The 576,716-nt window shown below is 41.4% G+C and overlaps 1 protein-coding gene across 1 annotated transcript; it reads left to right on the forward strand.

Annotated features, from left to right (window-relative positions):
- Window positions 1–10,624: 10,624 nt before the first annotated feature.
- SHISA9 (shisa family member 9) lies at window positions 10,625–258,368 on the forward strand. Its single transcript, XM_084641662.1, is given in 6 exon segments — window positions 10,625–13,260; window positions 13,262–14,295; window positions 21,012–21,139; window positions 229,268–229,423; window positions 238,960–239,004; window positions 255,763–258,368. Coding segments are annotated over 6 exon segments (1,803 nt in total). The 5' UTR covers window positions 10,625–13,191; the 3' UTR covers window positions 256,134–258,368.
- Window positions 258,369–576,716: the final 318,348 nt, after the last annotated feature.

Below are 576,716 nucleotides of genomic sequence, written 5' to 3' on the forward strand. Positions count from 1 at the left end.
AATAAAATGATTAGTTCTGTAGAGGTCCATTTCCTATAAATCTTTTTTTGTATTCACCTCATGGCATTTACAGTTAAAGTGTATTTTTTCAGATAGCCGATGCCTCAAGTTCAGCTACTGATACTGCATTGCTACACTTAGACCCTAAAAATGTTGAGTTTTTAGGTCTTGACTAAGAACCATCTCCCTCTTTTTCCTCATTATTTCACCCTGGGCTGAGACGATCACAGTGTTTCCATTGAATGCAGCTGTCTTGTGAGTTGCAGTTGATGGGGGAGTTAGATTTGTAACCCACTGAATGCCTTAAAGGGAAAGACCTTCTTGAATATGACCTGGTACTGAGTGGAGAGCTGGGGTGCACAGAAAACTGGTATGATGCATGTCAGTTTCAAGGCAACTACACCTGTATTCCCTTATCAGAGTCCAGCAAGGGCACCCACTTCAGATTTCTGGCTCCTAGCAGTCACCTCTCTTAGGCAGAGACCCACATCTCATTTCCTCCTAACAGGAAATTTTAAGGCTGCACCACTCCCTGCCTTCTCTGTGATATCCCCAGCAAGCCAGACTGCTTAGAAAGGCCAGCACCTGTGCTTTGCTTTCTCTCTGAGGCCTACAGTTATAAGTTACTGCATAGCTCCTTTTAAGCAAGCACATTTATTCTTAAGGTAAAAGTATTCCAGAGAAAACATTAGAACAATAAAAGAACCTACATGCATGCTAAAAAGTTTACTAGATGTAACCCCCAACTCCAACCTAGGGGGTCTTGTAATTTTTAGTCCTTCCAACCCACAACTGAGTTTTCCCTGTGATTACAAGTTCATCCATCTTAGATCCTGAACCAAACTGAATCAGGGCTTTCAGGCTAAGATCAGCCTATTTATCCAAAAGTCCTTTCTTTATTATCGATCTCTGGAGAATCCAGTGTCAACCAGAATATGTGAGCCTTCCCAAGAAGTGGTACCTCTCTGGAGAGGTTATGACCTTAATCATTCCCTATTGTTTTTACTTCCTGTAGGTGATATTGGTCAACATGTAAAATAGTTATTTTCTCTGGGATAAATGTGATGCAATAAGTAGAGATTTTGCTATACTACTTGTAGAATTGGATTTAACAGTTAATGTTTCTCTTTCAGTAAGAATCAGGATATATCAAATTTACTATGCAGTTTTTTTATTTCAATGTGTAACATATGCACATATCAGTAATGTGTATAATGTATTCCTTTCTGAATTTCAAACTGCACAGCACCTTGTTGTCTTCACCAGTACTCAAGCACTTTTAAACCTAATCTAACATGACACTATAGTGCTCGATTTCCAGTAAAAATGTCAAGGAATTCTCATTTGAATCCATTCTTTAGAATACCTCTGCTGAGCCACTAGCAATATAGCATTAGGGTGACCAGAAGTCCCAATTTTATAGCAACAGTCTCACTATTTGGGACTTTGTCTTATATAGGTGCCAACTCCTGTTCCAAGTTTTCACACTTGCTATCTAGTCACCCTATGTAGCATGCATAATTATAGCTAGATGATGTCCAAGATGGGCATCATCATATTTTCTGCTGGAACATAATGATGGGGAAGCTGGTATTGTGTTAGTTCCCCCCAGAAAACTGAAGCTAATTTGCTAAAGAAATGGTCAAATTAAATTGGAAGTCAGATTCATTTAGAAATCTTTTTTCAGATAAGCTAGAGTCAAACAGTTTAAATATTAGTACAGTACACAGGTGGTAAATAATGTAGTATAAATTGAATAATCATATAAACTGGATGTTTATATAGCTCAGATAATCTTTAGTGGGCATGGACAATCTTGTCTGTCCCACATGTAATTGTGTTCATCACATTCATGTGTTCAACTACAGTGTTTGCTGAATCATATGTCAACAGCAACATGAGACTACATCACTTTGACGGTTTTATGGGCCTTAAATAGTGCATAGGTATAGTGCTGCCTCTCTACACAGGGGTGAAATCCAATCCTATAGCAGGGCTTTGCAAGCTGCTTTTGCTGGACATGTACTGAGAGGGCCCTTCTACTTTAAGGCATTAACCACTGAATCCTATACAGCAGGCTAACAGAGTGGCACTCAGCTCTCATGAGCACCCCTTCTGGTCAGGTGTGTCTGCAGTCCCTGCCCTGGTATCAGGCCATATCCCCAGGGCTTCCTCCCTGCAGGTAATGGTTTTCCCCTCTTGGTCTGTTCTGGCCTCAGCTCTCCAGCTGTGCCACTACAGATCCCCTTCTGGGTATTTATCACTGTCTGACTGTAGGCCACTTCACCCAAAAGTCTGTGGTGGTGGGGGGGTGAAGGGAAGAGACCCAGACCCACCCACTATTCAAAGGCCCCACCCAGGGACCCTAAAAATAGCAAACACATGCCACTGTATCCCTTTAGCATAACTGCTTTCAGCTCCCTGGGCTACTTCCCCACAGCCACAGCTTTCACTGATGCTGCACCCTTACCATAGGGCTCTCCTTCATTCAGGCCCAGCAGCCAGCAAGGAGCTCATCCTTCCTTCCCTAATCCCTGCCAGCATTGAACTGTCCATGGTGCAGCCATTCCCTTCCAGGAGCACCATTTGTACTCCTCTGGCTCCAACAAGGAACTGATTGCATTTGGTTCTGCAATTCCTTTTTATACGGCTCTCCTGGGCCCTGATTGGCTGCTCCCTGTAGCCTCTCTGATTGGCTAGCCCTTTGCAGCCTCTCTAGACCACTTGGAGGACATAGCACCATTGCTCCTTTCCAGGGATGCGTGTGGCAGGACCCAGAGGTCTCCAGCACGGGGCCCCTGGGCCTAGCCCATGACAAGCAGGCTTGATATGTGATATGATATTTGAAATCCACATAAAATTGTAAATAAAGACAAGACACTTGTGTTGTAAAAGGTTGGAATGCCTTGACCTAGAGAAGCATCTGTTTCTTAGCTGTTGGCTAAAATAATGATATAATAAACAAACTGGTGGCAGAACTTCCAGTATGTGCTTCAAAGGCAAAAATAAGTCTGTGTGGGGAAACTGAGCTGTTTTCTCCTTTACCATTCCTCATTAGGGAAATAAGCACCACCTGATTTAATACAAAGCAAGAAACTGATAATTTTTTAATGCCAAGAGAGAGGTGGGAGATAGAGATTACTCTTCTGACTTCTATTAGGTCTTGGTCATTGGATTCTGGTTTAAAAAAAAAGTTATGCTACCAGTACCAAAGCTTTGATTTCCATATTTTAATACTAACTTAACTCAGGATAAAAACCAGTTAATCAGAATTTTGCAATTCTTGCAGTTACAGGACCAAATTCACTCCTGGTGAAAGGGTGTGCTAATCCCATTTAATCAATTAAAATTGCACCCATTTTTATTTGCCCCACTGTTTGCCTTTTTCTTATTTTATGAATATAATTGTTTTGGAATCATCCAGCAATTTGCCCAATACAGTGCCTTAGTAACTAATTATACCATTTGAAAAGTGGTTCTTTAGAAAACAAATATGTTAATATTAGTTATAGCGGTTGGATAATTGTACAGGAGAGTTGTAAGCCTATGGACCTAAGAAGTCTTTCTGAAGCAACGGTGCAAGTTGCTTCCACATTGCCCCATTAAAGTGCCCTCAATCAGACCTGGGAATAACTACTTTTAGAGATGAAGTTTAGCTGCTTTTCTTTAGCTCTTGAGTCTTTGTCCTCTGCTGCACTACCAACAAGGATACTGATAACTGCTAGTTGTGGTAGTAGTTTTGTTTGGGGAATCGTTTTTTTTTTTAAGTTGTGAAAGTTTGAATTATGCAAAAATAGTAAAGTGCTTAATATTCAAAACTAGGAAAAGTCTGACAGGCAAAGTAAATACTTTCCGACCTTGAAATAGTTTGTGAAATTATAGAAGTTTCCATTACTTTTCAGAATCTGGGTTTCCTCAAGAGATTTGTGTTATCTCTAGGATACTTCTGATACAACCTGTGATGCAAAGACTGATATAGTAAGTATTTATCTTCGAGATAAGAAAAACTGGTATCTGTCTACAAATCCTATGTAAATAGCAAAAGTGCAAGTTAGGACTCAACTTGGATGAGTCTTTCTAAACCTTTGAATAATAAACATTATCTGGACAAGCAGGGTCATATAATTTTTTATATATCCTCTTTAAAATGACACAGACAGATAGATGTATGAAGGGCTTTTTTATTGGAAGAACACTATGTTTATTTATATATTCATTTTTATATTTGCTGCTAATCAAGTGTGTAAAATACTGTTTGTTTGCTACGGGTGTCATTTCTGCAAAATATGTGCCCATATACTTAATAAAAAAGGTGAACTGATATACTTGCTTTGGTGAGCACCATGGTGTGTGTAGGAGGAGCTGAGAGGTGCCAGCTGGATCCATCCATCTAGCTAGGCATTTATACCATGCTCATCACCATGGTATCAGAGCACCTTACAAATTCTCAGAGTAAATACAATAAGGGATCTCTAGCTTTCTGTCCAACTCCCAGGGAAGATGGCTTCATTATTTTTGTTAGTATTATTATTGAAGTACAGATTAGAGTAATGGGTTTTACATTTCAGTCCCAAGGGGGATTTATGATTTTTCTAATATCTTAAGGGAGTGAATTACCTAGCCATGGGCCAGTTACTGAGAATACTCTCCCTGTCATTGAAATGTAGGTGACTGTCCCATTGTTCCAGTGTAATGTAACTGTAGTGGTAGGTCCTGATCTTGGAGAGTGAAACAGTCTCTCTGCTCTCAGAACCATCTAGTCAGGGTGCAGAAAAATGGCTCAGGATGGCTGAAAGGTTGCAGGGGTGCTAGCAAGTGTGGTGGAACACACTACTGATTTTTTATATTGGTTTCACTGCTAGTACATGATGCACTCCTGAGCATATGAACTAGTGAGCTGTGTGTGAGGTCAAATCACCAGGCTGTAAGACCATGCCTCCTTGGGTATGCTGATGGACATGGTATCCTGGCTTCTCTGTTAATACTCTGTTGAGCACTAGCTATCTTGCATTGGAATGTAAGGTGTCTGGGTAATAAAAGCTCCTTCCACCACCTCCTGCCCCAAAGGCATCCATCCAGCACAGGTCAGAAAGTGGCCCTTAGTTTTAACTTCAACCAGATTTTGTTTTTGACCTTTTATTTAATCTCATCTGTCTCTAGCCTCTATCCTTTTGTGTTTATAGGCAGGGAGCCATCTTTAGCACCATTTTGCTCACAATGAATAGCACCTTCCTTCTAAAGTAGTCCCATTGAAATTAATGAAACTCCATGTGGAGTAAAGCACTATTCAGTGTGAGAATGGGTATTACACTGTGACCCCAAAGGTGAAATCTTGGCCCTATTGAAGTCAATGGCAAAACTCCCATTGATTTTTAAACCTGGGAAATCATATTCAAAGGCTGTACAGGTGTACATAAATTACAAAATTGTCTCTTTAGTAGCCAGCTTTTTGTCAAGCGTGTGGGAGTGAATGACAGACTAACTCCCACATTCACCCAACAAGATTGGGAGTTGCCCTTTAAAAAAAATTAAATTACAGCTGCCCCTATAGACATATGATTTCCATGTAAGATGGTACCATTATTTTGAGACTATTCAGATGCTCATATAAAATATTCTAAAAATTGTAGATCTTAATTGCCAGCATGTTGTATTAAGTCTAATACCTTAGTGTAGTCTGCAGGAATGTCCTATATATGTGCTAGCTGCCACTACCCTAATGTGTTATTAAATTTAGATGATATTTAGCAGGTTAGAGATAATATGCTGATTTAAGAAAATGTGGCAACACAAGACATCTCAGGATCTGCTTTCAGCACCTTTTTGCATTACTTCTCCCAACTCTCTGATGTGCATTTTACATTACTGTTAAAACCTTTTTATCTCTCCTATTATTTATCAGCTGCGGGAATCACTGCCCTTTCAAAATAAAAATACCTCAAGCAAACCTATTTTGCAAAACCACAAGAAAAAAAGACTACAATGTATTAATAACAAACATGCTTTTCCACAGAGCACTTTATTTACTTAAGACATTTATTCTTCAATGTACTACTATCATGATGCAAAGAGGAGAGAGATTGGAAGGATTTCTTTTTGTTCAAACTACAAAGGATTGTACTGTGTTGAAAACTACCAAATGATAAATCATATTAAACATATCACAATGCCTTTTTAGAAAGAAAATATAAGAAGCTGCATTTGCGTCTTGATCTCTTCATACTTTTTTGGCCAAGCTATTAGTATGCCTGGATCATAGATTTTGCCTCACCTGTTATTTTTATCTGGGAGGCAGAAAAGAAAGTCCCCGTGGGGTCAATTCCAATACTACTCTATGGATTGACTGTTGAATAAAGTTAAGAAGAGGCTGTTTTTACAGTCTGCCTGGAAAGCTAGTAATATACATGCATGTGCATTCTTGCACACACTCCTCTCATTTTCAAATTTGGGTGTCTTAATTTAGGTCTCTAAATCCATTATTAGGCTTTTAGGTTACATGACTTTCAGAAGCATGGAGCGCTCAGAATTTCTATTAACTTCAGTGTTTGTGAGTCTCAGCTCTCTGCATGAGAGAGGTCCAAACCAACTCCCATTTAAACCAATTCCCATTTAAGTCAATGGAAAGACAATTGTTGACTTCAGGGGACATTGAATCAGACCCTGAGTGTGTAAATTTTGGCAAGCAAATTTGAAATTGTTGGCCACATATTTGCAGCTGATTTCCATGTGAAAAATTGCAGCCTACTTGCTGTATGCCTACTATTCCATCTCTCCTGTGACTTAATTTACTATTCTAAACCCCTGAGTAACTTCAGACTGCTGACATGTTTAAAAATATCAATGTGCCAGCAAAATGTTGCCTTTTCTTTTTTCAGATGTGAAATCCCCCCCCCCCAAAAATAACCCATGACCAAGATGGGCAAGTGGCAACTTTTCTATATATGAAAATATCATGGATTTAAAGTTCATTATCTTGTGGGCATGCACCACTAAAAATGGTGGTCTAATTTTTCAAAACAGTGACTCATGATTTTGGTTGCCTGACTTGAGACAGCATTTCAGAAGTGCTGAGCACCTTCTCTCTGAAAATTAGGCTCCTGAAATGTGTCCAAAATTGGTACACCCAATATCATTGAGCACTTTTGAAAATGTAGACCAGCAGCTTTATAACACTGGAAAGAAAAGATACCCAACTTTCCCCAAGACGCACCACTCACTTCTAGCTCTAGAAAAATCACTGACACAAAGCTGGCAGAGGTGAGATAGCTGCATTCTGCACCAGCTGCCCCCTCCTCTGGCATATGGAGAGAGAAGTAATGTGTCCAGGGTATTCTAAGGGTGAAGAAAAGGCACACTAGAGTAAAGCTTGGCTACATGTGATCCTCCACTAGCACAAGGTCACTTATAGACTTTAAGCAGTATTGTGGGTCAGCTACTTTAACATGTCAAGGCCAGGCAGCACAGGATTATGGATTTCTCCATGCAGTGCTACCTTCCACTGTGCCTGAGCTGAGCTCACACATGGTACAGAATTTATCCCATTGCCTTTAAATGTGTGACATATTAATGCTATTTTAGTCAATTTAAAAAGGGTTTTATGGCTCCCTCTGAGCATTGCACAGTTGAACTCATGACAATGAAGGCATCTGGCTTTGCAGGTAGAGGGATACAAAATCCAGTCCTAATTTCTTATTGAAGAGTTTCTAAAACATGCCTAATTTTTTTGCTCAGTAACAAGTGGCATGTCCAGAATACATGATGGTGTGGTGTGCTATAAAGGTTCTATTGTCATGAGTTTGGAATGATCTGCAGTGGTCACTCTGTTAACTGCAGTAGTCCACAAACCCCAGGGCAAGTTACCCATAGTTCTGAATTGTGCAGACAGCCCTGATTTTTAATGAGCAGAAACATAAGTTATTTTCATGTACTTGCAAATACTATTATAATTCACGAGCCGTATCAATGCTTCAGAAGTTAGAAATTAACTGACAATTTGCTGTGTTCCAGAGGCAAAGCAATAGCCATGCAATAGACAAACTAGGGCACACCTAGTTTATCACCTATTCTGCTTAAAGCATTTTTGGACTTTTTGGCATGTTTCCTTTTTCTGTATATACAGATAACCTGTGCATTGTAAATGGATCCCCTCATATATTTACAAGTACTCAGATTACATTTTAAATTAAACTGAACTTGTAGAATTGAATAATCTAACCTCAAACAACTAGAACTGTCAAGGGTTCTTTATCTCCATTCAAAGAGAGAAAATACCCAAACGTAAGCAACTACTAAACTTACAGTTTTACATTAGGATTGAAAAGGACAATATCAGGTGTTAAAAGTAGTTTTAATATTGTAGAACTGCAGTGAACTGTTTTCCCCGGGGTGAGTCAGGAAAACATGCCTTGCATGCTAATTAGCTTTAGCTCATGAAGTGCTTGCCATTGGCCTGGCAATATTATTGGTGAGCCCACTGTTACATGCTTGTCATATGAAGCTAATTTAAATAAAATATTAAAAATTGCACTTCTACAGCAGCATGATGCGTAATATTTTCTCAGACCTAGCACATTCTGTTACAATCTCATTATGTGTGTGCGAACGTTTTTTAATGGAAAGGTCCAAAGGAGTTCAAGAGTGGACTGAGACACATGCCCAAGAAAAAATGAAAAAGGAAAATCAGATTTAGTATCAAATCACAATAGCCAGATTTTCAGACCTTGATGCACTGGTATGATGGTAATCGGGCCATTGCATTTGTTCATCCTTCTCTTAATGGAGAGAACTGGACCTCAGGCAGGGCTCGGGGTGGCATGATGCATCACCATGCAAGGAGAACACTTAGGTATTCCAAAGAAACAAACCAGGTTCAAAAAAATAAAGTAAATCAAGGGACCCACCTTGAGAATTTGTAAACCACAGATCTCCTGCAGTCTCCATGCTCAACACATTTAGTTCTTGAAGCCTTTCTCTCCTACCCTCTGTATGCTCCCTAACACTTAAATGTCCTCTTTAAAGATCAGTGACCAAAACTGTACTCAGTACTCCAAAAGCAGCATGGCAAAGGACTTGTATAGAGGAATCATCTCCTTTGTTTTCCAAATGTATTAAATCTCTTATCTATACATCCAAGCACCCTGTGATATTATGAGTTATTACTGTCAAGAAGATGGACATTGACGGCTTCATTGCAGTTGCCACATGACACTTCTTCTCACAGAATGCCCCTCACAAAGTGCTGTCTGGCTACTGTTGTAGTAATTTTCATGGCTCTGAAATGTCTGTTTAATAATAATTAAGGTGCAGGGCATTAATGACTGGTTAGAAGGAATTGATGGCTTATGGCCTCTACTGAGCCTTTCACCCTACTCAGTCATTAATCCCAGGGAAATGCCCTGAAGTCAATATTGTTATTATAAATGAAAAATATGAAATATGGATTTTTAAACATGGCAATTGCAATTGGTATGTACACAGCATCGCTAGAGTAGTTGCCTATCAAATTGCTCTCAACATTCAGTTTAATTCGTAATTATTATTTTTTGCTTGATTTTCAACCTTGCTTTAAAGGTTGTTAACCTTACTTCCCCATTGTCTATAAAGGGAGGCTGTAGTGATTAGCTCTAATACCTTAGATAGCTAAATACAACATATTATACACATAGTGTTACGAACTAAATTATTTTACATGTTTTGTGGGTGGTGCTCACCTGGTGCACCTAAAGACCAAATTCTGTTTAGCCATAAAACAAGCACAGCATGGGCAGTGGTATGGCAAACTTCCTCAATGCCTCACCAGCGTGGCTCAAACTTGATGCAGACAGGCCATGTTTAATGGTGAGAAAGTCATCCTGTTTCCATGCCCATGTAATCCTTAGTTTGACTGCTGGGACGGATAAGGATGTCTGCCAGGAAAAATTATAGTATTATTTTTATTAGATAAATACATGGAGTGTCCATCACTATGGAGTGTCTGGTGGTAACTTGGTGGAAACCATGTGTTGCTGATATAAAGAACATGACTCTACTAACAAACTATAAGCATAACATTTTTGGTGGAGAATACGACCAGGGGTTCTCAAACTGGGGGTCGGGACCCCTCAGGGGGTCACAAGGTTCTTACATGGGGCGGGGAGGGGAGTTGCGAGCTGTCGCCCTACAGCCCAAACCCCACTTTCCCTCCAGTATTTATAATGGTGTTAAATATATAAAAAGTGTTTTTAATTTATAAGGAGGGGGTCGCACTCAGAGGCTTTCTATGTGAAAAGGGTCACCAGTACAAAAGTTTGAGAACCACTGTGATAGACTATAGCTTAAAACTGTAAAAGTCTAACAATCTGATCCAAAGTCCATGGAAGTAAATGTAAATCTATTTCCTGACTTTGGTGGGTTTTGGATTAAGCCCTAATGTTGAACAATACTTCCTTTGTCACATAATGGCCCATATTCTACCCCATCATTGTGCAAACTCCCATTGCTTTCAATGAGATATCTGTGTCTGAAATAAGGGTAAACTACAGCAATTTTTTGTTTCTTTTGTACTATTTATTATACTTAATGATTTCACATTTTGATGATTTACTAGTCTTTTTAGCAACTATATTTTGTAATTGAAGTCATTTAAAAATACATTGTAGAGGGCCCAGTACCATAGCGTCCTGGTCCATGATTAGGGCTCCTAAGTGCTATGGCAATACAAAAATAAAATAAGGTAAAATAAAATAAGGCAGAGCGTGTAAGTGGAGTAAAAACTTCAAATTAATGAGTTATAGGCCTGGTCCAAACCCCCGCTTAAGTCAGTGGGAATGTTTCTGTTGGTTTCAGTCGGCTTTGAATTATGCCTTGTGTTTCCCAGTTCTACTCCCCGGGGCAAATCACTTAGAAGCTGATTCTGATCTCATTTCAGTGAAGCAAGTGGAGTTCCTGGTGTAACTGAGATTAGAATCTGGCCTTAATCCTTCAGGTTTTGCCTTTATTAGAATTTAAGAAATCTTTCCATTGTTATCTCTGGTTCAACTAAATTAGTGTTAACAGCCCAGGTTTGGGTTTAACTTATAATTTTATTATATCTACATATTTATGGCCCCAATCCTGCAGAGCATGTTAGCACCTGCCTAACAAGTGAAATCAATGGGACCACTGAGGTTTGCAAAGTGACACACCTTCTCAAGAGCTTGGCAGGCCTGGGACCTCTATCTCTGTATGTGATTATAAAATATGGTACAGCTTCATTTTGTGCAACATCCTCAGTACAAACTCTACCACAAAGTGCTTTATAGAGATAAATAATAGGAGAGAGAAATATATAGGCAAGGCAGGAGAGAGATGATTGCTGATGAGATTTGAAAAGAGATGAAGATGAAGATGGAGGTTTTAGGAATTAAATATTAACACCAAAGAAAGCTGGATTTGAATGGAACTGATTGTTTTTCTCTGCTGTGGAATTTCACGGCTTTATTTCCTACCCACTGGCCAGGGATGCCAGGCTTCCTGTCAAAACGCTCAGTAAATTCACTGTACTTAGAGTCTATTTTTAAGAGATGGCAAAGGATCGCAATTAGCTAACTACAGCCCTCTCCGATTCCAAACGTCTGCTTTGTCCTCTGATTCACCTTTCTGCTTATTTACTGACTCTTAACAATTCCCATAGGAAGCTGACTGAAGCAATGGAAAATGCATCGGCAATCCAGCCCTCTCCCAAAAATGGGAAAGAACTACCACTGAATTGTGACCTGCCACCCTGCACACGCGGCTTCAGAGCCCCTTCAACAAGCCGCTCTTCCTTAGAGATAACAGCAGAGAGGCCCTGGTGATGCAATTTGAGATACAGGAAGAGGAGGTGGGAAGCTGCTTTAAAACAGCCCACAGTCTGCTAAGCCACACTTTAGTGGACTTCTCCTAGCATTTGGCTGGCAGCACAGTATTCAGGAAAATGTTCTCAATATTTCTGCAGGTGATTTCCAACCAAGTGGTGGAGATGAGAAAGTAGAGTAACTAGGATGGAGTGAATCATTGAGAAGTCTTTCCTAGGATCAAAGGCGTGTTGGGAGGGAAGTTATTTTAATTGTGCACCTGATAGCCTGCAGTGTAAGGATGTCCTCAGGAGCCAGCCTTACTGGCTGATAAAGTACTTTCTTCAATAAATGATACAAGGGAGTTCCAGTATGAAAGACAAGAAGGTAGGATCATTCCACAGCATAGGCTAGAACTAGTACACCATGGTTACACTTCCTGCCATGTAATAGCCATAGTCTCATACACGTTTAGATTTTTTTCTGGTCTATATTGCATTCGTTATATAGGTAAGTGAATCTTAAGAGACTGATAAGAGGATTAGGGTGTAAGAAGGGCTTTACATAGTAAACTGTTCTCTTCAAGTATCAGGAAAGTGGCAGCTGCTCTCCCCGCCCTCCAAGTACCATATAATTCCCGCATGTGTTCAAATCCGGGAGGTTCTGACGTGAGGTCGGAATCCAAAGGTGCGGAGTAAAAGCAAAGTCAATGCAAACTGGTGCAAAGGTCGTTGTTCGTCTCCCACGTGACTCTCTGGGCTCTCCTGAAGAAATGCATCGGGGGTATCACCTCAGCGAGGCTTCTAGCCTCTTCCCAGACACCTGCCTCTAGCATTTCTCAGTCCCCCTCATCTTTTATTTCCAGAAGGGCTGAGCCATGTGTCGGATTGTCCCTTTCATCCGCACTGGAACGCTCTCTCCCCAGGTGGCGGGCAGCTCCTCACTCACAAGGGGCCCGTTGCTGCAGCTGGGGGTGGGGATGGGCTGGGGAGAAGGAGGCCGCAATGTACAGGTCAGGGCTTCGGAAGGGAAGGGGAGGAGCAGCTATTGCACCTTGGCTCGTGTGGGAAACACCCTCCTCGCGAAGGACCGTGTTATATAACCGAAGGACAGGGAGCAGTGGCCAGCTACAGCTGCAGTGGGGTGCTCCGGCTGTGCTTGTTGGTACTGTCAGCCTCGGAGGCATCGCTGGGGCTCATGTAGGCGCCTCGCTAGAGGGATTTTGCTTTCCAAATCCGCATCTCCTTCGCTCATACCCACACTGCCCACCAAATCGGATTTTCCCCTTGGTGACAGCGGCTGCCCGTCAGCTGGATGCTGCAGGGAGCCCGTGCGCCCCGCCGCGCTCTCTCGCGGGCGCTGTCAGGATGCACCGGCCCCTCGTCTCAGGTGGGGCTCCATGGGCTCCTCTTCTGAGGGAGAGAGTTTTCTCGTAGGACGGGCCGGGCTTTCTCACAGGGCGCGGGAAGGGGGGTCTCCCTGGCGCCTGCAGATTTCACAAGGCTGCGCGAGGAGCTTCTCCCGGCGCCCGCTTCTCCCCTGCTCTGCAGAGCCCGCACCTCACCCCTCCCGCTCGCCCCAGCCCCACCGCTCCTTCCCCCCCAGCCCTCCTCTCATCTCTGCCCCCTCACTCCCCCTGCCCCCTCCACCCCGCTCCACTCCTCCCCCTCCTCCCCCTCCTCGCTCCTCTTCTCCCGCACGCTCCCCTCTCGATTCCACAAGTGCCGCTCACTTCGCTCGGCTCGCTGGGAGCTGCCGGGGCCGGGGAGCCCGCCAGGCAGGGGGCGGCTCGGCGCCCCGCTCCTGCCCCTGCTGCCCGCGCGGACCAGGCTGCTGCAGGCGCGAGCGGGCTGAGCGAGCGCGTGGCCCCCCGCCCGAGCCCCTGTATGTTCGGCCCCTGGCGCAGCGCAGCAGCCAGCAGCTCGGGCGGCGGCGGCGGCGGCGGCGGCGGCATCGCAGCGGCCGGGCTGGGAGGCAGGATGCAGGGCTTCCTCCGGCTGGCCCTCGGCTGCTTGGTGGCGGACCTGCTCACGCTGGTGTGCCGGGCGCAGGAGAAAGCCGGGCAGCACCTGGGCAGCATCGTGGTGCTCTCCGGGGGGAACCACTCCAGCTTTGGCGAGCACGGAGACGCCTCGGAGCCGCCCCCGACCCCGGACTTCTGCCGGGGCTACTTCGACGTGATGGGCCAGTGGGACCCGCCGTTCAACTGCAGCTCGGGGGAGTTCGTCTTCTGCTGCGGCACTTGTGGCTTCAGGTTCTGCTGCAAGTTCAAGAAGACCCGGCTGGATCAAAACACCTGCACGAACTACGAGACGCCGGTGTGGATGAACACGGGGAAGCCCCCTGCCCGCATCGACGACCCCCTGCACGACCCCACCAGGGATAAAACCAACCTCATCGTCTACATCATCTGCGGGGTGGTGGCGGTCATGGTGCTGGTGGGGATCTTCACCAAGCTGGGGCTGGAGAAGGCGCACAGACCGCAGCGGGAGCACATGTCCAGGTAAGGCTCGGCGCCAGGGGCCCTCCCTCCCTCCCCCCACCCGGAGACCATACCGGCGCCCATGTGTTCCTGCTACGCGAACGACTCCCGCCAGCCAGGCTTTGCGGCAGGGCCAGGCTAGACAGACCAACTTTGGAGGGCAGGGCTGCGCCCCAGACCCGGCTTCTGACTCACACGGCCAGGAGCACCAGGCAGCACTGCTGAGGCTGCCCAGCCACTACCCCGCTTTTAAGCTGCAGTGCTCGCCTCCCTCCCCTCCAAGAGCCAACAACTGTTCTTGGAAATATTGTCTCAGAACAAAAAAGCCCAAGTCCAGGCACAAATGCGGGGTCTGAATCAGCCTCAAGGGGGGCTGCTGGGTCTCCCCATCAAGCCCCTGACAAGGTTTTTACTTCTCAACAGAAGGATGTAAACAAATCCCATCCCTCTCTCCCTCTCTCTCCCACTGCAAAATGGTGTTGACAGGACTTTCCCACCCCAGCTCTTTGTCCTGAAAATGAGGTTGGGGGGTAGAGAGGGAGAGACCAAAAGGGACCTATTGTGGAAGGGTTCTAACGTTTAATATAACCCAGCTGCCTGCATATCAAGCCTTTCCCCCGCAGTTGCTAGAGAGGCAAACTGTAACCAAATATGGAATGTAAAAGTCTTTGTCCTGTGTGTGTTACACTCGGTGTGTCCACCATGCAATGGCTGGATTACATCAAAGAGAACCTCCCCTACCTAGAGTGAGGCATCCTGTGTACTTGCCTGCTCCAGGGACTGGCTGCCTGCTGGTGGGCAGCTCAGGACACAGCCCAATTGCTCTAACATCATACTCCAGCACCCAGATTGTCACAGCACTTCAGAATCAAGGGATAACATATTTGTCCAGTTTTCAGTCTGTCTGATTCATTATGCTAATACCAGACACAGGAAAGCAAAACAAATGGGGAAAGACAGTTTCAGATTTTTAAAAAAAAGCAAATAGCTCCATTAAAGAGTCTAAATTGATTCCAGCATCTTGGTCAACTTTGGAAATGAAATACAGTTGCGAGGACAGGTTCTACTAGCCATGCAGCATGGCAGAAGGTTTTCTATCTCCCTGACTGGTGGTTGATAGAAATGGAGTAATTCACAGTCAGAGCTTTAAAGCTTGGCTCAGGAGTCACCCTTGGAAAGATAGTTCATGAGATCGACAACACCTGGAGCCTTATTACTTGTCCAAGTTTCTGTATTGCTTTGTGATTAACTGCCTCCCCTGAAATGAACAGGGAAGCCACCAAAAATAGTGCTGCAAATGCATCACCAGTTCACTAGCAATTATTTGCTATTTATATCCTGGCTGATAGGGATTCATTTTACTACTGAGGAACAAAGCAGACCATAGAATTTTTAGTCAACTCAACACTGTGTGTCTGTGGTAATTTTGGAGAGACTGTCTTTTTGTTAAGCAGGGTATAAATAGTAAGACATTTTGCGAATCCTGACCCTCGAAATTGATAAAAAGAATACATGAATCCTGAAAAAAAATTATAAACCCTACTCTGGATCTGTTAGCCAAAGCTTTGGTAAAATAGCTTTATTCCCATCTGCCTCAATCCATTTATGTAGTGTTTACATGCAGGTAAAACAGCAGGTGAGTTTAGACACTTCATTTGCAAAAAAACCAAACAACCAAACACATGACAGAGAGACGGTGAAAACAGTGCATCCATCTCTGTTCGGCTCTGGTTAGATCAGTCAGTCACATTTCCAGTAGTAGAAATATTTGGTTTAAAAAATCTCTAAAAGGATTTATCTATTTTCTCTCTATCAGATACAGGTATGAAGGGTTCTGAAATGATATTTCTATCCCTAAGACTATGGATACAGAATTATAGGGGATGGAATATCATTCTAAGCCCCTTCAGACCTGTATCTATATAGATTAGATTGCTGAAGCGGGTCTCAGAAAGGATAGTTTTTGCCCGGATTAGTTAATATTGTTCAAACTCATGTACTTTTTCATTCATCGATCTCTTAAGGTAGGATTATTTCAGAGGTTGTAGGAACCTACAAGAGTCAGGATGATAATGGAAAAACAGACGCCCACTCAGTACACACAATGGATATTCCACAGCTGTTAGGAAATCACTACAACTTTTTCAAAAGTTCTCATCACAAACATACAGGGTGGGATTTTTGAAACCATCTAGGGAATTTGGATGCTTAATTTAATTTTTCACACAGTAGCTGAGATTTTCAGAGACTGCCTAAGGGATGAATGGCAATCTCCTTGTCCTCAACCTATTTTACCAAAGCACCATATCCTGGCTTGTTTCAGGGTTCTGGGGAAGAAAAAAGGTGGGGCAGAGCTCTGCACAAAGTTTTACAATGTAAACATAAGTACTTGCTAAAAAACATTTCATAGTACCAGTAAGTAAGACACTATATATCCTATCTAGATATCTGCCTTCTTATATGGCACCAATTCCCATGAGGTCTATAAGAAATGAACATGGCTTCCTATGCTCTGCCTACAATCAATGTCATTTTTGAAAACATAAATTATAAAGCCCTGGTCATGAGTGAGTTAGTTAGGCCACGTTGAAATGATGGACTTGATGTTAGAAATCCTGGTTAAAGATTTTACCCCACTATTTTTCATTAAAGTAGTTTGCTTGGTTTCCACTGCTTGCTGTGTTAATCCATTTTGGCTGGTAGTGAGAAGCACACAGAAGCTGATTTGCTTTTTTATTCCCTCATTTGACAGTGTTTCATCTTCTAGGCCAGGCTGAGAGTATAGCTAACAAGGAGGGACACTATTGCTTTAGCTTCCTTAACTAGCTAATGGATACCTGAAACACTTTAATCCTTTTAACTTTATAAACAAAGTCACTTAAAGAAAGAGTGGCATTACTTATCAGAAATACAATACACAATATACTGGTGTGCCTATTTTATTACTAATGACCAAAACATGCAAAGCTTTATTTTTAATCACATTACATTGCTGAAAGCTGCTTTTAATCTGAAATTTTGTATATGCATGTAGGGAATAAGAATGTTGTCTAATTTAGGGCTAGACTGTGTCATTCTTACTCATCTTGAGGAGTACTTTTTTATGCAGACAGTTCATAGATCTGCTAGCAAAGTAAGGTACTTATGTGAACAAGGGTGTCACAATCTAGCCATTAGAATTATCAGGTATGGTTTCTTTTACCATACACTGCACTCTGCTTGCTATAATATGAAGACATTGTTTTGACATTAAATGGCCATTTTGAAGTTTTATAGATCTTTTGTCAGTTAAAATGCAGAAAAAACATTGACAAGATAAGCAGACTTATTCAGTGAAAACCATCAAACTAATTCATACCTTTTTAGGGATGTTTTGTAGTTCCTGTAGTTTAGACAAACAAGGCAAAGTGTGATCCTTGTTATATTTTAATATAGTACTCTCTTTAGATTGTGGTGTTGGGTGAAGGTGGAAGAAGATAAGGGGAGGGGGAGAAGGATGGCTCTTACATGGTATGCTTCCCATAGGATTCTAAAGTATTGTGCATTCCTAATTCCTAATGCTACCTCTTGGTCTTCTTTAGGTAAATTTGTTCAAAGTTAAGAGAATTAAAGTGTTTCCTTTATCCATAGGCAAAGAAAGAGAACTAGTTTCCTTTATCCATTCCATCCAAGAAAGGAATATAGTGTCCAAGAGAGCATTAATTCTCCCTCTCAATCTTCTATCTCCTATGAGAGGAAGTAAGGTGGAGGTAGATGTGGTGGTGGTGGTGGTGGGAAGACTTATGGTAGGGTATCCCCCCTTCTGAAGGAGCTACGTTGCCAGGTGAGATGGGGAATCTGGGTAGCAGTGGAGAGAGGTCTGTCTCCCCAAGTTGTTGCCCTAAGATGCAGTTGGATTTTTCTGTAAATAAAAACACAGTATCATATACTGCCCCCCCTTCACATGGGAGATGTGCACATAAATCAAGAGCAGTAAAGGGCCTAAAGGCCAAAGTCTGCAATCAGATCTGCACTGTATAGCTCCTGTTTTTGTTATAACTTATCTGTTTATGATAGTTTGAAAGCAGCCTCCTGAATATCTTATGAACTCACCTGAATTTTCCCACCCTCCAGAATGCGCTGATTTTCCAAAAGGAGTGTGGAACAAAATAGTCTGGATTGCCAAAATACTGAAATCCTTTGTGTGAAATTATTTCCCAGATTGGTTTTGACCCACTTTTGGAAGCAAAACAACAACAACTAACATTTCATGAAGTCACATCTGTATGAGCCTCTTCAAGCTTGTAGCCATAAGGGAGTTGCCTGACTAGATATGCTTTATAACTTCTTAAAACAGCATTACAGATCCAGAGAGCAAAATCTTACAATAAGAGATATCCTGAAGATTTGTGACACTCTTAAATAGCTTTGGGCTGATCTGATAGGTGGAAGACATTGCTCCATATATGTGTGATTTCTATCATTATCAGTGTAGGGAACAGACAAACGTCTCTGATTTGAAGATTATCATCTCATCCTGTAGAATGCATTTTCTTAAATTCATTAAATGTGAGGCATATGTATAGTGCGAATATAACTCTCTTATTTATTTCATTTCCCAGTGAGACCTTTAATGACACCTTCTTCAGATATTTATAAGATAGTACCATTCTACCATTCTTTATTGTACTTGATGGAGATACAATACAGAAGCAAAGTCAGCAAGTGAAAAACTATATATGGGTAAAGAGTAAAGACATGGTCGTATTTACTCAGGTTAGCCAAATGCGTGGAGGGAGAAGCCCTATGAAGCAGCCTGTTGTGTCGACATAGAGTTTCAGAAAAACAAGCATCCTAAACCAAGTACTTTATGTGGTCATTGTGATACATAAACATCCACTACCATTTAAAATTACATGAGCAAATCCTCAAAAGGGTAGAATGTGACTCTTAATCTGTAATATTCATTAAGACAATAATATGTCATCTATGTTTGATCTCCTATATATGTATCTTTTTTCTTGGGTTCTATGAGGTGCTGAGCATTCTTAATTTTCACTGATGTAAATGACAGATAAGAGTGTGCAGCATCTTGCATGAGATGTTCAGCTCCTTGAAAGATCAGGCCCTTTACTTGAATATTACAATATAAATTGAGGTAACGTTTTGTTAAAAAACAAAACAAAACAAAAGACATCCTGCAGATAAAGAGGTTTCTTTCTTTTGTCCTGGCCTTTGGCATTCTTAATGCCTGGTTGATTATTCCGTAATTAGCAAACAGGCACATATTTTTGAATTAGTATTAGACAATCTAAATGTGCCCAGATTTTCTAAGGTTTGGATTTTAAAAGCAGTTTAAAATAATAGGAGTGGGATACCTTACTCCCTGAACCCCCTTTGAAATGCTGAAGACTTCATTGGTATTTTCAAACACAGGGAACAGTTAATCTGGTAGCGTGTGGGATGTTATTTAGAGTATATAATGAATAATATTTACAGTAACATTAAAGGCAACAAAAAGGCCATCTCTGAAAGCTTGGTCTCCTAGACTGGGGAAATACTAATCCATGCATTATGAGATTACACCATTTTAACTCCCAGAATGAAGGTGAGACCTGTCATTTGCATTTCTTCCTTTTCCAAAAATGTGTCCAGCTGCCTCTTGAATTAAATCTATAATGCCGACAAACAATTTGTTTTGTATAAACAAATTCTGCATACATTAATTAGATACGAGTGGTCTCCCAGCTTCAGTCCATAACTTGTTTTCAAACTGAGGTTTGTAATAAAATCCTTTCCTTTCAGGATCATATTGTACATACACCTATGAGATCTCTGCTAGTGGCCTTTTTCTCAGCTACGTAATACAGCTCTGCTACTCTTGCTGTATAAGTATTGCTTCATATTGAAGTGTTGCTTCAGTACCTTAAATAATTTTGGTTACCTTCTTCTAACTTTTTACAGTATCATCAGGTTGTAACACAATCAGAATTGTACCTCACATTCTAATAGCATAAAAATGTCCACAAACACGAGGGAACATCTTATTGTGTATCTTATGTGCACCAAAGAGCAAAATCCAGCTCAAGATTTCTCTGTCTATCTGTAACCCACACATTTATATGGAGCTACTGTTCGATATTTCAATATAGCACATAGCAACTAGGAAAATAACTCCTGTCACACTGGTTCAGTGGAAGAACTGTACTGCATTTGCCTCGACTTTCATTAGTGAATGTATTTATTAATTTATAAACCAGATGCAGTATCTAGGATACTGTATGTAACTTTACACAAAAACAAACTAAACTGGGCATAGTGCCTAGTAAAAATATCCATTCTCTTTAAAAATGGATTAAAACGGTCCAGATCTGGTGACAAAGGAGGCAAACAATGGTCAGTGAGGTACAGAACTGAAAACACTTGCACTGAACCCTGAAGACATTAATAACACATGCCATATCATTCCTTTGCCTAAGGCCAGGGCTTTTGCAGGGGGACCAATTATTTTCTATGGCACAGTAATGGATCAGCTACTTATATGGCATACATCTAGTGCCAATTCTGCTCCTACTGAAGTCAGTGACAAAACTCTCTTTGACATCAATGGGAGCTGGATTGGGCCCCTATTAAACTGTGACTCTACAGTATATACGTTGTAATGTACAATATCAAGAACTAAAAGGACCAGAGTACATTGTAACTGCATTATAGATTTTGCAGATTTATTCTAATTGAGTTTAATTTTTATTCTTCAGGGCTCTTGCTGATGTTATGCGACCTCAGGGTCCTTGCACAACAGATCACATGGAAAGAGACCTAAACATTGTAGTTCATGTGCAACATTATGAAAACATGGAGACAAGGCCACCTGCAAATAATTTGCGTAAGTTGCATTATATTAAATCACTGTTTTGCCAGGCGAGTGAGTGATTATGATCAAAGGAGCTAGGACATGGGTTCTTGTAAATCAGAAAATATTCCTTATAAGTCCTTATTATTGAATTAGATTACATCAAGGACTTTACTCTGTCAAAATGGCATTTTCAACTGAACTAAAGTTAAATTATTGCATTTATTTGGGATTAGTTTTGGTGGCTGGCTGCCATTTATTTCATATCTCTGTCTATTTAAAAAGGCATTTTCATTCAGTTCTCAGATTATGACCTATTCACTGTTTCAGTATACTTGACAGAGAATACAAAAGTAGCCAAGTTTATAGTAAGACTTATAGGATGTTTAATAAGACTGTGAAGTCCAAAAAGAAAATGTTCTATGTAGGTATTTATACCAATTGTACAACCATAATGTCTGAACATCTTCCAGAAATGTAGTAAAGAGTAAGTAACTGGCATTTGTCACACGTGTCTCATTCCCTCCCTTCCTCTCTTTTTCTCTCTCCAAAGAGATAATTAGGGGAGGATTGTTTTATTCTTTTATTTTATTTTTAATACATATTATGTATTTTATTTTATAGTAGCTGTGCTATGTGCATGTATTATTGATAGCAATGTCAAAAAAGTGCACTTCACACTTGGTATGGAATGTGGCAAGGCTTCAGGCGGCTTTTAGATCCTGTGCAAGCTTGTTCCACAGTCTTGGACGACCCCCTAAGAAAGCTCTTTCTCCTGCTCAGATTAAGTTTCCCTTTTTGCTGGGCAGGTTTCTCTCTCTCTCTCTCTCTCTCTCTCTGTTCAAATTCAAGGTGTTTGTGAAAGAAAATAGCATAATTCAGAACAGCAGGCTACAGTGGACAATTTCTTTCTGTGTTGTCTATCTACAATGTGCTTTCTACTGCAAAAGTATTATGGATTTACTTCTTGATGTGTTTTAAGTATATTTAAATCACCAGCTAATTTGTCTTTCATATGTCTTTCTACAACTATATAGAGCTGACAGTTTGATCATCTTTGACCAAGAAAATAGGTTTTGCTTGGATCATATTGTACAATTGTTTTGAAGCCATATCATACCATCTGTTGGTAAAATGCGTGGGGGGTGGAGGGTCAGAGAACCCAGATAAATAATGGCATTTTTCATAAATACCACTCTTTGGGGTAGTGGCAGAGGCTAGGTGTGATTTCCCCCTTTTGTGAATACCAGGTATCAAGAGAGAGGAAAAGCTCCAATTTATGGTGAAGCTACTATGTACGGTGAAGCCTGGCCTCCTATTATAATCTGGATGCATAGCTTCCTAAGGAACCACTTGCCCTGCACCATTGAGAGGGGAAAGTACAGAGCTTTACAGAAGCACCTAATTCCCCCCTCCCCCCATCGACATCCACTCAAAAATACACCAGCTCCCAAAGGGAATTTAACTGCATGGAGCACATGTGAGCTTTCAAAGGTTTGATGGAAAGCTGGGAGTGCATGGTGTAGCCACTGCATCTATCCCTGCACTCCATATACCAATTCTATGCTAACTCCTGGGGGAATTCTGTTCCAAAAAATTAAAAATTCTGCACACAAGATTTTAAAATTCTGCAAATCTTATTTGTCAAAATAACACTATATAATCACACCAGTTTCAATTATTTTGGTAATTCCTTTCAAAATACCTGTCAGCAAGTCACACAATTTCCTCAGGAGTAGAGAGTTAAAGAAACCCCTGTAACAACCCAGTTCCTATTTCTCTTCCCCCTCCGCACCCTGAGCCCTGCTGGGGGGCCAGACACTCACACCCCGTCTGCCCCCAGAGCCCAACCAGACAGCCAGACACTCATACCCCATACCCCCCAGAGCCCAGCCAGGGGGCCAGAGTGCCAGACACTCACACCCCTTTCCCCCCAGAACCCAGCCATGCCCCTGCCAGCCCAAACACTCACACCTACAACCCCCTAGAGCCCAGCCACGGCCCCCCTCAGCCCGGACACTCACAGGCCCTACTCCCCAGAGGCCAGGGATCCAGAGGGATGCTGGGTCCCAGGCTTGCATAGAGTTTCCTGCATGCCACTGCCTCCTTCCTTCAGGGCAAGCTGGGAACTGCAGCTGCTGGTAACCCTCCAGTTTCCTCCCCCCAGCCTCGTCTTCTATTTGCGAGCTGGGCTCTGCTGGGTCCAGTGGCCCCTAGTGGCAACCAACATCTCTAAAGTCCATTTCTGTGAGGGGAAAAAGGAAATTCTGCATGCACAACATTAATTTGTGCAAAATTCTGCATTGCACAGTGGTGCAGAATTCCCCCAGGAGTATATACTGTTTGGTCTTCGCTGAATAAAAGGAGAGGCACCTCCTTCCTATGATCAGGTTTTCAAGCAGGGAAGGTGCATAGTGGTAAAGCAATTAGGTGCAATCCCATTCACCCCCATATGTTAAAATAAGGTCAAGAATCTAGGTTACAGACAAAAGCCAAGAAATGCACAACTTCTTATTTCATTGCTCATTTCTGGGTATTTCAGAAATCTTCACACTGGGCATTTAACAGACACTACCTTATATACTATGCTATATTAGCACAACACAGCAGATCTTTATTACCCTCATTGTATTTCTTAGATTTATCAATTTTAGGTACCATGTTTAACTCAATGATAGTACATGTTTGCAGAACCAGGATCTGAGTTCGTTTTTTAAAGGTGCCTTAGACGTTTTGGTGCCAATCCTCAACTGATGCAAGATACCATAGGCCCATCTGACAATTTACACAAGCTGAGGATCTGCCCCTTTGTATTTCATTTTCTTTGCTTTTCATGTTACATAAAGAAATGGAAATGAAATCTGGAATGTGTGCAGACATTAGCATGATATTCCTGTCAGGTTTATCATAGTTACATAAACAATTTTAAATATGTTTATTATATAACTGATAAATCATCATTACTTTTGTGCCATTATAATCAGTCATGAAAATACATACTTAGACAAAATGGGATTAAGCCACTCAACAGAATTAACTGGTGCTTTAGAAGCTATTACATTCTGTCAAGTGAATATGTAGGGTACAGAGTGAAATCCTTTATGAAAAAATATTTATTGAAATGGGCAGAAGTCAGTTTTCTACGTCAAATATTTTAGCAGTCTGAAATGTTTATGGTGGAGTTATGAAAAACTAGAAAATTTGGCAGCACCATCACCAACCTGTAACAGTACAGCATTACCCAGTGCTAATGTTAAAGAAATGAGCAACCTTTTAAAATATGTTTTTGCAAGCAAATAAATCTGAAACTTGAGTATGGTTCATAGGTCTAATCACAAGTTACTACATATGTAGAGCAGATGAAGTGGTACAAAATTACTGCATCTGCTGATGGCTACTATAGTAGTAGTAGTACTTTTAAGTTACAACCTTCAGGAACACCTCAAACTGAGACTGAAAGTTGCCGTCACAACTATTCCCTGCCTTCTTGCATCATGGAACAATACAAGTCATCCTTCTTGTATTGTTCCATGATGCAAGAAGGCAGGGAATAGTTTCATAGCCACTATGTACTCTTCATAGAATTTTTTTTTCAAATGTATTAAAGATTAATTTTCAAAAGCAAAGTATTATTCAAGAGTGGTTTAATTTGAGCGATTATTCATTTGCTCTTTTTGATCTCTTGAAATGCCACTTTGCTGATGCTGCCAAACCATACTGAAGCTGTTTCGGAAAGAAGAACTCTATCAAAATGAAATACCTTGCATGAACTCTGACATTGAAAAAGAGTGTGCTTAAGTCTTTAGATGACTTTTTACTAAAGAAAAAGGATTTTCTAAGCAGCCTGCAGTTAGCTCTGCTACTTGCCAAGATTAGGAATCCAACAAAAAGCTAAAATCCTTCAGAATAAGTGCAAAATGTTTCCATGTCTCTGCAGCCCAATGGATTGTAACTTACTTGGTTTGCCATTCTTCCTTTTCTGAGTATCCATCTTGGTGGATCTGGAGAAGGACAGATTTTGTCCTGTGCATATCTGAATCCAGACATGCTAAATGCTCACTGCTTAAGTTTTCTTTGACCTTTAATGGTTGTTACTGTCCATATTTCTCTTCTAGTAATGTGCCTTATTTTGGATTAAAGCCAAAACAGCTTCCCACATTTTCCTTCATCAGCTTGCATTACCACCAAATAGTGCATTGACAGTGAACAGCAAGTATTCACCAAATAACATAGCATTCAAGGGGTTTAACAGGAAATATTAAAGAAAATTAATTAGTGGATAATTCTAACTATTTAAAATATGTAGACATTTGGAATTCAGGAAAATATTAAACCTTGTTGCAAAATCTTGTGTTATATGTTTTTGTTAATTTCTTTTACACTTTCATAATTCTTAAGAGAGCAGCATAGTGGATCAATCTTCTTTTGCCATATTTTTCCCATTGATTACTACGTTAGGAGTTGGTAATTTATTTAACTTCTCAAGATCATAATGTAGATGCAGTGTGAGTCAAGAGTCTTTGAAGCTATGCTCCTCATCTCTGGAATACATTTCCCACTATTATTCCTAAATCTCAGTCTGACAGCATAGTGAAACAAATGGTTATGTTAGTGTTACCCACTGTCCTACAGATCGGCAAAATCTCAGTTCCTGCATCCATAGTAATAACTCACCCAGAAGTAGTCAACCGCCTTCCTAGTGCATTGATGGGAACCTGCAGATTCCCCCAGCTGTAGGTGGCTAAAAAGGGAAGCCACCTCTACATTATGGATTTTTTTCTAAGGTGAGAATTGTTTGTATACATTGTCTACATTTTAATTGAGTTGGGAGAGTTATGGGCTATTTTCCAATTTTAATTTTTTTATTGTAATTTTTTATTATAAAACTACAGGAATGTGTAAGTGCAAATGAATTGGCAGTGCTTATGTGAAGGAGATATTTAGTTATACTGTAGTAAGTGGCCAGTGTTATAAAGGCCAAAGTTTTGGACTCCATATAATGGTGATTATAAAGGAGTTTCAATGTATTGAAAAGAATTATGTGTTTAGCCGCTGTTTCCATTTGGGACACTGGATATTTAGAAAGAGGATGATTCTTTTGAAGTGATTGTGTGTTAAAATAACATGTTCCATACTGTTGTCTATGGTTAGTTTGTCAAAACAGTAGGCTTAGAATGCAAACCTGTGTACTGTATTTTATCTGCGTTTGTTCTGCTTTATGCTACTCATGGGGGAGGGGGAGCACCACAAGAAGGCAGAAGAAATGTCCCCTAAAGATCACCTGACACACTTCCTTGATCCAGAAGCTAGCCGGAGAGAAGCTGGGAAGTAGAGGCAAATGTTTGACAAACCTCAGTCCTGTTGCTGTTATGTGCAAGAGTGGAATATTGTGGAGCCGTCGGGGTGGAGGGAGCCAGCATACACATCTCATTGATTTGGAGCCGAACACAGCTACCCATATTTTTAGTGGCCGCTTTAGCCACACATTAACATCTAATTTATATGTGTTGGCTCATATAGCTCCGTCAAAACTTTGACGAGATGCCATTACCCTTAAAATTGCAGGGAGGGCTATGATGGATGAAAGCAACCTGCTGCACACCAGGCTGACAATGATTCCAACAGATGTAAATAAACAATGCACACTTCCTACAAGAAAATCTGCCCCGAAGAAGACATCCACACCTGCAGTTCCTGCTGACTTGCTATGATTGACTTTGCAACATCCTTTCATGGCAGCCATTCATGCCAGTCTAGTATCAATCTAGGATGAACAATGGCATATCAGGGTCATGGGCTAGGACCTTGCAGAGTGGCAGCAACTCTGGCATAGAGAGACAGGCATGCAGATGAATTTCAGAAGCCCTAACTTACATCCACCTGTTACAGCCTGTTAAGCATAGTCCAGGATCTGCATCCCATGTTGCAGACAGGAACAGCTAGAGTGACTGCCCAGTGCAGAAATTTGGCTCAGCACTCTTCAGTGGGACTGTGAGGCAGCAAGCAGATGATCAAACATGTGGTGGAGGAGTGCACAATCACAAGATTGGAGGGTGGACTGCAATACCTTGCTAGCCTCGATGATGCAGCAGTTAGATGGCTGAAAAATGTACATATTGACTTGGGATATATACAAAAGAAGAAGTCAAACAGTAATCAAAGGATGCTGACATTCTGGATAATCATTGTGTTAAGCCCTCCTAATATAGTGCTGGACAAAAATTCTCTTTCAAAAACTGATTTTTTGGATGAAAATTGGTTTTTCAACTAATGAAAATTTTTCTGGAAAACCTTTTTCTGTAGAACAATTTGATTTTTCTTAAAAAACCCCAAGAACATGAAAACTGATAACTTTTTTTTTTTTTCAATGAAAAATATTTTTTTTCTGAAGATAGAAACCCCCAGCTCTAGTAGTAAACTAGCAGAATATAACAAAGTTGGCAATAACTTTCAGGACCTCTTTTCAAACAAGCAAAATCTGAGGTCCTGTGAAAAACTGTGTGACTCATGCAGAATTCAGAGTAGCAGCTGCGTTAGTCTGTATCTGCAAAAAGAAAAGGAGTACTTGTGGCATTTTGAAGACTAACAAATTTATTTGAGCATAAGCTGTAGCTCACGAAAGCTTATGCTCAAATAAATTTGTTAGTCTCTAAGGTGCCACAAGTACTCCTTTTCTTCATGCAGAACTGCAATTACTATGACTGCATGCACAAAGCAGATATTTGTGCACACAAATGACAAGTTACTAGGCAACTGTCCATCCTGAGATTTTGCCATTTTCAGTGTCATCACATGACAAAATCCCATCTACAAATATAAAATACTGACAGATTGACATTTTAAAAAACCACCAAGTAGCTTCAAATGTAACTTGCTTTTGAACAAGTAAAAAGTGTATCAGAAAGTGACAGTGGAGAAGAAACATGGCCTAGTAGTTAAAGAGCATTGTACTGTGTCAGGAGATTTGGGGTCTATCTCCAATTCTGCCACAGATGGTACTATAATATTATTGTTTCATTTAATGTGAAAATATTTTCAATGGACTGGTCTGCCAGGTGATGGCATATGTTTTTTCTTTAACATTTTTGATGCAAACAAACAAAAAATGAAGAAACACTGTTTTGTTTTAAGGCTAGTAGTTAAAGTTAAGTATCTACTTTGTGTTATACTGAATTGGGTCTGATAAGAAGAAGTAGGAAGTTGACTGCAAAATATGTTTATGCAATATCCAGGCATATAAATAGAGTGAAATATATTATATACAAATTTATTCTAGAGTATACTGAAGCAACATTTATAATGACCCTGATCTTGCTCCCAGAGAAAATATTACTGTGGCCACCAGTGACAGCAGGATCAGCACTTATATCAATTGCTTGATACTGGCAGAAAGAAAGTTAGGATTTGCAAGAATTTTCAGCAGTTGCCTATATTTATTTAGAATGCCTAAGCAATAAATAAAACACTCCTGTGGCAAATGAGTTATTTTTATGTTTAAAAAAAATACATTTGCAACAAAAATGTTTACCTCAGATGATTCATTAAATCCTGACATGTTTCTAGGATATTTTTGCTTATGCATAAATCTTATTGTTGCTAATAGGAATTAAGTGTGGAGGCATCATGAAGAGACTACATTTTAGAGCAGAGCTAAAGGTTGCTACTCCTGTAAATGGAAGGTCCTTGGAGCCCCAGTACTATGTAGTAAGTTTACTGACATGATATTTGTTGACCACGTAATTGCACAGTTAGTTAACTTGCCATTATTGAGAATTTGCAAAGTTATTATTCTGGGTACAATATTGTCCTTGATCTGGGCCTTAAACTTCCACGGTCATCAATATGCAGATATATGGAAATATACAAAGGACTTAGTACATGATTATTTGCATCCTCTACTCAACATTCAGGCTACATAGTTACAGTAAAATGCTATTCTGGACCTGGTTCTGTATGGGCTGTTGCCCAGAGGAATTGGACTGTATTCTCCATATGTTCTTCTTTGGTTGCTCAACTTTTTATAGACAGAAGGTGCAAGTGGAGTCCAAGAACCCAGCCTTTACTGGAAAGAGGCCACTCACATCTGCTGAGCAAGGATAACAGGAGGTGTTGAGCCACCAAAGGGGTACCTGAGGTTAGCCAGCTGATGGGCGTTCCAGTGAAAGTGCACTGGAACTGTTGATGAGGGGGCCAGAGTTAGGTAAGAATGAGGGCGAGTGAAACTGCTAGCACAAATTCAAGACTCAGGGCTGGCATGCTTGTGAGAAGCAAGAGTGCTGTGGATGGGAGAGGGGACTGTGTAGTCAGTATGGGGGAATAGGTTGTGGACTGCTGACTTGGAAGAGATTCTGCAACATAGTTGGGAGTGGGGAAGTGATGATTTAGGAAAGAACAAGAACAGGGCAGACACTGCTGTTGTAGTGGATGGGACAGACATGGAGCTGGGGCTGTATTAGTTTTTTTATTTTCCTATTTTGCTCATATATCACCACAAATTAAAAGTTTTCACTAACTGCTGATAAAGAGTAAAACCAAATAAATCTTCAGATAATCCAAATGTATGAACTAAAAGGGAAGACAAGTGAGTTTAAAGAAAGGACACACCTATCTATCCTTTTAAATAATCAAGTAAATGAAAATTGATCAGAGAAAGAATGAAATACTCTACCAAGGAGATTTTATGCTGCATTGCTGTATATAGCTGATAATCTGCTGATTTGGAGCTAAATACAGATGGAGGGTTTCATAGGCCCACAAAGGTCTCCACAGATTTCTCATTTGTCATCATTCTTCTAATCCATTTTTTATAATCTGTTCTCTTTTTCTACTTTAGCATGCAATAAAGCCATTGATAGTACCAGCTGTTTCTGACACTCACCTGTAAGACCCTACTGTTGTAAAACTTAAGTCCAGACAAAAAAGCAGGTAATTTTAAACAAAGAAAAACCCCAAATGCTTCAGCTAAGAGGAACAATGAACTGGAAGGGAAAATGTTGTTCCAGGGCCTCCCATGCTGCAACCACTTATGCCTGTGCTTAACTCTTAATCATGTGAGTAGTCTCTTTGACTTCAATGGGACTGCTCATGTGCTTAAAGTTAAGCATGTGAATGTGTGTGCAATACTGGGACTCAATTTAGAAATTTAAATTTAGGCCTTAGTCATTAGTGTCATTATGTAAGAAATTGTTTTACTAGGGCTTATACAACCTAGCTGGAAAGCAGTTTAAAACTATTTCTAAAGATCAGATACTTCAAATAATCTAGACTAATTGATGCATCAAGACTCCTATGCAAAAAAACTTCTATGGTTAAGGCGGCCCTGGTATATGGGACACAGCTATTTTGCCTGTTATCTACAATGAGTGGATAAACACTCGTTTTATATCATTCACTCAGTAAAACAAATTCATCTTCTTCCAAGAGAAATCTACAACTACCACCACCACCAAAAGGGCACAACGTATTTTTATGTCTTGTAATTTCTGATTGAGGTTAAAACCACAGTCTGCACTACCTAGAGACAACTTTTTAAACTACTGTAAATTCATTTCCAGTTCCTGACTTTAGTTTAAATTATGCACATACTGTGGGATTTATAGCATTTGCAGGTTGCTGAGGGGATTTTTGTTAATATAATTATGGTTACAGAGATGAATCTGAGAACTCCAAGCCTCCCATGTTGGAAGCACAAGCTTCCAATCTAAAATTACAGTAAGTGAATGTGCACTTCATTGATCTCCTACATGGATTCAATCAGTCATTATAACTCACTGTTTAATTAGTTCTGAATTTGTGTTAACCACTTTCTGTTAATCATTAATATAAAATGTAACTAGTTTACATTTCATATTTTAATACAGATATATTATACTGATTTATAATAAGATGTTATGAACCTTCCTGAAAAAAAAACAGTAAATATTTTCAAGGAAATTAATTATTGTCACAGTTCAGGGCAACTGCACTTGTATTCCCCCTCTGTGATGCAGCAAGGGCACCAGGCTTCCAGCACCCTAGCTGTCACCTCTCTTGGTCAGAGACCTCTCCCTGCTTACCAGGGTTTTTCCAAGGTGTACAGTACCCTGCCTACTTTATTCTTCCCCAGCAAGGCAGACGGCATAAAACAGGACTGCATCTGTGCTTTGCTTATTCTTCAAAGGGTATCCACAGTGTAATTACCCACAGTTAAGTTACCACATACCTATTTCTAAGCAACCACACTGATTCTTAAGGTAAAAGTATTACAGAGAAAACATTAAAAACAATAAAAGAACATACACACATGCTATTAAGCTTACCAGAGATCCCCCACAACTCCAGTATGAGCTCTGGCACATGCCAATCCTTCCTACTCTTCCCTAAGGATAAATGCCCTTTCCTTGGATGGAAGGTCTTCCCTGTTTGCTGGATCAGAATGAAGGGCCTGAGTCAGTTTTAACTCAGGCTATTTATCAAAAAATCTTTAGTTTTTCCTTGGAAAATTGAGTTCTGAAGGGCAGCCCTGGAGGCTCCATGGGTGCTGGGGGGGTGGTGTTTGGTGGGACTGGGGCAGACTCCCTACCTGGCTCCTGGGAACCAGCAACCCCAGCTCCTAGCTCCATGTGCTGCCTCCATGGGTGGGAACCGTGGCCAATGGGAGCTGTAGGGGCGGTGCCTGCAGGTGGAGTCAGCATGTGGAGCTGAGGGAGGGGAGTTGCCGCCATGCTGGAGAGCCCACCTCAGTAAGCACCACTCCGCTCTCCAACCCCTAGCCCTGAGCCCCCCCCCCCCCCCAAAAAAACAAAACAAAACAAAAAACTCCTGCTGCTGGGGTATGGGGGAGGGTCCAAGACTGCCCAAGCAGCAGCCGGTGTGCCTGGCCCAGGGGCTGCCTGCTCAGGTGGCCCCTGGGCCAGGCACACAGGCCAATGCAGAAGTCACGGAAAGTCACAGAATCCGTGATCTCTGTGACAAAAATGGAGCCTTAAGCATTATCAGTCCTGACGCTCCTCCAGGCACAGCCTGTCACAGGCTTATTTGGTCCTTTTTACCCAGTCGGGCTTAGTGTGATAGAGACCACATCACAATGCCTGTATGTGATCACTACCATTAAAAACTTCAGAATGTGCAAGAAAGGTCCTTTTTTTTGGCTATTGCCTTCTTTATTGTGCAGTATGAACATATTTTTCTCTGTTTGACATATAATCATTTGTCTTTAGCATGCTTTTAATTTTCAGGTAAATTTAGTATATTTTAGTAACATATTTAACAATGTAAAAAGGTATTTGAGAGAAATACAACCATAGTTAATTATCACAGATTTATTTAATTTTGTGGTAATTAAAATTATGGTATTAAAAATTCTGTTCTTAAAAATCTATTTAGCATAAATTTTACAGTTTATAACACAGTTTAATTAAATGAATGTATCATTAATAAAACAAAAATTGTTTTCACAATTGAAGAGAAGAGTGCAATAATATTGTATTATATGGGCAGTTTCAGTCCGTACAACAACAACAAAATTGGAAAGTAGATAGTAAAAACAAGACTCATCTTGCTGTTGTTCATGGCACTTCTGATATATTGTCATATTATACATGGGAAGTATTTACACACTAGCAGATGAGGTCTAATATTAAAGTATGATTTGACTCTTAGAAGAACTTCTCCGCTACCTGGGTGATTCAATTTCTTCTTTGTATCATCAAGAGAATTGTTTACTAAGGGTCCATTCCTGCAGACACTTGCTACTAAATGTTAATGCTTACTGCTGTCCACTGTTCTTCTGAGAACAAAAGGAGCGCTCACAATAGTAAGCAGTTGGGACTAGCTTGGCACTTTACAAGCTATATTTTTATCTGTTACATCTTCTTAATGTGGCAAGTTCTCACAATTTACCCTTTTCATGATCTTAAAATCATGTAAAACTCTTTGACAGATAAAGTCATTATAAGTTTGCTTGGGGTTGATCAACATTTAGTAAAACAACCTTCTATTAATAATAATTGTCAGCAGCATCAGGCATCACTGTTTCATTGATATTAAAATCTGTAACATCTTGATTCTTGATGGAAAAATCTGAGTCCACCCATGTTGTAACTCTGCTTGGAAAAAAGTTTGGACTCTTTTGTTTTCTTAAAATGGAAGGTACAGCTTTATGAAGCCCAAGGTATTGTGACATGAGTCACCTGGTTAAAAGGCAGGCAAAAGGTACCTTTTGTTTCTAATGTTGGTTTGCCAACAATGTCATATGTAGAAATTGCATTTGTGTGCCAAAATATAATTCTTAATTGCTAGTTTAAAGCTAAATCATCTTTCTAAGTCTGTTCCCACCCCCACCCCCATGTTAGTTGTCTCAAAAAAAAATCACAGCAATGTTAAAGAACATGGATACATTCATATGCTGATTTCAGCTACGGATACAAGGTCAGATATAAACTGTTGCAAGCTGCAGGTGCACCTATATCTTTCCCATTCTGGCTGAGTGAAACTTGGATGCTAAATTTATGGTTTAAAATATTGTCACATCCTGTAAGATCACCTGTCTTTTATTACTTCATCTTTTAATCCATACATACTAACTTTACCAGCCTGCATCAGGAATCAGTGTATACAAGATAAAAGTGGTGAGCTTGGCTGCATACATTAAAAAGCTTATGAATACACTTTGCAGCATTACTAGGCAATTATGAAATGCTATTCAGTGTAAGGTAATATTTTCAAAAAATGCAATCCACCAAATTCAATCACAAATGGTTTTTCAGTAGCTTTGTTCCATTTAATTTGGTTGCTGCTTTATATCATAACTTCCTTTGAAATGTACATGTCACTGCCGACTCCAGTTTCATTATTATAAAATAAAGCCAAGAAGGGAATTGAGTATGTTTAATATTTATGAAATGGCTATATTGTTGATATGGATAATATAAAATATATGAGAGCAAATCTCCACAGCTGATGAAAAGCTACATTAATAATCATTCACAGATAATTACAATATTGATTCTAATGTATTGTTAAGTATCATTAAACCTTAAAACTTTAAATTTTATTTAAAACAGTATTCTTAAAACCGTGTAAAAAGGGGACAATTATTCATACTTCACATATAGTTCATAACTGAGCAAGCATCCAACTCTAAGAAATGTACTTGCCTTGCACTTTTATTATTGGCAACAAGAAGGAAAAACTGACGGCCATATATATGCTTCTGACATTGTCTTTACAATTTCTAAAATATGTTCCAAGATAACATCATTTTGTTTCAGGATCAAATCCTTGACACTTGAAAAAGAGTGCACAGAAGACAAATATAGTGGATTAGAAATTTGGGTGTATTATTGTTATTAGTAATTATATTCTGTTTAGTTTAGGATAGTGCCCAAGATCTGCCAAGTGGTTACCAAACACAGAAGAAGACATGGTCCTTGCTCTGAAGAGTTTATCCTGACTGCATTAGTTCATATTTTGGTTTCTAAAACTGTAGCTATGGGAGGGCTTTTTCCTTACATGCAGTTGCTCTTCTGGACCTAATCTGATCAGTGATTTTTGTTCCTCAGTTGTTTTCTCAATGTGTTTTCCATGCATAATAAACCTTGTGTTTCCCATTATTTGTTAACCCAGAAATGCTGTCTTTTCTGCTGCCTGTAACAACCTTGTCCCTTTCAGTGATTAGAAACAGTATTTGCTGAAACGCAGTTGTGTCTTTTTCTATAAAGTTCCGGATCTCAAAAGATAATCTGAAATATTCTATGATGGTCCATCCTGGACAGCATGCAAGGCAATATATCAGAAAGCTCCTTTGCTGGCTCCAGCATCATGTCATGTTACTGATGTCAGGGCACTCAGAATTAATTTCCTGATCCCCACCTTCCTCCCTAAATGCTTAAATTACAGAGAGCTGATAACAGGTACAGTAGAAGAATAACCACAGAGGGGGTAGCTATGTTGTTTGACGTTCGCTACAATTGAAGAGTTTTGCCAATGACTTCAATAGTAGCTAGGTTAAGCTAACAGGGTAAAATTCTGGCCTTGTTGAAGTTAATTGCAAAACTCTCATTGATTTTGATGGGGAAAGGATTTCACCCATAAAGTCTAATGACTTATAAAGGAATGCATTAAAATACAACTCATATAGGCCTGATCCACCTCTCATAGAAGCCACTGGGTGTTTTGTCATTGCCTTCGATAGGACAAAGATAAGGAGCTATGCAAAACACTCACTCCCCTGCCCCCGCCCTTCTTAAGAAGAGCCTTATGTTATGTTCATGGCACATACAGAGAGAGTTGGAAAAAAAACTTAGAGTACCCTTGTTGGAAGGTGGCACAATAACACTGCTTTATGTCTTATAATCCAGAACCCTAATGCAACATCCAAAGACAGAGAGAGAGAGAGAGAGAGAGAAAGCAGGTTGCTTCCTAAGGCAGAGAGGCACAATTCGACCCACCTTGCTTTAGGTTGGCTCTTTGCAAACTGCCTGCACAAGATCCAGATCACATGCTTCCGTAGAGAGCCTCCTAGCCTACAAGTGATAGCTTGTAATTTAGTTTTAATTCACCACACATAAGAATGGCCATACTAGGTCAGACCAATGATCCAGTTAGCCCAGTATCCTGTCTTCTGGCCAATGTCAGATGCTTCAGAGGGAATCAAAAGAACAGGACAATTTCGAGTTATCCATCACAGTTTATGTGAGGAATTCAAAGTAGGGATGTAAATAATGTTTAAAAAAAGTAAACGTTTAAACTATTAATGCTTTACCAGTTAAACGTTTAAACGTTGGCTCCACTGCCTCCCCATGAGCCCGGGATCCTGGTTGCCGCCCCGTGCCTAGGATCCTGGCTGCCAGCCCCACACCTGGAGACTCCACTCACTGCTGGCCTGTGCCACGGATCCCAGTTGCCGTCCTGCATGCCTGGGGCTCTGCTGCTGCCCCGTGCCATGGAGTCCTGGGTGCAGGGTCAGCAGCCGGGACCCTAGGATGGGGACACCTGTGGTGCGAGGATGGGCCATGGCAGCAGAGCCCTGGGCACGCAGGGCGGCAGCTGGGATGGGGGCGGGGGGCAGCCAGGATCGTGGGGGCGGGGTGGCAGCGGAATCCTGCAGCTGGAGTTTAAATGTTAACTGGAATACCTTACTGATAAGACTGATGCTTATTGGTTAACAATTTACATCCCTAATTCAAAGCAGAAAAGGAACAAAGAATGTTTATTCCAAAGAATAATATAAAATTGTTAGTGAAAGTAGAGTGCAAATCACCAAATAAAGGGCAAATTATACCTTTCTGAGAAGGATATTATAAAAGCCAGGAAACTCCATTAAGTTCAGAGTTTTCTTCCAATTGTCCAATGAGTGGTGATAGACTTGGAAATCGACAAAGGAGGCAAAGGGTGCAACTTCCAGATTTTTGCCACCCGTGGGAAAAGGAAACCCAGTCCTGTATGGGTTGGCGCCTCCATGCTACTACTCTAGGCTCCTCCTCTTTGGCAGCATGGCCACTGTAGGATCAGTGGTTCCATTAGTCAGATAACGTGCAAAATGTCCCCCTCTGAGAGGGTTGCAGGCAGCAGGCTTGATTCTTTACTACTTCCAAGCTCTCAGGGAAGCTATCACAAGCTGGTTATAGTTCCACAGTTCTCAGCCACCCATCTCTGGCACAAGTTAAAGCTTCAGCCCAAAGCTTTAACTTATGCCATTGGCATAAAGTCTCTTTGGGACCTTATACTAGTGGAGAAGTGGATATACTGGAATTTGCTCAGCCATGCCCCTCTCTCATGTCCCTTCTCTCCTCTTACCACCAGGGGTGGAGGGTTCCAGTGCAAGAGGTTTTAGAGCTAGTAGGAGAGCTGGCAGAGAAGCTGGCTTCCACCAGCTTTAGGCCATAAATGGCATAAACTTGGTGTACTAGGGAATCTGGCCAATGGAGTATAAGGTAATGCAAGTAGCATTAATGAAGGCACTGACATCTAAGTGGATATGTTTCTTCTTGGATGAATGCAGAAAAAGCAGCTCTTCCTCCTGACCCCACCCCCCAGTTCCATGGAGCACACATGTAAGGATATTTACAAGGGAAGGAGGAGGAAGGGAGGATGCTACAAGGCAGCAATCCCCTTTTAACCTATTCTGACATATCACAAGGTTTGAGTTCACTGCTTTAATTGCTCACAATGACTGCAATGGGACTATTTGTGTAAGGCCAGCAGGATTTGACCCATGTAAAAATGCTTCTAGATAAATTTCAAGATAAATATTGAGTTGTGCTCTACTGTAAGAATGATTTTTTTTAAATCAGCCCTTGTGACTACAACTTCGTAAAGCATTTCTAAATATTATGGGCCATATTCTCAGCTTCACTCCAATCCCTTAGTGCTACTAGGTAGTGTCAAGGGAGATGTGGCCACTGGTAATTTTCTTTTTTGGGAGCTATCCTCTCTGTTGTCCTTGGTGCAGAGGGTGTTTAGAAGGGGATGGCATGTTGGGGACAAGTGAGCAGGAAGTTTGGCCAGTATGCAAAGTGCTCTGGCAATTCCCAGCTGCTGTATGCTGGTGTTCCCTAGACTGGGGCTGGGCAGAGAATCAGGGAACTGTAAATCTCTTCCTAACAGCCCCCGTCTGCTGAACCTCAGCAAATGATTAATTTCTAAGGATAATTTCTGCATTTATATAATGAATTGAAATGTTCTTCCAAGCTGCAATGACAGAAAACTTAAGTTTCTGCAGGAATAATCCAGTTTCCTTTTAAAGTTTCAAATTAATTTCTAAATAGCAAGTGGGACTATGAGAAAATATTCATTATCTATTGTCAATAACAAGACTTGACCACCATTTCAACTGGAAGGCTTTTAAGATTCCAACCATCACACCCTAACTAAATTAACATTAAAAGCTTTGCTTAATTAAATAAGCTCTAAGAAAGATTTTTTTTTAGCAAAATCATTTAAGTATACAACATATTATTTCTTCTTTGGTGTCATTTTAACAGTTTATTTTTCAAGTTTCTTGTTTTCTTTCTTGCTGTTCCAAAGCAGTCTACAAAAGATCTCTGCAAAAAGGAACAGATTTTCTTGGAACTGAATCAATTGGCCCCAAGCAAAGGGTTTCTAGTGACCTCAGAAAAGCTGGAATATCAGAACACATTTAATGGAGTAAGAGATTCTCAGGAGGTTTTCTGCAGAAATGTAACTTAGAACAATGGTCTCTTTAAGCAACAGATATAACTATCAAAGTTAATTTAAAATGAACATTTTCTTAATTTGCAGTGAGTGTCTGTCATGTACCCTGTGTCTACAGAGTCTTGTATCAAAGCCAACAAACTCCTGGCTAAAGATGTCCCCTTGGAGCCCAGCATGCTACTCCTTAATTATCCAGAGGTGTCATTATGAGTGACAGAGTTCTTCAGGGACTAAGCATGGGTAAAAATGTTTATAACAAAACCAGTGGCAATTACCAGCAACTTCTGACCTTTGAGGACATTTCTGATAAAAATTCTTTAACATTTCTTTGAAAACATGGTCACAATCCATTTTAGGAAATCTGTTTCCCTGAATTGTTAACATTATTAAGAATTTCATGCATGCATTCAGGGATCGATAAAAGGTCACAGTAGATCGGATCCTTCTCTGGCTTGTACCTTGTGTAGTCATTGACACCTGTGTAACCTGAGTATGAAAAAGGGGTTCAGCATTACCATTCTGATCCAATATTGTTTTATACCTGCTGTGAACAGGTATAAAATATCTTGTTAGATACAAGGCAGGGAAGAATTAGATCCAGGCTTTTTTTCTTGGCAGATTTACTGAACAATGCAAATTAAAATAAAATAGGAAAACAATACTCACTCTGAGAGCCTCACTTTTAAATATGGTGGTATTGTTTTGTCATTGGCAGGTTAGTACAGTTGGTATTCACTCCTGCAGAACTCAGTTGAAATAAAAATTCTTTTGGCAATTTCATCCTAATTCCTAGGGCATTCATCCACAACATGCTGAATTGTGCCAGTTTTTGGACTGGCAAGCTCTACTCAGGCAAAGCCTTGGACTGGAATCAAAGGGGTGTATTTCTAGAGTTGTGTTGGGAAGGTTGCTTATCACCTGCATGCTCTGTGCTTCAATACAGCCAGACCTATTAGTGACTCACTCCAGTAGGCATTAAAATCACATTTTTAGAATGAAAGATAAAACAGCCCAAGCTTTGTTTTGAAACTGTTAAAAACTGTAACCCCCCAAAATCTGACCATTTTGTGGACACTACACCTCTAGGGAGAGATTCTGCAGAAACTTCTCCATGCAACACCACTGAGTGCAGTAAAATAGTACAGGGTACAGTTAACACAGAATTTGGCTCAGCACATAAAATGGGTATTGATATGCCGCACTCAGAGGACCTAACCATCTACAATAGACATCTAGTCATCACAGGGGTAGGAATGCCAGGAAAGCGGGATGTGTGTGTGGGGTGGCTTTCCGGCATGCTCCCCATCCAGTGCTTGACTTGTAGTCTGCAGGTTGCATGTGTGTGTGGTGATGGTGGGGAATGGTCTGTCGGGGAGCAACAACTCTGTACAACATGCTTCCCTCAAACACTGGCAGATCTGTTATTAATTGTTAATTGTTATTATTTCTGGTGTGCATAATGGCAACATCATTCTGGGTGCTTTCCCAGTGGAAATCTGCACAGTATTTAAAGGCTGTTCAAAAGCAGCATTATTCCTCCTCCATGGCTTCTAGCCCTTCTGGAAAAGTAGGTATTGTACAGCTGCAGAACAGAAAGCCAATAGCAACTGCCAGTGGGAGGCTGAACAGCAGCATGGAGGGGAAAAACTTTAGTGAATATTCCCAGATTCTAAGCCTCTGCATTTAGAGTTGAAATTTACTTTCCCCATAGATCCTTAGGCTCCAAGGTTAGAAGTCTGTACACCCTGCATCTTCAATGAGGAAAGTGAACATGCAGTAAGCACTTTGTGATGTTCTCAATGTTGCTGAGCTTTCTTTTCTGCTTGGATGGGATACAATCTGGGAGGGAATGATTTGATCCTAAATATTATCTGAACAAGATAAAATGAGAACCTGCCAATGCAGCATTCCAAAAACAAGCAGATTTCTGATAGGAGGACATCGGGCCAGATTCTGCCAAATGTACCTCGTTCCCTGAATAGTCCCCCGAAAGTAAATGACATAGTAAGAAACTACGCAATATAGTAAGGGTGGCAGAATCTAGCCCACAAATGGGGATCAGTCAAAATACTGTTTGTATTTAAAGAAACTCTAGGTAGAAAAGGAATTTAGGCAAAGGTTTTTCTTAGTATGGTGAACTCACAGAACAAGAGAAGTTGTTCAAGGAATATATAGGCATAATTTAAGAAATAAAATAATAATCAACACTTGGACACTTCACAGGCAAGAAAGTATAAGTAAGCACATGGGGAGCTGGGATGGATGTAATTTCAAAGGGCTCCAAGGATTCTTTTTCAGCTATAGGATCAAATTTTCAAAAGTGGATACAGTATGGGAATCCCAAAGATCCATGCAGATGTCTTTTTTCCTGCAAAACTGCCATAATACTCGGGCATGCAATTACCAGAACTGACCATTTGGCAAGCATGTTTCTGCAAATTGAATCACATGAATCAATATCTGACCCATAATATTCGTATTCCACCTTCCATTTTTTACTTTTTGGCCACTTGTAGCCAAACATCAATAATCAATAATATAATATCAAAAAGAAGATAGGCAAAAATTGGCATGTGAAGTCAGAGCCAAGTTGCAGCAATGGTTAAAGATCATACTGTACCAGTGACTCAATGTGAGTGACTCAAAATTGCACAAGCAAGGTCATCTCTTCCCATCATGAGGAGCCTTGACCAGATGAACATGATCATTTGTCTCTCTCCCTCAAAACCTTTCATTTCCTTTATATTTGTGAATCTGGTATTATTGTGTGTGACAGTTTTAATGAAGATATGCCATAGACAGTGACAAGAACAAGAATTCCAGGAAAACTGTGCCAAAAGAGATGAAGTGAAACTTGCCCTGACATTAATTTCTGAAAGTGATCACTGAAATGTAAATTTCTCTAAGGCTCTGTGGCATAGAGCAGAAGTCAAATTTTCTTAAACATCCCAATGCCTCAGTAGTTTTTAAAAAATGATTTGAGTGAAAACACAGAAATGCATGTAGAGACATGGAAAACATAACCGTCTGCTAAAGAGACACTTGATCGTAATGGGCTATAAAGGTAACACAAGAAATGGTAATATGTTTTTTTCCTGTTTCTTCACCAGCTGGAGCGGAAGAAGAAATCGTACTCATGACTTATCATTGTCAATGCTATGTATTACGGCTTTCTAACGGCTTGATGTTGACACTACATGGCTAAGAGTAACAGATATAGTTTTTGTAGTAAACATTTTTTTAACCTTCTTTAGCTTCCTCACCACCCCAAGGTCTCATATCTCAGTCCCTTCTAGGACTGGATATAATGTTCTCTTGATCCCTTCAGCAATGATTCTGGATCAGAGAGGTGACTATAGAGCAACTTACGTCATTTTACCTTGGGAGGCTGTGTACACTGCCGCTACAGCTCTCCTAGCCTTCAGGGAGCAAGAAACTGTTAATTAATGAATTTGCTTGGATTAATATGGCAACAAACATGCCATCTTAGAAGAACATTTTCAAAATATTATGCATGATTGTAGTCACATGATTCACTGGGAGTCATACAGAAAACTCATTACACCATGCTTTGGAAATTTAGCCTTTAGATAGAGAACTAACTGACGTGTTCTACCAGAAGAGTGACTTTTCTGCTCATTATTTAAAATCTTTTTCAGTTGCAATAGCTGTTGAACTGTACTGGGCACAACCCTGCCATTTAGAATTAATAAACAGTTCATGCCTAAATCAGTGGAATTAGTAGAATCACAAGCAAAATATTGCTCTGGAAAAAAATCACACCATCCACAGTGTAAAACAATCAAAAGGAAATATTTATTCACACAACAAAGTCAACCTATGGAACTCTTTGCCAGAGGATGTTGTGAAGGCCAAGACTAGAACAGGGTTCAAAAAAGAACTAGATAAATTCATGGAGGATAGGTCCCTCAATGGCTGTAAGCCAGGATGGGCAGGGATGGTGTCTCTAACCTATGTTTGCCAGAAGCTGGGAATGGGTGACAGGGGATGGATCACTTGATAATTCCCTGTTCCGTTCATTCCCTGTTGGGCACCGGGCACTGGCCACTGTCGGAAGACAGGATACTGGGTTAGATGGACCTTTGGCAGTTCTTATGTTCACCATATTGGGCCTGATCCAAAGCATATAAGTTAAATGATAGCCTTCCATGGATTTCAGTAGGCTTTCGATCAAGCCCATTATATATTAAATAAAGATGCTTGAGATGCCACAGAATAATATCACATTATGCATAATATTATCAATGATATCATTGTTTTACAGATGAGTAACACTTCCATTTTCATAAGCCAAAGATGGTTCTAAAACTCTACTATATTACTTATGTAAACATTATTACAAACCTCAGGTACTTTTTTCAGAGTAACAGCCGTGTTAGTCTGTATTTGCAAAAAGAAAAGGAGTACTTGTGGGACCTTAGAGACTAACCAATTTATTTGAGCATAAGCTTTCGTGAGCTACAGCTCACTTCATCGGATGCATACTGTGGAAAGTATGAAAGTATGTGGAAAGAGAAAGATCTTCTACACTTTCCACAGTATGCATCCGATGAAGTGAGCTGTAGTTCACAAAAGCTTATGCTCAAATAAATTGGTTAGTCTCTAAGGTGCCACAAGTACTCCTTTTCTCAGGTACTTTGACATCTAAGTAACGTGATTTTTAAGAACAAAAAACATGGGAATATAAAATACTGGAGACTGGGAAATGTGGAGCAAAACCTCAGAGATTTCTAGAGGTCTTAAAAATAGTGGCAGCCTGCCTGGAATCTAGATGCCGGATGGAGGGTAGTTTCCAATTTCCATGTAGTTCAAGGTAACATAGTTATTAAAATAAACACTTAAAAATGTTAAGAAATTGGTACTAATTAGACATTCATTTCTGGGAGAGAGGGAGACAAGTAAGTTGGGAATTTCTAATGGCAAAAATGATTTGAACAAGAGTAATAAAATATTAAAGTGCATAAAATGAGCATCCAGGCTAATTAATTCAATTTTATGCTGTTCACTAAAGAAAATAGCTTAGGTTAGCAATGACATTTTGTAAACTCAGCATGCACACAACATAGGAGGATAAGAATTAAAAAAAAACTTTTATTGACATAGAATCATAGAATATCAGGGTTGGAAGGGACCCCTGAAGGTCATCTAGTCCAACCCCCTGCTCGAAGCAGGACCAATTCCCAGTTAAATCATCCCAGCCAGGGCTTTGTCAAGCCTGACCTTAAAAACCTCTAAGGAAGGAGATTCTACCACCTCCCTAAGTAACGCATTCCAGTGTTTCACCACCCTCTTAGTGAAAAAGTTTTTCCTAATATCCAATCTAAACCTCCCCCACTGCAACTTGAGACCATTACTCCTCGTTCTGTCATCTGCTACCATTGAGAACAGTCTAGAGCCATCCTCTTTGGAACCCCCTTTCAGGTAGTTGAAAGCAGCTATCAAATCCCCCCTCATTCTTCTCTTCTGCAGGCTAAACAATCCCAGCTCCCTCAGCCTCTCCTCATAACTCATGTGTTCCAGACCCCTAATCATTTTTGTTGCCCTTCTCTGGACTCTCTCCAATTTATCCACATCCTTCTTGAAGTGTGGGGCCCAAAACTGGACACAGTACTCCAGATGAGGCCTCACCAATGTCGAATAGAGGGGAACGATCACGTCCCTCGATCTGCTCGCTATGCCCCTACTTATACATCCCAAAATGCCATTGGCCTTCTTGGCAACAAGGGCACACTGCTGACTCATATCCAGCTTCTCGTCCACTGTCACCCCAGGTCCTTTTCCGCAGAACTGCTGCCTAGCCATTCGGTCCCTAGTCTGTAGCTGTGCATTGGGTTCTTCCGTCCTAAGTGCAGGACCCTGCACTTATCCTTATTGAATCTCATCAGATTTCTTTTGGCCCAATCCTCCAATTTGTCTAGGTCCTTCTGTATCCTATCCCTCCCCTCCAGCGTATCTACCACTCCTCCCAGTTTAGTATCATCCGCAAATTTGCTGAGAGTGCAATCCACACCATCCTCCAGATCATTTATGAAGATATTGAACAAAACCGGCCCCAGGACCGACCCTTGGGGCACTCCACTTGATACCGGCTGCCAACTAGACATGGAGCCATTGATCACTACCCGTTGAGCCCGACAATCTAGCCAGCTTTCTACCCACCTTGTAGTGCATTCATCCAGCCCATACTTCCTTAACTTGCTGACAAGAATACTGTGGGAGACCGTGTCAAAAGCTTTGCTAAAGTCAAGAAACAATACATCCACTGCTTTCCCTTCATCCACAGAACCAGTAATCTCATCATAAAAGGCAATTAGATTAGTCAGATTAGACATGGACAAAGGAAAGTGAAACAAATTATAATTCCTTAAGAAAAGAAGTCCTGAGGGACTGGATAGCTCAGGAGATTGGTAATGGAATACAGAACTTTTAACATCTAGGGCACTGATTTAAATCTAGCCATTGTTTGTAGTGATTACCAGTTAGTAACCTGTGTTAACATGTCTGTTACCAGCTGTCAATTCTTTGGTTAAAGTATTAAATAATCCAGAGAGAAGCTGGCCATCTCAGGGTTTTAATGATATCAGGGATATCTGTACATATAGATTATGCGAGCCCTACTGTTTTAACTAGATAGATTTGCTAAAACAAAAATGGGGAGTGTTTATCAGCAGATCTGGAGTCGCATATTAACTTCTGAGGAGCCTCATGTGGCTCCGGAGCCACAGTTGGGCACCCCTGTTCTAAGGCATGAAAATAAGTGTGTTGCTAACTTGCAGCATTATCATGAAAGGAATATTCTGGGGCATATTAGCTTTGAGAAGATTCTGTTTGCTGACTGGATGAATTTTAGCTGACATCGTTTAATTGACCAGATGATTATCAGGAACCGAATCCTGTGATAGGCTGAAAGTGTGAGTACCTCAGCTGCATAGTGAGGTGGTCTGCAGGGAAGAAATCCTCTGCCATTACCACTACTGGAAGCTCAGGACGGACACAGCAATAGCTTATGGCATATGTCCATGCTCTCACTGTGGGGTGTAAAACAATGAGTGTAGTGGTGTTGATCTGAATTTTATGGGTTAGTTGTTATGGCTCACCACTGATCGCATCCGACCAGAAGATTTATAGGTTCTTGTCCAATTCAGACTATAGCATCCGAGAACTCAGAGAGTTCTTCTATATCAGGAGAGGACTCTCGGGGTGCTTGGCAAAAACACACTGAGGACAATACCAAATTGATAGAAGCTTTATTGAGATTAACAAAGAATAATAAAGCTATGAAACGTATGACTACAAAACAGTAAAAGAATTCCAAAACTCCAAGTGGTAAAATTCCTATTATAAGTACCTTAACCTAACATACTCACATCCTTCCTTGAGGACCCGGTAATAGGAGGTGAAGGACCAGCCTTACTCCTGGCATGCCCAATAACATGATGGTTCTGGCTTCCCCAATAGTTAGGAATGTTGAGTAGTTATACTGTGCTACACAATCTGAGCTGATAGCATGATAGAAGATAGAATGATAGGTAGATAAAAAGATAGTCTATAGAATATAGGAGAACAAAGAAAAGAAAAATGTCCCTAAGATAGCCTTACCGGTATTTTATAGGATCCTGACACTATGTAATTCAGGCCCAACCTACTATACCCAAATCTTAATTCCATACCCGAAGAAAATTATGGGTACCCTTATTCTATAAGTTAGTGAATTATGACACTTACTCTCCACATATTAATAAGGATTGCCTCACTCCAAAAAACTGCCAACCTAGGCTCTCTTGGCGACTTCCAGGTTTGTGGTGTACCCTGCGGTTACCAACTGGTTGCAGACGCCAGATAAACCTGTTCAGTGTTGTGTGTGGTTCCTCCCTTCAGTTCCCCAAAGTTGAGGGAGCATTTTTATCTCTGCCAAAGGTTGCCAGCCTTTATGCTAACTTACTCTTAACTGATCATACTTTTAGCTATTTAGCTGATCTTACCGGATACAGGCTGGTAGGCTTCTTGCATTTCAGCAACATTTATTCTATGTATAATTATTAGGAAATATATATCATATGCCTCAACACATTTTAATTTCATAGGAATTAATACTGATAAAATATAAGAATCATATATGAAATGGATTAATTCAGAAAGAGAAACATATTATTTGATACGGCTGGCTGCATTAGTAGGATATAATAGTTAGCGAAGTAATCCTATGGGCTACAGTGGTTGTGGATTCACAAGCAATGTACGCACGTTGGTCGGCTGCCATCCCTCCCATACCCCTGAGCTCTGCAGAGGAGCACAGACACTGTGTTTAGATTTCAGAGAGGCCAAAAAGGGGCTACCGTGATTATCTAGTATGACCTCCTGAACAGCACAGGCCACATAATTTCATCCAGTAGTTCCTGCATTCAGCTCATGAATTGAGAAGTCAAACAGTTCATCTTCTACTGCAGCCCGGGTTGTGTTTAAGGCACAAATTATGGAATATTAATGATAATCTATAATTGTTATTTTATCTTGAATTTGTTTTGGTACCATGTCTTAATGTAATCCAGCAGTGTAAATGTGCTTATGTGTTCTGTTATGTGGGTGTTCTGTTAACCCCTAATTGATATCAAGCAAAAAAAGAAAAGGAATAGTACTAGAGATGATTTATTTTAAGATATTGTTTTCATATTAATTAGAATTTTCTCCTTAAACTAGTAGGAAAAGCAACTATGTGAGAGGAACAAACAGACTCTGCACGTGTGCAGGAGAGAGAGATAGTAGCATTTGCTTGGTGTTCAATGGCCTAAGCGTAATAAGTTGGTAGAATCCATCCAGTTCCTACTGGACAAATGTCTACATCACTAATTCTTCTCTCTCCTCCTCCATCCCCGCCCAGATGCTCATTTGGAATTTTCAGTAGGCAGGCCAAGGACTTAATTAGAAGAGATAGGACTACTACCCCTTCAACTGTTTTTTTTTTTTAAAATATGTAAACATATACAGATATCACATATATGAGAGTGATATCCATGTGGCAAATTCATTTAATGAATACATTTATGCACCACTGCCTTTTGCTCACTAATCCATTTCCCTGGGACTTATTCCAACATTCCAAATCCTAGAGCTGCTTCAGGCATCATTTACTTTTAGCCCAACAGGCCCAGAAGGTATCACACTTTAAATTTGGGATTTTTATGTGTAGAAGACTATTTCAACAGTTTCCAGAGTAACAGCCGTGTTAGTCTGTATTCGCAAAAAGAAAAGGAGTACTTGTGGCACCTTAGAGACTAAACAACTTATTTGAGCATAGCTTTTGTGAGCTACAGCTCCTCTGATCACCATATATTTAGACTTATGGTAATTAAACACCTGGTTTTACAAGTTGGCAGATACAAATTATATTTCTAATAAAATTGTTAAAACTCTTAAAAAACATTCCTAAAATAGTTTTTCTGCAGCAAATACAGAACACATGATAATGGTACAAAGTTATATTGACATTCATTTGGGTGTCTGGTACAACAATTTTGGCTTTAATATTCATGAATAATTCACCCATCCCAAAAATTCTCTCTCTCTCACACACACTCACCATCCTCCTTACTTCAGACCACAATATTTTGATTTTGTCTTAACTATGATACTTACCACCAGTTTTTTACAACACTCCACATACAAACTTTGGGGCAGATTCTCAGAGCTGTTTCAGTCCTATTGCACCATTCTGGTGGTGAAAAGAGGCCAGAAAGCTGGTGTTACTGGCCAGCTAGGGATTCACCTGGCATAAAGAAATCACTTGGTATCATACGGCCAACATGGACGGCCCCTGCTCTTAAGGGCCTGGTGAGTGCATGGGCATGGCTGGAGCACCACTGCACTCCAGCAATCCCCAGCTAAGGTATTTGTTCCTTGGGGCCATAGTTACCTGGCATAGCTTATGCAGTCCGGAGGCTGCTGTAAAGTAAATCAGGGCTGAGGATGGTGTAGAACTAGCCTCATGATCATGGAGTCACAAATGGCTCCTTTTTCAGTTCAGTTCTGTGCTTATTCAGTGCAGCTGAGGATTGAGCCATATTATATAGTATTATAGATTTATCAGGCTAAAACAACATACTATAGCTTGTAATTTGTGTCCCATGAAGCTTTATCAGTAGAGTAGTTTCAATTAAACTATATCACTTTGGGTCATGACACTTTCCCCAAAATATCTTTCCTATCAACATTTCCAGGTGCTGTAATGTAATTCTCCTGAGTGTTCCTAAATGTATATGTCTCAGGTATAGCATCTTGTTCCTTGCACCAATATTAATGAGTTTAGAAACCGCTGAGTCTTGTAAGTCTGAATCTTTCACTACTGATTGTATACAGTGTCAGCACTATGAATATTTCTAATTTATATTTGTTCTCTAGTGTACATTTGTTGATCTAAAAATCACTGGAGACAAGGGAAAGGTTCCTACTGACTTCAGTGGCTTTTGGATCAAGCACAAGATAGTCAAGCATTACAAATAATTTCCTGCATACATATTGTACATGCAATTTGCAGATTCTTGCACCAGTAAGAGATGCTGTGCCCTGGGCATCATCACTTCTGATGGAGGCCATGCTGCATTTCCACCATTTTATTCCCTTGGGGCTTGATATGGGGAAGAACTGCTGTGTGTGTCAACTGGGTGGAGCCCTGATGGACAAGGCTGCAACGTAAATGACATGAAATAGATAATTTCCCACTTTCCTAAGCTACAAGTACCAATAAAATCTATGTACCACCCCCACCCCTGCCAGCACAATTCATTTGGGACTGTGCTGGATGTGCGCAGGGTTTCCAGAGGTAAGGGGGGGCCAGGATGCAGGTAGTGGGGGCTTCTGCAGATATAACCCTTGGAGGGAATCTACCCAATTTTAAACCCTTTGTGGTTTCTGCAGTAGTCTCCCTGTTACGCAAAAGGCCATGCAGTTCCACATAATTTATTGGTCATGATTTATTTTACAAGGTAAACACTGCGATTCTTAAAAGTTCCTTCTTCTGCACAAGGTTGGATGTGTAGTCTGTGAGCCAAGGAGGGAGCTGCTGTGCGTGCTGTACCACATCTCATTATGAATAGACCACGCTCTCTGGGTATCAGTCTGGCACCTTTTCTGAGCACTATAATCCACTTGAATTTATATTTAAAATAAATGCTTTATTGAGAAAGTCTTGACATTTCAAAGGTGTACAGTCCTTGTTATAATGAACGATTGCATTACTACACAGTTTTTTCCCCCACTGTTAGTAACCAGTTCTTTTCATTTGTCAAGGAGAAAAACTAAAATCTAGCAGTTGTTTTGTTGACAAATCTTATACAGTTAACTGGAAGATACTGAAAGACACTGAAGATAAAGACTGTGTGCAGGGTTTCTTCAAATAGGAAGAGCACCAAGGAATATAGACTGATATTGAAAATACCTTGTAATGCATGATCTATACTTCTCATAGAAAATTTAGTTTTAAAGGGTCAGTGTCTTTAGAATACTCATTATATGATCAATTTAAATCTCATCAATCATGTAAAGGAGATAGCAGAATAATTTAGTGTTTATGATATTGGTATAAAAGTATGCAATAGACTTGGTTCCATTGAGAAGTAGAGTCAGATAATTTAATTATTTTCAGAGATTCGAGTCTATGTGGTCATTCTTAGTACAGGAAATAGCTAACTATATAGTGTACAACATTTCAAAATAGCTGACAACCACCACATTAGCATTTGTGTCAAGATAAATGAAGATTAATGGAAGCAGAGTAATATGGTCATTTACAAAAGGACAAGCTGTCGAGTCAGATGCATAGGCATACTTCTGTTTCTTTGTGAATGGCATTAGATGAAGTTTACTTTTATACTGTTGAGAAACAGTAACTATACACAAGTATACCAGAAACAGTCACCAAGTTGTGACCTCTTTCTCCTAGTTTTTTGGTACCACAAATTGTCTTTGTTAATAAATCAAATATTCATAAGGAACATTGCACCATGCACTTGAATTTTAACAAATGAAAAGTACAAATCAGTTAGTGTTACTGAAGTCCAGATCAAGATATTTCACACTGCGATACATCAAATCTTGTGCAAAAATCATAAACTTCACTACACATTACCACTGTGATGCTTTTCATTGCTTACCTTCGCCACATGGTGGGATTCTTCTGAAATATATTCCATACAATTTGGAAATGGAAATTGTTATTTTGAAATGGAAGTTTTTGATACACTGAAGACTATGGCTATATAATGGCCTTCTTATGAGTCTTCTAAACATAAGAAAAAGGAACAGGGAGAAGATTCTTCTTCACTGCAACTGCACAGGGCTTGCTAGTGCTCACTGGCAGCATGAGGAGTACTCTGTGTGCAAATACAATACAGCAGGGACTCCTGCAAAGACAGTGTCAATTCTTCCCTCTTTGAAGCTACTACAGCCCTAACAGAACCCTAAAAATATAAACACTACACTCAGCACTAAGTACAATATAAAAATGTTTCCTGTCCTCAGACTCCTATATTTTGCTTTATTCAAAAACATCAGCTGTAGTCGGTGTAATGTACCATGTTAAAAATACAGTTAATAGAACAAAAATATTTTCCTAAATAACTTGTTAAATGGGTTTGACTGTCCAGTTGGTATTCAGAGAGAGAAGCTTGCACTGAATTCAGAGACAAAAAGTGAGGGTAGAATTCTTGAAATGACTGATAGCTGGAATTTTTTTATTTCCAGTTTTTCTGTTTCTCCCAGCTTGTTTCCTCTCCCGCTGTCTGACTTCAATATCAAACAATTTTGCAAGCCTGTGGTGCTGCTACAAGTATTTTTTAAATGCACTTCTGCCAGTGCCTGTGCTAGGCAATAATCCAGAAAGATGAACCACCTAAAAGATGTAAAGTAACTTTCATTATCTTTTATCATTGAGCTGCTGTTTGGTGGGTGTGTGCACGCACGAGCCCCCCCCGAGGAATGTTGACGTTCTCCAAATTGTTCTCATCTAGAAAATGTGCTAATTGCTTCAAAACATGAATAGTGTTTAATCCTCTGCCTGTTAAATGCTTTGGCAATAATCCCATTGTACATCATGCTTTTTATTGTTTGATAATGTAGAGTGCAAGTGTGGTTTAAGATTACATATAGTGCCTGATATTTATAGCTTTCAATTTCACTGGTGAATTTCGGGAAGTGTGTATGTACTATTTTCCACCTGCAAGAGCCAAGTAAACATTTGCCTACATTGCAGAAGGGCTTTATAAATCTAAATGTACAATGGATTTTTATTCAAACTGTTGATCCAGTATTAAATTTCTCTCTCAAATTCTAATCTAGTTTTGCATAGATACTAAATCTTATTGCTAGAAAGCCAACATCTTTACACAGACTCATAGTGATCTGCAAGTAAACAGCTATTCCAATGATATAAGTTAGGACTATTATATATTTATTTATATCTATATTCCTAATCTCAAATTTCTACTGTTTCTATTATCACAACCCTGAAGTAGTTACAGTAAACCCATATCAACATCACAACCCCAAAATTGTCTGTAATCCCAAAATATACCCAGGATATTTCCTCATAAAATAGTTTTGATTTAGACTAGTTGAACAATTGCATTTCATGAGTGCTAAGAATATCCTGAAATATTTCTAATGCAGTAATTTTGGTATGGGCAATTCCACTGAATATCAAGATGTATTCAGAAATATTAATTAAACAGTTCCAAGAGCATGTGCCATACATTTTAAAACAAAATATTTATGGCTCTAGTTTATTCTGAGACTATATTAATATCACTATCAATCTAGTGTTTCCAACTGCAGCAGGGTCATGGCAGTGTTTCAACATGAAAATATTGGTAGAATTACAAGAGTAAAGGGTGAAAAGTCACAATTAGACTGAGTAAGAATGGGAGGATTTTTCACACACAAACTAGGTATGGGTAAATCACAGTTCATTACAGAGAATCAATCTGTAAGAAACCATGGCACCTTACTTACAAAGACACCGGTCAGCTGAATTGCACACATGCAGAATTAGAATTTGTTGTCCTCTATTTCAAAACCACAGTCCTTCTCCACCTGAGCTAAAGAAAAAGCTCCATTGACTATCAGTAGCATTTGGGTGTATACGCTTTTTGTAAACTAGCAATTAGAGGGCAAGACAAGTGGAGATACTTGTGAATGTCTGATTCTGTACTATATCAGGCTATTGTAAACATATGCATATGCCAATATATTACTACAGGCCTCTTAATGATCTTAAAGGAACAGCTACACAAGCTTAGTCAACAGAGGGAAACGATATATGTGAATGAGCAGATCTGACATCCCATCCAATAGAGGGCAGTAAGGCACATAAAACCAGTTCAGTACAAAATGATTCAAACTAAAAGCAGTACTGCTATGATGGGAATAGAGACCAGAAACTTTGAGATTAAACTCTATTAAGTTGGCAAATGCTATGCTGTCTATATGGTGAAACTTACTGAAGCCTCTACTCCAGCTCCTCTTGTAAATCTATAAAGATCTTCGCTCTTTGTATAGATTTCATGGAAGAACATAGAATATCAGGGTTGGAAGGGACCTCAGGAGGTCATCTAGTCCAACCCCCTGCTCAAAGCAGGACCAATCCCCAATTTTTGCCCCAGATCCCAAATGGCTCCCTCAAGGATTGAACTCACAACCCTGCGTTTAGCAGGCCAATGCTCAAACCACATGAAGAGGTACAGTAGGTTCCATTTATAGTATCACCACCAATATTTTTGTTTGTACTTTTATTAAAGTGATAAATAGAAGCCACACCAGTGCAAATTATTTTCTTACATAAGAAGATGGTATCATGTGACAGTTCAGAGGAGAGCTGCAGCTGTGATCTCTCCCACAGTCTTTGTGCGCAGCTTTAAAGTGACAGGCTTCACTACCTGCACTTCTCCCAAAGTGGAGCACTCTGGTTCATCAGGGTACAACACATCTTTTTATCACCCTCCTGTCATGGTTACAGGGTGAGTGGTGCCTTAGACTTCTCTGCAGTCCCTCATGAGTACACCCCTCAGGGGACAAGTGCCACTACCATCACCTCTCTCTGGGTGGAATCCCATAGTTCTGCCACTCATACTGGACCCCAGGATAGCAGATTCTTTCCCCTATTCCAAGCCACGATAATATGATAGGCCCAGCTGTATTTAGCAGCTGCAAGACACTCCCTCTGGGAGCTTATGACCAGTGGCTGATTAAAGTGACCCAAAACAGCTCCTTCCAAACAAACATTATTGTCTATTCACCCAAAGGTAAACAGCAAGCACAGAAAAGAGTTAAAACCACAAGAGGTCTGCATGCCTGGGACTTACCTAAAGCTTACCATTTCTCTCAAAGCCTAGGCAAGCCTTGCTGCCCTAGACACGTCCCACAGAGCCTATGCCTCAGATCGACTGCCCTCCTGCGTTCTCTGCTTCTCTCAGCATCTACCTTTCAGCAGCTGCTGGCAACTCACCTCACACCATCCTTCCTCTCTAGGCAGGAGTTTTTAACAGTTTAGCATCCTCTTGATCTTAGATCCCATTCTGGAAAAATAAACTGGTTAATCTGGCTGGATCCAGGCAGGTAGTCACCTCCCAATTAATAGCTAACCCACTGGTCTCTTAAGGACCCTTGAAGCATTCCCCGCCCCGCCCCCTGATATCTTAGTTATTGTATCATTTCCTGCTCGTTTCCCCACAGCCCACTATTAAACTTAGTCAATCAATTCTCACGTTCCAAAGAGGCTACGCAGGTACTATCTCAGTAGCTACGTCACATATTCATAACATTATTACAGCTTAATCCTGTGCTTTCCACCCCTGTATACAAGAGAATACAGGTGTATTGAGATATAGATTACAGTATATACACACACCCATAGTGTTATTATAAGAGCTATATCACAGGTTTGGTTTTAATCAGTTCATCCCACTTGCTCTAGTCTTTCCTTGAATATTGTTTGTTATCTAACCTAATATAGACATACATCTTTCTATTTCTCTTAATTTTTATTCATGCAAATCACATTTCTGTAGTGTGTATTTGGTTGTTGGCATAATAGTAATGAAATACATGTTTTTGCTGCCATCACTAGCATTCCAAATAGGCAGTTGTCTGTATTTTGTTTCTTTAAATCAGAGCATCTCTCCAACCTGACAGTAAAAAAAAAAAAGATGATTTGGGTCATGTATCACTCCTGCATCAATTTACTGACATCAAATCAGAAGTCGTTCAACATAAAATATTCCCAATAGACATGCAGATGGTTTATTATTCCACGGTATTTCCTTGAGAATTTCTTGTGAAATTTTTTGTCTTTTGTTTTGTAAGGCTGCAGTATGAAAGGCAACAACAAACACAGCTAAAATGACCCTGGTTTGTTTAACTGAAAACAGTTTCAAATGATCAAAACATTGGTCAATAAAATCAGACTTCAGTGCGAAAAGATGTTGAAGAGTGAATGCGAAGCAAACTCATTTCTCTTTTATAGCCAACTGAGACATAGTGCAGGTGACAGCAAGGCAGTAATTGAAGAGTTATAAATAATTGCCAGGAATTTATTCTCCAGTGCAACTACCCTTTTCCTTTCAGTAGCTTTCACAACACATGTTGCAAATAGGAAAAGTCCACTCACTGTGAAGCCCATGAACAAAAGACCTGTCTGCCTGACTTCCTTTAATTTTTTCAGAGGCAAATTTAGTACTTTAGATTATTGCATTCACAAAGTGCAGCAAATGAGACAGACTTCAAATGAACTCAATGAAATGGTCTTCAATGACCATTGTGGGATAACCAGATGTTTAGCTTTTCTATAATACTGTTTTCCAAATAAAATTAGGTATGTTTTCATTTTTTTTGCAGCCAAACAACTCTAAATCTTTCGAATTTGTTACCCCACATTTCCAAAAGCATTCAATGCATTCCCATTACCACTGTGCAAACTACTGGTGACAGAAGATCTTGTTTGCAGTAGGTTTTCCTAACAAATGTAATGTGTTATCAATTTAAAAAGCTCTGGGGCAGATTTTTGTATGGAATATGAACATTATTTTCTCTACAACTCCTTGATAAACATGTTTATACAGATTTCAGATGAAATTAGCTAGACTTTCCTGAAGATACCTGTCCTATGTTAAACGAAGTGATTTTTCAGGCCAATTTTTCAAGCCGTAGAGTGGAGTAAGTGGAGGGCACAGCACCCAGAGAAATTAAAATCAAATATTTTCTAAAATGTGATACTTCTTTATGTTCACTTCTAACCATCTCTCCTCATTATTCTCTAATGTCACTATCTAAAACAGTCTCCCTGACTTTTCAAATTCACTCTGAAAACCAGTCTTTTTGCACTGACCTACATGAGATTCTCAACTCTGCTTCGGCCAAGGGGACAGACTGACAGCCCTACTTTGCACCAACAGTCCCATATTAAAAGCAATGTTCCTTATCTAAACAAAAAATTGCCTGTCCTGTACTAAGTTAGTATGGGATGCCTTTTATCCTGTATCTCAAACCAACACTTCACATTGCAACGTGCTGCTATTTTGCAACTTGACTTGGCACACCACTCAAATTTGGCCCAGCTGCCCCTTCCATCTGGCATAACAGAGAAACAGCCAGGCAAAATTTGCAGCCTGGTGCATGGAGTTGCAACGCCACTCAAATTTGGCCTTGCTGACCCTCTGCGCCTGGTCCCTCACTGAAAGTTGCCTCTTCCAAATGGCACCCCTCCTGGTTGCAGCAAAACCTCTTTCACACTTTTCAGCCAAGACTGCTGGCAGCACACAACACTGCAGCAGGCATTGATCAGCAACTCTGACTCGGATCTGAGCACACACATAGAACCTGAACAGGAGCTGCAACAGCTCCCCAGCCCTGTGCCTGAGGCTTTGGGGTCTTCATGGCACCCAGAGCTGGAGAGAGCCTAGGAAGGATGGGGGAGGAAAAGGCACTTGCCCATCAGAGGCTCAAGTCAAGACTGGGGATATCTGAGGTCTGTTTCATATTTTTGAAATACAGTGTTGTCAATCCTAGTGCAAAGGGGCTCTTAAACTCCAGATCCAGTGGGGAAGAATTGCACCAACACAGGAATCGGGGAAGATAGTCACAAACCATAGTTTATGGGGCATATGAGGGCAGGGTTGGAGCAGGAAGGGGAAGTGCCACAGAATATGGTGCTAGCGAGATACTGGGCAGTACTGCTGCCCATAGGAAGACCAAAATTTATGCTGGGGATCACTCCAGCCCAGAATCCGGAGGGTTCAAAGCCTTCCCCGCTCCCCCACCCCTGAAACACACCTCTTTAGAGATGCAGCACAGAATCTTATCCCATTCCTAAGCCTCTCTAATAAAAACAATCAAATCCATTTTTCTTGAGCTCAATAATTCTGCCAAAATAATCTTTTCACTTTTCTGCATCCTTGTCCTACTTTATGGAGAAAATCTACATTACCTGTATATTACACTGTTTTGTAATCTAGTTGCATTAGCCAGATTTACATACACAGCTTGTGATTATTGTTCTTTGACAAATTTGCACAGAAGATGCTACAAAAACACTGTTACAGAAGGTAAAAGAAGTTAGATGGTTTTGCTTTCATACCTAAAGTTTTAATAAATAACTGTTTCAAGCCATCTTTGGTCTTTAATACCATTAGGCAGCTTCCTTCTTCATGGTCCACTAATTTGATATCGAAGTTATCTTTATTATTTTTTTCTGGAACATGCATATTATATGGGCCCAATTCTCAGGGGCTCTCGAAGTGCTTTATTCTGCTATAGCAAAGCAAAGAAGCCAGAAAGCCAGTTTAACTGACTGAGGATTTCCCTATGATGTAAAGGCTCTACTATATCACCTCTCCTCCCCACATTGTCAGTGCAGGGAGTGGCATTCCAGGGAAAACAAGTATGCAGCCAGGGCATCCCTATATCTCAGCAATCCCTGGCTGTGGGCAGTCAGGTATTACTTAGTGCAGCCATAAGGTTGCTTTAAATTATGATGGGACCAGACTGCCCTGAGGATCACCCCCTCCATAATATTGATAAGCTATCCATATGTATGTAGCTGTAATACCAACAACAGCACTGATTCCATTACGCTGTGGAATTATCTCAGGTACAGGTGATGCTACCAAGATGGTAGGTTTCTGATAAATTATTAAAACACTTCTGTCACACCAGTTATTTAAAATAAAGACCATCTTCTGGAAGTGGGAAAGAAACAAACCATCAATGTTTATGTATCCTAAGAAGAAAAAAAAATACATGTTGGTATGTTAGCTTTTTTTTTTTTATCAGCATGAATTTAGGACGGCCGAATTATTCATGAGTGGTAAAGCCAGTCATGAGTTTTAACAGAGATTACAACTGATTGCCAATAAAACCTTTAAGCCAGAGCAACATATATTCTGCATATGGCATATTTAGGACAATTATTTCAGAAATACATGAGTTATTTCATTAATTTTTTTTAAATTGGAATTGTATTTTGTACCTCTCCACTTGCACAGCCAAGCTCCCTTAGTATTATGAGCCCAACTTTACAGATCTCTGAGAGAGAGAATAAAATATAACTCTCTCTGCATTGAGTAGCTCTGCCACTAACTAGCAAAGATCTGTGTAAATCAGGTTTCTTTTTTTGTTCTTCTGATGCAAAGTGGTCTTTTCTGTAGGTAGGAGGGTTCTGCTATGCACCAGAGGGCTGGGGGATATTTTAGCTACAATGAGCCCTCAATACTGTACTTAATGGAACAGAGCCCTTCCTTGAACTGTACATATATGATGACATCCTAAAATTACAAACCTAAAAGATATGCCAGTGGATTAACCAAGATGGTAGGTTTCTGATAAGTTATTAAAACACTTCTGTCACACCAGTTATTTAAAATAAGGACCATCTTCTGGAAGTGGGAAAGAAACAAACCATCAATGTTTTAACAAGAGATTAGAGAAGTTGTAACGTGTGTTTGTTGGTAGCCTGGAGTAGAAAGCAATAAAACATTCCTTCCTTTTTTATTTCATACTTCAGACTTCACAAAAACTAAGCCATTTACAATAAAATCCTATTGTGGTAGCCATTAAAACTCTTCTAGATCTGTGCATAACAAATTAGCTAAATTAATACCACTCCTAACATGTGGTGCTTTTCAAAGTGGCCGTGCATGCAAATTAATAAGAACTATATAATCATGTATTTTCATTAGAATAAATTACACTGCTGAAGCTCTGCTTGCATTCATTGGAAAAGTATCACACAAAGCAAATGATAATATAAACAGTTCATAAGTTCCATACTACAGGCCAGTGGCTTTGAATGTGAGGGAAAATATTGAACTATGTAGCAAGAGACATCTTGATGAAGAGGAAGAGAAAAACATGCACCAGATATATGGGATAATAATTTTGTTAAATTTACAAACTACATTAATAGAGGGATTTGCTACTACTCCACAAAACATTGAGATAATTTATTAAAAGGGAGATCAGTAGTATCCAGTTACTTCCCCTGAGGATGTGTGAATAAGGAACTCAGACATGCAAATACTCAGTTTAAGCAACCATTTGTCTTAGGGCCTCATCCTGTAAGGTGCTCAGCAAAGTCATTAATTGTCTTATGGAGTGAAATTCTAATTGGAGTAATTGAACTTTGATAACTTTTATGTCATTAATTATAAATTGGGTTCAAACTAAATTGTATTTGCATTATATTATGCTTGCTATTAATGAGTCTATTACTCTTAATACTTTGCAAACTCCATTTGAAGTAAAATGTTACAATCTATAGATTCTAATTAGAAGTGAACTCTTTCCATAAACAAAAACATGGCAAGGCAACACTGGCAAAGCATTTACTAAAGAATATGGTCCAGATTCTTTCCTGTGGCCAAAGAACGCATAATACAATTTGTAGAGGAGGTAAATCTGGCTTTAAGACACCTTCCATTCTGCACTGGTTGTGTACTATGTTGGTTTCCCAAATGGAAGTTAGAGCAGTCTCTGGGTTGCTGCCAACACCCACAATGGGCGATACCCTACTTGCCCCAGCTATACCTCTTATGGCCACAGCACAGGGAATAATCTGACCTAGGAAGCTCTATCATGCAGGAAATAATTTTCTAGAAGGTGGAAGGCATTCTTGGGCCATTTTCCGTCAGAAAGCATTGAAAAAAATCCAAAAAAAACCCAACAGGAACCAGAGTAACCTGGAAGTAATAGGTGTGATTGTCTTTCAGAGAAGGAACTCACTTTTCAGTTTTATAAAACCAATCAAATCATAGATGTAGAAGAGGTGGGTGGCACCAAATAAATCACGAGTGGGTTGTTATCTAATGGGTTTCTCTTGTGTGAGCAAAGAGGCATAATGAATATGAGTCTAACTCTAACATAGATCTCTCCTATTGAATAACTCAGGAAATTTCCACCCCCGAAGCAGTTTCAATCCATCTCAAGTCCCATTACCAAACATTGGTCAGAGAACCTTGTTGTGTTTTAGGTGGTGCTAAAAAACTAATTAATATTTTGGGCTGGGAGTTGAACATTAGCATTAAGGCCTCTGTTTATTCAATGGAATTCACCTCATTCTGTTTCTGAATGATTTGAGGACAGATTTTTTTAAACAATTAAATCAATTTAAACAAAATTATGAATAATTCTTGGTCGGTGCTCATTTGTGAACAATTTACTATTCACATTTGATATCTGAAGTTTGATTTTGATGGGACATCATGAATGCTTGCATATACAAATTCAGAATTAATCTTTATAGTTGCTATTCTTTAATATTCTCTTAAAATTCACTTTTTCCATGAACATTCTGACTAATCTTGTTCACTAGGATGTTTGCAGAAAGCAAACACAATAGGACATGAACATGGATGATGCAATTTTTTAAAATATTGAAGTGAATATTCATGGTAACTATTTTGAAATATTCACCCAGCTATAGTTACATCAAGAAAAAAGGACAAGAGTAGTAAATGATGGGGACTGTTGAGAAGCACATGGAAAGAGAAACTTTTGTGCAAATCTGTTTGATAACTGGGAATATGCTGCTTTGCTATTAAAAGTCCATTTTGCTCAAAGCCTATTTCAGGAATTTTCATTTGCAATTTAAAGCAGACTAAGATAATTTGATTAATCATGTGTCTGCTGTCCACTAATTTTATTTAGTAAAATTCATCACCCACTTCTCAGATTGAAATGTGCTAATTGCTTAGTGCCATGAAAGTAATTCTTGAGTGGAGGGCAAGCAAATGGATGATCTATGCCCACCACCTTTCTAAAAATAATCTCCTGAGTGTGGAGGCTGGAACTTCACCTTGAAAACCAGTCTATTGTGGATGTGAGCTAATTTGTCTGTCAAATTTAGATAGCAAGATACTTGGGGCAGAGATTTCTCCCTCTGCATTGTGCTGAGCTAACCACTGGTGCTCAGTAATGAATAAAATATTTCTGTCAGCCACTCCAGACAAGTATCAATATTTGGATATCCAGTAATTCAGCATCAGAATTGCCTTTGTGTTTCAGTATATTACAAATGACTTTGAATGTGAAGAAAGTTTCACCTTAAGCCCATCCAGAAATTAATTGTCAGTAGAAATGAGTCTAACCTCTAAGGCTTGGATCAATTTTGCATTTGAATTTCCCCGGAAGTCGGGAGTGTTCATAGGGGGATTTTGGTTTAGCCTCATTTGGAATTCTCAGCCTACCAATGTGTAATGATGATGGTCATTACCATCACAAATAATAAAGCCCAAGGCAAGAAGTCTCTTGTCAAGGCAGTCCCTTAAATTCTGATTTTTTTTTAAATAGAGAAAACAATTAGTGTCTTCTCCTTGCTTGTTATGCAGGTTTCACTAACAGACTCTGATGCCTCCTGTCAATACTCATAAAAAGGGGTGGTAGCTTGCACTGTGTTTCCAATAATGTGAATGGAACAGCATGGTAGATCTGCAGCCATGCTATATTGCAAAAACTGTGACTCACTGACTTTTGGCTGGCAGTCCAGTTTTAGATGGTAAAAGGTCTTACAGAGAAGACCGAATGCGTCTACCAACTTGTGGGAGCCAAAGCCTAATTTGGTGCATAATTCAGGAGTAACATACTTCTGCGCTGATCAGAGTTTGTTATTTCATGAAATCATATTATATAGATATAGATCTCAAAGTGATGTAACTGTCAGAATCTTTACACACACAGAGAGTAAGTACATTTAGTTTCAGATGCATCTGGTGTTACAGATTTATCATTTTTGCCTTGTAGCACTTCAGAGGGTCTTCATAATTAGGTTTCTTTCCCCAGAATTGTCCTGTGTATTCTATTAGAAAACTGCATGACATTGACTTTTTTTGCATACACTATCTGCATGGTTAGGCAACATAATCAAATCTAATACTCTGGTTTAGATACATAGCTTTATTTTTCTCTTTCCCTGTCAATATTGGATACATTTTTCTGAAATATTCTGGGTCTAAACATTTAAAAACAACAACAACATCCTTTCAACTAAAGATCTGTATGTTGGTGTCAGGATGTACAAAAAACCTGCAGTGGTGAGTACTATTCAGTATAGTACATATTTCTATTTAAATACACTTAAATAGAAGTCTGCAGATTGAATTGTCCTCTTTCTTACAAGTATAGTCATGCAGAGTGAATCAGGATGAAAACTATGGTCTAATGGCAGACTAATTAAAGGCATCAGTGCTGTCTCCCCACTGTGCTACTCCAGTTTTACTCTATTGATTTAAATGGAGCATCATTGGCGTAAAACTAGAATAGTGCAATGATGAATCTAGCCCACATTGTGTATGTGGGAACTGCTATCTCTTTAGCAAGAAAATAGGGAAAACATAACATTCACTTACCAGCTGGAAGATAGAAACATGTAGCTAGAAGTTGTCATTTGTAAAACAGCCACTTTAGGTCATGAGCTCTTTCACTCCACCAAATTGAAAAGGACTTGCCCAGAAAGGCATGCTGGGGGAAGTTCCTGTAAGAGGAACTCTGCAGTAGAGAGATTTAGTAGTGACCAGGAAGTCAGTAGGGAAAGGACTGCTTTGGTGTTGTGTCTGCCACCACTATTTCACAGCATATGAAAACAGAGAAATTCTTTTTCTTGGTTGGTCTTGGATGTCTGTTAGAAGCAGAAACTTACTGATTTGAATGGAAGTTTTAACAACAAAACTGGAAATGTAAATGCATATATCTGATATACTTTAAAATTCTCAAGTATTGAATCATTCCATTGATAAAATACATTCAGTGATTTCTAGTGAGTTCTCTGCAGTTTTTACTCAAAGTCCCATCTGATTAGAACATTCTGAGGTAAATATTTTAAAAAATTCACAACGTACTTTAGCCAGTGAAGTCAATGGGAATCATATAGCTAAAGTAAGTCTTAGAATATTTATTCTGTAGGGCCTTGTTTCTTCTTTTGTAGTTACAGCTGCATAACTTTTGTCCTGCAGCTTGTTTGCATGGAAGGATGGGAATATTGATTACAAGATACTCAGCTCTTATATAACAGTGAATATGTGACAGTGATCAGCATAGTCATAATATGGTTTAGCCAACTACAGATTTTAGTGTGGGTTTCACAGTCCCTTGGTGCCATCCATAGTAGGGGACAGTGGTAATTATACTTACTGGTATTCAATTCAAACAAACAAAATAACCCATTCCAAATCCAGTGCAAAATGTGCAATACCATCTAGAGCTGGAGAACTGTTGCTACAGTGTATTCTTATTAGCATATACCTGATGCTAGATCTACAATCCATTTCCTAAACCGAGAATGAGTATGGCATTATGTGTTATCACACACTTTTGGGTGATGAGATAAGTGACAAACTGAAGCTTTTCAAAGCCAAGATAAAGATAATCTATATTTGTATTTACACATGGAGCTACTAGTAAAAGGCCAAATTGTAGTTAACCCTTGTGCAGATTTAAACATTGGATTTACAGTGTGCAAATGTCTGGGAGGAAAAACAAACAAACCATGTAATTGATCACAATTAAAGAAACTAGAGCACTTACAGACTTTCTGTTCTTTTATTCTATCAGTCCTCACAGGATGTGTTTCAGATTCAGATCCATTACTATTTCATAAGTTTAGATGAATTTGTTGCAATTAATGAAAATAACTGTATGGCGAAAGAAAAAGTAAACAGAAACCATTCTTGATTATAAGAGACTTTAGGCAGTTATTTGAAGCATACAGAACATAACAGTGTATATAGACTATAAATAATGTGAAATATTAAGACAATTTTGTTGCTTTGAGATCCCCAAAAAATACAAATATGCAAGTTTTTCTTTTCCATAAAGTCAGTGCCATAAATTTAAAACTTTTAGGATAGTCTGTGTGTATAAGACAATTACATTAAAATGTAAAAAAGCCTCAAGGGTTAAGGACTTGCATGCTTTTGTGTCAAAGGTGGTTAAACTTTTTTTTTTAAGCTTGTTCCTTGCAACAGTAAATAAGCGATTGTCAATAATATAATTAAATGAAGGGATACCCAGTTTGTGGCAGGATTTTGTACAAGTCTGTTATAAAAGGAAACAATTAATTTGAGGAAATGAGAGACATTCCAAACCGTTTTATCCATTTACTAAAGGCTACTCTTTTTTATAAGTAACCATAGTAATAACTACTCCAGAAGTATTTGCTCTCTTTTGAGTGTATTGAAATGTTTGATTCCAGTACTACGTGGGGACTGTCATTGTTAATATTTACAATTGTCTCTTTAAAGGCCCAGTTCCCACCCTTTCACCATAGGGAGCTACAAAAAGGACTCTGATTCTGGGATTCAAAATTTCTTCTGGACCTTCTCATGCCCAAGGGGTTTGTACTCATGCTGTACCTCTCCAGGACCTGCATCTTTCCTGCCCCCTTGTTCTTCCAGGGGTTGCACAGAAGCTGCAATCCCTACATTCCAGGATTGCAGTTGTACCCTGCATCAGGGTTCCTTCCCCACTCTGAACTCTAGGGTACAGATGTGGGGACCCGCATGAAAAACCCCCTAAGGTTATTTCTACCAGCTTAGGTTAAAACTTCCCCAAGGCACAAAGTCTTTGCCCTTGGATTAGGTAAATGCTGCCACCACCAAGTGATTTAAACAAACAATCAATCAGGGAAAGGACCACCTGGAGTTCCTATTTCCCCAAAATATCCCCCCCCAAGCCCTTACACCCCCTTTCCTGGGGAGGCTTGAGAATAAACAAGATAAGCACAGACCAGCCTTGGATTTTTAAGACCCAAAAAACCCAATCAGATTCTTAAAAAACAGAACTTTATTAGAAGAACAAAAAAATATAAGAGAACAATTCTGTAAGATCAGAATGGAAGATAATCTTACAGGCAGTCAGATTCAAAACATAGAGAATCCCTCTAGGCAAAACCTTAAGTTACAAAAAGACAGAAAAACAGGAATACACATTTCCTCCAGCACAGCGACTTTCACAAGCCAAAACAAAGAAAACCTAACGCATTTTCTACCTAGATTACTTACTAACTTTACAGGAGTTGGAGGGCTTACATCCTTGATCTGTTCCCGGCAAAGATATCACACAGACAGACAAAAGCCTTCCCCTCCCGCCCCCTTCCAGATTTGAAAGTATCTTGTCCTCTCATTGGTCATTTTGGGTCAGGTGCCAGCTAGGTTACCCGAGCTTCTTAACCCTTTATAGGTAAAAGGACTTTGCCTCTGGCCAGGAGGGATTTTATAGCACTATGGACAGAAAGGTGGTTACCCTTCCCTTTATATTTATGACACCCTGTAAGAGGGGTAGTGTTTCTTGTACCTTCCCATGTCTGCACACCTATGGAGCAGCAGGGCCTCATCTGACCCATGGCATTAGGTGAACAATCTCAGCATAGTACATAATTTCTAAACAGTTATGTCCAAAAACATTTAAACTCAAGTTTCTAAAAATATTGGGAGAAATGATCATTCAAAACAAAGACTCTATCGTGATACACACTAATGCAATAGATAAATTGTCATGGTTTAAAATGAGATGGGTTACAGTAGGGCAGCTGCCAATGACGACAGCCAGGTTTAGGAGTGAATATGCCTCCCTTAGGGCCTAGTCTTGTTGTTGGTCAGCATGTAGAACTCCTGCCAATGGAGTCAATGATGTCAATGGATGTTTGAGTGCATATCTATCATGGTTAGAGAGCAAACTGAAAGTTTAAGACCCCTTTGCAGTTATGCTTGAGTGAACCCCTCAGGTGACAGACTTGGCTTCTTTCATCTCTTTCTAGGTGAGGGCCCCACAATTCAACCAGACTTTGACAGTCTTTGGGCTGCAGCCCCCATTTTCCAATAGTGGCTCCTAGCAGGTCCAATTGGGCTTGGTCACGACAGGAACTTCCTTTCAAGAGATGTGCCCAGCAGTTATTAAAGTAACTGAAAACAGCTTTTTCAAAATCAATGTATTGTTTATTTTCTCAAAGCAAAGAGTTAAAACAACAAAAGTCCTACATGCATAGGTCTTACCTAAACTATACCCTTTCCTTGCAATCTTTGGTAAGTTCCACTTAGCCCAGATACACCCGATTCTGAGCTGGGAGGGGCAGACTGCCCTGTTTAAGCTTCTCCTTTAGAGTTTCCCCCCAAAATAGCTGCCGCTCACTCACCTCCTCCCCTTTCTCTGTAAACAGGGATTTTAAACAGCTTAGTGTCCTTTTGATTTTAGGCTCCAGCGCTGGAAAAAAATAATCCTGTTAACTGGCTGGAGTTAGGCAGGTAGGCACTTCCCTATTAATAACCTTTTGTTCTCTTAAGGACTTTGGAAGTATTTTCCTCCAGAAATACCTTACCTCTAGTCATTGTTTCATTTCCTGCTTGTTTTCCAACAGTTCACTGTTAACTGAACTAGTTCATTTACACATTCAAATGAACCAATAATGCTATGCATTTAGTATCTTAATAGGGAGGTCACATTCATAAATTTGTGATATATTAACCTTCTGTTCTCCACAATTCCAATTTGCAAGGGTACTGCCACAGTAAATTGAAAATTAGAAATCTACATTTAATCTTCCTCATTTAGAGACCAGTTCTGTACACCAGCTTTGTGGCTTTCTGGGATGGAAAAGCCTCACGCCATGTAAACTTGTTGGGCCAAATTCATCCATATGCGAGTTCTAGGGACAGAGCAGGGAAAGCAAGGAGGCTTCTTACACTTCCCTTATTTTTCTGCTGATGTTGGGGGCCAAGGCAGAGGCTAGAGTAGCTCAATTTGTGCCTTTCAGTACCATATTCATATGGAGGTTGTGACAATGGGGAATCACGGGGGTGCAAGTACAGCCCTGATGATACCTCCTACCATCTGCTGCAACCCCCTCCCTCTTGTGGCTGACTCCCAGCACTCTGGCTGCTGCAGTGGTGGGCCATAGTGGCTTCACAGCTGTCACCAGAATTTCGCATTTTGACATACATTTTTCAACGGACGTATTGCCTTGAAAATAAAATATCACCAGTCTCAGTTGCATTTAGCATTCTGTGGAATATTTATTCAGGTAACTCATGGGGCAAAATTTTCAGAAGTGCCTAAGTAATGTAGGCTCCTAAGTTTAATTGACTCTGTGAACCTAAGTGCTTTTGAAAACTTTACCCATGGTCTTACTTTCTGTATACTGCTCTCTGAAATTTGTAAGAACTCTGTCCACAGAGGCAGCAGCCATTTTGTTGTCAGAGTTCCTGTAGCTTGTTACAGAGCAGATACATATACTGTGCTTCCTCTCACAGATTTTAATTTTGGTCTCTCATGTTATTTCCCCTAATTTAAAATAAACTGAAAGTATGCTTTTGCCCTTTGGATATGGACACACATTGATCCAAAGACAGCAGGAACTATTTCTATTCAAAATAGCACATTACAAAAAAACAAATAAATTTCCCCCCTAATCTTGTCTTTTTTATCCTGGGGATAAACAAACAGGGTGGGGTTTATAGTTCAGTTATTTAAACAATTTTATCAGAACTGCCCTTGTCACTAGAGGGACATAGTATTCTTTCCGTCCAGCAAAAAGATGATTGCTGTGATTAGAGGAGCAGAAAACAAAAACAATATTCAAATAATGTGTTTGATTTGCAAGGAGTTCAAGGTCTTATCAGAATTAAAAATCTGCTTGGCTAAGAGAAGCAGAGGATTTTCAAAGAAATACATAGAACATCATGATCATCATAACAGTTGAGGCAGGAGAAGTACCTGAAATCAGACAGCAATAACCTTGACTCAGTAATTACCAAAAAGTCCTTGTCTTTCTTAAAAAGTTAATTGCCTCTACATTCCCCAAGAAGTAGAACTTTGATACTCATTTATCCACATTACTTGGAAACATCAAGTACTACTGTAGTATTTCCAAATTCTGGCTCCAATCTTTGCTAAAAGAAAGGGTGCCAATAAATTTCCTGCTTATGAGATTTGGGCCAAGATAGGTCTTAGTGTAATGGCACAAAAAAAGTATAGTTGCTATTGCCAACCAGCAGCCACATGCAACAGAGGCAATTTTACAAATTTTGTTTTTAAGATGAAGTAGTTCAGTGAAGAGATAAATGTTCCAGAGAGTGGTAGCTGTGTTGGTCTGTATCAGCAAAAACAATGAGGAGTCCTTGTACTCCTCGTTGTTTCTGAAGAGAGAAAGAATCTCAGAGTCAGGCCTGGTCTTCACTGCTGCTTAAGTAGCTTACATCAGCCTAACGCGGGGTCTACACCATGTCAGCAGGAGATGCTCACTGGCCGACTTACCTTCCGCCTTGTCTGCTCTCAGGGAGGCGGAGTACCAAAGTCAACAGGAGAGCGCTTTGCCATTGACATAGCGCGTCTTCACCAGACCCACTAAATCGATGCCTCTGCATCGATTGCAGTGCTGCCAATTTAGCGTGCCAGTGTAGACAAGCAGTGTTCAAAGGAGGGAGAAATTGCTTAAGGGAAGACATGGGGCCTGAGATAAGCTGAGCATCCTTTACTCCCATTGGTTTCAATGCCTAGTGCACAAGGGCAGGGCAGGGCCAAATTCATCATTGGAATCACACCATTTAAATTAATGTAGTGACTTGACCTCATGCCTGTAATACTTTCATGCAGGTCCGAAGAGGCTGGCAGGGCATATTGTAATGTAGCAATGAGTAGTGCTCAAGAGGCCAAATCACATCCTCATATTAAACTCTTCTTCGCCATCTTTGCAGTATTTTTTTCCTAGTTCAGGAAGGTACACATGCCTAATGTGAAGCATAGATGTAGTCTCATTGACTTCAACAGCACAACGAAGCACTGAATGTTAGGTATGTGTTTAAGTATTATGCTGGTTTTAGGCCTCAAGTACAACTGTTTGGTTAAGAACCTTGCCTTTATTAAATCAAAAGCCTGGAGCTTTACAGTCTCAAACTATAGGAAAGTTTGAAACTGACCTTTGCAGCTCAGGGCAATCACTAATGCTAATCCTGTATTTAATACTAGTAAATATTAAAGGGAAATTATGATGAGGATATCAAGAAGTTCAGTCTTTAGATCTCCTTAGCTATGAAGAACAACAGAAAACTGGACATTTAATCATTCCCAATCTTGTCTGGAGAGGAATTTCATTTCTACCAGTGATACTGTAATTAAAAAGAGACTAGAGCACCAGACATTTTCTCCCTTTGTTCAGTTGCTATAAAACAAAAGGTTTGAAGGTTTTGTGCCAGAATCAAAAAGAAAACACAGCTGTTTTCTACATAGAATCATAGACTTTAAGGTCAGAAGGGACCATTATGATTGTCTAGCCTGACCTCCTGCACAATGCCGGCCACAGAATCGCACCCACCCACTCCCGTAACAAACCTCTAACCTATGTCTGAGCTACTGAAGTCCTCAAATCATGGTTTAAAGACTTCGAGGTGCAGAAAATCCTCCAGCAAGTTTGCTGTGCCCCACGCTGCAGAGGAAGGTGAAAACCCCCCAGGGCCTCTTCCAATCTGTCCTGGAGGAAAATTCCTTGCCGTCCCCAAATATAGCGATCAGGTAAACGCTGAGCATGTGGGCAAGACTCGCCAGCCAAACACCCAGGAAAGAATTCTCTGTAGTAACTGAGATCCCACCCCATCTAACATCCCATCACAGGCCATTGGCCATATCTACCGCTAATAGTTGAAGATCAGTTAATTGCCAAAATTAGGCTATCCCATCATATCATCCCTTCCATAAACTTATCAAGCTTAGTCTTGAAGCCAGATATGTCTTTTGCCCCCACTGCTTCCCTTGGAAGGCTGTTCCAGAACTTCATTCCTCTGATGGTTAGAAACCTTAGTCTAATTTCAAGTATAAACTGGCCATCAGGAAGTTTAGATCTATTTGTTCTTGTGTCCCCATTGGTACTGAGCTTAAATAATTCTTCTCCGTCCGTGATATTTATCCCTCTGATATATTTATAGAGGCATAGGTACCAATTGTCAGATTTTTATCCCAGCCATCTTTTTTCTGAGAGATGGAAACTTCCTGGTTCTACTTGTATAGAGATTGGTGTCAGAGGAGACTTGAAAACAAGGATGAGATGTAATGAATCTTATGCTTGATATATACCTGGGGAATTCACAGGGAAGTTAGTGTGAAATGGATAGAGTGTGAATTTAAAGGACAATAGTTATTCTGTATTAGCTTCCGGTGTGGATGTTATTCTACACTAAGAATGCCTTTGTGCTCTTTAGTCTAATCCATTTTAGTCTAATTGTGACACACTGAGATGTAGGTGTGACACTTAGTAGTTGGAGCAGAATCAGAGGGCAGAACTGGAGGCATAGTCAGGAGGCAAGCCAATGTTCAGAGTTAGGAGCCAGGACAGAACTGAAAGGCAGAGCTGGAGTCATTGTGTGACAAGCTAGTGGTCAGAGCCAGGAATCAGGAGTTCAGAGGTAGGTAGGGATTAGGGCTGGAGTGGAGCAGCAAGGGTTGGAGCAGGGGGCAGACTGGAAGCAGGTCTGGTGCAGCAGTGTGTGTAGAATGCATTGAACATCCACTGTGCTGTTATTGCTACAAGGTCTAAACGGTGATCTGGGAGCACAGTCACTTAGTGAGGTTTTATCTGGCCCCGTCAACCTCATCGGGTTGCTAGGTGACTGACCCTGGAGGCAGCTGAGTTCCTGACACTAATCTGCCCAAAAGCACTCAGTGAAGAATAAGAGCATCCACACAGTGAGCTTCTGCAAATTAGCTGTTCAGTAGCAGCTATTCTGAACTAATGATTCCAGGCTTTTCCTACCACGTAGACAAGTCCTTATTCCTTCTAAGGTCAAGTTCAATGGTCAGTAGGAAACTTCAATTTCCTTCTCTCCTCTATCAAGCTTTTCAGAGAACAACAAATCTCATGGTACCAAAAATGAGGTTAGGGATTGAGGGCCTGGCTCTGCAAAGAAATATTGATGTGAGTACATTTACTCATGTCAGTATTCTCATGTAACTCAATGGTATTACTTTTATGCATAAAGGTAGTGATGTGCATACATATTTTTAATACTTGAGAATTATAGTGAAAAACACCGCCTTTTTATAAAGCCAGTGCCATATTTCCAATATTGAGCAAATAATCCATAAAACGAGGATTTCTCTGTCTTTGCAATCTTTCCCCCTGCCACCCTCAGAAGGCGGTGTATGATGGAAAAAAATCTTAACTCTCTGCGACTCTGATACAAAGCCCACTGAAGTCAGTGGGAATGTTTTCATTTACTTCAGTGGACATTGGATCAGACCCAGTTATTGCAGTTTGAATAATAATGATCACAACATCTGCAAAGGTACCGATTCTTACTGAAGAGCTCATTATGGTGCCTTATTGTAAACAACTACAATTTTAAGAGAAAAGAATTATGATTATCAGAATTTCAGTGTCTTATAAGCATCTGCTTTTAGATAGGGATTGGAAGTTCATCACAGTTCTTCTAGTCCTGGACAACAGTTCCAAAACACAAGCTAAGAAACCTATGCTTCCCTTAATGTGCATATATAATTTGTATTAGCACTAATGGGATTTATACTGAGAGGTGTATGCCATTTATTTTGTCTTGGAAGTTTGAAATATGTGCTCATTACTGTTATAGAACAAGTCAGTTTTCCAAGTTCTGACTGAAATGGTTTTCTAGGACAAGCAGGTTTTAATCATAACATTTTAAAAAATATTAACTAGACCGTTAGTATTAAATTCTAAACTGCTTACATCTTTGTTTGTTTTTAATACAAATAAATATATTCCCATGTGGCCATAAGGGTTCTCTCAGTGTTTCCAAGCCCACCCAGTGGTTTTTACTCAGATGCTCTTCTATAAGATCAAAGATTAACTAACAGCTGATTAGCAGCACCTTTTAAGTCTGGCATTGCTTCAAATTAGAATTCTCTGAAAGAAAAGAGAAGTGTCTTAGCTTTACAATTTTTGATGTTTTCTGCATTTCTTTTGAATTTTGCTATATGCAATCATTGTCTAATTTTCAGTTAAAAGGTCACGTCCAGTCAGATAAGTAAGATCCTTTCTATTATTTTGAACTGAACCAAAGATTTCCTGCCAATGACCTATTTTAAGAAATTGAAAGAGTGCAAAATATTTAACCTAATTACAGAGAAATACAGAAATCATATCTTTGGCTTCCTGACATAATTCACTGTAACTTCAATCAAATCATGGTTCTTCCTCAACTGTCCTTCCCCTTCACATATATAAAATAATGATCATGCTTTTAGTAGCATTAAAACTCTGGTTACACAAAAGTTAAATACCAATTAAGATTAGCCACACTGTATTTTGACATATTTGCTGATACGCTGTATCAGTCTCTCATCAGTATTTCTAGAGCACCCATCCCTGTTGTATGTAGTTGCCATTGCATGTTTATGAAAGATCAGATTCCCCCCCTCCCCCGAATCTGCTAAGGAAGTAAGTTTCCAAGTGATTTCTTAAAATTTGTACACCAAAGAACTTATGGAAGGATCTCTTTGGGTAAAATTTCAGAGGTAATGTGAAAAATTTAAGACTCTTGATTCCCATGGATTCTAGCTCATGGAACACAACATAGGAATTGCTATACCAGGTCAAAGCAGTGCTCCATATAGTCCATTATCCTGTATGTGACAGTGATTAGTATTAGATACTTAAGGTGGTGCAATAGTCTTTACAATGTCTGCAGGAGATTAGCTCCCATGCTGAATATTTTAGGAGGAGCATAGTAGTAGAACTTTTCTTGTTTACATCTCCGGAAGTCCACAGGAGAGCAGCTCTCCTCCTGTAGACCTTCCAAGGTCTAAGAGGTCCAGAGGACAATCTCTGGGGCAGGTCCTTGCTTATAGAACTCAGGTAGTGAAATGCTGAATTAGATAACTGATTGGGGTAGAAGGCACTGGCAGTCCTTTTGATGCCTAATGCTTTCATTGTTAGTTTCCCTACATACTGGGAATTCATACTCCCATTGACAACAGAAGCATTTGAAGGAAGCACATGAAATTTTCCCCTAGCTGTTAATAAAGGGACCTTTTCTGTAAGCATCAGATTACCCCTCCTCAACTCTGTTGGGCCAGGTACTTGAGTCAGTTGCAGTCACTGGCCATGGTCATCTAGCCTTGACTTTGTTATCTAGGAGGGTCAAATTTATCTTTGGTTTATTTTGCCTTGGATCTGGACTTTTAGACATGCTATCTATTTTGAATTGAACTGGTTCCAAAAGTGGATTCACTAGACCGCAAACTGCAAAGTGAAACCAATTATTTCAAAACAAGACACTTGTGTAAACACCCACCCAGGTTTTCTTAAAGGGAAAAAGATTGATAGGACTTGCTGAATGTGTCAGTATTTTGGTAGTCCCTGCAACAACCAGATGGTCATGGTATTTCAGCGCAGGCCCATCTGTAATTGTGTATGTATATATCAAACACACACACACTTACTTGCAAGTAACTTGTTCTGGCTACAGTGTAGTAACAGCTGTGGAACTGAATAACACTTTGTAAACTACCTTCTGTTTAACAGGCAAGTTATAAATAATTATGTGGTAAAGATGTCAGAAGAGAGATTTGGTGATTCATAGATAACAGAGCAAAGTAACGTAATCAATATGTATAGATGGGTCAGGGAAAACCATTCTTTTAAATAGGACTGTTAGGGAGCTTATTCCTTCACCCACTTACTTCCCTGGTCCTTCTCGCATGAACAGAGAGCAACAATACCCGAAGTTCAAAAGGTGCAAACAATTCAATGTTTATTGGGGTGAACTTCCAGCAAGCATGATTCCAGTTTCCTTCCTTAGTATCCCCCTTCCCAGCTCTGACACCACAGAGCCTTACCTGTGTCCCTGTTCCCATTCCCCCCCTTAGCAAAACATGATTCCAATTTCCCCACCCCTATTCCCTGTTCCCAATTTCCCCCCACCCACACACTTCCTGATTGACTGCAGACTCTATAGTAAAACTTGAGTTCTGCTTAGCTATACCTTAACCAATCATTTTCCCGAAATTTAACTAACCAATCCTAACATATTGTAACATGATTATGTAACCAATTATTACTTAACATGGTTATTTAACCAATTATATCCCACCACCTTAGTTAGTTACACCCAGCAAAAATTAATTATACAGTAGACAGGAACAATCACAGAACCAGATAGAGATTATGCAGACAAACAATAGGGAAATGGGGACTACAGTGATAGAACAAACACAGAAATGGTGATTTCACATCCCAGCTATTGATAGGTGAGTTCTTACCAGACAGGATGCTATCAAACTAAGTTTCCTTTTACATCTTCTAGGCACTTCCCTTTCTCTGGAGGCAATAGGCATTATGAGGACAGGATTGTATTCCTAACAGCCCAATAGCACCTTATTTCAGTGTGACTAGTTTGGAATGTGAGGTTGTGACCATTTGCTTCCCAGCTTATGGCTGCCTCTGCTGCTTAGCCAAAGGCCTTACACAGTAAGAGAAGGACCTTACACTGGCAGACAGTGATTTTGATTCTCTCTTTTAGAGCTCTATAACTAGCTAAGTGATAAGAATACACCTAAATTCTTAGAGTATAGGCCTTTACAGACAGGTCTGAATATCTATATCCTAACAAGGACCTCATGCAAGGGATCTTCCTTCTATTCCTTAGTGTAGCCATCACTCACAAGATGTCCCATTGGGTTAGACACTTAGTCATGTTGATGAAATCCTGGCTCAGTTGAAGTCAATGGGAATTCTGTCACTGATGTCAATGGAACCAGGATTTCACCTCTGGAGTTTCAGAGTAACAGCCGTGTTAGTCTGTATTCGCAAAAAGAAAAGGAGGACTTGTGGCACCTTAGAGACTAACCAATTTATTAGAGCATAAGCTTTCGTGAGCTACAGCTCACTTCCTCAGATGTTGTGACTAATGGTACTGAATCTGCATGTAAGGGTTTAGAGAAAATTCTGGTTATAGCAAGGTTCCTACAAACACAAAGCCGGCAGAAGGCCCATTTATCTGTTTCACATGAATTATCAGCAGAACGTGTGACCTATATTGTATACATTATTTAATTAACTGATATAATGTGCTATTTTGTTATGTGTGTTGTAGAAGACAGAAGAAGCTGGTTCAAGGGCTCCAACAGCCTGAGGAAAACTGGAGGCTCAAACCTGTTTCTGAAATTTGCCTAAAGCTATGCAAAGCTTGCATATTTCTAACTTGACAACAGTGGTAACTTTAATATCAGTGTTTTTACGAAGTTAGCAAAAAAGTTTGAGGGAAAAAAAATCATCAAAATCTGTCAGAATATCCCTGAAAGTGAAACAATGTGTTATTTAAAGCATCAAAGCCCAGTTATCAGACAGAGCTGATTAGAATTCTTTGATCTGTTAAAGTATCCACTTAAAATGGCCTTGATATTGCTATGTAAAATCCTCAACTGGAAATTATTATTAAAAATTTGCAAGTTAATTTGGAATAAATTCTAGCACGTTCACAAACTTTCAAGTCTTCATTTAACAGGCTCAGGCTGGGTATTGCTGATGCCTATTGATTTTTTCCAAATCATTTTTTACTTCCGTGCCCAAGTAAGGCCTTTTGCCACTGTTACCTTGTTTGAGGAACTTACATATTTTCCTGGCGATATGTGCTTTGTCACCTCTGGTTGTGGCAATCACAAGGCGTTGGTGAAAGAAGTAATTTCAGCTACAATGAGTTGATCACTAGAGACTCAAGTCCTGAGGAATAAACCCCTGTAGCCTCAAGTGAGAAATAAAAAAAATACGCTTTCCTCTGTGTTAGCATTCAGTTTCTCACTGTTTCTTTGTGCTGAGGTTATCTGATTGCCTCAGCCAGGTGTAACTGAGTCTGTTGGTCTGGTTTTGCACTAAAACAGTAAGTTTGGGATAAGAACTGGGAGAAGCTGAATTTGTCCAGGAGATTATTAGTGTTTTTGAAAGATGATGGATTAGACAGATCTGTGGATCAAAGTCCTCTATTTAGCCACAGAGCAGGCAGCAATACAGCAATGTTCCCCACAGTGAAATGCCCAAATTCCTCCACTTGGGGCTACAGGCACCAGCTCTCATTGATTGGGCAATCCAATATTTATGCCCCTTTAGGGCTTGTCTTCACTACCAGGGAGATCCACACTGCTGCAATCAATGCAGCGGATGTTGATTTAGCAGGTCAAGTGAAGACCTGCTAAATCGATGGCAGAGCGCTCTCCGATCAACTCCAGATCCCCGAGAAGAGTAAGCTAAGTTGACTGGAGAGCGTCTCCTGTCGACGCAGCACAGTGAAGACACTGGGGTAAATCAGCCTAAGCTATGTCAACTCCAACTACGTTGTTCATGTAGCTTGAGTAGTGTAACTTAGGTTGACTGACCCTGGAAGTGAAGACAAGCCCTTAGTCTGTAAATCTCTGCTGAGACTTCCAAAAAGGGTGACATTCAATACCCCCATGTGGGGGTGTTTTTCTTCTTTCAATGTCAAAGTTTGCCAAACAAGAACTGATCTGAGACTGCCTATTCAAGTCACATACACCAGTGAATAACTATCATATGGGAATGACTTTTGCTCACTGTCTGCCTAGGTCAGCTTCATACCACTGACCACGAAATGAAAAGATTCATAGCTCATTACCAGTCATCCAGTTGCCTATGACTAAAATGATTCTGTGAGCTAATGTAGGTCTGAACAGGGGGATAAAGGTGGTGGGAGATTATGTGTATCACATTTTTCTGTTAATTGGGGCTACAAAAGGAATTGCATCCAGTTGTTTCTAATTAATAATGTTAGGATTTGGCACTTAAAATCAGTAGGGGCACAACACTTCTGTAGCTCAAGAAAGTTAGAAACAATTGCTGGAATTACTTCCTACTCATTTCAGAGTAACAGCCGTGTTGGTCTGTATTCGCAAAAAGAAAAGGAGTACTTGTGGCACCTTAGAGACTAACCAATTTATTTGAGCATAAGCTTTCGTGAGCTACAGCTCGCTTCTGAATTTATGTCTCTCTGGCTGGCAGTGTAGTTTTGCCTATAATTAATGGGAATTACATTGTAGATGATTTCAAAGACAGATATTGTAGCTAAAATACATGCAGGAACCACAAAGTAAAGCCTGAAATAGTCTCAGGCTTATGTTTTCTTATTTGCCATTAAGAGTTCCCTTCTAATTTAACACAACTGACAAGAACTATAACTTCCTTCAAGAATCTAAAGATTTTCTTACTTCATTTCAGTTGAGTGCTTTTTAAAAATCTGATAGTTGCTTTTGGGGGTTTCTTTTAGTCTCTTATGACCACCTTCAAGGGCATCATTACAGGAAACATGCCTTTAACACTATCTATAAAGCATCTTACAGTAGTCATGCTTATTTCTTGTGTCATCTGGCAATCAATACAAATGTGATCACCTGAACCGGCATAAGTTTTTATTACTTGTTGAAATAATGTAGTTGCAGTGGGTTAATATGACCTGAATCCAAAAGCTGCAAGCCAGTCCACTAGTATGAAATTAAAATCAGATTTAAAAATGGAAGAAATAGGTAATTAGACCCTGATAAAATAGACAGTCTGTGTTATGTTTATTTAAATTCTTAACACTCTTGCTTTGAAATAGGAGAGACATCCAAATATCCTTCACAGTCCATTAATTGTAGCTGAATGCAATGGCATATTAAATAAAAGCTAGTGAAAGAAATATTGTCCACAGCTGACTGCAGTACACAAAAGATAACTCATTCCCTTTCTTTGGGAAAGTGTGCTTTTCTAAGAGACCATACAGTCATTAGAGGTTTGGATTCCAAATTGAAGCAGTTAGCAAGAACTTAACTCAATGAATATGGGACTAACTTGTTTCTGTTGAAAAATCCTTAAAACCCCTTGGTTTTATCTACTGGAGCCTCTTTGCTATGAAAGCAAATGTTTGGAAAATTCTTTTTATTTGCAGCATTTCTATTTCCTTTGAGACCCAATGTATAACCTAAGGTAGATATGGGAATTGGATGAGCTGTATCAATCTGCCAGTTAGAGACCTTGCAACAGGGAAGTGGGGGAAGGGGAGGAGTTGGGCTCCCCTGAGTCCCCACCAGACCCCAATTCCAGTTGTTTATAATCTCCTTCCCCTGTTTGTAGCAAACAAGGGGTTCTCAAAACAAAACCAAAAGAAGATACTTTTCTCTTTCCTTTGCAGGGAATCTGGGTAAAAGGAGTGAAAGACAAAGACTCTTAAACAGTCTTCTGGGGTCACCCCTTTGGGGCTTGGCTTATCAGTTGGTATATTGTCTTTAATTAGGATCTACCTCCAGCCCCTCTTCTTGGGGCACCCTGTCTTATAGCTGGTCCATGCAGTTTCAGGGGCAGCAAGGCGTACAACTTTCTCCCTCTTGGCTGACTGGGTCTACAGTCAGTATGCACTGAGCTACAACAGTCTTCTTCCTATTCAGCAACCCCTCCTGTGGCCGTTTTTCCATTTTTAAGCTCCCAACCTTGAGGCAGAGCAGGCCTTACAGGTGTGCCTTGTTAGCACTGACCAAACCCAGAAGTGCTCAATACTCTCCTCTCTACTAGAGTGAGGGTGTGTCCCTTCCCATGATTTGGGGGGGGGGGGGGGGCAGAGAAAAAAAAAAAAAAAAAAAGCAAGCACCAGAAAATAAAGCTATTTGTTCAGATTGACATTTGCAATTCATGCTAGTAATTGACATTTGGATAGTGTGCACTGCATATTAGAAGTGACATGGAAGCTACCCCAGGGTTAGCCAAGTTAGAACAACAGCTGCATCTAGGCTTGATAAGTGTAAGGATAACAGGGTCTTTCACCATTAGGCTTTAAGCATGTTTATTGATGGCCAGAAATCAATAACAGGACTGCAACAGACACTAATTCCATTGCCCCTTCATTTATTAGTTTTTTTGACTTCTGGAATTAAACTTTCAGAGCTGCGTTTCAGTCATTTCATAACTGTTTTGTTCTTTAGGTTTGGTTAACCATGGAAAATTTCCTTTGAGGTTTGAATTCTTTTAAATGAAGTTCTAATTTGTAATAGTTCGTGCATTTCATTCATATGAACAATACTTTCCTGCTGCTACAATTTCAGACAAACTGTCTATTCAGCAAATTGTTTCCATGAAGCTTCGAGCAATACACAAGGCTTTGAAATGCTCATTTAGAGCAAATACTTGAATAACTGATTGTTAACAGAGACTATTTTGGGACTATATCGTAAAGTCAAAGTTTTAATTTTTGCAATATTGTATTCCAGACTGTCTAATTCACAGTATTTACTTGGTTTAAACCTTCTCTTTTTGTGTCATTTTAACTTGGAACATATGTTCAATTGATGTTAAATTATGTCCCCTTTCTAGTAGATTTAACTGAATACCCGCAGAAAGTTCTGGGCATTAAGCTTTCCACTGCATACCTTTGAAGAAGAGATTTTCTGTATGCTTCTGACACATTTTCAATAGCTAAAAAAATTAACCCGTTATTTCCTGGACTATTGTCAGAATATTCAAGTGTCTGAGTTAGTAAAATGTAGTGGCAAAAGGAAGGAAGTGGGTAATGGCAAATTGTTTTTACCTGGACAGCAGGGGAAGATGGGACAAAGCAGCAGAGGGAGCCAGAATAAAGGATGTTAGGTCCAGGCTGGCTCGAAATAGTGTTCGGAGCTGGAACTGCAGAGAGGAGCTGCAGTTCCTAACGGCAGAGTGGAGGAGATGCATGCTGGATGGTGGGAATAGTGAAAAGGCAGGCCGATAGAAATAGAAGCTGCATTGCTGACTGAGGTTTTGTCTGACAAAAGGATTGTGGCTTGGTGCTGCAATCCTCTGATCTAACAAGAGTTCTGGGGTCAAAGTATAAATACAAGACTATGACTAAAACATGGAGATCAATGTCTGATTCCTGCTTCCCAGAGGTCTCACTCCGGAAGCTGCCTGTGAAGTACTTACATTCTTCAGTTGTGACCCTTCAGATACATAGGAAGTAGCAATGATCTTCAGCGAGTCCCATCCAGTCTCCTTTGAGTCAGAAGATAATGAGGGCCTCAATGCAGTCTGTGAGAGTTAATTACATCAGAACATTAGGATCACTAACATTCAGAAAGATGTGTGGAACCTGGTAGTGAATGGGAGTCTGAGGAAGGGAAGGAGCACAAGGAGGAAGAATTCTTTCCAAAATTACAAAATATAGATGGTTCCTATGGGTTGGAGGAGGCAGATCAATGAGATAGAGGCAGTGCAACCTCCAGGCACTTGTACTGTTGTAGGAGGCCTTTGAAAGTGCTGGGATGTTTTTCAAGAAGCATTCCTTCATTAATCCAGACTTCGCATCCCCACAATAGGTGGTTGGGAATATTTGGAAAAGTCCACTTTAAAAGAGCTTGGGCTCAACAATAAAATAATTGTTACACTAATAAAAATGATACCAACAGGATCTTGTAAGAGGGACAAGGCAAATTGTCACGTTTATTGTAAATACAACAAAATATTCCTATATGCAATTTCTATATAGATCCATTCACACACACAGACATTTACACACAGGTTCTACATAAAGGTTACTATAGTTACTGGCTTAGATGTTGCTCGTGCCAAGTCACTGGCCAGGTGGCCTGGACACGAGAGTGGAGCCGAGTCGTTGTCAGATGCACATCCGATGCTCCTGGAGGGTGGTCGTAGAACCAGACTCAAAGAACACAGTCCCTGGACCCAATTTTTATAGGTCTCTGATTCAATAGAAGTCTATGGAAGTTGCTTCATCATACTGAATTTACAACTGGGATGATCATCAATCAGCAGGTGGTACATTCATGACGGCTCCATGATGGCTAGGTGTTATCTTCCTGTTCTTCCTTGATGCATTTTGGGTGGATTTCTGGTCACCCTCCGGGAATCATCCAGTTATCTCCACTTTGCATATTCTTCGGCCCATCGATATCAAGGTTGAAATTCTTAGGATTAGGCTGGCACCATTTACTAACCAATTTCCCTGCTTCAGGCTCTCAATTCCATGCACTCCTCATTCATTCTTTTACTTAACACAATCTATGACTCTTGATTCATTTAAGAAGTTTTATCCCACTATCTATTTTTCCCTCTTTGGATACCAAGATATACATAGGCATGACAAGGGGCCCCTGCGGGGAAAGAGCATCAGGGTGTTGTTTTAAAGAACAGCATTGTTTCCTCAAAGTTCTTGTCACATTCCAGCACAGACTCTTTTTCCTGTACGGGCCTGAAATAATTAGCACTTTGGCCTTGCATTTGTTACTGAGTGAAATTCAACAGCATGGAACGTATGTTCATACCTTTTTACAATACCTATATACTGTTTTGTCTATCTTTATTTCTAGTATTACCTAATTATAATTCTATCATACTTATATAACTTTGAGGGTGACCCAACATAATCTAGTTGTAGATTTTGAACTACAGAAATTTATCCACACTTTTCTGGAATCTACAGTTTGCTGTCTGGAGGATCCTGTCATATTTAAATGCTTTACATCTGTTTTTTGTATAACAAGCATAGTGAGGAAATAGGTTTACTGTTGGAGTAAAGTTACAATGGGTGCTATGAGACTTACTGCCTAGTGAGGGGTGTTGGATAACAGGAATAATTAATTAGATGCTTTTCCATGTTAATCTAACTGAAATAAAAACCCTGTCTGACAGCAGTTGTTTCTTGCACTGTATCTTAAATCCACTCTGTCACAAAAGGAGAATTAGTCGACCAGCAGACTTAGAAGCTATCTGTTCTAAAAGGTGGCGAAGATGTTGCACTACATTAGACGCTTGTTTTCAGAGTGATAGTATTGACAGCAAATAACAGCAGCAAATAACCTCTTCACTTTTTTAGCATATAAAACTATTATTAAAGCTTCTGGTTTAAGGCTGGTTTCAAGGAAGATACAATAACTGTAACACAATCAATGAGGGCAAGAAATATGCAAAATGCAACAAATTTAACAGTCATATGAATTATAACCAAGAACCTTGGTTTCTTATTATTGCATTGCTAATTTATGGTTTGGGAGCAAGAATGTGCTTGTTGCCTGAATGGGTGCATAAAAACGGGAGGGCACAAGATATAGCTCCTTACCTGCCTTGGTTCACTGAGCAAGAGCAAGGCACACTTGCAATTTTTGTGTCTCTCTGCTGTGCACCTTCTTTTCCCTCTGACTTGCAAAATTACTCTCCCCATCACTACCACCTGTGCAAAGAGGATATTGGAAGGGAGAACTTGGGGATATGCATGCCATTTGGACACAGAAGTACATATTGCACGCCTGTAAAAGTGAGTTCAGTCTCCAGGAGCTTCACAACACTGTGTGCCTGATTGACATAGTGTCTCCTGAACTCCTGTTGGAGCGATGTGCTTCTGCACCCCCTCTTCCACAGGAGGACTGTGCACTTGAAGCCTGGTCCAAAGTCCATTAAAGTCAATATGAGTCTTTCCTTTGCAGTGGGCATTGAATCCAGCCCTTGAATCTAATTCAACCTCTACTCTTTAACATAATGAAAGCTTGAAAGCAGAACAATTGCCTTGAAATAATTCTTGGTGAAACTCACCAGACACTCTAGTTATTAAAACTGTGTGTGAGAGAAAAAGAGTGAGAATACATTTCCAAACTGATGAGTAATTGCTCCAGTGACTAATATGTTAGCTTAATCAACTGCTGGGAAATAATCAGTTCAGCCCTCAATCAATAAAAGATACCACCGAATAGCAAATATTATGTAAAACTCACATTAAGGATAAGCAAGTTGAATCAAGAAATCCATATGTTTCTGCATTGCCTTAGGAGTCTTCTTTTATTAGATTAAGTTAAATTTCTTTATCCATATGTTGGGCCTTTCAAGTGACAACAAGTGCTTAAAATGTAAAAGAAAACAGATTTTAACCGCCCATTGCATATAAATTCACATAATATAAAAAAAGCCCTAAGCATCCATAAGGCTAGTAGGTACTGAATTCTCTCATATTACATATATACCCACCCATCCAGCAACTCCTGCGCTGCAGCTCCCCCCACCCCCCATCAGCTCTGCAATATCATGTGTATGTTTGCAGTTACCATTTGTGTTGACCAGAAATTGACCCTAGATTTGTGATACCATCTGAAGGCTCAATTCAAAAAGAGAATGTCCCGATTTCTTTTTTCATGGATATAGAAGTCAAATTTTGGGCTTCTGGGGTCTTATCTATTTAGAGTGAAAGAAAATCTAAAATATTTTCACTTAATTGGTCCTTTAATAGAAACCAATATTTAGAAGGGGGAAAAAGCTTATGTTGAGGTCTTATTTCTTGTTAAACTACATTTGTTTTAAAGTTAAATGATTGAGGAAGTCTCCGTGACATAGAAATCCTGATCTTTGATGTGAGTTTTTCTTCCTAGATCCAAGAAAATAGCTATATTGATTTTTTTAAGTTAAGTTATTCCCTCGTTGAGACCTTTCTTGCAAGGATCAGGCCAGAGAAAATATAGCCTGCATAAAAACCCACAGAAATTCTGAAGCAAACTTCACTTGACAAGTGCAGCTATAATGAATGTGGTATACAAATAATCAGAATCGGGAAGCCAGGAGCAATTCGTGAGAGGTAAATAGACAAATAGGGGCCTGAATCTCATTTACACTAAGCCCCTGTAGCAAAGCGATGACTCACCGGTGCGGCACCTCCTGCTGGTCATCAACTTTCCAGCTCTGGAGCACCCTCTGCTGGCCGATGTCCCGCTTGCCTCAGGCCCCCATGTCCCTCCCAGACCCTGGTGCCCCTTACCTCAGGGTTCTGCCCTCTGCAGCACCCCCACAGTCTCTGGGTCTCCCCTCTCTGGGGAACCCCCAACCCTCTATCCCCACCTTGCCTCTGGCTACTGCCAGTCATCGTCTAGATCTACATCATATGTAATCCACTTATCACTGGCAAGGGGGGTTTGGACCTGCTGCCTTTCCCTGCAGCCCAGTACCAGCTTTGGCCTTTCTATCAGGCCGCAGCCTGGGAGATCGCCAGGCCTGAGCTCCCCAGCTCAGACTACCCCTTCCCCAGCACTGCCCCATTCCCTGAGCTCCTAGGTAGCCAGGTCCATCTCCCTCTAAGGCTCACAGCCCTTGTATAGGGCCAGCTGTGGCCTGATTGGGGCATGGCCCCAGCTGTAGCTGCTTCCCCAGTCAGCCTAGCCTTTCACAGGAGCAGGGTAACTGCCCCACTACAGCCCCCTTTACACCAGTATTGCACCACCGAGCGGCCTTAAAATGAGTGTAAATTACATTAGCAGCTACTTTGAGGCCCCTTTTAAGGCCTCTTTATAGTGCTAGTGTGGAATATAGGGACCTTAATGTAAATGAGAATCAGGCCTAAATGTATTACGTTACTTCTGGCAAATCATTCTTAGTTTCTTGATCCTCCATACACCCACCAAATGAGATTTTTTTTATGTCCTTACTAGTATTGTTTTGGCATTTTTTCCATTGATACAAGTAAGTAAGAAATTTGATAAGTGTTCACTGAGAAAGATACTGGGACTCTAAAGTGATTCCCCCCCCATCCATAAGCAACCAATAAGGTCCATTCCTAATACTACCTTTAACATCAGGTAGTTGCTTCTGGTTTATCTGATGATTATTTCAATAAATGTCTAACAAGGGCCAAGTAGTGGAAACAAAAAAGTCAGTCAGCATCTGAGATTCTCTACAAAATAAGATAAAAAGTTTCAGGTCTTCAGTGTCAAAGTCTCAGTATTTAAAGAAAGGTAGTGGAATTGAAAAATTCAGCTCTTGGTCAACATATAATTCTCTTGGGCTTGCTTCTTTAAGAGATATAAAGGTCAGAGTTAAACTGGATATTACTGAAAATAAAATGAGAATGAAAAATACGCAATTAGTAAATACGCTCTTGATTGTTTGCAAAACTCATTCAGAATGTTTTTCATTGATGATTGTTATTCAGTTTAGTAGGGGACTACACCCTTCCTGCTTCAGTAGCTTCAGAAAATGCTCTCTATGACAAGGAAGAAGAGAGTTAGTGATTCTATAAAAAGGGTTATCTAGTACAATTTCTGTATCCCACAATGTAATTTAACAAGTAGACAAAACACTACTGTGGGATATTCACAATTGTTTTCAAATGCAGTAAAGTATTTTTGAGCTTTCAGAAAACCTTAAAGACTTGTACTGTGGCTACAGATTAATTGTTTATCAAGAGCCTGATCCAGACTCCGTTGGAATAAGTGGAAAGAAATCCACTGACTTCAGTGCATTTTGGATCAGGCCCCAACTGATGAGGCCAGCACATTTTTGGATGGTAGATGGTGGAAATGGTAATGGACTTTAAAGATTTGCTGTGAGAGTTCTTAGAGACTGTGAGCCACATGGTAAATTGTCATAGTAAAATCCTAGGGTTCATCTGGGAGAATTTCCATCAAAAACACTCCTCAGAAGGAGGGGTTTATGGACATGGAGGGGGGACAGGAAAGCCCAGGCTCATGGTGAAAGAAAGTTCCATCCTTTCAATCCTGGGTCTTCTGTAGAGAAGGCCTGTCTCTTCACACTGCTCACTATATTTCACCTCAGCTAAACCTACATCATGTACCTGAAGGGTATAGACAGCGTGGAGTGGAAGTAGAAGCATTACTTCTGATGTTTTCCTAGCAATTTCACTGAGTTCAGAAGGGAGAATAGTGAATAAAGTAGCTACTCCTATTACCCACCCACTTGGCTTGACTCATATATTCCCTGAACTGTAGAGCCTAGACCAGGAGTGGGTAAACTACGGCCCATGGGCTGGATCTGGCCCACCAGCCATTTTGAGCCAGCCATCGAGCTTTTGCTGGGGAGAAGGGTCAGTTGCTGTGAAGACACTCCCTCATTCTCCCAGAAGGAGCGAGGTGCATGCTGGAGACATACCACGTCACACTTTTGTACCTTTCTTTTTTGCTCCCCTCTATGCCTATGGCTCCTAGTGATCAGTAGCAAACCCTGGTTGATGGTCCCTTCAACAGGAGTTTGATATGTCTGTGCAAAAGCAAACTGCCTCTAAGCAAAGACAATATAAATCTAGTATGATATATTTGCTAAAAATGCGTTTCTCCCCTCTTTGAAGCTGCCTGTAATTGCACATTTGGGGAATAGTCTGATGTTCGCATTTTGCACTATACAGCTATTTGTACTTAGCAGAATATTTTTGATGTCTTCCTTTCTTGTTCCACTTTACTGAGTAATAGGTTATATTATATCCTAATATAAATAAAGTAAGGGCTATATAAACTGATACATAACTGATTTATATATACACACACACTGCAAATAACGTCAGCCATGGATTAAGAAGCTAGCCCGGGGCAAGAAATCTCTCTCTAGTTATATATATATATATAGAGAGAGAGGAGCTATTGAATCTCCTGAAAGAGAAGCCAGCTGGCTCTCCTAACACTTCCCACTAGGGAAAGGGAATGGCTACCTCTTATGACTTCTGATGGCCAAAGGGAGCTTGCTGACTAACCTGGAATCACCTCTTGGAGCGAAAGGCTGGCCAGCTGCCCTGACTTCTCCTCCCTATAGGCAGATCAAATGTCTCTTACTCAGTGAAGCTGGCTTCATGTATTCAAATCCTTGGGACAATTTCTGCTCTCAGTCACACCAGCATAAATCTGGAATGATGCCAATGATTTCAAAGGAGTTACTCAACATTTTCATCTGTTTTACAGGGAACAGAATCTAAACATATAAGAACTTAAGTGCATAAAACGAAGTCCAAATACTCATAATACAAATAGTAATGGGCTATAGAGGCAAAAGTGTTAAAAGAAAAATTGTTTCAAATGGGCACAGTGCTCTCAGCCTTTAGCTTCGAGCAATATCCTACAATCTTATTTTGATGCTTTTGCAGCAGTTATTATTTATATATTTTATTTACACACACAAAAGCTGAGCAAGTAGTTTATATAATGGCATTATTATCCTTTTCTCTTTACAAAATGATCAGAGTTTATGATTTTCTTGAATTTATTTGCAATTTGAAATTCAGTGAATAACTTCTGTAAATAATTCTTGGTCTGCAGATTGCTCATGATCAGTACATTGCAGGGGTGGGTTATTCAAAATGTGGAATTTGAGCTGAGTTGGTTAGTTTTGACTGGTGAGATAGATCACATGATATTATTTCTGTTTCCTGATTGGAGGAACATAACTCTTAAAATGAGGTCTCTGATGTAAACAGTCTAAAATTTACTTTTAAATTGCTATATCCATGAATATTTCTGCTAGATTTCAATGGGGCAACCTGTATGAGTATATACTATTCAAAAAGGGTTCAATCCTGCAAGCTCTTATGCTTGTATCTTTATTGACTTCAGTAGAGACTACTAACTAAGTGCTTGCAGGAACAAACTCCATTGTAAAGATTTCCAGGATCCATCCCCAAGGATCCATGAAGCAAATTTAGCTATCAGCTCACTAAGGGTATGTCTACACTACGGAATAAGGTCAAATTTATAGAAGTCGTTTTTTTAGAAATCGGTTTTATATATTCGAGTGTGTGTGTCCCCACAGAAAATGCTCTAAGTGCATTAAGTGCATTAACTCGGCGGAGTGCTTCCACAGTACCGAGGCTAGAGTCGACTTCCGGAGTATTGCACTGTGGATAGCTATCCCACAGTTCCCGCAGTCTCCGCTGCCCATTGGAATTCTGGGTTGAGATCCCAGTGCCTGATGGGGCTAAAACATTGTCGCGGGTGGTTCTGGGTACATATCGTCAGGCCCCCGTTCCCTCCCTCCCTCCGTGAAAGCAAGGGCAGACAATTGTTTCGCGCCTTTTTTCCTGAGTTACCTGTGCAGATGCCATACCACGGCAAGCATGGAGCCCGCTCAGGTAACCGTCACCCTATCCTGGGTGCTGGCAGACACGGTACGGCATTGCTACACAGTAGCAGCAACCCCTTGCCTTGTGGCAGCAGACGGTACAATACGACTGGTAGCCATCATCGTCATGTCCGAGGTGCTCCTGGCCACGTCGGCTGGGAGCGCCTAGACAGACATGGGCGCAGGGACTAAATTTGGAGTGACTTGACCAGGTCATTCTCTTTAGTCCTGCAGTCAGTCCTATTGAACCGTCTTATGGTGAGCAGGCAGGCGATACTGATTGCTAGCAGTCGTACTGTATCATCTTCTGCCGGGCAGGCAAGAGATGAGGATGGCTAGCAGTCGTACTGTACCATCTTCTGCCGAGCAGCCATGAGATGTGGATGGCATGCAGTCCTTCTGCACCGTCTGCTGCCAGCCAAAGATGTAAAAGATAGATGGAGTGGATCAAAACAAGAAATAGACCAGCTTTGTTTTGTATTCATTTGCTTCCCCCCCTCTCCCATCTAGGGGACTCATTCCTCTAGGTCACACTGCAGTCACTCACAGAGAAGGTGCAGCGAGGTAAATCTAGCCATGTATCAATCAGAGGCCAGGCTAACCTCCTTGTTCCAATAAGAACAATAACTTAGGTGCACCATTTCTTATTGGAACCCTCCGTGAAGTCCTGCCTGAAATACTCCTTGATGTAAAGACACCCCCTTTGTTGATTTTAGCTCCCTGAAGCCAACTCTGTAAGCTGTGTCGTCAGTTGCCCCTCCCTCCGTCAGAGCAACGGCAGACAATCATTCTGTGCGTTTTTTCTGTGCGGACGCCATACCAAGGCAAGCATGGAGGCCGCTCAGCTCACTTTGGCAATTAGGAGCACATTAAACACCACACGCATTATCCAGCAGTATATGCAGCACCAGAACCTGGCAAAGCGATACCGGGCGAGGAGGCGACATCAGCACGGTCACGTGAGTGATCAGGACATGGACACAGATTTCTCTGAAAGCATGGGCCCTGCCAATGCATGCATCATGGTGCTAATGGGGCAGGTTCATGCTGTGGAACGCCGATTCTGGGCTCGGAAAACAAGCACAGACTGGTGGGACCGCATAGTGTTGCAGGTCTGGGACGATTCCCAGTGGCTGTGAAACTTTCGCATGCGTAAGGGCACTTTCATGGAACTTTGTGACTTGCTTTCCCCTGCCCTGAGGCGCATGAATACCAAGATGAGAGCAGCCCTCACAGTTGAGAAGCGAGTGGCGATAGCCCTGTGGAAGCTTGCAACGCCAGACAGCTACCGGTCAGTCAGGAATCAATTTGGAGTGGGCAAATCTATTGTTGGGGCTGCTGTGATGCAAGTAGCCCATGCAATCAAAGATCTGCTGATATCAAGGGTAGTGACCCTGGGAAATGTGCAGGTCATAGTGGATGGCTTTGCTGCAATGGGATTCCCTAACAGTGGTGGGGCCATAGACGGAACCCATATCCCTATCTTGGCACCGGAGCACCAAGCCGCCGAGTACATAAACCGCAAGGGGTACTTTTCAATAGTGCTGCAAGCTCTGGTGGATCACAAGGGACATTTCACCAACATCAACGTGGGATGGCCGGGAAAGGTACATGACGCTCGCATCTTCAGGAACTCTGGTCTGTTTCAAAAGCTGCAGGAAGGGACTTTATTCCCAGACCAGAAAATAACTGTTGGGGATGTTGAAATGCCTATATGTATCCTTGGGGACCCAGCCTACCCCTTAATGCCATGGCTCATGAAGCCGTACACAGGCAGCCTGGACAGTAGTCAGGAGCTGTTCAACTACAGGCTGAGCAAGTGCAGAATGGTGGTAGAATGTGCATTTGGACATTTAAAGGCGCGCTGGCGCAGTTTACTGACTCGCTTAGACCTCAGCGAAACCAATATTCCCACTGTTATTACTGCTTGCTGTGTGCTCCACAATATCTGTAAGAGTAAGGGGGAGATGTTTATGGCGGGGTGGGAGGTTGAGGCAAATCGCCTGGCTGCTGGTTACACGCAGCCAGACACCAGGGCGGTTAGAAGAGCACAGGAGGGCGCGGTACGCATCAGAGAAGCTTTGAAAACCAGTTTCATGACTGGCCAGGCTACGGTGTGAAAGTTCTGTTTGTTTCTCCTTGATGAAACCCCCCGCCCCTTGGTTCACTCTACTTCCCTGTAAGCTAACCACCCTCCCCTCCTCCCTTCAATCACTGCTTGCAGAAGCAATAAAGTCATTGTTGCTTCACATTCATGCATTCTTTATTCATTCATCACACAAACAGGGGGATGACTACCAAGGTAGCCCAGGAGGTGTGGTGGAGGAGGGAAGGAAAATGCCACATAGCACTTTAAAAGTTTACAAGTTTAAAATTTATTGAATGACAGCCTTCTTTTTTTTGGGCAATCCTCTGTGGTGGAGTGGCTGTTTGGCTGGAGGCCCCCCACCGCGTTCTTGGGCGTCTGGGTGTGGAGGCTATGGAACTTGGGGAGGAGGGCAGTTGGTTACACAGGGGCTATAGTGGCAGTCTGTGCTCCAGCTGCCTTTGCTGCAGCTCAACCATACACTGGAGCATACTGGTTTGGTCCTCCAGCAGCCTCAGCATTGAATCCTGCCTCCTCTCACCACGCTACCACCACATTTGAGCTTCAGCCCTGTCTTCAGCCCGCCACTTACTCTCTTCAGCCCGCCACCTCTCCTCCCGGTCATTTTGTGCTCTCCTGCACTCTGACATTATTTGCCTCCATGCATTCATCTGTGCTCTGTCAGTGTGGGAGGACAGCATGAGCTCAGAGAACATTTCGTCGCGAGTATGTTTTTTTTTCTTTCTAAGCTTCACTAGCCTCTGGGAAGGAGAAGATCCTGTGATCATTGAAACACATGTAGCTGGTGGAGAGAAAAAAAAGGGACAGCGGTATTTAAAAAGACACATTTTATAAAACAGTGGCTACACTCTTTCAGGGTAAACTTTGCTGTTAACATTACATACATAGCACATGTGCTTTCGTTACAAGTGTTTTCAAAACATGTGTTTTCGTTTCGCATTTTGCCTCCCCCCACCGCGTGGCTACCCTCTCAACCTTCCCCCCTCCCTGTGGCTAACAGCGGGGAACATTTCTGTTTAGCCACAGGCAAACAGCCCAGCAGGAATGGGCTCCTCTGAGTATCCCCTGAAGAAAAGCACTCTATTTCAACCAGGTGATCATGAATCCTGACTCTCCTGAGGATAACACAGAGAGATAAAGAACGGATGTTGTTTGAACGCCAGCAAACATACACTGCAATGCTTTGTTGTACAATGATTCCCGAGTATGTGTTACTGGTCTGGAGTGGTAAAGTGTCCTACCATGAAGGACGCAATAAGGCTGCCCTCCCCAGAAACCTTTTGCAAAGGCTTTGGGAGTACATCCAGGAGAACCGCGAATGCCAGGGCAAAGTAATCCTTTCACATGCTTGCTTTTAAACCATGTATAGTATTTTAAAAGGTACACTCACCGGAGGTCCCTTCTCCGCCTGCTGGGTCCAGGAGGTAGCCTTGGGTGGGTTTGGGGGGTACTGCCTCCAGATCCAGGGTGAGAAACAGTTCCTGGCTGTCGGGAAAACCGGTTTCTCCGCTTGCTTGCTGTGAGCTATCTACTACCTCCTCCTCCTCCTCATCATCTTCTTCGTCCCCAAAACCTGCTTCCGTATTGCCTCCATCTCCATTGAAGGAGTCAAACAACACGGCTGGGGTAGCCAGACAAGGTGGTCTGGACCGAGCAGTGCCAGGAGGCTTTCCGGGCGCTGAAGGAGGCTCTGGTCAGTGGCCCAGTTCTGGCAAACCCAGACTTTGACAAGCCCTTTGTGGTGTTCACCGACGCCTCCGACACGGGACTGGGGGCAGTGTTAATGCAGGAGGATGAAAAGGGGGAGAAACACCCCATTGTGTACCTGAGCAAGAAGTTGCTACCCCGGGAGCAACACTACGCGGCCATCGAGAAGGAGTGCCTGGCCATGGTGTGGGCCCTCAAGAAACTAGAGCCCTATCTCTTTGGGCGACACTTCACCGTCTACACCGACCACTCTCCCCTGACCTGGCTGCACCAGATGAAAGGAGCCAACGCCAAGCTCCTGAGATGGAGCCTGCTCCTGCAGGATTACGACATGGACGTGGTCCACGTGAAGGGAAGTGCCAACCTGATAGCGGATGCGCTGTCCCGGAGAGGGGGCCCCGAACTTCCCCAGGTCACTGGTCTCAGTGACCCCGCTCAGTTCAGTCTCGAAGGGGGGAGAGATGTGACGATGTGACTCAGCAGGGAGGGGGGAGTGTTGACCTGGGAATGTGCCCTGGGGATGGGAGACCTGAGAGCCTGTCACCTGAGCCAGGAAGGGGAGGGGGAGGTAACACCTCTGCTCAGGAATGTGGACGGAGACTGCAGCAGGGAACCTGCTGGGTGGGTTTAGTTTCAGTTTGGGGCTAGGTGGAGGAACACAGGGAACCCCAGGGCTGGGGTCTAAGCTCCCTGCTCCCCCAGAAGGACGTGATTGAGGGGTCCTGGTTGTACCCACAAGCTCTGTTGGGGGCTGTGTTCCTGTTGTCCAATAAACCTTCTGTTTTACTGGCTGGCTGAGAGTCTCAGTGGATCCCAGGAAGAGGGGTGCAGGGCCTCACGGAGTGTGGGGGAGACCAGTGACCTGGGGAAGTTCGGGCCAGGCACTCCTTCTCGATGGCCGTGTAGTGTTGCTCCCGGGGTAGCAACTTCTTGCTCAGGTACACGATGGGGTGTTTCTCCCCCTTTTCATCCTCCTGCATTAACACTGCCCCCAGTCCCGTGTCGGAGCGTAATCCAGTTGTCAGGGGTGGAGTAAGAAAATCGATTTTAAGAGCCCTTTAAGTCGAAATAAAGGGCTTCATCGTGTGGACAGGTGCAGGTTTACATCGATTTAATGCTGCTAAATTCAACCTAAAGTCCTAGTGTAGACCAGGGCTAATGCAACTTAACTGACATCAGTGGGAGTTGTGTGCTTTTCTGCAGGTGGTACATCACACTATATTATTAATATTTGGATATTATTTACTCATATGCTTTGGTCTTCAGTATTTTGAAGGTTAATGATGTGTGTGTGAGTTTAAGTCTTGGAATACTTGCATGTTTACTTCTATCAGGCATTGGTTATGGGTTGGTTATTTCATATAACTCTTATGTTATTACTGTTATCTGTGGGTGCTCCCACATATGCTACCATTTCAGGGAGTATTTGGGATTCTTGATAACTTCCTCCTCTCTCCTACACCAAGTTTTATAGGTTGGGCTGGTAATACTGCCTTGTAAAGTTGGTCTACACTTCCAGTTATAAGACTCTGTTTTCAGCTGTTTATAACTTTATGAAACTAACCATTTGGACGGAATTTTTCATGCTCAGTAATTGCCTCAGGCTGAATGTTTTTGGAAAATTTCATCCAAAACAATTTAGCATTTGCAAGAAAAAGGCTAGGTAAAAAATTTGTTGTTTTGCCCATATTAAAAAATTCTCGAGACCTCTTCTTTGAAGTACTACAGTACCCCTACACTTTGGAGCAGGGGCTTGAAATTTGGTAGGAGATTGGCCTATGTATCGGTGATGTGCCTTTTCTTGTTCCAAATTTGGTCAAGTTATAAGTCTTAAAAAAAAATCACAGTTTGCACATGGTCAGCAGAGGTTTCTTCTATTTTAGCAGTTCAAATTCCTGAAGATTCTATCTCATTGGCTGGGCAAGGAGACAGGAAGCTGGGGGAAGGCAGGCGGGGACTGAGTGGGCAAGGGGCCTGAGCCTGGGACACTGGGAGCCAGTTGGTTGGGGAGGTACACTGAGGTCAGATGATGACCTGAGGGGCGGAGGGAGACTGGTGGGACAAGGAGATGGGGACTAAGAACCAGTGAGGAGGGAATGGGGGGCAGGAGACACAGATCTGGCAAGGAACGAGGGTGAATGGGGGAAGAACTGGGACTAGCTAAGAAGAGAGACTTGGAACAAAAAGCAAGGGAGACATGAAGGGACAGTAGAATTGGATAGGGAGACTGGGACTGGAAGCAAGTGGGTAGAGACAGATCAGACAAGGAGCAGGGGTGTGAGGGCTGATACTGGCTGGGTGTGGGGAAGGGTCAGACTAGGAGCTGGGGACGGGGAACTGGGACATGAACAGTGAGCTAAGAGTAGGATGTGAGGACTGTCTGGGCAAGGAAACTGGGACTGGGTAGACAAGGAAACAGACTGAAAAAAGAAGCTAGTTATGGAGAAGAGACATGACTGGGACAGGGACAGGTTGGAGGGTATGAAGCAGAAGGGATCAAACTTGGGGGAACAGGAAGAAGAGTCTGTTTATACTAGAACATACCCCCATCCAGACCTGATGCCACGTGATGGCATTTCTTTTGTTTTCAGTTTGCTTTTTTTAAAAACCTAGGAAATTACCCACAAAAAAGAATTCTAGCTTTTCAAACTTGAGAGTGTTCTTTAAATGTTTATTTTTGTGTGGAATGATGATAGTATGTTTAATTCATACTCACATTTACACAGCCCAATATAGTCAGCAGCACCATTCCTTGTCATGGTATTTCAGTGTTTTGTTTGATTATTGCTTGGCTATTGTGCTATGATTGATATTTGTATTACGGCTTGAAAATATTCAAACTGAAAGAAGTTTTAGAAACTAATGAAACTGCCAGTGCTGCTGCTTGTGCTTGCATAAGCATTAGTCTCATTAGTAACATTACATTAATCTCAGATACAATATTGCATTCAGCATATATTTAATGGTCTATCTAAGTTTTTTTCTCCACATAAGTATATAATCAAATTAGTCCCTAATTTTGCACTTCACATTGAGTTTACTGCACTTTGAGCCCTACTGTGTATTTACTGAGATAAATGCATAGAAAAAATATATTCTGTATTACCAGGGAAATATACATTAATCTCTCTTATATTACAGTGACACCATTTCCACTGCAATACTTCAAGTTTTGTCAGAGTTTTTATCATGAACTCTTATTTTTAGAGGTTTATAAATCAGCTATTTCTGTGGGAACTTGAAACTTGGCATAATGAACACCATAGCCGGGGTGAAAGTAATATTAAACTCTTACCGGTAATGGGGCCCGGCTCTGGGCCCCCGGAAAGGGCGGGGCCTTGGGCAGAAGGAGTGGGGCTTTTTACTGGTATGCCGTACTGGCCCGTACCAGCCTACTTTCACCCCTGACTATACCCTCCCCCATATCCCTCCAAAACTAGTTCTTTACTGTTGTATTTTTGTGTGTAGGTCCTCTGTCTGCAATATAGATCAGTGGTTCTCAGCCTCGGGTACATGTACCCTTGGGGGTACGCAGAGGTCTTCCGGGGGTACATCAACTCATCTAGATATTTGTCTAGTTTTACAACAGGCTACATAAAAAGGATGAGTGAAGTCAGTACAAACTAAAATTTCATACAATGACTTGTATATACTGCTCTATATACTATACACTGAAATGTAAGTACAATATTTATATTCCAATTGATTTATTTTATAATTATATAGTAAAAATGAGAACATAAGCAATTTTTAAGTAATAGTGTGCTGTGACACTTTTGTATGTTTATATCTGATTTGTAAGCAAGTAGTTTTTAAGTGACGTGAAACTTGGGGGTACGCAAGAGAAATCAGTCTCCTACAAGGGGTACAGTAGCCTCGAAAGGTTCAGAAGCACCGATGTACATTATGCACTGTTGATATTTAGATTACTTACATTGTAAACTCCTTGGGGCAGGGACCACCTTTTTTGCTTTAGTTTTGTACAGCATCTGGCACAATGGGGTCCTGGTCCGTAACAGTGGCTCCTATGTGCTACTGTAACATAAATAATAATCAAAAGAACATTCAGATTTGAAAACCTATTTGTAATCATTTAATTGTGTGCATTTACAGCATGCATTTATGCTTATTAATAAAATAAAATAATAATAATACAGTATGTGGAGCAGATTCTGATCTCAGGTACACCAGTTTAAATCCAGAGTCCATATTTTGACAGTAATTCCACTGGAGTCATATTCATATTTTGACAGTTTCTATATTGTAAAACTAAATGATACAATTCATTACTAGTCATCTATTCCTAGTAGTATATTATTATTTTATAAATTTCATGCACAGTTGCATTAATGTAGGAGTATTTCTCACAACCTGAGAATCTACAGACTGTTGTGTGTTGCAGGTTAGCCAAAAGGGAGAAAACTTATGACGTTGAGTAGCCTTTCAGTAGACAGCTTTCCAGGATATGTTAAGTAAATTTAAATATAATGATTTGAATTCCTGAATTCCCAGCTCTACCCAATAAGTGATGGAAACAGTTAAGGTGGCAGGCTGTAAAGGCACAATTTGTCCCTGACTCTGAGGAAAATCCTATGCTGTTTCTTCAATCATAATAGCCCCCAAGATGCTTTTAATGCTGGCAAGATCACTGGATGCCCTTTTACTAATGACATACCCTATAAATTGGAGGTGGAGGTAGATAGACATTGCTGTAGAGCTAGTAATGTCAGCCAAAGATTCTCTTGTGCACGAGAAATCTTCAGATACCCACTAAAAGCAGCTTCCTGGTCCCTTTGCACCACTGGTCCTGTATTTCTTACACACCATTACTTATTAACTATTAAAAACTAGGGTATGTATTTTAAAAACTATTTAAGCATAACTATGCTTAAGCATAATTATGCAGGATTTGCTTACAGACACATATCAGGAGGCATTTACAATAGACATTTGCTAATGTCTATCTAGGCTAAAGAAATTCTGTGAAGAAAGAAGGGTGGCATTTCAGAAAACAGGACAGATGAAATAGCTGTTGATTCAACAGCTGGAGATATATGTAGAATATGAAACAGGAATAGAAACTAATAACCCTGGTGCTAAAGGATCCGGGAGCACTACAACAGTCCCCTCTTGCTTGTAACTTGTACTTTTGAATATTGGGCCAGCTCCTCAGCTGGTAGAAATTAGTCTAGCTTTATTGACATCACTTGAAAAGCTCTGATTGAAAAGCTGTGTTTTGATCAGCTCCTACCCTCATTGATGTCCACAGCAAAACTCTCTGATTTCAGTGGCAGCAGGATCGGGTTAATTAGAAAAAAATACAAATCACGTGGACACACGTGAAGCACCTGCATTTTTTGCCCTCTGGTCATGAGAGCTATATCTGTTTTGCTTTTTCCAATAACAGACGCAAATGACCACAACACTAATATTTACTTTAATTTCTATGTTTCTTAATAGCTGTATAGAATATTTATTGTAGTTTGCGCTAACTAGCAAAATACACAGTTATCTCTTCACCCTAGAGTTACAGGGAGATGGTGGCTGCATTTGGTTTTTGGGTCAGACTTACATACATTCCCTTTAAAGACTCTACCACCCTTCCACATGCAACTTTCCAAAGGGATAGTTTTGATGGGTACACTGGATGCATGACCTGCTGGTATCAGATGGGAAGTGGAATTTTCTTTCCTTATGCAGGTACACAGATTTCTGCAGAATTGATGTTTGAAACTCACTAATTTTAATTCACTGGGGAGTGTGAATCTTTTCTCCTTTTTTGATTCACACTGATTCAGATTATGTGAAACTCACCCAACGGCCCTGGTTGAAACCCATGTGAATCAGAGTGTTCCACTTGGTTTCAACACAGAACATTAAACTGGGCCAGGATCACACAGCAAAACTTTCATGGACCATGACCAAAGATCCCTGCTTGTAATATAATTCAGAATCAGCGGTCTATTAGGAAAATTTCACACAGACTTTGACTCTATATTTTCAAATCCAATGCAACCCATTCCTTTAGCAAAATAGATAAGAAAATAGCAGACACAGATAAAGCCTATTAGAATTATTTAGTAATTGTTTACATGATTCCTAAAATTTAGCTTTATGACATCATAGTCAAATAGGAGCCAAGAAGTAGAAATGGGGTCAGGAGAAAATATGAATACATTTACTCTTCCCAAACAGAGGTGGGGGAGAAGGAACAGTGAGGAAGGAAGAGTCAAGCATCCCCTGCTGCTGTTTCATTACAGTGTAGCAAGATGCTTAAAACATTCATCAGGCAGCTCAGCAGTAGTCTAGCCCCCCTGCTAAAACTATGACCAGGACAAAATTACCACCTGTCCTTCTGACAGTAATCCTGGGTAGATGCTTTTGTGAAGTAGCTGTCCTGTATTTGAGAGGTCGCATGCATAACTGCATCCTTTCACCCTGATCCTGAACTCATCATCATATCGGATTTACATTGTTACTCATTCACAGTATGTATACTGCACTCTCTATTTTAATGGATTGGGTCATATCTTCCTTATAAAAAGAAAAGGAGTACTTGTGGCACCTTAGAGACTAACAAATTTATTTGAGCATAAGCTTTCGTGAGCTACAGCTCACTTCATCTGATGAAGTGAAACATTGAAAGCAGAATTCTGCAACCTACAGATATCATAATAAAAACAGGATGATGTTAGGTAAGGAGATATTGTTATGCCTACATCACTGTTAGAATTACACAATAACTTGTTTGAATTAAGAAAACTAAAGTGTGTGTATGGGGGAGGGAGGAAAGGCAAAGGAGCTGCAAAATATCCTCAGAACTTTTCTATTTTTTGATTGCACCCAAATGTTGAGAACATAAGAACAGCCATACCAGATGAGACTAATGGGCCATCTAGCCCATTAGCGTGTCTGACAGTGGCCAGTGCCAGATGCTTCTGGCAGTTGAAGATTTAGGGTCACCCGGATCATGGGGTGTCCCTGACCCTCTTGGCTAATAGCCATTTATGAACATATCCTCCTTGAAGAATTGAATGCTTAGTCTGTATAAATATGATTTCTACTAATTAGTTGATCTGACTGAATCCTTAGAAGTATGGGTGCTTATTTGAAGCCCTCCAGGTTGCCTTACTACAGCTGTGCAAAATTGTTTTCATTTTGCAAGTAGTCACTTAACAAAAACCTTTGAGTTTTTACCAAAAAAAAAAAAAAAAAAAGATATTTACCGTTCTTGCTAACTCTGTTAACAAATACACCTTTCAGAACAATAATGAAAAATTCTAGCCTTAGAACAAAATTGTAAATTTTAATATATTTGTTCCAAGCAGAAAACACTTTTGCAATAAAATTTTGCCATAGCAAAAGACAACAAGAGGGTGATTTTCTTTTGTTGTCTGAAAGAATACATTTTTACGTCTTTCACTCAGTTCAGAAAGATCCTTATAATTTTTCTTCACCCTCAAATCACTCCTTCTTTCCCACCAACAAGCTCCCTAACCTTTTAACTTCTCCTCCAATCATGTGCCTGGATTAGGAGTGTCCCAGAATGCATTGCCCCCTTGCTTCTTTCTACCCACCATATTAGCCTAGGGAAGCACCTGTCTAAACCTTTTTTCACACCTCAAGGTAGGTTTGGGATTGGTTCTTGTTACAATAGTTCTGATATTTTCAGAGCTGGTACTTCTACCCTCTAATATTGAGTAAAGAACTATTTGCTATAAAACTTCTAGATACCTTTATAATTTATATCCAGGGAATAGTTGTTTTACATGGATAATATCGGGGATAGTACTGGCCAAAATTTTCAAGATACCTAGTGATTTGGGGTGCACCAATTTTTGGATTCTCAGTTTGAAACACTTATTTGCAGAGGGTCATCACTCAGCATTTGCTGGTACATCAAGTTGGACACCCAAAAATTGAGGTATCCAAAATCACTGGGCACCTTCAAAAATCTTGATCATGATTTAGATTTTAAAAACAAACAGTAAAATATCAGACATATTCAGTGAGTTCTTGCAAGGATATGGTTCCAAAGCAGAGAGTAGCACACTGTTTAAATAATTGGTCAATTAATATTACTGTTGATGCTAGGTTAGATTCATTCCCAGGTGTATGCCAACCTCCACCTGCATCATCCCAAATGCAGCATCCCAGCAGAGGAGAGTCTACCTGCAGGGGAGAGAGGTGTAGCACAAAGTGCCTGTGACTTCCAGTTTATATCTGTGGGACTACTTGAATGATTAAGCTGAGCAGGATTCTACCTAAGTGACTGTAACATTTCAAATAAAATAATCAGAGGGTGCTTGTAGTGCATTTCACCCTGTTATAGATGGTACAGTGATGAGGCTTATAACTTCCTGTTTTCAGCGTTTCCACCTAAAACCTTGACCAAACCTTGAATGATGAATGATTTACAAATCACGATAATTTATTGTAGATTTTTTAATGTAAGTCAAACTTTGAAATTAGAATTTTAAATCAATTTTAGTTTGTTGGAATAGGGCTGTTGTAGAGTCTCATTTTTTATAAGCAGTTTCTATTAGCCTAGCATAGTTATTTATATATTTGTGTTGTCCTCCTGGTCTTGTTTTGTTTTCCTTAATGAGCAATTTATGGTCTCCTTGTGGGTGCAATTTTTAATATAATAATTTTTAGAACTGCACTTAAAAAAAATCCCAACTCACAGACACTCTCTGTTTTCTTTCCCAAGTTCCTTTCTAGGACTTCCAGTACTATAAACTTTTCGTAGGTTTACAATCCCTTATTACTGTTCATTATCTATATTGTGTCAGAGAGTGCACACAAAGGCAGAAAAGAACAAGATAAATTGTATCTTCTTATCTTTGGATTCTATTACTGGCCAATCTCTCCACTTTTGACAGGCTGCAGAGACTCTGGCCAGAATCCTTGCCTCAAGTTTCCAGTGCCATGGTCCATGGCTGCACAGGAAAGGACTGGTGTAATGAGGTAGATGAGCAAAATGGGCTCTATAATATAAATAGAGTAGTCAGTCACCTAAGGTTTCAAAATTTTACAGGCAGCAAAATGTTCAGTAACTTGTTCATGCGATGACTGTGGGGTGGTAGGGAAAGACATTTGTCAGTTTATATAGGGCAATTGCTATTCCTGATTGAGGTGAATCAAGGGTTATATCGGAGAGCCCTATAATAAATGCTTGTTGGTAGGCAGAAAAACTGATGTTAGCAATGAACAGGCTAATCTAGGGGCTTTGGAGGAGGCGGAATGCCACATCAGGTATAAGGGATTGAGGGTTTTTAAATAGCCAAACCTGAGCTTTAGTTTTCTGTTTGTGAAAAACTCCCCTGTGGAGTTTTTGTTTGGGTTGTTAAAATCAGTTTAACTCAAACGCCTGACAATAAGCACTTGGGAGCAAAGCTGTCTCTTTGAAAGTCTTTTGTTGTGTGACTGAATTGGCCAACTCTGTCAGTTTAGAAGGTTGCTTAAACAAACAATTAAGGTTTGCTATTGATGTTGCAGACTGAGTGCAAAACATGAAAACTTTCTCTTTCCTCAAGAATATATTAAGAGCAAAACAAACAAAACATTTCCATTCCCCTTTCCCTATATCATTGACTTAGGCAACTTGATCATTATATATCTGCTCCTTCCACTTACACCTTCCAGTTTCTTATTCAAGTTAAGTCAGTAGCTAGCTGGGACCCCATTTCCTGGGGCCAGATTCATTATTGTCCTGCACTTTGTGTAGTCATTTACATCAGTGTAAAGTAAGCGTAAAACACTATGAAACCAGAATGAGGGCATTTTACATCCAAAACTCTTTGGGATAGAGGCCATCTTTTTGTTATGTGTGTACAGCGCTTAACACAGGGGGGTCCCAATTCCTGACTGGGCCCTTTAGGTGTCACCAACATGCAAAATAATAAATAAGAACTCTGCACTCAGTGTAAATAACTACACAAGACATATGGCAATCATGAATTAGAGCCATGCTTTCTATTACTGTTATTTATTATTTGTACAGAGGTAGCACCTTGGAGCCCCAGTCATGGACCAGGACCCCATTGTGCTAGGTGCTGTACAAACAGAGAACAAAAAGACAATCTCTGGAAAGATTAGTGTGCTGTCAATTTGAAGTTCATCAATCTTAGAAGAAAGTTATCCTGAAAGGATTTTTCAGTTGGAAGCTAGTGAGGTCCTTTAACTTCTGTAAAACCAAGATTGTTAACAAATATTATTTATTAAAGCTGACCAAAATTTTTCACATGAAATGATTTTTACACAGGAAAACAGTCTTTAAAGAAAAACTTCTGTGTGGAAAATTATTATCAAAACATTTTGGTTTTGTGTGTAAAATTTTCCACAATATTTATTATTAAAATTTTAATCAAAATAATTTTCAAATTTTCCATTTATTGAAAAATGCATTTTCTTATTAAGAAAGGTTTTCAGTAAATTAAACATTCTGAAAATGATTTCAATAAAAATCTTTGTTAAAGATATTGTGAAAATTTTGCAAGAAATTGAAAATGGATCCATTTTAGAATCACAGAATCATAGAAATATAGGACTAGAATGGACCTTGCAAAGTCATAAAGTCCAGCCTCCTGCACTGAGGTAGGACCAAGTAAACCTAGACCATCCCTGACAGGTGTTTGTCTAATTTGTTCTTAAAAACCTCCAATGATGGGGATTCCAGAACCTCTCTTGGAAACCTACTGCAGAACTTAATCACTCTTACAGTTAAAAAGTGTTTCCTAATATCTAAGCTCAACCTCCCTTACTGCATATTAAGCCCATTACTTCTTGTCCTACCTTAAGTGGACATGAAGAAAATTTCTCACAATCTTCTTTATAACAGCCCTTAACATATCTGACCACTGTTATCAGGTTCCCCCTCAGTCTTCTTTTCTCAAGACCAAACATGCCTAGGTTTTTTTGGCCTTTCCTCATAGATAGGTTTTCTAAATCTTTTATCATTTTGGTTGCTCTCCTCTGGAGACTCTCCAACTTGTCCACCTGTTTTCTAAAGTATGATGCCCAGAATTGGACACAGAACTCTAGATGAGGCCATACCAGTGCTGAGTACTGTGAGACAATTACTCCTATGTCTTATATACGAGACTCCTGTTAATAGATCCCTGAATGATCTTAGCCTTTTTCGCAACTGTATGACATTGTTGACTCATATTCAGTTTGTGACCCCCTATAATCCCAAGATCCTTTTCAGCAGTACTACCACCTAGCCAGCTATTTCCCATTCTGTAGTTGTGTATTTGATTTTTCCTTTCTAAGTGAAGTACTTTTTGCACTTCTCTTTATTGAGTTTCATTTTGTTGAATTTGTCTCCAATTTGTCAAGGTTGTTTAGCATTCTAATCCTGTCCTCCAAAATGCTTGTAACTCCCCCCTTCCCCTCAGCTTGGTGTCATATGCAGATTTTATAAGTGTATTCTCTACTCCATTATACAAGTTGTTAATGAAAATATTGAGTAGTGCTAGACCCATGACAGACCCTCCAGGACCTAAATAGATATGCCCTCTGAGTTTGAGTTTGACAGTGAACCACTGATAACTACTCTCTGAGTACAGTCTTTTAACCAGTTGTGCAACCACCTTACAGTAATATCATCTAGACCACATTTCCCTAGTTTGCTTATGAGAATGTCATGTGTTACTGTGTCAAAAGCCTTACTAAACTCAATATATATCACTTCTACTGCTTCCCCCAATCCACTAGGCCAGTCACTCTGTCAAAGAAAAGTTAGGTTGGGTTGACATGATTTGCTCTTGACAAATCCATTCTGGCTATTCCTTAAAACCCTATTCTCCTCTAGGATACAAACTGAGTGTTTAATAATTTGTCCCAAAATCTTTTGAGATATCTATCCTGGTCTATAATTCCCTGGGTTCTCTTTGTTCCCCTTTGTAAAGATTGGTACTATGTTTGCCCTTCTGCAGTCCTCTGGGACCTCACTTGTCCTCCATGAGTTCTTGAAGATAATGGCAACAATTCCAAGATTGTTTCAGTCCCTTAAGTACCCTGAATTTCATCAGGTCCTGCTAACTTGAATAGATCTAATTTATCTAAATAATCTTTAACTTGTTCTTTCCCTATTTTGGCTTGCATTCCTTTCCCTTTGTAGTTAATAATAATTGTGTTGAGTATCTGGTCATCATTAACCTTTTTTAGTTAATATTGAAGTAAAATGAGCATTGAACACCTCAGTCATCTTGATGTCAACAGTTATTAGCTCACTTTCCCCAGTAAGCAGAGGACCCACACTATCCAGTGTCTTTCTCTTGCTCCTAGTGTATTTATAGAATCTCTAGCTCTCTGCTAAAGTCACCTTTTTTATGCTTATCTGTGGGTGTTTGTCACTGGGCCCCTTTGAATCTAGTTTTGAACCCATTTTGGCTCAAAGATTGGTTCAATCTCTGCTTTCCCTTGTTCCAGGGAAGAAAGTAATATGCGCCAGCCCTTTGCTTGGTACAACTTATTTCTCCTTCTGTGCCAGCTCAGCTGTGCTGTCTCATGTTTCATGTACCGCGTGCTGGGCAATAACAGGAGAAGAATCCATGTTTTGAAAACTAAACAGGCTCTTCATTAAAAGAACTTTCTTACAGAAATGCATTCCAACCATATGCACATACACTGACCACTGACTTCCTGGTGCCTCCTGCAAATTCTACCTTCCTGAAATCTGTGCTCCACCCTCCAAGTACCATGCAGGTTCCTACAGCTGGGACATGGAGGGGGAAGAGTGGAGACAAGGCTCCCCCTACTCTTTGCCCTCCCATGGCAGGAGAGTTGGGACCCACTAGTAGTTGCTCTATCCTTTGCAATATAGGTAACAAGCGCAGGGAGTAAGGGGATCCTTACACTCCTTTACTCCCCTGATCAAGTAGAGTTGCCTACTTTCTGAACAGAAAACTGAACACCTCTGCCCCACTGCTACCCTGCCCCTTCCCGAGGCCCCGCTCCTGCCCCACCGCTTCTCCGAGGCCCCGCCCCTGCTCACTCCATCCCCCTCCCTCCATCACTCACTCTCCCCCACTCCCACTCATTTTCACCAGCTGAGCAGGGGGTTGGGATGCGGGAGGAGGTGAGGGCTTCGGGGTGGAGCCAGAAATGAGTGGTTCGGAGTGTGGGAAGGGGCTTCAGGCTGGGTCACAGGTATAGGGTGTGTGAGGAGGTATGGGCTCTGGGCTGGGGGTGTGGGCTCTGGGATAGGGCCAGAAATGAGGGGTTTGGGATGCAGGTGGGGCCTTCGGACTGGGGTGGGGGGGTGAGGGATCCTGCTGGGGGTGCGGGCTCTGGTGTGGGGCTGGGGTTGAGGGGTTCCGAGTACAGGAGGTGGTGCGGACTCTGGGAGGGAGTTTGGGTGTGGGAAGGGGCTCAGGGCTAGGGCAGGGGGTTAGGGATGAAGAGTGCAGGCTCTGGGAGGGAGTTAGGGTGTGGGAGGGGGTTCCAACCTGGAGCAGAAGATTGGGGAGCACAAGGGGGTTCAGCGTGCCGTCTCCGGGCAGCGCTTACCTTAGGCAGCTCCCGGAAGTGGCCAGCATGTCCATCTCCTAGACAAAGGTGCGGCCAAGCGGCTCTGTGTGCTGCCCGTACCTCTGTGGTTCCCGGCCAGTGGGAGCTGCGGAGCTGGCACTTGGGGTGGGAGCAGCATGCAGAGCCCCCATGACCATGCCTCTGCCTAGGGGACAGAGGGAAATGCCAGCTGCTTCTGGGAATTTTTCAGAGCCAGGGCAAGCAAGGAGCCTGCTTATTCCCACTGCACTGATCAGACTTTTAACAGCTCGGTCAGCAGTGCTGACCAGAGCCGCCAGGAACCCTTTTCGACCGGGCATTCCGGTCAAAAAACTTGTACATAGGACGCCTGGCCATCCCATGTACAAGTGAGCAGAAAGGGCCATGCTCTGACTAAGAAAGTTTTCCATATCCTGAACATTCTCTGCCTTCCCTTATATGCATATTACAGATTTGTTTGCACAGCTAACAGCACTTACTCTCCTGACATTTAAAGATCTTACTCCTATTGCAAAAGACATTGGGGTGGGAAGTCACGATGCCTGTAGCTTTAAAAAAATATTTTTTGCTTAAATACAATTATTTTTGTGCTGTTTTTACCTACCAAGCCTGGAAGCATTTATTTTATTTATTTATTTATTTATTTGATAGAACATTTGGAGAAGGCAGGAGGTGTTTTGTGGGAAGTAGTAATGAAAGATTCATGAAGGATTAAAAATAGTTGGGGGGGTTTGGGTTTAATTCAGAATCTCTTCATATTTCCCCTTCACTTCCTTCCCTATTTACACTGAATATAAACATAGGGCTTCTTCTTCTAAAAAAAAAAAGTTGAATGAATGAAGAGTGTGTGGGAGTGAAACAAGCAATAAGACCAATGTTTTCCAAAGTGGGTGTCTAAAATCAGACACCTGCATCCATAGTCAGGCACCTAAATGAGTGACCTGACTTTTTCAGAGGTGATGAGCACCTACAACTCCATTCAAAGTCACCAGGAATTGTGGCTGCTCAGTGATGTGAAAACCAAGCTACCTCTTTAGCCTAATTTCAGCCACCTAGGTTTGAACATTTTGGCCAAAGACATTAAAGTTACCTTAAGATTTGCACTTTAGTCAGGACTGAAATCTTTTTCTTTAACATGTTAATGACTGATCATAGTATACAAACAGAGCAAGTGAAGGTTAGAGTCAGCAGTGGAGGGGAACTACAACTGTCCCATGGGCCTGGGATGGGGCTTGTCCTGAAGCAATGTTACTTGAAGGGCTCCTCCAGCACTGCTGTTTTGGTTCCCTAGCACACTAGGCAACAACACAGAGGGAAACCCTACATATGTCATATATATATATATATATATATGTCATATAATATCAGGGTTGGAAGGGACCTCAGGAGGTCATCTAGTCCAACCCCCTGCTCAAAGCAGGACCAATCCCCATTTTTTGCCCCAGATCCCTAAATGGCCCCCTCAAGGATTGAACTCACAACCCTGGGTTTAGCAAGCCAAAGCTCAAACCACTGAGCTATCCCTCCCCCCAATCATAGAATATCAGGGTTGGAAAGGACCTCAGGAGGTCATCTAGTCCAACCCCCTGCTCAAAGCAGGACCAATCCCCAATTTTTGCCCCAGATCCCTAAATGGCCCCCTCAAGGATTGAACTCACAACCCTGGGTTTAGCAAGCCAAAGCTCAAACCACTGAGCTATCCCTTCCCTCCAAAACAGGAGTCACAGGCCAATAAGCTATGTACTCTATGATCTCTTAATTAATCCATAACAACCAGCAATGACCTCCATGAACTTTAATTGCTCAACGTCATTGCCTCAGTGCTGAGCACGCACCCCCCAACCTTATTTCACAGCGCCATCCCTTCCATTTCAGCATCCCAGCAAACATCACTACTGACCCCCATACAACCACAACATTTCTAGATGGATGGCTACCACATCCTGTTCTCTCCCCCTCTTGCCCCATGATAGAGACCCTTGGGGAGGTTCATTAGAGGGAAGGTGCATTCTGATGAAACACAGATGGCTCAGCAGAGCAGAGCTCCTCTCTGCTCTGCTTGCCCCCTCCCAGAACCTTGGAACTCAAGCCCTGTTTCTCCCCATCAGCCCAAAGCCATATTCATTCTTTGTGTACTAGATAACAGACAACCAGCATAGCTCCCCCATACCCAAGCTCCTCCATGTCTCCCCGCCCGTCCTGTTACCCTCTGATCCAACACACCCCCATTCTTCACAAGGCCCTCCCTAACACATCCCTGCTCCACAGCACTGATTTGTATATACCCAAATCAAACAGAGACATGGTAATGGATTCAAAACATAGGGCCATATCCTCCTCCCAACCCTTTGGAGGAGGCATGTCAGGCCATTGTTGGAGTGGTTACACTCTGACAATCCCCAAATGGCATAACAGTCCCTAAGGGAGCCTTACCAGTCAGCATAAATTAGTTAGTTATCCTGAAGCTTCTCTTATTTATGCCAGGGGATGGACAGGCACTAGGAAGTCTCAGGGAAGTGCAAAATTGGAATTATCCCAGGCCCCACCCACCTCGCACTACACACACACACTTGGGTCCTGTGCCAAACTCCAAGATCAGGTATAATAGCAAACTATAGTGTATGCTTCTAGCATTACCTATTACAATCAAGTTATATTTGGCCAGAGCTACCCAAGCAAAAGCCATGTTACCAGGTAAATTCACTTGTATTTAGTATTTTCATGTAAAGATGAAAAAATGAGAATTAAAAGCAGAAAAGTATTGTTTCTTCTTTAAATTATTATTTATTGTTTATATGGTGCCAAATGTGTGAAAAGTACTTTACAGACAGTTATGAAGATAAGAACCTTGACCTAGGTTAGCCCTTCACCTCTACTTTTCAGGGTTCTGGTGATTTGTTTTTGTTTTCTTTCTTTTACTATAAATAAGATCAGCACAAAGATGTTGCCATGGTAAGATATTATAATGTACTTAAAGTCACTTGTTACAGTGATGTACCACCGTACCATCTCCATTTATGTGAGTTCTAAGGATGTAGAAAAAATAGCACAGCCAAAAAGTAGATAATTTATTAATTTCATTACAAAGGTTTAGAGTATTTATTTGGTGCACAGTATACATCAGCCAAACATCCTAGCTGCTGACTTCATTTCCTCTGAACTTAATACATTTAATAGCTGAATGGGGCCAAATTTGTTTGCCAAAATCAATGTACTTCTAACCTGAGGCTCAGGTATATTTGCTTACTTGCTGTTTCTTGGCCATCTTTGGCTGGCATTTTTATCTGAGATCCTGCTTTGCAGAAAAGATAAATCAGATAGAACCAAGAAAAACATTCGTCACTGAAATCCAATGATTTATCCACAGCTAAGCTTAATGTTTGGAGGTTCCTTGGCTGAAGAACTATGTGAAATTCCGTGGTTTTACTTTTCTCTCTCTTCTCTCCTACCCCATGCAAAATTAGAGGTTTTCACAAACATTTGCAGATCTGGCTTACGGAGTCAGATGGTAATTATGTGCAGGCACCCATAGTTTCAGTCTCAAAGAGAGTAAAATAAATAAGATTAATCTGGAGGCCAGCATGGCACCTTGATTCTCCCTGCTACTTTTAGAGCCCTGACTCTCTGGGAGACTTGTGAAGTGTGCAGCAGCATTCTCCTAGCTGCCAGAGTGCATAGGATGGAGCTGAACTACAGCCACTAGTGCTGCTGTTAGTTTTAATTAACTTACAGATGTTTAAAGAGAACATTTAGTGAGGCTGTCAGCAGCCCCAGTGGCTGCTGGAAGTGGGAGATATAATTCATATCCACCCTGAACTGATCACCACCAAGAAGAAAACTTCAGACCAACCTGCTAAGTCCACTGGGGAGCTGGGCACTAAGAATCAAAGTAGGATACTACCAGAAGATTATCACTAAATTGTGAGCCCCGTTACTCCCTTGCACGGGCTGCCTGCATCATGGGTAATAACGAATGTGTATACAGGCATGGAGCAGCCTCTAGAGAGCTGCTACAGCCCCTCCTTTGCTTGACTCAACCTTGACTTGACCTCCTCACAGTATGCCAGCCAGCACTGCTGATTCAAAGTACCATGGAAAGTAATCTGTACTAGGTATGGGGACTCTATAGCCAGCTACAGGGACTCCATTGGCTACAATGGAGCTATGATAATTTACACTATCTGAGGATCTGGCCCACTATATGTAAGTAAAATGATATAAAATAAATGTCACCAGGGTCAGAGGAGCCTAAGAGAAAATGCCACTCCATGAGCAAAGCTCACTGGCAGGGGGGATGGTCCAAGCAAGCACCTGGAATTTTGGTGTGAAGTGGTCGGCTAGTTAGAAATGGAATGACAATTTGGTTTGGTTGAGGGTGAGATTGAAAGAATAGTTGTAGCTTAGTAAGGGAAGCTGAGGGTCTAGAGTTGCAACAGAGTGATTAAAGTCTGAATTGGAAGGAAAATGATAGAAAGGTAAAGCACAGATGCAGAGAAGAGCTACTAGGATGAAATGGAGAATATAAAGCCTATCTTACCAGAGATGACTAAACAAGCTTGGCTTGTATAGTTTAGCAGAACAAAGGTTGAAAAGCCATATGATTGCTCTTTATAAATGCATTGAGGGGGTAAACATGGGGAGGGAGAAGATCTACTTAAGCTAAAGGACAATATTGGCACAAAGAAAAGGAGGACTTGTGGCACCTTAGAGACTAACCAATTTATTAGAGCATAAGCTTTCGTGAGCTACAGCTCACTTCCTCAGATGCATATCGTGGAAACTGCAGCAGGCTTTATATATACACAGAGAATATGAAACAATACCTATTCCCACCCCACTGTCCTGCTGGTAATAGCTTATCTAAAGTGATTTCCAGCACAAATCCAGGTTTTCTCACCCTCCACCCCCCCACACAAATTCACTGAGAGTGAATTTGTGTGGGGGGGTGGAGGGTGAGAAAACCTGGATTTGTGCTGGAAATCACTTTAGATAAGCTATTACCAGCAGGACAGTGGGGTGGGAATAGGTATTGTTTCATATTCTCTGTGTATATATAAAGCCTGCTGCAGTTTCCACGATATGCATCTGAGGAAGTGAGCTGTAGCTCACGAAAGCTTATGCTCTAATAAATTGGTTAGTCTCTAAGGTGCCACAAGTCCTCCTTTTCTTTTTGCGAATACAGACTAACACGGCTGTTACTCTGAAACCTGTCAATATTGGCACAGGAACAAATGGGTATCAAGTTGCCATGAATAAATTTAATTTGGAAATCAGAGAGTTTTTAGCCATCAGAGAAGTGAGGCTCTGGGACAGCCTTCCAATACAAGTAGTGTGGACAAGTGGCCTACCTAGTTTTAAAGGGTGTTTGCTAACTTTACAAATGGGATTATCTTGATTGGGTTGCCGGCAATGGCAGGGGACTGGACTTGATGAGGTTCTATCCAGTCCTATATCTCTAGACAGAGCTAGTATACCATAACAGTTAACTGAAAACTGAGGTTAGGGGCCAGATCTTACTCCTATGAAATCAATGGGAGTCTTTCAATTGACTTCAGTGGGAGGTGGATCAACCCCTAGATCTCAGAAATAGTTAAGAGAAAACTAAAATACATTGGGGAAAGCAATTATATATGCAAACACTATGTTAATACTATTGATGATATTTATTTTAGCAATAGTAAGTTAAGGTAGAGAGTACAGCCAGTATGTTGGGACTGGACAGCAGCTCCTCGGATAGCATATGTTCTACTAGATGGCAAAATTCTTAGTTGGCAAGGGACACATTTTTAAATGATTTTTGCTCTGGGAATGGTAGGATTTTGCCCTGCTTTCTTTAAAATTATGATACTATCAATTGAGACAGTACCTGCATAAAGGCTAAGATCTGTTTTGAGTACATACCTGGACAAAGGGCCAGGTTTTCAGAGTTAGGTATATTCAATTTATGTCTGCAAAGCCATGCGGAATGTGTGCTTTCACATGGCCAATTAGATACTGTCACAGGGTGGCACTGCCCTTAAAGAGGGAAGAGGCCAGAGCACCTGTGACTGGATAAAAGAAAAGGAGTACTTGTGGCACCTTAGAGACTAGCCAATTTATTTGAGCATAAGCTTTCGTGAGCTACAGCTCGCTCTAGCTCACGAAAGCTTATGCTCAAATAAATTGGTTAGTCTCTAAGGTGCCACAAGTACTCCTTTTCTTTTTGCGAATACAGACTAACACGGCTGTTACTCTGAAACCTGTGACTGGATAGCTGACCCCCGGTCAGACTATAAGAGAAGGCACTTGGGCCCCAGAAAGGGAGGAAACTGGGTGAGTAAGACCTGAAACTCATTCAAGAAAGGGGAAGAGAGCAGACATGGGAAAATAGGACATGATCTCTGGGGAAAAAGGAGACAGGCCAGAAGCCAGGAGGCCTGGATAGCAGGACTTCCCTGAGAGAGGCTGCCAGAGCGCTCTGGGAGGGGAGACTATGGGAACACACCAGGAGGAAAACAGTCTCCAAGGAAAGAATCCTGGGAGGCAGTGCTCAATTAACAGAGCATGGAAGAATCCTTTATTAGGCCCTGAAGCAGGGAGAACTGAAAGAGGCAAAGAGAAAGGGCTACATGTGAAAAAGCCCAGGGAATCGTGGTAGTGGTACATGGCTGCTGTTTAGAGTCCCTGTGTTGGGACCCAGAGGAGTGGGCAGGCCCATGTTCCCTCATCAGCGTAGTGACGTAAGCCCTGATGAGGGGAAAACGCTTTGTTGGGAAGCCCAAGTGAAAAGCAGCATTTAAAGGGGCCCAGAGATGGGGCTGCAGACCCTAGTGAGGGCAGACAATGTGTTGAATGCTTTGCTACCCTGGAAGGGGTTTATGTATTTCACTGTGTGACTTGACTGGGAGGCTGAACCACTGAAGACCTACCAAGCAAGGTGGACAATCTACAGGGGGTGCCAAGAAAAGCAAAGATTACAGTTCCAAACCCAGCTACTAGGAGGCGCTTAAGAAGTGAGTGTCATCCATCACACTTACATTTCCAAAAACCAAAACATCATTCTGCCTCTTTAAATTGGTAGAAGAGAAGATAACCAGACTCCCATTATCTAGCAACGTGCCACTAACATTCTTTGGAGAGTACTTGCCCTTTGGTTAGATTTCTGGGTGTGCTGATGTAGTTGCCTATTTAATGTAAAATATTGCTAATTTGTTTATAAATTATTTGTCTAGTCACTAGACCCTGGTGTGTGAGAGTTTTAAAATGTCTCCGAATTAAAAGGCGGAGAAACTCTAATCAGTAACTACAAACTTTTTCAATGCTTATCAATTTTTCAGTGCAATTTAGAGTGACTGTATGGGACATACCTAGTTTTGGTGTGAAAAGAATAAACACTATCATTTTATAAAGCAAAATGTATTTCAAAATCTTACAAATACTGACAAGATAACAAACTAGTAAATATATTCTTTAATTGTTATGGCCAGATCATTCAAATGTGGTTCTAGTCTGGAATGGTGGTATTGTACATTTATTTTCTCTCAGATACTCAGATCAAATTTGCTCAGTTTTTAAGAAAAAGGGGTGTGTGTGTGTTTTTCTTTCCTAACTGTCAAACCTATTATGCGACCTGGAAACTGAAAGCCATGCCAGGCCACTAACAAATATTCTGCATTCAAAAATTAATTAATAATCCTGTTGATCAAGCATGAGCAAGAACAGAATCCAACTAACTCTTCCATAGCTGTATTGGTTCTGCTGAGATTTGTAAAAAGTAATAAAAATGTATTAAAATAAATAGAGAATACAAATAGGGAAGATCTGAGTGAAATAAAGCTATTTTAGATAGCTGCTTTTCAGAACAGAACTGCCTTTTAAAAAGATGAGTACTTCAGGGCTTCAGCTTTTTGCATAGTTGCAAAACACCAATTATTTGTTTGTTGCTTTTATCTCAGGTACATGAACTCTAGTTGATGCTAACTATCCTATGCATAATTACAGGCTTCAGAGTAGCAGCTGTGTTAGTCTGTATTCGCAAAAAGAAAAGGAGTACTTGTGGCACCTTAAAGACTAACAAATTTATTTGAGCATAAGCTTTCATGAGCTAAGGTGCCACAAGTACTCCTTTTCTTTTAACTATCCTATGTAACGTAGCTTATGGCTATTTGAAAGAACACTTCTCTAACTATTCACTATGGGTCTGATCTGCTCCCTGGAGTCAATGACTAACTCCATTTACTTTAATGGCTCAGGATCAAGCTCTATGAAATCAATCCAACTCCTAATAAAGTCAGTGGAAAGTCTCCCATTGGTATTTGTAGAAGTGGATTGGGTCCTATAGTAAGTGAGGCAATTGTGCTGTTAGACCCTAGATTTGAATTCTATAGAACTACTAGTATTTAGGAGACCCTTGAATTTGGATCTTGCCACACTTGGTGGTTTGCTGAAGTATTTTGCAAAGCCATGGTGTCACTCTGTCATTTACATGAGGGCATGTTGCCTTAGGAAGGCAGTTTTGGCTCAAGAAACAGGATGGCCTCAAAGTTACCGCACATGATGGGAAACCAGAAAATCTGAGTGTTATTTGCAGACTTTCTGGGTAAAACATAACCTCATTTCCCCCCATCTTTTAAAATGGGGAAGTTAATACTTACCTATCTCAGAAGCATTGTGAGTCTCATGTGGAAAGTGGTATTATACTGACTCTAAAGATGAGTTAGGAATGGTATTTTCAGTCCAGATCTTTGGAACTTGGGACTGTCAACATTGGTATTTATAAAGAAAGTGACAACAATGTAAACAAATAAGCATCAGTGTTAAACATAGTGCTAGGTACTTGCAAACAGTGGTGCAAATATCCAGTTATTAATCTTTAACTACTGAATGTGGGATATTCAAAGTAACCTAAATCAATCAGGCACCCAAATCCCATTGGTTTTCAATGAGATAGGGGTACCTAACTCCCTCAAACTTCTTTGAAATCCACTGCCTGTAGTCATTCTTAAACTGCCCCACGTACATTTTGAAATTTGGTCAGAACATACAAGTTTGGAGACACAGCTTCTACTTTTTTGTAGACTGATTTAAACTGGCTGGTGAAAATGAAACAGGGTTCATTTTCATCATTGTATTGGAAAGTAAACACATATCACCAATTATTTAACACTTCTGCACATGCTTCCTAGATAGTCTGTGAATGTTCAATGTGCAAACTTACCAGTTGGAACTTCCCTGGGAGCCAAAGAAGGATGTCGAAGAATGAGAACACTAATAATCTAACATACAGAGGAAAATGAACATGCAAAGATAAAATTTTAACTGTGGATTTAACAAAACACATTTATATATTTTTAGCAAATTCCCCAGGGCTTTTCTGATATTTTTCTACGCTCTATTATGGTTAATTGCCTGTTAGATTTTCATTCATAAAAGGTCCAGTTTTATACCACCAGCAATTGAAGTCATCAGTTTATTTTAATGCTTTTTATTGGACCCGTGGCTGGGGCATCTGGCATTACATATATATAAGCAAGCAGCATATAAGCAGGCAACATATCTAACTAAACTCGTCACAAAGACAGCACAAATAGCTCTCCCACCTTTGGTGCAACAGAAAAATCTTCCTTGCTTCAATCCACAGACAAATTCTTGGCAAAAAGGAGGTGCCTCACAGCATCAGTTATCTCAGGCTGTAGCAGATTGAGAAAGAACATGAAAAAATCCAGCACCTGATGTTCCATTGCCCTTTACCTTGTTTAGTCATTAGCACCAGTACAAAGTGGGTGTAAAATGCCACCAAATCAGAAAGGTAGTGACACAACCAGCCTCTTGGCTAACATACCAGAGATTTAACTGGCTGACCTCCAGAGCTAAAAACATGAGCTGCTACATCTTGAGTTAAACAGCCAAGGCTGTGTAGCTGGGGTTGTCAACTCCTATCCTTTACTGATTGGCACAGTGGGAGCCCAGTAGCACACACAGCAGTGGGTTACACTTGCACCCACTTGGCACTGATGTAAATGACTACAGAAGGTGCACAGCAATGGATAATCAGGCCCCCTACCTCCACTCCCAAGCATGCACTTCTAGAGAAGTTCTGCCAAAATGTGCATCACACATAGGCAGTGACATGGAAGCCTCCCACTCTGTCTATTCAAAATCTTTCAGCCTTGCTTTCGAGGGATCATTACAAAGAAGGTCAGTTTCAGACCCATTCAGTTGTTGGCCTCTGCTGAGACTGCCAGCAATGGTTTCAACTGATGCCATATTTGGCAGTCATTTGGGGAATATGGCCCCCTAATATTCCAGGACTGAACCCACCAGCTAATTTCATGTAAGTCATTGAAAAGTTGTCAGATAATTCATTTTTATTTTTTAAGTTTGATATACTGTTAGAGTTACAATGTAATGAACTGCTGCATGTGTGTCAGGTTGTAATGTTAAGGAAGGTTAATAGGGCAGAAGAAGTGTCTTGTTCAGTTCTCACCATGACCTCTTTAGATGTATGTAAACTTGCTGAGTAACAAGAAATTATTCTGCCAGATTTCCAGGTCCAAACACCCTCCCCCAGTGAATATGAATTCATCCAGAATCTTGTTGAGTGTCTGCAGTATGACTATTTGGTGTGACAATAATAGTAAACAATCTAGTTGTAGTTATAAAGTGTAGCTGCCAACGCATGCAAGACACTATTACATGTTTTGATTACAACAGAAAAATAGTTTGAAAAATCCTGTCAACATTCAAATACAAATCAAGAGATGAAAAAAGGGAGATGGATAGGAGAAAAAGGGAAACAGCAGTACGTATGTGGATCAGAACAGAAACTATGCTCAGCAGAGAAGAAGAACTTTGAAGTTTGTTTCCTAATGAAATATTTTCAATCAAGGCAAAGTGATTACAGCTCATTCCCAGCTATCTGTCTGTCAGTTTTGAAGTTTTAAAACAAAGACACTTTGGATTTATCAGAGCCTCAAAAAGTTGAAACAGTTTTAAATGGGAATCAAAAAAGTGGCTACATGGTCTTTCTTCAAACTTTAAAAATAAATCACCTTTGAACAGACACAGCACAAAAGAGTGCAGTCCAACAATTTTGGTGAATGGGTTAACACGGGAGTTCAGAATGGAATGGCTATCTCTCCCTGAGTGTCAATAGGATATAGGGTTGCCAGGCATCCGGTTTTGACTGGAACGCCTGGTCAAAAATGAACCCTGGCAGCTCTAGTGACCCTGGCACAGCTGACCAGGATGCTAAAAGTCTGGTTGGCCATAGTGGCTGGCTCCGTGTGGCTCCCGGAAGCGACTGGCATGTCCCTCCAGCTCCTAGGTGCAGGGGCAGCCAGGGGAGCTCCATGCGCCCCCCCCACCCTGAGCAGTGGCTCCGCAGCTCCCATTGGCCAGCAGTGCCTGTGGATGGGGGCAGCGCGCAGAGCTCCCTGCCTGCCCCTGCACCTAGGAGTCGGAGGGATATGTCACAGTTTCCCGGGAACTGACCGAGCTAAGCACCACCAGGAGCCTGCACCTCTCACCTCCTCCCACACCTCAACCCGCTGCCCCAGCCCTGAGCCCCCTCCCGCACTCTGAACCCTTCGGCCCCAGCTGGAGCCCCCTCCTCCACCCCAAACCGCTCATCTCCAGCCCCACCCCGGATCCCACACCCCTAGGTGGAGCCCTCACCCCCTCCTGCACCCCAACCCTCTGCATCAGCCTGGTGAAAATGAGTGAGGGAGTGAGGGTGGGGGAGAGTGAGCGGGGGGGAGGGGAATGGAGTGAGCGGGGGCAGGGCCTCTGAGAAGGGAGAGCAAAGGGCGGGGCAAGGGTGTTCTGTTTTCTGCAATCAGAAAGTTGGCAACCCTAGTAGGCTAGATTATTCCATTTAAGTAGTGCTTTGAGCAGGGAGCATTGCAGAGACACAGCAGCCCCATCTGTTCTAACTATCAGGGGCCTCAGCAATCAGCATGCAGATTTACAGTCTGTCTTAATAGAAAACAGCCTCTCACCTTCAAATTAGGTTAGTAGTCCTGAGTGTTGGGAACTGAAATAACTACAATGTAACGAGACTAAATTATTGGGAAAGATTTTTAAAAAGTCATTTTCATTCATTCCAAATTCATAAATACTCCCTCTGACACATACTTGTGCACTCCCTGGACATATTTACTGTTACTCTGGCTCAAAGTGTACACAGTACTTTACATTGGTATACAATAGACAATAGGTGAAAGGGGCTGTTCTGTCTTGTTATAATTGGTGTGCACTATTTGTCTTTGGTGCCCTCTTTTCAAGGTACTATTTATAACACTCAGGATTCTTTATAAGGTGCTGCATATGAAATTCCTTCCTGTTACTGTGTATGGCATGATCTTTAATGTTTTTTCTTCCTTTTGTCTCACATTCTCTGTTCCACAAGAGTAGCACTTACAAAGCGATTTAAAGAAATTTACAGTTATAAAATAAAATATATATCTTTGCATTGCAAAATGAAAATCAGATTTTTCCTACTTTGTATACTCTAATAATCTGACTATATATAATATATAACCACAGAAGGTAGTTTTAAATGCTTGTGTGTGTGTGTGTGTGCATGCACACACATACACAGAGTAATCTATTTTGTACATTGTTTGAACACAATATTGTTGTGTTTTTCAATACTGCTCTCTTTCCCCCTCTATAGTAAACAATTTTCAAATACTTTTTTTTTAAAGTGGGAAAAAAACTGCAGGATTTTTCTTCATGTTTCATCTGGTGTGTTGCAGTTAGTTTCCATAGATACAGTATGTGTTGGTTTCCTAGGAAGCAGCTGTAGGATGGAATTTGATTGGCTGTGTTGTCAGATTGATTGTCAGAATTGTGGGCAGAGTTTTGAGTGGTAGATGTGTGCAGGTGATGCACACAATAACCTAATGCCTGATCATCTAAGTGTTTTACAGTATTTCTAATATACAAAAGCTTCATTGAAAATTAGGTGGGTTCTTCTTTTGAAATGAGTTATATCCCAGTGGGTTAATTTACTCTGAGTGACAAAGAGTGCTGATTGCTGTGAGGAGGTATGAAGAGGTGAGTTGAATGGAAGTGCTGTGATGATTTTATTTTGTACCAAAGTTGGGTTTTTGTACTAAAATCATTTCCCATTTCTATAGTATTAACTGAAGATGAGGGCTATAGTGCAATACTCCTGCCCTATGGCGATAAGGCAGAATTGTGGCAATCAGGAAAGAGCTTATTGAAAGACATCAGAACTTCAGAACACATTAGAGTCTGGTTTGCATCAGAGCACATGGCACTTTTTCTTTTAACATAGACTGAACTGGCAGGGAGGATTCTGGGGTATGCTTCTCTTCCTTATTCATGGAACACCATCTTTGAATTAATCTGTAAGGCTGTTACTCTCTCCTCCTTGGTGCCTACAATAAATATGCCACCCAGTGATGATTGGCAGGGACAGCTGATTTTATCTATTTATTAAACATTTAGTACCTTCAAGTTATGCAATAGCTACCTATGCATGTTTTCTTTTTCTATTCCATTCATGTTCCCTCTCCCTATCTCTCCTTTTGTTTATCACTGCCACATGTTGCATCTTTTCTCAGAGTAGATTGTAAATTTTTTGGGAAGGAACTGTCTCTTACTATGTGTTTTACAGAACCTAGTATAATTGGGCTCTATTATTGACTGTGACCCCTGGATGCTACCACAGTACGTCTATTACTAATATTAACAACAAAGAACAACAGAATGCTCAAAGCTCTGGTTTCCTGAGCTCAGAAGAAACTGGAGAATCCACTGCAAAAGAAAAGGTGGGTTCTAAAATGTTTTGACCAGTGGGCATGTTTCTCAATTGTTAATTTTGATAAGACAATAGTGGTTTAGGGAAGGATATATTTCAACTTCCTGCACCAACTAAGCCCATTGCACGTGCGGGAGAATCCACACTGGTGGAAAACAAGCAGTGTTACCACCATCACCCTACTTAAAAGCTCATGCTGGGTTGAAATGGGGAGGAAAATTTAACTCTTGCCAGGAGCTACAAAGAAACTTGGTTCCCCCAGCCACCATGATATAGCTGCTCCCCAGGAAACACCACTCAACTTACTGTGCTCCTTTGGTTCACCTGTACTCTGCATGACACACATTATGGCCACTTTCTACCACTGCAGCATCCTCCCTTGGTCTAATTACTTCTGGGATCTTCTGCGACATCCAATAATTATTAATTATTATTATTATTATAATTGTTAGTATAAACTAAGTGCTAGATCAGGGGTTCTCAAACTTCATTGCATTGCACTGCAACTGCAATTTTCTAACAACAAAAATTACTACATGACCCCAGGAGAGGGGACTGAAGCCTGAGCCTGCCCGAGCCCCACCACCCCGGATGGGGTGGGGAGGGAAGCCTGAACTTGAGCCCCGCTGCCCAGGGCTGAAGCTGTTGGGCTTCGGCTCTGGTTCCGGGCCCCAGCAAATCTAAGCCATTGTAATGAGGTCCTGACCCAAAGTTTGAGAACTGCTGTGCTAGAGGCTTTCTGAACACCTAAAAAGCAGGGTCTCTGCTCCAAGTACCTCTTAATCTAAGGACAGATGAAGGTTAGGGAGAGGGGAACCAACAATAGGCAATTTATATACAATTTTAGATTAATCAAAATCAGTATCTAATTATGTTAAAAATTAATTTCACATCATTAGAGCTTTCAGCACTACTATTTGATTTGTGTTCCTCATGTCAGTGCTTTGTCTCACATTTGGGCTTTGGCAGGAGAGGTATAGTTAATAGGGCAATATTGTAGAACTATTTTAGGTGGTATGACCCTGTCTCAATCTCTTGCATTGCTTTTGGCAATCAACAGTGGAATAAATATATATATCTGACTCAGTGTTGTAACTGTGAGCAAGTATGCTAGCCTCACTCACCGTCTGTCTATCGTAGTTATTTCTAGGGCACCACAGCATATGAGTGCCAAAAACTGTCCCTGACAGTCTCTGCAGGAACATTCTAACTCCTGGCACCAGAGTAATAGTTCTGAGTAGGAAAGGGTGGATTTCTTTGGATAAAGTAACTGACCTGCACCTTCAGCCCACACTCAAACTGACCTTGAACCAAAACTTCCTTGGTGTTTGAAAAAATCCTTGACTATTTTTAATTTTTCAGTTCCCTCCCATATACTTCTTTAGTTTTAAGGTGCTGAAATACTTATTCCTGCCACCAGGGCCGTCCCTAGGGGTGTGCGGATTCCCGGGGCGGAAGTGACGTGACTTCCGGTACCGACCGTGCCGGAGGCAGGTAGGGAAGGCTGTGGGAGGTGGTGTCTCCCCCAACAGCCAGGTCTGGCTCCACCCACACTCTACCCCCCCAGGGCTCGGCTTCGGTGGTGCTGCTGGGCTCCAAGGGGCTGGGGCAGGGGTGGGCAAACTTTTTGGCCCAAGGGTCACATCTGGGTATAGAAATTGTATGGTGGGCCGTGAATGCTCACAAAATTGGGGGTTGGGGTGTGGGAGGGGGTGAGGGCTCTGGAGTGGGGACAGTAATGAGGAGTTCAGGGTGTAGGAGTGGGCTCCGGACTGGGCCAGAGTGTTGGGGGGCAGGGAGGGTAAGGGCTCCAGCTGGGGGTGTGGGCTCTGGGGTGGGGGCTGGGGATAAGGGGTTAGTGGTGAAGGACGGTGCTCTGGGCTGGGACCGAGGGGCTCAGAGGGCAGGAGGGGGATCAGGGCCAGGACAGGGAGTTGGGGCGCAGGAGAGGTTCAGGGGTGCAGGCTCTGGGCTGTGCTTACCTCAAGCAGCTCCCGGAAGCAGCAGCATATCCCCCCACCCAGCTCCTATGTGGAAGCATGGCCAGGCGGCTCTGAGCGCTGCCCTGTTCACAGGCGCCGCCCCTGCAGCTCCCATTGGCTATAGTTCCTGGCCAATGGGAGCTGTGGGGGCGGCACTTGGGGCAGGGGCAGTGTGTGGCGGGGGACATGCCGCTGCTTCTGGGAGCTGCGTGGAGCAGGGCAAGCCCTGGATCCTGCTCCCCAGCGGGATTCAAACGTCTGAAGGGACGGACATGGACCCCGGATATGGCCATGCCACCCACCTTCCTGGGGCTGGGGAGGATGAGGCGGCACCATGCACTCTTCCTCCTCGTGCTCCGGGACTGGGGATGCTGCAGTGCCACTGCTGCATGCTCTCCCTCCTAGTGCCCCGGGGCGTGCGCTCTCCCTTGGGTGGACGGGGTGGGGTTGGGGGTAGCCTCCCCAGCCAGCATTTCACATTTCACACATGTGGCGTTGGTCAGTCGCCCGGCCTGTGGGGCTCCCCAAAGCGCAGGGCCTGGAGTGGTTGCCCCGATTTGCTGTCTACTAGGGATGGCTCTGCCTGCCACAACCAGATGGAACAAGTACTGGAAATCAATTGGGCAATACAATTTTGCACACCCAAAAGGTTTAGATAACGATTCACTTATTTGGATGCTTATCCAAACCTAATCTCAAGAGATTCTCCAGTTCTAATAACATGGTCAGTATAAAGAGATTCTAATTTATGCTGTCCTCAGAACTTTAAACTATGTTCTTAACCTTCAAGTATATCAAACACAGGAATCATGTTTCAAATTAAATTTTTATATGAAATATCCCTCCAACCTCCAATGTGCTCATTTTGCATAAAAGTAGTACATAAATAGAAAAAATGGACAAAAGTTTCCTACATGCTTTTTATAATTCTAGCTTGTTTTCAGAACACTTATGTATATCTTGCGTGCTTGATAGCAGGAGCACTCAGCTTAGAGGCTATGTCTTCACTGCAAAAAAGGTGAGGTCTTTTTTACTGTAAGATAATGCACAATAGTTATCTTGCTATAAAATCCTAGTGGAGACAAGGCCCTGTAGTTCTCGCCACAAGGTAGCAAAGCGAGGTCAGCACTGTACCCGCAGCCTATGTTTGATCTTCTCAGTTTACCTTGTGGTAAGACTGTAGTTCATGTCTACCCTAGGATTTTACAGTGGGATAGCTAACATGCTTTAGTTATTCTGTGTAAAAACACACTCTTTTTAGCAGTGAAAACAAAGCCAGTGGTAGGTCATCCACCAAAAAAAAAAAAAAAAGAAGTCTGTATTGTCCTCATTTGTACACTCAAATCACTAAAGTTGGTATTTGGGCACACAACTAGCAAGCTGTGTGTCTAACGTGACCTTTGAATATGCAGTCATAACTAGATATATAGTGAACATTTTGAAAATGAAGATGTATTTTCAAAGTCAATCTCTAAGAAGAGTTAGTGGGTTTATTGTTCGTTTTATTTCCGGTGGTGTTTTGCTTTATTTTCACCTTATGAAGTTCAGATTACATTGCTATAACTATATGGCAGTGACACATAGATCTCTTAGTCCCTCATAATTGCTTCATAGATACAGTGCTGTGAAATATGACCTTTTTCTTGGTTAGTGAGTCTCAGGATTTTTGTACTAAAAATATATGCATATAAGTATCTTTGTGTAACCTAAATAAAATTTTCAAGGTTGGCATTATTGCAAAGATATATACAGAAACAAGAAGAAAATCCAGTTTTTCTCAGAGTATCAAAATATATTTCCTGCTAATAGTCCCTGTTTCAGCACTGGTTGGTTTTACCCAAAATGGGTAAACATGAATGCTGTATTAGTATAATAACTATGAATTATCGTATCACTTATGATCTGCACGAGATAAGGTGCACAGACTACTTCTGACATATCTACTGAAATACATGGGAACAAGGCTTTCCTCCCTAAGTAGCTCCTGAAATGGCCTGTTCCCAAGTTTGGGGTCTGGTCCAAAACTCATTGAAGTCAGTGGGATTTATTCCATTGACTTAAGTAGACTTTGTATTAGCCTCTTGAAGAGAAACCAGAAATAGGGCAGAAAAATTCCAACCTTTCTCTCTTTGGGCTACTGCTTTCAGGTGTTTGCAGGAATTAGCCCTAAAACCCCATATAATTTTTAAGTGGTAAAATAATTTTCAGAACATCTCTTTTGAAATAAAAATGAGCAACTCAAACCAGAAAAGTTGTCAGGCAGGAAGTATAACCAAGGCAGAAAATGTCTAGCATGATTCTCTGTCATGACTTGCCCTTGAAAGAATATTCCATAGAATGTGCCAGCTGATAACACTCGACTTTGATAGATGAGGAAAGGAAATTCAAAAGGTATAATGCACAACTTTAAAAGCCCTAATTTTAAATGTCACCCACACTGACATTTATGATACTCAAATATACTGAAATTACTTATTTTTGTAAAGGTTTCAGCACTTAATATGTTCTTATCAAGGAAATAATATAAACATATTTCACCATTATTCCAAATAATATGCAAAGCAAATGCAAACACAGTGATATTGCTAAATAAATGTTTGAGCCATTTCAATTAATCCTCACACTTTAAAAAAATTGTTTTAATCAAATGTTCGCTTATTTTTCCTTTTACCTGGGTTGGTGGTAAAAAAAATCTAAGGATGGGAGGAAAAATCTTAAACTTCTGCCACACATGTCAGAGTGAACTCCATCCAGGTCTCTAGAATGTGAACAGCTGAGCTACATTACACTAGACTGTCCAACCCACATCGGCAAGGCAAAGCCACTGTTCAGATAGAAATGTTCATGAAAATATTCCATTTCCCAATAGCCTGCTTGGCCAGCACAATGAAAATCAATATGAAAGAACTATACTCTTTAAAAATATACATTATTTACCACTTCTGATCTTTTAGTCTTTGTTGAAATACTACCTAATAAAGTGAACCAACACTTTCTTCAGCAGGGCACTGATTGCCCCATTTTGTTCTCAACAATAATATCTATAAGCACCTTCAAATTCTATATTCTGAAACCTTAAAGTGTAGGGCACTTCATTAAAAATTGTGCCAATTGCTAAAGTCTTCTGTAATGGACACCGTATGAGAATATCATATGTGATGGGTACTTGTTGGTGGATTTAACCCATGTGTACATTGAGCTATCATTTCATAAATTCAAACTTGTCAGCCCATTAAAGTAAAATAAAGCAGAAAATCGTTGGGTTTTCTTTCTCTTTTTAAATTTTGTTTTTCACTTCATTTAAGCTCAGTAGAAACACTGCAGACTTCGTAAGTACTGAGGAGCTTGGATTTGTTACAGTAAGAGACTGGAAGTCCAGGAGAGTCAAATAGAATAGCAAAGTGGTCAAAGTATGGAGGAAAGGAAGGTAACGTTATTCATCTAAACCTTTTAAAGAAAAAACTAAAAAGCCTCAAGGTAAATGATTTATAGGGTACAATTAATAGCACTCAACTTAATTCATTACAAAAATAACTTTAGAGAAACAATGCTTTTATGTCAATCATATCACACTATAAACAATACAGTTCTTGCACAAGACCCACTGTCTCCTATCAACGTTTATTCTAGATGAGAATTAGGTTGTTTTGCTTAAGATGAATGAGGCCATAGGTCAACATCAGAAATTTTTTAATTACTTAGGGCCAAATCCAAATTCTGCAAGCAAAGCCCATAGAAAATATCCTTGACTCTGTCCTCTCCCGACTTTGTAACACACAATTAGGGCATGGAACGCCTGTATAAATAAATGGTAACTATTGGAAGGTCTGGTGTGGAGTAGTGGACCCGGGTCACAACTCTAATGTATTTCTGGGCTGTGCATAAATGCACAGGCTAAGTTACTACTGTATCCCCGACATTCCCACTTCCCATTTTCTGTAATCCTATGCAGACTACTACTGAGAAGCTCTGCTGCTAGGTACAAAGGGCAGTGTATTTACATATGAACAGAATATTATGTACATTGAGGATGAGATCCTCACCTCCACTACAGCATCTTATGCCTGATAAGAGGGGTGGGGTGGCATAAAGGAGCTCTAAAAGCCCCAGTTCTGGCTGGGGCAGGATTCCTCTTGGGCAGGTCGTGTTGGAGATGGCCATAAGACTGCCTTTAAAGGATCCCCTTGTAAACATGTCAAGGGTGGAGCTGTGGAATGCTGTTGAGATTCTGGGCAGTGTTGTGGCCCATAGTGCAGCTCTGGGAGGCTGCCACAACTTAGACAAGAAAACATGAGTGGTAATTTTCAGCATGCACATATAACCCTCAGTTGTCCCCAGCACAGGCAGAGGCCAGTTTGTAATAGTAGCACCTTGTATTTTCATCTTATTCAACAGTGTGCTGGATTAAAAGTGCTGATGACTCTGCTCTGTGGCTCCCCTCCTGATCTATCACAGTGGGTCTCTACCTCCAGAGAATTCTAAACCATGAGCTGTGCAACTGATACGTCTGCTAAGTGACACCTATAGGAAAATCTGGATTGTACAAATGGAGTGAATGTGCCCTTCTCATGAAACTGAGAGGATTTTTCTGGTTCACAAGGAGGTCTTCAAATGTTTGGGCTTTGTAGCAGTTGGAAGTGATGAGAGTGTTTGGATACCATGGCATATTCCACCCAACAGCTCAACTACCTTTAAATGCCATAGAACCTTTGGACCCAAACATTCCATCTCACCACTCCCTAAAAATCCTAAATTCCACAGAACTGCCAGCCCCAACATTTCATGTGACACTTTCCCAAAAAATTCCCAACTGCCACAGGACCATTAGTAGGCAATCTTCCATCCTACAGCTCCTCAAACACTATTTGTCCCTTTAGAGCCCCGCAGAGGTGCTGTTATCCTCTTTGTCATTCTTCCTCTTTCGGGGCTGGAGAAAGAACTTGACTGGCTCCACTAGATAGTTCTTCAACTCTGGACAGCTGAACATGTAGCCATGTTCCTATGATTGAATCTACATGCATATTTTAGATATTCTGAACTTATCTTGACATAACAACTAGAATAAGGTGATGGGGAAATGTAATTAGTTCCAGTTCCTTCAGCAGCCAGTATATACAACTCCCTACAACTTTTCTAGCTCATGCTGCAGCTGCAGTACAGGAGATGGAGAAGAGGAGTAACTAAGAAACACAATTAAACTCAATTCTCCTTCAAAAAACAAAAACAAACAAAAAAACCTGTTTGTTGACAAAGGAAAGCCAAAGATAAATGGATGTCTCTCAAGACCAGGGAAAGGAAGATAAGAAACAGCTGAAACACATTTCAAGAGGAAAAACTATTGCCTCTATCTGAAAGAATCAGCAGTGTCTTCTTAGAATTAGCTAGCAAGAGTATAATATTCAGGTACCAAGGTGATGGGAGCATTAGTATCTAGACAGATAATTCAGAATAGATGGGAAATTGACAGACACAGAGAGGCTGCCTGGACTTCACCTTTGTTGAAATGCATCCACATCATACTGCTGATGTATCACCATTTAAAACCAGAGCAGATACGAAAGGCAAGCCAGCTCTCACAGATCCTAGGAGGATCGATAGGACAGCAGCCAACAATCAGGCTAGTCAAAAGCTGGCAAAGCAGCAGTTGCTTATCCTTGGATATCTATTCTGACCACTCTTTGAGCATGTGGTAAGCTCCATGGGGAACAGCCAAGTGATGGAATGGATTTGAAGACTAAAGGCTAAGCCTTTAGGACAATTAACATAAATGTAATTTGGTTAGTGAGAAAGGAAGCTTTTTTGCAGCAGGGAAAAACAGTGAGAAGGAAGTTAAATTAAATATCACAATGGATAAAAAGAGTGAAATTTTGCAGTGTTTACTTAATCTTAACTCAGCTAAAGCTCCATTGAAACCAATGGAGGTTTTGCCTGAGGAAAGACTAAGGCCCCAGTTCTTCAGTGAGCTCTATGTGGATGGGCTCGGGTGTGCTCGCATGTACCTTATTGACTTTATTTATAATTTTTCTCTCAGTAGTATGGGGTTTTCTTTGTGTGTATTTTACAAAAGTCAGCATCAACCCTATGATCAAAAAGAGATTAGCATTTAATTCTCCAAGAAATAATGGTGTCCACGACACTTGTATAGCTTAGAGGCAAATGGATGCTAAATATACTCATCCTTACAACAGTTCCTATTTTTCAGTTAAACACTGTACAAATTACAAAATCTGCATTTAATTATTTTAATAGATCTTGTTTACAGATGACTAGGCAAAAATCAGTGAAAATTAATTCATTTTGACTACTCCGTCCGCAGCACAGACAAAAATAGAATTAGTATATTCTTACTATTGTCTGGAAGGTAAGGGGAAAAAACTTAATTTTTCCTTTATTACAATATGATGTTTTTAAGTTTGGAGAAAGGAATTCCTTGTACTGGAAAGATCTGTTGTTCTCGTTATTGTGGAAAACAATAGTATAATATCTTTGGCATATTTTAATTTTGCTTAGAAGATTTGTGTTTTAAACACCCTTATCATTCCTATGACGTTGGTATCCAGGACAGATAGCATGCAAGTTCATCTGTTATAATCATTCACTAATGGCTAGTAATCAAAATACTGAAATATTACAATATACACTTTGACTCAATGCATCTGCAAACATCGGTAGCCTTCTGGACCCCACAAACCCACAGTAGACTACAGTCTTGTGGTTCCAATTCATCAGAAAGGCAAAAAATGCCATTGTAACCTAGAACAAACAAAATACATGGCCACAAGTTGTAGAGATACTTAGGAGGCAGAGAATTTCAAGTGTCCCATTCTTTGCAACCCCATTCTACTTCCACCCATAATCGTGCTACAAGAGGAAAGCTACAAAATTCCACATGTTTTGGTGGCATAGGTAATCCACCTTTCCCTGAGAGGCAGTAACTAGGTCAATGGAAGAATTCTTCTGTTGACCCAGTGCTGTCTACAGCAGGAGTTCGGTTGGTATAGCTATGTCTCTCAGGGTTGTGGATTTCTTGCACATCTGAAAGACACAGTTATACCAGTGAAAATTCCTAGTGTAGACCAGGCCAAAGTCTCTGACCTTCAGAGTGTCACAAGTCCTTTCTGTGTCGACTTGGCCAGGTCAGAGCTCCTGTAGTTCTCCTTCGCAAAAGCTCAGAGTATACATCAGTTTACCTCTACTGTCTGCCCACCATTGGCTACTCTGCACCCCCCCTCTTCTGAAGCTCTTCCTCCAGCCTGTTCAGGCTTTGAAGGTGTGGTCTCGTGGGGCAGGGCCAGCTAGCCCCAAAGCAACTATTTAATCCTTCCTTTTCAGTGTGGGGTTTGTACATCCCATGACAAAGGCAATAAAGCATTAGTTTATATTCTCATTATAAACTACAAAGACTATCTTATTTTCAACTTGAACTTTATAATATTTAATCCTTGGAACACAATGTAGTTACATAATGTTGTACATGACACAAGTATATGAATTAATATACAAACAAGAAAAAAGTGTTTCAGGCTCAAATCAACAGTTATCCAGACCTTCTAATGAGTATATTCATAACATGTGAAGAACAAAGCAAGAAAAAACAAATTCCTTTGGGGTTCTATTCATCACAGCTTCCTTCTTGATGTACAAATTGATAACCTACCAAAGAACCCTAGAGAGTATAGATGTCCAAAAAACTGGGAGCAGTCATCTGGAAAATAGGCATGTCCTGCTCAAATGAACAAACTCTACCTATCCATTAAAAATCAGTGTAACATAAGCCTCTAATATCAATTAGATCTGTCCAAGAACAGGAAGCTTACTTATCTATTTACTCCAATAGTCATTAAAGGAATACCTTCCAACTCAATCTGTCTCTTTTCTGGCACTAACACTTTATGCTTGCTCACTTCATTCAGGAAGGAAGACCTCAAGAGTAATAGTCTTAGTCATTTCAGAGTCACATATACACTCTTACAGATCACAGTGCATACATTCAAAAGATAGAATCTTTCAATTACTGTCTCTTGATTTCTGATTTGCTTACTGTCCTAGCTCTACCTGATGTGAACCCTACTGCCATAGGTTGTGATATGTCACAACCACCACTGTTCAATAAAAACAGTAATGAATGCAATTTGTTTCCTTCAGATTTTTCTGAGATTATTTCAAAGTGCAATATGATAGGTTTTCTTATGAAATGGAAGCAGCGTCAATTAAGGTGTGTGTGTGTGCTGTGCTTTAAAACGTACAATAAATTTGTTTCCTTAATTACTACATATTATAATTAGTGCTACATTGTATAAGCAGTAATTTAAATCCAAAAGGATCCAAAGCTTTCTAATTTTCTTAAGGATTGGCACAGTTCTTCCTTTGACTCCTGAAGTCTGAACTGTGTTCTGTAGAACAGAAGGTTGTGGACCTTTTCATTGTTCACCAGTGAGAGACTGGATTTGCATTCAAATAAAGTGGAGAGAGAAAGAAGAAATGACATGTAGTTAAAATAATGTATGCATGGAATTACTGAGAATAAATGCTGATAAATTTTTGAAAAATATCCAGCTATAGAGAGAGAATTTAAAGCATGTTGGCAGCAATCCAGCTTGATCAAATGCCTAACTTTAAGCACGTGAATCATCCTATTGGGACTACTAATCCTAACCCTAATTGGGATGACTCACATGTTAAAAATTAAGCATGTGATCATAAGCTTGGCTGGATCAGAACTATTATTTCCTGCATTCAAAGAGCCCAGTTCAATGCCTGGTGAAGTCACTGGGAGTCTTTCTACCGACTTCCAGGGTCTTGGATTGGGGCTAGGATGCCTGGCTATAACTCCTCCCAAGATGGGGGTCTGGTTGTGGAGGGGAGCAGGAACCATGAAATGGAAGCTACTGCTTAAGCTACAGTTTAAGCCTTTTTAAAAAAGTTTCTTTCACAGGACAGGAGAGAGCACCATCAAAATCTTCAAGAAACATTGAGTCTGAAGGAGATACCATGCGTGTTAGTAAAAGTGAACATCAGGACTTTTGAAAACCCAGGACCCTTTCAAACACCATGTAGTAGTCATCAGCTGCACCCACTGAAACTCTGCTTATTTTCTATCCAAGGAACACTGCAGTGGATTAACTCTAAACAAGATCTCTGTGCTGCTCTCTCCCTTGTGGAAAATAAAAGTTGCAGAAATTGCTGTTTAATTTACTAACGGAAGCAAGGATGGGAAATAATGACAAAAAAGTGCAAGCTTTGGCTGAAAACCCCACATCTCAATAACAGCAGGAGCAAATTACAAAGCTTATCATGGGCAGTATGACTAGAGAACATTGACTGGAATAATAGAAAATAAAATACTATGAAATACTACAGAAATTAGAGGCTGTTCTACACTTGGACATTTCAGATCCATAGTTCCTAACCACAGCAGCCTCCCCCTCCCATGCCCTGCAACCTCCCCAGTAGTAGTGTAAACAAGCCTCAGAGCTGGATAGGTGGCATGATAGTCAAATCACCTGAGCTGGTCTGATCCTTGTCTATACTACAGTTTCCACTGGTGCTATTACTGTCTTAAATGGGAACTAAAGGTCTAAGAAATCCTAGCGTTCACAAGACCTAAAAGTGGTAGATATCCCCCCGGGGAAGGATAATTCAGAGCTGCTTTCTTGTATGGAAAATCTTCTGCCAAAAGTTTTGAATCTTGATGTAAAAGAAGATCTTATCTACTTGGAAAAAACTAACTGCCCCTCTAAGAAGAAAGCCCACAAAAACTCCCAAGGGGAAAGCACTCTTATCACATCTCTATCTGATCAGAGAGGGACAGAGAATGCTGCTTAAAGAAATTGGAATTTAAAGGGGCAAAATTTCTCAGTTCCCCAGCTCTGTATGCAGCCATACAAGCTAAGGAGAAGAGAGTGTGCTATTTTGAAAAACAAAAAATGGACAGAGGAACTGAGGCTCTATTTTCTATCTGGCAAAAAATGGAATCGCCATTGATGAGACATCAGCAACCAGATTACCTGACACTATCAAAGACAGCTGCTTGAAACAAAAACTGTGATACAGCAGAAACTAATGAGGATTCCAAGCAGGAATCACAATGTATGATATTTAACCTCTCCCCTCTCTTCCTTCCCTAGCATGACAATGTATCAGCCATGTATTTGGCAAGTCCATGGCATCCTTGGTAGCAGTGCTTTCTATTGTGTCAGGTAGAAGCTAGTAAGTTATCGCAGTAGGAAACTAGAACACTATTTTTTGCAGGAGCATCTGTTTATTCATTGCTCAGGTATTTTCCCCTCTCCCTGCCTTCACCAAAAAGCAAGGGATCCTGACACATAATAATTGGTTTCTTGCATGATGGTTCTCATTAACTAAAAAGTCCTGATTAATTTTAATGATAGGCTATAAACCTTTACAATAATATATTTTTCTTCTCTTCTTGGATTATACTGGCTTTGTTTGACTTTTTCTTATCAAAAGAGATTGTTAAAAAGCTTTGGACATTACTAATAACCATGATCTCTAATTTTAGTGTGTGCAGTCTACATAATGCTGACTGTATTTCTGGATGCCTGCTCAAATCTGTACAGATGGCTTTTTCAAGATTTATTTATCCAATAAAAATAATTTTCGAAGGATAAAATCCTTCTGTTCTGAAGGAATCATAGAATATCAGGGTAACGGACCTCAGGAGGTCATCCAGCCCAAGCCCCTGCTCAAAGATCTGGCCCAGATCCCTAAATGGCCTTCTCAAGGATTGAACTCACAAACCTGGGTTTAGCAGGCCAATGCTCAAACCACTGAGCTATCCCTGCCCCCCCAGGAGATTGCTGCATTGCAGGTTGAATTTGATGGAATAGTTCTTGGTTCCTGTAAGTATCTGCAGGAACTCAGTAAGAGCTGAATGGCGTTTGCCTAAGCTTAGGAAGGGAAGTGTATGTATTGAAGTGATGATTTGTAGGGCAGTAAGATACAGCTAGGTACCACTGTAGCCACACAAGGGTTGGAGGATGTATGGCACAGATAGGGAGGGAACTGGGCTGCAAGCCCATATAGAAATGTAGGGCTGGAAGGGATTTCAAGTGGTCATCTAGTCCATCTCCTGCACTGAGACAGGATTAAGTATATTTAGACCTACATATAGTAGCCCTGCCTCTGTCTCTCTTGCTCTGACACAGGAAAACTGGAAAGAAAAATGCATATATAGTTAGAAAAAAAGCTAATTCTGTCAAGAAGAGAAGATTTCAACAGAGGCTTGTTAAAATGGATATTTAGGACTACCTCATTTAATGTTTCAACACTGATGGAAGCTCATTTTGAAGAATAACCTATTTGTGTGTTAGAACACTGCTTGTGTTTTAGTGAGATCAAATTATTTTATTTCCATCTGATAACTTAAAAAACCCAAACCGCACATGCAGCCTCTCCCTTTTCATTTCTAAAAATACTGTGAATACTAGTAATACACAATATATGCATCACGAGGGACACTGAGAATTACCGAACTTCCATTATAAACATTCTGAAGACATAGCCTAAATTCTTGTCATTCAGCATGTGACAGTGCAGATTCTAAACTGGCACAATCAGACCAAGATGACCTAACACATGAACAAAAACATTCTGAAGTACAAGACCCTGAAGATGTTCCACAGAAATTTTTGTAATTTCTGTTAAATATAGGTTCTTATTTTCTCTCCTTCTAGACATTTGTGAAAGGAAGCATCTTCCACATCTCTTGTGGAAATCAAAGAATCTCTTTTTTCCCTTCACATGGAAGCACCATTTTACTCTGAAAATAACAATACTGAATTCCATATGGATTGTTTCTCTAATATTTCTCTACCAAATCTGGTCAGGTTACAAATTATTTCTAACTGTCTGTGCTGCAAACTCAATCTGGGATCTGGCAGTTCAAGTGTGAACCAGAAAAAACAGAAATTAACAGCAATGAAATGTCTGCAAATGTAACTTAGTTAAGAATTCTAGACATGATTTGAAGCATGAGCCAGAATAAAATCCAGCTCATTCTCTTATAACTTTTCCTGCATATGTTCACAGGAGTAAAATACAGGAACAGATCTCTGAAATTTAAAGGTCTCATTTTTACATGGTTACTTTGTTATCCTTAACTGCACTTTAAACTTTCATGTAATTATTTCATATACAGACTTATCTACAATACTCATCTTCATAGTGTTTGAACATCATAAATACATTAATGAAATAATCCTTTTAACACTTGAGAGAGGAAGGGAAATATTATTCTCAATTTACAGATGAGAAACTTTGGCAAAGGACAGTTAAGTGACTTGCACTAGGTCATACATGAAGTCTGTGGCAGAGAGGGAAACAAGACTCAGATCTCTGAGACCTGGCCTGATGCATTAACCAGAGACTTTCTTTCCTCATGGCTGATAAAATAGTAGCCTTCTAGCTGAGGAGGACAGTTTGGCATTCCATTTAGAGTCAATGAGTGATTAATCTTAGCAGGACAGAGGTGTCACCGTTAAGGAACATGAGACACTTCTTCCTCATGGGATTTGCTCACAGAAGAGACAATCCCCTCATATGGCAGCACAGAACATTGCTACTGGGACAACTCAGTGATCTTTCTTTAGGCTCTTTTCACAGTATCACAGTCTAAAATTTGAAGTACTAATGCAACATTTAGACATTTCAATCTTGCTCAGATGAAAAGAAACTCATTCCTCATCTGTATATTTTAAGAAAGAGGTGTTCTTTTCAACCTTATCATCTATAATTGAAATAAAAAGTTACAAGATTCCAGTGCACAAGGATCTAAAATATTAATTTGCAAGATAAGGTGTTTTTGACCTGATTTAAATGAGTTTGTTATGACACTGTTGGCCTTCTAGAACCTCGGAGCATCTTTTATTCCTTAGAGAAGACTGTTAGATTTTCCCAGTAGAAAGTCCTTAGCCAGCAATGGACAAGCAGGAAACAACTTGCTCCCAAAAGGATTATATTCTAGATGCATAGTTCAAGACCTTAAAACTGTAATGAGACCAGACCCAGAGCCCATTAATCATAATTGAGGCACAGGTTTTCATTAAATCCTATAATCCAGAGTGGCCTCAGATGTTTCGTGCCTCATTCTAGCTAGGTCTGGGAGCATCAGAGAAGTGATGCAGTCACAGCCACTATATAAGTCAGAGATGGTGGCTGAGTGCCCACTAGCACTATTACCCTTTCCACTCTCTAGTAGCTGGGGTCATGAACTGGCATTTTATTTATAGAAGGTAATTCCTTCCCTCCCAGCAGCAGAGCGAATGCAGCATTTGTCATGCAGATGGCTGGTTGTATGTGTTAGGCTATGTCTGCACTTGGAGCTGGGGTGGGATTCCCAGCTCACGCAGCCAAACTCACACTGACTGTCATTGAGCTAGCACGCTTAAAATAGTAGTGTAGCCGGGGTGGCATGGGCAGTGGCAGCATGTGCTAGCTGTGCCAAGTACAAACCACCTGAGCCCCATGGGTATACGCAGCACAAGTAGCCCCGTGTTGCCATTCACCACTGCCCCTGTATCCCAACTACAATGCTGTTTTTAGCATGCTAGCTCAATGAGAGCCAGCATGAGTATGTCTATGTGAGCTGGGAATCACATCTCTTGTACGTAGGGAGAATATAGGGTGCTACCTCAGATGCACTTTTACCCTGAGTTGAAGGCAGAGCAGGGTAGGGAAGAGCTGATACATAGGGGCCTGGATCTTTTCTAAACCACAAAGACTTTTCTTCATCTTATGCTGTACTTTTGGTAAAGCAAAGTTTTGTTAGAAAAATAATTGGATAACAAAAGCACTTCTCAAAACTGATGCAAAAACTTGCCAGGTCTATCTGGGTCAGCTTTATTACCATATGCTGGTGACAACAGCATGGATGGGCATTCTTCCAGCACTCTAGAGAAGATCTTGCATTAAGTGTCATAGCATATATTAGAAATGTAAGTAGTTCAGATTCATGTATACAATCACGGGGGTGGGGGGAATGTCTCTTGTTTAAAGGCTGTGTCACTTTTATGAGCACACCTTGGACAAATACAAGGTTATTGCACTCCAAACTTAAACCTGAATTACTATGGCTTCTTGTCAGGACAAATTAAGTAAATGCAAAGACCTACTAGGTTTTGCACCAGTTTGTGTACCTTTGTGTAACAGTTTGCACCAGTTTGTGTACCTTTGTCATTGCTGTTATACTTAATAAAAGCTGAAATAGTACAATATTAAAGGGACACTGTCAGGTAGTTTATGCCCAAAATTTAAATCAACCTTGAAGTTTGTACAAAATGTCCTCCAGATTTGAAATGCATATGTTTTTTAAAGTCATTGCATTCTTGCTCAGGTTGAAAAACAAATGCCAGTGGTCACAGTCCATTTACTCTGCTGCTGCAGAGGCAGTAGAGGGAGCCCAGCTTAACTAAGAAAACTTTCCTGACATCATCATCACAAACAGGAAAGTAAAGATACATTACAGCTGGGACATTGCTCCTTGTAGATTTAGCATCCACACAGGTAGGAAGTAGTGTGTCTGGGTAAGCTATGGTTAGGACCAGTGAGCCACATCATTCCTCTTTTAGAACTGTAGAGATATTTCAGGAAAGGTAATACCATTGTACTACCTTTTCCACACCTCCTCTATGTGGAGTAAATCTCTTTAATGGGGTTCCCCCGGGCAGCTATGGCCAGGGAAGGCCCTCATAGCATAGTTCCAGCGAAGCTGTACCACCAGGAAGTAGAGGAAAAGTCCTGGGGTCCCTTTGACTTCTGTTTATAATGGCTCTCATCATTTTCATATCTGTGCATATCCCAAGGCTTTAGAGAGAGCAGCACTAGTCTCTCCCTCTTCCTTCTAAGCCTGTAAGAGAAAGTGTGTGTGTGTGTGTGTGTGAGAGAGAGAGAGAGAGGGCCGTGTGTGTGTGTGTGTGAGAGGGCCATTTGTCTGTGTGTGTGAGACAGAGAGACAGAGAGAGCTCTGTGTGTGTGTGTGTGTGTGTGTGTGTGTGAGAGAGAGAGAGAGGGCCGTGTGTGTGTGAGAGAGGGCCATTTGTGTGTGTGTGAGAGAGAGAGAGAGACAGAGAGAGCTGTGTGTGTGTGTGTGTGTGTGAGTGAGCCATGTGTGAGTGAGCCGTGTGTGTGTGAGAGATACGTGTGTGTGTGTGTGTGTGAGCCATGTGTGTGTGAGAGAGAGCGCCGTGTGTATCTGAGAGAGAGAGCGAGCTGTGTGTGTGTGTGTGAGAGAGAAAGATCACCAAATCAAAGGGGTGAGTTTTACATCTAGTTACTAACAGAGAGGGCTGTGTGGTCCCTTAGAATTCCTGGTGTGGAAACATGGCCTATCCCACAGGATCCCTCCTCCCAATGGAATGGTGCAAAAATAACTCTGAGGGGATCTTTTCGGAGTCTTGTGCTGGATTTCTGCAGCAGGGTGAACTTGGCCTGTTAGTGGGTTGAACATATACTATATAAACTATTGTTTCATATTGCACTTATGAAACTTCTCTTGGCTTTAATTATATTACCTTGTTGGGTATCCTTTCTTTTGTATTTGTGCTTCCATTTCTATTTTTTGGGGGAGGGAGTGTTGTCTAGTGGGGAACTATGAACCAGAAAAAAGTGTGTTCCAATCCCTGCTTTACCATGGGCTCCGTATTTGACATAACCTCTATAGACCTGTGTCAAGGTTCCTTCCCCACTCTGAACGCTAGGGTATAGATGTGGGGACCTGCACGAAAAACCTCCTAAGCTTATCTTTACCAGCTTAGGTCAAAACTTCCCCAAGGTACAAAATATTCCACCCTTTGTCCTTGGATTGGCCGCTACCACCACCAAACAAATACTGTTTACTGGGGAAGAGCTGTTTGGAAACGTCTTTCCCCCCAAAATACTTCCCAAAACCTTGCACCCCACTTCCTGGACAAGGTTTGGTAAAAAGCCTCACCAATTTGCCTAGGTGACTACAGACCCAGACCCTTGGATCTTAAGAACAATGAACAATCCTCCCAACATTTGCACCCCCCCTTTCCTGGGAAATGTTGGATAAAAAGCCTCACCAATTTGCATAGGTGACCACAGACCCAAACCCTTGGATCTGAGAACAATGAAAAAACATTCAGTTTTCTTACAAGAAGACTTTTAATAGAAATAGAAGTAAATAGAAGTAAAGGAATCACCTCTGTAAAATCAGGATGGTAGATACCTTACAGGGTAATTAGATTCAAAACATAGAGAACCCCTCTAGGCAAAACCTTAAGTTACAAAAAAGATACACAGACAGAAATAGTTATTCTATTCAGCACAATTCTTTTCTCAGCCATTTAAAGAAATCATAATCTAACAAGTACCTAGCTAGATTACTTACTAAAAGTTCTAAGACTCCATTCCTGGTCTATCCCCGGCAAAGACAGCATATAGACAGACACACAGACCCTTTGTTTCTCTCCCTCCTCCCAGCTTTTGAAAGTATCTTGTCTCCTCATTGGTCATTTTGGTCAGGGGCCAGCGAGGTAACCTTTAGCTTCTTAACCCTTTACAGGTGAGAGGAGCTTTCCCCTGGCTAGGAGGGATTTCAAAGGGGTTTTTTTCTTCCCTTTATATTTATGACAACCTGATTCTCATTCACACCAAAACCACTGTTCTGGCTGTGTGAAGGAACCTCAATATGAACATATATATAATTTACACCCACTTTAAGTGTAAATGAGAATCAGGTCCTGTGGCTCAAACTCCTTTTCAGCTTATCCATCTTTATAATAATAAATACTTAATTATCTCCTGGGTTGCTGTGGGGCCTAATTAATAATGTGTAAAAAATGCTCTGAGATCCCATGTATGAAAGACATCACAGAAGTACAAAGTACTTAAAGTATTTTATAAACCCAAATAAGGCAAAGAACAAGCATAGTATATTGATAGGCATTTCTCACTCACTAAGTCCATTTTCTCCCTTCTCCTGCTCCCCTGCATACTCTCCAGTTGCTTAGCTATACTGCAGCAGTCAGATGGTTGCTTCTGTGATGATAGGACTCCACAGTCTTAAAGCAGAATAAAAACTACTGAATACTGGGAATATTGCATATAGAAATTAGTCTCTCTAGACACTGGGACACCTACCTATGGAATGGGAGGGCATTTGCTTTTGTGCTCTGCTTATCATTACAAGACTAAAAATACCAGTTCAAATGTTTGATACTTGAATTGAGCTGAAAGGAGGAGAGATTTCCAGTCTCTTAAATGGAATTTTGGTTGAGAGAAAGTGCAATGCACTTGAACAACAATGAAAGCAACTTTTGTTCTCAGGGTAGTGTTTTATCTTGTTCCCTTGGTGCTGCTAGAGTTGTTTTTGTAACCTTGATAGATGTCTATTTGTATGACCTTTCTCTCTCATATGTGGCATCCTTACAATGTGTTTAGCACATTCTTAAATGCTAAAGGTGACTGAAGAAATCAAGAAACAAACATAAAAAAACAGAAATATATAAATGTAGACATAAAAATACAGTTCAATAAAAGTCAGGGTAAGAAAATATTTTGTTTTGTGATTTTTAATAAATAGAATAATAGAAATGTAGGGATGGTAAGGACCTCAAGAGGACAGCTAGTCCATCCTCCTGCATTGATGCAGGACCAAGTATACCTAGACCATCCCCGACAGGTGTCTGTCTAACCTATTCCTACAAATGTACCCATCATGCTGTTGACCTGAGACCTGATCTATCCCCCTGCCCCATATTAAGCCAGTCTTGAGTGAAACGGGGTGCCCTAAATATAGGCGGGTAACAATGCCGTCTTTGGACCCAGACACAGAAAAAAACGTGCTATCAGCTAGTATTACAAAGAAACATCACTGAGATTCTGCTAAGAAGAAACAAACACTCTGCCAGGCAAAAGTCTAAGTAAACAGAAATGCTTCACACCATGCTTTGAAAATCAACATTCCTGGGCTTTCTTGTACCAACAGTTAAGGCATGTCTTCATGGTGACACTCAGGAAAGTTAAGCCTAAGTAACTGAATGAATTTCTAGCATGTTAGTTAAAGTGCATTAAACGCCTGTGAGAAATGTCTGTCAGTTTAGTATCCTTGTTCTTTGCCTTATTTTGGTTTATAAAATGTATAAAAATCAAACCCACAAAGTTCAATAGTCATTGAACATGACTGTCTTTGTCTCTCTTTCTGTTTCCTCTTAGGTATGTCTACAGTACAGAGACTGCTGGCACAACTAAGTCAGTTTAGCTACTCCAGCAAAACCCCATAACATAGATGCAGCCTACATTGACAGAAGGGTTTTTCTATCAATATGGGAACACCACGTCCTGAATGTCATTAGCTATGGCAATGGAAGACCTTTTCTATTGGTATAGCTGTGTCAACACTGGAGGTTATGCCGGAATAACTATGTCCATCAGGGGTGTGATTTTTTTTTCATGTCCCTGGCTGACATAGCTATACTAATATAACTTTCAAAATGCAGACCAAGCCTTAGTATAGGCTCTAACATGTAGGAATACCAACCAGCCAGTTGAAGAAGATCTGTAATTCCAGGCTGTTACAGAAGTGTGGATGGTCTCATTCTGAAATAAAGTGGCCTCAGCTTACTTTAGCTTAATTCACTTCACTCTGACAAACTAAAGCCACATTACTTCTGAATGATTAACAAGAAGGGAATTTAGCAGATAAAAGCTCTGCTATATTTGATCCTCTGCTGGTGTACAAAAGTTAATGTCTGCAGTGCTAGCAGGATAAGTTAGAGAAGGACCTCTTCTTCTTTAACTTGTGTCAGGACCACATGGCTCCAAATTAGGGAGCTGCAATTGGCTCCTTGCAGCCACCCCTTTCCACAGTGTCCAAATGCAGATCAGTCATAGTTGAAAATCAGGGCCCTAATTTCTAATCTCAGCTTTACCACTAGATCAGTGATTCTCAACCTGTGGCCCAGTCATCAAAGAGCTGCAGCACATGTGACATCCTCAGGGCCATACAGGTAGGATTGGATGCAGCCTACATAACACATTGTGGGCCAGTTATGCAGCCCACAATGGTAAATAGTTTGAGAACCACTGCACTAGATCATTATGTGCCCTCGGGCTAGTAATTCTCTGCATTTCATTTTTCCATTCTCTAAAATGAGCAGAATGCTATGTACTTACCTATCTCACAGGAGTCTTGAGAGAGCTAGTTAATGCTGTACAGTAGTTTGAAAAAGCAAGTACACTTCCAGCTGCTTTTAATGTACTCTAACACAGTGGTTTTCAACCTGTGGATCCACAGACTATGTCTAAGATTTCGAAAGGGGTCTGCATCTCCATTCAACATTTTTTAGGAGCCCACAAATGAAAAAAGGTTGAAAACCACTGCTCTAACGTGTCAAACAATTTAAAAAAACCATGAGTAAAAATCTAGTAGGAGGCAGAAAAGTTTGTAAGAGCCTCCCACAAACCTGTGCCTCTGAGAATCAGAATGGAAAACAAAGAAAGGGATTATCTCTGATGTACCTCTGTGCAATTTGGATGGTGCAGAGAATACTTCCTGTAGTTATGTAACAGCATAGCTTTTACAAAAATGTATTTCACAATTTAGAAAATTTACAAGAGGCTTTATAAAGAACTGAGTTTTACTCACCACAAGTAAAAGTAAAACTCCCTAGGAGGTACCTGTATGGACTGAGACCCTTGCAAAAGATTAGGAAAACATCTCTCACTTTTCACTTCTTTCTCTAGGGGCCTGATCTAATGTATAGTGAAGTTAATGGAAAGATTCCCAGTCACTTCTGTGGGCATTGTATTGGGCCCTTTAACCAAAAATCCATTAAAATGAATAGAATCTTTCCTTCCTCATGAAATGTTCCAAATAAATGAAAACGCTGGGGCTGGTTCTGCTCTCATTTATACTGGGTTAAATCAGGAGCAACTGCAATGAATGCAGTGGCGTTGCATTAATGTAAAAAATGGTGAGAACTGAGAATCAATTGCCCTCTTTTTTCTTTTACTTTTAAACTTCTTATGCAATATGCTGGCCAGATGCTCCACAAAAAAGCAGGGGGAGCAGGAAAAAGAGGGTGATCTCTTGGGGAAGCTGAGATCATTATTTAGGGATCAGTGCCCATTTGGACCACTCACAAATACTTAAATACTCATATGTAATTCATTTGAGTGGATCAAAAGACACTAAAATCAATACATGAACATTTTGTTAAGTGCTTAAATGGATGTCAGGAGTGTGCATGCTGTGCTGGAGAATTTAAGGTGGTAAATGGACACAAGTTTGCTTCACTAATATCACCAGGCGGTAGTGGACATTATTTATATGTAGGTTTCTTTTAATTATTCACTGAAAATGATTAAACCTGTAAAAGCTTTTTTTGGGGGGGGGGCAGGGAGGGCACAAATCTCTATCAGCTGCCACCATGGATTCTTAAATTATTGAATGATGAAGTCTTGACGTGCTATTGAATTGAACTGCCAGGGAGCCATGCTGCTTTCACTTTGTGAAAAGACAGAGGAAATATTGTTCTATGTATTTATTTATCTTTATGCCATTTCTGTCACTTAGCACAATTGTAGCACTATGAATTTTGTTTTTCATCAGAAAAAGAAAGAGAAGACTTGCAACATAGTGATTTCTGGCAAGCTTAACAAAGTACAAGAAAAGCTTTTCTTGTCACTTTCCAGGTCTTTTCATAATGTTATCTGTATAGTGGATGATAACAGCATGTGCCATATACAGCTGCATCATACAAATAAAAATACATGTAAGTAGCAATTGTATGCTGTGCGTTTTCAGTAGAAAGTTTTCCCTATCCAGTTAGGCTGTGACAAAGGCGGCCTTTCCACTTTCAACTTCATAGAGGTACAGCCGCAATATCTACAGACGCCTAGAATTTAATTCACAGCGTGGATCACTATTTGTAATGTACCAGTTAGGTACCATTTAGTCTTGTTCTAGCAAGCCCCTCAGCTCTTTATTATGTTCTAAATGAGAGAAAGAGAGAAAAGAGTGAAATAACCTATCCCCCAGATTATTTTCTCTGTTTTATGACTAGAATAAAGAATACATATACCACCCTCTGCATCACAAATTTATATGGCCTGATTCTACTTCTGTTACACTGGTGTTAATCTGGAAAAAATGCCATTGAATTAGGTGGATTTTTCTTCTAGGTTTACACCAATGAAACAAACACAGGTCAGCATCGGGTACTCCTTATACTGTGGTTAAACTGCAAAAAGAAAATATAGAAACCAATTGGAAATAATACCCAATTGATAAGATACTGTTAGAAATCGTGTGTGTATAAACATAAATGTATTTTTAATTTATGTGGTCAGTTAAATATCAATTGATCTAACAGATTAAATATATTTTATAGACAGTACAGTGAAACTCTGTTTTAAGAAATCATCCAACAAACCAGCACAAACTAGGGCCACAGTTCTAATCACGAGTATATATATGCACATGAATAATTTCACTAAGTTCAGTGTTAGAATTTTGAGATCAGTAGGATTACTCATGTGCATAAAATTACTCATGTGCAAGCTTTAGCAGAGTTGAGGGCTTACTCATCTAAAGGTGGGTCTTAACTCAAGGTCAAACCAACTTGCACGTGAAAACTTGTGGTTACATTAAAGCAGTCACTTGTGACAGGATACTATTTCCTGAAGGTATCCTGATTGCAGGTTTCACTGTATATTATATACACTGTTTGTAGGGCTGCAAATACTTGCGTGTGCATTTTTGGTCCAAAATTCAAATACAAATGTGAAAAAATGTCACTTTGACCAAGGACAGTCTTTCTTTATCATATCTAGAAGGGCCATACAGATTCACTTAATTTCCATGGGAACATTGTTGCTTCACAGAAATACATCTGCAAACACATTTTTGGTCTACTAAAAATATACCTTAAATACAGAAAAGTTAAATACAGGAAATTTTATTGTAAATACACTTCCAAATACTATAAATTCAGTAGTTACTACCTGTCACTCTATTATATGTGAAGTGTCAAAGCTATGGACTGTAGTAAGGATCAAGTGTATCCCAATGCCAGGACTTTCTGGCCTGTGGCATTTAAAATCTGCTTTTATACCACACTATTTTCTTTTAATCTATGAAAGCTTTATTTAAACAAATTATGAAAGATCATAGCGTGAGACCCATTTATTATTCAAATGAAAGGTTTATTTTTTTAAAATTAACAAGATTTTTTGTACAATGAATTTTTTATGTTTCGTAGGCCAAACTTCTGCTGAAACAAGTTATACTAAACAAGTTAATCTTCCAAAGAAAGGAAAAAACATAATGCCCTCAGCACCTAAAACAAAAACAAAACATCTCTCTGTGGTATTCATCACTTTCTTCTTAGAAGAATCAACTGATCCCACTCTGAATAAGAAAGTTGACAAAAAGTCACAATATCTTCACATGAAAAGGAAATTAAGATGGCCTAATCCTAAATTCATGTCTACAGTAGGCTCCTGATTCTACTGAGAAAGTTGCATGAGTGTTAACTGCTGAACTAATACAACAAATTCATTGCTTCACTCATACAGGATTCTCAAGGGCATAGCATGGCTTGTCAGGAGTGGCGTATAGATCATGAGCACATTCACTGAAGCTTTATCATATTCCTTATTCTTTAGCGAGACCATTGTTGATGTTCCCTGGGGGTGTTAAGTACAACTCCACTCCACAATTAGCAAATAATATACATGAAAGTTAATTTTCCTAAAGAATTAGTGCTCAAATGCCTAAAAAGAAAATATGCATTGCTGTAGTTCAAATTTCCTACACATGTAGACAGTTTTTTTGTCCATAATTAAGGCCGGCAGTCCTAATTATTTATCGTTACTAAATGCATTCATCTTTATTTTTAAGGAAGGGTGGACAAAATTTAATAATGGTAGTGGTGCATGGTGTGAGCTGAGAGATTTATTTTCCTTTGTTATGAATGATTTATGAGACTCTTCTTAAGTGAACAGAAAATGACTGCAACTGAGACTGAGGATGAATTATAGCACAGTTTGACCACATAATATCTTAAGTATCTGTAAAAATATAAATGACAGGTTTAAGGTTCTGATGTAAAGATAGTCAGGGAAAAATAATCCACACAGAGATAGGCAGATCAACTGGAAATAAACAAACACTAACCTAAATCTCAGCCTAGATCTCAAACCAAAGCCAAACTTTTTCACAGCTTCAAATGAGTTGAAATAAGAATACTCCCTCTTTTCTCCTGCAGCTGTCCTCTGTTATGCCATAGGAAACCATGCCCCCCCCCTCCAGATTCGTGACCAGGATTTTGGAATAATCACCCCAAAAGAATCCTAGATTTTACCAAGGAGTCTGATCATACTGCTGGGACAGGATTTTGGCGACGGGAGAATGTTGGTCTGTAAAGTTTGCTCCTGGGCCCACATACTATGCACCCACATAAGTAAATGGTGGGGAGAGAAGCACAAAAATGTATAAAGGTTAAACCACAGACAGCTGTGCTACAGCATACCCTAAAGGAAGCCACTGAGAAGGAAACTCATATGGTGCAGTGGTGTGGTCATGTAGCACAATGTAAAGGGTGATACACAATAAGCATTAAGAAGAAGCAGCAAAAGTAAGAGAAACATTCAAGGGATCTAACTCTAAGTTAACAGAGAATAAAGGACATTATTATCAGGGAGCCAAACTGACAGAGAACTTTCAAAACAGCCAGAGCCAAATCACAGCAAGATGACCCTGACCTAGTATTCAGCAGGAAAGGAGTAAGACTGTGTAAGGCAGACATTACCAGACCAAGGGATAAGTCCAGTGAGTTAAGCAGTAAGGGTTATTATCTCTATTTTCTAGCATCTACTGATAGAACCTTGTGTTGCTTGCTGACAGATTGGAACAGAAGTAACTTGTGATTCTCTTATCATTAGTATTTCCAGGCTTTTGTGTGGGAGAGCATATAGCATAAATGCCTGCTGTTTTTACCCTTCCCACCTTCAATCTACAACAACAGAGCACATTTTTCTAACCAGTGCATGACGGTCACAGATGATGTGCACTTTTGGATGTCTAATGGAGGGCACAAGTACCCAGGGGATGACTCCATATAGGTTTTACCTCCTTGAGTGGGGTTTTTATATCCTTGTTTTGTTGTAATTTTGTACCCTAACTATATACTATCTAAAGGAGGGCAAAGCATATGGATCTTTGCCTCTGGTGTTTCCTTGAAGAGGGATTTTTAATTGCTAAACAATTCAAAGAAGCCAGGTAGATGAGGGGAGCTCATGTTAATGCCATTATAGTTCAATGATTTGGAAAGGACAGCAGAGGGAGTTTGATCATCCTTAAAATGTATTCATCCTGTCTCTATTCTTCTCCCTGATGTGTTCTTTAGATTAGCTAGCTCTATGGGGAAGGAAGAGGTTTTAGAAAAGAATAAAAGTTATGACAAGTATGTGCTACAATAAATGGCATTGAAGAAAAAAAAGTAAAACAATACACAAAAGAGCTTCTGAAATGTATGCGAAGCCTGCAAATCAAGCGCACAGATTGTGTTTTGAATAATGCATTTTGTATAGAAAGGTCTTTGAATAACTCAGTAGAAAGAAATAGTGTGTGTATGACAATTAAAAGGAATTTTGTGAATTAAGTATGATCTATTACAAAATGACATGTATTATTTACTGCTGAGATTCAATATTATTAATATTAATGGAACCATACATTTGAACAGAGAGGGAAGGTCATTATTTTATTGGTGAAGATTAAATTAAATTTCCTTTAGGTACAGAAATTGATCAGCCCCAGGAATCAAACTTCTGAGAAAAAATAAAATTGTAATCAATTGGGAGAAATTTAGATCAACATTTTCAAACCTAGGGGACTAAAGTTAGGCGCCTAAATCCATATTTAAGTACCTGAGTATAACAGGCTAATTTTCAGAAGTGTTGAGCACCCACAAATCCCACTGAAGTTAAATGGGAGCTGCATCTTTGAAAATTGGACAAATTGTATTTAGGAGACGTGTTGAAAACTGGAAAGTAGACTTCAATAGTTGGATTTTGAGTACGCTTCAATAGTTCAATCAGATGCCAGCTGACCTTTGGTACTAGTTTGGAAAGATACACTTTCCTTCTTCACTACAATATAAAACTCTTTTGTGGCATGGAGGTTAAAGATGTTTCAGGAAAACCACTTTTAGGGCTAATTTTCTTTCAAGCACATAAACAGATGAGGTTTCAGATGGATTTATAAAGTTAAATGAAAACCAAAATGCACATCTTCCAGTTTTTTTCCAACAGACTAGCTGAAATACAAGTGGGAACAAAGCAAGATAAACACACTTAATATTGAAAAAGAGAGCAGCTAGTGGATGGCCAGAGGCAATGCATAAAGGCTTTAAGGAGGGTGGGCAATACTGGTCCTTCTGAAAGAAGCTCAGCAGAGCAAATTGGTCTATTTTGCGAGATGAATGAATAGTGATTCCACAGATGTTAGAGGGAAATGTTATCAAGAATACACAAGGGACATCTGAGGGTCTCCGTAATATGAAGTCAAGGACAGAGAGGTGTTTGTTTGGATGAGCATGATGAGCCAGAGTGATAACAAATATACATCTGCACAAGTTAAGGTGACCACTTATTTTTACAAGATACCAGGCAGTGGCAGTGTGTTTCACTAGGGCAATTTCTACAGGAAGCAAAAGAGAACCTGTTAGTGGGAAACAATCTTAAAGTCCTCTGAAGTGGCTGCTGTAGAATTATTCTTGAACCACTGTTATAATTCATCTGAGTTTAACTAACTGGAAAATACAGACCCAGATCCGATCATCTCTATAGAAGGGGGACACTGTAGCGATGTAATGCTGGTATAGTAATTTTTACACTATCCTCCTCTTCCTGTGGTTGGCATAGGAGCATAGCTGGCAGAAAGTGAACAGGGCCAAAGCATCACTGTGCCCCAGTGAACCTTGGCTACTGTATGTGGCTGTGGGCAGCTGATCCAAATTAGAGCAACCATCAGGTTGGAAAACTTAACTGGACTTTAATGGGTCCAGGATTAAATCCACTAGGTCTATTTGTACTATTAACAAGCCCTCCACTGGAATGGAGAAAATCATCAGCTCAGTGACAGAATGGGAAAAGGTTTCTTTTCCTTTTTCTTTCCAGATTATTTTTTAACAGTAGAAACTTACCTGATACAATTCTTCCTCCTAAAATTTGATATGAAAATCTTCAGTATGAATTGTATAATTGTTTGTATGGGTTTATCCATATGAAATTTGCTGTCATGTCACTTTATGAAGGTGCTTCAGGTTTTCAAAACTGGAAGACTCCTGGTTCGGTGGGATTCATTAAAATACTAAGAACTTATTCCATTGGAAGTATTTACCGAAACACTCTTGAAGACAAGGTGTAAATCCCTTTAGCTGGCTCACACCTTTGGAGACTTCAAAAGGTATCCTTTGAAGTTTAGGAAAGACCTATGAAGTGCCTGAATATGCAAAAAGGAAATTAGAGTGTGTAGCACAAGATACCGACCTTCATGAAGTGTTTTTGTAAACTGGAAAATACTATGGCAACATGTTAATTAGGACTTTGTACATCTCGACACTGAGCCTCAGAAGTAGTATGAATAAGGGCTACACAAGACTGACTGACTGACCCATTAGAAAGACAAGGTGGGGAAGGTAGTATCTTTTACTGGACCAACTTCTTGTTGGTACATGCTTTTGAGCTTACACAAAACTATTCTTTAGATCTGGGAAAACTTACCAGAACATTTCCCTACATACAGTTCATAGCCAAAGTGTGTGTGTCCAGATGCTTTTCAGAGGAGATCCAGCCTTCTATCTCCTAACAATGGGTCAGTCAGACCTGAAGAAGAGCTCTGTGTGTCTCAAAAGCTTGTCTCTCTCATCTGTGATCCAAGCAATGAAGTTACATGTTTGTGCCATTTTGATCTGCTGTCAAGCAAGGATTGTGATATCACAGCTTCAACATTCCAACTTCACTATCATATAAAGTTGAAAAGGGTTAGTAAGGACTACAACCCTTTTAAAACAAAACTACTTTTGATGGTGATCAAAAGTGGTGCAGATGTATATGAGAATTTATTATTATTATATATTTCCACTGTGGTACCGTATAGATTATCATGGACCAGGACCTAATTATGTTAGATGTTGTATAGACATACTGTAACAAAAAGAAAGTTACTACCCAGAAGAGTTTACAACTTAAGTACAAGACAAGAAACACAAGCAAAGAGCAAAGAGCTCTCCTGCTGGCAAACTAAAACCACTCCCTATGAGGGGTGGTAGGTTTGTTGGCAGGAGAGCGTCTCCCACCAACAAAATGCTGTCCAGTGGGGTGTTTTTTCACACCTCTGACTGACAAAAGTTTTAATGACAAAAGTGCAGTGTAGACATAGCCTTATTTAATACTTTACATTTCACCTGTTTTTCCTTCTTTTCTGTATCTTTAATAAAAGATTAAAAGGATTTTTAATGGTGTGTTTGGCATGATGCAAAGCAAGCTGTGGTCTCAGTTTTCCAAGCTCCAGACCTTGTTTAACACTGTTTAATGTTGGATAGTGACTGGATTATGTTAGCCCATGTATTTAATCTAAATTAATACAACAGAGGGCAATAATGACCCACAGTTGATGCTCTAGCACAAAAATGGGAGCAGTGACTCAATTAAAGTAAGAACTGATTTGAACCTTTGGCCAAAATACAAACCAAACCTTTCTGAAGTTCGAAAATACACATTCAACTTTTTTTTCTACGCAGTGCTTTCACATATTTTGATCATGGCTGGGATTGGGACTGGAAGTGCTGAAACAGAACAAAAACCCCTATTCTTATGGCATTTGTAGCCGAGATAAAAGCCAGAAGCACTTGAAAGCTCACACAAAAACCACAACACCAAGATGTTTCCAAAATAATTTTGCTGATACAAATTTACTGATAGTTCAAATAAGTATATATTGAGTGTGTATTTGAACCAAAGCTTTCAAGATTCAGCAGTCAGTATTCAGAAGCCAAACAAAGATAAAGGTTATTTGTTATAAATGGTCATAAAATAAGATACTAGAGACCCTTGTCAAAGAGAAATCGTCATCCAAAAGCAGAACTCGGTCCGTACTTGTTAAAAAGGAAAAAAAAGAAACAAAGCATTAATCCATTACATTATAGAACTACACATGCTTCGTAGACCAATTATCTATCACTAAGATCTTTATCATGATCCATACACAGTAACTTAGCCTAATAAAGATTAGAAGTTAATTAAAGAAGATAATAGAAGGAAGCAAGTCATATGCACTATCCTAGACAGCTTATCATGTTTCCGGTTTGCATTGAATAATACATATTTAATTTTGGATAACATATTGGTATGAACACTTCTTACAGAAAGTGCTCTGATAGCCAAGCAAAGAATCAGGGGTTTTGAATATAAATTCAGTTAGGCATGATGTTTAAATTAAGAGTTACAAGGCTAGATCCTCAAGGATGTTTATATTTCTCTTTTTGTCAAATCCCCTTTAATAAGGTTATACCTTGTTATTTTATGACTCTTAAGAAGTCCGCTGTGCCCTGGAGCATCCACTTTCCAAATCTGACTGAAACTCCTGTAGCTGAAATTTGAAAATAGTTTGACAGGATCTGATATGGAGAAGGTGAAAACGACTCATGTTGTGACAGGTAGTAGGCTGGCTGCCTAAAAAGTAGCCATTTTCTGCTAGCATGTACTCCACAAAATGGGAATTTTTGTGGCAAGATGAGAGGCTTTTTGTTTATCCCCATTTTGCTGTTATTATTGCAAATTTTCATTTTCTCTCACTGATATGTTGACCGGATTCTGAATAATTCTAGTATCTCTGTTTCTATTGCTTGGTTTGTACAAAACATTACAAGTAAGGTCCTATCCTATTTCTATTGAAGACAACATGAGAGTTTTGACTTTGACTTCAATAAATACAGTATTAGTGTAATATTTCTGGCCAACCCATGCGTACCTTTTGTATACATAGATACAATCCCTAATAGTTTGAAACATATTGCATTACCCTGCACAGAACCAAGTTAAACATCACTGAGATCTCTCTTTTTTAAAACTTTCCAACTGCACAGATGTACTTTTTGACTTTCCAGGTTTGCTGAATCATTGGAATGTATGAGTCATGCTTAGTATTATTGTATTATATTGTATCAGATATGAGAAAAGAAAAATAACACCATTTATCATAAACAAAAGTTTAGAAGTTTATCATATACAAACAATGATTATTTGTTCTCAGTAATTCTGCTATATAGCAAAAAATTTCATAAAATGCTTTTACTGATTTAAAAAAAAATGTTTACATTCAAACTCTGGTGGAAGAGTTGACTTGCCATTCATCTTTCCAGTGTGCAAAACTTGAAATCCCCTCTATTCTACATTAAGATCCCATGGCATTTTGTGTGAAAGTAAGCTTTTGACCTGTCCTTAGCCAAAACTCTTCCCCATGGACTACCAACATATTTTTCCCCTCCAAGCAACTGCGCATGGCTGTATGGTAAACAGGGGCTGAGCAGCACTCTTCCTGCAATTGTTCCTCCTAGCTACTGGGGTGGCAGGGGGTGCTGTGGTGCCAGGCACAGAACTGAGAGCAGGAATTCCGTCTCTGTTGAAGATTCCCACTGCTCGTACCCAGTCAGCATGGAGAAGGAGGAAGCAGTCTGACTTGCTTGAATGTAGAGGTGTGAAAAGAGAGGAGGAGGACAAAACATGCTGGGATGGACAGAGGCAGGCTGGAGTCGGGGCAGGAGTGGTGGAATTCAAGCAGAACTGGAAGGACAGGGACGGAAGGGAGCAGGCTGCAGGAGAAATGGTAGATTGATCTGTAACAAGTAGAGCAGACTTCACTCCAGAACCCGGAACAGAACTCAGGGATCTTGAGTTCCAAAATTCCTCTGCTGTCAGCCAATAGATCTGGAACTCATTGGCAAAATGAATGCAGAGTCCTTGTGGCACCTTAGAGACTAACAAATTTATTTGGGCATAAGTTTTCATGGGCTAAAACCCACTTCATCAGATGTATGGAGTGGAAATACAGTAGAGAGGTATAAATTTAGAGCATATGAAAAGATGGACATTGCTTTGTATTTATACCTCTCTATATTTTCCACTCCATGCATCTGATGAAGTGGGTTTTAGCCCATGAAAGCTTATGCCCAAATAAATTCGTTAGTCTCTAAGGTGCCACAAGGACTCCTCGTTGTTTTTGCTGATACAGACTAACACGGCTGCCACTCTGAAACCTATTGGCAAAATGTGTGTTTCATTCCACTGCATAAGATAAACTACCACTGCTACCAGTTCCCCTGTTAATTTAAGTGGTACATGTCTGTGCTGTAGATCTAAAAGTTCCAACTCTGCTGATGATCCATGTAAGATAAGCATGATTCACATGATGGAATTTATGTTTTTTCAGTTTGCTTTTTTAAACATGTAAGAGATTATAGTGTAAAAAACCCCCTCATTAAAAGAACATTAAGGTTGAAAAGCCAAGCACTCAAAAGTTAGGCATGCCAGAATCAAGGCTTCCTGTGTAACTTAATTTGCCCCTGTTGTGTCTGCGCATGATTACATTACATGGTCACTTTTTTTTTTCCCCAAAAGACCCCTGGCTTTATTCAGTGCACAGGCTGGGCAGTGGTCAGGGTATGTATTAGGTATGTCAGACAGGAGGCTGCTGTCTGTAGGACCCTGTCTCATTTTATGCAGAAGCTGAAAGGTGTGTAGTGAATGAGACGGGATTGTAGGAGGAGAAAGGATGGTCTCGTGGTTATTTCACCCTGGAGAACTGAATTCTTTCATTGCTTCTGCCCTCGAGTTCATATGTGATACAGAATTTGTATGTGGCGACTTACAGCAAATTTTTCACAGGTGGGCACTGTGTGTTCTGTCATTTTCTAGGTGCCCATCTTGAGATACCTGAGGCCTGATTTGTAAACATGCGGAGTGCTCACAACTGTAGCTGAATTCAGTGGGATCTGTGCTTAAAGATATATAGTGCTATAGAAAAACAAAGTACTCAGAAAAATCAAGCTTTAGGTACCTCAAGTTGAAATTAGATTCTCAAGTTGGACACCCTTGAAAATTCTGGCCTTAGTCTGTCAAGGGAATAATAATACTATTTTACTTCACAAAGGTGTTGTAGAGATAAATACATTAATATTTGTGAACCAGTCAGATACTTTGGTGATGAGCTTCATAGAAAAGCCTATGAGGAAATTAATAATACTGTATTCAGTGCAGAGTTCAAGTCATGTGCAGTAAATAAGATGTGGGGTTGCACACTGAATAATTAAGATAAAAATAAATATTTAATAGCTACCTATTTGGTAAGCACGATTCTTCCTGCGCACTAAATAAGGCAGTGGTCTTGTGAAAAATCAAAAACTGCATCATAATGCATATGCACAAGAGGACAGAATTAATGTTGCCTGTTGCAAAGGCAACCTTAATTCCAGCCTTTCCTAACTTTCAAATGCTTGGTTTTGCAAACTTAACATTCTTTTACTATCAGTTTGTTTGTTTTGTATGTAATCATTATCTAAAGCAAAACTGTAAAGTTTTAAGGGTAACAAGTAATGATATTATTATAAACATATTTATAATATAAAACTAACATATACTGTATTTGTAGATCATAGTTAACAGATCTTTATTGTAGGACTGCATAGGAGAGTACTAACAAGTTTGATATTTATTGTATATTTATCTTATTCTTTCCTTTTCACAAGCAGACTTATAAGGCTGTTTCTGAGAAGGAAAAAAGTGGTAAGCCTTGCACAGCTAAAAAGCATTTCCAAGAAAGGCATTTAGTCATACCAGTGTGTTGCGACCCAAAGTAACAGCTGTGACAGAAATACTAGCATGAGCAAGCTTCTCTGACTTTGACTAATGGTGGCACTGCTGACTGCTCAGTTTGTGTAGCTGAGAGAGAGAGAGAGATACACACATACAAGGGATTCTGTATATATTTGAAACTGAGCAAGAAGGTTTAGTAAAAGATACACTCAGAAATAGTTAAAAGTAAATGAGAGTACACTCTGGCCTCACATTTAGCAAGCTTGCAAAAGTGAACATCCATTTTGCATGTGGAAACAGGTATTTGTGCCCAGCAGCCTGCTTTGCATGTGTGATTTGCATTTAGGGGTGCAACCGCAAGGAAAAGGTGGGCATGTAAAAGTGAAGGCTGGCTTGAGGTCAACAGAAGAATTGGCCTTTTATATACAGTATTACATACAAGTAAAACAAAGTCTGTACATTCTGTATATATGACTAATGTAATTTAAATGGTTTTTTGAGGGGGGGTGTATGTGTATAAGTACACAATGTGTTTATATAACACATACACCACAAAAACATTCATAAGTATATATTTTATAAAATTTAATTATTGGGGACAAAAATGTCAATAAGCAGGAATGCCCTTTCAAATCATAGTGATGTATTGCTCTACATGAAAAGTATAAGGACATATTTTACATATAGAATAATATGTAAATCAATCTTAACAAAAGAGGTTAATAACCATGCACATGAAACATAACAGAACAGCTGAACTTTATACAAAAATCTATTCATGAGAAAAATGATGAAAGGGTTAATTCATGAAAAAGTGATAATGGAGAATAAGAGACAGGATAAAAACAAAAACAAATGCATCTGGAATTTAGACCTGGAAATGGGGAATTTTGAGATAAGCAGAAAGTAGAGTACCTGAACAGTTATAAATAAGGTTAAAGACTGTTCAAAATGTAAAGGCTGCAAACCAAATCTTACCAGATTTCTCAATGCTGAGCAGAAAAAAAGGCATGGACATTGGCAAGGCTCTAGCAGACATTTTCACAAGTTTTTCTCTGCAGTTTAGGAGAGCTCTGATTTGTGAGTGGTTATTAAGTTATGATTTAATACAGGCATGTCAGCTGTTGTGTGGTATGTTTTACAAAGTAACCCATCAAAGGTAATCAAATGGTGGAGTATGTGACCAGAATCAGCACAAACTGGATAAGAATAATTGTCTTGGACATATGAAAGACAATTATTGGACAAACTTTCATTCTAAAAGTTGCTTCACTTTTTGAAGATAGAATTATAACTAAAGGAGGATGAAGAGACTGTCCGAGACAGTTTTTTTCATAAACCATTTGAGGTACCAACACACTGCATTGCCGATTAGGTGAACACTTTCAGTGCAGTGTGTAAAGGTAAGTTTTGCTACTTCTGTTGGATAGAAATTTTACACTTAATTCTTCTCATGCCACACAAGAAATTTATCTAAATATCTATTTGGGTTTGGAGGATAGAAGGAAGGCAGACAGTTTTCTCACAGCTTAAAGGTTGGCTCCATGTGTTGAACAGTCCTTACATGAAATAATGAATAATCACGGATGCTTTTCAAACAAAAGGGAACCTTAATAATACTAATATTGCTACAAGGAATCTGTTTTCTGTCATTAGATATAGACCGTAACTCTGGTAGCTCAAGTACAGCTTTTCATGATTTATCTTTATGGGACCTATATATTGTAGGTTTCGGCCTGCAGTGCTTCAGTTTGATTGGAGCAGCTTCGTTGAGCTGGAGAGAGGCATGCTAGAGCCAGTAGTTTTCATGGGTTGCACTGCCAACACAGAGATAAAGGTGACTGCAGTCAACTTTGTTTTATTTTATCTAAATTAGATTGGGCCCTCAGACTCCATATGCCTCTGTGGTCATCATGGAGTAAATAATAGGTTTGGATGACAGATTTACCAGAGTTGGAGGAATATGGGAGAAAGAATTACTTAAGGAACAAACTCACGTTCCCTGCTTGATAGTCACAAATCTAAAGAATGTACAGCAAGCTCAATTAGTACTATAGGACACAAATCAATTAAGCATTTAAAAATGCTATTCTATTACTGGGCTCAAAAAAACCAGAAAAGATCAAAATATGACAGTGTTATTTATTTGAGACATGAACATTCATTCCTCAAGCCACGTCCCTGGCTTTACCCCTCTCTCTTCCTTTCTCAGCCTTTCAGGCATTTTATGAAAAAGACAAAGCAATTAAATGAATGAATAAATTTAGGCCCAAATTCAAAGAAGGTTTCAAACATCAGAGGAATGAGGCTCTGGAACAGCCTCCCAGTAGGAGCAGTGGAGGCAAACAACATAACTAATTTTAAGATGCAGCTTTATAAGTTTATGAATGGGATTGTCCGATAGGGTTGCCTGTGATAGCAGGGTAATAGGCAAGATCCAAGAAGTCTCAACTAGTCATATAAAGCCTATGTTCCTATGAAAACGTATACTTGCTGTTTTGGGTCTGAAAACGCCTCTCACTCATTGCCCCCAGAATATATTTCTTTTCAATAAGTCAAATTAAAATTGCTATTTTAATGTTTCAGATATCCCCTCTGCTTGGTCCTATTTTGTTCTTTTCTCTACTATATTTTGAAAATAACAAATGCAATAAAGGGAAATTTAGATGCTCTCTACAATATGTGCCTCTGATACAGTCATGAACCTGCAAAGTTCATGTTACTACACAGTAGAAAAATATATTTTGCTGCTATATAAGCACATTTTATCAAAGGCTCTTAAAGTGCTTTACAAACATTAATTAAACTTTTGTAACACTTGTATCTTTTACAGAATGATAAATTGTGCCAGAGTGAGGTTAAGTGTGGAGCTGAAGGGAATTTTCCAACACAACATTTTCCATCAGAAAATGTCAATTTCTCAAAACTCAAAACTGTTTGCAGGAAAGGGTTATTTAGATTCATCTCCCCATTTGGTTTAGAATTGTCAAAACAAAGTAGTTTTCCAGTTACACACTATTGTTTTTGTTTTCAAATTTTCATTAATTTACCATAAAATAAAGTTAAAACAATTTTAAAAGGCCAACATTCAAATGAAATATTTTGAAGTTATTGAAACAAAATATTTTGAGTGACCAAATCCAATTTTTTTTTATTATCATTTTATGAAATGTTTCAAGATTTTTCAGTTTTGTCCCAATTTGTCCAGGAAAAGATTTGAAATCTTGAAAATTCTCACAGGAAGTGGAAACAGTTTCCTGTTCAATGGTAGTTAAGTGGCTTATGTTCAGAATGCAATCTTTACACATTGAGCTTGTTTTCAATATGACATTGTGGTGTTTAGATGTTGCTTGTAATTATTAGAAGTGGGAGCACTGGCTGTTGGGAGTCTGAAAGGACAGGAAACAGGAAGGAGGAGGGAGGAGTTGAGAGGCTGGGAGAGAGCTACAGAGGGTGCAGCAGCAGCTTGGTAAAGAGGTTTCCACTTTGAAAATAAATTCCTGCTGAAGCTTGTTAGTACCCTGCCTGGTTGATACAACATTTTGGTGACGAGGATGGATCTTCTGCCTCTGAAGCCACCTGCACCCTTTCTGCAAAACCCAGGTGAGCCTCCAATTGCTTTTACTACCTGGATACATATGTTTGAGACTTATCTGCTTGCAATCAGTGCTACAGAGATTTCTGAAATAAGAAAGCGTGCTCTGCTAATCCACTGCCTTGGAGCAGAAGGGCAGTGTATATTTTACACTTTTCCCCTTGCAGATGGTAAATATGAGACTGCACTCACTGCATTAAAGAATTTTTTTGTGCCAAAAGTGAATGTAGTAGCTAATTGCTACAGATTTCACCAGCGTGAGCAGAAACTCGGGGAAACTATAATGCAGTCCCTGAGGAGTCTGATTGTAATTTGTGACTTTGGGACTATGGCAGATGAGATGATTAGAGACCAGCTCATTGAGAAAACAACCATGCTTCATGTAAGAGAACGTTTACTTCTAGAACCACAACTTACACGAGAAAAAGCAATAAGCATTGCTGTTCAGATTGAGTCAGCTACAGCTGAAGCCAAAATAATTAGCATGGATACAGGAGGCACAGTCCAGGATGTGACTCCTTTGCAGAAAAGTTCACTACCACTGCAGACACACAATTGCAAGAGGAAAACTAATGAAAAACCACTGAATCAGCAAATTCAAAATACAATAAAAACATGCTTTCGCTGTGGATCCTCATAACACCTTCCAAGCTACACAGGATGTCCGGCAAAAGTAGCTCAGTGCAATCATTGCAAAAAGATTGGGACATTTTGCTAAAGTATGTCACAGTAGCCAGTTCAATCAACAGGTGCATTCAGTTACAACACCAGATGTTACTGTGCTGAGCGTGGACAAAATCACTACTGCACATATTCCAGAACAGATAAAATGCACTGTAAACATTTCTGCCATACCCTCAGGCAAAACACACTCTATTCAGCTAATGTTGGACACTGGCTCAGCAGTATCTATACTACCTGATTCCATCTATCTGCATTACTTTAAAGATGTGCATCTTACTGAACCCAAACTTCACTTGGTATGCTATTTGAACAACCATATTCCAGTACATGGCTGCCTGCCAGTAATAGTTACTTTTGGTGATTGCTGTGTAACTGCAGAGTTCTAAATTGTCCACAAAGGCTCTCCTATCCTTGGCAGAGATTTACTGGCTGCTTTAAATCTCAGGGTAGTTAATGGACAAATTGATCTTCCTCAGCAAAGCACTCTTGCAGTACACACACCAGTTTCAGCTGGGACCCAACACCAGGTTGAGGAGAAACTCAGCTGTGCTTATGGGTTTCTGAATAAAGTTAAAATGCGGAATAATGTGATGCCTGTAAGACAGAAGTTACGGCACTTACCATTTTCAGTCAGGGAAGCTGTTTCAGAGGAACTTAGAAATCTTGTTCAAGAGGACATTATTGAAGAGATTGACTCCTTGGAATGGGTTTCACCTATAGCAGTGACGCAGAAGAAGGGTGGAGGCATTCGCCTTTGTGTGGACTTAAGGGAGCCAAATAAAGCTATTGTGATTAACAGCCATCCTCTTCCTCACATAGTAGAAGTATTTGCAGAACTCCGTGGAGCAAAGATGCTTTCTACTCTTGATTTGCAGAGTGCATACCACCAGGTTATGTTGCATGAAGATAGAGACCTCACAGCATTTATTACACAAGGGACTATTTCGTTTTAAACGTGTTCTATATGGCCTCGCCTCTGCCCCAAGTGCCTTTCAAAAAAGGATGTAATTGATTCTGAAGAATCAACATGGAGTTCAGTGCTATCTGGATGATATTATCATGTTTGGAAATACTTCTGGAGGAGCATGACAATAACCTGCAGTCTGTACTAAACTGCATCAGCACAGCAGGCCTCCAGCTCAATAGATCCAAATGCAAATTTAGACAAACTGAATTCTCCTTTCTGGGGCATACAATTTCACAGGCTAGACTAAAGCCTGATCCAGATCATATCCTGGCAAATTCAAATGCTCCTCCTCCAACAGATTTGCAAACCTCACATTCCTTCTTGGGTCTTACCTCCTGGTATGCAAAATTCATTCCCAGTTATGCTTCTGCCATTGAACCATTACGGGAATTACTATGGAGAAGTTCAACCTTAGTGCGGACAATGGATGCACAAGCTAGTTTCGAAATGGTGAAAGACTTGACTGTACATAGTCCAGTATTTGCACTATTCAGTCATGCATTGCCCACAGTTGTAACTACTGATGCTTCTGATTATGGACCTGGGGCTGTTCTCACACAACTGCATGAGGACAACACAGAGCGGACTGTTGCAGTTGCTTCAAGGACACTAAGTAATGCTGAGAGAAAATATTCTACAGTCGAAAAAGAAGCACTTGCTTGTGTCTGGGCTACTGAAAAATGGAGAACTTATCTTTGGGGCCGCACGTTCAAGTTGTGCACAGACCACAGCCCTTTGACGACATTGCTCACCATGAAAGGACTGGGAAGAGCAGGATACCATATTGCTCGATGGTCTGCAAGACTACTCTCTTTCAATTATGAACTGGAATATAAGCCTGGAAACCAAAATGAGGTCGCCGATTGCCTTTCTCACCTGCCTTTGCCTTCACCAGATGGTCCACTGGAGGATGAGGATGTAGTCATTGCGCTTATTACAAGCACTCTCATTGCAATTACAAGAACAATTTCAAGCTGCTTGTTCAGCATGTCCAATTCAACAAAAACTACGGGAATTTCTGACAAAGAGATGGCCCAGTCACCCTAAAAATCTTGACCCAGTTTTGCTGCCTTATTTTAGAGTTCAGGATGAACTTTCTTGTTTGAAGGCTGTGTGCTAGGAGGTACACACCGGCTCCTTGTGCCAGAAGAATTGTAGTCAAAACTCATACACCTGGCACACGATATTCATCGAGGAATTGTCTGAACCAAACAACAACTACGGGATCTGTACTGGTGGCCAGGGATGGACTCTCAAACTGAAGCACTCATAAAATCCTGTGTCACTTGCCAAATGCATGATAAGACAGCATGTACCCCTCCATTACAGCCTGTTCCTCTTCCTGAATCTCCATGGGAAAAAGTAGCGATTGACATTGTAGGACCCTTTGATACTGCTCCAATTGACTGACATTATGCCATCACTTTAATAGACTATTTCAGTAAATGGCCTGAGGTAGCGTTTACATTGCAAATCTCTTCTGCTACAGTAATTAAGTTCCTCTCTTCAGTTTTTAGCAGGGAAGGTAACCCCAAAGAACTGGTTTCACATAATGGTAGTCAACTTCCCTGGAGTTTGAAACTTTTCTAGCACAGAGGAACATTTTACACAGAAGGTCATCCCTCTATTACCCTCGAGCCAATGGGGAAATCGAATGGTTTAACAGAAGTTTGAAAGAGAGTTTGCAAACGGCTAAACTGGAAGGGCGATTGTGGATACCCTTCACTACTGATTTCTTGCAAGCATACCGGGCTACACGACATGCCACAACGCAAAGATCACCCGCAGAGTTACTGCATGGAAAACAGATGAATACTAAACTGAACATTGCTGGATTGTTAAAGGCACGACCTGATGCTCCAAACGAGGATGATGTGAGAAAAACAGTTGAACAGAACCAAGCAAAGTCTAAAGCTTTCACAGACAAGTGGCGGGGTGCTAAGGAACCAAAGTTTGAGTGTGGTTCCTTTGTTAGAATACGAAAACCTGGAATTTTACACAAAGGGGACCATAAATTCACAGCTTCTCTTAAAATCACAGAGAAGAAGGGACCTTACACCTATCGACTTTCTGATGGGAAGGTATGGAATGCTTCTTATCTTGCACCTGCCTGTGCACCAAGAGGAGATTATGCCAACACCCAGTCTGCAAGGGATGATTTCACCGTAGTATCAACACAACAAGACATTGCACTGGAACTGGGGCTTGAGAGACGGCCTGTCAGACCCAGACGACCACCTGTTTGGACTAGAGACTATGTTATGTAGTATCTATAGTGTTTTCAGTGTAATATTTCTGCCAACAGTATAGTGTCTTGTTTCATATTTGTTCCTGTGGTTAGAACAATAATGTTTATTTTAATTGGGAGAGTTTCTTAAGAGAGGAGGGAATGTGGTGTTTAGATGTTGCTTGCAATTATTAGAAGTGGGAGCACTGGCTGTTGGGAGTCTGAAAGGACAGGAAACAGGAAGGAGGGGGGAGGAGTTGAGAGGCTGGAGAGAGCTACAGAGGGTGCAGCAGCAGCTTGGTAAGAGGTTTCCACTTTTAAAATAAAGTCCTGTTGAAGCTTGTTAGTACCGTGCCTGGTTGATACAACAGGCATCTTGCTAAAGGTCTAGCAATTGAAAAATTCTGATTTCTTTGATGGAATGGGGAATGTAACACAAACTAGCAGGTCTTCCTGTTTTCTACATGTCCACACCAGCCGTACACCAACTTTTGGGGAGGAGTCTTGCAGTCCATTTACTTTGCTTGTCTGCTCAGATTTCTTCTGTTCTGTTTCCACTTTACTGAATGTCAGATCTCAGTTTCCTTCCCTTATGAGCATCTGAGAATATTCATCATCTTCAAACAAATATTTTCTGCTACTGACTCTAGTTATCCTGAATAAAGCTAAGTAGATTTGGCATGGGATTGAAAATGAAGAGAATAATCACAGATAATAAAGTAAAGTGGAGTATAATAATAAGTAGGCTAAAACCACTGTGATGAGTATTAAAGCTGATCAAAAATTTTCAACAATTTTGTATTGAAAAATGCAGTTTCATTAAAAGATTTCAATTGTTTTGATTTTTTGAATGAAGAATTTTGTAAAAATGAACATTGTTTAATTGTGAAACAAAACTTCAATTCAAAATTAAAACAAATATTTTGTATTCAAATTGACATTTTTATTTCATTTGGGTTTTTGAGCACTTGAATGAAGCAAAAAGTCACTTCAATATGAAACACACATTTTTATTTTGTTTTGATCACCAGTACAAGTAATGGGTTCACAATCTGATTCATAACTAGCAGCTCTTTGTGTAACTGAAGATCTTCTGTTTATACATCTCTGATGGCTTTATCAGACTAGGACTTAAAAGTCTTCATTAACATGTTATTTATTGAGGATCACCTCATCTGACAGTTCAAACAGACAACATTTTTCAATTATATTTAATCAAATACATTAACCCTTTTCAATTTCCTCCTAATTTGCAAAGATGCATTTCAAATAGTGTTCTACTATTTCAAACAACCTCTTTAAATTTATGTAAGGAGGTTATCCTTTTAAAGTGAATACATGTATCAGGTGCATATAAACCAATTAACACCACCATACCTTTCAAAAGGAATCTGCTTCCTTTGTGGCAGAAAGCAGGGTCTTTGAAGGCCTCGTCTACACTGGAGATTTTGACACCTTCATAGCTACACTGATGTAGCTATACCCCTGCAAACCCATAATGAAAGACTCTGCACTGAAGTAAAAAATGCCTTGGATCAGGGTTTGACACCAAGATAAACTGCGCTCATGGAAGTCACTTTTTATATGGATGCAGCACATCTTCACTAGAGGTTTGCACTGTTTTAGTTAAATCACCATATTTATTCCAGTGCAAAAAACTCCAGTGTAAGGTCTTAGATTTTTCATCACATGGAGTGTATTTGCAGCAGAAAGAGAGCCTTCTAGTTCTTGTCTGACAGAATTCACAATCAAGGTGAGAAGTTCACTATGGCTGTAGTTAAAGGACAAATATCTTGCCATCAGGGTGTCCAATCCACTTCACTTTCCAACAGATAATAACTTAAACGAGGAGAATGATTGAATATTCAGACAATGGCTGCTGAAGATTCAATTATTAACAAGATTGATCTGTGACCTGCACCACTCTCACACATTACTTTATCCACATCAAATCCCCCAAATTCGCTTAAAGCAAGAATAGTACCTCAGATACATTTTCTATTTTATCTCTTCTTTCTGATTATGTGTCATCCTTGTGATGTCGGTGATTCCCACGTCTAGACTGTAAAGCCTCTACCCTCTCTTATTTTCAATCCTTCTTCAAGATTTTATTCTGTAATCTCCACGAAATTAGCCGAATAATGACAGGTAGGCTGAAGTGCAGCTTCTGATAGCTGATATTTATTTGTATTGAACAACACACACAAACTTGTAAGTGATTTGGAACCAATCACCTCTGTGCATAGTTATTCATTAAATTTTATTTAGATTTAAAATAACTAAAAAGGTGCCTATGTAGCTGTGACAGAATGCCAAGAGAAGAGAGGTGATCCTCCACGGAGGCGGGTCTCAGGCCCTTTAGCTGCTCATAGGTCATAACCAACACCTTACACTCCAGCTGGAAAACAATGGTCAGCCAGTGCAGATCCCAGAGCACGGTTATCATGTGCTTCCCAAGAAATACCTCTCTCAGAGTGAGCTGCTGCATTCTGCACCTGAATGGTTTTAAGGTGTAGCCCCATGCAGAACACATTACAATAGCCTAGTTTTGAGGTAACAAATGCCATAAGTGGCAAAGTTTACATCCAAAAGAAAAGATTGCAGCTTACTAGTCATATTCAAATGGTAAAAAAATGGACTAGGTTACTGTTGCAGTGTGATTGTCAAACTGCAGCTGGATGTCTAAAATTACTGTTAAGTTGCAAACCCTAGTAATTAATGGCAGACACAGCATTCAATCAGTGGGCCAATATAATCTCCTCCAGCTGCTTCCTCCAACCTGCCATTGTGACCTCAGTCTTGTTTGGGTTGCGTTTTAGCCAGCTTATTCTCATGAATGCCCCAGTCTTAACTAGACACTGATTGAGGCACAGAATAGCATAATGAGCATTGGACAAAACAGAGACATACAGCTGGGTATCAACTGCATATGGAAAACAACCTCCCTCCCAGCCTCCTTGCTAACCCTCTTCATAGCCTTATGAACATAATTAGGCTACGTAACTGCATGAATTTATTACTGTTACCTTCTCCTCCCTCCCCTTCTTTCCTATTGTTTATCATACTCATGTTTTTTATATTTGGTCTTAAATTAGACTGTACTGTAAGTTCTTCAGGGCAGGGACTGCATCTTCCAAGCTGGTTGTCCAATACCTAACACCCTGATCCTGGTTGGGGCATTTTGGCACTTCCTCAATACAAATAATATATACTAACTGTGCTCCTGATCCTGGGTGAGTCTGAGCAGCTCAGGAAAGATTGGGGGTGAGGCAAAGGCGGCTTTACGGTAGATTTACAGATACGCATGCATGCATGCATACGCTCTGGTCTGGAGCCAGCCAAGGACTGGGCTGATCATGAGAATAAGACAGTCTGAGAACTGCTCTAATTTATGCCCATCTGGTTATGGCACCAAGGAGTCAGCAATTCCAAGGCAGAGACAGAGCCTAGCTACTCTCTGTTTCTCCCAAATAAACCTGTATATTTATGTTTCTAAGTGGTAGAATGATGCTAAATTAAGATGCCTCGCATATAGTGAACAATGCAACAAAATTCAGAAGAATTTAGGACTCACACAAAGATATTCAGTTTGTTCATATGGAATGAATCTTGGAGCAAAGAACTAAAAGAGGGGAGCTGATGTTGACTATTTAGAATATATGTGAGAAAATTTTCAGAAAATCCCTAAAGCTTTAGGTAAAATGTTCAGGTGCAGATGCAGTAAAAAGGACAAATAGTGTGGTGAGTTGAACAGAAAAAAGTTTATAGTATAAAGCAATGGATATTGCATTACCATGATTATTAGAGTTAGAGTCTGCAGAAAAATAACGTGTCTAGTGAGTTCCTTCTAAACACCAGCTTTACCCACTCAGGTCCATTTGGAACTTGGAAGAAGTGCATGGTTTGACATCAGATGCAGATATGCCACTCACAGGGTGATATTGTCTTGGAACAACATCACTACATCAGCTAATCAAGATTGGTTGGTACTTTCATAACATTCTCTGTTCAACTATTTTGAGGAGGTATGGATTTTCAGAATAATGAAAAACAAAGCAGTATGTTTCAAATTCATAGACAGCCCAGGTTCCAGACAAAAACCATTTCTAGGTAAGAAGGATGAGCTAGTGGATATGAGGCTGACTTGAGACTCTAGAGATCTATATTTGATCCCCATGTTTATGTGCACACACATAAAACACAGCAATTTATTTGACATGCTTAGTATAGTTGAGCTATAGTATAGTTAAGAAAGAAAGAAAATTAAACTTCTTTCTGTTATGATAGGGCTTCATAGCTCACTAAGCAATAATTTATTAGAGAAAGCTTAAAAAAATCAATATTGATCTCAAGGAACAACTTCATACTTCTAAAAATCTTCAGATTAAAAACAAAGTGACCACAGAAGCAAGGATTGATACATTACAACATGGATTAAAAATGAAGACCTTTAGGTAAACTGAGTGTGTTATGCAATTAAGAAAAGGGAACAATGCATTAACTTATGTTTGAGAGAGAGGGCAGATGCTTTAATGAGGGACTGGATAAAGTGATACTGTTCCTGCAGAGGGATGGAAGTGAGGGGAATGAAGAAACAGTATTGATGGACCTGGTGACCTTTGATGTTCCAATGATTACAGTTATTATGTTCTTAAATTATGCAATTTTCTCATGCTTATGGCTTGTAATTCTGTGAATAAGTCCCTTAATGTTATTCTAAAGTAAATCAGGCCTGTGCTATTTTGAGTTCTATACTATTAAAACAATTAAACAAACAGACCAAAAAACCCCCCAAACTACCAACAGCCCATTTTCCTTATGTTCAAATGACAGAATGAAACGTAAAAAGCCAAACACAATGACATTCAGAGTTAAAGCTGCTATTTTGCCCCAAACTTGCCCAGTGTGACTGTGCATTTCAGCACCAGCAGCATATACTTTTTAGTCCATGCACTGATCTTGGATGATGTCCTATACCAAAACCAAGTGCTCAAAAATCATGAGTCATATGTGGCTTGCAAAATCATGAGGTTTTTTAAATGAAATTTAGGGTTCTTTTTTATTTGCCTTCTGAGCCTTTAGGACAGCACTTGGATCACATTTTCAAACTTTTCTTCAAAACCATGAGGACTGGAAATGTTCTGATTGTTTTGAAATGAAAGCTGAGAATCTCATGTAATCACATGAAATCAGGAGCTGTAACTTTAAGAAAACAACCAAATAGTGTGAGACTTGTGTTAAGACCACAGGAGTTGGCAATGCTGCATATGCAAGAGGTAATATGTAGTATTTGACCTGCAAAAACAGGAGACGATACAAATGGTTATATTTAAGAGTTAAGGAAAGAATGTCAGTTATTACTTTTTCTAAGATAGATCCTACTGTTTTAAATGCAGTCTCCTTTTTGTATTTGTGCCTGATCTGTAATGGTATTTAGGAACTTAAAGATGCAGATGGGCACACAGTGAGTTTTCAAAAGTGCCTAAGGGAGTTATGCAGATAGGAAGGTGCCTATTTAGGTGCCTAAACAACTTTAAAAATTTGTCCCATGAAATGTCACTGTTATCACATAACAGGTGATTTAACTAGGGAAGGGCAGATCAGGTCACGTAAAATAAGTATTGACATGAAAATATGAACAGAACCTGAACTAACTTTTGGTTAATTTAATGGAAAGGCCAAAATACCAAGAGTAAAGCTGTTTTCATATTATTTCTGGCTCAGCCAGAAACAGGAAGGAAGCTCAGGAGAAAGGCTGCTGTCAAGAGATCATCAGCCTAGATTTCTAGATTCAAAGGTTTCTATATTTTGGAAAGGGATTGCTTTTGGAGAGCAGAGTACTCTCCACTGGTCTGCTGTGGGAAAAGGCCAGACCACCAGATAAGGGAGGTCAGGCGGGCTGGAGGAGTGGGGGAAAAGAGAAATAATCTCCTTATCTCAACAAAGGGATGGGAGGGAAGGAAACAGAGGATAGAGGCAAAATGGGGAGATTTTGTAGTAAGAAGAGACAACGAGGGTGGGTGTCCTCTGCCCAGCAATAACCTTGCTGCTTCCCTGTCCCAAGAATAATTATGGGATGGAAAGAATGGTGGTGTTTTAAATTTGAGTGAACCATTTCAATTTAGTATGTTTTTAATTGGTTAATGTGTTTGAGCTAGGACTCCAGAAATTATTTTAAATTATGTAATATTACGTTAATTTAAACACTGATTAAAATTAATTACTTATTTCAAATTAATTGTTAAAGGGCTCCTTTCACCACAGAAGAGTTGCAGTTTCTGTTCAATACCAACCATTGAAAGGAAGTAAACATTCCCAACCCCAAATGTATAGCAAGCTGCCTTACTAAAGACCTGACTTTAATGGGAGCAGGAGCAATCCCCAAATGAGCTGTTGTCTGAACCAGTTATGAAATCTGGGCTCTGCCAAGTCATGTGTAACACACAAACAACTCTCTTTTTCTTTAGTAGACAGTGTCTTTGTAATATTATTGCATATTCTTCTTGGTACATAAAATGTCATTGAAATCAATGGTGCAGTACTCTATTCATTTCAATGGAACTGAGTAAAACAACATGTAGAGAGACACCTACCCAAACTGCTCAAAGAAGATGATCCCATAAGATGCACCAGCAACTCAATTATTCTTGTAGTCCAGTGTCCTTTTATGCAGTTTTTTGTTATAACTGTATAGTATTCTCTCTAGGTGAATTCCTAGAATGGCAAAATCACAGGTTTTTAAATTTATATTTGCACATAAAGCTTGAGATTTTTACCAAAATTCACAAATTTGATCCCTTACAAAATATCTTTCTCCATTCCCATCAGCAAATGCAACATAAATACAGAAGACAGTTTGTCTGTGCAAACCAGACTGGACAAGAGGATATACAGTCCTAGGACTATTCCATATTGTCTGCCCCATTCAATTTCATGAAGCTCTGCATGGGCACAAAGGGTCTGTCCACATAAAGATTTGGGGCTGCATGTGCAGGTGTGAGTCAGGAGATGGCAATAGGATGGAAGGGACAGATAAGTTGTTCACAGTTATCTCAGTCTAGAATTGTTATTATTTCCAGGTCCTTTACTAAGTACTCCTACAATGGATGCTTTTTTCTGTAGCAGCATGACTAGCATGCTAGCACTGTATTATGTACTGTTATACAAAGTTCCATTGAAATCAAACATTCCAGTGACTTCAATAAAACATTACTACTTATTACCGACCATTGTGAAAGTAAATATGCCAAGGTTTGTTACACAGAAAGCACAGTCTTACATAGTCATACAGGGCTGGTAATTACATAATAAGGTTACGGGTAAGGCCAGTTTCATCAAATAAACAAACAGATCATGGATGATAGCAGCATCAAGATGTTCCATGATGCAGTCTGAAATATCCAGGATATGCTACCATGAAAAACAAGGAGTAAGTACTGCACCTATCAAGGTTCACAATGCATTTACAAGGTTTCTGCTGAGAGTGTTTTCAAATCTGAATGTCTGGATGATTTCCAAACACCAAATCTATGACTACATTTCATTTTCCAGCTGACTGCAGTGTGTCATCTGACATATTGTAACTGTTGTTAATCTAGAAGGCAGGAAAGCACCTGCAACTCTGAGAATTTTATATTTTAAAATCAAGCACTAGATCAAAAGTGGTTGGACTTTATTTTGTAAACAATAAATATAAACTCCATCTCTGCTGACGATCTGTGTAGCAATTTCAATGCAATATGATTCAAAACAGCTTGGATATTAATATCCTTCTAATGCTACAGGAAAAGACTGATAATGGAACAGAGTGCTGACAGTCCCTTAAGTAGAGTAGCTCTAGTGCTTGACTTTCGAACAGAAAGGGCTTGTAAACTTTACACCATGGCATTTTCAAACTGACAGCAGTGATGATTTAAAAATTGTTACACGTCTTGCAGCTGGCTGCAGCAATTTCATGCACTGAAGTATTAACTTCAAGAGCTCATTTACCTGAATAAGACTCAACTTTAACATTCTATTTTGGCTAAAAAAAAATTCTTGCGATTATCTCTGCTAAGTAAAGATCCAGATATTCCAAACAGCTCAGCTCCCATTTAAGCACTTAAATAAAGTGGCCAGATTTTCAGCTCTCATTGAGGACAATGGAAGCTGTAGGGGGCTTAACGCTTCTGAAAATCTCACCATCTTATTTAGGTGTCTAAATGGGGAGTATTGGCAGTTGAGCTCTTTGGAAAATCTGGACATAACTGTTAGGGGACACACTGGATGTGTCCGTGGTTATTATGCAAGCATAGCTTTGTAACTTTTTCTGGTTTTACTGCAATATTCATGTATGTTTATATAGTAGCATATCTCTGTGTGATGCTTTAACAGAGATAAAAAATAAAAAGGCATGGTCCCTTCCATGCAAAGTCTTCATCAGACAAAGACAGAATAGAAGGCTAGGAGTACAGCTGGTTGGGAATTTTTTGATGAAAAGCTTTTCATGGAAACATATCAGATTCAACAAAATTTTCATCAAGGTGGTTTCTCAAGTCCAGGATGGCATTTCAGGTGGTTCTGGTAGTGGTAGTAAAGTTAAAATTGTTTAAAAAAAATTGAGAGAGAGAGAAGTCAGAGCTTCTTAAATATTTATTGGACCAGAACAGGGACATGTAGGGCCTCCACGTCCCAGGTGAGTGTCCCATCTATTGGCTATTCTGGTGGGATGGGGCTCTCTCTCTCATATTTTGTTGTTGGTGGGTTTTTTTTTTTGTGAAGAATGTGAAAAGTCTTAAGTTTTGTTCCAGTGTGGAACAAAAGCAATTTCTGAACTCTCAAATTTTTTTTGCAAACAAGAATTCTTGGTTTTCCAGCCAGCCTTAGCCTAAGAGACAACAAAAGGGGGTCAGGCAAGGAGGAACAAACCTTAAAACAGAGATAATAATCCTGCTGCTCCTCTAAGTGGGAAAAATAAGCACTCATCCTCATGGGAAAACTCGGGGAGTTTCCAGTTTGTACTCATGAATTTGCAAATAATTCTTCCACTAGGTGCAAAGTTTCCCTCCCTCCACACTATGTGCTACCAACAGGATGTGCCCCACTTCTAAACCTACAGATTGCAGGAATCTGCAAGACCCCTTGACTCTGCATTGCTACTTGCTCTTCTCTACCAGCCACTTGCTTTCCTTGGACAGGGATATGGTACCAGGGATTCATCTGACCTATATTTGCCCATGGTATTCTGACATGAGTAGATTCCATGGCAAAGAGAAGGAAAGCAGGATAAATTATGTTACTGTTCTGTAGGGGTTGATGGATGAGTTGAGGAGAATCAGGGGGAGACCTGAAAGGATTTCTCTGCTCTTGTGGTTTGTCAAAAAGCCTTAATAAAGTTATTTCCTAAAATGCACCCCCAGCAGCAATCCATTATTCTCTGTATGTCAGAGATGTTACAAGGTACAACCAGAGAGTTGAGAATACAGATGTATTGTGGACTCGGTAGAAGAAGCTAGCAGCACATATTGTTCACATGGTATAGTGCGCCTCGATATTTTCAAGCAACTAACAAATCACCAGAATGTATAAGCTTTTTGTCCTGTCGCTTAGTTTGATGAACTAGTGGTCAGAACTGTGTGCTTCATAGTTGCCTGCCTCCCATTCAATTAAGCAGGCTCTTAGCCATAAAGGAAGTTGGGGAGCTGCTAATCCTAAAATTGCCAGCTTGCATGAGACTGAGGTTTGGATCAGCCAAAACTCCACTCTAGTGAGCGTGCACACACATGAATGGGAGAAAGGGAGCAGGCTGCCCATTCATAACTAATGTAGAGACCAGGGCTACAGTGGGAATGGCCATTAAGGCATTAGTGGTAAATGCAAGACCAATCTATGATATAATGGATTGATCGTTACTAGCTGCTCGCCATAACTACAGTGTACATTTATCACTACCATGTTCAATCCACAGGATTTATATGGATTTTAATATTTCATCATTTATAAATAAGCCTGCTGCCAACACTAGCTTTATTTTAAAATACTGCTCTGCATTTTGTGAATGTTAATAACGGCCAACTGCTTGCAACTTATATAGTTTATTGCAACTTATCTATACTATTGAATTCACCGAAGAACCACAGGTGAAAACAGTAACTGGTCGCGGTTATACACTGATACAGTACACCTAGAGTTTGGCAGAAACAGTCTGGGTAGATTCTGGGTACTTCTTAATGCAGCTGGCCAACTGACAAGTCATGTATATCTATGGAACTTCCAAACTAGTGCTTGCAGCCATCTTGAATGATAGGTCCTACCCAAAAGGAAAGCGTTTTCTGGAAGGAGATAGGAATGTTGTCATACAGTGATGAAGAGCTGAACTGATGGCTTTTTTCCCCAGGAAGTGGAATTCTAATATTTGTCCAACCCAAGGCAAATGAGTTATTGGCAAAATATCTCTGAAGAACCCTAGCTGATCAGAAAACTCAATCCTGGCTGTTCCTAGTAAGTGAATGCATTTTAAAATAAGAAGCCAAATCAGATGATGTCTCAAATCTGTATTTATCAAAATATGAATGAATGAATGACAGCACTTAAATACTTAAAGATGTGGAGGCAATAAAGTTAATGAAGGACGCAGAAGAATTTGCTGGTTCTTAGCTACTTACAGCCCTTTTCTCTGGAAGAAGAAAAAAAAGTATTGCTGGTAACAGTAGACTCAAATAATAATTGAAAATCTATGAAAAAAATATAAAGCCTCTTCTGTATTTTTCAAAATAAGATTTTTTTAAATCCTCATTTATAGAAAAAGATTTTTATGTTCAGATTCCCTGGATGATACATTGAATCAGGCACACAGGAAGTCACATTATGGAACATTATCCGATACAATACAACATGATATGACTAATGTGGCCAACGCATCCAATGCATTGCAATATTGTGACTAATACTGTCAGAATTGTTTTCTAGGCTAAAATATAACAAAATAGTTTTTAGGAGGCAGGGGTAGTGGGAGTCTGTTGGTTGTCTGTAAAAGCAAAAACTAGTAAAAAGTACAACCAAAACGTTTCCGATCAAATGTTAACTTTACAATGAGTGTTACATTAAAAAAAAAAGAGAGAGAAAAAGAAAATAAAATTAATAGTAATACTTTGTAAAACAATTTCAGACCTTCACATGCAAAGACATGCATTATCATCCTAATTTTACAAATGAGGACATAGAAATACAAGCTCCAGTTCAGGAAAGAATGTAATCAGGTGCTTAAACACATGCTAAACTTTGAAATCAATGGGACTTACGTGGTGTCCTGAATAGAGATCAGTTGGGGTTGGGATACTATGGCCAATGTCACACAAGGAGCCAATGACTGCATTCTGGTAGAGAAATCCAGAATGACACCAGAATGCATCCCTATATTATGTTAATAAGAATTCCAGGTTTCAGGTTCAATTAACATTACCAATAAAAGTAGTGATAAACTTTTTGTTTAAATTGTCCTTTTGTTGCTCTTAAAAATGTGGATATTAAGTTCAAGCTACTTCTGGTTTCCAGACCACCTGCCAACTTCACACCATTCTTCATCAATGGTTCCTAGGATGGAAGCGGGGAGCAGCATTGTGCACACAGGCCCCAATTCTGCAAACACTTAAGCATGTGCTTAAGTCCCACTGAAGTCAAAAGGACTTAGGCATCTGCCTAAAGTTAAGCATGCGTTTAAGTGCTTTGCAGAATAGGGACAGACTGCTGAAGTGGGATCACAGGTCGGGGGCAGTGGTATGAGGTGACAAGAAGAAAATTTTCCTTTATGGCATCCAGTAAACAAACTGAAAACTAATTACCAGTTCATGAAACAATTATTAGAGTCTATCCTACAGTATTATACTAGGAAGAGGCATGGAGAGTATAATGAGGGTTCCATTAAATCATGGACAGTTCACCAATTACAAAATATTTGTACTAGTTCTTTAGGATTTGTTTGTATTAAAAAAGACGTTATTTTGTTGAGTTGCATCACAAAATAGAGTAGCATTGCCCTTGAAACAAAAACGCTCATTACAACTTCATAAAGACATTGCAAAGAGATATGGAGATGTTGTAATAGTCACAGTAAAACTGAAGTCCACCAAATGCAAAATCCTGAATATTTCTTTACTGATTCACACAGAAAACTGTGTCTAAGGAGTACATACTTCACATTCCTACTTGCTAATGACCCTCAGAGCGTCTCTCACACCATTACACCCAGGTTACCGTACCAGCACACACGTGTCACAATTACACTTACTTAATTTCCAGAGTGGGTTTTAGCAAAACATTCTTATTGACAATTTTGTGTTATTAAAAGCTTAGTGCTCCTGCAGCTCTCTGGCTAGCTAATATAGGAAACTAAGAGGAGGCAGGTTGGAATATATGGTCAAAGGAATATTACAAACATTATCTTGCTTTGATAGAGTATTCATTGCTGTTCAAATGAAATTATATTATGCCTCGCATTGGGCCCAGATTCAGCAAAGAATTTAGGCCTGGTCTACACCTAAAAATTAGATCAAGCTAGATACAGAGCTCAGGGCTGTGAACAGTTTTACACCCTGTGCAATAGAGTTAGGTCGACCTAATCCACACTGGAGATTCAGTTAGTTCAGTGGAAGAATTCTTCCGTCATGTTAGCTGCTACCTTTCGAAGAGGTGCATTAACTACATCAAGGGAAGAACCCCTTCCACTGATGCAGGAAGCATCTATACCACGGCGCTACAGCTGCAACTTTGTAGTTGTGCCGCTGTAGCTGCTTGTAGTGCAGACATAGCCTACATTGTCTGCTTGTGCCATCCACATTCAGGACAGCATTTAAGCTATGTATGTAAGCCCAGTTGAACCCAATGTGACTAAAGCATGTGCTTAAATATGCTGTCCTAAACAGGGATACTTTCTTGAAGCAGAGCCTTGCTGTATGACAGGCCAAGTTGGTTAAACTGAGGGCACACTGCAAGGCCCATCTTTTCTCTGTGGCTTGCAAGGAGTAAGGGACAAATTTCAAATAAATAAATTAGTCTAGCCATTTACAGTGCTTATGAGCAGAGAAAATCCTAACAGTTTTCCACTTCATCTTTTTGGCTGTCTGCCAGTTCAGAGCTTTCTTAGTTAATACCCTTACCCAAGCCTCCCTTCTTTACTTTTTGCAATACAGTTTTATAAAGTTGCAGTCTTTTCTTTTTATTTTTTTGCTTCACATACAAACAGTTCAGATTTGAGCAAGTGCAGGTGTCTTGACTCAGCCTCATGTCTAATAGCAAAGATCCTATTTTCAAATGGTTTGCTCCCTGGAGCTTCAAAAGAAACTCAGACAGCATGACCCTCTCTATGTAATTTACACAAAAGCAAATCTCATACAATGCATTACTGGCACAGACAAAGGTACTCTAGCAGTGTTTACACACCAGTACATGTGTGCGTGTGCATGTGTGTGTTGGATGCAGGACAACTTTAAATGGGCACAGAAGGGAAATAAAGGAATATCAAAGACCGAAGAAAAACAAAACAAAAACACCAAATCCCACGTGCAATAGCTGCACCACTTCAGTCACACTGGGGAAAAGTCATAGTCAACATTTACGTGTGCATCAGATAATCCATTCAAACACTGACCTTTCTAGAATTATGAGGGTTATCTTTAGGTAAGGATCAACTGTTCTTGAAAAAATTTCACAGAGGCTTCCCACACATATTATATTGTTTCATTTTTTCTTTTTAATCACTGTCAGTCCAAGACAAAAAGTTCTATTATCCTAAATGTTAAATGGAAATTCCAGTGACTTTTCTTATTCAATACACCTGAATTTTGTTAGAAAACTGCTAGTTTCATTCTGCTCTCTTGCATCCATTAAATGCCATTTCGATTAACGTGGTGATGAAATAATATGTAATCTGAAATTATTTTCCAGTGTCTACAAAAATACACCTGACACTTTGTGGTTGTAATTGACAGTAGTATTATCATAGGGAGGTAGTCAGTTTCAAAGAGTGACAGAATATGTTGGAAGAGAAAGGACAATGAGCCAGTTCCTCTGTGTGAAGGATTTGATGAATATTATATGCCCATCTGTTTGTTAATTGTTGGTCTTTTTGTTATATGATTATTAGGGGTTAATTCAGGCATGAGATGGTTTACACATAGACAGGAAAGCGGGCATACATTCTGATAGTCCTCCATTAGTAGTTAGGGACAATGCAGGTGTTAATTCCTTTGAAGTTTTACCTCCACCAAACCAAGGTCAGCTATCTGGCTGGTGACCCCAGGAGGAAGGGGTATCAGGTGGGAAACTGAAACAAATAAATTTGGAGTTAATAAAAGCCGGTGCCCATGAAGTAAATGCAAGACAGAGGGAGAGAGCGGGAGGGGGCATCTTGGGGTGGGGAAGGAGCAGATTGAACCCAAATTCCCAGAGGTTCCTAAACTTTGGGTAAAACAGTTATGTGTGTAAATAGTTTATGTTAAAACTGCTGTTTAGATTAAACAATACTTGTTTTGAAAAGGCTGCGTTGAGTTTCTGTATTCACACTGCTCACAGCTCGTGAAGGGAAGACTTGCAAGCAGCTCATCCAGTCAGGACTACTGGGCAATCACAGTTGGTACACAGGATGCTGTAGCCTGGGAACATGGGCGGTGGGTGAAGCCACCCTCTGGGGAGGCAAGCCCCCACCCCCATCCCTTCTGCTCAAGGCCCTGCCCCTACCCCGCCCCTTCCACTCCCCCCACGACCAGAGGAGCACCAGCCAAACTGCCCCAACCCCTGGTCTGGGCCAGCCCAACCCGACCCCTGGGTCAGGTGCTACCCTGAGCCATGAGCCGGCCCAAGCCCTGAGCTCCAGGCCACTGGCTAGAGCTGAGCCCCCACCAGCTTCTGAGGAGGAATGTGGCAGGTGGGGGAGGAGGGGAGAAGTTTCTGGCATGGGACCGGGGGCGGAAGGTGAGACTCGGGGAGCGGCGGGTGGCAGACAAGAGAAGGGACACAGCAGGTGGTGGGACCTCTGGAGGGGGGAGCTGGAGTGGAGGAGAGGTGGGACTCACCAGGCAGTGGCGAGGGTCTTGGGGAAGGGGCAGAGCAGGGACTGGAAGAGGCAGAGGACAGGCGGGGCCAACACAGCCTAGGCGTCCTGCGGCAGGGCGGTGGTGGCTGCGCCAGGGGAAGCTTAGCCTCCTTTGGCCTATTATACCTGCCGCCCATGCCTGGGAACCCAGTCTACAAGTGGAAGAACTGTGAGATTCCACCCCAAGGAAGTAAAGGCTTATGGCCTAAAACCTGGGTGAGGTGCACCCAGGGAGAGCCCACTGAAGGGGTCAGATGTGCAACTAGCCTTGAACTGTGACACTCAGCTTTTGTGAATTAGCATAGTAACAGAGTTATGCAGATTCATGCCGGTTGAAGATCTGGCCTGATATGTACTGTATACAACAACTGGAGCAGTTGTTCTAGGAGGATGTTTGATTTCTGCATATTCACACTACATTAATTTGATGTTGCATGTGGACATGTTAAGTTAATTCAAAGTGAAGACATGTGAAGCAAGTTGTCAGCTGTCTGAATATCATGAGAAACAAAACCTCCCAACTTCTTGACTACAATAAATATTATAATTAATCATTTCCACTTCTTAGAAGAGACAGGAAAGGGGGAAACCTTCTCAGCCCCATTCCAGTCCTGGGCTTCTTTCATGTTATGCTTAAATGATTAGCATTTTATTGAAAATTGCAGGCCGGATCTTTGCATGGCACAAATAGTGTAGCTCCATTGATTTCACTACACTAATTCACACAATCTGAGAACCTGGTCCATTGTCTTTGGCATAAATACAAGTACAAGTCACTTCATTTGAAGTGAGCTGTAGCTCACGAAAGCTTATGCTCTAATAAATTGGTTAGTCACTAAGGTGCCACAAGTACTCCTTTTCTTTCATTGCTCCAGAAATACATCACAAAAATGCTGGCCCCAAATATCTTTTCACTTACATTGGTTTCACACGAGTGTAACTCCATCTACTTCAGTGGTGCTGCTCCTGATTTACACTGGTGTAAATTAGGGGAATATCATAAAGTGGGCCCAAGAAAGTGTTTATTAAAAAAGTTAGTGCAGCAAAAACCAAATGGTTGGCACCGCCTTAATAAAGCAAGTAATAATTGAGTTTGTGTTACAATGTATACATTCTTAGGAAAGCTAAATCTAGCCTACACTGTTACCAATTCTTTCTTTTTCCCTTTACAAACAATGAATTGTTGGTATCACAAGCAGATCCAAATAATTATTTGTGTGCCAGGTCACTTTTTACAGCAGTGAAGGAGCACAGGATTATATTCTATGTCTTTTTTTGTATCACTTCCCTGAAAGGCTTCGCAGTAGCTTAGCTCAGTACAGGTGAGACAATTTCTGATCAGTAGTTTGAATTTTCAGACCCTTAGATCTGTTACATATGAAGTCCTATAGTTTTACCTTTTCCCTTCATCTATTACTCTATTATCTATTACTCTTCATCTATTACTCTATTATTACAATGGAAAACATCTAATATGCATCTTCAAAGCACTGTACAAATATTAACATATTAATCATCCCAACACACCTGTGAAACAGGTACCAATTTTACAGGTTAGTATATTGAGGCACAGAGATTTGGGGTGACATCATGGCAAAATTCCCATTGACTTCAATTGAGTCAGGATTCCACCCTAAATGATTTACCCAAGTGAGTATCAGAGCTAGGACAAGAACTCAGGAGTCCAACTCCCATTCCTCCATTCTAACTACTAGATATCAGACCTTCCCATACTTCAGATGTTCTTCTTATAAAGAATAGCAGACACCCAAGAATGAAACTTTCTGGATTACTTTGGATCAGGACCTGTACATGTCACTACAAATAGCAACTTGACAATTTACTTTCATGGTATGGGATACAGAAGCAGGAATGTGATTTTCCTCCTTTTTGCCCAAGAACATACAAATGATTCATTGGCAGAAGGAATGTCAATAGTTTTATTCACTCAGCGCAATTTACTGTCAAGGTAATTATTATTTATGCTATGCTCAATTTTATAGCCATCTCTGTAAGTTATTAAAATACTGGTATCTCTCTGACATTATTATGCTTCTAGGCTTCACAGTCCTGAATAAAAGCCCAAACCTTAGAAACCCCTGCAAACAGTGAATAAGCTTTCCTGAACAATGCATTCTCCACAACAAAAGATTTGTGTTAAAAAAAAAAAGCCAAATTGAAACAGGGAGGTAGTTAATTACCCGAGAATAAAACAATAGGTATAGAACTAGTACAGAAAATGAAACTGAGAAAATTGGCCTTTTAGTATAGATGAGTGAAAATCACATTAAGTGCATTTTCAGTATTATGTGCATAAAATTTTCATGAACAAATCCAAAGCAAGACACTTATATTTTGTTTTAGGTCTTTTCAGTCTCTTTTGTTTAATTCTTAAACTGAAGTTCAGTTTTACATGCAAAATAAGTGATCACTCTGAATTTCATTTTCAATTAGCTTGAAAAAAGATTTTAGCTCAAGACAAGACATTTGCTGAATGTAGTTTTAGAGAAGTTAAAAACTACTAGAACCTCTGACTAGAAGACCGAGGTTGGATCACTCGATAAATTTCCCTATTCTGTTCATTCCCTCTGAAGCATCGGGCGTTGGCTCCTGTCAGAAGGTCTGACCAGTATGGCCATTCTTAAGTTCTTATTATGTTAGACGCAGCACATTGCAAAAGAGGACAATAAACGTATACTTCTAAACCACAACTTTCTACTGTTAGCAACACAGATTTACAGACAGCCCCACAACTGGAAGCAAATACTCACCAGCAACTACACACCATACAACAAAAACACTAACCCAGGAACCAATCCCTGCAACAAACCCTGTTGCCAACTCTGTAAACATATCTATTCAACGGACACCATCATAGGTCCTAACCACATCAGCCACACCATCAAGGGCTTGTTCACCTGCACATCTACCAATGTGATATATGCCATCATGTGCCAGCAATGCCCCTCTGCCATGTACATTGGCCAAACCGAACAATCTCTATGCAAAAGAATAAATGGTCACAAATCAGACATCAAGAATTGTAACATTCAAAAACCAGTAGGAGAGCACTTCAGTTTCTCTGGACACTCAATAACAGACTTAAAAGTGGCAATTCTTCAACAAAAAAACCTTCAAAAACAGACTTCAACGAGAAACTGCAGAACTGGAATTAATTTGCAATCCGGACACCATCAAATTAGGCCTGAATAAAGACTGGGAGTGGCTGGATCACTACAAAAAGTAATTTTCCCTCTGTTGATACTGTTCCCTCTGTTGATACTCACACCTTCTTGTCGACTGTTGGGAATAGGTCCACCTTGATTGAATTGGCCTCATTAGCACTACAAAAAGTAATTTTCCCTCTAGAATCAATCATAGAATAGAATATCAGGGTTGGAAGGGACCTCAGGAGGTCATCTAGTCCAACCCCCTGCTCAAAGCAGGACCAATCCCCAATTTTTGCCCCAGATCCCTAAATGGCCCCCTCAAGGATTGAACTCACAACCCTGGGTTTAGCAGGCCAATGCTCAAACCACTGAGCTATCCCTCCCCCTCTGTTGATATTCACCCCTTTTTGTCAACTGTTGTGAAAAGATCACTTCCACCTTGATTGAATTGGCCTCATTAGCACTGACCAACCACTTGGTAAGGCAACTCCCATCTTTTCATGTGCTATAATATATATACGGCTTACTGTATTTTTCACTCCATGCAACTGATGAAGTGGGTTTTAGCCCACGAAAGCTTATGCCCAAATAAATTTATTCGTCTCTCAGGTACCACAAGGACTCCTCGTTGTTAATGCAACTACTGTACATCATCATCCCTGGAAAGAGATCCATGCTGAATTTTAAAGGTGTTTAAAACTGGAAGGTAATAAATTAATTATAGAAGTGTGGTAGATTTTTGTTCTTATTTCACAGGGCTGCAGGAATTCCCACAGCAGCTGCCTATTACAAGTTGATGTCTCCATCAGGAATGGATTATTTAATAAAGTGTAATTTCAGAGTAAGGTTAAACACTTTCGAAATGCAAGTGGCTGTTCATTTCAACACATTTCTATGCTTCACTTTCCTTGTCAGTTGCACATCCAGACTCAGCATATTTTTAAAAATATCCTTAGATACTGTTGGAACAAAAACGTTAATTGGGAGTAAGGACACTCATGAGGGGCCCGCACTTTACTTGCAAAGTTAATGGCTTTATTAAAAACTCTTCCATGTGAGGAGTCATCTCTCTGAGGTTTCCAAGTACTAAACTCCATTATATTAGAGATTACAAACTGCTTAGGAAGAGGTTTAAAATCTTCATTATTCTCTTGGTCCCAATCTTGCCATTGTTCGGAAGTGTTAAGGGGCTGGCAGTCCCTTAAGTGAATAGTTGAGAGCTCCTGAACTGTGGTAGGTCAGGGGGGTAAGGTACTTTTCACTCCTGCTGTTTTCCATATTTTGTAACATGGTGGAATGGAAATAAAAAAGCAAGCAGTTTGGTGTGTTGTATTTAATTTTAAACTTTAAGTTCATCACAATAAGTGGATGATGCTGTTAGCTGGCAGCCATGAAAACAGAAAGGAGAGAAAACTGAGTCCATAGGGCCAGACCCTTAGCTATCACCAAGCTCAAGGGGATTCACTTGGCTATGCTGCCTCTCTGGCCAGCACCACCTGCTTTTCTGTAGCAGACACAATGCTTGCAGGAGCTCTGGGCAGTGCTGGTGGAATACAGTCACCGAAGAGAGCAGAATGGGCAAAGCAATAGCACCAAGCTCTCCCTGCCCTCAATGGAGCGGCTAGAACCAGCATTAAATTAAATTAACCCTTACATATTGTGCTTCCCCCTTGCATTGGTGTATAATTGTGTGTGTGGGGAAGGGAGTTGTTTCTTTACTCTGTCCTCTGTGCCCTCCTTACCTCAGTTCAGGGCCAGCTACAATATGGTCCTAGTGTTCCCCTGAATGCAAGGGTTAAATATGGTTAGCCTTAGCGCTAGACTCTCCAGAGTATGTGGGGAAGGGGGGCCAGGCAATCAAAATCTTTCTAATCAACTTTACAAATCCATATTACATAGTAAACCAACAGCAGAGTTAGTAATAGGACACAGAATTTCAGACTCACAGTCCTGTGCCTTATTCCAAAAGCCAACCCTCTTGTCTCCTTCTTCCACATAACACAGAGGGCCAAATCCCAAGTGTAACTAACTCCATCAACAATAAGTGAGTTACATCAGGGGATAAATTTGGACCATACAGTATAATCAGAAGCAGCTCTCTTACAGACTCACTATCCCCTTGGTAGAAGAATGGTTTTCTCTGGACCAGCATTTAATATGTTTCTTGTGCTTGTGGGCACAATAAAGCTACAATTTGCCTCGTGGAGGTTTGCCAGTAACTACAGCAGAATGTCAAGCTGTATCACTGTGTTCAGGGAGCTCGAGCCCATCTTCCCCTTGCTTTGTTACAGCAGCTATGAATCTTGCTGTGTGTAGTCTGAAGAAAATACATTTGATGGGACTTGAATGGTAGGAAGCTAGTCAAACATGTAATGCTGCCCAGAGTATGTGGTCACTGTCACAGCAGTTGTGCTACAGGAAATACAAGGCTATTGGAGCCAGGGGAAGTGAAACAAATAAGTAGCTTGAAACATTGCATAAAAAAACAAAATATTAGAAATGTGGCTGGCAGTAAGGCAGCTTCACTGCATCTATATGGAGGATAATTTATGCACTAAATCATGACTATAGGGTATGAGAATGTGTAGACCCTGTTGGTTAGAATTAGCCCCTTTTTAGCCATTCATGAAATCTTTGGTTTAATCTTCTTAATAAATACAGAGTCCTCTTTAGTCTCCCAGCCCCATCATTACCTTTCCTCCCCTCCCCACCCACTTTTGTAACCTCGCCAATATTCAGTCACCAACTGGTGGTCAATACCCTTTTGGACCTCTACCCCTCTCCATTATTCCTCTAGCTGGTCCTCCCTAATGGCTCTCTCCATTGCTCCTTTTGGCAGTAGCTGACCTGCTCTGAAGCTGCCCCCCCATGCCCTTTCTGATGTCATCTTGTTCTTCATGAGCATCTCCAGTGCTCCTGCACACATTCTTGTCAATATGAAATTTTCCTGTAGCACTTAACAATAAACCCCTGACCTTTGTGATCCTTCTTCATTGACTATCCAGTTTTCTGGGACCTTCTCTGATGCTTCACTGAGCCTATGCAGCCTTTTCTAACACCACAGAGAAGATCAGTATAGAGAAGGACATTACAACACCCAGGCATCCATTGGGTCTGGTATTTTGCTAATTATATCTTTGTATTTTACTATTTTCTACAGAACCCATCACTGTAGTGTTTCAGCATTGCACAGTTAAATTATATCTACATAGTGACCTTGGCTTCCTGGAGTCTTTTGTTCTTCTATCCATCTGTCTCAGAGTTTTGTACTGGCACCCAGCACCACAGTAACTGAGACTTGTCTCCTCTCCCTAGTTATAGTGAACTTTGCTTGGGATATTCTATATAATTCCCATTATGTTGAGAAAGCTTTATCAATGAGAAAGGTCTTACTGTGTGCTTTAAAGGTGGTCAGACTCTGGAAGCTTATTCTGTAGCTAAACCCCATCTCTGGATCTCATGCATTTCAATTTGCATTTTGTCAACTAAATTGCCTCACAGGAGCACTGCCCTGGATTTGTGCTGGAAATGGCCCACCTTGATTATCATACACATTGTAAGGAGAGTGGTCACTTTAGATAAGCTATTACCAGCAGGAGAGTGGGTTTGTGTGTGTGTGGGGGGGTGGTGAGAAAACCTGGATTTGTGCTGGAAATGGCCCACCTTGATTATCATACACATCGTAAGGAGAGTGATCACTTTAGATAAGCTATTACCAGCAGGAGAGTGGGGTGGGGGGAGTTATTTTTTCATGCTTTTTGTGTATAAAAAGGTCTTCTACACTTTCCACAGTATGCATCCGATGAAGTGAGCTGTAGCTCACAAAAGCTTATGCTCAAATAAATTGGTTAGTCTCTAAGGTGCCACAAGTACTCCTTTTCTTTTTGCGAATACAGACTAACACGGCTGTTACTCTGAAACCTGTCTTGGAAAGGTCATGCAAGGAGATGTAGTTGCTGATTTAGCCAGATCCTGACCTGCTGATGGCTTTGAAGATCTTTGAAGGACCCGGGGATTACAGTGGATGAGAAGCTGGATATGAGTCAGCAGCGTGCCCTTGTTGTCAAGAAGGCTAACGGCATATTGGGCTGCATTAGAAGGAGCATTGCCAGCAGATCTAGGGAAGTGATTATTCCCCTCTATTGGGCACTGATGAGACCACATCTGGAGTACTGTGTCCAGTCTTGGGCCCCCCACTACAGAAAGGATGTGGACAAATTGGAAAGAGTCCAGCGGAGGGCAACAAAAATGATTAGTGGGCTGGGGCACATGACTTATGAGGAGAGGCTGAGGGAACTGGGATTGTTTAGTCTGCAGAAGAGAAGAATGAGGGGGGGGGATTTGATAGCTGCTTTCAACTACCTGAAAGGGGGTTCCAAGAGGATGGATCTAGACTGTTCTCAGTGGTAGCAGATGACAGAACGAGGAGTGATGGTCTCAAGTTGCAGAGGGAGAGGTTTAGGTTGGATATTAGAAAAAACTTTCTTACTAGGAGGGTGGTGAAGCACTTGAATGGGTTATCTAGGGAGGTGGTGGAATCTCCATCCCTCGAAGTTTTTAAGGCCCAGCTTGACAAAGCCCTGGCTGGGATAATTTAGTTGGTGTTGGTCCTGCTTTGAGCAGGGGATTGGACTAAATGACCTCCTGATGTCTCTTCCAACCCTAATCTTCTATGATAATCTGGAGAGTATTAATAAAACCATTTGAGGTGGCTTTAAAAATGCCCATAAAATTAATGGCATTGATATACACAAGGCAGGCATATTTTTGAATCTTTGGAGGTAAAATGTCAGAGTTGAGAAGTACTTTGTGGTGTTCATCCTGTATAGAGTGTATTACTTATTAAAAAATAACAAAGGTTGTGATAGAAGAGCATAACTAAAGAAAACCAATAAATTAATGGAGGAGGTATACCTGAGTCTGCTCTGTACCCAGGCACAAAGGGATGCATTAAGGCAGAGTGTATGTGCTCCAATTTTTCTAATTGGTGATTCTGTGTGGTGCATTTCAACCTTACCCGGAAATTTTCTGCCTCTCAGTAACAACTTAAAGTGCTTGAACGTAGTTTTCTCGTGTGACTTCCATTGAGGTTATTTTTGTAGGACGGAGTGAGGCAGAGATTGTCATAATAATTTTGTAGAATCAAAGGAGATTTTAAAAATGGATTGTTTCCCATTCACATAAAAGTCACATTTCAGAACAAGTGGCACCCATACAGTTACCCATACAAGATTTAAAGGCCCCAGCACTCTGGCTGCGGCTGGGAGCCCTAAGGCCTTTAAATCACCCCCAGAGCTACCAGCTGCAGAGGCAGCTGGGAGCCCCGGGCTCTGGCCGCTGTTACAGCAGCGGCGCTCCTGGCCCTTTAAATCACCACGGGAGCCCTGCCACCGCTACCCCGGGGCTCCGGCAGTGGGGCTCGTGGGGGCGCTTTAAGGGGCCAGGGGTTCTCTGCAGCAGCTGGAGCCCAGGGCCCTTTAAAGTGTGGCTGGAGCCCTGCCACCACTACCCCGGGGCTCCAGCAGCGGGGCTCGGGGGGTGCTTTAAAGGGCCCAGGGGCTCTAGCCACTGCAGGGAGCCCTAGGGGTGCTTTAAAGGGCCTAGGGCTCCCCACAGTGGTCGGAGCTCTGGCCGCTGTGTGGATAACGATAACATGATGGAATAACAAGCTCTAGGTGCTACCAGATCAGAATGGCAACATTTTACACCCACTTTGCAGTAGTTGACCAAGTTGGTAAAGGCCTTACACTCAACATAATGGGATTTTTTTGGTCTGTCTGATTGCATTACATACAGATACTTTAAACACTGCATCCAATCAATTCCAAAATGTCAGGGACTGTTCTAAGAATCAATGGCCAGAATCCCATTGATTTTGGGGAACATCAGAAAACCAGAAAGGAAGGGGGATGGGGGAAAATCGTGGAACTCCTACCATCTGCTTAGCATAGGGTTGCCAACTTTCTAATTGCAGAAAACCAAACATCCCTGTCCCGCCCCTTCCCTGACGCCCTGCCCCTTCTCCAAAGCCCCACTCACTCCATCCCCCCTTCCTCTGTTGCTTGCTCTCCCCCATCCTCACTCACTCATTTTCACTGGACTGGGGCAGGGGGTTGGGATGTGGGAGGGCGTGAGAGCTCTGGCTGGGAGTGGGGTGGGGCCAGAAATGAGGGGTTCAGGGTGTGGGAGGGGGCTCTGGGGTGGGGCAGGGGCTTGGGGTACAGAAGGCGGCTCCAGGATGGGGGGGTGGGGTTCAGAGTGTGGGAGGGGGCTCTGGGCTGAGGCGGGGGTGCAGACTCTGGGCTGGGGGTGCAGGCTCCAGGGTGGGACTCGAAATGAGGGGTTCAGGGTATGAGAGGGGGCTCCAGATGGAGCAGGGGTTGGGGTGCAGGGGAAGGCTCTAGGCTGGGGGTGTGATGGAGCCAAGAGATTCAGAGCATGGGAGGAGACTCCGGGCTGGGGCTGGGGATTGGAGTGCGGGGTGGGGGCTTCAGCTGGGGGTTGGGGTGTAAACTCTGTGAGGGAGTTTATGTGCAGGAACGGGCTCAACGCTAGGGCAAGGGGTTGGGGTGTGGGAGGCGGTGGCTCCTGGCAAGCGGCCAGCATGTCCCTTTGGCTCCTAGGCGTAAGGGGAGCCATGGGGGTTCTGTGCTCTACTCTGCCCACAGGCGCCGCCCCCGCAGCTCCACTGGCCAGGGTTCCCGGCCAATGGGAGCTGCGGAGCCGGCACTCGGGGCAGGGATAGCATGCAGAACCCCCATGGCTGACTCTATGCCTCGGAGCCAGGGGGACATGCTGGTTGCTTCCCAGGAGCCACACGGAACCAGGTAGGGAGCCTAACAGCCCCGCGCCAACAGGATTTTAATGACCACAGAGCCACCAGGTCCCTTTTGACTGGGTATTCTGGTTGAAAACCAGATGCCTGACAACCCTAGCTCAGCACAACCACAGCTTCAAGCACCTCTGCAATTGTCTATAGATCAAACAACTGATTGGTAGCACCTACTAGCTCCTTCCAGCACAACAATACCCCATCTCATCTCTGCTCAGCCTCTCAATAGAGAGTTTAACATGATTTATCTCCCAGACAAATAATAATGGTGTGGGGGAGGGCCAATGGCAGGGAGAATAGGGGAATGAGGGCATACACATAGCCCCAGCCTGGGAGGGGAACGGAGGACCTTGGTATGGAGAACGGGAAGAAAGTTGGAGGATTTTGATATAGGGGGAGGGAGCACACAGCCCTTTGGGGAAGAATGTGAGGCAGACAGAGCCCTAGGCAAGGAGGAGTGGGGGGAAGGGTTGCCAGGTAGTCCCCTGGCAAGGAGGGGAAAGACTGGGGGACCCTGTTATAGAGGGAGGAAACAATGGAGAACACACAGAACCCCTGATGTTGAGGGAAGATTGGGGGAAGATGGCACACACAGAGACCCTGCCACTAGGGAGAGATTTGGGGACCCTGCTATAGGGGGGACACAGAGTCCCTACCATGGAGCAGAAGTGGGGAATGGAAAGCATAGGGACAGAAGAGGGAATGAGAGCTGCTGCCATAGGAAGAGACAGGGGGGAGTAACAGGGAGTTCCTGAAATAGGGGCATGAGAGGGAGCTCCAGGGATGGAACAGAGGAATGCAAGGAGGCCTGGTGTGTACAATAAGTTAAGGCTACAGAAGATAAGAAGTCACCTTTCCAACTGCAACTCATTTGTAGAACATTTTCAAACTCTCTACTCATCTGGCAGTGAACTTAGAACAACAGGTACGCTATCCAGCGAGACGAGAAAGAAGGATTATTGCCCTAGACACAGGGACTTATAACGGATATTTCAGTTAGTGCCATAGCTAAATAATTTTTTTAAGTTTTCCAAAAGCTATACACATAATTACTGCTCAGTTTTAATGCTATTTTCTTGTGTGTGTGTTTAAATCTTAGTTTTATATATAAAGTAAACCATACCATCAACACCATCATCTCTACCGGGGAAATCCTTCTCTCTCCTCTGTGGACACAAAGGGCCCTCTTGCAGTGGAATCAGTGTACAATGGGCATGAGACAGGATCTGAGAGGCTGTGTACCAACTTGAAGCAGGGAATATAGCTCTGCAGAAGGTCCCTGAGCATTGTTACACATAGATGATTTAGAGGCAGGAAAAGGGACTTGCTTGGAGAGTGTCAAGGCTAAAGAAGGCTAGAGAATCTGTTCTACAGTTCCTGAATTCCTTCATCTCCAATAGGCTGAGTGGAAGCCAAGAGCAGCTCCACTTCTGCTGTATTCCTCCCTTCATTTTGCCCATATAGTTCCACAGCACTCAGCCAAGTTACTGGGGTTAGTTTGTCCTGAATTAATTTGTTTTCAACGAGGCTGATAACTTTCCAATAGTGAAATGAAGATGCTCACTCATTTTGCAAATTACGCACAACAGAGGAGACTACAGCCCAAGGCAAAGTTGCACCGTCCAAAACAAAAACAAAACAACTAGAGTCAGTTTATCGCTCTAAAGAGAAAAAAAGGCATTGGCACAGATGGAAGCATCTTTCTCATTTAGTGTCATGATTTCAATGCACTTATTGACCGTCCAACTTAGACATCCTCTTCATTACTGCCAGAATGCCATTTTACCGACACCCATTGTTCACCTTCACACGATGTAGCCTAGCTGCGTGAAAGACAGGGAAATATCCGTTCTGTGCAGTTTAACAGCCTCCTCATTTGCCTGCCTAATGGGATGGGTTGATTCTTCCTTCTTGCTGATGAAGAGCAAGAGCAGTAAATCACTCTGGATTGTTCAGCAGCAGTAAATCTGGCACTTTATATTGGAACCAGCGAGGTAATGGGGGGTATTAACGAGTCCCTGTGAGCTTAGAAAAATATTTTGCAGCAGAGCTCCTTGAATTACAATCTTCTCACTCATCCAGACAATTTCCAGTTTATCATAGCCATTGGGGCACTTACTGAATTTAGTGCAGGCCCACAAACACCTGGGAAAGCATTCTGTTCCTTGAGAGTACCAATGTAACTTTCTCTGAAAAATGTGATTCAGCAAGCAAAGGAAAAAATAATAGCTCAACTAATTAGCCTCTTATAGTTTGTATGGAAACTTCCAACTTCTCTGTATGTGTATATACGTGTATATCTTCTTACTATCTGTTCCATTCTATGCATCCGATGAAGTGGGCTGTAGCCCACAAAAGCTTACGCTCTAATAAATTTGTTAGTCTCTAAGGTGCCTCAAGTACTCCTGTTCTTTTGACAAAATTATAATCACTCAGGCCAATTTCAGTGTTTGTTGAACTATGCAAATAAAATAACCAGTCTGTTAGCTTCCAAGCCCTCTAGAAACAATCAAAACTCATGGACTGGTGAATCAAGGCATAACAGGATTTAGAGAGAGATCTGTGAACCAAGGAGGTTAAGTGAAATTAGATATTGCTCACCGTCACACAAGGATAAATAGGGTTCACTGGGCTTAGACTTTGTTTTCCTGTTATCTTTTTCATCATACCATGATTTCCATTGTGAGAGAAACAGCAGTTGGATCCTTTTGAAAGGAAAAAATATTAAATCCGGAAAGGGAATGAAAATGTTATTTCTGGGCAAAAATAGAAAAAAGAATAGCAAATTAACACAGCAAAATAAAAATGTGACTGCATAATAGGTCCAATACCGCAGGCTCTTTGCATACACAGACCTGCCATTGATTTCAATGCACAGCACATATGCAGAATCAAGCCCAATATCTGCATGTGCTGGAAAATGCTAAGGTAAGTGACAAGATGACAGAAGCAAAAGGCAGAAGGCAAGACTGGAGTTGATTATTCTGTCCTTGTGGACTTTCTCTGACTGAAGGAATACCATGTTCTGTTTTCCCAACTATTAAGGAAGACCCCACTGTCAGCATGTCATCTGTAATCGTATTTTTCCTGTATCTATTGTTCACAGTGGTGTGTCACTCCAGTGAGGGTTGAGATTCAGTTTCTACTCTGAGCTCAATTTCTCCTGGGATTATTACAACATAACCATTGTTCACGCCAGGCTAAAAAAAATCAAGTGGTGTCTAGGAGCGGTGTTTTGGATACTTTGGAAAACAAAATCATGTTCCAATATGTATTTAATCAACTGTGTTGCAGCTAGACATAGACTGTTAAACTTTTAAAAAACTCACCAATACACATATGTGTCCTGCAAACCAGAGTATCTCTATTAGGTGGAGATATATTTACCTTGCTCTGCTCACCCTAAACTTGGTGTTTATGGTCCGGATTTGCTTTAATCTGGCCCTGCAGTGTAATTAAGTACCCCATCCAACACATGCTGGAGTGGAAAGAAAGTAAAGAAGTCCATCGTGCATTTAAACTCTGAATACTTAGGCTATGAACGTGCATCTAAGTTTCAGGTAATTCTGCTGGAAACATTAAAAAGATAATGTCTCTTTAGCTTCAATATGACATACAAATATTTGAGTCCAGCATGACAGTTGTATTGTATTGTACTAAATTCTACAGTTTTGTATGAACTAAAAACATGATAGTGGGCAAAATTTTGCCCACTGATACTCTCATGCAAATCTCACAGATGGCAATGGGAGTTGCAAGAACATATTTATAAATGTATTGTTATGCTTTGAGGGCAGAATTTTGCCCTACATATTTTACTAAAGTAACATATAATAAAGATGGGGAGATAAAGAGGTATGAACCTGCAGCCATGCACCAAGCCAGTGGCAGATTAGCCACAGGGCCAATGGGGCCTGCGCCCAGGGGCCCTGGCCAATTGGTGCCCCGACCTGCTCAGCGCTTCTGCTGGGGAGCAGGGTTGGGGCACCAGGGCTTGCCCCATGCCACCCGCCTGGCGCTCCTGCTGGGGAGCGGGGGAGCGGGGGAAGCCCCCGCACCCCGACCCTGCTTCCCAGCAGGAGTGCCTGACGAGGGGGCGGGAGGGGACTGCAGGTGGAAGCGGTGGGGAGGGGTGCCCACTTGCTCTGGCCCAGGGCCCCACAAAATCATAATCTGCCTCTGACCAACCAAAATATCTTAGAAAACAACTAGAGAAAAACCAGTAATCTGCAGTAGCTGCTGCAATGCTGTTAATCTTATCACACAACTTTTGCTATTTGGGATAAATAAACAGGAGGAACTAGTGCTAAGATGTGCAAATAGATCAAGAAATGCATAACATTCCTTTTATATCAGTTAATCCAATTGTGCTATTTATCCATTTAGAACACCTTTATTTCCCTCCAAAACAAAACACATTCAATACCAAACTTATCCCCATTAGAACAGGTATAATTTGGTACAAGAAGAAGAGACTTGTTTTTCTGCAGCTAATGTGCAGCTGAATTATTTTGTATCAAAGATTCTGTGCAGGTAAGATGAACAAACTTTTCTGAATAAGGCTGAAGACTAACAAAGTTGTCACATGCTTTGTAGCTTCTGGGTTGTAAAGCAGCATTGGCCACTTTGATGGGATGAATAGATTACATAATGTAACTCTGATAATCGTTTAAAGTAAAACTATAGTCATAGGGAAATTGGTAGAGCCTCTCCTTTCAGCACAGGACTGGATTCCAGATTTAACTGGATGCAGTCTACCAGAAAACTTAATTTTCAATTGGGAATCAAGACTAAATTCTAAAATATTTGCCAATCTTTTCTGGCTTATGCAATTAGATATGGGACTTGATATTTCATCTTGATGACATAGCTGTTGCCACGGTTTATGATAACTAGGCAATGTTTGGGAATGAATAATCTTTGGTTAGCAGTCTATGCACATTCTGTATCTATGTTATGACATCTGTAAGCCAGATGGATTCTGATACTGTAGCTTTAACCCCCCTGCAGCTCTTATTGGACAAATATCCTCAATCACATAAACACCCTTGTTGGCAGCCTCAGAGAAATGAAAGATAGCTTGGAGCTCTGTAGACTGAACCTCCTTCTCACCCCACCCCCCCGGCTAGGGTAGCCAAGAGCCTGATTTTTGACCGGAAGTTGATGGGGCGGATCCTCGGAGGCAGAGGTGGGCAGGGGTGGGGTCTCGGGGGGGAAGAGGTTGGGCAGGGGAGGCTCCAGCACTCCTGCTGGAGTGTCCTGTTTTTAAATATTACCAGGTTGGCAACCCTAACCCACACAATGGTATCATCTCCCAGATATAGCTGAGGCACATGGGTAGAGAGACTGTAGAGATTGCGTAGTCACTGCTCATGCTGTAGTTTTTCTACGGATAGAGACTGTTGGTTTCTCAGTCTGTCTGTCGGGCAACTTTTAAATAATAAAGCCACTAAAACATACCCAAAGTAGGCCAGATCCACAGCTGATGGAAATCAGGGTCGCTTCACTGAAGTCAAAAAGAAAAGGAGTACTAGTGGCACCTTAGAGACTAACCAATTTATGCTCAAATAAATTGATTAGTCTCTAAGGTGCCACTAGTACTCCTTTTCTTTCTGCGAATACAGACTAACACGGCTGCTACTCTGAAACCTTTCACTGAAGTCAGTCAATAGCTCTAGCCAGTTTACATCAGCAGAGGACAAGGCCTGTTGAACAAGTGCATGTCCATTTTAAATGTCACAAATGTATGGCTCAAATTGTTAATTTGCTCAGTTCCAGAAAGTGGTGCTTATGCTCCTCTGCTTGACTTTTCTCCTATAATTAACTAACTAAATATAGAGAATAATTGATTATACAGATTTCTGGAGTGCTTGTGCGCTACTAGACACCAGGCTAGTGAGTGCAATTTATGCCCTAGAATTAATGCAATATGATATGTCTGTTGATGCAACCTCAGAATTGACCTTGGGGTTCTTTTCTGGCAACCAGCAATCTGTCAAGAAATGAAGAGCCAAGAACAGTGCCTAACTACCACAGCCTCTGTCACCAGGGAGATTGTTATTCTATTAAGTGAAATTTTCCTAATCTAATTGTGGTAACTAAATTTCTAATTGTATAATTAGCCACTGAAGTTGTGCCAGAGAAGTTACGTTAAAAAATGTTGGTTATTATTTCTCAATAGAGTAACTATAGGTTGACTTTGTTAACTATTTTTTCCTCCCCTTAAGAACTGGGTGTTCCTAGGAAAACCCATCATATGAGCAAACTGACTTTAAAATACCACCATTCTGATGCCTTGCAAGCCTTAGCTGAGGCTAATTAAAGTTAGTGGAGACAAATGATTAAGGCAGCAGGGAGATGTGTTCACTCCAGCACAGCCCGCTCTGCCAGACACTAAAGAAACCAACTGGCAGGTGGAGAGCTCTGCAGATGGTCATGGTAGGCATATCTCCAGTGGTGCATAAATTGGCACATACCATCAGCATTTGACTCTGCCATGCTGCCTAGCAAGATTTATGGTTGATTACCCACAATTATAGCAGGAAATGAGAAAACATCTCAGCAGCACTAACCATCTCCTTCCAAAAGCAATACTTGGATCAAGCCTGAGCTGCTACTCTCCTCCCTAAACATTGTCTTGCTTTTGGGTTTTTACTTACTTTTTTCTCCCAGTTGCTGACGACTCTGGACCAAATTAACCCACGGTTTTTGCTGGCTTCTGGCACAGGGTTCCTGATATCCAAGAGTCTGCCCATGCAGCAGGGGGACTGTGGTGATGCAAGGCGGCCACAACCTCCTTTCTTTTTGAGGGAGTCAGCAACCATGGCTGCATCCACAGAAATGGATAGTCCTCCTCATGGAGGATGGCTGGGGGAATCAGTGACTCTCTCGGCAGGCTTCATTAATGCAGCTGCTATAGAGCCAGCGGTGGAGATTGCAGCTGCCTTTCTCTAGAGAAAACCCAAAGACAGAGAGGACAGGCAGCAGTGCCATAAACTGGTTAGCCTTTGGTGAATCCTCTCTGGTGTGTAGCAGGGTAGGCTGGTGCAGGGAGGTACCATTTGCTCTCCCCTGCCCCAGGGGACTGAATTTGGCCCTTTGACTTGGTTGAACTGAAACTGCAGAGGCACATGCAGTGGAAATACTCTGATGGACAAAAGTTTGCAGGATTAGACACTTGCTCTTTTTGGTGGAGAAGGAGGCAGTGGACCAGCTGATTCAATGCCAGGTTTTTCAGCCTAGCATCTACATCTATCAAACCTTTTCACTACAGCCTGTTTAATGTCCACAGGCCCCACACAGCCTATGAACCACTCTGCTCTCATGTGACTGAGCATAAGAGGAGAATTACCCTCAGAAATGTATCTTCTTTTTAAAAAAGAAAAATTATGTTTGATTTTTGAGACACTGAGATTTGTCCCAGTTTTGCTACTTCAGCACGTGTCCCTCTTCCCCTAGCAAGTCTCAGGCATCACAAAACAAAATACAACTCTGAGAAAAAAGATTTATTGAAGTTTTTTGCTCTTCCTGACTGGTGATATCAAACCAAACTAAACCTTCAAAGTAAAAACCAGTAGTTCAGTGTCTTTAAAATGCACTTTACAGCTTTCTTGTGGAATCTTTCTGTTTTTCTTTCAGCTTCTTCTCTGTGTTTTGAAAGAAATCCATAAATGTCAGAGAGGCTGTTTTGACTCTTGATTAAAGACTGGTCATGCAAATGCTTACACATGTGAGGAATCCTACTCACAGGGGGAGTCTTGTTGACTACCCCTTGGGACAACAACATAACTAAAGAGGTGACTGATATGTGCAAGTGCTCCCAGGATCAAGAATTTGGGTTATGGAGAAAGAGACAAAAAGTTGGGGGGAGCAAGGGAAGACATTTCCACCATAGTTATACGAGTGTTTAGAAAGAGGCTTCATAGCTAGTTTCTGGATTTGCCTAGGAGCAGAACACTGAAGTGCCAATAGAGGCCTTTCCTATGTGTGTGTGTGTATAATCTGATTATCTGGGATACAACAGTGATGGGCAGCCTATAAATATCATAGACAGACAGTGTGAGACTGCTACCTATCCTCTGTACAGCAGGAGGGTACTGCATGTCATTGGGCACAAGGATCCCCCCTACCCACTGTAGATTGTACTGCACTGAACATTTAAGACGGTCTTCAGTCCCACGTCTGGTTCTGATTTGTGATGAATCTTTGATGGAAGTGGTTCCAAAAGAAAAGTTTTCAAAGTATTTTTCATTTTGAAAATGTACTGTACCTTTCATGTAATTGCATATTATCCAATTGTCTCACTGCAATTACATTATACACCTACTCTGAAGAAAAATCTGCTAGTTGCCCCACTACTGATCAACAGCTGATGTGGTCATTTGATCTGAGATGAGCCTTGGACTCTAGTCATTTAGCAATTTTGGTTTTAGCAGAGATGACAGGATAGTGACAGCAGAACAGGCTGCTAAGAAAAATCTTTTAAATAATAGGTGTAATATTCTGCTGTCCCCCTCTTCCTCAACCAACACAACGAGAGGTGATCTTACAAATTACAACCAGTATTTCCAACATGTGACTATAATGGACATTCAGCAAAAACAACCAACCACCAATAACCCTCAGTTTAACATACCATGGCTTGCCATGCCTTTTCTCCATTAGCTCAGTAAAGAAAGGAAGAAACTATTTTATAACTGGAAATGTGTTACTGTAGCTTAGACACTTTTAAGTCAGGTGTTCTTTCTTCAGAAACGTCATGCCACATAATGGTGTTTGTAAAATTAGTCACATTCCGTAAGACAACCTGATCTAACTCAAGGCAATTCAAGAAGCAAAGTATGCTAGAAGTGAAAAGAAATACCAATTCAGTAACCAATTTAAACAACACACGCCGCAAATTGTATAAAACATGAACATTTTATTCCAAAGAGCATACAAAGGAGGTATTCCCAGGACAGGCCTCGGAGCCCCTGGAAAGAAGCCTCTGTATGTGGGGATGAGATAGAAGGGGGACTTGTATGTGCAAATGTGCTTTGGGCAAACCTTTCTACCCCAAAACTCACTATTTATTTCCATCTCTTTAAATATGGATCAGTTTCTGCCTACTTACACTGCCCAGATGCCTACATTTTTCACAACCCTGTGCCTCTGAGGGTTTTCTTTTTTTTAATGTTCATCGTTGTGATGTTCATAAAATTTCTTACTACCTATAAGACAATGGCAGCTTTTTTTTTTTTTTTTTTTGAAGAAAAGTGAAATCCTGTAAACCTCATTGCTAGCCCTCCTCCTGCTGCTTGAGGGATTTAATATCCTCCAAGGACAGCACAAGGTACTCTGTTACCTATGCACATCTATTCATTAAGTAGCATATGTCCCAGTAATGCACCCCCAACTCCATCACAGTTTCTCTTCTTCTTACCTGTACTACCACAGCCAGTTCCTATGGTGGCAAAGTAGGTGTGGAGTAGCTTGTAGTTCCATTAATAGTGAGCCAGGACCTGGTCAAGTACTCCTTTATTCAGCTGTTATACATTGATTAGCAGAGGTTTAAAAATTGGAATAGTTTCACTGTTTTAGATAAACCAGACATCTGGACCCTATAGTGACTCTATGAGCAACAGATATGGTGGGGGATCACACCTCCAGAGGAGGCTCTTGCTCTGCTACCGTAATGATCCCTGAGCAAGTGCAGGGTTTTGCCTGCATGGAGCTCACTACAAGGTCAGGCCCATTCTGTATGTGGAACAAACACACAGACTTATGGGGTGTGCTTATTCCTTCTTTTTGGAGGTGCAGCATACCCTCACCATTGGCTCCAGTCTGCCAGGTGGGAACTTTCAGTGTTTAAACAGTAACAATAAGATATATATTTTTACATTTATAGTACCCTCCATCCAAGGTTCACGAAGCACTTGACAAATGTAACTGAATTTACTCTTACAGCATCTGCGTACATAACTAGTATCTTCCCTATTTCATAGATAAGGAAATGTATGTGCTGAGAGGTGAAGACAGTTTCCCAGGGTCACAGAGAGTCTGTGGCAGAACCATGAAGAGATTTCAAATCACCTGACTCCCAGTTTTGTGCTTTCGCCACAAAACTATCCATCCTGTTCCTTCTCAGGTCTGCACAAAGGATAAAGACGATGTGGATAGGTTTGTTAATGATTAGATATGCTTACTTACTCCATTTGTCTGCCTCTACTAAGATATTCAGTGGTGGAGGTTCTAAGGAATCTTAAGACCTACCTCACTTTGCTGAATAACATCAAACATTGCCTTAGATGAGCAGTTATAGGGCAAAGTATCAATGTTTTTTAAAATGTATCATTCCCTACAATATCATCTTTTGTCTATATCTGTACTCTGAGATAGCAGTCCTAGCTATTTCGATACATGCCAGCTTCCATGGAATGCATCTCTGCACTGTGTCAATTTATATGCTGATGTGAAGTCAATTGTAGTTCAGCATTTCCCTTCACAGGAGGAAAAACTTCATTTTTATCATACTTTTCGCAGCATGCAGTACCATCCAACTCTATATATGATGTTGCAGCTTCCAGAGTGGGGTTTTTTGTGTGTACTCGGGGAAAGATGTAATACAATATGGTACATTTCTAGTCAAATACAGCACTGGATTATGCTAAAAGAATTTCTCTCCCCCCACTATGGAATATGGATTAACCATTTAAAATTTATATCTAAATATAAAATGCTTTCTTCATTTTGTTAGGAGCAGTATCAGCTAAGAAGCTCTAGGCAACAGGAGAAAATTAAGGTATTTTCCTAACAAGAAATGTGATCTGCAACAGGATGGCAGGATCTGTGACTTGCACAGGGATGCTGGGCTCTTCTGTTGAGCTGTCATGTGAGGATGATTTACAGCCCTGCATAAAGCTGCTGAGTTAGTTCTGCCCACTGTTTATTACCGACACAAGAATACAAGAGGTGGATGTGACCCTGTGATCAGAGAGAACTAGGGATGCAGACAGGGAGATCCTGAAGACGACCCTATGGACAGCCATGGTTAGGGAGAAAATTTAGGCTGAGGCTTATGTTCTGTTGTTATTACATCAGTTACCCTTCTCTGAGATTTGACTTTATTAGTAAGTATGACCTTACACAGTCTGTACAGGTTTCAGAGTAGCAGCCGTGTTAGTCTGTATCCGCAAAAAGAAAAGGAGTACTTGTGGCACCTTAGAGACAAATTTATTTGAGCATAAGCTTTCGTGAGCTACAGCTCACTTCATCGGTATAGACTTTTTGGGAGCAGGGTGGGAGTGCCACCTGGTCACACACTCCTACACTGGGATTCACACCATGACAATCTCTGATCTTAGTGTGAGTAATGTTAGAAATATACAACAGTTTAGCTGCAAATAAATGAGATGTATAAACAAAATTAGTGGCTCAGCTAGTGGCATTATATAAGCATGGGAGCCTTCCCAATACAAAGAATTATTGGACTCTTTCTTCGTACGCTCATCTGGCCAAAAAGACGTCCCTGTTTGGTGTGTCTTTCTGGCCACTTTGCACTTGATCTCTAGCATCAATTACAGATGCTTCCCCTCTTCCCCAGTTCAGGAAGGCATCCCTGTTCATGAAACACTCTAAGCACATGCTCAAGTGCTTTCCTGAATCGGAGCCACAATAAATATGGGGTTTACAAGGAACATATGCAAGCTGTTATGTGGGAGTGGGTATTGAGTTATATGTAGAGGAGAGCAACATGGTTCAGAGTGAAGGTGTGAGTGTAAGCACAAAGTTATCTTCCCATATGCCTCCCAAAATGTGTTAGGCCATTGCCTATCAGCATTTACCCTAGACAGACAGGGAGTCTGTGTATCAATGCTCAAGGTTCTCAAACCGAACATGTAAACACAAAAGAATCTGATTATTTTTAAACTATATTTTGCCAAGTTTTGCTCTCTCACCCTGATGTAAATTTGGAGTAACTCTGTAGAAGTCAATGGAGTTACAAGTGGATTGGTGCAGGTTTAACTAAGAAAGGAATTTGGTTGATTAAGTTTATAATCAATAGCCATATTGGCAGATGCTCAGTCATCTACCTCATCATAGATTCATAGATTCATAGATATTTAGGTCAGAAGGGACCATTATGATCATCTAGTCTGACCTCCTGCACAATGCAGGCCACAGAATTTCACCCACTGACCTGGGCAAGGGAAAATGAAGAGAAGGGGAATTGATTTCTGAAGAAAATGACAACAGTACAGTCCACAGATGGGGATGAATCAGTCCTCTCAGGGCCCTTCATACTATCTCAGAATGTTTCTTTCCCTCCATCACCTCTCAGCCATGTTCACTGGATTTACTCAGTTGCAGGCAAAGAAAACCTACTAGCTTCTTTTTATAAGGTTTCAGCAAGAGGAACAAGATGGCAAAAGATATACAGGTGGAAAGAATCCCTCCCACTCTGCTTCCAGCTGCAAATGAAATTATATGAGGAAAACAAAGTTATACTTTTTTTCCCTGAAGACAGGAGTCTTGCTGTACATTGAAGAGAATAGTGCCATCTGCAGAGCCAATCTCTTGAAGCTACTACAAGTTATAAGGGAATCAAATATTATTTATCCAGGATTAAAGTCAGTTCAGAATTTTCTATTCCATGGGCCTACTTTCATTTAAAAACCAAGACGGACTCTAACAAGGTTTAGCTGAGTTCCCCTTTTAACTTTTGCAAATTAGATGTTCCAAGGGGGTACATTTTCAAACTGGCATCAGAAAGTTGTATTCACAAATCCCAATTATTTGCTAATCAGAGATGCATCATTCCTGAGCACCACTTTGAAAATGTGCAACACAATATCTGAAATGTGTCATCCTGTTCTCTATGATGAGATAATCTCCCTGAATCTTGAAACGGGTTGCTGGAAAGAATCAGTGTTTTTGTGTATCCTTAAAGAAAGTCTAAGTCACATGGAATTATAATTATGTTATAACAAAGTATGTTATGGTATAACAAAGTAGCAGCTGATCTGGGCATGAAATTATTATACTGGTGTGAGCTGAAAACGTTTTAGACTCGTATGTGTCACAAGAAAAAAACAATATGGGGCTGAGAGGTGGCAAAAGCAGACGTACGGTCACTTTTTTTTTTTTTAATAGCATTGGCAATTCAGCAGTTGAATCAGTTCAGCAATCAGAAATACAATAAGGAAGACAACAAAAGAAACAGAGAAATGAGATGTGAAAAGTTTAGTGACAGAATTCACTGACTCAAGAAAAGTAAAATCATTGCACTGAAATGCACACTAACCATATAGGGGTTTGAGTCCGGGAAACAGCTAAATGGGATCTCAAAAGATAACAAAAGAGAACCAGAAAGAGAATCAAACAAAAATAAAATCACATTATTAAGCAATCTGACAGTAATGATTACTTTGCTTATTGGTTAAATAGACTTGCATAGTAAATATAGTTTTATAAATACAATAAATTGAAACACTTTGGCTTGATAGTATCATTAGATGAATATAATAACATCTGAATGCTGAATTTGGCTGCTGTGCATTTCAGCTGAAACTGCTGCCTCTCTTGATGTGCGATTGTCTTTAAAAGAATTTGCCCATAAAAAGGTAGTTACCGAAGGCAAAGCGATAGTTGCAATAGTTAATATCAGTGATGTAATTATATTATGAGTTGTGCTGATATCAGTAAGCACTAAATGTAACTAAGAGCAAAGGTTTGGCAGTGGACTGTCTTTGCCACAAATTGATTCAATAATAAGCTTAAATAATACCGAGTGCTTTGTCATTAGGAACAGCATATTATTGGGTTATTATATCATATATGGCTACAACAACTGTGTGTTCTTTATTCAGCATTATCCAAAATGACTGCAATGTTTTTGAACATCCATCCTGCAGTCCTTAGATTAAGGTCCCCTTGAGGCCAGAGCGAGGATAGTCTGAATAAGGTCTGCAGGATCATTCATTGATTTTTTTCAGAGGCGGACATTTTGAGGAGATGAGGAAATTTTCTCTCTCTTAACCATCTGCTCTCTGGCGCTAATATTCCCAGCCTGGGAACCACCTTTTGAGACCACATAGGTTCAAATGCCAGGAGCACGCAAATCAGATTCAGTTCTATGCTTCTTTTACATCACAAGCAAACAGCACCATCTCTGAGGTGTCTCAGTGCCTGGACAATGCTAAACATAGGCAAGATTAAAGGTGGTACTGGTGGGGAAAGGGGAAATGCTATTACAGTAGGTGTTGCCCTCCATTGAGGGCATCTACTGTTGGGTCATCGCTATAGCTCTAATTCTATGCGTTTCTTTGCACTCCATATTACTACAATATCTGTAAAAAGAAAAGGAGTACTTGTGGCACCTTAGAGACTAACCAATTTATTTGAGCATAAGCTTTTGTGAGCTACAGCTCACTTCATTAAATTAGTTAGTCTCTAAGGTGCCACAAGTCCTCCTTTTCTTTTTGCGGATGCAGACTAACCCGGCTGCTACTCTGAAACCTACAATATCTGTGAAAAAACACACTCTTCCACATCTGCTGATTACGAGATTGCATTCAGTCCTATTGGACTCAGACTTGGCACAGTTATCCATATATTTGTGATCTTCAGCTTCACTTATTGCAATGCACAACATGTAGGAAGCAAACCTCTGACTTTAAAAACGCTTAAAATGGTTCAGATTTGGTCATTTACTCTGTAACACAGGCTGCCAAGAACACATCACCCAGTGCTTCACTACCTGCAATATCTCCCCATTGAATAGAGAGCCAAATTTAAGGTTTTGGATTTTAAACTTTAAAGCTCTCGCTGGGATTAGCCCAAGCCACCTGAAGGACTGCCTTAGAGTCCAAGATCATAGCTTTCACTGGAACATTAGTACACTGATGTCTGAAGAAGACAGAGCTTCCTAGACAACTGTCCCATGATAGTGGAACTCACTCCCAGAAGATATAAGAACCACCAAAAATCTCATTGCCTTTGGAATGTATTTCTTTGACCTAGTCTTTCCACACAACAAACCAAAATAATTTTTTAAAATGCGCCAATAGGAAAAAGATCTTTTGTTATGTTTAAGTGATGAGTGCAGTATACATGCCTTTATTAGATTAAAAAAAGTATTTGTTCTCCATTCTTTCAATAGTGAATGATTAATGTAAACTAACTATAATGCAACATGCAATTTACCTCAGTTAGCATCTTTCAAAGACATCAAGTGGTTTTATTTCCTCCTCCCCGCCTCGACATTGGGCTATTTAAGAGTTAAACTTCTTGTTGGAATTATCTGAGAAATTGTAGCTATTGTATGAGGTATTAAATGTCAATTTCTGGGGTAAGCTGCTTCCTATTGCATATTTATTTAGATTAATTTACAAGGTGTATCAAAGGAGCTATTGAACATTTTTAAAATGTTAATGGAAACATTTACAAATAAATCATTCTGACAAAAAAATCCTCATGTGCTTTCATAAGATCATTCTGAAGCTCATTAAAATGAAGCTATGAATGTTCTGTTAGGCACACTATTCACGTTTTTAAGCTATTACACTAATATGAAATGCCCTCAGCCAGTCTGAGCACAGTGATGCTGTGCAGTGCCACTGTGGTAGTTCCCAGTATCCATAACATACCACACTCCCTCCATCCTGACTGGCTATCATCAGTTCCCTACCCTCTGACTTCCTGTTGACTTCAGAACTCATCATTTACATCCCTGTAACAAGTTGGGGACAGCCACCAAGGGCTGGCAGCATGCTGGTGACCTCTGAAAGTGAGTTGGCAGAACTGACATGTAAATGTGCCACTCCAAGTCAGTTTGTAGCACCAAGCTAAGATAGCACTAGATATGACTCAAAACACAGTCAACTAAAACTTCCCTGCCTGTCCTGCTGCTTCCCTCAACTTCTGGTTTCCTCCAGCTGCCAAATTCTGCTGTTCCAGACTTTCATCTTCTCTTTCAAAGTTTAAAAATACCACACCATTAACCCAAGTATTTCTCAAAAGTATTTAGACATTTCAGCATAATAGAACACAGTAAATAATAACCACTACATCCACCTTTGGCCTGGGAGTTTAGTTAGTCTGCAATATAGTAATCACCATTAAACCAGAAAGCAGATTCTCTGATTTTATTCACACTGTAAACGATATCAAGTCTTGACACTGAGGGATCAAACCCGCCTCCTTTTCATTGTTATGCAGACAACTTCCCGCTTCCATTCACAGTTGAATACCACCACCTGATGTCTACAACAATTGCTTATCTAGGGAAGGGATATAAAAACAAAAACAAGGTATTTTCAGTTGTTTCATCCTAAAATTTTTCAAGTATTTTGCCCTTTAAAAAAAAATGAATCACACTGACTCTAGTGTTGTTCTTTGTTCCTCCCCATACCTGCTCTGTTCCTCTCTTCTTCCCACTCCTCTGCAAATACTTATCAGTTGCTTCATCCTCATCGACCTTTCCAAGTTGTTCCTTATTGCCTAGGTCCCCTTTCCTCCAGGAAACATTTCCCTAACACTTGGTTCCCTACTGCTCTGGCCCCCTAGAAATGCTGGCCGCTTAGCTAGTCACCTGCTCATCTTGTCCCCCTAATCCCTTGGGCATACTACTTGGCTGCCTATTCTCTTCTGCCCTGGAGATTCTTGCATTGCTGGTGTCTGGCAACTCTTGTTCCCATCTCTTATGTAGTTTTGATTCCTTCTCCTTGTTTCCAGCTGCTTTCACAGGCTTTCAGACTCTTTGTTCCAAACAAGGAGGAATTAGCACCATGTGAACACTCAAATCTCTGCAAATCACTAATGGTCCCCGGACAGCAGCTTGGCAACCCCTGATATAGTTTATTAGATAGCCTATTCCTCCATTCTTTGGGTACAGACCTCACACTGAAACAACCAGCGGCCCGATGCATAAGGAATGCAGGACTGTGCTTATTGTGTAACTTCTAAATCGTTCATGCTCTTTTCTTTTTATGGCAAACTGACTATACCTTTTTTCCAATCTCAGAAAACCTATTGTATTTTAAAGGGACTGTCAAAGATAGTTGAGGGAATTGGATGCATATACACCACAAAACATTGATGCACTACCAATATTTTAACAAGGGACTAACACAAAATTCCCATGTTTAAAGTGTGATAAACTTAATGTAGCAGGTACATGCACCATGGCAGAGTAGAGAGTGAGAGGGACTAGGCAGTTGATGCATTTGTTTTCTTATGTAATCTGAAACACCATCTCATGATCATTACCAAGGAAGGAGGTGGCACCATTCTGTTCACAAATTCACATATTTAGCTGCCCTTTGATGGAAATATTTATAGCTGGTTCTCAAGTTTTTTTCCTGAGTATAGCACCCAGTTCTGCTTGGATTACGGAAGTTGTAAGTGCATCCTTCCCAATGAACTGTTTTGAAAATACCTATCATTTAGTGCTATCTGGCCCACCCTAAAAGTGAAAAAAATTGTGTTTCACAAACATTTTCATGAGCTTTGGTGATTAAGTCCTCTCAGGTAGAGATGACTTATCAGGTACCCAGAAAAGTTGGGCAAGGAAATCATCCCAATCTTCTGTTCATTTGGATGGCAGAATTTTAACTAGGGCTTTTTGGGAATCAAATCCAGCTCCTTGCTGTCCAAAATCTCTTTTTAAAATAATTTACATGACAATTCACATGGTTTAAGACACAAATACTCCAAGACACAAATGCTCTAATATCAACAGCAGCCAGAGTGATTTCAAAATTTTGGAACAGCTTGTTTTTATTACTATTAAGCTTTTTGGCCCAAGCAATTAGCCAATATTTAGGGCCTTAGGAGGAGAAATGAATGATAGAGTCAAGTATTTCTTTGTGCAATCTGGTTAAACAGTAAGTCCCGTTTTCCTGAACGCAGTAGGAACAAATAACAGAAGGTCATTTCCTTGCTCACAATTTCCAAGCCTTTTTCCAGTTAGCTCTTTCTCTTGCCTTCCTTCTAGGACCACCCTCAAAGTGGTTCGTTGTCTGTCTCCTGGGCTTTCTGTTGCTTTCTTCCTGCTCTTCAGGGTTTCTGACACACAGACACACACAGCTGCAATCAAATCAATCCCCAGCCCCAGCATCTGCATTCAAGCAGGTCTTTGGGTAGTGACTTCCATTGTTTCCGCTATCACTATACAAAGGGGCATTTAATTGCTCCCATATTTAACCTGAATGGAAGATGGTTAGCATGTCCATCAATTTCAGTGAGGTTTGCGATGGACCATAGATCAAAGATAGACTTACCTTTCTTCCAACATAACATTACCTACATTTATAATCATTTGAAAGCTAGGGGAGTTGTGGATTTGAAGGTGGATCCATGAGATAAAAGGCCAATGATGATAAACTAGTGCAGGATTAATACACTTTAAATGTAGATGCAATTAGTGAATAAGCAGATGATCAGCACATTATGTAAATACAGAAACCACCACCAACCAAGGTGGCATGAATACGGTAGGTAACAGATTACTTTTACGTTCTTTTCATCAGTCAAGTCAGAGTAGCAAGGAAGTTAACATATTTTACCATAATATTAAGACACTTTAGCATTAAAAAACCATTAAATAAAGAAATATTTCTCAGGGGCATTAATTAGGGAAACTTTGGTTTATGCTCATAAACCCTTTGCCTTCTGCTGCATAAGGAGGTCATTTTAATAAGTAATTCTAAGTGTTTGCAATTCTCACTGTGAGGAACTGCGGCTAAAGAATTTACTGAGAACGACAACAGAATAAAACAATATTTAGGGCCAGATCCTGCTTAGTCCTTATGCAAGTGCACAGTGTGTGTGGAGAAACAGAATCTTTTCACTTCTCCCTGCCCTCTCCTGAACAGCCTTGTGAGGGTAGTAAATATATTCAGGGAAGCATGGGAGATGCTCCCTAACTACTCCAAACTGGTTGGAGTAGTGATCCCCAAATTTTAGGGCACACCCCACTAGGGGGGTGCAGAGGAACATTTGTGGGGGGGGCGTGGCGGGCCCAGGCCTGCCCCCACATGGGGCGGGGAGGGAGCACCACCTAGACCCAGCTCTGCTCTGCTCCCAGCCCAGCTTTGGCCCCAGCCACAGCTCCACTCTGCCCCCTGCTCCGCCCCCAGCCACAGCTCTGCCCTCATTCTCTCTCCACCCCCAGACCAGCTGCGCAGCTCTAGTGTCCTTAGGACAGGGATGGAGATCATGTCCAACATCAAGCCCTTACACTAGCTCTCCAATTGGAGGGGCCCCTGGCTGGCACAGTGGCATAATGGGCCTTAGTGTAACTGAAATTTGGGCCAGTAGTCTTGTGAGGTAAAAATTACCAGTGTTCAGAGGGTCAATAAAGGCCTATGTACCATTTATAACCTACCGAAGCCTTCAGAATAAGGCTTAAATAGGCTTTAACTGCCATTCAGGCCTTGTGCTCCTTCTTTCACAAGAGTGACTCTTGCCCATGGTGCATAATCTTTGGTCACACTATTATACCAAGTAACTGAAGGAGAAGGGAGAGAGAGAGAGACTGACCTTTCAATGAATTAGATATGAAGTAGAAATATCCTGAACTGCTCAGTAATGCTTTTTCTTTGTCATATAATTATCTCCAGCTTAATAACACATTTCATAATAACTTACTGCATGATCCGTTAGTCTAACGGTAAACATCCTCTGTGCCCATTACTGTGTGTTCACAAATAAAGCGTGCTGCATTAGCCTCTACAGAAGTAATGAAGTTTAAAGATGCAAAAATGCCTTTATCATCTTAATGAGACATAAAATGGTTTTCACATTGCATGGACAATACATTTTCTTCCCTCTGTTATCACTGTTTGAAAGGGAACTGAAGTCAAAATAGAAAAATAGATTAAAACAATGGCAGTTTCCAGTATTGTCTGTTTTTATTTGTTGATTATGTTCATTTGTTTTTCTAGTGGGGGCCTGAAATACCGTTGGTGCCCCAGAGCTACTGTGCAGTAGGGGTTTATTTGTGCCATTTTCCTTCTTTCCTACCATTCTCTTATTTTTATTCTTAGATTGGTAGAGGTCATGCTCAGTAGAAGTTTCATAATAGGGAGTCTGGCATTTGCTATCTTTCATTCCCTCTCTCTTCTTTCTCTCTCACTATTATTTAAACTGGTCTGTTTTTCTGTCTGACTATGCATCAAGAGCTGAGTTTGGCTGTATAAGAACTTGAGTAGAGAACAGTCCATATACTGCAAAAATAACTCCCATAGATGGGGCTGTGCTAGTTACACTGCAGAGCTCGGCTCTATAGCTATCTAGGAATCTTCCTTTAGAAAGAACCCTAGTCCTTATGGCAGGAAGCCTGGGTTAGCTTCAATGAAAAAGGAGCTGGAGAGCTCTTGATTCCTATAGGCATACAGGTCAAAGCTATTGTTCTCACTGAATATACATATGTGGGTGTGAATAAACAGAATTGAAGGAATTTACTTTGATTTAACAAAGTTGATCTGGGCATGTAATGGTGTTCTGCTGTAGGGAAAGGGCTTATATGCCCTCTTCTTAGGTGTATGGGAACTAATAGACTTCTGAGCCCCTCCGGCCAACCTATCAGCTTGGCCAATGCTGCCCCCCCTCCCCCCGCAAGCCTGTGACAGAGATAAAGGGGCCCCAGCCTTTTTCTCCCTAGTGATCCATCCAAAAACTCCCCATCTTTGAGGCTGCAGTCATGCATTTGAAAACTGCATGGTGAACACATGCTACAGAGAATGTCCTAGATGCACTGATCAAGTGTGCACAATTACTTGGATGCACTTAAAAAAACAAAACAACCTCACTATCTTTAAGGAAACCTCATGATTTTTGAATGCTGACAATACTGGGATGCTAAACACAGCGAAATCATCTCACACAGGTTGAGAGGGAATACAGGAGGATTTTGACAATTGTGTGTGCTCTGGAGAACTGCTGTGCAGAAACAGGAAAGTAGAGGAAGGTTAGACTGAGGCAGGACGAAGTAGAGAGGATGTGACCAATGGGTCCACAGCCATGCAGATCCATGGCCAAAGCCCCAGCTAATGGAGAAAAATACCGGGCATGGCTGAAGTAACAGCAGTGAAGGATACATTAATAGCAGAGAGATGGCGGGAAGTTGTAATGGGGAGCTTAGAGTGTTTTGTCCTTTATGACTGTTGCAGAGAAGCCCCATTCAAAGTCTGGTCACTTGGCTTTGGACAGGTTGAGAAATTGGCCTGAAATATGGTATTCATCCTGTACCCATCAAAGCCAATAGCAACACTCCCACTGACTTCTATGGGTGTAGGATCAAACCCTGTGTTTGTTAAAACACACACACACACAAATAATCCTCCCCCACAACCTGAACCTCAAAACAGAACAGCACAGAGATTTGAGGTCTGCTTGTGATTAATAAATTAGAGACATTTTTTCCCCTGAGAACTTTTCATTCTTACATAAAGGCTAAACTTGTAGAGGTCAGTGGGATGTTTAATTATTTACCATTTAAGCTCTGGTTGCCCAAGAAATCTTCACCAGTGCAGCTAACTTTTGCAAAAGGCTTTGAAATTCTGCTTATATGAATTTGTGCAGCTTGCTCATTTGTCAGGAAATTTCCCTTTTTTTCCCTCACTCCTGGGTATTTTTGGGAGGCAGAAACACTTGCACAACCTGGCTACGTATCTCTGTGCAAGGTGACTGCATGCTGCACTACACTTTTTTTTTTTTTTAAAAGCAATTATGCCAGGGAGTTTTAGCCTAAGGTTAGAGCTGTGCAGAGAAAGGCAATTCCATTTCACAGAAGATTTTTGATATTTTGAAATTTGATTTTATTCTGATTTTAAAATTCTGCATGAAAGGGAAAGCACAAGAGTCCATGACTTCGAGGCAGTCTACCTAGTGGGTTGCCTCAAAGCTGCAGACCCATGAAGCCCTTGCAGCCTGGACTCCCAAGGAGCCATAAGCTTGGAAGCTAGTACTCCCAGGCTCTCCATCAGATTACCAGGTGGGCCTCAAAGTTGCTGGGAGCATGGAAGCTCTGGGAGCCCCACTCCATGACAGCCTACTGGGCAATCTGTGGAGGAGCCCAGGAGCCTGGGAAATTAGGAGCTGGGGCTCCCAGAGCTTCCAAAGCTCCCAAATGGGCTGTCCTGGACCTGGGTGGGTGAGCTGATGAGAAAAACAAACAGAAACCTGCCCTCTTTTCGGAAGACCTGTACTGAAATCAGTCTCCACAGAATATTTCAAATTTGATTTAGCATCTCCCACTCAGAAGTGTTCTGTCAGAGAATTTCCGACCCCCCTTAAATTAAGTGCCCAAATCCTATAGAAATTCAATGAGAGGTGGACACCTACTCTTAGACTGCTTTGAAAATCCAAGCCTTAAATGAGAACATCCTTGGAGCCCAATCTGCTGCCATTGACTTCAAGGTAGTTTTAATATTTAGAAGAGCCAAATGAAAAACAAATGTAACCTCTGTGATTCGTATCAAATATTCTATTTCCAAAGACACAGGACAAAAAGTGAGACTATATTTATTTTTCATTTGGTCCTTTTCAGAGACTGAAAAGAAAAAAAGCCCTAATGGATTATGGTGTTTAAGATATAAACAACCCCATGAATAGTAGGCAGCCTAGAACATGTCACTAGTGCCAGCAGCAAGGAAGGGAATTGTGCATAGAATTTTCCCCCCAAAGACTTTATTATTGTAATAATGGAAATGTGAATTAGGCTGAAGCTGAAATAAACTTGAAAATGGGATGAAATTTAGACTCAATATTTTTAAAAATACAGGAATGTGAGATTCAAGATAGTCAATAGGATATTTTAATTATACTTTGTTTTGTGATCAAGAGATTTCCCTTGAAATCAAAGCCAGCCCTGTGATTAATATTTTCTCCACCAGGTATAGCATGTTTCAGAGTAACAGCCGTGTTAGTCTGTATTCGCAAAAAGAAAAGGAGTACTTGTGGCACCTTAGAGACTAACCAATTTATTTTAGCATGAGCTTTCGTGAGCTACAGCTCACTTCCATGGAGTTGTTCTGAAGGACAAAAATATGTTCGGAATTTAGCTAGTCTTGAAATGTATTCCTCCATTATCTCTCTTTATTATGGTATATTAGATATTAGCAGCTTTGATTGCCCTCTCTCTCATTCATCTTAGCTTTTGGGGCATTTGTCAATGAGGTTTATTCAAAATCAGTCATTCAAAACATGATTCAGTTGGACTGGTCTTGGCAGGGTGCTTAGCCTTCCAAGCAATTCTTAGTCAGGCAGTGAATCTTTCCAGGTTATAGTTCTACAGTAATATCCCTATATCTCCTTGCTAGAGTAGTTATGCCAACAAGAAAATTATATGGTAGTTGTAGTCCATTCAACCAAAATGAGACTCTTAAGGATGTTCCCATACCTGATTGTAACACGGTAACATTGTGGGATATTACATAAGCTACTAGGTCCAGCCAGCTTTGGTTATACTCGCTTTACAGCTTACTATGAGTCAAAGCCTGCTTTTCTTACTCAGACATGTCTCCCAAGGACTTTTCCTTAGTTATTAAGGCAGGTTTTGGTCCTGAAATAACAGTCCATAGTCCATCCATTGCTCACAAAGCACTTTAGAAAGTATCATTCTCCCCATTTTACAATTGAGGACAACACCCCAGAGAGGAAATACATGTTCAGGGTAACAAAAAAAAAAAAAAAAAAAGCCCTGCAGCAGCAAGTATTAGAACTCGGGTCTACATATTTGGGCTCACGGCGCTTGCACTACACTAAAAATAGCAGTGTAGACATTCCCGCTTGGGCTCTGAAACCTGAGGAAGGGCTGGGTCTCGGAGCCTGAACAGAAACATCTACACTGCTATTTTTAGTGTGTAGCATGAGCATGAGTCTGTAGACCTGGGCTCCGAGACTCGCGGTCATGGTTTTATATTTTTGCGGGTTTTTTTGCCATGTGGACCTATCCACTGTGACTCTGTGGCAGAATCAGGAAACAAACTCAGGCCCCCGGCCCTATCCTCTATTAAAATAATTTTAGAGTCCTAATATAAAAATATATTATATTCAAAATATAGATTTTATGAGCCAAAACAACAAGAACATACACAGTTACTAGTGCCACATTTCAAAACTTTTTAAACAAAATATAATTGTGGGTTTACTTTTATATTACACAGCTACAAGTGAGTCGTTGTATGGTTCACATCTAACTGCTGCTAATGTACCATAACTGGATAAACTTTAGAAGTTTATCACATCTCTTTTTATGCTGTTTGGGAAAACAACAACAGAGCATGATAATTACTGGAGGTTAATAACATGTACTGCTAATTGTGGCTTTGCACTGGCATATCACTAATCAGGTGTTGTTGTATTGGCTCAAGTATTGCCTTAATTGAATTTTTCCTAGACTGGGTAGAACTCTGTCTAAAAGTTGAATAGATGCGAGTATAGTATAATAATTGGTGTAGTGTGAACGTTTTTGAAAGGCTCACACAAAGCTTGGGTATTTCACTGCATATTTCAGCACATGTGGTTGAAGTATAAAGAAGCCAATCTTAAAAATGCTTACACTTGTTGATAGCACTGCTGGAACTATGAACCAACTTTGATTGCAGATAACAAAAAGCCGCCACTGACCTCAGTAGGCTTTGGATAAGGCTCCTGTGGTCCCTATCCAGCAAAGAACTTAAACACCTGAGTAGTCCCATTGAGTCTAATGATGCTTAATGTTAAATAAATTTGTTCTTAAGTGCTTTGTTGGATTAGGGCCTACATGGAGAAGAACTAAGGGTATGTCTACACTGCAATTAAACACCTGTGACTGGCCCACGTCAGCTGACTTGGGCTCGTGGGGCTATCAAACTGCAGTGTAGATGTCTGGGCTTGGACTGGAGCCCAGGCTGTGAGGTTCTCCCAACTTGTGGGTTCCAAGAGATTGGACTCCAGCCCAAGCCTGGACATAAATACAGTTTCATAGCCCCCACTGCCCAAGCCCCACAGGGCCAAGTTAGTTGACACAGGCCAGCCACAGGTGTTTAATTGCAGAATAGACATACTTCAAGAGAGAAATCCTGGCCCCATTGACTTCAGTGGCAAAAACACCAATCGACTTCATTAGGGCCAGGATTTCAGACTAAGTGTAAGTGGAAGGGCTTGTAGGATTCGGCCCAAAATGTAGAAATGCTGATTTGCTAAAAATGCTATTTATCTTCTCCAATGTGTGGTGTTCTTTGGATAGCAACAAGTATGACAGCTCCAGACATCCATTAGCAGTATAAGAATGATTAAAGGATTAGAAAACATGCCTTACAGAGGTTAGACTCAAAGAGCCAATCGTCCCTTCTGGCCTAGGAATCTATGAAAAGAGTTGGAGACCTTGCTCCCAGCAGTATAGCTCATTTGCACTGAACAGCTCCTGCACCACAGCATCATCATTTTCTCCTCTGACCTCATTTCAAATTCAGCTGATAATATTTGAGGTATTTAAGGGATTTATGAAGCTTAGTATTGTGAATTTACTTCCAAAAAGTTCAGGAAACAGTTATGTATTTGAGTCTCCCTTGCTGAGTTCTACTGTTTCAGGGGGAAATCCTGCTATCCTTACTGTGGTGAAAACTCATGATCATGTGTGTTGGATGCCCAGTTGAGGTTCATGGCAGCTTTGTCTCAATAAGGAATGCAGATCAGGCCCTTTTACTATAATAATGCGAGTGAGTACTACTTCCTGAGGAATCCTAGCCTAGAAGAGTGGCCATGTTTAACATTTCAAATAGATATGTGTTTAAGATTCCAAGCCAATCTGGCTTAAATAAATAAATGTACATCTCGTGTTTTCCTTTTATCATAATAAAAGTTCAAATTCTTGCACCAATCACTAATCAAGTGGCCACATGCATGTGTAATAATTACAAAACTGCACTCTGTTTTGCTGTGAACAGAAATGGCTAAGTAAAGGGCATTCATCCAACCATGAGAAGAACAAATAATGCAAAACATATGCAGAAAAATCTTTAGTTCCCTCTAGTTGAATCAGCAAGATATGGAAAAATCCTGTGATCACTGAGTACTGCCATGGCCGGATTGTTCTCTAATTGGCAATTAGACCAAGAAGGCAGATAAATCTGAACCTTTCTCCCATTTGAAAAATGAAAGATATTGCCATTTATTCTGATAAATGCAATAACTCTGTTGGAGGTATGCAGGGAATAGGATACATTCTGACTGTATTTATGCATAAACTATGGAAGTTTTCTGTATGATAATCTGAAACTAGGCAAGATTCACCTGATTTTGCTACTATCCAGACATTAAACTAGCATTTGTGAAACTTTGAAAGAACCTGAATTGAGTTAGGAGACAACCTTGGCTGTCATTTCCAGTGGACAAAATCTAGCATTTTTGAAAGAGTTTCATTATGAGTTTTAATTACAATGCAAAAGTCACAAGGGAGTGAATCCACCTGAATTAAAACTGGAAAAGAGGTTCCCACAAACCCATGAGAATGGAAACTATCACATTTCCATGGTTGTAGTTATAGGAACTCACATGATGCCCATTCACACCAACTTTGTCCAGTCCTACAAATAGGTCATACATATATTTCTTACTATTTTCTGCAAGATTTAGCATTAAAATTGGTAGCCCTATCATAAACCATACCACTCCTCAGGAGAAATGCTGTTTTGATTCTACCCTTGCTTCTGTGTATACACTTTTCTTTACCTTTTACATGCAGTGACTCACTCAAAACAACAAGAGCAGCTTATATTTAAAAAAAGGCAAACTCCATTCATAAGTGCAAACCGTGTTTCTTCTGGCATGCAGTGACCTATGTACTAGAGAACAGAAATAATTAGAGGCTCTCTGTAGATACAAGTGACTCTGCCATAGTAAATTTAATCTAAAAAAAGTCATGCTGCTGCTACAAAATGAGGGGTTCTTTTACTGATTTCCCCCCCCCACACACACACACACACTAAGTGGCCATACTCCGATATAGGCATCTGACTTGCTGGCTATAAAGCAGTATTCAGCATGGACTGTACAGTATGTAATATGAATAAATACTGCATATATTGAACTGACAAAAGAAATAGTGGCTGGTAGACATTACCACTGCATTCCTCTCTTTTACAGTTTTGTTTAATTTGGTTTTCCTCTTCATTTGACAAAATAACAGCATATGTTTATATAGTACATTTAATTCTAATGGAACCAAAAGCATTCTCAGTATTATCTTGTAACACAGTAGCATCAGAGGCCCCAACTGGTATTGGGGCCCTATTGTGCCATGCACTTTACAAACACACATTAAAGGACAGTCTCTTCCCTAAAGAAGATACAGTTTAAATCATATAAGACAGACAAAAAGGCAGTATTATTATATTGACTTGCAAATAGGGAACTAATGAGGAGAGAGATTAAAGGTGCAATTTTCAAAAGCATCTAAAGAATTTAGAAGCAGAGTTCCCATTAAAAACATCCTCTGAAGTGTCTTGTCAACAAGACAAGGTTGTTCTATGGCACAGCCAGGAACTGAATCCAAATCTCTCAAGTCATAGTTTCATGCCTTTACCACAAATCCATTCTCGCTCTCTCTCTCTTTTTGTAGGAGGAGGAAGAAAAAAAGCAGCAGCTACTTACAAATTAAAATTGAACAAAGGGCTCACTTCACTCATCATGAAAAAAAAATCAGCCTATTCTAGGCTGAAACGTGGAAGCGGTTTAATAGCTCACAGAAATAGTTCACAAAGGCTTAGGGCAGGATTTGAAGAAACCAGAGAGGGAATTAACACGTAGAAGGATTAATATAATCGCCAAAAATGTAATGTCAGATCCTACCCAATTAAACTATTGCACCTTTACTCAAACTATTGCAACTGTATCCTGTTGAACTATTGCAATCTTTAATAATACTGAAAAGGGACTGTTAGCTGTAGTATTTGTAGCTGTAAATATATAAGATGAGGTCATATTTTTTAAACATCCCATTAAAGTTGGAAGTAAAATATATTAAAGAGAGACATTTACTGAGTATGGAGTTTCTGTGGGAAGTTACAGTAGAGTCTCTAATATTATACAGAGATTATATAGAGTAACAAGATGTGAGAAACAACAGAGTTTTGACAGAATTAATTCAAGGGCATGGCCTTTGGTTACAAAGCTAGTTTATATGCATCCAACTAGCAAAGCTTCTAATACATTCTCCTTGGGGCAGGGACTGTGCCTTTTTCTGTGTTTGGAAAACACTACACTGTGGATGCTACCAGCAATAAAATAAATAATCAAAGTTGGAAGTTAAGTTTTTCATAACTGAGTCTATGTGTCACTAAGAGAGTCCATTGTCTCAGTCAGCTGTGCAGGGAGTTCTATTTTCAAGATCAACACACTCCAGGCAGCTAACAGCCACTGAAGTCCTCAAGTGAAATCATGTCTCCACTGAAATCACTGACTAAAGTTTCATTGATTTCAGTGAGCCCAGGGCATTTAAGTTCTCATAAATAGAAGTTAATGGGAGCTAAGGACAGTCAGCATGTTGTAGGATTAGACATTAAGGCACAATGGAATTTTTCCATTGACTTCAGTGCATTTGCGGCAAGAGTATAATGGAAGGAAATATAGGAGAGCTGTTGCCAAAATCCTTTCCTTATCAGGAAGGAGAAAAGAACATCATGCAAATCATATGGGTGCGTGTGTCTGTTAAGGCTCCAAAAAAGCAGTGTTCTCTGAAGGAATTCAGAGAAAGTCCAAAATACTCTGCATTTCATTAAAAATGCTGTATGCAAAGTGATGATGTAATATGTGATAACCAGAAACAATTGATAAATGAAGTGCCAATACTGATATTTTGCTTTCCCATGCTGGCAATGGATGCTGAACAATTTTATACAATTGTTCAAATGCATAAAGAACATGAACTTATAGTGCTAAAACTGCATCTAGGGAGAAAGTCACCCCAGCACAGAGCTTATTCATCTATTCATCACTTATGCCATATTCCTCATGGTATATGTGACTTAAATGGTGCATAGGCCTTGTATTGACCCTCTACAAAGGGGTGGAGTTCACCCTAAATGAGCAACCAGGAAAGGAGTAGTAGCCACCTGGGAAGGGGGAACAGCAATAACTAGGGAGAGTAAATGAAGTCTGATATCTGCTGGGAGAGCAATACAGCGGTGCACAAACAATCCAGGAAGTTTTTGGAAAGGGTAGGGGACAATTTCCTGGTGCAAGTGCTGGAGGAACCAACTAGCGGCAGAGCTCTTCTTGACCTGCTGCTCACAAGCCGGGAAGAATTAGTAGGGGAAGCAAAAAGTGGATGGGAACCTGGGAGGCAGTGACCATGAGATGGTCGAGTTCAAGATCCTGACACAGGGAAGAAAGGAAAGGAGAGCAGCAGAATACAGACCCTGGACTTCAGAAAAGCAGCCTTTGACTCCCTCAGGGAACTGATGGGCAGGATCCCCTGGGAGAACAACATGCGGGGGAAAGGAGTCCAGGAGAGCTGGCTGTATTTTAAAGAATCCTTATTGAGGTTACAGGGACAAATCATCCCGATGTGTAGAAAGAATAGTAAATATGGCAGGCGACCAGCTTGGCTTAACAGTGAAATCCTTGCTGATCTTAAACACAAAAGAGAAGCTTACAAGAAGTGGAAGATTGGACAAATGACCAAGGAAGAGTATATAAATATTCCTCGGGCATGCAGGAGTGAAATCAGGAAGGCCAAATCACACCTGGAGTTGCAGCTAGCAAGAGATGTTAAGAGTAACAAGAAGGGTTTCTTCAGGTATGTTAGCAACAAGAAGAAAGTCAAGGAAAGTGTGAGCCCCTTACTGAATGAGGGAGGCAACCTAGTGACAGAGGATGTGGAAAAAGCTAATGTACTCAGTGCTTTTTTTGCCTCTGTCTTCACGAACAAGGTCAGCTCCCAGACTGCTGCACTGGGCAGCACAGCATGGGGAGGAGGTGACCAGCCCTCTATGAAGGAAGAAGTGGTTCGGGACTATTTAGAAAAGCTGGACATACACAAGTCCATGGGGCCAGATGCGCTGCATCTGAGAGTGCTAAAGGAGTTGGTGGATGTGATTGCAGAGCCATTGGCCATTATCTTTGAAAACTCATGGTGATTGGTTGAGGTCCCGGATGACTGGAAAAAGGCTAATGTAGTGCCCATCTTTAAAAAAGGGAAGGAGGAGGATCCTGGGAACTACAGGCCAGTCAGCCTCACCACAGTCCCTGGAAAAATCATGGAGCAAGTCCTCAAGGAATCAATTCTGAAGCACTTAAAGGAAAGTGATCAGGAACAGTCAGCATGGATTCACCAAGGGGAAGTCATGTCTGACTAATCTAATTGCCTTCTTTGATGAGATAACTGGCTTTGTGGATGACAGCAAAGCAGTGGACGTGTTGTTCCTTGACTTTAGCAAAGCTTTTGACACTGTCTCCCACAGTATTCTTGCCAGCAAGTTAAAAGTATTATGGGCTGGATGAATGGACTATAAAGGTGGATAGAAAGCTGGCTAGATTGTCAGGCTCAACGGGTAGTGATCAATGGCTCCATGTCTAGTTGGCAGCCGGTATCAAGTGGAGTGCCCCAAGGGTCGGTCCTGGGGCCGGTTTTGTTCAATATCTTCATAAATGATCTGGAGGATGGTGTGGATTGCACTCTCAGCAAGTTTGCAGAGGACACTAAACTGGGAGGAGAGGTAGATATGCTGGAGGGTAGGGATAGGATACAGAGGGACCTAGACAAATTAGAGGATTGGGCCAAAAGAAATCTGATGAGGTTCAACAAGGACAAGTGCAGAGTCCTGCACTTAGGATGGAAGAATCGCATGCACCACTACAGACTAGGGACCGAATGGCTAGGCAGCAGTTCTGCAGAAAAGGACCTAGGGGTGACAGTGGACGAGAAGCTGGATATGAGTCAACAGTGTGCCCTTTTTGCCAAGAAGGCCAATGGCATTTTGGGATGTATAAGTAGGGGCATTGCCAGAAGATCGAGGGACATGATCGTTCCCCTCTATTCCACACTGGTGAGGCCTCATCTGGAGTACTGTGTCCAGTTTTGGGCCCCACACTACAAGAAGGATGTGGAAAAATTGGAAAATGTCCAGCAGAGGACAACAAAAATGATTAGGGGACTGGAACACATGACTTATGAGGAGAGGCTGAGGGAACTGGGATTGTTTAGTCTGCAGAAGAGAAGAATGAGGGGGGGATTTGATAGCTGCTTTCAACTACCTGAAAGGGGGTTCCAAGAGGATGGATCTAGACTGTTCTCAGTGGTAGCAGATGACAGAATGAGGAGTAATGGTCTCAAGTTGCAGTGGGGGAGGTTTAGGTTGGATATTAGGAAAAACTTTTTCACTAGGAGGGTGGTGAAACACTGGAATGCGTTACCTAGGGAGGTGGTAGAATCTCCTTCCTTAGAGGTTTTTAAGGTCAGGCTTGACAAAGCCCTGGCTGGGATGCTTTAGTTGGGGATTGGTCCTGCTTTGAGCAGGGGATTGGACTAGATGACCTCCTGAGGTCACTTCCAACTCTGATATTCTATGATTAAGTCTGGGGCATGAATGGAATTTTATCAATTCTCCAAAAAACTGGGCTGGAGGAAGGGGGTGATGTAGGATTGGCTCCCAAATTTTGTTGTGGGCCCTAAGAGAACTGACTATCATCCTATGGAGATGTAAGCAGAAAGTGGAAGCTTGCAGATCAGTACTCTGCAGTGCAACATCATTGTTAATCAGTATCAAGTACTAAGTAGAGTGTGGTAGCTCTCCATTCATCATTTTGTACCAGGTCTGTGTGGCCTCAAAATAATGAGCATTTGATCTAGTTAAAATGTTACAAAATGCTGAAACTGAAGTATTTCCATGGAGCATCCATTTAGCAAGAGGGCAAAGGTCCAATTTTGAAAGCTTTAGATATAGTGAACTAGCTGATTTTATCCTGCAGACTAGCAAAGAACTGAGAGATGGGGATCTCTTATTTGGACTGTAATTTGCTAAAGGAATTAAGGCATCTAGGTCACAGATATCAGCCAATAGTACACTTCCCAATTTAGAAAAGATAATATTACAGCCTGGTAAAGATTCAGGACAACCATGCATGCATTATAGGAATCTGGGAGAGATGGACAGTGCTGTATACTGGATATGAAGAATGGTGTTGTGACTTAATGAAAGGAGGAACTGGAGCTCCGGAGACCGGCAGTGGGATAAAGAGGCCTTTGACTTCCGTGACACCAGTTCAAACACAGCTCGCATTTGGCAGTGATTGAAAGTTATTAGCAGCTAATGACTATTTGGTGGCCTTTGTGAAAGGAGCTGGTGATCTCAACCACTTTTCAGTGACCATATTATAAAAAACACCTTCTAAAGAGAAACACAAATTAGCACCCTGCTCTCTGCAGAAAGGCCAAAATGAATGGATGGCCAGTGACTGAACTATTTTTCACTCTTCGATGTGGTCCTTCCAGCTACATACATTGAAAGGTATTTTTGCCTAAATGTAATTGGGCTAAATGACTTGCTTACAATCATCTTATTATCCAATCCAATATGCTTTACTCTCATATGAATAAAGTCTTTGGTTTTACTCTGGATACGCGGTGTCCTTTAATTAACCTACTGTAGTTATTTTGTCAGCTTTAGTCACTCTATGTAAAACCTATCCTTAGTGAATTTTCTCTTTTTTGGTAAGGAGCTTGTAAGAAAATATATAATCTCAATCTCCATTCAAGTGACTGAAGACATTTAAAAAAAAAAAAAACATTGAAACTTGAATCTCTAAAGCAGTACTTTTTCCCCCTCTCTCTCATTTATTGAAACATATGTTCATGGTTGTCCTTTTACCAGCTAAACTGTCCCTCCAAGAAAGGCCTTTGCAGCATTCTAAAATAGAACTGGGTCATCTCTATGCTAGACATCAATGTATGTGCCTGGACCTTATTGATCACAGAAAAATTCCACAAAAAGAGGGTCTTAAAATAACATGGGGGTTGAGACACCAACTACCAGCATTGCCTTTTAAACCTGAAAGCTGAAAAAAAATGGGGACGTGATTGAAATGGTAAAATTCCTGACACATGCTAGCAGAGGTTTAGCAAAAAGGAAAAACAACATTCTAGTGGATACGAAGCAATTAAGAGCAGGCCATTGTCCCCATCCTCACTACCTATATTTTGTACCTTCCTACTTACAGAGTTTTATATGCATGATTAGAAGAGAGGGTCAAATAATGTTTGACTTGAGAATCATCCTAAAACACTAATGTAAAATAGCACCTGTCAATAAGACTTTTTATTTTTAAAGTGGTGAAAACTGATGAAATTTATGTGAAATTTTGTCCTTTTTCACCCAACTACAGAATTGGTTAATTTTGTCCCACTTTTAAAAATTGAAAGAAATTCAATTTTTTTCTAAAAGGGAAATATTTTACAAAAAAGAAAGCAAATCTCCTCCCCCCCACACTTTTTTTTTTTTTTTTTTTTTTTTTTTTTTAATTTCCAGCTCTTGTACTTAGTGGCCACACAAAAGGCAAATAAGGTGTTTTACCTGTGACTGAAAATGTAATCAACGGATATTCTAAGAACTGTTGGTGCATAAGCATACCTTATGAAAGAAATGTAACTAATCTTCAGCTACTGGCCATGTATACAGCTAGTGAAACAAACTCAGACTCTGAAACAAATTAATAGCAATGCAGCAACTGAAAGGATGAAGGAATCTTAGGAAGTTCACGATATGTGCCTCTTTTCAAACAATGGTTTCAAGTATGTTTTCTTTCACTCCCAGGCAGCTTTTCTACCATCTGATAGGAACTGCAAATATTATGAATAAAAATATCAGACTGTCTGTGAGGTACCATAATAACTTATTTCCTAGGCAGTATGTTTATAAATGGCTCTCTGGGGAAAAAAAATTAATTTGGCCACATACCTGTGTTGTATTTACCTTTATCCTGTATATCTGCTTTGCCTGCCTCATGCTACCTCAACTGTTGCTTCAGAGGCCTAAAGCAAATAAAGAGAGACCAAAAATAGGAGGAAAGTAAAATGTTCTTCCATTGGCAATTTTTATTTTAAAATGCACCTATCTTCCCCCATAGTTCTGACTGTTTCCTGCAATTTCCATGCATACACTCAAATAAAACAACATTAGCTAGAAAGGAAACAGGTTGAAAAAGCAACTCTTCAAATTGGTGATTCAAATCATAACTAACTAGTTAAATGCTCAGCAATTGCTTTAAGTAAAAGGGCTACATTAAGCTGTTATGGTTCACAAAGAAGAAAAATAAATATTTATGTTAAGTTTGGGGTTGATCATAGAAAAGGAGAGGAAGCAAAAGATTCTGACATAATTCAGTTTTAAAGGTTTTCTTAAAAAATAGTTTGCTTAGCTGAAGAGTGAAAAAGTCAGGATGGCCCTTTAAAAAAGGCATAGAAAAAGATGAATCCAAATAGTAAGATGTATCACCCAAGTGTCAGGAACCTGTATCTAAAAGGTGTTTTAAGAGTGTTCTCCGAGTTTTTGTATGTATGTGGAACAGGAGAGAATATGTCCATATTTGAACATTAAAACAATCACATTAGAATGCAAGCACAATTTTCACTGACATGAATTGAGTTACACCAGGGAGGTATAGGAGTTCAGTCAGCTCCATTACCAATGCCCAAAGGTAACTGAAGACAGAATATGTCCCTTACAGTATATTCCACGTATGTAGGATGTGCTTAAATTTGGGTAAATGTTTTAATAAGGCACCTCTCAATTAGCCAGTTTAGCCTGATAATAGTGAATGATAATGACTACTGCTTAATCAGGGTAGTAATTGGCATTCATTCTGCTTAATGGGGATGCATTTGGCCCATGTTAAGTAGTTAAGTGATGCTGAATTGAATGAGAAATGTTAAACTCTGGTGTAAGATGAAGTGAGAATCATTTTTATTCTTGTAATTTTTATTCCATATAGCATGTTATTTCATTTAAAAGTCTCTCAAAGGGTCTCAAATTAATCAGGCCAGCTGCCCAATTCAGATGACAGGCTGCCCGCTAAGGTGTCCCAAGTAAAATATTTTAATGTATTCAAACTGTTAAAAAATCTCCTCTGTATCAGTTGGTGGCCCATAACCACTATTGAAAAATGAAAAAGTAAAACCACCCTCTCCATACACACTTTCCAAATTCAAAGTCAAATGCAAATAAGGCAAACACAGAAAAATGCCAGAGATTATAATGAGACCACCACAATGCCATTCTAAAGCAGAAGTTATAGTATTACTGACAGGAAAACTTTTGCAATAAGAGACAAAATGCAGTAGGGTAATGGAGCACAGAACTAGGTGGCACATTTCAACCATGCTGCTAGTATTTCTAGGAATGGACAAAATTGTTTGATTTAAAGAACAGCTGGACACCTCATGGGAAAAGTGTGTAGAACATTCTGCTTAGCAACAATTCAGCTATATAAGTCAAATTTGCTGAATTTGTCCTTCCTCAATTTGGATAGCTAGGGATGTTCATTGCTTAAAGGGTATGTAGCTGCTGCAGGAAAAGGAAGATGACAGACAAAAATGTGGGTAGTGTAAGAGCATAGCATCATTTCTTGCCCCCTACAACCATTCCCATCCCAATTCAAACACTGGAGATTGGTATGAAAGCAGAGACTTTGTATCTGAAGACTTCATCTGCTTAGTGCCCTCTTAAAAAGTTATAATCCTCTGTTTGTGAAGTCACAATGGGGTGCTCGGGAGAAGATTACAATGTCACAAATCTGATCAGAGAATTACAGCTACTTCAGGTGAGGAGTAAACAAGAGGAGGCAGCAAAATCTTCAGTGACAAAAAGATCCTGTTTTCATACAGATAAATGTCCTTCAGAAAAGGGAACACGGTGTCACATGACAAGAAGTCCATATGAAAAGTTATCTGGAAAATCAAGTCCAAAATAAAGTATATTTACATACAACAGAGCACAGAAAATAAAAGGCAAGTCCAATGATATAATACAGTATACAGGGAGTATGAAATAATCAACTATGCAGAAGACATAGGCTCTTAGCCAATTTAGTTACAAGACCAATGCTGTCCCACACCCACACCTCCCTGGATGGCAGCAAAACAACTAACTGATATCACAGAACTCAATTAGACTCCTACACATTTGGAGCCTAACCAGATACTAAGAGCCCATCATAAAAACCACGGAGGGTCCCCAATTTCTAAGTCAATGAGCGCTGAAGGCATTCAGCACCTAACAGGATCAGTCAGTCCCTAGTTCATTGGAAAGGAAAGGGGAGCTGTATTCGCCAGTACTCTAGCTTAATCAACATACACAGATCCAATTTTATAGATAGGTAGATGATAGATTTGGTCTTTTATCCCACTGGCACCCTGTCACACAGTTTAGGTCTCACATGCAATAGAATTATATATACACACTTTAAAAAAAATCCTTTCCCATGGATTTAAATAGGCAGCCTTAACTGCATGCTTACTGAGAAAACTGTACACCATTACAGAAACATTCTCTTCTCACCCCCTATTGAGCTCAGGTGGAGATGGAGGCCCATACTTCTCTTGAGTGGCAAAAGCATTGTGAACAAATGGTCTGTTCCAGCATGTTGAATCCTATGTTTCCATTCAGGCAGGTGGGAGCCATTAGAGAGTAGACTGCAATTTGCCCCTTCTGCCAGTGGAATTCTATTTCTTCCTATCTGAGAAAATGTGCTTGGTGACAGGACCATGCACCCTAGTCTGGCATGTCAGTCAAATGGGAGCCCTCTCCTGCCAGGGAAAGTGGCACCATAATTCATCTGTGAGCCTGTGTCATTCCGTTAGTGTGGACATGACTAAACAGTGAGTGCTTTTGCATTAACTGTGTTTGTGACAGGACACAGCATCAGAAATGGGAAACCGGCCTGTAGTGAGCTGCCCCCCCACAGCTATCCCATTTTGGGAAGAAAGACAGCTTCTGCTCAGTGTGAAGTTCTGGTTTTAAAAAAAGGAGCATAGAAGACATTATACTGCATAAGGAATTGGATGGCAAATTATATGACATTATAACATCGTCAAATGGTGCAGCCTCGTCTGGAGCAGTGTATGCAGCTCTGGTCACACCACCGCAAGAAAGGATGCTACAGATTTAGAGGGGGTACAGAAAAAGGTGACCAAAATTATCAGGAGCATGGAAAACCTTTCATATGAAGAGATATGGAAAAGACTGAGATTGTTTACTTTAGAACAGAGACAAATAAGAGAGGAAATAAAAAAAGTATATAAAATAATGGGTGGTATACAGAAGGCAGATAGGAAGAGCAGAAGCTCCCAGTCTCATAACACAAGAGCAATAAAATAGAAAGGCAGACAATTCAAAACTGATAAAAATAAATACTTTTTCATTAAACAGTTACACTGTGGAACACTGCTATAGGATCTTGAGGCCAAGAACTTGGTAAGATTCAAAGTCATATTGAAGGATTATATGGATTACAAGAACTTTCAGAGTTGCAAACAAAGAAAGTTTTTTAAAGGATTAAAAACTTCACACACTTCAGGTCTTAAACTAATCTCCAACTATTAGGGGTTAGTAGGAGGCCATCACATGGGTCAGATTATCCCAGATCTGCGTACTGTGGGATTTTTGCAACTTCCTCTGATGTAATTGGTACTGGTCAGTGCCAGAAACAAAATACTGGACTAAACAGACTATGTGTTTGACCCAGTATGGCAAATTCCTATATTAAGCAACTAGATAACCAAAGACTCCTGCTTTTGTGGCCTCTCCTGTCACAGTCACACAGACATGCTCTTGATAGAGGATACTGTACCTCTAGAGTGAAACACAAGGAATCTGAGAATCCACATCTGAACTGGAATATCCTTTACAAATAGGCCAGCCAGTGTACAGGTGGTAGAGAATGGAAGATGGCACCTAAGTAAAAACAACTAACAATGCAATAGCATACCTGCAAGAAGAGAGAGGAAAAGCAAAGAAGATCTAGCCATGGGAGAGGATGCACAAATGGGGGGAACCAAACAGGGTCAGTTCAGCTAAAATTGAGGCCACCTGAAAAGGCATAAGATTTGGTACTGAGGCTACAAGGCTTGTGATTCAGCAGGTGGCATGTGCCCCCACCACAAACCACTTTGCAATGCCAGCTTGGGCACAGAGGGTTTAGTCTCGCAGATGAGTTGAGGGCAACAGATAATGAGTGTGTGTGTGTGTGTAAAATTAGTATGCAGAATGTTCCTTGCAGAATATCCTAAGCTGCACTGCAGGAAGAGAATGAGTTTACAGGGGGCTTATGGTGTTATAACCAGGGAGCTCACAGTCAGCCTCGAAGCAGTTCAATACTGCATTTATTATCACACTAGCAGTTCAATCCACCTCTGGTGGGGTGGAGTCTCATGACCCCATGGCTTGCAGGTTTGGCAGCCCCAGCTGAACTGGCCCTGCAAATAAGGCAGAGGAAAATGTACAGTACAGAAAAGGACAAAGCTGGAAAAGGAGACAAATGGCATGTGTGTGAGAGTGAGCGAGTGTGGGTGTGTGGGGGGGAGTATCTACAAACATTCTTTAATCACTCAGCCTTGTTCTGCTTTTATAGCTGTTATTTTCCATTGTAGCTGCTTTGGGGCTTATCTTTCTCTGCGGAGTATCTGAAAATGCCCAACTAATCTTAGATTTTGCTCTGAATTTGCTCTTGTTGGTCTCTTTTTTCACCTGACTTCCTGGTCTCCTTTTGTTGGTCCTGTCCTTGTTTCCTTTTTGTATGTGCCTGCAGGTAGTTTTCATAGCAAAATCTTGCTCTGCTTTTCTGCCCTCTTCCCCCCTTTTTGTTTTATCATACTGCCTGTCTCATTTGCTCTTTTTCTGATGTCTGCAACTACTCATTTACTAATAAATTCTATTTTATTTCTTCTCCCCCCTCCCCCAATTTTCCTGGTCTCCAAGCACAGAGTAACTGACTTTTCTGCTACAGAAGGAAGTGAATCCTCAGGCCATGCTATAGAATAGCTTTCATTCTCAGAGGGTTGAAGAGAAGGAAGATTTTAATAATGATCTATTCCTGAGCTTCAGGAAGCTTCAAGGCAGACCACATGCTGAACAAACTTATTATTGCTATCAGGGTGCTGGCATATCTCTGCCTCTCCCTAACCCTAAAGTCAGGCAGCCTAACACCAATAAATAAAGCAGGGTGAGCTGCACAATGCATTTCACAAATAGGTGTGATGTGGGGGAATTTATCAGTCCCTGACATATTGGGTATCTATTTTGTGTTTAACGATTGCTTGATATGCCCATCACTGTGACATCTCAGCAAAAGGCATAAATTAAACATGACACTACCATGACTGAATGGAATGCAGCTTCTATTGTAATAAACTGTAGCCATGTAGGTATTGTCACTGTTTTCTGTCTGCCATGTGAAAATTCCCAGCAAGCGCAGGGATTAGAAAACAGATGCATCAGCTCCAAAAGCACTTCCACTTTCAAAATCTCCATTAGCTGTATAGGGTCTGTGAGACACAGCAGAGTAGTCTAATATTATCCAATAGAAAGTTGGGGTGCACAATCACTGTACTCAGCTTATTAAACCACAAAAAAAACCTTCTTCACCTGTTGAGATTGTGATGAGATGCTGGCACCTTAGCTTTTAGGGTTCTTTGCTCTCTCCCTTCCATTGCTGAGAGTCAGAATTTAGTTGTACCTCTCCTCTCTTCAAACTATCAGAGGGCTCAGGTGCTTCTCCCCTCCTGTTCAGCTCTTATCTGGATCTCTTCCAGAGACAGGCTGCCTAGAGCACTGCTCTCCCTCCTGCTGGCTACTCCCATGTCTAGTGCTTTTAAGGAAGGAAAGCAGCAGGCACAGCAGGCTTCTGCATCTGAAGAACCTTTTGTCAGCTGCTTCTTGTCTGCCACATTTGCTGACCCAGCAGGTGTCTAGCTTCTGTGTTGATGAACTGCAGCACACTCCTCTCCTATTCTTCCTTCTTGTATTGGCAGTAGGGAGACAGAGGTCTAGCCAAACACACTATATTCTCACATGCCCTTGTAGACCTGACAGTCCAGGGATTGCAGAGTTAACTCAGGTCAGCTGGCAGCATATCATCAACTTTATTGTAGCTCCAGCAGCCAATGAGACCCATGGCTAAGTTATTACAACATCACCAGTTACCACTGTATAGGCTAAGTCTTACTATGCTTGCTGGAGGTTTTGGTCATGGCGCAAATACTTTGACTCTATAGTGCTCTTGTTTTTGGCTTTTTAAAATTAAAATTAATTAATTAAATACTAGCAGCTGCACAGTGCCAACCAGTTACATGGAGTATCATGCTGGGCAACATAGCAGTGTTGGAATGCCAGATATAACGTATCAACCCAGTCAGAGCCTTGAGCTTGAAATTATCCCTGTTTGGTAAGCCAGCTATTTCCAAATATCAATCAGAAAATACATGGCTGATGGATATCAGGATTCAACATGCCATTAGAGGTCATGGGTAGAGCTAGTTGGGAATTTTTCAGCAAACATCCTGCTTTGACATTTTTTAAATGAAAAGTTTTAGTATTTAATCCTAAATGACATTTTAGTTGCCCCAGTGAGAAAATTATTATGGATTATCAATTCACATCTTTTTGGAGGGGATTTTGACTTGTCATCCCATTTCAAGATGGGATATTTTTTTTTTAAATAAAATCTCAAAGTCTCACAGGACACAAAAATTGCTTCCTGCCCAATTCCAATCAGAGGATTAGTTAGATTTCTATGTCTCCTGGGAGTATCCCTGCCACTGAAACCTCATCTAGACTTGGAAAATAGGTTGCATTTTTAAAACATGTAGCTAACACGTTTTACCTAACAAAATTTTAAACAGGACTTTGCACCTAGTGTAGGCAGGGCAAGTCATGCTGAAGAACATTACCTGGTTGTGTTAAGCCTAGGCTACTCCTAGTGGCTAGATTTAGACAATCAAATCACCGGCATGATAGTTCGCATTATATCCTTCTTAATTCCATAGTAAGATTTTTCTGAATATCATTCAAATATTGGGGTATTAATCCATCTCTGTTAAATTACCTGTGTTTGGTGGGGAAAAGATAAATTGGCTCCACAGTGGCATTTGGTTATCATATTCACTCAAAGAAAACATAAGAAAGATTGCATCTGAATTAGAATTCAAACAGCTGAGAGACTCAAAATCTTGAAAATGCAACTGGCATACTTACCACTGATGTTAATTTTGAGACTTACAAATTGTAGGATGCAAAAGAGAGTGTGTGATTGTAGACAGCTCAGATTTCCCTTTAAGTCTTGGAAATCCAGTCTAATGTAGATGCTTTTATAAGCATGCATCTTTTCCTCGCTTATGCAATGTACTGTGTCTCAGTTTGGCCTTTTGCTTAATTAGCCTTTGTGTTAATGGCCAGTTGATTGTGAAACTTGAATAATGTTTTCCATCCAATGATCTAGCCTTGCATCAGTACTTCAGTGTGAATGAAGAAGGCTACTGTAGCAGACAGTGAGCAGCAATGAAAGAGGTTTTGTCATTAATCAACTTGAAAGTCACCATTTAGAATACTTCATGGCCTCAAACAAAAGCTGGCAAAGTAGAAATCAGATTCCACAGACATACAAAAAATAGCTAATATATTTAATTATTAAATCTTCATAAATTGTTGAAGAGCTGAAAAGCAGCAACATTAACTCTGATAATAGCCTGGTATTAAAGTGGGACTTCAACACTTGGGTGCACTTGGAAGAACGAACATTTTTATACTTAAATCCATTTTCTTTGTCAGTATTTTTTCATATTTCCCTTGTTGCTATTAAAGATGTGTCTGAATAAGCATGAGAGGCTTGACAGAGAGGTGGAAGCTAGACAAAGAACTGTGGCCACCTACACTTTACCTATACTAGACAAGATTTCCACCATTGCAGGTCCACCAGCGGTAGCAACAATGAAATTGCTAGTGTAGACATGCCACCAGTATTTTTACCACTGTATTATCTACACCCTATTCTGAACAAGACTAAAGGACATGTTGGTAAAAATGTTGATGCCCTATTAACACCAATGCTCCCACCAGTGGAGCTGCAGTGTTGTTAGTGCAATGGCATGAGACTTTCCAAAAAAGTCTAGTGAAGACTCAACTGTAAAGGTACAAGCCAAATACATGGGTGATACAGCTGGTTTGCAAAGAGTGCCCAGCTACTTTCAAAGCCATTTGGTACAAGCCATCAGAATAAAAGGCTTTCCTCAGCTGGGCTCTAGACTCAGTAGAAAGGGAATGGATTTTCTTTAGCTCTAGCTCCTCGTGTGATAGTAGTCATTCAGTCGATAGGGGTCATTATTACGGTTGGTGGGGAATTTTCCAATCAAACTTTTTTTGGGGGGGAGGTTGGAAAATGCTGATCTGTCAAAACCAAAAATGTTTGCAGGAAAGGGTCAGTCTCGATGAAGTTATAATTTAGAAAATGTTTGGAAAAACAACATTTAAAAAGTTGTCAGGATGCCCCATTTCAACACTTTCAAAATGAAAATGTTCCATTTTTCAGTTTCAAACTACTTTTCATTTTGAAATGTAAGTTAATTTACAGTAAAGATGTAAAAAAGATTGATATGGAAACAAAATGTTTTGAAATTATTGGAATTAAACATTTGAACTGACTGAATCAAAAAAATTTTCTCTTCAGATTTTTGATTCAGTTTTTTTTTTTGAGATGTTAACTTTTTGTCCCAATTTGGAACAGAAAAAAAATGTTTAAAAATCCTCACAGAATGGGAAAACCGTTTCTCAACCACCTCTAGTCAGTATCCACTAATTACACTCCTGCTATTGCCCCTTATTATATTCAGTGATAGCAAGGAGGAACATTCAGTTATTAGATCCTAGATTTGTGCCACCCCTATCCTTCATTCATTGGGGTGTCCTCTCTCAACTGGTTTATACAAATGCTAGGAGGAGGGACTTGATTGCATTTCTCCCTGGAGCTCAGCTTCGTTAGAGAACTGTAGGCAGCCAGGTGGCTCCATTCCCTTGCAAACCTGGCAGCTTTTGCAGTGGAATCTGGCTTCTGCCAGATCCTATGGGGGAGGGTCCTTTCACTCCATCATAATAAGCTTTTTCTCCCTTGCAACCCAGCTTTTCCTTCTACTTTGTCATAATCCTATGTCTGATGCTATGAGGGTTACTGTATTGTCACCAATTCAGCATTATGGTTTCACTGCGGGAGTAGGTAACAAAAATGGGCTGTTCTGTGAATGTTAGGAGTTCAGAAACTCTATATACTTGACAACAGCATTGTTATTTGACTGGCACACAGTTCAAAATACTGTAAAGCACACAGTTTGGTAACAGACTCACCAAAAGGGTATGCTGACCATGTAGAAATCTAGCTTATTGGGAGCAGCATACAAGTCTGATTCACCTAGTTAGACAGAAGCTAAAAGTATGGTGGAAAAGCTCATTGTTCAAGCATGTACATTTTAGGGGGAGGGGGAGTAGTCATGCTGTATTCACTTGTCTAAAGGGACAAACCAGACTGAGAACAGATATAAAATTTGTACTGATACGACAGTCCAGAAGCACTCACCAGCTTCTGTTTCTAGACTTGAGGCAGCTGCTACAGTAAATGTTATCTTGTTCTGCAGCTATGACACCTATTATCATGGGTGGTGGAGAGGAAGGGGAGGAAGAAAAAAACAAATGGCCTCTGGCCTTTAGAGATATATCTACTTTTAGAATGACCTCATTATTGGTCATCATCATCAAATGTTAATGATGGACCTGAACCAAAACCGCAGATTCAAATACGTTCAGGTTGGAATATGGAACTAAATGCAAGTTTTGGCCCATATATTGTGTTTGTGTTCTCTCATATATAACTGCAAAACCATGCAGTTAGTGCTGCAATGAACTCAGCTGTAACATATTAATCAATACTTTAAAATAATATTTATTAATCCAAGTCTTTGTTCTGTTCATATATGCTCCTTTAACCATACCACAGCCTGTGAATATATTTACTGGGGCAATTTAGATAGGCTGTATTCTAACACTAATTTGTTTTCTGGTAACACCATGATATATTCAGTCTGTCTAGTTTGTAATGCATAATGACGATCAAACCTAAAGATTTATTTTAAATGAGACACTCTTTTTTATATATATTTTTTTAATACAGATGGTTCACAGATGAATAATGTGGTACCAACTTCTCCTCTCCTCCCTCAGATGGCACATCCACATTCATACCCCAGCATCGGACAGATCACAAATCCTTATGAACAACAGCCCCCAGGCAAGGAGCTTAACAAGTATGCCTCCCTAAAGGCAGTCGGTAAGCAAGAAAAATAATGCATGGCTCCTCATTTAATTAAATATGCTGCATATTCTGGTATTAGCTAACAATCAGCCTCTAAGTTAAAAAGAAATCCTTACTGTTCTGACCACTTAATTGTAGATTTTGAGCCATTCTAATACTATTTCAGTTAGAAAGTACTCCATAAATTAATACCAAGGTTACTTTACAATTAGGCATAAGAAAATTACAACTAAGGATTTTGTACATAGACACTATTTTCAGTTTATAGCACCTTTGCTGTGTTCACAAATACTGCATTTCCACATACAAATCAATTAATTGTGTACTGAACAGATTCTTAAGTAAGTAGTTACCCCGTCTGTGCACTCAGATAAGGGATAAGCAAGAATAGATGAATGTGCAAATTTAGAGAATACAATTTAGGCACCATACAGAAAGCACAACTATGTACCTTCAGTCAGAATGGCCTTTATTTGTAGCAGTTAGCAGACTATTGGGTATAATCTAAGTGTTTTGTGAGGCCTCATGCCTTTAACCACCTATACATACACACTTGTGGCTTATTGCTGTCGGAGTATGGCTCATTAATTAAATATATATGTATAGTTTTTAAAGCTCTTGAAAAAGCAATTTGTATGGGTGGGGACAGCAGTGGACAGATGGGGGATGCAATGTACCCTTCCTTTATGGAAGTTATTTTTCTAATACATTTTGATAGGTGTATCATCCCCTAGCACAACACTTAGGGATATGAAATGTTTGTTACCTTATTACTTCTGTCCCCTTCTAGTCAATAAGAAAGCAAAAATTAGGGATTCTGTCCATTCTTAGCTTCCCACCAACCTTTTCCCAGTTCGTATATATGGAAGTTAACACCATTTCCTCCTAATTTAGAACAGTATCATACCTTCTGTTTTCAGAGGTGGCTATTTGGATCAGACAAATAGTTGGACAGCTGAGAAAACTCAGATATTCAAAGGAAGTCATCACACCAGAACAATTATTCATTGCAAGTTGAAATCTGAGCTTGGTGGCAAATGATTTTTCCACGAACACTCACAAGATCCACTAGTCTAAGACCATATTAATCAAGTTTTACATTCAGGTGGCTTTTTACTAGAGTGATACAAAACCTGCCAGTTTCAGTTGTTACCCAAAGTCGTCTCTTGAGCAGAGATGCCACTGGCAAACAACAAAGACTTTGATGCTGTTCTACATTTACACCAATTTTGCCCTTTCATCTGGCTGTATACACCCACACTTAAATCAAAGTTCACTCAGATTCTAATCACTTTAGTTCCATCACTTTAGTTTTTCCTTTGCATTTGATGACAAGTGATTTAAGCATTGATCCAATTGCCTACAGCAGAAATGTAATAATGAGTGTAGTTTTCATCTCTCTGTGGTATATGGAAACAAACCATAGCCATTTAAGTGCAGCTCACGCTACATGATCTTTATGTTAGGAATCAGTTGACTATGCTTAATTCCCTTTTCTTGCAGAGAAACATCACTGTCAACTATTAGCAACCGGTATTACAGTATGTAAATATCACCAATCATAACGTGGTCTTAAAGTCCAATTGATAAGACGTTTAGGCAATTGAAAACGTGATGCATTACCAGATACAGACAACTACTCAGTCAGCAGAGAACTTTATGTAAGATACTGTAAGAGCTCTATTCTTAAAAACCTAGTGGCCCATAGTAATTCAGGAGACACAGTGCTGCACCTGCATAAAGTTTAGCACTTCAGACAAACTCAGGATTCCCGAGCACAAGAACTGCTAAACGAGAACAGTGCCATCGTTATTAATTAAAACCAGCTGATTCAGCACAAAGAGGGGGAGGGAACAGAGTTGAAATGGCCATCATTTACATTATATATTTTATTTAAATTGGAAAGGATTTTACATGAGGAAATTCAAACAGCAGATTCAAACGTCTCTCTCCTATCTAAGGTGACCATACATCCCGTTTTGGCCAGGACAGTCCCTTTTTAGGCCCTGTCCCGGCCATCCCAACTTTTTTGGCAAAACTGAGCTTTCATCCAGTTTGCTCTTGCTAACTGATCATCAGCAGTTGGCAAGAGAAAACTGGACAAATGCACAATTTTGTCAAAAATGTGCAGTGGGACCCCTAGCGGGGTGCGGCAGAACGTGTGCGTAGGGGGAGTGAGTGGCAACACCAGCACCACGCTGGAGGGATGGCTGGAGAGCAGCTTGGGCCGACTGGCCCCACATGCAGGGAGGGCTTGGACTGGCCTTGCGCTCAGGGGGAAGTGGGTTGCAGGGGGGCTCGGTCCAACACTACTTGTCAAGGGAAGGGGGACCTAGGGCCAGCCCCACGTGGACAGGAGGCAGGGAGGGCTCGGCCAACCCTGTGTATGGGGAGGGGGGGGCCACAGGTGGCAGGGGGCTCAGGTGGCAGGGGGCTCAGGCCGGCCCCAGGTGGGAGGAAAACCTTGGGCTGGTCCCAGACGGGCGGGCAGGAGGCAGGGAGGGTTCGGCCAGCCCTGCATGAGGGAGGGAGAAGGGGGCCTTGGGCTGGCTCATGGGATGTCTCGTTTTCCATTTGGGAAAAGATGGTCACCCTACTCCTGTCTAAATTCCTCCTACAAGTTCCATGGAAGAGGGGATTTTTTCTTCATTTTCTGCTGTTAGCTGTTTTGTGGGGTAGCTTTTTGATGCAGCCTGCAGTGCAGGGATTCCTACTGAGTGTAGGCCAGGAACTGAGGTTGCCAACCAACTTGTATATTTATTTATGTCTGTGTAAATCAGTACTATTCTGATGTGATAACCTTTTACACCCACTTTGCATTTATGTAAAGGACTACTAAAGGTGCAGGATAATGGCAAATTGAGCTGAATAGCTGTTTTCCCCTTCCCCAAGCAGAATTTTATTCTCTCTCTCCCCACTTCCCAAGAAACAACACCCGCTTTCCCCACTGGAATCTTATTGGGCCTTTCTGGAACCAAAGACTACAATTTGCACTTCCCAGCAATAGTGGGAGCGGATCCAAGTTCATGAATCACTAATAAACTCGTGTTTATTGCCATCTGCTAACCCCTTTCCATGCTCCATCTCTATCCAGCCAGAATTTTTTCCCCCCACCCCAACAGCACTAGATGCCTGCCACCGCCCATGATGGATATCAGGGATGACATCTGATGATATACGTTCCCCTGTTGCCTGCTCCCATGGATTTGAGAGCAATAGTTCTCACCCGAGTCCATGTCATTTGACTTGTTTTTAACTAGTTAGAATTTTAGAATCATTCCCAAAGATTAAACACACACAATTATTTGTATTACATGAGAGTCTAGGAGCCCTAGTTGTGGACCAGGACCTCATTATGCTAGGTAATGTACAAATACAATATACTAAATGTTCTACAAGCTTTTCCGCAAAGCCACCTTCTTCAAAAAATTGCATTGAATGCTGGGTGGTATAGAGCACTCAACGTTCAGCCATCTTAACTTTCTGATCACCTGCAATGGCAAGATCCTGGTTTCCTTTGGTACTTTTACAACATTTCATTATTTATGTGGAAAAGTGCAGAAAGTGGTTTTCTACACAAATTATTCTTATTTCCAATTCATCAACCTTGTTTGTACTCCATGCTTAAATGGTTGTGATGGGTCAGATCACAGAAACCCCCTGGGAGCTGCCACCTGATGTGCCAAGACTACTTCTGTTCCTGCTTTCCTGCCCAACTCCCAATGGGTCCAAACCCCAAATAAATCTATTTTACCCTGTATAAAGCTTATACAGGGTAAACTCATAAATTGTTTGCCCTCTATAACGCTGATAGAGAGACATGCACAGCTGTTTGCCTGCTGCCCCAACCCCCCAGGTATTAATATATACTCTGGGTTAATTAATAAGTAAAAAGTGATTTTATTAAATACAGAAGGTAGGATTTAAGTGGTTCCAAGTAGTAACAGACAGAACAAAGTGAATTACCAAGCAAAATAAAAAAAACACGCCAATCTAAGTCTAGTAATAAAAACTGAATACAGATAAAATCTCACCCTCAGAGATGTTTCAATAAATTTCTTTCACAGACTGGAGCTGGACACCTTCCTAGTCTGGGCACAATACTTTCCCCTGGTACAGCCCTTGTTCCAGCTCAGGTGGTAGCTAGGGGATTCCTCATGATGGCTGCCTCTTTTGTTCTGTTCCACCTCTTTATATGGCTTTGGCACAAGGTGGGAATCCTTTGTCTCTCTAGGTCCCCCCCCAAAATGGAAAAGCACCAGGCTTAAGATGGATTCCAGTACCAGGTGACATGTTCACATTTCCTGTAAGACTCCAAGCTTTCAATCCTCCCAGCCTGACTCACAGGAAGGCTTGCCTGCAAACAGAGCCATCCACAGTCAATTGTCCTGGCTGATGGGAGCCATCAAGATTCCCAACCACCATTAGTGGCCCACACTTTGCATAATTACAAGATGGGGGTAGTGTACCTGAACATGTTCATTCAGTCTGAGAGCTAGGATTTACGAAACGCAGAGTCACTTCCTCATAAGACTTTAGAATCCCTTTTTGAGCCTTTGGACATTCAGAAGGTATGATTAGTCCAACCTGAACTCCTCCTCCTGAGCTATAAGAGTTGAATGCCATACTGTAGCTGAAAGCTAACTTTCCCTCAGTCAGAGATTCATACAAGGTATTAGTTATCTTCATGCATTAATATATAGGCAAACAGTTAGCATTTTTAAGGCCCAATTCTGCACTCCTGATTTACACAAGCAGTTCATTTCTTTCCACGATCTTCAAGGAGTGGCAAGTGGCCAAAGCACCTATCCTCAGTGGAACTACTTGCATAAACAAACAAGACTATCTGCATGCAGCAGAATGACCAAGTTTGCAGATGACATTAAACTGGGAGGAGTGGTAGATACGTTGGAGGGTAGGGATAGGATACAGAGGGCCCTAGACAAATTAGAGGGTTGGGCCAAAAGAAATCTGATGAGGTTCAACAAGGACAAGTGCAGAGTCCTGCACTTAGGACGGAAGAATCCCATGCACCATTACAGGCTAGGGACTGAGTGGCTAGGCAACAGTTCTGCAGAAAAGGACCTAGGGGTTAGAGTGGGTAAGAAGCTGGATATGCGTCAACAGTGTGCCCTTGTTGTCAAGAAAGCTAATGGCATTTTGGGCTGTATAAGTAGGAGCACTGCCAGCAGATTGAGGGACATGATCATTCCCCTCTATTCGGTATTGGTGAGGCCTCATCTGGAGTACCGTATCCAGTTTTGGGCCCCACACTACAAGAAGGATGTGGAAAAATTGGAAGGAGTCCAGTGGAGGGCAACAAAAATGATAAGGGGGCTGGAGCACATGATTTATGAGGAGAGGCTAAGGGAACTGGGATTATTAGTCTGCAGAAGAGAAGAATGAGGGGGGGATTTGATAGCTGCTTTCAACTACCTGAAAGGAGGTTCCAAAGAGGATGGATCTAGACTGTTCTCATTGGTAGCAGATGACAGAACGGGGAGTAATGGTCTCAAGTTGCAGAGGGGGAGGTTTGGGTTGGATATTAGGAAAAACTTTTTCACTAGGAGGGTGGTGAAATACTGGAATGGGCTACCTAGGGAGGTGGTAGAATCTCCTTCCTTTGAGGTTTTTAAGGTCAGGCTTGACAAAGCCCTGGCTGGGACATTTTAGTTGGGGGTTGGTCCTGCTTTGAGCAGGGAGTTGGACTAGATGACCTCCTGAGGACACTTCCAACCCTATATTCTATGATTCTATACCCTCTAGTGAGAAGGATTTGGTAGGGTGGAGCCACGCCCCCTCCTAACTCTGCAGATCCTGGGGATTTGCAAAGAAGGGATTCCCACTCTGTGCGGAGACAGGGGCTATCTTGCAGGAATGATTGTTGCTCCACTGATTCATCTTCTCCAAGCAGCACAGCCTTTGAAGAAGCTACCACTCTTAGCTGGGACCCCTGCAGATGCTCAGTGAAGCCACACACGAGACCTAAAGGAAAGTACTGTAATATGATCCTGAATTATATTACCTCCCACGCAGACTGTTTTAGAGGGCAAGGATTTCTGCATGGCTGACAGTGGCAACTCTACTATGATACCCACTAGATTCCATGGAGCTCCAGTTAAGGGGCATCTACACAAAGCAAGGGGTGAGTTGGGGAGAAATAGGTAGAAAAACAATACTATTGAAGCACTATCCCATCCTTGAACACAACACAGAAGATGTGTTTATGGCTTCATGGGGGATGATCCTTTAGAAAAGTCAGAATTAAAATTATTAGGCATAATGCAATTATACTATGCTATCAACTGCTGCCTACCACACTGTTAGACTGATAAGTAAATGTTTTTTTGCAAAGGCTCAAAGAGGGATTGCAAAATAAATACCACACTGGTATTTTTTCATTTCCAACAGCAAAGAAATATCAGCAACCATTTCCGTAAATGGTGGCACAAAATGGATTAAAAGAATCTTAGACACAGGAATAGCTCACTGGGTTTAATGCCTAGGAAACAGACGTGAAAGTACAGATTAAGGCATCAATTGTCATATCCAGAGGGTGATTCAGTTAATAATTTCATATATTTAGAGGTATGTTCAGTGTCATCTATAATGCTAGGCAAAGACGAGGCAATTTGCCTGATTCAACATTGGGGCCATGGATCTATCAGAACCAAGTGTGACATAAAAGTCTGATTTTTTTAATATATATAAAATCGACCGTGGCTGGAGCTTTGGGGTGTTCATTTACTAAGGGAGTATTATGTTAGATAATCCCTGCTTTTCCCCCAAGATACAGGAGATGTAGTTCTAAGCATCTTGGCATTAGTGGGCTAAGCATGAAATCAGAAATACCTTGGGACCACAGTTTTGAAGCTCAGTGCTGTCCAAGGAGCCCTTCTCTCTTCTCATATAGACAAATTGTGTCATATCTGACTACTCTGTGTGTGGGTGTTTCTGCTGAGAACTTGAAAATTGCTGTCCATTTTGTGCAGACTTTCGGGGCCCATTCCTGCTCCCAGTGAAATCACACAGACTTTCTATTGACTTCAGTGGCAGCCTGATTGGTTCCTGTATATCCCTTTGCTGTTGTCAGAGGGAAAAAACCCCTATCCTGATGTCCTTAATCACAATTTCCCCCTTTCCTATCATGCAATGCACTAATTGTCACTTTCCACCTCAGAGATGGGTGTAATTTAGCTGGGAGCACTCTGGTTGTGAAATGCCTTGGTATCCCAGATACCATACAATATCAGTAGTTTGGCTGGTGTCTTACTGCAGCCTTTAAGAAATTACATTTTACTGTCGGCTCTTTTGCTACCTGGTGATTTTCTCTTTCTGGGCCTGGGGAATACAGGGATTAGTAATCAATCATCACAAAAGGCAATGTTCATGTTACAGACGCATCCTTCCCTCAGCAACTGAATAGAGCTGTGAAAAGGTAGCTCTTTAGGGATAAGACTGGTCTCAGTAGAAGTGACACCTAGACTGTGGAGAGAGGGGAGGAGAGACTGCGAACAGCGCTAGGTCTAGTAGAGGCAGCTTTAACACTGAAGTAGGAGACACACAGACACTTTCATTTGTGTCATCTCACCTTTACTTGTCAAGTAGTGTATCCAGCTTTAAAGAATTTTGCAGGCGGTAAGGATGACTATCATTTTTAAATAGTCACTAAAGTATAGAAAAGATTTAGAAACTATTATTCAGATTTCACCTTGAGAGAGAGAATACCTGGACTATTGGATGTCTAGTTATTTTTGATAAATAGATTTAAGATTTACTAAGCCAAACACTGCATGTTTTTTGTCTTCAGGAATGAATTTGAGCCAGTGTTTACTTTCATTGGTGAGGGTGAACCTGATGAAGTTTAGAGATTCTGTCAAATTCTCAACCTATTTTTCAGTCTTACATGACTAGTTTAAAATTTGCGAATCTCTTTAATTCCACTGATTCAAATCTATGTCCCTCCTGCCCAAAAAGGATTTCAGTTTTAATCAATTAACATTTTTCTAGCAAAAGGAAAGCTTGCACTATGTTTTATGTTAAAGACATCGAAAAGCTAGGCTGGTTCTTGGAAAACTAGTTGAATTTTCAAACCCATGTAAATTGAGTGTTCAGAATAAGACAAAACTAATTTCCCACATACCTGTCTTCCATAGTGTACAATGTGTAGACCTGTAAGAGCATCAGCATTGATCCAATTGGCCTAATGAAACACATTACCTGATTAGAAGGGGTTTTCCCCTCTATTGCTCGTGGTTGCATGATTTGGTGGCAACAGGCTAACAATCAAAACAGGTTTATTTCTATCCATTTAGCAGATCAGTGATGGCTAAGAAGCCAGTAAATCTAAATCCAGGGTACCTCTAGAAAAGCCTATTTTAATGAAATCTTTATGAATTACACACAGGACTTTACGGTAAGTGATGTAACAGGAAATGTGTGGGATGATGTCTAGGCCTGGTCTATGCTACAGAACAAAAGTGGTTACAGCTGAACAGAATTCAGTGCCTTTTGTATATGCCCCATTTACAAATAAAATCATGGCTTCCCCCCTCCCACTCCAATTGCCAGCCCTGCAGGATTTCACAGTGTCCGGTCAAGTGATTTACACCAACATTTCAAAAAGAATCCACTCATTTTGGGTTCCCCCATGACACATCTAGGAATTGATTTTCACAGCTGCTGAGCAACCACAACTCCCACTGACTTCAGGGACCCATTGTGAGTGCGCAGCACCTCTGAAAATTGGGCCACAGGTAGGTAGGGTCTCAAATTATGGAGACTTTTGAAAATCTCAGTCTCTCAGTCCATCCATTTTGAAATGGGTGGAAAACTGACCTCACAAGGCTTTCATGAGGTTTGTCAGAGTCTGTTTATAAAGTGTTTTGAGATCTTAAGATGAAAACTGCTACATAAGTGCTGAAGTATTTTGAAATAGTCGACTTTGGATGAATGGGGAAAGATACAGAAGAGAACTTTGCCCAATAGACGAATAGTTTCTCATGAGTAGGGGCTCTCAGTACACTGTTTTTATATGCTTTATTTCATTTTGACACTCTGTGTAAAAGTCATGATAACCGTATGATATTTTGTGCCAAACTTCGATCTAAAGTTATGCTTTCTTTTTAAGTCCTCAAAAGTGAAAATTAAAACAACCTTTTAAAGAAGGGCACTAATTTAAATCTTGTACAGTGCTGGAGTTAAGACAGAGAAGGACAATGAAAGTGTATGAGAGGGATTCTAATATCTCATTAGCATTTAAAATCAGGTGTGTACTGTGAAGTGAAATGGAAAGTTCTGGCTTAGGGAGGCAAACTCATTAAGGGACAGATTCCAATTCTCATACTCACCTTACTTGTCAAGGTAGCTCCATTGAGTTCAAAGGGGCTATTTGTGCATACTATTGAATATGAGCAGGCGTATGAGAATCAGGTCCTAAGCAGAGTATAATAGTGTCTATCTTTAAACTATTTGGATTCAGTGTACTGTGCTTATGATGTTTGTGATATGAAATAGAACAAACATACTAGCATGTCTTGATTATTTTTTAGGAGGGTATGATGGTGATTTTCCTGTGATGACACTTAAGTCAAAAGGTACTGTAGGATCTTTTGCTCTTTTGTTCTAACCGAAATCAAAACCCAAATGCAGATAAACATTAGCAGTCTTCACCTTTGTACAATTATGCACATTGACATCAGCTGTGTGGTTCCCCCCCCCCCCAAATTGCCAGATAGAGCAATTAGGCAAATGATGGGAATGAACCCTTTATGGTAAATATTATATAAATAGCAGCTGTTAACAGTCTGCCATTTTGGTATTGCAAAGGCTGTTCTAACTGGAGCAAATGAGTATAAGAAAGAAATCTCACAGGTAAGAAGTCACAGAGATTTACTCCTATACTGCAATAACAAAAGGCTGGGGGTGGGGGGCGAGTGCAGTAACATGATTTGCAAGGCACCCAATGAATTTTCACGCTTTTTTTTTGCCTAAAAATTGAATTTTTCTGAAATATTAGCTATATGACTACAACAGCTAAAACCCCCACTACAATATCTGTAGCGTAAGCCGGAGAGTCACATCACATCATCATGATAAGATTTCTTGCCTTTATGGAGGAGAAAGTTTATGTGCCCCAGAAAGCCAGGTAAGCCACTATTATGAAGAAAGTGTGTTTCCTCCTGCAAACCACAGGGAGTTATTGCACCACATCAGGGAAGACAGACTGGTTTGGAATGCAGTTGCCTATTTCAAAAATATAATCCTATATCTTGGGCTTTCCTATTGCATGAGTGGTGAGTGTAGAAGAATGACCTAATGGTTATGATTACTACCCTCAGTGGGCAGTCAGAAGAGGAGTTGACTTCTTATGAAGGGGGAGACTCTCTTACATGATAAGAGCAGCTAGTTGGGAACCATTTCACAGGAAATTCCACAATATATGTTTTCCATTCCGAAATGGAATGAAAACAAAATATTTCAAAATTTCCCATGAGATGAAATTTAAAATAAATAATTTCAGGTCAAAACATTTGTTTTGATTAAAAAAAAATCAAAACATTTTGTTCTGATTTTGATTTTTTCATGTTTTAAAAATATGTTTACATAAAAATTTGGTTTCAAAAAGTATTTTCACTATGAAAAATCAAAATGTTTCATTCTGAAAATGCTGAAATGGGACATTTGGACATTATCAAAATGCTTTGTTTCATTTTTTTCCCTCCGAGAAACAACATTTAGTTGAAAGTGACACATTTCGTTTTGATGAACACAGTAATTTTGACAAAATGACAGTTTTGACAGCTTCAACAAAAATTTCCCTGCTCCCCCCAGCTCTAACGACAAGCTCCTCTCTTGAGATTAAATGGAGCTTCAGCCAAGGAAACTAACTGTTCAGCCAAACAACGAGCTGATACAGACTAACATAGCTACCACTCTGAAACCCATTCAGCCAAAGTGGCTCCTTTTCAGTTTCTGCCCTATTCTCTCTCTCTGTCTATGTTAACGCTATTGAAGGGTTCAGTCCCCAGGGATTGGAAAGTTTTGTTTTGCTTTGGGGGTTGGAACAACCCCCAAAACAAAATGAAAATTCAGATGAAGCCTCCACATGTTGCCTGACTTGGGGTGAAAAGGTCACATAAAATCAGTAACCACAGAATTCAATATGGTTTACTCCCAAATTGTAAATCAACCAAAGATTCAGTGGAAACTCACCCTAGGTTTTGCTTAAAAACACATCCCTGCTTTGCTGAAAGATTCAGAAATGCTGGAGAACTCTGCCCAGGTAGAGAGTTTCATCATGAAAGTTTCATATAGCTCTAGTGCAAAACTGACAGACAGAAAGAATGTGTGAGGTCCAGCTAAGGCTTTAAATTTACATTTTCCTTGCTATTGCTCAACATGGCTCTCATTTTTTAAAGTAACAACTATTGGAACTAATTTTGTAACAGTTAAGATTTAAGAAGCCATCTGACTTCAGTTCAGAGCAGTGGTGACTAAAAGATTCTTTGAAATTGTAGCTGTTAATAAAAAGATCAAAGGAAAACTATACTTGCAAAAACAACTATAATAGTATTGCTGTGAGTTTAGCTCTCATTTTAATCAATACCATTCAGACTAAGTGCCTGAGGGTCAAATTCTTCTCTCGGAAGCAATGGGGTAAATCTGGAGTGTCTCCACTTATGGAACAGAGCAAAATCAACCCTATTTCAGCATATTGTGTCTGAATTACATAAACTGAACTGAGGCTTCTGTGTCCTTGTGCAGGTCCCCACAGCAGGACAATCGGTAACATTTGTAACCGACTAGGCCAGTGTTTCCTAAATGGTGGGTCCCAACCCACTAGTGGGTTGAGGGAAGGTACTAGATGGGTTACCACATTCTGGGCCAGATTAACCCATCTCTGGTCCCTAAACAAACATTCTTCTCTTGGCCTAGGGTGGAGGGGAAGCCTTGGAAGTGGGGTGTGGTGGGATGGAGAGCAAGCTCAACCCACACTCCCCTGCAGTAGCAGCTCCTGTCTGATGGGGCTGGGCCCAGCTCCCTCTCCAGGCCACACTAAGTGACACTGTGACCCTGTGTACCAGGTTGCAATGCCCACAGTGAAGAGCCAGGCCCAGCCTGGTGGGACAGGAGCCATCACTGTGAGGTGAGCTCGCTCTCCAACCCTCCTCTTTCCAAGGCCTCCCCGCTGCAATGGGCTGGGAATAGGTTTGCGGTGCCAGAGCAGAAGATGCATATATGTAATGGTAGGTTGTCACGGTTCCTCCCCCACTCTGAACTCTAGGGTACAGATGTGGGGACCTGCATGAAAAAACCTCCGAAGCTTATCTTTACCAGCTTAGGTCAAAACTTCCCCAAGGTACAAAATATTACCCCCGTTATCCTTGGACAGGCCGCTACTACCACCAAACTAATACTGGTTACTGGGGAAGAGCTGTTTGGACGCGTCCTTCCCCCCAAAATACTTCCCAAAACCTTGCACCCCACTTCCTGGACAAGGTTTGGTAAAAAGCCTCACCAATTTGCATAGGTGACCACAGACCCAAACCCTTGGATCTGAAAACAATGAAAAAGCATTCAGTGTTTTACAAGAAGACTTTTAATAAAAAATAGAAGTAAATAGAAATAAAGAAATCCCCCCTGTAAAATCAGGATGGTAGATATCTTACAGGGTAATTAGATTCAAAAACATAGAGAACCCCTCTAGGCAAAACCTTAAGTTACAAAAAAGATACACAGACAGAAATAGTTATTCTATTCTGCACAATTCTTTTCTCAGCCATTTAAAGAAATCATAATCTAACACATACCTAGCTAGATTACTTACTAAAAGTTCTAAGACTCCATTCCTGTTCTGTCCCCGGCCAAGACGACTACAGACAGACCCAGACCCTTTGTTTCTCTCCCTCCTCCCAGCTTTTGAAAGTATCTTGTCTCCTCATTGGTCATTTTGGTCAGGTGCCAGCGAGGTTACCTTTAGCTTCTTAACCCTTTACAGGTGAGAGGAGCTTTCCCCTGGCCAGGAGGGATTTCAAAGGGGTTTACCCTTCCCTTTATATTTATGACATAGGTCGTAAAAGAAGAACAAAAATACATTTTTAGTCATTGAAACATGTTCTGGAACACTTATTATTTGAGCCACAGAACTTAACATTTAAAAGATTTGTTCATGCATAAAAGGATTGCTACAAACTTTTGGTGCAATAAAGTTTTTTCTTTATTTATATGCTAGAGATGCACTAAGAAGCTATCTAATGAAAATATAATCAGATCTAGGTCACTGAAGAAGGGAAGGAACAAGCACTTTTTAATAGAAACCTGGAAATCTCTCTTATGTTAACTGTAGTAAACTTACTCTGCAGTCCATTTAGTCCCCATTGAAGTCAGTGGGAGTTTTTTTCAGGCAGGACAGCAGGATTGGATTGTTAATTTGTATTTCAAATGGTAATTTTTTTTGCCTATACCCTAATATGCAGGGAAGGTTATCAGAAAACTGAGAAAAATATGTTCAAACTCTATTAATTTATTAAATAAATATTTTGTAATTGGCATTGACTTTTTTTAGTGAAACTCATCCCATGATTTGGCAGGTAATTTACTTCCCAGTTGTAGATGCCATGCAAGGATAAGTGTTAATATTCACTGTGAAAGGAGAGAGAGAGAGATCATTATGAAACAGATTTCAAATTACAGTATATCCATTGGCTGGAATTTTCAAAGGAGCCTAAGGGAACTGGGTGCCTAATTCCCTTATGTACCTTGGAAAACCTAACCCATTGTCACATGCTTAGAGCAGGGAAGTGGAAATCTTTTTATTTTGTTCTCAGATTTTCACTCACTATTTGACACTGAGCAAGTAACAACCTTGCTGTTCTTAAATTTTGCCCTTTATAAAGTCTGGTGTGAGGCTTGATGCATTGCTGTTCATCAACAGATTTCAAACCTCTGGCAAAAGCTACTTTTTAGTTCAACACAGTGCAGCATTATTTGCTTCCAGGAAACCAGAGTCTCTTGATTATGATAAATCTGTATTCAATGCACTGGTTTCCTAACATTGGTTGCAACTGATATATATATTTGTCATTTATTAATCTCAAAATAGTATACAATGTCTGTAGCCAGTATGCTTGGATTGGTAAATAAGGATGACACCACTGCATTACTTTGTAAAATAAAATTTTTAACACTGTAATTTAAAATTATGTAAACCTATGTGGCCTATTATAAAAATACCTTTTGAAAAGAAGTTGTTTTACATGTCCACAGAGAGAAACCTGCCTGATCTTATAAAGTGTTTGGAAAAGAATAAGAAAAAAAATACCAGAAATAATTAGCCCCTTTGGTGTTTATAGTTCTTGGAACATGTTCAGAAGAGGGGCACTTCTGCTTCTGGACATGTGGATAGTCTCAACTTCCAGTGATTTGCTACCTACCCAGCAAGGTGCAATGGAAAATCTCGTGCATTATGTCTGGTGCCTGAGGAGTTAATCAAATTCTGTCTCAGAATTACCAGCCAAGCAGCAGACTTCACTGTCTGCAGTGGGTGCAGAGAACATTGCGGAGACTGCAGGCTCTAGTTACCAAGTCTAATTACATTCATATTCTCAAATATTCCTACTGTATTTCAAAACCAAACATTCTCTGGCCTCTTGAGCATTTCAAAAGCTGTCATAAAAGTAATCAATAGAACAGGAGAAGAGCTTGGGCCTACATATTTATGTTTAATAATTTCTCATCACATGAAAGTAACACTTTATTTTATTGGAAAACAGAATGCAGCCTTGTGTCTGGAGGTGGACAAGCTCCTTTCAAACAGCATCTGTGGAGGAGAAGAATGATTTGATGTGTCTTTTTATGCTTGGTCTCTCTCCAGATCAGTATGAGAAATGAGTAAACTGATAAAGTGGTACAGTATGTTAGAAGAGGAATAACAGAGCTACATAAGTAGGATTACCAGCCCTGTGAGACTCATTTACATCCAATTCTGAGCATTATATATTAGTTGCTTACCCAACATCCCTATCACTAATAAGGATCACAGAAAATAATCTGTGGCCACAATATGCTATCTTTCTTTGCAGACTGTTACAAATAAACTGGTGGGAGAGAAAAGGCAGAGTAGAAAATGCGGGGGGGGGGCAGGAGGAGGAGGGGGAAATCAATCTTTTGTAGTTCATGCGCTGAATTCTTGGTTCTTGCCAAGATGTGCTCAGTACAATAATGGAAATGGAAGGAGGCAAAGGTGACTTTAAGCCACTTGTCACTTTCTGTATTCTCAGTCTAGCTCACGACTGCTCTAACTTGTGCTCAGCTGCAACAAAGCCAGCAAGAAGCCATTCCACAGATGAGAACAGCTGGTGAGCAGTGAGCTGCCACAGCCATACTTCCTCCCTTGGGCAACACTGTGCACGTAAAGACATATCCTATCCTCCTTTTCTTCTACAACCATTGTTTGAAAGGAGCTTGTCTACTTCCAGACATGAGACTGCATTCTGGTTTCCAGATCCCCCTATGCCAGACAATTACAAAGGTGGGCCAGCCAGAGCTGTTATACTGGCTGCATGCTGTATGGGGAACCCCTGCATGCCCAAGCGCTGTTCTCTGGGTATTAGTTCTATCTGCCTGGACGTAAAAAAGAATTGAGCCCTGTTTCCTGAAGTTATTTTTAAAGTTCATCCCACTGAACTCAGTGAAGCTGAACCAAATTGTAATTTGGTCCACATGTTTCTTTCCCCCCAGCATAGGAAACTTTAAGTTACTATAGGGTTGATCCTTTGCAGAATTAATTCTGCATTAGTTTTCACATGAACTCAGGTAAAAGCCCCTAAAAAGAACAGAACTCAAGTAGTTTGGCAGCTTCTAAACACATTGTTTTAGCTTCAGCTCAGACAAGTAAACAGAGGCAGTCACAATATTTAACACTAGATCAAGTTGACTGTGTTATAGTAACTCACAGTAACATATAAGCCAAGGCAGGATTTGAATATCTCCTTTGGCTCCTCACTATTAAATCTTCCCTTAAGCCATTTTATGGGGACTTTCCAACTTCTTTACTTGGAGAGGTATGCAAGGTTTCCCATCTTAAGTTTGATAGCTGTGAGTAACTACACAATAGCTGAAATCAAAGCCCAAAAGCTATCATTATGTTTATGGGTACACTAAGAGAGGAAGAATGGTGAAGTGGTTAGGGCACTACCTGAGGACCCAGGAGACAGAGATTCAATTCTCTGCTCTGCCACAGACTTCTTGTGTGACCTTGGGCAAGTCATATAGCCTCTCTCATTTCCTACCACACAGGGGCGTTGTGAGGATAAATACATTACAGACAATGAGACATTCAAATACTACAGTGGTGAGGGCCATAGAAGTACCATAGATTACCCTAAATTTAAGGGTAAAAATCTTACCAAAATGTTGAACTGTCAAAATTCATCTAAATAACCATTAATATTGGAAACAGAAAAAGCAAAGGGGTGACTCTCAGAATTAAAGCTCTTATTGTACATAGTCATTATGCGATTCTGAGATTCCAATTCTTTTCTCTCTCTCTCTGCTAATATGACAGTGATATCTTTAAATCCTATTTTACTGACTTGAATACAAAATATACTCAGTACAAATGAATTTATAGGGCCTTTCATCTGAGAGCTCAATGAACTCTAAAAATAGCAATTAATCCTAGTAACACCTCTGAAGAGGTAGTTAAGGATTAACAGCCCATTTTAGAGCTGGGGAAATGCAGGCATGAAAAGGTTAAGTGATTTCCCAAGATCATGTAGCAAGTCAGTGGCAGAATCTGGAGCAAAATCCCAGATCTCCTGGAACCCTATTGTGTGCACAAAAGTAAACAAGACCTTTACAGTGATAGGTTAAAATAAAGAACCCACCCAGGTATACTCAACAGGCAGTTTTCAAAGATGACTGCACAAGCATCCATATACTGTGTACATGCTTTATTTTTTCGCTTGATATAAAATCACCTCTCATCCTTCTCCCTTCCCTCCACTCTCCTTAAGAAAGGGGAGGGCTAGAAAACTCTGAATAGTGAATGTGTTTCTGCAACAGATTAGCATCAGGTGTTGGAATGTTAGGGGTAGCATGGTTGGGTTGCAGTTATAATATATTTGGAAATAGTCAGTGTCTCTCAGTTTCAGGCTTCTGCCCTGTTGATGTGCACATTTTGAGGTGGAGAGCTATAACATGCAAGAATATTGGCCTCTTTAAGAGTTGCCAACAGATTTTTTACACTATTTATCCTCCTTTTTTGGTCTGTGTTTATTGAGGCAGGTTTCTTTGTTGTTGTTGTTTTTTAAAGAAGCCTACTTTAAACAGATGGAAAATGGGATTTACAAGACTAGCTTTGAACGTCAATGTCTTTCACTGTGCAATCAAACACACTGCTGACATGTCACAGTTATACACAGCATTAACAGCTGAAAATGGGATTTTGAGAGACGCAGGAATGGCTCTGTATCCATAATACATTTATCCCAAGGTGCATTCATGCATCTACTATATTTAGGTAGTTTTAAAGCTGATTTAGATGTACAACAATCAAATTGGAAAAAGAACAGTTCAGTCATATTAAGCTGTGATGTCTAATGTACAGAGTCACAGTAGAAAAGTGTGAACCATTTAAATGGCTACCCCTCCAACCCCACTCCACCAAGTGTCAAACCCTCCCATGGTAAAATGAACAGAAGGATAATAATCCATGGGAGCTTTAGAGGGAAGGGATTGGGGGTGCAGATAAAGAAAGAGGTACAACCTCCAAAATTTGAAGAATCTAAGTATGTGAAGGTAAAGGAAGTTTCAACCTACAGATCTAAGATTAGCTGCAAGTTCACTGGCTCTCCCACCCTTAGCAGCACATCAACATCCTATTGTTCCACAGGGAGTACACAGCAGGTAAATTAGCAGAAGTACCCAGGGGACCGTGCTTCACAGAGTGACTTCCCAGTGATATCTCTGACCTATGAAGCCCCAACTGCAAAGAGGTATCCAGATGGGGTTTTGACAGGCTCTGGAAAATAGGAAGAGCAGTCCCCCTTCCAAAGGTTTAGGAGATTAATTTTTACTCTGTTTTGGTCCCCTTTACACCTCATAGCAGATGGTCCATGAACTCCTAGGCACCATAAATCCATGCATGGATTTGAAATGAGAAGAAGGACAAGTTTACACCATAACTGCATCTTAAGTAAACCAGAAGGAGTTAACCATTTAATATAACAGGAGGATTATTCCTATAGGCCTCACATTCTTACCCAACTTAGGGCTTGACTGTGCTACGTAGGAACCGCATGACTCCAGGTACAGCATGACCACTGCTGCAGTACTTCAGGGAGTGCAGCATACCCTCCTATCTCCACCCAGCAGGTTCTGAAGGCCAGTGCATGTGTTAAGAGACGGGGTCAAGGACCTCTCTCTCCTTGTCTTCCTTGAGTACCTCCTTGGTGTATGGAAAGGAGTAGCCCCTGTACTTCTCTAGTGTGGGGATTACAATTGTGTCTGGCTGTCATGCATACTGTAATGGGGTCAGCACCCGCCTCTCAGGTGTGCCCCCTTTTCTCTGGCCGATATGCCTGCAATCACAGTCTTTTTCATGGGGCGGCATCCACCTCTCGCAGGCGGCCCCCCTTTGGTTGGTTGGGTGTGAGCATGCTTTTGTTTTTAGTTCTTTCAATGAGGTGGCACCCACCTCTCATGAGCACCCCCTGGCTGATGGGTCTCTTGGTGGGTCTTCAGTGACTCAGCCCTCCGACTGAACCGTCTACACTGTCCCCCCTTCCACGGTATACAGTCACAAGTTCTTATCATGAACCTGGTATGGGACCAAAGCTCTTAGGCTTCTTCCCAGAGGCACTGCCTTCTTCAACCACCCAGCCGGGGCCCATCTCGGAACCTGCAACTGGTGATGTTTCAGTAGGGTTCCCTGAGCTCACTCTTCAACAAGACCAACAGGGCCCATCTTGGTACCCTCGCCTGGTCAGGCCAAGTCCTGGACTCAGCCTGCCCACACTGATCTTTTCATGGTCCTACTGCTACTCTCTCCAGCCAGCCAGGCACCTTGTCTTCAGAAGCCTTCCCTAGGCTTCAGTCCTGTCTGCGGTGAACTTTCCACAGTTAGCTGTCTGCAGTACTGCTGCACTTTCAGCCAGCCAATCACCCAGTCTTCACTCTTCGAGCTCCAGCCAGCAACTGAACTTCTCTGCTCTGCTGCTTGTCTAATATAGGGCCTTTCTGGATTGGCTGCTCCATCAGCCACTCTAGTCTGGCTGGAGGACTTCTTGCTGCTCTTTTCAGGGGCAGGATGATGCAGGGGTAAGAGGCCTCCAGCAGGGGCCTCTGGACTTAGTTCATCCTGCCACATGCCTCCCCCTTCAGACAGGCTTGGGGCAGTGGTCTTTTCTCATGCCCGCATTAGTCAGGGTGTACTCCACTTGGGCTACCTCTCCCTCTGGCTCTCTTCAGCCTCTGCCTCTGCCCAATAAATAATTAAAATCTTGCTGGTTTTCTGCAGCTGCCTTTGGCTCTGGCCCTCCTTTGGCCTCTGCCTCTGGCTTCATTGTCTTACTGCTTTTGCCTCCACCTCTGGCTCCCTTCGGCATCTGACTCTGGTTTTGCTGTTTTGTTGCTGTGTCTGCCTCTGGCCCTTCTACGGCCTCTGTCTCTTCCATTGGTCCTACTACCTCTGGCTCTGGCCCTCTTTTGGCCTCTACCTCTGGGGGAAATAGTTTTACTTTGTGTAATGACACATCCACTCCCAGTCTGATGTGATTAGGCAGAGCCAGAGCCAGAAGAGTACCCAGAAGTTACCTACTACAGGACAGGCCCAACAAAGAAAATAACAGAACGCCACTAGCCGTCACCTTCAGCCCCCAACTAAAACCTCTCTGGTGTATCATCAAGGATCTACAACCTATCCTGAAGGACAACCCATCACTCTCACAGATCTTGGGAGACAGGCCAGTCCTTGCTTACAGACAGCCACCAAACCTGAAGCAAACACTCACCAGCAGCCACACAACAAAAACACTAACCCAGGAACCTATCCTTGCAACAAAGCCCATTGCCAACTGTGTCCACATATCTATTCAGGGGACACCATCATAGGGCCTAATCACATCAGTCACACTATCAGAGGCTCGTTCACCTGCACATCTACCAATGTGATATATGCCATCATGTGCCGGCAATGCCCCTCTGCCATGTACATTGGTCAAACTGGACAGTCTCTACATAAAAGAATAAATGGACACAAATCAGACATCAAGAATTATAACATTCAAAAACCAGTCAGAGAACACTTCAATCTCTTTGGTCACTCGATTACAGACCTAAAAGTGGCAATTCTTCAACAAAAATACTTCAAGAACAGACTCCAATGAGAGACTGCTGAATTGGAATTAATTTGCAAACTGGACACAATTAACTTAGGCTTGAATAAAGCCTGGGAGTGGATGTGTCATTACACAAAGTAAAACTATTTCCCCCTGTTTATTTCCCCATCTCCCTCCACTGTTCCTCACACGTTCTTCTGAACTGCTGGAAATGGTCCACCTTGATTATCACTACAAAAAGTTCCCCCCGCCTCCTGCTGGTAATAGCTCACCTTACCTGATCACTCTCATTACGGTGTGTATGGTAACACCCATTGTTTCATGTTCTCTGTATATATAAAATCTCCCCACTGTATTTTCTACTGCATGCATCCGATGAAGTGAGCTGCAGCTCATGAAAGCTTAGGCTCAAATAAATTTGTTAGTCTCTAAGGTGCCACAAATACTCCTTTTCTTTTTGCAGATACAGACTAACACGGCTGCTACTCTGAAACAAAAATATAAGGGAGATTTTAGTGACCACACAACACCAACAAAAATTAATGCTTCATGACAGGGCTAAAATCCATCACCAACGGGCATATTCATACACTGGAATCATTTATATTGACAACCCCTTTTGTTAAAATTGGCTACAAAGTTCACACTCCACAAAATACACTCCTACTGTATGTGTGAGACTGCATAGGAACCTTGATAATAAGTTTCCATACAAAAAAGAACCCTTAGGTATAATTTAAAAAAATCAGATTTGGTATTTTTGCTTTTTCAAAATGAAGCTGACATGTAGTATGTTTGTTAATAGTGACAAAGGTTTATCAGATGATAAGTAATGAAAATGCGATCCACTTGACACACAGTGGAAATAAATATGAAGGATTTTTAATAAACGCAAACCCAATATGATTTGAACACAATATCTTTTGAAATTTATAAACACAGACATTTTATGTATTAGGACGGAAACTCTACAATTAAAAAGATCTGCGAATTTATAGATGTTAAATTAGCTTTTAAGAAATTATGTTGCTCTACAAATATTATAGAAACACAATATTTTAGTATTAGCCACAGAGGTAAGAAGAAAATATGTTTCCCTAACTTGTTTCAAGATTCTCCTTTACCTTGGGCATGTTATGTAATCACTCCATGCCTCCATTTTCCTACCTGTAAGATGGGTTCAATAATACCTACATCTGACAGGTAAAGAGAATTCCAGTTTTCTCTGTAATTAGAGCTGGTTTCCATCCCACAGGAAATTCTATAATTTCAAAATTTGGTTTCTGGATTGGGGCAGAAAGTTGAAATCGGGGAATATTTCTCAAAATGAAATATTCTAAAAATATTTCATTCAACTTTATTGAAACATCTCATTTCAATAATATCAAAATGTTTCATCTCAACTTCATTGTTTTTACTTTTACATTTTATTACAACAGAAGTCTAAACAAAATGTGAAAATTTCGACATTGAGCCATTCCTGAAAAAGTGTTTTGATTATGCTGAATCAGCATTTTCTGATGGTAAATTGTTCTGTTACACAATTTGCAACCAACACTACTCTAATTCTAATTTCTTCTTTCTAATTGCTCATAAATTTCTCAAATAAATTCTTTGGGGGTGAAATTTTGAGTGTTTGGTTTCAGCCTGAAGGTGAATAGTCTTTGGAAAAGTTTGAGCAACAGTTATTCAGCTGTTTTTGAGGTATTCAAGTGTGAGTGGGAGGAAGAGGACATAATACACATTTTTCCCATATATGTAGACACCCTCATTTCAGCATTTCTTCACTATCAAGAGATGCTATCAACACTGATCATATTGATAGTGAGAGGAAGAACTAGAAGATTTAATATAGACAGAAATTTCATAGTATTTAACATAGCAGGGAAGAACGAAAGTACAATCACATCTCTTCCTTCAAAGACATTCTAGAAAGCTTTCAAAATGGGATAAATGACAGAATGAACTGAGAAATGAGAGAAAGAATTTAAGCTTTCAAAATAGGATAGGAATTAAATGGTACTGTAGCATAAACTGGGAGAGTCCTACAGCTTTGCAGATCTCACAGCATAAAGAACATCCGTGACAACTCTAAATTTTGTCAAAAGCTGAACCAACAGTAATTTTCAGGTGCCTTTGAATTTTTCATACTGAATAGCAGAAGCTATCTTCAGATGCATGCACTGATGAAAGAAAACCAAGAAAGAAGCAAGAAGAAAGAAAGAAGAAAGAAGCTTGGCAGCTTCCTAAGGCTTCTTTGCAAAATCAAAGTGTTAGGCACATGTGGGAATCTCTCAGCGAACAGCCATGAGTGATTTGATTAGTACAGGTTCAAATGCCAACTTTCCTATGCTATCACAGCAGCCTAAAGCAAATCAAATGCAGTCATTCCCCAGTGCTGCCAATTTCACCCATTTACTTCTCACCGGCTAACTTTTGCAAATTGAACTTTACTGTTGTTACCTTGGTTCTCAGATTTCCAGCCATTAGTTCTGTAAAACTCTAGAAAGTCTCACTTGATTTAGTTAGCTGAAATACTTAATAAAATGGAACTGTATTTGCTGAATCTATTTATTTATTTATTTGGCCTTCGAGCTCAACCAATAAAATAGCTGCACATTTTACACAGAATACATATAACTTGTATAGAGCAAAATAAAACCACCAGACACCTCATATTCACAGCACTTTCTAGGCTTTGCTCTCCCCATCTCTAGTTTTCACAATGGGAGCCTGTTTTATAAAAAACAATTGAACTATTAAGGCTACAATGGTAACACAATTTACTGTTGTGTGAGAACATTTATCTTAATATATCTAGAGATCTGAGTAATACATCTTGTATCTGACAGAAGTCTGAATGTAGGCAGTGCTCCAGCATGAAAGATATGGCCAACAAAGAGAGTATGAAGAAAAAGAAATCAAGGAATTAAGGTTGGCTCTTTGGGGCATTGCTTACTTAGCCAAGGGAAGATCTGGAAGTGGGTAGTATTAACCTTGGAACACTCCACTAGAATTACACCTAAAACTGGAGATCAGAAAACTGTTCACAGAACATATTTATTCAGGGCCAGATTTCTGATAACCATTGCTCCAGTTTAGAAACCCGTTCCTTCACAAGTCCTACTACTGACTTAAGTGGAAGTACTAATAAAGTTAAGGTACTATTCATTGTGAATAAGTCTATTGCAATCTGGCACTCAATGACGTTAACATCTTTTTTTTTTCCAGTTCATTCATTATTTACAAATAGATACAGATTTTATTAATTTGATAAGTATTATTTAGTGAATGGCCTTTACAAACATTTTCAGCCAACAGATTGCTCATAAATTATGTGTCATGATTATTACTTGGATCATTTACTATTCCTAATTGATTACTTATGTTGTGATTGATCACCTAAGACATTGCCTATGTGACAGAAGTTGCCCCAGTTTAACAACATAGATCTAGCTAAATGGATCCAAACCCATACTTTAACCCATATTTAAATCAGTTTATCTTAATCTGGTAATTTTCAAATGAGAATTAAATAAGTTTAAACATGGAATAAACTGACGTTGCGTGTCTACATTGGGAGTTTGAACCTGTTTAATTAGATTGATTTAAAATTGTTTAAACTGGTGGGACTTTTCTCATATAGACAAGGCCTAAGTCATATGGTAGTGATTCCTGCTCCCTGACTGGCTACCTCAAAGCTACCAGTATGGCCACACAAATGTATCTGGTGTGCTCAGGCAAATACATATTTGCAAATAAATACTTGCTAGCACAAGTTTTCATGAGAAGCTAATAAGAGGGGCTGAGTATCCCATCAGTGTGAAACTGCAGGGTTTTTTTTTTCTTCCAAACAAATACTGATGAACACTGCAATAAATAGGACTATCCATATTTAGACTGACAACAGTCATTCAAAAACAAAGTAGATGTAATTTCCTGGCTGTTTAGATCACAGATTTGTAAAAGGAAGAAAACTCTAGCAAGCCTTCTTTGTAATATATTACAGCTTTATCAGTAATTGCATTGGCACATCATGTATTGAAATTAGAACAGGCTATTATCTACATTCTGTGTTTTAATTAAAAGGGAAGACAAATTCTTTACTGCACCTGTACATTATAGAAAGCATTCAGTTGCCAATTAAGAAAGAGACAGATGGAGATAGGTAAGGTATCTAAAACCTAATTTTACAGCATACTCTCCTTCCTAAGCAATTTCAGTTCATCTGAGGGAAAATACATCTTCAGTGATGAAATCTACAATCTAAAAAAGAAAACCCAATTGTACGGCCATTACACAGATAATGTCCTGAGATGATGAGCAGCAACCATTGTGGGTAAAATCTACCCCTGTGCAGAGGGCCCGCACAAGCGGGATGCACCATTTAAGTCCTAATGAAGCCCTATTTTGAGGATGGATTGCCTTCATGCTGGCCCTCTGCACAGGGGTAAATTTCACCTTCTGAATTAAAGTTCCATACTGTTTAGGCTAAATTCAGGATTAGTGATGTTTAGGAATAGAGCACAACAGAACCTGTACCAATAGCATAGGTGCAAAAAAAAAATGGCATGGCAGCTGAGAAAGCATGCAACATGGTAGAAGCAGATGTTGGGCTTTACAGCAAGAGTAGTGTCTAAGGGACTTGCAGAGGCCGAGCAGGTTTTAGCTTCAACGAAAGGGGGTATAATTTGTTAAGGCACACCCAGAGCTGGTGCAAAGGATGGTTTGGCAAAGTCAAACCTGCCCTCTTTAGGGGAACATATGGTGCTGCAAAGTACCCATTCATGGCAGTAAGCACATTCTGCAGAGTCCAAACAACCTCCATTAAAGATATGTTTTCAAAGATGATGGGGACAAGTGCCTCTGACTATGTATTGAAATAAAAAAGGTGGTATCCATTACATTGCAACATCCATGCTACTCATTGTAACCATAGCTTTGCTATAGTCCCTTTGCTTAGTTTGTCACTAGCACCCTGTCTAAATATTTGTATTTTGCTGATATTCCTCTATAATGAAATGGTATGCCACATGCAGTTTTTAGGAATGATGCTAAGAGAATTTAACAGGATTTGAGTTAATTTAGTGCTCATAAAAGTGAGGAACCCAAAGCATTTGGTTCCATTGCTTCCTAGCACAGCTGTACCAAATGCATCTCATCTCTGCCTACAGCAGCCTCTCTTGAGCAGTGTATGCCATTTGTGCTGAATTGTGACAAATGGTTTTGTAGTTTTGCTATGTGCACAAACAACGAACACTACAGATAGCTCCCCAGGGCCAGTCTGCTCCTGATCGAATTCACCATTTACAAAGCAACAGGTAGAGCATCCTCTGCAAATGGAGGAGGGGAAAAACTGGTAAATCTGGAAGGTTAGGAAGGGGGAGATCAGAAGGGAAATGCCATGTCTGCCATACTGTGTCTCTGCCCCTGGGATCCCATAAAAGATCCTTCTCTCTAGCTCTGAGAGGATGTACTTCCATGGTACTTTGAGGGCCGGACTGAGGTAGAGCCAGGGACCCACCCACTACTTTCAACAGCATCATCCTTGCTGACCCCTTATCCAAGTGGAACTCCATGTACTGTAGTTTGAATCAGTATAGATTCCTGCTAGATCCCCTCTGTGAGTACTACTACAGGGGTTCTCTGTGAAAGCTCTGTTACCTAAGCATCATCGTAGTGAACAACACCTCCTCTGCAGGACTAGGGCTTCCCTTTGTGAATCGCTGGGATTCATGGGGTTGGGATACTTCACCTCTGCCAGTTCCCCAACTCTCTTCCTTCATGAGGATGATCTGGTAAATTCTGCAAGGTTAGTCATGGAGAGTTTTCAGGTTACCTCTCTGTGTAATGACAAGGGATTTTTACTCCCGTCTGGAAAGATTTGTTTTTCTAGCTGATCTAGATGTAATCATACATGATGGACTATAAACTCTGCATTGATGTTTAATATTTTCCTGCACTCAACTGACCTTTTCTTTTTTTTCCCCTCCTCTTTTTGAAATCAAACAGCTGACAAGGTCAATGATGACTTCTATTCCAAACGCCGACACCTTGCAGAACTGGCTGCCAAGGGAAGCCTGCCACTGCACCCAGTGCGCAGAGAGGAAGACAGAACGTACACGCCTGACAATGGCACGACCAGACAGAATGGGCAGAAATCCAAAGTCTCAAAGATGCACACACACCCCTTAGCTTACAACTCCAACTTCAAAACCTGGGACCCCAGTGTCCAGTCCCTCCGACGGCAGACATATGCAAACAAGGGGAAGCACAGCACAGGAGAACCAGCAGCAAGTGACCCACTGACAACTCGGAACCAGCACTATCTGCCCCCACAGCCATATTTCATAACCAACAGCAAGACAGAAGTGACTGTTTGAGATTGCTTTTGAGAAAAAAAGATCCCTTAAAAACAAAAACACACACATAAATAACTGAAAGAGGCAAAAAAAAATGATATCAAGAAAGAAAGGAACTTCCACTTGGACATTCCTGCTATGAAGCCAATTGTAAGGCAAAGAGTGGGTTAATACCATTCAGCAATACACTGAAGGTTGAATTAGAAACACCATTTGTATTTCACACTGGAAAACAAACCCTTGTGACTAATTTTTTTTTACTTGAAACTGAAATCCATGATGAGAAGTAGCACAATCTAGAGAAACTTTATGTCTGCTTAAACCATTTACACTATGTTCCTGCCTTGAGACAGAGAGCCAGTGAGAGAGAACAATATACTGTAATACATTGTTTTGGTCAGGAATTTTGTATAAATTCTAATAATAATAATCACTAGACCTGTGAAAACCCAAGTGCAAATAACTTGGTACCAGCCCTAACATTATTGTACTTTCATGCCATCACTATATGAAGCGCAAAAAAACCCCACAACCCAATAAAATAAAAAAAAGACAAAAGACTCTTTCATGTGAATCCAACGAAGACTGTTACAATTAAAAGCATATGGAAACTTTCTGGCTGGCAGAGAGTCCAGAAGGACAACAACAAACACAACAAACTTTTATTTTAGTTTATTTTTGGTTTCGTTTTAAAGTTTTTTGAACCTCCAAAATAAGAGACATATCATATGACAGAATGTGGGGTGAGGGGTGCGGGAAGGCGGGGGCAGGGTCAGAAAACCACTCCCCCTCAGTCCTGTTTTCCAGGCAGAAGGTAACAACTCTCACTTTGCGGACTGTCAAGACTTTTTCTTCACCTGAATGTTTTGCCTATATTCAACTGCTTCGGACTGAAAATAAATAAGCGTGGGTGGTGCCTTTACTGTATTGCTATTGTTCAATGACAGTCTTGTTTCTCAAAGTGAAACCCGTGTTCTTTTAAGCTTATTTCCTCATGTTTTATTAAAGTATTAGAAGGGTTCCACCCCCATCAGCCTCTCTGCCCTCTTCTGTTGTCAAGAATGAAAATTCATGTTTCACCTCCGTGTAGTGGTTGCAAGGTCAGGAATATTTAGTTAGCCCCTCATTCCCTATGGTAAACCATAATTTTCCTACCTAAAATCCCCTATAGTCTTTCATTCTGTATTTGCTTTTAGGCACAGTAGTTCTCCTTCAAAGTTCAATTAAATGTTACATGGCATATTGTCTTTTCTCGTTCGCTTTCTGTTAGTGGTGTGCCCCCTCTTGGTGGGCTATTTGATAAAGGGGACTACTGCACTAGCCTCAGGCATCACAAGGGTCTGGGTTTAAAATCAGACTCATGGTCTCGCCTTACCATGGTTCTGATGACTTGGATACATTTTTCATATCAATAAAACCACTCCAGAATTTGGCACAGTTAGCAGCCTGGCAGTCCTGGAATGGTAAAATGTGTGCACATCAGCAGTGAAGTGAATAATTGTTGTGAGACTAAGACTGTGTGGCAACAGCCTGACACACCAGGCAGTGCAATCTGTATTTCACTTTCAGCATGCACTAAAATCCCTTCCCTCCCAAAAAAGAAGTCATTTGGCCAAGTCATAAACTAACCATCCCAATACAATTTATATTGTCACTGGCTGTCAATTCTCTTGAAGATTAGTTTCATAATGTATCAGAACATGATTGGCTCCATGAGTCTGAGAACCGTATGCTGTAAAGTGAATCAAAAGTGGGATTTCTTAACTGTATTCAGCTGATTCAGGCAGTATTTCTTCTTAGATTTTTGCAAGGATGCAAGAGCAGAGAAGTTTTAAAGAGGCTAACGTAACAGGACAGATCACTAATCCAGCCATCTCAGAACTGATTTGCATCCTGACAATATAGGCATCACTCTATAAGTGTGCTTCTAAATTGTATAATCATCTATTTTAAGCCTATGAGAAGTAGACAAAGCCTATGGACTAATCCTTTGCACACACTCCAAGTTCTCCAGTATCTCACTTCATTCCTTTAACCTTTATTGCCTTCACAACTGGCTAACTTAATTTGACCCTTTATGGAATGTTGCTGTTAATCCATATGCTTTAGATACACACTTCAGCTGCACTCTTATCCACACAGATTTTTGTGTAACTTGAGCATATTTTATGTGGAAATATTTTAGTAACTGTATGTTCGGTAAGTAAACCCGTGTTAATACTTGTTAACAACTACAGAGTTTATGATACCAATAATACTTCCTATGATAAAATGTTTGTTTGTTTTTTAAGAATGTTTATTTGTAAACATATGTATTCACTATATTAATATGAATTTCTTACCTGGCAATAAAACTGATTCTATGTGAATCCGATTTGCTGGCTCATTCATAAACTTCTATCACTGGGCCAACTCCTGAGTTCCTCATTCAGCTTTTAAAAAGTCTTTACAAACTCCCTCTGAAGCCAATGGGTCTTGCCTGAGCAGAACTGAGGAGTTGTGCCTTTATTATTTGTATCATGCAGGAAGAAAGTTCTCTTGCAAATGCAGGCTGTCTCTTATCTGTGGTCAGTATGCACTTTGCTAGCATTTGAACACTGCACACCTGATTAATTATTTTAAAGTTTTGGGAGAAAAAAATTAAAGACACATAAGGGCCAAATCCTGCTCTTTGAAATGCATGGGAATTTTGCCATGGAACTCAATGGGACTGCAGGGTCCGATTCATATAGTGTGCACTGGGGTGATTGTAGATGTAACACTTCAACTTTTATGCAGGAGTTATCAATTACAGAAGAAACATTACATTATGGCTCTGTAATATAGTGATTCACTTGGAACAGAAATAGCCTTTGATGGGCCTCACTACAGCTGATAATGGCCCATACACCTGAGAGTAAACAAAAATGTCAGCTGGGGAAAACCAAAGTATTTAGTTAGCTTCCAAGTTAATCTTCAGTATCATGCAATGGTGTGGTCTGGTATTTAAAACAAAGCACTAGAAGTCAGATCTGGGTTCAAGTCCAGCTAGTGCCACTGACTTGCTTTCTGACCTTGGGCAAGTCACTTAAACAATAACTACTCAATTATGGTTCCTAAGAGGCTGTGACATGTTGGGTAGGGAAGAAAATCCATCACCATAGCCATGGTGTATGGAGGACTTATCAGTCTGAAAGGCATAATGGATGACATCCTCTTTTACGCCCTTTTATACCGTGTAAAATGAAATGGGCCCTAAAAGCTCCATATCAGGCCAGAGGAGGATTCCCACAGCTCAGGCATAATGGAGACAGCCATAAGGGTTCCCTCTGAGGACCCCCTCACAAGATCTGGTGTAAGGGTCTGGAGGGACATGCTAAGGGTAAGGCCACAGCACACAGCATTAAGGAGATTCCGGGCAGTAATGTGGGCCCCGGAGCAGCCCAGGGAGCCTGGTGTAACCTAGACAGAGATTCCTGTGAATCACAGAATCATAGAAATGTAGAACTGGAAGGGACATAACTAGGTCAGCTAGTCCAGTCCCCAGCAGGACTAAGTATTATCTAGACCATCCCTGACCAGCCCTGTTTGTCTAACCTGTTCTTAAAAACCTCCAATGATGGAAATTCCACAACCTCCCTAGGCAATTTGTTCCAGTGCTTAACTACCTTGACAGGAAGTTTTTCCTAATGTCTACCTTCAACCTCCCTTGCTGCAATTTAAAACCACTACTTCTCGTCCTGTCCTCAGTGGTTAAGGAGAACAATTTATCACCCTCCCCTTCATAACAACCTTTTATGTACTTGAAGACGTATCATGTCCCCCTCTCAGTCTTCTCTTCTCCAGACTAAGGGCTTGGCTATACTTGCAGATGTAGAGCGCTGGGAGTTAAACCAGCCTTCGGAGACAGCAGCAGGGAAAGCGCTGCCGTGTGTTTACACTGTCAGCTGCAAGTGCAGTGGTGTGGCCACATTAGCAGCTCTTGCAACGCCACAGAGAGTAGTGCATTGTGGTAGCTATCCCAGTGTGCAAGTGGCTGCAGCATGCTTTTCAAATGGGGGGATGGGGTGGAGTGTGACAGGGAGCGTGTGGTGTATATGTGGGGGGAGAGACCGTACGTTTTGGGGGGCAGAGAGTGTGTCAGCATGCTGTCTTGTAAGTTACTAGCCCACACTGATGTCCACTCCACCATGTATTCACTACTATTGTTACCTCTGATAGCTAGATTAAAGCTAGTGTGGGTATGCCTACCTGCACTACAATCACATTCATTTGGATAGCTCAGTGGTTTGAGCATTGGCCTGCTAAACCCAGGGTTGTGAGTTCAATCGTTGAGGGGGCCATTTGGGATCTGGGGCAAAAATTGGGGATTGGTCCTGCTTTGAGCAGGGGGTTGGACTAGATGATCTCCTGAGGTCTCTTTCAACCCTATTATTCTATGATTTTCTGTATAAACATACCCTTAGCTGTGCCGGAGCTGTTCAGCTAGTAAAAACTAACAGACTTATTTTTATCACTGAAGTCAACTGATCTTGCTCGGATTACATTGAACGAGACTATTTATTGAATGTGAGGATGCCATTATTCATTCTCACTCTCCAGCAAACAGCTATCATGTAAAAAAAAGCATCACAACCATGTACACTCATGCATCTATTCAGCCCTCTTTGGGTTATTTTATAATTTAAATAAGACCACTACTTAAATAGACTTCTTCCTTAAAATTACCATGGGCATACATTCTGCCCTGGGGCAGTATAAGAACTGACTCTGAATCAACGCATCTGGAAACATGCAGCTGTTATTCAAGGAAGTGGGTGAAAACTGTTAAAAAAATCCTCACTTATACTTTTGCCATTTAAAACTCTTGTAGTTATGTATTAATTGTTAAGTTCATAGAAATTAGAGGGAAATCAATATTTGTTTGAAGGATTCTATATATTAACTCACAGCCATGACTGAATATTAATATGTGTGTTGTACAACTACAAATAAACTGTTTATTCTCCTGAAAAGACACCATGTGACAGAGTAAAATACAAGGACCTATGCATAGGCTGTATTTTGCCTGGAAAGTAACCAGCCTCAAAGCAGAATGTTTTCCTTCTCCTCCAACCTGCTCTGCTCAGTTTTGCTTCTCTTTCCTTTTTCCTCTAAAAGAATAAGTACAAACTTGGTATTCTCCTTCCCCCCTGTTAACTGAGTCTGCAACATGCCACATTTCTGATCCACCTTCTCAAATTCTTTCTCCAGCGTCTTTTATCCATTCTGCTGCTTGAACTTCCCTCTGTTCAGTCCCTGAGCTATTGTGATCCTTAGCTTCCCCTTAGCCTCTGAAGCATCTGTGTAACTACTCACCTGCATGTTTCACCTTTGTGCATTTAGACTTCTGTTGCTTAATGTTGTATTAGTGTTAAATGTAATTTTATACATTTTCACCAAAATAACTGCTCTTGTAGATTTCTTATTTGATAACCAACAATATTTATAATGGACCTGCCACAAATATTTCATATAAAATGCAATTCAAATAATTTCTGCAGAACAATTCTCTCTTACAGGCCCAGGTAGTAATTCAACTCACATGTGAACTTCCCATTATTTCCGGTTCATTTGTTTAGCGTTGGGTTGTTGCTGAAGCTGTGTGCTAGCCGCTCTCTCTTCTCCCCCTCCCCACTTGGAATAATATGCTTTTCAAACTAGATTAGAGAAATGGAAAGAAAATCTTCTTTCATGTTAATAAAATTATGGAAGGCACATTTTTTATTGTAAATGCCAGCTATGCTTTGCTTTCTGCCACATTCTTAAAGTCATATAGGAAGGATCTGGTTAAAAGAATAGCTTTAAAATCCATGATTTTTAGAAGGGTCATTCTTTCTACTGTCAGATTTTTAAATCCCAACCAGGACTACTCGGAGACATTCAACCAGACGGTGTTACACGTACAAAAAACCCCAAACAACCAACAACAAAATCACCCAGAGTTATAATTGTGACATGTAGTTTTGTCATTTATCGTCCCCCTCCCCTTAAATTTCCTCCTGGACTGTAGAATACAGATTTATTTAACAATAATATTTAAAACAGTTTTGTGGGTAAGGGATAAAGTCCTTCCCTTTTTTCCCTCTTCAGAGGCATAAAATATACAGAATCCCAATTCTATATTCAGGAGATAATGTAGCATTTGCTCTGGTTAATGTCTATGGAATATACATGTACTGGCTGAGCACTGTTTCAACTGTAGGACCCTGATGCATGCTAAGCCCGGGGTTCCCAGCCACAGCTATGCACCTCTCTCTTTACCCTAATTATAATCCTCCATTGCACTCCTGTTCACCACCATTTGCCTCCCATGCACAACTAGAGCAGATCAAGTCTCCTTGCAGGTTAGAGCACACACAGCTGAATGAGTGGTACAGGCACTGCCTGGCACAGCTGAAAGCTTAGAAATTAACTATCAGACCTAGGGACAGAGCCATATAGTATGAGTTAAGAGAGTGCACTGCCTGAGCTGCAGTGACTGGAAGTAGTATGTCTGCAAGAAGCAGGACTCAGAATAATGCCTCTGTGTGCACTGGACAATCACATTCACCTTTAGGACAGCTGTAACTGGCAGATCCTCCCAGTAATTGTGGGGAATGTGATGGACTGGGCCAAAGCCATGCCTCAGAACTGCACAGACATAATCCCTTTCTGTATGTTCAGGTCCACTGCCATTTTTAGCAGCTCCCTCACTGTGCCCAGAGCACACACCATTTCAGCTGCCTTCTACAGAGAAATGTTGCTGACAAGGGGCCTCATTTGCTCTTTTCCTCCCACTGAAGTTGTCTGTGCCTTTGAGACGCTCTCAGAGAGTTGAGGTCCCAACCCAGCAGTATCACCTAGTGTTGGTGGCCTGTCTGTTGGCTGTGTTGCCCAGAGGCCAGAGTCCATTGGCCAGGGGTAGGGGAATCTGGGCCCTCCCTACTCCAGTGGGTTCAAACCCAGGGCCCTACTAATAATAGTTCAAATATGTGACCTAGGGCCCGGTGCCCTTACACCTCCCATATTGCAAATAGCAATGATGGCAGCAGTCGGTCCCAGTGCTGAGGGTCTGTATTGACAAATTTCCTCAGCATGACTTTCAGGGTCTCATTGAACCAATCCACCAGCCCATCCATCTGTGCATGATAGACAGATGTCTTCAGGGATTTGATCCTCAGCAGTTTGCACAGTTCCTGCCTCAATTTGGATGAGACATTGGATTCCTATCAGTCAATATTTCCCTCAGTATTCCGACCCTCACGAAGACCTTCATAAGTTCCTTTGCTAGGATGGGTGCCTTCATCCTGCATAGAGGGATGGCTTCAAGGGACTCCATTGCATAGTCTGCTAGCGTTAGTATATAATGGTACCCTGATGTGCTCTTCTCAAGCGGACCCACTAAATCCATTCCTACCCATTCGAAGGGCATGCCCATCACTGGGAGCAGAAACAGAAGGGCCTTTGGCATCCCTTTGGAGCATGAGGCACAGAAGTTGCACATCTCTTTGTGGATGCCCATCCAGAAGAATCTAAGGACCACTCTTTCCAGTGTCCTTTCTCTCCTTAAGTTCCCAGGCCCTGGCACCAAGTGGGCTAGGTGTAGCAGGTTCTGGCAGAACTTCCTGGCTACCAGCAGTTGTCACCATATTTTTGCGTCTGGGGGCCTCTCATCACCCAGCAAAGCCACTCATTCTGAAGTGCAAAGTGGGGTCACTACTTTGCCCATTGGGTTTCGCCCAACTCCCCATTGGAGACAGCTACTCGCTCCCAGGTGCAGCTCAGCATCTGGCTCTCCTATTGTTCCCATACAAAGTCTTCATGTTCTGGTAGCCAATTGTGGTTTACTGCCTTGGGTGCCTGCTGGATTGGTGTTCCTGGATGGCACTGTCTTCCACTGTGTTGTGGCCCATAAGCCCGCTCATTTTTTGATCTGGGTTGGTTTTTGTGAGTGTCCCGCTCTACTGCTTGAGGAGCTCCCCAAATCACTTACAGTCCTGCCCTAATTTGACTGGGTAGACCAGTGTGACTGCTAAGCTGACTTGACAAGTCTCCATTTAGCCTCCTACCCTCAGCTGCACTTTTGTTGAAGGGCAGAGTCACACATCCCTGTGGATGCACTGGAGGTGGATCGGAGCACCTGACATGTTGGGGGATTCTACCAAGCTTGCCCATACAGTGGTTTGGTTACACCCATAGTTTACCAGGTTAATCACTTCAGCTCCATTGACCCATACCAGCAGCAGCATCTAAGCCAGATCCCTCTTACAGGTTCTGGTGTCTGCTGTCCATGCCTGCCTGTAGCCACAGTCCATAAAGAGGCAATCCCACCTAAAATGCCTTTTCTGCCCACACTTAAAGCAGCTTCGCTTTGGGGTCGCGGTCAGCTGGTTCACTTGAGGCCACGGGGCCTCCTGGTGAGGCATATACCTGCCTAGGCTACCCCGGTCCCTTCCGCCTCCACTTCTGGGTCCCATCCTCAGGGCAGAAGCAACCCAAAGGGGACAGCTGGTTCAGCCACCATCGACTTCCCCTCCTATCATGGCCCTCACTTGGGGAAAGCGTTCTTGTTCTGGGGTCCCCATCTTTGGTGTCAGTGAGGCTGGACTGTCGGCCACCACATAGTTCTCCATTATGCAAGCATTCCACCACCTGCTGAATCAGGTGTCTTGTTGTGCCTGATGCTGTGTTGCCAGTTCCTGGAGTAGCTGTTGCTGCTGCTGCTGGGCCACTTGTTGCTGCTGGATCGTGATCTCTTGTAGCAGCTGGCCTTGCTGTTGTTGCCTCTCCATTATCCATTTCAGTAACTTTTTTGTGTCCATGGCTTCTCTTGTGTCAGGTTAACTGTTACCCACTGTCCTTTTAACAGACCCTGGTCATTGCCTGCATTCTCCACCACATATCGGGGAGCTGAGGTCTGAACCCAGGAGTACTGCCCAGTGGCCAGAGTTGTGGCTGTGTCGCCCAGCGGCCAGAGCTCATGGCTCTCCCTACTCCAGCAGGTTCCAACCCAGAGCCCTTTGACTAATAGTTCAAATAGGTGGCCTGGGCAAGCGCCCTTATGCCTGTTCCCTGGGCCACTTGCTACTCTGGCTTCGGTTCTTTTATCCACTCCACTGGTCAGTTTCTGGATTCCCCCTGGAGTTCTTTCTGATGGCGCTCTGGAGGGTCTTCCTCTATCAGCCATGGCCCGTCGTTCCCTGCTTCCATGTAGTGATGGGTCTGTGGTGGCTTGGCAGTGGGGTCGGATCTCAGCTGCATAGAAGCCCGGTGGCTTCTCTGTGGGAGCTTGCAGCACATGACTGCTCCGTCCTCCAGACTGAACAGAGCTGCTCTCTTTTGAGCTCTGCCTCAAATGTGAGTATGCCCAGTAAGTGTGAGTGGGCAGGGCCTTCTGGGCCAGAGCTGCTCTTTAACCCTCAGTTTACCACTGCGGGACTCCTACACCCCATTGCTGATCCAATGCTGGCCCACAGAGGAAGTGCAACAGCTTGGATCCTGGTGTGATGCATGTGGGGATGATCTCCGAGCAGGCTGCTGTGAAGGTCTGTTTGTTGGAACTTTACAAGTTGTGCCTTTGTATCTGAAAGCATACCAGGATCATCATATCAATCCCTGGACCAAGACTAGAGCAAGCATAATTCAGCCCTTAGTCTGGAAAACAGTTGCCCAGAAAGGTTGGGAACCAAATGACTTTGCAATGACTTTCCTTTCCCTATTTATCACAGCCATGTATCACATTATGTAAGGATTGGAGAGGAGCCTGAAAAGTAAAACTCAGATCAAGATTTCAGCCCCCAAAACTTTAGTGGCTGTTTGGATCTAGTGTTTCTAATTGATCCACTACAGAGATAGACCATAAAAGTAAAGGCAAGAAGTTAAGACCCAGGTTTTAGCTCAGGGTAATTTCTAATAAATGTAAACCTAAACCTGGAATAAATGGCCTATTTATATGGGGTATAAGCAGAGTAAAGATAATTCAGACACCTCAGTCAGCATTTCACAACCACTAACTGTTGACTCTATTTTTCATTCTAACGAAATGTGTTAAGCTGAAAACTGTGGTGCATTCTTGCATAGCTGATGATTTAAATATAAGTTCCAAAGCAGAGCTCTGCAGAGAATCACTGATTAGAAGGAATGTCCAAAATATTCATGGCCATATACAACAATATACATGCTCAAGGGCAAACTCTCTCCTAAATCAGGCAGGCTCTGATCCTGCAAGGTGCCAAACAACTCCTGGAATATATGCAGTAAGCTCCACTGCCGAGAGTTCAACTCCAAGAAGGTGCTCAATCAGGGCTCACCAACTAAGGGAGCAGAATGGTAGCAGATGAGCAGAGAACCCAGCCTTCCAGAACACAGTAAAACAGTGACAGGGCACTTAGACAGTGAGCTCAGAAATGCTCCTTATTGTTGCTCCCAAAAGCAAGAATGTTTTTTCCCCTTTCCTCCCAGTTTCTCCACCTGCCATTGATCACAGCATGTATACAGGGAAACTAGAGGCCTGCGTATGCCCCATAATTGCCTACCCAGACCCATTTGGGGCCATAATGCATAGTCAGATATATTTCCTGAGGCTCAAGTCAATGCTATGGTGGCATTGTCTCTTGTGTTGTTCCTTCACTGACGTGTTGTGCACAGCCCTGTTTCTGAGCCTTTTTTCCCTCTCTTTCCCAGGACAACTCAGGGAGTATTTTGCCCCAAAAGATTGATATAATTTAGCTTAGTGCTAAAATTTATCTAGCAAAGTTAAAGAGAAATTAATTCCTTCTGTCGTTCTGTGATTTTAACAATATACTCAGTCTATTGTGTAAACAGTTTCTCCTCCTTTTGCACCTTGCCTGCTTTAGTCATCACTAGCTTCCTTTGCTTAGCAACATCACTCGCACTTAAATTCAAAGAGTGCATCACTTCATGTTAACAGGGGTTGACATTTCACTGGAAGATCTCATTTTCTGAACTTACACACAATATGCTGTGTGCATCCTTAGCAATAAATAAGGCTGGGAGCACAATAGAGCATCAAACAGCTGATGATTTCAAATCAAGAGAGCACAAGAGCATGTGAGAAACTGCTGCTGAGGTTCAGCTTAGTTTCCAGAACTGAACCAGGAAACAATCAAATGCCTGTTGCGTTGTCATTGGCATGATTATTTTATTACAAAAACAAAGCCTATCAAAAAGCAGGTGTGCAAAATGGTATTGGAAATAAGCTACTGTGCAGAAGCACATTCTTCTTTGTACCATATTTAGCTCCCAATCTCAGTTTCTCTCTCTGCTACTTTGGCTCATGCTAACATTTTAATCATAGTGGTTATTACAACTTGAGAGACATTTACTAATGTTAGTACATAAGAGCAGCCATACTGGGTCAAACCAAAGGTCCATCTAGCCCAGTATCCTGTTTTCCGACAGTGGCCCACGCCAGGTGCCCCGAAGGGAATGAACAGCACAGGCAATCATCCAGTGATCCATCCCTGTCGCCTTCTTCCCAGTAAATGCAATTCTCCAAGTTATTGTTCCGCAATGGGATAGACACTTTACGTGCTATTTACTCTTTCTTTAAGCAATAGAAGTGTGTGGTTTTTTTTCAATAAATAAAAGCTATCGTTATGTTCTTTCACAAGCCTGGGACTAGAGACTAGGATCCAGATTTTGTCTGGCCCAGAGCATGTCCTCGTAAGGGGAGGAATAGGACTCAATGATTTTTCCCTATCTTTGGGATGGTAAGGCAGAATGTAAGGACACAATCCTTTCCCCACTAACCCAGATGAGCCCAAAGCCCTAGCACCGCATAGTGGAGTTTATGTTGTATATTGTAAAATGCTGTCACAGGGCCACTCAGGTCCCCTTTATGAAGAGCCCCAGAGGGACTGGATGAGATTTCCAAAAGCATCTACAAAGTGTTGCCAGATCCCATTATATTAATCAGGCATTGCACAATACTAGATATCTTTTAATGCCCTGTCTCCCGGATTCATATGATTACATGAGAATCTCAGCAAGACCTCCAAATTATTTTTAATCTCATGATTTTTAAGACAACCTCAGGATTTTCTGGGTGGGACTCATGATTTTTGAATGCTTGGGATTGGCAATACTCCTGAAGGGTAACATTTTCAAAAACATCTAAGTGGTTTAGGAGGCTAAGTCCCATTTTCAAACTGATTTAGGCCCAGATTTGTAAAGGTTTGTAGACACCTAAAGATGTCGATAAATGCTTTGTGGGATTTCCAAAAGCATTCAGGCATCTAAATCCCAATGGGCACTTTTCAAAATCCGATTAGCCCCCTATCTGTCTCTTTAGGTGCCTACATATCTTTGTAAATCTGGCCCTAAACCCTAAGATATTGAAAATGGGACTGAAGCACTTTTGAAAATTTTACCCTAATATGTTACGAGAACAAGTCTCTTTGACTTCCAAGAGCACAGTCTGGCTGCAGGGATGGTCAAGTATCCTTTGAGACCGTAATATATTTCCACATTACTGCTATGGGGATGGCAATAAAAATAAATGATGGAAAGCAACTTGAGAGGCCCATTAAGGCAGACATAACTAAGGTTGCTGCTTACGCACAAATCTTTGTATACCTCTGCATCTACTTGTTACCCAGGTTTCTAGTAACCTCTTTGGGACAAATTTGTTCTTCTTTTCACTAATAGTGATTTATGGGGATATTTTGTTTTTAAAAGTGCATATGAAATGTGCACGGTTAACAGCACTAGAAACCAAAGCGCTCTGTTCATCCACAGAACCAACATCACAGAGGTAGAGGCAGCGCAAATTTCCTCATACTGCCCCTCCAATGTGTCTCTTCCCTGATTTGGAGGGACAGCTTCTAGACTTAAGGGAACAGTTCAAACCTTGTGCCGCTCTGCTGAAACTGACCATGTAATGTCAACTGTGATTGTGGATGTGTATTTTATGATGTAGATATCTGACCACTAGCAATTGCTTCAAGACAGACAACCAACTCATTTCACATAGGCCCAACACGCAGGTGCTCAGTATTTTGGATCATTGCAGCCTTTGGCCAGGTTTGAAGTGGTTACTAAAGTGAAAAATTCCATCTCAGATTGTTATTCTAATCCCCTGAGCCAGCCAATCCCCAATTTCATTATTGTAGTGCAAGAGCTGAGTGAAGGAAGATTTTTGCCTTTTAAAGTTTTATTTAATTTACAAATTGAGTAAAACCTTTATATTGAGTTGATTTTGCTTTTATTTGTGTATGTTTTGTCCATTACATATATTTCTCAATTTGGTTCTTTGAGTTTCCCTCTCCCACTCTATAACCCCCTCCAGAAGCCAGCATATGTTCCTTCCATGTTCTCTTGCTAGATACTATGGAACAGTTTCTCTAGCTGAATTAGGGAATTAGTACAAGCCTTATTAATTCTGAGACAGATTCTGGCCCATCCCTTTGCAGAGAGCAAAGTAATACCAAGTGTTTTTGGCCCCATGCACCCTCCACCAGTTCCTTGTTAGTGCATAGAAGGTGGAGCATATCCCACAATCATTTAACACAGCACACTTAAGGGTGTAATACAAAGCACTACCTACTTGGCAGGGAGATGCATGAGACTGATGTATCAGGACCATAACAATCGTCAAAGAGCCACAGAAACTAGAGCTGCAACAGTACAGTTAGTTCCAGCTCCAAGATCTAGGACTTTCTGGGTATGTCTACACAGCAATTAAAAACCCGTGGCCAGTCCATGCCAGCTAACCCAGGCTTGCAGGGTGGGGCTAATGGGCTGTTTAACTGCGCTGTAGACATTCAGGCTTGGGCTGCAGCCCAAGACTCCGGGACCCTTCCACCTCACTGGGTCCTAGAGCCTGGGTTCCAGACTAAACCCAAACAGCTACATCACAATTAAACAGCCCCTTAGCCTGAGCCACACAAACTGGGGTCAGCTGGAACAGGCCAGTAGACACACACCTCTGATATCTAAGGCCTTGATCCTGTGGGATTTCTGCTGTTGACTTCAGTGGACAGAAAATGAGGCTCACACCCCAAGCAAAACTTTATTAGACTCCCTACAGTAGTTTGGGCAAGTTAAATTTATTTGGCTGGTTTGCAATTTAACAAGTAAGCCTTTAAGAAGGAGATGCAGCTACAGGTTTGTACATTCAAGCACAACCATCTTGGAATGCTAGTCACTGCTGATACTGCAGTGCAATAGAACAGTGGCTGCAGCATTGCCCTATGGAGGAAAATAATATCTTGGGGAAACATCCAGCCAATATCTCATCTGTCTCTTTCTGCTGGTTGTCATGCAGATGTTAGTTACCTTGACAGTTCATAATGAATAAGGAAGAATCTCACATTCTCAGGTGGCTTGCTTGGCACTGATGTTGGTATTCATAGCACTCTGTGAAAAAGCTACTACTGTGCACATTAGGATATTAGTGTCTTCATAATATCACTGTATTTTTCTTATGAACTACCAACACTACAGAGAATCCCTTCTATATAGGGTGAACAAATGTTTCAGGTTGGTTTTTAGGTGCCCAAATCCAAGTGAATTTCAATGAGATTTCCCCTAGGCTCCTTTGAAAATCCCAGCCTTCATCCTTAGTTTCTTTGGATTTTTGGTTAATGTTTGGCTGCTAATCTAGCAATATATATACACCTACACTTACTTGTAACATGCACTTCAGTAGTACCATTCCATAAACTTGATAGGTTTCAGACTAACAGCTGTGTTAGTCTGTATTCGCAAAAAGAAAAGGAGTACTTGTGGCACCTTAGAGACTAACCAATTTATTTGAGCATAAGCTTTCGTGAGCTACAGCATCCGATGAAGTGAGCTGTAGCTCACGAAAGCTTATGCTCAAATAAATTGGTTAGTCTCTAAGGTGCCACAAGTACTCCTTTTCTTTTTGATAAACTTGATATTCTATTATATACAAACTACACTATCAGGCATTAAGTAGATGGTCACCTACAATATGTAAATGTCTGAAAATTAAAACTAAATATAATAGATGTGCATTTAGTATGAACAAAGATTATAAAAATCTGGCATAACAGCCCTCATAATAATATTTTCAGTTTGCCAATGAATGCACATCCCATGCAGAAGGTTGGTAATACAATAATTTGACACGAAAAATACTACATGATTCACTACAAAACTTATTCTACTCCTTTTTAGAAAGGTTGCTTCTTTTCATAACAGGAAGAAGACACTCATGTACATAACCAAACAAATACCAAAAAAACGGCTAAACAAAGGCAGTGTAAGGACAAGACAATTTTTATCAGGTCTTTATCCAGCCAGTATTCCATTCCCGTCCCGTTTAACATTACAGCCACAAGTACACCACCACACAAAGCTATGTAACAATGTACCACTGAGACGGCAACATAAGAAGATTCATTTAAGTGACTGTAGTGAAAGATGGAAACATTAGTTTATTGACACATGCCACGCAGGATGGGTCACAATTTCAGAAATACCTGTGCTAAATAACCACATGCTGATTCCCTTAAAATGTCATAGTACTCAATGGCCTCCAAAGCTGATAATTTCTTACCTGTCATTCAGTGATCACTGAAAAATGGGAGGAGGAGCTGTGCTTCATGCCCATACACACAAACGAGGAGACAAGTTGTTGGCAGCTTCCAGGAGCTTAGCCACAAGTGAAGATACCAACAGTAATAACGCTAAGGTTTCACTGAAAGGACAGATGAAGGAGCATAGTTACAAGAGCTTACTGAGGGAAAGTTAACTTTATTTCTTTCTCTGATCAGATTTTTTTGCTGATACCAGAATGGTGGTAATCCCACCATTACATGGATTGTCCAAAAATTCAGAATAGATCTTTAAAAACAAACAAACAAAAACACAACCCACAACCTCTAAGAGACAAAATGAAAATGCAGGTAAAACTAGACTAGGAAAATAGTTACAGACGTGATGCTGTTACTGTTAATAACTACTGAAATTTCACCACCTCTGCTAATTACCCCTTTGTCAGGTGTATAAAGGAACCACAAATACTGCTGTAATACACAGTGATTTTCTCCTTCGCAAGGATCATACTTCTCCAGAATCAATGACATATATGTTCGCTTACACTCACACTGTTAATATATACAAGTGAGAAGAGAACCAGTATTTTTAACAAGTGTGAAACAGCAGTTGAGACAGACAACACAACCTCCGCAGTGGGACGGATCCATATGTTACACAATGATACAAGCCAGAAAAACAATACAGAGTAGGGTTCCTCTTGGGTAAATCTTGTTTTAAAAAACTTCGGATTTAGACCAGATGAAAAAGCTAGGCTCAGGGAGAGAAAATGTATGGCAAATACTGACAGTGTAAGAGACTAGGAAAATGTTTTGAGCATATGAACTACATATTAAACCCTAACCTACATCTCTAATTAAGATGTTGAGAACAAAATTAATCAAGACACCAAAAGACATGGAGAAGAAATCCTTAAATTGCTTATACACCAATACTAGGAGTCTGAGTAATTAACAAGAGGAATTGGAATTGCTTATTTATGAGCATAAATTCAATGAAAAAAAATCAGCATTACTAAAACCTGGTGTTGTGCTGTTTGGAGTGGTACATGACCATGAGTGGCAACCTCAGAGCAGACTGTCAAGAAGCAGGGCAGAGACCCCAAACTGGTCGTTCTGTAATTAGATTTCACCAACCCACTAACAAGTGTGAGCTCCTAAAGCACTATAACAGTTTTACCATGGTGTGACAGACAGTCCTCCCTGGACATTTCAGTCCATCTTGCCACCCTGGAAAGCTGGACTTTGTGATATTTGGTGGCTACACACCAAAGATCACAAAATATTGAGGTTGCTCCCAGTCGCAAGAGACCAGTCACTTACCCCAGATCTCACACGAAAGACATCATTGATAGCCAATCCTGTAATAAACTAACTAAAGATTTATTAACCAAGAAAATAATGGAGAATAATTATTATGAGGTTAAAGCATGAAAACTTATATACACAAATGAATTACAGTCTATGGTTTTAAAAGGTAAGAAAGTTGTGGTAGTCTGTCTGCTCTGAATGTCTTTCAGGGCTGACCTGGGTTGACCTTGGGGATCTGTGCTTCTGTTTTCTAGCTCTGGCCCTGTCAGAGAGTCCAAACAGCAAAAGGGAGATGAAAAATTTTCTTGTCAGCTATTCTTATTTCCTTCTTCCAGAATTCAAGCTGATGGGACAAGCCCTTTTGCATGTAGCCTCTTCATCAGTATGAATGTGCAATTAAAGTCTTTGTGATGTCCCACTAAGCCTCATTTAGTTTTGATAGCTTTCTTGATAAGCAGGAGATGATCCCTCCTGACAGATTCACAGTTTCACAGCAAACACTTTTTAGTTACAAAGCAAAAACTTAAAGATATTATGAGTGAGATTAATGCATGCAGTAATTTACAAGCATTTCATAAAGTCTAAATACAAAACACATTGTTATAAATTCAATACCCATCTTAACCATACCAATATACAAGTGAAACAGTCTGGTTTCCAGCAATGAATTTGTCAGTGCTCAGCTGAGACCTAAAACCTTGGCGGGAGTCAGCACTTGGTCTGCCAACATCACGGAGGAGTCACATGACTGGAAGGTAAATCACTGGTTTTAACTTCAATCTGAGTGACATATCCTGGAGGTCTCAGGTTGCCAGTATTAAAACATTCCCCAGAATTCCTAAATATTATAGATGACAATTTCCTAACTCAGAAAGTGTTGCATCCAACATGGGGAAATTATATATTATATATCATCTTGACAGATACAGAGGAATTGATCACAGAACTAAAAATAAGGGATAGCTTAGGTTCAAGTGATCATGACATGACAATATTTGTTATATGCAAACAGGATAAAGTCCCAACCAGTAATATATATACTTAGTGCTTTAAAAGGGCCAGTTTCACAACCCTGAAAAAACAATTATGAGCCAAATTAGTTAGGACAAAAAAATGGAACAGAAAAATGTGAAAGATAATTGAAAACTATTTAAGAATATATTACCAGCTCTCCAAAGAGCTACAATCTCACAAATGAGAAAGAAGACCATGCATGTTCAAAACCAACCTGGCCTAGATGGGAAGTATTTATCAAGTATATATTTTAAAAATATGTAATAAATGGCAGAAAGGGTCATTGTAAATGGCAAAGTATGAAGTTTGGAGAGGATGTGGCCAACAGGATCCTTCACATATTTGTGTTAGGTTTAATCTTATTTAGTTTATTAGCGATCTGTGAGAAGAACACAAGTTACTCTCCCATTCCCAAAGAAGATATGAAATGCAATATCCCATCCTTAAAATAGTAGAACTAGAGTGCTGTACTGTATAAAACTTTCAATAGTAACCTGTGAAGCTTTTAATACAATACTCAACCCTCCTCTAATATCCAGCTATTAGGCAACACCTACAAATGGTGTGAGATCACTTAGATCAAAAGCCTTTTGCGAGCAGTCTTTTATTTGCTTTTATTTCATCCTTCTGCCTACACACACACAGCTTTTTTACAATATTGATTAAAAAGGTATAAAGTGTTTACTCTGAGAAATTTACTGAATGACTAGACATTGTGAACCCTACACAATAGATTTGAAGACAAAGACTACGGATTGCAGAAAATTATTAAAACACCTTAAGTGTATATTGGCATTCCGAATCCATTCCCTCATTCTCAACCCCCTGAATACCATCATTCTGTTTTAAGGCATGTGGCCAAATGCTCTGTTCCAATTTTCAAAAAATGACTTAGGAGCACAAATCCCTTTGACTTTCAATGGGACTCATGTTATTAAGGTATTTAGGAAAATCCCAAACAAAAGGAGGAGCAGTGAGGGAACCAAACAGGATTGTTGAGTTCATCTGCCTGGTTCAGAGGGAGATGTTAAGCCACTTAGTAACCACTGAGGTAAAAGAGTAGCTATACATAAGATTATTAAAGCACCTTTGCTGTCCATAACAATTCATAATTTTGCATCCTATGATATATAGCTCCTGTTTTCAATTTGCATGGAGCATCTAGTTTAAAGTGAGTGACTTTGTAAAATCCCAGATTTTTACATTTTGTACATGTGCCTGGTTGTAATATTTTCCAATGCACTTCTCATGGCCTGACAGTCTAGGAAACTGAAGTTCTCTATGTAGTTTCAGAACAGGTGTCAAATGGGCATGAACAGTGCAAATTTCACCACAGTGACTTATCAAAGTGCCTCAATGCTGCCTTGGCTGGACCACATCTAGGGCAGCTCTGTCTCTAAAACCATTTAATCTTTGGCCTCTCTGCTTACATTACTGACAAGTATGTTCATTCATGCTAAATGAGATATGTGTATTAATGTTAATACACATGTTAATGTGGACACCCGTCTACCATGAACTTGACTGCCAAACTTCTTTCATAGAGGCCACCACACAGCCATTACATGGTAATAAATTGTTATAATTAATCACTTACATTACAGTATCACTTAGAGGCCCCTTGTGCCAGGCACTCTAAAAAGGTGTAAGTAACAGTCACTTCCCAAAAGATCTTAATACTGCCTTGTCTATTTGGAGTGCATCTCCAATTTACAGATTTGGAACTGAGGAAGAGAGAGATTAAGTGATGTGCCCTGGTTTACTCTGTGGCAGAGTTAGAAATTGACACAGACCTCCTGAATCCTAACCCAGTGCCCTTCCTACAAGGCCATCCCTTCCTCTCATTTCATGGAATCACAATGCTCTAAAATAACTGACTCCTTCTCTACTGCTCTCTCTAGGGTTTTCTTCTTCCCTTTTTTTTTTTTTTTTTTGTAATCGATGATCTTCAGAGATTCTAGATTTTCCTAATGGGAAGGGGCTGAATCTCATATGTCACTATAATAATTTGAGTACTTGGATTACTATACATGTGGGAATGTTATAATCAGAAATCCTGGGGAAGAACAATCAGAGAGCATCTGTGAGAAAAGCAGATGTACAGATATATGGAGGGTTTCAGTTTTCTACTTTGGGCTCTAATTTTCAATTTGTAGCACAGAGTAAATAAGTGAAACCATGAATATCTTCCACAGTTTGTAAGAGTCCCCAAAATTGCACTTAAAACTTCTCTACTGATGAGAGTGAATGGAATTCTGAACCTGACTTACATTGAAACATAGCATTTGATTCACTTGGCAAGTCACATGATTAGAAAGTTTTAAGGACTCTCAAACAAATTCTCTTAAAACTTGATCCATTCAATTAGTTTAGTTTTTCCAAATGGGGGGGGGGGGGAAAATCATACAAGCCGTAAGACTGTAATTTGTGTAATATGCATACACACATATTCATGGGCAGAAAGATTCTAAGACTACTTTTATGTCAGCTGTTTAGTGAGAATTTGTTTATTTCTCTTTAATGCCCAATGTGAAGATGACACAAATGAGATGCCACTAGGAAATTAATTTAAGTCTTATGTTTCTCTGAAGACTGAGAGCATCTTCTCAAACATTTCTCATGATCCCAAACTGAAAGCTATAATTATAAGATTTCCATATTTCAGATTCCCAAAAAGTGGACACTGCCAGAGGGGGAGTGCAGTTGGGGATACTGGAGGGGTGTGAGAGTACTGGGAGGGGTATTTGAAGGGTGGTCAAAGGGGTACCTACAGCAGGGGTACTCACTGGAGGTGGTGGGCAATGTCGTTCCCTGTCATGATGGCAGAGGGGTTGGCACAAGCCCAGGACACAGTGATAGCTGTCAGTAGCACCTCCCTGCAGGATCCCTCTTCCCAGGGCTGGGAGACAGGGCCTGGATGGATGGGATCCCGCAGCTTCCAGGGGAATGGAGCAATCAGCTACAGATGCATGGGAGGGACCAACTGGGAAGCGGACCAATCGGGGCTCTTTCTAAGCTGCAGCTTGTCTGCTCTGTAAAAATCCTGGACATTTCCTGTTATTTGAAAACTCCATTCGGATAAAGAATGGAACCTGAAAAAAAAGGCAATATCCGGGAAAACCCAGATGTCTGATAACCCTATGTAATTAGTACCACAAATATCTTTGATAGCTCCTCAAAGTTTATAGTTTGCTTCAGTTCTCATGTTACTAATTTGTTCTTAGTGTTCTACAGCACCTAAAAAGCCAGCTCTGTTCTGATGTAATTTGATGCATTAAATAGTCCCTGTAGAGTGTCTGGAAACAAAGAAGCCAAAAGCACGAAGAATATTTTAGCAATACCATTTGTGTTATAACGTCTATTCCACACATTCAACAGTGGCGCTTCCATTTTGTGGGTCAGTCAGAACTCTTAAGGGCCAGATGCTGCCCTCACATATATTTGTGCAATGCGCAATGACTTCTGTGGATGATATGCACTGAGAGGTGAGGTCAGAACTCATCCTATAGATTAGTTCATATTATCTAGGAAGCTCACCCACACCTCTGAATGATAAAAGACAGAAACACCACCACATCACCTATGGATGAACACTTTTCCCAAAGTAATCACTCTCTATCTGACCGGTCAGTCCACATCCTCAAAGGACAAACCTGGGAGCTTAAATTCATTACACTGCTAGACACTAAAAATCATGGACTGAATGGAGACACTGGATTTATGGCTTATTAAACAATCTATAATCAACTAACAACTCTTGCAGGTGGTTCTCCATTCTTCCTTTCCTCCCTATGACTAGAGGGGTGTTAACAGGCCACTTCACATCTTGTAGTTAGCTGTGACATTGAGTAAATTTCCCAGACCTGAAGAACTCTGGGCTTGTCTCCACTTACCGCTGGATCGATGCTGCGGCGATCAATCCACCAGGGGTCGATTTAGTGTGATCGCTCTCCCATCGATTCTGGTAGTCCACTGGAATGAGAAGAGTAAGGGGAGTTGAAGGGAGAGCACCTCCCGTCGACATAGCATAGTGCGGACCCTGCAGTAAGTAGATCTAAGTGACGTTGACTTCCTTACGCTACTAATGTAACTCAAATTGCGTAGCTTAGATCGACTTTCCCCCATAGTGTAGACCTGCCCTCTGTGTAAGCTCAAAAGTTTGTCTCTCTCAAAAACAGAAGTTGGTCCAATTAAAGATATTACCTCACCTTGTCTATCCAATACCCAGGGATCCACACAGCTACAACACCACTGCACACAGACTTCCTTTGTCATCTTGTGCAAGTCATTTAATTTCCTTTTGCTTCAGTTCCCCATCTGGAAAACTGAGATAATATAATTCTCTTTCTTATCGTATACTTTGATTGTAAGCACTCTTGGGCCCCACACTTCTTGTTTGGGCACCCCTCAGCCACATAAATCTAAGAGCTCCAGGGCCAGAGCCAGCCTTGGGAGTTTATACGTGACCTAAGAGTTAAATTCAGAATCCACTGAAGTCAGTGGGAGTTTTGCCAATGAACTCAGTGTGATCAGGATTTAGCCTTAATATATATGAGTAAAAGGGGTTTTAAGCATTCCCTGGGATCTCTTGCAGTCCTTCTGCACTGGGATGAAATCATAACGCATTACTATTGAAGATAAGAGGTGCTGTGTTTAAAGATGGTACATCAAAATAAATAGAACAGTTCCTCTCATTTGTGCTGGTAGGAATCTCCCTTGACAACATATTGTGGAAAAATAAATTTCTGTATTTCTTGTATGCCACAGAAATGTCCCACCCACATCCCCTGCTACACACACACACACTTATTAGAGCTGGTTAAATGCCAGAAAAAATATTTTCAGAATAGTTTCCATGACTGCTATTTGCCAAATAACTTCTTAAACAAATAGCATTATCCAGCTACAGAATTGGTCAATTATTTATTTTATAAATACCAAAACAGTCATTCACATTAGTTATTTGACAGAAAAATGGCAAGATTTGCTGAACAATGAATATTGGTAAATATTCAACCAGCTTCACAGGTACACACACAATCACATGATTTGTTAGATATATCTACATGATAAATATAAGTTATATAAAATGAAATAAGGCCCTGATCCTGCACCACTGAAGTCTGTAGGAGTCTTGCGGTGGTGTTTATTTGAATGAGTAGAATCAGGCCTTAAACTAATCCTAATATAATGAAGTTTTTCCATTGACTCCAATACACGGTAGATCATGTCCTGAGGCCCCATTTCAGCAATGTACGTAAGCACAAGCCTAATTTAAGCAAGAGATTAGTCCCATTGAAGTCAATAGCACATTGAATGCCTAAAGTTAGGCGTGTACATTGCTGGATTGGGGCCTAAATGAGGACCATATATCCTTGAAATATGCAGAATTATTTAAAAAGGAAGGACAGTGTCTGAATTTGCTGAATTATTTAAACCAATACACCAGTCTTCAATATATAGTTAGGCCACATACCAAGTTTCTGTAGAATTATATTTGCACCGCAAGACTTGCTTTTTGTACCAGTTTTGCTTGTAGTTCAGTAATATTTGTAACCTTACCAAAATTACCTAGAATCCTTTATTCTTTGATATGTCACAATCTGAAGCTAATTATATTTGTTATTTACACTAAAAAAAAAAAAGTTTAGAATAATTCTAGATTGTGAATTAGGTTTCCATTTTCCTTCCTGTATCTATTACTTCCATTTCCCAGACTCATCAACAGGATCTCTAAATGGTTTTTATTATAGTGGAGTTCAGGCAATTACAGATCCATTCATTTCACTAAATTTATTTAAAAAAAAAAAAAAAAAAAAGATGCCGGTCAATACATTTCTAAAAAGTAACAAAAGCAGAGATAATGGAGAGCCAGAGTATGACCTAAGGAGAAAAGGAGTAAAGAGGAGAAAGATAGAGCCTATATATAAAGGTGTACATTTCAGTAGCTAACCCTCATTTCTACAGTAGCCATAGCCACAGAAAAACTGAAAAGTAGGAGCCCTGAATATTAGACCTGAAAGTATCAATGAGTCTCCTACTGTAATCAAATTATTTCTGAGTGTCTTGTAGAGTTCACACAATTCTGGTATATCTAAGGCTTTGTCTACACTATGGACCTTACAGTGGCACAGCTGTACCGCTGCAGCTGTGCTGCTGTCAGGTCTCCTGTGTAGCCGCTCTATGCTGGCGGGAGAGAGCTCTCATGTCGGGATGATTTAACCACCCCCAATGACTGGTGGTAGCTATGTCGGCAGAAGAGTGTCTACCACCGACAGCACTGTCCACACTGGTGCTTTTGTCAGTGAAACTTCTGTCAGGCAGGGATGTGTTTTGCCAACAAAAGTGCTAGTGTAGACGAAGCCTATGTGTAAAACTGTGATGCTTCCTTCCCTCCATCTGTACACTTTAAATCGGTAAGACTTCTCCTTTTCTATGAGAGCAGGCTTTTTTCCCCCAAGAGTTGAATTTAAACTTTTGGCCATTCTCGTTTTTCTCAATCTAATTTAAAATAATTTTTAGACTAAAACTACATGGTTTTAATCCTAGGGGAGGGGAAGAGGATAACATTCTTTAAAGAGTTTCAGCTGAAAGAGGGCCCTGCAATCTAGCCTTTTTATGAGTTAGTGCACATATACTTTGAGTAAGATGCTTTGAAGCAATGCTGTCTTGCTACTTCTGACATCTGGAATACTTGGACTTTGCTGCATGGCAGGGGCATATTGTTACAGAAATGTAGGTAGGTGACAAATAAATCCTGAGCTAAAATGTATTTATTATGAAGTTGAAGAGAAAGAAAAATTACTTTCTGACTCCTGCAGGACTTCCTTAAGTGAAATTTCACTATGCTGGCAATAGTCAACACAGGGTCTGGCATGGGGCCCTGAGGCAAATTCCATCCAGAGAGAGTTTGCAGTGAAAAGGCATCTGCAACCCCTCCTCAATGGCCAGCAAGCCAATGCAACACCAAGACAAAGGCACAAATCTGGTGGAGGGGCTCTTCTGGGAGGCAAGCAGCTGCAATTTGTACCTCTATGGACCAGCAGAAGTAAATCTAGTACCTTGTGGTTAACCCCTTCATTAAGACAATCATGACAAAGTTGCCTTGCCGCAAAGATTAAATGGATGAGGGAGAAGGGGGAGGGGAGAGGAGGAGACTGGGCACAACAGTGTAGGCAGAAAGTAACTGTAAAAGGTACAAGAAGAGATTTCCAGAGGAGACAGCCCTAGCACCCACCCGTGCTGGATTGGCTCCCTTTTGGCTTTCCAAGAGTTTTTGCCTGTGGGCTTCTAGGGTCCCCAGTTGGAATCTTGGCTGCTGTTCCCTACAGAATACACACAACCCAAGTCCAGCTACAGAATGGGAATGCTGCTAATAAATTTTGTTTTATTGTTTGGCCACCAGCAGTAACTATGAGCCTCGGAGCATATCTGTACAAATGTGGCTTCAACTTCTATGTGTTATTCGAGGTACCATCAAAATCAAAGAATTAGGAAAGCCGTGGGAAGTTCAGATGTCCTGCATGACGAGGCAAACCCTCCCCCTGTCCACTCAGGCATGAGGACAACCTTCTTGTGATGGAATTGTTGGATTGCCACTGTTCAAGGGGGAAAGCAGGATATGATGAGAACTCACACAACTCAGATCTACAAAGTTTCTTTTAATATTGTCACACAGAGGAGGAGTGGTATATAAGGCAGTTAAGGAGCATGTGGCAGCATGATACCCACCGAAGCTGTGAGCTGGACTGGAGCTGTGAGCTGCAGCACACGGAGGGGGCCAAAGAGGTTTAGGAGTTAGTGTGGAGGAAGATGGTCCTAGTCTCTGTAGTTCCTGAGAGTTTACGAGGGACAAACTTCCTGTTATTCTTGTGGGGTCGTAAGCCCACAATCACAATGGAAAAGTGCTTTGGAAACTCTGAGTACAAAGATGCAGTGTTTCCCATCCCTTGTAAAGTGATAGCTTGACAAAGTCATAATACAGACCTCAGTGAGAAAACATGAATTTGCTATGTAAGCAGTGTCAGGATGAGCTCCACCCTGACATCTGGTGGTGAGGTGTGGCAAGTTGTGGAAAAGAACTTCAGGGGCTGATCTCATTTGCATAGGCACACCCACCACGCCTAGAATGAGACCATAGCTGCCCAAATGGTCACTTTGGCTGCTGTGGGATCCCCAGTGTCTCTGTTATTGGGGCAGGAAGAATAAATTATTACCCTGATTATGGGAACTGTGCTTGGAACTGTACGTGGCCTTTTGTTACGATGGAGGGATTCACCATCAACTAAGTAGCACTCGCTAGGCAAGGGTCATGGGTTCCAAAACTGTGTGAAGGGAGAGAGGCTGGGGACAAGTATTAATACTTGGTGGCATGGGCCCCTTGGTGAGGGCCTTACATGCTGATTGTACTTCCTCCTCTCTCCACTGTGGAATATCAGAGCTAAGTTTGATTTCATTAGAAGTCTAGTTATAGGCTGCTGAGCTCACTTTGGGCTGACAGTGCACCAGCACTGGGGCTCCCCTACTATAAGCTGAATTCACCTAAGAGCTGAAATCACTGAGTGTTGTGTTAAGTAGTGGGGGAGCCTGAAGATATATTGTGGAGCAGTTTGTGGGACGGCTGGTGAAGCAGTTCGACGCGGAGCAGTGTGTGGATGGCAGGAGCTGCTTGTGGGCCGTGGAGCTGAGTGAAGGAGTTCGTGGGGCGGCTGGCGGAGCAGAGCGCAGCTGAGCGAAGGAGTTCGTGGGGCGGCTGGCGGAGCGGAGCGCAGCTGAGCGAAGGAGTTCGTGGGGCGGCTGGCGGAGCGGAGCGCAGCTGAGCGAAGGAGTTCGTGGGGCGGCTGGCGGAGCGGAGTGCCGCTATGGAGCGGTCAGCTTCAGATCACGTAAGGTGCCTCTTACCCCCGTCCCATTTCCACCCAGGCTGGGAGGTAAAGCTCCGCCGATAAACTTTCGAACTCTGGGGCTGCCCTGACCAGGGACAGAGACTTTTGGGGCATTGGACTTTTGGGACTTTGGGTGATTTGGGGTTGCTGGACTCAAGAACCAAAGGGAAAAGGGCATGCCCCAATTTGCCTGGGGTGGGATTGTTTTTGCTCATGGGTTGTGTTATGAATCCTGTTGGTGGTGTTTCCCCAACATAATGCCACATTGTTTCTCTCTGTTATTAAAAGACTTTTGCTACACTCAGACTATGTGCTTGCGAGAGGGGAAGTATTGCCTCTTGGAGGCGCCCAGCGGGGGTGGTATATATTTGTCCCAGGTCACTGGGTGGGGGCTCGAGCTGGTTTGCATTGTGTTATTGGAATGGAACCCCTAGATATTGAACCCGGCCCTTGTTGCTGCCAACTCTGACGGGCAGAAGGGTTACAGCTACATCAGCCACTTTCATAAAATGCCAGGTTGTATCACTTAAATATGGATGTGGGCCCTCTCCTATAATGAAAAGAACCAGTCCTTTACGTTCTTCCTTAAGAAGAGGAAGCTGCTTCTAAACTGCTCACATATGACCAGAAGATGAAATCCGAAGTGTAATTTTACTTTAATACAAAACTTGCAACAATTTTTAATTTTTAACTCAAAATGTTCCACTTCAGAAACAGTTATTTTATTTGCATAGTGCCATCTTGAAAAATATCAAAGCTGTTTACAAATAGGATTACAAGTGAAGCTTAAAAAATTTAACACAGTTAAAACAATGAATTGAAACTGATTTTCTATAGCAAGACATAATGTGATTTCAAACCCTGCAAGGGAACTGGAAGGGAAAACACAATGTTGTAAGGCAGCTGGAGTGCCCAGACTTGGTTTTCAAACACTGAGGGTCAATTTAATTGTATTCATTCAAATGTTAAATTTTGGACAAACACTGTAATAGAGATTAAATGAAATCAGGTGTAGAAACATTGAAACATCTGTGTCATCTACATGGCATTAATGTTTGAATCTCTAACTCTAGAATAATATCCATTAGCGAAGCACTACAGAAAGCAAATACTCAACCAAGGAGATAACCCTGAAGCTGCCCATTAGAAAGAGGGCCAAGTGAGAGAGATAAATGACAAAATCATGCAATTTATCTGACAACCATATATAACAATTATGTAACAATGTAATGTAACTCAGATAACTTAACTTGCATGATATACATATACACATAAGTAAAGGAATGAATGCATAAGCCAAATACTACAATATGTCCAGGAAAGATGGCTGTGTATCAATATCAAAAGTAAAAAACATATCAAGCAATAGTGTCCATAAATTTTGATCTAAGCTGGGATGAAATTGGTGAAAGTATTTCCCCCCCCCAAAATATTTTGAATTAAATTATAAACTAAAATGTTTCATGTGGTTTTCCAGACTTTCTTTTCTTAAATGGTGAGTGAGCATTTTTTGCAGATCAGTTTGAGAAATACTCTTCTAGTTTAAAATATCAAAAATATATCTGTAGAGAAAAGATAAGGAGGAATAAAACTACCCATTGATAGGAACCCATACACGGACACCAGGTCAGGTGGGGATGAGTGCAGCCAGGGTGTACTCAATCTGGTTTTACCAACAGAGGTTGTTGCAGACATGTTCTAGGATCTGCTCCATGAAGATCCCACATCCCCTAGTCCAACCAGGGTGGAGGACCAAGCTGGGGCACTGAGGTGAGGTGCTCATGTATCCGCTGATGTTGTGGTCCAGATGAAAGCAATATCCCATCAATGTAGTGCTACTCTTTCACATCATGACTGGGGGTACTGGAGGACTTTGAACTGTAATTACTCAGAAGGAGACACAAACCCATCCCACCAGAAACCATTATCCTGCACCTAGTGATCCATATGGCTGGGGTACCTTCATAACAGAAGCAGATGACAAAGACAGTACTCTCCTTGGATCCTGCCACTGTGAAGTCCTCTTCGTCCCTACACTGTAAGTATCCGGCCATCTCCAAAAGGGGATGCTGTTTGAGAAGTCACATGACTTTAAATGAGAAAGTTGGGCAGACAGAGCGAAGGAAGTGAGTTTGAGGCCAGGGTATAATTATTAATATTGGTTACCTTGCTCACATCCTATTCACAAAAAGAGAAAAGCAGTTTTCAGCAGAGTGTACTTTTCAAATGATCATTGGCATCAAAGACAGGAAAATAGAAAGGTCCAAGACAATGGAACACAAGCTAATTTACCTCTAAAGATTTTAGGCTTTAAACTATGAAGATAACTCTTGTTACTTTTGATTTTTTTGAAAAAAAATATGTTAAATTCCTTGTCTCTAAACCTCTCAGAGAGGAATGGGAGTTTGGCAGTAGTTCTGTAACTATCAGCCAAGTCATCAGGCAAGGAATGTTGCTTTAATAATGGCTAAATGACAACAGATTTAAAGTCAGCAGGTATATAACCTAGGGGCATAGAAGTATTAATTAAATCAGTAAAGCAGGCAGAAACTCAGGAAGAAAATCTGAACAAGAATTTGGTGTGCACAGATAAGGCTAGAGTTTCCTCTTCACAGCTCAAAGGAATTAAACCCCTAAGGTACAAATAAAGCTGTGAAACAAGCCATCAAAACACTTATTGTCAATCACAGGATGTACCACAGTCAAAAGGTGTTTCTAGTGCCTGCGGAAAAATAATAGAATGAATATATGATATAGGATTATCATTAGTCACTGATTAAGCAATGAAGTCTTGATGCACTGCCACAAGGAGGCGATAACGATAAAGAAGAAATTAAAGATTAAAATTCTCAACTGATTTTCCATTTCAAAGACTTCCTTTTTTTCAGCCTCACTTCTTGACTCCCATTTTACAGTATAAATCTGATGTATCCTGAACAGGCTTTATGGCCCTGCAGGGAGTAGAAGGGTTGTTGTTAATGGAAGCCAGACCAGCTAGGGCTCAATGTAGCTCCAATCCAGGGTTTCTCTCTCAACTCGGAGGAAGAAGTGGGAGAGAGATAGGAAGATAAAAGCCTGACAGAGAGGAACCCCAGGAACTAGCCAAACTCACAAGAAATCGGACTGTTGTGTTTGCCAGTTCTCTGTTATGTTCATACACATAGAGAAGTTAAAGTTTTTTACTTTATTTTTATCTTTCTGGAAAGTTGCAATATAACACTACTTTGTTTCTTAGAATCTAGAATCCTAACATACAACAAACAAAAAAGAAGGAGAGACACCATTCTGGGTGCTCCCTAAGGCAGAGTTACAAGTTGGCCTGCCTTGCTATAGGCCAGGGGTGAGCAAACTTTTTGGCCTGAGGGCCTCATCGGGGTTCTGAAACTGTATGGAGGGCCGGGTAGGGAAGGCTATCTCCCCAAACATCCTGGCCCCCGCCCCACTCAGAACCCTCCCACCCATCCAAACCCCCTTGCTCCTTGTCCCCTGACTGCCCCCTCCCAGGACCCCCCGCCCCTAACCACCCCCCTGGGACTCCACCCCCATCCAACCCCCCCTTCTCCCTGTCCCCTGACTGCCCCGACCCCTATCCACACCCCCACTGCCTGACAGGCCCTCCGGGACTCCCACGCCTATCCAACCCCCCCATTCCCCATCCCCTGACCGCCCCCCCCCACAATTACCTCCCCAAAACCTCCACCCCATCCAACCACCCCCTGCTCCCTGTCCCCTGACTGCCCCCAAGAACCCCCTACCCCTTATCCAACCCTCGCTCCCTGCCCCCTTACCATAACGCTCAGAGCAGCACGTCTGGCAGCCACGCCGCCCAGCCAGAGCCAGCCGCGCTGCCTGGCAGGAGCTCGCAGCCCCTCCTCCCAGAGTGCTGGCGGCATGGCTAGCTGAGGCTGCGGGGAGGGGTGACAGTTGGGGAGGGGCCAGGGGCCAGCCTCCCCAGCTGGGAGCTCAAGGGCTGGGCAGGACGGTCCCATGGGCCAGGTGTGGCCCGCGGACCATAGTTTGCCCACCTCTGGTCTAGGCTGACTGTCTGCACAAGATCCAGATAACATGGTTCCCTACAAAGCCTCCTAGCCTACATGCAGGACCTGGAAACCCCTTACAAACTTACAAGTGATAGCTTGTCATTTTAAGCTAATTTTCAATACACAGACTGTTTGTTTTGTTTATTAAGTTAACAGTACAGGCAAACCCCAGGAAAGGGGTAAGTCTGGACACTAACCCAGCCCATATGCACTGTTTGTGGCGGGCTGTCTCTGCCTATTCACAGATGGAGTCCCCAGTTATTGATTGCCTGGCATCCTGATTTAATAGCACCAGTAATTAACAGTATATGAAATACACAAATTTTATCAAAATGATAACCCAAAGCAGCTATAAATAATTTGGATCCCAGTGGGAAATGAAACTTTCAGATTCACTGAGGAAAAAGAACTCAATGGGCCACAGTCTGATTAGAATGAAACTTCAAGGCTTCAGGAGAACTCAGAGCAGAACTTGGCTGTAATGATCTAGTTGTTCCTATCCCTCAAGTGAAAACTTTGAAAAAAATTAAGTGTAGTCATGTAGAGAAAAAATGAACTAAGGAATCTGCTGGATGTTATTAAGAAGGCCCATCTTCTTTCCTAGGCTTTTGAGGAGGAGGGGCATAACCATGCACCCAAACCCATGGAGTATTGATGGTGTTGGTGGATACAATGATAGATTAAAGTAGAATTTACAAAACACAATATAAATTTCTGAGTTAAATACCTTGCTGGTGTAATGCCATTGAGTTCAATGAAATTACACCATCAAGAAATTTGTTATTGTATATATGCTTAGAGGTTAGATAAATGCATTTAATAAAGTACAAGTAAGAAAAGTTTGGTAATAACAGGAGTAATATTTTTTATGACACACTACACCCCCGGACCTTAAATCTGAGGGTTTTTTCCCCTTAACTACTGAAGGTTTCCCATGCATAACAGGAATATTTGTTATAGAATATCGAAAGTTCCAATCTTCCCTGCTGCAAATTTGCTTTCCCAAATTATCACTTGCAATAAAAACATACATAATTTCACAAATAGTGGTAGAGCTGAAAAAATTGCCAATAATGGTTACGATAAATATATACAGTTATCTCAGCATCTACAGTATTCCCTTGTATTTTCTTTCTCCTAGTGAAAAGAAATAACTTGAATATTGAGATTAGCTAATGGCAAATCTTCTTTAGTCAACCAATGCAACTGGGCTGAAATCCTGGCCTCATTGATGTCAATGGGATTTTTGATATTGAGTTCAATGGACCTAGGATTTCACTTTTGTGAGATATTTTAATACCACCTGTCAAGGTTGAATCCCCACTCTGTCACTCTGAGTGCAGGAAGTGAGGGCCCGCAAGGATTCTAAAAATTAATACTTGCAACTCCAGGCTTGTATTAAACTCCCATGGTTATAGTTTTTCTCTGACCTTGACCTGTTAACGCTGCCACCACCCAAATGCAAAAAAAACAACAACAAAACCCCAAACCTTTGGACCCAGGAAGGCGCACTTGGGAATTCTTTCCTATGGGGTACCGTCAAGCCCTTTCACTCCACCCCTCTGGGGAAGAGCTGAGAAAGAAAAACAAAGAAAACTAGCTGTTGCCACCAGCTAATCAACAGCATATGCACAAACCTCTTAGGACACCAAAAATCCAATCCTGTTCTTAAAAAAGGTAAATTTTATTAAAAACAAAAAGAAAGAAAATACATCTGGAATTTAGGCTTTTGCTAGATTTTAAAAGAGCAATTCCAAAAATCAAGCACCCAAAATATCTTTCTTGGGGGTTCAGCTTAGAAGTTACAAACAAACAAAAGCCTCTGGGGTTAGCACAGAGAAGATCCACAAGCCAAAATAAAAATTGTTTCTAACTAAACATTCCCTACCCAAATAATTTCTTCTAGGTATGGAAGATTACTTTTCATACCTGGTTCAAGCCTTACATAGCTTTGCTACTGTGTCTCCTTCGCTGGAGAACAGACAAAGGGAAAGTTTCTTTCCCAAATTTAAAAGTTCTAGCCTTCCCATTCGCTCTTTTGGTCAGGTGCCCACACCTTTTCTCTTACCTGTGGGCTTATTAATTCTTTACAGGTGAAGCAAGCAGAGAACAGACACCAAGAGGAATTTTACAGCTAACTGGCTGGCTGGCTGTTCATAAACAGGGGCTACCCCACCCACCCCCACCCCCTTCATTTATCACATGCCCCCCAAGTCACAGACATTGCTGGCCAGCCTGGTCCTCACCGGCTGGGATTTCTTCCTGGAGGTTTAGGAAACAGAGTTAATAAGATTCATGCACCTCTAGTTCTTCATGTAATTATTTGTAAAATTAAACAGTACTTTTTCTATTTCAAGGACTACATTGACTTAAAGAAAAGGAGTACTTGTGGCACCTTAGAGACTAACCAATTTATTTGAGCATGAGCTTTCGTGAGCTACAGCTCACGTCATCGGATGCATACCGTGGAAACTGCAGCAGACTTTATATACACACAGAGAATATGAAACAATACCTCCTCCCACCCCACTGTCCTGCTGGTAATAGCTTATCTAAAAAGTGATCATCAAGTTGGGCCATTTCCAGCACAAATCCAGGTTTTCTCACCCTCCACCCCCACACACAAATTCACTCTCCTGCTGGTGATAGCCCATCCAAAGTGACAACTCTCTATACAATGTGCATGATAATCAAGTTATTAGAAATATTCTGAGTTGTGTGGAACAGAGCTATAGGAAAGAACTCAGAAACAGTTCTTCCCTTGAAGAACATTCATGGCAGGATTGTGTTGTTGTCTTTAATTTCCTGAGAGATTGAGGCTCCAATACTATGGAAAAGACAACAGTGGGACACCTGGATAAAGTTTATAAGGAATATTGGCAAGGGCAGAAATTAGGTGTTCAAATTATCCCATTTTTCAAGACCCCTTTTCTAAAGGGTTTACAAACCCATTATCATTTTCCGCATGGTTCAATGGGTGCTTGGGGATGGTTCATTCCTATTGCTCCAGAAAGGTGTAAATGTCACTCTGGAGTATGGAAGACAATTATGCATAGCTTGATAGCTCTTACAGAGATCAGGGCCCCTTTGTGCTTATTAAAGAGAAAGTTCCTGCCCTAATATTTACACCAACACCCTGCTCCACAGATTCTTCAGAGAGAAAGAAGCTTTAAACTTGGCTGGAACTCCTTAAGAACTTCTCCAGTAGATTCTGCCCTGACTATGTCCTGTCCCTGACCAGTAGCACCTACTTACAGAGATTCACTAGCCATATGCAGGGTCCTTGCAGTCACACAGCTGCAACCCATTTACAAACAGACTTCCAACCATTACGTGGACTGTGCCCTAGTTTACACCAGTGGAAGCCACCTAAGCCAAGGCTGAACCAAGCCCTGTATCTCGGACCATAATAATAAACTGATCCATCTGTTTCGTAAGGATTGGTTTCCATTTCATTCTCACATCACTTTTCATAACAGGTGGTTAGGCATTTCAGCTGATAAGATAGTTACTAAGGCTAAGATTTTGTCACAGAGGTCACAGAATCCATGACTTCCAGAGATTTCCGTGACATTTTCCGCTTCAGCCCTGGGGCCACAGGGCTGGAGCTGTCAGCCATCAGGGGGCCACCCATATCTCCCAGCCATTGAAGGGTAGTGGGGCCCTCCCACAGTTCCCAGCCACTGCGGGCAGACTCTGCAGCAATCAATCGCAGGCCACACAGCTCCCAGGTGTGGGCCCCTCAACTCTGAGCTGACACGGGTAGTGCGGGGGACAGGAAGGGGGGGAAAAGGGAAACAGGACTCTGGCACTCTCAGCCACCATAGGCAGTAGGGAAGACCATGGAGACCCAGCAGCAGTGGGTGCTGGACCCTCCTCCTTCCCCATTTTGTCATGGTTATTTTTAGTAAAAGTCAAGTTATTTTTAAGTTAAAAAAAGTTATTTTTACTAAAAATAACTATGACAAAATCTTAGCCTTAATCAGGCTGGATTTGCACAACAGATCCCTGTGTCAGTGGCCAATGAGAAGCCTGCTCACCTTGAAGATAATTTGCCTCTCTCTCTGCCTTACAGCCCTGAACAAGTACAACTAGTGAAGCGTGGGAGAGAAGGGGAGCCTTGAAATATATAGAGTATAGAATATATATTTCAAGGCTCCACTTCCCTCCAAGGCCTCACTAGTTGTACAGGGGTCATTGTATTGTATGACCTGTAATTCTACAGGATGGCAGACTTACCTTCCTCAAACAGAGTTTCAGTCTGACACTGCAGAATTCTTATTTTCTTCCATGTGGTGCTTTTATATCTTTTGTTGCAGAGAGGAATAGGCACAATTCACAACACAATCTTTCCTACAACAAACAAAACCCCCTCAGTACACTGTACATCCCATCTAAGTGCAGCAAGTCACTGAAAGGTAGGGGGTAAGTCAGGGAAAGGAAATAGGACAGAGGAAGCAGACGCACTGCACTGGTGGTTCAAATTAAAAAGGAAAATAAAACAGTGCCAGGCACTGATTGCATTCCAGTGCTGAATCTAATTAACTGGCATCCTAGTGTCCTGGTGCTCCTCCTTGGGCTAATTGCCAGAGACTCAATTCAGTGTAGTACATTTCCATGAGCCTCAGCAATAGGTAAATGGCACACCTCAGTCTATATTAAATGCAAACACCTAGCAGTGTGTCTGGGAGCCTAGTGCAGGAGCTAAGTGGTATGAATAGATACCCATACAAATTCTCTTTCCTCTCCAGCCCTTTGTTCATTCATGCCGTTTTCTATTCTGTCCAAATTAACTAGGTGTTAACCTTACCACAGCACTTAAAATTAATTAAACCCCCATTTCAACGAGAATCTTAAGCACATGAGTACTCCCAGCGAGGTCATTGGCACTACACATGTGCTTAAAGTTAGGCATTTGGGGTGGGGGGAGGGATAGCTCAGTGGTTTGAGCACTGGCCTGCTAAACCCAAGGTTGTGAGTTCAATCCTTGTAGGGGGCCATTTAGGGATGGGGCAAAAATTTGGGATTGGTCCTGCTTTGAGCAGGGGGTTGGACTAGATGACCTCCTGAAGTCCCTTTCAACCCTGATAGTCCATGATTCTAAGTACCTTGCTCAATCAGGATTTTAATTGCTCTAAAAATTAGCACTAAATAATGCATTAATTAAATAAAAGCAAGAATACATCAGCAAAATGTATCTCCAAGACTTTCTGCTCCTCGAAACAAATTATGTAATTGACATATAGGGTTTCTGTTTCTAATGAGCTGTGTCAACTAAAAAAAAAAAATTAGAATGGATATAAGCCCTCATGCTTCAGAACATAAACCAAATCACTAACAGTCCCAGATCAGGAAGAAACATCCCCTATGGGCTGGTTCACTACAATGCTTCATATCCCTTAGCACTGTCAGAGTGGACTACTGGTCTTTTCTGCCATGGCAGTTCCTATGCAGTTATTTAAGAGGTTTCCACAATATTTTTAGAAGGACCTCTACCTGTATGTCCTTTCATAACAGGCCTATTTCTTATCCATATCTCTGAAAAGAATGACAGATCTGCTTCCAGATGGTATAAAATGGCTTTTAAAACAAGAGAAAAAGGAGAGTACATCTTTTTGAAAGGCCCCCATCTGATGCTGGGGTCTTGTCTATGTGGCTTGGAGAAAGAATCCTTCTCTATGTCCCATTGTTAACACTCTGTCCGCTGACTTTAGTGCGCCACCACCAGGTTGGGAAACTCACATGGTTACAAGATTAGTTGAATATTTTTGTTCTATGCTGGTGCCAAAGTTCATAATCAAGACTTTACAGGAAAGCTAAGAAAGTTACTTGGCTCCTATTGTGGCTCTGTAGCATTCAAGCCATGGAGCCCCCATACTTGAAAATCAAGATTTTTGAACTAGGAGTTCTTTGGGGTCAGCTCCTAGTTTGTGCTCGCTATAGTAGTTCCTCTCCTACAGTGAATACCAGAAAGAGACTATCAGACAAAGTGGTAATTCTGCAATATGGACCACTATACATTTGCCAGTCATACACAAAAAGAGAGCAAGGAGATTGCCTAAAGGACTTATCTGTCTGGATGTAGTACACACCTGTACAGAAACCCAGCACAAGACCAATGCAGCACTTCGGCTCTAGGCATACAATCTGTATCATATGACTCTTATATAAAACTTCAGGAAGTACAGACCTGAAAGATCAATTAAAATACACCATAATTTAAAGTCTACCTCACCGCCCAAAGTAATAAACTGTAAACATATTTTTAAATGCTAGATTAGGATATACAATTATTGGAATCAAAACTAAAACAAAAATAAAATATAAAAACTAGTTAAAAATGAGAATAAATTAATATGATCTAACATATACCGAACTAAAAGTAAAGATGAAGCCTTTCTTTCAAGGCTCTTGAATAGGAAAAGTAAATATCAATATTCTGTTAAGGGGGGAAATATTGGTAATCATCAGCTATATGTGTTCTACCTGAAAATTGTCCTCAGATTTCTTTACTACTTGGCTGCTATAGAGAAGAAAGTTATTCCTTCAACATACTGAAAAAAGAATGGTCAGTAAGCAATGAAGTGGAATTGATTATTATTTATCTTGATGAACAGCGTGGTTTTGTGGCTATAATGGGGTTTCTTACCATCCAGGCAGAAGTCAGAGGCATTTCCCTCTTCTTTTCCCCGCACTCTTCAAAAAGAAAAAAGAAAAAGTATTCTTTGGCTTGTTTTTCATTTCAATCTAGAGAACATACTCTAAAAAAATATCCATGTTATTGATTAGATTTTAGACATCTAAAAATCAGTCCCAAGTAGGGTGACTAGATGTCCTGATTTTATAGGGACAGTCCTGATATTCAGGGCTTTTTCTTATACAGGCGTCTAATACAGGCGTCTATTACCTGCCACCCCCTGTTCTGATTTTTCACATTTGCTATCTGGTCACCCTAATCCCAAGTGAAATTTCTACCATGTTTTCCATCACTGATATGGATGTTAGATAATATGTACTTTTGGTAACTAGAATAATCAACTACAGAAAATTCAAATTATGACCGCTTTGAGTTTGAGAAGAGATTTATTCTTAGTCCCTGGTTTCCACAGGAAGTTCTAAACTCAAAATGGCCCATTTATACTCAGTGCATAAGGCTGCCTTATATTGCCATTTCCCCACAAGGGGGGGCAAAGGCCCCTATGCAAACATACAAGTGGAGAGGACAAGGCTCTCTGCATCCTCCCAGCACAATGCAAGCCTCTATCTATTTCACTTGTTTGTCTGTTGATTGCTATTAATCAAGGCTTTCTTTTTTTAAAAGCGAATATAACATGCACAAAATCAGTGCTTCCTATAACAACTGGTGTCCCTGCAGTGCAACAAAATACCATCCTTGCATCACGTTAGTCCTGCTGTTGCTGAGTACAAAGAGCAGATTCTGTATATTCGCCAACCCTCTTAACCAGAACAGATGCTACCTACATAAGATATCATGGGCGGCTGGATCGTCTCTCCTAAGAATCATCGGGAAATCAAAACCACAAAGAGGAAGGGAAATGTAACACAGCTATAATATTTTTACTACTACAGCCAACCCATTCTTCCTTTGCCCTGGTCAAATGGGATCATCCATTATAATTTTTGAAAGCCAGTTATATTACAGGGATAACACACAAGAATTTTACTGAATGTTGTGCTCAGATAGTATTTTTTAACCCATTGGTGGAAGACTGAATATTCCCACATGCTACAGATTTTTTTTTCTTGCTTCTTGCCACAGAGTACAAACCAGGTGTTTCTTCTTTACTAACTTGTTCCCACTAGATTTTCTAGTGAAATCATTTTTTACATGTCAGATCAACAATGATTTTAATATAAGATGCACTTAAATTACGCAATTCAATTAGAATTGCTTTTCCATTAAAATGTGCGCATGAGTCTCAAACGAGAGCTGATTTAAGACCCAATTCTGCAAGCTGCTCTCCATAGGTAGACACCTTCATCCCACCCTCTAGATATGTGCAGAACCTTGTTGGCTCCAAAGCTCAGAAGGAAGGGACACAATATAACATGGCACAGATTTATGGATCAGGTGACTCACTGAGACTGTGTACTAATAATTAATCCCTGAAGACCTGAGTTAAAGTCTGATTTAGGTCACAAATTAAATGAATTAGGCAGTCTCAGCCTGGAACTTAATGCCTATGGCATTAATCCTGCCAACTGCTCCATGTGGATGGACTCCTAATTGGCTTCAATGGAGTTCTGCAGGGAAGCGGGGATTCACCCATATTTAGCAGCTTGCAGGATGAAGGCCATAGCTCTAGGCTGAGACCAACAGACTCCTCATCTCACTTGTGACCTAAATCAGACTTTAACCCAGCTCTCCAGGAATTAATGGATAGTGCCCTGTCTCACGGAAGCACCTAATCCATGTCAGTTCATCCCTGGTTAGGTTATTTTCCTTCTTTTTTGGTAATAAACATCCAGTTTTGTGATTTCTGCCAAGTAACATCTCATTTCTGTACATATTAACCATTGTCTAGGAAGGCAATAATTCAATGACATTTTTCCTAGTTAAGGAACTAGTGTCCCCACAGCATCAGATCCAATACAAACTACAAAGTAACATTAAGTATAGAATATTAGCACTTAGGCCCTCTTAGTATTTGTTAGTAGCATAACTTAAGAAAGAGTTAACATTAAAAATTAAAATAAAAAAAATGCTGTCTACTGAACTAATATATGTGGATAAGGTAACATCTGCTGCCTTGTTTATGACAAAATGTGTCAAACGTTAGATATGCCAGCATTCATGCACATGTTCTGATGGAAGTTGGAGAATTTGATATTATTCTCCGCGCAGAAAATAAGAACATTTTTAACTATGCTGTGGCAAAAGAATCTCAGTGGAAAATGCTGGAGAGAAAGGGGAAAGGTTTCTTTTCAATTAAAAATGTGCTATATGTCTCATAGCCGATTCTAATAAAAGAAGAGTTCTGTAGCAACTTAACAGGTTTTTGGGAGAGACAGGAGGGATGAAATAGTTTGAAAGAAGCTATGGTCAGGACTGTGCCTTTAAGCACTCTCCTGAACAAAGGGTGGTTTGTAAGCTGTATCATTGTAGGGTTAACCCTTGGAGACAACATGACTCAGATACACACGAGTCACAGTTTTTTATGCTGGGCTTCCTCCTTGCTCCAAGTAGGTGCGGGAGGGTAGTAATTTTTTGCTGATCTAGACTAGTAGAAAATCCTGATATTCCCCAAGGCAGTTCAGCTGTGCTGGCTAACATGTAGGAAGGGGTGGAGTCAAGGCTCCACCTATTCCCCGCCTCTTCTCAACCACCTGCTGTGCAGAGAGTGTTAGCAGGCACATAGTCTGAAACCCAAGGGCTGGAAATCTGATTAGGGTTGTAAGGGAAGTTCTCACTCTTCAGTATAGGTTTAGACTTGGACTACATGGCCTAACAGTCCAAGCACACAACGTGTTGACACACTCAACTCCCATGGATTTTACCTTGGTACATATGGGCCCATTAGAACATAAAAATGTTCCTGACCAGTAGTCATGTGCTTAATGCATTTAGTTATCCTGTCCTTCCATAAAGACATTTTGGCAACCCAGTTCCAGTGTCAGTCTGCCTTACATTTATGGAGCACTATTATTCACACATTTAGAATATACTAGGGACAGGGAAAGCTAGCTTTGGGTATAGCAAGGAACATCCCTTTGGTCTCAAGACCCATCATTGCCCAGAGAAGATTGTATGCATGTTGTGGAGAGATATCTGTATTATTTTGTATGAATATTCTATATGTGGCAGTTTACCTGCCTATCATTTTGTGTGATCACAGAATTATATCAAATGAGTCTGTGAAAGTAAACCAAGTAGTAAACAAAACAATTAGAGAGATAAGATACTTCTAGGGAAAGTATCCAGGGGTTTTAAGAGAAAATGGGGGAGCTATTAAATGGGAAATACTCATCAGCATGGACGAAGCAAGGCCATTAGGTTCCAGGGAAATAGGGAACATATTAAACACACCCGATATTTAGCTGAGCTGCTGGAATCGTCAACTTCTGAAAAATGCTCCAATACTAAAGATAGGAGCATAATATAAATGGATGGACAAATATGGATGTGCAGAAATGCAAATTTATTTACGAGATCCATGTGCAAAAGTAGCTATTTTTGAAGTTATTTATAAGTACCATGTCATGGGGCATGCCTGCCCCTGCAGTTAGTGGGGCACTGCAAATACTCCCTGCCTCAGTTTCCTTCTCCAATAACTTCTGTCAAGGTTCCTCCCCCACTCTGAACTCTAGGGTACAGATGTGGGGACCTGCATGAAAAACCTCCTAAGCTTATCCTTACCAGCTTAGGTCAAAACTTCCCCAAGGTAACAAATATTACCCCCGTTATCCTTGGAATGGCCGCTACCACCACCAAACTAATACTGGTTACTGGGGAAGAGCTGTTTGGACGCATCCTTCCCCCCAAAATACTTCCCAAAACCTTGCACCCCACTTCCTGGACAAGGTTTGGTAAAAAGCCTCACCCATTTGCCTAGGTGACTACAGACCCAGACCCTTGGATCTTAAGAACAATGAACAATCCTCCCAACACTTGCACTCCCCCTTTCCTGGGAAATGTTGGATAAAAAGCCTCACCAATTTGCATAGGTGACCACAGACCCAAACCCTTGGATCTGAGAACAATGAAAAAGCATTCAGTGTTTTACAAGAAGACTTTTAATAAAAAATAGAAGTAAATAGAAATAAAGAAATCCCCCCTGTAAAATCAGGATGGTATATATCTTACAGGGTAATTAGATTCAAAAACATAGAGAACCCCTCTAGGCAAAACCTTAAGTTACAAAAAAGATACACAGACAGAAATAGTTATTCTATTCAGCACAATTCTTTTCTCAGCCATTTAAAGAAATCATAATCTAACACATACCTAGCTAGATTACTTACTAAAAGTTCTAAGACTCCATTCCTGTTCTGTCCCCGGCCAAGACGACTACAGACAGACACAGACCCTTTGTTTCTCTCCCTCCTCCCAGCTTTTGAAAGTATCTTGTCTCCTCATTGGTCATTTTGGTCAGGTGCCAGCGAGGTTACCTTTAGCTTCTTAACCCTTTACAGGTGAGAGGAGCTTTCCCCTGGCCAGGAGGGATTTCAAAGGGGTTTACCCTTCCCTTTATATTTATGACACGCCCCCCAAATCTCAGCTAGGGTGAAACACTGGCTGGGATTTCTTCCTGGAGCTCTAGGAAAACAGAGTTAATAAGACACATGCATCTCTAAATATACTACCAAGTACATAAAGACTAACAATATTTTCCACATCTCAAGGATGATTTTAACCAGTTGATTCTGGGAAACTTTCACGGGAGAGTGCATCAGCCACTTTGTTAGAAGCTCCTGAGATGTGTTGGATGTCGAAATCAAAATCTTGGAGAGCTAAACTCCACCGAAGAAGTTTTCTGTTAGTTTCTTTGACGGTGTGAAGCCACTTTAGTGCAGCATGGTCGGTTTGCAGGTGGAAACGCCGTCCCCAAACATATGGGCGTAGCTTTTCCAGAGCGTAGACAATGGCATAACATTCTTTTTCAGTGACTGACCAGTTGCTTTCCCTCTCAGACAGTTTTTTGCTGAGAAACACTACAGGGTGGAATTCTTGATCAGGTCCTTTCTGCATTAAAACTGCTCCCACACCACGCTCGGATGCATCTGTGGTTACTAGGAACGGTTTGTCAAAGTCTGGGGCCCTTAGTACAGGGTCAGACATGAGTGTCGCTTTAAGCTTGTTAAAGGCCTTCTGACACTTTCCGGTCCACTGAACAGCATTTGGCTGTTTCTTTTTGGTTAGGTCTGTCAGTGGGGCAGCGATTTGGCTGTAGTGCGGTACAAATCGTCTGTAATAACCGGCCAAGCCTAAGAAGGATTGAACCTGTTTCTTTGACTTTGGGACAGGCCACTTTTGGATAGCATCCACTTTGGCCTGTAGGGGGCTGATAGTTCCTTGACCCACCTGGTGTCCAAGGTAAGTCACTCTGTTTAGGCCTATTTGACACTTCTTAGCCTTAACAGTTAGTCCTGCCTCCCTTATGCGCTCAAGGACTTTTTGTAGATGTTCCAGGTGGTCTGCCCAGGAATCCGAAAATATGGCCACATCGTCAAGGTAGGCGACTGCATATTCTCCTAATCCCGCTAGGAGACCATCTACAAGTCTTTGGAAAGTGGCGGGTGCATTTCGCAGCCCGAAAGGGAGTACATTAAATTCATACAGCCCGAGATGTGTGATGAAGGCTGACCTTTCCTTGGCAGATTCATCTAGCGGTACCTGCCAGTACCCCTTGGTTAAGTCCAAGGTAGAGATGAACTGGGCCCTTCCCAGTTTCTCTAATAGTTCATCTGTGCGTGGCATGGGATAGTTGTCTGGGCGAGTTACAGCATTTAGCTTACGGTAGTCCACGCAAAAACGTATTTCCCCATCTGGTTTGGGAACTAGAACCACTGGAGATGCCCATGCACTTTCAGAGGGGCGGATTACACCCATCTGTAACATATCCTGGATCTCCCGTTCTATAGCAGTTTTAGCTTGAGGAGACACCCGGTAAGGTTGGACCCTAATTGGGTGAGCATTACCTGTGTCAATGGAGTGGTATGCCCGTTCAGTCAGTCCTGGGGTGGCTGAGAACGTTGGCGCGTAGCTAGTGCACAGCTCCTGGATCTGCTGTCGCTGCATACGCCCAAGGGTCATGGAGAGGTTCACCTCTTCCACACCACCAGCACATTTCCCTTCGTAGTAGACACCTTCAGGCCACTCAGCGTCGTCTCCTCCCTGGGCTGTAAACTGACAAACTTTTAATTCTTTGGAATAAAAGGGCTTTAGAGAATTAATATGATACACCTTAGGCTTTCGGTTGGAGGTGGGGAATGCTATGAGATAATTAACAGCTCCCAGGCGCTCCTGGACCACGAATGGCCCTTCCCACGATGCTTCCATTTTATGGGCCTGGAGCGCCTTTAAGACCATGACCTGGTCTCCTACTTTGAAGGAACGCTCTCTGGCATGTTTATCATACCAGGCTTTTTGCTCTTTTTGAGCATCCTGTAAGTTTTCTCTAGCAAGGGCTAAAGAGGTTCGGAGGGTGTTTTGTAGGTTGGTTACAAAGTCCAGAATGTTAGTTCCTGGAGAAGGTGTAAATCCCTCCCATTGCTGCTTCACCAACTGCAATGGCCCCTTAACCTCACGGCCATATACAAGTTCAAATGGGGAAAACCCTAAACTGGGATGTGGTACAGCTCTGTAGGCAAAGAGCAACTGCTGCAATACTAGGTCCCAATCATTGGAGTGCTCATTTACGAATTTACGTATCATGGCCCCCAAAGTTCCATTAAACTTCTCCACCATGCCATTTGTTTGATGATGGTAAGGAGTGGCAACCAAGTGATTTACCCCATGAGCTTCCCAAAGGTTTTTCATAGTTCCTGCCAGGAAATTAGTCCCTGCATCTGTGAGGATGTCGGAGGGCCAACCTACCCTGGCAAAAATGTCTGCTAGTGCCTGGCACACACTTTTAGCCCTGGTGTTGCTTAGAGCTACTGCTTCCGGCCATCGGGTGGCAAAATCCATGAAAGTCAGTATGTACTGCTTTCCTCTGGGTGTCTTTTTCGGAAAAGGACCCAGAATATCCACAGCTACTCGCTGAAATGGAACTTCAATGATGGGGAGTGGCTGGAGAGGAGCTTTGACCTGGTCTTGGGGTTTTCCCACTCTTTGGCACACCTCACAAGACTGGACATAGGTAGAAACATCCTTGCCCATTCCCTCCCAGTGGAATGACCCCCCCAAACGGTCTTTGGTCCTGTTCACCCCAGCATGGCCACTAGGGTGATCATGGGCTAAGCTCAAGAGCTTGGCCCGGTATTTAGTTGGAACTACCAACTGTCTCTGAGGATGCCAGTCTTCCTGGTGTCCCCCAGAAAGAGTTTCCTTGTATAAAAGTCCTCTTTCTACAACAAACCTGGATCGATTAGAAGAGCTGAGAGGTGGTGGGTTGCTCCGTGCCGCCGTCCAAGCTCTCTGGAGGCTTTCATCTGCTTCTTGTTCGGTCTGGAACTGTTCCCTTGATGCTGGAGACATCAGTTCCTCATGGGATTGTGGACCTAGGCTTGGTCCCTCTGGAAGCGATATAGGGGATGGAGCTGTTTCTGTTGACTGTGAACCGCTCTCCGCTGGTGTACTATGTTGGGATTCAGGCTCCGGCTGAGCCTCTTGTGTAGGGTTATCGGCTGCTGCCAGTTCAGGTTCGGTGGGGCCCTCTGGTGTTGAGGTTGCAAGTACTGGATTCAGTGCTGACACGGGGTCTGGTGTTGGTTGTTCGGCTGGTTCCGGTTCTGGGACTGGTTCCGTCTGGGTCTCTGGGACTGGATCCACTACTGCTGTTGCAGACATTGGCCTGGGGTCCAGGTCCATCACCTCTGACTGGGTCCTGATAGAAGTTTCCGGAACAGAGCTAGGCCTCACGGCTTGTTTAGCCTGGTTGCGGGTGACCATTCCCACCCTCTTGGCCTGCTTCACATGATTGGCCAAGTCTTCCCCCAACAGCATGGGGATGGGATAATCATCATAGACTGCAAAAGTCCACATTCCTGACCAGCCCTTGTACTGGACAGGCAACTTGGCTGTAGGCAAATTGAAAGAGTTGGACTTGAAGGGTTGAATCGTCACTTGGATCTCTGGGTTGATTAAATTGGGGTCCACTAAGGAAGCATGGATAGCTGACACTTGTGCTCCGGTGTCCCTCCACGCGGTGACCTTCTTCCCGCCCACACTCACAGTTTCCCTCCGCTCCAAGGGTATCTGGGAGGTATCTGGGCCTGTGGACCTCTGGTGTGATTCCGGTGCAATGAACTGTAACCTGTTGGGGTTCTTGGGGCAGTTGGCCTTTACATGCCCCAGCTCGTTACATTTAAAACATCGTCCAGCTGACGGGTCACCGGGGCGAGGTGGGTTGCTGGAGAACGGGGTGGTGGGACGATAAGGGGTCTGGAGGGTTCTTTGGGAGGTAGGTGGGGCTTTGGGCGGCCCCCGGTAATAGGGTGTGGTCTGGGGTGGTCCCTTCTGGTCTCCGCTCCAACTGCGACCAGTTTTCTTCTTCTCTGCCACCTCCACCCATCTGGCTCCAATCTCTCCTGCCTCAATTACAGTTTTGGGTTTCCCATCTAGGATGTATCTTTCTATTTCCTCAGGAACACCCTCTAAGAATTGTTCCATTTGCATTAGGAAGGGCAAATTTACTGGAGATTCAACACTTGCTCCTGATATCCAGGCATCCCAATGTTTTACAATGTGGTAGGCATGTTGGGTAAATGACATGTCTGGTTTCCACCTTAGGGCTCTGAACCTCCGACGAGACTGCTCGGGTGTTATCCCCATTCTGACTCTCGCCTTGGATTTAAACAGTTCATACTTGTTCATGTGTTCTTTAGGCATTTCAGCTGCCACCTCAGCTAAGGGTCCACTGAGCTGCGGCCTCAGCTCTACCATGTATTGGTCAGTAGAGATGTTGTACCCAAGGCAGGCCCTTTCGAAGTTTTCTAAGAAGGCCTCAGTATCATCACCTGCCTTGTAGGTGGGGAACTTTCTGGGATGGGAAGTGGTACCTGGAGAAGGATTGCTAGGGTTTGTTGGTATATTCTGCTGGGCCTTTATCCTCTCCATCTCCTCCACATGCTTCCTCTCTTTTTCCTTCTCCTCCTTCTTCAGCCGCATGAGTTCTATCTGTCTTTCATGTTCCCTTTGTTTTTCCTCAGCCTGAAATTTGGCTAATTCCAGCTGTAGTCGAGCTGAGGATTTGCCCATTCTAACCTCTCTGTTTTTAACTAACTTTACACCCGAGGTTTAGAAATAAACAAACAAAACTTGGCTGTAAAATTTTGCTGTGCTGGAATAGAATACCTATTCTCTGATAGTGATTGTCAGCCTACAGAAAAAGACAATTCCCTTGTCTCTGCTCTGGGCCCAAATTAAAGCAAAAAACCTCCAACTACTTGGAAACCTGCTTACCCAGCCCAAAGAAGAAAAAAAATTTCTTTTCAAACCTGTGCTCCTTGTAAAACAAAAACAAAAAAAAAAAAATCAAAATCCTAAAAAAAAACCTGCCACTTTTGTCTCCAGGCAAATGGGTAGAGCACACACCCCCTATTTACTTTTAGGAAGAAAAGAAAAAAAAAAACAAACCTCTGGGTTGGAAGACTGTGAATTTCCCTGCAGGAGTTAAGTACCCTGCCTCCAGGCAAGAAAACCTGCAATTCACAAGATAATCCCCTTTTGTCTCTGCTTGGCCACAAAGCAGAGAGAAACCAAGCTGCTTTCAGTTTCAAAGCTGCCTTCTGGACTTCCTAAAAATTCCTTTTTAAAATCTGTATTTCTAGTTCAAAAAATCTCAACTGGATCTCAAAATGATTTCAGGTTAATCCCACCACTGTGCCACCATGTCACGGTTCCTCCCCCACTCTGAACTCTAGGGTACAGATGTGGGGACCTGCATGAAAAACCTCCTAAGCTTATCCTTACCAGCTTAGGTCAAAACTTCCCCAAGGTAACAAATATTACCCCCGTTATCCTTGGAATGGCCGCTACCACCACCAAACTAATACTGGTTACTGGGGAAGAGCTGTTTGGACGCATCCTTCCCCCCAAAATACTTCCCAAAACCTTGCACCCCACTTCCTGGACAAGGTTTGGTAAAAAGCCTCACCCATTTGCCTAGGTGACTACAGACCCAGACCCTTGGATCTTAAGAACAATGAACAATCCTCCCAACACTTGCACTCCCCCTTTCCTGGGAAATGTTGGATAAAAAGCCTCACCAATTTGCATAGGTGACCACAGACCCAAACCCTTGGATCTGAGAACAATGAAAAAGCATTCAGTGTTTTACAAGAAGACTTTTAATAAAAAATAGAAGTAAATAGAAATAAAGAAATCCCCCCTGTAAAATCAGGATGGTATATATCTTACAGGGTAATTAGATTCAAAAACATAGAGAACCCCTCTAGGCAAAACCTTAAGTTACAAAAAAGATACACAGACAGAAATAGTTATTCTATTCAGCACAATTCTTTTCTCAGCCATTTAAAGAAATCATAATCTAACACATACCTAGCTAGATTACTTACTAAAAGTTCTAAGACTCCATTCCTGTTCTGTCCCCGGCCAAGACGACTACAGACAGACACAGACCCTTTGTTTCTCTCCCTCCTCCCAGCTTTTGAAAGTATCTTGTCTCCTCATTGGTCATTTTGGTCAGGTGCCAGCGAGGTTACCTTTAGCTTCTTAACCCTTTACAGGTGAGAGGAGCTTTCCCCTGGCCAGGAGGGATTTCAAAGGGGTTTACCCTTCCCTTTATATTTATGACAACTTCAATAACCAATAACTTCATTTCAGACATTCTTGGTGCTTGACAATAATACCCTCCTTAGGGCTTGTTTATTACAAAACCTCATACAAAAGAGGCCATAACAATAAGTCCCACATAAACAAAAGGTGCTTCTGGCTTTCGGGTTCCTCCAAAGCCTGCCATCAAAGCTCTGTTCCCAGTCCCCTCAGGGTTCTATCTTAGATTGACCAATATGCAGTACTGCCTTTAAGGGGCAGACTACCCAATCATACACTAACTGTATGGTGCTGTACAGTGAGTGGGCTAGGTTAAAACAATGATAAAGTCCCTACCTCTTCAGGTTTACCATCTGAGGACACTAGTACAATAGAGTACAAACAAATAGCTGCACCACCTTCCTTGTTACCCAACTGGATCAATAACTATTAATTCTGCTTCATTCCCTATTCCTTTTGCAGTGTGTGGAAGGAACAACTTTCTTTTCCAGTGACATCAAACAGCAAAAGAAAATACTCTACACAGTGCTGGGCCAACCCAGGGCCACTTGCTCGCTCATCTTTCAAAAATGTCTACGTTTTACTTCTATGATGCAGATTGGGCCTTGTAGAATGTGAATTGCTGTCTGCCATGAAGGAATGCTTTGCAGCTCCTTCAAAGCAGACAGAAACCTCAGTCCTGCAGAGAACTCCACATGGGAAGACCCTGCATGCACATGGAGCTTCACTGACATCAACTCACACTTTAATTTTGTTTGTATAATGGCTACAAGAAGGAGGACCTGATCCATGATTGAGGCCCACACAGGCATTACTGCAATACAAATAACAAACAACTCATTGCAGGATCACAGGCTGTAGGTCCATTACTCCTTGTACTTCATGATGTCTTTTTGAACTGACTCTGAACAAGACCTACAGTAGCTGATTGCCGCTCCTCTACCACACTTCAATTTCTTGGTAGTCTAACCCTCCCCTCTTCTGTGTCAGTCTTTTCACATTAGCATATTAACAAAAACAAAATCTCCACTAGTTACCAGTCACTATTCTGATGCAATATTTCAGCTCAATTTCTTCCATAGACAATCACCATGACATTTTAAATAACATTGACCCACAGTGAAATAGAAGCCTTTTTGACAAGGGTATACATATAAAGTATCAGAGGGGTAGCCGTATTAGTCTGAATCCAGAAAAACAACGAGGAATCCAGTGGCACCTTAAAAGACTAACTAACAGATTTAACAGATTTATTATGCCCAGATAAATCTGTTAGTCTTTAAGGTGCCACCAGACTCCTCGTTGTTTTTACGTATAAAGTGATTACCTTAATTACCTCAAAGATGTAATGTTGCAATATTGCATTATTCCCTCTACCTTGTAAGCACATTTTCTAACCTGCACACATACCTCCAGATATGGAAACTGCTTTAATTTGAAAACATTTTGTGCTTTTTAGACTGACATTTAAATAAATACTGGTAATTGCTAGGGCTCTGATGTGAAATGTGTAAGTGCTGAGAATGCAAATTTAGAAGCAAAGCAATATTTTCTTTTTTGTACTGTGGACCCAATTCTGCAACTCCTTGTGCTCCAAACATATTCCTTTTTGGAGGGAACCTTACACAGTGATCAAAAATCTAAACAACTTAGTCTTGCTGATGCAAAAAGAAAGAGCTCGTCTCTTTGTATTGCATTGAGAACTGGTGCAAAGATTCACTGGGGATAAAAAAAAAGAAAGAAAAGGGAAATGGGAATACCAGAGAAATGCAGAAGAGGATATGGAAGTATCCTAGCAAATTCTTGTGACTCATGGTGGGAGACCAGCTGTGGTGAAGGAATTGCCAGGGTGTTCTTGAGACCTCACTACACTGCCATTTGCAACAGACAGTCTGCCACAACAGATAGGCTTGACCTAGAGGACATGAATCCTGACTCACTAATAATGTAGATCCAACTATGAGTGAGTTGTCCATGACTGACTACAGGCTTCAAGTGGGCAGATGGACATGAAAAACTGTGTGGATGACAGACTGCCTAGATTCCTAGGAGTTATTTAAATTCTTATTTTACTAGCGGGGGTGGGGAGTTGTAATGATTAGTGTCGACATCACCTTCTCTAGCAGATGGGGACATATCTTTATCTTAATGCTTGTACATTATTATGTGTTGATCTGACCTGGGGGATTAGCAAGAAGTTCAGTCCTACATGCGTGTATGCTCGAGTTGGTACCTTCAATGTCCCAAGAAATCTCCATGATTCAAGAAGTAAAATATTTTTCTAGCTAAAATGAACTTTGCTATACATTATGGGTGAGATCTTGGCCCCATTGAAGTGAATGGCAAAGCTCTCATTGACTTTTTTTTGCATGACCAGCTGGGCCTGTACAGACTATATATACACACAAGTTCTCCCAATGCTGGTTATTAGCATCCAATCTCTCTTATAGTCCACACAGTGCTGCATCTAGCCAGCATTCCATTTGTCTCTAAACATCTGAAAAAAACAGACTATGTAACATGCAAGTAACATAAATGGAACAAACAAGACCCGAGCCGAATGCTGAGAAATAAAGAATGAAGCAAGCTGATTTTAACCAGAGACTTTGTGATATGAAATTATGTCTCATATCTCCATGCCATGTAATTAGCAAGATAAACTTATCTTGCTGCCTAAACTCACTGTGTTCAATGTTAGACTGAATCAAAAATAACCCACTCAGGAAACATTATTGAAAGAAAAAGGATGAGTGGCAATACTTCCCTTTGGACAAAAAAATTGAGCCAAATCAACAAACAAACTCCCCATTGTTTCTGTTCCTGTCGCGTTAATGTAAAACAAGCAAGCAAGGGGAAGAAAGGCAACACGTGGAGTTACCCTTACCTCCATTCTGCTGCCTCAGACAAAAAGAGGCCAGAACGTTCATGTTCTAAATAGCTGAAGTACATTAGAACTGCTTGGGACTGTCTCTGATTCCCATGTTCTGAGATTAGGGTAATACAGACAAGAAAATTATGCTGAATTTAGTAAACAGAGTAATTTGATGAGCTTTCCAAAGTGCAGGTAGAATTGGTGTCCAGCTGTCACCTTTCCCTCACAACTGTACAACAAAATGGAAACTCATTTTTAAAAACTCTTTCAGGGGCATGCATCACAGATCACGTATGTACAGAAGCAATAAGGAAAATGACTCTCCAGCCCATTTCAAATGATAAACATTTGTATTTATGATGTCCCATGGGTCCTGCATGGATTCACTGCCTTAGTGTTGAGAAGCTATCAGCAAGCTGTTTTAAAGTTCAGAAAATTGTAGTCTTGCTGATCACATGTAAGCTATGTTTTGGAACTGCTAAAAGATCAGAATTAACAAAAGGGTTAATTCATACAGTAAAACTTGAGATAAGAAGCTAACCAGAAGCGGTTATGCTTTAAGAAATAAATCAGAAGGAGTCTTAAAAAAATAAGTGGCAGAGTTATAGGAAGGACAGAGCATGCCTTCAAAGGAATGATGCTAGCGGGACACCTCATAACACTCGTACTTTCATGCACCCATTGTCAGGCAGTCAACTTTCTTAGGCCCTGATGCAGGAAAGCACTTAAGTCCATTCATGTTCAGGAAATCACCCAAGCACATGTTTAAACGTTTAACAAAAGATGTATGCTTTCCGGAAGCAGGGCCTTACACTGTAATATGTACCAGCAGTATCATTTTCATGTGATGATCTCAGAATGATAGGAAATATTTGAAGGTTTCATATTTGGTTTATAAACTCCCCCCACATCCATACCAGGAAAACAGCTTTAATTAATTAATTTGCCTGGCCACAGCAATAGAAATTTCAGTCCTTCAAATCAAGGCTACTGTGGTAAGGCATCTTAAAGAGTTGTATTCTCACTAGATCTGATCATTCAAAGGTTTAATTTCTGTGATGGGTGCCTGGTTTATTTTTACTATATTATTTCATTATATTGTATTTCTTTCAGGTCAAGGCAATCATGGAAACAGATTGTTATCTTTGAAACACAACTTTTGTGAGACCAGCAAACAGGAAATTTACATTATTCAATACATAATGTACTGTAATAAAAAACTTATTTGTGTGTCTAGATCTGCTTAGGAGATTGCAGATCATAATTTGGTAGTCTTCCACATCTGATAAAATGTTCAGTTACTGAAATCCACCCCATTGTATCCACATCTATGAGATTTTTGGGCTGAAGCACCAGAAATATGAATAGAGTCACATCCTGACTCAGCAATTAGCATGGGTCTGCTGAGCACAGAATCACTTGATATTGACTGAGTCTCAGACAACTGCCTCCTATTCAGAAAGGTTAGGAGGACATAAAGAGAAAAAGTAGTGAGAAATGTCCTGAAAACCAAATCCATTAACAGGAAAATGGTTCCCACAATAGAATTCTGGTCTAGAAACCAGTTATATGTATTAGGAAAGTGTGGGCGTAGTATTGTAAGATGGTCACTGGTGCGTACAAATATCAAATTTTCAAGTTTCTAGCTTGTTCAAAATAGCCCATTCCATTATATTTAACAAAATTTAATGAATACAGCTCTAAACTTTGCCCCATGGGCAGGGATGCCCATGCAGAGTACCAGTTTTAGGATCTGATACTTAAAGGGTAAATTTTTTAGAAGTTCTTAAGTTCCATTTTCAAAAGTGACTGAGGTGCCTAAGAACCTAAGTCTCAATAGTCACTTTTGAAAATGAGACTTTGAAAATGAGCCAGTTAAATCCAAATTTTTAAAGGGAGTTAGGCACCTATACCTTTAAAAATCTGGCCCTCAGGCACTTATGAAAATTTTGCTTTGTCTTTAAAAGCACATAGAAATAAGAACAGTGTGAAAATAGCAATATTTTATCCTGCAGGAGTTTTAACTTACTTTGCAATCATGAAATGTGTTGTCTTGACTTTAGATGAGGCTCAATTTTTTTTTTTTTATTTCAAAACATTTTAAGACATTTTCTACCAAGGATCAATCTTTTGAGGTTGCCAATTATGATATTCCTAAACATTTCTTGCTTACTGGATTTTTAAGTAGAACAAATCTTACATACTGAATTTATTAGAGATTTTTAAATTATTCTTGATATTTGGAACGTTGATCCTACTGTAATTATGCAACAGATCTCACCTGCAGTATCATTTCTGATTTATTTTTTTCCTCATCCAGATATTGTAAAATTCATCTACTTGTTGTGGTTGTTCCATATATATTCCTTTGTAGTTTTGGTGCTATCATTTAAAAAAAAATTGATAAGTAAAATATTTTTAAAAATACAAGTGAACAATTGACTCCACATTTTTACTGGGCTTCCTTAATTGCATATCCAAGGACTCTCTTTGGACATATTGTATTGTAGCAAAACTGCACAGCTGAGACCTAATGTTGGAAACCATGAGTTCAGGGGTACCCTTGTGTGCATGCATGCATGCATGCATGAGCTCTCTCTCTCTCTCTCTCTCTCTCTCTGTCTTCCCCCTCCCCGCAGTGAAATCACTGCAGGATTTTGGCCTCATCCCTCAGTTTGCAGGATTGCGTTTCCCTTACACAGTCTGAGGAAGTTAAAATTCTGCATCCTTAATAGTTTACTTAAAAACCCCCTCCAAAACTGGAACACAGTCTGTTACAGGAGTTAAAGGGTTCTACAACTCTCCATCAATAACCTCTCATTGCTTTATAGTTTGCTTCATTAAGCCAAGCAGTGCTATTGGAGATCATTAATTACAAAAAGAAAAGAAATTATTATATAGGGTGCTTGCAGGGCTGGCCTTACCATGAGGCAAACTGAGGTGATCACCTCAGCTGCCAGAGTGTGGTAGGGTGCCACTAGGACCCAGAGTGAAGAAAATTGTGTCTGCTGCTGGTGTATATATACTCTGTCTGCTCTAGATCCACAGAGATGGTGGAGTGCTGTGCTAGAAGAAGGAGGGCACAAGAGACATAACAGGCAGGCAGGAGAAAAGGTGAGAGGGAACAACAGAAAGCAGCAGGAGCTGCAGGGAAAGAGAGGAGGAGGAGCCTCTTATGTACCTCTCTAGCTCCCCCAGGAGCCTGGGCTGATTAACACCAGCTTCTCAGGGAGCTTCCTGTTTCCTGCTGCTTCCCTGAACCCACTTGAGGAGAACAGGCAGTCAACTGAAATTGTAGGAGCCAGTTAGGTCCTTAAGACACTGATATCTTCCCTCACTCAGGCCACGCTACCAGCCTGCTTATTTGTCCCCTTCAATTGAGTGTTGAGAGCCACTAAAGCTGGCACAGAACAGCAGTCATGAGTGAAAGAAGAAAATGCCCCTCTGGGGCAGCATTCAGAAGAAAGCAAGCAAGCAAAGGAAGCTTTTCTATCTAAGCAGGAACAAGCTCTCCTGAGATACATAGACACAAATGTTCATGGTGAGCCTTCTGGCACTGTGAGTGGTGAGGAGATGCCTGATCTTCCAGTTAGTCAGAGTGCAGGGGACCTTGCAGCTACTGCAGCATCCACCATAGATGATCAGCATCAAGAGAAGATTGCATCAGAGTCTCTTTACTGGCAAAATGTTTTGAAAAGGCTCATTGCCATAGTGAGAATGCTTGCTACCCAAAACCTAGCACTGCGTGGCTCTTCAGATCAGCTGTATGTGCCAAACAATGGAAACTTCTTTAAAACTGTGGATCTGATGGCTGTGTTTGATACTGTACGCCAGGAGCATCTAAGGAGAGTCACCACCCAAGAAATGTACACACACTACTACCTTGGAAAAACAGTTCAAATGAGATCATTACAGTTACTGGCAACAAAAGTCAAACAGAAGATTGTGACAGATCTGAAGTCAGCAAGATATTGCTCTGTTATTCTGGACTGCACACCTGACATCAGCCATACGGAACAAATGGACTTTAATGGTGTGTTTTGTAACAACAGAACCTAGTGAAAATGTCCCTGCAATGGTGACTGTCAGAGAGCATTTTCTAGAATTTATTGACATTGATGATACTACAGGAGCTGGTATGACAAATGTGCTTCTTAAAAAGCTGGAAGATACGAGATTTGCGATAGCGGACATGAGAGGTCAGGGCTACGATAATGGTGCCAACATGAGAGGAAAGAACAGAGGAGTGCAGACACGGATCTGAGAGTTAAACCCTCGAGATTTTTTTTGTCCCATGCAGTTCTCATTCATTGAACTTGGTGGTCAGTGATGCAGCATCAGCTTCTACTGAGGCTGCTGAATTTTTTAATGTAATTCAAAGCATCTATGTATTTTTCTCCGCATCAACTCATCGATGGCAAATTTTGAAGCAACATCTGGGAACATCCTCTCTGACATTGAAACCACTGAGTGCCACACCATGGGAAAGTCGAGTGGAGGTGATAAAGCCTATCAAACACCAAATTGGGAAGATAGATGATGCCATAGTTGCCATTATGAAGGATAATGCTATGACAGGAACTGTTCGTGGGAGAACAGTGGCAGAGGGAAATGGAATCACCAGAAACATACATAATTTCAAATTTCTGTGTGGCTTAGTGTTGTGGCATGACATACTGTTTGAAATAAAAGTTGTAAGCAAGAGACTCCAAGGTGTTGGCCTTGATATATCTGAAGCAATGGAACAACTGGACAAAGCAAAGTCATACCTACAGTCTTACTGGTCAGATGAGGGATTTCAAAACGTTCTGAAGAGTGCACAGAAGTTGATAGAGGAACTTCATACTGAAGCTATTTTCCTACCCATTCAAGAATACAAGAGTCACCAAAGAAGACGATATTTTGATTACGAGGCATGGAATAATCCCATAAGAGACCCCAAACAACAATTCAAAGTTGAATTCTTTAACCAGGTGCTAGATTGTGCAATACAGTTAGTTGAAAAACATTTCATGCAGCTCAAGGAACACAGCAGTATATTTGGGATGTTGTATGATATCCCAAAACTCAGTAAACCTGAAGAAGACTGTCAAAGTTTGACTCAGACTCACAATTTATCAGACCACTCTGTTTTATTAGCAAAGCTGCTCTGCTAATACATTTAGAAGTGAGCCCCCCGAGTGGGGCTTGTGTCTTTTAATTTATACAGTTTTTTGGAGGACAAGTTACAGAGAAGTTACAGACAAAAGAAGAAAAAGATTTTAGTCACCACCCTTCGAGATCCCTGAGACCAGTCACTTATCTTCAATTACCTGCCACCCTTAACAATCTCCTTTAACAGCTTCCAGTTAACTTAACTAACTGCCCTTCACACCTTCCATTCTGATGCCTGCTTCTTAGACATGCTGGCTCTAACTTAATTGCTTCTCCATTCAAAAGCTAACTGTCCCTACGTGTGCTCCCTCAGATACTTTGTAACATGTTTTGGCATGCCCTCTCATATACAATGTATCCAGCATGTCCCCTTATACAATGTTATACTTCCACAATCCCCCCTTTTGGTCAAGGCTACGCCCATGACCAATGACTTACTGGATTCCATGCATCAATTGTTCTTTTTCATTACTTTCACTGGTGACATTTAACAACATTAGATTAGCATTCTGGTTAGGGGTAACCTGATGGATGGTGTGTCTTGTGCAGTTTTGGATACAACAAGAAATCAATTGAAAATACACAAAGATTATTAGAATTCCAAATAGGATAGTCAGGATTCCTTGAAACAACCAGTTTCCCAGCCTAGAGAAATTGAATAAGTTATTTATCCATTTCCACAAAGAACTTGGTTCTTCGTGGGGAAGGTATGCAATTTGCTCCAGATCGCTAGCACGATTTATTACCTCATTAGTATTATTAGGTATGTATACACAGCATTCTGTTCCAATTAGAGAACAGGTCCCTTCTTTGGCTGCCAGTATTATATCTAATGCCCGACGGTTTTGGAGGGCCACTTGTCGGACCGCTCCTGCTTCTTTGGCTAGAGCTTTTAAGCTCTCTCCTGTTTCATTGGCCATGATCTCAACCACCGCTTGTAACCTTAAAAGCCTTTTTGCATGGTGGATTACCCCCCCCTACTGGGACTAAAGAAATGCCAACAGCTTCTTCCCAAGTTAGGGGGCTTATGTTATCCACATACCATTTAGCATCTGGCAAGTCCCTCCTTTTTTGCCTGAAATTACGGAGGCGATTTCGTGGGAGGGATTGAAGCACCTGGAATTGTGGGAAAAGCTGAGCAGGTTAACAGATACCTGACCAATTTGCTGGTAACACAGTGTAAGCATTTTCCCCACAAACCCAATGATGTCCCATTAAAGCTGGGAAGGGTTGACTGCAACCCTTTGACATGTCAGAATTTACGAAGGAGGAATAGTATCCCCCAAAGGGCACAGGATGATTTTCACTGGGAGAAGAGGTAGCATTCATATGACATTTGTAGATGGTGCTGTTTTTCTCAGGGAGGCTGTAGGGGGAGCAAGAGATTGAATCTTTGGTTTGGTCCCAGGTTGAGAGGAAGTTTATCTTTCTATACCCGGTTCGCCATTCTCCAACCTTGTTTGAATAGTCCCATACACCATGGGACACGATGTATTGGAGACAGCTGCTCCTCCCTAGATTCAGCCCTGTCCCATTACACACCCAGCACCAGTGGCCCTTTCCTTTCACCACACTTATAAGTTTAGGAACATATGTTTTTCCCAGCCCCCAAGTGTCATTTTCCTTCCATGTCCTTTTAAGTGGATAGGGTTCTCCAGCAAGCTCTGAGGAATTCAAAGGGATTGCCATGGTGGGGATACTACCTTGTGAGTGAGCTGGGATGTGGCTGCAGACCCAGCAATCAGAAATATTCAGGATCTGGGCTATCTGCACCTGTTGTTGGATGAAAGAATTGTCACTGTCACTCTGGATTCCCCAGACCCTCAGGACACAGTAGCTGAGGATTAAGCTTCTCAAAGGACACATGTTGGAAGCAGGACCCTTTCTGGTTCCGACAACCCCTTTCAAGGGAACCGCAGTCACGGTTTTATGTCCACCAGGCAGCAGGCGCTAGGCTCACTACTGCTTCTTGTTTGTTGGGTCCTGCTGTCTGCTTACCCTCTGCTTCTGGCAACCCTTACAAGAGCGCAGATTGTAAGGTATTGCAGGCTGTTCCTCTTTGTCTTCTGGGGTTGAAGCTGGCTCTGCGTGGTCTTGCAGAGGTGCTTGGTCCTTGGTGCTTGAGGTGGCGCTGGCTTACACTGTGAGGCGTGGATCCATGCAGCGATGCCGGATAATTTCACTGCTGTCTGGGTGGTGAGCAGTACCTGGTATGGACCCTTCCACTGGGGTTCCAAGGCGTGCTTCCGAAGGTGGTGCCGCAGGTAGACCCAATCACCAGGCTCAAGAATGTGACAGGCAGCAGAGGTGGGTTCCATCGGCCAAGCTGCTCGCACCTGCGAATGGAAGGAGCTCACAGCTTGCATTAACCCTTTGCAGTACTGGAAGAGCGTGCTGTGAGTTAGGTTTAGGTCTGGGGCTGGGGTAATAGTAGCCATTGTTCGCATAGGGCGTCCCATGATGATTTCAAATGGACTCAATTTGTGCCTCTGGGATGGGGATGACCGAATTTCCATAAGGGCCAGTGGTAAAGCAGCTGGCCAGTTTAACCCTGTGGAACTACAGATTTTTGCCAGCTTATTTTTAAGCACACCATTTTGCCTTTCAACTGCCCCTGCACTCTGTGGATGGTAAGGGCAGTGCAACAGGTGGGTGACATGTAATACCTGGTTTAGATGTTGAACAATTTTTCCAGTAAAATGTGTTCCCCGGTCACTAGACAAAGTGGCAGGAATTCCCTTGGTAGGGATAATGTGGTTTAACAGACATTTTGCAATGGACAATGAATCAGCTTTGCAACAGGGAAAGGCTTCAATCCAACCCGAAAACAGACATATTATAACTAAAATGAATTCATATTTCTGGACACTTTGGCATTTGTACAAAATCAAGTTGCCAGTGTAGGAAAGGTGCTTGAGGCAAACCCCGGAACCCTTGTGTTACTTTTACAGATTTGCCTACATTGTCGCTTTGACAAGTAACACAAGCGGCACAGTGGCGGGTTGCAAAGGAGCCCACCACCCCGCCTTACTCATAGCAGAGACCATCCCCTCCTTGCCGACATGCGAAACACCATGTAGCAGGGCTGCTAGAGACGGGTAGAGTGAGAGGGGGGCTACAAAGGTACCGGTGGGGGATTGCCAAAGGGAATCAGAATGCAAAGAGCAACCCAAAGCACTCCAGGAGTCTCTCTCTGTTTCTGGGGCAGAATCCTGGAGCTGAGCGAGATGAGACAGGGATGGTGGCGTTACAGAGACAGAGAGGGGACCAAGAAATGCTTCTGGTGAAGGTTTTACAGTGGCGGCATGTTTTGCAGCAGCATCAGCAAGTGCATTACCTTTTGCCACCTCGGTGTCTGCCGCTGAGTGGCCAGTACACTTAACAATTGCCAAGGCAGACGATAGTAAAACTGCATACAGGAGGGTGGCAATGTAGGGGCCATTCTTGATAGGGGTACCAGTAGAGGTAAGAAAACCTCGAGCCTGCCAGAGGGTGCCAAAGTCATGCACAACCCCAAAGGCATACCGAGAATCAGTAAAAATAGTGGCAGAGAGCCCCTCGGCTAGAAAGCAGGCACGGGTTAGAGCAATCAGTTCAGCCACCTGGGCAGAGGTCACAGAGGGTAAGGGCGCAGCTTCTATGGTCTCAGAGAGAGAGACCACAGCGTACCCTGCAAGAAGTCCTTGGTCATTTCTATAACAGGACCCATCAGTGAATAATACCAGGCCAGAGTTAGGGAGAGGTACATCTGAAAGGTCGGGGCGCGGGACAGTGATAGCAGAGACAGTTGCAAGGCAGTCATGGGGTTCACCATCACTAGGTAAAGGAAGGAGGGGAGCAGTGCTTAATAGTGATATGTGAGGCTGAAAGCAGCAAAAGTTTATACCTAGTGAGGTGAGCAGAGGAGAGGTGAGCAGTGTTGCGTTGCAGAAGGAGAGTTTCCACAGAATGGGGAACCATGAGAGTGAGAGGAGAGCGGAGGACAAGGGACTCAGACATCTCGACCAGGCGCGCTGCAGCAGCTACAGCACGTAGGCAAGGGGGTAAACCCTGGGCTACAGGGTCCAAGGTTGCAGAAAAATAAGCCACCGGGCGATTTCTGTCACCGTGCTCCTGAGTAAGAACCCCGAGGGCACAAACAGATTGTTCGTGACAGAAAAGGGTAAAAGGCTTGTCATAGTTAGGTAACCCTAAGGCAGGGGCAGAGGCTAAATTCTGCTTAAGGGAGATGAAAGCAGCATTTGCTTCAAGTGGCCATGGCATGGGGTTAGGTACAGAGGATCGAGTGAGTTTTTGGAGTGGTTTAGCCAGAGAAGCATATTGGGGAATCCATTGCCTACAAAACCCTGTCATGCCTAAGAATTTTCTGACCTGGCGTGGAGAGCAAGGCTGGGGAAAGCTAAGGATGGCTTGTACCCTGGCTGGATAGAGTGTACGGGAGCCCTGTGAGAGAAGGAAGCCTAGGTATGTGACAGAGGTTTGGCAGAGCTGCAATTTTGTGTGAGAAGCTTTATGACCCTTGTTTGCTAAAGCTGTGAGAAGTGTTAGTGAATCAGTTTCTGAGGCAGACAGAGAGGGGGAGCACAGGAGTACGTTGTCCACATATTGGATCAGTGTGGATCCTGATGGGAAAACCAGATCAGCGAGATCCCTGGCTAGGGCTTTGAGAAAAATAGAATGGACTCTCTGTATACCCCTGGGGAAGGGTAGTCCATGTATATTGCTGACCCTTGTAGGAGAAGGCAAAGAGATACTGGGATTCAGAGTGAACTGGGACAGAGAAGAAAGCGGAGCACAAATCTACAACAGTAAAGTGGGTTGCATTTGGAGGAAAAGACGCTAGTATTGTAGCAGGGTTAGGACCCACTGGAAAAGAAGATATGACAATACGGTTAATAGCTCGAAGGTCTTGAACAAATCACCACAATTTGCCATCAGCCTTTTGAACTGGGAGGATAGGGGTGTTTCAGGGGCCGGAACAAGGGACAATAATTCCTTGTTCTTTTAATGCAGATATAACTGGAGCAATCCCAGCCTCTGCCTCAGGATTCAAAGGATACTGAGACAGGCGAGGCAGAGGTTTGGAATTGTCTACAGTAATCCGAACTGGGTCAGTATTTAATCGGCCCACTTCAGATGGGTGAGATAGCCATAGGGAGGAAGGAACCTGAGAGATTAGGTGCTCTAGGGACAGAGTTAAGGGACAGCAAGGGACCGGAGTGGAGAGGGAAGTTTCAGACAGCAGGGAGGCTACAGAATCACATAAGGAAGACTGAGGGATTTGCAGATAGACACCATCTGGGGAGCAGTAAATAGAACAGCCAAGTTTGCATAGCAAGTCCCGTCCCAGAAGGTTTGCAGGGGTGGAATCAGAGAGGAGGAATGCATGCTCCTCAGAGAGGGGACCGACCTGAACAGACAAAGGTTTTGAGAGGGGAAAAGAGGTAGGGATCCCTGTAATGCCAACAGCAGACACAGATTTTCCAGATCGGGGAACCTCAAGCAAGTCAGTGGTGCGGATTGTAGAAAGAGAAGCTCCAGTATCAACAAGGAAAGGGAGAGAGAGAGATCATTTACAGTCAGGACACATTCTCTAGTAGGGGACAGAGGTAATAAGGGAGCTAAAACTTTGTGAGGTTCCCCAGCATCCTGTCATTGTTGGGGTGAAAAATAGGGTTGGGGATCAGCTGGAGGAACCAGCGGGGGGTTCACTTGATTTCCCATACAATTATTAGGTCGTCTTGGACACTTTTTTTTCCAGTGTCCAGGCTGTTTACAGTAGTTACAAACCCCAGTTAATCCAGCCCTCCGCCCCCTTCCGCAACCCCATCTCTATTCCCGGTGTGGTCTGCTTAATCCTGAATAATGCTGTATCTGCAGAGCCATTAACTTTTGGGAGGACTGTTCCTCCTTTCCTTTTAAAGTGCGGTGGCAATGCTCTGCTACTGCCAGCAATTTGTTCCATGGTTTCAGTCTCCCATCCCACACTTATTCGTTTTAACATGCTGCCTGTGGCAGGGAGAAGACCATCAACAAATGCATGTGCCAAGGCCCCCTGCCCATTTACATCGGGCTCTTGGATTCCTGAATGTTGTAGGAAAATATCAGTTAGCCGGGACCTATAGTTGCCTGGGCTTTCTCCTTGCCCTTGCTTACAGCAATGTATTCCTGTCCAGTTTGTTTTAGGAGACCACACTTTGGGAATGGCTTGATGCAGGCGCTTCCAAAGAGCCATACACCGGTCTCTGTATGCCGAATCTGGACCAGTACTTTTTATGGTTGAGGTGTGCCTCAGCTGGCCAGTCTGCGGCAGCCAACCATTTTTCATAATAACTGGCAGAAGCTAACAATTTACACAGTTGGAGGAGATCTGTCTCAGAGGGTTCATAGGTTTCACAGATTAACAGAAACTCCTCAGCAAATTTGACAGAGTTTTCCTGTGGTTTAGGAAAACTTTTAACTATAGATAAAAGTTCCATACGAGTCCAGGGCTTATCATCCCATATGGGCTCACTTTCTCCCATCTTAAGGACTCGTAAGAGTGCCACAACAGTTTGATCAGAGTCTCTCATTAACCTCCCATCAGGTTCTCTTTTCCAAGAAGAGATGTCAAGAGAATCTTTGCAGTCTGCTTTGGATTTCTTCTTCATAATATTTTGCAGAGCTGCGAGGCCAATGAGGGTATCTTCTTCACTTTCATTATCTGTAGTCACTGAAGATTTTTTCCTTTTCTGATTTCTTATTTGCACAGGAGTATGGTGGGGGTCGGGTTTGATCCGGATCATTGCACAGGATAGGGCAAAGGGGAGCGCGCGGACTAGTGGTGGGAGAGACTGCATCCAATTGAACTGTTAGTTTTTTGATAGAATTTTTAAGAGAGGTGAGTTTTGACTCAGTCCATCTATGATTTGCCTCTTCCCACCACTGCATGAAGCAGTCTACTTCTCCTCTCTCCAATTTGGTTTTTGGGAGGATGAGTTTGCTTTTTAAAGCGTCCACTCGATCCTTGTCCCAAGAACCTAACAGTGGCCACTATAATTTGGGGTTCTCTAGAGCTAATTTGGACCATTTTTCAAGAAACCTACAAGAGTCCGGACCCCTCCTAAAATACATAAAATAAGCTGGAGTTCCCTTAGGGAACTGTTCTACCTTAGACTTCTGATTACCCATCCAGGAGGACTTCACACAGCACTCACACAAGAAGGAAATTCGGGCTCAGCAGAGCGGTACCCGGTGCAACACACAGAAAGGAGCCCACAGGCTACTGCCTCAACTGCCCTTGCTTTCACATCAGGGGTTATACCCAAGGCGTGGTGTGGCTGCAGCTGTGCAGATTCCACTTATTCAGACCGTGGGGACGGGGACCCCTTGGTCAGCCAGTCTCCGGACAGAGATGGCTCCCAGATTCACACACACACCATGGGGAAGACGGATAGACACAAAGACAAGACAGTCCTCAAACCGGTTAAAGCACAAAAATAATAATTACCTGAGACGTCTGATTCCAGAAGCTGGATCCAAAGACCCCTACACGAACAGAGTGGGAACCAACAAGTTCAATGGCATAGACTGTGCTGCTGCTGTGTACCTTTCTGTCTTGTGGAGGATCGCTTGGACTAAGCGTCCAGGCACCGGCTGCCACGATCGTCCTGCAAGGCAGTCAGGGATCACACAGCCTCAGTGAAGCCGCTTGCCATCTTGGTAGAACCTCCAAATTGTCAAAGTTTGACTCAGACTCACAATTTATCAGACCACTCTGTTTTATTAGCAAAGCTGCTCTGCTAATACATTTAGAAGTGAGCCCCCCGAGTGGGGCTTGTGTCTTTTAATTTATACAGTTTTTTGGAGGACAAGTTACAGAGAAGTTACAGACAAAAGAAGAAAAAGATTTTTAGTCACCACCCTTCGAGATCCCTGAGACCAGTCACGTATCTTCAATTACCTGCCACCCTTAACAATCTCCTTTAACAGCTTCCAGTTAACTTAACTAATTGCCCTTCACACCTTCCATTCTGATGCCTGCTTCTTAGATGTGCTGGCTCTATCTTAATTGCTTCTCCATTCAAAAGCTAACTGTCCCTACGTGTGCTCCCTCAGATACTTTGTAACATGTTTTGGCATGCCCTCTCATATACAATGTATCCAGCATGTCCCCTTATACAACGTTATACTTATACAATGTTATACTTCCACAAGACCTACATCAGCAATGCAAGACACTAGAGACAGTGTTGACACATGATGACATGCACGATATTGATGCGAGTGATTTAGGTGATGAACAGAAAGCCCTTTCAAGATACATTTCAGCAGGATCAACTCCAAAGGCTGTTCTGGAATATATGTGCACAAATAAGATGACCACCCTCTTTCCAAATGCTTTTGTTGCTCTGCGCATATTTCTAACACTTCCTGTAACAGTTGCCAGTGGAGAACACAGCTTCTCCAAGGTGAAGTTAATAAAAACACATCTACACTTTACGATGACACAGGAGAAGCTGGTCGGCCTTGCAACCATCTCAATAGAGCATGAGCTGGCCCAGACTGTGGACCTTCAGGAAGCAGCTCAAACCTTTGCACAGAAAGCACCACTTTGATTATTCAAACAGATAAAAATGCCAGTGTTTACTATGCAGACAAGAAAAGTTACATTTGCTGTTCAGGCGTTTGAAAGTTAAGTGTTACTTAAAATTTTTGAACAAGGCATTTTAAGTTGTTAGTTCTCCTTCATTGGGGTAAGTAGCAGAGCAGTACCATGAGAGAAGAACTGGAAGAAGACAGAATTGAGACCTTTCAAAGTTTTGGCCCAAGCGAGGGAGTTTGGGGCATCATTTGAGCTCGCCGCCTCGGGTGCCAAAATGTTGTGGGCCGGCCCTGGATGCTTGGATCATCTTAATCATTGTGGCTTTGTGAAAGGTGTGTCTGCCCATAGGAAAGTATACAGACAGGAACAGCAATAGCCAAAATATGAAACCATTACTTCTAGGCACCACTTAAATTACATAGTGAGAAATCTTACCTGCGCTGGTGTGAATGAAGGAAGAAGGAAACAATAATCTAACTTATTTTTGTCCATCTTGCTGACCAGCAAAACTTCTTTTGTTCCTGCCCTGCCCCAGATCCTCCCTTTCTTCAGCAGGAGTTTTTGAAACAATAGTGCTTTACTGAAGGGCTCAACAGCCATGCCAGTGTTACCACCAAAAGAGAGAGCAGGGCTAGAAACAACACTGCATAAAATGCAGTGATCTATTTCCTATCGGTTCCAGGGACTCTCTAAAGTAAGGAAGCCAGAAGCAAAGATGCCTAAAAATTGTTAACAATAGATGTGCATTGATTGATGATTGTAGGAGGGAGGGGGACTAATTTAAAGCAGGTGTGTAGTTGGTAAAAATGAGTGTCTCATTCAGAGACAAACACTGTGTTACGATGCCAGCCTGAGCTATGACAGGTGAGCTCTCAAACCAGATTGATTAAATTTCTGATAGAAGGATAAGATTCAGCAGGTGAAATGACCAACTCAGTAAGTCAAAGAATATGAGGCAGGACAGAGCACCTGGTTTATATTAGCTGTGCTGTTTGATTATTTCATTAAATAGCTCATTTCTAATGAAGAGAATGCATGGTTAAGAGATTACAACATGGCACTGGTGATCAGGAGTTTTATGTTCCATTCCAAATGCTGCCACTGCCTTTCTATGACATCTGGTGCAAGTCACACTCTGTGCCTCAGTTTCTCCAGCTGTAAAATGGGAATGCAACCCTTCTGTCAGGTGTTAAAAGCTGTAAAAAGGGCCAGATTATATATGAGATTAATTTTAAAATGTAACTAAGTAGAAATCCTAAAGTATACCTGAAGTCTGGCAGATTCCACTGTCTCTTTTATTAATCATTAGCTAGCTTTTTGGGAACCCAAAGAACTCTCCCTTAATGCTAATCCCCCATCTACTGTTTACAGGAGCATGGTGAAGGCTAATGGTTATAAAATGTTCCGAGATACTTGCTATAATGCTATAGAAATAAAACCAGTCTGACTCCCTCTCAGTTGACATCTGTTTCTCTGTGGACTTCACTGGGAACTAGATCAGGCTCTATGAGCAAAGTACCATGAACTGTGCCATTTGTACAGTCTTTGAATTCTGAAGTTCACTCACATAGTCTTTTAACAATAAACAAATAGCAAGGTGATCACGTTGAAAAGCTTAACAACAAAATGTTCCCTGATCCTTCACCACCACATGTACAGATGCACTCTCAGAACCTCAAAGGACAAAAGCTTGGCTTAATTCTGTTTTTTAATCAATAAGCAGGGTACAGTATGTTTGGACTAAGGACCAGGACTGCATGAGGGTGAACTGCAGTGCAGTTCACAGAGGTTGAAAGTGTATCACCTCCTTCTGGTCTGACCAGCCCAAATCTCTATGGGATCTGCATACTGCTCTCACAATAAGAATGTGGAGCCCCCTTCTTTTTCTTGTAATGTCCAGAGGAAGTGAGGTTTGGTCATTTCCCAGCCCTGTGAACGTGAGCTTGTGTTGGTTGAATGTGTCATAAGCATGGGCTGATGTTCACAAACACATCAAACTTCAAATCCCCGTTCAGCCTGAGTGGGTTTGAGATTCTGGGCAAATATGAAATCCTACTCATGCTTTGGTTCCCATGCTGCTGTGTAACAAGTTGCAATGGTTGAAGCATTAAGTAATTATTTGTTTTTGAATCCCTTAAAATAATAACACTTGTCAAAATATTCAGGTTATTTTCACAGTACTTTATCATGTTGTTTAAACCATCATGTTTGAACCCTTTTCTCTTGATATTTTCTAATAAAGAGAGACATTGCAATGACATTGGCTAGACCTTAGCAAAGTTCACTCAAGCAAGAAACATGAGCAAGGAAATCAGTTTAGTGCATGGATAAAATCCTAAAGAGTCCCTGTGGAGATTTTCCTCTTAGGCCGAATTCCAACTTTTTTAAATTCACCTTGCTAAATAAATGCCCTACACATGTTAGAATCCTCTCTAGAATAAAAGGGCCACTGTGACAATAATATGGAGCCAATTAGTCTCCAACTTCTGTTTAAAATAGTCTGGGGAGGGACGAGTGAGGAGAAGGCAGACTTTAAAGGAAATAATTAAAAATTTACCACATTAAATAAAGACAGAAAAGCTATCTATATCAAAAGGGAGATCTACATTGTGACACAAGCGTACAATAAATGTTTTATCATGTTAACCCTTCAGACTTCTACAATCCTGCGATTATCTGTGTCTTAAGAATACATTTAACTCACAGGCTTTTGACAATTAAGGGGTGAATATAAGAAATGCAGGAACCATTTTTCTTCTTTTGCACATCTTGATCTTTTTTTAACTGTGTCCCGTTTAAAATACTCAGCTTCGGTAACCGCATTTAATAGATCCATTGAACTATTACACTGGTAATGTTCATTAGCAAGCTTTACATTAGCAAAGGAAGCAAAGGATTGCAATTACTTTTCTGCAGATGACTAAATCCCTTTGCAGTCATCTATGAAGAAAGTTCATTCATACTTTATTTGATTTGAACTGTAGCTCAATAAGATACCATAGAATATGTAGATTTAACAAGGGGAATCTTGAAAAGGAATTAGGAAGGGAAATTAAATGTGCTCTATCTAGAACTTAGACAGCTGGACATTCTCAGTTAAAGGACTGTGCCCCCAGAGGAACTCTTGGCCCTTAGTTGTCATCAGAGCCTGAGTTTGGCAAGTTGTAAAATATACGAGAGTTTAGCTGACTTTTAGTTTGGTTTACTGTTGTTAGTCTTATTTAGTTTGATGTTTTAGGCTGGGTTAGTTTTTGTGGATGGTGGCAATTTTCTGGGTTATTTTTGAGATTCTTTTGCTTTTAATTATTGTACAGCACCCACTGTAAGTACTTCTGCTATTGGCACAAAATAAGACAATAAACAAGAAAGGAAGTATTTACATAATGTTCTCAGAGACATGGGAGTTTGGGTATGGTACATGTTTTCTCTCACTTCATGTAACTAATGTTCTAACTTCACAAACTTTGTAGATAAGCCATGTTATGGCCCAGACTGTACAGTGCAGTGCAGTGCATGACTAAAACCAGTGCAACCTAGGACTTCATGGTTGTCACTATGCTGCACATCCCAGTCTTTCGGAACTGCATGGTGGCAGTGATGAAAGAACTGAGATCTTGATGCTCCGAAAGCACAGGACCATAACACCTGAACTAAAGGAGAATCACCGTTGGCTATTCTTAGCGTTATAGGGCCAGTAACATGTAAGCAATTCTGAATCCATCCAATGGAGGGCAGTGTTACATATATATGAGCCAGTTTATCGTTACCCTATACAATTGAGGACGAAACTTTCAAAGGTATATCACAAACTACTCTTCTTTGAACTGAGGTTATGGGACCTGATATCTGCAGAGGCAACCCCATTGAAGCCAGATATAATTTTGGTCCATAGACTTTTCATGAAAGAATACAACATACAAAAGTCATTATGCTTGTCAGGTTACACATTATCATGACTGGTTTTAAAAGACTTGAATCAAATGCACTATGCTTTGACATTTTATTGCATGTTAAAAAAAACTGTACATACAATAGTAACTTCTTTGATGGGCTCGCACACATAGTATATTTTAGGCTGCAGGAGGATTCTACAATTTGTCTTAGGCTATGTCTACACTACGCAGCTTTTAGCAACGCGGCTGTGCAGCTACAACACTGCCGCTAAAAGGGACAGAGTGTAACCGCTGTTTGTCGGCAGGAGAGAGCTCTCCTGCTGACAAAAAGTTCCACCCTCAATGAGCGGCATTAGCGATGTTGGCAAGAGAGCGCTCCAGCTGACAAAGCGCTGTTCACACTAGTACTTGTCATCAACAAAACTTTTGTCTTTCCGGTGTGTGTTTTTTTATAACACCTCTGAACGACAAACGTTTTGTCTTTCACTTGCCAGTGTAGACAAAGCCTCAGTGTATTTCTATGTTTAAAACTTGACTTGCTGTAGTGAGAGGATTACAGTTAACTAGACTCTTGGGAAGGCTAATATTTCTGTGGCAATGCAGCATGATCTCATGCATATGTGCACTTCTGTGAACACGCACACACACACCCCCAAACCAGAGCTGGAAAGAATAGCTTTACTGAAGCTTGTAACTTCTTACCAGGAAAACTGCAGTATTTAGCTTTATCTGTTTTTGAGCAAATATCGAGACCTGGAGTTTAATACTGCAGTTCTTACACAGGACCAAATAGATTCTGAAGGGCTCCAAGTGATTATACATTTGGGCTGATTTTGCTCTCATTCACACTGATATACATCAGAAGTGACTCTACTGCAGACAGCAGAATTGCACATTCATAGAATCATAGAATATTAGGGATGGATGAGACCTCAGGAGGTCATCTAGTCCAATCCCCTGCTCAAAGCAGGACCAACACTAACATTGCTGCAAACTTGTGAGAGATCGGAATCAGGCCCATCATTTTTAGTTCAAAACTTTTAAAAGAAAATCTCTGCTGCACCTGTACTTGGAGTAGTATGAGGCATCTTTTTAATGGATTCTGCAGTTCAACCATAACACAGACAACATGGCAGCAAACTAGAAGTCCTGCTGGTTTTACTGTTCAATAGGAGCATTGTGAGTTGTTACAATTAAAGCAGCGTTAGAGATAAGAATTGCAATTATAAGTGTGTGTGCAGGAAATATGTCATCCCAGTCATAATGAAGATTAGCCATCCCTTTTGTGACCACCCAGCACTGGGGATGAGCCATCTGTGTGTACTTCAGAATATCAGCAGATGTGAAATTATCTAAATAGTTTCATTAATAAAAAGTCACTTTTTTCAGGATTGCTGTTCAGTGCCCAAATTATTTCATTTGTAGCTTTTACAATAAATTGGTTACTAAATTACCCACCTATCCTCCTTGTGGTTCACTGGGGATGAATTTCTGTCAAAATACTTAATATGCTGTTATGTGAAAAGATTTATTCTTCAGCAAAAACGGGGGGGGGGTGAGAGAAAGAGAGAGAGAGAGAGAGAGAGAGAATGTGTGACAGTAGGGCACTGAGAATACAGCAAAACCAATAAGCTAGTTTTAATTGCAGTTTGGATACAGAACGCATCTGGTGAAGAGGGCTCAGATGTAATATCTTTTCTGCCTGTACTTTTGATTTGTATGCATTTTTGACAATATGTGCAATACCCCCTGCTCCCAATGCTTTTGTTAAAAAAGCAGGGTTTCCTTTTTCATTGGAAGTGTTATTTTATTCTGAAAAATAGGTATTTCTATGCTAAATTCTTTGAAAGTGACATTGAAAACAGGCACAGCACATAAATCATAGATCTCATCTGGGGATAACGTAGGCCAGATTCTCAGCTGTGCAAAATTAGTGCTTGGTGTAGCTAAAGGTGCGGGGAAGCATAGACACTAAGGAGCTGCTTCTATTTTCGGGCCAGTTTTCTACCAGCTCAGCGTTGACACAGGGCTCCTCTAAATATTGCTAGAGGGCAAGGTTGCTCCAGACATACTCACTTTTTATCATCTACACTCTTTATGGGGGGTGGGGAGGGCAGGTCTGAGAGCAGTGGTGGAAGAGAGCACCTTAGATCATTTCACAATGGGGAAATCCTCCAGCAGAAAAAGTTCTGTTGGCTTTAAGTCTACTTTGCACTGGAAGACTGGGACATTGTAGGTGTCCAGTTGAATTGGACCCTATAACTTCAGACATTCAGCGAGGGTGAATACCCAGGGTACTTCAAGGAATGGTTCTACTAGCTGAGGAGATCACAGCCTCCCTTCTAAGGTCCTAATATTGCAAAGGGATCTGCAGTGCCCCTTGATGGAACTAAGAGACACAAGGTGTTGCCCACACACATCCCTTTGTGGAATCATTTTAGAAAATACATGACATTTTTGCAAAAAGTACATTCCTACTTATGATAAAATTATTATAAGGTGGGTGCACAACTAGTTGAAAGACCATACTCAAAGAGTAGTTTTCAATGGTTCACTGTCAAACTGGGAGGGTGTATCATCTAGTGGGGTCTCACAAGGCTCTCTCCAGGGTCTGGTGCTAGTCAATATTTTAATTAATGACTTGGAAAAAAGAATGCAGAGCATGCTTATAAAAATCTGTGGATGACACCAAGCCTGGAGGAGTTACAAGCACTCTGAAGGACAGGATTAGAATTCAAAATGACCATGACATCTTCATTAATGATCTGAATGATGGGATGGATTGCACCCTCAGCAAGTTCGTGGATGACACTAAACTGGGGGAGAGGTAGATACTGGAGGGTAGGGATAGGGTCCAGGGTGACCTAGACAAATTGGAGGATTGGTCCAAAAGAAATCTGGTGAGGTTCAACAAGGACAAGTGCAGAGTTCTGCACTTAGAACGGAAGAATACCATGCACTGCTACAAGCTGGGGACCGACTGGCTAAGCGGCAGTTCTCCAGAAAAGGACCTGGGGATTACAGTGGACAAGAAGCTGGATATGAGTCAACAGTGTGCCCTTGTCGCCAGGAAGGCTAATGGCATATTAGGCTGCATTAGTAGAAACACTGCCAGCAGATTGAGGGAAGTGATTATTCCCCTCTATTCGGCACTGGTAAGGCCACATCTGGAGTATTGCATCCAGTTTGTGCCCCCTACTACAGAAAGGATGTGGACAAATTGGAGAGAGTCCAGCAGAGGGCAACAAAAATGATTAGGGGGCTGGAGCACATGACTGATGAGGAGAGGCTGAGGGAACTGGGCTTATTTAGTCTGCAGAAGAGAAGAGTGAGGGGGGATTTGATAGCAGCCTTCAACTATCTGAAGGGGGGTTCCAAAGAGGATGGAGCTAGGCTGTTCTCAGTGGTGGCAGATGACAGAACAAGGAGCAATGGTCTCAAGTTGTAGTGGGGGAGGTCTAGGATGGATATTAGGAAAAAATATTTCACTAGGAGGTTGATGAAGCACTGGAATGGGTTACCTAGGGAGGTGGTGGAATCTCCATCCTTAGAGGTTTTTAAGGCCTGTCTTGACAAAGCCTTGGCTGGGATGATTTAGTTGAGGTTGGTCGTGTTTTGAGCAAGAGGTTTGACAAGATGACCTCCTGAGGTCTCTTCCAACCCTAATCTTCTATGATTCTATAACAAATTGGAGAACTGGCTGAAATCAACAAGATGAAATTCAATAAACACAAGTTCAAAGTACTACATTTAGGAAAGAAAAATGAAATGTACAACTACAAAATCAGGAACAACAGGCTAGATGGTAGTACTGCTCAGAAAGATCTGGGGGTTACAGTGGCTCATAAACTGCATATGATTCAACAATGTGATACAGTTGCAAAAAAGGCTATTATTGTTTTAGGGTGTATTAACAGGCATGTTGTACGTAAGACAAGGGAGCTAATTGTCCTGATCTAGTCAGCACTGGTGTGGCCTCATCTGGAGTATTATGTCCAGTTCTGGGTGATACGTTGTAGAAACTATGTGGAAAAATTGGAGAGAGTCAAGAGGAGAGTAACAAAAATGATAGACGATTTAGAAAACCTGATTTGTACGGCTGGAGCTGGATCAGTGTAAGAGCTGCATGGGCAGCTGTGGGAAGCCACGGCGAGGTACCCTCCACCGGTCCTGGGCAGGGACACAGGCAGTGGCTGCTTTCAGCCCCGACTCCTGCTTCCAGCTTGGCCGGGGGCAGGGCCTTTGGGGGAAGAGGAGGGGCCTCACGGGGAAGTGGAGAAGTGTTGGGGGTGGGGGCTCCTGCCCCCCCACTTTTGGGAAGCCTCTGCCGCCCCTGCTTCCAGCCCTACATTTCTATAATTCTCTGATTACATTCTGCCCTCTTAAATTCACATCTTCTTTTTCTTCATAATTGGGCTTGATATTAATTTCACTTACACAGAAGTAACTGTTAAAATCAATGTAGTTTGAAGTTTCTGGAGTTACTCTGCATTTACTAGCGTAACTGAGATCAGGGTCTGGAAACTTATCCTTCGTTGTTGGGTTACATTCCTGTTTCCAGTTACTCTGGTTCACAGTAGAGGTGGCTGCATTTCAGTAGTGGGTTACCTGGGTCTGAAAACTACTTTTAGCATAGATGCTGAGTTTGTGGGTGCTCCGGGGCTGGAGCACTCATGAAAAAAAAATAGTGGGCGCTCAGCAACCACTGGCAACCCTGGGGGTCAGCGCCTCTCCCTCCACCCCAGCACCTCCCACCAATCAGCTCTTCCCCCTCCCTCCCAGTGCCTCCCACCCATTGCCATCAGCTGTTTTGTGGCATGCAGGAGGTGCTGGGGGGACAGGGGAAGGAATGGGGGCAGGAAGGGGGGGGCGGGTGGAAATAGGCGGGACAAGGACGGGGCAGAAGTGGGGGCTTAGTGGAAGGGGCAGAGCAGGGGCAAGGCCTGAGGCAGAGTGGGCGTCGAGCACCCCCGAGGATCTGAGTAAGTCAGTGCCTATGATTTTGAGATAAACAGTGATCTGTATAGATAATACTTTATTATTAAACCAGCTATGTTTCACTAACAGATAACATTTCTCTTTCCAAACTATTAATATAAGTTATGTAGCAAAGGAAACAAATTAAACAAATAGTATTCCAGGGCTTCTGATCATGCCCCCCTCCCATTATTATACATAAGTTATATAACACACTGCGGGGTGGGGAGGTTCCTTAAATTTGCATGTTTGAGTATTACAAAGTGTTATAAGGAGATGGATGGCTCTAGAAAAATCACAAAAAAAGTGTTATGTTACATACAGCCCCAGATTTAAACCAATTTTCATTGATGATCATTTCCTAATTGGAAATCTGAACATTTTTATGGCAGAATAATAGCAATTTCTCAGAAACTACACTACAATAAAAGATAATTTAATTTGAAGAGTGAATGAGTTCAACTGAATTTTGAAATCCATTTTATGTATTTCCAAATGAGATAATTTGGAAGCAATAAATGTACCAGTTCCTCCCATTTCCCCTTCATTTTTCTGTCATCCACCACAGTTAAATCATTAAAGGATCGAGATTTCATTGCATGGAAATTAAGGTCATTCTAAGACACATACAAAAGAGGCCACTCCTTCATGCAGATAGAGGGTCTTTTTATCCTTAGGTTACTTGGCCATTTGAAAAAGCTTATCACTTACTCACAGAAAAAGTCATAATTTGCATGAAAGAGGGATCTCAGCATGCAGTGTTGATAGCCAGGCTCCAAAGCTGATCTGTGCTGTGAAGCCTGCTTTTGGAGACCAGGAACAATTTTATTTCAGATCAAAGCTGGCTATCTGCAGACCTGAACACCAGCATATTTTCTAAAACCATGCAATTTGTTGGCTGAATAAAATACGTTTCAGTGCTTAACAAACAACAGGACCAGATTCTGCTACTCTCATTGAACAGTACCTTACTCCTCAAGTGCAATGGGTCTACCTGAGGAGCAAGATAGTATTCACTGTGAGTAAGGCTGGCAGAATCTGGTACAATAAGTTCTCTCTGCAAAAAAGAGGTTTCCTGTGTGGTTACAAAATGCTTGAGATTGCTGCTTCCAATTTTCTGTTGCCCCAAACTTTGTGTTGTCACTTATACCAGTGAAAAGTGGGTTTAAAATGTTATCAAATCAGAATGGAACTCATAAATTGCACTGGTGCAAATGGTTACATAAGGTGCAGGGCAAAGGTCTATGGGAGTTTTAAACAAGTTTCCTGTCATTCTGTAAAAAGATTCAAGCACATACAAGCTCAGTTCAGAAGGACCTTCAGGATTTTCATAACTAGAGATAGGCTTAAACAGTAAATACCTTGCTGCACACTATCAAAGTTATGGGGTAATTAGCATCAGGTATTTGGTTTGGCCCTTCCTCAGAGTCAGGTCCAAAGATGCTGCTGGAAAATGAACAGGTGGGGTCAAATTTGATGCTCTCAGGGACAGACTTGCCCTGGATGTTTGGCCATTTAGAATTCATCTGGTAAATGTCCTGTTTTTCCTGGTCTGAAGAAAAAGCAACTTTTTCAATGTTTGGCACTGCATTAGTATAACATTGCTCAGCCATCACACCTAGTTGTCAGCTGCAATCACATCCCTTTCTCCCATACTTACCTGGCTGTGTGGGAACCCTGCCCCAAATACATTTTATCTGCCTTCAAATGCCTCCTTACAACTCACCTTGGCCAGTCGGCCAGAATGCTAACAAGATACAGTCACCTGACAATGGTTAGGTAAGTGGCGAGCTGTAGCCATTGAACTCAGATTGAAAAAAGAAAAGGAGTACTTGTGGCACCTTAGAGACTAACCAATTTATTTGAGCATAAGCTTTCGTGAGCTACAGCTCACTTCATCACTTCATCAAATAAATTGGTTAGTCTCTAAGGTGCCACAAGTACTCCTTTTCTTTTTGCGAATACAGACTAACACGGCTGTTACTCTGACACCTGTCAATTTATTTGAGCATAAGCTTTCGTGAGCTACAGCTCACTTCATCGGATGCATACTGTGGAAAATACAGATGTTTGTTTTTATACATACAAATCATGAAAAAATGGGTGTTTATCACTACAAAAGGTTTTGTCTCCCCCCACCCCTCTCCTGCTGGTAATAGCTTATGTAAAGTGATCACTCTCCTTACAATGACAGGTTTCAGAGTAACAGCCGTGTTAGTCTGTATTCGCAAAAAGAAAAGGAGTACTTGTGGCACCTTAGAGACTAACCAATTTATTTGAGCATGAGCTTTCGTGAGCTACAGCTCACTTGATGAAGTGAGCTGTAGCTCATGAAAGCTCATGCTCAAATAAATTGGTTAGTCTCTAAGGTGCCACAAGTACTCCTTTTCTTTCTCCTTACAATGTGTATGATAATCAAGGTGGGCCATTTCCAGCACAAATCCAGGGTTTAACAAGAACGTCTGAGGAAGGAGGCGGGGGGTTAGGAAAACAAGGGGAAATAGGTTACCTTGCATAATGACTTAGCCACTCCCAGTCTCTATTCAAGCCTAAGTTAATTGTATCCAATTTGCAAATGAATTCCAATTCAGCAGTCTCTCGCTGGAGTCTGGATTTGAAGTTTTTCTGTTGTAATATTGCAACTTTCATGTCTGTAATCGCGTGACCAGAGAGATTGAAGTGTTCTCTGACTGGTTTGTGAATATTATAATTCTTGACATCTGATTTGTGTACATTTATTCTTTTACGTAGAAACTGTCCAGTTTGCCCAATGTACATGGCAGAGGGGCATTGCTGGCACATGATGGCATATATCACATTGGTAGATGTGCAGGTGAACGAGCCTCTGATAGTGTGGCTGATGTTATTAGGCCCTGTGATGGTATCCCCTGAATAGATATGTGGGCACAGTTGGCAACGGGCTTTGTTGCAAGGATAGGTTCCTGGGTTAGTGGTTCTATTGTGTGGTATGTGGTTGCTGGTGAATATTCGCTTCAGGTTGGGGGGCTGTCTGTAGGCAAGGACTGGCCTGTCTCCCAAGATTTGTGAGAGTGTTGGGTCATCCTTCAAGATAGGTTGTAGATCCTTGATAATGCGTTGGAGGGGTTTTAGTTGGTGGCTGAAGGTGACGGCTAGTGGCGTTTTGTTACTTTCTTTGTTAGGCCTCTCCTGTAGTAGGTGACTTCTGGGAACTCTTCTGTCTCTATCAATCTGTTTCTTCACTTCCGCAGGTGGGTATTGTAGTTGTAAGAATGCTTGATAGAGATCTTGTAGGTGTTTGTCTCTGTCCGAGGGGTTGGAGCAAATGTGGTTGTATCGCAGAGCTTGGCTGTAGACAATGGATCGTGTGGTGTGGTCAGGGTGAAAGCTGGAGGCATGTAGGTAGGAATAGCGGTCAGTATGTTTCCGGTATAGGGTGGTGTTTATGTGACCATCGTTTATTAGCACTGTAGTGTCCAGGCAGTGGATCTCTTGTGTGGACTGGAGCAGGCTGAGGTTGATGGTGGGATGGAAATTGTTGAAATCATGGTGGAATTCCTCAAGGGCTTGTTTTCCATGGGTCCAGATGATGATGTAACCAAATAAAAAAGGAGATGATAGTACCATTGGAGAGTAGAAATTGTGAACTCCTCTTCCCAACCTAATAACTAATCTGAACTGGACATGTTGGCTTCTCTATCTACAGAGCACCATAATAAAATAAAGCAGTTTTTGTTTGCATCAGCCCATGCAAAGTATTATTTTAGTTTGTAGTCTGGGGTTTCACCTGGAGTGTGAAGTTCGAACTGAAATTCAACAAATCCTCCCTACAAGTCACATGAAAGTAGAAAAAACTGAATTTTATATTGTTTCCACCCAAAATAATTTATCAGCCAGAATCATAGATCAAGGTGGCTTGAAAATGTGGGTTTACTCTATGAGAACCAAATGCCAAAAATGACATCATCCAAGACAAGCCTCAAGAGGCCATGTCCTCTCCCTTTGCAGAAATCAGTACAGCAGAGTTCAGGATGCTTGCCATCATGAAATTGGCCATCATGAAATTGGCAGAAAAGTGACAGATTCTGACATTTTAAATAAGATGAGAACAGAGGATGGGAATAATGAAGAGGAGGAATGTGGGCATTAACAATGTACCCACACCACATATGCTAAGCAAACAAAAGAATGTTTAATAACCTTGTGCATGGGTCCTAAGAATAAGAAAGGAAGATTTTCATATAACCAGCTGGTATATATACCACCATTGTTTTGCTGATCGTTTTTCATGTGGTGAAAAGGAATCAGAGATTACTGACTGAAAAATCATCATCAAAAAAGTAAGATGGCTGGAATATATTTGGTTGTGTGGAGAAGGGCACAGAGGAGGTGTTAATTAATTTTCTATTCTGTTCCAAATACATAGGTTGGAAAGGATTCAATTTTTATTGGTAAAATGTCAATAGACGTTGATTTCACCATACACACACAAACCAACAAAAAATATTTTCATCGATAACTGAAATATACTGATGGATGAAGTAAGAAAATGCTGTTTGAGAACCTTTTACAGTTTCATTTAAACCTATTTACTTTGTGTATTTCAACACATCAAGTCCAAATCATTAGAGGAATGCCTCTACTCGCACTGACCAGAGGATGTTTGGATTCTGATGTCAGCTCAGTTCTGCAGCCTTATAGGAACCAGGTGTTGTCCCCAGTGTACACAGCATTCTTCTTTGCAGCCAAATTAGTCAAACATGCATTTTGTTAACTGGAACTGGAGCAGCAGAACAAAGAAAACAAATGCCTCATTTCCCAGCTTTGTGGGTGAGAGAACTAAAAGTGAAGATTATAATGCTGGACACTGACAGCCTTAAACCAGCCACCTCAGGAATCTCCCAAGAACTTTGCTGAAAATATGTTCCTCATTTTAGCAATGGAGCTAAGACTTATCACACATCTGCCCACCTTTATTCAAATGAAGCTCCTTCTGATCTGACAGCTCCAGGCATTGTCAGTTTCATCCACAGCAATTTACAAACTTGGAACCTAATCCTGTAAACTCTTAATCATTTGATCAATCCCATTGAAGACAATGGGACTATTTGCATGACTATGGACCACTTTTGTAGACTGGTAAGAGTTTCACGAGTCTGTTCCAATAAAGGAAGTTGAATCTCCCATTGAAATGCAATGTTTGGGTACAATACCATAAAGCAGTTTAGGATACAGTTCTACTTAAAATTTGTCTTTTAATAAGTCGTACATATGCTGAAATTGCTCCTCACCCAACTCCCATATTCCATATAAACAGACTGAATACTACATATGTGGGGGGAAAGTGAGTAGTTACGCATGTTGATGTTTGTATATACAAAGGGGGGGTGTTGGAGAGGACGTGGAGAGCGTGGGGGCCCTGGGCTGGGGGCGTGGAGGAGTCACATGGAGGGTCATGTGGAATTTGAGTAAATGAAGTGCATGTTACAAGAGGTGTGGTGTGGGCTCCATTATTGATCTCTCCCCCAGCCTCTGAGATCAGACACTACTAGGCATATACATTTCATTCATGTTGTGGTGAAACCGCAAATAAGGTGGAAGATTATTAAAAGCAGAATATGGCCAATTATCTTTAAAATCAAAGAAGCACAAAGTCTCCCAGAACTGCCAGAAATTCTAGGGCCTATGCTATGCAGGTCAGACAAAATGATCATAATAGTCCTTTCTGGCCTTAAAGATCTATGAATCCATAGAGCACAAGAAGAGTGAGACCCCTGCACAACTATATGGGGAACCTCCTTTGTAACGGCCACAATGTGTGTGTGCAGTAGGGGTCAGAATGGCAAAACATGCCACTAGCCCAGGGGCCTCTAGTAAGGAGCACACCATGTGCTTAGGAGCTCAGTAGTACCTGCCTCTTGAGGGGCTTAGGGAAAAGGTTATTTATGCCTTCACCTTGCTCACCCATGAAAGGGCCAGGCATAACCTGCCCCAGTGTATTTATCTCCAAAATTGCATGGAGAAATATAAAAATCAATCAGTCTCATTGTTCCATGGAGTGCCTCCCATCTGTATGTTGTATTTATCGTTTGTGGTCTGTCATTGTATACACAGGGTGCATCTACACTAGAGCTGAATGGAGACATTTTGCAGATTTTTTCCCCTCTGATCAAGCTGGCATGCTAAAAAAATAAAAGCATAGCTACTGCAGAGTAAGTGACAGGATGGGCTAGTTCCCCCAAGTATGATCCCATCTGAAACCCTAGCCCCTCCCAGTACTGTGGCTACACTTCTACTTCAAATGCACTAGCTCAGTCAGAAGTAGCATGGGTATGTTTAGTTGAGCTGGACATTTCCAGCTCCAGTGAGATTATAAAGAAATGGTCTTTTTGTTATGTGTGCGTGAACAGTACCTGACACAACAGATGCTCCATGCCTCTAGGTTGTACCTCAGTACAATCTATGTAATAAGATGCCATTAATGTCACTCTGAAGCCTAGAATGTCTGTAAAGCCAATGTGAAATACTGGAAACAGCCGCAAGCATGGTTGAGAGCTCTTTTTGTTTAGAATAGCACCCGGTTAAATCACTGGGCAGTCTGAGAACCAGATGGAATGTTGGAGTCCAAAGGTTCTGTGGCAGTTGGAATGTGACAGTTGATCAGAGAAGGTGGGAGCAACAGCTCTGCGAGGTAACAAAGAGGTGGTTGTGCCTCCAGCCAAGGGACAGCTCTTCCTACAAATTGTGGGGAACGTGTACAAACAGCAATATTGCTCACTACAACATAGCACATGGACACAAGAGCCCCAAACTACTACCTACCTACGTGGTTTTACTGCCTCTTTCTTTATGATTTCCTGTTCACTAACACATGCTGCTTTATGCTGTGTTACCATGTTTACCGCTGCTAGGTTTTGTGAGCATGTTTCCTGTTATACTGTTCAGTGGAACGCTACACAGGCATACTGGTGTGAAGGCCTGCCACAAATACTGAAATAGTCTGATTCCAAGTTATATAGAACTGGGCACAAGAGAATTGTGGCACCATTACCAGTACCACTCTATGTTTTGGCCACACACAATGAAAGCTACAGTCACTGCACACAGAGAACCTAAAAGATGGAGAATACTAAAGGAAAATGTATCCAATATAGAGTACAGATGGTCAATTACTTGGCCCAAATGTAACACCTGTGCAGCAGCATGGGCTTTCATCTACTAGTAAGTAATACGATTTGGAATCATTCACTCTCTGATCACAGATTCTTTAATCAGCTAACGTTGCCATGTTGGTTCTCTGCTTGCCCTTGCACTTTCTGTGTGAGAGCATGAGAAGTGCAAAGAAGGAGCAGATGAAAGGGACTCTGTGAACCACCTTTTTCTCAATACACCTGTACTAGATGAACAACTTTAACTGGGCTCTTAGCATTTTGTTTGTTCTCTAGGTAAGAATGTCACAGTTACTGGGTGAACTGCACCTCTGAGCCCTCCTGGTTTCCCCTAGAGGTCTCAGGCCTTGGGCCCTCAAGTCTCTCTCTTGGGATTGAAACACATGATTCTCCCACTCTCAGACAGAGTGCTTGTTTGCAATCCCTGGTGTATCAACCATGTCACTTCAGCAGGACTGATATACGTGCAGACTGTGTAATTGTGTACCCTCAAGAATGATGGGAGTGGTAATTAGTAGCCAGTCTCCTAAAAGTGAAGTATTACTTATTTATACAAAAACTATTTCTGGGGGAAAAATCATATCTTATATTCAATAAAGCATATGGTACACATATCTATTTCTTCCTTAAGGCTTACCATTCCCTGGATCTGGGAAGGCCCAATTCCTTCAGGTTTCTCCGCAGCCTGTCTGTGTCAGCCTGTCCCCCTAGGCAGCTGCTGGCAAGCAAACTGCCCTTTTCTCTCTCAAAACAGCTTTTAAACTCTTTAGTCGCCTTTTATCGCCAGGCTCCTAGCTCTGGCAAAACAAAATTTCCAGTCTGTTATTGGAGACAGAATTCTTGAAGCCCACACGGACACCTAGATGTTCTTCCTTGGGAAGCCATTGTGGTGCTTCACTGTTTGTTCATCCCACAACCCCAATATAAATTTGATCAATGCATTCACTCAGGTAAGTTGTCTAACCCAATACAGAATAACTTCTCCTCAATGACCTAGTCTAATAGTGTTTAGAAAATTATTACATAGCAGCTTCGCTTCTATCACAATGAGTATTCAGTAGTTACATCCGAAGTTATACAGTTCTTGTTAATCAGCTCCACTTCTACACAGCAACCTAAACATCTCCCACTGTGATACACAACATTCTAATGTATTCATTCGTCCAAATAATCTGAAGTGCACCTTCAATACAGAGGTCTTCATGTGCAAATTATTAGTTATGAGGGTGCCAAGTAAATGATATTACAGCTATAAAAAGAGTATTCAGTGCAGCCTTTATAAAATGTTAAGACACTGACACATCTTTTTAAATAGGAATGCTAAAGCTTGACATTTCATCCTTGAGAAAGTTGATTTACTACTTGTCCATCCCATTTTGTGAGGAGAGACTTGTAAACTTTGGGAATAAGTTAGTTCACATGTTGGGAAGCACCTGATTCACAGTCTATGAAAATAAAATGGGGGGGAGGGATAGCTCAGTGGTTTGAGCATTGGCCTCCTAAACCCAGGGTTGTGAGTTCAACCCTTGAGGAGGGGCCATTTAGGGAATCTAGGGCCAAAAAAAAGAAAAAGAGGATGGGTCCTGCTTTGAGCTAGATGACCTCCTGAGGTCCCTTCCAACCCTGATATTCTATGATTCTATAAGTGTACAATTTCCAACTAGAACTCAGTATAGCTTTGATTCAGTAAGCAGCTTAGATACAGCAATAAAATAAAACTCCACTGGTTACCCAAGGGTTTAGTATAGTAGCTCAACATAGCCACATGGGAGACCTGACTTCCATTCCCATTCCTGGTTTCTGACTCTCCAAACTGGCAGAAAGTAAGAGCATTTAGGGGGAAGCTAATGCTCTCTATTTCACCACTCAATAGATTCAGAGAAAGTGTCTAGTCAATAGACCATTGCTATCAGGTGACAGTTGCAGGTTTTGTTAAACTAGGATTTTGTCAGTCCTGACTGATATGTTTCTTTCTTTTAAAAATAATTCAAAGGAAACAATCAGAATAATTCAAAAATCCCCCATGTGGTGTTTGGAGGGGAGACAGTTTGGCCTATTGGGTAGGCTACTGTTCACCTACCTTAGCAAGATACCTCAGTGCAATTTCCAGTGTTGTGACTGGCCTGCTGAGTGACCTTGGGCAAGTCACTTCAGTTTCCCCATCGGTAAGATGGGAATAATTATACTGACCTCCTTTGTGAAATGCTTTGTGATCTAATGATGAAACACACTATATAAAAGATCTAGATTTATTTTATTTAACCCAACCCTGACAACACTGGAAACCTGGAAAGTGAAACTGACTAGGAATTAATTACAGAAAAGGGAACTGACTGCCTCTTTTACTATACCAGCCTGAGATATCTAGGGTTGCCAGCCCTCCAGGATTGTCCTGTAGTCTCCAGGAATGAAGCACTAATCTTTAATTAAAGATAAATGTCATGTGATGAAACCTCCAGGAATTCATCCAACCAAAGCTGGGAACCCTAGAGCTATCCCAAGAATAAGAAAATACTGTCTGTAGTAAAAAGTAAATTTAAAAGCTCTGGGGGACAGGGGCTGTCTTTTTCTCTTATTATGTGTGTACATTGTCTAGCACAATGGATTCATGACTGGGGCCTCCGGGTGCTACTACAATACAAAATCATTTTGGAGGTTGTATTTTGCATCTCTTTGGTAACTAGTAATGCCTATCAGTAAATTCAATACAACTATAGGGCTGATGTGATGTAGGACTCTGAATGGAGCTTAAACAGGTATGGAGGGAGCAGATGGTAGGGTGCAGATAATCCATCCCCAAAAAACAAACACTATGGTGAGGACTGGGTTGGGTAATGGCTTGGCTGCACCCTACTGTATTTGGAGATTTTCAGCCACTGGCTCATTTGGCAATGATGTTTTAAGTCTCTGAGTCAAACGTGAGCTGGCTCATTCATATGACATGTGTCATAGTTTATATGGAACTTCATGTTACTTCTCAATATGTTAACAGTAAAGATTGTGTCTCAGAACTCCTTTGCAGGCTGGCAGTGCTGCTATTTATTTAGAATACGAATGCCCTTGCAAAACAAATACAGTGAAGACTGTTCACAATGGGCAAAGGGACTGCTATTTTTCTGGTATTTAGAACAGTTGATTGCTTAAAGCAGTGTGATTAACTTGGAAGAACTCGCACCAGGCCTGAGATTTTATTGGTCCCAAGGGCAGGTAAGGTCACCACTAGGTGGAGAAAACAACACGGTTAGTTCTCATTTCAGGGGGACCTGGACACAATGACTTCCTCTCAGTAGGACTTCAGCATCTTGAGACCCCTCATGCAGTAGCAATAAATTTATCTACTGTATGGCAGAAGGAAAATAGTGGGCAAGTGGTTGCAGTTTGGCTGGAGCCTGAAATTGCTGGAGCATACCTCAGTTCACCTGAGGGCATGGGGCACAGGAGGAGAAGCAAAGTAAGAGGACATGGGTGGGGCAACAGAAACCAGGGTAGGAGGTGGCAGAGAAATGGCAGGGTGAAAAAATGAATAGGGTGAGTTGAGGAGAAAGTGAAAGAAGGAGACAAAGATAAAGGTAATAGAGAAATGGGGGAGATGAAGAGAACAAAAAAAATGAGCATAGATAAGAGGGTAAATGAACAGTGAACACATGCATACAATAAAGGCTGTAAGAGAAATATTGAGAAGAGACAAACTGGGGGAAGTCTACACTACAAAATTTAGTCAACCTAAGTTATGCTGATGTACAGCTCCTGCAGTAATTAAATCGCTTTTGCATGTCCGCACTACGCTTCTTATGTAGGCAGTGTGCACGCTCCTTGTGTAGGCAATGTGCTTCCTCACCAGGAGTGCTTACACTGACTTAACTGTCAGTGTAGGGTATTACAGGATGGCTTCTGAAAGGCAGCAACAGTCGATGTAAGTAATGCAGTATCTACAATGACACTGCATCAACCCTAATTCCATTGACCTCAGCACTAGGCCTCTCGTGGAGGTTGAGTTATTAAGTTGGCGTAGTGGGCGAGTTACATGGGCAGGAGCTACATTTTTGCATAGTTGACAGAAGTTGCCTTATTTTGACCTAACTCTGTAGTGTAGACCAGGCCTAGGGGTTCTCTTGGATTAGCAGCAGAGGGCTGGTGCTTAGAGCTCTTCTTTTACATCCTATCCAAGACCTTGTAAATTCCAGCTGCTGCTCCAATTATCCCATTAGCACTAGTTTCACTATATGTCACTTTACACCTATCACTTGGCATCTACTACTAGGGCAGCTATCATCTTGTTAATCTAAGCACTTCATTTGGAAAATGACTCAGAAGAATCATATGAAATGTGACTCTGTGATGGTCTCCTTGACAGCTACTAGTAAAAAACATAAGTATAAAAATATGTTGGAACCAACCTGAGTGGAAAAACAACCAAGAGAACTTAAAAGGCCTTGGTTGCTTTCTTCAGTTGGTGCTCTGAGATGTTGTTTGAAAAGGGCTTATCCTGCAGCATGCAGATATATGTCAGAGGCGGGGTATAATTATTTAAACACACTGAGTCACAGATGTTACCTTTAACTGGTTTGTCAGTTGTCACCCACTGTCTGACAATCATGTTGAAGGGATGAAGTGCAAGCTAGAGCTGCATATGCATTTTCTATCTACAGTTCTGTATACAGCAGCAATGTAATTGCAAAATATGGAGATGCAAGAAGAAGGGTTGTCTAGATGGATCCTTAGGCTAGTCATCTAAGAAACAGGAGTCACAGGTATTCACTTAAATGACAGTTGTCTTCTTGGCTGATGCACTAGGGAACCTGTAATACCATTTGCTATATTTGCTGTGTGTATTAATAATCTATTACTGATCTCAGTCACCGTTCAAATGTAATCAATGGGCTAAAACCTCAGCTAGCATAAACTGGCATTTTGAGAACTGGCCATTCGCTCCGAGTTAATGGTTTATATCCCTTAAACACAGAACTTCATCTTTTACCTCTTAACTATATCAAAAGCCTTTTGAAAGTCTCAATAAGTCGTAGATGTGTGTACTTTATCCACAGTTTTGTTAGATTTCTTTGAAAAAGGTTAGGTACAGGTTTGAAAGTCATAATTTATCTTTACAAAAGCTTTTACTCAGGATTTCTTTAAATGATGTTCTTTCCTAATTAATCTAAAATCTCACAGCATCCCAGTAGCACCTATATTAGCTTTTAAAAAGTTGGATGCAATATTGGCCACATCAGCTGTTTCTAATGATAAATTATATATTTGTGAACGGCTCAGTTACTTGTGTTTAGTTCCATCAGAACACTCAAACACTGTACCAGCCACTTCTCATGATTGATTGCACTTGAATATCTCAAGTTGATCAATCATCTTTTTATACACCTTTTGCCCTGAATAATACCTCACCTTTATTACCTATAAAGAATAACCTTGGTATAGGTTTATTTCCATCATCTGTGGTGAAAACTGATAGCAAAGACCTCATTTAATTTCTCTGGATCTCCCACAGGGTACTCTGGTATATTTAAAGATTTCTAATTATTTGTTGTGTGATTTTGGGCCTTTTCCCCTTTTTTTTCAAATTTCCTCTTTGCCCTTTCAATTATAGATCTATGGTATATACTTGTGTATAATCAACATGGGCCATATTTTGACTCAGTATAGACGTGCATGCAAAATGAGTGCAAAAATACTACAAAACCAGGATCAGTTTGTACCCATAATTTGGCCAATTATAGGCTTCTGAACAGCCCCCTTAATCCAAATTATTTTTGCCCTGTGCACAAGAAATGTGTGCACATAGGCTGTTTAGCAGCTATCCGTGTTCCTCAGAAAACACGAGAACCTCACTCTGGAAAGGAATCAGAATGGAAGGACTAAAAGTCTGTCTTCTGTAGGGCCAGGTTTTCTAGACGGAGTCTATTTACCCTGTCAGAAACTCACCGCACAATTTCAAACACTTATGACTTCATGAGTCAAGCAATCAAAATTCTCCACAACAGTTTTGTCACATTACACCCCATAATCTTCATAGAAATATGCTTATGATATGAATATGGCATAACTGAGATGTATTTTATGCAAGAGGGGCCATGTGAGCTATCATAGAAAAGGTTATGATTTACTGAATATGATTAGCCTATTTGTATGCATGTATCACTACTGTATGTGAAGGTAAGAATATAAGCTCTATAGATAGCTCAGTGGTTTGAGCATTGGCCTGCTAAACCCAGGGTTGTGAGCTCAATCCTTGAGGGGGCCATTTTGGGATCTGGGGCAAAAATTGGGGGTTGGTCCTGCTTTGAGCAGGGGGTTGGACTAGATGACCTCCTGAGGTCCCTTCCAACCCTGATATTCTATGATCAATTGCAAAAATGTTTGCATTTGAGAAATGTCCAGCAGGCAAGCAGCCTGAATGGGCCATTAGGAAGAACAATAAGACTTTGAAGATACAAATCTCCCCCTTTCCTGGGTTGCTGCTTTGACACTGCAGGATTGTGTCCCCTGGTACTAGACCCCCATCTTGGGCTTCCAGTGTTTTTCCATTAAAATAAGGGTGGGGGTCAGACTGAGAAACAAAAGATTCCCACCATATGTAAATCCTATTTAAGGCTGGAGAGCGACTTAATTGAGGCTCTTCTCCATGGCCTCCCTGCCCAAGAAGGAAGACTACTTAAAACATCTGAAGAAATAAAGAAGCTAAGCTGGGGGAGGGCAGGGGCTGAGCACAGGTGAGACAGATCAGCCTGTAAAAGGAATCCCTGGAGATTTAAGCTGAAAGCAGTGCAGTTTGCCTTCAAGAAACTCTGCAACTTGCTTGAAATAACATTTAGGGTGAGAAATTATTATTTGTAGCCAGTATACTTTAATGTATTAAGCTTAGTTTGCATGTTTTGTTTTATTTGCTCAGTAATCTGCTCTGTTCTGTCTGCTAACTCTTATAGTCACTTACATTTTACCTTTTTGTAGTTAATAAACTTGTTCTTTGTTTATTACAAAACTCAGTTTGTGCAATTCATAACTGGGGGAGGGGCAGCAAAAAACTGTGCATATCTTTCTCCACATTGAGGGAAGAGCTGAATTTCATGAGCTTACACTCTATAAGCTTCTATACAGCAGAAGACAATATAATTTTGGGTTTACAGTCCAGAGAGGGTGTGCACCAAAGCGTTAGGCAAGTCCCGGAGCTGAGTCCTCCCACACAGAGCTGATTGCAGACTGTGTGATTCTACAGCTGGGCGTGTCCCTAACTGTGTGTGCTGGAAGGGGGCTGGTGAGCCTGACACAGCAGCATAGAGTGGGGGGGTCCCAGGCTGATTGGACAGGTGGGCTCAGTGGGACCCCAGCACATCAGGTGGCACTCTGGAAGGGGGGTCCAATGTGTCACAGGTTTATCTTTGGTTTCCATGGGGAAATTATAGTTCGGTCCAATGAAACTTGACAGTTTATGCAAACTTTTTCCTTAGTCCTGTTTTTGGACAACGCATTTCAGTTACTATTCTTTATTAAAGGTCAACAGATGTGTGTTGACACTTATTTTCTTCCGAAAGTGGTGACAGATATAAATTCCCTTTTCTTTTAGGAAAACTATTTCTCTTCACCCTACATAGCCCATCTTTTTTCAAATAGTGTAGTTGTTAATCTAACAGGCATTGTGCTTCCTTTCTCTAATTCTTTGATTCTAGTTAATTAAATTTGCTACCATAGTGAGAAAATATATGTTAGCTACAACACAAAGCCAGGATTTTTAATACATTCTTTCAGATAAAATGGAGAAGTAAAGTGGTGCAGCCATTGAAGCTCTGGGCTGTGACACAGAAGATCTAGATTCATCAATATAAAGGCAGGTTAACTCCATTTACAGATTCACCAGTATAACTGAATTAGAATTTAGTTTATATTGTACAATATAAACTATTTGCCTATTATTTTTTTTAAAAAGTTCTAATTGATGAGTAGCATAGTCTGAGCTAACAGCAGATGAAGCATCATTTTGATATGAACTACTGAAAATTCTTAATGCTGCAGCGTTCTTTGCTTTATCTAGCCACTTCAGCTTTTCTAAGACAACTTTGGCATTACTTAACTATGCAGTTATGTCCAGTCATGTTTCTTCTAACCTGACTTCTCTAAAGAATTTCAGAACAAATACTTTAGATGGCAAAATGACACAACGAAGAAAATCCTGCATGAATAAGTTATCACCACATTTTATTGCATGATACTAAGACCTATACTGCTACTTCCCTTACTCAGACTTGAAATGACAGGGATTAGAATTTAAGTGAAGTCTGAAAAAACAAACTTTCACAGTACCCTAATATATTTTGTTGCTTTCAAGATATTTTCTGAAAGTCCTGGTCATTCAACATTTTAATTTTAACTCACTCTTTAAAATGCAGTTTGGCTGGTCACTGATTGAGTGGATTCTTGACAATATATAAGGATATGATTATAGGATTCTCTCTCAGGGGGCCAATCAGTTCTGACTAAATCAATGGGAGTCTATCTATTGAATTTAATTGGAGTTAGATCATGCTCACAAACATTAAATCTCACCACATTGACATCAGTGTGGAAATACTGAAGACAGTGGGATTTTTGTCATTAGCTTGAGTAGGGATTCCCCAAGCCTCTACCAGTATATCTCAATTTATCTCCACTGAATAGACATGAGCTGGCTTTGGATTAAAAATTTTGCAGGAAGGATCTTTGATTTTTAATGGTTTAAATATTTTGAGATAAAAATGGATTCAGGCTTTTAGAATGGGATTTTCAAAAGCGCTCTGCACTGCAACTTACTCCCATCTAAATCAATGATAAAGCCCCAATGATGTCAATGGGAGCTGAGTCAGGATACTCCCACCCTTAATCTTTTATTCTATAAAAGGAGTATGAAAACAAAAGTTTGCAAACAGCTAGGCTCAGTTTTAAGTACCTTGAGCCAGGACACTATCTTATTATACCTGTAAAGCACTATGGACACGTATGCATTACAAGTGGCATTCACCCTTGTGCAGAGGGCCTATGCACCACTCAAAATAAGGTGTAAGTGGCACTCAAATTGTACATGTGCTTTATGCTTACTGTGTGCACAGGGTGAATTCCACCCTAGAAAGTTACTTGGCTCAGTTGCAACAACTATTAGAAACAAACAGCTGAGGTAAACTACTGAGGTTTTAGAAGTAGATATGCTGAATGGGAAATCTTAGTGTATTCATTTTTCATATGATAATCCACTGATATATTTTCTCAATACACAAACGCCAGTTATCAAGATAGACTCCAACAGCTGTAAAAGAGGCATCAGTGCGAAGAGGAAATGTGAAGAAATGTGAAGAGGAAATGTGAAATAGTTTATTTTATCAATAATCCATGGAGTAGAACTCCCTAAGGGCTTGATCTGAACTTGTGGCATACATTACAACTAGTAGCAAGCCCCTTGACTGTTGTCACAATGTACCATGCTGGATGGTTCTGTGCTAATAGAGATAGCTTAAGACTGTATGATGATGCAGAGGAGGGAGTCTGAGGCTTCTCAGTCTATCAACAACCCTCTTTCCTTTTCTACTGTCAATACTTAAGGGAACTTTGTCAACTCCAATTTTAATATATAATTTTCAGTTGTAGTTTTACTCCTGTAGAATCAAAGTGTTTACTGTACTGAGCTGACACAATTTTCATACCCTACCATCACCAGTATCTGATATCTGATGCTTTGGAGGCATGCAGAAAACCCAATCATTCCATAATGGACCCAGCCAATTGTGCTATATTGTTAAATACTTTGTAATGCTAATACTATGGAGATTAACAGAAAATGAAAAGGGAAGATGTTCAAATGCACAAGGGTCAGTTACATGCCCAACTCAAGCAGGACATGTGCCTTATGCTTGTTCTGTGCACGGGGTGAATTTCCCAGTCAACAGGAGCTGGGTGTCTAATTTCCACTTGTCTCTGAATATCTCCCCCACAGACTCTTCCTCAATTAGGCCTTTGAGTTAAGTTTTTGGTGTCCACCTTCAGATTCAGCATTAAGTTAAAATGGATCTATTTAAGATTAGAAGCCATTCTGAGTTTTTAACTACACCCTTTTTCATTTTCTGTTATTTTCCTGGAAATGTTTAGTTTAATTAAAGTGTGAGTGTTACCATATTTCTGGCACACCACACCTGGCAGGAAATGAAAATCTTAGAGCCTAAAGCCTCAATTGCCTTTTTTTAATTAAATGACTTTACTCTTTAGATTACTTTTCTTGATCAAATTTTCTAATTCCCAGCTACTGTTTCAGCTTCTTGGTAAATATCTTCTGGTGGTATCAGGAGAGAAGGGAAAGGGGCTAGTCTACAGCATCTGTGGCAGTAAAGAACTAGTAGCCATTTTAAAAACAGGATGATAGCAAATAACATGCATCTTGCATATTTTTGGCGCTCTCCTCAGAATCTAGCTATTCCTGTAGCAGAGCTATTATGGGACTACGCTGGTGCACAGAGGTTTACCCTACATCATTTTAACCCAACTGTAGAAGATTTAAAATATATTTTACATGTATATTGCAACTTGCATTTTGGATCTCAAAGAACTTTGACAACTATACAGGGTACAGAATTGAACTGAATGTAAACTCCCCTGAGGTAGAGGATGAACTGTCCATCCAGCTTGATGCAAGACAGTAGGGAATAGAGGCAATTTGGAATAAGGACACAAGAAAGAGCCCACACATAGTAAACTATATAGAATACAGTTTATCTCCCTGTGACCCTAAATCCCCCTAAATGCTAATTGGCAAAGGGTTCACTGTTCTATGACAGGTTTCAGAGTGGTAGCTGTGTTAGTCTGTATCAGCAAAAAGAACGAGGAGTACTTGGGGCACCTTAGAGACTAAAATTTATTTGGGCATAAGCTTTCGTGGGCTAAAACCCACTTCATCGGATGCATGCAGTGGAAAACACAGTAGGAAGATCTATATATACACACACACACAGAGGACATGAAAAAAATGGGTGTTGCCATACCAACTATAACGAGACTAATCAAATAAGGCGGACTGTTATCAGCAGGAGAAAACTTTTGTAGTGATAATCAGGATGGCCCATTTCCAACAGTTGACAAAAAGGTGTGAGTAACAGCAGGGGAAAAATTAGCATGGGGAAATAGTTTTTACTTTGGGTAATGACCCATCCACTTCCAGTCTTTATTCAAGCCTAATTTAATGGTGTCCAATTTGCAAATTAATTCCAGTTCTGCAGTTTCTCATTGGATTCTGTTTTTGTAGTTTTTTTGTTGGAGTATTGCGACTTTTAGATCTGTAATAGAGTGACCAGGGAGGTTGAAGTGTTCTCCGACTGTTTTTTGAATGCTATAATTCTTGACGTCTGATTTGTGTCCATTTATTCTTTTGCATAGAGACTGTCCGGTTTGGCCAAGGAACATGGCAAAGGGACATTACTGGCACATGATGGCATATATCACATTGGTAGATGTGCAGGTGAATGAGCCTCTGATGGTGTGGCTGATGTGGTTAGGTCCTATGATGGTATCCCTTGAATAGATATGTGGACAGAGTTTGCAATGGGCTTTGTTGCAAGGATAAGTTCCTGGGTTAGTGTTTTTGTTGTGTAGCGTGTGGTTGCTGGTGAGTATTTGCTTCAGGTTGGGGGACTGTCTGTAAGCAAGGACTGGCCTGTCTCCCAAGATCTGTGAGAGTGAGGGATCATCCTTCAGGATAGGTTGTAGATCCTTGATGATGCGCTGGAGCGATTTTAGTTGGTGGCTGAAGGTGACGGCTAGTGGTGTTCTGTTACTTTCTTTGTTGGGCCTGTCCTGGAGTAGATAACTTCTGGGCATTCTTCTGGCTCTGTCAATCTGTTTCTTCACTTCAGCAGGTGGGTACTGTAGTTTTAAGAATGCTTGATAGAGATCTTGTAGGTGTTTGTCTCTGTCTGAGGGATTGGTGCAAATGCGGTTGTATCTTAGAGCTTGGCTGTAGACAATGGATCGTGTGATGTGGTCTGGATGAAAGCTGGAGGCATGTAGGTAAGTATAGCGGTCAGTAGGTTTCCGGTATAGGGTGGCGTTTATGTGACCATCGCTTATTAGTACTGTAGTGTCCAGGCAGTGGATCTCTTGTGTGGACTGGTCCAGGCTGAGGTTGATGGTGGGATGGAAATTGTTGCTAATTTTTCCCCTCCTGTTACTCACACCTTCTTGTCAACTGTTGGAAATGGGCCATCCTGATTATCACTACAAGTTTTTTTTTCTCCTGCTGATAATAGCCCACCTTAATTGATTAGTCTCGTTATAGTTGGTATGGCAACACCCATTTTTTTCATGTCCTCTGTGTGTGTGTGTGTATATATAGATTTTCCTACTGTGTTTTCCACTGCATGCATCCGATGAAGTGGGTTTTAGCCCACGAAAGCTTATGCTCAAATGAATTTTAGTCTCTAAGGTGCCACAAGTACTCCTCATTCTTTTTGTTCTATGACAGCAATTCCTATCAGGCCCAACAAACTCACTACACCTAGCACGTGACTTTGATAGTATTTATCTATACAGTATATTATGTGAGGTCTTAAATGAAAGCCAGGATGATATTCATGGCCATTGTGAAATGTATCTACTTATACTATATATATATATCTACTGGAAAATGTTTTAAAGTCTGAATTCACTCAGGGTAGACAAACAGGTTTTTGCCAGACAAAAGGATGTATATTCACCTGTCTGCCTTGATTCTCATGCAAATTAAGCACAATGGAAGCTCCGTTTGCATGCAAAGTCAACATGAGAATGTGACATCCATATGAAGTCAGCATGCCAGGAAAAAGACCTGGGAGGTCATCTTCACTCTGGGACAAACAATGTATGTTGGGGGGCAGGGGTCATAAGGAGAAGGTAAAAGACATCTCTTTATCTTTCACCAAGGAAGCAAAAAGGTCAGTGCTTTTTGTGTTCATGAACGAGAGATCCCAGCCAGGTTTGTTGGAGACACTGGGAGCTTTCTTTACGTAGATAAACTTTAGACAAGGGTTCAGAGTCTACGAAATGTGTAATACTTTTGTTTTCAGAATAACCATTATCCTTACTCACAATCTCTTAAATCTTAGCTTTTGATAATAACCGTATCATTGTTTTCACTAGAAATATATGTCTTAGTACTGTGATATTATAAAGGAGCTAATCCTGACCTGTAATGTGCAAGCTGTGTGTATATTGTTCCCTTGGGGGCAGCAAACCTGTATCTGTCCAGTGGTTAAGGGCTGGGCACTACTGAGAACATTCCAAGGACTCAGGGCTGGTGTACACCTATCACTAACCTGCACAGAGATTGAGGTCTGTGGAGGCCTGGAAGGCAGTGCTTGTGCTACTAGAGGCTGTTGGTTTCAGGGAGCTGAGCTACAACATGCACAGACAAGACAGTTCACATTAAGGGCATGTATCGGTGAAGTGCCTCACAGTCCTGGGGTGCACCACATTTCCTCAGACAGATTAAGAGCTAATTCAGTATTACCTATTATACGAACCTTTAACTCCAGAAAATCTATGTATTTAGAACCTCATGTATAGACCACCTAGTCATCCCTCCAACCCCTACACGTAAATTTCACAATCTCAATTGTACTGTTTACATGTTCAAGCTTTCATTGCGGATATATTTAATTAAATTCACCATTGATATCTTTTATGCTTCCATCACCATGGCATCTGGACATACAAGTTTCAAGCTGGAATGAAGCTTATTTCAATGATATAATATTGAACAATAGGAGAGGTGCGTTAGAGGTTTCTTTTCACAAATCACATGAGTGTGGATCATGTACCATTGGCTGTTATTGAAGACAGGGGCATTGGACAAGAACGGCTGTTGGTCGGCTGCAATACAACTACTCCTATATTTTGACTTTGAATCCCATAACAAAAAATAGTTAATACTTGGCTGAAAAAAGCATCTCATCCACATCCCATGGATAATATATTATTAGTAACTAAGTGAATCACTACAAGCTATCTTTATACACAATCTGTCCTTGTTAAACCTAAACATCCACAAGCCAATTTTATATTTAAGTGACAATATAACATAATGCTAAACAGTTGGATAACAGAGTGGGTTCTTGTAGTGTCAGACATAATGGTTATGTACAAACATCCTCCCCACTTCACCCTGTGTTCTCAAAAGGAATGATACTTTCACATAATAGTTTATTCTTGACTGCCCCTTCCTGATTCCCAACTAATCCCCTTTGTGATCCTTGTTGTATAAACATTCCTATTGTAGGAAACACACTGACCACCACAAATACTAAAGTTAGATAATGGAAACATTCTGTTACTCAAGGCAACTGGCACATTTTACAGTCTACCAACAAACTACAAAACCAAGAATACGACAATTTTTTTTTGTCAAACCAACATTTTATGCACAGGTAAGTAATATTTGGGGGAATTTCAAAATGAGATGATATACACTCTCATGTTTGTATCTTAAAACTAAACTTTACTTTTCTGCTAGCAGAGAGCTCCCAGCTCAAAAATCTGCATCCCATAAAAGAAGGCAGATGTGCTAATAAGAGACCAAGACCTGGTCTACACTTAAAATTTAGATCAACCTAACTATGTCACTTGCAGCTATAAAAAGTGTGACACCCCAAGCACTGTAGTTAATTCAACCTAACCCCTAGTGTACTAACAGCTAGATCAATATAAGCATTCTTCTTCTTAATTTGAATGATCAGATGTCTTTGGTATTTTCATGGGAAATTGATCATCCACTTGCTCCCGTTTCCTGTTCCTGCACTCACATTCAATGTCAGATTAACATTTAAATCATACATCATCTATAGAATATGTGAATACTCTTTCCAGCAGTCACTATGATAAAGAGGTGCCTTCAAAAATGCTTGCCAAGTCATTTTCAGGTACAGAGGAACTGATTATCTGAATGGCAGGGTTTATTGACTGAAACTGATGAATGTAATGACAATGAGTGTTTAAAAATAATATGAAATTTTGTAAGTGGTGCTTTTTTCGAATTGCTGGGCCAGATCATCAGCTGGTGTAAGTCGGTATAGCTTCATTGATTTCCATGGAGCTGTGCCAATTATGTCAGCTGAGAGTCTGGTCAACTATTTCTAATTTGCAATCAAGTTTTTTAGCCAGGTAGTGAGATGTTGGTCCTATTACTTTCTAAATACAAAGACCAAGAAAGACACCTTCAAAAACAATCCTATTTACAATTTTATCTTAACAGAAAAGTACTTATTCCATTAAAAGGAAAAGAAAAAAGGAATAAGCACAATTTCCCAATCCAAGAGCCCATTATGTTTACAAAAAAAATCAGAAGTAACTTTCAGTAAAATGCAAACAGTGGAGCAGACAGAGATAAATAAAAACATGATTTTATTTCTTGATGTGGTATTAACAATAGCCTGCTTAGATGTTCAATTAAAAGGAATACAAAATGAGCTGGTTCACAATACCACAAAATAATAAAATTACAACTGGTCAGTCAAGTCACTCAGCAAATAACATAAGCAGAGGAGCGTGACAGTAGCAATTGCCAATGATAAAGAGGTCCAATGGGAAAGGGCAGGGGGAGTAAAAAGAAAAAAAATATTTGAAAACAAGGAATTAAGAGCAGAGAGAGGCAGTAATTCAGGCTGTAATAGCTGCAAAGCAGCCTTCAAAAATTTTACTCACCTACTATCCCAGGACAATTTTTTTTAAATGGAGTAAATCATAATCACTAATCATTGTGATAAAGAATGGGCAAATCAGTGTTGTGTTTGGGCCAATAAATTTTACCTATAATTTTGCAAGAAGTACTGACTGATGCTAAATTTTCTAAATATGCAGAAATTCCTAAATCCCTTAGGATAACCTAAATGATTTTATATGAGCTAAGCAACTTTGGTCAATTGGAGCTGCAGGTACCTTTGAAGGTAATGGGATTTGAGGGTTCTTAGCGCCTTGAAAGACAGGATCCTTAGAAGAGAAAAAGCACAGGAGGAACACACACAGTGGGACAACACCTCTTCTAGATCGTTTTAATCCTATTAAATGACCTTGAGCAAAAAGACAAATATCCAGAAGGAATCAGGGTCAAAAATAAATTCAACAGCACTGGAGCTTCAGATGCTCTCGGTGACACAAATGTGATGGAAGCAAATTAGACAATAAAATAATTGAGCATTAGTCTTTGTATAATTAATTTGTTACTTACTGACATTAATTGCACCTTTCCTTTCAAATTTTTGAGAAGCAATTCTCAATCACATGCCTTCTAATTTGCTTGGATCCCTATGAGGCAGTGTAGGTGATATCAAGAGGCAATGCTTCCCCTGGCTGCCTGCTGCTGCGCTCTAAATTGTTCCTGCTTGTCCAAACTGACTTCTCTTTTCTATACATCTGTTTTTATATTGTAATATTTATAGGATTTAAATGTGCTTAATCTAGTTAAAGACTTTTGTCATCTCTAAATTATATGCTGCAAAGAGATTAAAGTTAGTGCCCAAGGAAGAAATAGAATTTATAGCCTTCTTGGGATTATATTTTTATCTTGCTACTCCAGGGATTTTTGCATGTGAACTCCCATTAACACTAATGGGAAATACAAGCATAAATCTCCCTGCACATCAAGATACAAAAATTCCCCCGAACTTGACAAATAGTGTGCAATTCAATGCGCAAGAGGCCAAATGGGAGCAGGAGAAATAAGGCTTCTAAACCTCTCGAGAGGGTGCCAGATTTGTACACATCTTTGATGGGACTCTGCCTGTTTTCTTTAATGCTGATTGTACTGCAAATATGGGCTTTAATTGTTTTCCAATCTGTTATTGAAGTTGGAGAATTTACCATATTTTTCATTTTGTCTCCTGAAATTTAAAGACTTGAGTGCTATTGCTGCCATATCGCCCTAGCTGTGGTTTCAGTTCAGTAGCATTTTGCTTTATTTGTGAAGTGTCTTGGGATGCTTTAGGACGAAAGGCACATAATAAATATTGTTTATAAACAGAGATGGGTTCCCTTGCAACATTCACACTACTAATGCATGTCTCTAGTATAAATAACAGCTCAATGAGACTACTCTCCTTAGTCAAGCATCCAAGGAGCACAGCTGAAGCTTAAAATTACCTTCTGACGATTGAATGCTAAATTATCATCATTATTAAATAATATGCTTGGGAAACCCATGATTTCTCTGTGACACACACTCTTCAAGGCTTTATGAGAAGCATGTGGCCATTGTGTACCCAAATAAACCCTATGATAAGCAAGATGTGAAATACATCACTGCAGTCAGGGACATTTTACCATTCATTTTGAGGATAAGCAGGTGGGGCACTAGTGGAGCTCTATCTCTAATTATAACTTGGGTCTAATCCACATGCATTCTGCTATGTTTACATACTGAAATGCTTGAAAGAGACATGAGTTAGTGGGGCTAGAAGAGACACCTCCCTTTCCTTTCTAACTGGAATGAGGAGGAGACAAACCCAAGAGACAGAATTCATATAAGGACTTATGCAAATTTGGGACCATATATAAGTGTTTACATGAGTCTCTCTCTTGCCTCACTGGATAAAGATATGTTTCCCTTCTCCCAGTTAAATGGGGTTAAATGCAGGGTGATTCCATTGCCTTTAGTGGATATAATCTGGTCTACAACACAGTCAGTAATTAATTATATGTGGTAAAAATCATATTGCAACATTTTTCCCCCCTCCCAAACTGCAAGCCATTTCTGGAGGGGAGCGGGAATCCTTGTTTGAAGGATTGTCTATCCATTTCAGAGGTCACCAGGCTCCTGTAAGATGATCCAGGTACAAGCAGGAGAGAGGATTTCAGACACGCAGGAAGGCAGCATGTATAAACATACCAGCTAGCATAAAAGGTCTTTGTCCATTAAAAAAATTAAAATTAGGACTCCATGTATGCAAAGTCTAAATTTACAAGATGCCCATAGTCAATTTACAATAAGAGATACAGTGACAAGGGCAGAAACAAATGCTTAAGGGGTAACCAATTCAAAAGTTAAGATAAAAATAAGTCAGATAAAAGCAGACATGTTTTCTGGCGGTGCATATTTTTATTATTATTTTTTGTTTGCTAATTAAGATGTAGCTATACACACCAGCAGATTGACAGGTTTGAACAGATGCACAGATGTGCTTATGCACGGAACAGCTGCTAGAGTGTTATAGGCCAAGATTTTCAAGAGTGACTAGTGATTTTAGGTGCCTGATTTGAGAGACCTAGAAGCAGCCTGATTTCCAGAAAGTGCCCATTATGCAATCCTAAAGATCAAGCCCCTTCAAGGTGTCTCAAGTCGGCACCTAAAATCACTACTTTCTCTTAGCCTTGAGGATTAAATATATCATTATTTCATGATAATAGACTTATAACTCCCAGAGATGATTCTTTTTTCCACTGAAAATAATGGCAACTGGAATCCTCTGCACTGCCGAACATGCCATATTATGCCAGGAAAGAAATCAAAGTGTGTCATCGCTGTTGATAGAAGGATAAATATAGTTGAAGTCAGATTAATATTTCTAAGATTACTCATTTCTACTTCAAAAGAAAAGCAAAGATCATGTGCAAGATGACAGCTACCCATCTGGGACTAGAAAAGTCACCATATGGATGCCTTTTGCTAATTATAGTTAAAATTCTGAACTAAGGGATTTAAAAGTAGAGATCTGCCAGTTCACAAATACACTCCCCCACCATCCTTCAATATTTGGGCATTTCTCTGGATGCTGGCTGATGAGGTACATAGATTTTTTTTTTTTAAATTTAGCTTTGCTTTACCTTTAAACACAGTCCTTTCACTTCACATAACTCATGATCACCTTGTCTAACCCTGTCAAAGGAGACTTGATACAGTACAATTTGAAAGAGACAGGGACATAGCAGCATCTTTAGTTGTACTTAACATGTGCTGGCTGCAGGCAGCCACAGGATAAGATTTGTTTGACATACAGATTAGATATTTTCAGGAGTCTCAGTTAAGCACTCTGGACCTGATTCTGCTGAACTTATTCACACTCAGTCATACTTAACTTCTCAATCCACTGAGATCAACAGGCCAAATCACTCCCCTCCTATTCACCCGCTCAAAACCCCACCCCAAAAAACTAAAAAAAAAATCAATGGATATAAGGTTCCTCTGTGCATAAAATTCTCATCTACATGGTAAGATGACTCAGGTGTTTCTGCAGTGTATGTCCCACCCTCTACTTCCTAAGACTGCAGGGGGCTCTCCCATGGTCTGAAATTCACATTCCTCCACAGGATCAAGATCAGTCAAGTTGGTAGGGGAAGGAAAAAATATACATAATTACCGCTTCAGACTCCTGTTACTTATGAGGGGGGGAAATGTATATCATCCCTAGTTATTGTAACTTTAGGATTTTCCCCAGCAGCTTCAGGAGTCACCAGTGTCAGCTTGCAGTGAGCCAGAAAGAACAGGGTGCCACCAGAACCATAGAAGGGATACAGAGCCTCTGAGATATCCCACGCTGGGGACTGGCTTTTCTATGGGGGGCAGGCAGGAAGGCAAACTCCATTTCATCCTCTCCCCCTATTCCTCTTCAAAAAGACAACAACTCTTCTGCAAGAAATTCTTTACCCCCTAGTAGTTTTAATAGAGGTGGTGATGATCTAGGCCAATGGGACTACACAGTGAGCAATGTGCTGTTCATCACAATCAACTGGAGACAGAATCTGGTCCTCTCTTTGTGACGAGCTTGCAATTTGTCCATGCCATTGGGGTTCTTATTAATGTCATTTGAAATACAGGCAATTTAGTACTTTATTTGGATGAGCTCCCAAGAATATAGAAGTTTAACAGTGGAAACAAACAAACAAACCCCTTTTAGCCAATGAAGCTTGCTCTCAAAACTGAGGCCCCTTCACTCCCATTTGGAAACAGTTTAACAAGATCACTTTACTCTCTCTTGGTACCTGATGCACCATGCCTCAGTTTTCTTCTTCTGGCTCCAGACACATTTTTCCCTGCCATGGGAGGAGCAGATTCCAATGCTTCTAAATGACTTAGTCTTCCAGGTAAGTCATAAAATCCACATACACACCCCTCCTGGAGGTAAGCAAGAAGTCCAATCAAAGTATCATCCAACAATCTCACAGTGGCTATTCAGCTTGATTCCAGGCCATTTTCCTCAGGGGCACAAAAAAAAAAAAAAAAGAGGGCTGGGGAACACCCCCCCCCCCACACACACACACATTAAAGGGCTTCAAAACATGGTACTCTGTCTCTTGGGTTGTCTGCCCTTAAATGCACAGCTGTCCTGCTTCTCAAGTCTTTGCCTTCCATCTCTCCCAGGACATACGACCTTCCCTTTGCGTCCTCCCATGCTCAATCTTTTCCAGATTTTTCTAGCCTATTCTCTTCAGCTCTCCTGGCTGTTCCTGACTGCCTCCTTCCAGTCCCCGAAGGAGAGCCTTCCTGCTCTCTGCAGCCCGTTCTCCCCTCAGACAGTGCTTTTTGGCTCTGATATCAGAGCTCCCCTATTCATGCCCCAGCTCCCTCTCTCAACTCCCCAGTTCTACCACAACAGCAGAGTTCTGCCAGTCCCATGCTGACCCCTGGTCCCCTCTGAAGACACCTCCCCTAGGGTTGCCAACTTTCTACTCACAAAACTGAACACCCTTGCCCTGCCCTGCCCCATTTCTGAGGCCCCGCCCCCACTCCCTCCATCCCCACCCTCACTCACTCATTTTCACCGGGCTGGCTCAGGGGCTGGGGTGCAGGACGGCGCTCCAGGCTGGGGATTGGGGTGCGGGGGTGGTGGTGAGGGCTTCGGCTGGAGGTGTGGGCTCTGATGTGGGATCAGGGATGAGGGATTGGGGTTCAGGAGAGGGCTCCGTGGGGCTGAGGGGTTTGGAGTGTGGGAGGGGGCTCTGGGCTGGGGTCGGAGTGTGGAGGGTGAAGGCTCTGGCTGGGGGTGCAGACTCTGGGGTGGGGCGGGGGATGAGGGGTTTGGGATGTAAGAGGGTGCTCCAGGCTGGGAACGAGGGGTGCAGAGGTTGGAAGGAGGATCAAGGCTGGGGCAAGAGGTTGGGTGTGGGGGGCAGGTGAGGACTCTGGCTGGGGTGCAGACTCTGGAATGGAGCTGGGGATGAGATGGGCTGATCTGATGAGGAACAGAACTGATGTGGTGACTAGGGACAGGATTGGTTTGGAGGTTGGGAGAAGAATTAATTCCTGGGCAGGGGATAGGCAGATATGGAGGTAGAGAGTGGGGGCCAAAATCACCTTACTCAATAAATTTTGGAGAATGGGCAATGCTAATTCTCTCTCACACACACACACACCCTCTGGAGGGGAGGAGTTCAAAAATTAAAAACAGACAAAAACCCCACAATATATTTTTTTAAATCTCATGATTTGGGGGGGGGTCTGACTGATGTTTTCCATATCTTGAGGGGGAGTCCATGAATGATTTCTTTCTTGAGCTTGGCAATACTGGAGTACACTACCCCCACAAAAAGATGACATAGGCAAGAGAGAGACACTATATGTCAGAATACCCAATAGCCCAGTGACTAGAGCACTCATGTGGAATGGGGGAAATTTAAGTTCAAATGTCTGATCTGATGTAGAGACTTGAACCCAGGTCTCCCACTTCCTAGGAGAGTGCTCAAGCTACTAGGCATTCTGAAGCAAGTCTCTCTCAAAACCACCTATTGGAGCTGTTCCACTTCATTTAACTAGTTAAAGATTTCTTGGATTATGAACTTGAATCTGACTCTCTTACATCCAAGGAGAATGCCCACCCACTGGGCTACAGAGCCAATCTTGTGCTCTCTCTCGCTCTCTCTGCTCCCTAATTAATGTTTAATTATTTATACAAAATGCAATAGCTTCAACAGCCGAGATTCACCCCAGACTACCCAACAACTTGGTGGTTTAGGCACTTCACTGGGATGCAGGAGACCTGGGTTCAGAGTCCCCACTCCAAATCAGGCAGAGCCGGGATTTGAACTTAAATCTCCCATATCCAATGTGAAGGCTCTAACTGTTGAGCTGTTAGCTACAATGGGATGGGAGGGAAGCTCTCTTGATTTTCATGAGAAAGGCAACTAAACCAGGTCCAGTAGAGGGTTCATGGCTGAGAACCCATGATAGGTGCCTCCTGTCTAAGGCACAAATCAATGGGAGGTAGTAAGTGGCTTTGTGAATCTGGGCCCTAAGCCCCACTCGTTTCCTCAGTATTTCAGTCCTGACTAGATTTGGCAGATCCCATTCAGCTTGGTGGCTTCCGAGAATCCCTTTGTTAGTTCCTAACTCTTCCACTTGCACTGCATACAGAGTGTGGGCACCTAACTTGGGCTGTGAATTCCACTAGGAAGCAGGGTACCTGGGAGTCAGGTGTTGTACCACCAAAAGTGCCTTTGTGAATAGTCCCCGAAGCTCCTGCCGCCAAGTGCTACATAGACAAGAGAGAGAGAGGGCGGTGGAGAAATGGAGCCACAAAGAGGATAAGTGACTTGCCCGAGGTTGCTCAACAGGTCAGGAACAGAACCAGGAATAGTACCCTGGTCTCCTGAGTTCCAATCCAGTGCATTAACTCCTAAACCACGCTGCTCTCAACTTTGCCATGGAGTCAGCGTTCACTCATTAAAAAATATACTCTTTTTGAAGCGTCTCCAAATAAATTCTAATTAAATATTTTAGAATACTTGTGCTAAAGCAAGTGAATTTGTGCTTGGTACTGTTTGGGAAAGTGCTACTTCCAGCCATTTAAAATGAAAAAATTGTGGTCTTGCAACCTGACCATTATTTCTTGTAATTCCATTTTCCATGACTAACTGACAGAAGGCCAGGTCTCAGAGTGCAGTATCAAGATAAACAGAATTCCACCACGTCTTCAAACATGAAAAGAACAAGCAGAGTTTTAATTAAATAATTCTAGGCTCGCACTTCACGTTTCTCAAACATCTGTCTGTATTTGATATGTCTGTTAATACACCACTCAGTATAGACAAGCCCTGGATTGATAGCACCAATCATTTGATGGTGGCCACTTAACAGCTACTGACTTCCAGTCAGTACCAATCTGTGCCCAAAACATATTTTTGGCTGACTATTCTACTGCCAGAATATTTCAAAACATCAAATATTTGGGAGCCACTCATATATATAATGAACTGTAACTCCTGAGTAGAGGTATATGCAAATGTTTTGAGACAAGTTCCCAATAAACTAGAAATCCCGATAGACTCCTTTAGAATCCTTGCCCATTCTCAGGTGGTTTTCACTTGACTTAATTTGATTGGACAGCCTCTTTTGCTTACAGTTGGAGGACCTGTAGCATAATAAATTCATTGCTGTGTTCCAAAACCTTAGCTGCCCAGCTAGAATCTGATGAAAAATTACACATAGAATTTGCACTGGGGTAAAACATAGCTATTGTCCTATTTCTCCAGGGCTGCCTCCTACTGTAGAATGAAACCGCTTTAAAAAAAAAAAAGTCACTTGAAAAAATTATCATAGTCCTGCCTGCACTGAGAAGGTTGGTATTGAAAGGGTTAATAGATTGGCATGATCAGCTTGTTTATCTCTTGAAAATGTGAAGCATATAGTGAATCATTAGGATCCCGGGGAAAAAAATATTTGAAAATGAACAACAGCATATGCTTATGCTTCCTTAAAATTAGCTTGAGGCCACTTATTTTGTATCCCACGATAATACTGAGCATGAAGCAAAGGAGGGATGTTTCTGCATGCATGCCTTTCATAAATCTACTTTAGTAGTCAATTTAAAACTGCAAGGGTTGTAAAAATGAGCATTGTTTGGGGAAATACTTCTCTACTACCTGAAATGATGATGATGATGCATTTTTAACTATAAACAAGGATTTTAGTGTTTTAAGGCTAATAGTCTCCTATATGAGAAACCTAGCACTGAGAAAGAAAATAGAATTTAGGTTCTTTAAATACTATGTTTTTACATATACACAGATATGCAGGGGAGGGGCTCACAACTTCAAGAAAATGGAATTTGTCATAATGAATGGGATATGATGAGGTTAAGATAAAACTGGACTTGACACAGAAGGTTCCTTCCAGCCCTATGTTCCTATGAATTAACCCTCCGTATCTGTAAAATGAAAGGCACTTGAGACCAAATTTATAAAGTGATCTGTGTGTGTATATAAGCTCTTGATCACACAAGTTTCATATTTCACAAAAACAAAAAGTGAAACCAACTACAACTACTATAAAGTTTGTGGACAATCCCAAACTGGGAGGGATTAAAAGTGCTTTGCGGGATAGGATTAAAATTCAAAATTATCAGAACAAACTGGAGAAATGATCTGAAGAAAATAGGATGAAATTCAATAAGGGCAAATGCAAAGTACTCCACTTAGGAAGGAACAATCAGTTGCACACATACAAAATGGGAAATGACTGCCCAGGGAGGAGTACTGCAGAAAGAGATCTGGGGGTCATACTGGATCTCAAGATAAATATGAGACAACAGTGTAACACTGTTGCAAAAAAAGAAGAAAAAGCATACATAATTCTGGGATGTATTAGCAGGAGTGTTGTAAGCAAGATACGAGAAGTAATTCTTCCACTCTACTTCACGCTGATTAGGCCTCAGCTGGAGTATTGTGTCCAGTTTTGGGGGCCACATTTCAGGAAAGATGTGAACAAATTGGAGAAAGTCCAGAGAACAGCAACATATATTATTAAAAATGTAGAAAACATGACCTATGAGGGAAGACTGAAAAAATTGGGTTTGTTTAGTCTGGAGAAGAGAAGACAGAGGGGAGACATTATACAGTTTTCAAGTACGTAAAAGGTTATTACAAGGAGGAGGGAGAACAATTGTTCTCATTAACCTCAGATGATAGGACAAGAGGCAATGGACTTAGATTGCAGCAAGGGTGGTTTAGGTTGGAAAATAAGAAAAACTTTCTGTTAGGGTGATTAAGCACTGCAATAAGTTGCCTAGGGAGGTTGTGGAATCTCCATCATTTGATATTTTTAAGAGTATGTTAGACAAACACTTGCCAGGGATGTTCTAGATAATAGTTAGTATGCCAGAAGTGCAGGGGACTGGATTAAATGACTTCTCAAGGTCCCTTCCAGTCCCACGAATCTATTCAACAACCCACAGAACACCACCTCTGGGAGAAGTCATGGCACCAGTAGCCACCACATGGAGAGTACACTACACCCAGTCATAATCAGCTTTCAAGACTACCCCTGAATTATCTGTACTTGCAAAGGACTGAACTTCTCCACATGTTAGTATGGTATCACATTCTGTGGTGGAGCAGAACTAGGATAATTCTTCTACCAACTCTGCTTCAAATAATTATTACACAACAATGAGGACACCAGTCACAATTATGACAACCCCATCTACAATCATAAGAAAAAAAGAATCATCTGGCTGGACACCACAGAGCAGATGAAGCTACATTCTTAATCATTACATTGATTGCTTCAGGGAAAAAAAATTGACTGTGAAATCCTTAAACATCACATCCACCACAATCTCTTCCCTGCTGAGAGAACAGTTATACAATCCATGAAGTCCAACCACCAGATAGCGATTAAACCAGCAGACAAAGGGGGCACCATCATAATCCTCAACTATGACTATTACATGAACAAGGTCAATCAACACCACCTACTATAAAAGAACTAAAAGACAACCCCACCATAATTTACCCATGAATTTAAGGATGTCAGCAAATCCTTCCCTAAACAGCTCCCAGAGAAACTCTACAAACTCATCCCCTATAAACCCACCCCAGGGAGCTTCTGCATACTTCCCAAGATACACAAAAAAGGGAACCCAGGCAGACCCATCATATCTGGCCACAGCACTCTTACTGAAGGAATATCAGGACTCAAAGAAACCATCCTCAAACCACTCACCACACAAAGGGCTAGTTGCCTCCAGGGCACAACCAACCTCCTCCACAACATTAACAACCTTCCTCAGAACACCATGGACATTACTTCCCTATATACCAGCATTCCTTGCAATGATGGCATAGCTGCCTGCCTCAAATATCTACAAGACAATGGACACTCAGATACCCACCCTAAACACATCACCAAACTTATCCATTTCATCCTCACCAATAACAATTTTACATTCAACAACAAACACCTTGTCTAAACCAAGGGAACAGCTGTGGGTACTAGGATGGCTCCCCAATATGCCAACCTCTTCATTGACCACTATGAAGAAGAATTTGTGGGCAAATGCCCCACAGAACCAATGACATACTTGAGATACATTGATGATATTTTCATCCTCTGGTTTGAAACAAACTCCCTCACAGATTTCCACCACAACTTCAGCAACCACCACCCATCCATCAGACACTAGCATCAACTTCCTGGACAGCACAATCAGCTTCAGCAATGGAACCCCACAGACAACGATATACAATAAATGCTTGGATCGCCACATCTACTTTCATAGATCCAGTAACCACCCCAAAACACACCAAGAAATCTGTTATCTACAGCCAGGCACTAAGATACCACAGAATATACTCTAAGGAGAAAATCTGAGATATACACTCTAACACATTCAAAACTACCTTCATCAAACAAGGACACTCCGAATTGCCTAATGGAACAGGTCATCCAAATACCCTGAGAGAACCTCCTTCGATACAGAAATAAAATCCCCTCTGACTGCACTCCCCTAATTGTTACCTATCACCCCATATTGGAACCCATATGGGGTATCATCAAACAACTAAAACCCATACTCGATGGTGACCCATCCTGAAAGAAATCGGTCCTGAATCTCTTTGTCTAGCCTTCAAACAACTCTCCAACATCTCCAAGCTCATTAGCATAAACAAGCTCCCCACAGACCAGGACACCAACACAAATCAGCATCAGACTGTGCCAAACCTGGAGACATATCACCACTGCTACAATGATCAACACCACCACAACACACCTTTCAAGATCCATAGTCCTACATAACCCTTTCACTACATGTGGTATACCTCATCCCGTTCACTAAATGCTCTAACAACAACTATGTGGGTGAAACTGGACAATCACTACACTCTCGAATTAACTCACAGAGGAAAATGATAAAAGAGAAAACAACCTACTACCTGTGGGTGAACACTTTTCACAAAGCAGTCATTCTATAGCTGACCTGTCAGTCCTCATCCTCAAAAGAAAGCTGCACAACACTTTCAAAAGATGAGCCTGGGAGCTTACATTCATAACTTTGCTACACAATAAAAATCATGGTCTTAATAAAGACACTAGATTTATGGCTTATTACAACAATCTGTAACCCCAAACCCCGCTTTTTGTCCTATGACTACAGGGGTGTTAATGTGCTACGCCACCTTGAACGATCCCTTAGAATATGTGCTAACGACTCCTATGCTAAACTGTCTGTTCAATCTTGTACAATATTTAGTTGTGACGCTGACTGCCTTTCCCAGACTTGAAGAAGAGCTCTGGATAGCTTGAAAGCTTGCATCTCTGACCAGCAGAAGTTAGTCCAACAAAATATATTACCTCACCCATCTTGTCTCTCTAAGTTTGCCATCTATTTGTGTGCATAAATGATATAACACAGGCAACCCATATTTACCATGCAAAATTCTTATGCAGCTGGACTGAAATTGTGAATGTTTCATATGCGTGAATGCAAAGGTGCAACAAACAGCACTGCATGCAAAATGTATGTAAATATGTAACAAACAGCAGTGAGATGCAGTGCTGCTTTGCCATAAAAGTTTCAGTTGTCAGGGTGTCCCACTTACAACCATCTACTCAGCTTCATTTTTCATATCTTACACATATCTTATTTCATATACCATTCCCCATGCCATGTGTCAACCCTATTACATTCCAAGGCTACGTTTTAATCATGGATATTTTTAATAAAAGTCAGGGACAATAAACACAAATTCACTGCCTGTGGCCTGTCCATGACTTGTACTATAAATACCCCTTACCAAATCTTAGGTGGTAAGCATGCCGTCGGGGGAGCTGCCGCACTGGGGCCAGCAGCACCAGCCGCTGGGGGACACTGAGCAGTGGCTGCTCCAACAGATCCCAGGACTGCCCCCTTCCCCAATGCTGCTCTGACCACCCCCGGGAGCCGCCAAGCTGCAGCTGCTCCCGCCGCCCCTGGGACCACTACTTAGGCAGTCTCCAAGGCCAGCTGCACCGGCTGCTGCAGAAGTCACAGAAAGTCACGGAATCTGTGACTTCTGCGACCTCCATGATAAACAGTGATCCCTAATTATAATTTTAATTTTGCTAGTAAATTATTGTGATGGTGTTTGTTTGTTTAATTTAAACATGCAATAATGCACCAAGAGGGGGACAGCCTTGCCTGCATAGACTAAGATTGAAGGTTGAATAAAGAAGGTTCTTTTTCTGAAGAGCTTTTCCTCATATGGAAGCTATTCAAAATTCTCACATATTCAGTTCATTCCTTTTAATACTGTAGGGTTAGTAAAGTATTAAAAAAAAAGACACTTAAATGGCTCTAGATATGTAGAGTGCATATTGTGGGCCTATATCACCACAAAATAGAAAATAATGCATTGTGTTTAATAGACTGGCTATACACAGGAATTACATTCAGATGTTCTGGATTTGTGTGACAGTGAAAAAAAAATCTAGGGCAAGTCTGTGGCTTTGCATACCTGACATATGCTGGGAGGTAAGGGGGCAGGCAGGAGTGGATTTGTAGTGACCACATAGAGATGACCTTAGGCTTGTCTCCTGTGCCAAGTAGACATAAGCAGAATGGCTGATGAGATGATAAAGGTGCAAGTGCGGCATTATCCTTTATTGATGTTTTGGAAATGTGTAACATGAACTCCAACCACTGCACCAAATATTAGATGCCAGGAGGCATATGGTGTTTGTGAGAAGACTGGGAAATAAGACTGTCACTGAACTCTTAAGGATAGATCAGGACCCTTTTTGTATTGGTCATAGCAGGGTATAAGGAACCTACTTGTTCCCCTGTACTTGTTACCCATAGCATAGAAAGCAGAGGAACTGCCACTAGATGGCCACCACCCTACCAACCCCCAAACAAGTGGGTGAGGATCCTTGGCCCCAGCTGATCTGGTGCACAGGGAGAAGTTAACTGTGCCAGGGAGAAATGTCCAGATCCTCAATGGTATTTAGAAGCCTAAGGCAGTTAGCTTCCTAAATACTTTTGAGGATGTGGGGCAGGGCCTACTTCCCCTGTCCATTACAATCTAGCCTTTCCTAAATAAAAAGTGTTGAATATACTTTCTTTAAAATATTGTAAGGACTGTTTATTTTCATATTAGAATTTCTCAAGTAAAATTTATGCTTCCCCATTACTATTTTGATAATTAACAATACATTTCTAATTTCAAGTACAAGTACATTAAAAACTGATTTTTTCATAAATTGAAAATAAATCTAGACCTATTTAATCTAGTCGAGTCTTGTGGCAAACAGTAACAGCATATTTAGAGAATGATATAAGCATCACTGATAACATCATAGTTAATGACAGAGAAGGTTGTTTAACTATAAACCCTTCTTTTTGCTATCACATAGGGCCAATTTCTGATTTTTTAAATTTAGGAATACATCCATTATAATTTATGGGAGTTTGTCTGGGGACCAGGTTCTGATCCGTTTACTCATGTTCAATAGTACCTTGCTCCACAAACAGCTCCAGTGAGCCAAGGACTACTTGTGGAATAAGGTACTGCCCAATGGGAGTTATAGGCTCAGAATCTGTCCCAAGGTAAATGAGGATTAGAGTCTTCTGGATTTGACCCATTTATTACTTGAATACGATTCAACTTTGGAATGCAGTGGTTACACTTTATAATACGTGACTATAAGCATACTGCAGTTAGAGTGCAATTGCCTAATTTTTAAACCTTTACTCATGTTGAGTAGTATCTTACTTCAGTCATCCGATCAATTTCAGTGCAATTGCTCATGGAATTAGGGAACTACTTGCTGTGAGTACATGTGCCAGAATCTTGCCCTGTGTTGTTCTATATTTTTGTTGCCTCTCATTACCACTCTTTCATATAATTGGAAGGTTAACTAACTTCCTCATTATTACCCTTTAGATTTATACTTAAAACATTTACCTGTCATAATTCTACAGTTGCTCTTTTAAATACATGCACAAAATCCTAATCTCAGTATTCTGAAGTGTAAACTATGTTGCTGAAGCAAATTTTAGTGTTTATTTTCATAAACACTATCTGGTATACACTGTAGTACCCAGTGCTGCAAGATGCTGCAGGTTCATATCCAAGGTTTTAAAACATTTGTTTGCTATTGTATTGTACTGTTTGAAAAACAGTATGTGAACATGTAAATAAAAAGAAAAGGAGGACTTGTGCCACCTTAGAGACTAACCAATTTATCTGAGCATAAGCTTTCGTGAGCTACAGCTCACTTCATCGGATGCATTCAGTGGAAAATACAGTGAGGAGATTTATATACACACTGTAAGGAGAGTGATCACTTAAGACGAGCTAATACCAGCAGGAGAGCGGGGGGAGGGGGCAGGAAGAAAACCTTTTGTAGTGATAATCAAGGTGGGCCATTTCCAACAGTTAACAACATCTGAGGAACAGTGGCGGGGCAGAGGGGTTGGTTCTGTGTGTATATAAATCTCCTCACTGTATTTTCCACTGAATGCATCCGATGAAGTGAGCTGTAGCTCACGAAAGCTTATGCTCTAATAAATTGGTTAGTCTCTAAGGTGCCACAAGTACTCCTTTTCTTTTTGCGAATACAGACTAACACGGCTGCTACTCTGAAACCTGTCATGTAAATAAAGATTATTGTAATGCATGCTCATAAGGGACAGGAAAAAAACAACAATTTTTCAGTTTGACAAACATTGAGGCAAGTTTTTTTTCCCTTTAGAGGTCTGCACTGCTGTGCCACAAGCTACTATAGCAGTGTTATTTCACAGACTCAGTAATGCAGTGTGTCACAGAAACAAATGGTGTTTGACATGCCAGTCACTTCAAGGATGTGAATTATATCACTAACTACTGCTGGCCTGACTACTTTGTTAAGGAATATAGTCCATGTGTGGGCCAGTATTCCTGTACAGAGGAAAAGTTCTTTTTTTTTTTTTTTTTAGTTTCCCCAGGCCCATTTAAGAGTTAAGCCTGCCACTTCATCAGTTGTGCCTCATAGCATCGATGTTATATAAGATGACCCACTGTTTTGAGATCCCTACAATATCTAAAATCAATGGGTTTAACTGAGCTGCTTAATGTGATTTTAGTGTAGTCATTTGGATGTAACATTATTTTTCATGGGTATGCAGCATTGGCACGATGGTCTTAAAAGGAAAGTCAAGATGACTGGGGCAGACCACTTGCAGAGCTCCGACTGCAAATGCTGGAGCATTGCGACTGTGCTTTAAAACACAGTACTGCATGTTTCCTATGAAAATTTAATTTGTTTTTTGATGTTTCAAAGAAGAATCTGACTTAACAAGTGCTTCTGCCATTACTTGCATGTATTCAAGCGTCTGACATTGTCATTTCCCCCCACTTCCATCCTTTGGAGAACTTAGCTGAGAGGAGAGAAGAATTCCCATGGACATTTTATCACAACCCCTGGAGACAGAGAATAAAATAAGGAGAAATCCACCCTCTCCGGCTTTAAGGTGCTCAGGAGGTAGTAGCAATCTTAAGAATTTTAAGCATTCCTCTACATTTTGCTATTACTATTTATTTTAAAAGCTCTTCCCCCTTCTTCCTTAATACCCTACCATGCTGGGCCAAGCTCAGAGATGAGATAAGTGGTTGTGAACATTGCATATCAATAGTTTGGCATCGGCTAACATAAAAGTATTTAAGTGAGCCAGATTCAGCTTAGGGATATGCTGTAAACTCCCCTCCACTAGGGGGCCATTACCATCTGTAAAGTCAGCAGGGAGTCAAGAAGCCTCTAGATAGGGCTGCTGAGATACTCATGGCTAGTGCATCTTCTTGGCAGTCTTCTCTGGTAGGGCACCAGAAATTTAAGTTCTCCCAGCTGCTGGCAGAAAATGCAAAGGAAGTAGTGGCACCACCATATACCTTGTGGTAAATGCCTCTCCTTGCATTGCAGTCAGGCAGGTTGGCACAGAGAAGTATAACTTACACTTCTCTGCAGCATCTTTGGTGATTCTGGCCTTGTAATTTAAAATGACGTAACATACATGCCAAGGGGCCTGAAAAGTAGAGAACGGAGGAGAGCATAGGAGAAGCGGCTCCAAAGAAGGTGTAAAATGAAACAGTGATGAGGTGTAGAAACTGACATGCAACTTATACCACCCTTCATACCACCTCCTATTTTGCCCTCTTTTTATTATAAAGCCACAGATATTCCTAATATACAGCTATTAAGATTAGAAATTAACTAATCTGCATACAAAGAGTCGTTCATATATGAACTAGAGAACCAGAGGCAGCAATAGGAGGGGAAAGATTATAACTTATGACATCTGACTAGTATTTGAAGGGATTTTAGGGTGGATGCTAAAATTTATTATTTTTGTTTTCTATGTGATTTTTTCCCCCGCACTGCCTATTAGCTTATAGTATTACTTGCAAAAGTTACTGTGCTTCCATTCTATGTATTGCAGAACAGAGATGATAAAGATTGCAGACCATTTTCTCTCATTTTTTTCTTGTTACATCATTTGGTGTAAAAATGTTAGTTAAAAATGGAATTTATAACAAAGCTAATTTCTATCGTAAATAAAGTACATTAGCAGTAATACAAGCATAGTAGCACAAATCTCTAAGAGCATTTTAGTACTGTGCTTGGCTTGGCTGGCCATTTTGTATGCATTGTGCAATAAGATTGTAATTGAAAGCCCTACTCTGAATATATGAGTTCCTAATGCGTACTCACCAGAAATATAAAAATAAACAGGATGTTTTCCCCACTACATTTGAATCAAACTTATGAAACGAGACAGAGAAACTTTGCAATTTTATAGACTGAGAGACGTTGATCAATAGTCTGAGTACAAATCTCCAAAGGTAATTTTTTAATTTGTTTCCTAGTATGTACATAGTATTCTAGTGACTGAATGGAAGAAGCAAGACAGAGAGTGCAACAGTTTTTCTTTTCAAATTCCAGAGTCATATATTACAATTTATGGGGTAGATCAGTCATTAACATTCTGTGATAACTCATTTCCTTATTGGAGATTATAACAAAAGCAGCAAATAGGAGAAGTGAGTCCACAGTTGTGAAAAATATGTTACTGAAAAGGAAACAAAATTTAACTGTTCAGGTTATGCTCTTAAAATACCCATTGAATGGTCGTAGTTTGTGACATCAAATTAAAAGGATGAGTTAAATTTGTCAGTTGCTTTAGATTAGTTTCCAGGCATCAAAACTAAACAAGCTGGAATCACATGGGTGAAGAAGATCCAACAACATATAATGGTGCACTGCATTATTTCCAGTTACATGAGAGGTGTTTTTAAATGCTGGATTACCTTTAAGTCTCAAATCACTGTTGACAAGAGCTAACTCTAGTAGTATAATAAAGTGAACAAGTATGACGACACCATTTCAGTGTTCTGGTCCCAACATACCAGTGTATGCCTGGGATCAGAAACAAAGAGCCAACTCCTGCAAAATGCCAAACAGAAGGAGACACAATGCTCTGGTCAATAAGACCACAACAGAACTGGTCACAATTACTTGTATTTCAATTAAATTTCATTGTTTTTTAAAGAAAGGGGGAATTTAAAAATGATTATAAATATTTTTTTTATTTTTTTTTTATCAGCTGTCTCAGGACATGCAGGTGCTGTGCATCCCTTAAAGAAGCCAGTGTGTAAGGGCCATGGGTACTGCCTCCTCCTTTTCCCCATAGAAGGTAGGCTTTTTGGCTGCACTTGCTCCATGGAATCCTTGCACTCTTGGGCATTGTTTGCAATAGCCTTTTTCTCCTAAAATTGCCCACCAGTGGTAGCAACTATGGCTACCAAGTGATTAAAAAGATTAATCACGATTAGTTGTGCTGTTAAACAATAACAGTTTATATAAATATTTTTGGATATCTTCCACATTTTCAAATATATTGTTTTCAGTTACAACACAGAATACAAATTGTAAAGTGCTCACTTAATTATTTTTATTATAAATATTTGGTTAAGCACTGGAATAAATTGCCTAGGGAGGCTGTTGCCCAGTCATCCACTTTTGAGAGACCCCCTCTAACTCTTCACAGTCTGCTTTGGACTTAACTATCTTGAGTAAACTGTCTACACAGTTCTGGTTGTGCCATTAGTACTAGAATTCCAGAACTGTTTTCTGTGAATACAGTAACTCCTCTCTTAACGTTGTAGTTATGTTCCTGAAAAATGCGACTTTAAGCGAAACGATGTTAAGCAAATCCAATTTCCCCATAAGAATTAATGTAAATGGGGGGTTAGGTTCCAGGGAAATGTTTTTCACCAGACAAAAAACTATATACACACACACATAGTGTAAGTTTTAAACAATTTAATACTGTACACAGCAATGATGATTGTGAAGCTTGGTTGAGGTGGTGAAGTTAGAGGGTGGAAGAGGGTGGGATATTTCCCAGGGAATGCCTTACTGTTAAATGATGAACTAGCATTCGTCTGAGCCCTCAAGGGTTAACACGTTGTTAATGTAGCCTTACACTCTACAAGGCAGCACGAATGGAGGGAGGGGAGACAGCATGGCAGACAGAGAGAGACACACATACCCTGTGTGTGTGGAGAGAGAGAGAGAGAGAGAGAGAGAGAGAGAGAGAGAGAGAGAGAGAGGTGTGCATTGCCCCTTTAAGTACGCTGACACCACTCCAAGTACACTGCCTTTTTATGTATATCAGGAAGTTGAGACAGCAGCTGTGGCCAGCAAGCTTCCTCTGTCCTGAGTCCTGTCATGTCCCTCCCTGCTCTATATGGAGAATGGGTAAGCAGGGAGCAGGAGGGAGGGGGACACCCTGACATTAGCCCCCTCTTCCCCCCACCCATATACAGCAAGAAGGAGGCTCCTGGGAGCCGCTCCAAGGCAGAGGGCAGGAGCAGCACATGGCAGTGGGGGGAGAGACAGCTGAACTGCCGGCAATTGATAGCCTGCTGGGCGGCTGCCAAACAGGGAACACAGAGGAGTGGGGAGCTGATAAGGGGGCTGCCGGTCCAACCTGGTTCCAAGCCCCCACCAGCTAACTCCAACGGGCTGCTCTTCCTGCAAGCAGTGGACAAAGCAGGCAGTTGCCAAATAATGTTATAAGGGAGCATTGCACAACTTTAACCAAGCATGTTCCCTAATTGATCAGCAATGTAACAACAAAACAACGTTAACTGGGACAACTTTAAGTGAGGAGTTACTGTACTTGATCATACAATGGCTGCCCCTCCAGGTCGCTGGCTCAGTTAATCAGAGACTTTGAAGTTGTACCATGTGACTTATGCTTTGTGAACTTCTGTGACAAACCCACATCAAATTCAAGGTCAGCCAGCTTTACTCAGCCACTAATGAGTCATACATATGCGGCAAAAGCTACATATTTCAAGTTTCCTCTCAAGGTTTGAGGGCCCAAAGAATTCTAACAGATTCTCCTGGCTGGTTTGCATTTTGTGAAAGAATCTCACACCAAGTGAGTTTTACAGGTTTTTAGAGTTTGTAATGACAGTTTTCCACAACTCTAGCAAAGCAAATGATCCCCTTTTCTTTCCTAGGATGGACAGGTACCTCATGCATCTTTGCAGATGCTCCAGCTTCTAAAAATTGGCTCAGTCCAGAGTTACAATATCATATATAAGAAACGGCGTAACATAAAGTAAACCATAATCATACAGCCTGTTAAAGAGAACAGATTTTTTTTTGGTTAAGATTGGGTATGATTATCTAATCTTGCCATCTATCTTTCTAGGGTATTTTTAAGGCACCTATCATCATGGTATCTAATCTATTTAAAAAAAAACAAAAACAAACAGGTTTTCAGTACAGCATTTAAGTAGTACATTTGAAAGTGCATATGAAGGTCTCACAAAATCTGATTGCATTTACTCTAAAAGGCTCAGCTTTAGTTTTTATTCACTTTATAAAGTGGTCTTTGGGTGGAGACTGATTCTAAAGAGATGACAGAGAAAGGCCAAATTAAACTGGTTAATGATTTCTAGTATGATCAATTGGAAATAAAGATTGTTAATTACTTTACCAGTCTATTCAGCAATTTATTCCCTGAAAGAGCTTTTCCTTTGGGAACCACAATTAAAAACACAGAAAAATATTTTTGTATATAAAAGTGTAAGAAGAACGACAGGAGATGGAAAAGTTGATCATATTAGGACAAACATAACCCTGGTGTAATGCCATTGGAACCAAAGATCTTAAATTAGATCCATAGGAGGTGAACCTCCATACATATTTCAATAACATTTACCTAAAAATTGTTGTGTAACAAGTATGCCAAGAGCCAGTAGCAGCAAGAAGAGACAGGTTCAAACTGTCTAGGATTCCTTTTCCAAAGTAACAAAAATATAGCTCAAGCCCACTCCCAGAGCTGTTTTCCTTTTGCTGGCTCTGAGGATTTAAAGTATAACCTCCTGTCACCTTTGCAAGTGGTTCTTCTCCACTTGCAAGCACTCAGGATAAGTCCTTGTTAATGTGAACCACAAGTACCTTTTATTTAGGTGGAAAATAATCAAGAAAAAATATGACAAAAAAAAAAAAGCAAAACCTATTCAGTGTATGGCCATCCCCACACTCCCAACTATTAATTATCAGTTTTGATGACGTCCAGAGAACTTAGTCATGAAACAATCCCCACTCACAGGCTAGACTTAGTTGTAGTCAGGGGCATCAAGAGACCAGGCTCTCTTCCACATCTACTCCAATCTAGAGAAGTCTGCACCACCAGGTCCCACTTCAATAAGCAGCTGCCTGGTCAGTTTCTGTGATTTCAGCTCTGCACCACTGCTGGTCTAACCAGACTGCATTGTGAAGTCAGCTCCGCACCACTGCCACCAATCTAGTCCGGTCTCAGAGAATCACTTCACATACAGTTTAGAATCTCCAGGTGGGGAATCCAGAGAAAAACAGGACCCTTGGACAGAGGCCCTGGGATACAGGTATTGGCATCTAAGACACAGCTCTCTACCCTCTCTTGGTTGAAACTGTATCCAATTGCTTAACCAGAGATCAACTTGTAAAATCAAGGTGACCCACTTAGTCCAAGGCATCTCTTGCACAATCTCTATGCCATGCCCTTTCATGAGTACAATCATTGTAACAACCATTTATACAATCAGAACCTGTACAAACTTCAACTAAATAAACAATTTACAGTATAAGGAATTATGGGTAAACTACATTATAATTCATATAAATGAGGCAAGTAAGAGCTGGCTTTTCCCACCCCCTGCATAGAGGGAGCAGAGAGTTGCATCCCTCTAAGCGCTAGGGCTTACACTTATATTAATAATAGCTAACCGGTAGGATATATTAACACACGTTGGAGGTCTGATTCCCAGCTCACAAAGACATTCACACACTAGCAAACTGAAAGTATCACTGTAGCCAGTGTAGTAAGGGCGACAGCTTGCACTAACCACCCAAGTATGTAGCCAGGGGTTCAGGGAAGGTTAATAGCTCAACCAGAGCTAGTATGGGTACATCTACACAAGTTGGGAATCATACCTCCCAGCTCAAATGTAGAAATGTACCCAGAGGGAAAGGGAGTCGTAAAGGGCCACAAAGTGGTTCTTAAATTGTACCCATGTGGTATTCTTTCTGGGGAGTTAGCTAAGTGTGTGTGTACACGCATGCACCAGGATCTAGAACTCCTGAATCTTATAATGCAAAGGGCCAGTGTGAGCATGGGCTATGTGCATACGGGCTATATGAATACTGAGGCATTGCTCAACGAAGGCAGAAGGAAGGTGGTGTGGGCAACTACCCTCCCTCCATGCACCTTTTTGTTCTTTAATAGATCGAATGCTATGGGGTGGGGAGTGAATGGGTTGTAAAAGAAGATGAGCTTTACATTTCAGCAACTCAGGGTTTGGCAGAGTAAAGGTATGTGTTAACAGGACACAGTGGGGCACTGCCTAAAGAGGACAATTTTAACTCTGCATTTCCTGATTTTTAGAAGTTTGGGTTTTGCTTAACTCAGGGGTCTGCAAAGCAAGCTATATCACCAAGCAACCTGAACTCTACCTTAATGTAGCTTTTTGACATTGAATAATTATGAAGAATTAAGAGCTAGTGAATGGTTAATCTTAATTAAGATTAATACATATACCCTGTAAAATAAGACAGACTGAAGTTGCTTTTTTCTGGGATATTTTGTTTTAAATATTCAATATTACTGTGATATTCAATATTACTGTGAAATTACTTTCCCCAAAATAGTTCAGAGATCAGATTATGAAACTTTGCAGGAGAAGCTGTTACAAAACAGAAAGTTTACTGCCTGTCTTAATCTCTTTAACTAGAATAAATTCTTAGGGAAGAGTTGCTTCCTGGAAACTGAACATGGTATCTGGGCTGAGATTTCTGAAAAAAGGGTTTGCCTATATGTCATTTATGATCATTTCTGGTCAAGGATTGGTGTATATAGTGCAAATAAAACCAATTATACTAATACCAAGACTCCAGCTCACTGATTTCTTCTCTAACGGGAAGCTGACCTGCTAGGCAGAGGGGCAAAAATAGCAATTTTGCAAAATTGCTTTCCACTTTGATTGAAAACGATGTGGTTGTGTGGTCACTTTATTGCTGGTGTGTGAAAGTGAGTTTCATTATAAATCTATATTTCATGATATGAAAATAAAAGTAAAACAACTTATTCATTCTAAAGATATACACACAACAGAAGGACAGGAAGAGGACGAGATAGTCAGACCAGAAAAAAATGAAAGGATTTTTTGAGGAAGGCAAATATATGTAAAAAATATTAAGAAATGTTCTTGATAGCTAAAACTTCCTTGATTTGGTCTTGCAATATCAAATCTATACTTTATTTTGGCTATTTTGTTCACCTCTTACTTTCTTGTCCCTTCTATCCTTTTCTGGAAACTCAGTCAAACTGAGGGGAGTCAAAATGTTTAAGGCTTTGCCCAACAGTTCAATATTAATTCCTATTATATTCCTGTGAAAACATCTTAAACTGTTAAGAAATAGCCAGAAGCCCATCCGATATTCGAATAGCAAATTGTTTAATTTTTGCTTTTACACCCATAACAGATTCCTTGACAGCACTCCCCTGAATTATGTTAGAGAGTCAGAGATAGGTCATCACACTTGCTGACAGAAAAACTACACAAAAAGCATTGCTATCCACAGGTTGTCAAGGTGGTTGACCCTCATCTCTGAAGAGAGGGTTACCTGAATGTTTGTGAGGAAGCCTAGGATTCTTTAATCAGGCCTATGATATTTTTAAATGTTTCAGTTTTATCAATGGAACATAAAAATGTACCTCACTGGGACTCTCAAGTAGTTTCTATTCCTGGAATTAGGTCTATTCTCCCAGAGCAGCCAATAAATTAAACCACTGAAGTAGAAATGAGATTACCCAATTTCGGAGGCTTTGGTGACTGAGCATAGATGTACACAAATTATACCAACAAGTTACTTGACTGTTAAACTTACTCAACCTATCTTCTTCCTCTTAACTGCATTTCGTTGCTAATGTCACTTATAACACTCCAATGAAAACTCTTTGGGGGCCTGGGAGTCATCCATTTGAAGAGTAGAACCAGTACCATAAACTAAATCTTTAGCAGGTTTCCCACAGGAATCCCCTCAGGAGCTCGGCCCCTGCTCAAACAGCTCCCCAGCTGCCTTTGTCTCCAGAGGCACTCTACTGCCATTCCTGACTGTCTCCTACATGGAACTTTCCACTCTCTTCTTGTCTATTCTTCTCTGCTTTATAAAACCCAGGTATCTTCCCTTTCAGTCAGCAGCCAACTGGTCACAGGTGCCTTTCCTTTCAATCAACTGGGCAGCAGGCTATCAATCACAGGTGCTTTCCCTTTCACCCTGTGACAAGCAGGTATTAGAATTATTGGATTTTGATGTTGTTGCTTGATATAATACTCTCCAGTCTCATATGTACTGTTTTTTTATGTCACTAAAAATTCATACGTCAAACAACCTAGTCAATACCATTCTCCTAAATGCCCTGAAAACACATCACTACATGAACATCTGGAGCCCAATTACACATTAATTACATTCATCACTCTGCATCTCACATAAGAGGCAAGAGACAAGAAGAATACAGTCATTTTGTGGGTACCTACTTATTTTAAAAGGTGGGAAGGCACTATAGCAAATGGAAGCTATGCCAGGACTGGTGAAGATTTCAGGAAGGATGTGGACAAATTGGAGAAAGTCCAGAGAAGAGTGACAAAAATGATTAAAGGTCTAGAAAACATGACCTATGAGGGAAGATTTAAAAAATTGGGTTTGTTTAATCTGGAAAAGAGAAGAGAGTGAGAGGGGACATGATAACAGTTTTCAAGTATGTAAAAGTTACAGGGAGGAGGGAGGAAAGTTGTTTTCCTTAACCTCTGAGGATAGGACAAGAAGCAATGGGCTTAAATTGCAGAGAGAGGTTTAGGTTGGACATTAGGAAAAAATTCTTAACTGTCAGGGTGGGTTAAGCACTGCAATATATTGTCTAGGGAGGTTGTGGAATCTCTAACACTGGAGATTTTTAAGAGCAGGTTAGGCAAACACCTGTCAGGAATGGTCTAGATAATACTTAGTCCTGCCTTGAGTGCAGGGGACTGGACTAGATGACCTTTTGAGGTTCCTTCCAGTCCTGTAATTCTATAATTGTTGAAACTAGTATCAGTGATGGGGGAAAAAAAATCACCTATGGATTCAAAGTTAATTTTCCATCAATATTGATATGAACAGAACTTTGCTCACATAAATGTTTGAGGAGAGAATCCAAAACAGTTACCAACATGGCAAATCAAAATTTTAGAATCAGAATTTCTAATTCTCAGAAATGGTTGTGAATAAATTTTATTGCCACTGATCCTGCCTTAAGGCCAAGACTAAAAGGTGTGATAAAAAAATTCCCTAGTAGCTTATTATTTACATTATAGCAAAGCCTAGAAGTCCCAGCTGAGATCAAGGTCTAACTGTGCTAGCAGCTGTACATGCACATAGTAAGAAACATTCTCTGCCTCCTAGTGGCTACGACAAAGGATAACAAAAAGGAAATTATCAAGGAGCTAAATCTATTTATCTTAAAGAAAATGTTAAGGTGTGACTTGATTACAAGCTATAATACCTACATGGAGAACAAATATTTAATAATAGGCCCTGCAATGTAGCAGAGAAAGGTACAACACAATCCAAAGGCTAGGAGTTTAAGATGTACATCTTATTTCCAGCCTGAATTTGTCTATTTTTAACAGTGAGGGTAATTAACCATTGGAACAACTTACCAAGGGTCAGAGTGGATTCTTCATCACTGACAGTTTTTAAATCAAGACTGGATGTTCTTCTAAAAAATCCTCTAGGAATTATCTTGGGGAAGTTCTATGACCTGTGTTATACAGGAGGTCAGACTAGAGGATCACAATGGTCCCTTCTGGCCTTGGAGTCTATGAATGTATGAATTATTATTGCCATTTTACAGATGAAGAGCTGAGGAACAGGGAGGTTATGTGACTTGCTCAAGGTCTTTGATAAGGAGACTTTGATAGAACTGACAACTGAACACAGATGTCCCTAGTTCCAGTCCACTACCTCAGTCACAAGAACAGCTTCCTCTCCGTTCACTTTGAGATAGTATTTCTCTGTGCATCTGATTGTATTTATCTGACACACTTTTACCATTAAATGTCATTTAAAATCCCAAACCAGGAACTCTGTATGTACATAATAGCTCATAGCTTTTGTAGCTCTGTTTGAAAATGTTTCTGACAGTGCTCCATGTAGCATTCAGTCTTTGTTCACATTGCTTCTTTCAAGTAGGACATATGAATGAGAATAGTTTATTATTGATGTATGCCCATTAAGGAATCTGTCTTATCATCACACCGGCTCTGGCATATTGGGGCCATGGAATATTTGACAAGAGAGACCTATTTTCCTATCTTTACAGCATGTTGACAGCACTCACTCCTGTAAACATCACACACTTATCTGTGCTTCTCTTGTAATGTCCCACCTCCCTAGATGATCTGGGAATGAAATGTAGAGAATCTTCATTATTAACTAAAGATTTCATTGACTACTTAGAAGAAGGCTGAATAAATTGCAAGTGCAGTACAATGTGCAATATGATGGGACAATTTCCATTGCTAACTGAATCACACCTCTTACCTGCATGAGAGCTATGTAGTCATTGTTCATAAATAACACTAAAGGGTTGAATTAATCTCTGGTGTAATTGCATGTCGTGGGGTAGGTGCACCCCGTCATGGGGTGCCTTGTCACAAGAGGGAGAAAAGGCAGTACCGCAGCCAGTTAGGGCCTTCTGCATAGGACCTTACTATGGAACCTGGTAATACAGCCTAGTGGCCAGAGTCAGCAAAATGGCCCTTCCGCTCAAGGCAGCATGGCCTAATAGCCAGAGTCACGAGCCCCTTACAGTCAGGGTAGTGTTGCCTAATGGCCATAGTCAATAAAGTTGCAGCCCTTTGTAGGATTGTATGGCCCATTGGGGAAATGGGGCACCACTCTTGGGGGGGTGGCGGGGAAAGGCCAGAGGTGGATTTGGGCCCTCCCTGCTCCTCCGAGCTCCAGCCCAGGCAATGACAGGGTTACTCGCCACCAAGTCAGCGGGCATCCTCCCAAAACACACTGACTGGTTCTCTGGTTCTCCCACCGAAGCAAAGTTTAAGTCCCCTGGGCTGCTTCCGACCCTGTCTTCGCTAGCGATGGGCCACAGTTCCCATAGATCTTTGGGGTACTCAGGCAGTGAAGCTCCTGATGGCGCAGCCTCCTAGCTGGGTTGGTCTGGCCACCTGGAAACTATCTGGGGCTCAGTAGGCCTTGTTTCTGGGGTCAGGTCCCTTGAGAGAGCCTACAGTCTGCATCCTCCCCTTTCAGCAGCCTGCCCAGACTGAGCTTGGCAGCTTCCTTTTATACCTTGCCTCCAGGCTGAGCATGCCCAGCAGAGGTAAAGGGGCGTGGCTTCCTCAGCATGTAATGTACAGTTAACCCTTGCAGAGCCAGGCTGGGGTAGGTTCACCCCGTCACATTGCACTCAATTCATTTGAGAAATGTGTGTTTACTATATATTAATGAAGGCCCAAACAACTCATGCAGACCAACAGCTGAACTTTGAGTCTGGAACAAATTGGAAACTGAATCCAACCCATTAAACCAAATCCAAAATGGTTTGGAAAAAATAACTCCTGACTTGCCCCTTTCTCCCCCAGGCCCTCCATACACACATTCAGGGCTTGTCTACATTTACAGCTCTTGGAGAAGATACTACCTAAGCCAAAGGGAGAAAGAGTCACCCGTCGGCATAGGTATTCCACCTCCCTGAGAGGCGGTAGCTATGTCAATGGGAGAAGGCCTCCAGTCGACATAGTGTTGTCTACAGCAGTGGTTAGGTCAATATAACTTAGGGGTGTGGAAAATCTAAACTCCTCAGGGCCATAGTTATACAAACATAAGTGTTTAGTGTAGACCAGGGCTAAGTTTTGCTCATCTCCAATTTATCTTTTTAATCCTGATGGAGTTCCAGCTCACAGCATGGTATTTTTTTAAATTGCTTTTATAAAAATCGTATTAACTATTTTAAAATTATAGAGATGTAATTAAAAGAAGAAATCCCAGTTTTTTCTGCCTCCCTAAAGTGGAAGTGTTTTAACTGTTAAAATTTTTAAATCCTGAAGTCAAGACTAGTAGAGGTTTTTTTAAATTAAAACAGCTGAGTTATTAGTATCTGTGAATCACCTACTGTGTCTATGTAATAATCTTTTCTAATATGCATGTCTATATCAACATAATGACAGCACCATGCTACAGATCGACTGGATACTAATTACAGATTTACCTGATAGACTGGAATGGGTCCCCAGGTACTGCTTCATTCTATTTAGTAAATAAGAAGAGCTTCAAAAAACTGCCTAAGGACATAAAACACTAAAAAAACACAAAACTGATTACAATTTTATAATAGCTTGTAGAGTTACAACCTTTGGCTGCAGAGACAACAGCAGCCAGTACTTGGGCCCCAGTCTACCAAAGTGGGCTACCTGGGCAGACCCTTGCACTGTTACAGAGCCCCAGTCTGTGGGGCTTTGCTTGAGCTCATGGTATGCAATTGGGTCCATCCACATGGATGGGAGAACTCAAGTGAAATTCTAGTTCTGCAGGTCAAAACTTCAGTTCTTATCATCTGTAGCAGCTGTGTGCCCTCTAACATGATAATGGGACTTTGGATCAGTGCTGTATCACAGGAAAGACTACCACCTGCTGATTCACCAATACTACCACCTGCATAACTAGTATTTCACTATCCTCCCATCCAAGGCCCTGATTTTGGAAAGTGAATCATTCCACGGACTCTTGTACCTGTGTACAACCTCTGTTAGCAAGTAATAATGTAAATCCCAATGCCTAGCAAAAAGGACAATTTGAGTAATAACATAGTGCCTACCTCATATTTCTCCTGTATGTTCATTTGGGTAAGGTATGCCTCACTTAATTATGAAGGCTCTACAAGAGCCTCCTCTGAGTTGAATTCAAAACCATCTTTCATTTTTTCCTCTCAGGAGAGAGGAAGCACTGGATGATGGACTGACATTCCATTGTAGATGGTTTCAACACTTCAAGTAAACAATTCCAAAACTGCCTCTGACTTGTTCATCACATTGCCTCTTGGACAGCTTCTAAAGATATTTTTCAATATTGATTGTCATTCTAAACCTTTTCCCTGCTTTAAAAGTTGGTCTAGAACCTAATGTTCTAATATTTAAATTAGGGCTTTCAATTAATCACAGTTAACTCACGCGATTAACTAAAAAAAATTAATCGTGATTAATCACAGTTTTAATCGCACTGTTAAGCTATAGAATACCAACTGAAATTTATTAAATGTTTTCTACATTTTCAAATATATTGATTTTAATTACAGCAAAGAATACATAGTGTACAGTGCTCACTTTATCATTTTTACAGTGTAAATATTTGCAATAAAAATAATATAAACAAAAGAAATAGTATTTTTTTCAATTCACCTCATACAAATACCAAATCTCTTTATAGTGAAAATGCAACTTACAAATTAGATTTCTTTTTATTACATAAATGCACTCAAAAACAAAACAAAGTCCTCTTAGCCCTACTTCTTGTTCAGCCAATCGCTAAGACAAACAAGTTTGTTTAGAGACTGGCTGAACAAAAAGTAGGACTGAGTGGACTTGTAGGCTCTAAAGTTTTACATTGTTTTATTTTTGAATGCAGTTATTTTTTGTACAACTTTCATGATGAAGAGATTGCACTACAGCACTTGTATGGGTGAATTGAAAAATACTATTTGTTTTGGTTTTCACAGCGCAAATATTTGTAATAAAAATAAATATAAAGTGAGCACTGTACACTTTGCATTCTGTGTTGTACTTGAAATCAATCTATTTGTAAAAGTAGCAAACCCCCCAAAATATTTAAATAAATGGTATTCTATTATTGTTTAACCATGCGATTAATTGCGATCAATTTTTTTAATCGTGTGATTAATCGCGATTAATTTTTTTAATTGCTTGACAGCCCTAATTTAAATTAATGGCAACTATACACCAAATTTGGCACCAAGTTTTCAGCCAGGCAGCATTCCTTATGCAGCCACAGTTTGAATAGACAAAACTTGTATCTAGAATTGATGTAAATTAATTTCATATATTCCTTAGGCCATACTAAGTGTCAGTCATGTAAATATATAACAATTTAAAGGATATATATATATATATATATACACACACACACACACACACCAATGGGTTAGCAGAGACGAGTTACAAGACCTTGACTTTGCCAACAACATTGCTTAACTAAATATGATGTAGAACAGAATGATTGCCCTTTCATCAGGAGTAGAATAGGAAGCAGCAAAAATAGTGAAAGAAAATGCAGAGAAAAGTAGATTATGAAGGTAGGAAACTGGAAAATAGATGCAAAAATGTATGTGGATGGAAAAGAAATTGAACAGGTAGAAGAGTTCTGCTATCTGGGGAGCATAATGACATTTGAAGTCGGCTGCAATAAGGATATTCATAAGAAATTAGGAAAAGCAACCACTACTTGTGGAAGGATGAACATCTGCTCAAACAGAGGTCTCCAAACCAAACTAAATCATGTGATTGTACTGTGCATGCTACTGTAGAGAGCACAGACTTGGCCGATGACAGTAGCTAACAAAAAGAGATTGGAGGCTGCCCACCACAGATGGCTGAGGAAGTTACTCTAACATTTATCATTTTGTCCTATAAAATGTGTAGTAAGGGAGCTGACAGAGCAGAACATATTAGAAAATATAATCAAAGAAAGAAGGCTCAGGCATTTGGGACATATACACCATATGGAAGACATGCTAAGCGGGTATTGAACTGGGTACCCGAGGGAGGAAAAAGGAAGTGAGGAAGGCCAGGAAAGAACTGGCAGAAGACAGTGACAGAGGATGGCATCCCCTGGCATCCCCTGGAAAGAAGTATCACAACTAGCAAGTGACCATAATCAATGGAGGAACTGGACTGTCCAATGTGTCATTGGCATAGGAGTAACTAAGCTCTAAGGCAAACATATAACAATTGACTTACTACCTTATAGATACTGTTGCAGATCTTTTAAGAAAAGACCTAGAGATCCATGTGCAAAATATGTGCACATCTTTGTGCCTGTACTTATATATGCAGCAACTGTAATTTTCAGCAATATAGGTTGGTATTTGTGCTTGTGGATCTCCAAACCAATACAAATTTGGCCCTCTATGTCTTTGTTTGAAAACACATATTTGGGTCATCTAATTCTGTTAGCATTTTTAGATCATTCGTGTATTACAAAAAGGAAGAAAAGGATTTTTAGAAACTTACACTACATATGGATAATTGTGGAATATTATGCCATGGGGAAATTTCTTCCTGACTCTAGCTACTGGGCAGTTTATGCTCTGAAGCATAAAATCTGATATTCTCCTTTTGGGTTGATCACAAAGAATTAAGGAAATAGACATTACCTTCCATTAACAGAATTGCTGCATCTAAAGAGCACTTTGCTTCACCTCTGGCAACAGTATCCATTCCACTGAATGCATCCGATGAAGTAAGCTGTAGCTCACGAAAGCTTATGCTCAAATAAATTTGTTGTTCTCTAAGGTGCCGCAAGTACTCCTTTTCTTTTTGAGTATCCTTATTGATGCATAGCTATAGCCTAAGAGTTTTCTCCAAGTCATGTATATGTTATAATTTATACAGATACAGTTACCCTCTGATTTCTTAAACTCAGCTTCCACCCACACAAAACTGGGTGAGTAGATCAGATTTATTCCAGTGTTCATTACCACGCATTTGTCAACATGAATGTATTTTACTGTGCACCCCAGTGCTTGAATTTAAAAAGAAGAAGGTACCAGAACAAATTTCCAAACAGCTGACCCAAACAGCTTTTATTCTGATCACTTATTCTCATGTCAAGGACAAGCTCAGTTTGATTATTATTCTGTAAGGGCTAAACAAACAAACAATAATAATTAGTCCTTCTGATTTTCTGGATTCAATGAAGTCATGGATATGTACTAAAGTCTTATTCCAGATTAGATATCAGATAAAGGAAAGCTGGTTGATATAAATTATTTGGATTTTCACAAACACTTAGACAAAGTCCTTCACAGAACGCTATTATGCAAATTAAGTAGTCATGGAGTGAAGGAGTTATGGATTAGAAACAGACTAGGATGCAGAAAACAGAAGGGTGCCTCAACAGCAGGGTGCCACAAGATTCCATACTAGTACCAGCGCTTTTTCGTATTTGTTATTAATCAAGATAAGAGGGTAAACTATGGAAGCAAAATTTGGTGATGATTCAAAATTGTTTAGATGAGAGAAGATTGTGGTAAAAATCAAAGGGACCTAACAAACATAGGTAAATGCGCCACACCAGGGCTTGAGTTCTGTCAAAAGGCTCCAGAATGCTGTTCCAGCCCTCATTTTGGGAGCTGGAATGTGTGTTCTGAGACTTCTAGTACTTCTAGTACAATCACTTATGAAACACTGGAAATTTGTTCTGGAACCCCCCCCCTTCTTCTTTTTAAATGCATGGTAATGAACACTGGAATAAATTTGATCTACTCATACAAACTGCTAGATTCCAAATTAACTATAACCACTCAGGAAAGAAGACATGAGCCTCCTTGAGTATAACTTAATGTTAACTTCTGCTCAACTATGTATCAGTCAAAAAAAAAGTGTTATGACTTTTAAAGAACAAGAGTAAATAATAATGAAAATATATAAAACCATTATATATGTTTCCACCTGTAATACTGTGTTCAGTTCTGGTCACCCTGGGACTTTTCAGCTTGGAAAAAAGATGACTAAGGTGGGGGGGTATTATAGAGGTCTCTAAAATCATGACTGGTGTGGAGAAAGGAAACAAGGAACTGTTATTTGCTCCTCATAACACAAGAACTAGGGGTCACAAAATAAAATTTATAGGCAGCAGGTTTAAAACAAACAAAAGGAAGTATTTTTTTTCCACACAACATACAGTCAACCTGTGGAACTCCTTGCCAGAGGGTGTTGTGAAGGCCAAGGCTATAACCGGGTTCAAAAAAGAACTACATAAGTTCATGGAGGATAGGTCCATCAATGGCTATTAGCCAGGACAGGTAGGGATGGTGTCCCTACTCTCTGTTTGCCAGAAGCTGGGAATGGGTGAGGGGATGGACCGCTTGATGATTACCTGTTCTGTTCATTCCCTGTGGGGCACCAGGCATTGACCACTGTTGGATGGACTGGGCTAGATGGACCTTTTGTCTGACCCAGTATGGCTGTTCTTATGTAGTTTCTTATGTTCACTCTAACTCAAAAAACGTACAGCAGAAATAGAAGAGACTAAGAAATATGTAATGGGATGATTACAGACAAGGGAAAACTTCCACATGAAAACAGATTGAAAGGTAGGGTTGGAGATAGTTTCCTTTAAAATGACAAAGAGAAGAGGATCTGATAGACATAGGGAAACGAATTAATCTTCCAGAGAAGATAAATCAGGCACTTTTATTTAAACCTTTCATATAACACAGGAGCAGGTAACAGTCAATGAAACTGAAAAGCAACACATTTTAAATCAATCTATTAATTATTATTATATATTTATGCCACAGGAACACCCAAAAGTCCCATCAAGTCCAGAGTTCCATTGTGTTATGTGCTGTGAAAAATTTACACAGTGTTTTCATATTTATAAAAGTTCATAAGTGACTTAGAAATCTAAGTCTCATTTTCAAAAATGACATAAGCACATAGATGCATCTGATTGAACCTCAATGGGACTTAGGATATAAAAATATGGATCTGCATACTGGAAGACTGGGACTCACAAAACCACCTCTGGGGTAGGTACAGATTATATCCCTTTTAGAAATTGTCAGCAACATTTTCAAAAGTATCTAAGTGATTTAGAAGCCTAAATCCCATTTTCAAAAATGACATAAGCACATAGATGCATCTGATTGAACCTCAGTGGGACTTAGGCTTCTAAGTCACTTAGATACTTTTGAAAATGTTGCTGACAATTTTGAAAAGGGATATAATCTGTACCTACCCCAGAGATAGTTTTGTGAGTCATATGCAGATCCATATTTTTATATCCTTACTCATGTTGGGTAGTAACACCTCACTCTACAAGTAGTCCCATTGACATAGTGGGACTGTTCATGGAGCAAAGTTACTCACCATCATGATTAAAGGTATCAGAATCTGGTCTTTAATCATGGTTTATATTAACTTGGAAAGCCTTAGATGAAGAGTGAAAAATATTGTTTTTAATAAATCCTCCCTGCCAGTGTCACTAGCACGTGCATGACTGTAGTATTTCCTCACTCTCCAGTGGGGAGGGAGGCCACTCTGCCTCGTTGCCTTGGGGTTTAGTCCTTGGCCTCAGATCACATTGGTGGGGCCGAGCCATAAACAGTCTAGAGCTCTGGGCCCATCTGGCAGAGGCAAACACACAACAACAGTCTGGGCCCATTGTCCCCACCCCGGGGTGGGGCAGCACCCTGTGTAGTCTCTAGCTTGCAGCCCCACAATAGGGCTGACAGCAAGTAACAGTCTAGGACCCTAGCCCTTGGGCAAGGCTGGGCGGGTAGAGACTGTAGCTTTTGCCTCCCCGCACAGACAGCCAGCAGATATGCAAGCAATAAACTCTAGTCCTTTGGGCAGGGAAGAGCAGGGAGCAGGCTTTAGCCTGGGCTTGTGGGCTCAGGCAGCCAGCAAACACACAGTCTATAAGCTCTAGACCTTTGGGTGGGGCAGAGCAGGGGACAGGCTTTAGCCTCAGCCACAAGACTGCACATCTGTGGCACCGAGGTACTACAAGCTGGGCTCAGGTTTTGTGGGTCTGAGGGTCATGGGTGATCCAGTAAAGACGATCACCAGACAACTCAAAATGGGGGTACACTGTTGCCCAGTGGGGCTCCGTCATGGTCCCATTAACACAAGCCAGCTGTTCGTAGGCCTGACTGAGGGAGGGATTGTCCTGTTGGTCCTGGCTGAAGTTGCCCCCCAAATTTGAGCTCTCTTCCTGAGTGGGTTGTCTGGGCTCTACTTCTTCCTCTGGGAGGTAAGGGTTAGGATAGTTGTCCCATCTATCCTCCCTGTTGGGGTCCTCTGAGACTCGGTCAGCTTCCTCAAAGGGTTCCCCCTCGAGGGCTATTTCAGAATGTGGGGTCTTTGTGGTTGTTGCATGCAGGACCTCTGCGAACCCCTTCTAATCACAACCCAAGATGATGGAGTACGCCAGCCTTGATGCTAGCCCAACCATCATGGTCCGTGTCTCCCCTTTCACAGTCAGGGAGACCTGGGCCTTGGGGTAAGGCCTCATGTCTTCGTGGTTGCACTGGAGCTGAATGACACCAAGTGGCGGTTCGGGATGCGGGGCAAGATCCTGGCAGATGAGAGTCTGGCTGCACCCCGAATCAATGACAGTGGAGACTGGTTTCAGAGTAACAGCCGTGTTAGTCTGTCTTTGCAAAAAGAAAAGGAGTACTTGTGGCACCTTAGAGACTAACCAATTTATTTGAGCATGAGCTTTCGTGAGCTACAGCTCACTTCATCAGATGAAGTGAGCTGTAGCTCATGAAAGCTCATGCTCAAATAAATTAGTGGAGACTGGGACTCTGTTCACGGCAAGGGGAAATGTCAGTTTACCCGAGAGCTGTTTATGGGCCCAGGCCGCCCCAGAACAGACCTGTCCAAAACTGCAGTTCATCGTGGGGCAATCTCATTGAAGATGCCCGAATTGGCTGCAGGTGAAGCAAGGCCCAATTTCGGAGCGTCAGGGCCAGTCTGTAGAGGTGGGCGAGGGTGTGGGTGTGCCGGCAACCTGGGGTTTCCCCATACCAGATATGTCCTGAGGTAATCCCCATGCCATAGGGGTTAACTGTCGGGGCTTGCCAACCTTCCATCCCTGAGGGTGTCTTGAGCCAGGATGGGGTTTGCTCCTTTGGCCCTGGGTCTTCTCTTCCCAGAAATGGACTGGCATTGCAGTCACAGAGTGAGTCCTTGGCCCTACAGTAGTCTCTGCGGCCAAAAAGTCTTCCATAAGGGCCATGGCCATGCTCAGGGTTGCCAGTTGGTGGCGAAGGACCCAGGTTCTTCCACGGGCTGGAAGGATGTGTATGAATTGTTCAAGCATGACTTGTTCAGCATGGGCCCAGCATTCAGCCCCTGTACTCAATTTGGGCTGTAGCCAATGCCAGCACGCCTCCTTCAGCTGCTGGGCAACTGCCCTTGGTGGGGGCCCCGGTAGAGTAGCTCCTCTCCAGGAATCACCGCCGGAATGTCTCTGGTGTGATCTCAAGGGCATTGAGGATCGCAGCCTTCAACCACACATAGTACTGGGTTTCCCCTGCTGGGAGCGCCCTATAGGCAGCCTGGGCCGGGCCCATCAAATACAGAGCCAATAGACAGGTTTCAGAGTAGCAGCCGTGTTAGTCTGTATTTGCAAAAAGAAAAGGAGGACTTGTGGCACCTTAGAGACTAACCAATTTATTAGAGCATAAGCTTTCGTGAGCTACAGCTCACTTCCTCAGATGCATATCGTGGAAACTGCAGCAGGCTTTATATATACACAGAGAATATGAAACAATACCTATTCCCACCCCACTGTCCTGCTGGTAATAGCTTATCTAAAGTGATTTCCAGCACAAATCCAGGTTTTCTCACCCTCCACCCCCCCACACAAATTCACTCTCCTGCTGGTGATAGCCCATCCAAAGTGACAACTCTTTACACAATGTGCATGACAATCAAGCTGGGCTATTTCCTGTGGCACTTTGCTCCAGAGGCCACTCAGCTGTGGAGGCAACCCTCTCAAACATTATAAGGAAGGTTTCAGAGTCATCCTCAGGACTCATCTTTGTCAAGAGCACCGGCACAATGGGGTCAGCGGGTCCCGCTGCACCGCCAGGGGCCGGGGGGGGGGGGGGGCCTTGGGGTCGGCAGAAGTCATGCAAGCTGCTTCAAGCACTGTTGTTGATACTCCCGGTTTTGGGCCCTCGAATCAGTTTGGGTTTCTCGAATCAGTTGTTAAGTTGCTGATTGCCGAGCTGTTGCAGCAGCTTTTGTTGCTGCTGCTGCTGCTGGCTCTTGGGGAGCCATTTAACCAATGTCTCGACCTCCATCCTCTTCTCACTGGGGAAAGGTGGAGGGGGCTCTGTCTCAGGTTATCGTTGGCTCATCCCCTTATCTCAGGGGAGGGGGCAATGCCCTCATTCTCCATGAAGTGTAGTGCTCCCTCACTCTCCAGTGTGGAGGGAGGCCACTCTGCCTCGTTGTTTTGGGGTTTAGTCCTCGGTCTCAGGTTGCATTGGTGGCTGAGCCATAAGCAGTCTAGAGTTCTGGGCCCATTTGGCAGAGGCAAACAATAGTCCGGGCCACTTATCCTTGCCCCTGGGCTGCCCTGCATAGTCTCTAGCTCACAGCTCCACAATAGGGCTGACAGCAAGTAACAGTCTAGGGTCCTAGCCCTCAGGCAGGGCTGGGTTGGTAAAGACTACCAACGACACAGGCAGCCAGCAGATACACCAGCAATAAACTCTAGCCCTTCGGGTGGGGCAGAGCAGAGATCAGGCTTTAGACTGGGTTTGTGGGCTCAGGCAGCCAGCAAACAAACACAGTCTATAAGCTCTAGCCCTTTGGGTGGGGCAGAGCAGGGGGCAGGCTTTAGCCTCAGCTGGGAGCTCAGGCGTCCAACACATACACACACACAGTCTTGGGATTCAGGTATGGGTGAGCACCCACACAGTCTAGGGGGTCTAAAAGCAGTTTGTGCACCTGGCAGGCAGTCTAGGGTGCTAGCAGGGGGTTCACGGAACACAGGCCTCCTGGCCTAAAGTTGGGAGTCGGCGACGCCGGGGTTTGGGTGGCAGGGGTACGTGGGCCTGCCCTACTCCACCATGTCCCAGCCCAGGGTCTTATCAGTGTCAGAATGGTCTGCCGCTGGGTCGGCAGGGATCCATGCACAACAGGCTGACTGAGATGTGGTCAGCCCTGTAGCCAACCAGTTGTCAGCTGTCCCTGAGCTACTTCCTACATCCCTGGGATTTGGTATCTCTGGCCGCCACAGGTCCTCAAGGTAGATAGCCGACGGTAGTCCCAGCAACTCCTCAACTCTGTTCGTCTCCTTTGGGGGCAAGACGTGACAGAACGCAGGTTTGGCTTCTGGTGCCACAGCAAGGCAGAGGCGTCTGTCTCCTCCACTGGCTCCAGCCCAACTGACCTGCAGAGCCTTCCTTTTATCGTTCCTGCTCCGCCCTGGTACTTCTGGAGAGGTAGGTGGGGCAGCCTTGGCTCCACCCACCAATGGGGGTGTTGTGCTACCTCACTCTCCTGTCCAGAGGGAGGCCACTCTGCTTCACTACAATGACCCATTACCAAATTACATGTGCTGAAGCATAAATGAAATTTTTACCCTCTTTATAATTTCTTGCTTATGTATAACAGTAATAATGAAACACCTGCAGTAAAACCTTGTTAGCTCAGTGTGGGATATATGATCCCTCTTTCAGCTGGAAGCAGAGGGATTTATTCTGATCTAAGCTTCAAAAATTTGACACTTGCTTACATTGCTTGCATATTTTGGTTTCAAAAGCACAGGAGTATAATTAATTGTTCCCATCTCACTTGGCAAATCAACATGTAGGGAGAATTATGACTCATTAAATTGTCTGCCTATCAATAAATCATAGAAATCTTTCACTGCTCTGTTTTCATTGTCCCTGCATTTTGTGTTTTTATCTTTGGATAATACAAAGTACATCACTAACCACAGTAAATAATTTACTGAAGTCTGAAATATAAGCCCTAGGCAGAGAAACTGGGATCAAATGAACATAAATTAAAATAACAATACATCTTTCAAAAGGTATGTTCATATACATTATGGGCCAGTTCCTCCTTTGTACACACACTGAGTAATATTTTATGTTGCAAGAAGCCACATCTTTTTCAGTAGCTCTACTAGAGAAGTATATTCATCATGAGTAAGGGTGGCAGAATCTGGCACTGCATGAAAAGTTAAATATATAGGTGTTATGTTAACTGAGGGATATTCTAGCATGAATACAACTTGAACAAGGTTGTATTGGCTGAGTATGTTGGGGAAAATGAAATCAGATGTACCATGGAAGTCAAAATTTTAAAAGGAAAATTACAAGGTTTGTAAGTGTAATATAATCTCCCTATTTTCTTCAGGGGAGGTACATGTATGCACGAGCAAGAAAACAAATACAATAAGAAAAGACAAACCAAAAATGCTTATGGAACGATCCTGATCTTAAAGGACACAAGTCAATCTGGTATTCATCTTTGACTAATTTATATATTACATCCAAGTGGAAATTCCCTTTGAAATTTTTCAGCTCACTAGAATTCACCAAGTAGGCTTTGGAAGAGAACAATAAATCCAAAGATGTACTGGTCTTGGGTGCTACTCGTCCTCTATCTGAAACCAGTGGACATCAGGAGGAAAAAAACAGAGAAGATGAAGTTTTCTTAGGGAGTCAAATAGAATGTCCACTATGGCACATTGGGAAGGGAATGGCCTGATATTTTGTTTCCTTTTATACTTGGTTTTGAGTTTTAAAAACTCTTCATATGAGAATTTTCCAGGCAGAGGCTGCCCTATGAGAACATTAGTCACTATTTTATTCTACCTTATTTGAGGAAGTCCTTTGAAAGTTCTCTCAAAATTATTACATTTTTAAACTTGATCTCATGGTAAGTATGGGACAGCTTTCAATACCCATTATCACACTGAGTAGTACTTTACTTCATCCTCCACCAGTAGATCAAGTGACTCCAGCAGAACTAGCCATGTAAGAAGGCAATATTCAGCATACATAAGGTCATCATTTACTTTTGATTGTTTTTCTTCTTTTTAGTTTTAAAAATAAACTAACAATGTAAAAATAAAAAAAATGTAATTAAGCAAGTTTAGCTAGCAGATCAAAGGGAGGAGATTCTTCAAAATCCAGGTCAAGGGCAGAAATAGCTAAATCCCTGATGTAGCAGATAAAAAATTATACCTGTCCAGATGAGTTTAAATATAAAAGATCCAGTGTGTATACAGCTTTACTACAGAACATTACTGTCTGTAACCATGGAATGAGAATGCTAGTTCTGAGCATTAATTTTGCTTACCTGTTCATATTTGATGTTTGTCTTTTGCTTTGCCATGTTGTATGAAGTTTTTGAGAATATGTAAATTTAGATGTTGCGAACCTTAAATGATGCTAAGAGCCTAACTCCACTGTGGTGAAGGACTTCATACTCTAAGAATCTCAAACCTTTATAAACAACCCACTGAAATGTTCAGATGAGAACCCTTAGGGTCTTCCTAGTTTCTTCACTAATAATCATATCAAAAGCCTCAGAGGAAGCTCACGATACAGTTTTTAGGAAGCGCCAGCTACTTATTATTACATCACATCATGTTGTTTTATATGTAAGCCTAAATATCACATTATAGAAAATCAAATTACAGTAACTCCTACAACCTGAGTGACTATAATAGCCTCTAATCAAGCCATGCATCCACACATGCATCTTAAATCAATATTAATTCATAATAAAAAACCCATGAAGACTTGTAAAATGTATAGCTTCTAAAGGAAGACAAAGCCGGTATTTCTTTTATCTCAAAAAAGAAAGGAGATCTTTGTTCTATCCTAGACTTGAGAAGACTAAACAAATACATTATCATCATGAACCAGAGATGGTGTAATGTTTGACCCCTTTTCGTGAGGCTCAAGACTGGTTTGTGGCTCTCAGCCTCCAGGATGCATACTTCCATGGCACCATCCACCAAGCCTACAAAAAGCACCGAAGAATCATAGTGGGACCCGGCTATTTCCAATACAGAGTACTGTTCTTTGGCTTCTCCATGGCACCATGATTATTCACAAAATGCCTGCCCGGATAGCTCAGTTGTTTGAGCACTGACCTGCTAAATCCAGGGTTGTGAGTTCAATCCTTGAGGGGGCCATTTAGGGATCTGGGGCAGAGATTGGTCCTGCTTTGAGCAGGGGGCTGGACTAGATGACCTCCTGAGGTCCCTTCCAACCCTGATATTCTATGACTTCTATAAATGTTAGGGCCTTTTGAAATTAATTTCTAGTAAACAACCCCTTTCCCTTTTCAGAAAAATAAATACATTATATTTCAAGGCTATAAAATCTTTCAGATGGGATTTTGAAGTGGACCTAAGGGAGTTAGGTGCCCAGTCTCCCTAGGTCCCATTGAAAATCCCAGCCTTTAGCCTCAAAAACGTTTACCATGAGCTGAAGAGTCAGATGAGGATTTCACAACACTAAGTGATGGTACAATGTGCTTAGGTTTGTCTACACTTACCGGGGGATTGACGCTGCAGCGATCGATGGGTTGGCAGTTGATTTAGCGGGTCTTCACTAGACCCGCTAAATCGACTGCTGATTGCTCTCCCGTCGACTCCTGAACTCCACCTGATCTAGAAGAGTAAGTGGAGTTAAAATGGGAGAGCATCTCCCGTCGACGTCGTGTAGTGTGGACCCCACGGTAAGTATAAGAATTCAGGTCAGAAGAGGGCAGAAAGTAATCAAAATAATAGAGCACTGGCAAACAAATAGAGCTGTGCAAAACCTCAGACTAGTTCAAACTGATCCTTGCATTCAAGATTCCATGTGGTTGCAAAGGTTGATGAACATAGGATGAATTTGGTTGTACAGCTGGGAAGCCAGTAGACCACTCTCTCTGGCTTCAAATATTTCCCATATTTATATACACCCACACATGTATACATATACATACATCTTCCAATACAGAATTTGCATTTTAGCATAAAAGAAATTGGATAAAAGGGTCATTTAAATTCTTCAAAAAAACACACCCTTTTAAAATTAAATTGCAAAGGTCCGCCTCAAAAAATAAGAAATTGAATCTCCTAACCACCCATGTATTTGATTTCAGAAGTAACAAGTTCAGTACACAAACACATACACTGGCATGCCAAAACAAGTAAAGTCAAGTGAAGAAGGGTTCCCTGGATTCCTTTCATGCATCGTTTTTTAATTTGCTCTGTTAGGAACAGGAGGGATAGTTTAAGCTCTAAAGCTTCTTGACACTGTGACAAACAAAACAAAGTCAGGTTGCACATTTTGGAATTCATTTCACATTTCATCTATGATATAAACAAAGTAGGGAATTTTCAGCACTCCCAAACAATAGCAACTACTGGGGATTCTTTTCCCCCGGGATGATATTTCCCCTTGCACCAGGATTCTCTCTAACTGAAAAAAAATATGCATGCGGTGGCCAGCACGATTACTACACATTCCTGCAGCACATTTGCTCCCTTCAGCTTCAGATCTCCAATTTTTCTCAATATTGTCAAAGCAAGCAATCATGGTGATTCAGATATGCTTCAAAAAAAGGCACAGACCAACAATTCTCCAAGGCTATAAATTATTAATGTAATTGGACCAATCACATGGTGCTTAGCGCTTTTAAAAATGGAGTGAGATTATCTCCACAGTTATATTCAGTCAATTTTGTCTTTTTTTAGGGTGCATTCAGCATATGGCTTACTTTCAAAAAGCTATTTTTTTCCACAGAGTGTAGCACAACCATTTCTTGTGAAATGTGATGAAGCTTTAGACTTGGAACCCAAAGAGAGTTGTGTTTCAAGGAAATGATGAATACAATGGGTATATTTTTGTAGATAGGTTCATTTTATTCAGAACCAATGAGCCTGATTCTGTTCTCAATTACATTAGAGTGCAGTAGTGTAATTATTGACGGCAGTGGAGTTTTTACGCCAGTCTGGGTGAGTTTACAGTGGGGCTGCCGGATACTAGCTGTTGCAAGCAAAAATGGTAACAGAAAAGTTTGTAAGAAAGGATCATTGTAAAAGTATCTTTTAAAACATAACTGGGGCATAGGGCTCTCTCTGTGACTAAGCTAGGAAATCCTCTTTCTAGTACATGAACACTAAAGAATACATCCAAGCCCATCAGGAATTCAAAGAGCTCCAGAAGTACAAGCAACAACCTTGGGGGACTAGGAAGCTGCTTGAGAGAGAGAGAGAGATTTCCTTTGTAGCTTCTTCCTGACAAAGTTTGTACAAATTTCCATCAAACTTTATATTCAATCCTGCCTTATGGGCACTGGCCTGCATCGGTGGTGGTGTGGAGTAGTGGGGGTATATGCTCACTGCTACACCTTTACAGGAAAAGCTGTATTCCCCTATGTGTGCCCAATTACTATGCCACAGCCAGATTTCACTCACCCCTGTCCCCAGTATCATGTGCTCTAGAATGCACTGGGAAGGAGTAATCCCTGTGCTCACCAGAATATAGAGACTGCAACTCTGGCTGAATGCCACATGGAGGTGCAACAGTGGGCAGCTTCTGAACAGCCCTAGACAGCTAGGTGAGATCTGACCTTTATGAACAATAAACAGGCAGGAAGATTGAGAAGAGTTTTCGACCCTGAGGATAAAGCACCGATTCAGCAAAGCACTTAAGCACAGACTTAAACTCAGTAGGACTTAAATAAGTGCTTAAGAGTTTTGCTGAACAGAGCTAGGTTTAAGCCTGTGCTTAAGTCCTTTGCTGAATCAGGACCAAAGAGATAAATGCTTAGGTAAGAGAACAAAGGACTTGGAAAGAGTAGGGCTATCTTATTTTTTATTGTTCGATAGATGGAAAGAGTAGGTCTAACTTATATCTAAGTCCTTTGTTCTCTGATGTAAGCATTATTTCGCCTGTAGGACATACAGGAAAACTGATCTTTAAAATGCTCAGCTGTTGGAATAGCATAAATGTAAAAACAATATAGTAAATTCCTGATATTCTCTAAGACTGGCATACTGAATGCATCCATTGCAGTACAGAGAATTGCCCTATTCTTGTGTTCACATGCTGTAGTGCCACTGAGCAACATGTATCTCCATCTGTGACTTCTCTTCCTGGCATTTGGCTTGTACTTCCCTCCCCCCACGCCTAAAGCCTGGCAATGGTTGCTCGCTATTATTCTGATAACAGTGAAGGTCAAACTCATTCTACTCTGAATGTGCATTTGTACTGGCAGAGAGTGAGTGATTGATTGGTATTAGGCAGAAGTGACATTTTCTGTTGAGGTTCTGGCAGATCATTCTGTGGTTAATCAGTTGTACTGAATGTCAGTCAAATCCACAAGATTTAATGGATATGCCTAGTTTATAGCAGAAGAGTGTTAGCTGCCTGATGTTTGCCTATTTTGTCACTGATGCAGCTAGGATGCTCACAAGAGTTAAAAATAAATTAAAGCCATGTAATTGGGAAGCTGAAAAACAGGTGTTTTTTACATCTGTATGTGATCTGCTTATTAAGGTACAGATAGCTTGTTTGCCCACTATGCATTTGAATTCATCATAGTAATATACACCCTAACTTAATCAGGGAAGATTCATGCAAGAGAGTATGGGGCGGGGGAGGAGGGGGCAAGGTTGGTGTGCCAGATAGCTTGCACAATAGCAATTTTAATTATTTTACAAATTGTCAATACCATTAATAATTACTTAAACGCTTGAACACCACAATAACCACCACTAAGAAATCACCACAGAAGTTATTTACATTGTGGCTGTCCCTAGCAGACTGAATCAGGGATCAGGGTCCCATTGTCCTAGATACCTCAGACTCACAGGTGGTGTAAAAATCATCCCTGCCCCAAGAAGCATAGAATCTAAATGAAGTTAAAAGATTGTCATTCTTTCCTCTTGGTTAGGAACCTTAAATCTGCTCATTTATAGGACTGAACATGAACCAGAGCCTTTCTGAGGACCTGAAATGTCCAAATTAGTGTTTTTCACATCCAGTTTATATCTGAAATTGGAACTGGAAACATCAGAATTCTAAAAATCTGTACCAGGAGATGTACAGCACAGATTTACAGAATTTACAGACCTGGATAGATTTGCTACACTTCAGATGCTATAAACATTTGAATTTATGGGTGTTTATCCAAACCAAAGGTAAACTTTCAAATTTGTGAAGTTCTAATCTGTAGGAAGTTAGAACTTTACATACAAGTCTCAATAAATCATATGTATTGGCTTTTTTAAAAAAAAGCTAGAAAGTCAGTTAATCCATTATTATGTTGTTAATTATCAGTGTAACTCATCAAGTTCCTTTATGGATTTTCCAAGACTTTTAATAGCAACTAAGTCCCGCTTCCATTGCTCCCATAATTCCCTGATTCCCTTAATTCATTAACTTCAATGGAATTACTTGCATCAAAAGGATTTTGCCTCAAAAGGCCTGTTGCCATTTGAAGATAAAACTAAAACCTGGAACAATCCCAACCAATCCTGCTCACCTTACTCACATGAATAAAATTACTGAGGTCAATAGGACTGTTCATGTGAATAAGAGCAACATCAGCCCCAACAACCATAGGGTAAAATTATACATGGAGCAACATCACTTTCTGTTCTGAGGTCCCTCAGTGGGCATACTTACACAATTTCTTAAAGTTCTAGTGGTATTCTCCATTTTAAGTGTTGGGACTATCTCTAGGATGGCACATCTCCAAGACCAAAATTAACCTTGTAAGTGTATCTACCATAGGGTGTACCTGCATTGCATACCTTTGTTTTCATTTTAATTCAAACCTTCAGCATGATTTTCAATAAGGATTGATTAATTAATCAGGTCATAAAATTGGAATGGGATCAAAACCCAAATCTATTGGCATATTTATGCAAATATTCCCTTCACTATTCCCAAGTGTGTTCTGTTCCCAATAGCTCCCTGCTTTTGTTGATATCCCACAAAAATTCACCCCCAAATCCACTCCTGCCTCTGCAGGTTGCCTGTGTCTTCAATTTTTAATATTTGGTGTGTCCCTTGGGTTAGACATGCATTTCTTTCTGATTGCCTCCAAGAAGAAATATCTAGAAAGAAGAACCTCTGAAGACAGCCTCTAACCCACGCCAAGCAAAGACTATAATACCTTGCAATAGCAATGGAAATAAATACTTATGAGTCAAATATTTTTGATTATTGTTCTGATCAAATAGCAGAAAGATGCATAGACCTTGTTGAGTAAAAGTAATAAAAAAAAGTGGTAAGGGGAAGTGTGTCCTTCTACCTCTGACACCCTAGAAAATTCAATACAGAGATGAGAACGGTATTGCTCAAACACACCTTAATTCACTCAACTAAAAATATGAGTATGAGTCTCTTTTGGTTTATTTTAATTCTCAGTGAAACTGACAAAGCATCTTATTTACACCTCAAGTAACAGTGTAGTGTTTTTGCATTTCATTAACATACTAAAAGAGATCAGGATCATGGATTCTAGTCCTATAGGCACAATGAGTAAAGCACATGTTTCTTAGAATACAGCTAAGTATGTTTCTCTGGCACTCAACTGATTGGCAAAAAAGTTTGTGCTTTCCATACTGATGGATCTCACTTAAAAAGAATGCACTAAAAACAGAGTAAGAGGAAAAAAGCTACTCCTTTTCCTGCACTCCCCACCCCACTATCAAGTCTTTTTCTACTCAATGACCATTAACAATACATAATTCCTCATGATATGCCATTCAAAAAGGTTAGAATTATTCTGACAGCCAATACGCAAGACATATTACTATTAAAATTCATTGATATAGCTTTCAGAGTAGCAGTCGTGTTAGTCTGTATCTGCAAAAAGAAAAGGAGTACTTGTGGGACCTTAGAGACTAACATTTATTTGAGCATAAGCTTACGTGGGCTACAGCCCACTTCATCAGATGCATGCAGTGGAAAATACAGTAGGACGATTTTATATACACAGAGAACATGAAACAATGGGTGTTACCATACACACTATAACAAGAGTGATCAGTTAAGGTGAACTATTACCAGCAGGAGAGAAAAAAGAACCTTTTGTAACGATAATCAAGGTGGGCCATTTCCAGCAGTTGACAAGAACGTGTGAGGAACAGTAGGGGGAAAAATAAACATGGGGAAATAGTTTTACTTTGTGTAATGACACATCCACTCCCAGTTTTTAATGCATTGTGCTCTACAAGCACAGGCCCTGATTCTTCAATGAGCTCCATATGTAGGCTCTCTGAGCCCATGACCGCTTATATGTAACAGCAGAATGGAGTCCTTTAAAATGTGCTGGGTTTTTATCATTTTAATTTATGTTTCTATATTACTCAGGAAAAATATGGTCTAGGAAGGAATGTGCATAACAATTAGAGCAGGGAACTGGGTTCTTTTTCTGTCCTGTTCCGCACCCTGCCCCGGTGTGTGTGCAGAGGACTAGCAAAAGACCTATGCACCACTTAATCCCCCATAATAAGGCTTAAGTGAGACTTAAATTGTACAGCTGCATAGAGGTGAATTTCATCCTATGATGAGTTTGGACAAACGATTATGCTCTGCTGTGCGTCAGTTTACCCATCTCTAACATGGTTATAACAGTAACAGTATAGTCAGGCTTAGTTAACTGATGTCTGTAGAATTCTGTAAAGCCGTGATGAAAGGAGCTATGTAATGGTAAACTATGAATATTTATAATAGAAAGATTTGGGTTTTTTAGAACCACAAAAATTAAGTTTATTACACGTGTGAGGTGGGGATATATATATATTTTTGGCCTTAGCTAAGCAGAACCAAAACAAGTGTAGCCATAATCTCTCAGAGGAGCAGTCCTTCCTGCTTATGGTTAGGCTGGAATCTGGAAGTGAAAAAATTAATGGAAAAAATGAGGGAATTTTAGTTAGTAAATGTTAGTAACAGGTTTCAGAGTAGCAGCCGTGTTAGTCTGTATTCGCAAAAAGAAAAGGAGGACTTGTGGCACCTTAGAGACTAACACATTTATTTGAGCATAAGTTTTTGTGAGCTACATCCGATGAAGTGAGCTGTAGCTCACGAAAGCTCATGCTCAAATAAATGTGTTAGTCTCTAAGGTGCCACAAGTCCTCCTTTTCTTTTTGTAAATGTTAGTAAATATATCAAAAATATCTCTCTGTACAATGCCTAACACATTTTGAATGCTATTGTAATTTGTTAGAAATAGTATTATTAATAATAAAATAATAGCCAGTTTGTCTCTACAAATGAGATGGGGACAGGAGCACGTGTGTAGCTATGGTTTTCAAATTATTTGCCCAATGTTAGTGTTTAGAATCCTTTTTCATGCTCTCAGCTGGGGTTATTACCAGTAACAATGTGAGTACCAAGGACATGAATTTACTGAGGGTAATCAGATAATGTCATTCCCTATCCTTCTGTATAACACTGATCATTGAACTACTATGTAACAGCCCTAGGGCCAGACCCTCAGTTTGTGTATATCAGCAACTTCAGTGGATTTGTGCCAATTCACACGAGGATCCAGAGGTAGAGTAAAGGAAACCACTACAAGAAAATACAGAGGAAACATGTGAGAAGTTATTAGTAGAACATTTCTCCTACAGAACAAGTAACACTCCATCAGTATTATCGACAAGCACCCATGTAGTTCCGAGACAAATATTTTGTTAGACAGCTACACTCTACAGTATGCGATAACTTGTGATTTAGGACTCAGCCTTTAATGGCTTTCTGATAAATCTGTACGTGTAACTCAGTAGCAGGTAGACGTGCCCTTTCAAATTGGCATTTTATTTTTAACATCTTCATCTCTTGCTACTGGTGACATGTTGTTGCCTACAGTTTCCCCCCCCCCCCGGTCCCTGATATACATGCACAGAAACCCCAGACAGTTTTACAAACTGACAGTGACTGTAGAGTGTGTGAAGGGAATTTAAGCACTTTCACTTGCTTTGTCTCTCTTGTCTTTTCCTTCCTGGACACAGAATCAGCTGGAGGGGCAAAAGTTACTTTACCTGGCCTACAGTGCCCAAGGTCTGATTTCAGAATAGAACTAGAGATGCTGCTTGGGGAACATGTATTTGTGACACTATGCCCCATATTCTTCATAGAGATATTGTTATGATATGATTATGGAATAACTATGATGTATTTTATACAAGATAGGTCAGGTGAAATATCATTGAAAAGGCTATGATTTACTGAATATGATTATCCTATTTGTATGTGTGACACCTGACCAGAAAGGGTTAAGCATCCTGCAGGATAAATGACTCAAATTCAACCCTTAAAAACATATGGGGAGATAATGTTTGTGGTTTTGTGTATTTACCTATATATTGGTAGAAATCAACAATGTAATCAAACAGTCCCTGTCTATGCTATATTCTGTTAATTCAGAGATCAGAAGAACATCTTAACATTTAAATGAACTGTAAACATAGGATGTCCTACATTCATCTCTCTGTGACATGTATAGCAAATCTGCAAATGGTGGAAAAACAGGCAATTGCCATATGTTAATTCATATAGCTAATTGCCGGTGATGCTTGGGAAATGGACCTACTTCAAAGTCACCCTGATTGCCTGTTGTTGGCCTAAGGACTCCGACCTGTCCAAGGAGACCTGTAATTGTATAAAAGACCCTTGGGTCCTGATCCTATCATCTCAGATCTGCTTGAGGTTTCATGCAGTTGAAGCCTAAGCCACGAGGACTGAGATCCCAGTTCTGACTGGACTGCCCTGAAATATAAACATTGGACTATGAACTTTGAACTATTTCTGAAAGAACTCTTTGCATCTGCAAAGCTCACCATCTCTGCTATGAATCTGAATCTCAAGCTTGACTCATGTCTGTATGTATACTGTTCTTTTAACCAATTTTCTCTCCCTTTTCTTTTTAAAATTTAGTTTAGTTTATAAGAATTGGCAGTAAGCATGTATTTGGGAAAGGTCTGGACTATTCATTAACCTGGGAGGTAATGTGTCCAATCCTTTGGGATTGATAGAACCTTTTCATAAGATAAATAAGATTTTCAGAAATCCTCGTCATACCTAACTTGGGTGTCTAGGTGGAGGCCTGAGGCTGGGTTACTTTAAGGGAACTGTGTTACTGACTTCTGAGTAACCAGTAAGGCATATTAGATGTTTTGTGCTGGCTTGGTAAATCTAAGTATTGGAATATCCACCAGCTTTGGGGATTGCCTGCCCCATTCTTTGCAGTTCAGCCTAATTGTTCAGGGGACCTCAGCTGGCTCCCCTGGGATCCCGATCACAGTATGCACATATCATTTTTGTATCTGAAATTAGGAATATTATCTATACATCTATTACAAATGTGTTATTACACCTGGAGAATGCCCACTAGGCAGAATGCAATCAGTCTAGATCAGGGGTTCTCAAGCTTCATTGCACCACAACCCCTTTCTGACAACAAAGATTATTACACGACCCCAGCAGGGGGGACTGAAGCCTGAGCCCTGCCAAAGGCCCAGCCCCACCACCTCAGGCAGGGGGGCCAAAACCAAAGCCCAAGGGCTTCATCCGCAGGCAGGTGGCCTGTAACCTGAGCCCCGCTGCCCAGTGCTGAAGCCTTTGGGCTCCAGCCGGTCTAATGCCAGCCCTGGCAACCCCATTAAAACAGGATCACAACCCACTTTGGGGTCCCAACCCACAGTTTGAGAACCGTTTGTCTAGATGGCTGGCTGGGAAGGGCCGTTAGGGAGAACAATAGGTCTTGGAAGATGCAAATCTCCCATTGGGAGCCTTCCTTAGGATGCTACAAACAGCCTTGGTCTCATGGCTGCTATGGCCTTACAGAGACATGTGACCAAGTCCCCTGGTACTGGACTGCACCATAGAATACTAGTGTTTTTCCATTGAAAGGGGTGGGAACTAAAACTGGGAGACAAAGGGTTCCCGCCATATGCAAAAGCTATTTAAGACAGGGGAGTGACATCATTTGGTTCTTCACTGACTCCCCACCCAAATGTGCATAGTAGGCATTCCCCAGGTATAAATACATTTGTAATAGATGCATAGATAATATTCCTAACTTCAGATACAAAAATGATATGTGCATACTATGACTGGAGATGCTTGGAAACACCTGAGAAACAAGAACTGAACTGCGGGAGAAGGGTTGAACTGAGGCTAGAGAGATTTCTAGCCTGTGAAAGGAATCCCTGGAGTTTTAAGCTGCAAGTAAGTGCAGTTTGCCTTCAAGAATCTCTGCAAACTGCCTAAAACAACAGTTAGGGTGAGAATTTGCTTTATATATCCAATTTCTTTTGTTTATTAAGCTTAGATTGCATTTTTGTTTTATTTGCTAGGTAATCTGATTTGATCTGTTTGCTATCCCTTATAATCACTTAAAATCTATCTTTTGTAGTTAATAAATTTGCTTTTGTTTTGTCTAAAAACAGTGTGTGGAAATCCTAACTGGAGGCAGAAAGCTATTGCATATCTTCCTACACATTGAGGGAGGGGACGAATTTCATGAGCTTACGCTGTACAGTTCCCTGTGCAGCACAAGATGGGATAATTTTGGGTTTACCCTTCAAAGGGGGCTGTACACTTGAGTAACTGGGCAGTTCCTTAGCTGAGCCTTCTCAGCATCTGTGTGAAGCTGCAGCTGGGTGTGTCCCTACCTGTATGTGTGCTGGAAGGGACTTGAGAGCCTGTCATAGCAGTACAATGCAAAGGGAGCCCATGCTGCTGGGTCAGGTGAGCTCAGTGGTACCCCAGTTCCAAGTGGCACCCCAGGGAGAACCTATCACAGTACTGTTGTTGATGATTTATGACATAAAATTCTGTCAAAGTGACTTGGTTCTAACATGCAAACTGATCTCTTCTTAAAGGTGATGGATTGCCACGTTGGACATTATCCTGTTGCTCACATGGCTGCATCAGTACTTTGTCCCCAAGGCTGGCTTAAGTTTTTCCTCATGGGGACAGAAAGATGGGATAACACCCCCAATAATGATAGAAAGCTGTGAAGTCATGGTGCAATATTGTATTGTATCTGAACCATCTCTCTGTACTTATCTTTTTTATCTAAACTAGACTGTGTGTAGAGTCTGACCAGGTGGACCTGCTTCAAGTGCTGTATTCCCTTCCAGCACCCTGTCCTCTCTCTTCCCCTTCTAACAAACTATAAAACTGCAGTAAAGGGAACAAATTCTACAGTTTAAAGAAGGGATGAATACCTGTTTCATCACAGACGACGAGATGGCCTGCAGTATAGCAAAGCCAAACTGCTGGGCTACTGGAATGGGGAGAGTTCCCCAAATCCCCTTTATGGGGAAGGAACTCTGCCATATTTCCCTCTTTAATCCAGCCACACACAGTGCCAGCTTCAGTCCCATCATCCTTCCAGCTAAGACTTCCTCCAGGACTAACAACCCTATCACTGGGTGAACCAGAAGTGTCATCACCAAGCAATCCCAGCCTCTGCCAGGAGCATATTTAAAGTCTATCTCAAACTAACTCTGGTAATAAAACTGTGACTCTAAGAGCAGCCCAGTGGCAGAAGGCAAGGTGATCCCTGGTTCGCAGCAAGTCTCAGTGGTCCTGACCAGTTCACTGCACCCCAAACTCATAGGGTGGCCACTCATGCACTCCCAGAATACCAGACATTATGGTACTTCAGGCAATGGTGCTGGACTGCCCCCTCAACGTGACCCCACCGCTGGCAGTGTGACCTCAGGCGTATGGTGCATGTGTGGTCACACCTCAGGGGGACTCCATTTTTAAGAGCACGCCATTCTGCTCCTGATAGCATGAGCTTGCATAGCAGGTCACGTTGGCTTGGGCAGAGCATCACGCTCCTCAAAATGGTGTCCTCTGTCCAATGCCGGACAATACCACATCTGGTTTTATCTGAGTACCAGACAAGGAACAAAACTGAGAAAATAGGACTGTCCAGTTTAATAACGGATGAGTGGCCTGCCTACACCCACACACACAATTGTCATTTTATTTAATTAAAAAGGTACCTTGTAATTTATTATTGGAAAACTAGTAACTCACTGATGATTAATATTTTTGTGTGATGTATGTATGATTATCTTTGAGAAGTCATGGAAGACAGGAAAGATTCCAGAAGACTGGAAAAGGACAAATACAGTGCCCATTTATAAAAAGGAAAATAAGGAAAACCCAGGAAATTACAGAGCAGGGTGAGCCCACTGTTCTCTGAGCAAGCTGGGAGAGGCTGCAAGTGCTTTGACGGACAGGATTAAAATTCAAAATGATCTGGACAAACTAGAAAAATGGTCTGAAGTAAATAGGATGAAATTAAATAAAGGACAAATGCAAAGTACTCCATTTAGGAAGGAGCAATCAGTTGCACACATACAAAATAGGAAATGACTGCCTTGGAAGGAGTGCTGTGGAAAGGAAGCTGGGGGTCATAGTGGACCACAAGCTAAATATGAGTCAACAATGTAACGCTGTTTCAAATAAAAGCAAACATCTTTCTGGGATGTATTAGCAGGTCTGTTGTAAGCAAGACACCAGAAGTAATTCTTCTGCTCTACTCCACTCTGATTAGGCCTCAACTGGAGTACTGTGTCCAGTTCTGGGTGCCACATTTCAGGAAGGATGTAGACAAACTGGAGAGAGTCCAGAGAAGAGCAACAAAAATGATTAAAGATCTAGAAAACATGACCTATGAGGGAAGATTAAAAAAACTGGGTTTGTTTAGTCTGGAAAAGAGAAGACTCAGAGGGGACATGATAACAGTTTTCAAGTATGTAAAAGATTGTTACAAGGAGGAAGAAGAAAAATTGTTTTCCTTAACCTCTGAGGATAGGACAAGAATCAATGGGCTAAAATTGCAGCAAGAGAGGTTTAGGTTGGACATGAGGAAAAACTTCCTAACTCTCAGGGTGATTAAGCACTGCAATAAATTGCCTAGGGAGACTGTGGAATCTCCATCATTGGGGGAAAAAAACGAGGAGTACTTGTGGCACTTTAGAGATTAACAAATTTATTTGGGCATAAGCTTTCGTGGGCTAAAACCCACTTCATCGGATGCATGCAGTGGAAAATACAGTAGGAAGATATATATACACAGAGAACATGAAAAAATGGGTGTTGCCATACCAACTATAATGAGACTAATCAATTAAGGTGCACTATTACCAGCAGAAGATTTTTAAGAGCAGGTTAGGCAAACACCTGTCAGGAATGGTCTAGATAATTAGTCCTGCCAAGAGTGCGGGGGACTGGACTAGATGATGTCTCAAGGTCCCTTCCAGTTCTAGGATTAACATGCAAAGAACTCTAGGGATGTGCTGGAAATAGGTGATTAAAACGCGCTACAACCAGGCATATCAGGAAAAATTGATAAATAGGTTTTCTGAGACAAAGGGTTGTTCATGCCCCTTCCACCTTGTGAGCCATGGACAATGGGGATAGATCATCAGTAAACAAAGCAGTCAGCTCACAGGCAGGGGGATGGAGAGGGAGAATCGTTATTTGCATTGTAAAATTGCAGCAGAAAACATCACTGGGAACTCACCGGGAGGCGACACTTCAATCAACATGGTACCTCCTCCTTGGAGGAGACAGGAGACTGAATCCCCCAGGGGACTTTCCTGGCTTTTGACATCAGGATAATGAACTTCGGGGGAAAATATGAAAATTGGAAAAGAATTTTGGTTTATTCTTCACCTGAGGAGACAAAGTAGCCAAGAGCTTTGGGCTCTGTGTTGGATCCTGGCTAAGGACTGGCCAGCCATAATGGAAAAATTACTGTAGAAAACAACTTTGAACAAAAGACTCTAATTTGTTAAGTTACATTTTAGTCTTCAAAGCATATTTTAACTTTTGTTTGTTTTTAGTCACGTCTATCCTTTTCCCTCCTACTTTGTATCACTTACATTTAGGTTCTATTTTGAATAAACTTGTTTAAACTTTACAAAACCACCTCAGTGCTGGATATAAAACTAAAAGGGTGAAATCCTAAATAATCTAGTAGGCTGGTGTTTACTTGGTCTCTTTGGAGGCAGTGAACTTTAACTTCTGCAAGGGTCCAGTAAGGAGGACTGGACACTGTAGGGGAGACTATATTGGGGAAACTCTGAATTTGAAGGTCTGTTGGTGTCACCATGCAAAGAGAAACCAGTTTAGTGGAAGCCAGGGTGAACCCACTGTTCTCTGAGCATTCTGTTGGTGGCAGGGCTCTGAGCCAAAGCTGCACAGCACCAAAGTAGGGGGTTAAAGGGCAGGTGGTGACACAACCCCCTACTGGTCTGGGTGAGCCCCATATCATCACAAAAACAGAGAAATTATAATGACTAGTGGGTGGATGGTTTTAATTCCAACATCTTTTAGAAAGACTAGAGTGGCTTCTACACCCCCTTCATGGTTGCTTTAGCACTGGTTATTATGACATTTCTTTCTCTAGGATGCAGCATTAGAGAGCTCCCCAACCAAAAGACTGTCATAAATATTGACAAATGACAATATACTGACCTCTTCAGACTATTCAGGGTCACCTCTTCTGTCCCTCCATGCCCCACTCCTATCTTCTTGGTTATCACTAAGATTTTTAAATGCCTGTTGGCTATTGTAAATGCCTAGAGTAGTAGATTTCAGAGTGGTAGCTGTGTTAGTCTGTATCAGCAGAAACAACGAGGAGTCCTTGTGGCACCTTAGAGACTAACAAATGTATTTGGGCATAAGCTTTTCGTGGGCATCATGCATATTCATCAGATGCATGGAGTGAAAAATACAGTAAGTAGTATATATATTACAGCACATGACAAGATGGGAGTTGACTTACCAAGTGGGTGGTCAGTGCTAATGAGGCCAATGCAATCCAGGTGGACATCGTCCATTTCCAACAGTTGACAAGAAGGTGTGAGTATGAGCAGAGGGAAAATTACTTTTTGTAGTGACACATCCACTCCCAGTCTTTATTCAGGCCTAATCTGATGGTGTCCAGTTTGCAAATTAATTCCAGTTCTGCAGTTTCTTGTTGAAGTCTGTTTTTGAAGTTTTTCTGTGGAAGAATTGCCACTTTTATGTCTGTTGTTGAGTGTCCAGGGAGATTGAAGTGCTCTCCTACTGGTTTTTGAATGTTACAATTCTTGATTTCTGATTTGTGTCCATTTATTCTTTTGCATAGAGACTGTCCAGTTTGGCCAATGTACATGACTCACACCTTCTTGTCATCAACTGTTGGAAATGGGTGACGTCCACCTTGATTGCATTGGCCTTGTTAGCACTACAAAAGTAATCAACTATGGAGAATAGGCCACTTCCACCTTAATTGAATTGGCCTCGTTAGCACTGACCCCCCCACTTGGTAAGGCAACTCCCATCTTTTCATGTGATATATATATATATATATATATATATATATACACACACACACACACCTACATATACATACACACCCACACACGGCTTACTGTATTTTTCACTCCATGCATCTGATGAAGTGGGTTTCAGCCCAAGAAAGCTTATGCCCAAATAAATTTGTTGGGCTCTAAGGTGCCACAAGAACTCCTTGGGATTTTTTAAGATTAGTAGAGATCACTTTAGTTAAAAACCTCACAGATTCCATGAGTCTCACTCATGGCTGGAATAAACTGTTCCTTGGCCTGAAAGCAGAGAGACAAAAGCATGGCAACATTGCCAGGGTTTTCATACTCAGTTACATAAATTGTTGCTTTAGCTATACTTGGGACTATGAGAAATGGGCTTTTTCTTTGTTCACCTGAATGGATTAATTGCTTAGGGCCAGATTTTGACAGGTATTTAGGTGCCTAAGTGGGATTTTCAAAAGTGCCTAAGTGCCCAACTCCCACTGAAGTCAAATGGCACGTTTGAAAATCCCACTAGTTGCCTATCTGCATCTTTATGTGCCTAAATACTTTAAAAATCTGACCCTAAGTGTCAACCTCTCCTCTATAAGAACAGATGACAGTAGGGTGACCAGACAGTAAGTGTGAACAATCGGGACAGGGGGTGGAGGGTAATAGGCTTCTATATAAGAAAATGCCTCAAATATTGGGACTGTCCCTATAAAATCAGGACATCTGGTCACCCTAGATGACAGAATGGCCCCTTAGACTGCAAACTACATAGCCCGTGTGTGTACTATACGGCATCTAGAACACTTAGTGATAATGAAATAAATAATTATGATTATAGGATGGCATCTTGTAGAACTTAATTTCTTTTATGCCTGGTCCTATGCTAGGATCAACCTCCCATATTTTGTGCACCAAAATAACTTCCATTTCCTCCTTTACATCCCTCTTTAAATCTCATATCTTTGCAAAAACTTCTTATAGGGAAGGGTGATCCAGTAGATAAGGTACAAGATTCAGAGACAGGAGACCTGAATTCTATTCCTAACTCTTGCACTCACATTTTAAATATTGCTTTCAGTTGCCAAGGAGATAAATTCTATACTGTTCTTTACTAAAATAGTATATACAAATTTCTCAGGTGGTCCAATGTAAACCTTTAATCCCTCCTAATGAGGGGCTATTATATATTTGCTAAGCGCCTCCCGTATGTCTTGCTACTCTATAGCATTTAGAGAAAGACTCGATCCCTTCTCTCAAGGGCTTGCATTCTGTACAAACATTGCAATGCAGCAGCACACAGGGCACTGGGTGATCTGTGGAGGCACTCCTCGCACAACTTGCAGGTGTTTAAATAAATAAGTAGGACCTACTTCTGGATCACGATCCACACTTTCATTGACTCCCCCGGTACAGCTGCATGCAACCATCTATGTAATTCTTCTCTGGCCCTCATTGCTGTGATGTCAGAGCACCTCACAACCATCAATGGATTTTTGCCTCATAACATTCCTGTGAGGCCAGGAAGTATTATTCCGCCCATTACAGATGGGGAACTGAGGCACATCATAGGTTACATGACAAAGCCTGTGGCTAAACCAGGAATTGAACCTGCTGCTCATGACTCCAAGTCTACTCAACTGCCATTTCTACCCTACTTTCCCTGTGTGGGTCAGCACAGAGAAGCTTTCAGTCTTACCTGTGAGCTGGAGTGGGTTGCTCTGGAAAAATACTGCATAAAGCAACTACTCCCTACTTCTACCTCATCCTTTATTACGTGTATGCAGTGAGCCTTGTGTGAGCCTTCTGCACTGGACTGAATTTCCCAATTATCCCCAGGAAATGTAAGCAATACATTAAATGAATTTGTATATTAATCTGTTAGAGTAGTGGTGAAGTATTAATCCCACCGCATTAAATACCACAATAATAACTCAAAGTAGTACTTAATCACAGTTGGAGAATCTGTAGCTGAAATGCATCACAAAAAAAATCAAGGATGAAAGGGGACAAATGAAAGCAGTACATAATTACACTCCGAGTAGGTTGCATAGGAGGCAAAGCATAGAATAGCTCCTCCTCACTCAGGTGAAGACAAGTCCAACTGAATCCATTTATTATGGCTGCACTTTAAAATCAGCTTGCATTATATAACCAAATTGGAGACAAATCCACAGCATAGTGAGTGTGATTCAGAGGCAGAGTACCAGTGTCATCTACTGCTAAAGCACTAAACCTTCCAGACAATGGTTCCAACCCCTTAGAGTACATCTAGATTGCAATGTAAGCCTGGGGTTAGAACTCAGGCTCAGCCCTAGTCCCCCTTCCATCTATACACACACCGCACAAACCAGAGTTAGAACCTAGGGATCCAGGACTCAACAGGTGTGGAGGGTCTGAGCCTGAGCCAAGCCAGGGTTTAAGCCCAATTACTTTGCAGTGTAGATGCAGCCACACTGGAATCATGCTTTGGGAGTCTGTCAGAAGTATCCCACAATCCCATGGGATTACTTCCTTTTTCCTCTGGATAGTCAAGTTTTCCCACATGGCAACATGAACAAAGGACTAGCATGGTCACATTTTGGGAGGGCACTAGGAAGTCTGGGATATGGGTGGTTGGACTCAGGCCTGCATAATACAGTGTAGACACTGAAGCCCCAGATTGGGAGCCAGGGTTCAACACTTCCTAACCTGGGGTTAGAAATGAATTTAGATGCTCAAGCCCTAGGTTAACCAACTCTGGGTCTGCTAGTAGTCCTGGGCTTACATTGCAGTGTAGACATACCCTTAGAAACTAAAACAGATCCAGATGTGGTGTTACGAGAGCTAAAGGCAACGGATTCAGTTGAGAAGTCAGAATTAAGGACCCATTCCTGTTCTATTGAAGATAACTGCGAAACTCCCATAGATTTCAGTGTGTGCAAAACAAGGACCTAACTTTGTTATTCTTTCATATATTGGTTGCTGCTCATGACCTATGTTCTTTTTAACTTCAACCACTTGTGTGCAGCTGAAGGTACCCCATATCTGTGTGACATGTGTACATGTAAATCATGTATTATTGTAGTACCCAGAGTCTGCATTCCCCTCCTTGGGACCATACCTGTGGATCAGAAGACCAGAAAGAGGGAACTGAGAGCGTCTTGTATCTCATGCAGCATCAGGGCAAGATATGTGCCTTGTGTTCAGAAAAGCACTGAATATGGAACAGGCTTCCCCACATCTAGAGGCCCCATGGTGTCAAGGGGGCATGTTCTACCAGTTAGTGCACATGCATCTTTTCTAAAGGATCAGCCTTGTTTCGCTGCTGGTGGTGGGTTGACATTACTGGTTATTTTTGTGTATTTGGATAATTGCTGGGGATATTTATGAAACAGTTTATAACTCCCAAGTTTCACAGCCCAAATTTTAGCACATGCCAAAAAACTCATAATAGCAAGTTCATTATTCACCATTCATCATTCACTGTTTAAAAATTCCATTGTTGAAGCTGATCATGGTGTCCAGGAATTTGATGCTGGTGTGGGAATGTTCCAGAGAGTCTGATGGATGGATGGTGATTGTTGAAGTTGTAGTGGGAATCTAGCCAGGTTATCTGTCCAGAGGATGAAAAAATCATTGATGTATCTCAGCTATAGCAGTGGTTCTGTAGTGCATTTGTCCAGAAATTCTCATTTGGGGTAGCCCATAAAGAGGCTGACATATTGGGGGAGCCATCTTAGTACTTATGGCTGTTCGCATGTTTTGGACAAGAGTGTTTGTTGTTGAATGTAAAGTTGTTATGGGTGAGGATGAAATGGATGAGTTTGGAGAGGTCTTTAGGGTGGATATCTGAGTGTTGTCCATTGTCCTGAAGATATTTGAGGCAGACAGCAATGCCATCATTGTGAGGGATGGTGGTGTATAGAGAGATGACATGGATGGCAACAAAGATGGTGTTCTGAGGGAGGTTGTTAATGTTGCAGAGTTTCAGGATGAAGTCAGTTCCTGACTTGGTCTTTCTTTATGAATAAGTGGCTCCATTTTCAGAATGAGTGGAAGTGGTCAGAGTAGACACCTCTTGTTTGCACTTCATTCAATATATGAGCAAACTCCAATGAGGCGGTAGCCAGGGGCAGCATATAGAAAAGCTTTAGTCAACTGACTAACCCAGCCCCTAAATCATAAGTATGTAAGTAAGGCCAAGCAACTGCCTGCTCTATTGTCCCAAAAGGCTTCTGCAGGATGAAGATTCAAACAAAGTACTTCAGGAGGTTCTGGACATAATCAGCACAGGGCTGATGTTTAAGCAAGCAGACTTGTTTAAAGGATTTGTTATCTGACACATGACAGCAGGCAGCAGGATCCCATAGAGAAGGGCTCAGGGTCACCTCACAAAAATATAATATGTGAAAGGCACCAGTTATGACAAATTTTAGGTAAGTTTGTTTGATGAGGGTGTGACTCTGTAATAAAGTCAATATGCAGAGTTTACAGCTCTTCTCCCCTGCTTCAGAATTGAACTGATTGAATTCTGAATCACGAAAATGTATCTGTCTCAGTTCTGGGCAACCAGAACCTGTATTTCCTCTCAGTGGTCCAGCCAGGGCACCCAACCCTCAGCCTTCCGACTCCATAGCTGTCGCCTCTCTTGGGTGGTGAGCTGTCCCTGCCTTCACTGTGTATTTCCCAGAACAGAGAAGTCTGTGCTGACTTTCTCTTTAGAAATGATTAACAGTTGTAATTGCTACAATTTTAGTACCACACAGTTCTTCCTAAGCAAGCCTATTTTATTCTTAAGGTAAAAAGCATTACAGAGAAAACATTAAAAGAAGCTTCATGCATGCTAATAAGCTTACCAGAATTAACCCCAACCCTAACATGGATTCTGGCAGGAGCAGTCTTTTACCCCCTCCACCCTCACCCTAGAAGAGTCTATGTGGTTATCAGTTCATCACAGTTTCAGCTCAGAACATGTTTAGTTTACCCGTCTTTGATCTGGAGTTTCCAGAAGCAGGTAATTAGTATACAATGGATTTCTCTCCCCAGAGTATAACTTCAGAAGGTTGGCTTTGTAGGAGAGAATTTGCATTCCCATCACCCCCAGGCATGTCCTACAAAATCCACTTCACATATATTGTTCCAAAAAGACCTTTGAAGTTGCTAATACCTCCCAGAGATTGCATTAATCTTGTCTTCCTACTGAAGACGTTCCATATGGTCCCACAACAGCACATAAACATTTGCATTTTAATACAAGATACCCCAAAGGTATCAACCATAATTCAATAAAGTATATCTTAATTTCATAAAGTTTGCTCAGGATATTACAGGATATTGTTAGTCTGTCACCGTATTTTTGCTAGAGTATGATTTATTTGTATATGAGCCAGTCTTATTTGGTAAAACACAAAAATATACTTAATGAGACTTGCTTTGATTATATTTAAAAGGCTGGACTTGTATCATAGCATGCAGCTCTATAGATTAATGGTTGCATATTTAAGAAAAAACACTTACCGGTAAGTTTTATTTATCCTAAATTGTAAATACTCTATATAGTAATTATCACTGAATGATATCTAGGCAAATACGATTTTAATAAGTAATAGTTATTAAATGTTCCATATTTACTTCCCCCAGCTAAATACCATTTAGTACAACAAATAGTTACCTTGGGCAATAACTATGGAGTTTTGTGTAGCTAACACATATGGGTTGTCTAAAATTATTGGCAGCACTAATTAACTAAGACCCAAATTAGAACCTGTAGCTAGGAAAATGCAAGACAAAATATAATGTTATCAGAATCTTTCTGGCTGGACAACTCTGTTGGCTGTCTCTGAATTGCTAAATTGATAAGAAAAATTATGTAACATTAAACCTTGATAAACCAAACCTCTCTGCTTAAGAAGCCAGAAGTAGACCATTTGCTTGCTGTAAGAACCAGTACATAAAGTAATTTCTCTGTCAATTGTCAAATTCAAAATAAATCCAGTGAAAAATATAGTATCCGTGGGAGTAAAGAATATATTTGGCCACAGTTTCTTTTTTGTTTACCAAATTATGCCTATTCAAATGTTCCTATATCTTAAAACACAATATCTGCTCAGATGGATCTTTTGTCCCAGTTCGCCACAGCATAAAAAACTGAATAGTGGGGAAGTGGGAACAAAGACTATTATACTGATAGTTTAACTCTTTTTTTTAAAATGAATGAAGTGGCCGGAAAAAAACATTTTCAGTAAACAAAACAATGGAATGCTACTTATTAAATAGTTTAGCTCTAAACAGACTGCTCTAAAAACACCATTGTACATATAAGGAGTATAAGGTTACCATGGAGAGCACACAAAGATCATAAACCATTTCACAAAGCTCTCAATGCGAACCAACACTTCTACAGGTTAATGAGAAGTAGGATCATGGAAAGCTCACACAGGCATCATCTTCTCAGTTGCAGAAGGAAGACATAAGAATGGCCATACTGGGTCAGACCAAAGGTCCATCTAGCCCAGTATCCTGTCTTCCGACAGTGCCCCAAGGGGAATGAACAGAACAGGTAATCAACAAGTGATCCATCCCGTCATCCATTCCCAGCTTCTGGCAAACGGAGGCTAAGGACACCATCCCTGCCCATCTAGGCTAATAGCCATTGAACTTATCTAGTTCTTTTTTAAACCCTGTTATAGCCTTGGCCTTCACAACATCCTCTGGCAAGGAGTTCCACAGGTTGACTGTATGTTCTGTGAAAAAATACTTCCTTTTGTTTGCTTTAAACCTGCTACCTGTTAATTTCTTTTGGTGTCTCCTAGTTCATGTATTATGTGAAGGAGTAAATAACACTAAGAATTTTTGTTAGATGGAAAAAGCTTGTTTAAACAACCCTGTCTAGACTGAAAAGAAGCTACTATTTTACTTCTATTTTTATCCATTTTTTTCTTCTCTTGTTCTTACAACCGAAGGAAATTCAATGGCCTGCACAGACTCCTTGCTCAACAGAGAGAAGCTTTGTGGCAACCTGACCAATCGTGAGGAAGAAAGCGGCATGATGTGGGGGAAAGACGAGGTGAAAAGTAGCTCCTATATCCTCCATTTGCAATCCTCTGAGGGGAGGGAAGAGAGGATCTGATAATCTGGGCTGAGTCAAAGCAGTAGAAAATTTGGAGCCTTATTCAATTGTCATCAAAATCAATGGAAAATCCTCCATTTATTTCAATGGGAGTTGGATCAAGCCTGTGACTGAGGTAGGGGCAATGAGGGTTTACAAATGGATTTACAGTTCCCAGTGCCCTGACTCCATACATTACATATATAGCATCATTAAAAGTTAGCCTGTATCCTTGGTTACTACATAGCTATTTCTGGGCCACTAATGATTTACTACTCTAAGGACAGGAAAATAAAGTAGTATCCCAGATACCATGGTGTAGTAATTGTGGTTATATGATGATTTTTTAATGCTGTCCAGTGTACAAGGATGTCAATATGCAGTATAAATATTTCAAAGTATAATATATTTCACAGTATGCTCAGTAGCTTCAACATTTTATGGTGATTTTAAAAGTAATGTTTTAGCAAAGACTGAATTTAGAATTAACAAAACAAATCTTTTAAACACCATGCACACTTACCGCATGACAATATTTTGGTTCTGAATTACCAGTTTTGTTTGCTTCTTCACATCCTTTGTGTAATAAAAGATACTTTCAGCATCAGATCCCATTCTCTTCGGACCATATCTACCTTCCCATGGCAAAACCTGTAGGAGGGAGAGAGAGGGCTCAGGAAACCTCATGAGGTTTAGCTAATAAAATGGAGCTTTTAACCAATAAAAAAAGTGCTGTGTCATAGCCAAACAGCACACTCTTCCCATGGTATCTCAGGCAGTGAGATCTGCTGAAAATTTTTGAACTATCAGCCTTAACTCACCAAGGGCTCACGCCAATTCCCATTGAAATCAATCACAAGTTTAATCTCAATGAGGGTTAGACCAGGTCCCCAAAAGTGCTATTCTAGAATCTGGACTAGTTCACTGGCCATGAATACAGTCTCAGACAACGCTATTCAGTCAAGAGCTACCACTCCCTTTACTGTTACCATATACTGTATAGTAAAGAATTCAGATTTATCTTACTAGCAACCCTTCCTTCTAGATCATACTGCACTTTGATAAGAGGCATATAACAGCAAAGACATTATAATTTATATAGCTAACTCTCCTGGATAAAATCCTCTGGATGCAATTAAACTGTTTAAAATACAATTTTAAAATACAGAGGTATTCTGTTTTCATTTATTAGACAAGTAAGTAAGAAAACCTTCATGTCATAATCTTGTATTCAAAAGTCCTGTTGAGATAGCAGCATGACCCATTAAGACATGACTTCCTCAGCACAGAAATTACAACCCGTACATAATAATCATCATTTGTTATTGATATGCATTCCCAGAAGATAAATAAGCATACAAAAGTAAGGAAAAGGATGGAGAAAGAGTTTGACATATGGGCACATTCTTCTATGGAAAAGCAGCACAGACTAAGATATTCTTCCATATTTTTAGAGATATATGTGAACTGAACACTCTTAACATCTTGTGACGGGTCAGGCCCCCCCCTCCCCGAATGCTGCCTGATGTGCTGGGGTCCCACTCAGCCCTCTGGCTCTGCCAGCCTGGGTTTCCCTTGCACTGGGTTGCTGTGCCAGGCTCTCAAGCCCCTTTCCAGTATACACTCAGGCCAGACCAAGTCCAGCCGCAGACACAGACTGCAGTCAGATCTGTGTGAGAGGATTCACCCAGCACTCATGTGCACACCCACTGTGGAGAGGTAAAACCTAGATAACATTGTCTTATGTATGTCTTAAAGATCTACACAACACACGCTCATAAAATTTCACCCTCTCCCTCAATGTGAAGAGAGGGATGCACAGCTTCTTGCCCCCCACACATATGAATTGCACAAACAGAGTTATATTACAAATAAGAAATAGGTTTACTAACTACAAAAGACAGATTTTAATTGATTATAAGGGATAACAGAACAAAACAGATTACTAAGGAAATAGAACAAAACATACATACTAAGCTTAAGATCTTAAAGAGACTGGTTTCAAGAAGTAATTTTTCACCCTAAATGTTATTTTAGGCAAGTTGCAGAGTTTCTGTAGTTTAGAGTTCCAGTTATCTCTTCTTATAGACTGGACCCCTGTCGCAGTCTGGACTCACCCCTTTCTTTCCCCTCAGGTTAGTTCCTTTGTCTCTTCAGGTATTTTCAGCAGTCTTTCTTCTTAGGTAGGCAGTGGAGGAGAGTCCTGTTTGCTGTACTCCCCAGCCTTAAATAAGATTTACGTAAGTTGGGACTCTTGTTTCCCAGCCTTGAACTCCCCCTCCTATTAGTGGAAAATTACTAGAAGTCCAAGATAGTGTTTCGTACCAGGTGACAGGACCACCTGACCTAGTAGTGTCACAGCTATGTCCCAGGACATCTCTCAGGAAGAGAAAGATTACTATCTTTAAAGTCTTATTGTTTCTTCTTAATGGCCCATCAAAGGTGATGACCTGTTGTCTGGTAGGTGTTTCCCAAATGCACACACAGCTGTAATTGTTACATAGTCAATATTCCTAACTTTAGATACAGAAATGATACATGCATACAAGTTGGATAATCACATTCAGTAAATCATAACCTTTCCAATGATATCTTACAAGACCCATCTTGCATAAAACATATATTAGTTATGCCACATTCATATAACAATATTTCTATTGAGAATATGGAGTATAACATCACACATCTATGCCATCATGCCTACCTTATAACAAACTAATAAACAACAAGGGGAATATTGGGTAACTTCTTCTAGCCTGACTATATTTTGCAAGTGTATATAGTTGTCAAGGTTCTTTCCCCACTCTGAACTCTAGGGTACAGATGTGGGAACCTGCGTGAAAAACCCCCTAAGCTTATTTTTACCAGCTTAGGTTAAAACTTCCCCAAGGTACAAACTATTTCACCTTTTGCCCTTGGACTTAGACGCTTGGTGGAGGCATCAATAAACAAATATATAACAGGGAAAGAGCCTGCTTGGAAATGTCTTTCCCCCCCAAAATCCTCCCAAACCCTACACTCCCTTTCCTGGGGAAGGCTTGATAAAAATCCTCACCAATTTGCATAGGTGAACACAGACCCAAACCCTTGGATCTTAAGAACAATGAAAAAGCAATCAGGTTCTTAAAAGAAGAATTTTAATTGAAGAAAAAGTAAAAAGAATCACCTCTGTAAAATCAGGATGGCAAATACCTTACAGGGTAATCAGATTCAAAACATAGAGAATCCCTCTAGGCAAAACCTTAAGTTACAAAAAGACACAAAAACAGGAATATACATTCCAGTCAGCACAGCTTATTTTATCAGCCATTTAAACAACACAGAATCTAACGCATATCTAGCTAGATTACTTACTAAGTTCTAAGACTCCATTCCTGTTCTGTTCCTGGCAAAAGCATCAAACAGACAGAGAGAAACTTTGTTTCTCCCCGCCTCCAGCTTTGAAAGTATCTTGTCTCCTCATCGGTCATTTTGGTCAGGTGCCAGCAAGGTTATTTGGTCAGGTGCCAGCTAGCTTCTTAACCCTTTACAGATGAAAGGGATTTTCCTCTGGCCAGGAGGGATTTTAAAGGTGTTTACCCTTCCCTTTATATTTATGACAATAGTACTTTTAAAAATCAAAGAATTTTACAACTATTACTAGAACTACTCTGGATCATGGATAACCTATCAAACCTAGAATGTTCCCAACTGGAAAGAGTCTGGAATATTTCTTGCTGTGAGGAGCTGTTTGCTTATTTAGTAATATGCTCAATTGGTTTCAAACCAGATTGGCTACTTCTCATTTAGATGATGCATGTCAGGAGTGGCAAATGGAATGTCTCTTTTGAGTGTATTTTAATAGGACTCATTAATTGAGTTGCCGGCTGTGTAGAGGGAACTGCAACCTATTTATTAGATCCATATTTTTCTTGGCTAATAAAATCTAGTGACGTCCTTTGTTGTTGGAGATTGTCAATCATGGTGGTGAAAAAAAAAAACCCACTATCAAAAATTGAAAATTTTCACCTAGCTCTACATGTCAATGCCACCTTAAGAGCCTGAGCCAGAGCCAATTCAGGCCAAGAGAAAGAGGTCCATTACTTCACTGGGCTTTAGATCACCCTTTATGTCAGCAAGGTCCATCAAGTGACTTCTAGGCCTGTGATAAGAAGCTATCTTTTCATGCTGCCAGTCTTGCTAACTATCAGCCAGTCGCTAGCCTCCCTTTTGGGGGAAGATGGGTCACCTTACAACTGAAATATTAAGTCTTCTGACTTGCATGACTTCTTTTAATCAGGTTTTAAGATGAGATAGTAACAGAGACTGGGTTAGCCTCATTGGCAGAAGACACCAATAGGCAATAAAATTGTGTCCTTGCTGATGCTTTTAGCTCCATCAGTGGCCTTTCATAACAACCACCACAGGTTGTTACTGACCATCTGCAGAGTATGGCCTCATTTTTTCCTCTCAGATGCCATAATACTAGGAAAGAGGTGAGATGGAAGGTGGTATGTTTACACAGAATAAGATAAGATGTTGCTAGTTTTCATAGTGTGTATCATGTTAGTTCCTTTTATTTTAAAAAAAAAATAGGATTTTGAGGGGGATGTGGGCTACTGTTGGACTTGACAATACAGTTACATTGGGTGAAATTCTCCCATGTGCAGAGGACAAGTACCACTTATGTTCTGTATGTTGACCCTTGGAACATGAGTAAATTTCATTCTTTTTAAACTTGTTTTAGAAAGAAAAATGTGCAGTTTTAGAAACGTGTATACAAATGCAAGTGAGGTAAATGCATGCTTACCACAAATTCAGAGAAAGAACTATCTCATCCATAATGTTCCATTTCAGGTTTTATTTAAATATATTACCACTTATCACACACTGAAAACTGGAAAAGAAATAAGCTAGTGATGCATTACTTTCTCAGCAGTAAATTAGAGACTATTATTAAGATAAGTATTTGTAAAGATGTTGAAAGATGGTTTATGCCTGAAAGGTGATTTTCTGTGTTCCATATAGGATGATACTTTTTAATCATTTGGGCTTTTAGTAAAATTAGCTGTTCTTCCCAACAAATATGTGCCATTTAAGACTTATTCTGATGCTAAACTTTTGTAAGGCAGGGACTGTAATCTCCAGGAACTGATATATTACTTTGAAAAGATCAATGTATCCTAGTGGAATGTTTAGGAGGATGTGGAGAATAAAAAAAAATAAAAATAAAAAGGCAAAAAATGATTCCCCACTATCATCTCACCATACCTCCTCAAGCCATCCAATGCGGTCATACTGTGAATGTGCCCTGACCAAAACCATACTTGACGGGGTATGAATGACTCTGTTCCTGTTCATTGTTTTATTGTTAGAGAAATCTGGTTTCTCCCTATCCTTGCAGGTCCAATGATTGAAGGTTAATAGATAGTTTAAGTTACCTAATGTATAAGAAGCATGCTGAAATCGCATTTGAGAGAGATAACATGAGGAAAGCAAGACATGGGATTTGATAAGAAAGGATCTATTTAACATAAGCACAATGTTTCACAGATTAATTATAACAAAAGATGCTATTAGAAGGAAAGAGCATCAGAGAGATCATCAAACCCCTCTTCAATAGGTTGACAGCCTTTAAAATATACATCAGAGATAAATCATTAAAATATTTAAAAAGCCAGGATGCTGCACAGAAGGTTATCTCCCCTTGAGCAATTGTTCTTGGGGACTATAATCTAATCTTGTTCTATGCGAGCAAAATAGCCTATGAGACTAAACTTATTAATTAATATTAATTCCATTTAACATAAGGCAAAGTGTTGAACAGCTTTCTGCTTTGATATGGAGTACAGGCCCTGACCTATATAACCAAAGCCTTCCCCCAGTCACAATTAGATTGTGAACTTTCACCCAGCAAGGCTTGATGAACTTTTACAGAGACAGTTGGTTTATTTAAGGCTTGTAAACTCTCACCCAGTTAACCAACCAGTTCCCCAATTTCATCACAAACAGAAACTGGTTTGACAGCTGTCATAAGACACATTCAGATTTATTTTAAGAACTAGAATAGATTCGTGTGTAGAAGTGGTTGAGTGAATGGTTTGGTGGGCAATTAACTATTTTTAGGGAATTTCTTAAAGTCCACTTGGGATGTTTACTTTGTATGATGCAATTTAACTTTTTTTGAGTGGTGCAGACAAGTGTAATTTCCGCTAAGATGCTGCCTCATGCTTTTCTTCCTTCGTCTGCAGATAAAGCCACAGCCATCTGCCAGAACTTGGTCACTGGGATATGATTGGACCTCATCATTGTATCAAGAATGTATTGCAGCCCATGATTTACTCACAGCTCCAAAGGAGGCACTGCAAGATGCAGTTAGGGAGAATCATCCCACATAAAATCCAAGTACACAGGTAACACTGGGTGCCTTTTCAGGGTCTCCAGCCACTGCAAGAAGACTAACCTTCCAAAACTCTGCAGCTGATAGGTTCAGATGTAAAGAAACAGACAACACCAGTACTTCTTGTACCTGAAGATGACCACTGGCAAGAAACATTAAGTGCCAGAAGACACCATATGGTCTATGACTGCACTATAACTCCTTATACCAGGTGAATCTGAAAATGGCAAGGAGCTGAAGAATTTCAAACCTTTTAACCTTAATTTCCTTTTTCTCTTTGACCTTACGGGAAACTTCCCAAATGCAATTTACCTGTGTGCAGGTGAAGACTTGTGTGTCCGAGATCCTGTTAATACCATCAGGGAAAGCACTTTAGAGTATTCCTAACATAACCTTAAAGATCTACCCTTAGAAACTGTTATACTGTGTCTGTTCATGTGTGAGTTCTTCACAGAACCAAATCTGCTATTGTTTACTGAAAAGCTGTCAAAAATTGGCTCCTAATGCTTATACTTTGTTTAGATTGGCAGGGGATAGAGATGAGTATACACAAATGACCACCTTGCTGCTCCGCCTGGTGGCCTCAGGGCAGCTCTGCATGCAGCCCTTCATCTCAGTTTCATTTCTTGGATCCCTCAATATACTCCACACAGGGATTTTCCATTCCAGTCACAACAGCCCTCCTTGGGGGTCTGATTTATTAACAAAACTGAAAACTAAACACAATAGTCTTCCCTCCAGCCAAGTACAACCAAAACTCCCCATGTCTGGTCAGAGTCCTTCCTGCCTTAGCAGGATACTCCCAGCCTTTCCTAGCTGAAGCAATTTCCCTGATCTCAGGCCCTTCCCTACAGAAGCCTATTGGTCTCTGTAGTCTCATTATAGCCTCTTGAGCTTTCCTCTTATTACAGCCACCTTCTGCTCTTTATTTGAAATGGACTGATACCTCTCAGGTGGGGCTCATTTCAGGGTTGGTTTGGTCCCCAGGTTCTCCAGCCCAAGCACAAGCCATCCTGTTATGGCGGGGCGAGGGGGAAGAAAAAACAAAGCAATTAGCCACTGCAGTTACAATGAAGCCCCAAAGAGGAAAGCATCAATTTGGCTTCTATACTAAAATACTTAGCTAGAGATTGTTTCATTGTTGTGAGTAACAGTTCTCTGGTTTCAGAGTGGTAACCATGTTAGTCTGTAGCAGCAAAAAGAATGCGGAGTACTTGTGCACCTTAGAGACTATCGAATTTATTTGAGCATAAGTTTTCGTGGGCTAAAACCCACTTCATTGGATGCATGCAGTGGAAAATACAGTAGATAGACACAGACACACACACAGAAAACATGAAAAAAATGCGTGTTGCCATACCCACTATAACTAGAGTGATCAGTTAAGGTGAGCTATCATCAGCAGGAGAAAAAACAAACAAAAAAAACCCACAGCTTTTGTAGTGATAATCAGGATGGCCAATTTCCAACAGTTGACAAGAAGGTGTGAGTAACAGTAGGGGGAAAAATAAGCTTGGGGAAATAGTTTTACTTTGTGTAATGACACATCCACTCCTGGTCTTTATTCAAGCCTAATTTAATGGTGTCCAGTTTGCAAATTAATTCCAATTCAGCAGTTTCTCATTGGAGTCTTATTTTGAAGTTTTTTTGTTGAAGAATTGCCACTTTTAGGTCTGTAATCGAGCGACCAGAGAGATTGAAGTGTTCTCCAACTGGTTTTTGAATGTTATCATTCTTGACGTCTGATTTGTGTCCATTTCTTCTTTTATGTAGAGACTGATCATCACTACAAAAGGTTGGGTTTTTTTTTCTCCTGCTAATAGCAGCTCACCTTAACTGATCACTCTCGTTATAGTAGGTATGGCAACACCCATTTTTTCATGTTCTCTCTGTAAATATCTATCTTCCTACTGTATTTTCCACTGCATGCATCCGATGAAGTGGGTTTTAGCACATGAAAGCTTATGCTCAAATACATTTTTTAGTCTCTGAGGTGCCACAATTAGTTCTCTGGTTGTAACTTGTAACTTATTTAAGAAGCTGCCTCCTTGAACATTGCGATTAAGTAATTACTTCTGTTAATTTAATGATTTGACTAAATTAATGATTAACATTAATTAACTTGTTAACTGCTAACTTGTTTGACTGACATTATTTTGGCCTTAGTTTGAGAACTACATTGTGAACTCCTTAACTGATTTAATTAAATGTGTAGTAGTTTTAGTTTTACTGATGAGTTCTTTTGATTTTACTCTTGCATGTTTATTGTTTTTACTAAAATTCATATAGAGTCATTTTTATCTTCAGTAAGCAATTTAGGTCAGAACTATTGGAAACCAAGGTGAATCAGCCAATCCATGCTCTGAATCTAGACAGCGCTTCCTGAACTAAATCCTCTGGTTCTCACATCTATAAACAGTGCAGCATGTGGCTTTTACTTGCATAGGTGGCAGAAACAACAAGAAGCCCTCTAAGGGGAAACTATTTCAGTTTCCTCTTATCCTCAACTCATTCCTTTATTCTGATGCATTTTCCCCCAGTATAATCTTCTCTCATTTTGCCCTCACAGCAAGCATGACTGCTGAGCATTACTTCCAGCAGGATGAGCAAGCAACAACCATTGAGACTCAGTGACACTCCAGAATCAGCTAATAAAGCTATTTAATTCCAGTATCCATGTACACTCAACCCAGTGACTCAAATGCTAAATATTACCCCATGGTTTTCACATCTCCACCTATCCTGAAGAGAGAGAATCCTAAGGATAGACCCAAAGCTAGTCTAGTTTCATCACAAGATAGCACCTAGTGCTAAGGGCCTCAGCCTTCAGGCTAGCCCTTAAGAAAACATTACATCATTAAACAAAGTCTGAGAAACACATTGAAACTTTTTTCCAGTACATTATAATTTGGTGTGCCATTAACAAAAAAAACCCTTTTACGAGGACAGAAAAATTTACTAGTGGGTAAATTAGTCAGTGAACAAGCAACTTCCTTCCCTTCCCCCTTCCCCCATCCCCCTTTTATTCTATTTAAACTTTTCTATTTGACTTGTTATTTAAGTTATAATGTATGCTTATTGAGCAGCGTAGTGGGTTAGCGGTGGCCCCCCCTGCTCTGGATCAGCGGGAGGCCAATCCACCTCACTACGTCACAGGGCGTTGCTCACAATTGGGGAATCAGCCTGTAGCTGTGGTCGGCAGTCCAGGTAGAGTGATAGGCAGGTAGGGTCTTTAGCCCGTAATCTGGTCAGTGGCTCAGACCTGTCTTCAGGGGCAAGTGGCAAATAAACAGTTAGTAAGCCAAGCCCTTAGTCAGGGCAGTATAGAGTCTGGGTCTCAGGCCTGCACACAGGGCCAAGCAGCAAACCAATAGTTCAGAGCCCAAGCCCTTAATCGGGGTGGAGTAGCAAGTCCTCTGGGCTCAGGCAGGGTTAGAGCACCCAAATACACAGTCTATGGTTGGAGTAGAGCACCCAAACACAGTCTATGAGGGCTCAGGCAAGGTTAGAGCACCCAAACCCAGTGTCTATGGTCAAAGTAGAGCACCCAAGCACACATTCTGCGGGGATTCAGGCAGGGTTAGAGCACCCAAACACACAGGCTACGGGGGCTCAGGCAGCAGTAGAGCCTAGTGTCCTCACTCGGTGGACTGTAGGTGGATGTAGGCCCTCCGGCCTATGGAGCGGGAGTATTGCCAGCCCAGGGTTGGATGGCAGGGAGGGGATACAGGCCCGCCCAACTCCACCATGTCCCAGCCCAGCGCCCTAACAGTGGCAGAAGGGTCCGCCACTGGATCAGTGGGGATCCTCCCACAAGACGCTGACCTGGTTGCAGGCCAGCTCTCAACCAGGTGGTTGTCTAGCTCCCCTCGGGGAGTACCTCAGTCTGTAAGGAGTCCTCTGCGTGGTCTGGGTAGAAGGCCAGCGACAGTCCTGGCAACTCCTCCTCGGCTTGGTCAGTGTGTGTCTCCGGCAGCGTCAGCCAATTGTCAGTGACGCAGGGATCCACGGCAGTCTCCCAGTTTGGGAGTGGGCAGGAGGCGTCTGGCTCCTTCAACGGCTGAAGCCCAACTGAGCTTGCAGGCCCACCTTTTGTACCTCCCGTCCCGCCCACTGACTTCCGGTGGTGCAGTGAGTGCAGCCTGGTTCTCCCCACAAGGGCTCTGCAAGTGGCCCCTCCTGCTCTGGGTCTGTGGGAGACCACTCCACCTCACTACATCTTCATAATCCTTTTATTGTATTGGTGTATACTGGTGCCCTGAATGCCTGGGCAGCAGACAGGGAGAAGACAGCTATATAAATAAAATAACAGAATTATTACAAAAAACTACAATGTAAGATGTCTTTTCTACTAAGCACAATTTCAGACTTTAATCAGGCACACTATTTCTATAATGTACATATGTTCTCTTCCATTACTTTCAACCCACTGCAAAAAAAATTCAGATAAAATTGCTAGAGCAATTGCTTAGCAATAATAGAGCCAGTAACACACTTGTAAAGAAATGTGCTATTTATTTTAAACAAAAGTCCATATAGAAAAGGTACCCTGTTGGCTGGATTCATGAATGTGGCATAATGGCTTCATTTAGTGTCCAACACATCATTGTGCCACTACTGATGAGGTCAGATAAAAAACAAACACCAGGGTTACAGGGATAAGCTAGCTAGCACACAGAAATTCATTCACTGTTTACAGCGCGGTAGCCGTGCCAGTCTGTATCAGCAAAAACAACGAGAAGTCCTTGTGGCACCTTAGAGAATAACAAATTTTGGGGTCATAAGCTTTCATGGGCTAAAACCCACTTGCATCTGATGAAGTGGGTTTTAGCCCAGGAAAGCTTATGCCCAAATAAATTTGTTAGTCTCTAAGGTGCCACAAGGACTCCTCATTGTATTCACTGTTTAGTCTTTCTATACAATAAGCATATATACACACTACACTCCCTTATGCAGTCTATTGGAAATTGAAATAAATATATATATAATTATACACTGTGGTAAACCCAGGACAAACAGCTACAAAAGGGGGGGTAGTAATTAGTCCCAGGGGATTAAAAGTTAAATGACCTGTTCAATGGCAGCAAATGATTGCCTGAGATAGAATTAGAACACAGTGGTTTCTGGCTATGACTCGCAGGCATAATACAATATACAATACAAAACAGGAAGACCCCACTCTTCCTAAAGCGAAGAAAGAGGAAATCCATGCTGCAGAAATACATGGTGAGTGGAAGACAGAGACAACATTATATACCAAAAGCAAAGAGTTTAGAGTAAGGGGAAGAGTCACAAAATAGAAAGAACCCCATGAACAATCCTTATGCCTTGAAAATGCATCCTGAATAAATATGCCATATGTGAATTTATTTTTTATCATAGCTTATCTTAAGCAAAACCACTGGACTGGGGGCAGGGGTGAAAGTCAGTTAGACACATGGTCTTAAAACCCCAATTAAATATCATAAATATGACACATTTCCAGTTGGATAGGAAAGACATCTTAGTTATACATTAAATAGTAGCTGTGGAGCTGGAAAATGGCACCAGATCATCATGCTAACCCAATCTCCTCCTAAAAGCACCACGTGATCTGTCTATTTTAGGCATGCACTCATTTTAGAGAGAAGAAAAGAATATTAGTACCATTAGTTAGGCAACCATATCATGATGCCTTACATAATTTCTGTATGCTGGGTTACCTTATAGTACATTGTTTTATATACTGAATGGAAATACAAACAGACTATAGAGAAAAAAAAAAACTAATTTTCCCTGACTGTTGAATTGTTTCCAGATGAAGAATACAATGGAGGATATCCAAATATGTTATGATGCCAGTGTTTTTGTAAAGAAACATTGACAATCTGTACTAAAAGTACAGTAGTAGCTGTACTTCTTGAATTGAACTTATTAAATGAAAAGTCTCTTAAAACCCCTAAGGTATTCAGAAGAAACACTCCACCAACCGAAACAGGATTAATAAAAATAATTGAAGCCAGACATAGTTGTGATTCAGAATTTCCCAATAAGTATTTTTATTTTTCAAAACGAAATATTAAATTTACTTAAAAAAACAGTGACAGATGCAAATCAAAGCTTTGACATGGATGTTGGAAACCCTGACCCACATCCATCTCTCGCTGAAAAGTTTTGTTGTTTCTAAGGTACTATTTAATAAAGGTCAGAATGCTGAAGTTCAGTCCTTTCTATTTTTCCAGCATAGGCAGGGCCATCCTTAGGATTTATGGGGCCCTCCGCAGTTTTAATAAACTGGTGCCCCTGTGCCCAATGGCAGCCCCAGGAGGCGGCGGAGAGTTGCAGTTCCCCACAGAGACCCCCGTACCCTCTCCCTCACGCAGAAAGTGCAGCGGTAATGCATTTGGCTCTGTGAATACGGCCCAGGCTAAGGAGACTGCTGTGCACACTGGGCGTGTGGGAACCGACCCACTCTAACCTGCTATCATGGGCAGTGGGTGAAGCTGCCGCTTGGGGAGGCTAGCTCCCCAGCCCACTTCTTCTGCCTGTGGCCCCTCCTATACTCCACCCCTGCTCTGCACCAGGCCCCGCCCCCACTCTGCGTAGGCCCTTCCCTCTCCGCACTGTCTGCCCCTTCTCTTCCCTCCCCCTCCCTGATCACCCCTTTCCAGCCAAATCCCTGAACCCAAATGAGGCAAATGACATTTGAAAAAACTACTCTTCTGCAGTTTCTTTCTAAAGAAAATGGAGCATGTTTTCCACTGCATGCCAGAAGTTGAAGACTGGACATGCAGAAGGTACCTAATTAAAAGCACTAAATTTGGGAATAAAAAATGTCAGTCACGCTTTTTTGGATATACCCTGAAGTTTGTCAGAGATTTATTTGCAAAAACTTTCTAGTAAGGCCAAGTCAGCTGTCCTGCTCAACTCAACATTAAATATTATGGAATACATGATGCAACTCTTCTCTGTTTTACATTTTCTTAATCAGTATTTCTAAGCTGATTTTATATTTTACATGTACTCTTAAGCCTTCATAAAGTAATCATTCCATATTACTACATATTTAACTCACTGAAACAAAGACATTCTTTTAATTTAATCAGTCACAGAGGTTTAGTGTGTTCATAACAAAGTTCATTGCTTTTAGAAAAAGGGAACACTAATTTACTTTGTGTGATCTCCATTACAATAGACATGTTTATGAAATTTCACCAACTTTAAAAAGCATGTGTCCAAAGATTTTAAGGCATAACAAAGGATTTTATATCTTACTAAGGTACTGCTTTTGTTAGAGGGTTCTCTTAAACAAATCCAGGTTTTCTCACATCCCCCCCACCCCCATACACACACAAACTCACTCTCCTGCTGGTAATAGCTCATCCAAACTGTTTTAACTTGGATTTAAACTTGGAGAGTGGTCAGTTTGGATGAGCTATTACCAGCAGGAGAGTGAGTTTGTGTGTGTATGGGGGTGGGGGGGATGTGAGAAAACCTGGATTTGTGCAGGAAATAGCCCAACTTGATTGTCATGCACATTGTGTAAAGAGTTGTCACTTTGGATGGGCTATCACCAGCAGGAGAGTGAATTTGTGTGGGGGGGTGGAGGGTGAGAAAACCTGGATTTGTGCTGGAAATGGCCCACCTGATGATCACTTTAGATAAGCTATTACCAGCAGGACAGTGGGGTGGGAGGAGGTATTGTTTCATATTCTCTGTGTATATATAAAGTCTGCTGCAGTTTCCACGCTATGCATCCGATGAAGTGAGCTGTAGCTCACGAAAGCTTATGCTCAAATAAATTGGTTAGTCTCTAAGGTGCCACAAGTACTCCTTTCCTCTGGAGAAAGACTCACCAGGCTGCAGCAGCTAGCTGTGGGAGCCTGCAGGAAGAGTCAGAACAGGGATAGGAAGAGGTGGAAGGGTGGACACTAAGACCCAGGGGTGCCCCACATTTTTGGGTGCCCTACGCAGCTGCGTATGCTGCCCATGCCTAAGGATGGCCCTGAGCATAGGTGCCAGTCATGCAAACTTTCACTTATTTGTGGAAAGATAAGCATATGCATAGTCTCCACTGAAATTCAACTCAACATGACTACTCGAGTATGTAAAGTTAAGCACATAAATAAGTCTTTCCAGAATCAATACCTGAATGTTTGCACTCATCATTCAAATTGTGAAAACCAGAGCATTTTGACTTTCAGATTTTTCATACTTCCAGCCTAACAATTAGGCTGAAACGGTGTCTGTATTTTCAAGATATTGACGTAATCATATGTCTGTATAATACTGACCTTCTCTCTACCAAAGTTGGGGACATGCTGAACAGCAATTGGGGTACCTATCATTTTAGAAAGCCAAACCGTCATGTTTAATTTCACACAGTGACTAATATACTGTCCATTGTATTATTTGGTTAACATAAAGACAAGGCAACGTCTAGCACACAGTCAAAGTGTTTAGTTTGAACTCATATAGAAAATGAAACAAAATAGTTTCTAAATGATCTGTTGCCGCTTCTTTACCATCAGGTTTCAAACACACACACACACACACACACTAAATTGTTGCAGATAATGGAATGCAAGTGAAAACCCTGAATGAGCTCATTTGGCAAATTGGAACACCTGTGTTCTAGTGAAAAGAAAATCCGACCTAATCATCCTTAGTAGCAGTTCAACTGTATGTGTTTCTTTAAAACCCATAAACATGTAGCATAAAGCAGAATTGTGTGCCTCTTTCCAATGGCATGTGTATGAACTGAAATCCAGTAGACAAACTTACCATGTGCTAAACATGTTATATTACTGTAATGGGCCTCTAACAATTTGAGCTAAAACTTTATTTTCATCATTATTTGCTGTGTCACAAGATTGCCACAGTGGGGAATTTTCCTTGATGCCGTGGTCACCCATCTCCTCCTATTCTGACAGACGCTCTTTTTTCCACCTTCTGGGAGATTAAGTGGTGTTTGTCTCAGTTCATAGGAGGACAGATTTCTAAGACGTCTCATGCTAGACTTCCTCCCACTGCAATCTCTACAAACATATTTTAGTGGAAAAGCTATACGTATAAGGTAGGTACATCACATACATGTACAGTTGCTGTTGTTATTACTAAGCATTTAAATGTTCAAAAAGGTTGATTGGTTCCCTACTGTTTGACACAGTACTACATTAAAGCACACTAGGAAACATTACAAAGAGATTACTCATTATGGTATATACTACTATAATATACATTACTCATTACAGTACATACCAAAGAGAAAGCCCCAGAAACTCATTTTTTCATGTCTACATAACAATTTTTGAGTTTTATCAATAAACCCCAAAATATAAACTTCAAAAACAAGTTAGTTAGTTTCAAGGTTTATCATCTCATTTTTGGTTCTAAAATCCTATAATTTATTCCCTCACCTGGGTATACTAAGTGATAATAAGCTAGACCCCACCACAGAATAGTGGAATAGTATTATGTTGCTAGAAGAAGTACAAACAGTTTTCAGAGTAACATCCGTGTTAGTCTGTATTCGCAAAAAGAAAAGGAGTACTTGTGGCACCTTAGAAACTAACCAATTTATTTCAGCATAAGCTTTCATGAGCTACAGCTCACTTCATCGGATGCATACTGTGGAAACTGCAGAAGACATTATATACACAGAGACCATGAAACAATACCTCCTCCCACCCCCTCACTTCATCGGATGCATACTGCGGAAACTGCAGAAGGGAGGAGCTATTGTTTCATGGTCTCTGTGTATATAATGTCTTCTGCAGTTTCCACAGTATGCATCCGATGAAGTGAGCTGTAGCTCACGAAAGCTTATGCTCAAATAAATTGGTTAGTCTCTAAGGTGCCACAAGTCCTCCTTTTCTTTTTATGAACAGTTTGTCACTCAGTAGGCAGCAAAGTGTGAAAATATGCTAATTTGTTGTAGCTTTTCTGTCAAGCTAAAATACCTTTGCAGGTTTTCCAAACCCTGTATTTCATATTTTTTAAGAAACAGGTAATTCAGAGACAGCTCAGATATGCCTTGATTAGGCTTTAGCATGTTTTAAAGGGGGTACAGAAAACATGGTTCAGATATTTAAGATAAAACCTTCCGTTGACTGAAAGATTGAGAGCCTTAAGTTCCTTGCATCATAAAAGTACTGGTGGTAGTAATACCAGGGATATTTAGGACTGTGTGGAATTCAACTCTTTTATCCAGTTGATTCCTTAATAAGCTGGTCGGAATCTCACCCCATCGAAAATCGACAAAATTGAAAACAAAAAAAAATTGTCATTAAATAGTTTGGCAGAAAACCTTTTCGACAGCACTTTTTTAAAAAAAAAAACCACAAAAAAACCTGAAGTTTTCCACAGATAACAGTAGCTCTGGGCCAAAAATTTTGTTTAATTGAAAACCCAATTTTCCATCAAACAATTAACATGGAAAAATTTTGACCAGCCTTATGCCTTTACTACTGTAAGAAAATGCCTGATATAAAGAGATCTATGGAAAGCTCTATGGCAGAGATTTTAACTGGTTTTAAATTATTCAGAACTTGCTATCGCACTTCATGGGGAAAAAGAATCTTTAACTTGTACCTAACTTTTGAGTTTAAATTTTTTTTTATGTTAGGGTCCATCTTGTCCCAGAATAAATCCAAGACGACATCTTAGATACGCACTATATTATGCCTGTAATGCCAGAAATGTCTGTTTAATGGATTTGTAGAAATATATCTGAGCATTTTATGTATATTACCTATCAGATTGAGTTTCAAAGCCTTATAATTATTAGCTTCAACATTTGACAAGTAAATTTGCCAATTTTTTTTTGCTAGAGTAATAAAATTTTATATTTATTGGAAGAGACTGTCCATCTTTAAAGTTCCAGTTTCCTAAATTAGTCCCTCTGGAGTCTTTTACCATTGCAATTAGTTAAAGTGATCTGTAAGCTTTTTACTTGGGAAGGAAAGTTTCTATATATTTTAATCTAGTTTTTCTTGTACCAGCCAAGGATGAACATGGGTAAAACTTGAAAGAAGCAAATAATACATAGGAATACATTTTGATCAAGTTATCTCTTGCATAAAGGAACAGAGGTATGTTGTAGCATCTGTATAAATCCAGTATGGTTTAGAGAAGTGGTATAAAATTGAATGAGATCAGTTTTTCCATCTCTGGGGACAAGTTTCATATCCCTTGAGGCAGACAGTTGGCTAGAAGATCAGTGAAACCAGAATGGCTGATCTCCGCCCCCCACAACTCAGTGGTATTACCTATGATTTAGTTACATCAGTATGAAATCTTAAAACGGTGTTGTGTTCTTTAAGACGTGCCTAGTGTGTCAAGGGGAGGTAGGGTGACAGACAGCAAGTGTTAAAAATTGGGACAGAGGGTGGGGGGCGGGAGGGGGATAATAGGAGCCTATATAAGAAAAAGCCCCAAATATCGGGACTATCCCTATAAAATTGGAACATCTGGTCACCCTAAGGGGAGGGTTCAATATCACTTTAAAAGACCAGGATATGACCTGAGAAGAGAATTACCTTATTTGATCTCAGTTCTGGTTATATTTAGTTGTTTCCTGATAGAAGTTACTAATGCCGTTTTGGTTTTGCCATATCTATAGGGACATGTGGAACTCATTTTTGAGGATTAATGAAGTTTTTCATGAAGTACAGAAACCCCGCCAAATAAATTTTTGATCAATGTAACATTTTTCCTAAGTATGCTCATAATAGTGTGTATGTCCATAAGTATGCCAACTGAAAGCCTCTTTACGGAGATTCTACAAGAAGACTCTCAATTCTCATCTTTTAACAGGGGTGACATTGAAAGCTCTTCTCAGTAATAACTGGTAGATCTTCTCAGGATAAATGTTGTTTGCTCTGTGTGTATCACTAAGGTTGAATTAGGGCTAAACGCTGTGATATCAATTGACAAATATCTTCAATAAATATACACAACCGTAACCTAGGAAATATCAATTAATAGCTTTGCAAGGTTTTGTTGTTGTCGTCTACATTTTATTTGTGATATTGGTAAATAAAATCTTTCCATTCTGCAACTTCTCTTTTCAGAGCGGCTATGATAGGGGCTTCATCGGTGGTTTTAGGAAGAGTTCCTTCCTCTTGAGGGCCCTGAAACATTTTCAGGAAGTTGAGAGCAAGCTGATTTTTAAACTGATTATAGAACTTGCATCCTAGCAAACACACACAGTCCAGGGGAATGCCTCTTGGAAGATCTGATATACCAGTGTGTTTCACCTGCATAGATACTTGTGTTTCAAACATTGCTTTTTGCTCAGGTTAAATCTGTGGTATGTATAGTGTACTCAGGAAATTGATTTTGCAGGTATCTGACATATCTGGTTCTGTGCTGTTACTCCGCTATTCAAGTAACCATGATGACTCTTGATCCTAAAATTTCACTAGAATTTGTGGTCATTGAGATATGAAAATTACCTCCTTTTGCTCTCTCTTTCCTTGCTCTGCTCATGGGATGAACAGATTCCTGCCTTTTCATAACCAAATCTTGATCTTTTTACTTTTATAGTCAGCAGAATCCCCTCTGCATTATCCTTATAACAGTTTAACCTGCATCCAGTTAGAGTCTTTAACAAATAAAGAAACTAACATTCACATATTATGTTATCAGTCATGTAAAAGGCATAGACGTGGACAGACGGTCTAATTCACTGAACATTAATGTCAGCACTCATCTTGATTTCTGTAATCACTGGTTCAGCAATGAAAATGCCATTAACACATTTTTACAAACACAGCCACTCACAGATCCAAAACTTAAGTGCCACAAATATACATGTAATATATATTCATGATTAAATATTTTTCTTATTCTTAATGATAATATGTGAGTACTGTATGCACTTCTTTTTATTACTGCTAAACAGTAGAAGTATTTTGTTGAACAGAAAACGATGTATAATTTGACCAAATTACTGGACGTAAATTTCCCTTTGACAACACAAGGATCCTTCATCACCTCCCTCTTTCATAAGACAGTACAAGAGAAATGCACTATTGCAAACATTTCCTAATAAATGGCACCTCTTTAACACATCAGTTCTGAGCTGATCTACTGTATTAATTTAACTCAAATCAGCTTTACTGTGGTTACTAGAACCCTTCCCCCCAAAAAATGTCAACGCCAAACCATGGTGTTTCAGAAAGATAAGCTGACCTTGACAAGCTCTTCACTTTCTTTGGTCTTTTATTTTTCTTCTGATTCAATACTGAGACACTTTTCCAACCATATTATCAGAGATGGCATTTAGGGTACATAAAGCCCACAGTTATGAAGGACCTATAAAGGAGAGTTTTTGCTTTCACTTTTTTAACCAAAGTTGACTTCTTGCTCTTCCACTGAAAGCAGTTTCCTTGAAACTGAAAGATGGGCATGGGTTATGAAATTGTCATTCAGATTTTTTCTTAAAGATCACAGGTCAGTCTTTGGGTAAGGTGACCCGATGTCCCGTTTTTATAGGGACAGACCCGTTTTTTGGGGCCTATTACCCCGCATCCCCTGTCCCATTTTTTCACAGTTGCTATCCGGTCACCATATCTTTGGGCCCAGGAAACTCACCATAATTGGTCCCTTTTAACATCTAAAAAGGAACACAGACCAATTCAAAGTTATGTGAAGAAGTGCCATGCTGGCTACACTTGTGTCACTGAGGATACTGCAAACCACCCTGCCAACTGGTTGCCTGTAGCTAAGCCTGTCGTTATGGTCTGTAGCCACAAGGAGAACATCTTCATAGTCTGAACAGCAGTACAGTTGTAAGCATGAGACCAAGAGGAACTTTTGTATTCTAATCCTGGCTCTCCCAGTGTGTTCTAGGTCAAGTTACTTGTTTTCCTATGTGTAAACTAGGCATAATAAAATGTATCTATATCACAGGGATGTTGAAAGAGTTAATTAAGGCTTGTGAAGTGATTATATATATATATATATAATCACTTGTGGGTGATTATATATATATATATATATATATATATATATATATATATATATATATATATGCTACCATTCACTGGAATGCACACACAAACCCTCCAACAGATGGGAGCCTAGCAACTCCAGAAACCCACAATTCATTTGGAGAATTGTCCCCTATACCACATTTTTAAAAGCGCACAAACAAAGGGGTTCTGCATCTCCTACGGCAAAAGGCAGGGTGGCCCAAATGTCCCCTCTTGTTTAATATAAAAATTAGTCAGTTCACTGAACTGAAACAAAATCTTAAAGCAGCCCTGAGCACAATGCGCAATATGATCAAAGCGGACAAGAGTCAGTTATGTCTGGACGTGTGGAACCTGAAAAATTGTTTCCCAGGCAAACTCTATAGCTCCCAAGTTCACAATCAAGAACCCTAGTGCATAATATCCTTCCAGATAACATTATGGACTTTTCTGGTAATTGAATCTCAGAAATAAGAGATGGAAAAGAACTAGTTGGCCACATACATCTATCTGGGAGCACTTCTATTACCAACACTATATTTTCTATCTATCTTAATAGTTGATGGCTTAGTAAACCCTGAGCAGGGTTTCTGCTTTCCGGAGCCCTCTACGAGGCTTACTGGATTGTACATTGTGATATTTATATAATCGATTCTGTAATCTTTTGAAACCTTCTTTTCAATATACCACATCTGCATATATTTCAAAATTAAATGATTTTTCAAATGTCTCAAAGGAGATTTATGAACGTGTAATGTATTATTGAAGTCAGATCAATGAATCCTCTCTGCTCCAGATTTTAAATGGGATAATCCTTTCCCCCACTTAACTGTGTAAAACTAAAAATCTCAATCTGAAAAAATGGAAAATAAAAATGCTACTGATACACAACACTGTTATGAACACAGCTTCTTATTCTCATGAACCAAATGAAAGGGAAAACTCAGGATAGCAAGCAACTTCAGAGGCCTCTTTTCACACTCAAGCATAATACTGGATGTCACAAAACCCTCTATTAATTTTAATCATGGAGGGGGGTGAGGTAGGAAGAGTTCAGTACTTTACTATGTCTCTTTCGTAGTCTGGAAAATACAATATTTTGCTGAATTCTTATCTGATTATCCTGAGTCATGAGGGGCCACTTCTTGGACTGAACTGATGGATTTCATAATCTTAAAAGTACTAATTAAGCTTAGGAAATTTCAGACACATCCCTAGTGACATCACATCTTTTTTTCCAATCCACATTACAACATCTACCAAAAATTGGAGAGAATGCTCCCTTATAAAACATTTAAGAAAAGCCCACTGTCCATAAGCTTTGGGTGGCAGCAATTAATGAAAAAAATTCTGACATTAGCCTTATTTTTTATAATTGCAGGAGACAATGTTAAACTCAGATGGGACTTGTTAGTGCTAAATGCACTCCTACCGATTCCAATTTGTTTTGTTCTACTAATTTATCATCTTACATCTGGAATGATTTTAGTCTGGTAGGAAGAGGTCTCAGAAGCAGAAAGCCATAAGATAACAGAATGGAGATGCAGCAAATTGTGATATTTCAGAGCAATCTGAGAATGCTCTCTGAATACTATTGTATAGATATAACATTGTTCCAAAAGCAAATCTACAGCTTCAGGCATCCTGTGTTTGTTTATTGCTACCACCAAACTATCTTGTGCTGTGATCATGTGAAATCTCCAGAGTTTGGCTGAGTCAATATTTAGATAAGAGACCTGCAATGACCGCTCAGGTGCTCAAGAAGGTGGCATGTTTCCCTCTGAATCAATACTGATATTATGCATCCATAAGGTATTAGGAGACACTGTGCTGACAGACATCTTGGGCACCTAAACTCACTCAGCACCTAACTTTTTGGAAACACAAGCTCCCTAAGCACCTATGTTTCTGCCTCTGCGCATGTGCACTGCTGCCTTACTCTACAAATCCAGACACCTAACCACCAGAGAATGAACAAACCAGGAAAAGCTAGCCATTGCTCTGCCCAGCTTGTCTGTTGTGGGGCCCAATCTGGTAAGCATGCTCATAGCTTGCCTTCAGGATTGGGCTCCATATGCAAACTCACACAAAAAGGGAGGGGGGGGGGAGGATTCATATAATTAGGCCATAGAGAGAAAGAGAGCACAAACATAAAAATGACTTTGCAGCCAGTGGTTAGAACACATCACAGGATCCAGTCCCCCTGCTCCAATGACTCTATATTTATTTATCAACCATGAAACAGCTTCAAGAGGAGAGACTGAGAACTCCCTACATCAGCTTATCCCATAGCCCACTGATTAGGGTACTCGCGTGAGAGGTGGCTGATCCCTGTTCCAATCCCTACTCCCCCTCAGGTAAAGGAGGACTTGAACTGGGATGGGTCTCCCACATGTCAACTGAATACCCCAACTGCTGGGTTAAAAGTTTGAGGAAAGACCTCAGCTTCTTGCAAAATGGCACAGGCACTTAACTCCTAGAAAGGGTTTGCAGGTGAGAATCCAAAGCAAAGGGATGTGCCAAACTCTCTGAGGGGGTTGAGCTCTGGACACATCCTTCTCCTTAGCATCTCGCATTGGTTATCTTAGGCAGCTCATTGTGTAGAATGCTGGCTTCAGCGAATCCAGTTCTGAGATACTTATCTCCCTCCATGTGTGCCTAACAACTTTCTAGCCAGCTAAGGGATGTCTACACTGCAATAAAACACCCACAGCTGGCCCCTGCCAGCTGGCTCAGGCTGGGGCAGGGGTAGCAGAGCCTTCCCCAAAGTGTGGGGGCCGGGGCCCCTGCCCTCTGTGGCCCTGCCCCCAGCAAAGCCTGAAGCCGGAGTGGGTTGGGAGCTACAGACCCTCATCTGCCCAGGGTGGGAGAGCAGAAATCAGCCCTCAGCCCATGTCCCTGCCCCACAGACACCTCCTGGCTAGCGCAGGAGGGTCCACGGCTCCCCACAGCTGCCTTCACAGCTCTTACCCTAACATAGCTCCAGCTGGGGGACCGCAGCCCGGCCATGGTTAGAGCCGCATGGGCAGCTGTGGACCCCCTCACCTGCATGGCGGGGGGATGGGGGGCTGAGAGCAGCCCCCACCCATGTCCGCCCTGGGGCCCCCCTCCCAAGGCGGAATGGTCTGCAGCTCCACAGCTGTCCATGTGGCTCTTGCCATGGCCGAGCGGCAGCCCCCCAGCTGGAGCTGGGTCAGGGTAAGAGCCATGCCTGGTGCCGCAGACCCTCCATCTGCCCTGGGTGGGAGAGCCGAGAGCAGTCCCCAGCCCATGTCCCAGGCCCCCCCTCCACAGCTGCCCATGTGGTTCTTACCATGGCCGGGCTGCAGCCCCCCGAGCTGGAGCCAGGTCAGGGTAAGTGCTGTGCGTGGTGCTGTGGACCCTCCAACTGCCCAGGGTGGGAATGCCGAGAGGAGTTCCCAGCCCGTGTTCCTGCCCCGGGGGCCCCCCACTCAAGGTAAGAGGGACAAAGGCTCCCCACAGCTGCCCACATGGCTCTTACCCCAATCCAGTTCTGGCTGGGGTGCAGCAAGGCAGCTCTGAGGAGCCGCGGACCCTCCACCTGCTTGGGGTGGGGGCTGCTCTTGGCCCTCCAACCTGGGCTGGTGGAGGGTCTGTGGTATGGTGCCCCACAACTGCCTGGGCTGCAATTGCTGGCTTAGCCAGGGCCTCACTTTCAAAAAGTGGGAGGGCCAAACCCCCCCCTCATATTCTGGCATCCCTGGCCAGTGGAACTATAAAATTGCAGTGCAGACACTTGGGCTCAGAGCCTGGGCTCCAGCCTAAGGCTGACTAGCTACACTCTGATTTATAGCCCTGCAGCCTGAGCAGCATACACAGACTAGCTGTGCGTGTTTCATAGCAGAGTGGACATACCTTTCAAGTTCCTGTGTGGATGTATCCTAAATACAACAGGCTGAGAAATAACTACAGTTTTAACATACATCCCATGGCACTTTTTGAAAAATTGAACTTGTTACCTAATGGTGTCCCGCCTACATCAAACCTGAGTAATTATAGCCTGTTGGCTATATCCACCAGGGGGACTTAAACTCAGCATTGCAATATCTACCTTTGAGGTGCCCTGCCACTTAGGGCATATCTACACTGCAGCTGGGCCTGAGCCTCCCAGTCCAGGTAGACAGACTTGTGCTAGCTGGGCTTGTACTGCCATGCTAAGAATAGCTGTGCAGATGTTGCTGCCATTGAGCTTAGATGGCTATCCCAAGTCTCCACCCCTGCCACAATGTCCACACAGCTATTATTAGCTCGCTAGCACAAGGTCTGCTAGCATGAGTCTGTCCACCCAGGCTGGGAGGCTTGCACCCAGCTGCAGTGTAGACATGCTGCCAGTGGAATCCATAGCCCTGAGTTAGGTGACCATGCTGCCTCTACAATGCATGCGGAAGTTAGGCACCTAAAAACACAATCCACAAAAAACAGCAAACTGAGCAGGGAATCACCTAAACTAGCCAGTAGGAAGTGCAGAGGAGAGGAGTGGGGCCTAAGTCTTTCCCAGCAAAGGGATATAGGCATCTATCACCAGTTGATATTCACAACCAAAGATGGTAGCAGACCCTTTATATGCTTTAACCCAGTGGTTAGCCCACTCACCCAGCACATAGGTGACTCAGGTTCAAATCCTTCTTCTGCCTGATGTTGAGCAGGGGATTAAGTCTTCCACATGAATGCCTTAACCACTGAGTTATGGAGTCATTCTCACACTTTCCTAAATTCAATGTCAATTAGCTTTAGTATTTTTTGTTTCTTAGACTCATTATTAACACAGGTTAGAATAGGTCATGTTAAAAAACTGCCATATATCGGTTAAGGGGAATATGACTTCTTGTAATGGGGGAAGTGATTTGGTATCATTTGGGAAGAAGGATGCTATCAATCTATAAATGCAACATTGTCTTTAGGTCATTGTTCTGTAATGCACAGAGATTCTTTAACTGCAAATATTGCTGGATCAATTATTAGTAGATTTGATCACCATCTTTCAAATGTTTCTAAAAATTCCTGACACAGCTTCATGTGCTTCTCAAACTTAATAAGGTTATAAGAATAAAAACTCAAAAATTGAGCCAGCAAGCTTGGTCATTTAGACTGGTGTCATACTTTCCATTGTTTTTAATTCCCCACAAGCAGCAAATAATTCCCAAAGGTCACCTTTCACAAAAAACAAAACCAGAGAAAACACAACAAATTAAGAACCATTTTTAGCAGTTTATGAAGTCTTTCAAATTTATTTGAAGTGTTTAAAAAAAATCAAATGAAGAAACCCATTCTCTGGAGGCATGCCAGAGAGTAATCCGTAGAGGAAGCCAAAACATATTATTGCTTTATAACAGGATCCAACTTCAATCCAAACTTCAAAAGTGTGACAAAGTATTTAGAAAGCTAGACCAAGATAGCCTGGCTGGTAGGCAAGAGTCTTGGGCATAGACGACTCGTGCCTCCTCATAGTGGGGGGTGGCACAAACTAAAGAGGAGGACATGTAACTACCTCACGTGTCTCCTCTGCCTAGTAAACTCCCTGCCCTGTGCCCAGCCTGGGGCCACCACGCCCTCCCTGCCCCACCAGAGTTACTTGCAAGGGGATGCCTATGTCCTTCTCCCACTGTGCCTCCCACCCAGCATGTTCAGCTGCTCTCCCTGGCAGCTGAGCCCGGGTGGGGAGCAGGAGGGAGCTGCTTCTCATGCCCGCTGAAGCTGGCCACTCTGGGTTGCTGCTCTGCACAGCATGGTGGCTGCCTGAGAGAGTCCTGGCAGGGCAGCAGCTCGTCCCACCCCCTCTGCTCCCCGCCCAGGCCCAGCTGCCAGGGACATGGGCCAAGCAAGCTGGAGTCCCTGTTCCCTTCCAGCCTGGAGCATCCCTCAGTCTTTTAGATGACAGCCGATACTTTCAATCTCGAGGTGAGTGCTATGATTGTGTACAGCTCTAATGAGGGTGGGGTAAAATGCAGTCCCATATTAGCCATGGCTGACATCTCTATGACTTTAAGTAGAATTGGCTTGGTTTCTGTTTCACTGCCAAGGGTGCAGTAAAAGCTCTCATGCTCTAGTAGGTACTGAGGAGCTCATTCCTAGATATTTCAAAGGACTTGTATAGTAAAACAAGTTTTGAAATCCTCATAATACTAGCTTATGCTTATATAGCACCTCTCAGACTCAAACATCTCCATGGGAGTTACATGCTATATAAAATAGAAAACACTCTACCAATCAGTATAATACAGTCATAGAATCATATCATAGAATCATAGAATATCAGGGTTGGAAGGGACCCCAGAAGGTCATCTAGTCCAACCCCCTGCTCAAAGCAGGACCAATTCCCAGTTAAATCATCCCAGCCAGGGCTTTGTCAAGCCTGACCTTAAAAACCTCTAAGGAAGGAGATTCTACCACCTCCCTAGGTAACGCATTCCAGTGTTTCACCACCCTCTTAGTGAAAAAGTTTTTCCTAATATCCAATCTAAACCTCCCCCACTGCAACTTGAGACCATTACTCCTCGTTCTGTCATCTGCTACCATTGAGAACAGTCTAGAGCCATCCTCTTTGGAACCCCCTTTCAGGTAGTTGAAAGCAGCTATCAAATCCCCCCTCATTCTTCTCTTCTGCAGGCTAAACAATCCCAGCTCCCTCAGCCTCTCCTCATAACTCATGTGTTCCAGTCCCCTAATCATTTTTGTTGCCCTTCGCTGGACTCTCTCCAATTTATCCACATCCTTCTTGAAGTGTGGGGCCCAAAACTGGACAGAGTACTCCAGATGAGGCCTCACCAATGTCGAATAGAGGGGAATGATCACGTCCCTCGATCTGCTCGCTATGCCCCTACTTATACATCCCAAAATGCCATTGGCCTTCTTGGCAACAAGGGCACACTGCTGACTCATATCCAGCTTCTCGTCCACTGTCACCCCTAGGTCCTTTTCCGCAGAACTGCTGCCTAGCCATTCGGTCCCTAGTCTGTAGCTGTGCATTGGGTTCTTCCGTCCTAAGTGCAGGACCCTGCACTTATCCTTATTGAACCTCATCAGATTTCTTTTGGCCCAATCCTCCAATTTGTCTAGGTCTTTCTGTATCCTATCCCTCCCCTCCAGCGTATCTACCACTCCTCCGCAAATTTATCATCCGCAAATTTGCTGAGAGTGCAATCCACACCATCCTCCAGATCATTTATGAAGATATTGAACAAAACCGGCCCCAGGACCGACCCTTGGGGTACTCCACTTGATACCGGCTGCCAACTAGATATGGAGCCATTGATCACTACCCGTTGAGCCCGACAATCTAGCCAGCTTTCTACCCCCCTTGTAGTGCATTCATCCAGCCCATACTTCCTTAACTTGCTGACAAGAATACTGTGGGAGACCGTGTCAAAAGCTTTGCTAAAGTCAAGAAACAATACATCCACTGCTTTCCCTTCATCCACAGAACCAGTAATCTCATCATAAAAGGCGATTAGATTAGTCAGGCATGACCTTCCCTTGGTGAATCCATGCTGGCTGTTCCTGATCACTTTCCTCTCATGCAAGTGCTTCAGGATTGATTCTTTGAGGACCTGCTCCAGTCACCTATATGGTGGCTGGTACACCAGGTTTAACACAAACAACACTTTACCAGGACAAGAAAATAAGGATAAAATCTGTTCCAATTTCAGTGTATGTAATACGTGTATCTTACAGCTCAATCCATGCTGAAATCTTGTCCATTAGTAATTACAGACAGAGAGGAGAGTCTTCTCAATTAAGATTATGCAGGACATGTTTTTATTTAATGTCCTGAGATGTAACACATCAAAAAGCAGTTAAACATAGAAATTGTAAAGCTTTTCAGTGTTGTAAATTTATTTGCTCCTCTGAAATTTAGAAATTGTTTAAAAGAAATGTCAAGTTCTGGCACAGTGTAAGAAAAGTATTTCAGTTGAAAAAAAAAAACGAAAATAAAAAGGCCCCAGAAACCTGGCAGTTGCCACTGGTTGTACAGATTTTTGATGGATCTACTCAAGAAATAATAACTGAAAAATTAATATAAATTCAGACACTATCCTTTAGATAACACTTTACTCTCAACATGTGAAATTATTAGGATTGAGATTCTGACATGGTTATGAAAAATCTCCAGATATGGAACACTACACAAAGGAGTTTCTCAATTTTTTTCGATTATAAGCCTTCTGTTCCTGGATATTTTTTATTTCCTTTCAAATCATACGTAGATGTCATGCAGCAGTAAAGTAATATTGCCTCAGAGGATTAGTTTTGCCCCCAAGTAGCAGGCTTCTTTGTTACATTTTAAGGACATTTAAAAACATTTTATGAATGGCTAAGGGCATTTTCTCTATTTTGCAATTAGTTATAATTTTTAACTGACTCTGTCATCATGCCTGTTTATGACATTTTGGGGTTCAGCCCAGCCCTGTAAGGGGTACTGCCACCACCTGTCTTGCAGCTTTGGGTGCCTTAAATGTTATGCTGCTAAGGCTGACAGTCCTGACACCAACAAGCATGCAGGTCACACCCTGGCTTCCATCCCCCAGTTACCAGTTGCAGAGTGACACCAACTCCTTCCCAGTCCCAAATTTCCCCAAAGTTGTCTACTAATGTGACAATCTGCTGATGTTTCCAGAATTGTGAGTTACTGTGTTACCCCTCTCAGCCTCAGCAAGTGAAAGTTTCGCTACTGCTAAGCTGTGTGACAACTTCCTGACACACCAGCTTGTCTGCCCTGCCAGCAAACTCTCCTGGACTCTGCTAGTCCATACCTTGCCTTGCAGATAACAAACATTGAACTCCAATTCCTGAGTTCCCCAAGATGTCTCTCTGCAGCGTCCAGCCCTCTCCTGGAACATTCACAGAATGTTCATTGCTCCTTTAAAGAGACAACATACTGCAGCTCATTAATTTAACTGGTGCTTGACAAACATTCTTATTTCACTCACAGCACTGAATTAGTTTATAGTAAAAGTAGAACAAGTTTATGAAACAAAACATCAACAGTTTAAGTGATACCAGGTGTAAGGAGTAAAGATATAAATGGTTAACACATAAGAACATATGAGGAGAGATTAATAAGACTGGGACTTTTCAGCTTGGAAAAGAGATGACTAAGGGAGGATATGATAGAGGTCTATAAAATCATGACTGGTGTGGAGAAGGTAAATAAAGAAGTGTTATTTACTCCTTCTCGTAACACAAGAACTAGGGGTCACCAAATGAAATTAATAAGCAGCAAGTTTAAAACAAACAAACAGAAGTATTTTTTCACACAATGCACAGTCAATCTGTGGAACTCCTTGCCAGAGGATGTTGTGAAGGCCAAGTCTATAACAGGATTAAAAAAAGAACTAGATAAATTTTAAAGGAGGATAGATGCATCAATGGCTATTAGCCAGGAATGGTGTCTCTAGCCTCTGTTTGCCAGAAGCTGGGAATGGGTGACAGGGGATGGATCACTTGGTGATTACCTGTTCTGTTCATTCCCTTTGGGGCACCAGGAATTGGCTGTCGCAAGACAGGACACTGGGCTAGATGGACCTTTGGTCTGACCCAGTGTGGCCGTTCTTATGTGTTTATATTGTAAACACATTCCAGCAAATGGAACCACATTCCTTTGTCTGGAATAGACATTGATCAGGCACTTCTTGCCATATACATTTTGAGAACATAATTCTAGCACATATTTATAACTCTGTACATACCATACATTCATCATGCAGGAATATTAATAGTCAGTGAGTTATTAGTTTTCCAAGGATATATTACATGCCACTTTTTGGGTATATATCATGATAACAGCGTGTTAGGCGTAGTGAGTATGTCCAGCCTGACAAGAGTTGCTGACAGAGCATAAGGAACCACCAATAGGCCTCTGTGTCACACCTCTATAAACAATTTTTAGGAGCCACTCTTGTTCCTTCTTAACCTGTCATTTCTTCTCTGATCTCTTCCAGTCTGAGTTTTCAATTTCACCATTGTCCCCCTTTCTTAAAGGGCTAACTCAAGGAGGTGGTGTAAAAATCAATTCCAAGCAAGTCTACAGCTTAGCATTCACTATGGCTGTTGTCAATTCATTCTGAATCAATCCACTTATTGTTCACACTCAGTACACCATTTCAAATAGAGAGAGAGTGCACAATGAGGAGAGAAGAAAGTTTCATAGAAGGATTCAAAGACAAAAGATGGTACAGAATAAAAACAGAGATGCAACAGTCTCGTACAGGAGACAAAAATGGAATGGAAAAGACAGACAGAGATTAAAGACAAACACAGAACAAAATATAGAGAAAGTAGTGGAAGACAAACAAAAGCCAGATCAAAACCTGACAGTAATGTGGTGAGCAAAGAAAAAAAAGCAAAGAGAAAAAAGTCTGCTCTAGATTTACAGCTCCAGAATATCACTCTTTCCTTTGTCTGTCTATCTGCCTCTCATCCTGTCAGGTTCAAAGATAGGGAGGACGTAGTGTCTGTCTCTTCATTGCCTGTAGGTTCAGTAATTTTTGCCACCTACAGGGTGTTCCCCACACTATCCTTTCTCTCCCCACCCCCCGTCCATTTCTGATGGAACAGTAGTCTCCTTCCTCTCATTATTTTCAACCTGTCTTACAGGCTTTTGTTCTACATAGTACTGTAATGAAATTCTTAACAATGTGTGGGTCAGATCTATTTGTTACAGGCTAAATCCTAGAATGCTTACTCAGGCTAATCATGCAGTGGACATCAATAGGAGTTTTGCCTGAGGAAGGACTGCAGGATACGGCCCTTCTTCACTGGCTGTAATTTCATCACCATTATAAAGAAAAAATGAAAATGAAAAGACAAAACACAGGTATAAGTAAACAGAGAAAGCTTTTAAAAAAGCATATGCGGTTTTATTTTGAATTTTGGTTTTCCTTGTATTGTTATTGTTATGGTTGCACCTAGAGATCTCAAGAAAGATTAAAGCCCCCCGGTGCTAAGTATTGTACAAACATATAATAAGAGAATCCCTGCTCCAAAGAGTTTGCAGCTTAATTTGACAAGACAGACAAAGGATTGGAGTGGAAATAGAAGCACAGAGAGGTGAAATGACTTGTCGAAAGTCACACGGCAAGCCAGTGGTAGAGGTGGCAATAGAAGCCAGGTCTCCTAATTTACAGTCCAGTGCCCTAGCCAGTAAACCATGAAGCGTGTCTAGCTTTAATTTATGATAACTGTTTAGTTCCTATAAACAGGTACTTACTTATTACTGTCTTATAAGAAAATGCTCTCTAGTCTAATTAGGTTTAGGTGATTCCACACCTCACTGCATGATAAAAATGCACATTCATCAGGGGAATTCTACATGGTCTAGAACATTCTGAACTTTTCAAACAAGTGCTGGAGAGGTTACAGAACAACAAAGCCCTTGTACTCTTACACTTTCTTTACCTGTTACTCCTCTCATTCAGAGAAAGTCTTCCTCAGCATCAGCAAAACATGAGTTTCTGAAGTGAGGGGCTAATTTCACTGCATTTGTAACACTGACAGACCACCAGTTGTCAGCAGGCAGGATCGAATCTAGGAACTCCAGAGCTTAGTGCATCAGTCTCTACTGCATGAGCTAAAAGCCAACTGGCTGTTAGCAAAGGCTGTAGAGCAAACTCATTAATCTCTCTCTCTAAGTGGTCTCGGTGCCACTGGATGGGACAGAACACCAAACCCAGGAGGTGTGTGGGTTACATACTTCCCCTAACTGAGAAAGCGCATCCCAATCTTCAGACACTTCCCAGTTGAAATCCTGGATGAGTCCCCACTTGTAATGCCGACAGACCCTGGTCATTGGCAGGCAGAATCAACCCTGGGACCTCTGGAGCTTAGTACATGAGCCTCTACTGCATGAGCTAAAAGCCCACTGGCTCTTAGCTAAGCCTGGAGAGCAGACCCATTAATCTCTCTCTAAATGGTTTCAGTGCCACTAGATGAGACAGAACACCACACCCAGGAGGTGTGTGGGTTACATATGTAACCCTTCTGCCCGTCAGAGGTGGCAGCAACAAGGGACGGGTTCAATATCTAGGGGATCCATTCCAATAACACAATGCAAACCGTCTCGAGCCCCCACCCAGTGACCTGGGATAAATATATAGCACCCCCGCTGGGCGCCTCCAAGAGGCAATACTTCCTCTCTCGCAAGCACATAGTCTGAGTGTAGCAAAAAGCCTTTTAATAACAGAGAGAAACAATGTGGCATTATGTTGGGGAAACACCACCAAGAGGATTCATACCACAACCCATGAGCAAAAACCCACCCCAAGCAAATTGGGGCGTGTCCTTTCCCTTTGGTTCTTGAGTCCAGCAACCCCAAATCACCTAAAGTCCCAAAAGTCTCTGTCCCTGGTCAGGGCAGCCCCAGAGTTCAAAAGTTTATCTGCAGAGCTTTACCTCTCAACCTGGGTGGAGAGAGGGGGGGCATGTGGAGAGAGAGGGGTAAGGGGCACCTTACATGATCTGAAGCTGACCGCCCCACAGCTCCATAGGCCTTCACTCTGCTCCACCAGCCGCCCCACAAACTGCTTCGCTCGGCTCCGCAGCCCACAAGCAGCTCCCACCGTCCCACGAACTGCTCCGCATCCCACAAGCAGCTCCTGCCGTCCTATGAACTGCTCCACCAGCCTGTCCACAAGGCACTCCAGCCGTCCCACAAACTGCTCCACCATATATCTTCAGGCTCCCCCACTACTTAACACAACACTCAGTGATTTCAGCTCTTAGGAGGAGAGCCTCGGTGCTAGTGCACCATTAGCCCAAAGTGAGGTCAGCAGCCTGTAACTAGACTCCCGAGGGAATCAAAATTAGCTCTGATTTTCCACAGTGGAGAGAGGAGGAAGTGCAATTAGCATGTAAGAACCTTACCAAGGGACCCATACCACCAAGTATTAATACTTGTCTCCAGCCTCTGTCAACTCACAGAGTTTTGGAACCCATGACCCTTGCCTAGCGAGTGCTACTTAGTTGATGGTGAGTCCCTCCATCATAACAAAAGGCCAAGTTCAGTTCCAGGCACCGTTCCCATAATCAGGGTAATAATAATTTATTCTTCCTGCCCCAATAACAGAGACACTGGGGATCCCACAGCAGCCAAAGTGACCATTTGGGCAGCTATGGCCTCATTCTAGGCAGGTTGGGTGTGCCTATGCAAATGAGATCGGCCCCTGAAGTTCTTTTCCACAACTTGCCACACCTCACCACCAGATCTCAGGGTGGAGTTCATCCTGACACTGCTTACACATATACACTATTAATAAGGCTGCGTGACTTCCGTGACCTCCATGACTTCTGCAGCGGCTGGTGCAGCTGGCCCAGTGGCTGTCTGAGCAGCTCAGGCAGCCCCTGGGCCAGTCGCACCAACCGCTGCTGGGGCAGTCTCATGCCACTGCACCCTCTCTGAAGCAGCAGGAATTTGGGTGTAGGAGGGGGCAGGGGGTTGGGGCACAGGACGAGGTGAGGGCTCTGGGCAGCACTTACCTCAGGGTCTCCCCTGAAGCAGCAACATCCCCCCCCCGTGCTCCTAGGCAGAGGCATGGCCAGGCAGCTCTGCGTGCCACCTCCGCCTGCAGGCACTGCCCCCGCAGCTCCCATTGGCCGCAGTTCCCAGCCAATGGGAGATGACGAGCAAGCGCTTGGGGTAGAGTCAGGGCACAGAGCTGCCTGGTCACACTCTGCCTAGGAGCTGAGGGAGGGGGATGTTGCTGCTTCCAGGGAGGCATGGAGCCAGGTAGGGAGCCTCCCAACCCAACCAACCTCCCGCCCCCCACAGCACCAGCCACCCTCCGCAGCACCCACGGCACCCCCTGGGCCGCGCCCCTCCTGGGCACCTGTGGTACTCCCGGAACCTCCAAGCTGCCTCCCCCACACAATTTAGTCAGGGGTATATAGTTCAAGTCATGGACAGGTCACGGGCCTTGAATTTTTGTTTACTGACCGTTACCTGTACCCGTGACGTGTACCCGTGACTAAAACGTAGCCTTAACTATTAAACAGCCAACGCAGAGCTTGCTGAATCTCACCCTGCACTTTTCTCAGGCAAAACATCCATTTGGTTTCAACAGTGAATCTGGTTTCAATGGGACATTTACCTGGATGTGGCCCAGGAAATTCAATAGTTTGAGTGGCAAATAATGAAATTTATTCCCTTCTTGGGTTTCTTTAGGTTTAAAGGAAGCTTATCTCCCTTTTGGATGTCTTTCCACTTCCCTTACATAACTGCAGTGCTGACAATCCCGTACTGCAATGCAGACAGAGGGATGGATCCTATTTCATGTTTCTAACTAGCCCTTCCCCCAGTCACGAAGCTCCCAAAACAAAAAGACATTCATGATCTTTTCCAATGGCGCTTCAACAGTGCATCCAGTGAAATGAGACTTCCACAGTGTGAGGAAGATTCATGCTGTGCTGATTCTCCTATTACTCTGGCTTGCCTTATAGCATGAGCAGGTACAAATAGTAGAGGAAAAGGGGGAGAGTTCCCCACTGAGTAGTATTAGCACCAACAGCAGCAAATTTCACTATTGCAGAGAAGAAATACCAACAGACAAGTCTGAGAATAATATTTCATTATTTACTGGAGGCCCACTCTAAAATGGCAGCTATACGTATCTTTCTGTAATATGATGTGGTGCTTTCTCCATAAGAGAATTTGTGCTCTAACTTGGAGCTAAACCTGCATAAAAGGGATTTGTCTGTTGAAAAATAAGCTGAAGTCAGCAGGCTAAGGGAAGGAATCCTAAGTCCCTTTTGCTTCAGGATTCTCAACCAACAAAGCTGGCCTGTGGCCAGCCACTGCTGGTGGTGGAGATCTGGTGGCCTTTTCCCCCAACTCCAACACCGAGTTTGGCTGCAGTGGATTAATATTATAGGTCCAATCCTTCAGGCTGGTGAGAATCCTCTGTGAATTGCTGTGCTCCCTCAATCAATCATCATTGTCTGAGTACCTTGCTGGCTGCTCTTGGCACCGCCCAAGACCTGATCCATTGTGAAATACCCAAAATGCCCTCACTCTCCCCTCAATTATTATGGTGCCCTGAGCATGGGGGCGGGGGGGGAGGCTTCACTGAGATGTGCAGGACATACAAAGTCCTCTTGTGCAGACTCTCCACTGCCAGCACTAAAATGCTGCATTTGGACATTACCTAGGAGGTGCAAGTACATTCGGTTCTAAAAGAGGAAAGGGGAAATTTTCCATTGTTTCATTAGCTACCTTTTCATGCAGAAACAAAAGTTGCACTCAGTTTGGTTTTCATGTTCATTGTAAGCATATCCCAAACAGTACTTAGCAAAGCATGCAAATTCGCTGAAGGAATATATCACTCCACAGCAAATAGTTTAAGAGCTATATTCTGGGTCCCTGGCTCCATCCTCTTTGCATGATTCTGGTGGTGCAGAGGGAATGCATAATGTCTTTAAGGATATATGTACGCAGCAAATGAAAGTGTGATTGTAGTGCAGGTAGGCATACCGATAATAATTTTAATCTAGCTAGTACAGAAAGATGTGGCAGAACAGGCTAGCCATATCAGTAAGAACCCACTGGATACATAATTGGACTGCTACCCCACACTGAAGTCCATGCCCCCAGGTCTTCATTACTATTGTTACCTGTGCTAAATAGATTAACACTAGATTAAAATATGCATATCCATGCTACAATCACACCCTCTGTTCTAGCTAGAAAAATATGGAGCAGCCTTTGGATATTGTAAATTATGCTGGGGTTTGTTTCAACCTTCATGGGGCCCCTGGATCAGGAAAACAATGTACTTTACTGCTACCTTTACATGAGTTCTCTACCCAGTGTGGTTTGGGTGAACCTGGCAGCCAGGCCCTAAATTTAAAGCACAAATATTACAAGTGTTTTAAAGATATTTTGCTGGATCCATCTTCACTGTTTTGAAAGACACTAAAGCAATGAGTTCAAATAGAGATGAGCAAACTATCCAGATAAAATAACAAATCCCAATTCTAACCCAGGCCAGATTAGCAACAACCCCAAATTGTTACTGTCTCATAATGGCTCATCAGAAATGAGTTTGGCAACCTTAGTTCAATTTCCAGTGAACAGCTGTCCAAAATCACCAAAACCATCACAATTGTCACCTTCACCAGCAGTCTTGGCAAAAAGGCCAACAATACAGTGATGCATGACTGAACTTTCTGTTGGTTGGGTATCTTGCACTATCACTGCCTATACTGTGCTTCTTTTATAACTAAAGAGAGGGTTTCAATTTGCAGAGCTGTCAGGACAGCTTTCATCTTGCCTGTGACCTTGTCCTCTTGTTTTCTCCTCCATCATAATAGACTGCCAGTATCTTTTTGGCACCTATCCTCCCACCTGAGGAAGTGGCCATTTCTGTCTTTCTAGTAAGGGCCTATCAGGGTATGTCTACCCAGCACACTAAGCCTGAGCTCTAACTTAGGTATGAACCGAAGCCCCACTTCCATCATTCTGATTTGAGTCAGCAAGCACACAGACCAAGATCTTAGGATCCTGCTAGGGGGCATGGGATCAGACACCAAGTCCCACTGTGGCTCAGGTCCAAGCCCTGTCATTTTGCAGTGTGGATGCAGGTGAAGCTGCAGACCAGAGTTAGATCTGCGTGGTGTAGCATAGACACATTAGCACAGCTCTGAGACCTGGGTCCAGCAATTGTAAACCCAGGTTTACAATGTACTGTGGATGCTTAAGTCCATACGCCCAGGTCCCACAGACCCTGGTTTAGGAAGGAGAGACATGGTCCCTGAGGGTAACAGCTCATCAACTGATTAAGTTCAAGTAGGAATCAACCTAAACCAATCTTCACTCCAAACTATAGCTGAAACAAATCTGGCGTATCTATATAGTCGCATATTCAATTTCTACTTCCTGCATTAAACAAACACTGACAATGGAGGAATACAAACAATGTTAATGGTATTTTAGGCTGAAGACCAGGACTTCTAAAAGTCTTGTGAGAAAACCCAATTTCATAAGCTGTACAGCCTGATTCTAGACCAAAGGGAATCAGATAGAATTTGGAGAAATACTCTAACTGCCAGCTTTGCAGCATCTTATCTGAACTGAACCTGTAACATTCACTCTGTCCTAATTTAAATGGCATATATTTATAAATATGTACAAGTTAGCTAGCTATATGTGTCTCTCTGCTACAAGGATGTATTATATATTACAAGCAATTAAGCTCTTGATAATAAATTGTTCAGCAATCTGCAGGTGATGTACTGTAAGTGATTGCTTCTGTAGGTACTAATCATCTGGTGCAATTACCAGAATTATAAATCCCCTCCAGGCTGACTGGATTTTATCAACAAGAACCAGTGAAGTAAGAGAGAGATTTGAGTTTAAGAGTAAAGCTTAATATTAGAAATTTGTCAATTGGAAATTAGTGCCTTTTCCTTGAAGACAGGGCCAGCTCTAGGCACCAGCTAAGGAAGCTGGTGCCTGGGGCGGCAAATCAAAAGGGGCGGCACCTCGGCCATTCTCTGGGCAGCACTCCTTCCTTGGAGGCACTCCGGTGGCAGCTTTTTCATTTTTTCTTCTTTGGTGGCCGCTTTTTTTTTTTTGCTTCACTGCTTGGGGCAGCATTAAAAGGTAGAGACGGCCCTGCTTGAAGATATCCCATTGTTGTGACAAGTGGCTATCAGAATCCTGCATTGTTTTTCAGAACAGTCTTCTGGACTTTGATCAATTCTAAACAGATGCAAAGATTTATGAAACTCCCATTCCCCTCAGTGTAGCCTCCTAAGCTTCCCCCTTCCTGTAGCTACTTCCAGCTCTTTATAGGTAATTGCCTAATTCCCCTCAGGTGGAGCTTGTTCTGTAATCAGGGTTGGCTTGGCCGCACATTCTCCAGCCCAAGGGCAATCCACCCCATTGCATCTGGTATCTTACCAACAACAAACACATGGCTAAAAACTGAGCTCTGTGATTTCCTACTAAACCCTCTCTATCCTTTCAAGCCCATCCTCTCTTATGTTTGACACCACCACTGTCAGCAAGGCTCATAACCTGGGGATCATCTTAGAATCCTTGCTACTCATTTCCCCACTAATTCAGGCTATGTCTGGAGATCCAATTCAGAAACTTAAGCTTATCCCTATTCAACAAAGCATGTAAGCATATGTTTATTTTAAGCATGTGCTTTAGTATTTTGGATGGATGTGAGCATATGTTTAAGTACTTTGATGAACTAATGTCTAAATGTCACCATTTCCTCCTCGGACACATTTCAAAAGTCCAGATCTTTTTTCTCACTCTAGGCAGTGAACACTACCATTTATCCCTTGAAAAAAGAAAAGGAGTACTTGTGGCACCTTAGAGACTAACCAATTTATTTGAGCATAAGCTTTCGTGAGCTACAGCTCACTTCATCGGATGCATACTGTGGAAACTGCAGAAGACATTATATACACAGAGACCATGAAACAATACCTCCTCCCACCCCACTCTCCTGCTGGATGCATCCGATGAAGTGAGCTGTAGCTCACGAAAGCTTACGCTCAAATAAATTGGTTAGTCTCTAAGGTGCCACAAGTACTCCTTTTCTTATTGGAAATATAGTATAAGGCATTAATAATGAAAGAATGGCCCTGTAAATTATATTTTGACATCTATCATCTATTTACATTTTGACATCTATAATCTATTTACAGTACAATATTAGCAATTAGAGTGTACTCAGAAATTAGAAAAGAGTAAATTTATAGCAATAACCCAATAGTCAATATAGCCAGCATGGTTTGCAAAATTCTAATGCACTGATCTGCTTCATGTTTGTTGGAAGAACTTGATATCTTCTGTGCATATGACATATGCTACTGAAATCTTTTTATACCCTTTTATTAAGTGACATGACATGCTGCTGTTTCCACTGTCAATTACAGGGATCCACGGTGGGACATGAGAGAATGGCTATGGTAAACAGAAAACACAGTCTTTTAAAACGAGTTCTCTGTAGTTGAGAATCCATTGTTTTGGGAAATATATTTATACATATTCCTGGCAATTTGTCATATGCTGGTTTAAGGCACCAATGACAAAAAAAAGTGTTACATCTGAAAAGAGAATCACTGGTTATCTCAAGTTTGGGAAAAAAGAACTAGACATGGTGTAAAACCTTTTCAAAGCCACCTAAGTCCATTTTTCAAAAGCACCTAATCAGTTAAGCTAAGGTACCTTTGAAAATGGGACTTAGGCTTCTAAATCATTTAAGCACTTTTGAAAATTTTACACTGTAAAAATCAAGAGTGAAGGGAAAACAGGAAATAAGTGAGCTTCCAGTAAGAGTCTGCTATTGCATTACTGCTTTGGAATAAGTTCTAATGGAGATGACTAACTAAACTTTAATGTCTTTATTTAACTCCTAATTTCTCCCTTTAAAGTGGGATATAATTACAAGAGTCCAAATGATAAAACAGAGACACTTCCCAGGAACTGGGGAAATTGCAAAGGAAGAGAAGAAATTACGTACCAGCCATTGCCTACCAGAGTCCCAGACACACAGACATAGGAAAAAATGTTTTCTTGATTTTTTTTTTCTAATAGGATCACAGAACTCAGTTCAAATGCAGTTTCTGGGCCAGATCTGGCCCAGGAGTGTTTTGGTATCTGCCCCATAATTCAGGGTACAGGGCCTGTTGAGAGAAAAGAAGTAGAATTTTTTGTACAGCTGCATTTCCCCATCTGTAATGGTAGGCCTAGAAGAAGCAGCTCCAGAAGCAGGCAGTTCTGGCTAGGGGAGGGGGCATGGACACAATAGCTGGCAATGAGCTAAGTCAGAACTAGAGCTAGGCCAATTTTCTTTGCCAAATTTATTACTGGACAAAAATGCATTTTTCAGGGCATTGAATTTGGACTGAATTTGGTGAATAGTTTTGGCAAAAAAAAAAACAAAAAACCAACAACCCTGAAAACAAACATTTGGAAAATGACAGGTTTCAGAGTAACAGCCGTGTTAGTCTGTATTCGCAAAAAGAAAAGGAGTACTTGTGGCACCTTAGAGACTAACCAATTTATTTGAGCATGAGCGTTCGTGGAAACGGCATGCATCCGATGAAGTGAGCTGTAGCTCACGAAAGCTTATGCTCAAATAAATTGGTTAGTCTCTAAGGTGCCACAAGTACTCCTTTCCATTTGGAAAATGTCATTTTGAATCCACATTCACAATGTTTAGTTCAACACAAACAAAAAATATTTTGGTTTTTACATTTTGATGAGAAAACCCAAAATACTACATTTGGATTTGAAAAAACCTAATTTATTTTATTTTTCAGTTCAGCCACTCAACTGAAAAATCAATTACTCGTTCAGCTCTAGTCAGAACATTACATGTTGCCTTCTGGTACAGCTCCTAAGTGGCCCCAATTACAACTTAGTATCCTCTTCCCATAGCAGTGCCTGGGAAGGAGAGTGCAAATCTCTTCTGGGATGCAGAAAATCCCAGTGGCACAGGGAGATGAAATTCACACTTCCCTTTGCCAGCAAAGGCTAAATCAAGCCTTCTCTCAGAAATTAGGTAAAAACTGCCTTCAGCTGAACTGACTCTTCTGATCATAGAGGGTGGGCTAAGCCAGTTCACGGACACAGTAAGAATATAAGATGACTTACCAAACACGATCAGTTCCAGTGAAATTGGGTCCTTCTTTCTCCTGGGAAGTGTTTGTTAGTTAACAACTATTGCAAAGCCAGTGGAGGGCGCCAGAGAACAAAATATTTGCATATTGCCACCAGTCCTCACAATAAGATGCAATTATCTACCTACCCAAAAGAGACCATATTGTGCCATATTACCACACAGCAGATCAGCAAAGGTGCTCCAGCTAATCAACACTGGTGTAAACATGAAGTGTCTGCTGATACAACCTTCTGGGAGCGACCTGCAGCTTTGGAATTTTATCCCATTCAGTTTCAAATAGCCTGAATCTGATGATCTCCAGTCTCCAGTGCAGACTGCAAAACTCATCACTTTTTCACCAACAACTGAAATTGTGGAGAGAGGGGCAAGTTAGAAGAGTAAGGATAGGGAAATGGTGGAAGAAGAAGAGGATTTGATATTTTAAATTGCCTGGCTTTCTGGTGGTGGGTTATATTGAATTGCATTGCTGCATATTTAGCGTAGTAGTTGTGATGTATTTTAGGTTCCACCAAGAGCATAGAGACAATATGGATAAACACCATATCTTGCCATTTGTACAAATCTAAAATAAACTGTGGCACTTCACCACTGTACCAAATCTAACTTATTTGGCAACTGCTTGTCCTAAATGAGTTCACATATTGATAAACCATTTTATTTTATTTTATTTTATTTACAAACTGAGTAATAAACCTCTATTTTTTTACATAATTCAGAAAATACAAAACAATGGGAGAGCCCTAGCCTTTAAGGGAAACTTCAATGTCTTGTATAAATGACAGGTTACTGTAAATTCAAGAGGAAACCTGATTGACTTGAGAACTATTCTTGCAGTAGAATGGGAGGTTTTGGCAAGATTTGATTTCACAGTCTCCATATTAATGAGATTGGGTGCTAGTACAAAACAGATTAATCTTCAAAAATCAATGAAAGATTTCAGAACAGCTGGATTAAATTTAATAATTTAATCTCTGACAAATTATCCACACCATCGTATCTGTGTTAAAAGAGAGAAAGAGAGAGAGTGAGAGAGAGAGAAGGAAAAACAATTAGGAGAAAAGTATTTATCTAAAAATATTCTGTACACATTATGTTTTGCTTTAAGACTAAAATTTTCTTAGCTAGAGAGACTATTTGGCAAGTAAGGCAAATTTATGGGACCACGGGATTTTCAAAAATGCATCTGACCTGAAAGAGGAAAGATAGTCCTGTCACTAGGGTGCTAGAGTAGGGCGCACATCTTCTGAGTATTGTTGGCATATCCATGAGGTTAGGTACTTTACTGGGGCCTTTAAACTATAGGCTGGAGCACATCAGGAGTTTCAGCACTGCAAAGTCAGACCACGCAGAAGCCATATCTTCATGTATAAGCAGTAGGCTGCATTCCTACTCGTGATGCAAATGCTGCTTGTGGGGATGTGACAAAGATATCTGGTGAGGGAGGAAAGTGGGTTAAGTTCAAGAAGATGCAAGCAAAGGTGTGAAGGAACAAAACACTATTCTTTACAAACAGTGCAAAGTGTTCAACTGCAAAAAATAATCAACATATATGCAGCAAAGGGAGGATTGCACAGATGTATGTTTAAATTATAAGATGTACTGATGGGTGAGGGGAGCTCATTTTTGACATCATAATTTTCTGACTGTCCCCCTAGTGGTGCACTGCAAGGTCTCCCCAGGTACCCAGTTGTGAATGACTATGTCTTGGAGGCAGGACAGAGACAACTGGTTCTCCCCTACTTGTGGTTGTGGCCACACTTACTTTGTGGGCTGTGGGAAGGTTTCACTTCTACAGTGGGAAAGTCTACTTGGAATGTAACAGGGTGGTCTATCCCTTTAATGGACAGTCCTGTTCAGAGGCAGAGTCCGTTTAAGAATAGACATTTAGGCCTGGAAGAGGAAATTATCAGACCCAGCTGGGAAGGAGTCAAGTGATTCCTATAAAAGCTGAAAGGGCTGGGGTGGGGGGGCTATGGAAGCTATAGGAAGCAAGTTGGTGCCTGTGGCAGGACTTGGAGCAGGGGTAGGAGAAGAGATGCAAGGGGAAAGTCTTCTGGGTCCCTGCAACCTCCTTTGGTCAGAAGAATAGCTTTGTTTGTGTTACCATGGCAGCTCTGTGTTTGAATAATAAACTGCCCCCTGAAGGAAGGGTCAAAAGAGATTCTTGGTGTAGCGTTTATTCCTTTATGGGATGGGTAGACAGGCCAGCAGTCTACAGGGCACTTGCAGTGCCACCACCAGAGCCTTAGCTGGACTCATGAGTGGGTGCCAGTTAGGTAAAGGATACAAGTTTTGGTTCTCGGTTGGAGCTGACTGTTGGTCCTGCTAACAAAGTCTGTGCTCTTGCAGACTCCCCCAGCGATTCAACCACAGCATGCAAGGAACTAGAAACCCCATTTGGATGCTCTGCACTTGTGGGCTCAATTCCCATTTTCCTGGGGTGGGCCAGTTGCTCTTTGGCCCATGCAGCATATTCCTGTCTTGTTGATTTTATTTCCTGCAGGAACTCTGGGTTGTAAGAGATCATCACCCCTTCTGCCTAGGCCAAGTGGTCATGGGGAGAAGTTTCTGGCCCTTACCCAGCAGCCTCTGCAAGATCAGGTGCTTCACCTACTTGAGGTGTTTCCAGTATTGGAGAGAATAATTTACATAGCTCCACCTGGTAGTATACACTATGCAGCATCTCAAGGAGTGAATAAAAGTCAGATGCTACCAGACTGACTGCTATTTAAAATGAGATTGTTGTGAGATAAGAGAATCTCTGTGATCCATGATATAATTTCCACAAAAATACCATTGCCCTGCGTTGCATTTTATTTTAAAGTGCTTTCTTCTCAGCCTAGAAATCGTTCTCGTACTATCAGTCTCATTTATTCCTTTAATGGATTTTTTAAAAAGGGGGGTGTTTTGGTCTGTTAACCCACAGCAAAATTTAATCCAGAGCATGTAGGATAAGAATTACTGCAGTTCATGCCATTATTAGGGTGTTTTGGTAGGAACACTGCATTGTGATATTTGCCTTCAGGGTGCTAATTCTGACTAGACAAGCAACTGCATTCCTTTTGGCCAATTGATTACAGTATTTTAAAATGACCTTTCCTTTCTAAAAGTAAAAAGAAATTGTTCAAAAGGCAAATCTGCTCTGCTGTTTATGAAGTGACCTAAATAGTCTTTTAATGATGAAGTGTCTCAGAAATGTCTAGTGTTAATAGATAACAGGAAAACTAATTAAGGTTTTACCTCTAGTAACATTAAATGCAAATGTTGCATAAAAGTAAGTTTCATCTTGTCACCTGTTATAAAGGGCTTAGGCTTCCTTGACCATAGGAAGCTGTTCTGGGAAGGAGGACTGCTGGGAAGAGAATGGGTCCACCTGCCCAAGAAAGGGAAGAGTATATTTGCACACTAACTTGCTTACCTAGTGAGGAGGGCTTTAAACTATGTTCAAAGGGGCAGGTGACAAAAGCTCACAGGTAGGTATACGAAAGATGACTAATAGAGGGCTAGAATTTTGGGGGAGAAAGGCCGAATGGAAAATCACTATAGCATCATCGGAGCAACAGAGGGAAAACAGTGGGGGACTCTCCTTATCATCTTAGATGTCTATTCACAAATGCAGGGACGATTGGGAATAAACAAAAGAACTGGAAGTAATAGTACATAAGCTAAATTATGATTTAATTGGCACCAAAGAGACTTGTTGGGGTAAATCTCCTGACTGGAATATAGAGGGCTATAGATTGTTCAGGAAGACAGCCAGGATACAAAGGGAGGAGATGTTGCATTGTACATCAAAAATATATACTTGTTCTGAAGTCCAGAAGGAGTTGAAAGTCTCTGGCTGAAGATAAAATGAGCAAAAACATGGGGTAATTGCTAAGGAGGAATACAAAAGAATAGTACAAGCATATAGGCACAAAATCAGAAAGGCTAAGGCACAAAATGAGTTACACCTAGCAAGGGATGTAAAAGGCAAAGACTGACGGGGAACATGATAACAGTTTTCAAGTACATAAAAGGTTGTTAGAAGGAGGAGGAAGAAAAATTGTTCTGCTTAACCTCTGAAGATAGGACAAGAAGCAATGAGCTTAAATTGCAGCAAGGGAGGTTTAGGTAGGACATTAGAAAAAATTCCTAACTGTCAGGGTGGTTAAACACCGCAATAAATTACCTAGGGAGGTTGTGGAATCTCCATCATTGGAGATTTTTAAGAGCAGGTTAGACAAAAATCTGTCAGGATTGGTCTAGATAATACTTAGTCCTGGGTGCAGGGGACTGGGCTAAATGATGTCTCAAGGTCCCTCCCAGTTCTACAATTCTATGATTCAATAAGAGGTTTTATAAATACATTAGAAGCAAGAAAAAGACAAAGGAAGCTGTAGGTCTACCACTTAGCAGGAAAGGAAAACTAATAACTGATGGCAACCTAAGATGTTTAATGCTTATTTTGCTTCAATCTTCACTAAAAAGAATAATAGTGATCAGATAGAAAAGGAGTACTTGTGGCACCTTAGAGACTAACCAATTTATTTGAGCATGAGCTTTCGTGAGCTACAGCTCACTTCATCGGATGCATACTGTGGAAACTGCAGCAGACTTTATATACACACAGAGATCATGAAACAATATCTCCTCCCACCCCACTGTCCTGCTGGTAATAGCTTATCTAAAGTGATCATCAAGTTGGGCCATTTCCAGCACAAATCCAGGTTTTCTCACCCTCCACCCCCCCACACACAAACTCACTCTCCTGCTGGTAATAGCCCATCCAAAGTGACAACTCTCTTCACAATGTGTATGATAATCAAGGTGGGCCATTTCCTGCACAAATCCAGGTTCTCTCACCCCCCTCCAAAAACCACACACACAAACTCACTATCCTGCTGGTAATAGCTCATCCAAAGTGACCACTCTCCCAACAATGTGCATGGTAATCAAGGTGGACCTTCTCACCCCCCCTCTTTTTTTTGGGACACACACACACACACACACACACACACACACACACACACACACACTCACTCTCCTGTTGGCAATAGCTCATCCAAACTGACCACTCTCCAAGTTTAAATCCAAGTTTAACCAGAACGTCTGTGGGGGGGGGGTAGGAAAAAACAAGGGGAAATAGGCTACCTTGCATAATGACTTAGCCACTCCCAGTCTCTATTTAAGCCTAAATTAATAGTATCCAATTTGCAAATGAATTCCAATTCAGCAGTTTCTCGCTGGAGTCTGGATTTGAAGTTTTTTTGTTTTAAGATAGCAACCTTCATGTCTGTGATTGCGTGACCAGAGAGATTGAAGTGTTCTCCGACTGGTTTATGAATGTTATAATTCTTGACATCTGATTTGTGTCCATTTATTCTTTTACGTAGAGACTGTCCAGTTTGACCAATGTAAATGGCAGAAGGGCATTGCTGGCACATGATGGCATATATCACATTGGTGGATGTGCAGGTGAACGAGCCTCTGATAGCGTGGCTGATGTTATTAGGCCCTGTGATGGTGTCCCTTGAATAGATATGTGGGCACAGTTGGCAACGGGCTTTGTTGCAAGGATAAGTTCCTGGGTTAGTGGTTCTGTTGTGTGGTATGTGGTTGTTGGTGAGTATTTACTTCAGGTTGCGGGGCTGTCTGTAGGCAAGGACTTGCCTGTCTCCTAAGATTTGTGAGAGTGTTGGGTCATTCTTTAGGATAGGTTGTAGATCCTTAATAATGCGTTGGAGGGGTTTTAGTTGGGGGCTGAAGGTGACAGCTAGTGGCGTTCTGTTATTTTCTTTGTTAGGCCTGTCCTGTAGTAGGTAACTTCTGGGAACTCTTCTGGCTCTATCAATCTGTTTCTTCACTTCCGCAGGTGGGTATTGTAGTTGTAAGAAAGCTTGACAGAGATCTTGTAGGTGTTTGTCTCTGTCTGAGGGGTTGTAGCAAATGCGGTTGTATCGCAGAGCTTGGCTGTAGATGATGGATCGTGTGGTGTGGTCAGGGTGAAAGCTGGAGGCATGTAGGTAGGAATAGCGGTCAGTAGGTTTCCGGTATAGGGTGGTGTTTATGTGACCATTGTTTATTAGCACTGTAGTGTCCAGGAACTTAACATGATTAATATTAACAAGGGGGAAAGAATACAAGACAGGATAGAGAAATAATAGGTTAAAAATATTTGGATAAGTTAGACATATTCAAGTTGACAGAGCTTGAATACATCCTAGGGTACATAAGAAACTAGTTGAATCTACCTTGGAACTGTTAGCCATTATCTTCTAGAATTCATGGAGGATTGGTGAGGTCCCAAAAGACTGGAGAAGGACAAATATAGCACCTCTTTTAAAAGGGGAACAAAGACAACAACCCTGGGAATTATAGACCAGCAAGCCTAACTTCAATACCTTGAAAGATACTTTGGTAAATTATTAAATAAGCAATTTTAAGCATGTAGAGGGTAATAACTAATAACCAACATGGATTTATCAATATCATGCTGACCCAGCCTAATTTCCTTCTTTGACAGGGATACTGGCCACAAGACAGGGGAAGATACAGATGTGATATCTTGATTTTAGTAAGGCTTTGACATTCTCATAAACAGACTGCGGAAATGTGGTCTAGATGAAACTACTATAAGGTGGATGCAAAGACCATAATAAAGAGTAGTTCGCTGTCAAAATAGGAGGATGTATCGAGCGGGGTCCCACAGTTTTCTGTCCTGGGTCCAGTACTATTCGTTAATGACTTGGATAATGGATTGGAGAATTTGCTTATAAGCTGGGACCAAGCTGGGAGGAGCTGCAAGCACCTTGGAGGTCATGATCAGAATTCAACATGACCTTCACAAATTGGAGAATTAGTCTGAAAACAACAAGATGAAATTCAATAAAGACAAGTGCTAAGTATTACACTTAGGAAGGAAAAGTCAAATGCACAACTACATAATGGAAAATAGCTGTCTAGGTGGTAGTACTGCTGAAAAGGATCTGGAGGTTATAGTGGATCACAAACCGAATATGAATCAACAATGTGATACAGCTGTGAAAAAGGCGAATTTCATTCGGGGGCGCATTAACAGCAATGTCATATGAAAGCCACAGGAGGTAACTGTCCTGCTTTAATCAGCACTGGTGAGGCCTCAGCTGGAATATTGTGTCCAGTTTTGGACACCATACTTTAAGAAAGATGTGGACAAATCGGAGACAACCCAGAGGAAAAGCCACAAAAATGATAAAAGATTTAGAAAACCTGATCTACGAGGAAATGTTAAACAAACGGGGCATGTTTAGTTTTGAGAAAAGAAGACTGCAGAGGGCATCTAATAACAGTTTTAAAATATGTGAAGGGCTGCTATAAAGAGGATGGGGATAAATTATTCTCAGTGTCCACTGCAGGACAAGAAGTAATGGGCTTAATCTGCAGCAAGAGATATTAAGGTTAGCTATTGGGTACACTATTACTTTCCACTTTGCAGTTTAAAATATTAATTACCGAAGTTTAACAATACTCCATGAGGCAGACATTCTTCTCTATAGTTTAAAGATAAGTGCCCTGAAGAATCAGGAGGTCATCTGGTTTGTCTGTCACACAGTGAATACATAGTAGAGCTGAGAAGAGGCTCCCTGACGCTCAGTTTTCTTCTCTGGCCCAAACATACTGTATGTCATCATATATTAAGAAAACATAAAAAAAATGAGGAGGGTAAGTGACTAAACACCTTGTATTCCCAGACAACCTATCCAAATCATAGTGTAGTTGCAGTGCAGTACAGTAGAAAAAGTGCTGAGTTCTAGTCTCACCTCTGACACTGACCTACTGTATCAAAAAAGAGAAATAATTTCATCTCTCTCTGCCTTAATTTCCCTATCTAAAATGACGGTAACACTCACTGCCTTTTGTAAAGTGCTTTGAGACCTGCAGATTACAAATGCTATACAATAATTTAATATTATTATCCATTGTTTGAAGCTTCATTTTCTTTTTCCTCAGTTGGGCTTTGTCTACACTAGCACCTTTTTGTCAGTAAAACTTTTGTCGGTCAGGGGTGTGAAAAAACACACCCCTGACTGATGTACATTTCACTCACAGATGTGCCAGTGTGAACAGCGCTAGTGTCGGCAGGAGATGCATACTAAAAACAGGTATTTTTACTTCTACTTTTCAATATGTCTATAAGCTTTAGTGAGGAGCTTAGTTTCATTCCATTAATTGCTGATGGTGTCTTAATGCCAGACAGCACAGGGGAATAAACAGAGAGAACCCTTCATATATACATTAGTAATAATAAATTAGAGCAGCGACTTTTCATTTTCAGCCCACTTTACATAACGTGTTTGGGGGCATCTGTAGCTCTGAAGGACTGAATCAGTCAGAACTACATTTGGAAAACAAACCATTATGATCAGTCTTAAATTAATAACATTGCCTAAAATAGATTCTATAGATTACTTTTGAATTATGAAGGCATTTAAGATGCATTTTTTACATTATACATATGAAGAGCGAGCTCTTTTCGTTAAAAAATAACTACAGAAACAAGTCGAGCTCATTTCATATATTTTGAATATGTCATTTGGGTTGCAGATGCTTCATGTGATTTTTTCCAAGGAAATGTGATGTAAATGATTGATCAAGGTACCAGGACAATGTACAATGATGGGACTTTTGACTGGACTGTTGCACAATCTAACAGCCCTCAGTCTTAGTACATATTCCCAGATATATTGTTTAAATGTTTCTTTCTTCATTTTCATCCCATTACAACTAGCTACAGTCCTTTGAAGCGTTCTAAGTAACTCTCCTACATCCTCAATGTTATACTATTCAGACACTTATATACACAATTATCATGCTTCTTTTAGAGTCAGACTGTATCTTCGCAGAAGTATATTGAGGTGCAGCAATTGTGTGTGGAAGGGATTAGGAACTCCATATGTTCTCCTTGCAGAATTTCCTTCAAGTCCCCTCCCACCCCCCTGAGGTGGGAAAGGCTCTGGTTTCAATCTCAGTGTACCAGTAGACAGCTCCTTATTAATAACAGCATAGCTATTGGTACCACTGTAGTAGCTTTTACTAATTAATAACCCCATATAGGGTGAAGTGCTGGCTCCAGTGAAGTCAATGGGAGTTTTGTCATTGACTTCAGTGAAGCTAGGATTTCAGCCATAGTGTTTAGTACTTGGCAATAGGGTGACCAGATGTCCTGATTTTATAGGGACAGTCCCGATATTTGGGGATTTTTTTTATATGGGCTCCTATTACCCCACACCCCCATCCCGATTTTTCACACTTGCTATCTGGTCACCCTACTTGGCAAGGAGGGGGCCCTAAGGCTCATGGTGGTTTGAAGGCTAATGAACCTCCTAAAATGCCCTTCAGGAGGTCTACAAGAAAGAGAATGCATCCCCTCATCAGCTTACTACTCTTTTCTGCCCCGAATCCCATCAAATCTCCTCCAGGCTGCAGGAGCAAGGCTTACTTCTTACACATCTATAAAGCATACAGGAGTGCGGGAGAGCCTTTGGAGGAAGGCATTTTACTCATAGTTAGATTAATCCTATTCATTTCAATTGTGTCCAAAACTCCTCATTCTTAACCTAGTGTGACAGCTGTCATCTTCGCAAACATACCAGGGACTGACCTAGGCACTTCCATGGCTAAAAGCAGGAACCTACAGCTTGAGCTAAAGCACTCTAGCTAGGGCTGCAACAGACTCATATTCCCTGCAGACTAGCACAGAGGGGGACCTGTAATGTATGCTTACCATTGGATTGCACCAGGATCTGACAAAAAAAAACTTTAGAAGAATTTTCTGGGTGTGGTGACCACTACTTATTTTGACGATAAGGCACAACTGCGTTTCTAAAATATACGGGTTTCAGAGTAGCAGCCGTGTTAGTCCGTATTCGCAAAAAGAAAAGGAGGACTTGTGGCACCTTAGAGACTAACAATTTATTTGAGCATGAGCTTTCGTGAGCTACAGCTCACTTCATTGGATGCATTCAGTGGAAAATACAGTGGGGAGATTTATATACATGGAGAACATGAAACAATGGGTGTTACCATACACACTGTAAGGAGAGTGATCACTTAAGATGAGCTATTACCAGCAGGAGAGCGGGGTGGGGAGGCGGGAAAAAACCTTTTGCAGTGATAATCAAGTGATAATCTGCTGGGCCATTTCCAGCAGTTAACAAGAACGTCTGAGGAACAGTGGTAGATGTGCAGGTGAACAAACCTCTGATAGTGTGGCTGATGTGATTAGGCCCTTTGATGGTGTCCCCTGAATAGATATGTGGACACAAGTTGGCAACGGGCTTTGTTGCAAGGATAGGTTCCTGGGTTAGTGGTTCTGTTGTGTGGTATGTGGTTGCTGGTGAGTATTTGCTTCAGGCTGGGGGGCTGTCTGTAAGCAAGGACTGGCCTGTCTCCCAAGATCTGTGAGAGTGTTGGGTCATCCTTCAGGACAGGTTGGAGATCCTTGATGGTGCGTTGGAGAGGTTTTAGTTGGTGGCTGAAGGTGATGGCTTGTGGCGGTCTGTTATTTTCTTTGTTGGGCCTGTCCTGTAGTAGGTGACTTCTGGGTACTCTTCTGGCTCTGTCAATCTGCCATGTACATTGGTCAAACTGGACAGTCTCTACGTAAAAGAAGAAATGGACACAAATCAGACGTCAAGAATTATAACATTAAAAAACCAGTCGGAGAACACTTCAATCTCTCTGGTCACTCGATTACAGACCTAAAAGTGGCAATTCTTCAACAAAAAAACTTCAAAAACAGACTCCAACGAGAGACTGCTGAATTTGGAATTAATTTGCAGACTGGATACAATTAACTTAGGCTTGAATAGAGACTGGGAGTGGATGGGTCATTACACAAAGTAAAACTATTTCCCCATGTTTATTCCCCCCCCACACACTGTTCCTCAGACGTTCTTGTCAACTGCTGGAAATGGCCCACCTTGATTATCACTACAAAAGGTTTCCCCTGCCCTCCCCGCCCCCCCCCCCCCCGCTCTCCTGCTGGTAATAGCTCATCTTAAGTGATCACTATCCTTATAGTGTGTATGCTAACACCCATTGTTTCATGTTCTCTATGTATATAAATCTCCCCACTGTGTTTTCCACTGAATGCATCCAATGAAGTGAGCTGTAGCTCACGAAAGCTTATGCTCAAATAAATTTGTTAGTGTCCAAGGTGCCACAAGTACTCCTTTTCTTTTTTCTAAAATATACAATCATTTTCCATTAACAAGCCTCCTTAGTAATTGGTTAACATATTGTGGCCTGTCTCTGCAAGGAGATAGACTGGAAGTTGATCTTTTTGTTTGTTTGTTTGTTTCAATGAAAGCTAAGAACTCTTGCAATCATTTGCAGCCCTGTATTGAGCATGTCACCTCTTCATTTAATTTCACCCCTTTTGTAATGGATATAAACTGGAGGTGGTGGTGGTGGGGGGTGGTTAGAAGACCATGAACTCTAGTGAGCCCATCTAAATTTAGGGTGTCATTGGTCATGAACCCTTCATCCAATTCACATTAACTTTGGTGGCAAAATTCTACCGTGGCCCCAGACCTAACCTACCAGTTTGGAAGACCATATGTGAAAATGTTTGCTACTTTGGAGAAAGGGGGAAGAATATCAGAAATAAAAGAAACCTGGTTGCAACCTTAAATATGAAAGAACTACTTTGGTAGCATTATGCATTGTAGGATCTCAAGCACTTTACAAGCAGTAATTAACTCTTTCAGCAATCCTGTAAGATAAATATCATCCCATTATACAGATGGGTAAACTTAGGCACAGAGCAGTTAAGATTAACACTTTTACGATTAGGCAACTGAATTAGTGGTCTGATTTACATTGTGCTATGCATTTATGGCTCCCACAAACTTTAGTATATATGACTTTTCCAAGTTTGCGGAGCTAGTCAGTGGTAGAGTCAAGAATAGAACTGGAGTCCTGACTTCAAGGGCCAGCTCTCCTCTTACTTATACTGGTGTAAATCAGTAACTCCAGTGAAGTCAGTGCAAAACTGGTGTGGGATAGGAATCAGGCGATAGATCACCTGTTGTAATGAATAGAGAGCACTCCTTTATTCAACATAAATACATCCCAACCCAATATTAATTAATGGACAGAGTGATCTGCAGTGTGTGTCTGTGTATGAAGCCAACCTTTTCCAAAGTGGGGGGCATTCAGATTATGGTGATTTGTCCCATACCTACTAAAAATACATTTACTTCTGGAACAACATAGACTGTCAAGTGAGGTCACATTTATCCCTAAAACAACATATTCAATTCAGGTTTAAGTGATCTCAATTAATGTTGCAAAGTGCTTTGAAGAAGAAAGGTGCTGTATAATTGCAAAGTATTATGATTATACTAAAATTCTAGACTCTTTACTTTCTTCTGTGATAATAAGCAGCACAAGCAGGATCCACTGGAACTTAGAGACTGTTGTTTGAAGTGGTATCATTTCTAAAACACTATTTCAGCAGATTTAGGGCATAAGTAAAGGAGAGGGAGGAGGAGAGATTCAAAATGAAAGAGAAAATGTTATCACTCTCTCTAAAACTAAAGAATGTGTAAATTGAAAATATTTAAATTAACTTCTTGAAATTTATAAGAAATTCAAAAGAGCAGACTTAAAAGCCAGTGGTATCTGATAAATTGGATGCAGCTGACATTACCTTTTTAGATTTATAAAGGCATTTGAAAACTCAAGCGTTAGGGGATCAGAAGGGAAAAACAAAATGGACCAAAAAGGAGGATCAGTAACAAAGCGCAAGGACTTTACAGAATTAGTGAAGGCAACCACACACTTCCATTTTCGAAAGCACTCCAAAATTTTTTAAATAGGATTAGGGTCATTCCTAATTGTTTCTAGAATAAAGGCTTGTGGTGTTTATTTGCTGGGCGCTGTCTTTTCTGAGTGATTAGCTTTATGAAGATTAGGTACCAGTAATTTCTGAAATGCCGCATATAAGGTAATTAGCTCACAGCATGTTTCAGGTTGTGCTGCCCATGAGAGGAGTTTATTGAGTCTCTGCTGAGAGGAGGATTATAGGAGCTATCACAAACAAGGAAGCAGTAAGTTAAAAGAAAGTTAATTCTTCATCCCAAAGTGGATCTATGTTAGCTTAAAACGTTTGGTAAACTAGTATAGAGAAGCTCACTGTGTACCACTGCCTGTGGCAGACATTTAAAAGAACAGTATAGACTTGGTTATAATTTGTTTCTATTTTTGTTCTGCTAATGAAAAATTTGTGGTGCCCCAAGTTTCAGAGAGCTTTTGAATGACAGCACTTGGACTCAGTATTAATGTAATAGTCATATAGAACATCTATTCTGAGTTGCTTTCTACACAGGGCTAACCACGATCCCAATCCAGCAAACACTTAGATGCATGCTTAACCTCTCATAATGGGTCCACTTATATGTACGAAACATATGCATTAGTGTCTGTGGGAATAAGCTCCTTAAATCCTGTACTAGAATACACAAAACATCATATTAAAGCTGGGTTGGATCATATGGGATGGTGATCTAATGGTGATCTAATTTAGTTGCTTCACAGTCCTTGTCATTAGGGTTAAAAGACTTTTCCATCTTATTACACTAACTTTTAGAGAAAACCCTTTCCATAAATTTCATCTGTTTTATTATTAGCAAGATTTTTTTTTGCCTCTACTTACATGAAAACCCCTCACCACAGTACATGTCAACATACAGTGACTCAGTTAACGGGTGGGTGGGAATATATGACAGGTAAAATTTGTTAATAGAAAAGTTAATGAGACTATCAAACAAATTACCTGGTCGGATTAGGAAGGACTTAAACAACATTTAAAAAATATGATTAGTAAAAGACAATCGACATATTTAAATATAAGGTGTGGAATAAAATGGAGAATGTTGAAACTTACTTCTCCATCGAAAGATGCTATATAATTTAAACCTACTTTATAAAGGATTTAGACAAGAATATTGTGGTTGCCTTAGGCTATAACCAGCTGCAAAGCTTCAGGGCTGCTATAAATAAGGTTCATTAAAGTTCTTGGATGGAAAGATAAAACAAATAGAAAGTTTAATCTAGGAAGAAATAGTGTTGAAACATTATAATTATTGAGACCAGTTTTTAATATTGTATTAATTTTAATGACCTCATTTATCAAAAGTCTTATGAAGAGGATGACTAAACCCTAAATGGAGAGAGTTAAATGTATTCTGCCTAAAACAACAAAGGATTTCAGGGATTCATGGCTCATGTTTATAACCCGACACACGAAGTAATCTGACTCATAATTCTCTGCTCTGTAACACTGAAAATCAGGGATGATACTAAAAATGTCAACCTATGCTAGGAAAAGCAGAAGTACTAATAAAGCTTGAGTTAACTCTTTTAAGGAGTTTTAAAGATGTCTCACTGGCACTCTAAATCAAAATCTGACCCGTTTTGTTTCCTATTTTCCATTTTAATATAGGATACCACTAAATTACACAGAAAACTGCATAAAATGAAAAATCAGCAACTCCATAAATAAGAGATTTAAATTAGAAATAAGTACAGAAAATTATAAGCAGAATATTAATAGTCTTCATTAAATAAAGGAATAGGAAGCAAAAGCAGAATACTAAATTCTCCTCTCAATTACACCTGTGCAACCCTGTTGACTTAATTGGGGTTGCACAGAAATAACTGACAAGAAAATTTGGCCCATATCTTTTATTAAAAAAAACAAAACAAAACAATCATTTATGTTATATGGGGCAATCTGTGCATTTCATACAGTAGTTGCATTTAAACTGTTCATTTTTTGTGATATTACAGGTTTCAGAGATATTCTGTATGCTAAAAGTGGGGAATAATGCTAGAACCTCTAATATCACTACAAATAAGTAATATTCAAAACTAAATGATATTTTAAGAATATCCAATTAAGTTTGAAATCTACTGAAGGGAAGGAGTTGCTGTGAAAGGCAGCATGGAAATTGATCTGAAAGAGCGTAATTTACTTTACATTAGCAGTATCCATCAACAATGATATAAACATCATAACTAAGACATTGGGCTTTCCTCTTCAAATGATGCACCCTCAGCAAGATGACACTAAACTGGAAGGAGTGGTAGATACGCTAGAGGGTGGGGATCGGATACGGAGGGACCTAGACAAATTAGAGGATTGGGCCAAAAGAAATCTGATGAGGTTCAACAGGGACAAGTGCAGAGTCCTGCACTTAGGACGGAAGAATCCCATGCACTGCTACAAACTAGGGACCGAATGGCTAGGCAGCAGTTCTGCAGAAAAGGACCTAGGGGTTACAGTGGACGAGAAGCTGGATATGAGTCAACAGTGTGCCCTTGTTGCCAAGAAGGCTAACAGCATTTTGGGCTGTATAAGTAGGGGCATTGCTAGCAGATCGAGGGATGTGATCATTCCCCTCTATTCAGCATTGGTGAGGCCTCATCTGGAGTACCGTATCCAGTTTTGGGCCCCACACTACTAGAAGGATGTGGAAAAATTGGAAAACGTCCAGCGGAGGGCAACAAAAATGATTAGGGGGCTGGAGCACATGACTTATGAGGAGAGGCTGAGGGAACTGGGATTGTTTAGTCTGCAGAAGAATGAGGGGGATTTGATAGCTTCTTTCAGTTACCTGAAAGGGGGTTCCAAAGAGGATGGATCTAGACTGTTCTCAGTGGTACCAGATGACAGAACAAGGAATAATGGTCTCAAGTTGTAGTGGGCAAGGTTTAAGTTGGATGTTAGGAAAAGGTGGTGAAGCACTGAAATGGGTTACCTAGGGAGGTGGTGGAATCTCCATCCTTCAAGGTTTTCAAGGTCAAACTTGAGAAAGCCCTGGCTGGGATGATTTATTTGGAGATTGGTTCTGCTTTGAGCAGGGGGTTGGACTTGATGACCTCCTGAGGTCCCTTCCAACCCTGATATTCTATGAGTCAATGATGGGTAAAATGGGCTATTCATACTGGGGCTAAACACAGATCTCAACAGTATATTCTGTATCCATTCCACATGCAAACATTCATACTGGTGTCAATGGAATCTCCACGTATGGAGCAAGGGAAGAATGGGCATTGCCAATAAGATAGCTACAGTGTGAAATCAGGAGAATTTTGCCCCATTCTTGAGAGGAATATGTATCCTGAAGTAAAGTCAATTTATTTATTACACTTTTTTTGTTAATAATATTCCTTTAAGTTGAGGCACATTTTTCATATAAATCCCATTTCTCCTTTCCTTGTGTTGATGGCCATTGGGAAAGCATTTGATAAAGTGGATTGGGAGATTCTATTTCAAATCTTACATACCTTTAATATGGGCATGAAATTTGTCTGTTGATTGAACATTTTATAGCCTGATCCTACAATATCAAGTATGACAGTGTGTATTGGGACTGGTTCACTTTGTCTAAGGAAACAGAGAGCATTGTCCTCTGTCCCCTTTCCTATTAGGTTTAATTCTGGAGTCATTTGCAAAAGAGATGTGAATGGTTTAAATAAATAGAAAATAAACATATTTTATTTTGATGATTCTATGCTTCTGATGACATCTTGCTGTACTTAACACCTTAGCTGATAAAAGCCTTGGCTGGGGAGTGGGGGTATTTGATTTTTGGTACAGTATATTTTCCAGATTTGACATTAATTTTAATAAATATAAATTATTTGACATGGCCAGTCTATAGTCTGATCACATTTGTAATTGACAATTTCAATGAATAAGTAAAGGTGCTAGACACCAGAGAAGCAACCCACAAGTTTGGGGTTCAAGGTAAAAGGCAGGTTGCAAACAACATCCACTAAATTAAAGCAATTTAACTGCATGGATTCCTGCAACCACAACCTTCCCATTATCTCAGGATGGGTCTGTTCCCTGAAGAGACCTTAGCCTCAACAGAAGCAGACCTCTCCAGAACTTTTATCCTTTTATAGTAATTAACTCCAATCATATTTCCAATCATGATGTGATTGCTTGGCAACTCCTTAAATGAGGAGACAACTATGGTAGATTTTCTGCTCAGGGAAACATATAACCCTCTTCTGACAATCAGAGTACAGGGTCTAAACACGACATCAAAAGAATAGTAACACTTGGTACTTTACAAATATTATCTAGTTCTCAGCATCCTTGTGCATCAGGTTAGTATTGTTAGTATTTTACAGTCTGAGAAGCTGAGGAAGAGAGGCTAAGTGACTTGGCTGAAGCCACAGAGGAAGTTAGTATCAAAACTAGGATGTAGAGTTTAGAAGATAAATCATTATCCCATTGAAGTCAGTAGCCAAACTCCCATTGATTTCAACCGGACCGGGATTTCACCCCAGGAGTTCCCAGCTCTGAATCTTCTGTGACACTAAACCTTTCTCTATCTACCACATTGCAATGTTAGTAAAAGTAAATAAATAAAGTTGTCTATTTTCTGAGTGCTTTTTTTACTCGAAGAGGTGATTGTGATGTTGCCTCAGTGAGAATGAAAACAATGTCCCAATAAATGAAATTCATCATAGTGTTGCCGTCTTAGACTGTGACCAAAATAGCACATATACCAAAGATTTATTTGGTGATTGGTTGTTGTTGGTTTTTTTTAATTTAATCTAATGTGAAGTAAAATGGAGAGTGCATCTATGTCCCTTTTTCCTTTGAGTGTATAGGGAACCAATATTAACAAACAATGAGAAGGTTGTAAAAGAAAGGCAATTTCACTGAGCATCCTTTTGCTCTCATATTATGAGGGTGGATATGGTCAGTTTTCACTAATTCTTTCTAACGTTGAACACCTCCATCAAGTTCCCTATACCTTTTTCATTCCCCGTCTTCTAAACTTTACAGTCTCTCATATCAAATGTTAACACTGCCACTCTATTAGCCATTCTGTAGATCTTCTTGATACCTTTATTGTGCTGAGGCTGCCAGAACTGAACATGGCGCTCCAGCTAAATGTTTCACGGTGGGATAGAAACATACATTCTATAACATTGTCTATCATCTCACAGCAAAAATGAACGAACAGCAAATAGAGGGGCAATTTGATTCAGGGGTTACGCTGCCTCCTCTCCCCCCACAGGCTATTTTGGAGACTTAGTGCAATCTACGGTACAGATGAAAAAGCAAACAGTGTGGTGTTAGTTTTTTGGCTTTATTTTTAAATTATTGCATTGGATTGTGAAATTAAGCTCAGCAGGGAAGGAAGATCCTGTACAGATTTCCAAAGCCATTGCATGCTCTGGTTAATTGTGCCAGCCTGGAGTGGCTGATTAGCATAATTAATCTAAACCTCTGATTACCCAAAGGAGGGAGATGTTCCTGGATTCACAGGTGAGATATAGTGGATGACTCTCTCAGAGGCAAATATACCCTAGCTAATAGTAAAGAATTCAGAGGCTTGTTTTGTTTTTGATTTTTTTAAAAAGGGATAGGAGCAGAGTTGAGATAGTGTAGGGAGAGTCAGTTTTAGCCCAGTAGAGTGTAAGATGGGAGGACTGCTTGGTGATAGGGTCTGGGCTGTAGAAGAAATGACACTAATAAGACAAGGGAATCAAGTCTAACTATTTATTGGCCCAAGAACCCTGTTGTACATCAAAGCCAGTACCAGAGACCCTGGAGAGTGAGCCCAGCAGGAAGCCGAACAAATAAAATGCTTCTAAGATTTGTGTATAATAATGTTGTTTAATATTATTACTAATCATTTTATTATAGTAGCACTAGATTATTATATACCAAGTCAAGAAGCAAAAAATCATAGAATCATAGGACTGGAAGGGACCTTGAGAGGTCATCTAGTCCAGTCCCCTACATTCATGACAAGATTAATTATTATCTAGACCAGCAGTCTCCAACCTTTTTACACCCAAGATCACTTTTTGAATTTAAGGACAACCCAGGATCTAGCCTGCCCCGCTCACTCCATCCCCCCTCTCTCCATTGCTTGCTCCTCCCCACCCTCCTTCACTTTCACTGGGCTGGGGCGGGGCGGGAGGTTGGAGTTCAGGGGGGGTGCAGGCTCTGAGCTGGGGACGAGGGGTGCAAACTCTGGGAAGGAGTTTGGGTGAAGGAGGGTGCTCTGGGTGAGGGCAGAGTGTTGGGGTGAAGGAGGGGGTGCAGGCTCTGGGAGGGAGTTTGGGTGAAGGAGGGGGCTCCAAGCTGGTGCAGAGTGTTGGGGTGCAGGAGGGGATTTGGGGTGCAGGCACAGGTATGGGATGCTGGCTTTGGGAGGTGGCTCAGGGCTGGGGTGCAGCTTCCTGCCGGGAGGCACTTACCTTGGGTCGCTCCCAGTCGGCGGTGCAGCGAGGCTAAGGCAAATTCTCTGCCTGTTCCAGCCCCACCCCACTCCCAGAAGGGGCCAATGCACCCCTGTGATCCCTGGGGAGGGGTTGGGGGACACATGGCTCCACGTGCTGCCCCTCTCTGCCAGCACCGCCTCCTCAGCTCCCATTGGTCACAGCTCCCCATTCCTGGCCAATGGGAGTTGTGGGGGTAGTGCTTGCAGGAAGGAGCCAGGCACGGAGAACCATGGCCCCTCCCCGCAGGACCATGGGGCTGTGCTGGCTGCTTCTGGGAGCAGCATGGGGCTGGGGCAGGCACGGAGCCTGCCTTAGCAGCAGCCCCACCACACTGCTGGAGATCGCGATCAACTGGGAGAGTCTCTAGGATCGACCAGTTGATCACAGTCGACCGGTTGGTGACCACTGATCTAGACCATCCCTGACAAGTTTCTGTATAACCTGCTCTTAAAAATCTCCAATGATGGAGATTCCATAACTGCTCTAGGCAATTTATTCCTGTGCTTAAGAAGGGACCACTGTGATTATCTAGCCTGACCCTCTGTATAACACAGGCCATAGAACTTACCTCAAATAATTCCTAGAGTGCATCTTTTAGAATAACAGTCAATCTTGTTTTAAAAATTGTCAGCGATGAAGAACCCACCATGATCCTTGGTAGATTGTTCAAATGGTTAATTACTCTCATCATTTAAAATTCACACTTATTTCCCATCTGAATTTGTCCAGCTTCAACTTCCAGACATTGGATTATGTTATACCTTTCTCTGCTAGATTGAAGAACTCATTGTTAAATATTTGTTCCTTATGTAGATATAATCTGTATTTAAGTCACCCCTTCACTTTCTGTGTGTTAGACTCAAAGGTCTCAATCTATTTAGTTTATCACGATAAGGCATGATTTCTAATCCTTTAATCATTTTTATGGCTCTTCTCTTAATTCTCTCCAGTTGGTCAACTTAATGGCTTCAGCCAAGATTGGGGCTTCCTGGTGCTTGGCACTGTACAAACACATACTGAGATAGTTCCTGCCTTAAACAACTTGCAATCTAAACAGAGAAGGCATACAAAGTGAGGAAAGGGAAATAGAAACCCAGAGAGATTATATGACTCACCCCAGGTCACAAGTGGCAGGTCTTGTAATAGAATGTAGGTTTCCAGAGTCCCAGTCCAGTGCCTACTGTGAGCATCTCCAAAAGAGTCTGTGAAGGAGACTTTACAAATGATGAAGACCTTCAGAGGAGAATCCACTAACTATGAAGGACTGCCAATGGACATTCTGATGGACCTCTGCATTTTTAAACAAAGTTGGTCATTTTAAAAACTCTTCATTGAGAATCAAAGTTATGTGCCCAGTTCTCCACTGGTATAAATCAGGATAATTACACTGACTTCAAGAGAGCTACAGAACTTACAACACCTGATAATCTGGCTCCATCTTTCCACTTTTTTAAATTTATTTTTTAAAACAATGCTTGTTGTCCACAGGCAACTGTGCCAAGTCTGCCGTTTTGGAAGAGAGTTGCAAATGCTTATGAAAAATTCAGTTATTGGACATGAAATTTTATAAAGTGAAAATTAATATGATCCCAGATGAACAACAGGCTCACAAAGGGTTTGCATAAAATTGGTAGGTGAGACATAAATCATATGGCTATTTGGTCAAAAATCTAAGGGTTAAGCAGACAGTTCATAAGCAGGTGCACAACAGTCACACTGTGCCTTTTTGGTGAAAAAAATCAAATGGCTACAAAGACATTACACTGACTACCATAATACAGATGGAATAAAAAGCATTTCCTCAAACTAAAAAAAATCAGGTATTCTGAGTGCAGGTACCAGCAGCAGGAAAATGAAAATAGCACTCTGCAGTAAAAACTGACAAGACTGAGCAGTTCATTAAAATGTGGAAATGTTCTCCTTACACTCAGGCATCAGGTTTCCCAACCTTGGCCATTGCCTGCCAGCCTGCCTGAAAGAACAGCTTGATCAAAATTTGGCAGCATCCTAGAGAAACTTAAAAATACAATGCACTTTACACTTTAATGTCCAGGGACTCAAAAGGAGAAGCTGATATTTTATTAATAATTTGCATTTGTCAGGACTTCTTAATATACACTAATCATTTGCCTTCAAGGTCTTTACATGACAAGCATATAAATATCTGCCTTGTAACAGCACTTTGAGATCCCTTCACCAGACAAGGTGCTACCTCAAACCCAGTTCAAGTGTATGACTAATTCACTGTAGGAAAAGCCTACTCCTAAAGGTATGTTCCAGGAGCACTGTATGTGTGGGATAAATGTGGAGTGTCCATGCGGGGAAGTCTCCATGCTTGCTGCACACCATGGAGGGGGGCTGTGTGTGATGGTTGGGGAGAGGCTACTGGATCCATATAAGTGAGTATCAGGTGGAGGAAAACACACACATGTGGTTCACCAGTGGATAGTGTACACTCATGCAGCACATAGGTTGGTAAAGGAGTCACAGGGGGCTGGAAGTGGGAGACGGCCTCCCCTGAAACACCCACTTAGCTTCCTGCACACAGTTCATTTACTTGTGTTCTGTGCAGTAAGGGGTAAGCTGGACTCTGGGTGTATTATACTGAATGAAAGGCAGACAGGTGGGGGTGTGGACAGGTATCAGCAGGTGTTGCCGGGGCTGACGCAGTTGGCTTCACCACAACAGCACGCAACCTTTGGTGTAAAATGATGTTCCTTGGAGGCTTCTCCAAGGCTGAGAGCCTAACAAATACATTGCTCTCAGTCAAGCATGAACCATACACAGCCCCTGGTTTCCAGGAGAAATAAATCCCCAGTCCTGTGATTACTAAGAAATCACAGGGGGGAAGATAGCCAAATCTTTACACACACTGGTGAGCGATAACTCCCATAAGTAGCCCCATTGACTACTCCTTTCCATCTCCTTTCTGGAAGAACAAACCCCTTCCACAGTACACATATTGCCAACATGGTCCCAGCTGATGGCTCGCCCCTCAGTGGTTTATTTTTAGTAGGGGAGTTGGCTGTTTATGTCCAAATTTCCTATTATTGTGATTGAAGTCTCCCTGAGATGGCTGTAGCCATTGTTGCAGCTCCTCTCTGTGCTGATGTTGCTGCTCCCACACAGGAAGGTTTGAGGTGAAACAGGACTTGCTGGGATTAGGCAGATGCATCCTGATCAGGAAGGTGCCATGCTACTTATGTGAATTTTAGTTTAATTCAGTTTCTTGCTCAACAGTTCAACCCTCCCTTTGCCTAGGTGATTAGAGAAAGAGTACTGAAGAAATATCATTTTCCATTCTATGATAAAATAATTGTATTTTTCTAAGGTAGAACTCAGGGCTAATTAGGATGGTTTGGCTCTTTTTTAAAGGGTTAAAGCAACACAAGCTAGTGTGAATACACGAGTGCTGCAGACAATGCACCAGTTTCCTATAAATACCAGATTATGTTTTAAGGTTCTGGTCCTGATTTTCAAAGACCCTCAGTGGAATGAGCTAGAGCTTCAGTACTTCTGGGATTGTCTTTCCATCCATAATCACAATCTACCACAAGGGCTGAATTCCGCAGGCACCATGGAACTATGGGCAGTCTAGTGGGACAGAGGGCAAAGCCTTCTTGTCCACTGGCCGATGGCAATGGCATACTCTTCTGCAAGACAACATGACCTCAGATCTTATTGCCATCAGGACAAAATATGAGAACACCTCTTTGTTGAATGTTTCCAGTAATAACATAAATTAATAATAATGATGTAGTAATTTTAACTAAAAAATAAAATTCCATCTGTAGATGTCCAAAAAGAGGAGTATGTCTGCCTAAAATTCTAGACTCAGACATTTGTTGGATTTATATAATGTTATAAGACGTGATATAAGGTTTAAGGAAGACCTAATGCCATGATGGTGGATGTGATACAAATACCTAGCTAGATCAGACAAATGATTTTGTGTTACAGGTGAAAATCATTTTAGATATGTGTCTGCATTTACAGTTTAACAGTCACTATCGGTGATTAACTTGAACAGTCACAGATAGGATGCATGGAGGGAGAGTTAACAGAGAACCACCTTATCTAACTCCTGCCACACAACAGATGATAATATCTGGTAGCAATTTTTGTTCCACTCCCATCACTATGTCTAGCAGACTTCAGTTATTCACATGCTAAGAAAGGTGTAATGTGTTTTTCCTCACACTTCAGAAAGATCACATATCTTGGCTTTAATGTCAGAGCCATGAAATATTCCTTTTTATTTTATTTTTATTTATTTTTTTGCTAGCTGGCAGTGGGGCATTTGCTCTTTCTGTTTAATGTGGAATATACATGTGTGGAAAGACCAGTCATATTACAATTAGATTCTAGCTTTCTGTACTAGAAAATTAGATCAAGCCAACTACGTCGCTAGGGGTGTGAAATATCCACATCCCTGAGCAACATAATTTAGCTGACCTAAGTGCCTGTGTAGACAACACTAGATTGATGGAAGAATCTTCAGTTGACCTAGCTACTGCCTCCCTGGGGGATGGATTTACTACAGTGACGGAAAATCCTTCCTGTCGCTGTAGTAAGGGAATGAGTACACTACAAAATTAAGTCCATCTAACTTATATCGGCATACAGCTGCCACGGTGATTACATCTCTTGTGCATGTCCACACTTTCCTCCTTGTGTCAGTGGTGCATGTCCTCAGCAGGAGTGCTTGCATCAAATATTCTGTCATGGTGGGGCATTGTGTCAACCTAACTACTTCAACACTGATGCTACGCCTCTTATGGAGGTGAAGTTATTAAGCTGGTGTAGCGGGGCAATTATGTCAGCAGGAGCAAAATTTTAATGTAGACATTTACGTATATAGGTTGATGTAAGTTGCCTTACATCGACCTAACTCTGTAGTGTAGACCAGACCTAAGTGTGTACACTGAAGTGCTGCAGCTGTGCAGTTGTAGTGTTTGAAGTGTAGTCATAGCCTATATGTTCCATACATTCTGAGCAGTGTGGCTGCCCACCAGAGATATAGCAACTCAGCCCATTCTCCTCAGAAGCATTCATTGCATTGTAAAGTGAATCAGTCACCAGTATCCACAGCTATTACAGTCACTGATTCAATAAAGCAGCTTGCTATATTTTTCACTGTCAGCTCTCTAGCATTGAGCTTACTCTGTTTAATTTAACCACAGATCCATTTTCTATGTTTTAGAATCAAGCCATCCAGATGCTAGCACTGTTTTATAACAACTCTACAAATTAAGACAAGAAACAATCCTGCGTGTTAAGACGGTGATTAACTCTTATTCAGCAAACTGAGGTTATACAACGTGTCTAATGCTATCTGAAATGACTCCAAACTGCCAGATTTGGGTTCAGGTTCCAGCATCTCCAAAGTTCAAATTTGTTTGAGCCACACCGATTTCTATGCAACACAAGTACTTCTCTTGTGCTTTCACTCATTCACACTTTATTTTGTTATTTTCTGCATGGCCAACTACTCACTGAGAACTGTGCTTCAGTTTGTATGTAGAATGCCCGTTGACATGGGTGAGGACTGACTCAAGGGAATGTTATTCATGGACACAATATTCAGTACAACCCATAGCACTAGAGATTTCACCTATTGTGCGTTTGCTCTCAGGTTATACTTAAATACACTTTATGGGCTAAACCTGACTTCCTGGAACAAAGCCTGAGTAACTGAGCAGTGCACAGGTGAAAGCCACAAGGGTCTGATGTAGAAATTCCCCACACACACACACCGTGCAGAGCAGGAGCCCCAGCAGGTGTTGTAACCACAACTAAGAAATAATAACTGGCGATTTTGTGTAATTATGGAACACCTGTCACACCCATTAGCCCCCATTCCCCGTGTGCTGGGACACCAGAGAGAGTCCTGCAGAACATACTTCTGTGGAACTCGGGGAATGAGGTCCTTTGTGTAGAGCTCCAAGCATTTTGAACTCTCCTCTTTCCCCCATAGTGAAGGGAAAACCTGTGGCCCTGTGGGCCCTAGTCACTATGAAAGGGCTTTTCATTACTTTTCAACTCTAAAGCATCCAAACTTGCATATGCTTTCTGGCTGAAAAAACAGGAGGAACAAGAATCCCTGTCAAGGATAATAGCTTGCGTTTTTTTCCTCTCCTCTTTTTCTCATTGATGTAGCCAAAGGCTCACACATCAGGATATAAATGAAATGATAAATGCTGTTTGAGAGCTTCAGTTACAGACAGATGTACAGATGTTCTAAAGTGAGCAAAATATTAATCTTTTCCAGTAGTGAATCTTTCAAAAGCATGATGTGTGGACCAGGCGATAGATTAAATTCACAGTAAGTTTGGACAGAGTAAAGTTCCATAAAATAACTTACTAATTAAATGACTATGATACTTAAATAACTGAAATAATGCTCTATATTAAAGTCATTTTCGTAAAGACTTCAAAAAGCAGTAAATGAATATCAGTGGATCACTCTATTCAGGTTCTAGAGTTGTCCTTGTACCAAATTACTTGCCATCTGTTTCTGCTTACCTGTTTCTTCTGCCGGTAGTGCCAATATACCTGAGCAGAAAGAAGGAACAAAAAAAGTTAGTTGGACCCTTTTTCGTAAGGAAAAAATTTAACTCTGTTAAAACATTTCCTTGATTTTATGCTTCTCCGATGTATTATGTTCTCCAGATTTGCAAACTAGTATGTCACCAAAGTCAACACTAGCCCAGACCATTTGTATTTTCAAGATTTTTCTCATTCTTTATCCTCCGAAAAAAAAAATCACTCCTTAAATTTCAGTTGCTCTCAGATACTAAATACAAGTTAGGGGAGAAAAAACGTACATTAGCAAGACTGCGTGATATTTTTTCATGATGAATGCTTCCATACAGAATCTCCTCTCAAAGCCCTTCCGTGGTGACCTTTTGCTCCAGCATTTCACTTTCTTGAACAATGACATTAAGATTGCCTTTAATTGCGTGCCAGCAGCTAAACGACAATGTTTAAAAAATTAGTCTGTCATAAGATAGGGCAGTAGAAAAGTGGATGCTATGGTAAAAATAATTGCAAGATATCTGCATATATCAGGTGATCCTTATTTTTAAGTTGCTTATTTTAAGAAACATCTCCTATTTGGTGGTCAGTGTGCCATATAGAGTCAATACAGGACATGTCCCATATTTTGTACCAGGAATAAAACATTGCTTTGTCTCATATGGCTTATCTCGCCTTCATTACCTTGGTCATTCTATGTAATCAACAGTACAGCTTCTGAAAATATATACATATCTATGTCCATGCTATATTGGATCTTTAATGAATTTTACAATACATAATATTAAGTGCAGTTACTACCATTAAAAAAATCACAATAGATTCATCTTTCCCACCTGGTAAATATTCCCTTCCAATGGAATTTATTATAACAAGGTTTTTCATCAAATTAAGTAATATCGCTCATCAATAAAAGAAACCACAGTTAAAACGAATAAAGATATTTTTTTAAAGGACCCACTTGTCAGCACAGGTAATATTTTAATGCACAGCTAACTTTATGACTCCACTAGCTGCTCTATATTTAACTTTAAACGCCAAGAGCATAATTCACAATCATACCATAAAAATGTAAGATGAAAGTGACTGCATCTACTCTTTTTCTTTAGCACTGTTTGCATCTGTAGGTTCAGATTCAGTAGGTTTTGACTGAGCTTCAGACACAAAGCAGAGGAGTTTATTTATTTATTTATTTATGTTATGACAAACAAGAAAGTACAAAAGGATTCCATAAAAAGAGAACTTTCCTCATTCTTGAGTTTGGCCAAGTCTTGATTTAATCCATCAAATCTACCAAACTTTCAGACACCCCTTTGATCTCAACTCCATTCTAAAGAGCCTGAGGTTTGTTTCTGAGTATGATGGGTGACAGGACTGGTTTTCCCTTGAACTGAAAAAAAAAAACAGTATGTTGTTCTGGAGTCAATAAAGGCAACAAAAAAAAAAGTAATTGTCAATGCAAATGTGCTGCCTGCTAACTTGGAAAACTGCATACAATGTTAATAATACAAAGTTAATTTACCTTCCTTTCTTCTCCCCGCTGCTCCACATACACTGCTTTTTAAAGCATAAAACAAACGAGAGGCAGTTTTGAGTTAGAACGCTGAAAAATCACAGTTAAGGTGTGGCATTTAGAAAAGCATGTGTAGTACAGATAAGTCACCACTAAAGAAACAAAAAGGAACCTAAATGTTTGGTCTATTTGCCCAATTCATATATTTTTTCATACCAGTAAGTTACCTGGATCTATCAGCTAATCTATCTGGTTATTCCATGGTGTATATTCTTTACTTAGGATGATGATGTAAGACCAAAAGACCCCATTTTAAACAGGCTGATCTTTAGAGCTTGGCACTTCCTTCTTTCTGAGGAAGAAAAACAAACCTTTGAATAGACAAGATGGGTGAGGTAATACCTTTTATTGGACCAGCTTCTGTAGGTGAGACTAGCATTCAAACTTGCACAGAGCTCTTCTTCAGGTCCCCTCACCCACCTTTTCTCTCTAATATCCTGAGACCAACATGGCTACCTCAACACTGCATACAAACCTTTCAATAGTGATCCTTTGTAAGTGCGATTTTAAGAAGTAGGATGAGAATTCTATTAATCTTGAATTGTATTGTTGCATCATTCTGCTATGTATTGGTGTCCTTTTTATTATTGGTTTCAGAGTAGCAGCCGTCTTACTCTGTATCCATAAAAAGAAAAGGAGTACTTGTGGCACCTTAGAGACTAACAAATTTATTTGAGCATAAGCTTTCGTGAGCTACAGCTCACTTCATCGGATGCATTCAGTGGAAAATACAGAGGAGAAATTTATATACACAGAGAACATGAAACAATGGGTGTTACCATACACATCGTAATGAGAGTGATGGGATGGAAATTGTTGAAATCATGGTGGAATTCCTCAAGGGCTTCTTTTCCATGGGTCCAGATGATGAAGATCATCAATGTAACGCAAGTAGAGTAGGGGCATAGGGGACGAGAGCTGAGGAAGTGTTGTTCTAAGTCAGCTATAAAAATGTTGGCATACTGTGGGGCCATGCGGGTACCCATAGCAGTGCCACTGATTTGAAGGTATACATTGTCCCCAAATGTGAAAAGCTTTCATCCAGACCACACCACATGATCCATTGTCTACAGCCAAGCTCTATGATACAACCGCATTTGCTCCAACCCCACAGACAGAGACAAACACCTATAAGATCTCTATCAAGCGTTCTTACAAATACAATACCCACCTGCTGAAGTGAAGAAACAGATTGACCTAGCCAGAAGAGTACCCAGAAGTTACCTACTACAGGACAGGCCCAACAAAGAAAATAACAGAACACAACCAGCCATCACCTTCAGCCACCAACTAAAACCTCTCCAACGCATCATCAAGGATCTACAACTGACCCTGAAGGACGACCCATCACTCTCACAGATCTTGGGAGACAGGCCAGTCCTTGCTTACAGACAGCCCCCCAACCTGAAGCAAATACTCACCAGCAACCACACACCACACAACAGAACCACTAACCCAGGTACCTATCCTTGCAACAAAGCCCGTTGCCAGCTGTGTCCACATATCTATTCAGGGGACACCATCAAAGGGCCTAATCACATCAGCCACACTATCAGAGGCTTGTTCACCTGCACATCTACCAATGTGATAAAGGCCATCATGGGTATCCGGCTGGTGAATCTTGCCCATATGCTCAGCGTTTAGCTGATTGCCATATTTGGGGTCGGAAAGGAATTTTCCTCCAGGGCAGATTGGGGAAGAGGCCCTGGAGGTTTTTCGCCTTTCTCTGTAGCATGGGGCACGGGTCACTTGCTGGAGGATTCTCTGCTCCTTGAAGTCTTTAAACCACGATTTGAGGACTTCAGTAGCTCAGAAATAGGTGAGAGGTTTTTCGCAGGAGTGGGTGAGTGAGATTCTGTGGCCTGCGTTGTGCAGGAGGTCAGACTAGATGATCATAATGGTCCCTTCTGACCTTAGTATCTATGTGCCAGCAATGCCCCTCTGCCATGTACATTGGCCAAACTGGACAGTCTCTACGTAAAAGAAGAAATGGACACAAATTAGACGTCAAGAATTATAACATTCAAAAACCAGTTGGAGAACACTTCAATCTCTTTGGTCACTCGATTACAGACCTAAAAGTGGCAATTCTTCAACAAAAAAACTTCAAAACCAGACTCCAATGAGAGACTGCTGAATTGGAATTAATTTGCAAACTTGATACAATTAACTTAGGCTTGAATAAAGACTGGGAGTGGATGGGTCATGACACAAAGTTGCATCCGATGAAGTGAGCTGTAGCTCACGAAAGCTTATGCTCAAATAAATTGGTTAGTCTCTAAGGTGCCACAAGTACTCCTTTTCTTTTTGCGAATACAGACTAACACGGCTGCTACTCTAAAACCTACACAAAGTAAAACTATTTCCCCATGTTTATTCCCCCTCCCCCACACCCTACCCACCACTGTTCCTTAGACGTTCTTGTCAACTGCTGGAAATGGCCTACCTTGATTATCACTACAAAAGGTTTCCCCCTCCCCGCCCCCGCTCTCCTGCTGGTAATAGCTCACCTTACCTGATCACTCTCATTACGGTGTGTATGGTAACACCCATTGTTTCATGTTCTCTGTGTAAGTAAATCTCCCCACTGTAATTTCCACTGAATGCATCCAATGAAGTAAGCTGCTCACGAAAGCTTATGCTCAAATAAATTTGTTAGTCTTTAAGGTGCCACAAGTACTTCTTTTCTTTTTATTATTATTACTATCTCTGGGAGTGCTTATATGGATAAATATCAATACCTAGAAGTCCAGGAAACAGGAAAAATTAACAATGAGATTTCATCACTAGGATAGCGAGGTAGACTTTGTTCATCACTTGACTGGTAAACAGTGTCAGTTAAACAATATTTCAAAATGTGGGGCATTTAAGGAAAGCAAGTCCCTCTGTCTCTTTTTTCACCTACCTTCTCTGCATGCACCTTATCTCTGATTTCTTCTTTTAAAGGCATTTGTGATAATAGCTTTGGAAAGGAGTCCAGTCCAGCTGTATGCACCAGGTAACAAGATGCTTGTTGTGCCCTTTTGAATACCTCTAAGTCTGAGAAGACTTAAATGAGCCATTTCTTCCCATCATTAAACATGGGAGTGTTGGGAATACGGATGCAGAGAAGAAATCAAAGAAGACTAAAGGGAAGAAAATAACAAATACAAAGGCAGATAAAGAAAAAAATGTTTATTTCAAATAAAACTGCCTTCAAAATTCACTTTTCTCCTTTAAAGAAGCTATATTATTTAGATATATTGTTCTGTTTGGGAACATTAACACATTGGATCTAATTTACAAATTTTAATGCCAGCTCATTATTTCAGTGGTCAGACAACAGAGTATATGGACATGATTAACAAAAGAAGAATGCCAGAAACAATTATTGGAATAGGTAATGAGGTCCAATTTTATGCTCTTTCTTGTGTTTCTTATAAAAAAATCTATAATTAGTATGGCAAATAATGATTTGCAGATATATAATTCATGTTATTTCATGCAAAATCATTAGTGGTATTCAGTAGTGTTTTTATTACCAGAGCTCTTTAACAGCTCAGAACAACAATTTACTTATCTTCAGGAAGCCAGCCTATTTCTTTAGATAAAATAGAAATGGTCTGAGACCAGGGTTGCCATAGATACAGTGGAACCCTTCAGCATTGTGCTAAAACACACCTGTTTTCTCAAGACTTTAGGAATTAACCAGGAAGCCACATTGCTAAATAAAACAAGGGCAGTGCAAATAATGTTCTATTCCAACCTCATCTGACCTGCTGTTTTGTATACCACAGGTCATGCAGGCTTGAAAGAATCAGAAGACTGGAAAAGAGAATTTAACTCCCGGTGATCCATTTCTGAGTTGAATTTTTTTTTAAGTAATTTGTTCCACAAAATAAAAGATACATTTCAACATTCCATACTGATTTGGAACATAAACAAACGTTGACATATTAGAATTTCCCATGGGACAGAAATTTAAATTTTGCTCAGTTCTACTTATGTGCTTTCATGGCTAAAACCCTTCTTCTTCTGCAAAGAGGCAAATGGTGCCTCTCACAATGAGCTTAGAATAAAAAATTATGAAAGTTCCTCCCTGTGTTTTGGGTAAGATCTGGCTCAATATTGAAATTTTAAATATAAAAGTCTGGAAACAAAAAAGTTAAGGGTCTCATATTATTACTAACCTTAACTCACCAAACATTGTACATACAGTATGGAATATCACTGAAGGCTAGCACTGTTTAAGTACATGTCTAATTCTGTTCTCAGGTCTGCTTACACAATTCCATTTTGCTTCAATGGGACTGATGTGGCTGTGTATGCAAGATCAGGTTTGAGCCCTCTATGTGCAATGTGGATAAATTACAAAATGAGACTCTTTACACTGCATTTTCTGACTTTGGGGATCTTAAAATTCTAACATTAATGACACAAACCTTTGTATTTAATTTAAATAGTAGTGCCCTCTGCTGGCTTTTGGGTCCTGTGAAAGATGTGAGAAATCAATAATTTGTGAGGCTGCAAAAGACTATGGGACTATCATCTATTGCTCTCAGAAAGCATTGGCAGACAGTTTGCTGAGTAAGATCTAGTTTTTTGAAATGTGGGGCTTAAAAATAAACAGAACTGATCAATATGTATGTCCTAAATACAGGAATAGGGAGAGATGCCATATAGGGAAGAGGATTAGTGTGGAAAGGCAAGATAGGATTCAGTGAACAATAAGAATAACCTCACTGATTGCCCCTAAGTCCTAACAGTGGCCCTTGAAACACTCAATTTCACCAGAGCTGTGCAAGAAGTAAATATCTGCTGGCTGTAAAAATCCAGTTATACCATGAACTATAGATCTGATGTCTAGAGCTGCCGAGTACCTGCAGCTCCCATTGACATCAGCTGGGGTTGTAGGTGCTCCGCACCTCTGAAAGCAAGCTCTATACAAACATACATACAGAGAGAAAGCAAAATTTAAAAGTGTGAGATTAACCTTTACCAAGGGCACTAATCAGTTTGTATGCTGTCCTTCACGGAATGGTCCCAGTCTGGTATTTTTTTTAAACTTTATTCTTTCTCTTAATTATATACACAGTACAGTGATAACTCTTACTAGTAGGAAATAAGCAGACAAAGACAGCAGCACACTTCTCTAGTGAAGAGATTATAAGCAAAATGCAATACTCATAAAACTTTAGCAGAAGGATTCATGGCACTAATTATCATCACACTCGCATATCCTTTGCAATCCATTCTACATTAGAGAGGGCATAGGAAAGGTCAGGCCTTGAACAGTACAAGAAATTACAGAAAACAGACAATGAAGCAACGCAATCAAAAGGAAACATATCAGAGAGCAAGGACACAAGACTCTACTACCTTTGAATCTGGGAGCCTCCCATACTGCAAATCAAGTGCATTAACAGAAACTAAATGTTTTTCTTTCTTTAAAGTATGGAAATCATTTCCCCAGTCCTTTCAACAGAAGTTTGATCAAAGTCCCCAACATATGGCCAATAACATTAGATGGAAAAGCACATTTGTTCTATCCCTGGGAAAGAATTAACTGTAACCCTACTTCCCTCCTCCCCCATCCAAAGCTATATTTTAAAAAGAGAGAGTGTACATTCCAACACAAAACAAAAACATTACCAAAACACTACGCTATATATACAATTCCACCCATCGGGAGAGGATGAGAGAAAGAATGACCCACATATGACAGATTTTGTCAGGTTGCTTAATGCAATTTCAATTCCACTCAGGCTAAAGCTGTAGATCAATTTACTTGTGATGTATATCAAAGAAATGTTAAAAGGTCATAATGTGTTCAAGCCAATTCACTTGTTAGTATAGATCAAAAGAAAATATTGATGGTATTGTCTTCATTTTCTATAACTTGTTGATTTACATTATGTGTATCCTGATAATTAATCCTAGATCAAAGGATGTATTAGCGTTTAGATGAGAATTTACTTAATGTGTAAAACTGCATGAAAACTAATGAAGGATTGTTTCTGGCTATCACATTGCCCAGGAAAACTAGTGAAAGATTGTCTGCCTGGCTGCAACTAAATTAATTTTGTATGTCTCTGTAATTGCCCATTAAGCAGGATTGAAGCCTTTGAACTGAAAATGAGAAGCATGCTAACTTCAAAGTATGGGCCATTGTGATCAACAATGGGAAATCTATGGACCCATATGGTGATGGGAACATGTGCCAGACTACTTTCCAGGGAAGACAGCTATAAGAATGAACCCTGGGAGCAATCCTGTATCACTGAGCTGTTTGGACACTTTCAGGGGACATTCCAGATACAAGAAAAAGATCCCCAAAGCTGTCTGGGTTACCCTGAGAGACTTATGGAAAACTAGCAGATTACTATACCTCTGCTACCATTTGGATTTAAAAATTCTGATTCATCTACAATGTATTTTATCTGCTTTAACCTCTGAATACCTCACATTTCTTTTTCTTAGCTAATAAATCTTTAGTTAGTTTATTAGAGAAACTGACTATAGCATTGTCTTTGGGGTAAGATCAAAAGTATCCATTGACCTGGGGTAAGTGACTAGCCCTTTGGGGTTGGGAGTGACATAATGTGTGGTTTCAGAGTAACAGCCGTGTTAGTCTGTATTCGCAAAAAGAAAAGGAGTACTTGTGGCACCTTAGAGACTAACCAATTTATTTGAGCATAAGCTTTCGTGTGGTGATTGTTAGTTTTAATAACCTTTCATCACTTAGTCAAATTTGTCTGTGGAGTAAAATGCACTGGAGAGCCTCAGAGAGATGGTTTGTGACTCCGTGGTAAGACTAATATAGTAATCCAAGAGTGTACAATTGTTAATGGCTTGGTGAAATCTAATTATAAAATATACCATGAGTTTGGGGTGTCTACCCTGTTTTCTGACAGTCTAACCTGAGATTGGCACTCTCAGTTGTGAGCTACTTCAGACAGCATGACAAAAGGTACATACACAAAAAGATGGGATTGCTTAACTGGTTTGAAACAGATATGAATCTTTATACAATGACATTGCCATATACAGTCTGTCTTGTGTTTTGAACTATAATGAAAGAAGAGCCTTGGTAGTTATCATATGCCCTATAATAATTTTTGTGCTTAAAACATGTCTCTCATACAAGTGCTGCCAACAGCAGCTGCAAAGCTTCGACTAAACAGATTTAAATAATTCAAGTCACTGAAACAGGAGAAATGGATACTGGGTCTCCACCTCCCAGATCGGTGCCCTAACCACTAGTTCACAGAGTCGTTCTCAGATGCTCTCTGGCCCCACGACTCTAGGCAGTTATTAAAAGTGGAACAGCTTCATCAGAAAAGATTTAGGGAGTCCAACATCAGAATATCTCATAACTCAATGGATATAGCAGTCACCTGAGAGGCAGGAGACCCCTGTTCAAATCCTTTCTTCCCTCAGGCAGAAGGGAGAATTAAAACTGGGTCTCCCACATCTCAGGTGAGTGCTCTAATCACTAGGATAAAAGTTATAAGGTGGGTAGCATTAGCATCACCATCTCTCCCTTGAGTTAGGCATGTGCGTCACTCATTCTCACAAGAAACAACTCGGGCACCGAAGCCACCTGACTCCAGGAGAGAGGTTCCCAGCTGTGGATCACAAGCAGAAACTGGCATCTCCTTGCAGCCTGAACTTAGGCATCTGTCTCTGAGAGAGGGACAGGGCTTTAGAATACACCCTTCTTATCAACATCTTCCATTGGTTCACATAGGCAGTTCTCCACTAAGCATGCTGGCTTTTCTGGATCACATTCTTAAGCATCTGTCTCTCCCAATGCTTTGTATAGTGATCTTAAGCGCCTAAATCAAACTTTGTAGATCACAGCATTGTTCCAATGATTTTTCTAGGCACCTAAAAGTTAGCATTGAAATGTCAAGCTTTGCAATACCTAAGTCCCTTTGTGGATCTGGCCCCAGATTTATGCACATTTAAATCCTCAAAATTGGAATTAAGCAGATTTATGGTAGGGCTTGTACCAAACCTGTGCCCATGGGTGAATTTCACTCCACGCGAATAGTGAGTAGTGAATACTGATAGTAATAACCTTGGTGAATAGTTTGTGATGAATCCACAGCCTGAAATATATTTCCATCAACCAATTGTACAAAGCAATTTTGAACAAATAAATTTGTAAAATAACAAAATCTGTTCAATTCACAAACCAAAACAGGGATTCAATTGGCTGAACAAACCATCTGCTACAAAGAATTTGTCCTGCTCTAGAGTAAAATGTAAGTATTTTCTTATTTAAGGATACATTTCATCAGTTGGTACTGGAAAATATTATATAATTTAGGTGATTGGACACAAGAGGCACTTGATTATGTATGAAAAGTTTATTACTAATATTTATTGGAAATACCTGTCTTGAGCTTCTCCTTGTAAGCCCCTCCCATTTGATTTTGGCTGTTTATATAGTTCTGTTTTTTCTGATGGGCGCTCCTTTTGTATTTCCTATCTGTTCTAAAATCCAGCTACAGAATTAGGACATTAAAATAAAAGGGGCAATATCGTTGGAGAGGACTATCACCTAGGATAGACTGAGGGGCCTTTGTACCATATACAGATAAATGTTTGTACCTATACGGATGACAGTTTAACACCCGTATTGGTAAAAAGGTGTGAAGGACTTGTATGGCTGAGCACCTCAGATTATTGCTAAAATAATGAAAGCTGGACATTTTTTTCATTCCAACCATTTTTATTTTTAATGAAAATGGCCTTTTTAAAAAAGTGAAAACTTGCACAGAAAGCTTTTGGTTTTTCTAAAATTTTCCATCAGGATTGAACATTTCTGGGTTTTTTCCTTCATACTTTCTGCCATGGAGTGCAACATACTTTCTGCCATGGAGTGTGGATGTCTATGATAGTTCACATTCTCCCTAATCCCCATTCCTTTTCAATTTTTTCATTTCTCTTTTGCTACTCCATCTTTTCAAACCTTCCTCAATGTTTGGAGAAGTTACAATGCAGCAAAAGGAAAAAGTAAACAAAACTCTGCTACCCTAACTTTTCAAAAGCAGGAGAAGTTTTGAACAGTTATATAGCAGCAAAGTTAGAGTTTAGTTTTTCTTTTTGTCACTCTAATTTATGGAGTGGAAGTTGGCAGCCTTCATGGGACCCACTCTGTTAAGTGAGAATTCACAACATATGCCATCGACTCGGTGACCAAACATTGCTCAGTGATCTCGCTGTCAACAGAGCAGCAACTCAGCAAATCCTAAAGTTCCTCCTCAGGGCCATACAATGTTCAAATAGGCCCTGGAATAAGAATCCTGCAACTTAATGTTGAAGGACTGTCATTGGCAAAATGCAAGTATTTTGGAAACATGCTGAAGACTTACAACATCGATATTCTCATGTTGCAAGAGACCTATGTTGGCAACGACCAACAGACTAGGTGCTACCTATCTATGGATACAACCATATGACTAGCCATTATCTTCCTAAATATGGCTTGGCAATATACATCAAGGACTCCATGACAGGTTTTAATGTTATTCCATCAACCGAAGAGGAGACCCAATTTACCAACTATCAAAGCAGGGGAGCTCCACATTACCAATGTCTATAAAGCCCCTAGCACAAGATGGCCAAAACCAGCTCCTCCCAGCACTCCTATTCCATGCATCTATGCAGGTGATTTTATAGCCCCAGTGTGGGGCTATAAAACAAGTGAAACCAATGGTGAAGATCTCATGGACTGGATATCTGCACAAGACTTACAACTAATTTACAAACTAAAACAACAATCAACATTCCATTCAAGCCACTGGCAACATGGGCACAATCCAGATCTAACGTTCATGTCTGAAGACCAAAGTGGTAACACTCTTATCATAACACGTGAAGTACTATTAGCCTTTCCAAACAGCCAACACAGGCCTATAATGATCTACCTGGGCATCAAAATTCCTGTGTTCTTTCTGAAACAGGTACCACAGTGGAATTTTGCTAAAGCTGATTGGGATACCTACAAACAGACTGTTGAGAAAACTGTTGCAAGGATTCCAGTGAGGCCGGAATGCTAACAACGGTTCGAAGGGCTCCTGAAAGTAGCAGGAAAGAAGAACATTCCCCAAGGAAAAACATTCCAGAAAAAGCACACTCCCTGCAGGATGAGAGAGATGCAGGAGTTGCTCTGGCAATACAATCAGACCAGGAGCTCTCATACTGCAAAAGCCCCGCTACACTCCCTTGACACAGCAAAACACCAGTGCTCACTTGATTGCGTGCAAAACCTTGATTTTACACGTTCAAGTTGTCGAGCCTGGACACTACTATGATATCTTGGGGCCGCTAATCCCACAGAGTACCGGCCACCAAAAATCCATCCAAACTCAATAGCCTCCAAACTGGTGGAGAACACAAAAGGATCACTCAATAAACACACAAGAAGAGAAGTGTATCAACAACTCTACCGAACACTTGGATCAGTCCCCTCAGGAGAACCTTCCACTGTCAGCATTGTGGAAGTAAAAAAAGGACTTGCTGTGATGAAAAAAGGGAAGGCTGCAGGCCCTGACAGTATTCCACCAGAATTCCTCCACCATCTCGTCCCCAAAGGACTCCAATGGCTAGCAACATTGTACTCCGCTACCTTAAGGACAGTACAGATCCCTGAAATATGGTGTGAGGCAATGATAATTGCCATTCCAAAGCCTGGAAAGCCCCCTGATGAAGTGGGATGCTATAGGCCAATTTCTCTACTATGTACGACCTATAAACTTCTTGAATGTATCATCCTCAAAAGAATACGCCCTTTTACTGAGCCAATTATCCCTGTCTAACAGGCAGGCTTCCGGCCAAAACGTAGTTGTTGTGACCAAGTGCTGGCACTCACAACTCACATTGAAGCTGGCTATAAAAAAAACCTAAAGACTGGCACAGTATTTGCTGACCTGTCATCTGCATATGATATTGTATGGATTAAGGGCCTGATGCTGAAACTTATGAAAATTATACCCTGCTATCAAACACTTTGCCTGTTGTGGACCATGCTGAGTAACAGATGCCTATGGGTGTACCTGGGTAATAAGACCAGCTCACTCCGCATCATAAACAATGGGCTATCACAAGGCTCTGTACTTGCGCCAACTGTTTTAAATATTTACATAAGTGACATGCCTCCAACTAAATCACAAACATTTGGATATGCAGATGATCTTGCCACGACAATCCAAGCATCAAACCTCCATGACATTGAGAAAGTATTAACTGAAGGCCTCCAAAATATGGAACTATATTTCCAGAAATGGAGGCTCAAACCAACCCCTGGAAAAACAATAGTAAGCGCATTTCATCTTGATAATAAGAGTGCCAAAAACACACTGAAAGTAGAAACAACGAGGAGTCCTATAGATTGTAGATCCTTGATGATGAGCTGGAGAGGTTTTAGTTAGGGGCTGTAGGTGATGGCTAGTGGCGTTCTGTTACTTTCTTTGTTGGGCCTGTCCTGTAGTAGGTGACTTCTGGGTACCCTTCTGGCTCTGTCAATCTGTTTCTTCACTTCCCCAGGTGGGTATTGTAGTTTTAAGAACGCTTGATCGAGATCAAGCCAGAAGGGTACCCAGAAGTCACCTATTATAATTTTCCCTCTGTTGATATTCACACCTTCTTGTCAACTGTTGGGAATGGGCCACATCCACCCTAATTGAATTGGCCTCATTAGCACTGACCCCCCCACACTTGGTAAGGCAACTCCCATCTTTTCATGTGCTGTATATTTATACCTGCCTACTTTTTTTCACTCCATGCACCTGATGTAGTGGGTTATAGCCCACGAAAGCTTATGCCCAAATACATTTGTTAGTCTCTAAGGTGCCACAAGGACTCCTCGTTGTTTTTGCTAATACAGACTAACAAGGCTATCCCTCTGAAACCTGACACTGAAAGTAGCTTTCTGTGGTAAAAATGTGCAACATGATTACACTCCAACATATCTTGGAGTGAAACCTGAACGCACCCTCTCCTTCCATGATTATCTTGAGAAGGTAGCAAAGATAAAAACAAGAGCCAACATAATCCAGAAACTAGCAGGTACAACCTGGGGTGCATTAGCATCAGTGCTGTGAACATCTACAATAACACTTGTATATTCAGTAGCTGTATATTGTGCACTGGTATGGAGCAGATGCAGCCACACACGACTTGTGGATACCCAGCTAAATACAGTGATGCAGTGCATCATGGGAACCCTTAAGTCAACTCCAACACCATGGCTACCTGTCCTAATATCGCTCTCCCGCCAATATGCCAAACTGCTGCAACATTCATGAAGCTCAACAAATCTAGGAAAACAGATGTCTTCCTATTCATTGAGACCTTGACAACGTCCCCCCACAACGTCTTAAGTCTCGTAAGCCTTTCTGGGGACATTCATTTAGCCTCATGGAATCAGGCTATGATCAGATTGGGCTAAACAAAAGTTAAAAAATAAGCACCTTGTGCCAGATCCCACGCAGAAGTTTCCTGGGTTTGACCTTCCATGGTCTCTTGGTCAACTTTGAATCGAATTTGAACCAACCATGGTAGATGTGGATATCTAATGCACTAACAGAAAATCAAGGACTCCCAGGTGTGCGAATGTGGTTCCCCAAGACAGACCATTGAACATATCACTACCTACTTCCCAATTTATAAATATGAAGGAGACATTACTGCAATAAATTCTGCTACTCCTGATGTAGCCATTTGGCTCGATCAACTTCAGGTGAAATTGTAGTTGCTGCTCTACACCAGCCCTACGAAAGAAGACTCTAACTTATCAAACAGAGAGGAAGGTTGGACAAAGTGGCTGAGTTAAAGTTTCATTTTTATTTGCTACTCTGTAACTTTTCAAAAGTTGGAGAAGTTTTGAACAGTTAAAGAGTACAAAAAAGGGTGGGAAACACAGGACATCGTTTATTTTTATAGCGCTCAGTGGTAAAAAGGGAAGAGGAAAAGAAAGGGGAAAAAATCATTTTTTTTCTACAAATATTTAAAAAGATGAAATGCTGTTTCATTTCAAACCCTACAAAATGGAAACAGCTTTGAAATTTCTAAATTGTGGGGGAAATTGTTTCTTCATTTTTCAACGAGGTCTAGAAATAGCATATAAGTGTGACCATGTCTTCCTCTAGTAGCCAGTCTCAGTAAATATATTCAATGTGATGCTACCCACTAAAGCAGTAGCTTAATGTATTTGTAAAAGCCTAAAGAGTGATTTTTATTATCATACACAAGCCTCTCACATTGCTCTTTGCCCAACCACCCATGTATCAACAAAGTATTGACTGATACCGAAACCTCATCTAGACATCTTTCACTGGATAATTTAACACATACAACATTTTTGAGTTCCCCAACTGAATGAATACTTCACAATGAATAATTTATCTTAGTTCTTTATCTGCTCATTTGAATAGCTGCCATCAGGTCATGCAGTTCCCTCAAATTTACTCTTTTTTCCACTTTTTGCTCCATAGTTTGTGGAAGGTATCTGATATTTGGAGCTCAGCTGATTAGTTGAGGTTGGATGCATCAGTAACACTCTGCAGCAAAACTGGGCCCATTATCAAGTGAAAATGGATTAAAATATGTAATTTTTCAAACAAAGATGATTATTTCATTGAAAACAGGAAAATTTGCATTGTGTAAACAATGTGTAAACAAGCTTCTTTTAAAAAATTGCAAATAAATATAATTTTAAAGGGAGCACAATTGCAAAACTGAAAGCAAAAAAGTGCATGTGAAATTATGTAATACAAAAATTGTGAACTTGGCAGAGCTGGGAGTTAACTCTTTAGTTTTGGGTGCTGAATATTCTATAAGTTTCTATTTCTGGATTCTCAGAAAATTTGAATAAAAGTTATTTAAAAATTCAGTCACTTTTGTCACAGTTCAGCACAATACATCTTGTCATTATTACTGAAATAGTAATATACATGTTGTCAAATCTTTAACTAACATGTAATGACTAGCCATAAAACTTGCAGCACCTGATGAAAGCATTTTATGTATACAGCCAGTTAGCAGCAGGTAACAAACCATCTGTTGTACATTATTGCTTCTATGAATCATATACTTAATTTTAAATTCCGTAGGTAAATATTTGTGGTACTCACTTAGATTATAAAGGAAGAATATTCTGTTTGTGGTTTCAGTTGTTTCGTTGGAATTAAATGTCTTTTCTTCACTTAGAGCTCGAGGCATAACTTTGGGAAAGACAATTAATGCCTGAACATAAATAAACTATTCTTTCTAATGCTTTCTGTTTAAAATTAAAGAATAGAGAAAATTCTAATATAGAAGCCCTATAAATATTTGGACAAAATAACCTTAAGAAAACAAGGGTAACTGTACATTGATAATCTCCCACACGATAGCCATAGAATCATACAAATGTAGGACTGGAAGGACCTCAAGAGGGCATCTAGTCCATCCCACTGCACTGAGGCAGGATTAAGTATATTTAGACCATGTGAGCTTCTGAATGAGAAGGTGAAAGTTAGACAGTGATGACTGTTTTGTCCATTATCATTTACTCAAGTGAAGGTGCACGAGTCTTTCTGTTATACCATTTTTCATTTTTTTCTTCTTTTTTTTTTGTTTTGTTTTTTGGAAGAGGTATTAACAATCTTAAAGATTTTTACATAGGTAAGTGTCTGCAGTACCATCACTTCAAATTTCCACTGGGCAAAGTTCAGGTTTTAGACAGTCCTGTGAAATCCTGCCTTTCATCTTTGCTTCACTATATGGACTGACCTACTCCATGTGCAGTTTTCCATTGAATTAACATCCATTGGGCAAAATCAAAATACAACGTTTCAACTGAAAACAGTTTACAGATCATTCTGGGGATTTTCATCTTTTTCAGAAATGGATCCAAAATTTCTGCTGCATGTCATCAGACTTTAACAACAACATCTCCAGCTCGTCTCATAGAATCACAGAAAAACAGGGCTGGAGAGGACCTCAAAAGTTCATTTAGTCCAGCCCCCTGCACTGAGGCTGGACCTTCCTTGACAAGTGTTTGCCTAACTTGTTCTTTAAAATCTCCAAAGATGGGGATTCCACAACATCCCTTGAAAGCCTATTCCAGTGCTTAAATATCCTTATAGTCAAAAAGTTTTTCCTAATATCTAATCTGAATCTCTCTTCCTGCAGATTACACCCATTACTTCTTGTCCTATCTGTGGTGAACACAAAGAATAATCGATCCCCATTCTCTATCCAGCAGCCTTTAACATATTTTAAAACTGTTACCTGGCCACTGTATCTGAAATAAAGTAGATGGTTGCTACCCATCCTGCCAATGGGCAGCAGGATACAGACTAGAGGCTTTGATTAAAAGATCCTAGAATTTAATAAAATGGATGCAGCATATGTTTTTAAAATCTATACCAAGTAATCACTGTTATTCCCTTTCCCCCACAGCTGTACCTGATACTCTAGCTCAGGGCTGTAACCAGGGCGAGGTACGTGGGGCAGCTGCCCAGGGCACAAAGCCATGGGGATGGAAAAATGGGGTGGAGAAATGCCACAAAAAAACAGCAGGGGGTGCAAATATGCTTGCTCACCCCAGGCACTAAAATGTGTAGTTACAGCTCTGCTCTAACTCAGTTTTACTTGCCCTATCCTAAAAGTACTAAAATAGAACCTCAGGATTTTTAAACAAGCCCAAGTCAACATTCATTTAAACAGCTTAATCTAATATGCCACTTTGGATTCTTGTACACTGATATTTGCTCAGTGCCTTGATTTGTTTCCAGTGGTTTAAAATAACCACCTTGATGACTTGGTGCAATTTTCTTGGAAGGTTTCAATTAGAAAGCTGAGCTCCACTGAAGCCAACTTGCACAGTGAATTCTGTTATATTATTAATATCATCTGATATCAAGATTAGCTCCCACTCAGTACTAAATCTATTTTAATATCACTTGTCCTCTGCTGAATGTGTCAGATTCCAGCCTGAGCTACACTGAATAGCAATTTTTGATTAGGATTTTTAGAGATTTGTTCAGAGGATTCAACTTGTCTTATATAAAATAAAAGACATCTTCAGTGAAAGAAAGAGAAATAGAGTGTCATGTAGTACAATAGCACTTCTGAATTTTCTCTTTTCCTGTGATAAATAAGGAGTTCTGCAGGAAATGCTATGTGATCATATAATTGGGACTTTGAATCATTACCTCCCCTGTACCTTTTCATTTTCTCTTTGGCCATTCTAAAGATAGTCGCTTCTATTTAAGGTCATTGGAATGGTGTGAAGATGTGATGTCCTGTCAGGATGGGTTCAGTCGCGCAGCTCTTCTCCCACATGATCTGAGGCAGATCACCATAGCAGATGAATGTCTTTCTAAAGGAGACACAACCACAAGTTGTTGCACACGATGCAGGAATCACTGGGTGAAGTCTGTAACCTGTGGTATGCAGGAGGTCAGACTAGATGATTATCACGTTCCCTTTTGGCCTTAAAAATCTATTAAAAAGATGCTTGGGCACTCGGGGCCAATACAAAATCCACTGTAGTCAATGTGAGTCTTTTCAAGGCTTCAGAGGACTTCAGAATGGATCCAAAAGCACTTTGGAAGTGTAACAGGGTCCCGGTTCTGGAGTGCATGCATGTGTTCCTACAATGTGTTCCAAGGGTTGTCACTTTAAGACTAAGGGGCTGCATTCAGGGAGCACATGACAGGTAACGTGACTATAGGCTGCAAGAAATGCCTGCTAAAAATAAAGATTATCCATATAGGGAGACCAAAAATCTGAGAAGGACCCAGGAGCCAGCATATCTCCACAGTAGCAAGGAAGGGCTACCAAAAGAGTAGGCTATGCCCTCCCTCCCCCAGCAGTGGAAAGCTGGAAAGGTCCCTGTCCCTAAGCATTTGGTATTATTTTGAGCCTTTAGTATATTCTTTTGCTTAATAAACCCACACTGAGGAAAGAGATATGGAATGTGACTCAAGTGTATGGCTGTTATTTGGGCTGCCCCAGCTTGAGAATCTGCTCACTGGCTTTCAGGGGCAGCAAGAGCAGTGGAATGCTGTTTTTATTAGTTGGTCCAGCCCTGAACAGCATTTCATAGCTCCATGTGGAGTCAGAGAGAAAACCTATCAGTAGGGGAAGAAATTAGGAAAGGAAACTGTATATAGGAAACTATATATATAGGAAAATATAAAGGGAAGGGTAAACCCCTTTGAAATCCCTCCTGGCCAGGGGAAAGCTCCTCTCACCTGTAAAGGGTTAAGAAGCTAAAGGTAACCTCGCTGGCACCTGACCAAAATGACCAATGAGGAGACAAGATACTTTCAAAAGCTGGGAGGAGGGAGAGAAACAAGGGGTCCTTGTCTGTCTGTATGCTGCTTTTGCCAGGGACAGAACAGGAATGGAGTCTTAGAACTTTTAGTAAGTAATCTAGCTAAGTATGTGTTAGATTATGATTTCTTTAAATGGCTGAGAAAAGAACTGTGCTGAATAGAATGACTATTCTTGTCTGTGTGTCTTTTTTGTAACTTAAGGTTTTGCCTAGAGGGATTCTCTATGTTTTGAATCTGATTACCCTGTAAGGTATCTACCATCCTGATTTTACAGAGGTGATTCCTTTACTTCTATTAAAAGTCTTCTTGTAAGAAAACTGGATGCTTTTTCATTGTTCTAAGATCCAAGGGTTTGGGTCTGTGGTCACCTATGCAAATTGGTGAGGATTTTTACCAAACCTTCCCCAGGTTTGCAAGGTGCAAGGGTTGGGAGGATCTTGGGGAGGGAAAGACATGTCCAAACTACGTTTCCCAGTAAACCCAGTTAAAGTTTGGTGGTAGCAATGGAAATCCAGGGGCAAAGGATAAAATTAATTTGTACCTTGGGGAAGTTTTAACCTAAGCTGGTGAAAGTAAGCTTAGGAGGTTTTCATGCAGGTCCTGACATGTGTACCCTAGAGTTCAGAGTGGGGAAGGAACCTTGACAGAAACTAAATTGAAATGAGAGATTGAGCCCAAAGGAAGAAAAACAGATGGGGTCGGGGGGGAGATTAGATTCTACACAAAGATCTTAGCTGACACATGGCAGGGCCTAGGTCTTCAGCAATTTTGAACTGAAATTGTGGGGAGATTTTAACATTTAAAATGATTTCAAACTATTCAGTGCCTTGCTGGGTTTCTCTTATACTTTGTACATTTTATTTACCCTTGGGAAGCACCACTGCAGCGGTTCTTGCTGCATTTGCTCAGGGGAATGTCAGAATGTCACCACCCGAATGGTTCATCAGCCTTACTCAAGCTGCTGTCAGTCATGCCAGGGGCAGATCACTTATTATATGGCAAGACAACCTGCAATATACTTGTAGCCCTATATCCGCCCCAACAGTGACAGGCTGATATCTTTACCAGAGTGACTGCAGCAGCTGACAAATTCCCAGTTCAGTTGTTGCCCAGCTTTAACTGCTTCCTTGCTTTAACAAAATATTAAGTATATGATGCTTGATGTGAACACGGCTCTGCTTGGAACATCCCATCTTGACTCACTCACACTCTAATGACATCATATGGAGGTTGTAATGATGATCACTATGGAGCAGCTTAAATAAAATTTAGCATAAAATACAGCAAAAGTGAAGGGATGCAGGCTCTAATGCAGCCTGTGGAATGTTCTGTTCAGCACAAGCATATTCATTCATTGTACATGGACCGTAACTATGGATTTCATACAATTTACCATCTGGCTCCACAGGAAATGGCATCAAGGTCCTTATACGTGGGATAGCTCCAGGGGTTCTGTGTGAATACTTTGCCTGACAATTGTTAGAATGACATGTCTCAGCCTGCCTCACTAATTACATACCGTAAGTCAACTTGACGGTCATATACTTAGCCATAACAATAAGTTGAGGCTAGTGAAGCATGAGTCCGCAGCATCACTACAGAGAAAGAGATAAGGAAACGTGAACTGATAAATAAATTTAGGTTTGAAACAAGGATCACAAGAAGGCAGGAGTCTGGCAATCTCAAGTAGGTCCAATAAATAATCATTTATCATACAATAAAAACAGAACATTCAGGAATACAAAACAGAATTGTCACATTAAATAGGAATCAGTAAGCCCCTAAGCAAGGAAAATGCCTATTTTTCATGGGCATGACCCTTCCAATAAAATACAAATACTCTAAAAATGCACAAAATATAACATTGTATCAGCAGAAATGATCTAAGTGTCCCACGAGAAGTCTATAGGACCCCAATTCCACCCAGTTCTCTCTTTAAATATTATTTACACACCCAGGCAGAGCTGCATGCAGGATTGGGGCCTAAATATTTTGTCAAGTGAGTTGTAAATCAGCTTATTTGAACAGCATTACATTACACTGATTGAGAAAGGACACACTGGATCTAATCCTTCATCCCTTGTTCAGGAAAAACCTCCCTTGTGACTGCATGTAAATGCAGTATACAGGGTCGTTAGCATTCATTTCTGAGTGCCAAGGCAAAGGTATAGCAGGAAAAAAGAACAGAGGAGAGGAAAAAGGAGATGGGGGTGGGGAGATATTAGATGAGCTCAGAGAATAGTTTGCTCAAAAATAATGCAAATTCACTACCTGACACACACAGAAGGGCCTCTTCCCTAATGACTCTTCTAAAAATCCTGGAGCATCTAAGGAGCAGTAAAGAAGAAGCATGAGATCAAATATATAGGAGATCCCAAGCCTTTAAGCTAAACAGTATGAATGAACAATTCAGTTTATTTATTTATTTCAGTTTTTAAATGAAGTGCCTATAAATCTCTGTAGATACGTTTACACTAAAGAACATATTCAAATCTTTCCTCACACACTACAACCCCTGCAATCTCAAGGCAGGTGGGTAGTGGCTCCTTTATTGCCCCCACCCCCACAGGAGTTGGGAAAGGTGGTTATAGGGTTGCCAACCAATAAAGGTAAATGCCCCACCCCTTCTCTGAGGCGCCACCTCCCGCTCACTCTATCCCCCCTCTCTCTAGCACTCACTCTCCCCCACCCTCACTCACTTTCACTGAGCTGGGGCAGGGGGTTGGAGTGTAGGAGGGGGTGAAGGCTCTGGCTGGGGGTGCGGGCTCTGGGGTGGGGCCAGGGATAAGGGATTTGGGGTGCAGGAGGGGGTTCCGGGCTGGGGCCAAGGGATTGAGAGTGCAGGAGGGGGCTCTGGGCTGGAGGGGGTGCAGGGTACAGGCTCCAGGAGGGAGTTTGGATTTGGGAGGGGTTCAAGACTGAGGCACGGGGTTGGGGTGCCAGAGGGGGTGTGGGTTATGGGAGGGGGCTCAGGGCTGCACAGGGGGTTTGGGGTGCAGGCTCCTGCTGGGCGGTGCTTACCTCAGGCAGCTCCCAGAAGCGGCCAGCATATCTGGCTCCTAGGCAGAGGGGCCAGAGGGCTCTGCATGTTAACAGGCGCCACCTCTGCAGCTCCCATTGACCACAGTTCCCAGCCAATGGGAGCCATGGAGCCAGTGCTCGGGGTGGGGGCAGCACCTGGAGCCCCCGTGGCTGTCCCTGCACATTGGAGTCAATATGCTGGCCACTTCCAGAAGCCATGCGGAGCAAGGGCAGGCAGGGAGCCTGCCTTAGCCCCACTGCACTGCCGACCGGACTTTTAGCAGCCTGGGCAGCAGTGCTGACCGGAGCCACCAGGGTCCATTTTCAACCTGGCGTTCCCGTCAAAAACCAGACTCCTGGCAACCTTAGGTGGTTGAGAGGTGAGAAAGGCAACACCCTAGCTGGTGGCAGACCAGTAAATCTCTGATAAGTCATTGGCCCCAGTGATGAATAAGTGGTTTATCTTGCTAAATTCTTCCCACTTATCCCTGCCTTCAGGATCACATGAACAGGTCACAAAAGCCAGTAACTGGATGTGCAGGCATAATAGTGTGCATTTGTCCAGCAGGCAGGTGGCTGGTTCCCATGGAAGTTCACTGCTGGGCCTCAGTGTTGGGGCAGCTGTGAGCTGGTATAGATGGAGGAGTGAGGGAATGATGTTTGGATCCAAATGCATTGGGCCCACACGTAAGCAGCCAGTTCCCCTGGTGGTTCACAGCTGGCCCTCCCTGGCAAAGCAAATCTGAGTTGGACTGGCAAGAGATGTTCTGGGACCAGCTGGTGTCCGTCTTACACTCTTTAGCAGCTGGGAAGCAGCCACCTGAAATAATTATTGTACACCTGGATGAAATCCCCTGGGATTTTGTTAGTGGGCTGAATTAGTCATCAGGGCAAAAGAAAGATTTAGGACAGATCCACAACCTTTCGCCAGGAGTGACTGTAAACGGATCTGAAATGCTGCAGTGATGGATTTGGTGGGGAGCTGCCAGGCTTCCATGCTTTTCCATGAAGCATTTGGAAAGGGGAGAGTCAGTAATAACCACCAAAAATATCCTATTTGGTACCTGGGTCATTCAGGATGATGGAGTATACCTTTCTGATGAGGGAGTGGATACATTTTTGGCTGACAATAGGGAAGGAACTGTTAGCTATCTGGAAACCTGACTGGGAGTGAAAGGGAGGGCACCCAAGCTCACTGCTGGCGCCACTTGTGGCAGGTGTCCAATGCAGGTACTCATCCCATAGGGGGTTGGTTCTCTCAGAAACAGGAACTGGAAGGCTGGTGAATGGTGCTGGGGTTCTTCATGTCTGGTACAGTGAGGAGGGAACTTCCTTTCCTCAGCCACTTTACCCTCCCACAAGGGAGGACAGAGGAATCAGCTGTGAAGGGATGGGGTCTGACGGCAGCCCTCGACCACATGGAAAAGATTAAGTAAGGGATGATGACCTGCACAGTACTAGTTATTGCTGGTAGTTCCTAGATGAGTTACGTTTATGAAGTTGGAGCCTAATTAAACCATATCCCTTGCATCATGCTCTTTCCTAATTCAGAACAATTGCCTGGCAATTTAAACAATGTTTAAACACTACTGCCCTTAGCCATCTTACTCTCCAAGCCCACTCCCCCTCCTTGAAGGCCTGGGAGAACAGATAGGCCCTGAAGGTTGACAACCTCTGGCAGAAGCAAGTGGTATATTCAAGGACCGCTCAATCACCCTGTCAGCTTCCCCTGCCATTGAACCAAGGGGCTGCCAGCTGCAGAGCTTTTGCTAATCTCCACTGCTGATAATGTAATGATCAATGGTAGAATTGCTGCACCAGCAGTGATAGGAAATTTACAGGGCCAAATTCTGCACAGGCACAACTCCACTGACATTAGGCCAGCAGAGAATTTGGCCCACAGTCTAGACCAGGTCCCAGTACAGCAAAATACTGATCTACAGAGACACAAATGTAATTTACAAATACATATTCAATAGGCAGTAGCATTCCTGCTTCATTTTTTCCCAAGCCAAATACTTTGGCTGTAAGTGCCTATATACTTCAATTCATGGTAAGAAGAGAAAAAAGAGCAACTTCCAGTTTTGTAAACTAATGCATATTTCTTTTTAAACCCCCCTGTAGGTTATCTTTAGGTTAATGTGGTAAAGATTTCTGTCACAACAGAAAGTTTAAAGTAATATCAGTTTTAAAAGAATAAAGTTTATGCCAGTATCAGACTTCTCGTTAAGTAGTTTATGGAGAGTGGCATCTTGATAATGTCAATGAGCGTTCCCAGACACATTATATAAATGCTATGGCATATAAATAGGTACAGAGTGATGCATCTAATTTTATTTTCATTTCTCAAATATTCTTAACAATGTAAAATTTAATGTTACAATAATATTTACATGTCCATCCCTCATTTCAGTTCAACCAGAGCACAGCAGAATTCTTTTTTCTTTTTTTCCCCATTTGAAAAGTGATTTGCGGTATCCATCTTGACACACCGGAGCACCTACCCTTGGAAAGTCACGCCCCTTTTCCCCCCTCAAGATGGACATCCACAAATCACAAGTAAGTTTTGAAAATCTTGGCCTTCCCATCTTATCTGGAATATGCCCAGCGAGGTAGACTGAATGATATTCAAAATTATCCATTTCCAAAGTACCGTGGACTAAACATCTATGTTGCTATTTTTTAGATTGTAAGATCTCTGGGGCAAAATCCATGTCTCCATATGTATTTGTGCAGTTCCATTCACAACGGGACTCCTATCCTGATTACAGTTTCTGAACACTACTGTGGTTCTAGGTATTCTTAACCTGTAATTTTGGCCTCTCAGCTATTTAACAATATCTAAATTGACATTTAGATATTTTTAAAAATCAGCTTAATCAAGGATTCAGTTGCTATAGTTTTTAATTTTCAGTTTCAGCTAGCCCCCTCAACAGAAGAATTTATCATATCAAGGTAAATGTAAGCCCTAGAATCAAGATAATGGTATTTACATTCAAGTTGAATTAAAGTTGTATGCAAGCTACACAATTATTCGGTTCCACACATGCAGATTGAAACTCCAGAATTTGAAATTCACAAAAAGCTGATATCTCTCAACCTGTAACAGCCTCCCTTCTGCACCCCTTAGCCCACCACACATAGACATGACACCTTGGAGTTTCTAAGCACCAGTGTCTTATTTATTAAGTCCCCTCTACCAGGTCACCCATATAGCCTTGCACAGCAATGCACAAGTGGAAGTAAACTTCCCCCTTAGCCCACTCTCTGGGGAGGGAGAGGGCAAGATCTTACCATCCTGTATCCCTTGGCCTAGGCCAGCTTCCCTCCCCAATCCCCCCTCCTGTCTAACTGTTCCCACCTGGTGGGCTTATTGCTCTCATCAGCCTCTTGCTGAATTAAGCCAATGAGCATCCATCCCACTAACTGAATCCACTGGGGGGGAAATAGCTAGTACCTTTATGAGCAGAGCACTAGAGTAGCTCTAGGCTCCTAGCACTCTGTTACACACTTCCTCTTCCCCTTGCAGGGTGTCCAGATCTGGGATTTCAGTTCAGCATTCATGAATTGTAACAATATTACCAATGAATTCATTACTCACAGATATTTTATTCAAACCAAGATACTCACCTAAGTAAAATACACAGCATTATGATAGAGTTCCTGTAACAGGTTTAGAAAAGAATATACTATTTAATTGTATGTGAAATATATAAAAAATAAATGAATTGCTCAGCTTGCTACCTACAGCAATAGTGGGGTTAAGTTATAATATTATTTCCTGCTCAGTTTTACAATCCTGACCCCTGAGTTCCCATTTTACCTTGGTTAAAAAGAAGAACAAATGTACATTTCCCAGTATTTGTTTTGCAGATTATATATACAGCTGTACAAGAGCTTTTCATGCTTGCAATTTGTACTACAATTACAAAAAACAAAAATATATTGAGTGAAGCACATTTACTTTAAAACTTACTGTACCAAAATCAAGAGATTGACTCAACAGCAATACTGAGATCAATGCAGTTTAGGAAGGCTCTACTCATGTAGCAAACCTCTCCTTTGAAGAGTTTTCACAGCTGTTTTGAATCTTCATGCCCCTTTGCAAGGAATGGTTTGCTCATAATTTGAGTAGGGGGTTGGACTAGATGACCTCCTGATGTCCCTTCCAACCCTGATATTCTATGATTCTACTCTATGATTCTATGATAATCATAAATAGCATTCCAGTTGTTGTTCGACTATCATCATATAAACATCAATAATTGATTTTGTCTTGGAACACTCTTATAACATAAAGAAAAATTCCAAGATAAGAACTTAGAATTGTACAAATGTGATGTATTGATAACACTAATCAATGCAATGGATAGGGTAACGTATATTTGGCTAAAAAGAAATACATGAAACAGTTGAATTTCTAAAAAGAAAAGGAGTACTTGTGGCACCTTAGAGACTAACCAATTTATTTGAGAATAAGCTTTTGTGAGCTACAGCTCACTTCATCGGATGCATTTTCTGTTAGCATTAAAATCTATTTATATAGAGAGATCAATTTTAAAAAGTCATTATTATTTATGCCCACAGGATGTCTCTGCTAGCAATGCATTTTAATGAAAAATCTGAAAGGCAAGCAATGGAAAACTATGTTATTTTATAAAAATATGAATGCAGAAAGAGGGCACCAGAGTAGACTAGTATAAAAATTCAAAACCTTGGTGTCCAATTATTTTAGAAAACCCACATTTATACCTGAAGTGAAATTCTTTTAAAAAAAAGAAAACTTTGTTCCTACCTTAGTTCATCTTGCTTCTAAAGAAAGTCACACTTTGTAAGGAAACTGTGCTAGCTGTAAAACTTTGTCTCATTGCTGAGGATCCCCTTTAAATACATTCACACACAGCTCCCCCTATGACAAACAGCCCACTGCAGAAGAACCATCAATCTTTACATAGATTTGCCTCTGGGCACGCCTGCTTCCTACCTTTTTTTCTCTCTATCCAGGTACTTATGTGGCCCTCATAGCTATGTTATCACAAAAAGAGGAATATTCCTGTGTGATTTCATGCATTATGCACAGGCTATCAGAGCACTCTCTTCAAGGGTCTGCGTCTGTCACCCTTATTCTTGTTGAGTAGTGTGACCCCATTCAAATCAACTGCACCACTTGTAGGGTAAGGCATTACTCAACGTGAGCAAGGGTGGCAAAAATCAGGCCCTGAAAGAATTCACATTTGTGTGAGTTGTAAAAAGATTTGAGAAAGAGGCTGCAGAGACTTTCCATTTCCTCATACTGACAGGAAAGGTTTAAACCTGCCATCCCCCACTGTCTGTTTCTATTAGACACAGTAAAAATAGTCAGTGCTGGAGGGTAGCAAAGAGACAGCAACAAGATGACTTGAGATACGAGGGTACTTTAAAATGACAGAACACATTAATTGGTAGACTCTGGCAGCAGTTCATTCAAGAGTTTTAACAATTAATGCACATGACACTGGGCACGTCTTAAAATATAGGAAACTAAACAAAATTCCTAATAGTCTGTATGTGGCTCTATCATCAAGAAGGTTGAGAGGATGAGATATTTGTATTTCCTGATTCATAAGAACAGCTTTTGACGGACCATTGGATTATTTTGTCCTTTAACGTTCCCAAACTCTCTGCTACAAAACAAAAAGCCAGCTGGGATTCTGAGTGTTGTAGTACTGCAAGATTTGTATGATCTGCTCAGAAGCCATGGTATCTGTATTACACTTTCTCCTCAAGGGCTAGCCATGCCGGGAGTTACAATGGAGAAAACATGCCACTCTGTGTGGTCCACACTAGACTGCCTGCCCTAGAACACTCAAGCGAGTACAGACCTTTCCTTACACGAGCAACTGGTGAAGAGTGTAAGGGGAATAACTAATGCCCATATGTGAGTTAGCAAAAGTGGATGGCTGCAATTATGCTCCATAGTTGGGTGCAGTAAATTACTTTCTATAACAATCCCCTTCCCCACTGCAAGAGCAAAACAGGGGCAGGGTAGTACCCAGAGGCATTCTTGAGGCACAATGTCTCCTTATGCTGCACCCTTAACTATGGGCCGCATGTTCCAATTACTGTCTAGCCCTAAATCCATAGAGCAATATGGGAAAGAGCAACATAAAAAAATAAATTTGAGGAAAGCATGAATTAGAGAAGCAATAAACTGGAACAAAATAAGAGAATGCAAGATTTGTCTTTCTTGACACAACCACCAGCAGGGCAATCTGTTTAAAAAGGAATTCTCCAGAGAAACATACAAAAATCAGAGCCATCGTGGCCATCGTTCTGCTCATCATTAAGATCAACATAACTGAGCAGAGTGAGAATAACAGTATCACAGTAGGTTTCAGAGTAACAGCCGTGTTAGTCTGTATTCGCAAAAAGAAAAGGAGTACTTGTGGCACCTTAGAGACTAACCAATTTATTTGAGCATGAGCTTTCGTGAGCTACAGCTCACTTCATCGGATGCATACCGTGGAAACTGCAGAAGACATTATATACACACAGAGACCATGAAACAATACCTCCTCCCGCCCCACTGTCCTGCTGGTAATAGCTTATCTAAAGTGATCATCAAGTTGGGCCATTTCCAGCACAAATCCAGGTTTTCTCACCCTCCGCGCCCCCCCCCCCCCCCACACACAAACTCACTCTTCTGCTGGTAATAGCCCATCCAAAGTGACCACTCTCTTCACAATGTGTATGATAATCAAGGTGGGCCATTTCCTGCACAAATCCAGGTTCTCTCACCCCCTCACCCCCCTCCAAAAACCACACACACAAACTCACTCTCCTGCTGGTAATAGCTTATCCAAAGTGACCACTCTCCCTACAATATGCATGATAATCAAGGTGGGCCATTACCAGCACAAATCCAGGTTCTCACCCCCCCCCACCCCCGTACACACACAAACTCACTCTCCTGCTGGTAATAGCTCATCCAAAGTGACCACTCTCCCTACAACGTGCATGGTAATCAAGGTGGGCCATTTCCAGCACAAATCCAGGTTTTCTCACCCCCCCCCCCACCCCCGGGAACACACACACACACACACAAACTCACTCTCCTGCTGGCAATAGCTCATCCAAACTGACCACTCTCCAAGTTTACATCCAAGTTTAAATCCAAGTTTAACCAGAACGTCTCGGGGGGGGGTAGGAAAAAACAAGGGGAAATAGGCTACCTTGCATAATGACTTAGCCACTCCCAGTCTCTATTTAAGCCTAAATTAATAGTATCCAATTTGCAAATTAATTCCAATTCAGCAGTTTCTCGCTGGAGTCTGGATTTGAAGTTTTTTTGTTGTAAGATAGCGACCTTCATGTCTGTGATTGTGTGACCAGAGAGATTGAAGTGTTCTCCGACTGGTTTATGAATGTTATAATTCTTGACATCTGATTTGTGTCCATTTATTCTTTTACGTAGAGACTGTCCAGTTTGACCAATGTAAATGGCAGAAGGGCATTGCTGGCACATGATGGCATATATCACATTGGTGGATGTGCAGGTGAATGAGCCTCTGATGGTGTGGCTGATGTTATTAGGCCCTGTGATGGTGTCCCCTGAATAGATATGTAGGCACAGTTGGCAACGGGCTTTGTTGCAAGGATAGGTTCCTGGGTTAGTGGTTCTGATGTGTGGTATGTGGTTGTTGGTGAGTATTTGCTTCAGGTTGTGGGGCTGTCTGTAGGCAAGGACTGGCCTGTCTCCCAAGATTTGTGAGAGTGTTGGGTCATCCTTCAGGATAGGTTGTAGATCCTTAATAATGCGTTGGAGGGGTTTTAGTTGGGGGCTGAAGGTGACGGCTAGTGGCGTTCTGTTATTTTCTTTGTTAGGCCTGTCCTGTAGTAGGTGACTTCTGGGAACTCTTCTGGCTCTATCAATCTGTTTCTTCACTTCCGCAGGTGGGTATTGTAGTTGTAAGAAAGCTTGACAGAGATCTTGTAGGTGTTTGTCTCTGTCTGAGGGGTTGGAGCAAATGCGGTTGTATCGCAGAGCTTGGCTGTAGACGATGGATCGTGTGGTGTGGTCTGGGTGAAAGCTGGAGGCATGTAGTTAGGAATAGTGGTCAGTAGGTTTCCAGTATAGGGTGGTGTTTATGTGACCATTGTTTATTAGCACTGTAGTGTCCAGGAAGTGGATCTCTTGTGTGGACTGGACCAGGCTGAGGTTGATGGTGGGATGGAAATTGTTGAAATCATGGTGGAATTCCTCAAGGGCTTGTTTTCCATGGGTCCAGATGATGAAGATGTCATCAATATAGCACAAGTAGAGTAGAGGCTTTAGGGGACGAGAGCTGAGGAAGCGTTGTTCTAAATCAGCCATAAAAATGTTGGCATACTGTGGGGCCATGCGGGTACCCATAGCAGTGCCGCTGATCTGAAGGTATACATTGTCCCCAAATGTGAAGTAGTTATGGGTAAGGACAAAGTCACAAAGTTCAGCCACCAGGTTAGCCGTGACATTATCGGGGATAGTGTTCTTCTGCCTTAGTATAATACTTTGCATTTCTTTACTACCTGACACTCAAAGTATTTTACAACCACTGATGGCCTGATTCTGCTGCCCTCACTCATGTTGAACAGAACCACAGTGGACTAAGATGCTACTAAGATGTGCAGAAAGGTGAAATAATCTGTCCCTAATTCATTCAGCCTCACAGCTAGAGTTGAATCTGTTTCCCAGCTCTAAAACCATTAGGCCATTTAGACCCTGTTTCTCAACCTTCATTGATTAGCTAGATTCCTTTCTGTAAGGAGATTGAGTTAATATAATTTGTACATAAAATAATAAACTTAAAACCTTTCACAAACCCATCCCATAATATGAAGGAGAAGATATTACATTTCAATTTCCTGAATGAATGAATGATAATGATAAAGGATTTTTTTAAGGCTGTAAAGAGCTTTGATGAATGCTGATAAATAATTTACTTGGCAAATTTAACAAAGAATAAATGTGGTGCTTAGCATATGGAAGGATTATCTCCTTTTTGTATGTTAAGATCATTCACTGTGGCTCTCCTCCTATCCTGCATATTCCTTTTAAGGCTCTTAGTTTTTCCTTCTGTCTGTTTCTTTTTGCTAGGTAGTTGGACCTAACTTGCATATTCTCATCATAATCTCTGCCCAAGAGAACTTTGTGGCATTGTAGCTGAGAGTTAATGTTCATGAGAAGTGGGCATTTTCCTGTTTGATAGAATCATCCCCATGGAGAAAAACCTCACATCCTTCTGCATCTACACGCAAGACGTTAATTGCCACTGTTTCTCTTCTTTCATGTTACTGGCTTTGATTTCGTCTAGATCATTCACTTCATTCAACAAGCAGTAGCCTCCTGGGTACTAAATTACATACACAAAAACAATACCAGATGGTGTCCATTGATCACTTCAAGACTAACTGAAACACTGACCACATAATTTTACAATGGTGTTTAATCAAACACTGAACTTCTGATATTTACATTCTCATTGCTCTTCTTCACATTGTCAGGGATAATGAATTTAACATTAGCACTGCAGAACCAGTTTTAGCGCTCAACTTAGAATACAGTTTAGTAATATTTCTACTCTTCATCTCAGTGTGATTTCTGGGTGGTGGGAGCTGAAACCTGCTTGCCTTACTAACATGAGTAGTCTTCTTCAAATAGCTAAGCTTTAACACAAATTAACTACATCTGCAATAGGTTCATTATCTGTTGACACCAGCCATCATCTTCCTTGGGAGTTACATTCAATATGTATCCCCGACTATATGAGAGAGGAAACAATGGCAGTCAGCCTGGCTTTATCTCAAGGGTTAGTGTTTATAACAAATTAATGTAGCCAGAAAGAAATCAGAAAACTTCTCAGCTTGGGGTTCAGCTTATCACATGTTGGTATGCAGTCCTAGCCACCCAAAAGCATTCTCCCATTAGTCAAAACTAAAGTCCTTCTTCTGAGCATCTGTGCAAGCAGCAGGGGAAGTCAAACTGGAAAATAACAAATTATTCACCAGGGATCAGATACTGCTCCTAGACCCTGTTACAGGATAAGTGAAAATTATTTCCCTCTTGCTGTTGCAAGGAGTTGTAAAATTGCACTTTCCTGAGTTATCGCAGCTGTGCCCCAGGAGGAATACCTCCACTGCCTATCCTTCGTGAGACTTCCCACTAGAGGACAGAGGTGAAAAGCAGCTTTAGTTTCCACAAGGGCACTACCAGTGGAGCCTGGGACAGTGATGCTAAATAAATACATAAATCACCTAGGGCTTTCCTAACCTCTGCTTGCAGATCCCTACAGCTTCCCATCATAAGTACCTCCACCATTGGATTTTCTGCCATTGGAGTCCCTGCACCTGAGGTTACACTGAACCTAGTCCTATGCCTAGAGTACCTTTGTAAAATTCCTATATGCTTTACCTCAAAAGCTTCTTAATTAAAGAGGGACTGTAAATAAGCACAATCAGATTGTTAGCCATGCTAAAAGGACCCTCCTCACTTATCCATTTAAAAAAAAATCATGTGATATCAAATCCCCCTGATCATTTTTCCGGACGTGGAGTATCGTGTGCCACACAGGGGTAATGGCTTTTAGAAATGTTTTTGTTCACTTTAAGATCATAATTGTGACAAAGTAAGAAATAAAAGATTCAAGGCTTGTGTAAACCCTTCACACTGCCTACAGCTGGAGCATTATTTAAATAGCCTTCTACTCTGTTCCTTAGCGATTATAACCACTTAGGAGTTTGATTATAATTTTCTTCTAGGGGCTCATTTTATAACTAGGGCCAATTTGATTCATTATCTCTCTGTCAGCATCAGGAGACTTGAAATCAGCTATCATTATAATCTCACTTCCATTTTAAAGATAAAGTGGAAAAAAACAAAGTCACCAGTGAGATCACTTTATGGATTGTCAATTCATGAACTTCATTAGAGACCGCATGCTGTTCCCACAAAGGCATTTGAACCCATAGAAAAAAATCCCTGCTGTGTCTGATGTTCAAAAACCTCATCTCCAGTGAGCTTTAGGGTTATTTTTCCCCTATTTTTCTTGATGACTCTCACACCTGCCATGGAAAATTCAAGAAAATCTTTACAGAAATGGTCTTTTAAAAAGCAAAAGAAATAATATTCCTGAATAAGAAGTGAGCTAAAGCTAAATAAATATTGTATTGCAACCAGTTCTCTTTGATCTATTGTTTCAGAGTTAAATAAATCTGAATCAGAGGACACATGTGTGATAGTACGTGCATGTTTCTTCAGCTGAGGATGGAGTATGCTAATGTTAGAACCAAATGGTTAGATTTAACACAAGAAAAAACCTTATCCCTGAACACTGAGCAAATTTTTTAAAAAACCACCACACTATAAAAAAGGTTCACATCATAGTTTCTCTCCGTGTTTTGTCCCATTGCATATTCCAAGGCTTGTAAATGATAGAAGTTATGTTTCTTCCATACATAGAGAACCACCACCATATACCCTCAGTGCAAATGACTTTTTTTTCATGTTGCTTTTCCTTAATCAAAAATATCTTGATAAGAAATCAGTATGTCTTGCTCCTCTTTACAAATTGCCAGGGCTCTGAGTACAAAATGGTTGCCTGGATGGTTCTTGGAAATATAAAGGAGCACAACAAACAAAAGCACCACCACAATCGTATGCCAACATTCATCACAGCAAGCCTTCCAGTTTCAGAACAAGACAGTAACTTAATGATTAGCTGGTTGGGTCTTGTTAGCAATGTAAGCAGTGTCAGGATGAGCTCCACCCTGACATCTGGTGGTGAGGTGTGGCAAGTTGTGGAAAAGAACTTCAGGGGCCGATCTCATTTGCATAGGCACACCCACCACGCCTAGAATGAGACCATAGCTGCCCAAATGGTCACTGTGGCTGCTGTGGGATCCCCAGTGTCTCTGTTATTGGGGCAGGAAGAATAAATTGTTATTACCCTGATTATGGGAACTGTGCTTGGAACTGTACGTGGCCTTTTGTTACGATGGAGGGATTCACCATCATCTAAGTAGCACTCGCTAGGCAAGGGTCATGGGTTCCAAAACTGTGTGAATGGAGAGAGGCTGGGGACAAGTATTAATACTTGGTGGCATGGGCCCCTTGGTGAGGGCCTTACATGCTGATTGCACTTCCTCCTCTCTCCACTGTGGAATATCAGAGCTAATTTTGATTTCATTAGAAGTCTAGTTATAGGCTGCTGAGCTCACTTTGGGCTGACAGTGCACCAGCACTGGGGCTCCCCTACTATAAGCTGAATTCACCTAAGCGCTGAAATCACTGAGTGTTGTGTTAAGTAGTGGGGGAGCCTGAAGATATATTGTGGAGCAGTTTGCGGGACGGCTGGTGAAGCAGTTCAACACGGAGCAGTGTGTGGATGGCAGGAGCTGCTTGTGGGCCGTGGAGCTGAGCGAAGGAGTTCGTGGGGCGGCTGGCGGAGCGGAGCGCAGCTGAGCGAAGGAGTTCGTGGGGCGGCTGGCGGAGCGGAGCGCAGCTGAGCGAAGGAGTTCGTGGGGCGGCTGGTGGAGCAGAGCGGAGCGCCGCTATGGAGCTATGGGGCGGTCAGCTTCAGATCACGTAAGGTGCCTCTTACCCCCGTCCCATTTCCACCCAGGTTGGGAGGTAAAGCTCCACCGATAAACTTTCGAACTCTGGGGCTGCCCTGACCAGGGACAGAGACTTTTGGGGCATTGGACTTTTGGGGTTGCTGGACTCAAGAACCAAAGGGAAAAGGGCATGCCCCAATTTGCCTGGGGTGGGGTTGTTTTTGCTCATGGGTTGTGTTATGAATCCGGTTGGTGGTGTTTCCCCAACATAATGCCACATTGTTTCTCTCTGTTATTAAAAGACTTTTGCTACACTCAGACTATGTGCTTGCGAGAGGGGAAGTATTGCCTCTTGGAGGCGCCCAGCAGGGGGTGGTATATATTTGTCCCAGGTCACTGGGTGGGGGCTCGAGCCGGTTTGCATTGTGTTATTGGAATGGAACCCCTAGATATTGAACCCGGCCCTTGTTGCTGCCAACTCTGACGGGCAGAAGGGTTACAGCAATATCATATGAATGTTTAAAGTCCACTTTAATATAAGCATGAAGAGCCTGATCCAGCAAGATGCTGTCACCTCTCAGTTCCCTTTGAAATTAGTGGGAATTAAAGATAATCACTACTTCACAGGAGCGCCTCAGCGCCTTGCAGGATTGGGCCTGGAACACAGGCAAGAAAGCCTTAGTACCAGACAAATGTACTGTACCTACATAATAGATACCAACATACATAATATGTAACTGTAACTTGAGAGTGGGGAGAGCAGGTGGAAACATAGGGTTGATTAAGATAGGGCTAGGAGCCATCAAAACAAAATTTCAGGTCCTGAAAAATACATTACCCTCTCTCTACAAGCTCCTTTTCCTGGGCCCTGCCTGGAGACTCCTTGACAGGTGGCAAAGCTCTTCTCCCACTCTCCTTCATCCAGACAAACTTTACCTTCCTGCTCACCCTAGTTCCTAACATACCTGTCCTTGGATAAGAGCTTCGTCTTCCCTTCCCATCACACCAGACAGTCTCTTAAATTATCACTGCTACAGCAGGGCCATCTTAGAACACCAAGCCTATGTCCCCAAGATCCAAGGATTCCATCTTAACCTGCTCCAAGAACAAGGCATTTCAAAAGCTTTTTTGTGCTTCTGCCATTGAATGCCATTTTCAGCACAGTATTGCAGGCTTTAGAAACATACAGCTACCAGAAGTTTGTAACTCAAATTCTGCCCTCCCACACTACTTCTACAATGGGTGTTAAATACAGGCATCTGAGGGAAGAATTTGTCCGCACTGGGAGCTCTCTGTATTTGCTCTCTCATTTTTATCTGGGTCCCTGCCTCCCCCAGGTCTTCAGTGCTCTGCTTAGGGTGACCATATTTCCCAAAGGGAAAACGGGACTGAGCCACTTGCTCGCACACTCTCTCCCCCCTCCCCCCAAACCTCCCCAGTAATGCTGGGGTTGCCGATCGCTGTAACCCTGGCTGCCCCCACAAGAGGCTGTCACTGGTACCCTGACTTCCCCCCAACTGATCAAGTTGGCAAGAGCAAAAGGGACAAATGTCCACTTTTGCCAAAAAATAGGGATGGCCAGGGCAGAGTTTAAAAAAGGGACGGTCCCAGCCAAAACAGTCACCCTAGCTCTGCTGACAATAGGCATCCTTGGCACTGAACTTGTACTTATAAAAAGCAGAATCAGGCACCATTAACAGCTCTCAGTGTAGTTTTTACAAATGAAATCAAAACATTCTAGAGGACACCTGATGCTTATGAAGCTCTATTGAGCCAGGTGCCTAAGCAACTGACTGTTAAAAGAGAATTTCACATGGCTCAGCTGACCCGCTCCTTCCCACTTAGCTGCCCATGCCTGGCTAACAGTAACACTTCGAGGGAGTAACCAGGCCATTTTCAAGTCAGTATGCTTCCCGTAAGCAACTATAGTGGAAGTACATTAAGTTCCTGATATAGCTTTTGAAATAGGCACTTGGGGCCAGCCAAATGATGTTAATGGCAATGCTGCACTTAGATGGAGGGAAGCATGTTACACTTTGATTTAAAACTGGCTCAACCTTTGCAAAAATAAAGTAAGACTTGGAAGTGGCTTTGCGCCTCTTAGAGAGTCTGGTGAACTTAGTTGCTGTGTCAATGGGAGATAGGAGGAAAAAGATGGGAAAAGTTCAAACCATAGATGGAAGTCCTGGTATCTAATCCAGAGATTTAAATAGAATTTAAATTAATGTTCTTCCATTTTTTATTTTTCTGCTATAAATCACTCTTCATATTAGAAAAATATAGTTTTTTCCATAAATTGTTTTTAACTTATAAGTAGTTTTCAAAATTGTACAGTATCTCTTATGTCCATGAAGACACCCAGTGAAATGTTATATAAAAACATGTCAGATGATTGCCAATATATGGATTAACAGACCAGAAACACATGCCCCAGTGTATCTTAATGCTCACAAAATGAACTGAACACTGTTTTGTAAATAAGAATAGGGAATTCATTTTACATTGACATACTGTAGAAATTTTAGTATATTCTTGGTATGGGGAGGTAGGTATTTTGTAAATTCTCATTTTCAGAAGAGATTGGCACATGCTGCAAAATTTGGATACAGGTCCTTATTTGAAATTTCCCTGATAGGGACTGTCTGCAACATTCTGGTCCCAATCGGAATCTGGATTCTGAACACCTTAGAAGATCAGGGTTGCATGGATCCAAGGATTGGGCACCATCACCAGCTGCCAGTGATACAAAAAAGGAGCATATGTTCCAAATGACGGAAGACTCCATACCATCATTTAGTATTAATAAACATGCATAAGAAATGTGCCCTAATCCTCTTTGTGGTTTACCCAGTATTTGTGACAAAAGTAATACTGAATTCTCTGATGGGTTAGCACTTGTAAACAGCAGGCAGTACTGTCAGGAAAATGAATTTCCATTCAGCAAATAAAATTAAAATCCAAGTGCAGCTCCACCCAGGTGTTTTCCTCAAGGCTCATACAGCTTGAAGCAATGAACAAGGAACCTCAGACTCACCACTTTGTCTGGTTTTTCTAAAACAGTCTCAGAGTCTCAGTTTAAATTGATCGTGTCTGAACAGTTATGAACCTCTTTTAGCAGCAATCTCAGAGGTGTTTCAAAAGTAAGTTATCAAATGTGGAGTTATGCTAAAAAGCAGAACAGCGCTTAAAGGAAAGCATTATAATGGCATTAAGTTGCAAAAGAATAGCTACCCTGATGCTATGGGAACAAGATTAGGGCCTTGTGTTTGCTACACATTTTTCAGACATAATGGGCTTAGCCTTCAAGGGAAGGGTGCCAGCCATACAGCTTTGGCATCATGCATTTGGCATCCAAGCTGCAGAATAGCATTAGCATTAACTCCAGGGGAAGCCACTTGTTTGCTTTGATTCTGGCATGTAGGGAAATACACATTCACATTCTAGAGTGGTAGTGGTTTGGAGAGGCCTGGAAAAGCAAAACTAAACATGACCAGGGCCTTGATCTTTGCAACCTCTGCCCAGATTAACCCTGCCCTGAAACTGGGATGGTAAAGCAAGGTGCTCTTGCCAATGGCTGTGGGAAGCAGACTGACTGTAAGAGCCATCTCCACCACCAGCCAATTACAGCCATTCTACCATTCAGTCTCAGGGTCTTTTTGCTAGATGGTACTGTAAATAGCCTCATTGTGAACATGCTCACAAGAAAACCCAGGGTATTTAACAAGCATATGCTAACTGCTGCTCCATTGCGCCAAGATTATTAACAAAAGTGTGTCAGATGAACAGTTACTCATAAATGCCACAGAGACACACAGATTAACCACACTATGGAACAGTAGGAAGTTGCCGCTTCTGCCCTCAGAAATAAAATTAATGTAAAAAAACAGAGAGTTGCAAAGCAGGGCAGATATTGCCCAACACCAGTTTGGCTCCCCAGATACTACCATTGCTAGAGTCTTATTAAACTGACAGCTTAATTTGCAGTGTTTAAGTAAACAAGAAACTGGCAGTACACCATGGCTTTTACTGATGAACTCGTCTCCTGCTATTCTATATGTTCCAGCAAGGACAACACAGGAGGATCTCCTATTCAGCAAGTCAAATCCACACATTAAATCCTGTTACCACAATTTTGAGGATAAGTTGTTGAGTAGTGCTCAAGAAAGTGAGGGACTAATAGCACCAGCTGAATCTAGACACAGTGTTAAAGTTGCTCTGAAAACTTCTTCCTGATGTTATGCAAACAATACCATACTATAAGGTTGCTATACCAACTTCTTGATCTGCATTTAATACTTGAAGCCTGTTTTAGGAACCACTCAGGGTGGTTCAGCAACATATACAAATGGGGATTAGGATGAAAGACCAATGCTTTTATTTAAACTCGTGACATAAAGAAGAATTTGAATTGACGTCTCCAGAGGTGAAAGGCTTATGAATAATAGAATCATAGAATATCAGGGTTGGAAGGGACCTCAGGAGGACATCTAGTCCAACCCCCTGCTCAAAGCAGGACCAATCCCCAACTAAATCATCCCAGCCAGGGCTTTGTCAAGCCTGACCTTAAAAATATCTAAGGAAGGAGATTCCACCACCTCTCTAGGTAACGCATTCCAGTGTTTCACCACCCTCCTAGTGAAAAAGTTTTTCCTAATATCCAACCTAAACCTCCCCCACTGCAACTTGAGACCATTACTCCTTGTTCTGTCATCTGCTACCACTGAGAACAGTCTAGATCCATCCTCTTTGGAACCCCCTTTCAGGTAGTTGAAAGCAGCTATCAAATCCCACCTCATTCTTCTCTTCTGCAGACTAAACAATCCCAGTTCCCTCAGCCTCTCCTCATAAGTCATGTGCTCCAGCCCCCTAATCATTTTTGTTGCCCTCCACTGGACTCTTTCCAATTTTTCCACATCCTTCTTGAAGTGTGGGGCCCAAAACTGGACAGAGTACTCCAGATGAGGCCTCACCAATGTCAAATAGAGGGGAATGATCACGTCCCTTGATTTGCTGGCAATGCCCCTACATATACATCCCAAAATGCCATTGGCCTTCTTGGCAACAAGGGCACACTGTTGACTCATATCCAGCTTCTCGTCCACTGTAACCCCTACGTCCTTTTCTGCAGAAAACATGCATTACATGTGCATGCATTAAATGTAACACATTGTTTGGCCCTCTAAGATTCTTAAATATCGTAGGCTGTCTATTATGAATGATTTTTGTCGTGTGATTTTCAGCTGACCATAAGGTACATATCAGGTACAGTTTGTCCCCATGCATTATTGTCTATCAAATGGAGCAGTTGATACAGTTAAAAAAAAATCTGATTTAAGAAAAATCTGATGTAAGGGCTATTTAAAATGAAGCTGAACAGATTGCTTGTTTCCCTTAGTAAACTTTGAATTAGAACCTTTAGCAGTGCTGGCCACAAGGACAGCATAGTCTCCCAATAAACTTTATCTTTACAGAGTTCTTACCTGTTGAAGTCTTTCTACCAATTACTTTAGCATGGAAATTTATAAAGGGTTTGGGACTTGTTCTAACAAAAAGATCTGGAGTACTATTGCAATTAGAAAATGTGCTGAACTTGCCTTATTGATAAGAAAAGTCCTGGGAGGCTTGGCTTATACCCACAGGTGACTACTATAATATGTGACAGACCCAGACCAGTGGGGTACAGGAGTCGGGTCTTGTTGATATCCAGGAGGTGAGCGGGCTTAAGGGGAGGATCCACAAGTCCAGGATTCCAAATAAGTGCAGGGGACAACTAGCCTAAGGGGAGGATCCACAAGTCCAGGATTCCAAATAAGTGCAGGGGACAACTAAGGAGATAACAGGAATGGGAGTGAGGTCACAGGGCTAAACGAAGGGAACCTGATGGGGACACCGAGCAGAGAACCCCAGACAGTGCCCACTGCTCCTCGAAGGCGTCCAGGGAGCCAGTGGACGCCGCCCTGCGGAACTCTGCCCGGATGCGTGAAAGGACTGAGGAACGGAAATAGGCCCCACAGTTGCAGGAAACCCCATCAGCCAACCTCCTCTCCCTGGTTTTGTAGATGGTCAGTTTGGCCAGGGCTAGGAGGAGGTTGACAAGGAGGTCCCGCGACTTTGTGGGGCCATGGATAGGGAGTGCATAGATGAACAGGTGAGGAAGAAAGTGCAACCAAAACCATACAAAATCCAGGTACACATGCACCAGGGTCTCCCTCATGCTGCAAAAGGGGCAGGTGTCCGGGAGGGGAGTGAACCACGCCAGTACATGCCCGTGCTCACGGCTCCATGAAGGAGCTGCCAGCAAATGTCCCCTCTACCGGAGTCTGGTCCTATTGGGAATCCAGGACGTGGGCGGGCAGAGCTCGTCCACTACAAAAGGATCCCCCCACAGCCTAAGGGGGAGATCCACAGGGCCTGGAGAACCAACTGATTACAGGGGACAACTAATGAAAAACAGGGACGGGAGTGCGGTCAAAGGGTCAAACGAAGGGAACCGGACGGGGACACCGAGCAGAGAACCCCGGACAGCGCCCACCGCTCCGCAAAGGCGTCAAGGGAGTCGGTGGACGCCGCCCAGAGGAACTCCGCTCGGAGGCGTGAATGGACAGAGGATCGGAAATAGGCCCCGCAGTCGCAGGAGACTCCATCGGCCAACCTCCTCACCCTGGTTTTATAGATGGCCGCTTTAGCCAGGGCCAGGAGGAGGTTGACCAGGAGGTCCCGCGACTTTGTGGGGCCATGGATAGGGAGTGCATAGATGAACAGGTGAGGAAGAAAGTGCAACCAAAACCATACAAAATCCAGGTACACATGCACCAGGGTCTCCCTCATGCTGCAAAAGGGGCAGGTGTCCGGGAGGGGAGTGAACCACGCCAGTACATGCCCGTGCTCACGGCTCCATGAAGGAGCTGCCAGCAAATGTCCCCTCTACCGGAGTCTGGTCCTATTGGGAATCCAGGACGTGGGCGGGCAGAGCTCGTCCACTACAAAAGGATCCCCCCACAGCCTAAGGGGGAGATCCACAGGGCCTGGAGAACCAACTAATTACGGGGGACAACTAATGAAAAACAGGGACGGGAGTGCGGTCAAAGGGTCAAACGAAGGGAACCGGACGGGGACACCGAGCAGAGAACCCCGGACAGCGCCCACCGCTCCGCAAAGGCGTCAAGGGAGTCGGTGGACGCCGCCCAGAGGAACTCCGCTCGGAGACGTGAACGGATAGAGGATCGGAAATAGGCCCCGCAGTCGCAGGAGGCTCCATCGGCCAACCTCCTCACCCTGGTTTTATAGATGGCCGCTTTAGCCAGGGCCAGGAGGAGGTTGACCAGGAGGTCCCGCGACTTAGTGGGGCCACGGACAGGGAGTGCATAGATGAACAGGTGAGGAAGAAAGTGCAACCAAAACCATACAAAATCCAGGTACACATGCACCAGGGTCTCCCTCATGCTGCAAAAGGGGCAGGTGTCCGGGAGGGGAGTGAACCACGCCAGTACATGCCCGTGCTCACGGCTCCATGAAGGAGCTGCCAGCAAATGTCCCCTCTACCGGAGTCTGGTAGAAGGCAAATATACTGGCCACTGGATGAATAGTTTTCTGTTCCCTGAGTGACCAGAGCAGGGGCTGCCCTAGAGCAATCAGGAACCTGCTAGAACCACTTAAGACAGGAAAGCTAATCAAAACACCTGGAGCCCATTAAGGACTTTCTAGAATCAATTATGACAGGCAAGCTAATCAGGACAGCTGGTTTAAAAAGGCCCTCCCATCACTTAGTGGCGGGGGGGAGGGGGGCGTGGCGCGGCGCGGCGCGGAGCGTAAGGAGCTGGGAGTGAGAGGACATGCTGCTGGAGGACTGAGGAGTACAAGTGTTATCAGACACCAGGAGGAAGGCCCTGTGGTGAGGATAAAGAAGGTGTTGGGAAGAGGCCATGGAGAAGTAGCCCAGGCAGTTGGGAGGAGGCCATGGGGAGGAGCTGTCATGCAGCTGTTCCAGGAGGCACTCTCGACAGCTGCAATCCACAGGGCCCTGGGCTGGAACCCGGAGTAGAGGCAGGCCCAGGTTCCCCCCCAAGCCTCCCAACTCCAGATCAGACACAGGAGGAGTTGACCTGGACTGGGGGTTCCACCAGAGGGGAGGTCTCTGGGCTGTTCCGCGACCTATATGGTGGATCAGCAGAGACTGCAGTGGTTGTTCTTCTCTTTTTCCCCATGCTGGCCAGTGATGAGGTTATCTGAGTGAACGGCAGATTTGAGCCATGAAAGTGGCCAAACTGAGGGCTGCCATAAATCTCTGAGGCAAGCATATCTGCCAATAAGCGCAGGACCCACCAAGATAGAGGAGGAACTTTGTCACAACTGGTGTCAACGGTGGGATTTGGTGTGCACAGCTCAGTGGAAGAAGGAGGGTGTTATTAAAAAAAAAAGGAGCAGGTTTTTTTTTTCCCCACCACAATGGAAGACGTAGTGCAGGCACTGATACAAGCCACAGCTGCCCAGCAGGAGGCTACCCGTGTCCAGGCAGCCGCCCACCAGGAGGCTGTACGGCTGCAACACGAGACTAATCGCTTGTTGATGGACCAGGCCACTCAAGACAGTGCTATGTTGTGGGAACTGGTAAACCAAGTGAAGGTCCTTACAGAGATGAACTGTGGCCATGATGGGAAGTGGATCATACGGGCCAGCAATTGCCTGCAGAAAATGACAGGGGAGGATGACACAGAGGCATACCTCCTAGCCTTTGAGGGGACAGCCCTTCGGGAGGCTTGGACTTGAGATTAGTGATCTGGCATCCTTGCCCCATTCCTGTGTGGGGAGGCCCAGAAGACCTACTATGAACTGTTTGAAGAGGCTGCGGGGTAACGACCGCAGTGCGGGCCCATCAGTATCACGAGTGGAGGTATCAGGAAAACAAAACCCCGCGGTCCCAACTGTATGACCTCATCCATCTCACAAGAAAGTGGTTGCAAACTGAGTCCCAGAGTCCGAAGAGATGCTAGATGTTCTGGTCATCAACCGATACATGAGGGGACTACCGCCAGACCTTCGTGCCTGGGTAAGCCAGAACGAACCCTCTACTTATGACGAGGTTGTCGCGCTGGTAGAAAGGCGAAGGACGGCGATGGAGCTGATCTGACCAGTTAAGGAAGAGGTACCGCAGGTTAAACTAGCGGCACCAAGCCCTAGAACTCAGATGACTGGGCCACCAGAAGGGCCCAGGTGGAAGAAGAGAGGGGATGAAGGCCCACCAGAGGCCACAAAGAGTCGGAGCATGGAGGGGGAAGAGGATTGTGATGTTAGACTGCCCAAACCAAGAGACCAGGGAATGCCTAGGGCCCCATACAGATGTTACACCTGCAGGGAGTGGGGACACATAGCTGCACAGTCCCCCAGTGCTGAGGAATTATGCCGTGTAACCTGGGGAACTGGGCAGACCCACGCTCCCTAATCCACCTTGTGGGGGTCTCACTAACCCTACATATGTACACCAGACCAGTGAAACTAAATGGGGTAGAGACCATGGCACTGGTTGATTCAGGGAGTGCTATCACACTTATCCCAAGGAAGCTCGTGAAGTGTAGTCAGCTGCTGCAGGCTAAGCGTACAGGGATAACATGCGTCCATGGGACAGTTAGTTACTACCCCAACATCCCAGTAAAAATAGAGATCCAAGGGAACACTACTGAGGTAGCAGCAGGTGTAGTCCCTAAAGTCCCACACCCGGTGCTCATAGGGAGGGACTTCCCAGGATTTGGTGACTTACTCCCAGTAGGGAGATTGGAGAAAGAGGGGAACCCTGAAATTAGTGAGGCATCTACAGTAGATTGTCAACCCCCAATCTTCTCGGAAATATCCCCAGATTTGTTCTCCTCTCCCAGACAGGGCAGAAAGACGAAAAGGGAAAGAAGGACAGCTAATGCCTTGGGAACCCAAATACTGACCCAAAGCCAGGGGGTCACTCTCCTAGGTAGGTGGACCTGAGCAGCTGGAGGAAGAAGCACTCAAGTCTGACCCCCACCCCAATGCCTCTGAACCAGTAGAGGCAACAGAGACTGGCCCCCTAGATGTTGGGCAGATTAGCCCCGGGAGAGGAAATTTTGAAATGGACCAGGCTGAAGACCCAAGGTACGACAACATTAGGAATGAGGTGACCGAAATAGATGGGATCCCCATGGAAGGAAAAACCCAGGGACCAGGACCCTACTTCATAATGAAAAAGATCTCTTGTACCGGGTTGCACCAGTACAGGGGCAGAAGGTACAACAGACTCTAGTACCTCAAAAACACCAGAACGCTGCATTAAGTCTGGCCCATAGTCATCTTTTTGTGAGGCATTTGGGGGTAGAAAAGATCCTGGCATGAGTCCTATGACAATTCTTCTGGCCCAGAGTACATGAAGTGTGGAGGTACTATGCATCCTGCTGAGACTGTCAGCTGCACAGTCCTCATCCCCACTTGAGAGCACCTTTGGTACCCCTATCCATCATAGAGGTCCCGTTTGAGCGAATAGCCATGGACCTAGTGGGATGCCTAGAGAAGACTACCCAGGGCCACCAATATATACTTGTCGTTCTGGACTATGCTACACGGTGTCCAGAAGCTGTCCCCTTGCGGAACACAGCCTCTAAAACAATAGCCAAAGAGCTAGTGGGGATCTTTGCCCAAGTGGGGCTACCAAAGGAGATACTGACGGACCAAGGAACCCCATTTATGTCAAAATGAATGAGGGACCTATGTGACCTACACCACATACATACTCTGAGGACTTCAGTCTATCATCCACAGACCGATGGGCTGGTAGAAAAGTTCAAATGAACCCTGAAGGCTATGATAAGGAAGACGGGAAGGATTGGGATACCTTATTACCATACCTTATGTTTGCCATCCAGGAGGTACCTCAGGTCTCAACTGGGTTTTCTCCCTTTCAGCTATTATATGGGCACCATCCCCATGGCATCTTGGACATAGCCAAGGAAATTTGGGAGGAGGAGCCCAATGAGGGGAAAAATGTAACTGAGCATGTGTTACAAATGAGGGACCAGATAGTGTAGATCACTCCCATTGTGTGGGAACACCTAGAGAAGGTGCAAAAGGCCCAACGAGCTCAGTACAATTGCCAAGCCAAAGTTGGGTAGTTCTAGCCCAGAGACTGAGTAATGGTGTTGGTACCCACAACAGAGAGTAAACCTTTGGCCCAGTGGCAAGGACCCTACGAAATAGTTGAACCCGTAGGGGAGGTAAATCACAAGGTACGACAACCGGGATGTCGGAAACAAGAGCAAATATATCATGTCAACTTTGTGAAACCCTGGCATGCACAAGAGGCATGCACAGCTGTCCAAAAAGACCTACCCCAGGAAAACAAACCTCTGAACAGGTGAGGATGTCTCCCGATTTAATGCCAGACCAGAAGAATGAGGTGTCTGAGATGATCTTGAGATGATGAGATGACCGGAACCAAGATGTGTTCTCAACAAAATTGGGTCGAACAACTGAGACATATCACCACATCATCACGAACCCTGGTGCCAGAGTAACAATAAGGTCCTACCGGGTGCCAGCAGCCAAAAGGGAGGAAATAAAAGAGGAAGTAAAAAAAAAAATGCTGGAGTTTGGGATTGTTGAAGAATCCCAGTCAGTGGTCCAGCCCAGTCGTGTTAGTGCCCAAACCTGATGGCACCACAAGGTTTTGCAATGACTTCCGGCGACTAAACGAGGTATCCCAGTTCGACACATACCCCACACCTCACATAGATGAACTAGTGGACCGTCTGGGCAATGCCTGGTACTTGACTACCCTAGACTTGATAAAGGGGTACTGGCAGATTCCCCTTGCCAAAGATGCAAAGGAAAAGACTATGTTCTCTACACCAGAGGGTCTTTTCCAATATACTGACCTCCCTTTTGGACTACATGGGGCCCCAGCTACCTTCCAGCGCCTCATGGACAAGCTATTATGCCCCCCATAATCATTATGCTGCTGCCTACCTAGACAATGTGGTCTTTCATACCCCAGAATGGGAAACCCTCCTAGAGAAGGTGGAGGCAGTCCACAATACCTTCAGGCAAGCTGGCCTTTCAGCAAACTCTGCCAAGTGTGCCATAGGATTTACAGAGGCCAAATACCTTGGCTACATTGTGGGAAAAGATCTGGTAAAACCCCAACTGAATAAGTGAGAAGCCATCCAAAAGTGGTCTGATCCAAGTCGCAAGAAACAAGTCTGGGCATTCCTAGGTGTGGTGGGATATTACCGATGATTTATCCCCCACTTTGCCACAAGGGCAAGCCCTCTGACAGACCCAGTGAAGGCCTGTGGACCTGAACTGGTAAGATGGTCTGAGGCAGCAGAGAAAGCGTTCACAGACCTATGGACTGCCCTCTGCAGTAATCCCATACTGATAGCCCCAGATTTCACCAAGGAATTTATTCTGCAGATGGATGCATCGGAAGTAGGGTTGGGGGCCGTCCTATCACAGATGGTCGGGGAGTAGGAACACCCAACTCTCTACCTCAGTAGAAAACTCCTTCCGAGGGAACAAAAATATGCAGTAGTGGAGAGAGAGTGCTTCGCTGTAAAATGGGCCATGGAAACATTGCATTGCTACCTGCTCGGGCACAGATTTGTCCTCGTGACCGACCATGCCCCTCTTCAATGGATGCAGCGGAACAAGGAGAAGAAAGCAAGGGTGACCAGGGGGTTCTTATCCCTCCAACCTTTCCAGTTCCATGTGAAACACAGAGCAGGGAGCCATCACGGCAATGCTGATGGCTTGTCACGTGTGCACTGTCTGGTGTCCCAAACTGCCCAACCCCTTGGTGTTGAGCAGGGGGAGGGATATGTGACAGACCCAGACCAGTGGGGTACAGGAGTCTGGTAGAAGCAAATATACTGGCCACTGGATGAATAGTTTTCTGTTCCCTGAGAGACCAGTGCTCTAGGGCAACCCCTGCTATCAGGAACCTGCTAGAACCAATTAAGACACGAAAGCTAATCAAAACACCTGGAGCCAATTAAAAACGTTCTAGAATCAATTATGGCAGGAAGGCTAATCAGGACACCTGGTTTAAAAAGGACCTCCCATCAGTTAGTAGCGGGGGGAGGGGGTGTAAGGAGCTGGGAGTGAGAGGACATGCTGCTGGAGGACTGAGGAGTACAAGCGTTATCAGACACCAGGAGGAAGGTCCTGTGGTGAGGATAAAGAAGGTGTTGGGAGGAGGCCATGGGGAAGTAGCCCAGGGAGTTGTAGCCATTGTGCAGCTGTTCTGGGAGGCACTTTTTTCTTTTGCATATTTTATGCAAATAACAGCACTTTGTGTACAGTCATTTCATTGTTTTCCCTATGTAGTCAGTTCTCCCTGTTTGTGTGGGTTTTTCATATAGCTATTATTTCTATTCCAGCAGGAGACCTACAGACCCCAACCAAGAGCAGGGCTCCATTGTGCAAGGCACTGTACATCCACAAAGTAAGAGGGAATCCCCTTCCCCAAAGATCTTGAAATTTAGACTAATGAGAGACAAAGGGTGGGAGCTGGGATGTGACTAGCAGGGGAACCCTCAGGGTCAGTTGTCACTTGAAAATAGCTTTCTTTTTTAAAAAAACTGGTTAGATTTCAGATTGCAAGAATTAAAAGAGACAGTGACAATCTTCTGAGGAATTACTGACTCCATTTGCAGTTGGTAAACCTGATGCAGAGATAACTAATTTACATAAGAACGGCTATACTAGGTCAAACCAAAGGTCCACCTAGCCCAGTATCCTGTCTTCCAACAGTGGTCAATGCCAGGTGCCCCAGAGGGAATGAACAGAACAGGTAACCATCAAGTGATCCATCCCCTGCCACCCATTCCCAGTTTCTGGCAAACAGAGGCTATGGACACCATCCCTGCCCATCTTGGCTAATAGCCGTTGATGGACCTATCTTCCATGAACTTATCTAGTTCTTTTTTGAACCCTGTTATAGTCTTAGCCTTCACAACATCCTCTGGTAAGGAGTTCCACAAGTTGACTGTGCATTGTGTGAAAAAATACTTTGTTTTAAACCTGCTGCCTATTAATTTCATTTGGTGACCCCCTAGTTCTTGTGTTACAAGGAGGAAATAACTCTTCCTTATTTACTTTCTCCACACCAATCATGATTTTTATAGACCTCTATCATATCCCCCCTTAGTAGTCTTTTCCGAGCTGAAAAGTCCCAATCTTATTAATCTCTCCTCATACCCTTAATCATTTTTGTTACCCTTTCTGAACCTTTTTCCCAATTCCAATCTATCTTTTTTGAGCTGAGGCGACTACATCTGCACACAGTATTCAAGATGTGGGCATACCATAGATTTATATAGAGGCAATATGATATTTTCTGTCTAATTACCTATCCCTTTCTTAATGATTCCCGACATTGTTAGCTTTTTTAACTGCCACTGCACATTGAGTGGATGTTTTCAGAGAACTATTCACAATGATGCCAAGATCTCTTTCTTGAATGATAACCACTAATTTAGACGCCATCATATTATGTGTATAGTTGGGATCATGTTTTCCACTGTGCATTACTTTGCATTTATCAATACTGAATTTTATCTGCCATTTTGTTGCCCAGTCACCCACCCAGTTTTATGTGATCCCTTTGTAGCTCTTCACAGTCTGCTGTGGACTTACCTATCTTGAGTAGTTTTGTATCATCTGCAAATTTTTGCCACCTCACTGTTTACCCCTTTTTCCAGATCATTTATGAATATGTTGAATAGGACAGGTCCCAGTACAGACACCTGGGGGACACCACAATTTACCTCTCTCCATTCTGAGAACGGACCATTTATTCCTACTCTGTGTTTCCTATCTTTTAACCAGTTACCAATCCATGAGAGGACCTTCTCTCTTATCCCATAATTGCTTACTTTGCTTACAAGCCTTTGGTGAATTCTAGTAGATTGGTGAGGCACGATTTTGCTTTACAAAAACCATGTTAACTCTTCCCCAAAAGTTATGTTCATTTATGTGTCTGACAATTTTACTCTTTACTATAGTTTCAATCAGTTTGCTCAGTAATGAAGTCAGGCTTACCGACCCATAATTACTGGGATCACCTCTGGAGCCTTTTTTAAAAATTGGCATCACATTAGCTATTCTCTAATAATTTAGTACAGAAGCTGACTGAAATGACAGGTTACAAACCAGTTAGTAGTTCTGCCATTTCACATTTGAGTTCCTTCAGAACCATCTACCATCTGGTCCTGGTGACTTATTACTATTTAATCAATCAATTATTTCCAAAAACTCCTAGTGACACCTCAGTCTGGGACAGTTCCTCAGATCTGTTACCTAAAAAGAATGGCTCAGGTTTGGGAATCTCCCTCACATCCTCTGCCGTGAAGACCAATGCAAAGAATTCATTTAGTTTCTCCGCAATGTCCTTATCCTTGAGTGTTTTTAGCATCTGATGTACTTAAATTTTTTCCTATTACTTTGAGTCTTTGGCTAATTCTTACTTTGTTCTTCAAGTTCTTTTTTGGCCTTCCTAATTATGTTTTTACACTTCATTTGCCAGAGTTTATGCTCCTTTCTCTTTTCCTCACTAGGATTTAGCTTCCACTTTTTAAAGAATGCCTTTTTGCCTCTCGCTGCTTCTTTTACTTTGTTGTGTAGCCATGGTAGCACTTTTTTGGTCCTCTCACTATGTTTTTTAATTGGGGATATACATTTAAGTTGAGCATCTACTATGCTATCTTCAAAAAGTTTCCATGCAGCTTGCAGGGATCTAACTTTTGGCACTGTACCTTTGTTCTTGTTGAAGGTTGCAGTGGCTCCAGGTAAGACAAACATTACAAAAGCTCTGGAGGCTGGTGAAAACCGCATGTGTCACATTTCCAGGAAGCCAATCCACAGCTTAGAGAGAAGCTCATTTATCATCATCTCCACCTACCAAAGATTCAGTCAATAATCAGTCATTAGCACTGTGTATGTGTGTACAGAAAAACTGCTAAAAAATATAAACACCAACCTCTGCATTTCTTTGCTTTTGTTTTACTCTTAAAGCAAAAGATTTTCCTCAAAGAAAAACTGTCATCATGGAAATACTTTCTCATCTAACTCTTAATTTTAGATTAAATGCATTGTGTTTTCCTCAAGGACCTCAAGAAGGAAAAGCAGCTATACCTGCTGAATACCTTGGGGATAAATGAGCTATTAGCAATTACAAGAATGATTTGCCAATGGTAAATTCATATTTAATTAAAAGAAATAACATTTCATTTGCTCTGTAGGATAAAGGCAAAATACAATTTGATCCAAGAATTCTTTAATGTTGGAAATTAATGTAGTGCTTTTAACTACACAGTAAGTCATATTCCATTGTCATCTTCCCTTTCAGGAAGTTTTGTTTAAGATTCTTTGAAGGTGTCTATCTATTCGAACAGGACTCAGGGCCATGCAACCTGTGGTGAGAAATCTTGAAAGCATTACAGCCCAGGCAGGCAGTGTCCTCAAGAGTCCTCTGGGAGCATGGCCCTCAGGGTGTCACATGCCATTCCCAAATGGAACTAACTTTAGTGGCAAGTGCAGAGAGGGGGCTAGGCATAGCCCTACCTATCTCCTCCCCTCTGGGGAGTCTAATGCCCACATTGATTCAAAATGTCTATGTGTTCAGGGCTGCACAAGATTGTTTGTACCCAGTTCCTGCAAAAGGAATAGCTGTTCACCCACTGAGGAGCCAAGCACAAGCAAGTCCCCATTCTCTTTAACTCCAAGATTTTTTCAGACTAATATTGGCATTTAATAGAGAAAATTGTACACCATATTCCTCACCATCATGTCTGCAAATGACAGGTCTATTTCTTGGTTATACTGCACTTTGCCATCTGTGAGGAACATTGGAACTAACACACCAGTTGAGACCAATGATCCAGTCTCCATCTAGTCCCTTACCAGTGTCCAACAGAGGGCAGTACCAAATACTTCACAGGAAAGTGCAGGAAACCCTCATAATGAACATTTATGGAATCACATGCCTGTGGGTAAAGTGAAACCTCACAACGAGTGGAAAGGAAGGATGTTCCAGCAGTTAGGGCATTAGCCAGGGACTTAGGAAACTTGGATTTGATACCCTGCTATGCCACACACTTTCTGTATTACTTTGGGCAGACCACTTAGTCCCTCTATATTTCTGATGCATAAATGGGATAACATTTCTCTACCTCACAGGAGTGTTATGAGAAGTAATACATTAAAGATGCTAATGTGCAATAATACCATATAAGAATCTTAGATGGATAGCTGGATAAAGCCCTTCAACATGTGTTATACTCCTTATACAGGTTTGATCCCATTTTTACATAGCTCCTATTAGTCTTCTAGTTTTGACATGTGGCTTTCGTATCTCTGTTAGAATTTACATGCCTTAGTGTGATATTTTGTGATCTCTGTCATTAAGGAAGTTAGTACTGCCAAAAAAAAGTTACCTTCTCCTCAGATTCAAAGATCTGGTATAGCTGATGTCTCTAAAATAGAAAGGCAGATTTGGAAGCACTGGGTGCTTTAAAATTTTACTTTAATTATCTGGAAGCTGTCACAGTTCAGGGTGAGCTGGACCTCTCACCCCCTCACTCTGTGGGCATCCCTTCCAAGTGTCAAGCCTGCACATACACTTTTCCCAGGGTGCAATCCTGCAATCTACTCAACTTGTCTACCAACCATGTTTCTTCAGCAGTTCCAACTTGGTTTTGCCCCTACTATAGACTTCCCTTAGGAACTTGTGACTAGTAGGTAAATGTAGTGACTCATGACAGCTTCTTCAACACAAAGTGTTATTTATTTATCCATGGACCTATAGTAAACAAATTAAAAAGGGTTAATACAACAAAAAGGCAAAGCCTACCCTTTCCCTCAAGACTTAGGCTATGTCTACACTACTGCAGTAAATCAGCCTACACTACGCAACTCCAGCTACATGAATAATGTAGCTGGAGTCAACATACCTTAGGTCAAGTTACCGGGGGGCCTACACCGTGGGGGGGGGTCAATGGGAGAAACTCTGTTGACTTACCTTACTCTTATTGAGGGTAGAGTAAAGGGGTCGACTGGAGAGCAATCTACTGTCAATTTGATGGGTCTTCACTAGATCTGCTAAATCGACCACTGGTGGATCCCAGTTGTAATCCCAGCTGTAATGTAGATGTAGCTTTAGGTGGGCCCAAATCATCCCTTGTGCCCCAGCATCTGGGAACTGGAATACAGTATCTCTCCCTCTCTGCATCTCAGGGCTGTACTTTACAGTTCAAGCCCTTTGTGTAAGATTTCCTGCTGGGAGGCCCCTGAGATTTCAAACTGGGACCTTTCTTCCCTCACTCTCATCAGCCAGATTCCTGATGCCAGAAGGGTCAAGGTAAACTTCAAACGAATTAGTGCCTGGCAATTAATTAATTGGCAATTCAGTTAGATTCATTATCTGCCTTCCTGGCTGGACTATAAAGTCATGTAGGACTGAGATAATCCTTAGTGCTGCTCCATAGAGTAGGCCACATTACAAACACACAGAGATGCAAGCAATATTCATAAAAAACCATACAGCTATCTCCCATGTTCAAATGACATAATATCTGTACACATAAGTAGCCCCCCTCCACACAAATAAGGTGTGAAGATAAATCTTCTCAAATAACCAGCTGTGAAAGACATCTACAGGACAAAATCTGTCTAGATTAACAGCCAACTTTCAAAGGTCTTGCTTAGTAATTAACTTGCTTCATTCGTTCTGTGTGACTATGAATCAACAGCCTCTTATCAGCATTTTCCACACTCCTCATCCAGTAGGATGTTTTAATCCTGAAAAGATTGTATTAGAGCTTGCGTGTGTGTCTGTGATTGCTATCCTTGCAACTAAATGTACAATCAGAAGAATTTATCTCCTGTAATTCAGAGTAGATGTGCTTCTTCGGTAATTACGTGTGTAAACTATGTGTTTCTGTAATTGAAACTCTACAGGGTACAATAATTTATTGAATCTATAATTTATTAGAGCACTTCTCCAGCTTGTGTTGCAATTTTCTTGCTTACCCTCCACAAAGTGTTATATACATTAGTCACATTTTTAAAGTAAATTTTATTGGTCCACAGATACTTGCTATAATTGTCACCATCTAAAACATGAAAGCATCCTACAAACTGAGGGGAAGAGCTGAGAAAAGGATTTAGCATGACTGTCATAATAAGACTAAGTACCTAGAATTTAACATTTTGTTTTCTCTCTTCATGAATTCTTCCCACCCACCTCTGTTTTGTTTTACTCAATAATATATTAAACAAACCCCCGATTCTGGAAAATACACACCACACAATAGTTCATTTATTAAGGACCACCTAGTTTCACATATTAACCCTTCCATATTTTGGCCTCTCCTATAGCAGGTCTTCCTGAAAGAACTCTGAAGAGAAACACCTGCATTTTAAAGGAAACTATAGGAAAGCACTCACATCATACCCCATGAATGCAAACCTCTTGGCAACAGGTGGACTTAATCACCAATAGATTTAGCTCACAATCATCATCAGTTCCTTCTGCTAATCACCTGGTAGCTTTTCCCCAGCATTAAGCCACCTAAATCTCATCCATTTCTCTATTTTAGAGAGACACTGTAAAAGTAAGAAAACTGAACTGTTTATATCTGCTAGAAAGGAGATGTTGATGTTAGTGCTTAAGTTACCTTTCTTTGAAGTGTGCAGTGAAGTTGCAAAGCTAAAACAGATGGTCCATGGAAGTGAAATTTTGTAATATTTCATTTCAGAAACATTGCAGTGGGAACATGTTGGTATTTCTGAAAGGAAATATGCTCCCCAGGCTCCCAGCCTCCCTAGGAACTTCTAAGCCATGGTTCCAGGGTAGCCCACCAAGTGGGCTGCTGCAGAGCTGGAGCCTGGAAGCCCTAGCTCCTATGTTTCCCACAAGGTGGGCTGCAGAGAACCCTGAGTTCTATCAGAAATTTCATTGACATACATGTTCCCATAGAATGTTTTGATTTTGAGGAGCTGGCATTTTCCAACAGAAAAACAGAAAATTTCTAATCAGCTATAGGAGTAAGACAGGCTGAGCACCTGAACCACCTCCTGTAGGGCTGCCTTGCCTATGACAGCCCAGCTCCAGCAGGAGGAAAGAGAATCCAGAAAAGTTGCCCCTTTACAACAGTGGTTCCTATTCCCTTCTTGGACCTAGAGAATCCACAATGGTGTGACAGATCTCCGAGGGGGGTGGGAGAGACACCCACCTCTTCTGTAGGTTTTGAAACCTATCCCACTTGCGGTGAGACTTTCAAGAAGACTGTGATGGGCTTCACTCACCACTCTGGCACTTCCTGTCACAGGAATTAGCTCTGTTTGCCAGGGCACCCTCCTCTGGTGGTACACTGGCATCATTACTTTCGTTCCAATACCTATACCACTCCCAGGACTGCAGTGTCCTTTTCAGTGACACTGCCCTCCAGCTGTGCCACACTCTGTATTCCCCCCTTCTGGGGGACCTGCAATCTCTGTCCAGCCACTCCCTTGGTAGCAAGTGCAGCCCATTGTCCCAGGACCACTTCCCATGTGGCTCTAGCACACTCTTCTGCCTTGCCTCAGGGCCTGAGCTTGCAGACCCCAGCAGCCAGCCAGGAACTCTCTCTAGCTCCCCCAGTCTCTGCTTGGAGTACTGCTCTGTCCCAGGTGATGACAAGCCTTCCTTGTGCTAGGAGCCTGGTCTTCTCCCTTTGGGCTCTAGTCAGCTACTGACCTCTGCTCTGTCCTGCAGACCTTCTTATGAGAGCCTGCTGGGCCATGATTGGCTGCTCCTCTGAGCCCATTTCTAATTGGCTGCCTCTGATGTCAGCAGGAGATGTTTTCCTGCCAACATAACTTATGCTTCTCACTGAGGTGAAGTAATTATGCTGACGAAAGGTCTCTCAGTGGCACAGCGCATCTGCACCAAACATGCTACGGCGATGCAGCTGCATCAGTGCATCTGTGTTGATGTAGCGCTGTAGTGTAGACTAGCCCTGTGTTCTTAACCTCTTTTCTGCCAGTGAGGGGCAGCCATCTCATCAAAGAGACCCAATTTAATTTCTGTCCCAACCTCTTTTTTTCCTGCAATTCTTTTCCATGAGACTCTCTCTCTCCATGGAAGGTCACAATTTGGCACTAAGTACACTGCCCTGCACTGCACTGCATCAAATGCACACATTCTTTTACCATCTCACCTTAAGAACTTTTTGCTATTTTATCTACATTTAGACATATATTTCTCTGTCTTCCATTCATCACTGCAGCCAATAAAACAGAGGAAGAAAATTAACTCTTTGACTAATTTACTGAGCTTGTTTCATAAAAGAAAATTCGTGGGTGTCATACCAGCTCAGCACAAGCAAGTATATGTTGCAAATTAATACAGTTAAAGTATGTTTCAAAAATAGAATTTTATTCTGTAACCATACAAATAAAACCAACTTATAACTTAGTAAAAAAAACTTAATAAATTAAGGGGAAAGAACAGTCATTTCCATTTCAGGTATACATACACCAGCTGTGTCTTTCACAGGTCAGTGTATGTGCAGCTGTGATGGTCTTTAATGTTCCCTGGCTGGGGAGTGTTAAGGATAATGCAATGGCCCTGATGCCACATGGAATGTTGAGGGGTGGAGAGGGGAGTGTAGGGAGGTCCTGATATAAAGTTCTTTATGGGCTGCAGAGGGAGGCAAGCATGGGACTGTTGAATTTGCAGGTCCACCAGAGTCTCCAATATCTCTGTTCGCTGCCTGAGAAGCGCAAGCATTTCCTGCTGCATGTCCCTCTCCCTTTCCTATGCCTCTCCTCTCCACTCTGTCCTGGTCTATGCTGTCTGCAAGGGTGGTCCTCCAGGCCCTGTGCTCACTCTCTGATGCAGCACTGGCTTGGAACGAGTTCTCTTCTTTCCCCTTCTTATCTGGCTCAGGTGTTCAGCTGGTGAGGAGGGAAAGACCCTCAATCCCACAATACCAGCAGCTGAAGTTACAACACACAGAGGTACTATTGTCTGTATTCACACCCAAGATTGAAACTTATGATACTGAACTCACTCCTCTTGATCCACACAAGTTGTAAGCACTACATTCTCACTTCTCCTTGGGATTGATAAAGCACAGTACCAGTCACAGCACTAGCCATGGTGAGTATGGCCCAAGGTGGGGATTGGGGAAATAGCTCACAGACATGAGTATATGTGTACAGGGCAATGGAACTGAATAATAGTACCATTTTCCACAGGTGGTGGATATCTCACTCCTGAGGATAACAGAGGCAGAAAGAGCACAGCTACTGCAGGCATTCTGATGCCGCCCAGGGCCGTATGCCATTGGTCTGTGTATCGCAATGGTGCCTTCTGAAGTAATCACTGAATGGCATGGGAAAGTGTCCTATTGCAGCAGAAGAAATAAGGCAGCCCTCCCCAGAAACCTTTGGCAGAAGATTGCAGCACGTAGACAGCAGTTTAACACAACAATCAAGAAGTGCTAGGATTGCTTGCCAAGCCAGGCAACCAGGAAAAGGAATTTCAAACATTTACAGGGCTTAAAGAGGAAGGGGAGGTTCCCTGTCCCCCCTGGCCAGTTCACAACAGTGACCAGAGCAGTCAGGGAAGGGCATTCTGGGATATCTCCTGGAGGCCAGTAACAGTTGATGTAAGTAACGCAATGTCTACACTGACACTGTCAACTTAACTATATCAACTTTGACTCCATGCCACTCAGGGAGGAGGTATTATTAAGTCAGCACAACAAGGCAGTTACATCAGTGGAAGCGAAATTTAAATGTAGACACATCCACAACATAAGCTGTTTTGTGTCTACTTAACCATGTGGTGTAGATCAGGCCTAAGACTATTCTTCCCCCTCATAAATTATTAGACACTCTACAGACTCCTCTTCACTTCCATTGAAATCAGCCTTCTGTGCCATATGACAAAGGTAAAGACTCACAGAAAGAGTCACTTTCTTCTAATACTTGGCAAAGAACTTTAGAATAAATAAAACCATTCTAGCTCCACAGTTAATCTGTCTTTCCCAACTTTACTGTACAGGTTCTGCCTAGAAGCAGACCTAGTCCCCTTGTCTGTCTTCCTGTTAGAGTTGAAAATATTTAACAAATTATAGGTCCAAAGAAAGCAGTGGGAACAACTGGGTGGTCAGCATTTTTGAAAACCAAATCATTTATTTCAAAAGCCTACTGGGACTTGTATTCTTAAACCATAAGTGGGATTTTCAAAAGCACCTCACTTTAGGTGCCTGCTTTTTAAAAGCATGATTCTTGTCATCTTCTGGCTTTGAGCAGGGTTTTGTCCAATTGACTCACTGGAATTATCAAATCTCAAAGTTACAGACTCATGACAAATAGTTTTAGGGTTCTTCTCAACAAGGTTATCTGTGGCATGATTCCAATAGCTAGTAGGGTCACCTGGCAATTCAGCTGGATTTAAAACAACCTGAAGATAGCAAGTTTCTTCTCCACTGAATACTCTGATCATTCTCAGCCATTTACATTCTCTTCACCTAAGGAAGAGTTTAGCCTAATGGGAGTTCTGTATGCAGGACAAGCATAGACTAAACAACAGAGATCTGCAGTGTGAATAAAGGAGTCAATTCTGGAGTTGTTCAGTTCTGTGCAGACTGTCACAGAGGAGAAACATATGCTATCGTCTCATGAAGACTGTTTTTCTCCTTGGTTTGTCAATTCCTTAATTTAAAATAAGTCACTCTGACTGAATGTATGTGATTGTATAAGAAATGTCTGTGTGTACAAAAAGCCATAGTGGCTAGAAGCATTTTGCTCGGTGGTATTGTTTTATCTTTAATTATGTCTAACTGGCATCCTATTACTGAGGCCTATTTTTCCTTTGGTACCATAATAAAAATACTAGAAAACATCATCGTTTTGTTACACTCATTATGTGATCTTGTTAAGCATGACTATTATTTCTGTCCGAATAGACCCAAAAAATTGCAACTTTATGCTTTGTTTACCTCCTGTTATGTTATTTACAACAGAACATATTCCCTGCTAATGTGACAATAGCACCAATACAGCCAATGAACTATGACAGCTCAGTAGATCTTGCAATTTAACCCAACTGTGATTATCTTAATTTCTTTATGAAGCAAGAGAAATGAGTCAGTACTGTATAGTATGAAAAAAAATGTATTTAAACCTGACAACTTCAAGGTCTTTGTTGAATTGCAAAATAGTCTGAGCATAGCCCCATAATTCTGTACTTCTGGAAAGGAAAAATTATCACTGAGGCTTAAAAGGAAAAAGCACAAATGTTCCAGGCTCTGCTTAGTCTGTCGATTGCTATGTTTCTGGAGCTATTTTAGGCATGAAAGCCTATTCAAAACATATTTGGATACCCACAAATGCTGACAATTGTATGGGGGGAATATAGGTCAATTTTTTTCCTGGTTGTTATTGAAATGATTTTCAATTGGAAGATTCTGATAAAGAAAAAAAGGAGGGTTTCAAAGCAAATCTGGTGCTTTAGACTTCCACCATTTGTATTACTTATGTAGTAAAAAAGAACATGCACTGTAGTGCTGCCCAAACACATGGAGCTGAATTAGAATGATTAGCATAGGCACTGATGCTTGTTACTAGTCATCTATAGCGTATGTCATCTTAGAAGTTGAGTGCAACAGAGTCCTCTCTGATTAGAACTTTATGGAATATTAAGTAGCACTGGCATTTTAACATTTGTAAACTAAGAAATTGCTTTGGTGATGTTTTGGATCACCTTAATATTAGAAATGAGTCCAAACCAGACCCAAGCACTAAGACTCCTGAATTTTGCCACGGGCCCACCCTTCTTCTATTCCAACTTTGTTATCTCTAAGAAACATGAAACAGGAATATACACTTTGCATTGCTTGCTCTTGCACATCTTCAGGGAACATTCAAGGTCAAATTTCTTTACACTTGTAAACTGACTTTCAGCTTTTTGCTATTTGCTTAGTCTCTTTACTTCAGTTTTCCCATGAGATAAATCATTTAGAGCTGGGTGAATAGCGAGAAAAGATACACTTGAACAGTCAGTGACATTAAAACAGAATTGTGCTTACACCACGTTTACATCCCTTTTTAATTTACTGCTCAAACATTTGTGTGAACAAAGTTTTGTTAATATGGACATTAACAAAATTTCAGGCCCAGAACAGATATTCATTTACTCATTACACTAAATGATATCTGCATGGGTGGAAGTAGTTCCTCATGGAGGTTGGGCCTTCTAGTCTATGGAAAACAAACAATACCATATGGCTCAGGCTACCAGTCATATAGCTCTAATATCAAACAATGAATATAAAATACTTAATACAATTCTCACAGCACACAATTTGGAAGGAATCCATGGCCCAAAATCTGTTCCATACAAAATATTAATTGACAATTCAAGTAGCCAACAAATTCATAAAAACTGTAGTCTGTATATGGACAATTTGTAACCAGAAATAAGGATTGCATTCATCAGTTCATTTATTGCGAGTTGATTGCCTTGCTCTGATAATACCCGCCATATTTCACAGGAAGTGAAGTGAGGATTTAAATTTGTCATGTTTAGAAGATGGAAAATGCAATAAGGACTCAGTAACATTGCTATTATTGTTGTTTTCAGCTTGCTCTGACTACTTCTATACATATATTTAGTGCTGTTGCAATGCTAGTGTGTCATGGTGCCCTAGATAGTATTCACCCTCAGTTACTATAACTACTGCTGAAATAGAAAAGCTTATATAGTTTTAGATGACATATTGCTGATTGCATAACAGTTGCTGCATTTGCCTGCATACAATCAGTGAGCTACAAGCATATAATTCATTGTTCTAAATAAAGTGCTAAATTAATACCAATATAAATACAAAATAATACTATGCCTACTCCTGCCACCTGTACTCAAGACAAACATATCTGCAGTTATTTGATGCTGCCTGGGCTTCTTCCCATATTTAAAAATTTTAGGTATTGAAAACTTTAAATTACTGCAATACCTCATCTGAGCAGCCATGTGAGCCAGACTTCAGGGCTATTTATCAAATAGCAAAACATTCCAAAAAGGAAATTCCCTTTAAATGGCATTTACCTGTATTTTTCTTCAGTGAAAACTCAAGTGAAGAGCATTCCAAAGCAGACACAGTGAGGAACAGCATGTATTCTCGACTAACTTCTAGCAGAATTAATACTAGCCCTTCATTCTCTGTGCCATCCCCATGAATAAATGATCAGGCTTCATAAGTATGCAAATTTATTACAGCTCATTAGTTTCTTTTGAGCACACTATTAATAATAAAAAATTTTCATAAAAAAAGAAATAAAATCCATTAGATAGTAGGTTAAAAATGTGGACAATTACATCCTATGGGGTCTATTTTCCCCTTGATACACTAAACTCCCATTGACACTAAAAGGAGCTCTGCTCTTATGCATTTTTTAATACCTTCAGCGCAGGTATATAAAAAAACAAGGTTAAATGCAGTAGTTTCATGTATATTTAGAGTTTTACAAGCTTGAACATAATCAGAACTAGAAATGGGCAGAATCAGCCACTTTCCGTTCATAAGGCTTTTGGTGAATATTTCTGGCAGGTCTGGATTGCAATTTCAGGACCCCCTTCTTTCCATTTTAAATTTCTAGTTCACATGAACCCAAAAACTTGGGGCCTGGTATAAATCAGGAAGTACTCCACTCAAAGCAATGGAGTTACAGATGTGAAACTGTAATGAGAGGAGAAGTAGGTCTCCAGAGTGAAACCTTGAGTTTCTACATCTTTGCTTATAGACAGGTAATGTTTGTTAGTTCTAACATTCTTAGCTGATTTTCTTTGAGCAAATATTTCACCAGATCACCACTTGATCATGACATATACAACAGGTTTCCATCGGTGGTAGAAAGAGACAATGTCCCCATATTGTCATGAGCTCTCCAGAAGGGAATGTCATGCCAAGTGCAATGTATGAAGGAAACAAGACTGTGTTGTGGTACTGCAACACACTCCAAGATTGCAGACGTAAATAGACTTAAATAGTAATTCAGCATGGAATCATACTTCTCAAACTTGTCCTCCAGAAAACATTCAAATCACATCCTTTCCACTTTCAGAGTTGTGGCTGAAAATTGCAGTTAGGAATAGGAAAAGACCCACTGCCAACAAAAAATAACATATGCTTTCCCAAATAATCCATTAGCTATCTCTTTTGCTGCATTTGTTTTTGTAATCTCAAGTTTCTAAGATCACAGGTTAGATGGTGCCTTTAAGACAGCCCCACGGGATAAGGGATGTGGAGATCCACCACCCCAGTGAGAAAACTGAGACATATTGCTCTTAAGTTGGCACAACGCTGCTGGGAGTACAACTGCTACCATTTCCTTTGGAAAAGTCCAGCACGTGCCCTCCATCTCTCTTCCATCTACTGGCTATGACAAAAGAAGGATGGGAAGCACCACCATTTACAACTCCTACACCCATCTCCTTTGATGAGCCGAACATTACCATCAATGCTAGTCATTAGGCCATCTACACCCTATGTGCTAGGGCTGGGATCGTGCTTGGCCTTCGTGCAAAGGCACCAGGTGGAAGGGGAGGCTCCTTAGTCTTCTTCCCTCTCTCATACACCACTGCAGGCTAAATCACAAACTAGTCCACTACTGTTTGTCAACAGAGGCTTCCTGCTTCCTAATTACTAACAACTCCCTGCCCATGTCCAGCCTGATTCATGGCAACATCCTACTCCCTGTAATGGGGCACACTCACCTCTCATAAGCACTCTCTTGGCCGAGTATGTGTGTCTGCACTCTCTCTGGTATGTCTACGGTAACTCAGCCCTCCAGCCAAATCATACACAGTCTGTCTGTGTGATGAAACCAAAGCAAAACCCCTGCTGGGATACAAGTCCAACAGGGGTCTCTCTCAGCACCCTCTGTAATGTCTCCCACAAATTGTCCCTTCTTCAGGATAGAGCAGTGCCCCAGGACTCCCTCCCTAGCAACAAAGTCTTCACCCTCTTAGGGTCTTTCCAGCCACAGCTCTTCAGCTGGGCCACTGCAGTTCAGTTCCCCTCTCTGGGGTGCCTTAATATCTAGGCCACTTCCCCCAGTGGCTAATTGAGGTTTTGGGGGTGAGGAACCTGGGCCCACCCACTACTCTGGGTCCCAGCCCAGAGACCCTGTAGACAGCAGCTCTCCACTGTGTCCCTTTACCTAAGTCATAATGCTGCTCTAATTCCAAGAGCCACTTCCCTGAAGACCTGTGCCATCTTCACCCTTATCTCAGGACTTTGTCCTGATGGAGTCCACACAACCAACTCAGGGCCCCTTTTCACTCTCCCCGGTTTTAGGCAGCACTACCTCATCTGAAGTCTTGCAGGTCCCTCAGCCAGCCACACACCATCCACACTCCTCCAGCTCTAGCAAGGAACCAGAACTTATGCTGGCCCTGCAGCTCTTCTTATACTGACTTGCTTGGCCCCAACTGGCTGTCTCTCACACAGCCACTCTAGGTAGCTTGGAAGACACTCTCCACTGCCCTTTTCTGGGGGAGTGGATGGCAAGGCCACAAGGTCTCCAGCAGGGGGCCTCAGAGGGTCTGATATAGCCCATCACACTCCCATTGAGATCAACAGCAAAACTCCTGTAAATCTAGTGTTCCATTGTAGCGAGGAGACGTGGCCTCCCTCAGACATGGATGGAAGACCACAAGCCACCTCGTGGGTGGAGCCAGGAGGGCCACACCCTGCACACTGGAAGCAGAGGGGCAAGACAGGAAGGGGCAATATAAAAGGCTGGCCCAGAAGCTGAGTTAGGAGGAAGCAGCTGGAGGAGAGAGGTGCTTCTTTCCTGCTGCTGGAGTAGAGCTCCAAAGCAAACTGCTATTTCCCCAAGGACCAGCATGAGCTTCAAGGAGCTCTGATGCTCTTGATGTGGAGGAACCGCTACTACTACCCTTGGCAGTGTACCCTGGGGAGATTGAGGATGATCCCAGGATTTAAGTATGCTTAAGTGGGAGAGAAGGAAACAACCCAGGGTTACCAGGCAAAAGTTTGCTGGAGATTGAGATTGAAATCAGGTCAGTGTGTTGTGGGCGGATCCCTGACAACCCAGTGGCAGGGTAGTCTGCTGCTGTTAGAGAAGGGATGTGGTAGAGTTGGATGGGACTGCATTTCCCTCTTTCCCCCACCCCACCCAACCACTGGGGTGGCCGTACTCACCTTCTGTAGCCTAGGAGGCCTGTGCTGCTCTGCTCACCCCAAACCTGAGTCCCATAGACAGTTGGTGCTCACCCCAAACTTGAGCCTCATAGACTGGACTGGGGCTACAGCTCTGCCTGATTGCAGGCCAGAGCCCTAACTGCTTGTTGCTTAGGACTGCTTAAAGATGGGGTGAATAGATTGCAGGTCAGAGCCCTGATTGGTTGCTGCCTAACCCTACTTAAAGGCTGAGAAAGTGAGTTGAGACAGCTCTGCCTGATTGCAGGTCAGAGCCTTGGCTGGGTGCTGCTGGGTGAATAAACATTGCTCATGGATGTGGATATTTCTGAGCAATGTAGCTATGGCACTATAAGTTCCCAGAGTACACCAGCTCCATAGCCTCCTATTCAGTTGCAGACCAGACCCTTAACTGTTGGCTACACCGCCCTGCTTAACAGCTAGGTGGATAGACTGCTACCACTCTCCCTGGTTTCAGGCCAGAGCCCAGACTGTGTGTGGCAGATCCTGCTTGAAAGATGGGCCCCTTGAAAACTGCTAGTCCCCCCCCCCCTTTTCCTTGTTTGGAGAAGTCTTTAGCAGACCCAAACTGCAAGGAGGCGTGGTCTCCCTCAGACATGGATGCGGAGGGAGGGACCCGCCAGCCTACATCCGTAACCATGGCAACTCCCATTGACTTCAACAGCCAGAATGGGCCTCTCTTTCGCAGACACCATAATTGTATCCATGATAAGCTGAGTGACAAGAGTTGTCCAGAAATCACTGAAAGAATCATGCAGAGGTGAAAGTCTGCTTAGGGAACGCTGCACTTCTTTTTCCACACAAATATCTTGGTCACATAACAATGAGGAAACAGGGAAAGACCATTTCTTCAATAAAACATTAAATTTGTAAATATAAAAGGTTTTTGGAGCGGGGCTGGGTTCTTTGTAAACGAAATTGTTTTTAAGGGGATACCATTCTCTTTCCTTGTCTTGTATAATCTCTTTTCTTTCTACATAAAGGAGAAACTATGTCCCCATAATTAGCTGTATTGATGATCAGTGCACAAGAACTATTCTAAAAATGTGTCCAATTAAAACTTCAATTGCCTGTTCCTCTGTTATTATTCAGAAACTAAGAGAACAACTGAAACTTTCCATCAGTCATCTGGCACATATCAGACGCTCTTAAGAAGTCAAAAGGTTTTTCAGAAAGTAAATTTTAACTAAGCATAACTTAGGTTGTAGAGAAAAATCACAAGCAACTTTCCACCTGTTATGCTAATGTCAAACAGCTTCTTAAATATATTAACAAGTCTAAAATGAAAAAGCAACCCACACCAAAATATATGCATGCTGGTGTGACAGCTGCCAGAATGGATAAATGAACAGCTTTCTGCAAAATGCCCTAAGGAGTTTCATAAACATATAAGGTACTGTAGATTTGGGTTGAGTTCTGTAATTTGGTACTTAGCTACAGATTATCAGACCTCTAGTGAACCATCTGATAGTATTTCAAAATTCTAGCAAATAAACATTTAGACTCTCCTGAGCTGCGGGGACTACAGTGTGCAGTTTTGCATGTCAACCCATGTCAAGTAGACTGCAGTGTCTAGGGCCGGATTCAGAATTCACTGTGCCTTTCCACTGACTTCAATCGTTTTTGGATTAAGATCCCAAAGCAATTTTTTTATATCAGCAAAGAAAGCAAAGCATAGCTTTTTACTCCTGTGCATGCATGTGCTTTACTGGCTCACTTGGTAGAGCTACACTTGGTGAATTCACAGAGGAGCAGCCCCTCAGCCATCCCACCAAAGCTGGGGAAAAATGTGACACTGATTCAATAGGCAACTCAAATCTCTGTCAAATCTTAGTCAAAATCAACATCATAGTAGAATTTTGTGTTGTGTGTGAAGGCATTAATATGGGATCTAACTAATTACTTCACAATGAACGAGGAAGATGGAACAACCCTCCAAGAGCACATTGAAGTACTTTCCTCCTGACAGCCAAATCACTGAACATAGTGGTGAGGACAGGAGTATCTTGGATTGATCCCCAAAGGATCTCGGATTAGCACGTCTCACAGAGAGCATTGTTAACTCAGAAATTATTAAGAATTTATATTCTTATAAATAGGACAAAAATGTAAATATCCAAAATGTGGACAGCTAGAGAGAACATGAAATACCATGTTAATTTAGCATCCACAGAAATGCCTCCCTGCTTGCCAACATCTCTCTCCTTGTAGGCTACTTTGTAACTGGCATTACCATTTAGTTGTTTCAGGCCCAATCCAACTCCCATTAAAGTCAGTGAGAGTTTTGCCATTTACTTCAATGGGAGTTGGATTGGGCTATTAGCAAGAAGTGTGGCATATATAAGGGAACCTGCTTGCACTATCTTTTTCTTTTAAGGGGGTTTTAATAAACATAAAACAATTTTACTATGAGCAGAGATTCACTACAGCACAGCTCCAGAAAATCATCTTTTTACCCTCATGCCTGAAGGCAGCCAGGGCTCTAACCTACTTCCACTGTTCTGACTAAGCAGAGGAGCTGGTGCTAATCTTTTACAGTGGAACCTTCTTATAACTGAAGGAAAAGTTATCTCTTCCCCTTAAAGAAAAGTCCTATAGAATTTAACAGAGTATGATAGCCTGTCTACAGACTTTTTGCATTATCCTATAGAATTCTTAGAGAATTGTACCCCTCGTATAGAATTCTATAAGATGGTTCAATATAGTTGTGGAAGGATATCATTTTCTACTGAATTCTACAAATATTTAGGGTGACTGTAGTCACGTTGGTCCCAGGATAATAGAGAGACAAGATGGGTGAGGTAATATCTTTTATTGGACCAACTTCTATTGGTGAGAGAGACAAGCTTTCGAGCTTACACAGAGCTCTTCCTCACCTGATGGTCAGAAAACCTGAAAAGAGCTCTGTGTAGACTCAAAAGCTTGTCTGTCTCACCAACAGAATGTGGTCCAATAAAAGTATTCTCACCCACCTTGTCTCACAAATATTTAGACAAGTTTCGACCGGAATTCATCCCTGACTTTCCCATGAGGGTGGAAAATGAAAATCCCTTGGAATACATTGAAGCAACATGGGATTTCATTTCACTATTCATTCCACTGTATTGATCTTCCAGCCAAATCCATGTTTTATTGTATTTATTCTTAAGAAATTTAATCTGATTACAGCAAATTAGAAATAACAGTTGTCAACTTCTGTCCCAGACCCAATTGATTTTTCTAAATTAGCATTTTAATCCCTTTATTTGTCCTTTTTCCTCAGCTTTATATTTGATCCCACAGAATACTGGATAAGAGTCATTGCCTACCATGGTGCTTGTATATTTTTCTCTTTAAAAATGTAAGATATTTAAGAAGTTTGTTTTATTAGTAATTATAGTTAATTGCTATGATGAAGAAGGAAAATAGCACAAAAGAGGTTTTTTAGAAACTAAACAATTAGTTTTAAGTTATCTTACCATAAGACCAGCAATATATTAGCAAATGATTTCCCCTTTCATTGCAAAAACTGAATTGAAAAGTCTTAGAAGTAACTCATAGCCAAAACAGAGAGACCATTATTGTCCATACTGAAACTAGTAGGATTCAAACTTGGTCTGGAATCAAAGAAGTATTTCTTTCACATTTTTGCACAGGTCTGGGGCCCAAGACTCTGGTTTACTTCAGTGGACTGGGGCTCTAATCATTTGACCTTCACAAAAGAAAACATAGATGGATCCCTATTTATGAAGAAATCTCCAAACAAATGTCAGAATTCTCATTCATATCCTCTTCAATTTCTTAGAAACCAGAACACACAGTACATTCATTTTCATGAACTGTTGCAGTAGATAGGGCCTGAAAGGCTCCTATTAACTTCAGAGGGCTTTGGATCAAGCCCATGGCTCTGTCAGCCACAGAACACACTTCTGAATCCCACTTTGGAAGGTGACATAACACCTTCAAGTCCTGTGTGTGTAACCCAAAGACTGTCACCATATGGATAAAAGCCTTTTGCCTTAGAGTATTCCAAGCTCTGGTGGAAATTAATTTTTTTGACTTATCCACACTCCATTGCTCTGCTCTATATGTCAGTTTTTCTATCAACTCCATCCTCTTTGCAACAAACATGCTCCACCCAATTCTCTCTTCTTTATGATCTTTTCTTTTCTTACACACACACACACACACACGTTTCCTTGCCTTGTCACTGGGAATAGCCCCTTCTTTCCCATCTCACCCTCTAAAACCCTCCTTAAAATTCACTACTGTTGTATCAATCAGGCAAGGTACTAACAAGCTTCAACAGGACTTTATTTTCAAATTGGAAACCTCTTTTCCAAGATGCTGCTGCACCCTCTGTAGTTTCCCAGCCTCTCAACTCCTCCCCCCTCCTTCCTGTTTCCTGTCCTTTCAGACTCCCAACAGCCAGTGCTCCCAATTCTAATAATTACAAGCAACATCTAAGCACTACATTACCTCCTCTCTTAAGAAACTCTCCCAATTACAATAAACATTATTGTTCTAACCACAGGAACAAATATGAAACAAGACACTATACTGTTGGCAGAAATATTACACTGAAAACACTGTAGATACTACATAACATAGTCTCTAGTCCAGACACGTGGTCGTCTGGGTCTGACAGGCCATCTCTTAAGCCCTGGTTCCAGTGCAATGTCTTGTGTTGGTACTGTGGTGAAGTCATCCAATGCAGACTGGGTGTTGGCATAATCTACTCTTGGTACATAGGGAGGTGCAAGGTCAGAAGCATTCCATACCCGCCCATCAGAAAGTCAATAGGTGTAAGGTCCCTTCTTCTCTGTGATTTCAAGAGGAGCTTTGAATTTATGGTCCCCTTCGTGTAAAATTCCAGGTTTTCTTATTCTAACGAAGGAACCACACTCAGACTTTGGTTCTTTAGCACCCCGCCACTTGTCTGTGAAAGCTTTAGACTTTGCTTGGTTCTGTTCAACTGTTTTTCTCACATCATCCTCGTTTGGGGCATCAGGTCGTGCCTTTAACAATCCAGCAATGTTCAGTTTAGTATTTATGTGTTTCCCATGCAGTAGCTCTGCGGGTGATCTTTGCGTTGTGGCATGTCATGTAGCCCGGTATGCTTGCAAGAAATCAGTAGTGAAGGGTATCCACAATCGCCCTCCAGTTTAGCCGTTTGCAAACTCTCTTTCAAACCTCTGTTAAACCATTCGATTTCCCCATTGGCTTGAGGGTAATATAGGGATGACCGTCTGTGTAAAATGTTCCTCTGTGCTAGAAAAGTTTGAAACTCTAGGGAAGTAAATTGATTACCATTATGTGAAACCAGTTCTTTGGGGTTACCTTCCCTGCTAAAAACTGAAGGGAGGAACTTAATTACTGTAGCAGAAGAGATTTGCAATGTAAACGCTACCTCAGGCCATTTACTGAAATAGTCTATTAAAGTGATGGCATAATGGCAGTCAATTGGAGCAGTATCAAAGGGTCCTACAATGTCAATCGCCACTAATTCCAATGCAGATTCAGGAAGAGAACAGGCTGTAATGGAGTGGTACATGCTGACTTATCATGCATTTGGCAAGTGACACAGGATTTTATGAGTGCTTCAGTTTGAGAGTCCATCCCTGGCCACCAATACAGATCCCGTAGTCGTTGTTTGGTTCGGACAATTCCTTGATGAATATTGTGTGCCAGGCGTATGAGTTTTGACTGTAATTCTTCCGGCACAAGGAGCCAGGGTGTACCTCGTAGCACACAGCCATCAAACAAAGAAAGTTCATCCCAAACTCTAAAATAAGGCAGCAAAACTGGGTCAAGGTTTTTTAGGGTGACTGGGCCATCTCTTTGTCAGAAATTCCCATAGTTTTTGTGGAATTGGACACACTGAACAAGCAGCTTGAAATTGTTCTCTTGTAACTGCAGTGAGAGTACCTGTAATAAGCACAATGACTACATCCTAATCCTCCGGTGGACCATCTGGTGAAGGCAAAGGCAGGTGAGACAGGCAATCAGTAACCATATTTTGGTTTCCAGGCTTATATTCCAGTTCATAATTGAAAGAGAGTAGTCTTGCAGACCATTGAGCAATACGGTATCCTGCTCTTTCCAGTCCTTTCGTGGTGAGCAATGTCGTCAAAGGGCTGTGGTCTGTACACAACTTGAACGTGCGGCCCCGCAGGTAAGTTCTCCATTTTTCAGTAGCCCAGACACAAGAAAGTGCTTCTTTTTGAACTGTAGAATATTTTATCTCAGCATTACTTAGTTTCCTTGAAGCAAATGCAACAGTCCTCTCTGTGTTGTCCTCATGCAGTTGTGTGAGAACAGCCCCAAGTCCATAATCAGAAGCATCGGTAGTTACAATTGTGGGATGCAGGACTGAATAGTGCAAATACTGGTCTATGTACAATCAAGTCTTTCACCGCTTCGAAACTAGCTTATGCATCCGTTGTCCACACTAAGGTTGAACTTCTCCGTAGTAATTCCCATAACGGTTCAATGGCAGAAGCATAATTGGGAATGAATTTTGCATACCAGGAGGTAAGACCCAAGAAGGAACGTAAAGTTTGCAAATCTGTTGGAGGAGGAGCATTTGAAATTGCCAGGATATGATCTGGATCAGATTTTAGTCCAATGAAATTGTATGCCCCAGAATGGAGAGTTCAGTTTGTCTAAACTTGCATTTGGACCTATTGAGCTGGAGGCCCGCTGTGCTGATGCAGTTTAGTACAGACTGCAGGTTATTGTCATGCTCCTCAGAAGTATGTCCAAACATGATAATATCATCCAGATAGCACTGAACTCCATGTTGATTCTTCAGAATCAATGACATTTTTTGAAAGGCACTGGGGGCAGATGTGAGGCCATATGGAACGCATTTAAAATGAAATAGTCCCTCATGTGTAATAAATGCTGTGAGGTCTCTGCTATCTTCATGCAACATAACCTGGTGGTATGCGCTCTGCAAATCAAGAGTAGAAAGCATCTTTGCTCCGCGGAGTTCTGCAAATACTTCTTCTATGTGAGGAAGAGGATGGCTGTCAATCGCAATAGCTTCATTTGGCTCCCTTAAGTCCACACAAAGGCGAATGCCTCCACCCTTCTTCTGCATCACAACTATAGGTGAAACCCATTTTGAGGAGTCGATCTCTTCAATAATGTCCTTTTGAACAAGTTTTCAAAGTTCCTCTGAAACAGCTTCCCTGACTGAAAATGGTAAGCACCGTAACTTCTGTCGTACAGGCATCACATTATTCCACATTTTAACTTTATGCAGAAACCCATAAGCACAGCCGAGTTTCTCCTTCAACTGGTGTTGGGTCCCAGCTGAAACTGGTGTGTGTACTGCAAGAGTGCTTTGCTGAGAAAGATCAATTTGTCCATTAACTACCCTGAGATTTAAAGCAGCCAATAAATCTCTGCCAAAGATAGGAGTGCCTTTGTGGACAATGTAGAACTCTGCAGTTACACAGCAATCACCAAAAGTAACTATTACTGGCAGGCAGCCATGTATTGGAATATGGTTTTTCAAATAGCACATCAAGTGAAGTTTGGGTTCAGTAAGATGCACATCTTTAAAGTAATGCAGACAGATGGAATCAGGTAGTATAGATACTGCTGAGCCAGTGTCCAACATTAGCTGAATAGAGTGTGGTCTGCCTGAGGGTATGGCGGAAACATTTACAGTGCACTTTATCTGTTCTGGAATATGTGCAGTAGTGATTTTGTCCATGCTCAGCACAGTAACATCTGGTGTTGTAACTGCATGCACCTGTTGATTGAACTGGCTGCTGTGACATACTTTAGCAAAATGTCCAATCTTTTTGCAATGATTGCACTGAGCTACTTTTGCCGGAGCTTGCACGGTGTTGTAGGGATCTCCAGCAAAAGCATGCTTTTACTGTATTTTGAATTTGCTAATTCAGTGGTTTTTCATTAGTTTTCCTCTTGCAATTGTGTGTCTGCAGCGATAGTGAACTTTTTTGCAAAGGAGTCACAGCCTGGACTGTGCCTCCTGTATCCATGCTCCTTATTTTGGCTTCAGCTCTAGCTGACTCAATCTGAGTAGCAATGGTTATTGCTTTTTCTAGTGTAAGTTGTGGTTCTAGAAGTAAGCGTTCTCTTACATGAAGCGTGGTTGTTTTCTCAATGAGCTGGTCTCTAATCATCTTATCTGCCATATTCCCAAAGTCACAAATTACAATCAGACTCCTCAGGGAAACAATATACTGCATTATAGTTTCCCCTGGTTTCTGCTCATGCTGGCGAAATCTGTAGCGATTAGCTACTACATTCACTTTTGGCACAAAAAAATTCTTTAGTGCAGTCTCATATTTATCATCTGCAAAGGGAAAAGTGTAAAATATATGCTGCCCTTCTGCTCCAAGGCAGTGGATTAGCAGAGCATGCTTTCTTACTTCAGAAATCTCTGTAGCACTGATTGCAAGCAGATAAGTCTCAAACATATGAATCCAGGTCGTAAAAGCAATTGGAGGCTCACCTGGGCTTTGCAGAAAGGGTGCAGGTGGCTTCAGAGGCAGAAGATCCATCCTTGTCACCAAAATGTTGTGTCAATCAGGCAACGTACTAACAAGCTTCAACAGGACTTTATTTTCAAAGTGGAAACCTCTTTACCAAGATGCTGCTGCACCCTCTGTAGCTCTCTCCCAGCCTCTCAACTCCTCCCTCCTCCTTCCTGTTTCCTGTCCTTTCAGACTCCCAACAGCCAGTGCTCCCACTTCTAATAATTACAAGCAACATCTAAACACCACAACTACTCTTTCCTAGCATTTCATGGCTGACCTCTTCTCCTCTGTGCCTATGTTCACTGTTTATCTTTTAAGAATTACTGGTCTAGTCATTGCACACCCAAAACTCCCAGTAAAGCCAAGCATTACAGGACTGGACCAGAAACTTATCCTATCATGACCTTTACTTCAGATCTGTCTGCATTAGAGTGTAAGCTCCTCAGAGCAGGGACAGGGACCAACATTTTCCAAAACAAGAACTTAAAGTTACGCTACAGAGTATCAGAGTAATAGCCGTGTTAGTCTGTATTCGCAAAAAGAAAAGGAGTACTTGTGGCACCTTAGAGACTAACCAATTTATTTGAGCATAAGCTTTCATGAGCTACAGCTCACTTCACTGGATACAGAGTATGTATTTAGGCTTCCAAATAAATGGCCAGGTTTTCAAGAATGCTAACTACCCAGCAGCTGTTACTGAATTTAATGTGAGCTTCTCTGAATGTTTAACATTTGAAAATAAGATCACTCACATAAATGCCTAAAACTAACATAGGAGTCTAACTTTTGGAACCCATTTTTGGAAATCTTGGCTCTTGTGTTCCTGTATGTTTGCAAGACATAATGTATATCTAAGGCACTATATAAATAATACTTTATAACAATTCTACATTGTTTCAGTGTCAACACTTAACTTCAGAATCATGTTAGATGATAAATATATTTAACATCTATTTAAATAACTTTTTAATCTAAGTAGCGAACCATAATATACAGTACTAAGTTATGAAACTATGCCTGAGGGTAGACTTACTTATTACCAAAGATTCTGTGCATCCACATCACACACAAATTGTACTCTGCAGTAAATTTTAATTTGTTTTTCTTTACAACTATAAACAATTTTATTGCTTTCATGGGAAAGAATTGGGTCTTGTTTTGTGGCTAACTAGAGGCCTTTAATCCCCCGATACTTGTGCTGTATTTCCAATAACTTTTTGCCCCATATGTGGTTATAAATGAACACATTCTCACCACTCAGCTAAATGTTAAAAAAGGAAACAAGGGAAAAAAACTACTACAAAAAAACAAAAAGCTAAGTTCTGGAGTAAATCAACACAATACTAATTGCACAGCTGTTTATGATAAAATCTTGTTTTACATTCCATTGACATAGACTTACTTCTTTCATAATTCCTAAAAGTAGCAGCACAAGACTGTATACTTTTTATTTTTTCTGTCTTTTTAAAATTGTAAGCTCCTTAGTACAGGGACTGCCTTCACTTTTGCACTGAACACTGCCAAGCAGATTGTCAGATATTATTAAGAACAGTGAAAAACAACACTATTGCAGACAGCCAGCTAATAAGCATGTGCTCATTGCCGCTCAAACCTAAAAGACCCAAGGGCAGTTTCAATTTTCAGAATATATTGCAGGTATATTGCAGAATGCAGATATGATCAATGAAATTACAAATTATTGACTAAATGAGCTTCCACATAACTAAGGACATGGAAGATGGTCAAAGTTTAGCTTTCAGATGTTTGATATACAGCACTGAAAGGAATTTGGATAATATGCTGGAATGATGGCAGTAGTGATGGATAAACATTCAAAAAAAGTTTACATGTTCAACTATGGTTTTGATCTAAAGTGAGGAAGTACTGTCTAGTGGTTAAAAACTAGACTGAGAACCAAGAGAGCTGATTCTACTGCCCTAGACTTGCCGTGTGACTCTGAGCCTCCATTTCTTCAGCTACAAAAGGTACATATACTCTTTATAATACCTACCTCAAGGAGTGACTGACTTGGACTTGGAACATAGAGCTTTCACCTCTGCCTTCCATCTTTGGCAGCCTCCTACTGCAGTCCTATCTTCCCATTTCATAATGACTTTCAGTTCTGCTTCTGTTGTGTGTTTCCAAGTTGTCCTTGGTCTACCTTGTTGCCTCTTGCCCTGGAAATTTCTGTCTTGTTTGTTGTTTGGTTCTTTCCTCCATGTGTGTCATAGCCATCTCCATTTTCATTCCATAATTTCCTGTCCTATCAGTTTCTGTTTTCCTCCTCCAAAGCTCCACATTTCTGATTTTTTTTCTGGTCATCTGATGTTGAGGATTTGTCTAAGGCAGCTGTTTATAAAAACCTGAAGTTTACACAGTAAGGTCTAGATAAGTCTCCAAGTTTCAATGCCATATAGTAAGATAGATTTTACAAAGGTGTCAGATATTCAGAATTTAGTTCAGAGCATAGATCCTGGAACTAGGGGTGCTGCTGCACCCTCTGGCTTGAAGTGGTTTCTATTAATAATGGGGTTTACAGTTTGTATTGTGGGGGTGCCGAGAGCAATTGAACCAAATTGTTCCAACATCCGGGCTTCAGAGGGCAAGGTTTCTGATTTTCCAGATCAGTTTTAGGGTTCCAAAGGCATGTCTGGCTTTCGCTATCCTGGCTTGAGTGTCTTCTGTTCCACCTGTTCTGCTTACGATGCTACCAAGAATGAACCTCTTCTATGTCAGTCCCAGAAAGTGTCATTGGTGTTCCTTGCTGTGTGTTGATTCTCACAGGTTTCTCTGTGTTTGTTTTAAGCCAAACGAACTGGGCATAGGTCTGGAGATCATTTGTTTTAGCTTACATATATCTGTGACTGGAAGGTTATGTCATCTGCAATGTCAAGTCTTCTACCTTCTGTGTGAAAGTCCACTGTATGCTCCTTAGTAGTTCTGCGATCTTTCATATTACCCTGCCCATTACCAATAGGAAGTTCCTGGGTGACATAAAGCCTTGTCTAATGCCAACAGTTACCTCAAATGGTTTACTCAGTTTGTTATGTATTACTAAGTATGTTACAGAATCATAGGAATGGGGGGCTGGAATGGACCTCGAGAGCCCATCTAGTCCAGACCCCTGGGCTTAGGCAGGACCAAGAAAACCTAGATCATCGCTGACAGGAGTTTGTCCAACCTATTCTTAAAAACCTTCAGTGATGGCGATTCCACAACCTCCTTTGGACGCCTATTCCAAAGCTTAACTACCCTTACAGTTAGAAAGTTTTTTTCCAATATCTAACCTAAATCTTCCTTACTGCAGATTAAGCCCATGAGTTATTGTCCTACCTGCAGTGGACACAGAGAACAATTGATTCCCAACCTCTTTATAAAGGCCCTTAACATATTTGAGGACTGTTATTAGGTCCCCCCTCAGACTTCTTTTCTCAAGACTAAACATGCTCAGATTTTTTAACCTTTCTTCATAGGTCAGATTTTCTGAAGCTTTTATCATTTTTGTTGCTCTCCTCTGAACTCGCTCCAATTTGTCCACATTTTTCTAAAGTGCGGCACTCAGAACTGGATACAGTACTTCAGACGAGACCTCATCAGTGTCAAGTAGAGCAGGACAATTACCTCCTGTGTCTGCATATGACTCCTATTAATACACCCCCTGAATGATAGCCTTTTTCACAACTACATCACATTGTTGACTCATATTCAATTTGTGATCCACTATAACCCCCAGATCCTTTTCAGCAGTACTACCACCTACCCAGTTGTTCCCCATTTTGTAGTTGTTCATTTGATTTTTTTTTCCTTCCTAAATGCAGTACTTTGCTTTGTTCTTTATAGAATTTCATCTTGTTGATTTCAGATTGTAGGCCTGGGCATAAGGAACTTCACAGAAGTAATATGTCTTATTTCTTAGTGGGCTTGATTGGGAAGGTAAATGGATCGGTAGGCTAGAGACAGGTTGCTTGTACTAGCTGAGATAAGGGGGAACATCTTGCTACCATTTACAATGGACAAGATAAGCCTGGAATGTAAGATAAGGTAAAGAATAGGTTGTGCATGGACAGCATGTGGATAGAACATTCTATAGAGATTGGTTCCTGTACAGTAACTAAGCCAATCCGGAAGCATATGATGCAATATATAAAATAAAGCATGATTAGTCTTAGTAAAAATATATATAAAGAAAAGTTTTGCTGTGTAGCTTTGGATGGGTGGTACACCCTCTACTCACCCCCTACGCTTGAGTCTAATCAACTCAGTGTAGCTTTGATGTATGCCAAATAAAGGCAACTGAGTAACAAAACTGAAGTCCCATTGAGGTCTTGGGGAACCAACTGGAAGAGGTCTTGGGGGAACCCTAACACAAACCAATTCTCCAATATGTCAAGGTTGTTTTGAATTCTAATCCTGTCCTCTAGAGCAGTGGTTCTCAAAGCCAGTCCACCACTTGTTCAGAAAAAGCCCCTGGTGGGCCGGACCAGTTTGTTTACCTGCCACAGGTGCAGGTTCATCCGATCGTGGCTCCCACTGGCTTCGGTTCGCCGCTCTAGGCCAATGGGGGCTGTGGAAAGGGCAGCCAGCACATCCCTTGGCCCATGCCACTTCCCGCAGCCCCCATTGGCCTGGAGCGGCGAACCGTGGCCAGTGGGAGCCGCAATCGGCCGAACCTGTGGACGCGGAAGGTAAACAAATTGGTCCAGTGCGCCAGGGGCTTTCCCCAAAAAAGGGGCGGACCGGCTTTGAGAACCACTGCTCTTGAGTGCCTGCAACCCCTCCCAGCTTTGTGTCATCTACAAATTTTATAAACAAACTCTCTACTCCATTGACTAGTACAGGACCCAATATTGACCCCTGTGGAACTCCAGTACGTACACCCTCCCAGTTTGACAGCCAACTACTGATAACCACTCTTTGAATATGCTCTTTCAATCATTTGTGCACCCACCTAATAGTAATTTCATCTAAACCACATTTCCCTAGTTTTTGAGAATGTCATGCAGGACAGAACACTTACTAAAATCAAGGTATATTTCCCCATCTATTGCTTTCCCCCCCACCACCTATCCACTAGGCCAGTAACACAATCAAAGAAGGAAACTAGGTTGGTTTGGCATTATTTGTTCTTGACAAATCCATGCTAGCTATTCCTTATAATCCTATTATCCTCTAAGTGCTTACAAATTGATTGTTTAATTTGTTTCAGTATCTTTCCAGGTATCGACATTAGGTTGACTGGTCAATATTTCCCTAGCTCCTCCTTGTTCCCATTTTTAAAGATACTATGTTTGCACTCCAGTCAGCTGGGACCTCACCCATCCTCAATGAGTTCTGCAAGATAATGGTTCTGAGATTGTTTTCGGCTAGTTCCTTAAGATCCCTAGGATGAATTTCATCAGGCCCAGACAACGTGAATACATCTAACTTATCTAAATATTCTTTAATCTGTTCTTTCCCTATTTTAGCTTGCATTCTTTCCTTGTTGTAAATATTAACTGTGTTGAGTATCAGGTAACCATTGGCGTTTTTAGTGAAGACTTAAGCAAAATAGGCATTAAACAATCCAACCATCTTGATGTCATCAGATATTAGCTCTCCTTTCCTGCTAAGTAGAGGACCTGCACTTTCCTTTCTTTTTTGTTGCTCCTAATGTATTTAAAGAACTTCCTCCTTTTGCTATTTTCATAGAAGATATGAATGCTATTCACAAATTTCTTGGGGATTCCACAGTGGCATAGCAATTTCCATTAGTTCTATCAAACATGTCAAAGGCTTTTTGGAAATCTATGGAATTCATGTAGAGTGCTGACTGAGTTATTTGATCTATGCAAGGTTTCTCCTGTCTGAGCCTTTCTGTTCTTGTCATAGTCTTGTATCTACTGCTTTCTTTAATCTGTCTAGGATAAATATAATAGTAAAGTTTAAGTCATTGTTTGTAAAATGCTTTGAGATTCTTGGAGAGAACTTCAATACTTTGGACTCTTATAGTCATCTAAAACTTATCCAAACTATAGGAATCTCTTCTGAGAACAGGCTCTCATGATATTTAAGTTTTTGACAGAGAGACACTAGCAGATGGGGCGGGGGGGGGGGGAGGATGGGAAACATATCCAAATGTTTCAAAAAATTAAAAAGAGGTTTGATTCAAGTTTGAGTCTAGAAATGGGTGGAGTTCTCCAATCTGATTCAACTCATCCCAGATTACCCATCACATTACCATGGCTCTACCATAGAATTACAGGAATGTAGGACTGGAAGGGACCTCAAGAGAATATCTAACCCATTCCTCTGCACTGAGGCAGGATTAAATATACCTAGACCATCCCTGACAGATGTTTGTCTAACCTGTTCTTAAACCTCCAATGACAGGGATTCCACAACCTCCTGAAATAACCTGTTCCAGTACATAACTATCCTTAAAGTTAGGAAGTTTTTCTTAATATCTAATCAATATTTTTGTTGCAAATTAAGCTGATTACCTCTTGTCCTACTATTGGTGGACATGGAGAACAATTGATCCATGTCTCTGTATAACAACCTTATACATATTTGAAGACTTATAGCCTCCCCCCACAGTTTTCTCTTTTATAGATTAAACATGCTCAATTATTTCAACCTTTCCTCACATGTAATGTTTTCTAAGCCTCTTATTTCTGTTGCTCTCCTCTGGACTCTCTCCAATTTGTCCACATCTTTTTAAAGTGTGGTGCCCAAAACTGGACACAGTACTTCAGCTGAGGCCTCACCAGTTCCAAGTAGAGTGGAACAATTACTTTCCATGACCTACATATGACACTCCTGCTAATACACCCCGAATGACATTTGCCCTTTTCAGAGCCCTCTGTAGGGCATGCCAGCTCCTTAAACAAATGATTGTCCCACAGCTTCCTTCAGACTCCCCTTGAGACTTTGCAACAACACTCTCTGCAATTTGCTCAGCATGCAGCAAATCCTAGTAATCTTCTCCAGTGAGGTGGGGGAGCCTACAGTCTAATCCAATAAAACTGGAAACATCTGAGAAACACAACCTTGTTGCAGATCCTCTTGGTCCTTGTTCTGCTAAACCACTGTGCCCTCCAATCTGGCTCTCGCTCCTCATATTTATAAACTCCTTCTCCATCCCTTGAGAGTCCATTGGTCCCACTCTCAGAGTGTGATTGTGGGTATCTCCTGCCAGGCTGCTTGCCCACAATGGAAGTCACCCAAGTAGCTTCAAACAGCTAATGATCATCTCCAGTGCCTGCCACAACCAATTTCTGAATGATTCTAGGCCATCCAGCAGAGTCACCGTGTGCAGCACTGGCAAGCCTGCAGGCACAGAGTCCCCTAAAACAAAACCAAAAACTATGTCCTATGTACTGTCCCCCCACACCCTTATTTACCCCCCTAAATTCTACACTGCAAGTATGTGGGTTGCATACTTATAACATAATGACATTTTCTGTTTGGAAAGCACCCATTTGAGGGGCCTTTTCCTTTCTGTTGCCATTTCCCCTGAAGGAACATTTTTATTGAGACATCTTGCTGAAAACTCTGGCTTCTTTCCAGATCAATTTCTACTACTTTTCACTTAGCTGTCTGATTTTCTTATTGCTCCACCTCTCTCATTCCTGATGCTAGAGGACGTGTGTGATACATGGCAGTTGAGAAATCAGTGTTGTGACTGGACCAGCAGAAACCATGAGAATTATATGGATTTATCATCTGACCTTGCTCTACTCTTGGAAACTGCCTGTCATATCGTGAATCAGTGTGACTTGACAGGTCTGATAATAAGATTTTACTATTCCAGAATGTGTTGAAAAGAAGGCTGTCTTTCAGCACATGGAATGAGATACACTTTCTCTCACAAACGGAAAGGTTACAGATACATTAAGGGGGTTGTTTAAAAATGAAGTGTCATTCTTAGCTCTGGGTTTCTTGTCAGTTTAATCTAGCCTGTATTACACAGGTCTCCAAATGGTGGATTTAATTTTACCATGAGAAAAATTCTGCCCTTAAATACATGCATTCACCTATGTAATTGCCAGCCAGGAACACCTCAAGGCAGAGTTTGGCCCACAATTACTGCAAGGATCACACCATATCTCTAAGGTTAGTTTAATGATGCTTTGTTTCTTTTAATTTGACCTGATTATTGGTCAGTATGTATGTAGTTTCATGGGTAAAAATGGAAGATGTGGTGGTGTCCAAGGACTTGTCTACACAGTGCTTTAGTCCACAACAGACTGATGTAAACTGGAGTCCACACTAGCATGTCGGGCACTAACTGGCCCATGTTAACCCTGCTTGTGTGCATGAAAAAATCCCTACTGAACATTAATGTAGTCCCATTTCAAACAGTACTGTGTTAAGGTGCACTAGGAAATGTTTAGTGTGCACCAACAGGGTCCACACACTCGTGCGGACTAAAATGTAACAGCCCGTTGCTGTAGATTAAAGAGCTATGTAGACATGCCATAAGTTTCACATAAGAATTTAGGAAGGAGTGATACCAGACTCTGTCCAGCCCAATTGCTCTATACAATCATCAGGCCCAAGCAATCCCCTAGGGGATAGTTTCAGTTTTTTAGAGAGCCAGCATGACCTGACACACATTTCAATAAATGGGACCTAAATAAATAAGCCACCCCCTGACTAAGTGGCAGTTAAGAAAGCAAATAAAGTATCTTTCATTCTGGATATGAGAGTACCAAGGAATCACAGCCAAACTCATCCCACCCCCACTGTTACATTTAAGAAATATAGTATGTCTGATTTGGAAAGATATCAAATCTACAGCATTCTTAAATAAAGGGGTCTAGTCCAAATTTCAGTCTATGAATGACTGACAGTTGTGCTCCTCTAGATAATGCAGATCACAAACCCAAGGAGAAAGCACGTGAGAGATGGAGACAAAGAATTCCTAAGGATGGTGGAAGATTGTTCCATCAACAGAGAACTGTTTGAAAGCCTTCCTCTTTGAGACAGCCTTTCCATCAGAAGTGACAGATACAATTTGAATATTCCCACCCTCTCCCAACTCCCCCCACCTCCTTGAAAAAAAGCCCCTACCCCAAGAAGAGGTCTAACCCTGTGAAGGAAAATGTGCCAGAGATTCCACTGAGTCCACTAGGGACTTTGCTACTGCTATTAAGTGGAAGGTGCTCCGATATTATGAAGATGAGGCAATATAAAAATCCTAAGAGATATATAGATACTAATCTTACAAACTGAGTCAGGGAAGAGAAAAATCACAGGCAGTAATTGGGAGCTATTAGCCTAAATACTGTAAGCCAGTGGTTCTCAAAGCTGGTCCACTGCTTGTTCAGGGAAAGCCCCTGGCGCGCCAGACTGGTTTGTGTACCTGCTGCGTCCACAGGTTCGCCAATCGCAGCTCCCACTGGCCACGGTTCACTACTCCAGGCCAATGGGGGCTGCAGGAAGGGCGGCCAGCACATCCCTCGGCCCGCGCCGCTTCCCGCAGCCCCCATTGGCCTGGAGCGGCAAACCGTGGCCAGTGGGAGCCGTGATCGGCCGAACCTGCAGACACAGCAGGTGAACAAACCAGTCCGGGACACCAGGGGCTTTCCCTGAACAAGCAGCGGACCGACTTTGAGAACCACTGCTGTAAGCCATTTCTACAAGTACAGAGGCAGGAGCTCTTAAGATGGAGTAGAGTTAGATATAACTTAATCTTGGTCACCTGTAAGGAAGGCTGTTAACTTTATTACTGGGCATCTTCCTACTAATCTAATTGTGGCTCCAGTGTTGGAATAGAGATACAGGAATTCCTTCATGCGGGGGTGGCAGAACTTGGGGGATGGGCTAGCACCCCTACAATAGTAATATTAGAGGACAGGATCTATGTTTCTACTCTCCTGGTGTTTTCTACCCTCACAACATCTTGGAGGAGAAAGACAAGCAGGACGCAGCTATGATTCTCCCTACCCCACCCCCCCGCCATGTGTGGCACTCTGTAGCTCAAAGCGGCAACCTACAAGCCCCATATTCACCACTATATAATGATATGTTTCGCACAAAGTATGCCTTGTGAGGTATCATTTTAAAACTTTTGATCTGTTGAACATTAATATCCTGTTGGGGTGTATGTGCTATCATTGTGTAAGCAGAGTCTGAATGAGCTCTCCCCTGACATCTAGTGGTGAGTTGCAGAAAGAGACTTCAGGAGCTGATCTCGTTTGCATGTACACACCCACCCTGCCTAGGTGCTCAGCATGATGGTATTGCTTGCCCAACTGATCGCTTGTGGCTAGTGTTGGATCCCAAGTCTCCTTGTTATTGGGGCAGGAGTAATAACGGATTGTTATCCTTGTTGTATGCACTCAGGGCAGCAGAACTGTACCTGGCATACCCCGATGGAGGGACTCACCCTCAACTGAACAGCACTCACTAGGCAGGGGACATGGGTTCTAAAGCCCAAAGAGTTGAGAGAGGGTGGGGATAGGTACTCCTACCTGGTGGTGTGGGACAATTTGACCCTGCCTTTCTCTGTAGTATAATAGAAAAGCTCATTTAGACTCAGTTGAGAGTCTTGTTACATGCTGCGGAGCTCAAATCACTAATACCTAGGTCTAAGTATTAGACCTACTGTGGGACAGTGTCTCTATTACAAGAGACTGGGCAGTGTGCACTAGCAGTGAGGCTCCCCCACTAACATCTGAAATCACTGAGTGCTGTGTTAAGTGGGGGGTCCTGAAGACATTGCACAGAGGGAGCAGCTGGCAGAGAGGGCTAAAGCAGAGCCCCACAGAGAGATGTGGCAATCGGCTGTTGGGGTGACAAGCAAGTGCCTGAGCAGTGGAGTATGTAAGGTGCTTCCTTACCCCACCCTTACTCCCTTCCACACAGAGTGGGAAGTGAACTCTGAGGATGAACCTCTGATGTCTGTGGTTGCACTGGCCAAAGGACAGCTTCACTGGCCAAGGACAGAGACGGGATGGGCACAATAAAGGGACTTTTGGGTTGCTGGACTTAAGAACCTGAGGGGAAAAAGGACACTGCCAACTTACTGGGGTGTGGATCTTTTGCTCATGTCTTATGTTTATGAACCCTGGTTGTGGTGTTTTTCCCAAATTAATGTTGAGTTACTTCCCCCCTTTTACTAAAAGTTTTTGCTACATTCAGACTCTGTGCTTGTGAGAGAGGAAGTATTGCCTCTTAGAGGCACCCAGGAGATGGTGTGTAATTGTCCCAGGTCACTGGGGGGGGCTCATGCCGGTTTTGTGTTGAAAAGGAACCCTAGATCAGAGGTGGGCAAACTACAGCCTGTGGGCCACATACAGCCCACGGGATCATCCTGCCCAGCCGGGGAGGCTAGCCCCAAGCCCCTCCCCTGCTGTCCCCCCTCCACCGTAGCCTCAGCTTGCTGCACTGCCAGCACTCTGGCCCACTGCTCCTGCCAGGCAGCATGTCGACATGGCTGGCTCCAGCCAGGCATGGGGCTGAGAGCTCCTGCCAGTCTGAGCGGTATGGTAAGGTGGTGGGAAGCGGGGGGGAAAGGGGTTGGATAAGGGGCAGGGGGCCCTGCGGGCAGCCAGGGGACAGTTGGATGGGGCAGAGGTTGGGGGTACGGTCAGGGGACACAGTGCAGGGGGGTTGGATTGGGGGTGGGGTCCTGGGGGGAAGGGGTGTGGATAGGGGTTGTGGCAGTCAGGGGACAGGGAGCAGCGGAGGGTTGGATAGGCATGGGAGTCCTGGGGGCCCTGTAAGGGGGTGGGAGTGTGGATAGGGGTCAGGGGATGGGGGGGCATTGGGGTCCTGGGGGTGGTTAGGAGTGGGGGGGGTCCTGCAAGGGGGCAGTCAGGGGACAAGGATTTGGGGGGTTGGATGAGTCGGGTTTCTGAGGGGGGCAGTCAGGGGGCGGGAAGTGGGAGGGGGCAGGAGCCAGGCTGTTTGGAGAGGCATAGCCTTCCCTACCTGGCCTTCCATACAGTTTCGCAACGCCAGTGTGGCCCTCGGGCCAAAACGTTTGCCCTCCCCTGCCCTAGATATTGAACCCGGCCCTTGTTGCTGCTGGCTCCACCTGACAGAAGGGTTACAACTGTATGTGAAGTTATGAAGTTTTGCTATGTGTGTTACTGAGATATATTATAAATTTGGGAACACCCACAATCAGCCTTTCAGGTACAACAATGGAGTAGCCAGATGCACTGATGGCCCATTGAAGGGAATCCACTTTCCCAACAACCATCTGTGCTTGACCCATGTCATAGAAAAAGATCTTTTCAGCAAACTGGAAGAAACTATGAAGAAAGGAAGGGACATGATGACTTGGCCTCACTCCCTAGAACTCAGCACCTAGAAACACATCTGGAGGACAAAGACTTTGAACTGGAGGAGAGTGGTCCCGGGCTGAAATGCAGTTCCAGCCTGTGTAGTGAAAATATGAGACCTGTACATGTATCAGGGTCAGATACCTGATTCAAATCCTGTTTAGTTTATAAAACTCAGATTGCAAATTTACTTTCATTTGTTAGATAACCAACTTTGATATCTATGCTTACTACTTATCACTTAAATCTTTCTGTAGTTAACTAACACAAAGTGTTTTGGTTGAAGTGCTTGGGAAATCTCAGCTCAGTTTACAAAAGTGAGTGTGTCCTCTTCACATGGGGAGACGGGTGGCCTGGATAATGAACTTACACTGCTCAGGCTTCTGACCAGGGCAAGATGATACAGTTCTGGAGTGTAAGGCTGGGAGGTGGGGGGAATTGGCTGAAGACTCTCTATTGTCAGTTCATGAGTGGCTGGCGAAGCATTCATGTAACTCGTGTGGCCCTGCCCGTGGACGTCTGTGTAAATACAATAGCTGCCAGATGTTTGTAACTTGGCAACAGTATCACAGTGTGAGAGGGATATCCCAGGTTGGTGGGACAGAGGGCTCAGTGGTCCCACAGTCCAGGTTGCACCCTGGGGACCACATCACAGTTATGCACACAGAGACAAGAGTGGGACCTGGAGCTGGAGTGGCCATAGGCCCTCTACTGGAGATGTGGCTGGTAACTGGGAAGCAGGAAGGACTCTGTGGCCCAGGTTGGTCCCACCACCCAGTCACCATGCTGCTAATGGAGACACCTGGCCCAGGGGAATGGCAGGAGCACATGCACCAGCCACTGGGGCAGAGTGGGGGATGGGACAAAGTTCCAGAACCTGGCCAGTGGACAAGGAGGTACACAAGACAACAGCCTCTGGGTTGGGGACAGGCCAGTGCACCAGCACCGGAGTGGGAGCCAGGCAGGGTAGTGGCGTCAGCACACAGGGTGTCAGTTGCCAAGGATCTGCTGTAGAAATTGCAGTAGGAATTACAGGGATGCCCCTTCCCAGCCTGGAGCTTGCTCGCTCTTTTCCCCCTACCCCCAGTCTCTAGCACCCCTCATTCTCCTTCTTATCCCTTCTCCCACCCAGCCCATTTATAGGGAAGGTTTAGTGTTTAAATGAATACTTTTGAAGGGGGAAGCTCCCTGTGAATGGGGGGATGGAGGGATAGGAGGGGAAAATAGTGGGAACTAGAGACTGTGCGGGGCAGGCCAACCATTCCATGCTAGGATGGGGTGTTGTCTCAATAGTTCCTCCTGCCATTTCTACACAGTTCCTTAGCAGTTGGCACCCTATGCATCAATGCCCCACTGCCCTCCACCCACATGCCAGTGCCCTAGCCCATCCCCCACCCTGGTTGCTGGCACATGTGTTCCTGCCCCTCCTCAGGGCCTGGTGTCTCTGCTGAGACCCTCACTAGCTGGGAAGTGGGTTTGGACTGGACCAGGGAGTCCTACCTGCTCTTCGGTGGCTGGCCAGATATTGTGCACCACCAGCCAGCAGCTGCTTCGGCCCCTCCTCTGGGTCCTGTTTTTGCGTCTGTGTAGGCCGGGGAAGAACATAGCCATAGTCCCACTCTGCTCTTGCCTCTGCAAGATATTGTAGGAAAAGAAAACTTTGCGGGGGTGGAAACATAGATCCCTCCCCCAATATTTCCATTGCACTGGTGCTAGCCCTCCTCCCCCAATTCCACCAGCACAGCTTTTGGACATTTTAGATATACTCTTTACCTCTGCAGAAACATTGTGAATCACTCGCATTGTTTTCATTGGTTACAAGAACCAGACAGAATATATAGACCCTTTTATACCTGTCTATTCTCTTTTGCAGTTCTGAGAACAGACTGTGTTGATTATCCTGCAGGCATTAGATAATCAGAACTACCCAAAAGGGAAAATGAATATGAGAACCAGGAAACCCTCACAAACCATAAGGTTGCCATCTGTTCAGATTTTGAAGGGACAATCTTGCTCACTATAATCAGTAAAATCAAAGACCACATGAGGGAGGGACAGCACGAGTCTTTTGAGGGAAGCCTGAGAAGAGAAAAAAGCTCCAAGATTTCCACAGAAAGTAGAAAAGTAAAGACATGTGAGACTGAAAACTTGACAACCTTAATCAACTATTACCATTTCATTTACATATGAGAGCACATGCAAATGCAAGTGAAGAGAGTAGAAGCTGACTGAAAATTAAGAACATTAAATAATAAGCTATGCACATTTAGTATTCTATTTACTCTCTTCTATTGTTTTCTTTCCTAAGTAATTATGCATGCTATTTAGGTCACAACAAATACCTCTGAGAGCATCCATTAAAATGAGATCAAAGGAATAAGCACATTTCAAAGAAAACCTGTTCCTGATGCATGATATAGAGTTTGGCTAGATTTGCCTAAGGTTTGTTTTACCCATGTTTTCAAATATCCAAATTCTGTGTCAGCCTGGGGCAAGATGCCACAGTGAGTTTTACTATCATATGGGACACCAGAGTTTGGGAGCAAACAGAAGCCTCTTGCTTTCCAGGCTTACAGAAAAAAATTATAATAGCAGCAGGGGGAGTGAGGGAAGAAGAGAGGGTAGTGCCAATAAAACTCTCCCTTCCCAGCATCCCCCACTTGCTGCCTATTGCATATAGCAGTAACATTAGATCTCTTGGTGGTTGTCCTAGATCTTATTTGCCTCCTCAAAGATGGTGTAAATCATTCAGGTTAATAGTGCTACACTGATTCATATCAGCTTAGGATCTGGGAAGTGGTGTCTGTATTAAGGCAACCAGATAATGGGAAAAGCTACTTCTGGCATGGGAGTTGTTCAGAGACAAAAGGAAATACAACATCCTTGGTGTTTCATCATCGTTGCTACCATCTTTAACAAGCAGAGACAAGGCCAAACCCAAATCCCCAAATGTTGCTGCTCAGGTCCATCTCTAATGAAGGTTTAATTACTTGAAAAAAGTGTTCTTCAGTCTCGTCTACAAATCTTACCAGCTGACTTATTTTCTGACAACCTATTTACATCATTCCTCATCTACACTGTTGCTTCTCTACTTTTTCATTTTTATAAGGTGTGCATCAGTTACCACAATTTCTTTCATGCCTGTCAACTATTATTCTAAATAAGGCATCATCTATTTCAGATATTCTCACTGCTTTTAACTGTTAACATCATCTATTTGTCATGGACAGACGAAACCAAAAGCATGGACCTGATGTCATACCCTTCCCAAAGCCAATTAAATGTGTATCTGAAGGTGAAATTGGCAAAGATAAGAATGCAGTTCCACTGTTTCCTACTGCCCCCCAACCTGGGATAAACATCAATAATTGCACAGTGGCCTATTCAAATGGGACAGCCTCTGTTTCACACCTTTCTCCAGTTTTCAGGGACTCTATCCATAAAACATGCTTTAAAGGACTGAAAGGTAAACAGGATGAAGGAATCATTTTGCCAGCAGAGATAGGAACATTTTGGGTGAATATAATGTCAGAAATTACCTTATTTGTACTACAACTACAGGAGTTATCTATAGTATAGATTAATATAGGATTTGCAACTACTCTCTTCTTGATTGAATATATTCCTATATTAATCATTTTTGTAATGGTCTTGACAAAAAAATTATTGTAAATTCTCTGTATTCATTTATAGCTCTGAAGGTTTAACTGATGCAGTCCATCCTTATTAACCCACATACATTTTCCATATTGCAGTAACTTGTTTTGAGTCAGATTAGAGGTTAGAATAAAATCACTTTCAGTTGAAAACAACTTTGATTTAACCTAAGGGATTATTTGAGTTGCTTTTTTCCCCAATAACTGCATGACATTTAATGCAGCAATTGGTGACTTCAAGTGCTGTAAGTGATGTAGTTAATGCAAATCCAATATTGGTTAAGGGGTGAGTTGATTATAGTGTACGTGGGGAACAAATATTTGATAATGGGCTCTTCAGTCTAGCAGAGGAAGGTCTAACATGAAGCTCAAGCTAGACAAATTCAGGCTGGAAATAAGGTGTAAATGTTTTTAACAGGATAATAACCACTGGAACAATTTACCATGGGGTGTGAATTCTCCATTAATGGCAATTTTTAAATCAAGTTTGGATGTTTTTCCTAAAGATATACTCTAAGAATTATTTTGGGGAAATTCTATGGCCTGTGTTACACAGGAGGTCAGACAGATTGTCACAATGGTCCCAACTGGTCTTGGAGTCTATGAATATTATAATAGCTCGAGAGTCCATTGTGAAGAGAAAGGTCTTCTGATATTTGTAAATGAAAATGGGATTTATGACCACAAATTAAGGAGGTAACTATGTTGTTTTGATCATTATTACCTAGAACTGATATTGCTAGTTAAGTACAGCAAAAGACAAAATGGACCCTAAGACTCTAAAAATTAACAAGGTAACATTTGCCTCCAGAAAAATAGCCGATAAACATCCTAAATATGGGAGGAGGCATCACAGAGGAAATCTTTTTTTTTTTTTTTAAGACTCAGTAATTGTAACACAACCAAGTCTAATAAGTTTAAAACATCTCTCTTCATGCTCTTGCACTTTAAATATCTTCATTTCAGAAGCTTTTCATCTCAGGATACTTTGGCAGTTCAAATCCTGTCTTAGGATTCTGTTCAAAAGTGAAAATTACCTTGTGCCCTCATCTTTTAGCCTGGTAAATGTTTGCCACAATTGGCAATGTCTGATTAAAAAGCTCTGGACTAAAAGACTAAATTCAAGCTCAGACAGCACCCCCAATCTGAAGCAAATACTCTCCAGCAACCACACAACAAAAACACTAACCCAGGAACCTATCCTTGCAACAAAGCCTGATGCCAACTCTGTTCACATATTTATTCAAGTGACACCATCGTAGGACCTAATCACATTAGCCATGCCATCAGGGGCTCATTCACCGGCACATCTATAAATGTGATATATGCCATCATGTGCCAGCAATGCCCCTCTGCCATGTACATTGGCCAAACCGGACAGTCTCTATGCAAAAGAATAAATGGACACAAATCTGACATCAGGAATTATAACATTCAAAAACTGGTAAGAGAACACTTCAGCCTCTCTGGCCACTCATTAAAAGATTTAAGGGTGGCAACTTTGCAACAGAAAAGCTTCAAAAACAGACTCCAACAAGAAACTGCTGAGCTTGAATTAATATGCAAACTAGATACCCTTAACTTGGGTTTGAATAGAGACTGGGAGTGGCTGGGTCATTACACATTTTGAATCTATTTCCCTAAGTTAAGTATCCTCACACCTTCTTGTTAACTGTCTAAATGGGCCATGTTGATTATCACTACAAAAGTTTTTTTCTCCTCCTGATAATAGCTCATCTTAATTAATTAGCCTCTTACAGTTTGTATGGCAACTTCCACCTTCTCTGTATGTGTATATATATATCTTCTTACTATATGTTCCATTCTATGCATCCGATGAAGTGGGATGTAGCCCACAAAAGCTGATGCTCTAATAAATTTTTTAGTCGCTAAGGTGCCACAAGTACTCCTGTTCTTTTTGCGGATACAGACTAACACGGCTGTTACTCTGAAACCTAAAGATAGATACAGGGCCGGTTTGAGGTGCACTAGCAGAGATGTGCAGAGATCCTTTGGGTTAAAAGTACCATAAAAAATTTTCATCTACAACTTCGATTTCAGCCCAGGCATCTAGTAATGCAAAGCTAGTACAAATAAGACGCTGCTCAAGCCAGACCTTTGGTTAGTTTACATTCTAATTAGCTGTTAATAGCCAGATTCTAGTGTAAGCAGGTTCAACTAGCATAGCTGCAATGGAGCTATGCCCACTTATGCTAAAGGTGAAGCGGCCCAATAATCATGTGTCAATACATGTTGCTTCTTTAATAAGCTAAATTAATAAATGTTACAGAGAAAGTAAATTGGGCATTTCCACATACCCTGTCTCATAATATAAGAGGCACAGGGAAAGCCAAAAAAAACTGAAAGGCAACAAATTTAAAACATGTAAAAAAAAATCCTTATCTAACATAACTACTCTGTGGAAGAAACTCACTGCCTCAAGATATAAGCCAAGAGTTTTGTAGGATTCAAAAAAGGGTTGGGAAGATCCAGTTACATTAGTTAGAACAGGGGTGGGCAAACTATGGCCCTGGGGCTGCATCCAGCCCTTCAGGTGTTTTAATCCATCTCTTGAGCTCCCGCCAGGGAGCGGGGTCCGGGGCTTGCCCTGCTCCATGCAACTCACAGAAGCAGCAGCATGTCCCCCCTCCAGCTCCTATACATAAGGGCAGACAGGGGGCTCTAAACCTGCCCCCACCACAAGTGCTGCCCCCGCAGCTCCCATTGGCTGGGAACCATGGCCAATGGGAGCTGCAGGGGCAGCACCTGTGGCCAGGACAGCATGCAGAGCCACCTGGCCGCGCCTCTGCATAGGTGCCAGAGGGGGGACATGCCGCTGTTTCTGAGAGCTGCTTGAGGTAAGCACCACCCGGAGCCTGCACCCCTGACTGCCTCCCATGCCCCAACCTCCTGCCCCAGTCCTGATCCCCCTCCCACCCTCCAAACCCCTCGGTCCCAGCCCAGAGCACCCTCCTGCACCCCAAACCTCTCATCCACAGCCAGAGCCCTCACCCCGCCCCCTGCACTGCAACCCAGAGCCCTCTTCCACACCTGAACTCCTCATTTCTGGCCCCACCCCAGAGCCTTCACCACAGCCAGAGCCTTCCTGCACTCCAAACCCCAATTTCGTGAGCATTCATGGCCCACCATAAAATTTCCATACGCAGATGTGGCCCTCAGGCCAAAATGTTTGCCCAGCCCAAGTTAGAACAACATACAGAATAAGGAATATATCCCCTCATACTTCAGGACATAGACTAACTACTGATAGAGATTAAGAAGAAACTTCCCAAACAGTGGTCTGTAGAGTACTTGCTGCAGACAGCTGGCTGGACACATGGTGCTGCCTCTTTGTTTTCTTTCCAGCTGCTAGACTGCAATAAGCAACAGCTAAACATGCATCTCTTCCATAATCTCTTATTGCCCTGCTTGCACCCTGCAAACCCACTTCATCTTGTTTGGGTGCTGGTCACATTCTCCCAAAATAAAGTTGGTGGATGCTAACCCCAATGCCTGGGCTTTCTCTCCTGATATTACACATTGCACTCTCCTGCCAAATCATTTTTTGAGCTATCTTTCTACCATGGACCTCCAGACCTGCTCTCTGCTGACCTTATCCCCAGAATTGTATTATATTTTTTAAAAAAACCTACAACAGTTTACTAGTAAACATTTTACATGTAAAGAAAAAAGATGTGTACATTGTGTCCAACCATTGTCCTTCATATATATATGGTGTTACTATTAGTTGATACAAATAATTCATCTTACATTTTAGATAAGATGCATCATTTGTTCTAACTTTTAAAGCTCACATTTAATATTATGATGATATAATTTTAGGACTTTAAATGCTGCTTCTGGGACCAGGAAAGGTTACATTGTATAGACAAGTGCTAATAATTTAAGCCTCTGTAATAAATGATAAAGTTAGAAGAGCAATATAATTAACATTTGGGGAAATAGATGCTTGGATCTCAGAAGCTCAACATAGTAAAAACATTCATAAAAGAAGCATGTCTATTCATATTCACACTTTTGGAAACCTTGTTATCTCACAGAAAGGAAATTGCTTCAGCCCTCACCACTAATATTTTGGAACATTTCACTGGTCCTTCTGGAACTCAAGTTCCTTTTAAAAGCCTAGGTACGATTACATGGGGATGGCACTGGGATCATCAACATATTACAAGTGGTGCAATAATCTTCTCTTGGTCTATCTACTTCACTAAAAGAATGTTGTTTGGAAGGATAGTGTGCAAACAGTTTGTATATATAGGTAAGGATCTGCTATTTGCAAAAGCAATATAATCAAGAAACCTTTTCTTCCTAACAATTCTATACTGAATTTCCTTACTAGAGCTTGCAAACGGGTACTTTTTTGGAGAAGGTAAAATGTCTTTCATTATGGTCCCAATTCAGTAAAGTATGTAAGACTGTGCATAATTTTAAGCAAGAATCATAGAATATCAGAGTTGGAAGGGAGCTCAGGAGGTCATCTAGTCCAACCCCCTGTTCAAAGCAGGACCAATCCCCAACTAAATCATCCAAGAATAGCCCCACCAAAGTCAATGGGAGTACTTTCACGCTTAAAACTTAGCACTACAGTTGGTCAAACCTTTTTCACAAAAATGAAAATTTTAATGACAAAAACTCCGTGTTAATTAAAAAAATCAATTTGTCAAAAAATTGAAATCTCAAGACGCTAACATTTTTCAATTTTCATCAATAAAAAACCCCTTTTGGTTTGTTTTTATGACAACCTGAATTTAAAAACAAAAAAATATTCATTTTCCTTGCAACTTTTCACTGGCCAGCTTTATGAAGTACATGCGAAAGTACCTGGCTGAATTAGGGCATATGTGGAGTTCGAGGGGGATAATTTTACATTGAAAATTACTTAATTGTTAAATAAAAAGACTCAATTTAAACAGTTTCGGATTTGTTGTTTTAAATTTCAAATTAATTTCTCTTTAAAAATATCCATACTAAGAAAATAATTTTCTTTAACATAAACACAACGGGTTGAGTTGTGTCCTGCCTTCAACTCAATCTTGTCTGAGAGTCTTGAGTAGCAGAGTGTCACACACACACAAAACATTCACACAATGATGGTGGGTTGTTTTGGTTTTGTAGAGGGGGTTGGATAAAAAATAAAATCTCCATCATCAAATGCCTTTTAGAAGTTTTATTTCAGTTATGCCAGCTAAATCTATGCATTATTTTCAGTAAATAATACAGACACTACAAATTAAGACCAGATTCTGTTCTCTACCACACCGATGTAAATCCAGAGTAGCTCCTGAGACTTATTCTGGATTTCCAATGGTACAGTTGAGAGCAACATCTTGCCTAGCATAATTTTTACAGATGTTTGCTGTTACTATATTTCACACTGATAAATCTTCCACAGTTTCTAAGTTTTTGTTCAGAGATTTCTCTTTTATATTCCTAATTCTTTGCCACACATCAACACACACACACTTGGGTGGTGCAATGAACCCAAGTAGTCATTGGAGTGGATATTATTACAGAATAGATGTCTGTTTTGGTAGACCTATATGGCTTAGGTCGTGTGGTAAGTTTTTAGGCTATTAGGTTCTGGCTGACAATGTTAGGCCGGCGAGGAGGACCAAGTAAAGTTATGCGCACATCCTCAGCTGGTGTAAATTGTCATATCTCCATTAGCTTCTGTCAAGGCTGATTCCAAAACTGGGATGTGGTACAGCCCTGTAGGCAAAGAGCAACTGTTGCAACACTAGATCCCAATCATTCAC

This window comes from Lepidochelys olivacea (genome assembly GCF_965140295.1).
Source record: "Lepidochelys olivacea isolate rLepOli2 genome assembly, chromosome: 10".
Taxonomy (NCBI): Eukaryota; Metazoa; Chordata; order Testudines; family Cheloniidae; genus Lepidochelys; species Lepidochelys olivacea.